The 540,526-nt window shown below is 34.3% G+C and overlaps 11 protein-coding genes across 21 annotated transcripts; 6 read left to right on the forward strand and 5 right to left on the reverse strand.

Annotated features, from left to right (window-relative positions):
• Window positions 1–8,011: 8,011 nt before the first annotated feature.
• On the reverse strand, window positions 8,012–20,550 carry mtTFB2 (mitochondrial transcription factor B2). The gene is made up of 7 exons (XM_085948442.1): window positions 20,031–20,550; window positions 16,323–16,470; window positions 14,920–15,059; window positions 14,387–14,545; window positions 10,374–10,522; window positions 9,394–9,558; window positions 8,012–8,186 (listed from the first exon to the last, which is right to left on the reverse strand). The coding sequence occupies exons 1-7, from the start codon at window positions 20,487–20,489 to the stop codon at window positions 8,051–8,053; spliced, it is 1,356 nt and encodes a 451-aa protein (XP_085804568.1). The 5' UTR covers window positions 20,490–20,550; the 3' UTR covers window positions 8,012–8,050.
• A 142-nt stretch (window positions 20,551–20,692) lies between these two features.
• On the forward strand, window positions 20,693–26,557 carry LOC147071038 (EEF1A lysine methyltransferase 1). Its single transcript, XM_085948443.1, has 3 exons — window positions 20,693–20,983; window positions 24,200–24,350; window positions 25,299–26,557. The coding sequence occupies exons 1-3, from the start codon at window positions 20,831–20,833 to the stop codon at window positions 25,640–25,642; spliced, it is 648 nt and encodes a 215-aa protein (XP_085804569.1). The 5' UTR covers window positions 20,693–20,830; the 3' UTR covers window positions 25,643–26,557.
• Window positions 26,558–33,600: 7,043 nt separating this feature from the next.
• Window positions 33,601–79,214, reverse strand: Klp98A (kinesin-like protein 98A). Its single transcript, XM_085948441.1, has 23 exons — window positions 78,985–79,214; window positions 75,348–75,417; window positions 72,293–72,415; window positions 69,581–69,697; window positions 68,647–68,886; window positions 67,674–67,849; window positions 66,417–66,681; window positions 65,011–65,181; window positions 63,935–64,174; window positions 59,315–59,504; window positions 58,306–58,480; window positions 57,042–57,198; window positions 56,527–56,700; window positions 53,448–53,573; window positions 51,852–51,974; window positions 50,750–51,039; window positions 49,862–50,153; window positions 44,710–44,809; window positions 43,678–43,847; window positions 42,414–42,968; window positions 37,621–37,669; window positions 34,598–34,764; window positions 33,601–34,001 (listed from the first exon to the last, which is right to left on the reverse strand). The coding sequence occupies exons 1-23, from the start codon at window positions 79,029–79,031 to the stop codon at window positions 33,777–33,779; spliced, it is 4,242 nt and encodes a 1,413-aa protein (XP_085804567.1). The 5' UTR covers window positions 79,032–79,214; the 3' UTR covers window positions 33,601–33,776.
• A 364-nt stretch (window positions 79,215–79,578) lies between these two features.
• viaf (viral IAP-associated factor) lies at window positions 79,579–92,802 on the forward strand. The gene is made up of 5 exons (XM_085948447.1): window positions 79,579–79,638; window positions 81,922–82,054; window positions 82,540–82,768; window positions 88,865–89,073; window positions 91,379–92,802. The coding sequence occupies exons 1-5, from the start codon at window positions 79,633–79,635 to the stop codon at window positions 91,492–91,494; spliced, it is 693 nt and encodes a 230-aa protein (XP_085804573.1). The 5' UTR covers window positions 79,579–79,632; the 3' UTR covers window positions 91,495–92,802.
• Window positions 92,524–152,074, reverse strand: IntS1 (integrator complex subunit 1). 2 transcript variants are annotated; one of them, XM_085948445.1, is made up of 32 exons: window positions 151,743–152,074; window positions 148,823–148,995; window positions 147,011–147,280; window positions 145,690–145,828; window positions 144,612–144,699; window positions 142,781–142,916; window positions 142,163–142,359; window positions 141,070–141,235; window positions 140,047–140,295; window positions 134,058–134,156; window positions 132,678–132,824; window positions 132,122–132,294; window positions 128,608–128,760; window positions 127,539–127,671; window positions 126,878–127,083; window positions 124,309–124,501; window positions 123,619–123,695; window positions 123,035–123,221; window positions 121,456–121,620; window positions 116,849–116,993; window positions 114,409–114,643; window positions 112,894–113,060; window positions 111,712–111,917; window positions 109,834–110,260; window positions 109,008–109,276; window positions 107,503–107,624; window positions 99,660–99,792; window positions 98,746–99,046; window positions 97,630–97,717; window positions 95,934–96,314; window positions 95,662–95,849; window positions 92,524–93,614 (listed from the first exon to the last, which is right to left on the reverse strand). In XM_085948445.1, the coding sequence occupies exons 1-32, from the start codon at window positions 151,894–151,896 to the stop codon at window positions 93,403–93,405; spliced, it is 5,979 nt and encodes a 1,992-aa protein (XP_085804571.1). In that variant the 5' UTR covers window positions 151,897–152,074; the 3' UTR covers window positions 92,524–93,402. The 2 variants fall into 2 exon arrangements, with proteins under 2 accessions (XP_085804571.1, XP_085804570.1); XM_085948444.1 differs by having other exon boundaries at window positions 116,849–117,008.
• Window positions 152,075–153,830: 1,756 nt separating this feature from the next.
• Window positions 153,831–162,693, forward strand: LOC147071042 (uncharacterized). Its single transcript, XM_085948448.1, has 4 exons — window positions 153,831–154,552; window positions 159,112–159,241; window positions 161,014–161,193; window positions 162,317–162,693. Exons 1-4 carry the CDS (start codon window positions 154,029–154,031, stop codon window positions 162,440–162,442), a joined length of 960 nt encoding a protein of 319 aa, XP_085804574.1. The 5' UTR covers window positions 153,831–154,028; the 3' UTR covers window positions 162,443–162,693.
• A 7,585-nt stretch (window positions 162,694–170,278) lies between these two features.
• LOC147071043 (lipase member H-like) lies at window positions 170,279–185,771 on the reverse strand. Its single transcript, XM_085948446.1, has 2 exons — window positions 185,509–185,771; window positions 170,279–172,155 (listed from the first exon to the last, which is right to left on the reverse strand). Exons 1-2 carry the CDS (start codon window positions 185,672–185,674, stop codon window positions 171,266–171,268), a joined length of 1,056 nt encoding a protein of 351 aa, XP_085804572.1. The 5' UTR covers window positions 185,675–185,771; the 3' UTR covers window positions 170,279–171,265.
• Window positions 185,772–216,736: 30,965 nt separating this feature from the next.
• On the forward strand, window positions 216,737–219,360 carry ATPsynCF6 (ATP synthase, coupling factor 6). The gene is made up of 3 exons (XM_085947998.1): window positions 216,737–216,766; window positions 217,012–217,169; window positions 219,024–219,360. Exons 2-3 carry the CDS (start codon window positions 217,012–217,014, stop codon window positions 219,196–219,198), a joined length of 333 nt encoding a protein of 110 aa, XP_085804124.1. The 5' UTR covers window positions 216,737–216,766; the 3' UTR covers window positions 219,199–219,360.
• Window positions 219,361–226,658: 7,298 nt separating this feature from the next.
• On the forward strand, window positions 226,659–350,227 carry AMPdeam (AMP deaminase). 9 transcript variants are annotated; one of them, XM_085948460.1, is made up of 18 exons: window positions 244,120–244,274; window positions 251,619–251,895; window positions 287,373–287,523; window positions 311,914–312,037; window positions 323,117–323,312; window positions 326,061–326,280; window positions 326,941–327,066; window positions 327,940–328,138; window positions 329,057–329,188; window positions 330,780–330,943; window positions 331,196–331,319; window positions 332,344–332,510; window positions 332,592–332,712; window positions 335,583–335,756; window positions 336,201–336,311; window positions 336,578–336,715; window positions 339,748–339,812; window positions 349,692–350,227. In XM_085948460.1, the coding sequence occupies exons 2-17, from the start codon at window positions 251,808–251,810 to the stop codon at window positions 339,769–339,771; spliced, it is 2,259 nt and encodes a 752-aa protein (XP_085804586.1). In that variant the 5' UTR covers window positions 244,120–244,274; window positions 251,619–251,807; the 3' UTR covers window positions 339,772–339,812; window positions 349,692–350,227. The 9 variants fall into 9 exon arrangements, with proteins under 9 accessions (XP_085804584.1, XP_085804583.1, XP_085804586.1 ...); XM_085948459.1 differs by having other exon boundaries at window positions 251,681–251,895; XM_085948462.1 differs by having other exon boundaries at window positions 251,788–251,895.
• A 743-nt stretch (window positions 350,228–350,970) lies between these two features.
• On the reverse strand, window positions 350,971–368,299 carry mRRF2 (mitochondrial ribosome recycling factor 2). 2 transcript variants are annotated; one of them, XM_085948464.1, is made up of 12 exons: window positions 368,130–368,299; window positions 366,104–366,232; window positions 365,082–365,219; window positions 363,839–364,027; window positions 362,162–362,676; window positions 360,370–360,459; window positions 359,402–359,753; window positions 358,350–358,572; window positions 356,691–356,808; window positions 352,335–352,430; window positions 351,745–351,891; window positions 350,971–351,554 (listed from the first exon to the last, which is right to left on the reverse strand). In XM_085948464.1, the coding sequence occupies exons 1-12, from the start codon at window positions 368,263–368,265 to the stop codon at window positions 351,390–351,392; spliced, it is 2,298 nt and encodes a 765-aa protein (XP_085804590.1). In that variant the 5' UTR covers window positions 368,266–368,299; the 3' UTR covers window positions 350,971–351,389. The 2 variants fall into 2 exon arrangements, with proteins under 2 accessions (XP_085804590.1, XP_085804591.1); XM_085948465.1 differs by having other exon boundaries at window positions 363,839–364,043.
• Window positions 368,300–368,666: 367 nt separating this feature from the next.
• On the forward strand, window positions 368,667–465,970 carry Rat1 (5'-3' exoribonuclease 2 Rat1). The gene is made up of 16 exons (XM_085948452.1): window positions 368,667–368,855; window positions 368,961–369,093; window positions 371,892–371,998; window positions 372,821–373,050; window positions 375,814–375,920; window positions 376,722–376,880; window positions 377,295–377,605; window positions 381,374–381,586; window positions 382,774–383,054; window positions 386,524–386,692; window positions 389,699–389,788; window positions 390,725–390,881; window positions 392,027–392,222; window positions 392,508–392,704; window positions 393,358–393,480; window positions 465,528–465,970. The coding sequence occupies exons 1-16, from the start codon at window positions 368,781–368,783 to the stop codon at window positions 465,968–465,970; spliced, it is 2,991 nt and encodes a 996-aa protein (XP_085804578.1). The 5' UTR covers window positions 368,667–368,780.
• The last annotated feature ends 74,556 nt before the right edge of the window (window positions 465,971–540,526 follow it).

Consider the following 540,526-nt stretch of genomic DNA (forward strand, 5'->3'; position numbering starts at 1 on the left):
AGTCTCTGGATGATTGACTGGTTTGTCTTGTATTCCGTCCAAGAAATATGAAGCATTCGGCGCCAACACCACATCTCACAGGCATCAATTGCCTTCCGCTACCTTGCCTTCAGGGTCCATGACCCGACTCTATAAAAATATAGAGAACACTAATGTTTGCACAAGCATCATTTTTATGGCAATCGAAATTCCTCGATCCTTCCATATAGTGGTAAGAAGTAGTATTGCTAGCTACTTATCTACGCATCGAGACGAATTGTCTTTTTACACCACCCTGCAAATTGGCTAATAAATGTCATAGCATAAATAGTGTAAAATTACCTGAAAATGAACCTTAAATAATGCAAAGTCTTTTGTAGCTTTTGTGGACCGCTGGTCGTTTTTATTTGGTTTCAATTCATACATTTAAGCTCTATATAGAAGCAGATTTTTTCCAAAATCTTTGTGTAAATCCCATTTTGTCAAAAATTTGATTTTTATTGAATACACTAGTATTATCGAATATCTGTGTAAGATTCTTGCACCTTGCACCTATCACACGTCAAATCATTTAAAAAATCAATCGATAAAAATCGCCTAGATCGTGTGCATAGGTCATTACCGGAAGACTTTTGAAACGACATTTCAAACAAAAATTAGATGGTTCTCTCTCCTGAAATTTGGATTTACCTACGAAGTTTACAATATATGATAATAATACATACACATATAATGGGCTTATTCAAAAACTCGAGATAATTTACAAATAAATAATACATATGTTCAGATAGTTTCCTGAATATTTTCTCACAGGATAAATGAACTCTCACCGAGAAAGCAGCCTTTAGATTATCTCTAAAATACGTAATGCAAATTGGATAATACATTTAATAGTAACTGCATTGTCTTTAGTATGTACTCTTAAATTAAGTTGACTGGATAGCAATAGGGAAGGAGTAACAGCAAAGATGTATATTTAATATTTTTAATTGAAATGACATCTAATGCCTTGTATGTTATGTCAATGATAAAAACTGCCTGTTACAAGAGAGGTAAATGAAATAAATTAAGCAAAAATAATAATCGCAGTAAAATCTGGATTATTTCAAGCGTATTTGAAGTCATAAACATGTAAAATAAAGTTATGATGTCATTAGAAAATATCTGCATCCTGATTCGTTCGTGCAATTCTTCGTTTGCTAGAGGACTGCCTGAAACTAGTTTCAAAATGGCCAATTTTCATGATGAAAGTGTAGAACACACTTAGATTCGCCAGCTTTGGATTTCTGTTCAACGTCAAATACGTGTTGCCAATTAAATAATTCCGCGAAGAATGAATAATAGTAAATTATATCATAATTTTACGCTAAATAAGTCAAACATACTATAGATTTGAAGTGTTCTGTCTACTATAGTTTTTTTAAAATACTATAATTTTTAATATTAATACTATCGACCGAAGGTACTTGATGGAATTTGAATTCTATGGAATAGTACAAACCTTAAATCTATTAGAATTTATAATTTTTACATTTTTGCATTATAATCGGCATATAAAGAGATGGCAATGCTGCTTCCCTTGACAAATTTAATTCTAATTGACGTACAAGCGTAGAGAGTTGACGGATTCTGTTCTGCACATTCAATCCAAAGCATACGCAAAACTATTCAGTGTTAAGCCAGAATTAAAAAGTTAAAGCGATGCGGAAGATGAAGTGAACAAATGCAGACATACCTTATTGGAATCGGCAGGCGGCTAGTTAATAGCCGGTCGCTTACCGGAGATACTAATGTATTGAGATAGCTGCCGTGCACAGATGAGTTGGGCATTCACAGGAGTTTTGCAATACATAGGTATATATCATACAAGGCTTTAGATGTCCTCACATTGTTGTATTGGGGTAGAGATATATCGAACATAAAATAATACATACAAAATGTACCGTAATGTATTGGTTATTTCGTTGAGTGAAATTTTATTGTTACACATGTTAGTGATGGGAAAGATTTGTCAATTATAGATAAACACTATTGTCTATAAATTTTCATAATATAATAAAATGTACTTAATATCCAAATGACTAGTTTTTACAAGACACATTTGTATATAGGGAGAGTCATTATGTAATTAATAATCTTATATTGTTAAACTAATGTATATATGAAAGTATTAAGGGAGCTAAGTTTGTTAATTTAGTTGATGATTGTTATTTTGCTCATTGTTTTTGTATTAATTTATTATTATTTATTCAAAATCCTTGCAACATTGTATGTATTAATTGAAAGACTCGTACATAATATATACATAACAAGCCAAATTATTGAAAACTTGTTGCATGTATTGCATTTTTATGTTATTTACAACAACCAAACGGTTTTTTTATGATTACATTTTCTTGAAGAAAACGAAACACGTGTCATTTAAGATATTATTTTATACTACTATTAGAAACACTGGTGAACTCACTACATATTATAAATATAAGTGATTGTATTTTAGTTTTTTTATGCATATATAATGTACACAAAGAGATCTATAGACACCATTTTAATTGTTATCAAACTTCCGCATTTAACGGCGCCCTGAAAAAAATAATATTTTGAGCAGCCAAATAAAAAAAATTAACATTTGACAGCTTTTTTAGCTCTGTAAAGTGATGTATGACTTCAACTTTGCCTGTAGTGTCTGCAATTAAGAGAAAATTGGTTTAAATCGTGGAATCACATGAAGAAAACAACCACCAAAGCGGACGAATCTATCATTGTGATGGTGCAACAGCCTACGGCTCCCCTGAGAATTGCTCATCATGCATACTTTGAATACCACTGCACTAATCTACTAAACAAAATAAATGTAACTAATTATGATATGTATTGTGTCATCGGTATTCCTGTAAAGTGTAATTTTTGAGATTATAAAGAAAATACATTTTTGACAGTTATTGCCATCGGCATTCTGTTCATCGCGTTAATGGTAGCAGTAACGTATAAAGGTTGAAATTTACGAATTTCGGATGTTCTATCTTTCCTCATTACATATTTAACTTATTATCCAACCTCATAATGTTGAAATTTCTCCAAAATTACGTACCAATTATAAACTCTAATGGACAACTTATTATTTTTATTATTGAATGAATTTACCCAAAATTCTTCATGTTCAACCTTTATACAGCACTGCACTCAAATTAAATTGATTTTATATTTATACATTATTAGTTTTAGCAAAAAATTTTACACAATATTTTGTGCAATAGTGGATATGATTAGAATTTTTTCCTCACGCGGATGGTCTGTACAGTATATCCTATCGTTTAATTAAAAAATTTTCCACGATATGGATTTATAGATCAAGGAATGTATCTAAAAATTTAATTTTGAAACTGAAACCTTTGAATTAAATTTAAATGTTAACAGCCATAATATGTACATACATAGATTTTCCTTTGGGTGAGTTTTAAATTAAGCGCCGATTCATATGTATTTAAGATAAGGCAAAATTTTAAAACCATTTTAATGGAGTCCATGTTAATAGCAATTCAATTAATAGTCAACTAATTTTCTCAGTTTCACATAAAACATTGCTCGGTATATAAATGCACAACTAGGTCTGGTCGCTTTGCAATATTATGTATTTCAATATCAAGTCAGACACATACCTGTTCAATACTTTTATCTTCAGCAGCAATAATTTTGTTAATTGAGATAGAAGCTGAGGATTAAACGGTATGTTTGAAAAATAAGTTAGGGGCAGTTTTCAGAAAACATACGTTTTTAGTTTCACAACGGCCGCTGTGATGTCAACAGCCATAATAATGCGGTCGCACGGTAGTTCTGAAATTATTCATCCATATTTAAATAAATTGTAATCTTAATTAATTATTTATTATTCTGTGCAAGATTATGTTGGTATTTTTTCCTAAGCAGTATTCATTGACATTTATTTTTTCATATTCATCTAAGTAGGCAAATGTTTCATTTTATCATTGTTTTATTTAAATTTATTTATTATCTATGGCAGTGATTCCCCGTTTTTTTTGTTTGAAAGAACTGTGGAAATATTTTGTAAAATCTTGAGGAATCCTTTATCTGGCTGAAAAATTTTCGGTTACACTGAGTATGTACTTTGTAATACTTTTAGTTGGTTTTTATGAAGGTGTTCAGCAATAACTTGAACTATCACACAAAATATCTAACCAAGCTACACATTCAAAATGCTTCATTGTTTTATTGATTAGTCACAGAAAAACATAATAATTTCTTTGGCAATTCTTGGTAAATACTGGATGCAAGATCCTTGTTATGGCAACTGTAGTTGAGAGGCTGAGAATTAAAGGGGTACATATGATATGTGTTAAACATTTAGAAGCACTTTCCACATCTCCACATATCTACTTATGCATGTAACACTATGACAGGTTACAACCATTTTACGCCTAACATTGGATTACATTCCATTAATTATTTTCATACCAAAATGTTAAATTTAAATGTTTTGGTTAAACGACTTGTACACTTTCAAATAGCACAGTCCGGCGATTAATATAGTCCACACATTAGCGTTGGGTATCCCCTAATTATTTGCTCCTCTGCTCCGTCTGCATCTATCATCAACTGTACCGTCCTTAATGATATATTTGCGGTAGTTCTTGGTTGCAATAAATCTGTCCTGGATGGCAATTACACACCCTTCCAAACTAAGGACGAATTATAGGCAATCTTTATTATTGTGAATACGTTTTAAACCAAACAAAAACAAATTTTATTATTTATATGGCATGTTTACTTAATTTTTGTGATACTGTTTTTAAAAATATTTCTATACTATGTGCGTGTCATAAAGCACTACTCATAAGCAGTGGTTTTAATTGAGCATTATTCACTATCATTAAATCAATGCATTCAATTGCGGTAAGTTAATGATTTTAGAGTTGTCCAAGATTTACGTAACGTGATTTTCGCTGTTTTTCAACACTGTCGGCATCTAAATATACGAAACGAAAATACAATCAGCATCAAAGAAAACATTTCCTATAGGAAAGAGCAGACTCGAAGGAATGTAAAAAGGTGCCACTCACTACTGCTGAATTATTTAGGTAGAGAAAGAAAAGGGTGACCACCCATGCTAACAGTGACATTATTACATCACCAAGGTCATCGATCAACTACTCAGAGATTACACAACTCGGATGTAACCCTGAGCAGTCACTGCTATTCTTTTAATGGAATATTGAACTTTATACACAAAATCTAATCAAGTAAAAGAATTATTAGGTACATATAACCATAGTTAGTTAGGGCCTGATGCATACAATTTTGACATTATGTAACAATAATTAAGGTTCGAATTCTGGGTCTGGCAAGTACACAATATATTGTTTTTCAATTTGTGTGTGAGTCAGGGTATGGACCTAATAGGTTGAGCAAGTGGCTGACATCCGTTTCTCGTAAAAAACAAAATCTGTTAATACAAACCACTACTCTGTGGAGGCCCATATGATCCTATTAGGATTGGACATGGTCGAAAATGCATAGATAAAATTTTACTGAAATAAACAACAACACGGCAAGAACCTGTTCTGTGATCAAAATTGTAGTCATTTTTGAAATAATAATTTTCTGTAGATGTTAAAATATTTATACGTCGACATACAGTATAAAAATTATGAAAACTGCATCTATGTGTAGATAATCAGTAATCAATAACAATTTTGTTTTGTCTGAAACTATAATTTACTATTTCTGTCTACAAAATATAATTATTTGACTGGGGTTGTCAGTTCTGTCGCAATGTTTCATGCGGTGGTGCCACCTGTGTATGTTTTGCGTTAGTTCTTATTTTTTTAGTGCACGAGTTAAGTATTTTAATAAATATGTACTACTTACTATGCATAGAGCCGTGAATAACTAACTATATGTGTATGTGAAATGTTATTTTGATTGTATTATTTTCAATAAAATCTAACTTATTCTGTCATAATTTAATTATGGCTGCAAAATAGAATCTAAAGTTAACAAAAAAATGTATCCGTAATCATTGTATATTAGGTGAATTACCGAGAGAAGTGGTCATTTTTCTATTGATGATAAATTTGGTTTTCCTTTCTCTTTGACCATGTCTGCGTTTTTATGCCACAATTAACTTTCAGTAACAAGACGAAGCATTTACACAGTAATTATAAAGTGATGATTTCTAATAAATTTTTTATGAAGATGGTTCTTATGACATATTGTTTTTAAAAGGATTTAGATTTCATGTGATTAAATGTGTACGGATATTAATAGAACATGTATTCCATAGTAAATTATAATAAGTATACCTACATGTTTTGTTTTGGAATTTTATACCTATGTGAAAAGTAAAATATAAACTGTTTGAAGCATTTTTAGAATATCGGTGTTGCCGTAGAATTAATCTTTACTGTTTTATTTGTGATACTCGATTGTTTAATGAATAAATTCAGTTCTCATATTGTTTGCATTCCATTTTGTTTACCAGTCTGTTGTGTTTAAAAATATGTGGATTTGGAAATTTTCAATAGTTTGTCTGTGAATAGAATGTTTTTGTCAATTTGCTATTAAATTTTACGCATTGTGATATTCAGCAGACTAATCACCAATGTAATTAAAAGGTGGCGGACTTAAGAGGTTTATTGATATATTAACCTATAAATTATTATAAATAACTGCAAAGGCACGGAAAAAGGTTCATGCGGTGGATATGGACAATTAACATAAATACTCCGCCATAGACACCTAACGGAATAACACGAAGCTTGCAATTTGAGGCATTTTTTTGATAATGTACATTAAAAAGAAAAATATTTTTTATTTATAGTCAAGTTTACAAATTAAAAAAAAATGTGAATTCATTAAAAGGATCTCATTTTATTATTTCATATTATTTTGTGATCATGTTTATTATTAAAATTTAGTTTAAGTTTTAGACTTGACTAATCATGGTTTCAATGTTTTTTATATTCATTTAAAAAACATCAAATTTTATAAAAAATTAAAATGTGTATGACTTGAAATCCTTTCTATTTATATCATGTTTTAAATTGCATGCTCCGTATTTTTCTGGTAGGTGGAGTATTCACCTTAAAGCAACAATTGAAAGTTGGTCAGTTTGAAAAATCACACGGTAGATAAATTATGTGCTGTGGATTGAAATGACGTAATATAATTTAAAAAATGAGTTACAAACAGTGTTCATATTACCTCATACGTGCCCATTTATGCTTGAAGCAGGATTCATAAGTGTTTTGTATGCATTGAATTATGTCCCACGGACACGGTGTATAAAATGTTGTCTATATTTTCATAGCAATGTGTATAGTTGAAATATTTCTACCTAACTTGTCCTTTCTTCAACCACTAACACATTAAAAAAATCAATATTTTTTCATGGAAGTAACAATGGATCATTTGAGAAGACCTCATTTACAAAATGTAGAAAACCTCTGTTGGAATTATTATAAAGTTATATTTTGAATCACACCCTCGAAATAACTGTAAATTAATATAACTTTCTGTCAAAGATTAATTAAATCAATCCCATTGGGTTATGGTATTTCAGTTGCATGTCAACAATTCCTTCTTAAATTGCACCGAATGTCTGCTTGAAAAAGGCACTTTTGGAGTATATGTATTAAATCGATTGTAAAGACGCATTTGGAGAGGTATCAATAATTTTGTATCTATAAACACTGTGCCGAATTTTGTATCTTTAACAATGAAAAATTATTACATATTATGTTAAAATGTTTTTAACTGAACATTCTTTGAAGAGATTAAAAAGCTGCAATATATTTAAATAAGATACCTGTGTATAAATGAAAATAACTTTTTAATACCTATTGTAAATATACTCGATATATATGTTTATAAATATTTGAAGTAAATTGACAAAAATCCTGTATATGTGTGAGTAGCTTGATTGTGTAATTAATATTTGAATATATATAATATATATATAATGTATAATTACTAGAGTTTATGTTATTTATGGATATGTAAATAAAAAAAACTTTATCGAATAAAACTATTTTATTAACGATGCAACATGTTTTCATAATCCCTGTGATTCATTTGCTTCATCTTCTTCTTCCTTGGGGGAGTCGTGGCCTGCTGCTACTACTTTAAAAAGTTGAGTCTCCATCGACTCTTTGAATGGTGACATCTGGAATTCCGGCCATGAGATGAACCTGCAAAAATTTCATTCCTTTAAAATTTACTGATGCAAATATTTAAATGCAGTCAAAAATAGAGTCGTGGGGCCAGATGCATAGATGTCGCCGTTAAGTTCACCTAACAGTCAATAGTTAAATAATCATTAATACTATCGACTGAAGGTACTTGATGGAATGTGAATTTAATTTATTATATTACTATGTATTATAAACAATAATACACTATATTCGTTGTCAGTGCGTATTTAGCCATCAGTGAGTGCATATAGTCATAGTGCCTGAAGATGTCGAAAGGCGAAAACCGGGTTGTAAAAAATGACTCAAATGGAATATTACAAAACCTAAATCAATTAGAAGTTAAATAATCAGTTGAAAATGTTGCTTTTCGTGATTAATATTTAATTTTAATTGAATTTTGAATACTTATGCATTTTATCTATCTTCATCCTAATAAGTCTGGATTATTGAGGTTCTACAATCTAGTACTGTATAATGTATATGGACTATGCATGGAGTGTTTTATCAAGATTAATTATAATGCGTGTACATCAAAGTCATGGTACAACGAAAGAGCATTTTGGCCTATTGGAAAAAGTTAAATGAATTATGCGCATTGATATACCATAAAGGGTAGGCTTTTAATTAAATTCTCATATGTTTATTGTATAGATAATTTTTGAAATGTAATGAAACAATCGAGGCCATTCATTAGTCAGCAGTCATTATTGGTATTAGGCAGTTTGTGGCCAATAAGGTTTTATATCGCTAAGCCGTAGTTGAGCCTAAGCTGAAGTGGACATTAAGATTTTTGCTCGTAAAGGTGTTTCCTTGAGCACAGTAAAAAAATTGAAGTTTCATTGGTTTATGGATTTCAGATGATATTTAATGTGATGTTTATCAGGCAGTTAGTTAGGTTTATAATGGACTGGCATCAGATATATACTTGAGAATAACCGAGAACGAATTTGTATTGATGAAAGTGAACTTTGTTACTGGCACAAATTAACATTGTGGAAGTTTGTTATGGGGAGAGTGAATTATTTGTTTTCAGTCATCCTGTTTCTTGCCGCGCGGGAATCAGACCTCTACAGAGTTATAAATATTAAAAAGTATCGTTCTATTATATTATAAGCTCTATAACAAATAAAGTGACTATGAATTTGTTGTAATCATGCCTGAAGATAGGAACAAGTTTTTAACCATACGGCGAAAGTTAACTTACTTTTTGAAGACAGTCAGCTTTTGTTGGCTAGTGAGATCTCGGAATTGAGTGAAAATATTCATGTGAGGAAGCAGGGCATCTTCGGTCGTCGGTAAAGTCTCCATGTTGCTGCCGGGTGGATCTTGTCCAGTTATTAGCCACACACCGCAACCGGGTATCCATTGCCTGAAACAACATATTTTACTTTGATACCGCCGAACAAAAAAAAAGCGGGCACTTTTGGAGATTTGGCTTTGCAGAAACCCTTGATATGATATTGGCAACAATGATGACTGCGGAACGCAATGTTACGTCGCTAATTAAGATTTTTTTAATATTTTCTACTATGCATGTTATTTTGACTGTATTTTGATTAAATGTAACTTGGTAGCTTCAAACCTGGCTTTATTACATACAAAATATCAAATAAAAATAATGCAAATATTTCAAATGTGGCTTATTCTACGATCATTTAGTTTCAAAGGCAGCTCGTTTCACGTTAGTTAATAGGAGTTCAGTTTTTGGGTCATGTGATTAACATTTTAGTGGTGTACTTGTATAGGTGCTTAATTCAAATTGTTAAGTTGCAGAAACAGCTCAATCCAACTTTCGCTTTCAAGCCCGGCCTGATACGAACATTAAATGTAAATAGATATTAATCCTTACAGCGCTCACGGCACAGCTGTTGTGTCGGCATTAGAGATAATTTGCATGTTATTTAAATGTGGTAATTAAATGTTAAGAAATAAAAAAAAAACCATCATTGTCTGTCTCATTTGTTATATTTAAAATGTTTAAAACTGCTCCCCCTGAACAATTTCACTTTTATTTGACAGTTGAAAAACTCATTTTAAAATGCATAATTATGGAAAAAAGTATCCGCAGCGCTATCCTCCAAAGATTTTACTACCATCTTTGTTAAGTTCTTACTAATTACATTTTGAAAGCAGATACAAGAAAGTGGCGTAGGTGACAAATGATGGAAGTATATTTTAACTTACTCGAGCATCGGTATAATTTTGTTGTTTCGGTTCATGAGGTGATGCTTGCAGAAATACCACAGGAGTGGCAGATGTTCAGGGTTGCATGGTGGTTTTGGTTTGCCAACAATATGTACCAGATACATATACTCAGAATCAATATGTTTAAGCTGTAAGAAAATTATGTACATAATATCGTCACTGTTCTGGCAGAAGACACTAATTCGAAAAAATGACATATTGAGTTAGTACCAATATGTTCCTTATTTCAAACTTTACCTTCTGGAAACCTTCTTAACACTATACGGTCCGCGAATTTTCGCGAAGAACCTACGCCAATATCCGGTATTTTTTAATGAAAATCAACAAATTTCGATCGCGAAGTTAAAAATGATATAACTTTTGAACCTATTGATATATTTCAATAAAATTTTCAGAAAATACTTAAAATATATCAATGCATCAAATTGTGTCATTTATTTAACACTTGTCAACCTCTGGCCCGCGTTCCATAAAGGTAAAGTATATAATTTGTAAATTTTCGTAAATTGTTTATTATATGTTATTAGATTAGTTCAATTTGTTAAATATAATGTAAAGGAAACAGCCTATTGATATAAAGCAATCACAATATATTATTTTTTAATTAAAAAATGTAATAAAATATTCAAATACAAAATGTTTTACACCGCTATAGAATACGTATCAATTCATTTTTAGCGCTACTACTCATATCTCTGATTATCAAATATAATAAAATAACAAAGACTTCACACAAACTGTGAAGTGTTTAAAAATAAATGCACATTCATTCCCGAACGAACACTAATCTGATTTATTGGTTTTATGGCTGAGGCAGTGCAGTGGCGTGCATATTTTCGAGTAAATTCAAATAAATAAAATGCACGCATATACATTCCCACCGTTTATTACAATTTGGTATTATTGTAGGAATCGAGACAATCCAATAACAGTGCAGAGGCGTGCGTAAAAAATTCATATAACAAAATCTATGAGCAATAGAATTGTAAAACAAACATCTACATTCCACAAAAATATTTGAATCAACACTCAATCTTATGGATAATACCTTTAGATACCTGGCTAGGCACGAAATAATTATTATCACACTAAAGCTGAAATTATTTGAAATAGTTTATAAAACTATGAATGTAAAATGAACTAACAACTAATACACTTTTTTTAAAATTATACGAAGAAAACCAATTACCAATATGTAGATGTAGAGGTACTTTACACTCTTTGGACATGTAAATAGTTTCTTTTAGAAGTTTATGTGAGGAACACACTTTACACTTTCTTCTTAAACGTTTATTAGTTGCGGAAATCCACGGAAATATTTGATTGTGATTGAAAATTACACTAAAATCTCCGATATCTTCAGTCACTGGGAATATCTGACATACAATCCGCATAGTTTTCCTCTGTTTAAAAACGAATGGTCCTCCATTTTAAAAAGTTTTTTTTGGAGATAAAACTAATAAAAAATATATATCCTAGCTGAAATATACTTAGATTAATTATTTTTTCAATGAAATTAGTGCAATATAAATAATAATAGCAATTATTTATGCAGTTACACAAGCAATAATCTCCCGAAAAAAGCGAACGAAAATGACAACGCGATACAAGTTCACATTTATAACTATTCTCATTTTCAAGTTAAGATTTCTATCATGGATGATGAAGCATGGTGGGTGGATGTTTCATGGGTAATAAACCATTAATGACAAATTATCAAATAGGATGCAATTTCATAGCGAAAAATCGCGTTCATTTAAAAAAAAGAATGCAGGTTCATAAATGGGTGACTACCACTGAAAAGGGTCGACAATTAAATTTCGAAGTTGAAGTGACGACACTGGAATATAACATTGAGTGTTTATTACCGTTTTTGTTTACGTCTCGTGATTCAGCCGTCTAGAAATGGGCTTGTAACTAATAAAAAAAATGGTATAGGTACAAAAAAAATACTGAATGGTATTACGTCCGCCATCTCTGTAAAAACCCCGAAATATTTTTTTTCCATCATGCTTTTACTTCTTGCACATGTCATTCAACCATCTGTCGATAGATCTTGCAACGAAATATTAAATTTCATATTTATTTTTCACAGTAAAGATATGCCTATGTGAGGACGCCACGTAGGCGTCACCGGATCGTAACGTTCGGCTTGCAAAGGACGCCAATGTGGCGTGACCGGACCGTAAAGTGTTAATAAATAAACAGTCTTTATTTTAAAGTCATCCTTTTTACGATTACTTAATAAACTCACATGATAGACCATTATTTCAAACTTTTTAACAACTTCAAAGTCAAATTACTCAAAACTAGTATTCTCCAGTTAGTGTGTTCTGCCAGAACAGAGATGATATATTGATAGCATGGTTTACAATGAACATTATGGTTTGCCAACAATATGTACCAGATACATATACTCAGAATCAATATGTTTAAGCTGTAAGAAAATTATGTACATAATATATTGATAGGTTTACAATGAACATTACTCATATTAAAAAACAATATTACACAGTTTAGTATCCCAACTCATCATTTTTTTATATACTGTAACACTGCATATGAAACAGTAAACAGAAACCAATTGTATGCCGCTATGAGGGGGTTAAAAATACTCGACAAACTTGTGAATAATATGATAAAATTAAAATGACAAGGGTTGACTCAATTCTCCACAGTGCATCAACAATGATAATAGCAGCGTTATTGTTGGCAGTGATGCTTTTGAAGCCGTGGTATCATAGAAATAATACAAGCGATGAAATAAATAGCCGGATCAACCTCACCAACAGATGCTATTTTTGTTTCTAAAGGTTTCTGAAAAATAAGGAACTCTCAAAGAAAACCAAAACAATTATCTATAAAACTCTCAGTATTGACGTATGGATCAAAATACTGGCCAGTCAGCAAACTGGATGACAGAAAGATGGGTATCTTTGAGAAGAATCTGTAGTGGCAACGACCTCGGCTTTATCAGCATTATTTCAACAATGTTAGAATTAGCAAGTCATTTAACTATCGCGTAGTCGTCGGATCTGCAGTCAGCATATTCTACACTCTCACACCACCATTCATTGGAGCAACCTCCTCCGACTTTCATGTCTACACCTGTCACCCCTAAAGTCTCAGCCCTCGTCCCTTTACAACAAGACCTCCTAAAAATATTTGGGGTTGAAAGTATTTGGAGGTTGAGGTATAATGAGGTATAATGAGCCATACACTCTTTATAGGAGCGAAAAGATCACCTGGAAAATGAAAGTGCAGAGACTGCACTGGATTGGCAGTGTTCATAGAATGCAAGAGAAGACCTCGACGACCACAAAGAACCACTTAAAAGGTGGCCTATGTTCCTACAATAATATTTTGTATAGCATATTCACAATGCATTTGATACGTCATTAAAAAATACAGCAGGCATACAGGAGAAGAAGGCCGTGTCTGAAAATTAAATAAGAACAAAAATAAAACAGAAAATAATAGATTCACTTGAAACAGACTGAATGAATAAAGTTTGTTAGAATTTTATATTGTTACTCATAAAAATGAGAGAGATGATTTAAAATTTACTGTTTTGCTCTTTTATGTGATTTCATTATGACCTCATACATTTCAGGACAGTTTCATATTTAGCGGAGTATCATATTAAATGAAGAAGTGACGTTGAAGCTGGCTTGGCCGCGTGCTATAGACATCTAAAGTATTTCAACCTGGCCTGTATTAATATCTAACTGGATTCCGTATCCTGTAAATCTGCTAAATATTATCCATATGGTGTATACTGCAGAACGACACAATAGGACTGGCGAGAGACAGGGATTCTTTGAGTCCATTTGCACCCACTAAAAAGCGGACATGAATTAAGAATATTAAGAAAAAAAAATATAGACCCATATTCCTTTGATAGAGCCTTGAAACAATAAACATAATTTAAAAAATACTCACTTTCACAAGAACATTGCTTAATCTACTGTTAAGTCCAAATGAGCATGTACCTTAGCGACATTCTTTTTATTGGCACTGTGATGCCAAGGTAAAAAGTCCTTCCGGGATACTTTGGTGATCAGTTTATGGTCAAAGAGAAGATTAAACAGTACAGGTAATGGACGAAGCAAGTGCGACATTTGTGGAGAATTGGGCGGAGGAACCAAACACTGAAAAACAAAATTTTGTGAGTTACATAATATATAATAAACAATTAGTGAGATACATAATATATATAAAATTCGTAAGGGGTATTTTCAGATATTTTTATATGTTTATATGTAACCGGATTCTACATCCTGTAAACCTGCTGTAAACACTATCTATATGGTGTATACGGCGGAGCTACGGGATGCTGGCATGACCTGGTAAAACACAATACGATTAGCGAGAGACAATTCAAAATGCATGATAACCACTGATTTTAAATGTCAGAAAGTGTCATTTTTAAAACGTATTTCCTCTCTCAATTTATGATTGCTATGCATGATTTAATATAATATCTTTCTCACCCTCAAAGAAGAATAAAGTAGAATATACTCACGTAGTAGCAAGCCGGAGGTAAAGTGATAAATAATTCAGGTCTCCCCATTGCAACAATACTCTCTTGAAAAATTACTGACAGAATTAAGTGATTGAGAAAGGTCAGCGAAGCAATGCAGCCAAGAATCTTCATACTAACACCTGTAATAAAATGTCACACTAAATTAAACACAACCATAATTTAAAATGTTCACTATCCTAATTTTATATTTCACTATCAAATAGCACCCAGTCCCACAACATATTTACTTCTATAAGAAGCAGTACTGTGCAGCTACAGTAAAACCTCGTTAGTAAGAACACTGATAATTCTAAATTCGCCGTAATTCGAAATTTTCGGGAAAAAAAAGTCTCTTGAACATTATTTTCATATAAAACCATACCTTTAATTCAAATTTCGTAATTCGAAATGATTTCAGAATACCTGGCATATAAAAATATTCAATAAATCGTAATAAAGTACACTATTTCATGAGCCAGTCATTGAAAATTGTGACACACTTTTCTTAAAACATCAAAAATTACTTATTTTATGAAGGTAATACAAATAATCCCGACATTTTATGACCCAATTCGGTAGGCACATCTATGATCGGAAACGAAATTAATGAAAATAAAAAAAAATAAAAATATTCAAAATTTTTCCCCATACATTTCATATTTCGATTTTTTTTCGATTTTCGGTCCCATGGAATTTGTGTTAACGAGGTTTTACTGTAGTGATATTAAATCTAATTTATTATAATTTAGTATCTAATTTGAATGTTTTAGCCCGACTTGTCCTATAAACACAACAAAATATCTATATTGTTTCTTAGAACAGTAATAATGGATCATTTATAGTGACTAGATACAATAAAAATTTGCATTTTATTAAATTAAATTAATAAACACCATTTGAAATTTGTAATCTTAGTTCAATGAAAACAAATAAGTATAACTGAAAAGATGAATGTGCACTATTTATGTTGGATCTCTACAGCCTACCTCTACCCTTCACCAATCGGTTACAGCATATTATGTTATGTATATGGGTATAGTTTTACATTGAATAATAAAGACAACACAAATAATGATATCTACATTTTTATTGTTTTTATACCTTTTAATTATTTATAAAGTAATAAAACAGACAATTAAAAATTCTTACATATTTTTGAAATCGAATGACAGCGTTTTAATTATAGTTTTAATGAAATTGTGATAAATTAATTTTTGCAGATTGCTGAATGAAAGTCAGTCCTTGGGATTTTACTCTGCAAACTTGAGATGATCCCTGTGCAAAAAAAAACTCCCAACAATTTGAAAATACTTTCTCTGATTTTTGTGTCAATGGTTGGTGAGGGGAGGTTATTAAAGACTCCACGTGTTTGTGATTAACATTAAAACAAATAATTAAATTACCATCGCCCCATGACTTTGTTGGTATTCCATGAAGGAGGATGTCTAACCTATTTCCACCGTCCATTTTATCCTGGTGCGCTACCTTCCACATACCAAAGAAATCTGCAATCATATAGTTGAACTTGTCTGGATATTCGTTTTTCAATCTCTGAAATAAGTAATGAAAATGGATTTATTTAATTAATTCATTGAATTGCCGTTTATGTGCTACATAGACTTCATTATTATTTGACAATAAACTGATTTAGTAGCAAAATCATTTGTAAAAAGGCGCTAGAAACGTTGGGCTTCGTCTTACGTACCTCCCGGGTCTTTTCGGATGTTACTGTATTAAAAATCCTTTATAATTCCTTAGTAAAAAGCCATTATTTCTCAAAGCAATAATTCTGTTCGACCAAATCGCTTTGGATGTTGAAATATTCCATCTATGTGAGATGAGTATTATAGATGGGCGTTCTTTTATAAATTCTTAAAATAGGGTCCTCTTTCGTTTATTCGGTGTACTTCCATGTACATCTACTTTATAATTTTTGTACCTATTTACTCTGTTTTTATAATACTGCATAATATATTTCTTTGTTCTTTATACTGTTTTGTTGTGAATGTAATAAATTAATAATTTGAATCTATGTATGTATCTAGAAGGATCGAGGAATTTCAATTGCCTTAAAAATGATACTTGTGCAAACATTATGAAACCTCCTATATAATATAAGGTCGCAACTGCAAAATGGTAACTTTTTAGTAGTATGGTTTAATAAATTTTAATGACACCACAACGTTAATTTAAATGATGGAATTGTAATTCTTTAGTTATGTGAAGCAGAAGGTAATTGATGTCTTCGAAATGTGGTGTTGACGCCAAATGCTTTGTATTTCTTGGACAGAGTACAGGACAAATCAGTCAATCATCCAGTCTCCAGATAAAGTAACGGCAAAATCTATGAGATGCATTTTTTGGAACATATTATTATTCGGCGCGGACCGGATCACTTGGAGACTGAAAGATTTTGGGTAGCTTCCAGGGAAGGCGAAGCAGAGGAAGAGTGTCGGCGCGCTGGAGCAACCGAGTGAAGGAGCTTACCGGGGGCAGCCTTCACTCTGCCCTAAAAGAAGCGAGGACTGAGAGACAGAGATTCTTAGTCGCTCAGAAGATAGAGGGAACGACCAAGAAGAGAATATGTATCTATGAAAAATGTCATAAAAATAACGACTGATATATCTGAACAATTTTTTTTCCTTCAGATATTGATATTTTGTATGAAACTCAACTTACGACCAAAGTGTAGGAATGTTTCTCGGTCATAAGGTGAGGTACATCTGTACTCGCATAGAACTGTATTTGATCAGTGTAAATAAATCTATTTTTTCCACTAAAGAATATGGTAATTATGCCGCAGATGCCCGCATGAGCTTTTATAATTTATTAAACAGTTTATTCCATGTAGACAATTATATTAAATATCCTTTTCCGTCTGTTAGGTTATAGGTTGGGTTAGGTTAGGTTGGGTTTGGTCTAAAAAGAAAGTTATAAAAACTCATGCGAGCATCTGCGGCACATTTATCGAAAATAACTATTGTCTTGAATCTTTTTAACCAACTGCCAAAACAAACTAAACAAAATACTAAACTGTAACTTATATTGATATTTTTGGTTTGAAGAATCGCCAATAGTATCTTATTTACTTAACATATTATCAAAGCACCTTAGTGACCTGAAATTGAACATGAGGAATAACACCTTAACCCTTTGGCTGCTACGATGTTGTGCAAAATCCGGTCGAAGATTGCTACCAATAATTGTCGATAAATTAAAGTATTGTATTATTTTTAGACACCTTACCACTCTAATTGATTCTGCGAAATCGGAATATTTTGAAAACACGTTTTGTAATTAGTTTATCGTTTTGAATAGATAATGGGGCTATTAGATATCCCCCGCTTCGTCTGCCTTTAAAATTAATTGAAATTCTCTTTCTCGCTCTATCATACTGACGACCACGTGTGCGAGCGAAACGAACTATCGAGTTTTTATTTTTAACAGCTATTGGAAACAATCGGTTTCTTCAAAATATTATTTTAATTCCATTCGATTGCGTTAGCTAACGACACGTACTCCCCATAACATCTTATTGAGAAAATAATTCGGTAAAATATTGGAAGAAAGTCGCGTTTAACGTAATATCAAGGATGAATCTGAATTCTTATATAATATATAAAGATAATGCAAGTGATCCAAAATTATCAAGATATCAATTCATATCACAAATCATAGAAACTATTGAAAAAGGTTGGATGGTAGAAAAAAATTATTTATCGGATGCACATAATCCCACACGAGGGATAATACAAAATAGTGGAATTAGGAAATTACCCGGCCGAAAAGAAAAAATTTGCATTGTTTGCAGTAGGAAAAATGGTGGCCCCGTTAAAAAATCGCGTACAATATGCTTGAGTTGTGAAAAAGGTCTTAAATGGTGTTTGCTTATCGGAACATTTAAAATATTGCAAATGATTTTTATTTCATTATTTTTTTTATAAATGAAATTGTTTTTATATAGTATAAATCCACTTTAATTTAATAGAAAATCTACGGTCCCTTCAGGGAGTCACGATACGTGTATTTTATTTTAGTAAATTAGAAATAAGTAAGTTAGTATAATCTTTAGTATTTTTAGGGAAACACTGTTCTAAAATACTTTTCCCACTGTTTCAAATGTATAATATTAAATAAAAAATTGTCATTCCACCCAGAATTTGACTGAAAACAAATAAAAAAACAAAATTTGTTTATATTGTAAACTGAAATTTGTATTTGAAATTAATGCTTTTATTATAAAAATGCTGATGCGATGAAAAAAAATACAATAGTTATAAGTTCTAACCCTACCCAGTTACAAAACATATATAAATCAAGTTATATTACACAACAATAAAACTAAATATATCAAAAATGTATCATACCGCTGAAGCAGTAGTATGTTCCAAAATTAACTTAACATTTCAGGCATCAAATGCAAAACGACGATCGTTGTGGCCAATATCAAAAACAACGATATATCGTTGCGTAGCATTCTAAGCGATGGTGCACACAGAACGCGTCGAGCGAGCGAAGTCCGCGTATGCAGTATTTATTCATAACCATAATCACACGTCTCGTGCCGCGCATTACCCTTCACCTATGTAATTAGCGGCCCAAGCAGCACAAAACAATTATTTTTAAAGCGTCTCTCATAACAAAGCAATAAAAATATTATATTATTTCGGGGCTTGTAATAAATATTTACGACGGCATTATTCAACCAGCGATAAACTTGACACGCAATAAAATTAAACAATGACTTCTCTGTAATTAAATAATTGCTTTCCGGCCATCGATCGACGATGCCTCGCGCAGCGTGATTTTGCTCGCTGTGTTCAATGAATGGACTCCATTGTATTTTCTTTCATTGGTATCGCCGAGAAGCGGTGATTCGCGAAAAAACGATGATTCATGCGGCGGGCGCGTATAATGCGTCGCCATATCCAGTGGGCGCTGGCGTATTTGATTACGTTGTATTTTCGATGATTTATGCGCCACTTGTAGAAATTTTGCGCGAGTGCGGCGCCCGACGCGTTCTGTGGGCACCATCGCTAAGGGTTAACATGTGTAAGCTTATTAGTCTACAGGTTTTGGATTCTATATTATAGGAAAGATTTATGGCTTACACCCAATATATCACCATGATGTGTAGACATCTCGAAGAGTTTCAAATTCTTTATATTCAGTTTGAAAAGCTCTTTAGTGAGGCATCCGATTCCTGGATTCACTTCTATGACGGGCACATCACCTTCGAGTCTGTCCGCGATTAATTTGACTATATCTCTCGCTGTATCATTGGATACGAGATACAACGCTTCCGGGGTTGACTTGTGAGTTTTTAATAAGAACGGCGACACCAGAGTCTTCGCATGTTTCAACTCTTCTTTAGAATCCAGATATTTCAAGACATCTTTCGTAGCAGTATTCTTCAGCTTCGGCGTCTCTTTGACCGTTTCAATTGCTTGTTTCGGTTCTTTCTTCTCACGTACTTTTGTCGATGCTGTTGCAAATAGTTTACGTTCGACTGTCTTCGGTTGTAAAGTTCTAATTAACTGTTTTAAGCATACTGCCGTCAAAATAGACATCGTAATGCAATGTTTCAAAAACTCTAATTGATCTAATTCATATAAATGTCAGTTTTCACATAAATTGTTAGGTTATGTTTGTTGTGGTTGTTTCGAATTAGAAAGAGTTGCCATTGTTGCCTGCCAATTATTATAATATTATCTATGGTTATGTAATATGAACGCAGAACGAGGCTTGTCTATGAATTGAACTGTCAATGTCATGTCGCTGTCAATCAATGATTCAGGATTCTATATAACCACGAATTTAACGAATAAGATATATAGCGTGAATTTCTGTCGATTTACACCAAATATATCCTTGCTTACGTATATTATAGCCATTATTGCTTTGTCAAAAAATGTCTTCAGATGAAGACGAACCTGCACTTTCTGCTGCAACTTTAGCGGCGTTACAGGAGTTTTATTCAGAGAAAAGTAAACAAGAAGAGGCCTTAGCGCATTGCCAAACCGATAATACAATGAAAGAAAACATAGTTTTTGGCGAAGACTGGGTAAAGACTAATAATTCAATCTATTATCCCATCATGGGAGATCATTAATTTGATACATTAATTTATAATATACTATAAGTAGGTATATTAACTTCTCTATCCTATGTGTTTCAACTGTCAACGGCTTCGTCGCATATTGCCCGTATACCCACTACCCATACATTTGAAATGCAATATATAGGTGTTAATGCAGTGACAATATATAAATTTGGGGGCGGTCCGGTGCCCGAAATATCGGGCTCCCATACAACATTCCAAAAACAAAAATAAGTAAACATTTTTATTATGTGGTGCTAATTTGACACTGACGCAATGAGCAAAAGAAAAGTCGGTACAAGTCGGTTTTCCTGGATACAGCGACAAACACATTTTGAAAATAGCCGATATACTGGATTATTTGTTAGGATAACCTAACCCAGGGGTCGGCAAACTTTTGAACCAAAGGAGCCAAATATGAGTGGCACAACGGTTAAAAAAAATTCGAGAGCCATACCTACATATATTTTTATAAATATGATTTATATAAATGAATTAATTACATTTTATAATTGTTTATTTATTAAGTGAAGATTTCCTGAATAAAACTAACCTACATATATGTTTTTATTGTTGAAATATCAAATGGAGAAAAATTTAATTTGTCGACTTTTGCAATGGGCGGATTTAGAACAACAACAATCATACCTTTTTGCATCAACCATCACGGAGGAAAAATTAGTTTCGCGATAATGTCATTATATATAATATAATAAGTGTACAAATCAATGATAAAAAATAAAAATTGGGAATTTGGCAAAGAGCCGCACGCCAATACCCAAAGAGCCGCATGTGGCTCGCGAGCCGCGGTTTGCTGACTCCTGATCTAACCTAACCTAACCCAAACTAACAAATAATCCATTATATCGGCTATTTTCAAAATGTGTTTGCCGCTGATTTATATACTGTGTTCATTTTAAATGTATTTTAATTGAACTTATTTTGAGATGATAGTTTTGATTCGATGAGCAAAGATATCTCTTAGTATAGAAACTTATAACTTTGTGATTTCTCCACGTTATATACTTAGTACTTACCTATGTTTTTTATTTTTCCATTTTACACTCGGGTATGATGCCGCATTGCGAGTCTGGCAGGGGTGATGAACCTCCTTTTCTAAAGACTGACAAACACATTTGTTTTTTCTTAAATGTTGTCGCGCAAGAAAATTATCAAATTGACTGGAGGTCATTCTCAGTTCTTTGTCTGACATGGTGGTTTTGCCGCCAAACTCCGTAAGGTTAGTTTAAGAGAATCTACTTTCGTATGAGGTGAATTTTGCCATTTAGGGACAAAGCCCACCAAACGCGGCGGATCAGGGCGCTCACTAGGTAGTAGGCCCGTGAAGCGTGAATACAACCGAAATGACACTCCTTCCACCCGCGCATTACCCTTCACCTATGTAATAAGGAGCGCGAGAAGCACAAACTACTTATTATTATCAGCACCTCTCATAACAAAGCAATAAAAATATTATTTTATTTCTCGGCGGCCTGTAATTCATAATATAACAATGACTTTATTGTTATTAAAAGAATGCCAAGGCGCCCGTCTATCGACAACGCGTCTACCGAGAAGTGGATAAATAAAAAAGCGCAGGCTCCTTGTGCTTGCGCATTCAATGGGCTTTGACATATTTGAATATGTAGTATTTTCGTTTATTCGTCCCGCTGAGAAGCCAAACAACGCGTGCGCCTCCACCTATGTACTTTGAATTATGGGGCAGGCGGGCGCAGCGCTTCGTCATAACCAGTGTACTCTGCCGTATTTGATCATGTTGTATTTTCGATGATTCACCGCGCCACTTGTGAAATTTTGCGCGAGCGCCCCACTTTTGCGTTAAGTGGGGTTCACGCCTTACAGCGAAGAAGAAGAAAGGTTTCATCATAGATTGATTAATCAGAATAGCAATCACACACACTCCCTCCAAATTCTTGGAAAGTTACTCCTGGGACAATCGGTACAACATTGAAGGGTGCCGAATATTCATTATACCACAGTATACACCCACATAACTCGGTGTAGGTAAAACCAAATAGAAGCAAATCTATTGTATAACGTTTGACAGTAAAATAAAAATCTAAATCTGATAATCCACATCATGATAAGTAACATGAAAGAAACTGTGATGATTGCAAATTCACATGCAAACATAATTAAAGTGAGGTAATATTAATAATCACATTTAAAATTCAGTTTTATCATTTTTAATATTTATTGTCACTCTACTACAAAAGCCTTTGTGCAAATGTCGCATTGTGGGGGTCACAACTCGAAAAAGGTTTGGAACCTGTATATTAGGAAATACAGTATAACCTCGTTTTTACGTGCCCGGAATTCACGTTTTCCCGGCAATTGCGTGTATTTTTTTCAGTCCCGATGTATTTCAGTACATTTAATACCCTCATTTACATTTTTCTTTCCCCCGATTTACGTCGGAAATATTCAAAATATGCGAGTTACGCGCACTTGACAATGATTGGGTCGTGACATTCGAACGATTTTTCAATAAAATTTTTAATTGAATGTTGTTTTTTAATAAAACGTTATTTTTTTAGAAACATAAAATTTACATTTCCCCTCCAATTAGGTTTTTTTTCTTCAGTCCCTTAAAAAATGTAAAATAGGGGTTATACTGTAGATACATCACTATAACTATTAAGGCTATACTTCAGCTGGTGCACAGTCTAAAACGATCGTGACTACGCGATGCGAAGATTGTGCAAATGACGCGTGGAGAACAAAACATAATTTGTCATAAAAAGTCAACATGCATCCATTTAATGTTATGTTTATTGTTCTATTACTAATAATAATAATATATTCATTGACATGTTTTCTTTTTCAAGTAAATGGGTAACGTTTTTTAGTCATCTTTACACGTTTTAAGAATTAATTCCCCCATCGCCATCACAAAACAAATTGACGTGTTCACAGCTCGACTTTCGCTGTCCGATTGCCAGCCAGTCCGAAATTTCGTCGCACCTATAGTTGAAAATTATTTGCCGTTTCACTGAAGTACCGTCTTAATACAGATATCTGTTATAATAATTAATTCACGGTGAATCTGTTGAGTTACACTACATATCGATGCTTGAGATCAGCTCTGTGGATGTCTGCCAATTGGGAGAGTTTGTTAACTATGACATAATAATAACATTGTATGTTTCTTTCTTTCAGCAATTAAGCCAATTTTGGTACAATGAAGAAACAATCGCAACTATGGTAAAAGTGGTTAAACAAATTTTACCAACTGGTGGTGAAATCGCTCTCATATCCTGCCCCACACTCTATCTACCCATTAGAAAGGCAGTAGACTCTGAATGTTCAGGTACTGCACACACGCTATTTTAAAATTTTATGGTTAATGAACTATTTTTTTTATTTAACGAATAATTCACAAGATTGGAGACTGTAACATAGTTTATATAATTTGAAAAAAATTACACTAGAGAAAATCTTTGAAAAAAATACGACTTGAACCCGCATCCACTAGATTCGCTCTAATGTGCCTATTTATTCAGCTACTTGCGTCCTATCTAATTATGACGAAATTACCCAGTATATACAACTGAAGAGCTTAACAAACTGTGTTAATTTTTGCAATAATTGGCTTTTGTGCTTTTGTTCTGTCAAAGAATTTTGACAGTAAATACACATTTGAAATTATTTAGCAAACGCGAAAAGCATGGTTAAGTTGATAATAAGATTTCTCATTTGTCATTCTGATTTTCGTATTCACAATATGGTGGCATTTTTATTATGTTCATTATGATCACTTACTCGAGTGCAGTGATAAATGGTTTTACACAAATTTTACATGATTTTTCAACCGAAGAATAATTTCAAAGTTTATTATTACTGACTGCTTATCTTTTCATTGTGACGAATTATCTTTTTATACGCCGCCATGCAAATTGGCTAATAAATGTCATAGCAGTAGTGTGAAGTTGAATGCAAATGATCGCATTAATCATTTTTTGTAGCTAACTTAATCAGTTTTTTTGCTTTAATTTCATACATTTAGGCTTTATCTCTCTAGGAGCTAATCAACATCTTTGGTATTTGCACATTCCAATATTTTAATAAATAATTTTTTTATTCATCGAATAAGGACATCCCAGCTCGAAGGTTCAGTTGCAGTGCAGCTCGAAATGTGATTCAATGTAGTTTTATATTTATGCACTAAGTTTTGTTTAATTTGTCATTAATAACCTCCCGCAAAATGACTGAATTTAAAAATTGTAGTACATCAATGTTTTATTTCTTATTACTCTAGTGAAACTATTGGAGTTTGACACAAGATTCAGTGTTCACGGGGGAAACTTCATTCAATATGATTTTAATTATCCGCAAAAAATACCAGCAGAGTATTTACAAAAATTTGATGTTGTCATCGCCGATCCACCGTTCCTGTCTGAAGAATGCCTAACGAAGACGTCGGAGACAATAAAGCTACTGGCCAAAGACAAAGTGATTCTCTGCACTGGCGCCATTATGTGCGATCACGCAAAGAGATTATTAGATTTAAATGTATGTGAATTCAAACCACAGCATAAAAACAATTTGGCAAACGAATTCTCCTGTTTCTCCAATTTTGAGTTTGACAAAGCTGTCAGATAATAAATATTTCATAAATTTAATGTTTATCAAATGTAAATAAATATTTGATGTACAAGTTTTTTATCTTCTTAGTTCATGCCCGACTCGTGGTTATTGCATTTGGTCATCATAGCAGCCCTCGTTGTGCAGTGCATAAGGTGATGGCCTTTCATCCGGGAGCTCCGGGTTTGATTCCCAGTGAGGACACAATATATTTGTGATTTTCTCAAAACTTGGGTGTTTGAGATTTTTTCATTTCTATTACTAAATGCACTAGGTACTGTCAATGGCCGCTAGGCCTGTTAAAAGTTAAAAGTAGGCCTAGTGTTAAAAACGGCGCCTCCAATCTGGAACCTTTTTTTTCCAAAGATAAAAGTGTCACAATAAATATTCACATATTTATTGAAAAATGTTTTGGGCGCCCTTGTGTATCAATATACTCTAGTTCAGTGGTGGCCAAACCTTGGCGCATGCGCTAAACGTGTTGCATTGGATGATTACAAGACAGCGGCGCATTGCATCTTTGCGTACTACTTATGCTACCTACCTACTTATGCTTTTGAAGTAGGCGCCATAACTGAATCCATCTTCATATTTTCAACACCTGAGTGCTGATTAAAAGCAAAACAAGGTCGCGAATAACTGATTCAAATTTGAAGAATTCTCTGCTGCTCTCAGTAACAAATTTAACACCAAACATTGAAAGACTAGCGAAATCCAAACGCTTAAATGCTCTCAGTGCTCCGTCCCGCTCAGAGCTCTCTCTCTCATCACATCCAACAACTGTGGTCCAGAGTTATCTTCACCAAACGAGACTCTCCGGCAGCTGTAGCACCATCAGTGGGGTCCACAACAGCGATCACCCTCTCGTCCAAGAGATCATTTCTGACTATTGTAGATTGGTGCTCCAATAAACGTGTGTTTTTTGAACTGGCATAGATTAATTAATTTTATTTGCCTGATTGAGTTATTCCTCTTCCTACCCTAAGCGAAGCAGATCCTACCCCTATCCCTATTTTTCAACCTCAATCTTGAACGTCATGCCGGGTCCACACGGGCAATAAGTTGAAGGCAACCTCGTTAGATTTTACGATAATTATCATAAAATCTAACGAGGTTGCCAGGAACTTGTTGCCAGTGTGGACCCGGCATAAGAAAGTAGAAAAGGTGCTTGAGTTGTATGGCGCATCTGAACTGGTCTTTCATAAAAATTGGCGCATGGTATACAAAAGGTTGGCTACCCCTGATCTAGTTGGTCAGACTTTCTTGAAAGCTCTTTTTATTGCATCAAAATCTTTCTCATATTAGATGACGCCAAGTCACAATGGCAATCTATATTACTGATGACGTTCACATGCTTATGTAAGCATGGGTGTCACATATTGGTCAAACACTTTATGCCGTAAGAACAATGGAAGGTCAGTTTTGAAAACACTATTCAGGCACTCTATCCCAGTTTGATTCTGTGAACAATCTCTTCATACATACGATTAGTTATCCAGGGTAGATGTAATTGTTGACCCGCTGTATATAGATGAGGATCAGTTTTGGATAAATTATTTATAAGAAAAAAAACAATGTTCATGGTTGAAAACTAAAGTTTCTTATTGATTCATGAATCAGCACCAGAATATAATTTTACAATAATTAGTAATCCTTTTAATTTGAATAGTAATTTGAACACAGAAGTTTTAATATAAAATTGATTACATACTTATATACTGTCTTGAATAATATAAGAAAGAAAGTTGCTTATGAATATCACTCACATATTGCAAACTTTAGACAACATATTTAAGATAATTTTTTTAAAAATGATATTCATTTATGTAACTCATTGCATTGAAGCACTATAATAGTATGATATAGAACACCTATAAAAGGAATTGATTGGCTTTACGACATTAAATGAGAGATACAGGGAATGCAAAATATGCTGTGATTGATTGATTATTTATAAGTTCATGGTATATGTATGGTGATATGAATAAAATACCTTTTAAAAACCACATTACTATTTCTACACCTAACAATAACAATAATTATTATCTCGATAAAAAAATAAGGAATAATATCGTAGATATAATGTACATAGCGACACACATATTATTTATTGCATGAGAAAATAATTCAACGAAGGCACATCATCTTTCAAAGACATACATCAAGCACAGCTCATCTTTAATTTAATATACTTACACATAAAAACATGGTATAATTAGATACACAGTAATATCTCCGTTGAAGATGTATATATTACAATAATCAAATGTTTGCAAAAAAGGTGTTATACAGATTGAAAAAAATAATGAATTAATGCATTCATCATTATTTCTAAAATGAAGAATCACGAAAAATATTGAGAAATGCTATGCAGGTTAAGTAAACAAAGCAACAGACTTTAAACCAGATCAAGAACTAAAAACACATAGTACAAGGGCCCAATTTCACTTAGGACCCTCTTCTATCAAGCACAGGGGTAGTCAACCTGGTCCCTACCGCCCACTAACATTTTGATTATGTTTTCATAAAATTCCCTGTGACAATTTAAATTCCAGAAAATATACTATTTGTATCGCCCTAGCATAAGTTTAGTCCACGTTACGTAAGTGAAACTAAATGGCGTTATAGTGCGACCGCAAACAAAATAACCTCGTCTCAGAATAGCTCATGCATCTCCCCCCACACCACCCAGCTATATAAAGATTTATTCTGCCAAACTTAGCGAAATGACATAAAGTAGTTTCATTAAACGAGATATTACTGTAGTCTAACAAAAATAGTATTTCGAAAATATCTTGATTTAAAATGAATCGTGAGGCATCCCAAAGAATAATAAATGTTACTTCAAATTTATTAATATCATCACTATAACACTGACAGTCCAGCTAGGCCTCTGGTGAACGCAGACCTTTGCCAAGAGAAACTTTTAAAATTACAAGATTCTATAAATAATCGGCACAGTTGTCTGTGTTCGCCAGAAGTCTACGTGGAACGCCGTTGATGGTTACTTTATCTTCATTTTCTTTACATAAGTTTAAATTAAGTGACATAAGTTTAATAATAAATGATTATGTTTAGTTATTACAAAAAGATGTCCTTAAAAATTAAATACCTATTGTTGTACATACCACTTGGCGTGGATTATTTATTTACATAACACCAGGTTCATTATTAAATTCATTGTTGGATAACACTCATATATAAATTGGACGAAATACAAGTAGCAAAGGATATAAAAAAAGGTAATTAACATTTTCACTCCTAAACGGCGCATGTGGACCTTGCCTTATTTTAAGAGACTTAAGCAGGAATGTTTGTTCACCAAATACCCAACTCATTATTGGGTCCAGATTACTGGATCAAAAATATTCGTGAATTCACCGGATATGGGATTCGAACCAGTATTGCACGGATTTAGAGGGAAACACTGCCACTGCGGGTGGAATATTTGCAATGTCTTTAATTATTCATTAACGACAATCACAGTTATTGGTTAATTTCGTCGTGTTAAGGTAGGTCCTGCCCGGAACCAAGATTTAAACGTGTATGTTTCCGAGGTGTTCCGAATGATGTGTGTTTAATAAAGAATGCTACATTCTTAAACCTTGTAATCACTGACTAAAAGAAATAGTTGAAGTACAAATGTCTAAAATTAATCTTTATTAATCTCAATAAATAGACTGCCAACAGTAAATTCACAATGGGGTAAACATTTATAGTATGATAACGTCTTACCTGAGTTCAAGATTAAAGAAATACATCTTGAAAATATATTGATTGATTCAGACAGATAACGGTCGAATACGGATAGAAGAATAATGTCATACATTTATGATAAATTACTTAGGATAAAACTACAGTAGTAAAATTACCGACATTTATTGTACCATTATATTGTGATATATCCTTAATTCGTAATATACTTTCAAGCAATAAATTAACGATCATCGGTTATTGATAGTATTAATTTAAATGTGTGGTACGCGGTCTGAGATAAGATGAAATACTTTTATTTGTAATTACGATTATTATTAAATTTACCATATTATTATAACGACAATGTGAAATAAAATTACTCTTATGACATATGGTGGAATGTACAATAATAATAATTCATGAAAAAATATAATACATAATATAACAATAATTATTAGAATATAACTCCTAGAGGAAATTATTAATTATATAACATAGTTGACTCACGATTTACCAGGATAGATAGGAAAATGTATTCCAAGGATAATTGTTATCAAGGTTAATCCAAAATATTGATGAAAACAATTTTATTGTCGTAAGTCATCTGTTAAAATATAATAATAGCAGATCACTTAGCAATTTACTAGGTACTAAAAAATTTAATAAAATATTTTTTTAACAATCCGCTGCCTTGTTAATATGACTCTGTTAATTCGAGAGTCAACTGGACGTTATCCTACCTACTTAAATTTATATTCAAATATGTTTTAACGTATGGTATTTAAAACGTTAACGATAACAATTGTTACTACGATATGCATTTATAGATTAAGACTCAATTATGGGCATCCTAGGGTCTCACAGGCTGTTTGAAGAAAATAATAATTCCAGAAATTCTTAATTCAATGTGCTGATGCACGATCGTATTGATTCCTATACTTCGGAGACTGTTTTCTTCAAGTGATAAAAAAATGTAAATTGTTCTTCTCTTATAGGTATGGTGACCATCAGTTCTTTATTCTAAAGGACGGTGATTTATTTTAGTGCTGTGTCATTTAGATTCATTATGCTTTCATGACCCACATTAATTATGGTCCTTTATTTCGAAATCTGCTGAAATTTTGAAAAAAGGGAAAAGTAATATTTTATTACTTGGAACATAAATTTTTTTAGAGCGCCGTGATGAATGCTTTACACAACTGTTAAACTAACAGGTTTGAAAAGCACACTGAATCACTTAAAGACTTATGCATAAAAATTCATGTCTTGATTCCCTGGACCTAATCTAGGACCTTTGGCAGCAAGATTAGTTTGGTTAACTTTTAACCTAATTTCAAAGACATAATTACTAGATAACCATTATTAGTGTTTTAAAAAATACTGTGTATGTCTGAGACGGTGAACAAGGTGAAGGGAAACTTTTCAATTGACTACCTCGGAATTGGTTCTAATTTAGGATTATAGAAGTTTTGTACACTAAGGTTGCCGTGAACTAAATAGGATTGAAGACCACTGGCCTGATCTATAAATGCATAATACACTCATCCGATTCATAAGTTACAAGAATACAGTTAAAGTTAAGTTTTGTCATGAGTAAATAATTACTGTAAATCTTCAATCAGTACACTTGAATAATGACTGACATCTGTTAACTATTAATTATTTGTGATATTACCTAAATCAAGATCAAAGTAAGTGAGATCTTTGATACCGTGGGCTTACTTTTTAAACCATCTTAATATTGAAATGTCATGAATGTCGTCGAAGAGAAAGGTGTTTTGCTCTATCATTATTATGAAATCGATCGGGACAGACCACGTGACACAATCTCTTACAAGAAAAATTATATTTTATTCGTTACGGCATTACTATATAGGATGTTTTAACATGTTATTACGAAACTGTAGGACAAAATACATACGGGAAGGCGTAATACTTATAGAGCAAGACTGTGATAGAAACCTTCTGTAAAGGATATCCATAATAATGCTATACCTTGTCGTTTAGCCAAAATAACATTCAGGGAGACACTTTATTGTGTGGTTTGGTGACTCACCATCTCTTCAGATTATGGAAAATAAATCAATAATCTGATATTATGGTGTGACTTATAAAATGGCCAACACGTCATCGCTGCCATGCAAGGAACCAAAATTCCTCACATTTATAAACGTACATCTCAGCACACCATCCCCTGCTTACTACAAATCCCCCTTTCGTTTAATGTACATCTCTATGTTACCGCTTCCGTTCTTTCACACTACAAAAAGCACTTCGAAGTGTTGGCCACTATATATACAGAAATCGCATTATTATTTCATAAATTGTGTTGTGGTGTAAAATCAGGATTAAAAGTAGCAATAATAAATGAAAAGCTTTTCAGTTATAAAGTATTCAAAATGGAGTTCAAAACAATAATTGTGAAAACATCAAAGAATTTACCAATAGTTTCCTCACGTATATATCTTTGACTTAAAGGTTTCTAAAGTAAGAAGACGATATGCGGTAATGTCCTTATTAGTTTGTATTTCATAATAATTATTCACTGGGTGACACAATTACATTGTAATTAAAGTAAATGTGTATGTAGAGATCAATCAAGTAGCTAGAATTGTCATTCTTCATAGACAAAACATACATAATATTATTAAATTAGCAAATAACTTATAGAGCAATATACTACTAAATTCGAAACAGAATTCATGAATATTTTCAATTATCATCTCTTCTAATAGCAGATTTTCATAATGTGAGGCTCAATTTAATTGTAAATTCATTACATACACGAGTTTGTACAATCACACTATTAGAGAGATTGGAAGAAAATTCCTTCAACACTGGCAAGAATATTCAAATTACATATTATTTGCTATCAAACTCTTTTCATCACATAAAATTCCAATTGCCATTTAAATAATATGAAATATCTCTTTGAACAAAAGAGTTGTATTAAAATATTCTGCCAATTTAATATGCACTATAAATTCATCGGCGTTTTGGGCATTTTGTCTTTTAAGTTCAATGTTTATTTTTGGTAGGTATTCAAGAAATATTCGCAACGTTCGGTTTGGATTATGTGCCGACGACCTAATGAATTCATTATGCTAGCTTAATTATAACATTATAGGTTTAAACCACATACTTAAACTAAAATAATATATTTAAATATAAATACTATACAGTCAATTGGTAAAATATTAATTATTGATTGTTAACTTTATTTACTCAATTAAAATCACTACATTAATAATATACTCTAGATTTTCCATAAATTAACAATATTTTTAACGGTTATGTAAGAACGAAAGTACGTTTGTGGAAATGATTACTCTGAAATATCAATTGAACTGAATAATTATTCAATAAGGAACCAAATGCCGTTTGTCTAACGCTTGTATTCTGATAGTCCTGCCTTATATTAGTGAGACATGGCATCTTATAATATGGTATGACTTCATCAGAAACAGGTATATAAAACAGGGAATCGTGCAGCCGTTCATCACATCTGAATAAAGATTGCTCAGTCGCATTCTATGGATGCCTGCAGAAACAACTCTCAATCTTGCCTGCTTTTTCTTCAAGCCAACCGGATTCCGGCGTCTTCGATGGCCATTAAATATCATGTATTCAGTGGAGCCACAAGATGCCGGCGTGGAATGCGAAAAAACAAGAAGATTAGTGATCGTTATAGATTCTCGGAAGCACACGATGAGTGGACATGGACTAAAATATCATCTACGTTGATGTTTTGATAAATATGTCGTAATATGTAATTCTGACCGTTTCTATTGTCCAAATTGCTTTTAATACTATAGCAAAATACCAGCAATTTCGTTCACAAAATTATAAATCAAGTATATAACTTTTCAACAAATTTTTAAATGTCTATTGTCACTAATCTTTCAAATACAGTTGTTACTGCAATATAATAAAATAAAAACGTCAAAGATTGCAAGACACAAGCTTTTTCATGGACAATTTGGAATGTCATTTACGACTGTACAAAAAAAATATTACATCTGGCAAACATATAACATGGTGCAATATTTGGATGCAAGGTCATTGAAAATGAGTGGTCAACTAATCTTTGGATAAAAAAAAATATGCATATTATGAATCTGAAAAATCTAGAGTATATCGCAAAATCTGTCTTTGAAATTATTAAAATTATACCTAAAGCGAATTAAAAAAACATTGCACTTAAAATAGTTATAAAATACCAAGAAGGCAAAAAAGTGCGCTAGCAATGTACCCGCTACCTCTTTTTTAAATTTCATTTTCATTTCATATTGTTCTTACAACTTATTCAATAGACGCTAATATGATACGACTCTAGTTAGTTTGTTAAGACTTTACACATGGAAAAGGCACAATATAAATAAAAGATGATGTAGGGCCCGTGGCACAGGATCCAGTGGGCGGCGTGCAGACAGAGGGTGTCCAGTTTCCACGAGGATCATCCGGTCCCGCACTTCCCGCTCTCAAAGACGCCCTTCCGGAAGAAGGGGGAGAATTGGATGAGGGTTTCTTTGGTTAGGGGCTGCGCGTAGAACGGGCAGCGCTTGTCGCCTGAGCAAACTTTCAGCAGAGTCCTCAGGAAGGTCTCCAGCTTCGGACGGCGGCCTCTGGCTAACGAATCCGAGGCCCACAGTTGCCTCGACGGGAATGGTATCGCAGCAACCTAAAATGATAAAGATTAGTAACATGTGTATTTTGTATGATCACAAGAAACACAAATTGGAGATGGTTTTTAAAATTCGATTGAACCCTGCCTAACCCAAACCGTAATAGATAAAAAATATTCTTCTAATTATAAAATATCTAAAATGATGTATGATTTAATGGCATAATTTTATATATTTTACAGATAGAAGATTTTTTTAAATCTAATATCTATTTTGGTTTGCTTAGGCAGGTTTTCATTGAATTCAAAAAACTAACCAATACCATCTGCAATTATTCGTATTCTTAGTTCAATGAAAACAAATTAGTATGACTGAAAATTTTTTAGTATGCACTATTTATATTGGATCTTTACAGCCTACATCCACCCTTCGCCACTACAACACATATTGGAGAAAGTCCTACGAAAAAAACTTAGACCAAGTGCTATTCGGAGGTAAATCTGCCCCCTAAAATCAAGACTTACAATCAGATTATTGATTGAAGGGAGTGGTATGGCTAATTATTATTATGTTGATGGTGCCGGAGGAGTCCAGCAGAGGGTTAAGTGTTCCACTTATGTAAGAAGGTTGAAAAACACAGGAGTAAACTAACCTTAGCACCATAAATTGTTTTCATATTGATGTAGAGCTCCCTAAATCTCCTGTACCGTCGCAGCAATGCCCATCTTTCATCATCCAAATCGATCCTAACTTCGTACTCGTGGTGAGTAGTTTTTCCCGCACCTCTTATCACATAGCACGGAACTGACAAGCACTGATCTAGAAAAATAATTACAAACAAATTTGAGCTAGACACAATTGATCATTTTCACTGAACATATTTTTTAATCCTTAAGGGGGGACATGCTCGTCGAAGGTCAAAATTGAGTTTTTATTGTATTTTCAAACCATGATCCTGGACACTCCTTAAACGTTGTAGATAATCTATTTATATAATTTTGAAGCCTTATTATCCTTTATAGTTATTTTAAACATTTGATGACTGCATAAAGTATTTTTGTTACATAAAATAGTATTCTTTTAAACCTCTCGCTCTAATGTTTTAGAATACAGTCATATTTCAGTACATAACTGTGCAGAGGTGTTAAGATTTTTTACGTTTATTAATTTTTAAACGCATTTATGAAACCATTAGTATAATTTATTACGAGATAATTTTTGTAAAATATTCACGATAAAAAATTATATTGATAATCTCTGTGATCCCAAATTTGACAAGAATTAGGCATTTTATTATTCAAAAAATCGGCAAGATTAACACATTTGAAGATGATTCTAAAGATATTTATTATAAGCTATGTCTTTGACCATTCAAGTGTGATGAACATCTTATGAATAATGATTGCTTTATAATAATTATTGACCTAAGAATAAGGTAGTGTTTTTTTGAAATACGCCATTTCTTTTGTCATTCCCCAGTGGTTAAGCTACAACATACTGCTGTAGCCATAAATTGACAAACTATAATTGAAGTAGGGAGTAAAATGATATTGACGCGCGTGTTTGAATCACAGAGATTATCAATATAATTTTTTATCGTAAATATTTTACAAAAATTATCTCGTAATAAATTATACTAATGGTTTCATAAATGCGTTTAAAAATTAATAAATGTAAAAAATCTTAACACCACTGCACAGTTATGTACCGAAATATGACTATATTCTAAAACATTAGAGCGAGAGGTTTAAAAGAATACTATGCTATGTAACAAAAATACTTTATGCAGTCATCAAATGTTTAAAATAACTATAAAGGATAATAAGGCTTCAAAATTATATAAATAGATTATCTACAACGTTTAAGGAGTGTCCAGAATCATGGTTTGAAAATACAATAAAAACTCAATTTTGACCTTCGACGAGCATGTCCCCCCTTAATGTAGGTACATTTTACTCTTCTAATTGATCACATTTAATGTTTAATATTATTATAAATTAAGAGTGGTACCTATGAATAAAAACTAATTTGTCAGAACACTTTGTCCACTACTGAGAACTGCAAGTTTTTATATAAAATTTCATTCACACAAAAAATATAAATAATACCTAATACAGTTTGTTGCTGAAGGGTTAAGTGCCCCGGAGACGATCAATAAAGTTGTCAAGTTCTTAAGGGGATACACGAGTGAAACATAAAAAAATCAATGTTTTGAAATACATATTTTCATAACTAATAGCTTTTTAGTATTTAAATATATAGATTTGTTCAAATGATAATATACATTGTGACGTTGCAGACGTCACCAACGGCCTAATTAGTAATTTTAATTAGAGCAGAGGTATTTCTCTCGCTAGCAATATTCAGATGCTGCGGTTGGTACTACCAGAGAGCGTTCGGGTTGGATAGGTGGTGGGGGTATCGATTGATTCTGATCAATATCCGCTCTAATTCTTTCTTCTTGCTGGTTGAACTTCGACACGAGGTCGTGGGATGGCAACTGCCACGCTGTTTGTAAATACGTTTATTTTTATTATTAATTAGTTTAAGTTGTATGTTTTAATTATAGCCTCACTCACATGTGGATATTTTGTTTAAATTAGTGTTAAATTGCTGAGGATTTATTGTATAAATATATGTAGCGCGTCTTTTGTCTAACGTAATTATTCGTTGTAATGTAATATATTATAATACCATTGTGTATGTACGGTGGTAGATTCCCTTCGGTGTTGCATCGCTATTATGTACTTACGTAACTATTTGTTGTTACGATATAGTACCATTGACTATTAATTATATTTTATATTAAATGCAGTGAGGTTGAATTATCACGGTGTTTCATTTAATTTAATTGTACCGTATATTATGTTCTTTTACGTTCTTTTTCTTTCAGAGAAAAGTCGTTGGCGTCCATTTCGAGTTTAGTTTTTCAATACTCGCAATTAACCGCTGCAACGGTATGACAAACATATCCGTCGGATACCAAATGGCTCCGACAGTCCTTTCCGTAATAGATTGGAATTCACCAGAGAGATAGTGCGAAAACCCAGTACCCTGAGCTAGCTGTGCCTGTTATCCACATAGGTTTGGATAACAGTGTTAAAGGGTATATGGCCTAGATGTTATAGTTCACTTAACAACATTATATTAAATTCTACAGGACATTTTTTAAGAAGACAGCTATTTCAGTTGTAACATTATCATGAGTACAACTGAAATAGCTATTGACTTAAAAAATATATTGCAGAATTAAATATAATATATATTATTATCATTTGTAAAATGGAATTCTACCAAGTAAATGCTCAATTAATATATTTCTTCATTTATCCAATTTTCAAGGATTATTTTATAATCTATTGCAAAACAAAATAGCAAAACGCTTACTTCTAAATATCGAATAAATAAAAGCAATAATCATCTAGTTTTTTATACCTACTAGATCGTAATTATATTTAACTATTCATACGGCTATTTTGTTTATTGACTCACATCATGTGTCACTCACTCACAAAATCGCGCAAGACTGCCGCATTTTTGACCTTTTCGGCTGCCATGCTCGTTGTAGCAATTGACAATGTGTTACATATTTTAATTTTAATTCGAGTATTCAAACACTGATTGTATTTAAAAAGTAGGATAAAATAAAATGAAATAAAATATTGTTAAACATACTTAGAACGGTTGCCTGCGATAACCAAGATGACTGGTCAAGGGAGGTTTGCTGAAATTAAAAATTTACATATTATGGTAAAACAACATCAAGTATAATGGTAACATAATTGCACACAGACAGAAAAATTATATGAGGGACTTCCATTTCGAAAAAATATTCATAATATAATAGCGCCTGTACACATGCATGGAATTAATGTCGGCAATCGTGCTTATTTTAAACTGTCATAACAATAACTGTTTACACGTAAAAGTGCTGACTGTCTCTCCAATCTCATTCTTCAAGAGTAAGCGAGACGCGAGGTTGTCATTTTATACTACTATCTGACAGGTCGTATTGAAAATCGGAGCTCAAAATTAGTTTGTTTTTTTGCCGGCAGGTTCGCTATGATCGCTCTACTGGGCAGCCGCAGAACGAAAATAATCTTACTGTCGCATTGGAAATTCGGAATCTTCCAATCTTGTTTGATTTATGCACGCAATCTTGCCAACTGTTTCCCCATACATTTTCTTAATGTGCACAGTACATCCATGCACGTGTAAACGGGGTATTAGCTAAGAAAAGTGTCAGCCTGGATTTTTAAATGGATTTTTTTAGAGTGAAAGCATTATTTTTTTTCAAAAAAGCTCTCAACCTGACGATTTTTTTTTTTTTTTTGAAAAATAGCTAAATAACTGTCTCCTCCTGGATTCTGAATGGATTTTTCTTTAACGGAAAAGGGTCCGGTCAAAGTTAAAAATGTTGTTCATAATTTTTTTTAAAAATCCACGACACACCCACCCAACCAACTGTTAATGAAATATTTTTTTAGTTTTGTGCCACACTGTGTGGATTTTACCAAGAAACCGATTTGACAAATAAAGTACAATGTTATATTAAAAATTTGGTTAAAAGTGAAATGTACAAATGACACACAATGTTTACACATAACCATGACAATTTATTATAAATGGATAAAGAAAAAAATAATTGAACTGCAAAATCACAAATCAATATGAAGAATCAATGAACATAATACAGTAAAACATCGTTAATAAGAACACTGATAATTTGAAATTCGCCGTAGTCCCTTGAACATTATTTTCATATAAAACCATACCTTTAATTCGAATTTCGTAATTCGAAATGATTTTCAGAGTCCCTGGCATATAAAAATATTCAATAAATCGTAATAAAGTACACTATTTCATGGGCCAGTCATTGAAAACTGTGACGGACTTTCCTTAAAACATCAAAAATTACTTATTTTATGATGGTAATAAAAATAATCCTGACATTTTATGACCCAATTCGGTAGGCACATCTATGTTCAGAAACGAAATTAATGAAAATCAAAAAAAAAATTTTTTTTCAAAATTTTGTAAAATGTCGTAATTCGTAATTCGAATTTTTTTTCGATTTTCGGTCCCATGGAATTTGTATTAACGAGGTTTTACTGTATTATAATTATTATGTATTTATCTCTCGAACATTATTTTAGTTACCTACAAATAAAGGTTATCTTAAGGCGAATTCTTTGCCTCAATTTACGATCAAATGTGACTTCAACGCCATCTAAAGGCATCTACAGGCATCTACCATGAATTTCTAAAAATGTGTTACTAAAAACTTTCGTCGATCGCAACCAGATGGCAATAAAATATAAAATAAAATATTGTGTGTCGCCACATATTAAAAATCATAAGCTTGATAAAAATGCATTTAAATTTATTATATATTTACTTACCTATGTAAAAATATTTACAATTAATATTTTCCCCATAAAATATTTACAATTCTAACATATCTATTTGATTTGATTTAAAGTGTTTATGATTTTTACATTTTGTTTACCGTAGTTTTTTTTACAGTGGCAATACAAGGGTATCCTGTCCAGTCAATGAACCAGATTTTTTTACGTTGTCAATACGAATTAATATCTACAGTAAAATTCATTTATAGTAGTAAATGAACATTTAAGTACAAATGTTTATAAGATTGAGTTTAATCTTGTACAATTGACAATTACATCGAATTTCTACTAGAGGTGGAATAAAAGAATGATATGAAATGAATAGCAAAACAAATGCCATTCGAATTATTATTAAACAAAATAAGGAATATACAGTTGTACTTGGTTATTACTAGGAAGGTTGGACCGGCTGAATGTGCTCGTTATAAGCGGTACTCGTTATATCAGAGAATAGGTATTTTTATTGTCGGCGAAAACAACAATTAGACACTTAACTAGTGTCATAAACGTAATCTGTCCCCGGCGGCATCCTGTCCGATCGGATTTTATTGCTTAGGGTCGAAATGTCTTTAAACGATCAACACATTACCAGTATTTTAGCTCGGTATATCCGATAAGTATCTCGTTATAACAGTGAATAAAAATGTACGGAGAAAATCATATACCAAATGTCAACGACTTTTTCTTCATTACATCCGAGATCTCGCTATGTCCGAGATTGTAATAACCGAGTTCGACTGTAGTTATAATTATGACAATGTCGATATTATATAGACATCCCAATTCATTTCGTTTCAACCATGTCCGATCCTAATGGGTTCATATGGGCCTCCACAGAGTGGACGGTTTGTATTAACTAACTAACTATATCTGAGATAAGAATAAAGTAAGACATGCAACGAATTGAATAAAAAAGAAGTTGGAGGTAAGAAAAAACGTAAATAAACATGCGAACAAATCTTGATAAGCAAACCCAAGGACAAAATAAGTGACAAATTAAAAAAAAAATTGTAAAACGTAAGAAAAAAATTTAGAATTTGAAGTAAGTGCACCACTGATTACATAATATTCTAAGAAAAAGACAGAACGTTATTTCTTTGAAAAAATCTAATGTCGATTTTAAAGAACAGTGCAAGATAAAATAAAAGATAGTTTTATTTATTTTACCTATAAATGTGTAAGTGAAATGGATTTGGAGATATAAAAAGAAACCTTATTGGCCCAGTGGTTTCTAGGTGTGGACTTTTGTAATTCCCTGAAGATCTCGAATAAATAATTAAAAATTATCAACACCTATACCATATTCCTAGGTGTCTACTATGATTGAAAAGTAGATCTTAATTTTTTGTATTTATGATTGCTTCATAAAAAAACAATATTTACGACTTTATGATGTAGCAGATAAATGAGCAACTAAATAGTGATCCAAATATTATGAAAAGTTCAACTATCAAAGCATCACGGCATAAAATTAGTAATACCACGGTTATACACAATTTATTGTACCTACCTATTGTTATAATTTTCTTAGTTCATTTAATCGTTTTTAATTTAATTTATTTTCAAATTCACCTCTTATGTGTTCATTCACTGAATTGTTTACCCTATATTTTATGGAGACTAATAATAACTTCTATTTTCTACATACTAAATTATCAACCTCCACTTTTTGACAGGACGGCATACAGTTATATAGGCACGTAGATAATAATTTTAAGGCCGTAGACAGGAATGAACGTTTGATGGCCCAAATATAGTACAATAGTATGTATGTAATTAAAATTAGGGTACAAGTCGGTTATCCTGGATACAGCGGCAAAGACATTTTGAAAATAGCCTATATACTGGATTATTTGTTAGGATTACCTAATCTAACTTAAACTAACCCAAACTAACAAATAATCCAGTATATCGGCTATTTTCAAAATGTGTTTGCCGCTGTATCCAGGATAAACATATAGAACAAAAGTTAGTGAAGTGGAAGTTTGTCGAGGCTGTTTTGATCGGGTTAATTTGTCTTTGAATAATATTGTGACTAGAAATTTTAACAATTCTTATTATTTTTAACATTGTATATTGTTCATAATTTTCGCGACTACCACGTGAATAGACGATTTTTTTTTTACTTATAACATTTTAAACACTTAACATAAATATGGATAAATTGTACAGTTACTAGACAAAGATTAAATTTGATGTGTGTCAGAAGTATCTTAGGCATTTTCGCTCGTATGCTTTCTTTATATTATTATGAAACTATATTTATTTTAAAATCGCTTTATAAAAGGTAGTTACGTCAAAACAGTAATAAATATCTGAAATAATTACACAACACTATTTCAGAAAGTGGAGGTTGATATATGTAGTCCATTGACATATGCTCCAATATCGCAAACAAAAATTATTGACAGCAGAATTAACACAGTTTTTGTCTTCGTACCTGGCGAACCTTTATTTTCAATGTATGTGTGTGTGTATGTATTTTTTAATCTATGCAAGTACTGTTTCAAAAATAGTTCGATTTATTTCCGCGTTAGCAGCATATGTCGATAAAGTCTTGTCAAATATTCATTTTATTTACAATCGATTCGTTAATATACAAAAATACAAGATTAAATTAAAATAACTAGCCTAAAAATTATTAAATAATATTTTTAATAGAAACGCTAATCGTTTTTTGCGATAAATTAAGTCTGAACCGAGATGTTTCGATTTTAATTGCATGCTTTCTAACCTCTAAATCGATGTTTTTTAAATTTGAAAAAAAAAGATATAAGGATATAATAAATTCCAATTAACGTTTAGCGTTTCCCTAGGTAATAGATTTACGTACATTTTTATCGTAATTTTGATAATAAATCTTATGTCATTCATTCTTACCACCCGATAGAAATGTACCGAATTTGACACGTATTTTTGGTATATAGAACTCCACGATACATCTTAATTTTTTATTTTATTTTTCTCATTACTTTTGAATATATATTTACCGATTAATAAACTTTTCTAGCTATTTTTCGATAACAACTTTACCTAGAGACATCACCTTAATCTTCTTACCATAAGTGGAATTGTCCTAAAGTTATCGACCCGCGCCGACAACAATTGATCAGGTCTATTCGCCCCGACGATACGCGAATCGGCAGAATTTTTCCTCGAATTAAAGACACTATTTGTACTGGCTAAAGTATTATTGTCATTCTGCTCCCGCTGAATGCTCATCAGGAGAGGATCGTGGCTTCCGGACCACATGTTATTATCGTACACATCCGACTCGCTGATAATCAGTTCATCATTTGACGTGGAGACGTTATCAGAAGCCTCCGTTTCGCCATCTCTGAGCCTGTTTCGCAGCGGGTCATTTTTCGCAACAGACAATGCGGTATTTCTGCCGGTGGAGTGGCTGTTGTTGGAGTAAGGGTCGTCCGAAGGGCATTCGTCAGATAGCGGCTGGTCGGTGAGTGTGCTGATTTCACTGTCGCTGCCTCCTAACGGCGTCTCATGGATGGGGGTCACCATTATGGAACGTGATTTCGACGAAGAACGGTTGTCGAACGTCGAATACTGCAGCGCCATTTCAAGTCTTATGTAGCGCCGCTGGAGTTCTTGAAGAACCTAGAAATAGTAAACGGAATGCCGATATCAGCAAATTACATAAACTTGCACACAGATAAAATAAATACATAATTAAATATCGGTTTAGTTAAATATCATTACCCATTCAAACAGTTTGTACAAATAAAGAAGAAGATCAAATTGTTTGACAATAAAATTGACAACACTAAATTGATATCAATTCTAGAATGTTGTACTATGGTCAAATGGTAACTTTAAAAAGTATATTTATACTCAGAGGCATTTATTTCCATAAAGTTAGCTGCTGCAAACATGGGACTCTGAATGAACAAAATACACGCTATTTCCTCCACAGTGCATCAACATATGGCCACCTTATCATTGGCAGAAGTGCTTATGAATCTGAGGAGTCAATAATTGTTTGAGTTGTCGGGGCCCTTGTTACAAACATACCTGTTATCATATTATATATTACATATTATCATCTGATAAACTGGACCGACGGATGCCATATCTGTCTCCAAAAGTTTCCAAAGAACATGTCCCTCTCACAGAAAACCAAATTGAAATTGAATTGAAATCTGAATTTCAGAGCCCAATCGTGACAATTGCTACAAATTGCAAAATCACTTGCAGCTAATCATTAGCCTCGGTAACCCACCGTAAGTGTAATCAGCTTCCCTTACATGTAATATAAAGAATCCATTTCTACCGAAGAAGATTTGTATTTAATATCTTTCATACTCACTGCTATTTGATGGTTAAGCTCTTCTTTCGAGCAATCGTTTTCCAGGCTGGAGATGACGAGCATCTTCTGAGCGGCCACCTTCTGGCAGAGTCGCTGCATCGCCCTCAAAGCCTCCGCCTCCGTAATGCGCTTCGCCCCCAGTCCACTGCCTCCCGATCTTCCCATTTCCCCTGGAAACCATTCGCCATTTTCAACCACGTTTTATGTATACTACTTTTAAAATGGCACCACTGGTGACAAGTGGTTAAAATATTTATGCTGTTAACAGGAATGTGTCTTAACAGGCTTAATATTAAATCCATTGAGAACTTCGAACCCTATGCATTGCAGTACTTATTTAAATAAGATAAATAAAATTTAAACTACTCTGGCGATTTTTTGATAAATAAGAACTAACTCATAATACAGCTGTTGTCAAATAATTATGTTTATAAAAAGAAATACTAATAATATATTTTTGGACTAAGCAATATTGTATTAAGTACTTATTATCTACTCAACACCAACCAAAACAGAATGAATAATTTGCAAGCATTTAATAATGAATTGTGTATTCGATTGAAATTGATTGAGAGCGAGAGCGTGTTGCCATTTCAAAAATAATTATTTAAAAACACTTTCTGCAGTGCGTCCATTCACAATTAGACTGATAAATCATAATTTTGTTTTATTAACTATTTATTTATGGTTATTCAATTTATATTGTGCAGTTTTTACACTTTCACCATTGTACGTCAATAAAAAATATATTTGAATTACTTACGGAGATTGGTACCCTAACACCCCGTTAATACGAACACGGTGAATTCGAAATTCGCTATACTTTTTCGCAAAAATTCATCAAATATATTTCTAATAATTTTACAAGATTGGAACAAAACAAAAATTACAATACATGATGTATTTCATATTTCAAAATTCTGTCGCGGCGATTTCGAATTGAAAAAAAAAAAAAAACCAGGCCATATGATTAACAAAGATGCCGTTCTAGAAAACAAGGGGCTGTTTCAAGATGATAAATCTAGCACTCACCGGCAAGTTTTCTTCGAATCCGTGCTCTATTGTGGCGGTCTTCCGGTGAGAACTTATCAGCGGAACTCGGTGATAGCATATTGAAGTTATTTCTTCCGGCCTGCAAAAAAAATGATTACATAATTGGCTTAGTTTTTGTATTTATGATTGTCATTCATAGCTCCACAGCTCGAGAGTCCTTCATTGGACACGATCGTATAGCATCAACCCACGTATCTTTAAAAGTCTAAATCAACTTTTAGGGTTTTTACATCTGATTTCATGGCTTGCAGATACCTATGTGCTACGTATTGTCACACCAAGTGAAGTCATCCAATTTAGGTACGGCATATAAAGCTCTAATACTTGACTCAACTGATGATGAATCTACCACACCACCCTACGTTAACATTAAGATCATAGATTTTTACAGAATTTCTAGATGACAACATGAAAGAACTCTTGATACAGTAAAACCTCGTTAATAAGAACACAGATAATTCGAAATTCTCCGTAATTCGAAATTTTCACAAAAAAAAAGTCCCTTAAACATTATTTTCATATAAAACCATACTTTTAATTCGAATTGTGTGAAAAGTGTGACAGATTTTTCTTAAAACATCATAAATTACTTATTTTAAGAAAATAATATAGATAATCCTGACATTTTACTCATTTGAACCACTAACACACACAGAATCAGAAATTTCGTAGGCATGTCTATGATCGTAAACGAAATTAATGAAAATCAAAAAAATATTTCTTTTTTCAAAATTTTAATATTTTTCCCCATACATTTCATATTTCATAATTCGTATTAACGAGGTTTTCCTATAGTACAATAGCGCATTTTTACTTGCCTTAAATATCATTACACAAAACTAAATACAAATTGGAACCAGTTCAACATTTGTGATTGGTTTATAAATACGTCTGTGTTGGTAGTGTTGAAAATTATAAGTCGACCATAAATACGTGTTTGTCAACTTGTTGGCTACATATAAAAAAATGACCATATTTTAGTTTAATATTATTACAACCTATCTGTTCAAATAATGAATATCTTCCGAGTGACAATTATTAAGTCAATCGTCAAAATAATAGATCGCACAGTGGTGGCACCATAGTGGCATGCGGTGGTCTGTGGAAAAGTCTTAATATGCAATCATTGACCATAACTGACAAGTTGCATCTGGCAAGAATATAAATTTTTGAAATTGCAGACAGATTCAAGCGACATTTTTATGACATATAATCATAGGACCAGATGCTTAACCCTCCTCCCGCTAACGGCATCTAGAAATGCCCATGATAGTTAAACCGTTCACCGCTAAGGGCATCCAGAAGTGCCCATAAGTTTCTACCTCCGTATTTTCGTAATTCGGCGAGTAATACAGTCGAAATTTGTTTGAAAAACTAGCTGGGTTATTCCTTTACTGACATCTGTGACTTTTTTTCAATAAGACTTTTTAGATAATTCGAAATTAAGCAAAGACACATACCCTGTCGATATTGGAGTAAAACAGATTTCCAATGATTGGTTTCAAAATTTACCGCTAGTTGCTTTGCGCAATTTGCGCCGGCGCGAATTGATGTTAATGATCTCATACATGAAATCGGCTAGTGCGGTGATAATTTTCAACAGTCGATTGCTTTCGTGTTGTGATTGATACATTTCAAAGTTTTTTACGGTTTTCTATAAAATTATTATTGATGCGCCATTCTGTTAATAATTAATTATGTGCGTTAATTCTTTAAATGAAAAGTGATTTTATGAATTAAATCAGTGGTTGTAAAGTGAAAACGAAATTATTAACACATAAATAATTTAAAATTCCTATAATAAATCTTTTGTACTGTATGGAAATACATACGAAAAATTGAGAATAAGTAAATAATAATCTGTAAAATATTTAAATTTAAATTAAAAAATGTAGAATAGATTTTCAAAATTCACGGCCACTCATTTTTATTTCAAGGAAAGTGATGATTAAAATTCTTCTCATTTTAGTCGAATAAAGAACTAAGATTAAAATTTAATATTATTGTGTAGTGAATTAAAACTTTAAATTTCCTCAAAACTGTTAAGTTATAATAGCATATTTAGTGTTTAAATAAAAATGTCTATCCCTGATGTTGAATGTTTGGATTCGGACTATGAGATGGAAAGTGATAATGAAGAAGCTGCGCTAGTAGAACATCCCGACGATGTTGACGAGCCTTCCAATATAGGCAGTGATGAAGGAGTGGCTGAACCGTCTACCAGTGCAGCACCAGACAGTTTACTCCAATCGTGGACTGCGGGTCCCTTCGTGCCGATCACATACGATTTTGATAGTTTCAACTCAGGCGTTAACCCTAGTGTACAGCTCAATGAAAATTCCACAGAAATGGAATTTTTTCGTCATTTTCTTAACAAAACAATAATGAATACCATAGTTAACCATACAAATAATTACCACAACCATATGCTCAACACACAAGCCCACACTCCGAATGCAAGGATCCATGCCTGGTATGATACATGCCCAGAAGAGATGTATGTTTTTTATGCTGTATCAATGTTGATGACAAGAAATCGCCATCTCACAATTGAAGAACATTGGAGTGCTGATCCATTATTAAATTCTAAAATATTTGGCCAAACTATGATAAGAGATCGGTATGAGTTGATTCTACAAATGCTACATTACTCTGATACCCAAATCCCTACTGGAGATCGTCTTTATAAAGTGCGCTCACTTCTTGACCACTGCAGAAAAATATTCAAAGAAACAATGCTACCAAACGAAAATCTCTGCATCGACGAAAGTATCATTGTTTTTAAAGGGAGATTAATATTCAAACAATTTATACCGTCAAAAAGACATAGGTTTGGAATCAAATTATTTGTGATTTGTGATGTGGAAACCGGTTATATTTTAGACTTTATTATTTATTGTGGTGTAGAAACCGAAATAAGTGATAGTGAACTTTTGGGAATATCTGGGGCTGTTGTCACCACTTTGATGAAGGATTATTTTGGTAAAGGGCATAAACTATTTTGTGATAATTGGTACAGCAGCCCAGAATTATTTCAGTTTCTACATAAAAAAAAGACAAATGCTTGCGGCACGGTACGTAAAACACGAAAGTCAATGCCAAAATTTGATAAACTGAAGAAAGGACAAGTAAAATCTCTTAACCGTGGCCCATTGCTCGTGTTAAAATGGCATGATAGGCGGGAAGTGCATATGATCAGTACCATGCACGATGACTCCATGGTACCGACAGATAAAATTAATAGGGCCACAGGACAACCCATTATAAAACCACAATGCGTTGTGGATTATAATAAAAATATGGGCACGGTAGACAAAGCTGACATGATGTTGAGCAGCCTCTCGTGTATGCGAAAGAGTCTTAAGTGGTATAAAAAGGTTGGATTCCACATCATAGATTTATTTTTATTAAATAGTAGCATACTTTACAAAGTTATCACCGGTAAAAAAATTAGTTTAGCTGAATTTCAATTAAACGTAATCCGGCAATTAATCGAAACATATGGCAGTGCCTCAAGACCATCGACATCACAAACTACTCGTGTGTTTAATAACCCAAAAAGAATTTTAAAAACAGAACTCCTAAGACATTTACCCCGTAAAATTCCTCCAACAGTAAATAAAACAAAACCATATCGAAGATGTCGTGTGTGTATTGCTTCAACTACTAAAGATAAAAAAAGAAAAATGACGAACATTATGTGTGAAGCATGTGATGTCGCTTTATGCTCTGTGCCCTGTTTTTATGACTACCATGACAAAATCAATTTTTGAAATATAGTTAAGCCATAAACATTAATTAGGTGTGACTGAAATATGAGACCAAGTTGTAAGGAAATAATATAACAATAACGATTGTGTGCGTTCTGTGTTGGTGTTAAAAAACGTGTGAACATTAATCATCGGCGCAAGTGTCTACCACTTATCGGGTATCATAGAGGCCACTTCACTCTGCGGTATGTACTCCAAGCGTGCTTTATTATGTATGACAGAATTTCTTAAAGCTCTGTTGCTTAATTTACGATCTTTTTGTTTATTTTCACATGCTGTAAAATTAAAAGGAATGTTTTATTATAGCTAGAGCCACTCAGTGGATTTTTAGGTACATTTTTAATGACGTTTCGGTATGATTTATGAATCGTAAAAATCGCAGCGCGCCCGAACAAGTACATGAGCGAAATTATGTCGCGATAAAAAGGTTAATGGATAACATGTCATTTTGTGGAAAGTAAGCATTAAGTATACAAGAGTGTTTTTATTGGATTCTTGCTGCCAGGGTAGGTATTGATCAGTGGCGAAGACTCCATACTAGGCGATTATTTAAAGCCTACCTTCTTAAGAAAAATATTTTTTAATTGCATATTGACATATTTATATACTTAATCACTTCATTATTTTATGTTATATAAAAATAATTTATTTTGCCAACGAGATCGCATATGTAGGAATGTATTACAGTATTACACAGTTTACAAAACAACTGCAAAGGTATTAAAAAAACCACAGCGCGCCGCGCCGTAAATTAAATAATAAATGCCGCGACTTCTCGACGTAAATAAATTTCCGATTATGTTTGGAATAATTCTGAATTTTTTTGTATGGACTTTACGTCTCGTAACCTCAGCAAGTCTGCTGATTTGTACGAAATGAGGCAAGCTCCTTTCGCAGAGCCTAAAACATTCGCGCATAATATTGTTGTCACGACTGCGCACTTTGTCCAAAATCATTAATAATTAGATAATTAAAAAAATAATTTCAACGGCGTTTAATCGAATATTAATAAATAAGTAAGTATAGATTGTTTTTAAAAATAAAAATAAATTTTATCTAATGATTTTTGATGGGTATACATGTTTTGAAAAATACGTAATTTAAACACATCGCTCATTTTTATGTCGTCAATGAGTTTTTGAAGTTTCATTGAATTAGTGTGTCGTTATCATTTATTAGTGTGTGCCTATTCATTAGTAGTAAATATCGTACTATTCTCGTAAGTATACCTGACAAGTGTGCTCTTTTTATCATATCTCCACAGCCTACCTCTTTCCAAAAGTCACCCTTCGCCACTGGTATTGATATTCAAAGGATTTATAAGAAAGAAAATACTTTGCAATATATAACATTGTAAATACCTTGTTATAATCTTCAGTACTGGACATTTCGTCACTATCATCAAGTCTTGGCAGATTCTTCATTCTGGAAACAGGCACCGTAGCACCGACTTGATTGCCATTCTGTTCCATAGCGTCATTTGAGATTGAGCTGTCGGCGTTGGAAAAGGTGGTGTCCAAGTTGGCGGAGGAGGGAAAGGATTTGGTGTCGTTACTCGTGTCCAATGAACATGACGAGTTGGCCGTGTGGAATGTGTCGCATGTGGTAATCGCCGAGTCGGATGGCTGCGCCGGATTTAGGTCTAAGTTCATTCTGAAAAGAAAACCAAGGTTTTGCTATTGATAATCAGATAAAAGTTTTGAGTGGAATATGCTGATATCTCCTATTTATTTAACAATTTATCGCTGTTACATCTTCTTCTACAATCCACAAAATACAGTCCTCCACTGCTCTCCTCCGGTCATTCACCAGCAACAACCCCTCCTATTCTACTTTGTCTCTCAAGTAGTCAAGTCTCGGTCTCCGCATAAATATATATTCCCTGGAAATCCATCAAGCATCTTAAAAAATGATGGGATTAAGTACCTACTTTATAGGGGGACTTTAGACAACTTTTTTCTGTTATTTTACGAAGCACATTACTAAATTATAGATGCCAGCATACAGTTCTTAATAATAAAGAATTTAGATATTGGGCTTTCCACTTAGTTTTTAGTTTATTTTTGTATAGATTATACTATCATTGGGTCGGACCTAATCCTGCCTTATTTACTGGCCCATATATATATTGCAGGACCTTCCTTTCAAACCTATCCATTAACTCGGCATTTTCACAATTTCACAAAAAAAAGGTTACTTTGACTTTGTGTAAAGTAAATCAACAGAAAATTAAATAAACCATCACTTACGACTTTTTCCTTTCTCGTATTTCATCTAGAGTATTTGCGTTGGTTTCCAAGATTGTTGCTCCCAGCATCGCTTCCTTGGAGGTATTATTAAGTCCTTCGGCCATCTCATTCATCACTCCCTTCACCACATCGTTATCGTCGATACCTTCCAACAGAGTTTGCTGAACTCCCGCCTCCTGGACGGCGAGCAGAGACAACTCAGACTCCAACTGTTGGACTTTGGAGCGGTGTGACGCGAGACTCGCTACTCGGGTTTGAAGTTCTTGCTCGAGTGTTGATAACTCTTTTTTCTAAAACAAAAATTAAAATATGAATGCCTGAAGTTGTGAAAATTCGAAACCCACACAGATCGTTAAAGCCGATCTATAGAAATGTATTTCACTACATCTCTAACCATCAGTTAGCTTAATTAACTACTTGATGAGACTGATGTCATCGGATTTAGCAAAACTTAACGCCTAATAGTAGATGGCTACCCTACATGGATGATCAAGCAACATCGCATTTAGTGTACCCGAAGGAGTATAGAGTGAGAAAAGACCATGATTTCTTGGCTTGATGGTCTCTAGAAAGATCTGTCGGGGCTGGTGGCTAAAACCTGGAGAAGGAGACCGGAAGACTGAACAAAATGAAGGAGCCGAGAGTGGTGCCTTAATAAAAAGAGTGCTTGCAGGGCTGAAAGTAAGTAGTGAAATGAATAGAAAATAACAAAACATAACTCTCATCTAGAGATTTTTCTGTCTTCTTATTTTTATTGTTGTAATTTCCATAACTGCCTTCAGTTTCAAGTTTTGCGTGGTCGGTCGGTGTAATCGTTTCCTAAAATTGACACCTTTATTGTGATAAAATTTGGTCATTAACCTAAAAGTTGGTGGTTTCGTGCCCAACCAGGGGAGGGGTATTATCTTTTTTGTGTTTTCGCGTGAAATAAAACATTAATATAATGGGAGTATAGCTTGGTGGTCGAGCATTCGACTGCAGATCAAATGGTTGGTAGTTTGAGCCATCCAAGTCCAAGTGTTTTGTTTCATCAGTCAGATTCACTCTACTGGCGATTTTGCTGTTCCAAATGTTAAAAAAACATTCAAATATTTCAACTCACGTGATGATTGACCAAATCCCTTATCGCCAGTGCTGCGTCAGAGTCGCATTGTTCCAACAGCTGCAGCAGGCATTCTGTTGAATTTTCTGATATCAGGGAACCGTCAGGGCTCGGTGTGACACTCTATGGAAACAATATTTCATTACAATTACACAAACGCAAATAAACTATCTTCAATTAGTTTAAACTAAAAATTATAATTCAAACGATGTATTGGTATTATACGGCATGGTATTTCTATTCTAGCGATTTTATGAAACAATGAAAAGCAAAATAAAAATTTAATTACTAAAATACATAAATCCCAATGGAAGCAAAATAGATTATCAGTTCGGTTTTCAAAGAAATACATACATTTTAAATTTGAATATGAAACTAAAAGTTCATTCACAAATTATTATAAATATTTTTTCAATCATTAAATTTTTAAATTAAGATCGATTCAGAATTTTTCATGAAAAAATAAAACTTTGCTCAAATATTGTAAAGTTATGTTACCGAGGTTTCTAGATAACTTATAAATACTATCCCCCTTTTGCCGATGACCAAGGGACATGAAAGAGTCAGTCAGAAGCGTTGGTAATGTAGTGGTATCGTGGTGACTGTCTTCGACAATTTTGAAAGATATCACTGTCAATTTATTAATGCACTGTTTAATGAATATGTTGCTCGCCATTTTCTAGGTCTAGTTTATAGAATCTGGGGTGGGGAACTTGTAGCCTTATAGGGCACCGAGTGTGGCAATTTGAATGTTTCAATATTTTGCAGAACAAATCCTTTTAATTTACAAATATATTTTTGTTTGTCATCTGTGCATTTTAATTTTAGTGTTAAAATAACACGTACGGCCACAGAAGGGCTATTTTGATATCTGCTATGCTATATGTTGTTAAGTAAGTTACCACTTGTAAGCGGAACATAAAGGCATCTACAGAGTGGAGATGTTGACAGACTTTTTTATGACGAATGGTTGTTAACCAGTGATTAGCTCCGTGTATTGGATCAAATACACTTTGAAAAAACAACATGCATGTGTTATTAAACTAGTAAGTTTATGTTATTAAAATGAAAAAAAATGTTCCATTATATATTTTTGTTACTAAATAATTACGTTTTCAATTCCGCAATGGATCTATGGCATCGCAAATTATTTGACACTGACAGGTGTACGCCGTTACCCTCGGCCCTCGTAGTGTATGCATAAGGCGCTGGTCTTTCCGGGGGCTCCAGGTTTGATTCCCGGTGAGGTCAGAATATATTTATGTGATTTCCTCAAAGTCTGTGTATTTGTGATTGTTTCACTTCTATTACGAACTACACTACTGTCAGTGGGCCTCAGGGTCTTTTGTAGTATTTAAAAGAATATTCCCAGTCTATATGCATCATGTTTGTTTATATTTTTTTCACTATTCATCAAACAGTCGATAAACGGCGAAATAACATACAGTGATTCGTAACATTCCATGCATTTTGGCCTAAGACAATTTATTTAAATTCTTTGTGTATTAGTCTTTCAACAACACAGGCATCGGTTGTCGTAAATAGTTATTATTGTGGATAAAGTGTGAAAAATGTGAAATACGGTGTAATGCTTACCGCAGGCAATTCAATGCCCCGCTCTCTGAGCTGGATTAGATTGTCAGAGACAAGATGGTCGAGCTCCTTGCGCTTTGCTTCTATTTCGCATCTTAGCGTGGACGCGTGATTGAACTCACAATCGACCTTTTGCGGGAAACAATCGTACAGCATACAAATCAACGAAAAATAAATAAAACAAAAAAGTGCAAAACATTACAAATTGAAATGGGGAAATCAATATACAAAATAAAAACAGTTGAAAATCAAATGAATATTAGTGATGAAAGATTTATATTCAAGCTTATACTAGGGTATAAAATATAAGTCAAATTGGATGGTCTTAAGCCGTGTACACCCAAAGAAAAAGTTAACAACATCATAAAATATTTAATATCTTAATTTATTTTACCATAAATTCTTTCAATGAGTTGTTGCGCTGATAACAGCTTCCTATTTAAGATTTTTCTCCAGGATTTAATGAACTAGTCCAACCGAGTAATCAGTTTTATGATGTTGTCAACTTGTGTGTATACAGTCTTTTAGGCACAATAAATAATCGACCTCAACATAATCTAAACTCGGAAAAGCCAACAGTATTGCTTTTTCAATCTTGTACACAGACCACAAAGTCAAAACGACAATATTGACTAAAACTGACTGATTTTTTGACGAAAATATGCTGATTTTGCATTGATGTTTAAGAAATATAAAAAGTAGTTATAAATACCCATCTTTCAATTAGAAATATGTATTTCTAATTAGAAGCAACAAGTATAAAGTTGGAAAATGCAAATGATTTTGTTCAATCAACAGTGTTGAGACTACACAAGTGTGTGTCAGTGGATTAATTTAGATTAGATAAAATTGTTGAGTTGTGGTCGTGTCGAGTTTGTATGTGCGAGGCTGCTTATGTGAAAAGGAACCAAAATAGACTTACATTTTTATGTATTCTGAGAAGAATATAGTCATAATATATAGAATTAACTACTTTATTATGTAACTGAAATACGTGTTGTACAATTAAAACAATTCCACATGGGCTACATCCAATTCCACCTCCATTATATTTTCTATTCTCTTGCTAACAGTGGCGAAGGGTGGAGATAGGCTGTGGAGATTCTTAGATTCTTAGAATGTGTCTTAAATTTGTGAATTATTTATTGAATAAAATAAATGGTTTATTAATATTATTAAAAATCGATCGCGATATAATGAATTCACACTTGCCTAGGTTGCGATGAATGAGGCATACCTGTATCTACATAAAGTAGGGTGGAGGCCGATTGTCTAGTCTAGCGAACTATTTAATTAAAAATAACAATTCGTCTAGACTCGAATGTATTATTTTCTTCAAATACTGATGGGTTAAATTGACTAATGGAAAAATTTCTCAGAATATCTAAAAATCTAGTAGGAAACTGAAGGAACTGTGTAACTATTAAGACCAATAATTCGAATTACAGGTAAAATCTAAACATTTATTAATGTCAATGAATACATTAGCTAAACGATAAAGTTACTGATAACTATTTGTGAATTATGAATTACGAATTATTCAATGTATTCTCTTACATGGGTTACCACTACAATTGCTATGTGTGTACCATCATATATTCCTATATTGACATTTTGGGTTCATTATATTAACGTCAAGATATAATTATTAAGTGTATGAACGGATAAAGAATACACCTTGCCATGTTATCTGTGAGAATGGACTCTACAATGAACCAAAAACGTTGAGAGGAGGCAAAAGATAGTACGCACGGCATACAAATTCAATTACAGAATTAAAAAAAACAACTGTGAATGACTCGAATAATAATACATACAAATTCAACTTTAGAGGGAGAGAGAGAATAATAGATAATTAAAAATAACACAATTCTAGACTCGAGGGATAAAGTCAGTTTATCTAGAGGTATAGTGAGTCGACTGAACAAATTGGGTTCACGGAAAATTGACTGCAGATGAAAAATTAAGACTTTTATATAAATAAATAAAATTATTATAAGCCTCCACGGAGTGGAAGTTGTATTAACAGATTTTTGTTTTTACAAGAAATGGATGTTAGCGACTTGTTCAACATAGGTCCATACATTTTTCCAGACCTGAGATTCAAACCCAGGACATTATAGAAAAATATGTTATCCGTTCGGCTATCATGGGTGTAAAAGAAAAATACACAAGGTGTAACTCACAATTGGTTGTAAACTTGAATTATTAAAAATTCTAAAGGAGACACATTAATCTGTATTATTAAACGTTATTTGTGGTGAAACAAAGTGGTAAAAGTGTTTTCAATAAGCTTTTGAATCTGTCCTCACGTGCAAGTCCATAAAATCAATATTGACAAGTATGAAAAAGATGTATTTCTAGATTAACTCACTTTACGTTTTTTGAATAACCTAATTTACCTCTCAGTTTAAGAATTAATTAATGTACACTATCAATAATAAAAATGTTATGAATAATTGTGAATGAAAATCCTGTAATGTTCTAATTACATATGAGCAGATATGCATACTCGACGACTACATGTATCGTTAACCTTAAATACTAATCATACGCAACAATTCACTTAACAATTCGATCATGTCAAAGCTTTTAATTGGTTCATGACAAATGCTGTGTTGCTATTGTTAAAAATTGTAATTAAACTAAAAAATATCTATTGGCCAGCTTGATGGCTACAATTAGCAGTCTTGCCTCATATTTACAAACTATTGTTGACTGTATACGGACAAGTAAGAAGTTGTTGATTGTATTTACTTGCGTATTATTTTAGTTTCGAATTGTTAACCATCATTATAAAAGCAAATGTCAAACTGACAGCATAAACGCTTTCTTTTACCCCAATCGTTGAGTTGAATCGGGCTAAAATAGAAATGTTTCTATTTCGCTCACAACTAGATAGGTTCAGATAGTCGAGTCATAGTGTCGACGAGTTTGCTCATTTACTCTGGGTATAATAACTGTATAAAAAATAAAACCCTTGGTTGTATAAAAAAAGCTAAATAGAAACACGAAACTAAATAGATTCTAGCATAATGAAAGTGCAAAATGAATGTAAAGAAAAAAATGTGAGTCATCATACCATTTGCTGATGATTTCCTTTGAGTGACAGAAGTCTCTTTTGTCGTCCACTCAGTTCCTTCTGCCTCTCCTTCAAAGCCTTCCGACCTGCGCCCCATCCTCGTTCTAAGGCTCTCCAGTCGGAACTCAATTGGCGGCATTGAGACGCGTATTCTTCTTCCATCTGTTGTCTTTCCTGATGATGCAAAAAAATACAATCATTAAGTTGAATCGAATCGTTGGATACTGCACATTGGGAAATATGGTCCACAGCCTGTATTTGAACTCATATCATGATTAAGAAAATTCTTAAACCGTTCAAATTATTGCTTTTTAATATCTGCTATCTCCACAAGTATCTTCTTTGTTATTTGACTGAGATCCTCGTTTAAATGTGTGAAGACACTGGCCTCATCTTGTGGTAATAGAATATCAACAATTTCTTCAAGCATTCAAAACTGCAGTTTTGATATCGAGTTTATACCTGTGTATTTATTTATGTTGTCATCAATGGCATTCACAGAAGATATTATTTACCGTATCGAGCCGTTTCTGCGCCTCTTGAAGCTGTTCCTTTTCTCTATGCCACCGTCTCTCCCTCTCTTGCTGCTCCTTCTGAAAGACCTCTCTCTCTTTCATCAGTTCAAGCCTTTGGGCTTCTATTTCATCAGCACGCATGTCTGCCTCAATGTCACTGGAAGTAAATAAAAAATATATAATAATAATCGTTATATTAATTGATATGTTTGGACTAAAACTAAAGTGATCTGGATTATGAACTTTTCGTCATATTATGTATAAAACTTTTAACAACTAACAGTGCTGATGAATTGGTAGCCAGAGAAAAAATTCTATACGTTAGCACATTGAAACATAGTGACTATAACCCATTGCTATTTTTGACAATTGTTTTGACATTTTTGTATTATGTAGGAAGCACATATTATGTATGAGATTTTTATAATTGGTCATCTAAGTATTGTAAATATTGCACTTCACTCAGTCCTAGGAAGTCCATACCGTAGGTGCACATGATGCGTGTGGCGTGCAGGTCTTTCCGAGGGTACGCAGGGTGCGAACATGCGCATGCTCGAGTTGTTGGAAAAGATTACTCTACCGGTTTTGATGTCCATATCCATGCTGGGTGGTCGGTCTACAGAACCGAGGCTACTGTGATGGTTTTATATTAATCATTCTGTGGCGTAATGGTTGTGCGTTCGGCTAATAACCGAACAATCGTTGGTTCGAATCCAATCGAGTGTGTTTTTTTGTGTGAAAAAATAAATTATGTGTTACATGTCACACGCCAAAAATACACTCAGATCTGATTTTCCAAATGCGCCTAAAGAAGTATAACTTCAATAAAGGTTCATTGTATTTGGCTGCCCATTTATGTACAATAATTGACACAGTGTGAATGTTTTAGTTCTGGTACAAGCCAACCATATTTCATTTTTGAAATTGTCAGTGTATGTAGTAAATAATAATATACTATCTGCACATATAATAATTTATGGAATTGACTGTTTGAGTGCATCTAACATTGTGTCGAAATGGTTGTGGTGTTTGACAGATGTCGCTGATAATAGTGGGAATTTTGCTACAAATAAATCCGCAATGTGTCATTAGTCCTAATTCTTCTTTTTCCAGTTTCACTTCCATATATTCAGGCTGTGTCTAGTAAAGAAGGTTTTCTTCAACGTCTTCCATCATATAAGTAGGTATTTTAAATATAAACGACGCCGATGAAATGTTTTTAGGTGAAAGGCACCAATATATGTGCATTTGTAGAAATATTTACCCGACGACAGAGGCAAGGTTCTCAGTGCTCGCAGCCAAGTCAGTGGTAGACCAGCTGAGGAGAGAGAGACGGGATAGGTTCATCATAGACGTACTTCCTTCTCGGCGCAATTTGGCCGCCTCTGCTGGATCGTTGTAGCGAAACATGTTCGTGCGACCCAAAAGGAGAATGCAACCTGAAAATCAAACCATTATGATCAGCTTAGCACTTTTGTTAAGATAATTGAGAATCTTTTCTGATGCTTTCAATACAACGATATCCATTGCTTGATACATTGTAAAATGGAACTATAAAGCATATCCTTATCATGAACAGAAAAAGAAATATGTTGTGGTAAGCAGAGCTTGTCTGGCTTCTCAACATCTGAGAATTCTCGAATTCAAGAGTATTCTTTTTCTCGAGATTTAAGAATGGTATATTAATTTCTCAAAAATCTTGAGAATTCATGACATACACATAATTAATCCACTGAGGTTTAGAGCATTTCCACGAAACAACTACTGTTTCCTATTCTCTAACAGCTGTGGTTTTAGGTACGTGGAGGTCTGAAGAGCTGACAAGTATGGAGGATCCCTTATGATGTCTTAAAACTAAGATGTCTGTATTTTTTAACAAAGCGACAGCATCGTCCGCTTCACGGAAAACTGCAACTGCTTACAAATGTTATAATGATCATATTCGTTCCTTTATTTGCCGCCCCTAAACAATACGTAACCCACCAACTCCACTGGATGTCACTGCAGCTACATATATTAATAGTTTATTACATACATATTATTATGATATAGCAGGTATAATATTCTTGTTTTTATTTCATCCGTATTTTAAAGCAAATTTAATATTTTATTTGACATGTCTGCATTATGAAAATCGTCATTCGTTAAAATTAAATGTTTGTGATGAGAAAAGGTGTCTCGAAACTATACGATTTTTGGCATTACAGTGAAGCCTTCTCAGAACAAAGCTAATAAAAGGTGGCCAAAGGGATGTTCATGTTAGCAAACACTACCTTGGCTTAGCTTGGCTGGTTTATCTATAAGTACAGTGTTGAGCCAGCATTGCGCGTTGGGATTGGGAAAGATGGTGGCGACGCCGTCTTGCAGGCTGATGCGGCAGTGCTCAGGTAGGACGCCACCGCCTGTCAGGATGATGTCAGGCAGAGTATCACACTCTTCGCTACCAATATGGGTCTCCCCCTCCTGGAATAACAAGCATTGTTTCTTTGCAATTATAATGTTAATTTTTGACATTCATCATGATCATTGGACGGTGTTAATCCATTGCTGGATGAAGGCTTCGCTGCTATGTACATTCACCTAACTTGAATTCGTTGACAGCGGGTTTTAGTGTAGCCCTGTGTTCATTTAGTGCTCTTTGTTGATCATTTACACACTCACCGAGCGACATGTACAGCCCATTTTCATTTTATTAGTACAAATTTTTTTTTTATTTGTCCAAGATTTTTAACTAACTTCCCGACTAGCTAGACATTTGAAACTTTTAGAATATATCAGAACACGACGACAATGCATTCTTTTAATATTTTGGCCTTAATATCCTTAAGCAGAATTGAATTCATTTTCAGTAAATTCTGTTTTGTATGTTTCGGAAAAAAATCGATGAAAGTATTATTTACTACTGTTCGAAAACATCTTCTTGGCTACGCTCCAGACGCTGTTGTTTACTAAATGGGAGGAGCTTATAATGGAACTGCGGTTAAAAATGGGCGGAGCATGTTAGTTCACAGTTTTAACACGTAGCCAAGAAAATGTTTTCGTACAGTACTCACTATTATTGGTTGCTAAGTGTGTCCTAGCAACTAAATTATTAATATATACGTGCGTTACTATGGAAATCAATATGAAATGTCAATATGACATTTCTGTATTCTATAATATTTATTCAGTATTTCTATCAAGTACAATAAAAAGTTTATATGATTCAACAGAAAATTTAAAAACGTGGTAAGTATATAAAAAGTTCTTTTTATCTTGTAATTATTTAAGTTTTTAAGTAGAACAATAATTTTTATTAAACTATAAATAATTCTTTACTGTAATAAATAAAGGCTCTAGAAAGGTAAACGGCGGTTTCTATTTTTTGAAAAATGTTGACAAATCAATAAAAATGTCTTATTTCTCTTTTATAGGCATAATTTCTAAAATAATTATTATAAAATATTAGGCTAAGAATCCTAGGCTCTAGAAAGGTAAACGGCGGTTTCTATTTTTTGAAAAATGTTGACAAATCAATAAAAATGTCTTATTTCTCTTTTATAGGCATAATTTCTAAAATAATTATTATAAAATATTAGCCTAAGAATCCTAAGTATTTAAGTATTTTTTTTGAGCGGCCCTACAACAAAATATCAAAAATGTCTATATGTTTCAGACAATTTTGAAACATTTAAGCCCTATTTGTTAGCACCTATTTAAAAATATTTTTGCATAATTACATATTTTTACATATTCTAGGTTTAAGCACATATTTTCACATAAACACAAAATTTCAATGTTCTTGGACCAATTGGAATAAAAATAAGTACAAAATTAAATAGTGTTTTAAATGAAAATCAAACACTGCAAACGCTGCAGAATATTAATATAGAAAGCTGTTTTGGAAAATCCATCAGATGCCTCAGATGTTCCAATTTTTTCTACTTCAGAAATAGTTTCATTTACATACGCAATAATAACACCTGTATAAATGGAAAGAAGTTTATTCATGTGTAAAAATTTGCTAAGATCAAATCGTCCAAGATTCACTTTCGAAAATGTGAAGCATTATTTTATTATTTATTGTAATAAAGTGTTTTTTGTTTGCGAATAAATAATAAATTAAACTGTTGAAATATTATGATTTATTGTAATACTTACTTAAATTTTTAGCACCTATATTTGTTTTTTAGCACATATTTATGAAAGTTTAATAAAATATTTTCCAATTATATCTACATATTTTAGGTACCTATTATTCATTTTTTAGCACCTAAAAATCCTAAGCCTAATTATTAGTATACCAACAATATTTTTTTCTACGATATAAAACATTTTTAATGACTCACTGCCATTTTACGAAAATGGTAACTGCCATACCACAAATATACTCAAATGTAAATTGACATAATATAATCATTTATTTGTATTATTTTAATTAATCGATTATTAAGTTTTTCAGCGTTTTTCTTTATATGCTTTTGGCAGGTTTCGGAAGTTATAAATGAAATGGACACATTATTTTTATATTCACTCACAGATACTCCAAACCATTTCAAGAACCTTTTACTTTAAAACACTTTTGAATATAATTAATATGGGAATGATCTGGTGATAAAGCAACATGTACCCATTTGAATACAATTAAATTGTCATGAACAAAACAAAGTGACTTTGATACACAATAATGAGATGCGGTATTAATTACAGTTTTATGCTACACTGACCACTGAATCTCCTATCATATGTAATGTGATCGTTAACAATAACAATAATATATCAAAGAGTTTTGACTATAACTAGAGAGATGCTTATTAATACTTTATATCACAAGATTGCATGGCACTTGCGGAACATACATAGCCAAAGAAAAATTAATATTCTGTTCGTTGGCAAAGAATATAAAGAATACCTATCGTTAATAGCTGTCTTGATATTTCAATATTATGTACGTATTGCCATATGTGATTTTAGTAATTGATGAGTAATTGATGAATTAATTTGGCATATTTAATAATCTCCTATATATTATTATTTATTTATTATAGATTTTGGAAAATGCACCAACAGCTCATTTAAGCGACATTTTATTGTTATTTTTACATCTTCACTTCGAAATGTGCGCTACCGATTCATCTACCGATTGAATTGAACACATTTCAGAAATTTTCCATGATTTTACATGAACGTGACGTTTATATCCGATATTTTCTTACACACCGTATACGATCGCCATATTTACTGTTCACGCCTAACAGAATGATGTCTTCGTCGCTTAAGACCTTCTAATCCTTTATTTGACAAACGAAATCGATTATTTTTATTCAAATATCGTAATGTAGGCATTGGCGCACTTTTTTCTGGTGAAAAAACTATAATCTTGGTACAATTCACTATGTATAATATCTTCTGATAGCGGCGTCCGCCACTGTCCGCCATTTCATAGATAACGTGATATTCCAAATTTGATTTTTTAAAATACTTCTTTGTGGATGTCCACTCACTCTTTTTTTATTGAATAATTACCTAGGCTACTAATTTCCATAGATCAGAATATAGTCATATTAAACTAACAAAGTTGCCATTGTAAACAATGAAAGAAATTAATACGAATTGTTATAGTCATCAAAATGTGTGATATTGTATAATATCTACCTATTTTTAACGTCCCTATCATCATCAATCTTGACCTATCCACTGCTGGATGAAGGCCTCCTCAGCCTTATTCTACTCCTTACTTACACATGAATTGTTATATTTATCAAAATCAGTGATATTATATTATTATCTACCTATCTATATATAATGCTATTATTATCACGAGCCTCAATAAATCCACTGCTGAATGAAGGCCTCTCTACGTTGATTGCATTCTTGACAGTATTGAATTTCTATACTAATGCTAATGTTATTTATCTACATATTCATATCGTCATCATAATCATCATCATCATCAACCAGGATCAATCAACTGCTGGATGAAGGGTTCCGCAATCTGATTCTACTACTAGCGGTTAAACGATTGCTATATTTATCAAAACTGTTGATATTATATTTACCCATTCATAATATCGTTTTTATCATCATCAACCAGGATCAATCCACTGCTGGATGAAGGTTATCCCAACCTAATTCTACTCTACTTGGTCATATAAATTGCTATATTTTTTTTAATTTGTGATTTTATATACCTACCTATTTATAATACCCAAACCCTACCCAAAATAAATTTTGTTTCGATATGAATGTCCCGCACCGGAAGATTATGTTATTTAAGGTTAAATTTTAATTCAAAATTTGATTTTTTAAATATTATTCAACGGCTGCAAGCATTTATTATTTATATACTGCTAACCTTTTATTATCTAAATGGGTCCCGTGGCAGATTAATATTCATGTTATATTGGATCGCCATTTATAATAATCACATACATTGCTTTATATTCGAATTTATGAGATGTATAATTATTCATCATATTTAAATGCACGTGTTTTAACGAAACATTTATATAACTACACATATTTTATTCTATTAAAATGTCAGTGGTCGCAATCGGCGATTGCAAGCTGTTCTATTTGGCCTATCAGCCTGAGGTGGTGTCGGACGATATTGTGAAGGCCAGACTCCAGAATGGACTACGCACATGACCCCAAATTTATATTGACAGTGACGACTTGAAAATCGTAAAACTGACAAATCAGCAAAATGTCAAACTGTCTTGAGGTGAATGAAAATCAATTCCGAAGGGAAAACTCTATGCATACTTCACAATTATATTAAAATCCAACATCGCCAAGCCGTCGCCGATATCGGGTATTTTCAAAATGTGTTTTCCGCTGTATTCTTGATAACCGAACAGTACCCTATTTTATTCAGGGACCTTCACATTAATTTTATGAGGCATTTTACAAACCTTGAGATGGTAGAGGGTAACACCGGTAGAGAGAAGATTATCATCGATGCCGACCAAATGCGGCATGTCAGAATCCAGGACGACTCCCAGTCCACTCTTCCTGAGACCCAGCGCTTTCTGTTCCTGCAGAATCTGCTGGGTCTCCCTCCATTTCTCTGTCCATTTCTCCGTGAGCACTTTCTCCTGGGCCTCTTTTCGTTGAAGGGTTGCCAAGACCTGCGGTTCATTGTCAATCGAATCCTGAAATACAGAAGACAACAATGAATGAAATGAACATACTATCTTACAAGTGCCCATCGTGGTTGAGTGGGATAATATCTTGTTTAGAGTTTGAATCCCGCGCCTGCCAATTCACATGTTGTTTTTTCAATGTTTAGAACATTATGCAATTGTAGATTAACCGCATCAAGATAATGTAATAAATATGGAACATAAAGCTGCATTTAGTATAAGTCAACCTCATAATCTAACATAATGGTGAATGCAATAAATTTAATTCATATGCCTATTGCATCACTCACACTTGGCACTCTTCCGACTATGTCTTGTTTCATGTCAAAACCATCAAACCTCACAGCAATGTAGTATGTTTATAGCATTATGCATGTTATATATATATATATATATTGATCATAATAGTCACAGTATAGATCAAGGGTAGTCAACCTTTTTATACCTACCGCCCACTTTTGTATCTCTGTTAGTAGTAAAATTTTCTAACCGCCCACCAGTTCCACAGTAATGGTGATTTATAAAGTAGGGAAGTAACTTTACTTTATAAAATTTATAAGCAGAGTTACAGCAAGTTAAAGCATATAAAAATAATTACTTACCAAACACTTTCGCTAAGTTTAGCAGAATAAATCTTTATAAAACAACTTTCTTTCTTCAACAATCTTTTTATTTATACTTTGCATACATAGAAGCATGAAATCTGATGAAATTACATTTAATTAAATAAATTATTAATGAGATCCCTGAAACTAATGCTGTTTTTAAAACCCCCACCGCCCACCATGAAAGCTGGAAGGAGGTTGACTACCCCTGGTATAGATTGTATATTATGTGAAACTCACCACATGGTGTCCAATTTGAGATCTGAGTTTGTCAATTTCTTCGCGGAGTTCCCTGATGAGTTTGACGTTCGGATCTTCATTGATTGTCGGCTTGTTGATAATATTCTTGGCCCTGTTTGCGTATCTTAGAGTGGAAAGAGTCTCTCCATAATTGCAGTCTGCTGGTGATATCTATCGAAACAAAAATCAAACAAATATTTAACATTGGTTGTATACACCAGTGGCGAAGGATGGAGGTAGGTTATAGAGATACAACATAAATAGTGCACACTTAACTTTGTCAGTCATATTTATTTGTTTTCATTGAACTAAGAATACAAATTGCAGATAGTGATAGTGTTAGTTAGTTTTTAAAATTTAATTAAACCTTGCCTAAAGCAAACCATAATATATATTAGATAAAAAATATTCTTCCATATATAAAATTATGCTATTAAATCATATATTATAACTTTAGATATTTTATAGATAGAAGAATATTTTTTATCTATTATGATTTGGCTTAGGCAGGGTTTAATAGAATTTTAAAAACCATCTGGAATCTGTGTTCTTAGTTCAATAAAAACAAATAAGTATGACTGAAAAAGGGTATTATTTTTTGTCAGACCTCCACAGCCTACCTCTACTATAATGGTTCGGTGTAAGCAGGATTTAATTAACTTTTAAAAACTGACCAATTCCATCTGCAATTTGAATTCTTAGTTCAATGAAAACGTATGAGACACTGAGTGTAGTGTGCTCTATTTATGTTGAATCTCGACATCCTACTTCCACCGTTTGCTACTGCTATACACTATGTTTCACATGCTGTCAATAATGGCTACCATCTTTCTAATAGGTATGTTACATTTTTATTTCGTATATAGTCATTTTTGAATAAAAAATAATATAGTGTTCCGCCTCTTGAAAGAAAGAAATAGTTGCATATTAGTCAATCTATTAGGTCCTTGCTCTGGATCAAAATTCAAAAAATATTACGTAAATTTGTTAGAGCTCGGCAATCATGTATTATATTATACTCCATCATACACAATCAACAAAATCTTGGCTGGTCTGTAAAAATCATTGCCTAATACGGTTCTACATCATCAAACCAGATTGTGTATTGCACAATGTTAGAACTATTATTGCCTCATCTAGAGTGGCGTGAATTGTGCAATTTGACCATTACAAATCTAAAAAGACAATCAATATTAGATTTGAAAAAGTAAAATTGATGATGTTGGTATATTTCAAATTGTAACGTTGAATTCATTTCACAAGTTGGCAATCGTCCAGTAGTCCTGGCTTCCAGTTGGTGTTTACCGAATTGATAAACCCTTCTACCGTTAACAATTCCTCAAAATTTAATATAAATATAGGAGAAAACCATCAACTAGAGGAATATTCAGATCATATAAACTTACTGCTGCTATCATGATTGTCTTGGAATTCCCACCGAGAGAGTCCTTCAAAAGCCAAGTGAGCACGGAGTCTCTGTACGGGATGAACACATTTTTGATGGTTTTGGCATTCTTCTGTGCACTGCCACCAGTGGGTGCGGGTGTATTCTGCAGCATCGAAGCCTCGGCAAGCGCCGATATGACAGATCCCAGCGTCACCAGCGATTTGTTGATGTGAGCACCCTCTACCAACCGCTGGCCGGTAGCTCCTGATGCATCGGCACGCTCGCTAAAATTGACATGATATCATTACACTCATTTTATAAATATACTCGTCTGATCATCATCTGTAAAATCACTGAACATAATCTGCATATGTCATACGTCTGAATCTTTAACTAATAGCTATCAGTAATGGTGCAATGTTTCCGCCAACTTACAAAATATTTATTTTTCTAAAGGTACCAGTTTAATCACACTTTAAAGATTTCAGAAACATCATCACGTCCTGTAATTCTAAAAGTTCATAAGCTGTTTGGGTAGAGGTTAGATATTAGAAAAAAACTACCTACTTATTTGATTACTGATATTTTTTTGTTTTTTTTTCAATCATGTCCGATCCTAATAAGATCATACTATAGTCGTTTCCATTGCAAAATTGTATATCTGCAAAATATGCGTTTTTGATATTTTTGTATAATTAAAACCGCAAAAATTGCCTTTACACACATGAAAAATAACACAATTTACAAAAATTGCATTTTCGTTGAAATTATGAAAACCTTTTTTGAATTGATTCAAGTGCCATACATTTTATAAACGGTTTTTATGCTCCCCTGAAAATGTGACATTTTGCAGATATAGATACAATTTTGCAATGGAAACGACGATATGGGTCTCCACAGAGTGGAGGTTTGTTTTAACAGATTTTGTTTTTACGAGAAATAGATGTCAGCCACTTGTTCAACCTATTAAGTCCATACTCTGACTCATAGACAAATTGAAAAACAATAGGACGTTCTTGCCAGACCCAGGATTCGAACAGGGACCCACGACGCTATAGGCCGATGCTTAAGCCGCACGGCCATATATATATATAATTCTTTTTAACACTACTGACAGTAGTAAAGTATGTAGTAGAAGTGAAACAATCACATAAACACCCAAGCATTTATAAAATTACGTAAATGTATTTTTGAGAATGTAAACATTCAGTTCTTCAACAAAAGTATGGAGGAAGGCTAGGTAATGACTCCAGTACAAAGAAAGAATCACACTCACCTTCCCGCCAGATCCACAAGGTGTACTTTAGAGACAGTCTCACTGGGCATGTTATTATGCTGCAGGAAAACGGCTTGCACGAACGTGATTGTGAAAATGGCGTGCGATCTGCTCGAAACGTCGTTCATCTGTGTCGATGCTGTGGTCCTGTGCAGATTTCCTCGATGCATGCAATCCTAAATAAAACCACTCAAATTTAGAAGCATACGGATACCACGATGTGTAGTATTGTAACAGATATTTTTACTAGGATTTTGGTTGTCAAACATTGTGGAATGGGTATGGCGAGCCAGGGTTGAGAGAAAAACATCATAGACATCCTTGTTCTATGCTTGTGTTCACGTCTTCCCACTATTTACATGTAGTTTCTGCAGTCGTGTATCATTTTAATACAATTAATTCCCTGTTTCACATTTCTTTCATCCATCATTTATTTACATCTAAAATATTGAAAATTCAATTAAAATTAAAAATCCAATTTATTTTAATTCAGTCAATTAAATGCATGGCAAACATTGAAATGAATTGCAGGCGGTCATCGTGTGAATTTCTATTTATAGACATGTCTGTAATACCTAAGACCAAAGATTCCCAACACGTTTAATGGACATCCTTCATTATAACCAATATTGTTTATTATTTTACATTTCGGCTTAAAATTTAAAGTCACTTGTTGACATTTTTCGTTCTGTGTACATAATTTGTGTGTTTTGTTTTTTAGGTAATTTTTTGTTTACACCCGTTAAAATAATGTCTCAGCAATAAGAAACATTGTCCGTTCAGGTCAGGAACGTTCTGTGAAAGGTGAAAGAACTCGTTGACATATGCACTAAATCAATGTGTATGATTTTTATTACTTACAACATATTTTTTTAAATTAAATCTTTCAATACCCCAAAAAATCATATAATTTCAAGATTAAAAAATCTGTCCAGACTGTAATCCCTAAAATATTACAACATATTCAACTGACCTCTATATCGTCATAATCCGACACGAGATGCTTAGAGAGGTCTTGCACGTATATTCCGAGCCGAGGGTGTTCTCTGACTTTGAGGGAGTGTCCCGCATCCCCTCCCAAGAGATCTTTTACTCTCTCATTGTAGATCTCGAGGTAGCTGACCTCTGTGCGGTATGACGCGCCATTTTCTTTGCCGGCCGCCACCCGGGAAAACAAGCTGCGACATATCCGAGGAATCAATCCTTGGCATTCCTGTCACAAAACAAATATACAGGTATGTTAAAAATATTGTATATTAAACATTCGATATTATCTACATGCAAAAGAAAGTCAAACTAAATCAAGTTGATTTTTTGGTCATATAAACTGCTGGAAAATCGATAAATTTATGATATTTAGGTTGCCTTTAGATCAGTGTCTGCCAAACTTTTTTATCTCAAGGCACACTGGGGAAGCTGGAATCTGTTTCCTGGCGCACCATATAAAAATTCTCCACAAAAATTAAATATACTTAATTAAAACGGGCTTCACCCCCTGGGGCCCTCAGGTTATTGCGATATGCGAGGGGCTCCGCCCCCCCTGGGCCCCTCAAATGATGGTTACTTAAACCCTGATGGCTAAAATTATTAAACATGGAACATGCTTTGCCTACTAATTCTCTGAATGCTGGTTGTCCAAATTCGAAAGAAAATAAAATAAATTGCGGGGCGCAGGTTTACATCTCATTCCCGAAGTGCCGTTCGCGGCCGACTGATCTGTAAAGTCTCTTGCAGCCCGCGCCGCCCTACTTTTGTGACTTTATTTTTAGTTACTGCTGCGCCTGTGCGATTTTTCGTAACGAATCCGCTCGGGAGGTCAAGACAAAAGCATGTTCCATGCTAAAATGAAAACAGATGTCTGTGCTTATGGAGATTGATAAGCTAAATTGTAGAAAGGTTATCCATACCATCGATCCCATCATGGTGAAAGTTTTCCCGCTTCCAGTCTGCCCGTATGCAAACACGCAGGCATTATAACCTTCAAACGCGCTGTCGATGACATCAACGCCCAGGTCTGCGAAAACCTGTAAGCAAAAAAATGATCAACAAATGGAATAAAATATCTAGCATAATGTTTTCAGTGAAACATCATAAAAAGTCATGATACATAACTACATATAAAGGTTTATTTTCCTACATGAGATATCATTAACATTGGCTGAGTTATATTACTATAATATATTTTCTCACAATAAATCTAATAATATAAAATATATTCTTTGAATCATACAAAAGCCAATCTCTAAGGTAGCCAGTTGAATAGGGTCAAATAGCTCCTTGACAGCATGTAGGGATCTACCGATAATATTTATAGAATACTAGCTGAAGTACCCGGCTTCGCACAGGGTCGCTTCGTGGTTATATTTATCTTAGATATTTAAAAAATAATAAGAGGTAATTATTTTTTTAATATTAAAATATCTGTGTAATACAATATATCAATATGAAAATAATTCTAATAGAAGTAAAGGTCAAACAAAAGAACACTAAATTAAAATCGAATCCAAAATATGCAAACGTTATTAATGTTATTAATATGCAGTAACAAACCAAAATTGGATGGAACAAACTTTGTATTTTATATAATACTAATTTAGAAACCTTCGCAGGTGTGCGCACAACTTACAAAAATTTCATCGCAATCAGATGAATGGTATAAGAACGCATATGAATAGAAGAAGATAGAATAGATGAAAAAGAAGAAGAATTGGTTGTCTCAATTTAGAAACCTTTGCGGGCGTGAGCACAACACTTGATCAAAATTTCATTGCAATCGGATGAATGGTATAGGAACACATACGAATAGAAGAAGAAGAAGACGATTGTACTAATTCAGAAACCTTCGCGGGTGTTGGCACAATTACTGAAGAAAGTTTTATTGCAATCGGATGAATGGAATAGGAACTCATACAATTAATAGAAGAAGAAGATGGTCGTACTAATTCAGAAACCTTTGCGGGTGTTACCACAACAACTGACGAAGGTTTCATCGCAATCGGATGAATGGTATAGGAACCATACGAATAAAAGAAGATATAATGAAGAAGACGAAGAAGATGTTTGTACAAATTCATAAACCTTTGCGGGTGTTGGCACAACCACTGACGAAAGTTTCATCGCAATCGGATGAATGATATAGGGACCATACGAATAAAAGAAGATATAATGAAGAAGAAGAAGAAGATGGTTGTACTAATTCAGAAACCTTTACGGGTGTTACCACAACAACTGATGAAGGTTTCATCGCAATCGGATGGATGATATAGGAACCATACGAATAAAAGAAGATATAATGAAGAAGAAGAAGAAGATGGTTGTACAAATTCAGAAACCTTCGCGGGTGTTGGCACAACCACTGATGAAAGTTTCATCGCAATCGGATGAATGATATAGGGACCATACGAATAAAAGAAGATATAATGAAGAAGAAGAAGAAGATGGTTGTACAAATTCAGAAACCTTCGCGGGTGTTGGCACAACCACTGATGAAAGTTTCATCGCAATCGGATGAATGATATAGGGACCATACGAATAAAAGAAAATATAATGAAGAAGAAGATGGTTGTACTAATTCAGAAACCTTTACGGGTGTTACCACAACAACTGATGAAGGTTTCATCGCAATCGGATGGATGATATAGGAACCATACGAATAAAAGAAGATATAATGAAGAAGAAGAAGAAGATGGTTGTACAAATTCAGAAACCTTTGCGGGTGTTCGCACAACCACTGACGAAAGTTTCATCGCAATCGGATGAATGATATAGGGACCATACGAATAAAAGAAGATAGAATGAAGAAAAAGAAGAAGATGGTTGTACTAATTCAGAAACCTTTACGGGTGTTACCACAACAACTGATGAAAATTTCATCGCAATTGAATGAATGGTATAGGAACAATACGAATAAAAGAAGATAGAATGAAGAAGAAGAAGAAGATGATGATTTTTCTAATTCAGAAACCTTCATGGGTGTGCATACAACCACTTACCAAAATTTCATCGTAATCGGATGAATGGTATAGGAACCATATGAATAAAAGAAAATAGAATGAAGAAGAAGAAGATGATGATTTTTCTAATTCAGAAACCTTCATGGGTGTGCATACAACCACTTACCAAAATTTCATCGTAATCGGATGAATGGTATAGGAACCATATGAATAAAAGAAAATAGAATGAAGAAGAAGAAGAAGATGATGATTTTTCTAATTCAGAAACCTTCATGGGTGTGCATACAACCACTTACCAAAATTTCATCGCAATCGGATGAATGGTATAGGAACGCATACGGGACAGACACACAGACAGACAGACATACAGACAGACAGACATTCATTTTTATATATTAGTATAGCCTATACTCTTCGCGAAAGTGTAAGCAATAAGTTGACAAAGTTTTATCGCAATCGGATGAACGGTATGGCAGTGCATTCAATACGAACAAACAAACAAACAAACAAACACACAAACAAATATTATTTTTTATATATTAGATAATATCATTATCCCCTACATTTGTGGTCCATGAACAATTTAAAAAATGGATAAATTCGCATTGATAAGGGACATGGAGAAAATAATATTCGTCGTAATGCAATAATATGAAAACTATTTACTTGTTCCTGTGACGTAAAATGATTATCGTGGCTGTCAAACGACCAATAGGAATGATCAAACGTGAAATCCTTGTAGCGGTCCCTTCCATTTTCATTTCCTTGCTGATCCCGTATAGCGGCTCCCTAAAAGATTAACATAAACACAATTATTACACAGGAAAATGTTGTCAGCCTAATAAGAATATGCCATTGTGTAAATTATTGAAGTTATACTTCTTTTGGCGCGTTTGGGAAAACAAATCAGAGTGTATTTTTGGCGCGTGACGAAGTTGCACGCGCCAATGTAACACATAATTTATTATTATGATTACATTCATTTCGGTTTCAAGGGTACATGCACATGCGCATAGTATCATTTAGTTAGTCATTCAATACAACAGTGTAATGAGCATGTGTTGTAAACATAACCAATATTATGTCATAATAAATATATATGTTTATAAACAAATTTCTGGAGACTAAAATTCTACTTTTATTAATTTATATTGGTAAATCTTTATTTATATTGGAGTGTATATTTATTTTTCGTTGTAAAGATTGTGTATCAAGATTTGAGGCTATATTTTATGTAAGTATTATTTATGAGTAAAATTATACATCAATAAATAAATAAATTTTGTGAATGTTGAGTTGGTAAATAATTCAAAGATTTTTTATTAATTCATCATGGGCATTTCTGAATCGATTATAACCGCTGTATGGCAAAGATGAGTTTTGGTACAATACAATAATTAAATTACAATTAGTATGTGCTATATGAGACACAGATGAATCGTGTACGTTTTCATCAACCTAATTCACTGTAATATTAATAGACCGATTTTTTGTTCATTGAGAATGCTTTTTGGAACAAATACAAATGGGAACGGCTTAATTTTTATTCCTTCTTCCAAGATTTAACGAGGGAGTCAAGCCGTGTCGCCGATATTATGATTGTTGTCGTGCCTTCTTCTTATAATTTCGTCCCCTAACAGGAAGCATATCGACACCATATGAGGACACCAAGAATCCCTATCGCATGTCAGTCTCCTTGTGACTTGTTCGATAACCGAATACATCATGTAAAATCTGTGAAGAGTGGGGAGTGATAAAAATAAAAATGTGTATAACTTAAAATCGATTTTATTTATATCAAATCTATTTTATGTATGGTCCCAATAAAAAAGCTATGTTAAAACACAAACATTGGAAAAGTACTACTAATAAGTGTGCATAATGCCTGAAGATGCCAAATGGCAAAACCCAGTCAAATTCAACCTAGTATCATCAGTCCATAGTACAGGAGGACCTCGACTTTCGCACATAATTGGTTCCTGAAAATGTGTGCGAATGTTAAATGTTTGAAAGTAGAGGGAAGTAAAAAAAAAAAAAATTGTGTGTATTTAAAAATATTTATTTATCAAGTAAATATAAGATGTTTAAGAGGTGTTTAAGAGACATGGTTTCCACCAAGAAGCAATGTCAATCGGTTTTTAGAAGGTTTATGCCCAAGGGCAACTGATTCTTCCTTAGATAAGAATGTACGACTAGGCAATTTTTTCCAAAATAAACCTGTCTCATCTACATTAAATATTTGGCTAGAGGAATAATTTTGGATAATGTGGAAATAAATTCTTTTGCAGCATCTTTATCCGCATCAGCCGATTCTCCAGTGAATTTAATATTATGAAAAGAATACCTCATTTTAAAATTGTTAAACCAACCGTTACTTGCTTGAAAAACCGTATTAGAATCATCTTTTAATCTAGCCTTCCAAACTTTGTGCAAACCGAGAGCCTAGGCTTGAATAATTGAGATACTTAGAGGGTCATCTTTTTGATGTTGGTCATCGATCCATGATGACAAAGATTTTTCCATTTCATCCATAACTATGCCGTGTTGTAGCCGTGCCATGTCGTAACTATACGAACGTCCGATTGAAGCAAAAGATTCACCGCTATCAGAACATCTAATAATTTCCATCTTTGTCTCGATCGTGTGAAGTTTATGAGTCCTTGTTTTCTTTTTGTTCGTATCAACACTGCAGTTTTACCGTTTCTCAATCATGTTTATAAATTTATAGGGTGAGATATTTCAAATGAATAAAATTAGCAAAACGCACAACACAACACGCCTGCACGCGGTCCTGCACAAGACTAAACCTATCCTAGCTAGCTCAGAAGCAAAGTGACGGGTGCGAGCAGGATGCAAGTGATATCTTTACGCCACAGCGCGACGTTTAAAAAAAACGGTTTTTTTTAAATGTGCGAAATAGCGAATTGTGCGAAAGTCGAACGTTCGAAAGTCGAAGTCCGCCTGTATTAATTTTATATATAGTGGGTCTACAAAATTTTAAACATAGATAAAGTCAAATTTTAAACTACAGTGGCAAAGACTTTGTTTATAACTAGCGATGAAAGGTTCAGATCTTGGATCCTAGCTGAATCAAGAATTATATATGTATATTTAGATCCAGGACCAGTGATGTCTGTAGTCAAAGTGCCGCACTTAATTAGGCTTAAAATACTTTTCTGTTCAATTTTTAGTTACAAATTGTCTATTTTATTACTAATTTTCAGTTATCTTAAACATCAAATACACCAAAAATCATTAAATTGTCATAACACACTATCTACTGACAATTAGAGCATTTCCACGAAACCTACTCTCAAACAATGGTGGTTTTAAGTACGTAGAGGTCTGTGGCGCTGAGAGATTTGGAGACCTTGTGAAAATGTGCGAGAAACCTGCATTACAATACGGTGTATTGGAATACAACAATAATAATGCCATCAAGATTTGTATGCTTCAATTATTTTTTTTAAATATGATATCTTTTATCCACCACTGCTGTCAACAATTGTAATAATTGTAGTCATTCTTTCATTCGCTGCCCTTTATAATGTCCTACCCGTATGCAACGCATAACCTGCCAACCCCCACTGGACATCAATGTCCAGAACAAGCGAACATCTGTGATAGTTTCTCTTAATTTTCCATCCTCAGTTGACTGTTGGCAGAAATATTATGAACCATTTTAAAGGAGATAAAAACTAAAAGAATTGTCGAAACTTACTTTTATTGTGTGTAATCTAGTTTTCTTTCCATCCATTTGTACTATTGACTTTGCCTGCATGTCCAATTCCCTAAAATGAATAACAAAGAAAAATCATGTTAATAAATTGATCTTCTGCCAATGGATTAATTTTATTATGGTCCTGTTATAGTATCAATGACTAGCATAATTGAGTGAATGACGGCTGTGAAGTAGAGACAGATTAAACATAAAATCTATGGGAAATCTATATCCTATGGATTTTGACTATAACTACGAGACTTATGAACTATTTCTATTACAAAACTTCATGGTGAAATTGAGTTGATAGAAATATTAATATCCTGTATGTGACCAATTGAAAGATGGCAGATATAAGCTCTCATTCAACGCTATTTTTATCAATTAACTATTTTTTTTGAAATTATACTTCTTTAGGCGCGTTTGGAAAATCAGAGCAGAGTGTATTTTTGGCGTGTGACATGTAACACATAATTTATTTTTCAAACGAAAAAATCGCACTCGATTGGATTCGAACCATGATTGTTCGGTTATCAGCCGAACGCACTGCCTTTACGCCACAGTACGATAATGCAATCGTGACGATTATACAGTATAATATTATAGTTTTGGATTGTTCCGTTACCTAGGCATCGAATTTATTATTATATGTACGAAGAATTGTTCCGTTGCCTAGGAAACGAATTTATTATTGTTGGCTAAAATAAAATAAAAACAACAAGAAATAATTAAATAATTTATTTAGTGATATAAGTTAAAGTGTCTAGAAATAAAGCAGCGGCACTCCAATAAGCGGCCCTCCTTTATTCTAGTTTTTATTGATATGGCGCTATTAAAACGTCATTTCTATCTTATATCATACTTTATTATTTGACATGACTGGAACATGACGTCTCGCACAATGATGTGATCATAGCCGACCATAGTGATTATAGAATAAGGAGTATTGATTATTTTGCTTGGTGAAAAATATTCTTTCGCGTTGTGAATTGTACCTACCTACTCCTTTTTATATTTGATTAGCTGTCAAAACTAAGCTTAATATTTTTAAGTGTGATAGGTACGTTACTTTTGTTTGGTATTACATATTTAGTTTATGTGAAAACTATTTTCTGTTGGAGTATTTTTGGTTGATGTGAATTTTGACTAACGCGGTGTGCGATTATTTTATTTTGTTACGCCAAAGAAGTATAACTTCTAACGCACGTACATAAGTACACACACCGATATTTTTTTTATTCAATGAATAATTCACAAGATTTAAGAATGTAACATTATAATTATTGAACATACCTACTTATTTTGAAAACACTTCTGAGAAAATATATTGTAACTATAATTATTGGCCTTTTTAATAAAGTATGACCTCTTTAGTATAGTGGACTATGTGCTTGGGTGCGATACCCGAGAGATGCAGGTTCGATTCCAGCGGAGTGTCTTACTTTTTTCAAAAAGATTTTTTCTATTGGTTATAATATATTTTCTCAGAAGCTATTTTTATTGTTTCAAAAATTTTTATGGTAACTATCTTTTTTCATGCCGTCATCGGAAACTTTTACATTGTGTAGTTTATAATAATTTTGTCATATTTGTATAAAGACACATTGAATGATGATCCCCCAGTCGTCTCTCATGTGAAAGTATGTGACTCTATTGGGCATACCATGTCTCAAGGATGAAAGAGGTTCTTTTTAAATAATAGATTAGATGGGATAAGGGGGGCTGGGAGATATAGATTGCGGTGGTTGGAGCGTTTAGAAAGAGACACAGCATGCCTGAGACTAGGAGGTTATAGGCCGTGAGCCATACTAAACTCATGATTTCTGTACCTACATGTAAATATAATATACGGCAGTGGCGAGGGGTGGATATAGGCAGTTAAGGTTCAACATAAATAGCGCAAACTAAACTTTGTCAGTCATGACTTATTTGTTTTATTTGAACTAAGAATGCAATTTGCAGATGGTGATGGTTAGTTTTTAAAATTCAATCAAACCCTGCCTAATCCATAATAGTTTAGGTATGCTATGGGCGATCTGACAAAAATAGTGTTTTCGTTGAATTAAGAATACATATTACAGATGGTGTTGGTTAGTTATTTTAAATTCATTAAGCCCTGCCTAAACCAAACCATAATCGATAAAAAATATTTGTTTATTACAAAAATATCTAAAATGATGTATGGTGTAATGGCATATATATTTTTTTTTTTTTTAAGGCGGCTCTCGTGGTGCAGTGGGTAAGGCGCTGGCCTTCCACCCGAGAGTTCTGGGTTCGATTCCCGGCCATGACAAAAACATTTATGTGTTTTTATCAAAGCCTGGGTGTTTGTGATTGTTCAAAATTACTAACAACCACCTTGTACGAAAAAGCAAGGACATGGTTATTAATAATTCTAAAAAAAATATTTTTTTTTTTAGATATTTTATAGATAAATGACTATTTTTCGACTATTATCTACAATGGCTTGGATAAGGCAGGGTTTACTTGAATATTAAAAATTGACAACACTATCTACACATTGTAGTCTTAGTTCAATGAAAATAAATACGTTTGACTGACAAAGTTTAGTGTGCATTATTTGTGTTGGATACTAACAGCCTACCTCCACTCTTTTGCCATTACTATACGGTATATAAACGGATACGGTCAGACCCTTATATACTTAGTGAAAATATATTTCCGTGAACAGAAATTATAAGTTTATTGCGGGACACGGTTTCAGTCTATGGACGGCCTATAAGGCGGCCAAGGAAGCTTGCGGCAGGCAAAGAAGAGTTTCCAGAGATATAATGCCAATCAAGATGACATTAACATTGCTTAAGGCTTTCTCTCTGTTTTATATTTCTTTGTTTCTAAATGTCATGTTGTGAACGTCTTAAACTTATAATTTGTAATGTCCACAATATTATGTTAAAAATAAATAAATTGAAATTGAAAATAATAAAAAAAAATGATTCAAAATTACCCAAAATATTCAATGTATCCAACAAATACAGCATCTTTGTGATCATGTGATTTTGAATGATTCATAAATTTTTATGATACCAATAGTATGTTTGGTTTAGCAATGGTTAAGCACAATCAGTGGCAAGTTATTAAATTATACGCTCAGGTTCACTCTGTTTCTAATAAATTAATTAATTATAATCGTCTACTTTCTGCCGCATAGCTGTATTTTAATATTATTTCAATAACAAACCTAATGGTCACAGTTATGGTCTACTAATTTTAAATGATATACTTACTTTATATGTCAAAAATAATTTATATTATACATTGTTTCAAAACGAAACATAAGAAAACATGGTGATAAAAGATCAATAAACATTTAGAAACTGTATCTTATTAAAAGATTTGAATATATATCTGATAATATTGACATAAATACAACTGGAATGAATATTAATCTGCAAGTTTTACAATGTAAACAATACTCTAAAGAGCGCATATAACGCTATTAATGTTATGAATATGGTAGGAAAAAAAGGCGAAGTTACTGTATATCTGATCTCATTCCCGAAACAGTACACAGATAGTAAACAAAAAACGAATGCCGTGTAAATAGATTACAAAAAAATATTAGGTATTATGTTGGTGCCCTAATTAGCGTTAAAAGTTATTGGAAGTGGCATACCTTTGGTTGAAAGGACGAACACGTACAGCAACTTTTAAAGAAGCCATGGTTTATCATAATCGAATATGTTTCAAATTAAATATGACTAAATTTATTTAATATATTTCTCACGGAGAGTACGTCACTCGTAAAATAATGTTCTATCAAGATGACAGATGATTAAATCCGTGAATGTTGTCGTTCGTGGTAAAACTGTTTTCATTAAAAAAATATTCTAGCGCGATCCCGTCGAATCTCTTTGGCTCGATCACGATCGTATTTTACAAAAAATCTAGAGTATTATTACCTATAATAAAATTATAATATACAATTTTGTACTAGTTTTTTTTTAATACAATTATTATTTTATTCGGAACCCTTTAGTGATTAGTTTTTGTTCAGGTCTTGATAAGGTCTCGTTTTACATGGTATTTCTAAAGATATTAGTGAGATTATAAGAATATGCAGGCTTTAACGGCTACCTACTATTTATTGTCATCTAGTAAAATCTTTGATTCGATTTTCAGACATTTTTGTCGATTTACTAATTTTGAAAATGTTATCTGACAAGTGGCAGCACTGTTCTCAAGTGTCAAATCCATCGTGACCAAAATTAGGTTACCTCCTTATAAATCCCGCGAAGCGTGAAAATTTATTTGGAAAACCACGATGCAGGTAAAATAATTATTTTTGGGAACCCAACTACAAAATGAATAGAAATTAAGCCGTGAATTTTATATTTTCAGATAATTTCTCTCATAAAGTATCAGTTTGCGTTCCTATTTTGATTTTATGACTCATTGCGCTGTTAGTAGTAGGCTTGCGAATCTGTTATCAAAATTACTAATAAAACTCCGAAATTGTCATTTAAATTTTATTTTTAGTTTAAGATATCAAAACAACGTTATAAACCTTAACATTAACTTATCCATACTTGCAGTGTTATAACATTTTTATGATTAAATGAGAAAATACGTACTTAGGTAAACCAACTTCTTTATTTTTAGGGTAAGGTATTTTAAAAATAGTTACTAGCATACAACGGTAAATAGTTATCGAGTACGTATTTTTCAAGGTAAGTATAAACAACTAGTTTAAAAAGAATGAGTACCTATTGATTAGACAAGATTAACTTATAATACCTGCCTATATCAAATTTCATAATTAAAATGACAGGTCAAATTCATTAAAAAATATATTAGTACATTGAGTCGCTTTTTTTTGCAATGCCGAAACCCCCTAACCTTGGACCCCTAAGCTAGAGCCCTGTCAACCCCTTCCCCCCCTAGTGGAGGCCATACTTGTAGATCTAATCTAATCAATAGACCTTGAGTCCTTTTTCTTGCTTTAATTTCATATGTTTAAGCTCCATTTAAGACACCCACGGTGGCCGCGCGGCTTAAGCGTTGGATTATCACGCCGTGGGTTCGAATCCTGGGTCTGGCAAGTACACATATTGTTTTTCAATTTGTGTGTGAGTCAGGGTATGGACCTAATAAGTTGAGCAAGTGGCTGACATCCATTTCTCGTAAAAAACAAAATCAGCTGTTAATACAAGCCTCTCTCTACTCTGTGGAGGACCATATGATCCTATTAGGATCGGACATGGTCGAAAAAAAGGGGATCAATTTTGTGAAAAAGCTATAACGAGAGCTAGAGCTTTGTTAATTATTGATTTGGCGCTACCTCCAAAGTTGGAGGGAGTGCCGCATGTCAACTACCGCGGCGATAATCAACTCACAATCACACAATTTTATCAGATGTTTAATCAGAGTTATTTTAACATCATTTACAATCGGTAGTTTTAATTAGATATTTAATTATACGGCATTACGGAAATCAGCAATCATTACGGGAGTTCCGGCAGACAGACGGTCTCACCTTCGACACCTGGATGTCAAGTCCCGAACAAAGGGGTCACAACATATTTATAATCTTATTTACATTTTATGAGAGCCTTACTGGCTGGTTTTGATGCCCCTTCGAAGGTAACTATACTATATATCGTTACCGTTCAGGCAAAAGTCACCAACCCTCAAAAAGGCAGTTTTGAGTTGAGTATGTCACCCGAAACGTTAAATTATGTTCTTTACGTTGCAAAAGTCACCACGGTACATTAGTAAGTAAAATGTTGCTTAAATCCGAATTATTTGATTTTCTCTAAATGACTTTCGATAAAATTGTAACAAGCATAAGTCATTATAAGCGGATAGACATTATTAACACTATAAAAAATAAATCCTTCGTTATAAACATAGAAGCAAAAGTCACTAAACTATGTATGGTGACTTACTGATTTGTCATTTGAAAATTTCTAATACTCGTCTGACACAGGCAACAATAACTAAACAGGAATAGTTACTTTAGCTTGTCATAATAAGATCGCTTTGGTCCAGGTTATTAACAAGCAAAAGTCACCAAACCACATTTCAGCCATCTTGCCTCCTTCAAAACTTTCCAGATGTATTAATTAGCATCAAAAAGTAAAAGTAACCTAAATAACTTATTAAGAAGACATGAAAAAATTATGTAATGTAGATAAAACCTTAAAAACATTAAAATCTGATATTTCCTTCATCTCCAAACTTTCAAATTACGATATCTCGAAATGATGTTTTTTGGGTTCATATCATCAGATCATACAAAAAAAAGTTCTGGAACAAGACAAAGAGTTCTCATTACTCAATCTATTGTAGTAGTAAACTATTTTTTATTCAATGAATAATTCACAAGATTTAAGAATGTAACATTCTTTATTGAACATACATAATTCTTAAACACCTGTGAGGATTCAAACCCACGCCCATGTGTCTGACCGCTAAACTATGCATGTCCGATCTAATTGCGACGAAGTTAGTTAAGTTAACTAATGTTTTTATAACTCCTACTGAAGCGCTTTCTAAATTACGCAATGCAATAACGCGACAATTATTTTATAAGCGACTCATATTATTTCAGAACCCCAATGATGACACCGAATGGAATGACATCCTCCGTTCGAAGGGGATCCTTCCACAGAAAGAAAAGGCCATCACCGAAGAGTCCATCGTTTCAATGCTTGAAGACACGATTCAATCCAAGCAAGAAACCAGTATGTATAGAAAATTATATTCAATTAACGTTTGTTAATTGTTTTAAACATTCAGGACCACAGGGCAAAGGTTACTCTGTTAAATGCTTGTAACATAAAATATGGACTATCGTCAGTGGTTGAAATAATTCCACGATATTTTATCATTTAATTAAAATAAAACAATATAAATGGTTATCAAACAAGAGATATATAATATGCTGAACTTTTCTCTCAATAACACGTCACGAGCTGTATGGACATGTTGCACCATCTTGTTGGAACCAAATATCGTCTCTATAGGTTGATTATTTTGACCACAAATTTCACATGATACTCGAAATATTTATGTCGCATCTTAACAGCCTATCTCTATCCCTAGCTATTGGTATTTGGTGCCCTGCATTAATAATTATGCTAAAATATCAAAGATGTAAAAGAGAAAGTTCATATCAATCCATGCAGCTTTTGGGTGGAATATTAATTATTCGTGTTGTACATTTTAGGGGACAAGAAACTGTCAAACCTTGATCTGGATGAGTTAGACGAATTCGAGGATTCAGAAGACGAAGAAGTCCTGTTAGAGTACCGGAGGAAGCGCATCGCTGAGATGCGAATGCTGGCCGGAAAACCACGCTTCGGTAGCGTCCAAGAGATATCGGGACAGGACTACGTGCAAGAAGTCAACAATGCAGGAAAAGAGATTTGGGTCGTTATACATCTTTATAAACAGGGGTAAAGAATCAATTTTTTTTTGTAATCCTACTGAGGCTTAGACTGCCACCTGTCGTTTAAACCCTCTCTCCAATTCTGTTAACTTTATTAAGATTCCAACACTTTACTTACTGTCGAACAAGAACTTCTTGTCCATGTGCTAAAACTGTGAACTAACAATCCCCTCCATTGCCGCTAATCACATTTCTGTTTTCAAATGAGGAACGCCCCCAAATGTATCTAATGTATCTAATATAATTTGAAGCTTTTTATAATAAAAATATATCTAAAACGATTAGGAGTGATGTTAGAATTATTATTAGTTAACTTTTGGTTTAATGCGAAGAAGAAAAAGAGTAGCATCTAAAAGGAGACCCGACACATTGTTTAAACACACCTCTAGCATGCGTTGTCGCCATGACAGGTAGAAGTAGAAGTCTTCTACATGCAATTACAGCGACTTCCTGTTAACACCGATTTCTTGTTGTCGGACAATAGCTCCATTGTCCAATAATGACATTTTAATATGATGCTGAGTGTATCAACAGTGGGTATTTAATGTAGTATTTTCATCAATAGTTTTTATACTTGCAGTTATATTGAAAGCTTGTGCAGTACAGAATATATTGTGTCAATCAAACCTTCAGAATACTGAACTGCCAACACATTTTTGACATTTTTTTACAATGTCAATACAAGATTCTAATGTATAAACATGTCAACAACAATAAGGCTCAAAAAGTTGATATAAAAACCAAATTATTGCACAATTTGAGAGATTGTCATCAATAATAATATTATCAATCAGTTATCATGGCATTCGACGCCAAGTCAAAAGGCGAGTCCAAAAGTAGTACCATATTATCCAAGACTCCACTTTTATAAAATGAGAGGGAACATAAATTAATGGGAACTGGCTTACCTTACGGGGCGCGGTAGCAGTTTTGAAGTAGGGTCCGCATTATTATATTAGGTTGTAAAACCAAAGGAGACAAAGCGAGCCGACTCTGAAAATATTGAATGTTTACATGACAAACGTTAAGGCATATTATGAGACTGACATAATTTGCTTTTCCCACCGCCACGCGTCACGTCTCTACACCCGTTATGCAGGCGTAAACCATGACGTATCGAACTTTAGGCGTCCTTCAATGTCGTGCTGAGTGTCCCGGGAGTAACTTCCCAAGACCTTCGATGGCGTGCACTAGAGTGTGCGTGAATCCTATTTTGATATAATATATTACAATCAATCCTCAATAAGAAAAGATCTACTCGCTCGCTGTAAAATACCGCATACTTTTTGAAAGCTGAGAAATTTTTCCTCGTAGATACCAAGTCGCAATGGCCGACCAGTCCAACTGAGGGTCGGACCGACTTGAGAAGCTCTTTTTTTTTTTTTTTTTTTTTTTTTTTGTGATTTTACCGAGGCTTTGACTGCGACTCGCTGTCATATCGCCTCTTCTCTTCTAGAAGGGGATCCTTCGATCAGGTCCTCACTCCTATTCTGTTAAATGGCTTTATAATTATTTTGTCTAGCTCTTCCGTCTTTCTTTCTTTCTTCTTTAGACGCCAGTGTTTTATGCACCAGAATCGCTCTCCTCCGTATCCATCCCTTCTGTATTTTCGATACATCGTGTAATCATTGAATTTCAGATAGTCTAATTCAGACCTCAGCCAAGTCTCTGAGATTAATGCTATTGAAATTTTTTGTCTTATTAAGTAGAGTTCTATATAATCCTTTTTTTGCTTCATACTTCTGGCATTCCATTGTAAAATCCTAATTTGTTTTTTATTATCCATTTTGCTCCAGAACCTCCCCTAGAATTTCCTTTAAGTGTCCTTCTTTGAATTGTTTGCATACCCAGTCCACTGCTTTAATTATTAGTTGTTTAATGATCTGCTGCCAGTCTCCCCCTTTCAGCAAGACTTTCATAATTTCTCCCATCGCGTTAACCTCTGTCTTCCCCTTTGAATTTTTCTTATTTTTTGTAGGCTTTACGCTACTACCTGTAGATATTATTGTTGAGCCTGAAGCTTCTACCACCGCTTCTTCTTTCTTTTTGTTTTCCTTAGTTTTTTGAATTGTTTCGCTTTCATCTCTTCCTACGATTTTTTTTTGTTTTAATATGTCAGCATAGCTATTATTTAACATATTTTTTTTTGCTTCCTTGAAAGGTATGTTCATTTTTTTCATTGCTTCTTTGCAATTCTTTTCCTCTTGCCACTTTGGGCATTTTTGGCTGTTTGCCGCGTGGTTACCTTTGCAATTGATGCACGTAATTTCCTCATTTTTTTCGCAGGTTTTGTGGTTTTCACCACACTTAGGGCACGTTTCTACTGTACGTCCGCAATTGTTCGCGATATGCCCATATCGCCAGCATTTGTAGCATTGCATAACCCTGAATACATACGGTTCTACAGCAAAAGAGACTCCATATATGTAAATTGTTCTCGGCAATATTTTCTCCCCAAATTTAATACTGACTGACGAGGTCTTTGTCAGCTCTCCTGTATCACCTTTTCTTGTCAACCTCTTAAGATTGATTACTTTTGCATCACTTTTGATTTCCATTTGCAGTTCTTGGAGGTCCATATCAATATCGACTTTTCTTATTACTCCATAAGAGCAGGAGTCATTCTCTTTGGTCACAAAACCGAGATCTTTGAGTTCTCCAGCTTGTTTCACTTTATCTGCTTCTTTTTCGTCTTCTACTTGGATGTACGTCTTTAAATTTTTATTGTAAATTTTCTGTACTTTTACTCCTGCCTTATGCAGCATCTGCGCTATTTTCAATTTTAATGGAATTTTACTTCCCGTCGCTATCATGACGATGTTTTGGTTTCCCTTTGGAGTGACCCCAGAGTCTCTTCTGGGTTTTTTTCCAGAGGTCACCGTCTGCCATTCTTCTTCTTTTTCTCCAACCACTTCCTCTTCATCATCGTTTCTTTTCTTCTTCGTTTTTTTGGTTTCATTCACTTCCATCGTGGTGTTTTCCATTTTATTGCTTTTGCCGTTCACGCGGTCTTGGAATTCGCGCAACAGTGTGAACAAAAAACAGTGTGGACAACCCCTCGCTTCACAGCGTTTGACGCACTCCCCGCACAAAGTGCACTATCCGTGCAACAATAAATATTTTTCACTTTTTCTCAAGCACTGGCACTGATTGTCAAAATCACATGGGACCACACATGTTGAGTTTATTGTCAAATTCATTTACAAACAATATTATTTTTGTTGTATCCCGTATTTATAACCGTTCGCGAGTATCCAGGCGAATAGCGTCCCAAATACGCAAGCGAAGTTGTACAACCTCACTCCACCGCTGTTGGCTTCCGACTGGAGAAGCTCTTCAATCGACATATGGGGACACTCCCAGAGGATGTGATCGACATCCTGCAATGCACCATATAAGCAAATCGGAGATTCTATTAGACAGATGTAACTATTGAAAATAACATATTCTTTAACACATGTTTAAGTGTATCCCACATTTTACCACACTCGAGATCTGTACCTTGTTTTTCCACAGCCAATAGGGTAAGCCAGTTACCACTAATTTTGTGTTCCTTAAGGTCATTCATTTTTCTGGCAAAAGTCATCAGAAACATGATTGTGAGATAAAAGTGTTTGAAAGATGGAAGGTATATGAAGCAGCTCTCGTGGTGCAGTGCAGTGGCCTTTCATTTGGGAGCTCCGGGTTCAATTCCCAGTGAGGACACAATATATTTATGTGATTTTCTCAAAGCCTGGGTGTTTGTGATTGCTTCACTTCTATTACTAAATACACTACTGTTAAACTACACTACCGTCATTGGACCTCTATGTCTGTTGTAGTGTTAAAAAGAATATGTATTTTAATGGATTTAAATTCAAATTCTATCAGTACCCTCAGTCGATAGTATTAATAATATTATATATATATGTATAAGTTAGTGGCAAAAGGTGGAGGTAGGCTATTAAGATCCGCCATAAATAGTGCACATTAAACTTTGTCAGTCATACGTATTTGTTTTCATTGAAATAAGACTACAATTATTCACAGATGGTGTTAGTTTTTTTAATTCAATTGAACCCTACGGAAGACCAAGCTATAATAGATAATAGTCAAAAATATTTGTATAAAGTATGCCATTATATCATACATAATTTTTTGATATTTTATAAATAGAAGAATATTTTTTAATCTATCAAATTCTAATTCTATCAAAAAATATTCTAATCTACCAAAACTGTTATGGTTTGGTTTAGGCAGGGTTTAATTGATTTTTAAAAATTAACCAACACCATCTGAAAAGTGTAGTCTTAGTTCAATAAAAACAAATACGTATGACTAACAAAATTTAATATGCACTATTTATGGCGGATCTTAATAGCATACCCATACTCCACCCTTTGCTACTGGTATCCATATTATCTTTTCTATATAAATGAAATTTAAACAAATGAAACATCAAAATTTTGGCATGTTTACTCTGATTAGTCATGTGAAGTATTTTGTTTTGTTTAGTGATTTTAACCAAGTGAAGTTTTTTTTCTGCGAATCTATTGACGTATTTAACTTAAAACTGGCATTTCTGCTGATAGTGACTTTTGCCGGAACTTGATGATTTGATGGACATATCATTATTATTAAATGCCATTATTCTTATCTTACCCAGTATTTCCTGTTACATTCTAATATAAATTTTAACTGATGTATTTCATAATTTGCATTGGTCATTGAATAGATTTGTCATCCAATTTTAAAAATAAACGAAAAGAAATCATTTTCAAAGGTTTTTCACACTAACATTGTTGCACCTAAAAGGTTCAACTGCTATAATAAAGGGAATCTTTTTGTAATGCGATATTTGATAGGAATTTAAGGCTGTTTTTATTAACTGATTTTTTTTCCCAGCTGAATCTATTATATACAGTAATTTGTTAGAGATACCTAACCCGTCTACCCTAAAATCATGGCTACAAACAGCTGACTTTTTGGTAATGTTTAAAATTGTAAATTCAGTCAACTCTGATCCAGCGATTGATCATAATCTAGTTTCGTGTCCCCACTAGATTAGACATAATATTATGTAAAATTGTGACCCTTTTTATGTTGATTTTACAAGGTTTTTATTAGTTTGTATTCTTGTTTCTCCGGTGGTTGTTTGTCCAGTACAAATCTTGCAATCGATTTTTAACTAACTTCCCGAATAGCAAGACATTTGCAACTTTCAGATTATATCAGAACACGATGCCAATGCATTATATTTTAATACTTTTAGCCATCTTTAAGCAGAATTGAACTCATTTTCAGTTAATTCTGTTTTGTATGGAAAGTTATTTCAGAAAAATCCGTAAAAAGTAAAAGACTATTATTGGTTGCTAAGAGGATGGTCCTAGCAACTAAATTATTAATATATACGTGCGTTACTATGGAAATCAAAATGAAATGTCAAAATGACATTTCAGTATTCTATATTTGTTTGTTTGTTTGTTTTTTATTTACTTCATATCAAGTACAAGTTTGAGCATATTGAGCATAATTCAACAGAAAATTTAAAAACGTTGTATATAAAAAGTTCTTTTTATCTTGTAATTATTTATACAACCAACTTCTCAATTAATTTTTCATAGATATAGATTCATTCTCTTTCGAATAGTGTTCTTCTATTGACATGTTCAATACATCAGCTGTCAGCTAGTATTGCAGCAAAAGAATTTTGTGTACCCAACTTGTCTTTCATATTTATATTTTTTATCGTCCTGTTTCTTTTTTCTCAAATGATAACCTGTATTTTATTTTGGTTTGTTCTGTATTCTTTGTAATACTTACTGTTTTTATTTTTATGATATCTGTCATTGTCATTTGTATCTGAAACTTTATAAATTGTTTTTTTAAGGCGCATGCGCTGTTTATAAATAAATAAATGTGTCTACTGTATAAAAAAATCTTTTAAGCTGCTGTTTTTATCTCAGTGCAGCCCTGGCAAACGACTCAAGGTGCCCAGTGAATTTTACTGCATATAAACATGCAACATGAATTGGCTTGCAGCTGATTTAAAACATACCCTTTCAGATTCACATTTATATATAAAAGCTCCATCTTCATGAAAGGTTTCTTTCTGTCTTTTAAGGATACCAATCTGCGCTGTTCTCAACCAGCATCTGAATCAACTGTCAATGAAGTTCCCCTACACCAAATTCTTGAAGTCGATAGCACAAACCTGCATACCTAACTACCCTGAGAAAAACCTGCCCAGTATGTTTGTCTACTTTGAAGGAGACATGAAAACACAAATCGTCGGCCCAGTGGAATTTAGAGGAACCAACGTCACATGTGACGGTATGTTGTAATAATATGAAGTTGATTTATTTTTATTATATTCAATTAATTTATTTTTAACTTAATATTATATCATAGATTCCTCACTGCTTACTGTATTATACTCATTTCCTTTGTTTTTTAACATTTTTTTAATGTTACAAAAATATTTTTATTTAACTTATAATCGAATGTTACACTGCCACGATCGCCATATCGTCGCTGTAGGATTGGTTTGTCGAATAGACTGTTAAAGATTCAGGAGACGAAAAACCTTGATTATCCTATATTTAAATACATGAAGGTATTTAAATTGTTGTTTTTTACAGCATATAAGTGCTGTTTTCATTACAAAGCAATTTAAAGAAAAGGATGGTTCTGGTTCATTTGGTTACAAAAAATCATTCTGCATTCAAAGGTCGATTTCGACAAAAACGGATATTCGACAAACCAATCCTATAGCAACGATATAGAAGACTACAGATAAGCGTAATAATAAAAAGAGAATACAAATAACATAGCTTATACATACAAAACTGTCAAACAATCTAAGTGAAGAGATTTAAACGTCAAGTATTCATGCAAGTATAGTATAGTATCATATACATAATTTAGAAAACACTTCTGAGAAAATATATTATAACCAATAGAAAAAATCAGATTTAAGATAATAAGATGAATTATGTATGTTCAATAATTTTTTTTTGTGATTTTACCGAGGCTTTGACTACGACTCGCTGTCATGTCTTCTAGAAGGGGATCCGCGGATTAGGACTCACTTCTATCCTGTTAAAGAACTTTACAATTTTGTCAAGCTCTTCCGTCTAACCCACCGCCAGGGCACCTTTCAATTCGTCGACATTCTCATAGATATCCACAATTCGCAGCTGTACTCTGTGACGTTCATATTTAGGGCATTGTATGTTCAATAATTAGAATGTTACATTCTTAAATCGTGTGAATTATTCGTTGAATAAAAAAATAGTTAATTAAATATCATGAGTTTTTTGAAAGCAACAAAATTGGCTTTAGTGCTGCTAACCAAGTTGGACAACTCAATGGTTGGACTAATTTGAGTGACTCTTCCCTTTCCATACACATCTTAGGACATTCCTAGAGGATGTGCGCAAAAGGAAAAAGGACGAAAACACATTTAGGTACCTATAGGAATAAGTAATTTTTAAAATTATGTATGCACAGTAAAACCTCGTTAATACGAATTCCGCGGGACCGAAAATAGAAAAAAAATCGAATTACGAATTATAAAATGTATGGGGGAAAATATTAAAATTTTGAAAAAAAAAATTTTTTTTGATTTTCATTAGTATCGTTTATGATCGTTAACACACGCGTTAACATGATATTACTCCCTACTTCATTTATCGTTGGTCAATTTATGGCTACGGCCGTATGTCGTAGCTTAGCCACTGGGAAATGCCAATAGAAATGGCGTATTTAAAAAAAATACTACCTTATTCTTAGGTCAATAATTATTATAAAGAAAACATTATTCGTAGAATGTTTATCACATTTGAATGGTCAAAAACATAGCTTATCATCAGTATCTTTAAAATTATCTTTAAATGTGTAAATCTTGCCCATTTTTTGAATAAGAAAATGCCTAATTCTTGTCAAATTTGGGATCACAGAGATTATCAATATAATTTTTTATTGTAAATATTTCACTATAATAATGTCGACATAAATTTTACTAATAGTTTTATAAATGCTTTTAAAAATTAATAAACATAAAAAATCTTAACACCACTGCACATGGACGTATTGAAATATGACTATATTCTAAAACATTAGAGCGAGAGGTTTAAAAGAACACTATTTTATGTAATAAAAATACTTTATGCAATCATCAAATGTTTAAAATAAATATAAAGGATAATAAGGCTTCAAAATTATGTAAATAGATTATCTACAACGTTTAAGGAATGTCCAGGATCATGCTTTGAAAATAGCATAAAAGCTCCATTTTAACGTACGCTGAGCATGTGGGCCGTTAACGAGGTTTAACTGTATTACTTTTCGTTTCGTAAGCGGAAATATGATTCCTTTTGTGGTACAATTGATCGAATTGATGATAAAGTTTGTCATCCATTGAAGATTGAATAAACACTCATGGGGTTCTGAATGATGAGGTATTAGATTTGTCATTATACCGTATTGAAGTCTAAAGATTTGTATGGGGCACAGATCAACACTTACAAGAACTGTATGTCTTGTAACTTAAACTACATTTGGCAAGTCGAAGAGAAATTCAGCTGAGGTCGGTTAGAATTGGTCATTAATCCGTGATGTAATTTTCTTGTTTTAGAGTTGGAATTCCTTCTGGGCGAAACCGGTGCCATAGAGACAAAGATTAAGACGGATCCGAAGAGAGTTATCAAAGACAAAATGTTTGCCGATCTGGAGGATTCGAAGGACTGGTAGACGGAGGGCCGGTGTTCTATTTTTGTATAAGTGTATGTATGTGTGTACTAAATAAGAAATCTAACAATATTTTGTATTTCTTTCATGAGAAAGTATTATTGACTAAATTATACCGCTTGTTAATTACTGATTATTTATAAATTTTATTTATTGAAATAAAAAACCTGTTTTTTGTACTTAATTATATTTTTTTATTCGTTATATTTACAATGTACATACATAATCACAATAGGAATAATTTTGTTATTTTTCAATATGACCTTTTTCGGCAATTCTTGAATTCCTGTTGAATTTGACAAGCAGTCATAGGCAACCCGTCTTTGGAATATACTGTCACTGTCCAAGCCAATTGTCGTAACCCTCAAAAATCAAATTGTTCAGGAAGTGAAAAAAACTGTGGGCATTGGATTTACTTATTATTTTATATACATTGAGAATTTTCTTTTATTGACACATCCCAGTGGCTTACGTTTAGAGGTTTACTGCATTTGGCTGGAATATTTTTTGTCAAGTTACACATGGCTTAAAAAATAATTTTGAATTATTTTGATATGAAATAATTTTTTGAGCTTTTTGATACTTGGCCAGTTCGTGTAAGAATATGTAATAAGTCCATTCCCATCAAAATGTCTTTTCGGTGAAAACCGAATTACGACAATTGGCCTGTACAGTGATGATATATAATATAATAAATGAGGCCATGAGGTCTGCCATTTTGAGATAATCGCAATAAACCGTCAAGCACACTTTCGACTACAAATCGAATATTTTCTTTTTGCAACGCGTTGAAAAAATGACTGAAATGGAATACATAGAAAAAAACTTAAAGCAATTAAAAATCCATCAAATAACCTTTTTACTCCCACTGGGCTGAAATATCAGCCCGCCCTTACACGAAGCCCACGCACTACCCTTCCTCATCAATGGTTTTATTTTATAATTATTGATGTATGTTGCCAAAGGTTACAGTAGGTTACAGCATCTTATAACTATTGTACCCTTGAATCTCATGGATAGCATAGGTACTAATTTCCACTCCTAAAATCACTTATATTTGAATTAAGTATATTATCGAAATTTACATTTTCAGAGATATATCATTTTCAAAATGGTGTTTCCTATCCGACACTATATTTCTGTCAATAATACCTTGCCATCAAATGTCACAAATTAATTGTAATATCATTTAATACATTTTATATATTCTTGATATGTTATTATTACGCACAGAAAACATCTGTCAACCTATTATGAGAATATCCTATCATTATTTTCTTTCATGACCCGATTAAAATACACAATTCCTTTATTTGCGTGTCAGTTTATTTTTGAAAATTTAATATTTTCGCTTATATAATATCTCTTCTCACTGTCTCACTCTCTCTTACATGTCATGTTCATATGTTTTCTCTCATGCGTTACAGATAAAATCAAAACAAATATAAATAATAATATTTAAAACGATTGGCAGTTTACACATATACTAGGCTAAATCAGGTGGGAGTAAAGGGGTTATAATTGTGAAGTCATATTCGGTTTCATAAAATGTCCATGGTTATTCACAAATCGTTTTATCAACACGCACATTAGACATTTAATAATATTCACTTAAAATTATACATCACTAATACGTGGTTATGCAGTCTACTAAAACAAATTAAATCAAAATGATTATCCTGAAGAACAGAGATATGGACGACTGTACAAAACTCTCATGAGACGAAACCAATGCTAACATACGGAGCTGAGACGAGAACCTTGTGGGTTGCAGACATACATAGAAAGGATGAACTATTGTCAGCGTCCAAGCGCTTAACTCTTATGTATCATGTTCATTCCTCCTCATTCAATAAATGCTTTATACATCACACCTGGCTTTAAACAATATTATTTCCTGATAGTTATTATTTAACAGCCTCTGTGAGCATTCAATGTTGTGATACATTTGGCTATGTAGCTCTCGGTGTTGATTTTGGACTTCATCCCCAACTCAAAGACCTTGGCCAGAATCTGTGAGGCATGCTCCTGCATGCAGACAACTAGTTCGGGAAGCTTTTCCAATGCTGATATCGCCAGCTCTGGATTTGACGCATCCAGGCATCCCATTAAAGCCGACAGGCCTAAAAATAAAAAAAATACTTGTATACAATAACAATGTCACCATTCTATTAATCCATTTCGATCATTCAAAATTCACACCCATCTCTTAAAATCACAAGCATTTCAACACGATTTTAGATTCACTCAATCAATTATTTCCAAGATAAGGGGTCATCAATCGGTATTTTTTGTCCCCCGCTCCAATCCTCGTCTCGAAATCTTTTACACCCCTGTCTAAATTACATTACATTTGTGAATTCCCCCCATTCAATAAATACAACAAATATAAAATATAATAGTTAGTAGTAAAAGTATCATGAAAATTCTATTGTTAATCAGAAACCAATCTGTAAATAAATTGTTAATAATAGTGCGAAATCTCTTGGTGCATCTTTGCCAGAATAGGATAGCCGTGGTTTCAGTGTTGTTTCGGAGAGACGAAGCGCTGCATTGACAACCATTTGGTTTCTATATTTAGTTTTTATTACTTACATATCTGAAAAATTGTTCTCATATTATGAACATGCAAGGAGTCGAAAATCCGCACAATAATTTAAGTGATTTTAGTGACATCAATAACTGAGGCAATGTTAGTATTTTTTGTCAGAACACCAGAGCGGTATTAGAAGAATAATAGTATTTTTTGTATTCATTAATTTTTTTGATGACAATTTGCTATATTATACATTTTAGTAGGTGACAATACTATTTGCGGACCGGCAGAAATTATCTGCGGACAGGCGGTTTGGTACCACTGCTCCAGAGTCCAAGCTCAATGATCAATATAGTCTCGGAATTTTCTTCTGAACTCATAAGACCATAACACCATTAGACCCACCCACTCTTAAACTGCTTCTAGACTAATGTCGCCAAATGTCTGATGGCAGGTTGGACTCCCAATTATTGGTGTCATAGTCAGTGGCGGCCAGTGGTCTTCAGAATAGCGTTTTCTGGTAGTGCGCAATGGTTTACCTTATATACCCAGCATTGGAGCTTAGGGCAAGCACAAGTTCACGCCACTTCCCTCGGTTCAACGCCAACTCTTGCGCCTCCCGCCATGTCAGACCTGCAGCACGTAGGTCGCTTTTGTAGCACCGCTGCAGGGTGAGGGAGGGCCGGCCATGGCAACGGAACCCTTGAGGCTGTGCCATAAGGGTACGCAGTGTTACACTCTTTGGCGGCATCAGGAACACTTGTCCTAGCCACGTAAAGGTCGTAAAGCGTCTCTCCATGATTACCTTAATCACCGAAGGCTGCCGTGTCAATAAGCTAAGATAGTATCTTAGTTTAAAAAGACCGAAACGTTGAACTTCTCAGAAGGTAAATTAAATATGTCTTTGTTTATTTATTATATTTCTTAAAAAGAGTTTGTAAACAGTTCAAATGATTTGATATCAATAAAGAAAAATAAATGTCACGGTTTACGACTTTACGCTCTGGGCAAACAATGCTTCAGCCAAATAAATAACCGCTGATGTGTTTTTTTGTTTATTGAATGTATTTGAGTGGTTTAGAAATAAATGCGGTAGTTTGTATTTTCGTAAAAGTTTGCCGATTCATTAAATCGTAAATGTGAAATTGTTAAAAATTAACTCGCCAACATTGTTATAAAACAGAAACTGGCGTTTTTGTTTCTATAGTCCTAATTTCGTGCGCCGATCTAAAAGTGTGTAAAAAATTCTACACAAACGTCATCACGGGACATTCGACCACGGTTTAAGAAGTATATAATGACCTCATTGTAATCCTGTGCAAACTGAAAATCTGTTTGGATCGTAATCGCTTTGCGCACAAACGGAGTATTGTTCATAGTTCGCGAAGTGAGTGATACACGTATGAATAACAATGAAAAGTTGAGCGATGTCTTCAAAGATGCAGGCGGTGCGTAGCACTTGGATGGTATTAGAGGAGCCGCCGCTGGTCATAGTACATCCATTGATTTTCTCAATCCCGGGTGTTTTTAAGTGTTTCACTACTGCAACTGGTGCTATCGTGGGCATAAAATTAAAAATGAACACTAAGAGTAGAAGATTAAAATTATTACGATAGATGAATTTTTTATTGTACCTGTGTTAGTGTCCACTGATGAGGTGATGACATTATTGAGGAGGGTGAGGGGCGAAGGGTTGGAAGAATTCTGTATTGAGGATCGGTCACTCTGTCTGTCCCACTCCGGATCACCCGGTTGCTGACGCTGAATACCGATGGCTGGCTGTGTTCCGCCCAGGCTTAAGGCAGACAGCGCTGGCTGAGAACTGATCACAAAAATACCATGTCAGCATGAATAATTTCAAGTAGAACCTTTTGTTGTTTGAATAAGAAATATGGAGTTTTCTTACTTCATTATATGGTGATGATCACGGAGGTAGTCATTAGCAGCGGCTGCGTCATATGCCATATACCCCTGCAGTAGTCCTGCAAACCTTTGAATAAGCGATGACAGATCCTTAATATGCCCGTGCTTAGTAATAAGTGCAAAGTAGCTGTCCAGTGTGGTGTGCAGTTTCTTTTTATAAGACGCAGCAAATAGAGTAGGCTGGAGCATCTCTAGAGCATTGAGGGTCTGCGAGAAGTAGGTCGCGTGGCCACCATTACGGAAGGGACCCCATTCTAAATGACAGCGGCCTTTAAGTAAGGTCCCGAGGAGGCCGAGTTGGCGTAGTGCCAATCGGGGGTGCTGCCTGCATAGAGAACGGCAGCTAGCTTCCAGACCGGGAATCCTGTAAAAGAAATAATTATTTTGACATCCATGTCGAGTGATTCCGATTTTTTATATATTTAACCCTTAACACTCGAGTGCCGCCATATCGGCGGCATTAGAAGTTTCCCGTATTACTCGAGTGCCGCCGTAGCGGCGGCACGCCAATAAAGTATTTTTTTGTAATATTTTCAGCAATTTTTATAATGCGATTTCAATCAAGTTAGAATGAATAATAATAGGTTATTACATTTATCTGAGAAAGAAGTCGGCAAAAGAATACTGCGTGCGTAATTTCTACATAGTATTTTTATCGGAATCTTCTCTTTTTTTATTCGTAGGTCGCTCGCTTGCAAGCAATGTTTTTTTGTCACATAAATTTTATTTATTGAACGTTCCCAGACTAGAGTGAAACGAAGTGTTTGTCACACATGATTTTGAAGTGTGTTTATTTTTTTTATTGGTTCTCGCTTGCGCAGGGCGTCTCGTATAGTTTACAGTTTTATATTTGAATAGACTGTTTTTGATGACAATACTTACTATTATATTATGCCGATTCAGAACCTTACAAATATAATGTGAAATACTCTAATGAGTCAAATGAAAATTATTACCTATCGATTTATTATTTTTTGAGAAATCTTTTGATAATGTGTACCGCACTGGGAATGAGTTGTTATGAGCCCGAAACTAATTTAGAAAATTTACGAGACGGCTGCTTATATTACAAGTGTATTTGAAGGCAAATCATTTGGATCATATTTACAGTCATAACTATATGTATGGACGATTTACACTTTATAGCCACTTCTCTACATACCGCTATTTCATTACGATTCTGTGATAAGCGAGGATTACATATTGGAGATTGCTTTGTGAAATACCACACAATGAAAAATTATAAATAAACTAAAAATAAGTACAGTATATTCATTATAAATCTATTTTATAGAAAAAAAAAAAAAAAAATTTACATTTTTTTCACCAATTAAATGTTTTATATTGATATTATGCTTTTTACGGAAAAAAGTCTCGAGTGGGTGGTATGTACCTATAAAAAAAATTTCGAGTGGAAAAGGTTAAAGGATGATTAAAACCTGTAGTACGATATATCAATAGAACGAAACTGTTCATCGATATCAGTTTTTAAAATTACTCAATTATAATATTATATTGTAGTGACCTTTGGACTTTTCCTTCTATAGATGGCGAAAGGTTGAACATTTTGTGAAAACAATGCATAATGCAGTCCATTTATTTTCGAGTGTATAAAACGATCAGTTGATCTAGAATGATTTGAAAAAACATGTTTAAAATTAGATAAAGAGAGACGGTACCTTTTGACCCATTCTTTGGAATGTGGCGTTGCAGCCAATGCAGTGAACATACAATGTGATATTTTATCCACTATACTTGTTGAGGATTCTGTAAAAGATAGTAATAGCACACAAAATTTTAATAACCTCTTAACAATGTATGCAAAAAATTATCTATTTGTTAAACATATGTGAATTTACCTAAATGACTTTAATAGCTTGCATAGTTACGTTAAATAAGTGTAAAATTATGTCAATGACAAATATTATCAATTCAACGCGTCAATTTCGTTGCTATATTATATAAAACTTAATCTCATTGAGGCCCTGGAAAATAAATCTGTGAGAAATTTGCAACACGAAATGACTTGCAGTTAATGTAACTAGTAGTTTTAAGTTGTGATTATATTGAGATGCACGTCGTGTACTGTCACAGCGAAAAATTTTGTCTATGGTTTCGTCATTTTGCAGAATATTTTGAACGATCACCATCTCTGTATATTCAATGATGAAGAGTGCCGACTCTAATGTATTAGTATTTTGAATCATTATTCATTATTCATGCTAATTTCAATTAATTTTAACAGTTTCTACGTGTGCGTACGTTAAAATTACTTGCGATATTACATCCATAGATAATATTTTGAACAACCTGCAAACCATAGATAATAGACAACATTCTTATAGAAAATAAAGTGCCAACTGCTAAAAACAAAAAACACGCGATTTTGACATGAGTCGAAAATGTGTAGGTATGTAGAAAATGATAAAAAACGTTCATTGAGTTATTCAGGTGTCGATGCAGTGTGGTACAACAAGAGGTGACCTCATTGTTGTTCTGGTGATTTTTGCAGATTTTGCCAACTGACAATGTTCGTTTAAAGGTTAAAAATATGCTACGGGATGGTAGCATCTGTCTGAAAACATTTTTACCACCAAGAAAAACGACATTATACACTTTTTTCCTGTAGCGGCAGTTTACTGTGACGTCACGTGATAGTACGCGACGTGCATCTTAATATATTTGGCGCTTTAGTAAAAATTATTTCAGCTTCACTTTCATATTATATAAAGGCTCCGTTTTCATAGAAGAAGGCTCTCTACAACATTATTGAACATAATCGAATAAAACTTTACCAGCGATTCCAGTTTCGTCAGCTTCTGGAAGCACAATATCTTGAACGGGCGTATTTCCCCCATATGTCAACAGATTTAATATCTTGGGCACCCTCATGTACAGTAAGACCAGGAAGGAATGCACGGTATGGTCAGGGTTGGTAAGTCTGTGTTCCAGTCCATTCAGTGCGTTCAGGAGCGAGTGGTCATCTTGAAGGCTTTCGAGCAGGAGGGGTAGTCTGGATTCTATCCTCAGACAGGCCTGCTCCGGATTCGGACACTGCTCCGCTTCTTCTAGGATGTAAGATATGAGGACGCCAATCTAGAAATCGAAATGAAGGTAATGTAGCACATCGGCTTAGCATTGTGGAAATAGCATGTGGAAACATATCTGTGATCTTTGGTCAATAATTATTAGTGGAAGGCCAAATAGTTTGACTATAAAGAGATTATGTATGAAATTTTATAATGAAAAGATTGTCATTTCTGAAATGTTTTTTGTGTGGTAGATTTGGATGCCAAAGAAAAATTAATATTTAGTAAATCGGCAGATTGAAATTGAAACATGGCAGCTTGTTTATTGTCAATACATAATATGACATATTATTTGCGATCGTCTATCTAAATATCTAGGAAACATCTGCACATATTATATGTGAATAATTATGATTCCACTCCATTTTTAAAAGCCATTTGACAACGTATGTCTCACCCAATCATTTCAGAATAACCTAAGTCACATTTACACTTATCACAACCATAGTCGAACATTGCAATTTTGTTGCTAGGACAATTTTCTAGGTTTGTGAAAGAAAGTGAAATCATTTTTTGTCTAGTAGTACGATCGAAATAGTATGTATGGAAATGTGCTGAGTATCAAAGCAAAATCAAGAAATGGAGAATCAAATTGTATCAAAACAAAATTAGGTATTCACCTGCTCATGGTTAAGCCTTAAAATATTTTCCGGGGTGTGATGCTTAGGCGTCGTCTTGTCTCTGCCCTGCCAAATCCGAGGGCTTTTAGTCAATGCTCCAATCAGCTCGAGTACCGTGTTCGCTTCCCACCGACTTCATAGAAAACAAATTAGCATTACATTATTAATTATTGTTGATGGCTGGCTGTTGGGCATATTATGCAAGGAACACAAAAGAAACATATTATATATAGAAAATCATAGGATAATATGACATGGACAAATAATTAATGCCTGTGCAGATAGTTTCTATTGCCTAATTACCAGAATATGTATTATATTATTATATTATAAAACTTCCCACTCGGTCACTTTTGTCACACTGATGTGATTGTCCCATATAATGGTTTACAAATGTGACAGATGAAACAAAAATGTAAATCATTACATATAACATTGATTTGATCGACATTGATTTTTACCATTTGTCACATTTGCCACTGGACTCGATTTTGTTTCATTTGTCACATTTGTAAACCACTAGCTGAGCCAGCTGGCTCTCGCCAGTCTGTCTCGCTAGGTCTTGCAGACGGCTTGGCGATATTGTATATTAATATAATTGTGAAGTATGCATAAACGGCGCCATAGTTTTCCCTTTGGGATGGATTTTCATTTACGTCAGACATTTTGACATTTCGCTGATTTGTCAGTTTTACGATTTGCATCTCGTCCCTGCCAATACAAATTTGGAGTCATATGCGTAGTCTATTCTGGAGTCAGGCCTTCACAATATCACCTGACACCACTTCAGGCTGCTAGCAGAACAGCTGACAATCGCCGATTGCTACCAATGGCATATTAATTTTAATACAATATATGTGTAGGTATGTGCATTTAAATATGATAAATAATTATACATCTCATTCATTCGAATATACAGCAATATTATGTGATTATCATAAAAAGCGACCCATTATATCCAAATATTAATCTCTTTCGGGTCCTATTTACATAATAGAAAAAGGTTAGCAGCATAAAATACAAATTTAAACATTGTTTTGTTTCATTGTCTATAAAAAATCAATGCCTTAGAATAATATTTACAAATCAAATTTTGAATTCAAAATTAACCTTAGCCAATATAGTTTCCCGGTGCGGGACATTCATATTGAGACAAATGTTAATAAATAATAAAGCAATACATATTATATCTGAGAGGAATAGACTAATTCTGATAAAAACAGGAATTTATAAAACCTAAAAATGTGGAATCAGCTTAAAGAGGCCTTCATTCAGCAGTGGATTGATACCGGTTGATGACGATATAAATAGGTAGGTATATAAAATCACAAATTTAAAAAAAATATGGCAGTTTATGTGACTAAGAAGAGTAGAATTAGGTTGGGATAACCTTCATCCAGCAGTGGATTGATCTTGGTTGATGATGATAATGACGATATTATGAATGGGTAAATATAATATCAGCAATTTTGATAAATATAGCAATTCATATGATCGACAGAAATACAAACAAATTAGAAAGGCCTTCATCCATCAGTGGATTGATTCAGGCTCATGATGCTAATGGCAATATAAATAGATATAATATAATATCACCAATTTTGATACATACAGCAATTCAAATGACATAAAGGAGTAGAATCAGACTAGGGAGGCCTTTATCCAGCAGTGGATTGGTTCAGGTCGATGATGATAAGGACGATAGAAATAGGTATAATATCACAAATTCGTTGAACCTATAGTAGTAGAATCAGGTAGCGGAACCCTTCATCCAGCAGTGGATTGATTGTGGTTGATGATGGTGACGATATGAATATGTCGATAAATATAATATCACCGATTTTGATAAATACAGCAATTCATATGACAGAAAGGAGTATAATCAGGCTATGGGAGGCCTTTATCCAGCAGTGGATTGGTTCAGGTCGATGATGATAAGGATGATAGAAATAGGTATAATATCACAAATTCGTTAAACCGATAGTCGTAGAATCACGTTGCGGAACCCTTCGTCCAGCAGTGGATTGATGATGATGATGAAATTCAAGACTATCAAGAATACAATCAACGTAGAGAGGCCGTCATCCAGCAGTGGATTTATTAAGGCTCGTGATAAAAATGGCATTATAAATATAGATAGTATAATATCACTGATTTTCATGTGTAAGTAAGAAGTAGAATAAGGCTGAGGAGGCTTTCATCCAGCAGTGGATAGGTCCAGATTGATGATGATAAGGATGGTAAAAATAGGTAGATATTATACAATATCACAAATTTTGTCAACTATAACAATTCGTATTAATTTATTTCATTGTTTGCAATGGCTACTTAATATGACTATATCTATGGAAATTAGTAGCCTAGGTAATTATTCAATAAAAAATAGTGCGTAAACAGCCACAAAGAAGTATTTAAAAAAAAAAAACAAATTTGTTATTAATTAATAGAAAACTCATCTTGATTGATATTGATTATTTAACATGCTAATAGAAATGTCACATTTTTTCGATTAATTCTGCAAATTCTAAATTTGAATTCTGACACGTCAAATGAACTTGTTTTGCGAAAGAAAACAAATGACAATCATTAGTCTATAAGTTTGACAGATAAAAAGCAGTGACATGGTTTTAGATTATATTTTCGTAGTAATTAGTGAGGAAAGATGTATTTATTTCTAGTTAAAACTCAATAGTGCGCCAATGTGCTATTTACAGATTTGAATAGATTTGTGGAATATTAATTCTGATTTCTGAAATTTCGATTATACAGAAAGTATTAAGCGACATTATAATCAATTTGCGGTAGATAGACAGTAAAGTAGCGAAAATGTATGGTGACGGATGTAAAACGTGATTTAAAAATGATTTTATCTGTGATTGTGTCGAGTTTTATCAGATTGTGCCCGATTCAAATGGAAGTAGATTCGGGACTCCAAAAATTGTAGTGAATTCCTTTAATAATCAACAAAGTGGTATTTAAATAAAAAGTTGACGTATTTTCCAAAATCTCGTAGGATAATAATATATAGGAGACTAGCTGAGCCAGCTGGCTCTCGCCAGTCTGTCTCGCTAGGTCTTGCAGACAGCTTTTCGTCATAGTGACTTGGTGTTGGATTTTAATATAATAATTGTAAAGTATGTATAGACGGCGCCATAGTTTTCTCTTCGGAATGGATTTTCATTCACGTCAGACAGTTGAAAATTTAGCTGATTTGTCAGTTTTACGATCTGCATGTCGTCACTGCCAATACAAATTTGGAGTCATGTGCGTGTTCTATTCTGGAGTCTGGCCTTCTCAATATCGTCTGACACCATTTCAGGCTGCTAGGTTTAGCAGAACAGCTGGCAATCGCCGATTGCTACCACTGTTATTTTAATTTTAATACAATATATGTGTAGGTATGTGCATTTAAATATGATAAATAATTATACATCTCAATCGTGATTATCATAAATAGCGATCCAATATAACGCGAATATTAATCTCTTTCGGGTCCCATTTACATAATAGAAAAAGGTTAGCAGCATAAAAAATAAATTTAAACATTATTTTGTTTCATTGTCTATAAAAAATAAATGCTTGGAGCCACAGAATAATATTTTAAAAATCATATTTTGATTTAAAAATTAACCTTAAACAATATAGTTTCCCGGTGCGGGACATTCATATCGACACAAATGTTGATAAATAATGAAGCAATACATATTATATCTGATAAGAATAGGAATTTATAAGACCTAAAGATGTGGAATCAGCTTAAAAAGGCCTTCATCCAGCAGTGGATTGATACAGGTTGATGACGATAATGACGATATAAATGGGTTGGTATATAAAATCACAAATTTAAAAAAATATTGCAGTTTATATGACCAAGAAGAGTAGAATTAGGTTGGGATAACCTTCATCCAGCAGTGGATTAATCTTGGTTGATGATGATAATGACGATTTATTATGAATGGGAAAATATAATATCAGCAATTTTGATAAATATAGTAATTCATATGACCGACAGAAATTCAAACAACTTAGAGAGGCCTTCATCCACCGGTGGATTGATTCAGGTTCATAATGATAATGGAAATATAAATAGATATAATATATTATCACCGATTTTGATAAATACAGCAATTCAAATGACAGAAAGGAGTAGAATCAGGCATGGGAGGCCTTTATCCAGCAATAGATGGGTTCAGGTCAATGATGATAAGGACGATAGAAATAGGTATAATATAGTAGTAGAATCAGGTTGCGGAACTCTTCATCCAGCAGTGAATTGATCCTGGTTGATGATGATGACGATATGAATATGTAGATAAATGTAATATCACCGATTTTGATAAATACAGAAATTCATATCACAGAAAGGAGTAGAATCAGGCTAAGGAGGTCTTTAAGTAGTGGATTGGTTTAGGTCGATGATGATGAAGATGACGATATGAATATGTAAATAAATATAATATCACCGATTTTGATAAATACAGAAATTCATATGACAGAAAAGAGTAGAATCAGGCTAGCGAGGTCTTTATTAAGCAGTGGATTGTTTCAGGTCGATGATGATGATGATGATAATGATGATAATGACGATATGAATATGTAAATAAATATAATATCACCGATTTTGATAAATACAGCAATTCATATGACAGAAAGGAGTAGAATCAAGCTAGGGAGGTCTTTATTAAGCAGTGGATTGGTTTAGGTCGATGATGATGATGATGACGATATGAATATGTAGATAAATATAATATCACCGATTTTGATAAATACAGCAATTTATATGACAGAAAGGAGTAGAATCTGGCTAGGGAGGTCTTTATTAAGCAGTGGATTGGTTCAGGTCAATGATGATGATAATGATAATGACCATATGAATATGTAGATAAATATAATATCACCGATTTTGATAAATACAGCAATGCATATGACAGAAAAGAGTAGAATCAGGCTAAGGAGGTCTTTAAGTAGTGGATTGGTTCAGGTCAATGATGATGATGATGACGATATGAATATGTAAATAAATATAATATCACCGATTTTGATAAATACAGAAATTCATATGACAGAAAGGAGTAGAATCTGGCTAGGGAGGTTTTTTAATAAGCAGTGGATTGGTTCAGGTCAATGATGATGATGATGATGACGATATGAATATGTAGATAAATATAATATCACCGATTTTGATAAATACAGCAATTTATATGACAGAAAGGAGTAGAATCTGGCTAGGGAGGTCTTTATTAAGCAGTGGATTGATTCAGGTCAATGATGATGATAATGATAATGACCATATGAATATGTAGATAAATATAATATCACTGATTTTGATAAATACAGCAATGCATATGACAGAAAGGAGTAGAATCAGGCTAAGGAGGTCTTTAAGTAGTGGATTGGTTCAGGTCAATGATGATGATGATGACGATATGAATATGTAAATAAATATAATATCACCGATTTTGATAAATACAGAAATTCATATGACAGAAAGGAGGAGAATTAGGCTAAGGGGGTCTTTATTAAGCACTGGATTGGTTCAGGTATATGATAATGATGATGATGATGATGACGATATGAATGCGTAGATACATATAATATCACAGATTTTGAAAAATACATACATTCATATGACAAAAGGAGTAGAATCAGGCTAGGGAGGTCTTTATTAAGCAGTGGATGGATCCTGGTTGATGATGATGATGACGATATGAATATTTAAATAAATATAATATCACCGATTTTGATAAATACAGAAATTCATATGACAGAAAGGAGTAGAATCTGGCTAGGGAGGTCTTTATTAAGCAGTGGATTGGTTCAGGTCGATGATGATGATGACGATATGAATATGTAGATAAATATAATATCACCGATTTTGATAAATACAGAAATTCATATGACAGAAAGGAGGAGAATTAGGCTAAGGGGGTCTTTATTAAGCAGTGGATTGGTTCAGGTATATGATAATGATGATGATGATGATGACGATATGAATGTGTAGATACATATAATATCACAGATTTTGATAAATACATACATTCATATGACAAAAGGAGTAGAATCAGGCTAGGGAGGTCTTTATTAAGCAGTGGATGGATCCTGGTTGATGATGATGATGACGATATGAATATGTTTTTAAATATAATATCACCAATTTTGATAAATACAGCAATTCATATGACAGAAAGGAGTAGAACCGGGCTAGGGAGGCCATTATCCAGCAGTGGATTGGTTCAGGTCGATGATATAAGAATGATAGAAATAGGTATAATATCGCAAATTCGTTAAACCGATAGTAGTAGAATCAGGTTGCGGAACCCTTCATCCAGTAGTGGATTGATCCTAGTTGATGATGATGATGATGATTATGATGACGATATGAATATGTAGATAAATAACATTAGAAATTCAATACTGTCAAGAATACAATCAACGTAGAGAGGCCTTCATCCAGCAGTGGATTTATTGAGGCTCGTGATAATAATGGCATTATATATAGATAGGTAGATTTTGATAAATATAACAATTCATGTGTAAGTAAGGAGTAGAATAAGGCTGAGGAGGCCTTCATCCAGCAGTGTATAGGTCAAGATTGATGATGATAGGGACGAAAAAAATAGGTAGATATTATACAATATCACACATTTTGATAACTATAACAATTCGTATTAATTTCTTTCATTGTTTGCAATGGCAACTTTTTTAGTATGGAAATTAGTAGCCTAGGTAATTATTCAATAACAAAAATAGTGGGTGAACAGCCACAAAGTATTTTAAAAAAATCAAATTTCGAATATCACATTATCTATGAAATGGCCGTCAGTGGCGTACCCCGCTGTCAAAAGATATTATACGTATTAAATTGTACCAAAATTATGGTTTTTTCACCGGAAAAAAGTGCGCCAATGCCTACATTACGATATTTGAATAAAAATAATCGAATTCGTTTGTCAAATAAAGGATTAGAAGGTCTTAAGCGACAAAGACGTCATTCTGACAGGCGTGGACAGTAAATATGGCGATCGTATACGGTGTGTAAGAAAATATCGGATATAAACGTCAAGTACCTGTAAAATCATTGAAAATTTGTGAAATGTGGTCAATTCAAAAGGTAGATGAATCGGTAGCGCACATTTTGAAGTGAAGATGTAAAAATAACAATAAAATGTCGCTTAAATGAGCCGTTAGTGCGTTTTCCAAAATCTCTTAGGATAATAATAATGAAAGATTATAACATTGATTTAGTCGACATTGATAATATTGATTTCATTTATTATTGTCCTATTTGGTCACATTTGTCACGCTTATATGATTGTCCCATATAATGATTACATATTATATTATTGTCCCATTTGGTTACATTTGCCACTGGGCTCGATTTTGTTTCATTTATCACATCATTATATTGATTTAATTTATAATTGTCCCATTTGTCCTATTTGTCATATTTTCCACTGGGTTCGGTTTTGTGTCAACTGTCGAACCATTACAACATTGATTTAATCGACATTGATTATATCGATTTCAATAAAGTGGTAATAAAATCCGTTACTACTTAAATTAATATATATTAATATATTTTTCATGAGCGATCGATTGTCCGTGTGATTAAAAGCTATGAAGAGGTTTTTAACCAGAAGTCAATCAATTCCGGCTGATGATAATGAAGTATCTTATTACCAACAATACACACAAGGATGTTTCTTCAAAGATAACCAGTGATTAACCAACAAATAACAAGCTAAATCATAGAGAATTATAGAGAAACATAGTATGATAATGTTACATAAAAGGCTAGTATCAAATACAATACCTATATAGCTTATAACGTGTATTTGCTTACCAATCAGGCGCCAAAAGAGCTGTCAGACATCCGTAGAGTGTTCTCCAAGATGCTCGATGAGCCAACAAGGCCACCAGGAGTTCCTGCCACGGTGCACCCCCTGATCTGAACATCAGCTTCATCTGACGAAACAAAAAAAAAAAATACAAAATCAATACATTAAAAATACTTCAGAAAATGTAATCATTAGAAAAAATCTTTTTGAAAATAGATATGACATCTAGCGGAGTTCGAAGTGGTTATATATTTTCTGTGTTACGGTGGTAATACCACGGTGGTCGCGCTGGACTATCACGCCGTGGGTCTCAGGTTCAAATCCTGGGTCTGGCAAGTACACATATTGTTTTTCAATTTGTGTGTGAGTCAGGGTATGGACCTAATAAGTTGAGCAAGCGGCTGACATCCATTTCTCGTAAAAAACAAAATCTGTTAATACAAACCTCTACTCTGTGGAGGCCCATATGATCCTATTAGGATCGGACATGGTCGGAAAATATATTTTCTGTGTTGAATGAATTATTTCGTTATTAGTTTATTAAATTATTAGCAAGTGCAAGTACGTTATAACTACAATTTGGAGACTAATTTAGTACTAATTTAGTGATTAAGGTAATATTAATAGTTTGATTTAATATTTTTTTTTCGACCATATTCGATCCTAATAAGATCATATGGGCTTACAAGAAATAGATTTCAGCCACTTGCTCAACCTATTAGATCCATCTGACTCATACACAAATTGAAAAACAATATGTGTACTTGCAAGACCCAGGATTCGAACCTGGGACCCACAACGTTATAGGCCGACATTTAAGCCACGCGGCCATTTTGGGTGTCTAAAACTGTGTGATTCTATATCTGGGTGATTTAAAATACAAAAGCCTAATTGGCAGACCATATGGGATCGAATCCCGTTGGGTATCGTATTTTTTATAAGATTTTTTCTAGTGGTTATAATATATTTGATCTCAAATTATGTGTCTTCTATTCATACCACTTAATTATTAGATGGCTGTTATTTTTTACAAAGTTTTTCTTAGCTCGTATTCTTATTTGTCCGGTACAAATCTTGCAATCGATTTTTAACTAACTTCCCAACTAGCTAGACATTTGAAACTTTTAGAATATATCAGAACACGATGCCAATATATTTTTTTAATACTTTTAGCCATCTTTAAGTAGAATTGAATTCATTTTCAGTTAATTCTGTTTTGTATGAAAAGTTATTTCGACACCATTATTGGTTGCTAGGGGTCTGGGGTCCTATAACTAAATTATTAATATATACGTGCGTTACTATGGGAATCAACATGACATGTCAAAATGACATTTCAGTATTATTTCTATCAACTACAATTTTTTTTGATCGTTTAAGCTAGTCAAGTGAAGTTTATATGATTCAACAGAAAATTTAAAAAGTTATTTTTATCTTGTAATTATGTTTTAATTTTGCCACTAGAAAATCGGCCAACTAACAAACACATTAACCCAGTTATTTAACAAACCTGAGCTTTTGGATCATCTCCGAGTAGTTCGGGCTGCAGGTCTGCCATCCAGTCGATGATTAGTCCAGCAGCTTCCCCGCCAGTGGCCAGAGTCAAATTGCCACCCGGTTTGATATCTGTTCCGGGCTCACTTTTCATTCTGAGGATGTTGCCAGCTTGCTGCTTCTCTAGAATCGTCACCATGGCCTCCATGAGGGTCTTGGTGTCGTGCGTATCAATCAGATGACGGCCCATGTGCTCCAGCATGTTGATAGGACACGATTCCAGTGCTAAAAGGATATTAATATATGAGGACACTATATAATCAAATATCCGGATGGATTTTCAGTACATCATTTTCAGAGTGACCATTTTTAATTGATTGAAACAGAAATAAGGAAAATGTGTATCTTGGCAGAAATTCAAAATCTTTATGCTAAACATCTTCAAGTACATCTTTACCTACCAGTCATATTTTTTTTTTACCATGTCCGATACCAAGAAGATCATATGGGGTTTGTTTTGAGGTTTGTATTAACATTTTGTTTATACGAGAAATAGATATTAGCCACTTGTCAACCGATTAGGTCCATACTATGACTCCAAACACACATTTGCCAGATCCAGGATTCGAACCTGGGACCCACAACATTATAAGCCGTCGCGTTTGCCGCTCGGCCATTGGCCACTACTCGGCCCCTACTACCGCCCCCAAGATTATTAATCGCGATAATGCCATTTTGGAAAACACTGCATTAACTCTAAATAAAGGATCTTTGTTTGAATATTGCTCGATTAATTTTAACTATTTCTAGATGAAAAACCATTATAAAAATAAAACACTTACTATTAACCAAGAAGTCTTTGATATTCGTCACACCGGGTCTACGTTTAAATTCATCAAATGTAACAGCAACTGTCTTCTCAATATCACTATTGGCAATACTGCGGTCTCCGGTGAGGATAGTCTTAGACTTGCTCTCAGCGAATGACTTGAGCAGGGAAACCAATGGACCGCTGGCCGCCTGGTAGTGGCCCAGGAGAGTCTCACTAATCTTGGACAGCGGCTCGTGGAAGGGCGTCTGCCGGCAGTGCAGGAGAACTCTCACCAGGGGACAGGAGTACCTCACGTACTTGAGGAATCCGCTCGCAAACTGGTAGCATTTTGGACTCTCCAGAATGAGGCCAAGATAAATCACAATGCACTGAATGTAGGGGCAGTCGGTGAATGCAAATTTCGGATTGGATGTGATTTTTACTTCGGTGGAGATTATCTGAAAGTTAATTAAATGCAATATGATTTAAAAATATAACATAAATCTCTTTTCGTGCATTAAAACTATATTCGTGTTTTTAAAGTATGTTGTCAAATAAACCAGGGAATGGTAACATGGGCTCATGGAGGCTATATGTTTTTATCAGTGTTCCAATTCTCGTTGACTAAAATATGACAGATGAACAAACGAGGCCATTTGACATATAAAAATGTTATATTATTTGCTTTAAAATATTTTCCGTAAAATTTGGAATTTGAAATGTAAAAAAATAACCTGTGGTGCAATTTTATATAGTAGTTGTATACCTTTCAAAATTGGAATTTTATTTTAAGTACTATTTAAACAATAATGATTTATAAGACCGGTTGTGAGATTTTTCACAATTGGTGACCATTAAGAATTTATAAAACAATGTCAACCTAAACTTCCCTCACATATGTATCACTCCCTGCGTAGCTATTCTTAACAGTTATCACTTTAGCATGTTTCCGTTATTTTCATTGGTCCAAATTAACACGGAAGGCATTCCATTCACAAAGCAATTATCGGCGGCCATCACCAATAGTTGATAAATTCGTAATACGGCAAAAATTTTGGTTGGTAGACATGTCGGTAAAATTCGTGTATGTGCGTGCCGGCGGATACGTCCGAACCCAAGAATTTTGTATTGACATGTCAACATAACCTACAATTTTATTAGCCATGCCATTGCGATTGCAGCAAAACAAATATATTATGTTATTACTAGCCGCTACTAGTCACTCGATATTCGACAGCTCGCCGGGAATCATAAATTAAGACGACGGATATTGCATCTCAATTCTCAATATGTAAAATTGATATACTCTGTCTCACTCTACAAGTTAACACAGCCAAGAGAGGGGCTGTTAAAAGATAGCATTTTTGACAGTTCAGACGGTTAACTTATCTACATAATTACCTGTTTGAATACGTAAAGTGATAAATGTGATATATTTATCACAATTAGCTCTTTTTCGATGTTAAGTGATATGTTAGAATAGGCCTGCTGAAGCGATTTAGTTAAACACAGTTATTGCCCTCCCAGTTTAAAAACAACTGGCTCTCCTGATTTCCAAGATAGTATGTAATGTCGCCCACAATAGCCAAGCGGATAATATATCGGCCTATAACGTCATGGGTCCCGTGTCCCTAAGCCCATATTATATTCTTAGGATCGGACATGGTTCAAAAAAAATGTAATGTTATGTCACAGGAAGTCAATTAGACAAAACCACACTAGTATCCATACAGTGGCAAGTAAATAAATCTCAAAAATCTCTCCAAAATAAGGCCGCAACTGAAATAATCGATCCACTCTCGAGCTGCTTCGAACTAAGAAATTAATTATAAAGAAATTTGCAGCATTAACATCTAGAGTTGAAATGCATGTCGCAATAATTTATTAATATCCAGATTCCGATAAAAACCTTTTGCAATGAAACAAATGCCTTGTTGATGTTTCCCTCGTAGGTGGTCGCTCCCATAAAGGTAGTAGCGAAGAGTGGCCCCACTTCCTCCAGCAGTATCTCTTTGGTGTCAGTCTGTGTCCCTTGAGTCAGCAGCTTCCAATCGTTGTCGGTGTTCGATCCGTACAATGGCAATTGGGGCAGAGGGTCATCCACTAATACTGGCTCTGTGAAGAAATTTTTCGAAAGCTGAAGTATGAAAACATGTCTCAATTGAAGGCAAGCAGATGGTTGATTTCTTTTTTTAATTGTGCTTTATTCTATCGAATTTTGACAAGCTAAATGTAATGGCTCTATTCATCTTGTACTAGTTGTGTCAAACTGTCACTTGACGAGAATTAGCTGTATGCCGTGTCAGTGTGCATTTACCATTGATGAGTGCACAAGTGCCAGAAGATGCCGAAAGGCGAAACCTACATTGCATAAAATGACTTAAATGGAATAGTACAAAACTTAAATCAATCAGAATTTTAATATATATGTAAACATAATTTTGAAAAAACTTCTGAGAAAATATATTATATTATAACCAATAGAAAAAATCTTTTTGAAAAAAGTAACCCCGCAGGAAGGAAAGCCGATAGCCAATTATAGCTCTATTTAAAATTCTAAAAGGGAAAGAATTCAGGAGAGTTCGATCCGCAGTGAAACAACTCGGAGAGTAGAGCTGAGTTAAGTTTGAACAAGTTGAATGTTTTGAGTTAAATGATATTAGAATCTTTTACAATAGTATAAATATGAAATAGTAAGTAAGTAATATTAGTGACGCTTAGTTCATGTACAAGGGTTTATATGTGTGTAGTAACACAGCTAGATAGGGTGGATAAATTGTTGTTAATCAATAATATAATATTGAAAAGATATATTCCAATAGTCGAAATCATAATTAGTAACTTAGGGTGTCGATGAATTAAACAAAGGACAATTTATAGTCATTAGGGAGATATCATATAAAGGGTAGTTATGGATACATTACAGAACAAAATGAACATGTCACTCGACACAAAATAGCTACATGCGTAACACGCTATAATAAAGCAAGCCGGATAATACACTAAACAATAATCAGTGGCAAGATGTTTTAAAAGCTGATGCACGATTTATTACGTATCTGATATTTTTCAAATTTATCAACTGACTAACCTTCAGGATAAACAGGTTCCTGCAGCCCGAGAGCAGCGTAGAAGCGGCGACCACCTCTCGCTCCGCGTCTCCACTGCACGGCCACCAGTTGCGCCATGTAGGGACGCTCCACCACCAGATTCGCCGTCGTCTCCGCAGAGCACTCGTCCAATGCACTCAGCAATGCGCTAGCCAAAAATTCAAAATGTCAATAAATCACGTAATATTTTTTTATTCAATTCTGAAGAGTGATTCTTTATCCTAGAAAAAAGTTTTTTTTTTGAAAAATCTCAGAAACAAACATACTAGAAAAAATTCTAGATGGTGCTACGGATCAAGTCGTAAAGCCTTGGCTGCTTCTACCAATATCTTTCAGTCCAGGACCAGTCATAACACTAATATAATTCTACAATATATTTTTACATCAGTATGATGACTACTAATTAATCACAAAACACATTCACTGCTGACCAGTTAATTACTAGTTAATTACCACACTTAATTATAATGCTAATAGTATTTAATGGCCACCTAATGGCCACGCGCCTAGCGACAACAATGCACTTAATACGTTTTACCTCTGATAAAATGATTATTAAAACATTGTACTGTATTAATTGAGTTGTTTAAAAGCAAAAACGCCACTGTCCATAAAGATACGAAGATGACACACATGTACAAAGTAATCTTATATTCTTGTCTACATATAAAACCCAACAGATTAAATACAAAATAAGGAAAAAATAGTAAAAAAATAATTTAAAAATGGGTTTACATGCAGTCACCACTGTGTATAATAATTATGTAATGGCATGCAAATTTGATTTTTCATGAAAAAATGACAAGGACAGAGGCGTTTTTGCTTTTAAACAACTCAATTACAATCATGATAATGTTGTAAAACTTAAATATTTTGTGAATTTATAATATAGTATTATTTAATGAAAATATTTTGGAGTTGGTTATTATAGATGTACCATAATATCATGGTTGTGATGTCATCTAGGGCAGTGCTTCCCAATCTTTTTTGTGTCACGGCATCACAAAACTTTTGCGGCATACTGAAGAATACTTACGTACCAAACTGTCACTTTTTTCAGATTCTTAGACAAGACAAGCGTGACATATATCGTATATATATATATATATATATATATGTTTTATTCTGACTCATTATTATTATCATTAACCTGTCAATCTGTCACTGTCGGACGAAAGCATTCTCGAGCTCCCTCTACTCACCATTCCATATTTTTCACTGCCACATAATTTTGCTAAATCTTATCAATCCAGCATCCTATTGGGACAGTCAATTGTCCCTGTTGTGCGTTTGGTGGATCTTACCGCGATATATGACCGCAGCATGTATTTGAGTTGGGTTGAATAACCAAAGTGATAACAACTCGCAATGCCTACGACTCGCGGTGGGTACATGGAATAAGGCTGCAGATTCAGGACAATAACAAGTCATCAACACCTGCATCGTAAAACTCGACAAACGACACGAATACGAACGTTAGAACAGCGAATACTAACCTCATAGAGTTGATAGGTATTCCAAAACTTTGTATAAACAAAACTAACTGAGAAGCTTCGAGATCTTTGAGGCCGGCCTGGATGAGCACCGGTTGGTTGGAGCGCATCATCTTGAGCTTGAGCCAGTCAGGGATGAGCAGCGCCTCCTCCGAAGTGTCCACAAGGTATGCCTTGGGGGCGTTCGCACCAAACCAGATTGACAAAAACCAATTGAATATTTCTTGATCTTTATCGACTGAAATACAAATTTTGAAAACATTGATTTAAAATTACAAAAAGATGGTCGTCAAAATTAGTAGACATTTAAATAACACATCGAATCCAAATTTCCACATGTGTAGTAATGTCATTTCTATTTGTAGCTTGATCAGTAAAGCTGATCAACTGGAATATGATGAAAATGATAAAAGATACGTTTACGTTTTGTGAGGTATGTAGTTGTATTTTCAATAATCGGATGTTGCATTCTTAAATCTTGTGTATGAAAATTATTTATCTAATCCTAATAAGCACATATGAGCCTCCACAGAGTGGAGGTTTGTATTAAGAGATTTTTGTTTTTACGAGTAACCTATTAGGTCCAAACTCTGACTCAAATACAAATTGAAAAACAATGTGTACTTGCCAGACCCAGGATTCGGACCTGGGACCCACAACATTATAGGTTGACGCTTAAGCCGCTCGGTCATCGTGGGGTATATTTTATATAATGAGCACCCACACACGGTTGGATGCGGGAATGTGGCAAAAATCTTTGCGGATTATTTGGATGATGCGTAACATTTGTTTAAAATTTCATTCCCCAAACAGACGTAGAATATTATTTTCATTTGCCTACCAATCAAAAGATTACGACACATTCTAAATATTTTGATTCTCTCCCTGTGTTTATCCCAATAAATCAGTTCTGTCATGTCACCAATGTTCATCCTGATATAACCCCACATTCACAAAAACATTCCACCCTTCACTCTCACGATTCCCCTTGTACTCATCCGAACCCAGAACTTGGTTTGTTAATCTCTTGCTGATTCTTCCTGGCACTAAGGACATGTGTGTTTTAGCCTCCTCTATCATTCAGGTCTGTCCAAAGATGCTTCCCTCCAGTTTTGTACACCGAAGGTCTTTAAATCTAACTCGGGATTATTCCTCCATATTATATGAGGTCTTTGTTTGCCTTCCCTTCCCTTCCCGAATGTCAGTTTCTTTGTCATGCGTGACTTGTCTATCCTGTGTAATTACTGTTAGAGGAAGAGAGTCGCAAATATGGCCTCCTTATTATTAGGAATAAGACCAAGTTAATGGTTGTCCATCAGGCTAACCTTCTACCAACAGCAAGTACACTCCAAAACCTAGAAACAGTCGACGAGTTTGTATATCTGGGATCGACCATCAGTGGATCACACAGATTGCAAAAAATGCGATGACACGTCTTAGCACTATATGGAAGGATCGGGGAATATCGATTGCCACAAAAATGATGCTTGTGCAAACATTGGTGTCCTCGATATTTTAATACGGGGTCGAGTCGTGGACCCTGAAGACAAGGGAATGGAAGGCAATTGATGCCTTTGAGATGTGGTGTTGGCGCCGAATGCTTCGTATTTCTTGGACGGAGCACAGGACGAACCAGTCAATCATCCAGAGACTGCAGATAAAGGAACGGCTCTCGACAGTATCTCTGAGACGAATTCTGCAGTTTTTTGGACATATTGTCAGGCGCGGACCGGACAACCTGAAGAGACTGGTGGTTTTGGGTGACCTCCAGGGAAGGCAAAGCAGAGGAAGAGCGTCTGTCTGCGCGCTGGAGAGACCACATGAAAGAACTGACTGGGGGGGCACCATCCATTCTGCCCTGAGAGAAGCGGAAAATCGAGAAGGATGGAAATTCTTGGTCGCTCAAACGATGACGAAATTCAAATGTTGTCACGATCCTCAGCCATCAGTGTGCAACCAAGAAGAGTAATTACTGTAAATGGCCAGGCCATCTAAAACAAAATGCCTGCGGGACAAAGCATATTCTCCAACCTGACTGCGAGTCATTAATGAAACTGAAGATATCACGCAGCACACTCTCGTGAAATGATCCCTACACTCTTTCCATGTTTTCGGTCAGGCACCAGCTTTCTGACCCATATATGTTAACTGGTCATTACTTCTTACAGGGTGCATTTCAAGTGTCAGTTCAATACGTTGGAACTTATGATTAATGATAATCGTATGCACTGTTATGGTAATGTTAGATATTGTTTGGTTTTTATTATTCGTCTCCCACTATTTGAACATAAAAGTGATGTGCTAATGTTTTACATTTTCACAGAGCATCTAATGCCATTTTGTGTCGTTACTATTTTGGTACAACCACGCCCACCAGCTACCTAACTAGTCAACGAGGTGAGTCAATACAAACGAAGGGCTGTTAGTTCAGATTATGACTCACATTTACTGGGTCCATACGTCAGAAGCATAATCATTGCGTGAACGACGAGAATGTAAAGAGTGCACTCCTCTCCGGACGGCCACTGCAGGAAGATCTGGTCTTGGCTGGAGCACCAGTCGTACGCTTCTTTCGGGGGCTCTCGAACCTTAAACAGCATTTTCTTAAAATAAAACAACAGTGTTATGAAATATTAATTCACCTGGCGAGTAAGCTATCGTGTTTTAATTAAACTTGAATTTTAAGTGGCTTACATTATTTCTCGTACTATTATTAATTTTAACGGCATTACACATTCATAGATCTAGTGGCTTTTCGCAAACTACTGAGATTATTTAGTATCGTTAAAGTTACAAAATATTACAATGGCGAAGGGTGGAGTTAGGCTGTTAAGATCAGCCATAAATAGTGCTCACTAAACTTTGTCAGTCATACGTATTTGTTTTCATTGAAATAAAATTACAATTTACAGATGGTGTTGGTTAGATTTAAAAAATCAATTAAACCCTGCAAAAACCAGCAATAATAAAAATAATAGTCAAAAAATACTCGTCTATCTATAAAACATCTAAAATTATGCTATTAAATCATACATAGCTTTGGATATTTTATAGATAGAATAATATTTTTTATCCATTATACTTTGGTTTAGGCAGGGCTTAATGAATTTAAAAATATTTACCAACAATATGTGTAATATGTATTCTTAATCCAACGAAAACAAATAAGCATGAATGAAAATGCGTGCACAATTTTGTCATGTTGCCAAAATATACCAAAACTATTATGGATTGGGTTAGGAAGGTTTTCTTTGATTTTTAACGCCATCTGTAAATTGTAGTCTTCAATAAAAACAAATACGTGTGACTAACAAAGCGTGTACTATTTATGGCAAATCTTAACAGCCTACCTCCACCCTTCACTACTGCAATATTATGCAATAGATATTAAAAACAAATACACCCACGATGGCCGCGTGGCTTAAGCGCCACAGGTTCGCAGGGGTCACAGGTTCGAATCCTGGGTCTGGCAAGTACACATATTGTTTTTCAATTTGTGTATGAGTCCGAGTATGGGCCTAATAGGTTGAGCAAGTGGCTGACATCCATTTCTCGTCAGACATGGTCAAAAGAATTAATATTCTTACTATTCGTTACTATTACTACTAGATGAGCAGTTCCCATACAAGTGTCATTTTAAAAATGTACCACAAAAGATCTAACGAATATCGTCTAATAATATTTCCTTGTAGGTATAATGCGTTAAGACCGTTAACATGGATTCCCGAATTTCACCCGTATTGCTCTGGCTGTAAAACTAAATTTGCGTTCTTGGAATAGTGAACCTAAGGGTGCTGCAACGCAAAACAGACAGAGCAAGTCGTCATGCGCTGACTATTAGTTAGAGTAAGATGCAAGCTAGACCGGGCTTACTCAGTAAGTTTTAACAAAGGCCGACTCGCTGAAAATCGGGCGTCATTTTAGGAAGCATATGATTCATCCAGTAGTATATCAATGGTTCTGACTATAGTCTATAACAGAAGACTATAACTATGTGAGATTGGCGACACCCATAATGATGTAAAGATCATACATTAGAGTGGCTACTGGCGGATAATGCCGAAGACCAATGTTTACTGACCGGAATGAGTAACATAAGTGTACGGGCACAGTATGAATGGGAAAAAATTGTCTTTATTGTAAACAAAAGGTCGATAATGCCTGGCTGTATATTGAGAGCAAACCGATAAAGAGGATGCACTATATCGTCAGTAAATTTCTACAAACTTGTATCTCAAAAAATACAACTTTTCAGGAGAGGCAAATAACAACTTTATTCTCGGTTTTAAATTCAGAAATAAATTTTCTTCTATGAAATATCCATTTAGTATAGTTACACATATTTGAATGTTGACTTACGAGAAAGAACTGCAGTATAATCATGTCGAAGTTCGGTATTCTATGTAACTCAACACATAACACGTAACTCAAGATACGAGTTTATAATATTTATAAGTCTTTATTGTGATACGATTTTTTTGCATTCCTTAAATCTATTATGTTATAAAGTATGTTTTGAGATACGTGTTGGAGGAATATGTGCATATTCAAATTCTGAATTCTTTACATCAAACAACTCAAAACTGACCAAAATTGAGAAACGTCTTTGTAAAAAATTAGCGACGATATGACATATCTTGGTTGCCGTAAACAAGAAGACTAGAACCCAGACCATGAGATCAAGATCAAAATTGAGATGGCAAGATGCAAGATTGAAAAAAACTTCTTTTCTACAATCAAGACACAGGCAGGTGCTACATTATAAATACCCGTATTGGTCTACGGAGTCGAAGCATGGACAACGGACCATTGGAAAATTGAAACCCTTTAAGATGTGGCTATATGGATTTCAAGGGATAATCTCATTATCATTCAGACAAGCCAAGAGAACTTACAGCTATCTGTTCTGCTGAATCTGCGAACTTGCCAAATACTTCAATTACGTTAAGCCATCTGACAATACATCTCTTAGCCAATCATTTCAAGATAGCCTTTGTTGCATTTTTACTCATCACCGTAATCGTATCGTCATAATTATTATATTTAATTTTAGAACTTAACGGATTCCACATCTTATCCGTTTTTGTTCAACGACTTCTATTTCTTAACATAATAAAACATCTTACCTCATCATCTGAAGACATTTTCCCGAATTTGGCATGTTTTTATTTGGATGAGAATACATATTAAAATAAAATATAAACAGGTGTTCGCGGTTCAGTATAGCATTAGATGGTAATCTTTGGAATACCATCTGTCTTCTAGTGCCCCCCGACTAGATGTTTCCAATCCGTTGGATGATTCACTCTCGGTAGGCGCCATAGAGAATGTGTAAAATCTTAATGAATGAATGTTTGTGAGGCACTGAATTTGAGTTATTACTACAGTCGAATTTGGTTATTATGATCACGGAAATAGCGAGATCTCGTATGTAACGAGGAAACATTCGTTGACATTTTAGTTTATGATTTTCTCCATACATTTATTCACTTTTATAATTTATAACGAGCTACTTCTCGGGTATACTAAGCAAAACTGTTAATGTGTTGATCGTTTAAAAACAACATTTTCGACCTTAAGCAATAAATGCCGCCGGGATCGGATTACGTTTATGACATACCTAATTGGTGTTTTCGCCAACAACATTGAAAAAGTATCCACACAAATGGTTGAAATTGCATGTTAAAAATCCAAGCTTTGTGAAGTCAGTAGGTACCTCAGCACTCCATTACAATAAACAACTTCTTTTGTAGTTTATGAATGCCATGCTTGTTTCGGGGATTTTTACGATGCTTTTCAGATTTTTTATGTTCTATGCTTAAATAGAATGTGGCGCGAAAAATGTTATATAACGATATAACGAGTAATGCTTATAACGAGCAAATTCAGTCGGTCCCATCTTCCTCGTAATAACCAAGTTCAACTGTATGTTAAAATTTATTTTAGAAAATATATGTATATAAATATTTTAAATCGTCTCACTAACAAATACCAGATGTTTAAAATGTAAAAAAATACTAATTCACACTCTTGTAACATTGACAATATGGATTTACCATAATTTAAATCTCACATACAGATAATGTATCCCAAATTCTGTTATATACAGATAATTTGGGTAGCTTTACAGAATAAATTGTAGGATGGTGTCAGATTCTTGCGGCTGTGCAGGCGACTAATTTAGGTATTGGTATCGTTACTCTCAAATGACACTAGCACTGTTCACTGCTAGAAGAATCTGTCCGTCTCCTACCCATAGTGGGACAGTAAATATTTTTATTTTGCACAAAATATACAGTGCATAGTATGCGACTGACAACGGAATACTTTCACTTGACTTCCTAACCACTAACTCGGACCAAGTTAAAATCTTTATTTCTAGTTTCATGCTGTCAAGTCTGCAAATTCTTGCGGAACCCAGTTGGGAATCACTTACAGGTTTTATTTTGAAAAATTGAAAAATTTTCAAATAAATGGAAAAAAGTTTCATGCAGGAGGAGACAGCTGAAGCAGGACGTCTGCTTGGGACATACAGGGGTAACACATCGTCTTGTGGTTGCATCGGCGCGGGGCCTTACACATCCCATCATATTGAAATTATAGTGCATTATATTAACCATTTAGATATTTTCAACTGATTTAAAAAAAAATCTTTTCAAGGCTTTCACTATTACAGATATAAATATGAAAATGAAATTTCAAGCAAACCATATTATTACGAAAGATAAGGTAGAGTGGTGTCAAGATTCTTGTGTCAGTGCAGGCGACTTATTTTGGTGTTGGTATTGTTAATTTCAAAAGACACCAACACCATTCCAAAGTGATTTCATCGTGGCCACAATGCCAGAAGAATATGTCTAAAAAGAAACTGTACCCTATAAAATTTTGCTTTTTAAACTTAAAAAAGCCATATCACATATCTGGGTTTGGTGAATATGGTGCCATATAATTCCAATATGACGATACATATAGTATAGATAGCAAATAAAGGTAGCAATAGTATAGTAATTTCTATTAGAAAATTAACATAGATGGTTATTCATTGTTTACCTTTTGCAAGTGGTTATAGAAGATGATGTTGAGAGCGTGCAGGATATGGTGCGGGCTGGTTTCGATATCGTCCATCGAATTGTCATTGGCTTCGGAGTTGAGAGCCGCCACGGGAACAAGAGCGGACATAATCACCATGCGCTCAACAACCAGTGTGCCCATATGCTGTGAAAAGCACATAATTTAATGTTCCAGATTTTTTTTGGTAATTCTTAGGCTGAGATGCATAGAGTGATACTAATCGGCTATTATTCAGGAGTATAACGTTTAGTGATTAATTTTACCATTAAGCTGTCAACAATTTCGTATACCTGGGATCACCCACTAATAGTGAGAACAGTTTATAATCAAGATTAAGAGAAGAATTGTGTTAGCCAACAAATGTCACTTTGGTCTAACAAAAGTGCTAAGTCCCAAGGCATTGAAAAGGCACTTGAAATGTATTTTTATGATAATAATTGTTGTAATGTATGGGTCAGAAATATGGGGCATGACCAAGGAAAGAGTGTTATGCTTCAATTACATTATGATGCATGTCGCATACTCTCACGCCGTCACGGCGACAAATTTAGTCTATGGTTTCGTCATTTTGCAGAATATTTTGAATGATCATGACCTCTGTAAATTCAACAATGGAGAGTGCCAATTTTAATGTATTAGTATTCATTATTTATGTTAATTTCAATTAATTTTAACAGTTTCTACATGTGCGTACGTTAAAATTACTTGCGAAATTGCATCCATAGATAATATTTTGAACAGAACCCAACCTGCAAATCATAGATAATAGACAACATTCTTATAGAAAACACATAGTTCAAAACGCTAAAAACAAAAACACGCGATTATGACATGGGTCGAAAATATGTAGGCATGTAGAAAATGATAAAAAACGTTCATTGAGTCATGTGGGTGTCGATGCAGTGTGGTACGCGTGAGGTGACCTCATTGTTGTTCTGGTTATTTCGCCAGATTTTGCTAACCAACAATGTCCGTTTAAAGGTTTAAAATGTGCCATGGAGTGGGAGCATCAGTCTGACAACATTTTAAACATTAAGAAAAATGACATTACACACGTTTTCCCGTAGCGGCAGCTTACTGTGAAGTCACATGATAGTACGCGACGTGCATCATAATATATACCTATGGCGCTTTAGGCTCATTTGAGTAGAGCATTCTGTCAACACTAGATTTCCATATAATTTTGTCAACAGACGCCATTCTAATGGGATTCATTGATAATAAAAAAAAATATGAAATATGAAAATAACAGTAAGTCTGGTGATAAACTAAGCAATAAATTATTTAAAGTTTATATTAACTTATATTGAGCAGTTTCCATACCATTGACAGTCAAATTAAAAATTATTTCCATTGAAGTCACGCAACTGATACATAATTTAAGAGAAATTGCAGCACAACAGCGTCATGTATATTATTAGTTTCATTCATTTACATTCAATAAATGTTACAATAATTATAATAAAATATCAATTTAAATTATAAAATAGCTAAAGAATTTTATTTGAAAAATGTGTACATATTGTATTTCTCAAGACGCAATAGCAGTGGCACTTACACAGACAATCTCTTGTAACTGCTGGGCGGTGGGCGAATTGAGTTGGACATGCTGGGCAAGGAAAAGAATGTAGCAGTTGAGATGACTGGGTTCCGTCTCCACTAGACAAGCGCCACGCAGGGACGACACCACTTCGTCGCGGACCGTCAGCCAATGGCGGTTCAAGGGGATAATCGATAACCATTCCCTGAGAATAATAAAATATTGAATACATTATTGTTTGGCATTGGTTCTCTAGTAAAACTATGTGAAAACCGATAAACAATCAACAATTAAATACCTACAGCCCTGAAACATGTGAGTTATTGTTTTTCTTTTGAGCGGAATGCAGTTGTGCCTCTGATGACATACCGCTGTGTGTGTTAATAGGTCATAAAATGTCAGGATTATTTTTATAACCTTCATAAAATAAGCTTATGATGTTTTAAAAAAAGTCTGTCACAATTTTCAATGACTGGCTCATGAAATAGTGTACCTTATTACGATTTATTGAATATTTTTATATGCCAGGACTCTGAGGAATTTCGAACTAACCGTGTTTAACTAACGAACTAACTGTATTAGAAAAATATTTTTTAACATACTCAGGGTTCACATTGACGTTCCAATCAGCGTCGGTCGGTTCCTCTGTGGAAATGGCACTGAGAACCAGTTTTAAGCCCTATAAAATAATAAAAGATTGGTTATGAGCACTCCTCAATACGTGAAAGATATGTATTTCATTTCCACTCTTATCAGATGTCTCAAATACGTATGTTTATGAGTTTTATTAATATATACTTCTTTCAATAAAATGAATGCTACATTCTTAAATCTTGTGTATATTAAGTATCGAAATAATATTAATTGCCCTCCATTATAATGGTTTTGAAACAGTTTTTTCTGTTAATTGTACTTTAATTGAGTCATTGGACAGCTGTTTCAGGCTATACCCATCTTCGGAACGATCAACTATAATTAAAGTTGAAGATTTGGATAACCTGTTCCCAATTTAGGACTGTTGTGATAGAGCGAGAGGGTATATATGTCAATATCTTACTATCATCACCCGAATTCATATTTTTTCCAAAAAGTCATAACTAAAATTTGGATTACTCCTGACGCCACCTATAAATGATGTTAGCAAAGTTAGTGGACACTGCAACCACCCTATGTTAGATGTGATTCGGTCATGTGTTTCGGCATCTTGAGGGTATATTCATCACAATAGTCTGACGCAGGCACAACACATGAATAACGATTATGCGAGTGTTTGCAGTTGTCATGATGCTTACTCTGTTAGCTTGATGTCTCACTGGAGGGTGAGTGTTAGTCAATCGCTGAAGGAAGAAGGAGAGGACAAGCTTGACGCTCGAAGCTTCGTTGACCAGCTGACGGAGATGATGGATGAGCTCCTGAATCTTGCCACCAAGACCGGTGCTGCCGCCAATAACTAAGAACTCGCACAGGCACTGCACTGGTAATACGCTGATGAGAAAACAAATTGTGTAAATAATGTAAATAACAGATTTTTTTTTTATAAACATAAATATTTGCGAGGAATTGGCTTCCTGGGAGCTCTATCATTGGGACTATCACTAGATGGGAGTTTCTTACCCCAAATGCCTACCATTTACAGTGCTAAGTTTCCCCAGGCTTTTCGTTTCTTTGAACCAGCACCTCTCCTGACGCCCAGAAAGGCTTTCTAGATTTTAGTTGGCATATGGGTGGAGAGGTCATATGAATATGAACAAACAGTTAAATTAACAACACATCATGTCCCTGAAAAATTGATAAGTATACAGGTAGCCCCCAGGGGATACGTTCTGGGCATGGTCGCGATAAGCAAAATTTCGCTACCTCTTTACGTTTATTGTCAAGTACGTAATGCATTACAGACACGTTTTACAGCACTCAGTCACTCGTAATCTTCGCCGTTCTCTTCTAACAACTCCACGCATTGATTGTGAAGAGAAAGAGCCTTTTCAATGGTTTCAACTCTTTCACACGGGAACAGGTTCGGAGACTAAATTTTCTAGGGACTTATGGCAGTCCATTTCCTGCAGCTTTTCATTAGTTAAGAGTTCACCGTGTAATTTTAACAAAGTCTGAATATCATCTACATCAACAACTTCGATGCCTCCGGATATGGCTATAAGACTAGTCTCTTCGATGATATTTTGAATATCGTTTTCATAATTGCAGTGAACTTCAACAATTTCACTGAAATCCCTGGGTGACTTCATTCCACGCTTTGTCGATGTTTCTGGTAGCTTTCATAATATTAAATTGTTTCCATCAAACCCGCATGGCATCTCTGTCACTTCCATCAGTTTCTTCAATGATTTGAGAGAAGAAGGGTTAGACAATCCTTCGATGCTTTAAATCCAGAAGCAGTCTTCTCCTCTATGGAAATAAACATACGTGTTGGCATTCATTTTCAATAGAGTCCCGTCTCATCCACATTAAAAATAAAATTTGGTGGACAATTTCCAGTTTTAAAAAAAGATCGAGATACGAGGGTGGGTCAATAAGTCCTTAGAAAAGCCGACAGGTGGCGCGACTAGTACTGCAAGCGGTTTGTTTTCATGCAGCGGCACTACCGATTCAGTATGCTGCGAAGTTTCAATCAGATTGGTCGGGTTGTTGTGTGTTTCTCGTACATTTAAAAAAAAAATTTGCTTGTGGAAAATGGAAAATGGAGAAAATTGAGTTTAGAGCTGTTATTAAACATTTTAATATAAAAGGGTTAACAGCAAAGGAAATAAAAAATGAGTTGGATTTAGTTCACGGCATATCTGCTCCTTCACTTGCAACTATTTATAACTGGTTAAATGAATTTAAACGTGGTCGTACATCAACAAAGGATGAACCACGCTCAGGACGTCCTGTAGAGGTGACTACACCAGAAATAATCAATAAAATCCACGATATGGTGTTAAGTGACCGAAGATTAAAGTTGAGTGAGATAATTGAGGTTACAGGGATCTCAAAAGGTAGCGTCATTTCTATTTTACATGACAAATTGGGCATGAAAAAAATTTCTGCAAGATGGGTGCCGCGTTTGCTCACAGTCGACAATAAACGCAATAGGGTGGTGGCCTCTAAAGACCTGTTGTCGCTCATGCAACGCAATCCGGATGAATTTTTTCGTCGCTTTGTGACTGTAGATGAAACATGGATACACCACTATACTCCCGAGACGAAAGAACAGTCAAAGCAGTGGATTGCGAAAGGCGAACCATGTCCAAAGAAGGCGAAAACCGTAAAATCAGCTGGTAAGGTTATGACTACTGTATTTTGGGATGCACGTGGAATTATTTTCGTTGACTATTTGGAAAAAGGAAAAACAATAACAGGGGATTATTATGCATCTTTATTGGACCAGCTAAAAAACAAAATTGAAGAAAAACGGCCTCATTTAAACAGGAAAAAAATCCTCTTTCATCAGGACAATGCCCGTGTTCACACATGTTTACGATCAATGGCTAAAATTGAAGAATTGAAGTTCGAATTGGTCGACCACCCACCGTATTCGCCAGATTTAGCCCCCAGTGACTTTTTCCTTTTCCCAAACTTAAAAAAATGGCTAAGTGGACAACGTTTTTTTTCAAATGAAAAAGTCATCGATCGGACAAATGCTTATTTTGAGGACCTTCCGAAAACTTATTTTTCTGACGGTTTAAAAAAAATTGAGAAACGTCTAACCAAGTGTATTGAGCTCCAAGGAGATTATGTTGAAAAATACAAAAATAAAAACTGTTTTAATGCTTTTTTCTAAGGAATTATTGACCCACCCTCGTATAACAAATCCCCACTCGCCGGGGTCGGGATGAAGAGGGATTACCTGTACATAATTGGTACCTTAGTGAGTGTTCCGAGTTGTGCAGCAAGTCTTGCAGCCAGGGCATGGCACGCTGTGTCCCTTGTCGGCTGATAATGTCTAATAAGAGGGAGGGCTGGCGGCAGAGCAGGTGGCCCAGTCGGAGGCTTTTGTTAAGGGCTTGCAGGCACTCCAGCACGGACGGCGGAGGTCTTCTGGCTGGACCAGTGGGATCCATCAGCATCAACTGAAAAGTAATAAATTCTCTACAAATTAAAAGATATTATGGTGCCAACCTAGTGTTATCCTAAAATCGTTTTGAGATTACATTGATTAAACACATTGCAACAGTTCACAAATAATGTGATACGTGCTGTGTCTCCACTCTAATAAGACCAGTTACATTGAAAAGGTGAAGCCATGCTGAGACAATGACGTCACTCGGCTAGCCAAAATGAATGACGAAACATTTTGAGATTATACCTGTGCTGCATGTCGGGTGAAATTTGTTGCATGCGACACCAGCTGTTTTTTGTTTGCAATCATGCAGTGTGCGGCAGTACATTTAGTTACACGTGTTTTGTTACATTGACAAATTCAACGTATTGCAGTTGAGACGAGTTTTTATGTAAGACCTGGCTAATACTTTTAGCGCCATCTGTTATTTTAAATTATATTTCGGTTATTTGTGTTAGTTATCACCTGACACAGGAGTCTACTGGTGTGTTCGGTGATGGCCACTTTGCTGCTGGCGGCCGCCAAGTGGCCCTCAAACTGAAGAACGGCTTGACGCTCTCCTTCCACTTCTGCCACCCACTCATCGCAACTCCATTTGCTGCAGAAAAATTATTAATCATTACCTCTATAATTTTATATGTATAATCTTGATCTGTACACAATATTATCTAGTGAAATACTACTAGTCTATATTTAGCAGTAGTGAAGGGTGGAGGTATGCTGTTAAGATCCGTCATAAATAGTGCACATTAAACTTTGTTAGTCATACGTATTTGTTTTTATTGAACTAAGATTACAATTTATAGATGGTTTTGGTTAGTTTTTAAAAATCAATTAAACCCTGCCTAAACCAAACAATAATAGTTTTGATATATTTTGGGCGATACGACAAAATTGTGCACACATTTTCATTCATACTTATTTGTTTTCGTTGGATTAAGAATACATATTACACATATTGTAGGTTCATTTTTTTAAATTCATTAAGCCCTGCCTAACCAAACTATAATAGATAAAAAATGTTATTCTGTCTATAAAATATCAAAGTTATGTATGATTTAATTGCATGATTTATAGATAGATGAGTATTTTTTGACTATTATCTATTATGGCTAGGTTTTCGCAGGATTTAATTGAATTTTAAAAACTTACCAACACCATCTGTAAATTATAGTCTTATTTAAATGAAAACAAATATGTATGACTGACAAAGTTTAGTGTGCACTATTTATGGCGGATCTTAACAGCCTACCTCCACCCTTCGCCACTGATATTTAGATACCACTGTCTCCAAGTCAAGATGGAAACAAAATAATGAAGTGCATTATTTGTCAGTTATATACGTACGACATTCCTTTGGGCAACATTAAATTATCGCACACTTACTGCAGTGAGGTGTCAAATAAAATATTAACAAAGCAACATCTACTTAGGTAAGTGTAAAATCAAAATAAACGAGGTACAAAATACAATCGTCTATTCATACTCCTTGCCTCCCTTTCCCGTGTGTTTGCATTAATGACGGGAAACTTACTTTGTGATGCACATTTCAATGAGAGCCTTCAGCGTCGGATACTTGTCGAAGGCGTCCTTCGAGAAAGTGTGAGGATTGTGTGCGGCTATCATCACTAGCACCATCCAGGCGCGCCAATATAGCGATGTGATGGCTAAATCTGGAGCCACGTATCTATGAATGAATAAAACATAATATCGTCGGGTTAGTGCCAAAAGTTGGTAAGTCGATAGTTTAGGTATTTAGAGTTAACAACGGATTATGTGTCTATATATAAATATGTATGCTAGAAAAAAAAATCAAGGTCATCCGATATATAGAACATAGTTTTTTAGCTATTCATTATTTTAATAAAAATACGTAACTCCCGTTTTTTCGATTATCCAACATCAAAAAAACTGTAAAGATGCTTACAGTATTAATCTAGATAAAAATCGAGCCAAATGTCAATGAAACGCGGTAGTCAAATCTTTGTAATGGCACTAACCGATTTATTTTAGTTCAATACTTGAGCTAAAAGTTAAAACTTCTTCTGAAATAAGTTTGTAATAACATTTACAGTATTCTCTTAAGCCGCAGTCGAGTCAAATTCAATGTACTAGTACTGCCAAATATTTGTAACTTCAGTTACAGCGCGCATTTGCCTATGGTTTCGGCCATTTTGCGGTAACTCTAGCCAGAATTATCATTCTTTCTCCTACAACTGTCAGAGCAGGTTGGTGCGTGATCGTAATTATTTGTGGAAGGTTATTTAGTGTTAATATAAAATGGATAGTAAACCATTCCCAAAGTGCTTGTCATCTAGAGCTGTGAGGATTTTATAATCAGTTTATAAAAATACAACCGATGGCTGTAAAACAAACTGATGTCCGATGTCATACTGATCAGGTAACTACATTTTGTTGATTCATTTGTCTTTACTTTCGTTGTTTGGCGATTAATAATTGTTATATTTCTCAATGTTTTGATAATAAGTATATTGATTATGATATTATAATATTACAAAAGTCCACGTGTTTATAAACGTGTAATAATTACTAATAAAAATAATAGCTTATAGATTCGTGACGTGTCACATTGCACGGTGCATCAATTTGAATATCAATAAATAACTTCGTTTTAGTTTTGTTTGTAAGTTGTATTACCTCTAATAATAATATAACTTATCTTATATAACATTAACAGCCAAGTCCTCTGACCTATTTCTTAACTAATATAGAATCATAATAGCCAAGTTATGGCTTTGTGACGTGTTGCGTTTCAAGAGTAATAATTTAGAATGTCTGCCTAGCTTAAATGTCAGTGGCTCGGTTATAATTCGTTTTTTATAATAACAATGATGAATAAGATTTATTGACGCAATAATAATTGTTCCAGGATCCTATGCTGTTATCAACTCCTACGGAAGAAATCAAGGATCACCAAAATCATTGCCCATACCGGACATTATACTAATTTTTTTATTAGTCATATGAGAGGGCGGCCTGTTATCAATGTGTTTAGTGAATTAAAGAATGGATATTATACTAAAATGTTGTGATAACTAAAGAAAAGAAAAGAAAAAATGTGTCGTGCTGGAATAATTCCATAAGAACTAAATTCATGATAAAAAGGACTACCTACCTACAAGTGCATCATGTAGAAACATTATACCCGAACCTTCCTTAAGTGATAATGAAATCGAAGAAGACGGTGTAGTGTAGTGTTTATTATAATAATCATTCAATTGTGTTAAAAAAGAACGGAAATAGTGAATAGAATCGTGTTAAAACCAATTATTTGTAAATTTATCTCTTTATTCATGTGTTATTTCAATATAAGTTTGTATATTTTTATTATGTCCTCAATTTTGGAACTGTAAACTTTTATAAGTATTATAAATTTATTTGTATTTTTTACTAATTAATATCAATATTTTCATATTAAGAGTGTCTTGTATTATGAATGTTTTAAAAATCAACTATTGATTGTCCATTAATAAATTAATTCATTTTATAATTGTATCATACCCATAAGTTTGTATGCTATTTTGGTGTACCCAGATTAATTAATACGATTTATTTAAAGTTTTTTCTCTTTATCAGGTCATGTGGGTAATTAATTATTAAAATAATTAAAGTTTATGTAATTTTATTATTTTCCTGACTTTTCCAATGTATACTGTTGAAAATAATGTAATTTCTATGACATTTTACTATAATAAATTTCGAAATTTGTATGTTAAGTATTACTTATATTATGTGTATTTGTAATATGAACTGCTGTATGTCCATTAAAATATTTATAAATACATTGAAATTGATCATTGATAATATAAAATTGCTTTCAAATTTATTTCTTTAACCTATAAACCTTCCCTTTCTTCAATCCTAACACAATGCTATGCAAAGATAACTCTCAAAAGAGCTGATTCATTTCTGCCAAAGGTTTGTAAGTCCCACCTCATCTTACAAAATTCGATTATTTTGTATGATTAATTTAATTTTTGAGTTATTTAACATGCAGGGATAACTGTTATTACTTCAATTCATCTAAATAAATAAAGCACAAATAAATTAGCATTATGACTGATTTTAGAGGGCATGTCAAACTTTCAAATTGCGATTACTCCATAACATGATTTCGAGACTTACCAACATTTGGCAGTATACCGACGATATGTAAATAACATAAGCATGTTTCGGGCAATAAACTAGTCTTCAAAAAAGAAAACTAATTTTGAGACATTGATGTCAGGTAAAGAGGATGTATTTGTGTTAAACCTATCTATATATATTTATTTGAGGTTATATGGATACTACCCATAGCTTTATTCAACTGGCTTTCTTTTCTTGGGTGTGTAATTTTTTCCACTGATATGTGGTGTAAATGAGAACTCTGACATTATTGGTGGTATTGACTTGTGTGTCCCTGATAACTATCTTAGAAAACGGGAGCATCAGTTGTTTGTTCTCCCAAGGTGCAGAACTAGCCTGCCATCGGTGATGCCAATTGGGAGGGCAATAACTCTGTTCAATCAAATCGCTTCGGATGTTGATATAATCCACCTACGTAAGGATGTGAGGTGGGCGTTGTTTTATAAATTCTTAAAATAGGGTACTCTTAGCTCATTCGATGTGCTTCCATGCTTTACAATTTATAATTTTTGTACCTTTTACTTTACTTTTGATATTGTTTTTTGTGACACTGCATATATTTATTTCTTCTTTACACTGTTTTAATACTATTTCTTTGTTTTTAAATGTCATGTTGTGAACATCTTAAATTTATAATTTGTAATTTTCACCGTTATGTAAAAATAAATAAATTTGAATGTGAATTTGCTTTGTTTGTACACAAAATTTAACGTTTATGTTGTCAGACTATAGATACACATATTTCTTTGAAAAGTGTTTGCATTCGTTCACCTATCTTTTGAGTATGGCCTCTGTAACGAAGTGTAAGGAGGAGATGAAAGAAGTCACAGTGACAAACCAAGTACCAAGAAATATAATAAATTATAAGACCATAGTAACTGTGATAAGTATTCAAATACCCTGGTGGAAGAGTTATATTCTCAGGATAGTGATACTGGCAAAGTTGGAAGATATAATCGGGCATGTTAGCTTGTTCCAGCGGCAGAGGGTTCTCCTCTGTAGTAAGGGCGCACGCTCTTCTCACCAGTTGTTCACACAGCTCTAAGGCTTCTCCAGCCGTGAAGGGGAGGTCCTGCAATAATAAAAACCAATAAGCATAAATGTAAATGAGAACAATGCCGACATCAGCGATCGATACTTCCTTTGTGGTTCTCGGCTCCAGCGGATGCATCCTCGTTTCTGTCTTCAATAATTTTATTTACACTTCACTACATAACTTTCCGCATCATATCAATTTATCAGACTATTCTTAATATTGTATATTTCAATTATTGGGATAATAAACCAATCTCCCGTAACCCACGATATCTCATATTTTCTAATGAATAATCCTAGGTAATGTGGCCATAGTGACTGGCTTAATCTTCATTACATTCATGACATAATAAATGCTTACCCTAAGCGGTGCTCAGACATGGCAGATAGTAAAGTTTGTGTAAAAAACCAACCACCAACCTTTGATAAACCAATAAACAAAATTCCCACGAGGGTAGTTTGGTGCAATGGCACTTCACAGCTGACCCGGAATGCAAGGGCTCTCTCCGACTCCGGAGGCCAGTTGTCCAGCTTGCAGTATGTCTCCACGCTTTCCAAAAACATTATCTGGAATTGAACATAAAAAAAATATGAATTTCAATTCTTTAATGTGATAATCTAATTTATTGTTTACGAAAGTTTTTCATAATCATTGAAATAACACCTCTATAAAAAGGTTATGAGAAAATTAGATTTTGCTAAATTTATTCACTTAGACATAGGGGAGCGTGGGGTAATGGGAGCCGGCGGGTAATAATTATTGACCTAAGAATAAGGGAGTGTTTTTTTGAAATACTCTATTTCTTTTGTCATTCCCCAGTGGTTAAGCTACAACATACGGCCGTAGCCATAAATTGACAAACTATAATTGAAGCAGGGAGTAAAATGATATTGACGCGCGTGTTTGAACATGTACCTAACCGAAATTTTTTTTATTTTTTTTTAAACGGTACATGTTCAAACACGCGTGTCAATATCATTTTACTCCCTACTTCAATTATAGTTTGTCAATTTATGGCTACGGCCGTATGTCGTAGCTTAACCACTGGGGAATGACAAAAGAAATGGCGTATTTCAAAAAAACACTACCTTATTCTTAGGTCAATAATTATTATAAAGCAATCATTATTCATAAGATGTTTATCACACTTGAATATTCAAAGACATAGCTTATAATAAGTATCTTTAGAATCATCTTCAAATGTGTTAATCTTGCCGATTTTTTGAATAATAAAATGCCTAATTCTTGTCAAATTTGGGATCACAGAGATTATCAATATAATTTTTTATCGTTAATATTTTACTAAAATTATCTCGTCATAAATTATACTAATGGTTTTTTAAATGCGATTAAAAATTAATAAATGTAAAAAATCTTAACACCACTGCACATTCATGTACCGAAATATGACTATATTCTAAAACATTAGAGCGAGAGGTTTAAAAGAATACTATTTTATGTAATAAAAATACTTTATGCAGTCATCAAATGTTTAAAATAAATATAAAGGATAATAAGGCTTCAAAATTATATAATAGATTATCTACAACGTTTAAGGAGTGTCCAGGATCATGGTTTGAAAATACAATAAAAAGTCAATTTTGACCTACGACGAGCATGTGAGCCGTTAATAATAAACGATTAGAGCATGTTGTTACTTTTTTTCAACAATTTCCTTAGTAGGCTCCAATTCCCCCTTGCTCCCCTACATCACTAATGAATCTACCAACAAACCTTCAAAGAGTGTTTTCATGTATGGCCGAAATGCCTGGAAATAAAATGTTGTACATAATAGATACCTTGTGTAGAGCCAAGACATATTCCTGCTGGGGAGGACGATAAAGCGGTACAGCTGAATCCTTTAGCCACCATACTCCATCTGATTGAATAGAGGCTATCTGAAAATGCATCATCAAAAGAAATTATAGATTTAAGCATGGTAATATTTTTTTTTTTGATTGCTGACACATTTTCCCTACTGCTACACATTTTTCCAGCGAATAATAATGCACCACCAATACATTAAGTTGCATGTGTTTTGTGAATGTCAACTAAATCACATTAATGTGTTGCAATTGTGCCAAGTTTATACATATGTGAGAGACCGCTTATGCAGACAAAACCAGTTCTGATTCTTAATAAATTATGTGGATGATTCATATAGTCTGTTCACGGCAGTGGCGAAGGGTGGAGGTAGGCTATGTAGATGTAATTTGTATGTAATTTATTTATTAGAAAAGAGTCGTACATCAGACATAAATTCTCTATCTTTCGACCATGTCCGATCCTAATAGGATCATATGGGCCTCCACCGAGTGGATGGTTTGTATTAAGGGGGGGCTGAAGAGCTCGACATTCAAATATAATTTAGTATAAAAAGGACCTCGGCGTCGTAAGTACGTTAATTTAAATCGATCTTTTCGCAAAAATCACTAATCATCGGAGATTTTATTTCAAGAGACATTATTATTATTATTGATGTTGTCTGCCGCTGAACATTATTATTATTTTATAAACACCTGCAAGATGTACGCCGATCAGAAAACAGGGCGGTCAAAATAATATTATGAATTCATATTTTTAAAATGTTAATTTCATCATAGTTTTTAATCAAACCTGTGCAAGTACGTACTGATAACTTGGGTGGATTTTGTAGCAAACATACTATTGATATATATACGGGTATATTATTATTATAACCCAATTCAAATTGAACATAGGTTGATACTCAAATACTATTATAGTATGTTTATGATTTCGAGAAAATAATACGATGGTATAATTAATCCATATCAATTATTTGAAAACATTACATTCGCACTTTGCAAGATAACATCAAAATGTGTATATACTTATCTAAATGACGAATGACATTCATGAGTGAGCACGGCTGAAAGCTTGGAAATGTGTTTTTTTCTATTTCAAAATCTTTTAATTGTGTATTATTTTATTACAGATTCAAGGCCAACTTCATATAACTAATAAAAAATACTGTTTGTTTCTACGAATAAAAAAGGACAGGAAGGAAGATGTGTACAAATCACGGCAATCAGAAAGGCCGGCAAATATGGCCGACAATGCGTGATACACAAACATAAAATACACAAAATTACAAACACATTCGAAGTTTGCCGCACACGTACAGACCACGTGATATTTGTTTAAGCAAAATCGTCGCTTTTCAAAATGGCGAATTTGATTGCCAGATTTTACTGCGATGAATCAGTATGTTCCTTCTTGTCTTTTTTTATTCGTAGGTTTGTTGACTATGTACACCGAGAAATTTCCATTTATAAAATCGGAAACGATTTTTACAGAAGAGTTTTGGAATATAAAGCAACCAAAACTGGAAAAAATTCTATCATGGGTGTTGACTTCCTGAATTAGTTAACCCCAGGTCCATGCCACTACGTGAACCACAGTGGATATTAAGCCATTTCCACACTGGCAATAAGTTGCTGGCAACCTCATTAAATTTTACGATACTTACCATAATTGCTTAAGAAATTTTACGATAATCATCATAATTATCGTAAAATTTAACGAGGTTGCCAGCAATTTAACTTGTTACCAGTTTGGACCCGGAATTAGATGCACACTTACTCAACCTATTAGGTCCAAACTCTGACTCAAACACAAATTGAAAAACAATATGTGTACTTGCCAGACCTAGGATTCGAACATGGGGCCCATAACGCTATAGGCCGACGCTTAAGCCGCGTGCATGGCCATTGTGGGAGATAATAGTGCACATTAAACTATTTTTCAAAGTCACATTTTAGATAATGAGATATTCACGTTTATTCAACTTTTCTTAAGGGGGGACATGCTCGTCGAAGGTCAAAATTGAGTTTTTATTGTATTTTCAAACCATGATCATGGACACTCCTTAAACGTTGTAGATGATCTATTTATATAATTTTGAAGCCTTATTATCCTTTATAGTTATTTTAAACATTTGTTATTTTAACCGTTTAAAAAAAAATAAAAAAAAATTCGGTTAGGTACATGTTCAAACACGCGCGTTAACATAATTTTACTCCCTACTTTAATTATAGTTTGTCATTTTATGGCTACGCCCGTATGTTGTAGCTTAACCACTAGGGAATGACAAAAGAAATGGCGTATTTCAAAAAAACACTACCTTATTCTTAGGTCAATAATTATTATAAAGCAATCATTATTCATAAGATTTTTATCACACTTGAATGGTCAAAGACATAGCTTATAATAAGTATCTTTAGAATCATCTTCAAATGTGTTAATCTTGCCGATTTTTTGAATAATAAAATGCCTAATTCTTGTCAAATTTGGGATCACAGAGATTATCAAAATAATTTTTTATCGTGAATATTTTACAAAAATTATCTCGTAATTAATTATACTAATGGTTTTATAAATGCATTTAAAAATTAATAAATGTAAAAAATCTTAACACCACTGCACAGTTATGTACCGAAATATGACTATATTCTAAAACATTAGAGCGAGAGGTTTAAAAGAATACTATTTTATGTAATAAAAATACTTCATGCAGTCATCAAATGTTTAAAATAACTATACAGGATAATAAGGCTTCAAAATTATATAAATAGATCATCTACAACGTTTAAGGAGTGTCCAGGATCATGGTTTGAAAATACAATAAAAACTCAATTTTGACCTTCGACGAGCATGTCCCCCCTTAAGAAAATTTTGAATAATGTGGATAAATCTTTTGATTTATAGTATAAGCAAAAAACATTATATTTTTACCAGTTTTTGCTTATATATCTGTTTATACTGTCTTCTTGCTTAGAAGAACTACAGTAAAACCTCGTTAGTAAGAACACTGATAATTAGAAATTTGCTGTAATTCGAAATTTTCCCGAAAAAAAAGTCCCTTGAACATTTTTTTCACATAAAACCATACCTTTAATTCGAATTTCGTAATTCAGAGTCCCTGGCATATAAAAATATTCAATAAATCGTAATAAAGTACACTATTTCATGAGCCAGTCATTGAAAATTGTGACAGACTTTTCTTAAAACATCAAAAATTCCTTATTTTATGATGGTAATAAAAATAATCTTGACATTTTATGACCCAATTCGGTAGGCACATCTATGATCAGAAACAAAATTAATGAAAATCAAAATTTTAATATTTTCCCCCCATACATTTCTTAATTCCTAAATCGAATTTTTTTCGATTTTCGGTCCCATGGAATTAGTATTAACCCGGTGCCCGCTTCTGTCACGAATGTAGTACGCGAAATTTCGCAAAACTACGGGGCTACAGCGGTTTTGTACGCAAAAATGCGCCGGTCGATAATGTAGAATATACATGACGCATGATTTTGAAATCTCTACCATAATTTGCCTTGTTTCATTACCAACGGTGACATATATAATATTGTCAAATAAATTTTATTACAATACTAAAACTTCGATGTTTGACATGCCTTCGACAGGCCGTCAATCTTCGCTCATTTAATTTTGGTTTGAAACATCCCGCCACTTTATGAGCAGTATACGTAATATCACTGTTGTGAGAGGACTGTGCTCTTGTTGTTTTTCCGTAAAAAATATTACGTATTTTACGCGATCTATTGTATTGTGTGAATTTTATTATAATATTTATAAATATTTTGTCTGTGTTATTGTTTATGTGTTTTTAACTATAGCATTCATGTGTATTAAACTGTTATAAGGTGTTTTGACTATATTTTTTGGACTATATACCTTTGTTATCATAGTGAAACTAGTGAAAATCCATTGAGGTTGTTGCCTAGAACTTTAACAGATCATTTGCCGGAACACATTCCGCCCACGGCAAATAATAAAAAGCCCAGAAGACGCTGTCATGTGTGCGGAAATTTAAAAATTAATAAAAAAAAAAAAGTCTCTATCTAGATATATGTGTTGTCTTTGCAATGTGGCTTTGTGTCTTAGTCCGTGTTATAAAATCTATCACTCTTCAATACAATTTTAAATATGTAAAGTAAAAATAAATATGTAACTCAGTATTAATATTTACGTTCAAATATATCAGTATAAAAAGGACCTCGGCGTCATAACTAGGTTAATTTAAATCGATCTTTTCGCAAAAATCACTAATCATGGAGATTTTATTTCAAGAAACATTATTATTATTACTGATAATTTCTGCCGCGGAGCATTATTATTTTTTTAATGAACACCTGCGAGATGTAAAGCCGATCAGAAAACAGGGCTGTCAAAATAATATTAAGCATTCATATTTTTAAAATGTTAATTTCATCATAGTTTTTAATCAAACCTGTGCAAGTACGTACTGATAACTTGGGTGGATTTTGTAGCAAACATACTATTGATATATATACAGGTATATTATTATTATAACCCAATTCAAATTGAACATAGGTTGATACTCAAATACTATTATAGTATGTTTATGATTTCGAGAAAATAATACGATGGTATAATTAATCCATATCAATTATTTGAAAACATTACATTCGCACTTTGCACAAAATTACAAACACATTCGAAGTTTGCCGCACACGTACAGACCACGTGATATTTGTTTACGCAAAATCGTCGCTTTTCAAAATGGCGAATTTGATTACCAGATTTTACTGCGATGAATCAGCATGTTCCTTTTTGTCTTTTTTTATTCGTAGGTTTGTTTACTATGTACACCGAGAAATTTCCATTTATAAACTCGGAAACGATTTTTACAGAAGAGTTTTGGAATATAATGCAACCAAAACTGGAAAAAATTCTATCATGGGTGTTGACTTCCTGAATTAGCTAACCCCAGGTCCATGCCACTACGTGAACCACACTTACTTACCATAATTGCTTAAGAAATTTTACGATAATCATCATAATTATCGTAAAATCTAACGAGGTTGCCAGCAAATTAACTTGTTGCCAGTGTGGACCCGGCATTAGATGCACAAAACTTAAATAATATATATTATAAATAAAAATTTAAAATTATAAATATATATGATTTATGTCTTCGACAGCCCTGATGAAATAAATGTGAAATATGAGTTGGATCAGTCATAGAGCAAATTTATTAACACAAACAACTTTGACACGACCTTTTTATATTAACTAGTAGACCAGATATTATGGACCACATGTTAAAAAAATCATATTTTCAATTCTCAAGGCCAATTCTGTAGAACGTCCTCTTAAGTGTCTGCCTAAAAGTTTGTTTAGTCTAAAATTATTGTGCTATATTTACGACCCTACTCAGGGAAAAAACATTATGTGTGATTTTATTACCACTTGTGGAGCGTCAAGTACGAGCGTGACGAATAACAAAATGCAAGCCTTGCAGTGCTCCATATACATAAAACAAAATGGCAGAACCGTTCTAAATTGTGAGTCTTTGTATAGATTTATTTCTTCGGATATTTTTGACATTATGACTGATTTATTATGGTTTTTTAATATTGTCAATTTGTATACTGAAATAAATTTTATACTGCTTTTGACTTTATGTTAAATGGTTCTGAATTTCAAGTATAAAATTATCCGTACACTAACTCATATTTTGATTTTTGTCAAAAAGCTGCCTTTTTCATTATGGGGGCAGAATATTGTGTATCCAATATCTATTATGGTTTGCTTTAGGCATAGTGTAATCGAATTTTAAAAACTAACCAATACCATCTACAATTTCTATACAAATAAGTATGACCGACAAAGTTTAGTGTGGACTGTTTATGTCGGATTTTCACAGCCTACCTCCACACTTCGCCACTGGTTCGCGAAGAAATCATTACTAATTAAAAACATCAGTCATCTTACCTGATTTCTATAATCGGGATGGTGTTTGGCATGTGAAGCTGTGAGCATGATGCACAGCGATAGGAGATCAGCGATGGAGTGGAACATCTTTTCTCGGAACTCGACGGGTGTCTCTACGGCGGGCAGGGTCACCAGTTTCCGGCAGAGCACCAACAGAGCCTGCGTTCCCTCGGCACGCCCTGCGCGGACTGCTTCGCGGGTCAGAGCCCTCAGTGGACGGAGATACTCTTCCGGCCGAATCAGCAGTTCCTAACAGAGAAGACATTTACAACTGTGTTGCCAAAATACTTGAATACATCAGTACACATTTATAGTTAGGAATAGGATAATTTGGCACCACCGTCTTGACACCTGAATGCCACCAAAGATTGATGAAATGCGTATAAATATTTGATAATGCCTAATACCGTTGATTAATTTTGCAAAAATTTTATCAATTATAATATATTATAATATATTGAAATATACATAATTTGAAAACATTTCACGCATATACACACTAGAAAAAATCATTTTGTAGAAAAAAAAATTACACGCGACGGGACTTGAACCTGTATCAGCTGGATTGGCGCCAGTATGCTTTTCCAATGAAGCTATGGGCATCATAGTGAATTACAAGGATTTTAACTAGCAGTTGTTGCATGAAATGCTTATCGAATTGCGTTATAATGTTGGCTATCGGTTTTAGTATATTGAATTAAGGTAGGTATCAATTATTAAGTAGCTTAATTGGAAAAGCATACTGGCGCGAATCCAGCAGATATAAGTTAAAGTCCTGTCGGGTGTCATATTTTTTTCTATAAAATGATTTTTTCTAGTGTGTATGTATAAATACAATACCTTTTTTAAAAAAGAATTGCAAATTCCCACTCAGAAAAGGCATCTGACATAGTAATACAATCTCACCCAAACCATTTAAAGATATCAGACGACTTGACCGGAATGAGAAAGGAATCGGGAGTATCTGAGTCATTTGCGATTCACCAATTTGAAATAATTTTCTGACTGACATAAGTTCTATACCTGATATGTTAATGCCATGGCCTGCGGAACTGCTTGCGGTTGAGCTTGTATAAGATTGGCGATGGCTGTCAAACTGTTTGGATTTCGCCCATTCACGCTCAGCTCATTGTAAATGGTGTGTTGGACAACAAGCTTGAGGATTTCTGGACAATTGGCAACCATTTCTCTGTAAATCAATTATCATATTATGTACAACAGCGGCGAAGAGTGCCTTTTGAAACGAGGCAATTAATGGGTAAGCAAAAAAATTGCACACTAAGGCAGGTAGACTTATGGGACTTAAAGTTGAATTTTGCTTCATCTTTATTACCTACATAGATCTTTCACATTTTTCTTGATTTATCTGTTTATGTATCGGTCTGTAACAAAACGTAAATTGTAGGGGTGAGCGAGACAGGGCGAAGACGTATTAATATGGGTAAGGTGAGAGAAAACAAGAAAGCACTGCCACTAGGCAACTTTTTCTAGTATAGTTATATTCATATTAATTCAAATATGTATAAAGATAATAATTTTAACTTTTTCCGACCATGTCCGATCCTGATAGGATCATATGGGCCTCCACAGAGTGGAGGTTTGTATTGACAGATTTTGTTTTTTACAAGAAATGGATGTCAGCCACTTGCTCAACCTATTAGGTCCATACTCTTTAACTTGGCATGTTCTAATTTTACATTTTATTTTAAAAAATTACAACAGAGTTTCAAACCAAACGTGTGCAACAGAAGACCAAAACATCCGTCGGCTGACTCTCATCTTCATATTATAATTCTCTTATTGCAAACATACAGTTTAATTTTTCTGGTTATGCAGCAAGCTCTTCGGTGGACAGCTAGATATTTCTTATAATGTCACTACCGACTTCCATAATTTTTTAACTTGTGATAATCCAACTCCATTGTAATTAGATAGATATCACTTTGCATTATTTAAATATGCTGATAATTAAATATTGATTTGCATCGTTTCCAGCACAAAGCACATTTATATCACAGGTATTTTTTAAGGTAAGTGCTGCTGCTATGCATGATACCAACAACTTTTTGATAAAAATTTTAGCATTTAACATAATTATGCAGTCAACAAATCACACCTTAGACACGTGAGGTAGCCATTAACAAGAGGCTTCGTCTTGAGCCTAATCTTGACAAGTTGGGCGACTACTTCTTGGTCCCGCAGAGCCCCGTTATTTATGTTGATTGCGACGTGAGCCAGCAGTTCCTGAGCGGGCCGCCACAGCTTTCCCGAATGCAGCCACGATTCCATTCGACTCACAGCTATCATCCTTATCTGTAAGAACATTGTTAAGAGTCCAGTGACATTGCTAAAGACATGTACACTTTTATAAAAAACTATGAAACCATTTTTGAGCCGCTTCAAAATTTACCCAGGAGATCCTGAATTCCAAAATGGCAAAGAAAAATTCCATTATCTATAATTTAATTATTATAGTCAGCTTTTATTGATTTTTAGTATCATATTGAATACTATTTCGAAATTAAATCTGATATTTAGTAATTAGAAGCCTATAAAATACCAAGATGGTGGCTAAAAATTCAATTTTATATAATTACCATCTGATTTGAACGATTTTCGTTATAGTGCTGAATATTAATTCTAAGTTAAACTTGACATTTTGCAATCGGAAGCCAATGACATGCCAAGGTAGCAGTGACCAAAAAATGCAAATGCAGAATAAATACGATTGTACCTCTGGCGAACCACATGTAGACGCGAGCAGTTTAAGGAATCCTTTTCCGATTGCATCAGGCGCTGCTCTTCTGTTGAGTTGCTCTTTGATGGCTTCGAGCAGTATTACTTCCACCGCCTCGTAATTGCTGCTATAGCTACACGTGGAAATGAAAATCAAAGATTAACACATTTCAGATCGCATCTTAACATGAAAAGCCTTTCAAATTTTATTCAACCGACAGTAAAGGCGGTAAGCAGTTTTTTCAGATACATCTAAAATATCTATAATTTGTACATTTACATGATAAAATATATATCGAGCTGTGGCGAATGGTGGAGGTAGATTGTAGAGATACGACATAAATAGTGCACACTTAACTTTGTCAGTCACACTTATTTGTTTTCATTGAACTAAGAATACAAATTGCAGATGGTGTTTGTTAGTTTTTAAAATTTAAATAAACCCTGCCAAGCCAAACCATAATAGATATTAGATAAAAATTATACTTTTATTTATAAAATTTTGCCATTAAATCAAACATATATTTGGATATTTAATAGATAGAAGAATATTTTTATTATAGTTTGGTTTAGGTACAGTTTAATTGAATTTTAAAAACCATCTGCAATTTGTATTTTTAGTTCAATGAAAACAAATACATAAGAATGACTGGCAAAATGTCAATTATTTTTGTTGTATCTCCATAGCCATAGCCTAGTTCAATGAAAACAAATACATAAGAATGACTGGCAAAATGTCAATTATTTTTGTTGTATCTCCATAGCCTAGTTCAATGAAAACAAATACATAAGAATGACTGGCAAAATGTCAATTATTTTTGTTGTATCTCCATAGCCTAGTTCAATGAAAACAAATACATAAGAATGACTGGCAAAATGTCAATTATTTTTGTTGTATCTCCATAGCCATAGCCTAGTTCAATGAAAACAAATACATAAGAATGACTGGCAAAATGTCAATTATTTTTGTTGTATCTCCATAGCCTAGTTCAATGAAAACAAATACATAAGAATGACTGGCAAAATGTCAATTATTTTTGTTGTATCTCCATAGCCTAGTTCAATGAAAACAAATACATAAGAATGACTGGCAAAATGTCAATTATTTTTGTTGTATCTCCATAGCCATAGCCTAGTTCAATGAAAACAAATACATAAGAATGACTGGCAAAATGTCAATTATTTTTGTTGTATCTCCATAGCCATAGCCTAGTTCAATGAAAACAAATACATAAGAATGACTGGCAAAATGTCAATTATTTTTGTTGTATCTCCATAGCCATAGCCTAGTTCAATGAAAACAAATACATAAGAATGACTGGCAAAATGTCAATTATTTTTGTTGTATCTCCATAGCCATAGCCTAGTTCAATGAAAACAAATACATAAGAATGACTGGCAAAATGTCAATTATTTTTGTTGTATCTCCATAGCCATAGCCTAGTTCAATGAAAACAAATACATAAGAATGACTGGCAAAATGTCAATTATTTTTGTTGTATCTCCATAGCCTAGTTCAATGAAAACAAATAATTAGTATTACAATGAAAACAATTATGACTAATAAAGTTTAATGTGAACTATTTATGTCGGATCTCAACAGCCCACCTCCACCCTTCGCCACAGCTCGATATATTTTATCATGTAAATGTACAAATTATAGATATTTTACTATAGATTGTTTTGAGAAAAATATAGAAAAATAATGATTTTTGGTGATTTTTGGAGGCGCCATTCGTACGGAGGAGCCCATAATTTATTCCGACTAAAGAGCGGCCATGGACTGTATGAAGATAATTATAATGAAAGTAAAAATATATGAGTATTACCGAGGGAATACTGTGTAATCCAACTCTGAAGTGTCACTCTCTTCTTCATTTCCTCCCAGTGACGGAGAACCGGACGGTGAAAGAGTGCCTGAAATTAAGACAATACTTATTGTTAATATTAATTCAAATTCCAAATTGATCTGCAATGCAATCTACGTAGACTTCCACTGAGATCAAACAACTTGTCTATTTTGTGACTATTCTAGTGGAGTAACCAAAAGAAAAAAAATACATATTTCTATTCAACCTCTTCGATTCCTCACGATATAACTATGGCAGAACCTGACAGGCTGTAGAGCGAAGCTCTTACTACAATCGCTGTGATACTGATAATTTGTGGCTTAGTATTTCATAATTATTCAAACAGATGTCACTGTGTGTTTAATTTTTAAGACTATGCAAATCAATCGACAGTGGCTAGTAATTTGAGTAGTTTAATTTCGGACGAGATAACTCGCGAAATTTTTATGTGCGGCATGTCGATCACAGCCTCATATAGCGAGATAACTCGCTCAAGGCATAGAACCCGTTAAAAGAAATAGTACTTCCTAAAATAACATGAAAACCTGCATTTCTGAGGTCTTAAATGTACATTTCTTAAAATGACACAATCCATGATTTATTCTATGTTTGTTTAATTTTCAATGTTTTCATTTTTCTTTCCATCATCAATCAATATTAAACATTAAATAATTCCAATATCGATTTAATTGATTGCTATCTTTTTTCCATTTCCACAAATTATGTGTCATATGTCTCACTACTGACATTATTCACTATATTTTTGTTTCCATTTTGTATCGTTTAAAAGCATAATTTTAGATATTTTATAGATAGACGATTATTTTTCGACTACTATCTATTATGGCTTGGTTTTCGCATTGTTTAATTGAATTTTAAAAAACTAACTATCACCATCTATCTGTAAATTGTAGATATAGTTCAAATATGTATGACTTACAAAGTTTATTGTGGACTATTTATGTTGGATCTTAACAGCCTACCTCCACCCTTCGCCACTGATATCTACGTATATAGATTACTTATAAGACATACTGAGAATGGTTCTTGTACATACCCAAAGTGTTATTGTCGTTTGGCATGAGATGGCTGGGAGGAAGTGTTGTGAGAAATGCAGTGACGATGTTGTCCACAAAACATTTGCACCACGTACAGTCCACCCACCACCGTTCGTTCAACGCATCTTCTATGTATACCTGCAAAAATATACAAAGAAAATTATTTTAATTTGATTCATCAGACGGTGGAATCTTAATTTTTTGCAATTGCATATCACCGCAAATGAAAATCTAATTTATTCTAACACATTCAATTAATCGCATGGCAATCATTGAAATAAATTGCAGACGCATGTGTGCATTCAAAAGAAAAGGAACATTCTCGAAAACCAAAAAACCAACATGCACTTTATATTTACTGGCACCAATAGTGTGTAAATTAAACCATTGCGAAAATAACTGTTTACAGCTAAATGTGTTAACATGAAAAAATGTATGGTAATGTATGGTACTATTTGACAGGTTGTAAATTGTTGAAAATTGTCAAAATGCTCTACGCGGTGTAGTTCGTATTTTTTCCGGCAGGTTCGCCACTCTCATTTTATTGCACATGCGCCATGCAAGTTGCAATTATTGTGTGAAAATTCAGAAGCTGCTAAACTTGTTTGATCCACGCATGAAGTCTTGCAACTTGCACAATAAATAATACGTGTTTACATTTGCATTTTATTGATATGGTCGTGAAAATACGTTCTGCCACGAGTAAATCCATTCATGAGTAAACGAGTTATTATCACGTGATTACGTGTTATTGGAAGTATTTGGCTAATGCAAAATAAATAATTTTTGTGTGTTCTATCATCTGAATGCATAAAAATATATTCAGCTTATATATTTGTGCATTGTAAATATCTCATCCGGCACATCATTGCAACTTCATTGGTGTGGAATCAAATGGATTTAACCTGATCTGTGCCGGGTTTTGTATGGCGGCAAGTGAGAGGCCATGAATTTTTTTATCAAAAATAAACCTTATTATTTTTTTTTTTTGAAATATATTGAAAGTTTATCATAAACACTTACTAACCATATGCTAAATGTCTCATTATTGGACCAGTATTCTTCCGAATTTTAAATTATTCAACACAAACGCCTGAGACTGGCATTCTGTCTTCAAAGACAGGCAAATAAGTGTGCGTTTTTGTATGGCCGGCACTGTATGCCCGGCCATATCCGCGAACTAGTTCGCTTTGGCTCAGAACCGGTTAACCAGTTAGATAAAATATATATTATATTGGTTTCTAATATTGATATGTAACCATGCAATACCTATTTAATCCTAAGACCACTGCAATATCATTGTTTTAAAATTATTATTACCTTGATGAAGGCATCTGGCCAATTCTTGCTGTCTTTGTGACCTGCATACAGCAAATTACACGCCAATACAAAGACAACAGGGTTCCCTTTACTCTTGAAAGCGGTACCCTGCTCTCTTTTGAGGAGTCCACACAGCGCCTGCATCACTGTCTCGCTGCCGAACATCATCGGCCTCATCTTGGCCAAATAGATCAGTCCGTGGCAGAGGACCGGGTCCGGTTTCCAGCGTTGAGATTTCAGCAACCATATTGCGCCACATAGCAGGCCAATCTGTTAATCGAAAAAGACATTTAATAATATGATTTTGACCATATTATCCGATCGAGTAACGTATCTTGTGACAAATATTATTAATGTATAGTCATTATAATATTATATTTTGCGTAATTTTCCTTTTTTAATTGGTCTAAAATACAATCATGGCCGCCTCCCAAAAAGATCTAACATTTTTTTAATGAGAAATGAATGTTAGTCACTTGCTCAAGCCAATCGAAAAAGATTATATGCGACAAATGACATGAGAGTAGCACTGGCCAAAACAAAGCCAAACATAGAAGACCTGGTACAGGCAAAGCAGATGCATCCATCCCATTAAAATTGTTATTTAAATTCAACCCTTTATTATAATTATATAATTAATTATATCGAATGGCCAACTAACGAGGTCACAACAGCTGTGCCGTTAGTGGTGAAAAGGTGACTAAATAACATGTAATATTTTCTGAATACATAATTGTTTGTAAAAAGATGTTTTATTTACAACAGCCTATAAGCAGTGCCTCGCCGTAGGTATGTGGCACCCTTGTGCAAAGTATTTGGCGCCCCCAATTTCTTTGAAATAATATAGATTATCTTTTTTTATTAAAGGGGTCCGCGAGCCATCAAACAATTTTTAAAGGGACCGCCACGCAGGAAATTTTTAAAAGTTTGAGAACCGCTGATTTAGATGAACAGCAATACAGCAAATAACAGTACATTATTCATATTATTAAGTATAACAGAATCTCACAGCGGGTCATCATCTTTTAATGCACCAATGTACAGAATATTAATTTTTATATCATTATTGATTCAACCACTTGAACCACCTACAATAGCCGCGCGGCTTAAGCGTCGGTCTATAGCGTCGTGGGTCCCAGGTTCGAATCCTGGATCTGACACCTACACGTATTGTTTTTTCGATTTGTGTATGTCAGTGTATGGAGCTAATAGGTTGAGCAAGTGGCTGACATCAATTTCTCATAAAAACAAAACCTGTTAATACAAACCTCCACCCTGTGGAGGCTCATAATATGATCTTATTAGGATCGGACATGGTCGGAAAAAAGAAAAGTTGATAATTAAATTAATAGTAAGTCATTTCGCATTGCAGATTCTTTCATAGCTTCACAGTTGTGTCCTGAGATTTATTTACATGTGCGGCACTAAGATAAAACATTTATACACTTAAAAAAAGTATTTACTCTTACAATAAGAGATATACCTACAATGAATCATCGTTTGTTTGCAATGGAGATTTTAGTTCCAAATTCGGCCGAAAGACATTGTTTTTTCATCCCTTTTTACATTAGTTATTCAGTGACAGATTCAACGTATAAAAGAAAAAAACAAGACATTAATGGACAAGAAAAAAAGTCACTTCTAGGTGGAACATAAGGGTCTCAATTTTTAACGAGGGTAGTTTTTATTCGTCCAATCTATTCAGTCTTTTCTCTGGATCAAGCACATATTGAAAAACAACATGTAAAACTTCTGGACACGGATTTCTTGTGACACAACTACTGAAGGCGATATTTAAATAAAATAAATTACCAATTTTTCTACATTGTGGTTGTCGTAAGCATTCAGAGCAGCCGGGACCAGATCCACCGGATCGATATCCAAGGCGGTGTTGGGTTCCCCCGGGGAGCCGCTAAATGCAAGCTTCGGTTTCTTCGTTGGCTGAACCGACGTAGACTGTCCATCTCGCTTTCTTTCAGAGGACGCTAATTTGAGATAAAAAAGTTTCTTTTTTCAAATCGACAAATGTGTAAACCTACATTTACATACAGTCGCACTTGGTTATTACGATCATGGATATAGCGAGATCTCGGATGTAACGAGAAAATATTCGTTGACTTTTTAGTTTATGATTTTCTCCATACTACATTTATTCACTTTCATAACCAGCTAATATCTTTTATACCAAGATAAAATGTCGATCGTTTAAAAACATTTCGCCCTAAGCAATAAAATCCGACCGGACCGGATGCCGCCGGAATCGGATTACGTTTATGATACTAGTTAAGTGTCTAAGTACCTACCAACCTAATTGTTGTTTTCGCCAACAACATTGAAAAAGTATACAAGCATATGGTTGAAATTGCAAGTAAAAAATCCAATGTTTGTGAAGTCACTAGGTACCCACCACCGTTCATTACAATAAACTTCTTTTGTAGTTTATGAATGAAATGCTTGTTTCGGGGAAAAATTCCAATTGCGTATTTTTGTTTGAATTGCAACTTTTTGTGTTATGTGACCGCTCATTTAAAAATACCTATTCTCTGATATAACGAGTAACACTTATAACGAGCGAATTCAGTCGGTCTCATCTTCCTCGTAATAACCAAGTTCGACTGTACTTTATTTCAGCTGTTTTGTTGTATTAATATAATTTATAGGAACTTTACACATGCGTGGACTTATTCCTCGTTATCAGGGATGGATTTACAGAGTGCGTGGCGTGGCAAACAGTAATGTTAGAAACAGACAATTACTATATGTGACCACACACAAGTTCATCGTAAGCTCAAGCCACAGGCAAAACATGTGCAATATCATTTTACTTAAATGTATCAAAATAATATGAAGTCACCTCACTCGTATCACGTTACACGTGATAGAATGTTATTTTTATTTTCTGTAAATTTCCAAAGTATCTCATATATTATGTGGCGTCTAATTACAAAAAGCGACAGGTCCACGATTCGATATTTGCGGGAAACAACGTTTTTATGTTTCAAGCTTCAATTATTTGTTTTAACGTAAGATTATTTTTTCCGTTGTATTCTATGTTGAAATTAGAACCAAATGGCAATTTGTATCAGCCGATAAACTCTAATGTGTAATAAATATAGGCAAAATAAAATCGGACATAGCGCTACTTGTACCTCACTTTTTAATTTATTCCGCATAAGGCACATATTTCCGTGGCACTGTCATGAGTTTACCAGATGCTACAGCATGGGAGTCACCACTTCCAATATTGAACGTTCCCTTATTGGTTGACTTAAACACGCGCGAAATCAACCAAGCTTTAAATAACATGAAACATGGACTTGGCGCTTTTTGTAATAAAAACTAATTTCAAAAAGACTTAAAATATTTTTTTTTGTAGAGTTTTGGAATTTATAGATTAATATATATTGTGTAAAGTTGTACAAAGAATATGTGCATATTTTTTTCTCGATTTTGATTTTGACCAAACTTATCGCTTATTGGAATTAGACACCTCATATCTTTGTTTACAATGGTTTGGAAGGAAGTCAAGCTATAAACGATAGGTAATTAAGACAATGTTTTTGTATGTTGTCACTTTCAGTATTGATTATTGCATCTTCTGGTGGTTGACATTATAACAATCTTTTACTGTTCTTCGGGTCAAACTTAATTTAAGTTTCGCAGATAAAGCATCCCTCATATTGATGCTATGTTTGGTAAATGTACCGCAGATGCAGTCATGAGATTTTATAACTTTCTTTTTAGACCATGGGTGGCCAACCCGAGGCCCGCGGGCCGCATGCGGCCCGCTGGGTGTCAACTTGTGGCCCGTGGAGCAGTGAGAAAATAAAAATAATATCAAATGCTGCCACTAGATGTGCTAATTTCGCAAATTGAGATTCGATATTGGCTTAAGATTTTAAAAAGCACTGTGTGCTTTTTGCTGCATTTGCAACGCCATTCTCCGTAGATGTGAATTTATTACAAAATTAAAATTACATTTACTTACAAATGAAACAATAAAACAATTTTTTTTTATTATTTTGCTTATTTTTTATTATTTAAAAAAGACTAATCTAATAAATATGTTTGATTCTCATTTTTGTTTTATTTTATTAATTTATAATACATATTTCTTTTTTGTTTTGTATAATAAAAAACATCGGTTGTGCGGCCCGGTAGGAAATCTCATTTTTAGAATTTGGCAAGGCTACTGAAAAGGTTGGCCACCCATGTTTTAGACCAAACCAAACCTAACCTACCCCAACCTAATATAATCTTAGTTTGTGATAATGATGCATAAAAATGTATGAAAATTTCAAATTTGAAATTAACAATTATTATATCGAAAAGCCTATGCGCCGACAGAAAATGGTAGGTATTTATTATAATTGTCTACATGGAATAAACTGTTTTCGTAAAAAAAAACTATAAAAGCTCATGACGGCATCTGCGGCACAATTGCCCTATTTTTTTCAATGTATTTATTACCTACATGTTTTAGAAATAAATCATAAGTTTCTTTACGTCGTTCGTAATAGAGGTTTCGAGGTCTGTTGAAATTCTTTGATGTACCCAAAGTGTATCTCTGAGAAATCTATTTTCTCACACGTATACGAAATCTACAGATGTGTATAATAGACCGTATCATTGTAATAATCAAATTAAATGAAATTGAATCAATCACCCGCGGCCGGCGAAACATTTAGGTTATGAAATAGTTTGTAAAGATGACCGACACAAAAATACTTACAACCCGAAGGTTTATTATGAAGAGATCGCTTTCCATCAGCATCGCGATTTAAAACACCAGTTGTTTTCGTTCCCAGTGCAAAGAGATCGGTGGGATACTGTGTCATTTTCCCTTTGCCGCCCCGACCCATGGAGGTTGGTTTGCTTCGATCCATTTTGACTGATTTGTATTGCGATTAAATCTGTATCAGAATTTCAAATCTCATTAAGAACGACACTCATTTCAGCTTAGGTAGAAATCTAATAATTTTCAGTGTGTAATGACATGGTAATAACATTGACATTCGTTCGTGTACAATAATTCTGTTTTGAAGTTTTAAAACCATAGAATATAGATTAAAAAATATAAAATGATTTTCAACCACAGACAATATGAAATTCATTATTATATTTTAGGTAGGTAAACAGATATTTTTATGTTGCAGAAGTCCAGAAACGATAATCAAAACATTTTTTTAATGAAACCTTTATTTAAAAATCATTAGATTCATACATACATAAAACAAAATATTATTACATAGATCACCGTCCGTTTATCGCTTTTTAGGATTTAGGTCTTAGGATGTCTAAAATGTATTATAATTGATTCTAAATAGTACATAAATTATACTTTAAATGTACATTTATCATATTTAAACAATCAAACATAAATAATGATGATTGTTGGATGAATTATAACAATTTGAATCTTTGTAGCTCATTATCTCAAAACTATGTCAATGTTAGATGGTACCAAAGAGATTGGACTCCTCCCCCAGAGGTAGCACACAAATGTCAGTGTGTACTCGTTTTGTGAGAGAAAGTTCTACTTCTCTGAAATTAGGTACACTTTGCTGCAAATGGGCCATACTTGGACATAAAAACGCCCCACTGAGTATTTTTTTTTATCAACACAAGCTTACAACCAATTTATGATAAACGTATTTTCATTAAAAAAAGTTCCCGCAATAAAAACTTTATTAGGATTCAGGGTAAGAAAAAATAATGCAAATGGATGAAAGTATTTTATTTTTAATAACACAAAAAACACAATAATATTACGAAAAATTATACACAAATCAGTTAATAGCCAATGGTTAAATATTGGAATAAGAAATATGGTCTTGTTTTTACATATTGTTCTATATAAAATAACATAGCATTATTGTTTAGATAAAACGGTTAAACAAAAAACACAAATAATTACAGTTAATTACAAACAAAAACAATATTATTATATTACCTACTTATTCACACATGTGTATTTTGAAAATATTTTATGAAATAAAAATATAGCATGGGTTCGTTTTTGACATATTGTGTATAAAATTACTTGTTTATACAAACCTATTAGAGACAAAATACAGGTAGGTATGTTGAAAATTTGATTATATAGTTAATTACAATATTTTATCTATTTAACTCACTTTTTTAACTCTCATTTAACTTTAACACTCATTTAACGTCACTTTCAGAGAAATGCTTCTCACACAGTAATGAATATTTAGATGGCACCCAGCTCTCCCGCCCGACTGCATCAATCCACAATTTCCGAAGAACTTCATTTTTCGGAAATCTGAAATAATTTAATTTATACCTATAACATTATAAAATTGCTACATATACTCCATTACATACTTCATATAAATACAATTTTTTGTTTGGTATTCTTAAAAATATATTTAACTCTGAAATGAAATATAAAATCTAGGTAAATAATGAATGTCATTAACTAGCACTAACAGTTTTTACTTTGAAAAAGACATCGTATATTTTGGGTTCAAAATAATATTATGCATACGGCCCTGGATTTTTCGCAATAAACAACCATTTGACGTTTGATGTAAAAGTTTTGAATTGTTATTGTAAAAGATCTTTTAGGAAAAACTATCAATGTATAAATAATTAATAGTATGCATATTGTTCCGAAATGCTGTTACTCATTTGTATTCTTCCATTAATAAACATTTGTTTACCGAATAATAACGTATAATACGTATAAATCGAGAGAATAACAATATCATATCCGCCATGTTGTTTTACCACACGAACTTGAAGAAGCTCCAGAATACCAACATTACCAACTGTCTTTCTCCGATTCGTATTTTTTAGTACATAAATGATAGCGTGTTCCCTCTCCAGTCTTTCAATCTCTTTGGATGGAACCATGTTATTATCAGGGGTCGAGTTGACAACACTGAAGTTACTTCTTGACAGTTTGGCGCTGTCAAAATTGACAGCTTTAATGTCGTTTCTAAAAAATATTTATAATCAATTATAGTGTGGCATATGACTAAATGACTGCACCATGAAAATTACTGTGGAAGCATTGCTGACTAAACCATTTCGTAACAGAACTTACGAAGATAGATTATGTATATTGAAAGATGGAAAACCTTTCGATACAACCTCAATTTTTAAGGCAAACAATTTGAATTCTGCTTGTCGTTCAATTGACTGGCTGACAAGAAGTGCAAGGAAGTTATATTGTTGGCCATGTTTATTATTTTCAAAACAGGAAGGCACATGGAATAGTACAGGCTTTTCTGATATGGCATCATTCAAGAAAGAGCAGCAAAAACACACTCTTGAAAAATCACACATAATACAAGCCACGCGCCTGAAAAATGTTCTAAGACTGATAAATAATACGACGCCATGTCGATCTGTCGAAGATAAAATGGCGATAAAAGCTCAACGTTGCAATAGAGAACGGGCAAAGATAATCACAGATGTGTTAAGAGGAATTGTGGATATTATTTGCACTCCAAAGAAGCTTGATACTAACAACAGAGTTGTAAATCATCATAGAAAGGCTTATAAACAGAGAAGGTATGATGTGTCTTACCGTCTTTGTAGATATAACCACTGCTAATCAATTAAAAAAAAAATTGTTGGTTTCGTTGTACATTTTTCACTACCCTGGCAAATACGTATACTGTTTTGAAACATAGGACTATGACTAGGACTGCATAGTGAATGAAAGCCTTAAATATTGTAGATTATACTTTTATTTAATGTCATTATTAAATTTTGATGTCAGAATTTGTTTGTCTATATGCATGACCTCTCACCTTAGGATGGTGGCGAAGGGTGGTGGTAGGCCGTTAAGATCAACATAAATAGTGCATACTAAACTTTGTCAGTCATACTTATTTGTTTACATTGAACTAAGAATACAATTTGCAGATGGTGCTGGTTAGTTTTTAAAATTCTAGAAATGGAAACACTAGAATGGCATCAGAAGACTAGGTTTCCCTTTTCTCTAGTATTAAGTGCGCTTGTCGTCCATGAAGGGGTTAATCCATAGATTGCCTTTATGAGGATGCTCATTTTCATAGTGATAGCGATTAACGTTTTGAACTAACATCTTTAAAAAATGTTGACTTATTATGTTTAAAATGACTTTATGATTTAAGTCAGCAGCAATTATGTCTCCCACGATGGCCGTGCGGCTTGAGCGTTGGGCTATAGCATCGTGGGTCTCAGGTTTGAATCCTGGGTCTGGCAAGTACACATATTGTTTTTCAATTTGTGTACGAGTCAGAGTATGGACCTGATCGTTTGAGCAAGTGGCTGACATCCATTTCTCGTAAAAACAAAATCTGTTAATACAAACCTCCAATCTGTGGAAGCCCATATGATCATATTAGGATCGGACATGGTCAAAAGAAAAAAAGAAAAAGAAGCAATTTAAAATTCTTGCAAATGTGGAAACATTTATATATCTTTTTCTTAAGCGTCGATGAAATTGAGCTACTTTACAAGCTGCTTGTCGGCGAGTTTAAAAGCGGGCGAGTCAGCTAGTGCGATTGTGATGATGACACACAAAACTTTCCACTCGTTCAGAAGCCAACAGTTGCGAACAATAGCGAGTTGAAACCATCATTTTTGGTACTACTTTGACAGGATGTATCGAGTAGTTGGTTTTTTTACCGGGAGGTCACCACTATAGCTCTACCGCGCAGACGCAGATCGACCCACACGCCACAAGCTAGCGTGTTGAAATCATGTGTTGTTGTTTACTTTTCTCGGTGCTCTAGCGCTAAAAATGAAATGGAACATAAATTATATTGTGAAATTTCTTAATATCTACCAGCAGTACCCTGTGCTATGGAATATAAAAGACAAAGACGATTGCAACACAAAATTAAAAGATGAAATTTTCAAACGTCTTTTTAGTGAACTTAATGAAAAGCAGTTATTGGGGGAATGGATGTGAAGCAATTGAAGGCTAAAATTAAATCTATTAAAGATGTACTTATATAGACATGAATTAAACAAAATTGAAAAAAGTAAGAAAAGTGGCTGTGGTACCGAGGAAATTTATTCGCTGGCATGGTTTAACAAAGGAAATTATTTGAATGAGGTTTTGGCTACAAGAAGCAGTAAATCAAATTTGGTGAGTAAAGTATATTTATTTTAATGTCTATTTATTTACAGATCATTATAAATACATTATTAATCAGACCATTATTCCAACTTTCTCCCATTGCCAAGGCAGGGGATGTTCTTCTGTAAAGTAAGTAGCATATGTTCGCCTGACTTCCTCAGCAACCCATCTGTAATTATTGCTGCCTAGATTATTAATAAGCTGCAGAATGTTGGCACTTTCCCTCCAGAGCCTAGGTGTTATATTCCCAGTGTTTAAATCCTCTCTATCCACTGCTTGTTGTGGTTGTGGTCTTTCGTAGCCAGTTATGAAGACTGCAAGCAGCCTAAATGACTTTATCGGTAGTTTCGGGTTACAACTCAATTAGTCTTGAAAATACTTTAAATCGCCATACAAGTATGCCAAAAGCATTCTCTACAACTCGCCTGGCACGGGAAAGACGATAATAATAACGGCGTATTCAGGCATCCCAAGAGTATTGCTTTCCATTGCAATGTTCAGAGTGCTATCTCTGAATATTGCACTGTCACTTGCTTGGCCATTTCCACCTACGTAAGTATAGCAGTAATCGGCATCAACCATAGCAAATAATATGATACTGTAGGTTTTTTTGTAATTGAAGTAGGCTGAACCGGAACATGGAGGTATTTTAATGGTGACGTGTTTCCCGTCGATGGCTCCAAAACATCTAGGAAAATTCTTTCCATTCATCAACTGTTTTAGGTACCTGCAAACAATAAAAGTAATAAATTAAATTAAATTAAAGTAATATTTTAAATAAATTGAAATCAGTCACAGTTATGTATTATTTCTAGGATCTGTCACAAAACAGTCAAGAAACAGTGCCAGATGAGGGCAGTGAAAGCTGTAGGGAATCTGTTGAGTCGGACAACGACAACAACTGCCCAGAACGGGCAGAACGCTGCAAGAACAAGTCGCCTGCAAAAATGAGACCACCAGCGACGCCAATGAAATGAGTTAAAAAACGACCAGCATCCGAAAAATATCCTTCTGAAATATCAGAAGTGATTCACCAATTGGACCAAATTGCACAGAATGGTGCTGAGGAGAAGCCGTATGACCAGTTCGGAAAGTTTATTGCATCTGAGCTTCGTCAGCTACCACAGCGACAAGCATTTTACTACAGCAGGAAATTCAAAACTCTATCATTCATTCTAAGCTATCCTCTTTGGAGCATGTGGCTTATTTAAGGCCGCAACAAGTTGTCGATGGTGCATTTTCCCCATCTTCTAACCATTCACTTGCTTCGCATCCTATCTCTTCAAACGACGTTTTAAGACAGGCTATGGTTAATACATTTGCACCAAGTATGCAGTAATACTATATACTGTAACTATACCTTCATCAAATACATTCTTACAAAAAAAACTGTTGTTAATTCGTAGTTAATTAATTTTCACTCACCTCAATAAATGGTTGAAGGGCGCGAGAAATCGCCGTGAGCACTTTGGGCAAAAACTTCGATATTGTTGATTCCGTAATTCAAAACAGGTATTCCAGAGACTTGAAAGAATCACCAGTTGCTAAATAACATAGTGTAACTTCCAGTTTTGTGACTACTGGGATTGCCATTCTCATTTTCCTATCGTCTTTTTTGAGCATTCCATCCACCATCTGCAGTAAATCATCAAAATGAGTACAGTTTAATCTCAAAATATTTCAATAAGCCACAGGATCTTCGTCCTTTAACTCTTTCAGTAAACTGCTCGATACACCATATTTCTTACGTCTTTCTATATATGATTTTACCCACACTTTTCTGTGCCTCAATTTCTGCTTTTCTTTTCTTTCTAACTCATATTTGATAGCATGAGCTAAAATAACGACTCCCGCGCGAACTACTTCCGTCGAGATTTTGTATGCTGACTGTATATATATATATACTGTATGTAATGAATTGTATTCGACTGCTTGTAGTAAAGTAGGTAAACTTGTTTTTGGCAAAAATGCTTGCCGAATAATGTTTCCATTTTAAAACGTCAAAATGAGTAGTTCGTTTTTACCGGCAGATTCGCCATTATCGCTCTACTGGCTACTGGGCAGACGCAGATAGGCAAACACGCCAACGTGTACCGTGTAAAACAGCTCAATGTCATCGACGCATTATACATGACTACCCTAAAGTATTAAAAATTGTATATATATATACATTTATATGTATTTTTTAACGACGATTTGCTTGCAATTTTTGGCATATATATTTTAAAATGGGTGACTAGCGGACTGGCGATTGGAAAATACTGTTTTACACTCTCATATTCGCAGATAAATGGTATTATTATTCACTGATAGTATTGTCATAAAGCTACAGAACGAGATCCTGTTCGTTTTCGTGTCTCAATTCACACTGACACAATCAGTCCTGACTCATTCTGCAGCACTGCATCATGATCACTGACTGCATATAGGCATTTTTATCATAAAAGGACCCAATGTTAAACCAACTAGTCACGCTTGATGCATAAAAATGTCATTTCTTTCGACCATGTCCGATCCTAATAGGATCATATGGGCCTCCACAGAGTGGAGGTTTGTATTGACAGATTTTTGTTTTTACGAGAAATGGATGTCAGCCACTTGCTCAACTTATTAAGTCCATACTCTGACTCATATACAAATTGAAAAAACAATATGTGTACTTGTCAGACCCAGGGTTCAAACCTGGGACCCACGACTCAATAGGCCAACTCTTAAGCCCCGCGGCCATTGTGGGCGTATTTAAGCACCATTTACATTGAATTGTGGAGTTTTTAGTTTTTGTAATTAGACAGCCCATATATCATATTATGTTTACGGGCACAATCCGTGTATAAAAAAAGGGGAGCTGTTAATTGAAATTGCGCCATAAATGCAAAAGCTGAGTCGTCGAGTGAAGTATCTGTACACATTTTATTCTTCTTAGTGGTAGCCTGTTGACTGACGATCCATAATAATATACTCTGCTTGGAACTTTGGAATTTACCTTTAAATATTTCAGTGATGCAGATCAATATACTGCCGGAAAAAATCGATTAAAACATGGACTAAAAGAGAAGCAAAAAAACATTAATGATCGTAAAACTACTAATCATGAGTTCAAGATAATTCCCATCGAATGGCTTGTACCGGTAAGCAGTATTTTAATATATAACTTACTTACTTCACCCATGTTATGCATATAATTAATAGGTATGTAGTTATCACTATAATTATAATAATCTAAATACTTGTAGAATTTATTTGCCAGATTGCAACACTAAAATCACTTATCAATAAAATAAATAGGTTTCATAACCACGGATATTTATATATTCATGCTCAATTTTAAAATGACAACAATATAGAATATAATAATATATTCTTCCACGATATTAATATATTTTGTGATCAAATCTTGATTTTTATGTTGTCAAAAGATATGGTATCATAACATCTTTCCTACAGAGACTGCATATTATTATTCTGGCTAAGTTCCCAAATATACCCCAAATTCTTCATTTTTAACATTTACATGGCATGTGCAATCTTAAGAATCTATACTTTGCATGCATACGTGATCATTAGTGGCCAGTGGCGAAGGGTGACTTTTGGAAAGAGGTAGGCTGTGGAGAAAGCACACTTGTTAGATATATTTACGGGAAATAAGAAGATAATCCAACATTACTACTGATGAATAGGTACACAAAAATCGATGAGATTTCAAAAGCTCACTGATAGTATAAAATTATGCAATTAATTTGAATTATGTATTCTCCTATACATTTATAAATACGATACGCTCAAAATATATTGTCATCTTTGAAAAAATCCGTTGTTGCGTATCTGCTCTATAAAAATTTATAATTTAACCCGTAAAACTAGACATTTTAAAATACTTATATATTTAAAATACAGACTTATGTACAATATCAGATTTCAACTGATATAACTGACTGAATACATTGTCTTAGTCTATGAATGAACTTACTGATAAATAAAAAGTCACAAGATAAATTATTTTATATTTTTAACAACAATCAATATTTATATGTGATTGATCCAATGACATTAATATGGAAGAATCATCTGGGAATAAAAATGACACTCACTTCTTTGTCGGGTCTGCCGAATGGCATAATCTGTTCTAACGCCATTACAATAAAGGTGATATTGCTATAAATTCCCGATGCTTTTAGTCGGGTCTGCCGAATGGTTCGGTTCAAACGGGTTCGCTCAAATGAACATTGACACTAGAAACACTATTCTAACGCCATTACAATAAAGGTGATATCGCTATAAATTCCTGATGCGTGATATCAAATCGCAAAATGGAAATTGCGTGACGTTTACCTATACATGTGCGAATGTCGCTGTGCGTGAATTTAATTGCTAGCTACTGTATTGAGTGCATTGTCCATTAATAATGTCATTGGATTGATCCCATAGAAATTATTTTTTTAAATTACCTTATTAATTATTTTGAATAAATGTCCACTTACGTAATATGTAAGCGCTCCTTAAATAGCTTAGCGATTTGTATGGGCCAAACCAGACGTCTTGAAATTATGAGAAACAAAAAAAATTTCGATTTACGCGAACGTAATCCAAACAATATGTGAAGCGAAACGAGATGTCGCTTATTTTTTTAAACATTCGAGACATGCCATAAATGGTGCTTATTGAAATAGGGGAAACGATCGTGAAATTAATATGTCAATTATACGATAAATGTCATTGGGAATATTGAATATATTATTATGTGATTATATATTTAATAATATGTCAATATAAAATTAAAAAATATTTTTCTTAAGAAGGTAGGCTTTAAATAATTTCCTAGTATGGAGTCTTCGCCACTGCTAGTGGCATATGTTGCCTTAACATGTTTTAGATGCAAATCTAATGACCTGTTTTTTTACAGCCTTTACGCGGATTTAAGGAAGCTAATCAAGATGAACCAGGCGATTCAAATGAGGACGAAACAAACTCCCACGTTGACAGAGATGCGTCACAACAGGATGACAATATAAATGAGAGCGTTAATTGTAAAGCTATCTTATCGAACGTGAAAGATGAAATTATCGACAATTGTTACATAGAGGTATAAAAATGTTTATTACTTCCGGAAATTTAAAACTAAATAAAGTACAATAAAGCCAGAACTTCGGAGCCATATAAGAGTAAGGTGACATGTGGCGAAGAAGATACAACCACAAATGTATGCACTATACAATGATCTAATGTATGAAAAAAAGGGCAATTCTGTTGAGGAAGCCAAGTCTCAAGGATCATTCAAGAAAGACAACAATTGTATGTTAGATTATTTAGAATATCGCTTATTTTTAGTGACCTTGGAGCCGTGCTGCAGTATGAGTCACAGCCGATTGTGGTCTTTCAGTGTGTTTTAATTTGTATTAATACCGAGGGAAGACGAAGAACTCACGTGTGAAGATCCTGTTCAGGTCCTGGTATTTTGGTGGGTTGAGAGAGCCATCAGGATGGACAGATTATATTAGGGAGAAATTGATAACACGGATATTTGATTTGATAACGCTCCGCGCAGAGCTGGGTTTATTCATTCAAAAAATTGAAGTCACACATGAGGGTATACATTGATTTCATTTAAAGGGATCTCAGATTAGGCACGACACTGACGTTATTTATTTTTGGGCTGATTTAATTAGGTACCTTGTGGTATGCACTATTTATTAAATTTCACGGGCACTTGTTATTTTTTAATTAAGAGATTTTATTTGCACTGCGATGCGAACCGCGGACGAGATGCTAGGATTTGTAAAATCCATTGTCCGCGGCATCGCCTCTGCCGCACGGCGGGCCAGAAACCGTTTGTTTATATAGACGTGGTGGTCGTTTTCGTACTGTCCACTTGTCTCGTATTTTTGAAAAATGCGTCCCTTATAGCGGATTGGCGAAACATGCGGTCATGGGGCAAGGGGAGGATTTGGCTCGCTAACGGGACTTTTACTTAGGATCTGTGGCCTCGGTACCCGCCGTATCAGGTATAATACCCTGCCCTCGACTACGCGTCGCCTAGCTGACGAAATGCGTTTTGCGATAATATTATTTTACAATAATTATGGGGGGGTATGTTTATGTTGTTTCTTTTTAAATTTTGGTTAGATTACTGATTTGGAATTTGAAACGTTTTCGTGCTAGGGGTTTCGTTTGGTCATAGTATATAGTTTCTTCTTTTTGTATTTCAGATAATGGAAAACAATTATCAAAAAGTTGAGGAACTGTGTGAAAATAATAAAGAAGATATGTCTTGGAATGCTGAAAGTTTACCTGTGAAACATGAAACTGTAACAATGGATTTTGAAGAACAATAATTACACAAATGTATGACAACAGACCTCCGAAGGTACTTCTCAAGAAAAAGAAATGGCTGGGAGATCAAAACTAGAACATTTCGTCACACCATTTTTAACTTACTGCAAAGTGGATTTTATATACAAACTCAGTATGACTGCAACACATTGTTTTTGTTGATGTGATTCTGTTGGCATTCTGAAAACACATGTAACACGTGTAAGCACACAGTATTGATACAAAATTATTGGCTGGAAAAAATATTTCTTGGTGCTTGCAACATACAGTACTCTCTCAGTAATTCGCCACCCCAAAAACCAGACAGGTGTCCAATTAGTGAAAGCGGCGGATTATAGTGCATAAATACAAAATATAGTAAAATTATAACAGGTATTTCGTAGTTTATAATTAAAATCAAGTATTTACTAAATTATACATATTTATAAACTAAATTTATTAACTAAATTTTAAACAGTAAATCACTTGACACAACCAGTTGTTCAGTGAGGCAGATATTCTTGAATGGCTTAAGATTCCTGGCTTTCCCTATGAGCAAAAGCTTCATTTCGTGTGTCCCGGTTGCTTTGGAGCACGGCATAATTGTGATGCGGTCCTTGGGTACTTTCCTGCCTGGTACATTACTTTCTTCGCGATGATTGTACGTTTGTACGTATCTGCGTTGTATACTTGTACATGGCGGACTACTGAATATGACAATCGAATACCGGTGAATTATAGAGCTTGATTTTGTGGTTTTAACTAGTAAAAATAACAGCAGATTATAGTAGTTGTCGGATAATCGATCGGCGGATTACTGAGAGTGTACTGTTAGACGTACTCAGGGTGAATTTTGCTGAAGTGTTTAGTTTATAAAGTCACCATTACCACGCACAGAATCCATACTATGCATAGCGTTCCGTTTAAGATCACAAAAAGCACAGAATATGACTGATAAACGCTTTAGTCCCATAAGTATTATTTAATTTCATCGTAATGAGGTGTGGCGCAAGTATTGGTAAAGCCAGAATGTGATAGACGTGGGTTTAGAGTTCCGCTCAGGACATTTATCTTTTTTCAAGATTTTATCTGATAGGTGTGTTTTTGAGGTGTTATTTATATCTAATAAAGAATGTTACATTCTTTAATCTTGTGAATAAAAAGAATAGACAATACAAATAATGTTTATTCAACATACATGATTTGAGAACACCTGTGAGGAAACTAGAAAAAAATACGACACCCAGCGGTATTTGAACCCGTGCCCTTTGGGATTCGCACCCATGTGCACTGACCGCTAAACTATGTGTGTACTATCTAATTGTGACGAAATTAACTAGCGGTTCTTAACCCGGCCGGCGCCGATGTCACACACCTTGTACAAATCGGCCAAATTCGCAATGCGCATGTGTATAAATCGATGTCACCGCGTCCATATTTATCATACGGGACTGATTTTTTCACGTAAATTTGGCCTGATTTGTCCTTCTCCTGCCACCTATGACATATTTTAAAAGCATTGGTTCTAAATATAAAATAATCACCAAAGTTTCGAACCAATTCGTACGGCCAAGTTTTGCCGGTCGACAGAAATCAGTTTGAACTGCGCGCCGCGACTGCGCAGTATACGACAGACTTTCAACCGAGCGGGCCATTGCGCGGGATTGTATTTATCGCATACAAGTTGAATATTTACCGCAATCGTTGATAAATACTTTTTTTGCTGTCTGGTGTACTTATCACATTAAAACTGGCATGATTAACTATTGAACGTATGATTTTATTTTACCGCGATTTTTAAAATACTTTTTGTACTGTCTACCGTGTCCCATTTTAGTGAATGTGAAAATTAATACTGATATCAATAACTATTGTGTGTGAGTTTAATGGTTTCTGTGATTTGGCGTTCCCTAATACTGTAGTTAAACATTTTAAAAACATTTCATAGTTTTATAGTGCGTAAATATGGAGGAAGAAAATGTGCGTACTAATGAGGAATTGGACTCAGATTATGATATGTCGGAAGAGGAATTGGAACAGCATGAGACTGATCATGACGTCGACGATACGGACTCTGACGAGCCAATTGAATTTTTGCGGTCGTGGAGAACTGGCCCGTATATTCCAATAGTTCACGAATTCAATGATTGTCGATCTGGCGTGACATCGAACGACTTGAACGAATCCTCTCCCGAATGTCTTTTCTTTGAACATTTTTTGAATAAAAATATAATGTCGGAAATAGTGAACCAAACGAATACATTTTTTAACCATTCGTACAGTGCGGGAGACCTTGGACCGAAATCGCGATCACACAATTGGACAGACACGTCAGTGCCGGAGTTGTATACATTTTTTGCCGTATCAATGCTGATGACTCGAAATAAGCACACGTCGATAGAGGAACATTGGAGTACCGATCCTTACCTGCATGCAGACATTTTTGGGAAAATAATGGCTAGAAATCGATACCAACTTATTTTACAAATGCTTCATTTTTCTGATCCTAGTGTGACCGCCTCAAATGATAGACTAGCTAAAATTAGATTACTGTTAGAACACACAAGAACAATTTTTAGGGAAACGATGATACCGTATCAGAATCTTTGCATAGATGAGAGCATAATCGTGTTTAAGGGTAGATTAATTTTTAAACAATTCATTCCTTCCAAAAGACATCGATTTGGAATAAAAATGTTTGTGATGTGTGACGTAATGACAGGATATATTATTGACTTTATAATTTATTGTGGGGAAGGGACTGACATACAAGACAATGAAAATCTCGGTATTTCCGGTGCGGTAGTGACAACGCTAATGAAAGACTACATCGGGAAAGGTCACACCTTATGGTGTGATAACTGGTATTCGAGTCCGGCGCTTTTTAAATACCTTCACTCTCACAAAACGAATGCTTGCGGTACAGTGAGAAAAAATCGTAAAGATATGCCAGAGTTCAGCAAACTGAAAAAGGGAGATACCGAGTCTAAGTACAATAGTCCACTTTTGGCTCTGAAATGGCACGATAGGAGGGATGTTCACATGCTATCCACCCTCCACGATGCATCATTTGGACCAACGGGAAAAGTGAACTATAGAACTGGCGAAAACATCGAAAAACCAAAATGTGTTATAGATTATAACAAAAATATGGGTACGGTAGATAAGTCCGACATGATGCTTAGCAACTTGTCGTGTATGAGAAAGTCGATCAAGTGGTATAAAAAGGTCGCATTCCACATGATCGACTTATATTTATTAAATGCTTTTTATTTATATAAATTTATTAAATGTGACAAAAAAACATTGGGCGATTTTCAACTCTGTGTAATAAAACAATTAGTGAACAAATATTGTGTGAGAATTTCAAATGCACCCCTGCCCAAGCCGACAGCGTCAACTAGCGATAATCCCGTACGATTATTGCCCAAAAGTGCAACGGGACATTTGCCAGAATACATTTTACCGACACAAAATACCGATAAGCCTAGAAGGAGATGTTTCGTATGCGGGAATTCTAAAAAAAATCCGAAAAAAACAAAACTCTCTCGCTATATGTGCCCAACGTGTGATGTTGCGTTATGTCTGTCACCTTGCTTTAAAATATATCACACGTCAAAAGAATTTTAAAATAGGTTTATTATTGTATTTGTTTTTTTTTTAATATCTGAGTTCGTGTTAATTTATCAATAATATTCAATAAGTTAAGTGTTTGTGTAGTTTAAATATATTAAAAGGGTCCCCTTTATATTTGTTTACGACTCAACCCGAAGACATTAATATGTGATTTATCGATATGCACTTGAAAATTAGTAACACTTCAATTCGTGGGAACGTAATGCACAAGTGTCGAAATAGTACACACCGCGCAGAGCTCTAACTATTGGCTACAAAATGGCGTCTTACGGTGAGTTCTTTCAAATTTGGATAGCATTCGTTTGTTCGAGTGTTTCTGATATTATAACTGATTTATTACGGTTTTTTAGTGTGTCGAAATTATTTTAATGGTTTTGGGTTCTCGACTGGAGCTGTGACATATTTTTTATTGCTTTTTTTAGTATAGAACAAAGACGATAATGAAATTCATGCGTAGTTATGGTGCGTCATACGATTTTTGAGGCAGGTGCCGGGTTAAAATTCTCACTGAAACATTCTCTAAATAATTGCATTACATATTGGTTATATATTTCGCACAGGTGTTTTCAAATTATGTATGTTCAATAAAGAATGTTACATTCTTAAATCTTGTGAACTATTTGTTGAATAAAAAAAATCGTTTATGTATTTAATGTTTATTTAGTTTGAACATTTTGACAAATGAGTTTTTTACTTTTTGACTATGTGAATTAAATTGTTGAGTTGTGATTGTGTTGGTGTCGAGTCGAATATTATGTCCACAGTGCCTAAGGGAGAATTTTTTATTATTGGCATCTGTTATTATGTACGTAAGTATTGGTCTCTCTTCGATATTTTGTCCACTACCTCTTTGATATTAAGAATTCTACTCTGCCTTATGTACGAATATCACATATATTTGGATTAAATCGTGAGTCTAGATTAACTCAAAACTTATTAATCGAATAATACGATTCACACCTTATGGTAAGCTAGAACTGGTAGAGTCGGGTTGTAACATGTATAGAAATAAACACAGTGCCCATGTTGGTAAATAAAGCATAATATAGAGAAAAGTGATGGCTCATAGATAGAGGTGTTTTTTGGTTTAAACGTAAAGTAATAAATAAAAGACAAATTATTTTAAATAAATGTTTTATTTTACAGGTAAGTAACCTAAAAGAAAGTATGATATAAATAATTTAATTATTACGCACAGATTAACATTTTTCCATCATAATAACTAGATTAAAATGATTTGAGGGATAATATTAGAAATAAGATATTTCATGACAAATCCGTTTTCATAAAAGAACTACATAGGTACAAGGTATACTACCCTCCACGTAACCTTGCAATTTGGAATAGATTTTTTTGAATTATTTGATGAAATCAGCCAATCAGGCACCTAGCATTTACTAACACACTAATACGCAGTGCGTATTACACACAAATCTTGTCACTGTGTAAAATTGCAAAGTTACGTGGAGGATACTCTAGTTTTAATGATTATTTTATAAAATTCTGTCTTATGTTATATTCTCACTGTCTCGCGTAAACACAAGTCTTATTGTCTGTTAAAATTACCATAATATAAATCTTATATACTATTTATGAATGATAACACAATCTTTGGATATGTCAATTAATTCTGTGTGCGAAAGGAAAAGGAAAATAAGTCTAAAAATATGAAAAATAGTTGAATGGATTAAATTAACCACAATGTATAAATATTACATTATGACAGTTTTATCAATGCTGCTGAATTAGAAAATTTTATCTAGAAATATAGAAATTCACATTTATGTATAGAGATATCGAACACTCAATCCTCTTTTGGCTCTCCTGAGAAGTAGTGATTTCTTTTTCTTTTGCACACAGACTCACAATGATTATTTAAATGGCTAACGATGAATAATTATTTTTAATGTACAACATACTTATTATAACTAAATAAAATAATATTTGATTGTCATTTGTTTCTGTTTAAACATTGCAAAATTGGAGATAAATTATATTCGTTGTTATAGTTGAAGGACCCGTAATAAAATAGTGTCAATTGCCATTATGGTTTATAGGTTCCTATGAGAATCCGCCTTAAGCGTTGGACTATAACGCCGTGGGGCCCAGGTTCGAATCCTGGGTTTGGCAAGTACACATATTGTTTTTCAATTTGTGTGTGAGTCAGGGTATGGACCTAATAGGTTGAGCAAGTGGCTGACATCCATTTCTCGTAAAAAAACAAAATCTCTTTATACAAACCTCCACTCTGTGGAGGCCCATATGACCCTATTAACGCTTTCGCTGCTGAATAGATAATGAGATTTTAATTGCCCCCTTTAAAATGCACGTTAATTACATCGATCGGCCGCCTGGTCATTACGCACCGTGTGCGTCTTCCGCGTCCAAAGTATTAAGATCGGACATGGTCGGAAAAAAAAATGAGAATCACCTCTTGGTGAAAAAAGGTTTCGTACTATGATATCTTATTAGCCAAAAAGATTTCATTAATTAAGGTGACGCATCAGTGAAACGCCAAATAATGTTCAACTGTACGCGCGACGAAAATTTGTACTTGCTTCGCATTCATTGAGAGAACGTGGAGTCAGACGCACGTCACTTTGCTGCGTGATGGCGACGGGCCAATTAATTCTAAAATCGTGTAAAGATGACTAAAAACTTTACCCATTTACTTTAAAAAGCAAACATGTCAATGAATATATTATTATTGATACTAATAGAATAATAAACAGAACATAAAATGGACGTATGTTGGATTTATATGAGAAATAATATTTCGTTTGACAGGCGTCATTTTCACCCGCGACCCGCAATCCGCACATCGCCTAGCAACGATCTTTTTAGACCGTGCCTCAACTAATGCATGGCCTTAAATATCTTGTGATAAAATTGTATCAAATCACAAATTTCAATAAATAAGTAATTTATGCAGATAATTCCTGTGGTTTCTTTTTAAATTTATTAAATTGGATGTTACATTTGAACATAGTTTAAATTTGAATTGTGTTGAATGGGGATTGACACTGTTTTATTTTGGAGGCTTCAATTGTTTTATAATTGTTTAGACATTGGTGAAAAGGCTAAAATAGTTATCAACTCGAAAATGGATTTGCAAAATTTTAATGTAATTATTTGACTATTGTAATATTGACTCAACCAAATAAATGTAATGCTTTCTCAATTAATGAATCACTTAACATGTTTGTAATTTGTATATTACATAATACCAATATTATATTTTATAATATGATAATTTATTGTATTTACTTATTCTGTTAATTCAAAATATCAATATACATACCTAGTCACTGGTTTGATTTCCATATTATATTGTCACAGAGCTGTTCAATTAAACATAATATTATTATTAAAGTCCTTACATTCAATTTTACGGCAGTCAGAGTATCTTTATAATGTATTGTCTGGCAGCAAATATCATTTTGCATCTTTTAAGATTTTACCATTATCACAATGGTAATAAGACACATAGATTATAATTAATTATATCTGTCTGACAGCCAGTGTACCAACAAGAACTTTTTCAAAACAACCCAATTTAAGATGTTTCAGCTTTTTGATGTATATGCACTGTCAACTTTTTGGTTTTAGAAATTTCAGGTATGAATATAATATACAAAAGGTGAATTGCTTCTGAAAGACATGGTACAAAATATGTGTTTAACTCATTATCACACTGGCTTAGATGTACAGCTATTTATTATACTATATAATCAATAAAAAATCTGATAAATCTATATAACTTCATCTTAGTTGTGAAATCATGACCGAGTATCACTCGACTCCATCCCTCTCGGTATTTAAGCCGCATTGACACGATCCAAGTACGATCCGAGTAAACTCGGACCGAGCGCACTCGTATGAGACAGCTTCATACTAATTATTACTCCTATACAAGCTACTCGGACCGCATTCTACTCTTCCGAGCTAGCTCGTATAGGAGTAATTAGTATGAAGTCTGAGTGTGCTCAGATCGTACTCGGATCGTGTCAACGCGGCTTTAACCTAGCTAGGGGAGGGGGCCTATGTTGGTCTGTCCATCCATGTAGAGAGAGAGATCTTCAATGTCCACTTCAACATTCAACATTTAAACACCTATGTTTATGCCTAAAACCAACGAAAGTGTATCTCAAATATCTTGTTCATTAATGACAAATTCTTTGTCTTTCAAATAATAAAATTAGTTTCGATGAAACTTTTTTTTTCAGAAGATCTGACTTTTTTTAAATGACATTTGGCCACTAGTCGAGCAAAACATATAATTTTCTAATTTGTAAGTAACTCCACTATTGATAAGGCCTGTAGTTAATCTCATATCAACCGTAACAATCTGTAATTTTATTTGAACTCTAAAATTTGACTATTAATACATTTTTTTTTGTTCGGTATGACTACTAGATTGCCTTGAATAATAATAAACAAGTTTTACCGACAATAATATTTAAACTTTGTTACGTTTAGTTAGCAGTTTATAGAACCGAACACACCTGAGTGACTAGGCAAAATCTGGTATTGTTTTGTTATGCTAACTATGCAGGTGATTTTATGGAAGTTAATCTTCATATTGAAAAAAAAAACAAATATTATATGTCTGTGCCTCTGCAAAACTAAACACAACCAAATCACTCTAAAATTTTCATAGTAAATGTCAATAATAAATCGCGCAATGAAGTCAAATGCAGAGTAATCATCACTAATAGGTACTTCTGCGGTTTACCTACTTAAATAAATTAAATCGAAACAATTATCCAGAAAAACAAAGAAACGGCTGGGTACAGAACTTTAGCGAGACCTATACTGTCATACGGTGTTCGGATGTGGAACCTGTGCTAAACTCACAAACTGTACAGTACTCAAATATACTCCAATAAGTTCAATTCCAAAAAGGCAAAGACTCCTCTGGGTGGGATAGAGAATGGGTGAATACACAAGACCTTAATGTTGATAAAGCCAGAGGGACGACGACATGCCAGGAGACTACGACTCTACGTACTCTACTCTACTCTACCTCACTACGGTGGCTGGACGGGGTAGAAAGGGACCTTGAAACTCTCGCCATATCCAACTAGCATTCTAAGACGAAGGAGAGGAAGTGACAGAGGCGGCCGGGACTCACACTGGGTTATAGCATATAATAAGTGAAGTCACTAATGTAAATCAACATCAATAATGACAAAAGGCTATACATGACATTATATTGTCCCTGCGGCTCCTATCCCGAATGGTGGCTTTAGAGCAGTTCTGATGTAGAAGTTTCCTCTGTTATCAGTACGTGAGCTGAACCCGAGCGGCGATATCTTATTATTCCGACATCTCCCGTTGCTGAAGTTGTACCAACTATCGCAATTGACAGCCAGCAAACTCTGCTCATCTGTAATAGATTCTTTGTACAGCTGAACGCTCCTTTGGTGGACACACAAAATAAAATCATTACCGCATCCTGGTTGCCTTTCAACGTTACCATTGACTATAAAATTTGCATGGCCCATCCCGCTTCTGCTCGCGCTCAGTATGCTGGTTTGAATCGTTTCTACGTATTTTGCATTGTGCTTTCCGAGACGAATATTTGTAGAGTCGGGGAAACACAGAGCTGTAGGATCCAATGCGGTCACGCGAGCCAAAGGACTTCCACTAGATTTACGGTAGTAGTACGCTGATACTCCGGCTAGTTGTCCACCGTAACTGAATCCTATCAAACGAATTTTATTTCTGCGTACACCTTGTCGTGTTAAGTTCAGGATGAAATTGGCAAGGTAATTCGCAAGCGGTGATGTGTTACGTACCACTTCAAAATACTGGAAATAATCCCCGTTTCCATATCTATAAAAATCGTATGAGAGGAAATTGACACCACCTTTTTTCTCGAAGGCCTCCGCAAGACTCGTTGCGACTTTGTCATTTGGCGGACACCTGAAACCGTTCACGTAGATCACTGTCGTATACTCTGGGTTGAACGTTTCCGATTTTAACAGTAAATCGGCAGCTTCCAGTAGTGGATAGGAATAAAATGTTCCTTGATGGTACTGGTACATTTTAAGGTATTTAGGCTGGATGTAACTTGACGATGAGCTGGGAGCATGGCCTGAAAAAAACATAAATTACAATATTATTAATCAACGGTTGGAAATTATAATGCATGTGAACGATAAGTTTGAATCTCACTTTGCAATAAGGAAGTAGGTGTACCAGAGAGTCTAGGATGAATCGGCGTCAGAACAACCGGGCGCCATGCAATTGAATGAAATTCAAAAATAAATAGACGTCCGTGAATTATAGGTACTTCTATATTATTCATATGTTTGAGTTCTTTTATTTTTATATAATGTCTCAGGCATGATAATTCTCAATCTGCAATAAATATGAATTAAAACTACTAAGTAGTAGACAGAAACTGATTAAAATTCCTCGTCTACTTTCTGTATAAAATCATAACGAAAGACTATTTATTTCATTTAACAATGCGGTGCCCAATTGTCCCGGCGACCAGTTGCTCCATTCCCGTGCCAGATTGTATGCATATATAAGCGAGATCTCTTGTCTACTGACAGTATGATTTATGAACTATCTATCTTTGCCTATTTGACATAGGTACAATTAACAATAAATTCTCTTTCACTGCTTCTAATAATAATGACTGACATCTAGAGTGCATTGGTGACCGGCTCGGGAAATTTTCTAATTAATCGTGTCAAAATATAAATTATAGATAGTGAAACGTCTTAGTAATAGCACTCCTAAAGAGGGTGGGAAAGGGTGTAGTGAAGGTACATAATTATTGCCAATCTGGTTAACAAACATTTAGAAAACATAGGTTATTAAAGAATGAATACATGATGACACAAAAATCATTGGGCTACACATATGACAAATTATGTATCCCTGTTGGCGGACGTGTGTCCGAACCGAACAGAGGAGGAAGGGTTACCTGACTGTTTTGGGAAAAGAAAATCAGTATCTTCAACAACAAACAAAGGCAGCTAGCTCGCTGGATGGACATAGATGGAGCATTATAATAGAGGGAGAAAGTTTGTCATCAGGTGTAAACTACTCGCCTTTTTATAAACAATAAGTTACAGCAAGCATAATGCAGAATTTCACTACACATTTAAACTGGCTAAATCTAAAATTGTACAGTTGGTACCTTATTAATTGTCTTCATGTGGTGATAATGTGTACCTAGTGATATAATATTATTTTAATTACTTTATTGGTGTTAACTGTGAATTCTTGATGGAAAGACACTTTTAATTTAATTTAAAGAAAACACAATATAATTTACCTAGTTGGGACCTATTTATTGGAATTTTGTATCTTCAATAGATACCTTGTTAGTATAAATAAAGGTTGTATATTATTTTGTATCAGTTCAAGTGAATGAAACCGGTCCTGATTATTATTAAATTAAGTGAAATAAGTACTACATGTACCTATTGTGTTTTATTTAAATTAATAAAAAAAATTATAAAGTTTTTCAATACAAAGTGTTGAATCGTATTATCGAATATTGAACGACTCGGAGAGCGATAAAATGTAATAACCACAACACGACAAGCCATCAGGAATTATTGCGTATGATCTCAATTAACCGTTTCGATTTTCTGTGAATCTATGTATATAAATTCATTGTTCACGATTTGCAAAAAAAAAAAAACTGAAGTGGAAGAGATTTCTTACCAGATTTATTATGGGAAATGGTTGTTAACCAATCGCTAATCGGCGGTTAAACCGATACGGTTTAATTCCTTAGAATTCATCTCTTACTTCGAGAAAAATATCTGACCCAGATCTGTTCCACATAAATGGAAGCGGAATTTGGAAATATCGGCGTATAATTATTATTGACATTTGTTATTTAATAAGTAGCATATTAGCAAATTTTTTATTCGTGTATTAATTTTATTGTACCTACGCCTGTGTTAATTTCTGTTTTAATAGGCTGCGAAAGCTAACATGCAGTATTTTAATTTTGTTTACTATCAGCCAATGATATTATTAATGGACAACGCACTCATTACAGTAGCTACCAAGTAAATTCGCGCATAGCGACATTCGCACATGCATAGGTAGACGTCACGTGACAAAATTTCGCAATTTCCATTAAGCGATATCACGCATCGGGAATTTATAGCAATATCACCTTTATTGTAATGGCGTTAGAACAGTGTTTCTAGTATCAATGTTCATTTGAGCGAGCGATATTGATATTAAAATATGAATTATGCCATTCGGCAGGCCCGACAAAAAGTATCGGGAATTTATAGCAACATCACCTTTATTGTAATGGCGTTTGAACAGATTATGCAATTTCGGCAGACTCGACAAAAAAGTGAGTGTCATTTTTTTTCCCAGATGCTTCGTCCATATTAATTTCATTGCTATCAGCGCTCGAAAGTTTACGAATCGGAGCGCTCTACAATTTTCTGAAGATTTTTACAGAGTAGTTATCAAATTTGATGTGTATTTTATAAAAATAAGTGTGTTAGATTTACTATTATAATATGGTATATCTAGCTCAGACGGTCAACATATTTTTTACCGGAACTGCGCTCCGGTCATTTCGAGCCCTGACTCATATCGATCGAAAACAATATCAACACAATTTATCAAGTTTGTCGAAAAAGAAAATGTGCGACATCATGTGGATATAATCGCACAGACAGTTGTGTAGACTGTAGAGTGTCAGATCGGCGACCCAGCAATTTTTGTCACGTGAATATAATATATAGAAATAAATATTATTAACATGGGAAAAAAATAGTAAACTGAGAAGAGATTAATAATTAGTCAAAATCCGAAGTTATAATGGGAAAATGTATCACCTCTTTTTATCTAGATAGGTGAAATTTTAGCGTAATTTACCATCAAAATGTGTTTAAAAAATGGGAAATAATGATTTTTTTTAAAACCAGCGACTTGGGACTATTTCCTTTAGCACTACGCCACCGATCATGGGGCATTTCTAGATAAAAGGGAAAGGAACCCACTGTTAGTACCTACATTTAAACTTCTGATATAATATATAAATCGATGATCCTTAGGGCCACCGCCCACGGCGACGACTGGCCGCAGGACGCGGCGCAATAGGCTATAAAAACGGCCGGTCGGTAGGGATTATTGTGCAGCGCAATGTTTGTACTCTCCAACAAGAAGATTAAGGCAAAAGCCGGAAGGCGCTGTTGTCTATTAAATGGGAGGAGCTTGTTAGTTTCTAATGGAATTGCGGTTAAAAATGGGATTAGCTGTAGTTCACGTAGCCAAGAAGATTCGAAGTTCGAATTTAGTTAACCCAGCCGTCGCCATGGACGGTAGTCCTTAAACGCATAATGTCAGCGCCGCTGGCGAAACATGCTCCTTTCCATGCAACCTACTCTCGAGAGTAGCTGTCATATTATTATTTTCTTTCCTTCCTTTATACGCCGCTCCCTAAAACTTTCCACACCAAATACTTAATTAAAATGTGACATGCTTGCCGCCATCATTGTCTAGGTATGTATGGCCTCGTAAAAGACATTTAAACAGTTATTACAAATTTACAATATTACCTAATTGTATAATTTAACCCTCAATTGTATTTTTGTTTGTGGAAAATTTGGCTTGCAAATTCATGAATTAATATTGTTTTTAATTTATCGTCGTTTTCACCCAATTAAATTAATATCCGTATTTCGATTTCTGGTTTAAAATCATACTAGTAAGAAAATAAAAATTATGAGTTCTGGTCGATATCGACCTCGTTTAGAGGTTGGTTTCTTTCGACCCGATACAGGGTCAATATAAGAATCACCGTGATAACTTACTAAATAGATCGTTTTGTGAATATACCAACTGTCTCTTGGAATAACACACCAAGTCAAAATAAACTATATCTACTTTTTAAAACTAATATTTCATAAACAAAATAACACCATACACTATTTTTAAACGCCTAATAAACTTATTAGTTTAAGCAGGGGTTTCCCAAACTTTTATAAAATTTTAACAGAACACCTTATTTCTTTTGTGGAGTAGGTAAATAATAATATATCGTCACTGTACAGGCCAAGTAGCGTAACCCTCAAATATCAGATCGTTCAGGAAGTGAAAAAAACTGTGGGCATTGGATTTACTTATTATTTTATATAATATTTATGGTACTGTTCGGTTATCAGAAATACAGCGGAAAACACATTTTGAAAATAGCCAATAAACTGGATTATTTGTTAGGTTAACCTAACCTAACCTAAACTAACCCAAACTAACAAATAATCCAGTTTATCGGCTATTTTCAAAATGTGTTTTCCGCTGTATTCCTGATAACCGAACAGCACCATATTTATTTATTATTTTATATATACGGCTTACTCTTACAAATAATGGCTTACTCTGTACGTACCCTGTGGCTTACGTTTAGAGAGGGTTACAGCCATAGACCAATGTGTGCTACCCGTGCTCACGTATGGCTGCGAGACGTGGACCCTCAACACGAGAGATGTCCAAAGGCTAAGAGTCACACAGCGAGGCATGGAGAGGTGCATGTTGGGCATCACGCGAAAGGACCGTAAGAGGAACGAATGGGTTAGGAAGCAGACAAGAGTACGCGATGTAATAGACGTTGCCAAACAGCTGAAATGGAGATGGGCGGGGCACATTGCTCGCCGAAAGGACGGCCGTTGGACAAATGCCGTCATCCAGTGGTACCCAAGGGGTACAAAACGGCCACAGGGTCGCCCTAAAAGCCGCTGGATTGACGAACTGGTAAAGTTCGGCGGAAATACGTGGCAGCGAACGACACAGGACCGAGAGAGTTGGAGGAAGCTTGGGGAGGCCTTCATCCAGCAGTGGATTGACCCCGGCTGATGATGATGACAGCCATAGAGGTATTAAATAAAAAGAGGGTCAAGGAATCAGCTTTCTCATACAACTGAATGAAGCAGGCCAACAATACGACAACTTAAGATAAATAGCGACTTTAGAAAAAAAATGAGGGCATCACGGAGGATTTACTTTGGTCCTTATAACGTACCCATATAATATAATGTAAACGTGGAAATTTTGCCGCAACTTGATTACCAGCCCGCCTCACCATACTTTTTCACCATACCAGCCTGCTTCACCATACTTTCATATAACCTGCCGCCCCTAGGTTACAGCATTTGGCTGGAATATTTTTTATCAAGTTATAAATGTCTTAAAAATAGTTTTGAATTATTTTGATTTAAAATATTTTTTTGGGATTTATGATACTTGGCCAGTTCGTGTAAGAGTGCAATAAGTCCATTACCATCAGAATATCACTTTGGTGAAGAGTGACGAAGAGTACGGCAATTGGTCTGTATAATGACGATATAATTAATTGAATTTAAAAAAAATGTTAAAAAACAATAATTCTTTATTTATTAATTATTTTTAAAATATAAGACACAGACATATAAGTGAATGATGTTCTTAATGACTTCTATGATTGTAGGTCTTCGAATTGCAAATATTTTTGATGTTGGGCACAATATGATTAAAAAGTTGAATTCTTAGATCTTATGTGACGTTGAGCCTGTTCCTGGACTTTAACTTAACTTAACTTTAAGAAAATCCTGCTTCAGCTGGCAATATGAAGTCAAACACTTTTGAATTTGTTGCAACCGTTATAGCTTATAAAACCATTCTAGGTTTTCGCGGAACATAGTTTCGGAAACTCTGGTTTAACCTATATCACTTTTAAAAATATGTACTTACCATAACTACCGTGGAATAAAAACATATGAAAGTTTGTCTAACTTTTCTTTTCTGTACAACATTGAATACATAGTATGATAATATATTATGTTGAATTGGTATCGATTGTAAAAAAATATACTTACATACATTTCTCACGACTAATATGGAAAAAAAATAATTACCTTAACATATAAACTATAACATATTTATGTGAAAACACACACCAAGTACTTACTACCAAACCAATGTAATTAAAAAATAAGCGAGAAATAATATCATTCCATTTCTAGATATTATAATCGCACTAAGTTTTTTTATTTTAAATTATTAATGTTAGGTATGGCATGATAATCGTAATATAGTATACTAGGTATACACTCAAGTGATTCATTATTGTATGATATAAATCATAATATACTAATACATATTATTATGTATATTATATTTTTGATAGTTTTTTGGGCCGGACACATACTCTTATTAGGTTGCAGACACGACACACGGTATTACAGTGGACGTGCGTAGACGTGCATCGACGTAAGGTCTTATTTGATTATAATCGAATGCAATTGGAATCAAATAAGACCTGGGTCGACTGCAATGCCGTGTGTCTGCATCCTTAGGCGGGGTGGGGTGTGGTCACTGGAAAAATACATTATTCCGTGGTACCCATTCAATATAAAACGACCGAAGAACTACCCTAAGGATGACGAAATATTAAGTAGATGGAATTAAAAATCTTTTTTAACCATGTTTTAAAAAGATCATTTTATTATGGGCCTCTAGAGAGTGGAGACTGTATTAACAGTTTTATTTTTATTTTTACGAGAAATGAATGTTAATCACTTGCTCAACTTATTAGGTGCATACTCTGGGTCCAAACACAGGTGAAAAACAACATTTCAATTTGCACGAATGTAATAAGTGAAGAATAAAATAAAGTAACAATTTGGTAAGTAGGTACATACTTTTGTAATTCAACATTCTTCTAACCGTCTAAAAAACGTCTAGGCCATATGTGTAATAAAGCACTATCTTCGCTATGCCAAAATACATATGCTTTCTAAAAATGATTTAGAAATATTTAAATAAAATTAAATATTGACATAGAACGAAAAAAATTGAATTTGGAGGTCCCTTGTCGGCACAGAGCCTTACTAAATCCGCCCCTGGTATCAGATGATAATGATATTATCATTAGCCTTAGTAAATAACCTTTTTTAAACTACACTTTCACATATTTAGGAAGTAAGTATAGAACAAGGTTTTCCATAATGTATTTGGTAATAATATGTTTATAATAATACTTTTTCATTTTTGCTTGTCTTATTCTGTTTTAGTTTTGAATCGTCACAAGGTAACAGACAGCATGAAATGCAATAATTAATTTAAAAAAAACGCGTAGGTCAATGAAAAATCGCGTTACCTTGTCAAAATAAACGCAATGTTCATAAACAAGTTGGTATTCATAATTACAATTTGTATTTATTTACATACGTTCTCCATTCATTTCAAATATTATTGGCTTGCATGTTTCATCGAAGTAATCAAAGGTTATGATTTTTCGTTTTTTTTTTATCTTGAGATGTCGAGATTGGTTTTTTTTTTACGTAGAATTTCGTCTTTGTATTCGACAATTCGGCAAGGTGGGTCGACAAGGCAAGGTAGGTCGACAACCTCTATATCTACGGATATCCAAAAAAGTGTTACAATAAAACCGATTAAAACATTTGAAGAAAGTAATAGCCTATATGTGCATAGATTTACTTGCACCAATTGTGTGTATTTCAAACTATCGCGATAATATCTATTTAAGAGCGTAGTTCAGTGAAACGGCAAATAATTTTCAACAGTAGGTGCGACGAAATTTCTCACTAGTCGCTAATCGGAGACCGACCGTCGAGGTGTCTACACGTCGATTTGTTTTGTCATGGAGTCGGATGAATTTATTCTTAAATCGTGTAAAGATGACTAAAAAACTTTACGTATGTACTTAAAAAATAAAACATGTCAATTATTATTCGTAATATAACAATAAACATAACATTAAATGGAAGCATGTTGGATTTTTATGACAAATTATATTTCGTCATTTGCACAATCAGCGCATCGCCTAGCCACGATATTTTTTGACCTTGCCTCAGCTGAAGTAAAGCGTTAAACGTAAAAGTGATGCCTGTCTCACCAATCTCAATCTTCAAGAGTAAGCGAGACGCCATGTTGTCATTGTATAGTACTATTTGACAGTCGTGTATATCAGTTAACCTCAAAAAGAGTCTCTGCGCGGTGTAGTTCGTTTTTTTCCGGCAGGTTCGACACTATCGTTCTACTGCGCAGAAGCAGATATTGAATAAATTCCAACTGTCACGTGAAAATTCAGAAGCTTCCGAACTTTTTTGATTTGTGCATTCAATCTAGCAAATTACAGGATAGGAAAGACATGTTTATACGGCGGTTTGGCGTGCAATAGTTAACCCTAAGTAAATTAGGTACTTAATATTTTCGCTTATAAGCGGAGGATGTGGGCTGGATTTAATAACAGCTTTTTATGGTTAGTCATTGGCCTAAACGATTGGGTCCTTGCCGATGAGACTTAAAATAGTTTCCTTGCACCGGATCAACACATTAAAAAAATGAATTTTTCTCCAGCTGCGGTATCGCACTAGCAATTTGCGATAATTTTATTGATGACAATCGCTCTACCAACTCACTGTGGGTGAAATAGTGTGTCCCTAATACATATTCTAATTAGCCACGTCGCGACGAGAAGAAACTTTCTCGCTCGCCATAAAATTATTTTTTATCTCTGACTAACAGTGAGATATTGTCACAATCTTTAGCTATCGATATTACATAAAATAAACGAATATGAAATAAATTGATATAATTGTAGTAATCATAAATAATCAGAAACGTTGTAGGTAGGTCATGACCCCCACATCCTGAAGCGGGCCCCCAGACCAAGATCTATGGTGGGCCCCCCTACCTATCGCTTAAGGTTAAAGTTAAAGCCAGTATGATTTTCTACAACAGTGTTACCCAAGTGGTTTTCGCGGAACTCCAGGGTTAAGGGTATTCCGTGTATTTTTAGCGATTTTTAAATAAATCCTTAAAAAAATTTTTACTTTATAATATTCGAAATTTTTTTTTATGCAAAAGTAGTTTTTAAAATATAAATTAAATATATACTATGACATTTATAGTGCTCTCTCGTTTGGTGAATTATAATAATATCTGTCATTAAAGAAACATATTTTATTAGCACTAGCACTGTTAACAGCGTACACTTTCGAAAAAGAAAAATCATTTCTAATCTGTGTAAAAAGTAGGATTTAGGCAACTTGGTACACAAAATATATTATTTGCAATTCATAATGTTATCACATTGTATAAATTATGTCGGATTTACTAATTGTCATGTTATTGAGTTGAAAATAAATAGAGAATAAACATTACACGGTGTCAGCAATAATTGCCGAGCACTCGATGGATACAGGACACAAATTTGACTTTTCTAAACCAAGATCGGAATAAAGGATATTTCGCACGATTGGTAAAGAAGTCCATAGAAACCCTGAAAATATTAATAGGGATGATGGATTTCGGTTAAAAACGGCATGGTTTCCGGCACTATCAGCGAAATCCAATATTCGATCCGGTATCTCTGGTCGTAACGATTGACACATTACTCTGAGCGACGTTTGCTCTTAGCTAATAGGATTCCTTTTGACATTCTTAGAGCAACGTTTACATTCATATACCTACACTACATTTTCATCATAAAACATATCATCTCTTGATAATGGCCTCTGCAATGAGCCCGAAACGTCGAGTAAAGAAGGCAGAAGGACACACGGTGGAAACCCAAAAATCTACTCGATAAAAAACAACCGTGAAAGCCTCTAAAATTATATATTGAAAATAGAGCTTTGCAATTATTTAAATAATAACAGTGTTGGAGAACAGTTTTAGTGTTCATTTTATTAATTTAACTGATACGTAACGTTTTTTATAAGAATTTTGCACATAATTTGACACATGTACTATAGAAAAAGGTTGGACATGCAATTAAGTTAAAGATTAATAAATTAAAACAAGTCTTCAAAAAAACATACATCATTTCATTTACGTAGGGACTACGAAATCAAAATGTTAAAACTTTCTATGCAAAGACTTATTTTTACTCATTGAATTATGGTTATGATTTCAGAATAGGTTATAAGAATAATGATGAACACATTGAAAATACGTAATCGTCATAGATGAGGGCGTTTCTTTGCTCATTGCATCAGTGTCGACTAAATGATATGATATAAAGTTTTTGCATTTTTGATAAATTCAGAATTAAATAAACCGGTCACGAAAAATATGTAATAATATATTGGTGAAGACTTAAGGCCGAAAGCATCATGAATAAAAAAAAAACTTTGGAGGGACGTAGTATGGAGACCTATTTATGTAGCGCTGCATTAACATTTCAAAATTCAATACCGAATTTTCAAGTTTGTAGGTAGGTATACAACAAATTGGTGACAGTTTAAAATTTAAGAATATAGTATAAAATGCATATTTACAGTGACGTTCCTTGGGGGTAGTATGGGGGGGAGGAATGCGGGTCCATGCGTTGCTTAGGGGCGGTAAATGAAAGAATGAGTACGATCATTACAACAATGTGGTAGACGATACGGTCGCTTCGTTAGAAAGTAGTGACATCTTACTTTAAAAAAATCACAAGGGGCCTCCAAACTTGTCAGAGCCGCAAACATCTGTGTACATAAATCCACCGCTGTTTATACGAAAATCCAAAATTTATGTTGCATTTTTTTAAGATTATAAAATAGTTAGGTAGGTATGTAGAAAATACGTTTTATAACTTTGAACTTTTTACTACACTGATACCCCTCTTTGCCTGATTACCTCGCAGAAAATTAGATCGATAGATTAGATTATATAAATGATATTCACTTGTATTAATATATGTAGCAATGAGAAAATAAATATACTTAAATATAAATAAAATATTTTTAGAATATATTACATCATTTTCATCCTAGAGCCGGAGTGCAAAGTTATGAAGTGGCAACTCTACCTGCATACAATTTGTGATTAAAATGAAAGGTGGCGGCTGTTTGAGTTTGCCTAAGGGCGTGACTTTGGCTGGGACGTCACTGAATACATACATATAGCAGTGGCAAAGGGTGAAGGTAGGTGTCTTAGTTGTACTTTGTCATACGTATTTGTTTTTATTGAACTAAGCTACAATAATTTACAGTTGGTGTTGGTTAGTTTTTAAAAATCAATTAAACCCTGCCTGGACCAAACCATAATAGTTTTGGTATATTTTGGGCGATACGAAAAAATTTTCCACACTTTTTCATTCATATTTATTTGTTTTCATTGGATTAAGAATACATATTAGATATTAGGTATTACAAATTTTGTTGGTTATTTTTTTTTAATTCATTATCATCTGCCTCAACCAAACTATAATAAGCAAAAAATATTATTCTATCTATACAATATCCAAAGTTATGTATGATTTAATTGCATAATTTTAGATATTTTATAGATTGACGAGTATTTTTGGACTATTTCCTATTATGGCTTGGTTTCGCAGGGTTCAATTGAACTTTAAAAACTAACCAACACCATCTGTAAATTGTAGTCTTATTCAAATGAAAACAAATACGTATGCTTGGAAAAGTTTAATTTACACTATTTATGGTGGATCTTAATGCGTACCTCCACCCTTCGACACTGACATATAGCCAAAGGAAAGTAACGTTCAGTTACGAAAACAACATTATCGTTTTTTTCTGTATTAATTCAGTAGTTGACTAATTTTATCAGTGTCAACAGTGTTTACATCATATTAATATCTACCAGGTTGTAGTATTTTTGATAAAACACCGAATTGGATAAAAATGCCACAATTTTTTTGTGCTTTAGCTGCACATCGCTCTCGAAATCTTTCGTTATAGTTACAGGAAGTTACAGATTTTTAGGGCCGATCACGCTCTAGTGCCGACATTGATCTTGTTGATTTATTAATTAGCAAATTTAGCAACATTACGTAATGATATTTTGATTTGGCGCCTTTTTATACCGGAAATTAATCATCCGGGAAAGTAAACTTCCGACCAATTTTTCCGACCAACCATTTTACAAACTACAACCAACATATTTTGATGAAAATTCTGTCATGATGTTCAACAGTAAAGTTGTGAAATTAGGTCGATGCATACTATGCGCATAATAGCCGAGCGGAACGTTTCGGGCATCAGCTTATAATGTCATGAGTCCCGTGTTTGGATCCAGACTATGCACTTCTTAGATTGAGCAAGTGGCTAACATGCATTTCTAGTAAAAATAACAATTTGTTATTTTAACCTCCACCCTGTGGATGCCCATATGATACTCTTAGGATAGAACAGTGATGTAATAATACATATACTTTTGAACAAAATTGTAAGCTTGGGTGCGCCAAGCGGGGGTGTTAAGGGTGTAAAACACTCTGGGGGCAAAAGTCAGAGAAAAACATTTGTAAGTAATTAATTATATTATAAAAAAAATATATGTTACAATGAATTTTATGATGAAAAAAAGAACTTTGATAAAAATAATGACGCATTTTATTTATATATTTATGTTTATTATTTAATAAGTAAAATAATGTCATAATTTCAGATGTATATTTATATGACAATAAGTTCCCTGGGGTGGAAACCACCCTTGGCGTATCGCCGATTGCAAGTAGATACCGTCACTATGTACATAGTAAACTAAATGTAATCAATAGAGTGTAGGTACCTTCACAAAGAATTAACAGTTATATAACACCATAATTAAGTAATAATCTACATCTATTTTATAACGTTTTTATTAGCTCGCATTCTTGTTTGTCCAGTACAAATCTTGCAATTGATTTTTAACTAACTTCCCGACTAGCTAGACATTTGAAACTTTTAGAATATATCAGAACACGATGCCAATGCATTCTTTTAATACTTTTAGCCATCTTTAAGCAGACTTGAATTCATTTTCAGTTAATTCTGTTTTGTATGGAAAGTTATTTCAGAAAAATCCGTAAAAAGTGAAAGACTATTATTGGTTGCTAAGTGGGTGGTCCTAGCAACTAAATTATTACTATTCGTTACTATGGAAATCAAAATGAAATTTCAGTATTCTATATTTGTTTGTGTGTTTGTTTTTCATTTACTTCATATCAAATACAAGTTTGAGCATATTGAGCATAATAATTCAACTGAAAATTTAAAAACGTGTATAAAAAGTTCTTTTTATCTTGTAATTTTTTTTATCCAGTACAGAGGAAATCAATGGTTAAATTTTGTATTCAAATAGGTATTTTATATTTACATTGCCTACTACTAATTACCCACTACTAATTATATACTGATTACATACTAATTTATAAATAGGAAAATATTGAAATATATCACTAGATTAGAATATTAATTCAATATTAAAAATCTATCATATTACAAAATGGTCTCGTTTTTTCTAAATCTCTAATGTCATTTTAAAATATTTCGAAAATCATAATATAATATATATTATAATACCCAGACCACGATATAAATGTATTTATTTAGTTCGAACTGCCCGTCTAAATGGCTACCACATAATATATTAAATTGTGTTTTATTTTATTTAGTCTTTCCATCAAGATTTCGATGAGTATATTAAAGTATAAAAAAAGTGTTTATATTGTTTATATACGTACAATTTTCTGAAAAAGTATTCACAAAACTTCCAAAGAGTGAATTCGAATTTTCACTTTGAAATAACAAATTATTCACCGATTGATTGTCTATAAACTGACATTCACACACACTAAAAATAATTAAAAAACATGCTATCGACACTGACAACATTCTATGGCACTCCATTGTCTATCACAGTACTATAATTTTTAATAAAACAGGTAGGGTCTAAAAAGTTTGGCACGTGCGTTCACTCGGTCTAGACGAGTATCTATGATATCCCACCACACTAACGATGCCTTTTTATATTAAGGCATTAAATCCTCCACCATATTATAATATTAAACATATACAAATCGATTAAAAAAACCAATAAAATACTCTCCAAAACTTTTAAGTGATAGGAAATTTAATATTTTTTCCTTCTCGAAAAGCCAAGGTCGATTATTAGTAATTATTTTTTATATATTTTTTTTGTCAATAGATGTGTAAAAATATGCTGTATTAAGAAATGGACAAAGAAATTCAAATTAATATAATGCAAATTTAATATTTAATAATTTAAACGATTTAAATGTTAAGTATTTAAAAACACGCTAAAACTAATGACATTTTTATGAAAGTTTCCCGATTTGCGTAATATTATGTAATTCAATTATTTTTTCTTCATGATTGTATACAAGATGTAGAAGAAAAGGTTTTCAAACTTTTCTTAATAAATCATCACCATTATTATCCGTGTTTGATCTACTGCTACATGGCCCCCACAAAGGGGGGGGGGGTGGCAGGGCTCTAGCCTGGGGGGCAGGGCTCTAGCCTGGGGGCCCGGACTCAGGAAGGGCCCGGCGTGGCGAGTCAACCAGATAAGTGATATAAACACACATCACAAATTCTCTCTAATAGTAAAAAAAGTCGTTATTGTTTTTCATATCGTTATTATTTAAAATTATGTGGTTGTACGATTTAATTTTTAATTGTGTATCGATACTCGACAACTCCATAATTCAAATGGCTGTATATGTACACTGAATATACCTACACATTATACACGTTCTTCGTTGCCACGTATGTACTCATACATACGACGAATTTGGTGAGTTCGTCGATCGAGCGGGTTTTAGGGTGACCCTGTAGTCATTTACCACTATCAATATAACTAGTGACATGTCCGGCCCATTGGAGTTTCATCAGCTTGGCAATCTCTATCACATTCAGTACTCGTATCTTCCTCGGTCCTTCTTCGTTATACTAAACATGCACTCTGTTCTTAGTTTTTGAGTTTCTCTTACATGGATTGTTCATGTTTCACATGCATACGATAATACTAGTAGTCAGTAACGTCCCGTGGGGCTAGGCAGACTGAGCGACGGTTGGGGGCGGCAGTTACTCGAAGGGCGGCAAATCGAGAAGAATCATTTAGTATATAATATAAATAGCTACCTAAACTTATTAATAACAGAAAAATCTTTCCATTAAAAAAATCAGCTGACTGCTTGGAAATAAAATGTATTAATTAACATAGAAGGTATAACAGGACTGCATTTTCTTTCAGGTTCGCGATGTCTTGTTTACTTCTGTTGTCCTTGGACGTCACGTCCTTGATGACCAGCAATGACACATACAGATTTGCGAATTATATTTGAATTATAGGTAGGTACATAGTTACATAATTAATTTATCAAAATATTTTTGCCGGTCACTCACGGGTTTTGAAAGTTTTCAGGTACGAGTACCTATGTATATTTTTTAATGTATCTGAAACCGTGGACTCGCAATACTGTCTATTGAAGTAGAGATGACATTTAAATTAGTTTTAGTTGTATATATTTTAGTAATGTATCCATACAACACTGCCATGTCTTAGATATTGGAGTCATGAAAGGATGATAAAAAATCCTGTATACAAAATGGGGCGGTATTTTGGCGCTGAATACGCGCGGCATTTTGTCTACGGACGTCACTGCTAGAAGCAAACATGGATTGAACACTATACACTAATGGGAGGTCACATTTTACGATACTATTCATTGAATAGATGCCCTAAAATATATATTTTGAGCAGTCAATAAACATTTTTCACTCATCGCCAATCGGACCGCGGATTGTTAGGCAGTGCAGTGCACCTCTTAAGCTGACTTCAAATTTCGTTATATTTCATGTTGTGTTTAAAATTGTTTGCAAATGCTTTAGGCACCTACTTTAGGTAGAGGAAGGCCAGATTCTTCTGGCATTGTGGCCATGACGGAAGTTAGTGTCATTTGAAAATAACAATACCAATACCTAAACGAGTCGCCAAAGCTTCCCGAAGAATCTGACACTATTCTAACCTAGGGGCGGCAGGTTATATTGAAGTATGGTGAAGCAGGCTTGTATGGTGAAAAAGTATGGTGAGGCGGGCTGGTAATCAAGTTGCGGCAAAATTTCCACGTTAACATTATATTATAATATATGTACGTTATAATGACCAAAGTAAATCCTCCGTGATGCCCTGCATTTCTTTTATCGCGTCGTTATTTCTCGTAAATTGTCGGCTATTGTTGGCCTGCTTCATTCAGTTGTATGAGAAAGCCGATTCCTTGCCCCTCTTTTTATTTAATAACTCTATGATTCTAACGGACAAATAGATACCTAAACACAATAAACAAAACATCTTTAAATAATTGACAAACATAACTACTATCTAAAGTAGTTACTTCATTCACCGCCCATTATAATATGTCACCCATAAGCAACGTATGACATGTATACCTTCACGGGACGCCTCTGTAGCTAGGTCTAAAATTTCTGATATATTTAAAACTTGAAAATATCAAATCATGAAAAATATAGATATTTAAAGAAAAATGATTTGAGTTACCCCATCTCCACCCTACATGTATATGCAGCCACGGTTTGTGCAGGGCCGCCTTCCATGACGCTAGAAACGTGTCAGAATGAAAAGATTTTAGTGCCACACTTCCTTGTCCTGAAGCGATCCTGCACGGGACTGATGTAGCAACCATGCACCAAGGACAATAATTATTATTTTGTTTATCTTCGATTTTCTTACATACCTATATACGTATATTTTATATATATCTACGTATATATTCGTCAGTAATTATTGTAAACCGAATTGATTGAGCATGGCCAATGATACACAATGTCAAATATCTCACTGTAGGTTACTTGTTATTTTTAATAAAAATACATTTGAATACCTAATGCAAAACTGCATTCGGATTCGCTATATTTGCTTCCCATTATGCAACAGATTGGCAACAAAAATATTAAAACAGCATTGTTTTTGCATATATTATAATAATATGTATCTCTTATAAAATTATTATTTTTAAAATTGAAAAATGTGAATTTATACAAACACTTGTAACCATGGCCCCCACATCCTGAAGCGGGCCCCCAGGTCAGGATCTTTGTCGGACCCCGATATCCTATTGCTAGGGCTACGCTCTACAGAAACGTTTTCCAAATGGTGTTCAAGGTAAAATTAAGAGTATTCAGTGTATTTTTGTATTTTTCAATAAATCCACTTGAGATATGAAGTTTTCACACAATAATCAAAATTTGCATTACATAATCACATATTTTAAAATGTTAATATCCATAAAGTAGAATAGCACCGCAGACGATTTTTTTACCATTAGAGCAAATTTGTGATGTGTGTTTATCTCACTTATAAGGTAGTCGCGCCACGCCGGGCCCCTCCAGAGCCCGGGCCCCCAGGCTAGAGCCCTGTCACCCCCCCTTATGGGGGTCATGCTTGTAACATTCTTATTGGAAGTCGAACGCCGTGACAATTTAAGTAAAAAAATAACTCCCAGCCTAAAAGAGGTTAGGCACCCTTGTCCTTATAGCATTCGAGCAGGGGCGCACAAAGAAATATGGTATGAGTTCATTTCGATTTATGATTGTAACGGTAGTCGAAGGGGGTGGTGGGGGGGGGGGGGAGTTAACAAAAGCTAGACTTTGACTAATAAATTTTATATAAGAGGATTTTGGTAGAAATATATGCGGCTTGAAGTCATTTTATTTTGCACATCATTGTTGGTTCATTTAATACGTTAATCAAACTAACGTTAAATGATAAAAATATTCATAAAATAACATATAATAATAATATGTAATAAGATAATCTCATTCAACGAACGGATATATAAAACAGTTTTTTAAATTATTAGATTTAAGTTTGAGTTAAATAAATATCCCTCTGGTGTTTTAGATACCTACGTATTGATTGCCTATTTAAAATGAAAATGATCGGTAAAATTTAATGGAATAATATCCAGTTTTCATATTCGGTTATTAGAGACATTTAGCAGGGTACTCATTAGCGAGCCGTAACTGTGACCGTTGCAGATACAGTGACTAGTATGGATGCCAAATAATTAGTTCGAAAACCTAATAAATAATTATTTCGCATCCAGAGTTGGTTACAGCTACGACTCACTAATGAGTACCCAACTTAAGGCTCTACTTGTACCAGCGCTCGGAATGGAGCGGAACGCCCCGGAGCGCCGTTCCTGTTCGTGGGATTTCCAAGGATGGCGTTCCTGTTCGTTAAAACCTCGAAAATGGCGTACCGGCTCGTAAAATATCCGACGGACAGCGAGTCGTCTAGTAAAATCCTCAAGCGTCATACTTAATATTATTACGTTCCAGGTTAGATTTACAATTTACGAAAATGAATTGATAGGTACAAAGATACAAAAACATAAATATTTTTTTTTATTAAAAAATAATTTTACTGGCTTAGAACCACTGAATTTTCTATGACCCGTACATAATGTACTTAAGTTTTTTTGAAATAGTGATATAGTAAATGTAAGACAACGTATTTGAGAACTAACCTTTTTCAAGACAATACTGTTTTCAAAGAATTTGGCATTGAATGCACTAATAGACAGACCCTTTTGCGTCAATGGTGATAAAACAATAAAATTGTATACAAAGAAATGCACTGGGTAAGATTTATTGCATTGTCGCACGCACGTATGGGACAATAATTATTTTGAAAAAAAAGGTTTTTATGGTTGTAAGGAAAGGTGGAAGCTATTTTACATTGGAATGTAGATTTACTGTTGTATTAATTTATAAAACGAGAAACTATTTTTTTTCAATTTCGTACATATTATTTTAATACAGTTAAGGTTAAGGTACATGCCTAAATATAGTGAGTTAATAACGTAATAGTTATAATGCACACTGGAACTTTAAAATTTTTAAATGAAACACATTAAATACATATATTATCTTTACTGTATAAATGACATAATTAATTTGTTAAATATTGCACAAAAAGAACATAGTAAAAATAGTTTGAATAAAACTACGTGCCCTACCTAAGTATCTACCGAGATAGGTATACTATATCTGTCCTACCGAGGGTTGAAATTCTTGAGCACGTTTATGATCAATACGGCAGTAGAAGGCAATTGTTTTTTGTAATGAAACTTTAAATTTTGTATCGAAGCAACCATAATTGACCAAGTTGTCCATTTATCATATTATTATGTTAAAGAAATTTACATGGGTTTGACGCGTTCATAGTTTTTGTATTTCATAATGCAATCGGGGTCGTTCATTGGTCGTTTATCAATATTAAGTTGTATGCAGCCAATGATAAGCGTTTTCATCAGAGGAAGCGACAAAATTAGACTCTTTATTTTTCCAAATTTAATCATTTTAAGTTGTGTATTTTAGTTTCCCATTACCTAACCGGTAACCCCCATGCTTTGCTGCTCTACACTAATTTATTTTTTATATTTCTTACATTATTGATGAATTGATAAAGTTCAGCGGAAATACTTTGCAGTGAAAAACTAAGTAGGTACCGAGAGAGATGGAATAAAATAAGGGAGGCCTTCATCCAGCACTGGATCGACCAAGGTTGATGGGTTGGGTTCTAAATAATTATTATTGCATACATGAAAAAACCTAACTATTGCAGCTGCTTTGCTAAATTTTTAAATTTCCGAAAAACTTGTGCTCTGACATCGTTTAAAAACTCTTTGTAGGTACTCAATAGCTTAAATTGTTGTTTAATAATTTCTTAGGGGGTAAAATATTTCATATTAAATAGTAAATACAGTCATGCTTTTCCCTGTGACCAGAATCTACGTATTCGCTGTTTCACCTACCTACTCAACGTTACGGAATCGCCAGATAATAATTATTTATCGTAATCTATTATAATATTTTACATTGAGTGACAAAAAAAAAATCATTACCTCATATATTTTTATTGTTTTAATTTTATATGGATATTTTTCGGGTTGAATGAACTGTGTCTTTGATGGTTAAATATTTAAATAAATCAATCAGAATCCAATGGGATAAATATATGAAAAATTTCCCTGTATATAACAATTTCTATAACATTGGAAACTTATTAGAATAAATTATCCTACATGTCCACATGATGTAAATATTTTTTTTCTAATAATATGTACCTGCACTTCTGAGGTTGTTTAAAATGATTCATATTTAATAAAGAATGCTACATTTGTAAATCTTGCGTATTACATATTTTTTTAATTAATTTATTAAAAACCATGCCCTTGCTTTTTCGTATACGATGGATTTTAATTTGATTAAAAAATAGTTTACCTTAATCAAAATATTTAGAATTTACGAAAAATCAGAGCTTTGAAAAAAAGCCGCATGTATTTTGTTTAAGCCGAAGTATCTTCACTCATATTTCTATCCACTCTTAGTTGCATATTTTTATTCAAACTGCTAACGAAGCCAATGGGAAATTGTGATTAGTTTGTCTATTATTTCATGTATTTTAATAATGTTTCCCACTCCAATTAGATTCATATACGTTTAGTTATTTATATTTGTATAATTATTAATGTATTTTTAAGAAAACGATTTCGTAAACTAAAATGACTCTATATTTGTGTGTTACCACTAATTGTTATAGCCGATAGCGTATTGGGCGAAGATGATGATGAAAAAAGTACATCATGTAAAACTAAAAGTTATTTTTATGTTACAGATATTATTATATCTAATATCACACATTTTTGGAAAATTGTCGAGCGTTCCTGTTCGTGAAATTTTCCATTTCGAGCACTGACCGGTACCATATTATTACTTGACTGATTTTGGGTTGGACGGTAATTTTGTTTCTGTGGATTTTCTATATTGTCATCTACACCTTTTTTTCTTTCTTAACTTCCTTCTTTAATAACACAATCACTGCTAACCTTTTAATTACCACATTTAAATAACACGTTAATTATATTTAATGCCGAAAGACTCCAAACGCGCCAGTTGCGGTGATAGGACTAAATGAGTTGCACTACGGTGAGCGGTTGCAGCATCAGTCCTGTGCGGCTCCGTCTCGAGACGGAATGAGCACTTGAAATCATTTCTTTCAGACACGTTTATAGTGTCATGGAAGGCGGCCGTGCATATCCACGACTGTACACACATGACGGGTGGTGGTGGGAATCTAGGACAGCTTGCTACCTTATCAGTTAATAAATTAACCAAGGCAGTGGCAGTGATGCGAAATGTATCCATAATGTTAATACATTTTAAATGTTCTGTTACAAATCGAAGTAACAACGTCACGTGTGCTGGCAGTGACGTCCCGTGGGGGTAGGCAGATTGAGCGTCGCTTGGGGGCGGCAGATACTCGAAGGGCGGCAAACCGAGGAGGATCATTTGGTATTATATATAAATAGTTAGGTACCTAATCTTAGTTACATTATAACCAGAGCGTTGGAGCGGAGCTCGGAGCAGGAGCAGAGCAGTAATAGGGTTTTACCCGGAGCAGGAACGGCGCCGGAGCACCGAATATTTGTAGTACTTCACGGCTCCGGATGTTTTTTAGTTATATTATTTATTACTCAGTAGTGAGTAGGTATTCGCGGCGATTTTAGTATGATGTCACCACTCTCAGCCAGTGATTTTTTCTATTATTTTTAACTGCTCGGGTTCGTAATACAAATGCCAATAAAAAATATTTTTACGAGTCTTTTGCCACCTAGACACATTATGCATAATATATTGTCATTTACTCAGATTAAAGAGTTCCTTTTATAACAGTGGCTGCGCAAAAGCCAATTATATGGCGCCAATGAGCCAAGAAGTTATTGAAACAAAATAATATTTTATACCAATATGTCAACGTAGGTAACGAAACAATAAAAATTATGGTGGAGATTTATAGGTATATACATCCGTATTTTTTAATTTATCCAAACATTTTTGCCAGTCACCCGCGAGATTTAAAAGTTGCTGGATGTACCCATTGTAAAATTGATATTTGACATAATCTAGTATTCGTGCATATAATAGGTATTTACGTTAAGTACCAGCTAATTGTAATAAAAATTTACACTAGTAGATACCTACCTAGATTATAATATCATCTGTTTACTACTATTTGTTAGTAATTATTGTGCTGTGAATAACAATACCTTATTTTAATTTGTTTTTTGTAAACATATCTTTTGCTGATAAAAGTGTGGATTTGTGGTTTATTTAAATCATCAACATGAGTGCAAGACAACGACTTTCAGGAGCAGCGTATAAAAAGATAAGAGAACGAAAGGAGGCAAATGCTACAAATAATACAGGTACACTTAACAATTATTTTATCAAGAGTGAAAAGCAAAATCAGAAAGTCAGCGCAGAATACCTATCGTCTAAAACTAAAGAACCAATAATTCAAGAATCAGATGCTACAACGCTAGAAGAGAATGTAAATTACGATGCCAACGATAATAATTCAGACGACGATAATTTTGATTATTTAGACAAAGAAGAAGAAAATAATTTTGATGATCCACATTTTTGGCCAAGTTTTCTTGATGAAAGTACAAGGAGAATGATATTAAAAAAAGGACCTATACAGAAAAAACTTGCTGATTATCCTATCAATACGTGTGCAATAGAAAGTTTTCCAATGCATATTATGAACGTACGTTGAAAAATGGCGAAACATATGAAAAAACTTGGTTAGTGTATTCTGTAAAAAATGATTCTGCGCATTGCTTTTGCTGTATAATATTTAATAAAAAAAATGTGAGACTGGAATGGGATCATCAGTTGGCTATGATAATTGGAAAAACTTGTCGCAAACTATACAAACCCACGAAAAGTCAAAAAATCACCACGAAAACTTTTCAATCTGGCAAGATATTCTAATCAGATTAAAGCTAAATAAAACAATTGATTGTTGTCAACAAAAACTTTTCAATGAAGGAATTATACGGTGGCGGTCAATTTTAACTCGATTATGTGCAGTTTTGCGAGTCATGGCGGTGCAGAATATGGCTTTACGCGGACCTAAGTCCACAATCAACACACTGCACAATGGAAATTTCTTAAAATTAATTGAATGTTTTGGACTGTTTGATAATGTTATTAAGGAACATTTGAAAACCATAAGCTGTAAGCCCCGCACTACTCATTATCTTGGACCAAGAATTCAAAATGAATTAATTGCCATAATGTCGCAAAAAATCAAATCAGAAATTATCAATATGTTAAATGAGGCAAAATATTTTTCTCTTATATTAGATTGTACACCTGACATAGCACATATAGAACACATGTCGATTATAGTACGATTTGTTCGAAAACACTCAGAGGAAGTACGTGAGCATTTTTTAGGTTTTATAGAAATTGACGATAAAACTGGAGCAGGATTAGCAAAACGCATTGTTGAAGAACTAGAAAATTTAAACATAAATATACATAACATGAGATGTCAAAGTTATGATAATGGTGCGAATATGCGGGGAAAAAAGAATGGTGTCCAAAAGCATATTAGAGACATAAATCCTCGTGCATTTTATGTACATTGTAACTCACATACGCTAAATTTAGTGGTAAATGATGCTGCAAAATGCAACTCAGATGCGATATCATTTTTTGGGTTAATCCAAAAGATTTATGTTTTTTTCTCGGCATCTACTGATAGATGGAATATACTTTTAAAATTTTTACCATCATTAACATTAAAGGCAGTTTCTGATACGCGATGGGAGTCCCGAATCGAAGCAATCAGGCCTATTAGATACTAATTGGTAGAAATTTACGATGCCTTATTATATATTGAAGAGAAACATGCCAATTCACACACTGAAAATAGTTTGCAGACCAAAAATGATGCCATCGCATTATCAAAAAATATATGCAACTTTAAATTTATAAATTGTCTCATAGTTTGGTATGATATTTTGAGTTCTATAAATCCAGTCAGTAAACAGTTGCAAATGAAAGAATTTAATATAACCAGCGCGCTTGATTCCATTGAAGCTGTTTTAATTTTTTTGCGTAATTATAGAAGAAATGGCTTAGTACAAATGAAAATAATCGCACACCAATTAGCAGAAGCCCTCGAAATACCTGCAGAATTTCCCAAAGAAACAGATTGCAGAAGGCGAAGAGTACCGAAACATTTCGAGTATGAGAGTTGTGATGAAACGCCTCTACATAACCCTGAAAAAAAATTTGAAGTCGAGGTTTTCAATCAGGTAGTAGAGGGTGGGTCAATAATTCCTTAGAAAAAAGCATTAAAACAGTTTTTATTTTTGTATTTTTTTTTATTTCTCAACATAATCTCCTTGGAGCTCAATACACTTGGTTAGACGTTTCTCAATTTTTTTTAAACCGTCAGAAAAATAAGTTTTCGGAAGATCCTCAAAATAAGCATTTGTCCGATCGATGACTTCTTCATTTGAAAAAAAACGTTGTCCACTTAGCCATTTTTTTAAGTTTGGGAAAAGGAAAAAGTCACTGGGGGCTAAATCTGGCTAATACGGTGGGTGGTCGACCAATTCGAACTTCAATTCTTCAATTTTAGCCATTGATCGTAAACATGTGTGAACACGGGCATTGTCCTGATGAAAGAGGATTTTTTTCCTGTTTAAATGAGGCCGTTTTTCTTCAATTTCGTTTTTTAGCTGGTCCAATAAAGATGCATAATAATCCCCTGTTATTGTTTTTCCTTTTTTCAAATAGTCAACGAAAATAATTCCACGTGCATCCCAAAATACAGTAGCCATAACCTTACCAGCTGATTTTACGGTTTTCGCCTTCTTTGGACATGGTTCGCCTTTCGCAATCCACTGCTTTGACTGTTCTTTCGTCTCGGGAGTATAGTGGTGTATCCATGTTTCATCTACAGTCACAAAGCGACGAAAAAATTCATCCGGATTGCGTTGCATGAGCGACAACAGGGCTTTAGAGGCCACCACCCTATTGCGTTTATTGTCGACTGTGAGCAAACGCGGCACCCATCTTGCAGAAACTTTTTTCATGCCCAATTTGTCATGTAAAATAGAAATGACGCTACCTTTTGAGATCCCTGTAACCTCAATTATCTCACTCAACTTTAATCTTCGGTCACTTAACACCATATCGTGGATTTTATTGATCATTTCTGGTGTAGTCACCTCTACAGGACGTCCTGAGCGTGGTTCATCCTTTGTTGATGTACGACCACGTTTAAATTCATTTAACCAGTTATAAATAGTTGCAAGTGAAGGAGCAGATATGCCGTGAACTAAATCCAACTCATTTTTTATTTCCTTTGCTGTTAACCCTTTTATATTAAAATGTTTAATAACAGCTCTAAACTCAATTTTCTCCATTTTTGTAAACAAGCAAATTTTTTTTTTAAATGTACGAAAATAAAAAACAACAACCCGACCAATCTGATTGAAACTTCGCAGCATACTGAATCGGTAGTGCCGCTGCATGAAAACAAACCGCTTACAGTACTAGTCGCGCCACCTGTCGGCTTTTCTAAGGACTTATTGACCCACCCTCTAGATAAGGCTATAAATTCAATTGAAGATTGATTTGAGGAATTAAAATATCATGGAAGATTTTTCAAATTTATGTATAATATTAGCCTCTTAAGAAACATGACTCCTGAAAATTTATTGGAAGATTGTCAAAATTTAGAAATTAAACTCACTGCAAACGGCACATCTGATGTCGATGCAGTGGAGCTTTCTGAGGAGTTAAAATTACTGTGTAGACTTGTGACTGAAAAGTCTTCACCACATGACGTATTAAAATTTATTTATGATAATAATTTGAAAGAAATCTATCCAAATACGGTCACTTCAATTAGGATAATATTGACAATGCCAAAAACGGTGGCTAGCGCAGAGAGGAGTTTTTCAAAAATGAAAATTATTAAAAATTATCTCCGATCTAGGATGACCGAAGAAAGGCTAAATGGACTTGCAATATTGTCTATTGAAGCAGAAATGGCATATAAATTAGATTTGGATGACATAGTTACGGACTTTGCTACAAAAAAGGCCAGGAAAGTTTGTTTATTGTAACGGTTGAGTGTTGAGACAATTAATTAATAGTGTATTTGTGATTAAAAGTATGTTCATATTAAATGAATGATAAGGAAAATGATTTTGTTTACATGTTGTACAATAATAGCATAGAAAAATAGTGTGAAAATAATACATCTGCGTATTATTACTAAATGGTACTCTGCAAACCAAATTTGTCAGACATATCAACAAATAGAATCTCAGACTCTGGTGATTTGGGTAAGTGTCTAACTAATATTATGTTTATTCGCTTTTAATATCTAAATTTAATTTTGTATGTTTTAGTGGTATATATTTTGTTATTAATGCATCGATACAACACATTTCTTAGATATAAAAAAATGGGGCGGCATTTTGACGCTGCCTAGGGGCGGCATTTTGTCTAGGGACGTCACTGTGTGCTGGATACCACCTTGGGTCCTATAACAATTAGGTCTTCATCTATTGGCATAACAGCGTTTAGGTCATGGCATTAAAATCGTATAGTGCATCGTACATACTGCATTTAAGCCGTGATTAGCCGCCGAGGTCGATTTTCTGCTAGATGAAGTCAATCCCATTGCTCGTTGCATTACGTTCGTATAGATAGATAGATATACGGTTACGCTATGTTTACGAAATGCGATCCGCATGTTGTTACAACCGCAAGTGACTGTAGTTCGTGGTTGTGTCTGGTCGGGCATGGTCTTTTTAATAGTGATTAAACCTTTCAATACTTGCAGAATATTTATCAAAATAAAAAAATTACATCGAACATTATTATTTTTTGGACAAAATATTGATGATTAAATTGCAAAAGATAATTTATGTACATATTATGTATAGGCCGGCCGACACGGCTCGCAAGCAATCACTAAAGCGTGGTTACCTGCAGCCAGAGCTGTTGGGACACAAAACCCTCCTCTTTAAGGTAATGGTTCCGGGCACGGTTAAAGTGGAAAAATCTAATGCGGTTTTGTTCCAAAAAATCCAAAATTTAAACCGGTTGGCTTCTCAAAAAGAGCAATATTTATTTATTTATTAAAAAAAGACACGTTGAGCACATAACAAATTATTAATTCAAGACGTTCACAACATGATATTTAGAATAAAAAGTACAAGTAAATCAACAAGAGAAAAAACAAGGTAGAGAAAAAAACAAAGCAAAAAAAATTATTTTATAGAAAAGAAATAAAAATAAAAAACTATACTTACTAATTCAATTAAAAAAAAACAATTAAACAATAAAATAGAATTTAAAAAACAGAATGAAAAAATGTCTACATCTCTGGGGAGTGCATTGACGAGCCGCACAGCCCTCGCTATTGGTGCCTGGTGAGCCTGACATGAGGAAACAGCTTTCACCCAAAATAGGTCATGGCTACGTAATTTGCATGTTTTTCTAGATATACCTATAACCTATATCTGTAATGTTAACCTATACCTATGTCCTATACCTGTAAAGTTACGCATATTTTTATTTATTTATTTATTAAAAACAACAAAATACGGAGGTGCAAATGGTATTTTTTGAAAATTGAATAATAGGTGGCCCATATGGGGGCCATAACAATTATTCATTAAAATGAAGACAGAAGACAAACATTAGTAGGTAAACAGACCCCCCTCCCCCCAGGAACGAAAAAAGTACAAATAATTTTAGTGAATGGAATATTACTTGTTTTTAGACATTACAATGTAGAAATAGTAAACGATTACGTTGGATATGAGATTATCAAATTAAAAGTTAAAAAATAATAATAGAACCTCCGACCATGACATTTTTAAGGGATTTTGCTTCCGGTTTGAAATCTCAAGATTCGGAAAAAGGTTACTGTCCAGTTTTAAAATAATTATGGGGCTCTCAGAGCGCCGTTGTTCGGTTCCGGTTCTATTTACAGCTCTAGTTTAGACACATTTATACAACTATTTCACTATTTCGAACGGCTGATTTCAAGGTGCAGACAATACTATGCAACCTCCGGTAGGAGAAGAAACAGAGGAAGAAGATTCTATATAATACATTATGAGCACATACCCATACTTGAAATATTTTTGTTTTGTTAAAAATTAGCTTTATATATGTTTTCATATTTATATTTAGGTATTAATTTATGCGTCAGTAGATACCTACTTACTTATCTTCAGTGTCGTCCCTGGGCAAAGTGCCACCCTTAAGCGCCGGACAGACACTCATGCTTTACCACAAGCTTACCTGCGCAAACCGGTTTGTATCGGAAAGCCCGTGTGTATGGACGGGAAAACTGTAGCTCGCGCAAACCAAAAAGTGTAGTTTGCGTAAACTATACCGCGCAGGCAAGTCGTCGGCGCCAGGCTTCGGATTCCATCCCCTTTTATTAATTTCAAATCGTCTCCAAATTCGTACACCTACTTAGTAATTAACTATTTTAATATTTATTTTCGGCTACCTTAAATCGACAAATACACCAAAAAGCTTTAAATTGACATACTGTCTACTGAGACTTACAGCATTTCCACGAAACCTACTCTTAATCCGTGGTGGTTTTAAGTACGTGAGGTCTATGGTACTGGTTTGGAGGTACCCTGTGCGATAAACCGCCATCACAGTATGTATTTATTACAATAGTTATGCCGTTAGGGTGTTTTATGCTTCGATTATTCGATCATGGAAAATCGCCACTACTTGTATTATTTGTTCCTTCATTCCCCGCCCTTTATATTGTGCCGCTTCGATGCATAAGAATACCTGCCTACCTCCACGGGGCGTCACTGCTTATCTAAATTATATACCTCCAGTTCCCAACCCATGGGTCAACAACACCTAAAACCGACGCTAATATATTATATTCTGCTATACTTATATCAAAATTATTTTTAATAGGTGTTTCGATGTTTAAAAATAACATAATATCTGTTAATATTATGGACCTTCTTCGGGGGGAATTTTATCCTTACATTTGTTTATTTGTATAAAGGCCTGTGCGACGTGGCCGGCAATACATCAATGAACGGGGCCCTAATCCAGCGTCTGATTATCATGATTTGCGATGTAGAGTCGGTCAGCAGGTTTAATCTTATAAATAGTTATCTTATCACTTTAACACGTTTCCGTTATTATCATTGATAAAAATTAGCATGGTAGGGTTTAAATTTGTTGTGTATGATGTGTGGGTTATCGCTTTGGGAGTCGTCGATGTGTCGTAGGTTATGGTGTGAGATGATGATGAAGAAGTCGAAGATGTACCTATAATGCAGGAGCGAGTTTTATTAGGCGTAACAGTTGGTACAATAGTATGTTACAGCAGTTACAATACTAAACATATGATCGGTACGGATCCGAGGTCCACATCTCGGTACAATCAGATGTTGGGCGATGCGATTTAGAGACTGCGATGGTAACAGACTGGAAACGTATATTCGAGTGACATTTTGATAAATCATTATCCGTAATTTATACAGTCGAAAGTAATACCTAAACATTATATTCTAGTACATAATTATATTGAACGAGTCAGCGGTTTAACTACGAGTAGCTGTGAATTTTATTTATTATTACAGTCATAATATAATATGATACTATGGGAATGGATATTAGACTACTTTTTCATTGCGATACCGTATTTAATATCGTCAATCAATCTGCTGACACAGGTAAACAGTTGTTTACCGGTATATGAGTCGCCGGGAATTTATTATTGGAGTCGAATAATTTGATACATTAAAAATAGATATAATGATCAATAATATACTGACAGCTACAAATTAAAATTCAGGTAGATATTGCTATTAATGTATACCAAGGGGTTGGAGCGGACCGTTTTTTGAGTTGCTCCGCTCCAGCTCTGTTCCGGGATCTAATACTTGCTTCAGATCAACTCCAGGGTCTGCTCCGCTCCGGGTAAAAAGTTTTAATAGGTATTATATATATACAAATGTTAAAAAATAAGGTGGTTTTGAAATAAGGATGGTTTATTATTCGTCATTTTCATTATTAATTATATTAAACAAAATTATTGCCAACAACAAAATCTCTGCCTCTTCTGTCAAAAAGGTGAGGTTATTTATCACTTGGCAGTGTTGACGTATTTCAAATAAAATTAGTATTAAAAAAACGTCCGGACCAGTGAAACACTGCAAATTTCGGTAGTCCAGGTAAAGTCCCATCATTTCTCCACTGCTCCGTGTTCCTGCCCCGAGTTCCGCTCCATCGCTCTGGCATATACCTACATATTTTATAATAGATTTCATTGACGTGAAATTGTCATTTTTTATCGTAGGGGCCTCAAAAATCAGTCAATGCGTCAGCAGGCCTCAATGACGTCCCGTGGGGGTAGGCAGATTGAGTGTCGCTTGGGTGCGGTAGTTACTCGAAGGGCGGCAAATCGAGATTTGGTATACCTACTTATAAAAATAGCTAAAAATATTTTGGTAACATGTTGTACCTACCTACAATAATAGATTTGTAAAAATGGTGCGGAAATAACAAATCTGTGTATCTTCTTTTATTTTGTTAACTGTCAATTCATGGTGGAACTGCATTGTATTGTTGTTTTTATTTAATAAAACGCATTTTTTGTAGTACTTATTCCACTTTTAATCAATAGATTAGGACCAGCTTCGTCCGCCTCAGAGGGACATTTTCAACTCCCTTGTAAGTACTACAAAAAAAATGCGTTTTATTAAATAAAAACAACAAATCTGTGTATTGCTAAATGGTACAAACCAAATGTGTCAGAAATATCAACCAAATACGAACATCAAACTTTGAAGATTTGGGTAAGTGTCCAACTTAATTATATTTATTCGCTTTTTATATCTAAATTTAATTTTTTATGCTTTATTGGTGTATATTTTGTTAGTAATGTATCAATACAACACATTTATTAGATGCTGGGGTCATGAAAGGGTGATAAAAATACTGTATACAAAATGGGGCGGCATTTTGCCTAGGGACGTCACTGACGGGCCTATACGCCACTAAATGTGCCACTGAGCGCTCTGTACCCATGGTGCCAGAATGATTCCAGTCCTAAATATCTGAATAAAACAGACCTAATCGTCTTCAATTCGGCAAGAAAAAAAGAAGAAGCACCTTATACAGCACCTATTATTTTTCTTCTTTCGTATTGTTTGTGGTTTGCAGTTTTTCATGAAATTTTTACTATCGTTGTGGGTCACACAGCTGTGATAATGATAATTGACAATAATGGTAAATAACAAAACCGCAAACTCTAATCTAGGATGAATATAAATGGATACTTGTGCAGTGACGTCCCAAGACAAAATGCCGCCCCTAGACAGCAGCGCCAAAATGCCGCCGCATTTTTTATCATCCTTTCATGGCTCCAATATCTAAGAAATGTGTTATATGGGTACATTACTAACACAATAATTAATATATACCATTACATCTAATTTAAATGCCACCTCTACTTCAATATACAATATTGCGAGTACACGGTTTCAGATACATTTAAAAATACACCTGACACCTTTCAAAACTCGCGAGTGACTGGCAAAAATATTTGTATAAACGAATTAGTTAAGGTTGTACCTACCTATAATTCAAATATAATTCGCAAAACTACACGTGCCATTGCTGGTCATCAGGACAAGGACAACGGAAGTAAACTAGACATCGCGAACCCGAAAAAAAAATACAGTCCTGTTAAACCTTCATACATTTTGTTTCCAATCAGTGAGCTGAATTTTTTAAAGGAAAGATATTTCTGTCATTGCTATGTTTAGGGACTTATTTCTATATGTACCTAATGATTCTCCTCGATTTGCCGCCCTTCGAGTAACTGCCGCCCCCAAGCGACGCTCAATCTGCCTACCCCCACGGGACGTCACTGTACTTGTGTAATTTAAAAATTACATACCATTCCCATTATAATGGGCAAAATACATACTTTCCAAAGTTGAAAATCCTCAGAAACTATATCTAAGAAAAAAATCATAGAAACAGGTCGCGACGAAATTTTGGACTCGCTGCCATTTCGAGAACGAACGTCGAGGAGTGAATACGTAAATTTGTTTCGTGATGGCGACGGGGGTATTAATTCTTAAATCGTGTAAAGATGACTAAAAACGTTACCCATTTACTTGAAAAAGAAAACATGTCAATGAATATATTATTATTGTTACTGATAGAACATACGTTAAAGTGCCCACCACCACCCGTCATATATGCACAGCCGTGGATATGCACGGCCGCTTTCTATGACGCTTTAAACGTGTCTGAAAGAAGTGATTTTAAGTGCTCATTCCGTCCCGAGACGGAGCCGCACGGCACTGATGCTGCAACCATGCACCGTAGTGCTTAAAGAAGAAAGTCAAGAAAAAAAAATTGTTTTTTGGACTGGCTCTGCTGTCTGCTGACGTTAAGCGCTTTGTGTACCCGCATACTGAGTGTCACGAATTGAAATGGATGAGTCTACAGAAGAGTCGGGACTATCCCGCTCCCCGTACGACGCTGCAAATTTCTCAAATGCCGCAAAGTTGGCCTCGGTTGCTACCAGATCTCCATGACCAATTAGGCCCGTGTGAGGACGGACCCTGGCAAACAGCTCCGCTCGTTCGAATTCCATAAGCGGGCAATCCCAGAAGATGTGTCATCTTGGTGGTCATGCCCGCAGGTAAAACCAACAGAACATTAAATGGACGCATGTTGGATTTATATGACAAATTATATTTCGTTCGGCATGCGTCATTTGCACCCGCGATCCGCAATCCGCGCATTGCCTAGCCGCGATCTTTTTAGACCATGCCTCAAGTGAGGTATAGCCTTAGGTCATTGAAATACCTTAAATCGAATATTACTAACACTAATATAGATGGCGTCCAGGGCTCGGAAATGGTCCGTTCCGGTTCATAACATCCCCAAAAGTATCGCTGCGTCTGGTGGAAATATTAATTTAACCGTCTGAGCTAGATATTCCACATGATAAAAAATCCAACACTTTCAAAATACAGATACAATTAGCTAACTAGGTATGTTAATTTTTCTTGAAATTATCGAGCGCTACGGTTCGTAAATTTTTCCATTTTGAGCGCATTGGCGTCATGTGTTAAGGAGAATGTTCTGCCGTGCTTCCAGTTTAACCTAATTTATTGATCATTTACATTTTAATTAAACAGAATCGAGGTAGAATCTATATCTTATATCTATATAAAGCCGATGACGCTTACATCATGGTGGCTGAGATGTGATTGGGTAAAGTCTAGGGCCTAGTATCTCTCGCACGGACACTATGGAAGAAGACCTACTTGAAAACATTAAAATGATAAAATATATTTTTTTAAAGTCAAAGATAAACTTACAATTATTTAAAAACGTTATAAAATGTGCTTCTGGATTCCAAATGTCAGTGACGTCCGTAGATAAAATGCCGCGCCTAGGCAGCGCCAAAATGCCGCCCCATTTTATATACAGTATTTTTATCATCCTTTCATGGGTCCAACATCTAAGATTCTAATAAATGTGTTGTATGGATACATTACTAATAAAATCATCATCAACAGCCGGGGTCAATCCACTGCTGGATGAAGGCCTCCCCAAGCTTCTTCCAACTCTCTCGGTCCTGTGTCGTTCGCTGCCACGAATTTCCGCCGAACTTTCTAATTCTAACTAACAAAATATCAGACTGTAATTATTCGAAAATCTGCACGTGTCGTTTCTAGTCACCATGGACGTTGAAGGGCAACGGAAGTAAACTAGATATCGCGAACCCGACCAAACCAGTGAGCTGAATTTTTTAACGGAAATGTGTTTTCGTTATTAGGTAGCTATTTCTATATATTCCAAATGATTCTCCTCGATTTGCCGCCCTTGGAGTAACTGCCGCCCCCAAGCGACGCTCAATCTGCCTACCCCCACGGGACGTCACTGCCAAATGTATACGATTGTAATCAAGAAAGACCATTCCAATTGGATGCGTTGGATCTAGTGGGATTGGTACAATTGGAATGGATTTCCGTGTGTCTTCACAGATCACATGTAACCATGGACCACAGAATCTGTTCTGTCAGCAAGATGATAAGAGTCGGTTTTGGTTCTGTGCATGTAACTTAATGTACATACTGCCTACCTAATTCCAATATATAGTATTTCCAACCTGTTTCTTTGTAGCATAAACCTGTTTCAGATCTATCCTTTATTTTTTTCAATAAAATTAATATGTTTTGAATAACGTTTTCTTTAGTTTTGTTTATATAAATGTATTTTTATATCAATCTTGATTTTCAAAACATGTTATTTTATAATAGGTACCTACTTATGTTAGGCAGTGGCGAAGGGTGGAGGTAGGCTGTTAAGATCCACCATAAATACTACACAATAAACTTTGTCAGTCAGACATATTTGTTTTTATTGAACTAAGACTACAATGTGTAGACTGTAGATTGTGCTTGTTAGTTTGACAATTATATTTAACCCTGCCTAATCCAAGCCATAGTAGATAATAGTAAAAAAAATAATCGTCTACTCCATAAAATATCTAAAATTATGCCATTAAACCATACATAATTTTGGATATTTTATAGATATAATAATATTTTTGATCTATTATGGTTTGCTTTAGGCAGTGCTTAATGGATGTTAAAAAACTACCCAACAACATGTGTAATATGTATTTTTAATTCAACGAAAACAAATAAGTATGAATGAAAAATTGTGCACTATTTTGTCGAATCACTCATAACATACCAAAACTATTATGGTTTGGCTTAGGAAAGGTTTAATTAATATTACACTATCTGTACATTATTGTAGTCTTAGATAAATAAAAACAAATACGAATGACTGAAAAAGTGTAATATGAACTATTTATGTCGGATCTTAACAGTCTACCTCCACCCTTCGCCACTGATGTTTGGTATACCTATGATATTAATTATTTCAAAAGCTCTAAATGTTGTTTTCCGGCTATGAAAATATGACACCTGTATTTCTGAATTGCCTTGAATTATCCTCATATTTTAAAATTTAGATAGGTATATATGCTAATTTTGCCCTTTGACTTTGTCTACGCATACCTGGCTTACAATGTTTATAAATTATTATCTTCAACGATTATCGACTTGGTTAGTTTTAAAAAAAGGTGATTTCGGTAGAGTATATTAAATTTATTGTAAAAATTATTTACGAGTAGGTAATCATTAATCTTTCAAGGTGATAAAATACAAATAAAATGCAACGTAAAGTCCAAGAATAAAGTTCAAAACCAACAAATTATTAACAACACCGTATAACAGAGGGCACTTTTTTTAATAACTTGATTAGTTACCCATATAAAATCGCGTGACGTTCAAAGAAATCAGACATTTTCAGTATTGTGCTCAAATAAATTCTCAGAAATTCTTCTTTGCTATCATACGTACGTTCTGTGGCTATACGTATGTGCTTAATTACATACCTACTTGTTTATTCTACAGGTAGTTCCTTAATCAATATTTATATAAACGAAGCTTTAGTTTAGACTTTAGAGTTTAGTTTAGACGAATGCATAGTCCAGACTAAGATACATACACAATGAACCGTGTGTGAACATTTATACAGAAATATTTAAATGCACCGATACAAATTTCGATTTCGATGTCGATTGGTGTGATTAGGGTTTCCAATCCCGGCATCCCGAACAATTTTCGATACCTATGAATCCCGGGATTGGTAAACATAGTCCCGAAACTTTCGGGATTGCTTTTTTTATCAATTTTATGGAAAATAAAATAAAAACGAAAATATAACAGAAAAAATACTGGTAATAACATATAACTACATTAGAAATAAACTGAGTTTGAATAAAGTTTGATTAATTACCCGTGTGTTGCCAATTCATTTTATTTTTTCACATAAATTAATTAAAATTACAAAGATTGTAAAAAAAACAATGCTTCGCACTTTTAACAAGGTGGTTCCACCATGATCTCATAAGTTTAACGACAGTTTCATATTATTTGACTGACTGATTAGATTTATGAAGCGGAAAGGTCATAAACCATGATTTACTTATTTTAAATCTCGCTAACCCATTCATTACGTCTTTACTATCAGGAATAGCAATCTCATAATGTAAACACTAAACACAATATTAACAATAAATGTCTTAAATAATATAAATTTAATTATACTATATTTATTTTTGACCGATTTTATCAATGTTTTTTGTATATATAAAAAATTAATAGTAACTATCGAAAAATGCCAATCCGGAGATCCCGGGATCGTCAAATTCTAATCCCGAAATCCGGAGATCAAAAATGTGGCTCGGGATTGGATACCCTTGGTGTGATTGATATTTTTGCACTTTTTTTTCGATAGGCAAAAAAAGGTATTGAAATTTCGTTTTCACAAAATCTAGCGTATTTTTCTGCCAAATAGCTTGTTTTCGTACCCTGTCTGGCATGTTTTTGTCAAAAACAGTTGGCAAAACTGCACGCAAGGCCTGTAGCCACTTGAAGATCCATGTCACTTGGTGCAACACTCTGGGACATCCAATGTTTGCTTTAATAGTTTAATATAGCGAAGCGACATGTCTAAAAGATAAGACAGTACGGATGACACAAATAATGTACACTAACGATGCGCTTTCAGTAGTCATACGACAATGCTGATTGAATATGAATAAACGGGTGCTGAGACGAAAGTGTGTCCTTCACATTTATTTCACTTCAAACAAGATATCTTCTCCGGATATATTATAATAATTAATTATGTAAAACAACTCTTTTTCTAACAAAGAATTTCACACGGAAGTGACAATATCTTAAAAACAAACATCCTCACCATAAGTTTATTTTGGGAAATCGATCCGAATGAGACATCCGTATATTTTAGCATATTTCACTATTTTCGTATAATAATAATTTATATTATTATTTTATCACATAATCCAAATAAAATAAAAACAATGATGCATCATTTCATAACATCTGCCATTGAAATTCTTAAATCTTGCCTCGCTATTTACATAACATTTTATTTATTGTGCAATTTTCCTTCAATTTTTTTATTGTCAAGTTCAGGAAAAGATGTTACGAGTATAATATAATATAATAATATAACAAAATATAATACACGTAGGCGTAAAGTTCATCTGGTTTCATTATAAAATCTTCCTTATATTATGGTTTATTTGGAATTTAAAGAATAAAAAATAAACAAAATACATAACAAAACGTGATCGATTGAAGAATACAAAGGGTATTTAATATATACAATTATACAGTGACGTTCCTTGGGGGTAGGTAGGTCATGTATTGCGTAGGGCCCGCAAATTACAAAGGTCGTCGAATGAAGGAAATAATACAACTATTACAACTTTTGATAATAGTGGCGGTTTTACATGACGCAGACGATGCGGCCGATTCATGGAAGTGTCGACATCTTAATTTAAAAAATAATCGAAGCATAAAATTCCTGACAACAACTAGCTACTGTGTTTAGGAAAAAGGGCGTAACTCTCGATTTTTCGAAAAGTGCTTTTATTAGATATTAACAATGTATACAACTAAATACACGTTCTGTATAAAGGAAGTAAGCCGCAAATGCCGCATTATTATCTATATTCAGATTTTAATTGAGCTTTAATTAAGTTTTAATTTACGGAAAAAAGCATTTACCCTCAATTTCAATGATTTTTCTGTAATAACTTATTAAGTTATTATTAGATCGAAAAGATCAAATCATCAATCATTATGCAACCAATGTCTGTGTCTATTTTTTTTAATATTAAACCAAAATCATTCAAAAAACGTTTTTGCCCCTCCGGTAAAATTTGTTCTGTGAGGTTTATTATTAAGTTACTAACCTATTAGGTTACTATTGGTGTATTGCATTATTACCCATGGTAATACAATATATCGACCTTAGAAAGGAAAAAGGGCCTAACCCTCAGTTTTTTCAATATATGTAGAGGTGAGAGGTGCAGAAGATCAAGAGATGATATGTTATGATGTTATATGTTGAGATGTTATGATGATTTTATGAAATGTTACATTTCAAAATCACATAATATATCGTTACCTCACCGGAGCGAACCCCCTAGTAATACATTTTTTTCTGTTTCATATAATACGTCTTCGTTCAGTGACATCCTGTGGGGGTAGGCAGATTGAGCGTCGGCAGTTACTCGAAGGGCGGCAAATCGAAAATAATTATTACGTATATATAGAAATAGGTACCTAAACTTAGTAATCACGGCAATATCTATCCATTAAAACATTCAGCTCACTGGTTGGAAACAAAGTGTATTAGGTAATTAACATAGAATGTTTATCAGGACTGTATTTTTTGTCGGGTTTGCAATGTCTAGTTTACTTCCGTTGTCTCTGGACGTCACATCCTTGATGACCAGCAATGACACGTGCCGGCTTGAGAATTATATTTTGTATTATTATAGGTAGGTACATACTTACCTAATTAATTTATAAAAATATTTTTGCTAGTCACTCGTGAGTTTTGAAAGTTGTCAGGTGTATATTTAAATGTATCTGAAAACCGTGGACTCACAATATTGTCTATTGAAGTAGAGCTGGCATTCAAATTAGATTTAGTGGTAAGTATATATTTTGTTAGTAATGTATCCATATTTTTCTATAATATAAGGTATCCATACAGCATTGGAGTCATAGAAGGATGATAAAAAATGGGGTTGCATTTTGATGCTGCCCAGGGGCGGCATTTTGTCTAGGGACGTCACTGACTTCGTTACCAACGTTCGCATTAATTTTAAAATGGCAAAAAAAATAGACAGGTTATATTATCTCTTTCTTCGAGACGTAAATGACATTGACTTCTAATCTCATACAAGAATAATAATAGTTTCAAATTACTAAATTATTTATAGTTCGCTGATTTAATTTGAATACATTCGTATGTTGAATAAATACAAATGATAGGGATATTATTTTCATGGATTGATTTAAGGTACCTACCAGTGGCCACGGGTGGAGGCAGGCTGTGGAGGATTTATTTTTTTAACATATTGTGTAAGAAGTTCACAGCATGATATGAAACATTATTATAAAGAAGATAGAAACAAAAATAAAACTAATAAAAGGGATAAAAATGAAAATATTAAAAGAGAACATCATATAAACATACAAAAGCAAAGGCAGTGAAAATACAATTATACATAATATAGAAGTTTAAAGAAGTACCTACACCGAGTTAGCTAAGGAGACCATATTGTAAAAAATTATCAAATAGCGTCCACCTAAACTCACCTCACGCAAGTGGAATATATCAACACCCGAAGCAATTTGTTTGAAGATAGTTATCGTCCTCCCAATTGGCATTGCCAGTGGCAGGTTGGTTCTGCACCTTGGGAGAATAAACAACTGATGCTCCCTATTTCTAAGATAGTTATCAGGGACACACAGGTCAACACTGCCCAGAATGGCAGAGTTCTCGTTTATACCTCGTATAAAGTCGAAAAAAATACGTAGCTAAATAAAGATTTCTTCTAAATTGCAGACTGCAGTATGTAAGCATGCCTAAGAGAAAGTCAGTTGGATAAAGCTATGTGGATAGTAGGTATCTATACAACCTAAAGTAAAGGATTCTCACGAATTTCTTCTGAACCCTCTCGACCATAAGGCCATACTTAAACTGATGCGGTGCCCAAACAATAGACCACTCTCAAGCCTGCTTCGAACTAAAGAATTTAAAAAAATTTCGAGATAAATAGTGCACACTAAACTTTGTCAATCATAGGTACTAATTATTTGTTTTTATTGAACTAATAATACAAATTACACATTGTATCGGTTAGGTTTTAAAATTCAATCAAATCCTGTTTAGACTAAACCATAATAGTAGAGGTAGCCTATGGAGATGCGAAAGAAATAAGGCACACTTTATCAATAATAGGTATGGGCCCCACAAGGGGGGGGGGGTGACAGGGCTCTAGCCTTGGGGCCCGTCGTGACAGGTCGATCTGATAAGTAAGATAAACTCACACAAATGTTGCCTGCGGCACTATTTTATCCGTAGGTAGTCTTAAAATTTTAAAATGTATAGTTGTGTGATGTAATTTTTGATTACTGTGTGTCGATATTCAACTCATAGACAACTCCATAATTCAAGTGGACTTATTCAACAATATAAAAAAATGCTTGAAATACACCTAATAATCTTAATTTTACCTGAAACAACATTTTAGAAAACGGTGTCACACTGCCTTTAACTCTATAGATGGGTAGAGTAGAGGGGCCCGCCAAATATCCTGGCCTGGGGCCCCGCTTCAAGATGTGGGGGCCATGATCATAGGTACCTACTTATTTGTTTTCATTAAATTAAGACCAACCAAACCATAAAAAATAAAAAATATTATTCTATTTATAAAATAATATGTAAAATTATGTAAGTATGACGTACTTAAGATGCTATAATTTTAGATATTTTACGGAGCAGAATATTTTTTACCTAATATCTAGTAATATACTTATGCTTTAGGCGGGGTTTAATTGATTTTTAAAAACTAACCAATGCCATAATAATGATATTATGTAATTTGTATTTTTAGTTCAATGATAACAAAATAAGACGTATGACTGACAAAGTTAAGTGTGTACTAGATATTAGGCATATATGTCGGATTTCCACAGCCTACCTCCACTCTTCGCCACTGGTACCTACATATATATTTTTTTGATTCATTGGTACTTAAAGTTATTATATTAATATTATTATAACTTGTCTAGTATCCATTAATTTCTATTATCATAAATTACGATATCATTCTTTTCCTTATTAACTTTTCTTGAATAAATCTAGAGGTGGCTTTCCATGAACCGCCTCATCTGCGGTCACTCTGTCAGAAAGCACCAAATTTTTCCACACACTAAAGCAGTGGTTTCCAAACGGTGCGCGAAAGTTTAACCTTTAATCCTTTATTCACTATATTGCTTCGTGTAAAAATACATTTTTATACATTATACAGAAGGTGGCAAGATTTTTTTTTATATGGGACATAGCAAAAACTTTAATAGTAAAACGATGGTAGTTTTAACACACAATAGCGGTTTACGTCAAAGGCAAATTTGTCGCAGAAGGACTTCCAAACCCGCAAATACCTCAGTCCTCCACGTACTTGAAACAGCGACCTACTGTAAATAGCTATTCACACTGTTTTCCGTATCAGTAATGCCTAGATACACGATATTATGTCCGAATCAGTCCTCGAAATGACCGGAGCGCACCGGGGCACCGTCCCGGTTCATAAAATTCCCAAAATTATCGCACTGTCTCGTAAAAAATATATCGAACACTTGAGCTAGGTCGGCTATATATTATAACAAAATCTAACACATTTATTTTTATAATAATATATACTTACATAAAATTAGATAGCTATGTGAATATTTTCGGAGCGCTCCGGTTCGTCAAATTTATGCGGGATGTTTACAACACTGCCATTGTAATTCGCAATTCAGTGATAGTAATTACACTAATAATAATAATTACTATCTATGGCTATGGCTTAGTGCAGTGCTCCGAAACCTTTTCCAACCCATGGCACATCAAAGGTCTTCCCAGAATTCCGCGGCACACCACACGTAAAACAATTTATACACCAAAACATGGACTCCACATCCTGAAGGGAGACCCCAGCCCAATATATTTGGCGGGCCCCCCTACCTATCGCTAAGGTTAAAGACCGTGTGATACTCTAAAATAGCGTTTTTCAAATAGTGTTAAATGAATAAGGTAAAATGAATGGTATTGATTTTATGTTTAGCGATTTTTTGTATGGTTATATTCTATTTATATAATTATGGCTAGTTGTCGGGTTAGGGATAATTATTTGTCGAGTATTGATACAGTAATAATAAATTGTGTCCTATAGTCACATGTGTTAAAATGTTAATACCTACTAACGTAGTAAAATAGCGCCGCAGGCGACTTTTTTGACTCGAAAATGGGAGCTGAACTGCGATAGCCTTGTCGGAAATCCGAAGATATTTTTTATTAACCGAAATCCTGAAAATAGCCAATGGAACATCGGCGAACTTCAGTTTTAGCGTCCCGTCGTTTATCAATTCAACAAATTCCTCTCGAATTTATAGGAAAAGCGCTTCTATAGAATTTTCGGCATTGGTTGCAAAAGAGTTTCGTGTCCAGTCGCATTTTTATTGTATGAACGTACTGATGAAATTTCTTTTGCAGTAAAGTTAAATGTTTTTGAGACGGATCCAAAATTAATTGCTTGTTTTCAATGGTGGTTTGGTAGTTCCTTTGGAATATTTGTAGAGATCCTTGTCTTAACTCCTTCTGCCAAAGTTCCATTTTATTTTTGACTTCTTCTAATTTATCAGAGCACGTCAATATATTTTCATTCTGACCTTGCATTGTTTTATTAAGTTCATGCAGGTGCTCAAATATATTACCAGCCAAGTACGAAAATTGGCTATTGCACCGCGGCACACCTAGCATCGTCTCGCGGCACACCAGTGCGCCACGGTACACCGGTTGCGGAGCACTGGTTTAGTGCACTGCCTGAATATAGTCGGCCTTGGTTCAATCGTACCTCGCGCCCTGGGTGACTAGAGTATCGCAAGAAAAAATAATGAAACTGTATGTAAGAGAAAAGATAATTTTGAAATCAAAAAATATGTTATCGTAAAACCTTTAAAATGCAAGGCTGTACAATCATTAAGGTCAATTCTTAGGGAAATTCGACCCTTTTTCGCAATAAAATACATTCAAAATGGGGTCATTCATTAGGATGATGAGATGAAATTAGTACGATACCATTATTGTTGGGTGATATACCTACCTATTCCTAATTTGGTCTGGAATACGCATAGCAAGCGTATTTTTAAAAATTGAACAAAAAACCATTGGTGGAGTGTTGTAGCAAAGTGTTCGCCGCTGAAAACGTGCGTCGCGTGTTCGAATCATTCATCTCTCAAAATTCACATGTTTGATCTAGACTATCTAGAGCATGTGTGGCCAACCTTTTCAGCAGCCGGGCCAGATTCTAAAAATGAGACTTCCTACCGGACGGCACAACCGATTTTTTTATTATACAAAACAAAAAAGAAATATATATATTATTCAAATAAAACAAAAATGAGAATCCAACATATTTATTAGTTTAGACTTTTTTTAAATAATAAAAAATAAACAAAATTATACAAAAATAATAAATTTTAGTGAGAAGTTTGATTTTGTGTGGTAGAACTAAGTGCATCAATATCGATATCGAGTGAGGTTGTTCCTACGCGCAAACAGTTTTCCAAATGCACATCAGTGATTCGTGTTCTCACTTGGGATTTGATATGCTTCATCCGACTAAAAAGCTGTTCACACGTGTAGGTGTTTCCAAATAGCGAAGTCACCATTATAGCATGTTTGTAAAATGCAGGATATTTCTCCTTGTCCAAATATGTTTTGTAAAACTCATCCAAACCAACCTGGTGGAATTTCTCCTTCAACTGTTCACCGCAACATATTACACAACATTCCATTTCTAAAATTTCCGGTAATAAATTCACCTCTACGGAGAATGGCGTTGCAAATGCAGCAAAAAGCACATGGTGCTTTTTAAAATCTTTAGCCAATATCGAATCTCAATTTGCAAAATTAGCATATCTAGCGGTAGCATTTGATTTTATTTTTATTTTCTCACTGCTCCACGGGCCACAAGTTGACACCTAGTGGGCCGCGCGTTGGCTACCCATGATTCAATTTCAATTTCAATTTCAATTTTAATTTATTTTACATATTGTGCTGCCAGCGCTGCCAGTGCTGCCATATTTTCTACGCTGATTATTATAGTACAAAGGCGTAAAAATTATAGTATTTCTGAAAAATATATAGTACAGGAACATTTTTCGTCTTGCATCCTTTAAAATTGTAGTATTTTGGTATATTTTGCATAAAATTATAGTATTTCACATTTTCAACGTAATTACAATTATAGTACGGTTGGCATCACTGTCTAGAGCAGTGATCGATGACCTGTGGCCTTCTGTGTCATTTTAACGGGCCACTAAATAAAAATGTGGTTTTCGTGGGATTTTAATGTGGTGGTTTCCCGTTGCCTTCCACATCGCAATATTGAAACCGTTCATAATATTTTCATTATCGCCTTCAAGTGTCTGCTCTAAGGCTGTTCCAATCCCCTTTATCACAACCCTCAGTCAGTACTGAAGAATTTGCTGCCTTCCTCCAGTGGATCCCTCTTAGTCTGGCTCCTCATCATAGACCTGTCTGGCTTGGGAGATCCTTCCGATAGTTAGACTACCGCCAGCATAGCCCTACGAATCCTCGGAACGCGCAAGCCTCCTCATCACGACAAGGTGGAGATCCATTCGAGGAGGTATAAAGGAACGGCTCTCGACGATATGTCTGAAAAGAATTCTGCAGTTTTTTGGACATATTATCAGGCGCGGACCGGACAACCTGGAGAGACTGGTAGTTTTCGGTAGCCTCCAGGGAAGGCGAAGCAGAGGAAGAGCGTCTGCGCGATGGAGCGACCAAGTGAAAGAGCTGACTGGGGGGCACCATCCTTTCTGCCCTGAGAGAAGCGAAAGATCGAGAAGGATGGAAAGTCTTGGTCGCGCAAAGGATGGCGAAATTTAAATGTGGTCAAGATCCTCAGCGATGAGTGCACGACCAAGAAGAAGAGAATAAAAATGACATGAATAAAAAAAAAACCTAGCGTATTCTAACAATTAGGTACCTAGACTAAAGTGAAACATGGAGACATACAGCGCTTGAAATAAACTGGAAAATAGCGGTATTTTGTTTTAAAAAATATCTAATTAATTTGAAAAGATACTATTTAATTGGAAAAGCTGCGAACAGCGTTCATTTTATTAATTTTAAATGGCCACAAAACGGTAGAAACTCTTAAACTGGTTGTATTTTTTAAAATGTGCAAGTAACTCAGATTGTACAAAATGTATAGAGAAAATATTTTTTCGCGTGATACGGTTGTCAGCCCTGCTGACTAGTCTATCGCCATTTTTGAGCTGACGGAAGGTGAGGTTATGTCAAAATGATTTTATATTTATATTTTATTAATATTCTGTGATCTTATTTTGATAATGATACATCTGGAAAAATAACTAGCAGTCATATCTTTATTGATTGCTTGCCAGGTTATCGGTCTACAGTAATTATGACCGACTAAAGTTTTTTTGACATTATGTAATATCCGCGATCTATCAAATTTTACAAGAGGATTTATTTGTCTTAAATAACCTGTATTTACTTTTAACTTCTAGATGTTATCCACTAAACTTTTGAGCGGTGTGTCGGCGATCCGCGGGGCGTTGATTTCCTCCAGAAATCTTGGCGTTATGGCCCCTTCATTACAGAAGGCTACAGACCCCATCCAACAGCTATTCGTCAATAAAGTTCGGGAATACAAACAGAAAAGCACGTAAGAACCTTGTATTATTACTATATATTTATCCTTATTAGATATCCCCTGAGTCTGACGGTAATTAAATTATTAAATAAACATTCTTTTCACTTCTACCAGATTAGCCAATTAGGTTATCTTGACTACAAGTTGAGTTTGATTTCTTTAGTATTAAATAATGCATTGTAACATACTCTTAATTGGAACTCTGCGAAATGAACGTTTGAAGTAACATATCTAATATAGCAACAATTATTAAAGTAAAATATTTAAACAGTGCACGATGATGTCAAGCCAGTTCGATCAGTCTAGATTATTAGTTTATGTTGGTTAGGTTATTTATTTCGTATGAAATATTATGGACCAGTAAAGAAGCAAATATTCAATGGCTTGTTACTGATAACTGCATTAAAAAGGGGTGATCTCTTCACTATTAATGGCAATAATAGTACCTACATTCACTACAATGTTAGCTTTATAGTTTTTTTTAACTTCAATCAGAATACAACACTAAGAAGTGCTTCGTCATTTTGTATTTCAATGAATTGTTCTTGCAGGTTATTAATATTGACAAAATATTCATGCGTCATTTATAGCTCTTTTACACGTGCATGGGTTTACTAGTGGCGTATTATCGCGACCATAAATGCATTAGTAACACGTATTACCATGCAAGTTGCAAGACTACATGCATGGATTGAAAAATGTTTAGTGGGTTCTTAATTATCATGTGATAGTTGCAACTTGCGCAGACATATGGAGTTGAACGATAGTGGCGAACCTGCCAGAAAAAATATTAACTACCCCACTCAGAGCGCATTTTGACATTTTTTCACAACTTGTCAGAACCTGTCAAATAGCAGCACACAACGACAACAAACGTATTCGCTTATGCTTCAAGGAGTTAGCTCTTTTGTGTGGAAACAGTTATCATTGCGATAGTTTAATTTACACGCTATTGCTGATAGTAAATCCATGCACGCATACAAGCACTATTCAAAGTTCAATCTATGTATTATAAAAACAGAAGCTTTGTCTGAAAGTGTTGCCAGATATAAATACAGTATGTTGTCATTGTATTCAGTAGGGAGGCTCCACAATAAGATTTAGGTAATTCTGAATACCTAGAAGTTTTACTTTTGACATGAAGGTTTTTAAAATGATGTTTGTACATTTGTAATACATTGTATGTAATTATCTCAAAGATATTGTCATTGAAAATATTTCATGACCCGCTCAATATGTCAATTGACTTTAAGAACCACTGCTTTATAATCTGCTCCCTAGAACAGTTCTGTTTGCACTAATCTTCAACTGCTACACTTACTTATCTTGCATAATGAGTTGGCAAATGCTGTACTTTTGTCATCTCATGTAATCAAAGGTACTGTGTAGTTTCTGGTTATGATACTAAGTACACATAACTTCTCGACCCTTTCTCATTTGTTTAAGGATGTTAACATTTGTCACCCGGTCGGTTCAAGGAGTTTTGAGGATACGTCTATAGCCACATCTCAAAGACCTGAAGTGATATCTCCTGGTATAGTGTCCATACTTCCATGCCAAAAAAAATGATTGGAAGGACATAACATAGAACCATACGCTGTCTCAGGTCTTGGTTAAAGTCTGGACTGATAAGGAGGCATCGCATTTTTAGAAAGGCACTCCTTGCTATATCAATTCTTGTTTTTATTTCGTTAGACTGCTATCATGGTCCCATTTCTCATACCCCTAAATGTTTATATTGGGTCATGCGTTCAATTGGTTCACTGTTAATTACAAAATTTATGTTTGTTGTCGCTATTTTTAATATCGCTGTTATTAATTTTGTTTTACTGATGTTTATTGTTTATATTATTTTATTCCTTTCAGCGGCGGAAAACTAGTGGACCCCACCCCCGAAATCGAACGCGAGATGAAAAGTGAATTAGAAAAACTGGCTAAGGCTTATGGAGGAGACGGCGGCACCGACATGACTAAATTCCCCACATTCAAGTTCGAAGAGCCCACCTTGGACCCGATCGATCAACAGGCTGTTGCCAAGTAAATCTGTATAATTTAATGTAATATATTGTTCAAACTATAGCACCGATGTAGCCCAACACTTCGTAAATCTGTAAAGTATCGTTCAATATTTATAAATAGATTGTTATAATGCTCGGAAATACTTTGTGCTCTACATTCAAATAAAATTGTTTTTAAGTTTAAACTTGTGTCTTTTATTCACTGACTCTGACTATGATTCCAGGGCATAAGTTCTAATGTCAATTTGTTGCAACTGTGATAATCACTCTTGCAGTGGCGATGCGCCCTTGAGAGCGCTAGAGCGCTGTACACCCACTCAATTTATAGGTTTTTTTTTTTTTTTTTTTTTTTAAATATTTCATTTATATTAATTGATTTATTAAAAGTGTTCTGATCTATTACCGTAGTCATTAATTCATATACAAAAACAAATTCTAATGTGTTTTTAACCGGCTATTTTAAATAAATACAATGTTCACGGGAGCGCATTCCCAAAGCGCTCAAGTAAATATGCTTTGTAATGATAATGAGTGTGACAGCAATAATGTTCGTCTGTAGCCGGTAGCGTGAAATAGTGATACTCATATAATATTTCTATAGGTGAATTTGTTTTCTTGGAGCGCCGCTCAAACCTCCCGAACGTGAATTCGTATTATGTCGAAATGAATTGTCTGTTATTTACAGCTTTGATATTTTTTATAATGCTGATGGTGCCTCAGGATTATTAAACATTTTAATAGAAAAAAATCTTATTGACACATTTATTGAAACAGTTCTATTAAACTTAATTTGCACTGTTCCGATGACATCAGTGCAAAATGAAAGATGTTTTTCCACACTCCAACAGATCAAGTGTTTCAGCAGAAACATCATCACGCAACCAAGATTGAACTCATTATGTTTGCTCAGTATCGAAAAAAGAATGATACAAGAGATTCCTGACTTCAACAAACGTGTGATTGAAAAATTTGTGTCGATGAAAAACAGAAGAATGGATTTCTCATACAAATGAACAATAACATACTTTAAAAAAAAGTGAACTCCCAGTAAAATAACCCACCGGTCGCCACTGCACTCTTGACGTTATATTATCGTAGTTTTCCAAATGCTGGACGTCAGGGGATCATCGATATTTCTTTTGTATGAGTTAGTTATAATTTTTTTTTATATACACTAGAACCTCGATTATCTGGGATAATTGGGGATGAAGATAATCTGGATAATCGGAAATATAATAAAACATCTTTTTTACTTCTAGAATTAATACTTTTAATAGCAGTTTTTGGAAATTCACCTTTATATCGTCGGTGTTTTGTAAAAAGGGCGAATCAACCATTTTGGCGAAATCGAGATTTTAATGAAAATACAATATGTACCCCACTAGCTTTGTTGTGTAAAAACGGCGAATTTTTATCTCCACAGGAAAGTACTTAAAAACGATAATCGACTAAAATTAAATTAATTAAAATTACGAAATAAAAAGCAAATATGACATATTAGGCCTTTTAAAATATTATATAATAATACCTATTATAATGACAGTATTCTTTCTAAGCTTTATTATAAACTTGTTAAATATTTATAATCATCTACATGTAAAAAACAAATAAATGTCAAAAGTTAAAAACCCTCCTCCTGTAAAGTAGCATTTTGGTTAATTCGCCCTTTTTACAAAACACCGACGATATATCGTCACTGTTCTGGCAGAAGACACTAATTCGAAAAAATGACATGTTGAGTTAGTTATACAAAAATGTTCCTTATTTCAAACTTTACCGTCTGAAAACCTTCTTAATAAATAAACAGTTTTTATTTTAAAGTCATCCTTTTTACGATTACTTAATAAACTCACATGATAGACCATTTCAAACATTTTAACAACTTCAAAGTCAAATTTCTCAAAACTAGTATTCTCCAGTTAGTGTGTTCTGCCAGAACAGAGACGATATATTTTTTAAATTGTACCCTTTTCTTATACATATTCATATGGTACTCATAATCAAAAGCAAATCCGGATAATCAAAGTCCGACTCGAGGTTTTACTAATCTACTGTAATGTAGAATCCATAGTTTGAAATAGCAATATTAACCTTTTTATTGTTGGGCAAATTGAAGACCTGTGTAGGCCAGCTAGTTTTGGAATAAGATAAATCACATTAAACACATGAAATACACATAAAATGATGAAAATGTGTGAAATATTATCTCATCAACACTGTTCTTTAGTTTTTCGCGAACACTTTCATACTAAAATGATAAATATTGTTTTTAAAATATATGTTACACCGAATGTGCGAAATTGACTATTACATGAAATGGGCAAAATTTTGCCTAAATCATGAAAAATGCAAGCCCGTTACCTTATTCATGAATTAGGCAAAATATCTGCCGAGTGCGTGAATTCGGCAGTAATTTTTCTGCCTAGTTCATGCATTGGGCAAATTAGATAGTAGCGCTACAGTGGTGTTTTTTGCAACTAAACCAAATGTGTCAAATGTCATTGATTATATAAAAATATACCAATCAATAACTACAATGACGTTCATATCCATTTACTATACCCAAAACAATCTAGAACTATAATATGATAACGGAAGAATTTTATTAAAAGGTATTTTCACGATTTGATTCGTGCTTGGGTATCAATCGTGCAATGGTCGATTGTTTGTTTGTAATAGTACGATTCGATAGTTTGTTGACACTTGTTAGCTAACCTCAAAATGGACATTCAGTTGAATTCAGAATTACAAAACCTAACCTAAACTAACCTAATAATATTATATTATGTCCAATTATAACTAATAAAACCATCCTTATTAAATTTACTTTTTCTACTGTCATGTTGACAGTTTAAGAATTCCATACCCTGGAGAATTCACGCACTCGGCAGGTAATTTACCTAATTCATGAATAAGGCAACGGGCTTGACTATTACATGAATTAGGCAAAATTTTGCCCATTTCATGTAATAGTCAATTTCGCACATTCGGGGTAACATATATACGAACAGACATTAACATTATTATTCCGGATTAAACATTTAAATTGACTAAAGATAAATATTGCCTCAACATGTTTTCATGACAAAATCAATTATATAAGAAAAAGTGCAAAACTTTATACATACAGTAGAATTACTACCACTTTTTTGTTAAAATGTGAAATAACTTGAGCCCTGGAAACAGAATTGAATTTTTTTTTAAATAATATATTCTCTACTTCTGAAAGGCTAGAAAACTAACTTCTGGCAAATGTTGAAATAATATAATAAATTATTTCTTTTATTCAACGAATAATTCACAAGATTTGAGAATATAACATTCTTTATATTGAACATACATAATTTGAAAACACCTCAGATAATTATATACCTACTAGAAAAAATTAGCAATAATAAAGCACATTGATGTGAATCCAGTGGTTACAGGTTCAAATCCCGTCAGGCATTGTATTAAAACAAAAAATATTTTTCTTAGGTATATATCTGAGATGTTTTTAAATAATTATGTATGTGAGTTCAATAGAAATAATGGTTAGTAGGAAAATCATGAAATATGGGTTGAGAAATTAGAAAATCCAAAAATATGACGGTTTATTCTATTTTTGTGGCACTACACTACAGGATGGACCATGACTTCCTCAAGCAGACTCCTCCGATTTGCTCGGTCTTCAGCTCTTTTTCTCCAGTTATTGATTTCCTGTAATCAAAGTCTTTATGGATAATTCACCCTATTATACGCCAACATTGGGGCATATGGCAAGTACAACGTCGCGCGTGGAAAAGCTCAATTGTCAAGACTTTTTAAGCATGGTAAGATGCCATGTATCACAGCCATACAGTGACACAGGTAGCATGTTTGTGTTGAGAAAACAACATTTCGATAAAAACAATTAAAGATCATTATAGTGTCTTTTTAGTAGTTTTTTTTAAAATTTGATTATAATGTAGATATAGTTAGAGGAACTACAACAAAATTGAGTTTTATTCTCGTGATTGTCAATTATTGACAAAGAGCTCATGGTCCTTGTTCATACCTGTAGACGGGAAAGAAATTAGGTTATAGGGTAATCTCATCGAGGATTTATATGCCTAAATATTTATTTTTTCTTGAAAACACATAATTTTCAGCTGTGAAGATTTCCAATTTAGTCAACAGGTGGCGTTATGCACGTTCTTCAGTTCGTCTTGAATTTCAGAATCCACTCCACTTGGGATCTGCATCTTTAAAGAATAGAACCTTTCAATTAAATATTAAACATTTAAACAGACAAACATATAAATCCATGTACCTTGAGAGTCTTTTGAATTAAGCATTATTACGTCGATCCTATGAATATTAACTTCATCATCATCATCAGCCTGAATCTATCCACTGCTGGATGAAGGCCTCTCCAAACTGATTCCAGTTCTCTCGGTCCTGTGCGTTGCGTTGCCACGTACTTCTGCAGAACTTTATCATTTCATTGATCCAGCGGCCTCTAGGTCAATCTTGCGGACGTTTTGTACCTCTTGGATACCACTGGATGACTAAATTTTGTCCAACGATTGTCCTTTCTTCGAGCTGTGTGTCCAGCCCATTTCCATTTAAGGTTTTTAGCAAACTCTATTACATCGCAAACCCTTGTCTGTTCCCTTATCCAATCATTCCTCTTTTTGTCCTTACGTGTTATGCCCAGCATGCACCTCTCCATACCACGTTGTGCTACTCCAAGTTTCTGGATCTCTCTTTTACTTAGGGTCCATGTTTCACACGCATATGTGATTACGGGAAGCACACTTTGCGCTTTTGGCACAGTGGGAGGTCACTTCTGAAGACATTATTCAGGCGGCCAAAAGCACTCCAGCGTAGCTTTACTCAGGAATGGCTTACTTAGGAACAGGCAAATCTTTAAAATCAATTATCTCGGTTTCCGTATAATACATCATCATCGTTGCGTTAACATAGTGCGGGTGTTAGTAGTACTATAGATCTACCATCATAAATTGGCATTTCAGCGAGGGCGCTAGTATGACATTGAGAATATTACCATAACTAACAAAAAAATGGTAATTTATATTTTTTTATTGGTAGTAGATTTCTGTACAAATATTATGCAATCTATAATTCGAGAAACATGTTGTAAAATTAAATGGCATTTGTAACAAATTTATCCTCGATAGACAATTTTAGTTTCAAATTCGACCGGCTGCCAACTTACGATGGTAGATCTTTACAATAACTATGGTAAAACAAAAATAATAATAGTATATAATACTGCTTCATTATTAGGTACTTTTGTTTTTCCAAAAAATCAATACAACATAGCATTTTATAGTACTGCCTCGAGATAGGATGAAAGTCATAATGGGGTAATTTATAGCCTTTTTTCAAGCTCCTAGCCCAGCAGCAAACCCTTAAGGGGCCCGTAAAATCCCATCAAAAATTGTAGATTGCTGATACAATTGCCAAAGAAATGATGAAACTATTGCCTAGTTGCTGGGCAATGTAATATGACACGACATCAGTGTCGGGCAACTGAGACCAATGTATTTTGTGCGTACACGTGAGATAAAGCAACAACCGCCGACAATGAAATTTCGGAAGCATATATCGTCCTGAATAATCACATAAACATACCCAAAATAAAAGAGGGATTTGAATCTGGCCCTACTTAAACAAACGTGAAAACGTAATATAAACCAGGAATTAGTTATTGATAATTATTTATTTTAAAACTTTACAAGAATGTCAATAATTGATTTGAGTAGGTATTTGTTAAATATAATTATTGTGAAAAAGAAAGTAGATACAATAGTTATGAAGAAAGCAAGTCCGATTAATACAATACTACTAATCACTCTTCGATTTTTGGCAACTGTAGACTCATACAGGAGTTAAATGTATTTATTCAGGGTTTTCAACTTTTCAATTGTTCACATTATCCCACATCCAGACATTTGTGCAGCTTTGACAGTTGGCCTTTTCATATTTGGATCATTATATAGTTTGGCTTCCAATTTCCACAGCTCAGGATGTAAATATATCTCATTAATAAGCTTCAATGACCTGTCGTTTGTCCATTTATTCATTGTACGTAGTATGAATTGACGATTAGTAATAACACCATAATAATATTAATAACGACACAGTGAAAAGTTATAATAATGTATTGTCGAATCGGCTGTCACTACAATGTTTTTCTTGTTGCTAGGGGTGAGTTCAAACATAGATGCATATATAGAGCTGAGCGAGAATGAAATAGATTTATATAGCAATTATCGCCGTATTTTCGATTGCGTTCGATATTCGATATATCGACCAACCATGCTGCCAGAAAGCATGGGCAATAGATAGAAACGTAGACTACTATTGTCGTGTTTTGGTGAACTATTAGCGGCAACAAAATTGCTGTATTATATTACCGTAAAAAGTTGCTCATTTACTAACCCCTTTAGGCCACATGGCTAATGTCTGACTGACTTTCATATAAAATTCTTTGAATTTGACAATAAAAAAATAGGGGGATACTATGAATAATATAATATAAGAATTAATCAGCATCTAAGGACTTTTTTTTATAATTACGGGATTTTTGGATTGTAATAGGTGACCAGTCCATGGCCCCCACATCCTGAAGCGGGCCCCCGGGCTAGGATTTTTGGCGGGCCCCCTTATCTATACGATACAGATAAAGACAGTTTGACGCTCCTTTAGCGATTTCCAAATGGTGTATGCGGTAAAATTAATGTATATATTTAGTGTTTATTTTACATTTTAATACGCCCATTTGAATTATGGAGTTGTCGAGTATCGATACACAAAAATTGTATCGCACAACTACATAATTATAAATAAAACTATCGGAGGAAAATAGCACCACAGGCGACTTTTTTTTTTACTATTGAAGCAAATTTGTGTGTTTATCTCACTTATCTGGTTGACTCACTTTTGCCGGGCCCCTACTGAGCCCGGGCCCCCAGGCTAGAGCCCTGTCAGCCGTCGGCCCCCCCCCCAGCCATTGTAAACTAGAGGACATTAAATTTATAATTATTTTGAATCATTCGAGATACCTACTTAATCGGTTTTAGTTTTTCATAGGTAAGTCTGAGAAAAAATTTCGTAGGATTTTAAACCTTGTTTTTAAGTTTCAACTTTTAAAAACATTCGCCCAGAATCGATGTAAACTTACTCTTAGCTCTTTGATTTTCAAAATAAAGGACGTTAGGTAGGTAGGTACCTACTGTGGATTTTTCAAAATAAAATAAATCAAAATGACATCCTACTCAATAAATTGAAGGATTGTCATCCAGGTGGTTGTCGTAATTATAATTTATGTGAAGTATATAAAGACGACTTTTATGTATTTCATGACTGATATTATTATAATATTGTTGTCAACAAATAATAATGTTATTTGTCAGTATTGAAAAGAAGTGCGATAAGGGTTGTGTTTTTTTTCGCCGTGGCGTTGGTAGAACTGGCTGTCGTTTGACACCTTGACACGCCGGGCGCGATGTTATTGAACATCGCGTGTTCTCATTGATCAGCTGTTCGTCACATCTGCAACAAAGACCTCAGCTAAAACCGCTTATCTGACTAACGAATACCGTGTCAATCGGCATTATTCACGGCAAACATTACACAGAAGTGTCCGTTTAAATAATGGCGGAGCCCTACGTCGGATCCACTGAGAAATTCCCGTTTTCCTTTGACGTCGATGTCGAAGGGGACGGTGACAGTTCGACAACGAGCAGATCCAGCCGAGCTCCTTCCAAAAGGGCAGGTGAGTTTTCAAAATGAAACAATAACATAGGTGTGTGGCTGATGTTAGTTATAATTAAAAACTACTCCAATTGATTATTTAGGTTGTCTTATATATACTATTATAATTTGGTGTGAAATGCTTTCATTTTATGGCGATCGATTTTTCGCCTTGTGTTATGGGTGTGTACTATAATCACGCCAGTTAGATAGGCTCTTTTTATCTCCCAAGGGCTCAAAATGAATATTTTCGTAAACACAATCATTGGAATTTTATAATCCGTTACCTACTAGATTAAGTCGATTGACATATTGTTATTCTTCATCATCCGTATCATGAGTTTTACAAATTAAATCTTTAATAATTATTTTATATTCGCCAAAAAACGGAATAATAAAAATGTACGTCGACACAGGTACATAATAAACACGTGTATTATGTTTAATGTTAATGTATATATATATATATATATATATATACTATACTTTTATACACCTTCACGATAAATACAGGTGTATCATACGGAAGCAATAATTATTAGTAATAATTACAAGATAAAAAGAACTTTTTATATACGTTTTTAAATTTTCTGTTGAATTACTATGCTCAATATGCTCAAACTTGTACTTGATAATATGAAGTAAATAAAAAACAAATAATATTTGTATTCTATAGTATTCTCAAATAGTATTCTATATTATAGAATACTGAAATGTCATTTTGACATTTCATTTTGAATTCCATAGTAACGCACGTATATATTAATAATTTAGTTGCTAGGATCACCCCCTTAGCAACCAATAATAGTCTTTTACTTTTTACGGATTTTTCTGAAATACTTTCCATACAAAACAGAATTAACTGAAAATGAATTCAATTCTGCTTAAAGATGGCTAAAAGTAATATTTTCTCGTTATTTTAAAGGGAAAAATGCAAAATAATCTTTAAAATCATAGCCTTTTACTAAATTCACATTGATGTGATGCATACACATTTTCTGATAGTTTATAAAGTATCCGGAGCCATTCATTGGTCGACGTATTGGTAGTAAACGGTATGCAGCAAGTGGGGTATCGAGTGATTACTGATTAGTGTGGAGCGGTTTTCAGCAAATGAGATTGTATTCATGGTTGCCCAAACTGAATGTGGGCAATGTACGACTTTAGTTTGTAAGAACATCTCCATGAACGCAGCAAAAAAATCAAACATCATTGTTAAAAATACTGGTATATACATTAACTCATCTTTACACCCTGTATCCTCTGTTATTATGTAAGAGGGAAAATTAGTTTCTGTCCAATGCATATCCCCACGGAACGTTTCTGGTAACAACATATACGATTTATTGGCACACCGCAACTGAAATTCAATAAATAAGACGTCATGCTGGAATTATCTCTCATCTATTGCAATACGTGATCATACACCTTGTCATAATATCACGTACGAAATACCTATGTGATATAACAATGTCTTGAATGTTAGTAGTAAGATAATTAATGCCATATAATAAAGAAGAGCCATGCTATTTAAATAATTGTATTATTAAAATGAATATAAATAATATTAATAAAGTTGACACCTGTTATATTTAGATCTTTCAGAATATGGGTATATACTAACAAAAACTTGGTTTCAAATTAATAAACAAATATTTTTTAAAACCTTTTGGAATTGTATCATTAATTATTGCCATTTCTGATATATATATGTTTTAATCGTACCGACGTGACTGTAGCGCACTCCATTTTTAGAGGGGGCGTGAATAGTAGCGAAGTGCAGATTCTCTATGTTTGGCGAAAAACGCGACGTTGCGTGCTAAACAAAGTTTTCCAGACGTTTATACGGCGACATAATGGACGCCTTAATAACCCCTCGACAGGCTAATTTCGATGTCTTTACTGCTTCCGACTGTAATACAACGCCAATATTGTTGCCGATTTGCCGTATTAATTTCATTCATTCATATTAAAATGTTATTATTGTCTATGGATGTAATAGGTATTTATTACTCACACAACTTTGTCAACCTCACTAATGGTGATTACTTGATTAGTGTGGTATTACTGTATTGACATTACTCATTATTGTGTGCTTATCTTATAATTTCTTATCATTCAATTATTTAACATCATACTTACTCAGTCTACAAAATAATTTTAAAGCGGCGAAACCTTTACATTTTATTTCACCATGATATTTATAAGTATCGAATTGAATTGTTTCATCACTAGGTAAATGGTATTTTTTACGTTTTACGTGGCCAAACTTATCACTTGTGTATGCACATACATCGCATTAAAATATGTTTCACTCAGGGAAGTCATTTCACTAGTTGACTAGTACATAAGTATTGTTATGGAAATGGAACGGCGGGATCAACTTCATATAAACACCTATTTATATTTAAACTGGGTTTATTATAAGGTAATATACCTAGAGTTGGGTATTTCCCGGGAAAATCTCAATCCCGAGATTTGGGAATTCCAGAAAAAAATTCTCGAAAAATCGGGAAATTTCAAAAATCTTGTAAAAGTCCTAAAATCTGTGTAAAAACAGACAAATTCTAAAAAAATATGATTTTTTTATTTATGTAAGAAGACAAACAAAATAGAAGTAGGAAAACAAAAATAATTAAAAACATTACTTATTAAAATAGAATTTCAAAAAACACAGACTGTCAATCGCTGCGTCTGACGATCGCGTACGCTTTTGAGACACAAAATTCCCTGATGTTACAAAAATTGCGCTCATTTTGATTCGACGTTGGCTTAATTGTGTTAAATGACCCGATCAGTCCTTAAATTTTGTGTTTTCTGTCCACTTTTTCCATATAGAAAATCGTTTTTTCAATTAATATTTGATAATGAAGAAATACCGAATCCCGAGAAAAGATTCTCGAGGTCCGGGATTTCCCGAAATGTTAAAAATTTCCATTCTCGAGATTCGGGATGGAAAATCCCGATAATTTCTCGAGAATTCCCGTCGGGAAATTCCAGAAACCCAACTCTATATATACCTATATAATAGATTATGTTTTAAACAATAATTACTAATTGTTAACAGTCTGATTTAATACAGTGATTGAATGCAGTCGATGATGCGTCATACTATAAGGTTGAATTAAATTTAATTGAAAAGCTATTTTGATTCTATATAAAACAAACATTATTAATATTACATTTAGTTTGATAAGAAAATTGGATACCTATAAAACAATATCCGTTAGATGGAAGTTTGAAACAATGAGCGATAAAGATGCATTGCATTCAGTCGTTTAGATTGATAATAACAATAACAATGGTGCGATAAAGCAAATTTTTATCAAATGCATGCTCAGCCATTCATTATGCATGCTTATATTAATACTTGATAAAAATGCAAAGATAGACTTAATGTGTAATTTTAATAGTTATTCTAAGTCGTCAAACCGTATGCTTGTATATCAGCATACATCGCGTTTAACATATTAATCTTTAAATTGCCCAGATTGCCATTTCTTCTAACTTCTGTTAAATATACCTGATGACCTAATCAGTGTTCCCATTATAATTTCCGACTGCTCTCACATGAAGATTATTGCATCGTTTTCTCTCGCTCGGCGTCGCTCTAACCACGTCATATTTTCTGACAAAACTATCAAACTTCATGCATGTGTGGTGTTTATATAGTAGAAGCCATTTTATTTGTTTTTATTATGTTCAAACATTTAACTTGTACCTATGTGCAGAAATATTGCATTAAAAATGTTTTTTCATCAGAAACTATTAAATATAATATACCTACCTACCTAATAATTGTAGTTTTAATATTTTAGAATTGTTAAGAGCGTACTTCAGTGAAACGGCAAATAATTTTCAGCAGTAGGTGCGACGAAATTTCTCACTCGTCGCCAATCGGAGACCGATAGTCGAGGTGTGCGCACGTCGAATTGTTTTGTCATGGCGTCGGATGAAAATATTCTTAAATCGTGTAAAGATGACTAAAAAAACTTTACGTATCTATGTACTTAAAAAAGAAAACATTTCAATGAATATATTATTATTATTAGTAATATAACAATAAACATAACATTAAATGGACGCATGTTGGATTTTTATGACAAATTATATTTCGTTCGGCACGCGTCATTTGCACAATCTGCGCATCGCCTAGCCACGATATTTTTAGACCATGCCTCAACCGAAGTATAGCCTTTAACCTTTTACACGTAAATGAACATACATACATACAGTGACGTCCCGTGGGGGTAGGCAGATTGAGCGTCGCTTGGGGGCGGCAGTTACACAAAAGGCGGCAAATCGGGGAGAATCACTAGGTATATAAGTATAGAAATAGCTACCTAAACTTAGTAATACAGGAAATATCTTTCCAATACAAAAATCATCTCACTGATTGAAAACAAAGTGTATTAATTAGGTACCTACCTACTATAAAAGTTTTAACAGAATTTTTTGTCGTTTTCGCGATGTCTAGTCTACTTCCGTCGTCCTTGGACGTCACGTTCTTGGTGAACAGCAATGACAAGTGCACACCTAATTTAAAATTTATCCAAATATGTTTGCCAGTCACTCGCGAATTTGGAAGTTGTCAAGTGTATTTTTAAATGTAGATACCTATCTGAAACCGTAGACTCGCAATCTTTTCTATTGGAGCAGAGTTGGTATTTAAATTAGATTTAGTGGTAGGTATATATCTTGTTAGTAACGTATTCATACAACACATTTCTTAGATATTGTAGTGGAAAAGATGATAAAAAGTACTGGCGGCATTTTGGCACTGCCTAGGGGCGGCATTTTGTCTAGGGACGTCACTGAATACATAAGTACAATACATTTAAATGTCACAAATTTTGTGAAACAGTACAGTAGGTATATTTTTTTTTTGAGAAAATAATAATATGGCTATCGTAGGTGTAGGTTAGTTATTGTTCGTTGCTTGTGGTTTTTTTTTTTTGAGAAACTTAAAATGTGGCGATCTCCATGGGATATTTCGAAATAATAATACAGGTACGTATTTACATTATAAGAATATAATATGACAGTTGTGTTTAGAGGGAAAGTTCTATTTAGAATCTTGGAATATTCCATTAAGAATCTGAAATCATTTTTATTTATATTGTGTGGCCAAAATTTTCTATTTTTAACGGATTCCCGTTGGAAATATGCATTTCCATAGGATATAAAATTATACGACCACAAACAACGAATAACAAAAATTTCGTTGCCAAACCAAACATCTCACACGTTTGTGTAATTATGAATTTTAAAAGCAGTTGACATTAAAATTGAAGCAGGAAGTGCACACAAAAATAAATACGTATGACTAACAAAGCTTACGACCGTTTCAGACGGGACACCGGTGTCGCTAATAATGAGGGCTTTGTATTCGAATAAAGGGGCCTTTGTATAATGTTGTGAATGCCCCAGAGCTAATGAGTCAACGCGTGTCAGGTACAGTTTTCCGTCGGCTGCAACATTCTCAAGCCGCTGATACACTAGTTTTTATTACCGCAGCCAGTTTTAAGTTCTAATTTATATCGCGAAATTATGCGTTAACCCTTAGCTCTTTGCGTTCATAAACATAATACAAAAGCCCCTTTATTCGAATACAAAGGCCTCCTATATTATATCGAGCGCGACACCGGTGTCCCGTCTGAAACCGGCCTTAATGTGCACTATTTATCTCTTAACAGCCTACCGCCACCCTTCGCTACTGTTCGGACCCGACCCTAACAATCATGCCTAGTTTTTTTACTTGTCAATCTTGACATGTAGGTAAATCTCACAATTTTTCTTTTGTTCTCATACCGAATTTTCTGCCACGTATAAGCATGGAAAACGTCGATAAAAATGTATTTTTAGTTTTGCGTATCGAAGCAAAAAATGCTGAAAAGACAAAAATACGCCTTCTAAGTGTGTAGGCGGGGTTTCATGTCGGTAAAATGACTTTTCTAACATAAACTGTCAATTATTATAATATACTATGTCTAATATACGTATACCTACTTCTACAGCGACGTAGAGGATTATGTATGGCCGATATCATTCAATTTGTTTTTCCCCCTCGGGAATTCGACTACACACTACTATACTAGAGTGAGATTTTTGATCACCTCTATTTATGATAATTGATAATGATCCCAGATTTCAGTGACGTTCCTAGACAAAATTCCGCCCCTAGGCAGCGCCAAAATGCCGCCCCATTTTTTATACAGTATTTTGTTTCATCCTTTCATCGCAATCTATCTATCATCCAATATCTAAGAAATGTGTCGAATGGATGAATTAGGTACTAACAAAATATATACCACCACTAAATCTAATTTAAAATATTGCGAGTCCACGGTTTCAAATACATATATTTAAAAATACACTTGACAACTTTCAAAACTCGCGAGTGACTGGCAAAAAGATTTGGCTATGTAGGTACCTACTGTACGAAAACATTTTCTTGGCTACGTGTTAAAACTGTGAACTAACATGCTCCGCCCATTTAGTTACATACGTTAACATCAGCGCCTGGAAACGTAGCCAAGAAGATGTTTTCGTACAATACCTATAATTCAAAATAAAATTCGCAAATCTGCACGTGTCATTGCTGGTCATCAAGGACGTGACGTCCAAGGACAGCGGAAGTAAACTAGACATCGGGAAACCGACATTAAAATTACAGTCCTGTTAAACCTTTTAAGTATATTAATTAATAAATTTTGTTTTCAACCAGTGAGCTGATTTTTTTTTAATGGAAAGATATTTCCGTTATTACTAAGTTTATGTACTTACCTATTTCTATAGAGGTAGGTATACCTAATGATTCTACTCGATTTGCCGTCCTTCGAGTAACTGCCGCCCCCAAGCGACGCTCAATCTGCCTACCCCCATGGGACGTCACTGCCAGATTTCTTCAGTGTGATCAATTTATTGAAACGGTAAGAATGAACCCTGAGATAATGATAATAGGTATAAAATATATAAATCGTGGCAAATACAGGTCGCAAAATCTTGCAAATCGTTCAGAATTATCAGTCAATTGCAAACTCAAATAGAAAGTTTTATCGAACATATTTTATTATAAATTATTGATAATGCTATGCACCTACTCGTAAGTGAAAATGAAGTATGATGCGCGAATTATTTGAATAAAAACCTACCGCAGATATATTATTATGAATTATTCTACGAAAAGATAGGGTATCATAATGTCACAAATATCTTTCCTGCAAGTTTACCGATAGTTTCGAGACGCTTGATCCCAAACATACCCAATCTTCTTAATTTTGTATTTTTTTTACAACGTTTTTTATTACAACGTTTTTATTAGCTCGTATTCTTGTTTGTCCGGTGGTTGTTTGTCCAGTACAAATCTTGCAATCGATTTTTAACTAACTTCCCGACTAGCTAGACATTTTAAAGTCTTAGAATATATCAGAACACGATGCCAATGGATTCTTTCAATACCTTTAGCCATCTTTAAGCAGAATTGAATTCATTTTCATTTAATTCTTTTTTGTATGGAAAGTTATTCAGAAAAATCCGTAAAAAATAAAAGACTATTATTGGTTCCTAAGGGGGTGGTCCTAGCAACTCAATTATTAATAATATATACGTGCGTTACTATGGAAATCAAAATGACATTTCAGTATTTTATATTTGTTTGTTTTTTTATTTACTTCATATCAAGTACAAGTTTGAGCATATTGGGCATGGGTGGTCCTAGCAACTCAATTATTAATAATATATACGTGCGTTACTATGGAAATCAAAATGACATTTCAGTATTTTATATTTGTTTGTTTTTTTATTTACTTCATATCAAGTACAAGTTTGAGCATATTGGGCATAATAATTCAACAGAAAATTTAAAAACGTCGTATATAAAAAGTTCTTTTTATCTTGTAATAATTATTATAGGTACTATGCAATGCTGCTTTTAATAATATTAATTTCACATTACCTATTAATATTAAACCAACACAATGGCATAGTTACCTCACGACAGGAGTATGTAAAGCATAAGGGTCCAATCTCACAAAGGTGTGTCCTAAATCCCAGTCCGGTGGGTTTTGACGAGTTTTCTATTTATTTTTGTAAATGAGAATTTTTTACCGTGAGATTCGGATACTGTTACGTAATTGATGTCGGTAAAATAAATGGAAGAAAATCTAACAAAGGCGTTTGATCTTGATTATCTATGTTAAAAATGATGATCGGATCGGATGGAGTTTTTTTTGGAAGGAGGAACTATAGAAAAGCTCGCGACGGAAGAACAATAATTGGAAGGAAACTTAAACGAAAAAGCTCGCCCACGCCCCGTTACGAAAATGGAAATACATCGTGATCCGCGTTTCGCTTTTCAAAGTACATAATCAATCTAGAAATAGTTTATGAGAGAAAATTTTGGTATTTCATTTAAAAAAACAATGAATGAGGGGAGGGCTTTGATATTTTTTGCATCCTAATACTTCTAGCTACGCCTCTGAACATACTATAATTAGGGAATCCAATCCCGAGCCAAAATTCTGATCCCGGGATTTCGGGATTACAATTTAACAATCCCAGGATCCCGGGATTGGCACTTTTTTCCATTGTTAATATAAAAAAATTATATTTACACATAACATTGATAAAATCGGTCAAAAATAAATCTAGTATAATTAATAATATTTAAGACATTTGTTGTTAATATTGTATATCTACGTTCAATCTTAGAAATACATAAGTTTAATGGAGTAAATAATATTAAATATAGGTATATATATATAAATAATAATGTGAATTTAATACGAGATTGCTGTTTGTGATAGTAAAGACTTAACGAATGGATTAGCGAGATTTAAAATAGTAAAGCAAATAATCATGGCGTACCTACTTATGGCCTACCTTTCCGCTTCATAAATCTAATTAGTCAGCCAAATATGAAATTGCCGTAAAACGTATGAGATCATGGTGGAATTAGGTACTTTGTTAAAAGTGCGAAGCATTGTTTTTTCCAATCTTTCTTATTTTTAATAATTTATGTGAAAAAATAAAATGAATCGGCAACATACACATGGGTATAAGTCAAACTTCATTCAAACTGAGTTTATTTCTAATGTAGTTATTTTTTATTAAAAGTATTTTTTCTGTTATATTTTCGCTTTTATTTTATGTTCCATAAAAATTGATAAAAATCAATCTCGAAATCCCGGGATTCATAGGTATCGAAAATAGCTCGGGATCCCGGGATTGGAATCCCTAACTATAATGGATGTAGGCTATTAAATTCCGACAAACAGTGCACATAAAACTATTTTAGTAATTTGTATTTGTTTTTATTGAACCAATACTACAATTTACAGATGGTATTGGTTAGTTTTTAAAAATCAATTAAACCTTGCCTAACCAAACCATAATAGTTTTAGTATGTTATGTGCGATCCGACAAACTAGTGCACACTTTTTCAGCCATACTTATTTGTTTTCTTTTAATTAACTATTTCTTTTATTCAACGAATAATTCACAAGATTTAGGAATGTACCATTCTAATTATTGAACGTACATAATTTTGAAAAACACTTGTGAGAAAATATATTATAACCAATAGAAAAAATCTTTTTGAAAAAAGTAAGACACCCGGCAGGAATCGAACCTGCATCTCTTGGGTTTACGCCCCGTCCGCGAATTATCCACTATGCTACGAGGTGACATACTTTTCAAAATTATGTATGTTCAATAATTAGAATGGTACATTCTTAAATCATAAAATAAAAAAAATAGCTAATTAAAAGAAAACAAATAAGTATAACTGAAAAAGTGTGCACTAGTTTGTCGGATCGTTTGCAGATGGTGTAAGTTAGTTTTTTTTTTTTTTTTAATTTTTAAGCCTTGCCTATAATACCAAACCATAATCGATATAATTTTTTTTTTATCTATAAAATATCCAAAATTATGTATGATTATTAATGGCATAATTTTAGATATTTTATAGAAAGACGAATATTTTTTGACTATTATCATATACCTATTATGGCTTGGTTTCGCAGGTTTTGATTGAATTTTAAAAAGTACTCAACACAATCTGTAAATAATTGTAGTCTTAATTCAATGAAAACATATACTATGACCGACAAAGTTTAGTGTACACTATTTATGTCGGATATACCTACATAATATCTTATTTATTAATATTATCTGTCTCACCACTCATATCAGTAGATAATGTTATCTTATCATATGAATTTCAAAGAACATAGTTTATTTAAAAATGCATAAGATTTGAAAACTTCCATGTAGATAATTTATCAATATAAATCTAGCACCATTAGTATATTATAATAATATTTTTCAAAATGCGTATTCTTTAGTAGATAAAAGTTATAACTGAATCGTATTGTGCGCGTTGCTCAGAGGTTAGCCCTGTTTCCTGGGCAAATATTGGGACCGGATGTCCAGTTCGTCACTATTGGTGAAAGTTTATGAAATTGTGGTGATTGATTTTCCAATTTTCATTTCAATTTCCAATTCCAATTTTCAGGTATCGTAGATATTGTTTTCTCTAATCTTTCTTTTCCAACTGAACCGCAAATTTTACTTTTATTTTATTTTAATTTTGTTTTTTTTTGTATTGATTGTTATTTTTTTCCGGCCAGTTTTCGGTAGTTTTCCTGCTGTTGTGCGGCAGTTAGTCTCGGCGTCTCAAACCTGTTGGTTAAATATTATGTTCCACTGTTTTTAGGTATAGTTTAGGCATAGCACTTTATAATGACTAATGAGTATTTTTTGTTCGTCAGCGTAATATTTGAGTGGTTCACGAGAATATTAAGTGTATTTAGACGGCGAAAGTGTGAGGGTCGTAGGTGATTATGACACGGGCGCCATTTTGGCAGCATTCGAGATTTTTAACAATATCAATGTCTCATCTCATGAAATGTTCATAAAAATTGTACCCGTAAATAATTCCCCTAAAGCGCGAACCAAATTGAGGTGCATGTCGCGGACTATCACGTGACGTCACAGTAAACTGCCGCTTCGGGAAAAGAGTGTGTAATATCATTGTTCTTGGTGTTTAAAATGTTATCAGACTGATGCTCACATCCCGTACCACATTTTGAACTTTTAAACGAACATTGTCAGTTGGCAAAATCTGCGCCGAAATCACTAAAACAACAATGAGGTCACCTCACGTTGAACTGCACTGCATCGACACCTGCATGACGTTTTGAACGTTTTTATCATATTCCACATGCCTACGAATGTCATGTAAAAATCACGTTTTTTTTTTATTTTAGCGGTTGGCATTATGTATTTTCGATAATAATGTTGTATAATATACAAAAATACATAATGATAATAGGAAATGTAGTAATAATGAAATAGATAATATTTTATCTATGGTCTGCAGGTTGGTTTCTGTTCAAAATATTATCTATGGATGTCATGCCATATTTTAACGTACGCAGTACGCAACGCATACGTAGAAACTGTTAAAATTAATTGAAATTAACATAAATATTTAATAATAATTACTGATACATTCTAGTAGGCACTCTTCATCAGTGTCATTCTTCAGTGAATTTACAGAGATGGTGGTGATTCAAAATATACTGCAAAATGACGAAACCATAGACTAAATTTGTCGCCGCGAAAGTGTGACAGTAGGCGACATGCACCTCAATTTGATTCGCGGGTTAAAGGGTTGCTTTGCATAATATGCATAGCACTGTGCTACTGCCTCCATCTTGGAAATTAGCTGCCGTTTGTGAAATTCCAGCATTAGGATTTAATTAAACATTGTCTCGACTCAATTGTCACTTCAAAAAATTTAAATAAAAATATCAGTTTTTTCTTACTCTACGGCTAAATAACCGTAGCTAATTCGTGTTCGAAAAAAAGCAAAAATTGGCCCATGGAAACCCACCACTGGGGAGAAATACATTCCGATCTCATGATTTTTAATCATCTCTCTTTCCCTCTGATATATACTGTAGCATGTAGGCCAGTGGTAGAGAACCTATGGCACGCGAGATGATTTTGCATGGCACGCGAATATTTTATTTTAGAGTAAAAAAAACAGCAGTCAAATACTCTTAAAGAATTGCGTTTAATGTAAATCTATAATTACATAAGTCGTTCTTAAGTCTTTACGAGTCATATATAATATTATCGCACTAACCTCATCAGGCGGCGGGGGAAGCCGCGCCGCGAACCTATGATTTTGTTCGATTGACAAATGTGTCGCTAGATTTAAAAATCAGCCAAGTCCATAATAGATGAATAGGAGAAAAACAGCTTTTTGTTTTCTTAAATACACAGTCACAAGGATGAAAGTTTATATTATTTCGAGTATAGAATATTTAAAATTAATAAATTCCACATTTTGATAATGCATAAATGTTAGAAAGCAGTAGTTCTTCAGCAATTCACAAAAAATAAAAAAATACCTAAAGGTGGACTTGGCTGATTTTGAAATGTAGAGACACAAATGCTTGAGACCAGTAACCCACAAAAATGGCTGTACCAAATAAGAAAAAAAAATTGTTGGACAGAAATGTATGGCGTAATTGAAAAAAAAAATGATAAAGCTATAATACGTATGCTATGCTCTGTGAGGAGTGGTATTAAGAACATCACCATTTTCAGAATTCTTAAAAACTATCGCTCGGCACTGCTGTAGGCTGAAATACATTTGAAGTAGGTACTTGTTACCAAGATACCTACAAAAAAAGTGATGCGTAAACAAGTTCTGTTACAATACAAATAGCCGTGCACTCGAGTCAGATATGAGTGCGCTCTAGTGAGGGGTGAGGCACCCTTGACATCAAAAAGAACCTCTTAAAAATACCCGAATATGCTTGTTTGTAATAAAATTACAAGTCGTTATTGAATTTCGCTTGGTTTTCGTCGTGGACGTCTTTGTCTCGTTTCGATATCTACTTGTTGTATTTTTAGATTTGTTATGTCATTTCGCGCAATTTTGCTGGAAAGTTTTCTGACAAATTCAACGAAATATTGTTAGGGCACTACTTTACTTATTATTGGAAGGTCTAGGAACGTCTTTAGTTAGGCTTAATCAATGACATTATTAATGAACAACGCACTCAGTACAGTAGCTAGCAAGTAAATTCGCGCATAGCGACATTCGCACATGTGTAGGTAGACGTCACGTGACAAAATTTCGCAATTTCCATTATGCGATATCAGTGTATCACGCATCAAGAATTTATAGCAATATCAGCTTTATTGTAATGGGCAATGGCGTTAGAACAGTGTTTCTAGTGTCAATGTTCATTTGAGCGAGCGATATTGATATTAAAATATGAATTATGCCATTCGGCAGACCCGACAAAAAGCATCGGGAATTTATAGCCTTTATTGTAATGGCGTTAGAACAGATTATGCCATTCGGCATACCCGACAAAAAAGTGAGTGTCATTTTTTTTTGTCCAGATGCTTCGTCCATATTAATGTCATTGGGTTTAATTGTATGTTTATTTGAGATAGTGTTCGTAGATCGCAAAAAATAAATGTAAAAAGCGAGACAGCAGATTCGTTTATCTCGGGTCTTGCATCCAGGGTCGTGCTAAGTGAAGGTGTTGGGGGTGCGCGGCTTCCGGGTGGCAGGTTTCGTAGGCGTCAAAATACCTGGATTTAAAAATAAATAAATATAACACTCAATTACTTTATGCTAAAATAGTGAAGTGGGTAATTGAGCATGCTACGTACAGTTAGCAAATTGAAGAATTACGGTAAAATTTATTTTAAAATACAATTTAATTTTGCTTATTTCACATTGGCCCACGATGGCCGCGCGGCTTAAGCGTCGGCCTATAGGGTCGTAGATCCCAGGTTAGAATCCTGGGTCTGGCAAGTACACATATTGTTTTTTTAATCTGTGAATGAGTCACAGTATCAAATCAAATTTATTTATTTTACATATAATAAACATAACAAATTACAAATTCAAAGCGTTCACGACATGACATAAAATAAGTGTTAACTATTTTTAAAATAAAAATACGGAGAGATGTGACTTAATAATACAATAAGTAATAAAATGAGAAACAAAATAAGAAAAATAATAAAATAAAGCAACAAAAATAAAAGTAGATGGAAGCAGGGTGAACTATCGAATATCGATAGACCCTATCTTAAAAACTTATAAAACAACGTCCACCTAAATTCACCTCACGTAAGTGGAATATATCAATATCCGAAGCGATTTCATTAAACATGGTTATTGCCCTCCCAATTGGCATCGTATTAGTATATTTGGCATATAATTGGCATAGTATTGACCCAATAAGTTGAGCAGGTGGCTGACATCCATTTCTCGCAAAAACAAAATCTGTCAATACAAACCTTCACTCTGTGGAGGCCCATATGATCATAATAGGATCGGACATGGTCGAAAGAAAATTTCACACTAGTTTGTTGGTTTTACATTTCCGTTAAAATATATTATATTAATTATTGAGGGAAACTTTGGGTTAGCACGCGGGACCACTCTTGGCGCTGTTTTGTAACTAAGAAAGGTGGATTCATGGACAGCGTTAAATAGAATAGAAACCGATATAGAAGAGTAAAAACATATCGAAAGCTACCCCAATGTAATTAGTTTGCACTCTAAACTTCAATAATAGACATCACTTTACCTTTAGTTCGAAGCAGACTTGAGAGTGGGTCTATTGTTTGGGCACCGCATCAGTTGAAGTATGGCCTTATGGTGGAGAGGGTACAGAAAAAATTCTTGAGACTCCTTTACTTGAGGTTGTATGGATACTATCCGTGGCTTTATCCAACTGACTTTCTCTTAGGCATGCTTACATACTGCAGTCTGCAATTTAGAAGGAATCTTTATTTAGCTACGTATTTTTTTTGACTTACACGAGGTATAAATGAGAACTCTGCCATTTTGGGCAGTGTTGACCTGTGTGTCCCTGATAACTATCTTAGAAATAGAGACCATCAGTTGTTTATTCTCCCAAGGTGCAGAACCAACCTGCCACTTGTAATGCCAATTGGGAGAGCGATAACTATGTTCTACGAAATTGCTTCGGGTGTTGATATATTCCACCTACGTGAGAATGAGTTTAGGTGGATGTTGTTTTATAAATTCTTAAAATAGGGTCTGCTTAGCTCATCCGGTGTACTTCCTTGTACCTATCTAATTTATCTACTGATATATCTGTTTTTTTATGTAATACTGTTATATTTATATATCTTTGTTTCTAAATGTCATGTTGTGAACGTCTTGAACTTATAATTTGTAATGCCCACAATATGTTAAAAAAAAAATTGAAATAAATTGAAAATTACCATCACAGAACTTCATGGGACCTTACCATCCCAGAGAGAAAAACATCCAGCTTGGAAAAGCACACGGTAACCGTTGATGTATTGATGGTAACTGACAATATTGAAAATCTGAGACAGCATTGTAATTTTATCGATTTTTGACTTTCGAGAAATTAAGAAATCTTTGATTCTTTCCATTTTTTTTTAATTTCTGATGATGAATTGGGAGTAATTTTATAATTGATGTTTTTTTTCAACCATGAAACGATGTTGCAAGAGTGGTTGATAGTAATCATAGCTGCCAATTATTGATTCAACGAAAAATATTTCTCTAAACTTTGAAACTATTTAATATTTGATTTTTTTGTCTTGGTAATATTTTTTTTGTATTAATCGAGATAACATGGCTGCATTATTTCAATGCAATTAGAAAAAAAACAATATAATTGCGAAATTTGGAAGTACTTATGTTGTGGTTAACCACAGTCTAAAATCTAAATTTACAATCTACATGGAGATGTTTCAAATACACAATCATCACTGTCAATTCCTGATGTGATAAAATTGAAATTTCAGAAAACAGGCAAGAAATAATTTATGGTAGACTAGATTTGTCTAAATATCATGTAGTGGGGGGCTCGTTGTCATCGAGTGTTTGTAATTAATAGCCCCGATGTGATATTTTAATTTCGGTGGTATCTATATACCTAGAATATTGAAAGTTTTACTAAACTACGCAATCTAAATTGAACGAACAGAAAATTTGGAATTTAAAACCATTTGGACAAAGTGATCACATTGGAGTTTAACTGGTCAACAACGATATCATAGACTATACATACTATAACCCAGTGATCTCCAAATTCTATGTTACTACGCCCCCTTTAAAAAAAATCTGATTTTGGCGCCTCCCCCACACCCTTTATTTAAAAAAATACAGGCCCATTTTAAAATGGCAAAAAATGTACCAATACAAAAAATATATATTTTTTTTAACAGAATAATACCAACGTTTTATTATATGGTTCATATTCATATTAATTGGTTTTTAATATGATGGATGTGTTTGTTTATTAGCACAACGTTTATCACAACTAGGTGTCAGTTAGGAGAGTGCTACTCATAGCTCTTTATCTTCTACTAAACGGGCTCGATATTTGGATTTCATTGCAGTTAAAATGCAGGAAATCCCGTTTCGCACAAATATGATGTTACGAAAGGGAGCAGTACCAACCTACTTGCATTGCTTTGCTTGACAACATATAACCTACATTCTTCACTTCGATTCAACCGAGATTGACCTAGTGAAAAGAGTCAAAACTCTGAAATTGTTGTTTCAACAAAGTATCGCATGCTAATTCAATCAATTTTTACTTTTCAACAGAGTAGTCAATCCAAAATCATCATTCTGTTCGCGCCTCACTTTGCAATAGTCTACGGCTCTCCAGGGAGGCGCGCCTCTCAGTTTGGAAATAGCCGAAATAGCTGCTGAAACGATATCATAGCTATTTCTTATTTTGTAATTTATATCGAAGTTGCCACATTAACGTTTGTTTATTTGTTCAACTGTGAAGTAAATGTAGTCATTATACGTCATAATATTATACAACTTGGTCAAATCACTATTATTGTGTACCCACTGTCCATATGCATGAACACACAAGAGCGAAAGAGAAACTCGCATTGGCGCGCTTTTTTTGAACCGATCATCTGTTTGAACGCTGTCAAGCCTTGCCCTTGTCTATGATTTTACTAATTTTATCAGAAAATTTCGAATAAAAGCGATGGCAGACAATATTGCCACGGTTGAATGGTCGCTAACACAACAGAACTCGCTAATCACGCGAAAGCTTGTCCCGTGCCAGGCAGCGATGCGTGAAAATCAGACCCGGCACAAATCGGACGACCAGTTTCTCGCTACTCTCAGTCGACAATAGGGATACAACCGCGATTGTTCGATTCACGGCGATCTTTCAACGCTAAACTCCCACATTTTTCGTTTTCCAAACAATCCTGAAACGTGTCCGCGTATCTCAAATCGCGTGCCGGCTTGTGCGTGATACCTAAAACCAGGCAACAGGTGATTTAATCAAGTTGAAACGTAACAATCCGACGAGATCTGTCAAAAAACGATTTATTCTTTATTCAAAAACGATATATTTTATAACCCTCCTATTTGTTATTGTCTATGGATGCTATGGCAAATGTCAAAAGCTTCACCGGAGTTCCGTGACTGTATCAGCTATGTTCTTAATTTAAAAATGCGATCGATTCTGCCAATTGGCCATACGCTCGTTTGTTTGTTTGTTTTTGTATTATGTCAAATCTAACATATTAAGATGGTCATTATTATTCCTCTACATATAACAATATTCTAACTTCTATCGTGATTTTAAATAATATTATAATAATTGTGATCTATTTTTGTTGCATAATAAATTATTACATAACAGCACGCGGTAAGCTACTCGCTGCGGCCTATTTTACGAACTGAAGTAAATATTGTCGTATTTATGCGAAGAAGCTGTCAAAATTGTTGTAGTTCGAATAACATTCCGTGCTTACTACATCCACATCTCTAGTATGTACCTATTTGTAATATACTTTTATTAAAATATAATTATTATTCATGTTTAAATATGTCCCGTTAGTTTTCCCAATGAGCTATCCAATCGGAAATTTGTTGTCAAATTCAATTAAGTATTAATTACAGAACTATTTATAGTACCTAATTAATTACTGTGACTACTAATATATTGTATAACTTTATTTTTATCGTACCAAACTCGGATTGTTCTAAATCAATTTTGTATAAAAGTCGTCGCAAGATATTATTGTTACAACTTATTTGATGTTGCACAAAATCTCTCACGTCTTATTTTATTATATTTTCTGCCTTATCATTTATTTATTAGTTCTATTTTTGTATTTTTTTTTTAAATTACATGGTTTTCTGTCAAATTTTCATTATGCTTCTTCGACTGTACTAATTAATAAAGTCATAAAATTCCCTATTATTAATTAATTAATTTATTTGGAAAAACAGTATTATGGCAATACAGCGATTAGCCAATGCGCCATAAAACATAATAAAATAAATACAAATTATAAAAATGACTTAATTACAAATAACAACCAATATAACAAGAAAGTAGAAAAGAAAGTATTATTAAGAATTAATTATAGCGCCTGTACACATGCGTTGAATTACTGTCGGCAATTGTGCTTATTTTAAACTGTCATGACAATAACTGTTTACACGTAAAAGTGCTGACTGTCTCTCCAATCTCGTTCTTCAAGAGTAAGCGAGGCGCGATGTTGTCATTTTATACTACTATCTGACAGGTCGTATTGAAAATCGGAGCTCAAAATGAGTAGTTCATTTTTTTACCGGCGTGTTCGCCCCCTATCGCTCTACTGCGCATGCGCAGATCGAAAATAATCTTACTTGCGCGCAAAAAATCATCACAATTTGGAATCTTCCAATCTTGTTTGATTTATGCATGCAATTTTGCCAACTGCAGGATAATACATGGTTCCCCATATATTTTCTTACTGTGCACAATACATCCATGCACGTGTAAACGGGGTATTAAAGAAAGTAGATATTAAAGTAAAATGATAAATGCAATTATAAATTGAACCTGTTTAACGGCCCACATGCTCAGCATAGGTAAAAATGGAGCTTTTATGCTATTTTCAGAGTATAACCCTGGACATTCCTTAAACGTTGTAGATAATCTATTTATATAATTTTGAAGCCTTATTATCCTTTATATTTATTTTAAACAGTTGATGACTGCATAAAATATTTTTATTACATAAAATAGTATTCTTTTAAACCTCTTGCTCTAATGTTTTAGATTTTTTACATTTATTAATTTTTAAACGCATTTATAAAACCATCAGTATAATTTATCTCGACATTATCATAGTGAAATATTTACGATAAAAAATTATATTGATAATCTCTGTGATCCCAAATTTGACAAGAATTAGGCATTTTATTATTCAAAAAATGGGCAAGATTTATACATTTTAAGATAATTCTAAAGATACTGATTATAAGCTATGTCTTTGACGATTCAAATGTGATAAACATTCTAAGAATAATATTTGCTTTATAATAATTATTGACCTAAGAATAAGGTAGTGTTTTTTTGAAATACGCCATTTTTATTGGCATTCCCCAGTGGTTAAGCCACAACATACGGCCGTAGCACATACATTGACAAATAATACCGATAAATGAAGTAGGGAGTAAGATCATGTTAACGCGTGTGTTTGAATAATTATAGATTATCTACAATGTTTAAGGAATGTCCACGATCATGCTTTGAAAATAGCATAAAACTCCATTTTGACCTATGCGGCGCACGTCCCCCCTTAACACGTCCACAAACAGGCAATTAATTGTCCTGTTTTTAATATTGTTTTATTTACCGTGAAGTTTTCAATGGAATGCATTTTTTATATAACGATTCGTTTATTTTATCATTTAGTTCATTGGTTCTACTTATAAAAATATTGACTTGGTACAATCTATTCTTGAGTTTCCTCTATTCACATTCACATCATAATATAATATCGTTTGAGATCATGACAGCTAACAAGTCATAATTACTTATGTCAACATCTGTATTTACTCTCAAGATTGCCACAAAACGAAAAACAAACTCTGTTGTTTGAATAAGTTCGGTATTCTTTTTGTCAATGATTAAGTTTACATACATATATCACAATGGACTGTTAAATAACTCAACCTACAGATTAAACAACAATCTATATTATATACTATATACTAATAGCGAAGGGTGGAGGTAGGCTATTAAGATCCGCCATAAATAGTGCACATTAAACTTTGTTAGTAATACGTATATGTTTTTATTGAACCAATACTACAATTTACAGATGGTGTTGGTTAGTTTTTAAAAATCAGTTAAACCCTGCCTAAGCCAAACCATAATAGTTTTGGTATGCTTTGGGCGATACGATAAAATTGTGCACACTTTTTCAATCATTATTATTTGTTTTAGTTGGATAAGTAATTGTTAATTTTTTTAAATTCATTAAACCCTGCCTAAATAAACCTATAATAGATAAACAATATTATTCTATCTATAAAATATACACAGTTATGTATGATTTAATTGCATATTTTTAGATATTTTATAGATAGATGAGTGTTTTTCGACTATTATCTAATAATGGCTTGGTTTCGCAGGGTTTAATTAATTAAAAAAAACGAAACCATCTGTAAATTGTAGTCTTAGTTCAATGACTGACAAAGTTTAGTCTGCACTGTTTATGGCGGATCTTAACAGCCTACCTCCACCCTTCACCACTGCTAGGTATAGATCCCAGATAATATTATATAAGAATGAAAAGAAAAGGAAAAGAATGTGACACCATAATAATAATTCATCACGAACTATCATCGAGTACCAGGGCTGTATGATATACGCGGAGGTGTTCTATTTAATTCTAAGTTGAACGATCCTGTAAAATAAAAAATTACAAGATAAAAAGAACATTTTATATATAACGTTTTTAAATTTTCTGTTGAATTATTATGCTCAATATGCTCAAACTTGTACTTGGTATGAAGTAAATAAAAAACAAACACATATAGAATGCTGAAATGTCATTTTGACATTTCATTTTGATTTCCATAGTAACGCACGTATATATTAATAATTTAGTTGCTAGGACCCCAGACCTAGCAACCAATAATGGTGTCGAAATAACTTTTCATACAAAACAGAATAAACTGAAAATGAATTCAATTCTGCTTAAAGATGGCTAAAAGTATTAAAAGAATGCATTGGCATCGTGTTCTGATATATTATAAAAAGTTTCAAATGTCTAGCTAGTCGGGAAGTTAGTTAAAAATCGATTGCAAGATTTTTACTGGACAAACAACCACCGGACAAACAAGAATACGAGCTAATAAAAACGTGGTAAAATAGAGCAGAATTTTAATAAGTACCTATAGCAAATCCGAAAGAAATGAAGTATGTAAATGAATCGATTAAAACAGAAATATTCTTTTATTATCAAAATGTTTCTTCTGTATAAGATAAACACGATTTCCTGGTCCTAAAAACACAAAAATATATTGTACATTAACACGTTTCAAATTGTTAATTTCCGTTATTTATTAATTTTTACTTTTATCGTCCGTGGAGGCCACAAATGTTTACGGTGCGCACAAAATTGTGTTTTTGCTAATTGATTTTCAAATGCAAATAACACATTAATTATAATTACAAAAGGGCCCATAAGCATTAATGATTCGAATAATGACAAGCTTTTTACAAACTATCCATTGTGTAAAAAAGATGAACCAGTAGATGTAAATTAATCGAATGGTACTACCATAAAGCAGCTGTGTTTGTATACATTATATTTATTTCAAGTATACCTAGTAATATGTATACACATCAAAAGTAATTTATTTATCTTCTGGAATAAATATTTTCATTGGAATCGTGTGGGTTGTGGTTTACTTTTTACTAAGAATACTGCGTTCTAAATTCGAAGTCACCAACGCTTGGATTTAAGCCAAGGCTTTAAATAAATTTATGTTGTGTATGATTCTAAATGATATGAAACAAGGCAAATAGAGGCGTAAATAATCGGCGTTATCTTAAAATAATAACGCGAAATGTGGAGCACAGGTGTGAAGAACATATTTTACACTACTTTACGTCCAGAATTGGCCCCGGACTGTCCTGACTTTCAATAGTTGTCACGGAGTATCGCGAGCATTAAAAGCTTCAATTTTTGCCACCTGTAATGTGATAAGGAGAGACAAAAAATGCTTAAGGCTATACCTCAGTTGAGGCATGGTCTAATCTAAAAATATCGTGGCTAGGCGATGCGCGGATTGTGCAAATGACGCGTGCCGAACGAAATATAATTTGTCATATAAATCCAACATGCGTCCATTTAATGTTATGTTTATTGTGCTATTAGTAACAATAATAATACATTCATTGACATGTTTTCTTTTTCAAGTAAATGGGTAACGTTTTTTAGTCATCTTTACACGATTTAAGAATTAATACCCCCGTCGCCATCACGAAACAAATTGACGTGTTCACAGCTCGACGTTCGCTCTCCGATTGCCAGCGAGTCCAAAATTTCGTCGCACCTATAGTTGTAAATTATTTGTCGTTTCACTGAAGTACCGTCTTAAATAACCACAAACATAGAGGAGACATAAGTATTGTCAGACAACAAGAAATCAGCTATAACAGGAAGTCGCTGTTTTCGCATGTTGAGTCTGTCTTCTATAAGCTGGCGTGCGGTTTCCCCCCAGCTTCAGTTCAGCTTCAGCTCGTTCCCTCCCATTGAAAACTTGCAACAGTCGAAAGCGATGGCACAATGCTTTCGACGCAACGACGAACGCCAGCTTATAGAATACAGACATTCTAAAGATGTATCTGTCATGGCCGCAACGCGTACTAGAGGCGTGTTGAAATAATGCATCGGCTCTACTTTAGCAGTTTGAACACTTGACTTCTTGTTTCTTTTTTTTAATAAATGTGTAGGTACTTAGTGTGGTTAGTGGTTATCGTTATTTCATTTATTCACCTACCTATATATGCAACCTACACTGTTTCTGGATTAACCATAATACTAAAACGAATGTCATATGCATAGATATAGTAAAGAAACCAATTTAGGTGATTATATACAAAAATGCTACTAAATAATATAATTTAAGCCAAGAAGGGTCCTAAGAATCGATAATTTTGAACACATTTCACTACCCGCTATTTTTATTTTTTCAAACGGGACGGACCGTTCTACGACCATGCCGATGGCATGGTACAATTATTGCATTTTCAATCAATCCCTGATCCCGTCTTGGTTTTATTGAAGAACTCAGAACAATTTTTGGTGGGTTATAAGAAAAAAAATTAAAACCTCAATAAAAAAAAATTGACCACTAATATCGCCTGGCAACATCGACATTATATATCTTGGTGACCCCTAAAACCTATTCCAATTGTCAGAATGCGTTCCGCATATTATGTATACGACAAGTCTATGGGATCCTGCACTATGAGTAGCAAGCAACAGACTACTGGCGCAAGGCCACGTCGAAAATGCTACGCATATCTATTTTGTTATTTTATTAGTTATCTGTCAACGTGAACGCTGTGCAGCATGTAAACAAATAGTTACATTTTAAGTAATGGTACGTTTAATGTGGATGTTCTTTGGCACATATTAGATATCGTTAGTTGATGAAATCGGGAAAAATGAAACATTAATTTTTGTGGAATCTAATTAGGTTAGGTTAGGTTAGGTCATTATTTCGTTGTACCTAGTCACCCAATCATTTTGAACATATTATATTGATTAAGATGAGATATCCTAAGCTTGCCGGCAAAGTCCCGTTTATTTGATGCTTTCTAGCGATTAGGAATGTAGAAATTAGGTATATAATTTGATTTATTATGGGGTATTGAAAATCTGTGCTATTAAAAATCTATCAACATAATAGAGATAGAACAATTTCAATATTAAATTTATATTTTTCCTGAAAGGTCATAGTTATATTTATCGTTGTTCTGTTTTGTCATGTTCTGTTTTGTCATGTTCTGTTTTGTCATGTTCCGTTTTGTCATGGAACCGTTGAAATATTCATTTGTGTATGACACATACAAATTAGGGATGCCAAAAACATACTCGATAGTTTTTGAGCGATACTTCGATATCGATATACGGGTACCCAGTATCAATACCTTTGTCTTGGGAAGACCTAAAGAAAGTCCTCATCCAAAAAAGGTCCAATTGATAATATCTTTCGATACATAACCAGGGAACACAAAAAAGAAGTGCGTTACCTTCTGGTTGTGGTTGTAAGAAGGTTCGACTCCGGAGTGTAGAGAAATATGAAACTTAAAAAGAATACTTATGTTATTTTCAATATTGGTAGTATTTGGATACGCTCAGCGGGCTTAGTATTTATTGCGTTTAATGGCTTGCCCCCGTTAAGGCATAAGCCAAACTGCCGCTAAGTCTTGTTTTATGGCGACTGGGTTTCGAATTTATATTTTATTAATATGTCATGTGTTTGTAACTATAGATGCCTTTCTTTAACGTAGAATACGCTTATTGGCATTATCACGTAGAAGTGACATACGAAAGTATCACATTTCGAAACCGTGCTTGGCCACCGGCGTAGTTGGGTATTAAAAACGAATATTTATACTAGCCCAGACGTAAACCAACATATTTTCAATACAACTAAACACACATTCTACGAGGTTTTCGAGAAAACTATTTTTTTTTTCGGTGTGACATCCCTATATCTACAATAAATACCACTAGATGCCCATTGTATACCGGTTGAGTGATTGTTTCTTCAACATTTTACAATATATTATATACTTTCATAAATACCTAGTTGCAATCGTACCGCTATTGTTCTGTGAGATAATATCTCAATAAAATCGTTCTTGACTATAGATTCAGTGTTACCATTTTACGATCGACGGCCTGATTGCGGTTGTTTTTACGCGAGTGGATTTATTACAATATTTGACTGATTACTGATAAATAAACTACATTAAAAGTGAGTGAGATAAAATAAAAGATGGCGCAAAGAGGCGTGACAGACCTAACGGATGCACCTGGCACCGGGGGACTCCATTTGATGGTGGACTCGTTCTTTGATGACCCAGGTAAATATTTTGTTTTGTATAATATTGATGTGTGTGTATGTTAATACATTATGCTGACAGGTTTTATTATTAAAGTTATATTTGTTTAGGCGCGTTTGGAAAATCAGATCAGAGTGTATTTTTGGCGTGACACATAATTTATTTTTTCAAACAAAAAAAACACTCGATTGGATTCGAACCAACGATTGTTCGGTTATTAGCCGAACACACAACCGTTACGCCACATAATGATACTGCAATCGTGATGATTATACAGTATAATATACAATATACAGTTTAGAATTGTTCCGTTGCTAGGCAGCGAATTTATTATTGTCGGCCATTTGCAATTCCTTACGTAAACAAACTATTAAACGTCACAGTGGCAGTTGTTACTTTATTTTATTCTTTGCCTACTACATGGACGAAAAAATTAAATTACTCTTGTATTTAGTATATTATGTACGTAATATGCATCAAAATACACAGAACAGATAATAAATAGAATTCAGATAGGCTATATACCAAACTGTAAATTTTGACGCAGGGTTTTGAATGTGCGAGTGTCCTACGAAATTGAACCACGCATTATAGACGTGCAATAGTGTGTGTAATACACCAATATTAAATGAGCATCAATGCATAAACCGAGAGCAGTTGTCAGTATTCGATGTATGGTACGAGTATGACGTACTCGTAACACGTGTTTAAATTTATCCCGTATTCTTCCTTACTCTAGATCGGTTGCCTGCTTCTCCTTACCCGTTAAGTATTTCAGCTCCATTATTTCTGAGTTCCTTTCTGAGTTGATGCCGTATAATAGACAAACGCACACACGAGGAGGGGGGGGGGGGGGGGGGGGAGCGGACTGGCTGTTCTGTTTTGTCACTGTTCTGTTTTGTCATGGAACCGAATTATTTCATTCATTCAAAACAGATATCTGATTATGTTTCAGGGCCTTTCGTTTGGCTGGGCCGCATTGCTATGTAGGTATATGTTTGTGATAACTACGCCGCTGGATAAATTCATCGAGTCGTGGTCACAGACAACTATTTCTGCAATCGTATTGCATTTTACTCAAGACAATGCACCGAGTTTAAATTCGCCTCGACACGATGGATTACAGTGCCACTGTCACTATAAGTCAAACTGAACGTCACTAGTCGAGTCTAATAACCTTTTGTTGGCATCCAAACAATGTTTTTATTCACGGCAAGTGTCGGCTTCGGCGATGTGCTCTTTGCGTACGCCACGCCGGCCAGATATTCGGCCGAGACGCAACAATTTCTTATTTACCACATGAATAGTCACGGTTGCCATCTCAGCCATTGCAAACTCAAATAGCACTATAAAGAATTGGAACGCAGCGAACACATAAATCATTTTCTCGGATAGCAACAAAGTATCTAAATATATTCGAAATTTTCTATTCAGAATTTTTGTGCCAACTTTGTGACAATGTCTGAATGCCGTATAACAGCGGTATTCGATTTATGCATTATATGATGTTCAATTGCGTATTTATTTATTTAAGAAAACAAAACATTGTGGACATAACAAGTCTAAATTCAAGACGTGCACAACATAAGATTTACATTATAACAAATATTACCCCCAGAAGAGAGAAGAAGAGAATATATAAAATAATAAAAATAATAATAAAAAATAAAATAAAAACATTTTATACAGAAAAATAAAAGTTTTGAAAACAAAACATACAATTTTATACAAAAAAATAAAATTTCGAACAAAAATTATATGGCATGTCACTGAAAATATCTACGTCTTTGGGGAGCGCATTCACTAGTCTTGCACCCTTCGCTAATTGTGCCTGATAGGCTTGACACGAGGGTCGAGAAACGGTTCCGATCCAGAATAAATCATGGCTGCGACCACGTAGGTAATTGGCAGGCGTTGGCATCCTTTATTATAGAGTACTAGCTGAAGTACCCCGGCTTCGCACACGGTCGCTTCGTGGTTATATTTATCTTAGATATTTAAAAAATAATAAGAGGTAATTATTTTTTTAATATTAAAATATCTGTGTAATACAATATGGCAATATGAAAATAATTCTAATAGGAGTAAAGGTCAAAAAAAAAGAACCGAAAAAATCGAATCCAAAATATAAAAACTTTATTAATGTTATTAATATGTAGTAAAAAAAAAAAAACAAAATTGGATGGAACAAACAAACAACAAACATTGTATTTTATATTTAATTCAGAAACCTTCGCAGGTGTGCGCACAACAACTGACAAAAGTTTAATCGCAATCAGAAGAATGGTATAGGAACGCATACGAATAGTAGAAGAAGATGATTTTCTAATTCAGAAATCTTCGTGGACATGCGCACGACAACTCACCAAAGTTTCATTGCAATCGGATTAATGGTATAGGAACGCATACGAATAGAAGAAGAAGAAGATGGCTGTACTAATTCAACTAATTCAGAAATCTTCGCGGGTGTTGGCACAATTACTGATGAAAATTTTATTGCAATCGGATGAATGGAATAGGAACGCATACGAATAGAAGAATATAGAAGAGAAGAAGAAGATGGTTCAGTCGGAAGCCAACAGCGGTGGAGTGAGGTTGTACAACTTCGCTTGCGTATTCGGGACGCTATTCGCCTGGTTACTCGCGAACGGTTATAAATACGGGATACAACAAAAATAATATTGTTTGTAAATGAATTTGACAATAAACTCAACATGTGTGGTCCCATGTGATTTTGACAATCAGTGCCAGTGCTTGAGAAAAAGTGAAAAATATTTATTGTTGCACGGATAGTGCACTTTGTGCGGGGAGTGCGTCAAACGCTGTGAAGCGAGGGGTTGTCCCACACTGTTTTTTGTTCACACTGTTGCGCGAATTCCAAGACCGCGTGAACGGCAAAAGCAATAAAATGGAAAACACCACGATGGAAGTGAATGAAACCAAAAAAACGAAGAAGAAAAGAAACGATGATGAAGAGGAAGTGGTTGGAGAAAAAGAAGAAGAATGGCAGACGGTGACCTCTGGAAAAAAACCCAGAAGAGACTCTGGGGTCACTCCAAAGGGAAACCAAAACATCGTCATGATAGCGACGGGAAGTAAAATTCCATTAAAATTGAAAATAGCGCAGATGCTGCATAAGGCAGGAGTAAAAGTACAGAAAATTTACAATAAAAATTTAAAGACGTACATCCAAGTAGAAGACGAAAAAGAAGCAGATAAAGTGAAACAAGCTGGAGAACTCAAAGATCTCGGTTTTGTGACCAAAGAGAATGACTCCTGCTCTTATGGAGTAATAAGAAAAGTCGATATTGATATGGACCTCCAAGAACTGCAAATGGAAATCAAAAGTGATGCAAAAGTAATCAACCTTAAGAGGTTGACAAGAAAAGGTGATACAGTAGAGCTGACAAAGACCTCGTCAGTCAGTATTAAATTTGGGGAGAAAATATTGCCGAGAACAATTTACATATATGGAGTCTCTTTTGCTGTAGAACCGTATGTATTCAGGGTTATGCAATGCTACAAATGCTGGCGATATGGGCATATCGCGAACAATTGCGGACGTACAGTAGAAACGTGCCCTAAGTGTGGTGAAAACCACAAAACCTGCGAAAAAAATGAGGAAATTACGTGCATCAATTGCAAAGGTAACCACGCGGCAAACAGCCAAAAATGCCCAAAGTGGCAAGAGGAAAAGAATTGCAAAGAAGCAATGAAAAAAATGAACATACCTTTCAAGGAAGCAAAAAAAAATATGTTAAATAATAGCTATGCTGACATATTAAAACAAAAAAAAATCGTAGGAAGAGATGAAAGCGAAACAATTCAAAAAACTAAGGAAAACAAAAAGAAAGAAGAAGCGGTGGTAGAAGCTTCAGGCTCAACAATAATATCTACAAGTAGTAGCGTAAAGCCTACAAAAAATAAGAAAAATTCAAAGGGGAAGACAGAGGTTAACGCGATGGGAGAAATTATGAAAGTCTTGCTGAAAGGGGGAGACTGGCAGCAGATCATTAAACAACTAATAATTAAAGCAGTGGACTGGGTATGCAAACAATTCAAAGAAGGACACTTAAAGGAAATTCTAGGGGAGGTTCTGGAGCAAAATGGATAATAAAAAACAAATTAGGATTTTACAATGGAATGCCAGAAGTATGAAGCAAAAAAAGGATGATATAGAACTCTACTTAATAAGACAAAAAATTTCAATAGCATTAATCTCAGAGACTTGGCTGAGGTCTGAATTAGACTATCTGAAATTCAATGATTACACGATGTATCGAAAATACAGAAGGGATGGATACGGAGGAGAGCGATTCTGGTGCATAAAACACTGGCGTCTAAAGAAGAAAGAAAGAAAGACGGAAGAGCTAGACAAAATAATTATAAAGCCATTTAACAGAATAGGAGTGAGGACCTGATCGAAGGATCCCCTTCTAGAAGAGAAGAGGCGATATGACAGCGAGTCGCAGTCAAAGCCTCGGTAAAATCACAAAAAAAAAAAAAAAAAGAAGATGGTTGTAATAATTCAGAAACTTTTGCGGGTGTTACCTCAACAACTGACGAAGGTTTCATCGCAATCGGATGAATGGTATAGGAACCATACAAATAAAAGAAGATATAATGAAAAAGAAGAAGAAGAAGATGGTTTTTCTAATTCAGAAACCTTCGCGGGTATGCATACAACCACTTACCGAAATTTCATCGCAGTCGGATGAATGGTATAGGAACGCATACGTGACAGACAGACAGGCAGACATTCATTTTTATATATAAGATATAGCCTATACTCTTCGCGAAAGTGCAAGCAATAAGTTGATAAAGTTTTATCGCAATCGGATGAACGGTATGGCAGCGCATAAAATACGAACGAACAAACAAACAAACAAATATTGATTTTTATATATTAGATAGACGATAATCATTTATTTTAGCGCTGTGTAGGCTAGTTTTTCCCCCTTTTTAAAATTGTTTTTTTTTTCGAAAAGCCATAATATTTTAACCTTATTGTATTGTATACGGTGTAAATATTATCACTTATTTATTTTCATTAAAAGTAAGAAATTATATAAAAAAATCTTTTACGTCTTGATAGGAACACTTCCGAAGGCTGGCAGGCTGGAAAAACTAATAAAAACCGTCTTAAATGTGATTCCGAGTGGAAAATTTTTCAATTCGATGCTCAGAACTTATATTTCCCATGGGGCGCTGTGAAATAATTTGTTTATACCAAGGCCCATGTGAAAGGAAAAAGTTTGAAACAACTGCCGTACGGTAAGAAAAAATATTTTAAATGCAATAAGTCTGAAATCTTTTGAAGAATTTGAGTACTTAACTAAACCATGCTATACGAATATTTATTATGCACCTAAGTAAAATTTATACTAATTTTGTGTTATAATAATTATGTGAGTATTAGACGAGATGAGCATGCGCTGCGGCAGTTCGTGCCGAATAAGTTTTCGCACAGCCATGTGATAGTGTCGGTTTTTTAGCGAACACAAAGGGTTTCTCTCCTGCAGTTTAGGCGGGCCAGTAACATTTTATCTTTTAAAAAAACGCACGTTGTGAGTATGAAATAGTGTGACGAAATAATGTTGGTATAAGGTTGGTATACAAATCATTTAATATCTTCATGGCAACTCCGGCGATCCTAGAGTATTTCCACCTAACTTTCACAATAATTATAAAGTATTCTGTAGCGGTGAGGTAAACGCACTTAATTCAGTTTAGTTGTAGCTGAAATAATCACATCAATTATTAATGAAATATATCAAAAAAATATAAATGTTTATTTTACTACTTATTCACAAAAAATTCTAATACCCCGTTTATTCGTGCATGGATTTACTGCTGACAGTACGTATTATCGCGGCCATAACAAGAAAATGCACGTGTAAACATGCATTATCATGCAACTTGTAAGATTGCATGCGTGAATCAAAAAGTTCGAAAGCTTCTGAATTTTCACGCGACAGTTGGGATTTGTTCGATATCGACTCTAGTTTGATTCCTAGTATTTTAATCAGATAGTGTCGAAAGTGGATGTAGCCTGTAGAGCAGTGCACCGCAACCTTTTCTCATCCACGGCACACAAAAGGTCTTCCCAAAATTCCGCGGCACACCACACGTAAAACAATTTATACACCAAAACATGGACCCCAGGCCAGAATCTTCGGCGCTCCCCCTACCTATCGCTAAGGTTAAAGAGAGTGCGATACTTTAAAATAGCGTTTTTCAAATGATGTTCGAAGTCAAATAAATCGTATTAATTCTATGTTTAGCGACTACTAAAGTTTCTACGGATACGGATAAAGATTCTACGGTTAGTTGCCGGTGAAAAATAATTACTTGTCGAGTGTTGACACAATAATAATAAATTGTATCCCACAATCTTATGTGTTAAAATATTAATGCCAGCGAAATAAAATAGCGCCGCAGGCGACTTTTATTGCAATTAGAGCAAAATTGTAATTTGTGTTTATCTTACTTATCTGATTGACCTGCCACGCCACCCCCCCTGAGCTTGGGCCCCCAGAGCACCAAACTTACATAAAACACCTACTTATTTGATAAATAAATAAATAAACATAACACACGACGAAGAAACAAATGTACATTATTATTCCCATGTATTGGTTTTATCAATAAATAGCTTGTTTCAATGATCGTACAAGTTTTAACCTTACTTAGTTAGTTTGGTAGCCTTGTCAGAAATACGAGGATATTCTTTATTAACCGAAATCCAGAAAATACCATACGATTTTCTATAGAATTTTTGGCATTGGTTGCAGAAGGGTTTCGAATCCAGTCGTATTGATTGTATGAAAGTAATGATGAAATTTTGAAGCAAAGTTAAATGTTTTTGAGACGGATCCAAAATTAATTGCTTGTTTTTATTGGTGGTCTGGTAGGTCCTTTGGTACATTTGTAGAGATCCTTGTCTTAAATCTTTCTAATTTATCAGATCACGTTAATATATTTTCATTCTGACCTTGCATTGTTTTATTAAGTTCACGCAGGTGCTCAAATGTATTTATTACCAGCCATGTACGCAAATTTGGCTATTAAGTAAGTATTGTATAATATACAACATTATTTGTGTTTTTTTGGAAGCAATGCTCCGCGGCACACCTAGCATTGTCTCGCGGCACACCGGTTGCGGAGCACTGCTGTAGAGATCCGACATAAATAGTGCACACTAAACTTTGTCAGTCATACTTATTTAATTCATTGGACTAAGAAATGTTATACCCATATAGAAAAATTCCTGCTTAAAGCAAACCATAATAGATATTAGGTAAGAAATGTTCTTCTATCTATAAACCATTTAAAATTATGCTATTAAGTCACACATAACTTAAGATATTTTATAGATATCTATTATGATATTAATACTATCCCGAAGGTACTTGATGGTATTTGTTTTGTACTATTCCATTTGAGTTGAGAATATCTATTATGGTGTTTTAGGCAGGGCTTAATCGATTTTTAAAACCATCTGCAATTTGTATTCCTACTTAGTTCAATGAAAACATATAAGTATGACTGAAGTTTAGTGTGTGCTCTATTTATATCGGATTTCCACAGCCTACCTCCACCTTTATCACTGCTACCAGGGGTGCTCGTGCCTTGATAACAACTCGGAGGGTTAGCCGCGTGCTCGGCACTCGTTCGTTGGGTGCGCTCGGGAATAATCTGCCGCACCTCATGGGTGTGTATGCAGAATAATATTTAAACTAGCATCTAATTTTAGTTCAGCGAAGTAAATAAACAAATAATATCAGAAAAAAAGTTTTCCGCTAGACGTATTAAACGTGCCAATTTACTATCATGACAAACGCATGCAACTTTATTTAATTTTAATCTTGATGACCGGTAATATGGAACAAACAAGCCACAACATTATTTAAAAAAAAAGTATTGGTATGTGTATGTAATATGTATGTATTATTTCCTGGCAACGAGTTCATAGAGCAGGCGCCATCAGTTGACAGTACCAGGTGAAAACTTGGCAAAGAAATCAGCTTCGTCACTTTGCACCGTTTTCTTTATTGGACAGTCTACGTTTCGGCGATGATTTGAATGACTTTATTAATTTAAATATAATGTACCTATGTCCAGTATGCACTCAGCTGTCAATTTTATTAATATCAGCGGGAATTTTGTTTTTCTTCTGAATCAGTGATTCCCAAAGTTTTTTTTTCGTAAATAAAAAATATTCTTTTTAACACTACAGCAGATCACGAGGCTCAATGGCAGTACGGTAATGTAATTAGTAATATAATTGAAACAATCACACACACTCAAACTATGAGAAAAGTACATAAATATATCGTGACATCACTGGAATTCGAACGCGGAGCCCCCAGATGAAATTCTAACATATATGTATATGATCTTCTCCAAGCCTAAGTGTTTGTGATCGTTTTACTTATGTTACTTACTGATTAGTGATTACTGATTACACTACTGGTGCCATTGGGTCCCATGGCCTGTTATGATGGTTAATACAAATAGGTAAGTAGGTACCTATATGAATATATTATTTATACGTTTATAGCCCACGATGGTCGAGCGGATTACGCGTCATATTGTTTTTCAATTTGTGTTTCTAGTCGTAATACGGACCTAATAGGTTGAGCAAGTCGCTAACATCCATTTCACGTAAAAACAAAATTGTGTTAATACAGACCTCCACTCTGTGGAGGCCCATATGATCTTCTTAAGATCGGACATGGTCAAATAAATAATTTAACTGGACAATAAGCAGCATTATAAAACATCACGTTAGTCTAATGGATTAGCATGAAGACCACAGAGTTACACGTGACATTGGTGTGATCATGGAAAGTAATAAATACCACAAGGAATTAGAAGAAAAATCGGTCTTCGGGTGAACATTATGATTGTATTAACAACATATAGGTATAAAAAAGTGTTGGAAAGTTCTTTTGATTGTCGGCGTCATAAGTAGAGAATTCGTATGTCATGACTAGGGATTCCAATCCCGGGATCCCGAGCTATTTTCGATACCTATAATCCCGGGATTGATAAACATAATCCCGAAACTTTCGGGATTGATTTTTTTATCAATGTTTATGGAAAATAAAATAAAAACGAAAATATAACAGAAAAAATACTTTTAATAACAATAACTACATTAGAAATAAACTGAGTTTTAATGAAGTTTTATTTATACCCATGTGTAAGTTGCCGATTCATTTTATTTTTTCACATAAATTAATAAAAATGAGAAAGATTGTAATAAAACAATGTTTCGCACTATTAACAAAGTAATTTCACCATGATCTCATACGTTGTACGGCAGTTTAATATTTGGCTGACTAATTAGATTTATGAAGCGGAAAGGCCATAAGTACACCATGATTTGCTTTACTGTTTTAAATCTCGCTAACCCATTCATTAAGTCTTTACTATCAGAAACAGCAATCTCATATTAAATTCACATTATTATTTATATTACAATATTATTTACTCCATTAAACTTATGTATTTCCAAGATTGAACGTATACAATATTAACAATAAATGTCTTAAACAGTATAAATTATACTAGATTTATTTTTGACCGATTTTATCAATGTTATTTGTAAATACAAATTTTATATATTAACAATGGAAAAAATGCCAATCCCGGGACCAGTCCCGGGATCCCGTGATTGTCAAATTGTAATCCCGAAATCCTGGGATCAGAATTTTGGCTCGGGATTGGATCCCTACTCAGGACAATATATGAAAATCGAAATCATTCGTAATACCTTGGAGGAGAAAAAATAATTTTTATAATGAAAGTTTTAGTGATTGGTTTGTAAAATTTAAGAATAATACGAGTAAATTTCACATATTCAATTACATTTTAAATTATATGTTCAGTGTAGTCATGTATAATTTTTGTTATGTATGGCATTATTATTTATAATAATTGATAATATTGTATATTATTTGTCATAAAATTGTTTGCCAAATCTTTGACTCAATGTATAGATTCTAGCTAATGTCTAGGTTTGGATATTTTCATGTATTTTTACCATACGGTCTATTTACTTTATTTTGACAAAAATGTGTCGTCTGCCAGGAAAATTTGTGATTAATGATTACATATACCTAATAGTGATTTGGTTATTATTGCCAATTTTCAACGGAATGCTATTATAAAGTCATATATAAAGCACACTTACCAAATTATCTGGGGCTCTCTAACCATGTTACCTAGATATTATAAAATTAAAAATGAAAATAATGAATATAAATGATCATCATCATCATCAGCCTGAATCTATCCACTGCTGGATGAAGGCCTCTTCAAGCTGCTTCCACTTCTCTCGGTCCTGTGCATTGCGTTGCCACGTACTTCCGCAGAACTTTATCATTTCATCTATCCAGCGGCCTCTAGGTCTACCTTGCGGACGTTTTGTACTTCTTGGATACCACTGGATGACTAGATTTGTCCAACGATTGTCTTTTCTTCGAGCTATGTGTCCAGCCCATCTCAATTTAAGGCTTTTAATAAACTATATTACATCGTAAACCCTTGTCTGCTTCCTTATCCACTCATTCCTCTTTTTGTCCTTTCGCGTTATGCCCAGCATGCACCTCTCCAGAGCACGTTGTGCTACTCCAAGTTACGCGCATACGTTATCACGGGAAGCACACACAGGTTGAACACTTTGCGCTTTAGGCACAGTAGAAGGTCACTTTTGAAGACATTATTCAGGCGGCCAAAAGCACTCCAGCCTAGCTTTACTCTGCGAACAATTTCATCAAATATACATCCATCTATAGACACCATCCATACCTGCATATTATATTTTTTAGGCTACGGTTTTTACCCTGTGATAAATATAATTAAATAACCGCGTGGGAATCGATTCAAACTCACATATTTCACTTTCCAAATGATAGCTCTATCCATTAAGCTACCTATCTAACTGTCCACCTTGTTAACGCTTGCTAATTAAATAATGCTGTTTGTTTACAGCTGGTTGCCTAACTAAACCAATGGCAGTGTGTCATAACATGGTCCGTAGTGGCTAGCTTTGGAGAGGTTACATGTAAATTGTACGTAAAACATTTCACCGTGGCACGGTTCGCCGTGAGCTTTCTTATCGGAAAGAGATGACCGTTACTATACGGTCTCAAATTTTATTAGATTCAATATGAATATTAATTCAATTTTCATAGCTGATTTTGGCAAAATTCATGAATAATTCAAGAATGAAAACCTAACCAAACATAACAAATGATAATTGACTATATCGGCTTATTTCAAAACTTTACTGCTGGCTTCCTGTCAAGTGTAAACCGACAAGAACCGTGTTTTATTTAGATATGGATTTGATGTCAGTACCATACGACCCAAAGAGGTTGGACGGTCTTTAATATACGGCGATATATTTCCGATACAGCATTTCACGGTGAAGTGTGATACGGCATACGTACAAGTTTCCGGACACGCTTTGGAGGATCATTGTTCCAATTTAGGCGGTCGTTTCGGATTTGGTAGCGGTAACTAAATTTGGACATCCAGTGAACTAAAATTATTCTGCTAAAAATGAAACCGGCGATCCAAAATGTCTTCCGGTTATATTATATATTTTCAATATAAATGATGTAACAATAATATATTTTATTATTAATCTCAAATGAAAATAATTCTTAATAATTGCAGTCTGATCTTAATCTTATAACAATATTTTTTTTTTTTATGAACGGCAGTTGGTTGATAGGTGGGTACGTGATTTGATTACAATACTGAAATTAATGAGTTGAACACATGAAATGTAATATAATATAGTCGCATAATCCATAATGCCGAGGTGTTTGAACTCAATCGGCAGGGCCGTGGCAAGGGTGGTTACCGCACGGGGGCGAACACAAAATAATCACCGCCCCTTTTTTATATTCTAAATTAAAGTATTTATTACTTTAATTACTAACCGATGTCACGGATCACTCCAATATTTTCTGTTGTAACTTACTTGAACTTGCTAATAATTTTTATTAACTATTTCTTTTATTCAACGAATAATTCACAATATTAGAGCTTAAGAAAGATTAGAGAGCGCTTATGAGCAGGTATTAAAAAGGCCAATAGTTAAAATGTGTTGCAATTAAGCATGGCAGTCGTAGCATAGTGGTAATGCACAGGGTGCGATACCCAAGAGACGCAGGTTCGATTCCTGCCGAGTGTCAAAAAGATTTTTTCTATTGACTATATTTTCTTATGAATGTTTTCAAAATTATGTATGTTCAATAATTAGAATGGTACATTCTCAAAATCTTGTGAATTATTTGTTAAATAAAAGAAATATGTAGTTAATTAACAGTATTAGCAAGTCCCATTTATTAGTTGTCAATATAAAAAAATACATATTTACTGTATTGTATTAATGTTTTATTGTATTTTTCAATAATGTGAAGGAAAATTGCGCCGCAAGCGACTTCTTTACTATCCTTGAAACTAATTTATAAGAAGAAAATCTATTCAAAGTGTATAGGTTTATGACTCAGTCTATTTTCCGGCGCCTTCTGTTGTGCAAAAATTACATTTTTACAAAAACTTTTTATGTCTGCATCTTACGATACCTGCATACTGGTAAATTCTATTGAATCTTGCTTTTCCTATACAACTGTGATGCCATAGGCCGGAAATTTTGAATTCTGAAATAAGAATCTTATCATATTGTATTTTTTTAAATTTAATATTTCTCGTTAATTCTTCGTTTTGTTGACATTTTATCCGGTCGCCTTTTCGTTAGTGCTTTACATATTTCAACTTAAACTTCACTTTATGAATTTAATATATATATTTTATCGACCCCTGAAACCTGCCGCCCGGATGCTGCTCACCCGAGCACCTCCGCTTGGCGCGGCCCTGTAAATCTTATAATCAATCACTAATCGAAATATAATATCAAATTTCGCATAATATGTATTGCATAGTCTTTAATTTTCAAGCCATATTAAATGGTTTAGCATTAATCTTGTGACAATATATTTTTCTCCACAGGCGTAGAATAGGTACGGGCGAAGGGGATTAATTATTATTGATGTGCTGAAGATTAAATAAGTACATGTGACATAAGTTAACAAACTATTTCTTTTATTCAACGAATAAGACACACGATTTGAGAATGTAACATTCTATATTATACTGAATTAGGGATTTCAATCCCGGGATCCCGAGCTATTTTTAATACCTATGAATCCCGGGATTGATAAACATAATCCAGAAACTTTCGGGATTGATTTTTTATCATTTTTATGGAATATAACAAAAACTACTTATTAGAAATAAACTGAGTTTGAATGAAGTTTGATTTATACCCATGTGGAAGTTGCCGATTCATTTTATTTTTTCACATAAATTAATAAAAATGAGAAAGATTGGAAAAAAACAATGCTTCGCAAAGTTTAACAAAGTAATTCCACCATGATCTCATACGTCGTACGGCAGTTCTATATTTGGCTGACTGATAAGATTTATGAAGCGGAAAGGCCATAAGTACACCATGATTTGCTTTACTATTTTAAATCTCGCTAACCCATTCATTAAGTATTTACTATCAGAAACAGCAATCTCATATTAAATTCACATTATTATTTATATTAAAATATTTTTTACTCCATTAAACTTATGTATTTTCAAGATTGAGCGTATACAATATTAACAATAAATGTCTTAAATAATGTTATTTGTGAATATAAAATTTTTATATTAACAATGGTAAAAATGCTAATCCCGGGATTGTTAAATTGTAATCCCGAAATCCCGGGATCAGAATTGTGGCTCGGGATTGGATTCCCTATACTGAATTTACATAATTTTTTTGGCATGTAACATCTCATGCGTATACATACACACTAGAAAAAATCATTTTGTAGAAAAATGGTTTTTAGCAGTTTTCACATCACCAGATGATATTACATCGTACATATTATTTATGCGTGAAACAAAATTGCTATGTATGTAAAGTTGTATGTATTTTATTCCTGACATCGGATTACAGTCCATGAATCTATTTTGAATGTTTTGACCTTTGACAATTACTAAAAGCATTAATAAAAATAATGAAATATCAATATTTTTTTATCCATCATGTCCGATCCTAATAAGATCCACAGAGTGGAGGTTTGTATTAACAGATTTTGTTTTTACGAGAAATGGATGTCAGCCGCTTGCTCAACCTATTAGGTCCATAATACTCATACACAAATTGAAAAGCAATCTGTGTACTTGCCAGACCCACGATTCGAACCTGGAACCCACGACGCGATAGGCCGATGCTTAAGCCGCGTGACTTTTGTGGGTGTATTTAGTAGCATAGTAATAATAGATCATTTAAGAACAAGATCCCATTACAGAATGTTGAACTTATTTATGTGTGCAAGTAATTTATCACCGAAATTTTGGAGATCCTGACGCCGTCTAGGAATCCAACTCACAAAAAAAAATGTATATTTTTTCCTAGGATTTCTGTGTTTTTGATGTTAAAAATTAAGTGGTACCGGCTTCATCTCGATGGTTCAAAAAAAATCCGTAGTAAAATTTCACGAAGATAACGAACTTGCAAGAATTCATCACGAGAGATAAACTAGTCATATAGCAGCGATGGGGTGGTGAGGTGAAGTGCAGGTAGATGTCCCACGTCCACACCCAACTGTTGTCCGACCTCTCAGTCGAGAATAATACTGATGTCCTTAAAGCACTGATTGGATATTCATAGATATATTATCTCATTGATTTGAAAAAAATAATTATTCATTCTATTTATCTATCTAGTTTTTATTTCTGTATTTCGGACGAAATCGTGGGCTACCGCTTGTAATTAATAGACACACTATAGAGGCGACTTTGATGCGGGTACATTTTTTAGAGAGTGTGCCTACCTACTAAGTTTATTTTTATCCGGGCTGTTGACATTTTCCTTAGTTCACTCGACTATTTTTAATTGACCCTCGTGTTTTTGTATTCTTTCAATTGACAGAATCCAGTTGGATGTTGCCATTCGTTAAAATAGATCCAGTCAGTATGTATTTTATGTAGTCTTTACTACTTAAATTATAATTAGACCACTAGAGATTTTGTTCGTTTTTGAAAATAATGCTTCTTTCCCGACAAAACGTTACGAGGGTGGTTTTTAGTAATCATGCATGTGTAAACTTCGCTTATGTGTGTTTTATCATTATGTATTTATTATTATATCATGATATGTTATGCCTCTCATAATATTTAAAAAATATCAATTATGAAGAATCAATTTTCACAACACTTGTTAGGATAGCTCATAATCTCATGTGCAGTCACTGACATGACACTAAAACCATGTAACTACGCCTTATACGTGCGCAGCATAAGCGACAGCTCGAAAATGCGCCTTAACTCGAGCATTCTTTTTTTCCTGTTTTCCCAGCCGCGAGGTCGATCGCGACACAACGTTTTCATAATTCGTTGAACGATTATTTTCAGACTGCATCATTTCTTCAAGGCATGCTTGCTTTTCACTTTTTGAAGCTTGTAGGTCACATCTGCATACTCTCACGAGGGATGGTTACCAATCCTGACATTCTAAAGAATTTTAATATATGTGCACACGTCAATTGATTACGTAGTCGTAGCCAAGACCATTTCTGAATCAGAACCGTTACATCATGTCAGTCTTATCAAGCATAATAATTGGCGGGGGTACGAGACTAATCAATGCGCTCTTCAGAGACATACATTTTCAGTAATGTGCTGTGTATTTTGTTTTTAAAATTTCATTGTTTAACATTGTTAATGTTTTATTTATTTTCTTCTCTCTTCTTATTGTAACGTTTGCTGTGTTAGGTAGAGCTTGTGATTTCTCGAAATTTTTCATTTCTCGTGATTCGAAAATACTCGAAATCAAGAATATTTGATTTCTTGAGAATTCGAGATTGATTTTTAAATTTTCCTTACCAAAAAAATCTTACCCACAAATTTTAGAAATATTGAGAGTTAAGAGCTTTTTTAAACTCTTCCGGAAAAAATAAAGGCTTTTTTCCTTGATATGATGATTAAAGTATTTCTGAAGAAGTACAGAAACATTTTTCGGGGATTCAAAATTGTACTGTTGATAATACTGACAATGTTTTTTTAATAAATAAAAAACGGCATAAAATATTGAATACAGATTTAAAAAAAAATATTGCAGTACTTTCACCTATTCAAAGTAGATATTTTACATTAAAAAATTATTTAATTTTTCTGAAATATATTGAATAGCAAAAAAGTAAGGGAGAAAATAATAATATGCCTGCGGTGTCACTTATTCAATTCAAGTTTTTTCATATTTTTATATCTAATAGCATCTCTGAAAAATGGATGTGCGTTGGAGAACTTTTTAATTATCTCTCATTTTTTTCTCATTTTATTTTATACTTTCAACTTGTAAGTGCGCCGCTGTTGGAAATGATTTGACGTATAAAATCGGAGAGGAATATTTTAATATTAATGTATTCAATAGTGTACGGGCGTTCGGATCGCGGATTTATTACCGTCCTCTGTTTACTGGAACCTCAGTCGCGTTACGCATGCGTTCAGTGTGGGTCATCTAATCGCTCGTTCCACACATTTCCTTCAAAACGGACACGTCGTTTGTAAATAAAACAATCAACAAACACACCATTTTATACACAGCTGTTTCAGTGCAAACAATCTGACAGTTCTTTATTTAAAAAAATTCACAAGTTTATCAAGTGTCCCTCTGTGATATTTTTTATATTATTATTTGTGCCACAATAAATGCACTTATTGTATATTACGGAACACGTGTAAAAATTCCAAATTTAAAAGAAGTATTTTTCCAATTATTATTAAAATAAAACTCTACATTCCCGTGATAAACGTGTCTGTGTCATTTTAGTGTGTGAAAAGTTTGTTCCAAATTTGAATAAGCCGACCTTCGGCGAAAGAGTGCATCGTATTTTTTTATTTGGCTATTAAGTGAGTTAATTTTGTGCGACGATAAATAATTCTAGCAATGAATTCGATAGATTTGGACGACGATGAACATGATATGTACAGTCGCAAGCATAGGAAGTCATCTCTGGTGAAGTACAGCTTCGATAAAGATGATTATGATTGCGATCTAGAAAAATGGTTGGAGGCGAAACATCAGGATGAACAGGACCGAGATGGTAATTTTTTTAGATTTCTTTTAAAATTATTTTTATAGCATGTCATACCTACACAATTATCTAGACTGGGTTATTCAATCTGTCTTGTGGTGATACGGTGAATACCGAATACGACGTTCTAATTTTAGAAACGTTCTGCACATCCCTGTGCAAAGTGAACACTTTCCATTTCGGTAGGTACCCCTTAAACATTTTACCCTGCTAAGTAAAAAGATAGTGTTTTTGATTTGAGTGAAATGAGAACCCAAGGTTTAAACTACCCTCTCTCTTATTATATTATGTAAATTTATTGGATTGTTTTGACATCATCTCTAAATAGACATTGTACATAGGTATGTAATAAAATTATATTTGGAGATTATGTCAAAACAGTCCAATAATTGTATATAATATAAGAGAAAGGGTAGTTTAAAACTTGGGTTCTCATTTCACTAAACACACTTTCTCAAAACGCTGTATTTTTACTTAGCAGAGCAGTATTAATTGTACTTGAAATATGAGCAGTAACTAGCACTACGATTTTAATTTACAGTTTGGTGTCACGGCCCATGGCCCTCACAAGGGGGGGGGGGGGGCTGACAGGGTTCCAGCCTGGGGGCCCTGGCTTAAGGGGGGCCCGGCCTGGCAAATTGCACTAATGGTAAAAAAATGTCCCTTAAAGAAAAATTAAAAGCATATGGTTGTGCGATGCAATTGTTGATTATTGTTTGTCAATATTCGATAACTCCATAATTCAAGTGGGTGTATTAGAAATACAAAAAAATCGCTAAAAATACCCTAATTTTTACCTCGAACACTATTTGGAATACACAACTGTAGATAGTCACACTGCCTTTACCTTTAGAGATAGGTAGTGGGGGCGCCAAAGATTCTAGCCTGGGGGCCCGCTTCAGGATGTGGGGGCTATGTCACGGCCTGAATATAATATTGGGCCTTGATTCGAATTTTTTCCGAAGAAATAACACTAATTTTATCTTATTACCTATCTACACAGCATGCCCCTTACTATAGTATTACTTTTATCAGTGAAAATGTCACTTCGTACATATTATTTCTTGTCAATTAACATATTATTTTTAAAAATAATATGTTAATCTTGACAATTATTATTTGGCTAGATATCACATAGTTTGTATGTTATTTTTGTAAACACATTACATAAGAATATTGGCTAAAGGTCAGCTTATGTTTACCTACAAATAGTAATAAAATAAGTTATAAATATATTACGATAAGGAAAAGATTACGTTAGCAACATAACCTCAAAACGACTGAATATTTTCATTTGAGAATTTTTCATAATACAAGCTTTATTATTCGATTTGATAACATTATTAAATAATATCGTGTAAGAGGTTAATAATATATATTAATTATAATATATTATATTATGTTGTTATCTATATATATATACAGACATAGACGATGGATATGCTCACAGAGCAGATTAATAAATTGAATTCAGATAGGTGATACCCCCAATATGTATACTACATTTGAAGGAGGGTTTTGAATGTGTGAGTATCCTACGAAAATGAAATACACATAGACGTGCGATAGTGTGTGTGTGTGTGTTGCACCCTTCAAATACACCAATATTGAATGAGCGCCAGTGTATAACCTAAGAGTAGATCGGTACCGTGATGGCAGACTGTAATAATTGTAGTTTTTTTTCACTTTTTTAGTTTTTTCCATATGTTCCAAATTGTACATTATAATATTTGATGTGGCAAAGTATAGGAGCTGCAACTTTATTGGTCACAAAGTAATGTTATTAAAAGATATCTGCTTAAAAAACTTCATTATATTAAACATAAATGATTACAGGTTTGTGCTGGGATGCTTATTTCGCTTATTTTGATGTAAAATAATTCAAATTATCTTATAAACTAACATGTCAGATGGATTTCAAAACTTTGTTTTTGCTTTCCTGTAAAATTGTGTAAACAGCGGTTATAACCGTTTGCCATCACAGTACCGAGTTGTCAGAACGAAGTAGGTACACGCTTAGAATGACGTATTCTTGACACGTGTTTAAGTTTATCTCATTTCTTCTACACTCGAGTTCGGTTGCCTGTTACTCGACACTCGTTAGGTACCTTATTCTGTGTTCCCTGGTTATGTTAAATACGTCAAAGAAAACCTTCACTATACTCTTTGGATTACAGTCATTATACATGCATTATACTAATAATTCCTAATATTGTAATCTGCTAATATTTATCATACTGTTATAAATAATTATACTTATGCATTATAGCGGAACAACTTTACCTTGAAATTGCGCAGGTTTCGAATTCTTCTACTGCGCATGAATTATATAGGGCAAATTTAATTATTGTTAAAATTATTATTTCCGACTGCTCTTACATGAAGTTTATTGCATCGTTTTCTCTCGCTCGGCGTCGCTCTAAGTATGTCTTAATTAATCCGTTTTGTAATTTTGCGGATTGGTTAAAGTTGGGTCGATAGCTATTTATTATCAAGAGTATAAAAACAATTATGAGAATATTAAGTGTGTATTTTACAGTAAGAAAAATGATGTCTTCTACTTACTATACTGCAACTGAAAATAGGCATTTATTATATTTGCTAAAACAAATACCTACCTACATGCATATTCATTCAGATAATAAAAATAAAAATATTCGCTTCATTGTTTTATTTATTTATTTATCTATTTAAGAATACAAAACATTGTGGACATAACAAATCTAAATTCAAGACGTACACAACATGAGGCGTACACAATATTCTATATTGTAATATAACAAATATTACAATATAGAATATAATAATAATAATAACAGAAAAACAAATTAAATCAAAACATACTTAATTACAATTTAATATCTATAGAAAAAATAAAATTTTGAAAACAAAAAACATACTTACTTACAATTTTACACAGAAAAATAAAGTTTCAAAAACAAAATGCAAAGTACATCATTGAAAATGTCTGTGTCTTTAGGGAGCGCATTTACTAATATTGCACCCGTCGCTAATGGTGCCTGATAGGCTTGACGCGAGGAAACGGTTCCGATCCAGAATAAATCATGGCTGTGACCACATAGGTAATTGGCAGGCGCATGTAAATTCAAATTTATTAGGACACCAGGATCGGAAACCATCCCTCGCGCTAACAAGAAAAAGTGTTTTAATAGTATAGGGCTGTGATTCCCAACCAGTATTCTAAATGCAATGGCCCAGGGGTTTCGCAAGATTTTTCGAATGATTATTAAGTGCCCACTATTGATACCGATCTCTGACTATTTAAATTTGAATTTATAATGTGTATTTTTTCAATGAAAACAAAAATAAAATACTAATATTATTTAAGTTAGGTGTGGTATTTTTTATTGCGTTATTAAAATTTTAACAGGGGCAATAATATTTTTTTTTATCATGGTCAGTGCATGGAGTGTGATATTATTATGCGTATAATATTGATTGAATTTCTTATACCTACCTACCTATATAACGCAGTTTAAGATATGCGCATATTTCGAATCGCGATTAAAATCATTTCCGCCTCGTCGATTATTCGAACTTCGAATGTGTCGTTGATTCGCCCTGTCACGAAGACAGTCTGCCAGCGGATTGCTTTTATCGCTTTCCATACGTGGCAATGTTATAAATCAAAGTGTTAAAAAATTCAGTGTTTTCAGTGGCGATTTTCTTTGACGCAAATGACGCAATCGATTCGTCAGAAAATTTAAAAGGGGGCCTCCGAATAGTTCAAACCAGTCGTAACATTATCTACCAAAATCTAACGATGTCCGTAAGTATATCTCATAATATATCTTTCAACATATCATGCGATGCTTAGAGACAACAAATGATGGCAAAAATCGCGAATAATATATATTTTTGATAATTGATTTCGTGGACCCGAAATTTGTTCGCCTGCGACGCTAGCGTGTTATCTTGTATCATTAATGGTAAAGTTTATGTGTACCTATCATTACTACAGATTCGGGGAAATTAAATGTTACGCGTATTTCACATGATATATAAAACATAAGTATTGATAGAGTATAGATAGGTTAGGTTAGGTGGTTTCAAGGAATGTTTCCTGACTGTCACCTCTATGCTTCAGCCTCGCCGAGTCAAATCAACGGTACTTTTTTCACTATTTAATTTCACTTTCTCACTTTGTTTCGCTGTGTGTCCCGGTCCGGCATTCAACGGTCGTTTCATTTTATTTAGTTAATGGGGATCCTTATGTGAACAGAGAACCTAGCGGAAAAATACGAAGCTTGCAATTTTAGATTTTTTTTTGATAATTTACAATTTCAACTGTATTAATTAATAAATATGTATCTGAATACATTAAAAAGATTTTTGAAAGAGTCAAAGATAAACTTACAATTGTAAAAAAAATGTGAATCTGTTACATATTTATGTCATAGGTTACGTTATTATTACATTAATTTAATTGTTATATTTATTATTAAAATTTAGTTTTCAAATTTTTAACGTTTAGATTTTTGACTAATTCATAGTTTTAATATTTTTTATATCTATTTTAAAAAACATCGATTTTTATAAAAATAGAAATGTGTATAACTTGAAATCCTTTTTATTTATCTTATTTAGGAATTGTCCCAATATTTAAGTTCGATACATATTATGTTTTCAGATACATATTATTTATAAACTAATACAGTTGAAATTGTAAATAATCAAAAAAATCTCAAATTGCAAGCTTCATATTTTTCCGCTAGTTCTCTGTTGGCACAAGACTAACAACACACGAGCTATATATAATATTTTTCTTCCTAATACGATAATTGCTGGGAGATTTAGGCATTTATTGTATTACTTGGTATCAATACTTATCATTGTAATTGCATACTTACGTTAGATTAGTGTTTATTATAAATTCACAAATCCTATTAAGCTAAATATTAAATGTATATCGTAATTTCGTAATTGATATTGTGATTTGTAAAAGATAAGTCTGTGTATACGCGAATAAATTAATTAAATGCGATTGAACCATGTTTGTATGATGTATACAAAATTAAAATAGGAAATCGCATGGATTTCTTTGGAAAATTAAAATATGATTCGTTATTTTTTTTATCGTAGGGGATATCAGTCAGTGCGCCGGGCACCTGCGTCACTAAATGCGCCACTGAGTGTTTTGACCAAAGATGTTGAAAAAAACCCTTCTATAGAGATATAGCCTAACTAAATGTATGAACTTGAGTTAGTTACAACTTACAAGTTACTTCGAATTGCAGGTTCATTTGACGATGATATTCCTCTATTATTTGAAATTAACTCAATCAATTAATTACGTCATACATATTGTTTATATCGTGGGTTACTGCCAAAAGTTGGCAAGTCGATAATTTAGGTATTTATAGTTAACAACTGATTATGACGTGTCTATATATAAATATTTATGCTAGAAAACAAATTCAAGGTCATCCGATGTATATAACATGCACATAAAGCACAAAGAAATTAGCATCATGTCTTATTATTTTAGAGGGCGTGTCGCACTTCAAATCCCAAAATTACTCCATAGCATGATTTTGAGACTTACCAACTTTTGGCAGTTAAAAATGGATAATGTGTGATTAAATCCGACTTCAATTTGACATTTAATGCACCTCACATATTGCCATATCAAAGCAGACTAAAATTTAGCTATAATACCCGTGGTAATACTCCCTCGTCAATTTTATGTAGGCTGCTTGATATTTTTAAAATGAATAATCACGTAAAACACCGAGAAATGCATACGTCAGTTTTGTGACAAACCAGAACACAAATCGCCATTTTGTCTTCGGGGCTACCAATAGAAGAATAAAATAATGAACTTGTTACCAAACCACCACACGTAAAATCTTTTGATTCGAATATCCAACTGCCTTCAAAATTCGTAGAACGTTCAGAATTCAAAATATTTGTTTTTGACGTAAGTATATTTATTTTTACAAAATAATATAATAATACAATTCAATTCATGTCTCAAAACGAAAATATTCTTGTTGGCAAAAGAAACCCATCAAACCAATCAAAGTAGGTAGTAGGTTAGTAATTAAAGTAATAGGTACCTACTTTGTTTAAAATATGAAAGCCGATAGCCAATAGTAGCTCACTTTAGAAAGCGCTTCAGAGAGTATTATAAGAGCCATTAGTTAAAATTTGTCGTAATTAAGTACGGTACCTTTGTTAAGTATGTGCGTGGGCGCGAAACCCGAGAGATGTAGATTCTTACTTTTTTCAAAAAGATTTTCTATTGGTTATAATATATTTTCTCAGAAGTGTTTTCAAAATTATGTATGTTCAATAATTAGAATGTGACATTCTTAAATCTTGTGAATTATTCGTTGAATATAAAAAGTAATTATTAATTATTATAAATATTAATAGTTTTTGTAGATGTTTATTCTCTAATTTTGCGTATTCATAATCGGCTGACGGCTCTCAGCCGTATTCAACAGTCTGATGATGTATCTATTGTCTAAGGTCTGATACCTTATCAAATTAGTACCTAAATATAACTCGAGATGGGACGTCTCACGTCACACGGCTATAATCCAATCACAGATAATGCCAGAAACAACCGCGAAAGTCGCTTAAAGTAATTTGTATCGGTTTTGTCTAACACAACATGTATCACGGAAAACGATTTTAAGTGAGTTATACCTCCATATTATATATCTCAATAATAATTAGTTCTATCCATAGAGCAATGGTTTCCAAACTTTAGGTTACTACGCCTCCCTTTTAAAAAATACAAAAATGAAAAAAAATATAAAAATAAACAAGTTTTTACTAGGTACCTACTCATATTATATTCATTTTTAAATTAATTTGTTTTTCATGCGACAAATGTGCTTGTTTATTAGCACAATCAATTTTAATTGTAGTCAATCCAAATTCATCATCGTTCATTGACAAATAGATTCTATCATGGGCTAGACTAGGATCATTTAACCACATATTTAAAATATTTAATAGCCCCGAAACAAAGCAGCGACAAAGTAGGCGACTTTTTTTACTATTATTAAAATAATGTGAAAAATTAACAAACTAACCAAGAACTCAGGAAATAGATTTTTGTTTGCTTCAATATATCTGGCGTAGAAATCATTTACAAGTGGAAACATGGTGAACTTAATTTTTTTTTTACAATTTTGATTTCCAAAGCTCCAATTTTTTATGAATGCCTCCACTTTGTCTTTTTAAATCAGTGAATGCATTAGTGGTTCTTGCATTGATTTATTCACTCAGTTTTTTTTTAAATTTCAACCAAATAGACAAGTTTAACAACAAAATTATCGTTCCTAAACAAATTTGCCTCAAATTCAACATCATGATTTGACCCTTTTATTTCATTTTTTCACGAGATATCCAGTGCGCTTCACAATTGTATAAGTGAGGTATTATAAAATTAGTTTCCATATTTTCAGACAGGTTTGCAAACAACCTTTTATAGGACTGTTTTTTTGTAGTTTATAAGTAGCGGCCGTTTTATAAACTATGCATTTGCAAACTACAAACTTGTGGCTACATTAATTGTGTTAAACTTTTCGCGCCTCCCAGTTTGGAAATCGCTGCCATAGAGTATGAAAGTTTTCCATTAATGTTCTTAATAATGGCCGACTTGTTGCTGCATTATGTGTTATTGTCATTATCCATGTTGGCACGGTTGCAATGTTAATTCAAAAGCATGCTGATTGTGTTTACGCGCTTTATTTATAGCCGTGCATGTAATCAGTAATGTTATCAGCTGCTATGAAAACATCTTGAGACTAGATCTGCATATTAAGGGCCCACATGCCCCACGTAGTTCAAAATGGAGATTTTATGGTATTTTCAGAGCATAATCCTGAACATTCCTTAAACGTTGTAGATAATCTATTTATATAATTTTGAAGCCTTATTATCCTTTATATTTATTTTAAACATTTGCTGACTGCATAAAGTATTTTGATTACATACAATAGTATTCTTTTAAACCTCTCGATCTAATGTTTTAGAATATAGTCATATTTCAGTACATCCATTTGCAGTGGTGTTAAATTTTTTTAGATTTATTAATTTTTAAACGCATTTATAAAACCATTAGTAAAATAATGTTAACATTATATAGTGAAATATTTACGATAAAAAATTATATTGTATAATCTCTGTGATCCCAAATTTGACAAGAATTAGGCATTTTATTATTCAAAAAATGGGCACGATTACACATTTGAAGATAATTCTAAAGATACTGATTATAAGCTATGTCTTTGACCATTGGAATGTGATAAACATCCTCCGAATAATGATTGCTTTATAATAATTATTGACCTAAGAATAAGGGAGTTTTTTTTAAATACGCCATTTCTATTGGCATTTCCCAGTGGTTAAGCTACAAGATACAGCCGTAGCCATAAATTGACAAACGATAAATGAAATAGGGAGTAAGATCATGTTAACGCGCGTGTTTGAACATATACATAACCGAAAAAAACGATTTTTTTCCTTTGTGAGGGCCATGAATTTAGTACACTAAACTGCCGCACTTTAAGTTAAACTTATCGCGTTATAAATTGAAACTTTAAATGATGAAAAGAAAATGCTTTACAACGTAGATATTAACCTCTAGTTTACATAATTTATATATCGATATTCTATAAGTACACGATGTCGTTATACGTAGCTACAAAATCACAGGGCTTTGGCACTGTTAGCGCAATTTGATCTCGACGCACGCAGAATTAATTAATTACTATGCGATCGATATCAAACGAACGGGTCTGAGATCGCTTTTCCGCCCACGATTTATATGTTTCTCACCTGAGATTGATCCGGACAGGTGCGCGTGTAGCGGAGACGTAATTTAAACATGCGAGCTGTCTCAGCAGTCTTTCGCAGGGCCAGATATTATGTTAACAACTGGATCGCTGAAATTCAATTATAGTTGTTACTTTATTATACACTCTACAGTAGGTCCTAAAGTAGACGTTCTTCTATAATATGAGTAAAGCGAAATCAATAAATAAGTTCGTTCATGAATAATTATAATTTCGAGGCTATATTATATACTCTTTGGACTGAAACCGTATGTGGTTTTGTACCTTTTTATGCCATACTTAACTTATGATATCTGTTCATGGAAATAGATTTTATTTTATTATTTATTTATTATAGTGACTGACCGTATCCGTTGATATATCGTATAGGTACATGCACGTTCATAAATATACTCAGTGAAAATATATTTCCATGAACAGACGTCATAAGTTTAGTATGATCATGGCCCCACATCTTGAAGCGGGCTCCCAGGCCAGGATCTTTGGCGGGCCTCCCTACCCATTGCTAGGGTTAAAGGCAGTGGGACTTTTTACAGAATAGTTTTTTTTTTTTTTCGCATCACATTTGATTGCATCACACAACCAGACATGTTAAAATGTTAAGACTCTACAGATAAAATAGCGACTTTTCCCCCATTAGGGCAAATTTGTGATGTGTGTTTATCTCACTTATCAGGTCGACCCGCCACGCCGGCCCTGTCAGCCCCCCCCCTTTGTGGGGGTCATGAGTATGATACACCGTACAAAACCACATGCGGTTTCATTCTATGGATGGCCTCATAGCTTGCTGTTTTCAAAACATTACATGTTCATATTTTTAGTAGGTATGTACCTACATCTCTCAGGCTTTATTTAAAAATAATGGGTAGGTAGGTACAACATAAACATAGACCGCTCAAAATCAACCGCTCGCACCACACCCGATCTTAATCCAGCTTGAATGTGGAGCATGGAAATGTCTCAGGAGCAGTTATACAATACTTAGGTCGCCACACTTTTTTTGTGCCTCGACTAAGTTTACATAACTTATCATATCGGACCCGGAAATTTCCGGTTTTTTTCCGGGCCGTAATTAATTTAATATTTTCAGCCATCTATTAACTTTTTCGAAAAACTTTCGATGCAGTCAAGTAAGCAAAGACTATATACCTGTGGGAGAGATGAGCATGTCGAACTGATAAAAAAAATACCAAACTATTTTGATGAGATCCACTAGTAGGAGACTCACTGTCATTAGTCGCAGATGAGAGATTGTATTTTCTGCAGTCGATATTGGATTTCGCACTGAAATTGGTACCTACTGTCGACTTACCAGGAAACTAGGCCGTGTACGCTATCGAGAGAGATTAATGTCTGTGGCAGTGATACTCAACCAGTGTTACTAAGGAGACATTCCTAAAATTGAAATAAATCTACTTTTAATTAGAATCATTTTTGGTACTTAATTGAAAAAACAGATATCATGTGGCCTATTTTTAAACCATGAAACATTTTGGAAGTTTAGCTTGATTAGATACCCACCCATTCATAGCGATTATTATTGAAGTAGCGTTTTATCAGCAGAGCTGAACGAATAGAAATAGACCATTATCAGTAATGAACTTTGGCGCCTACTACGCACTATGCCTTTTATTTCTGTCGAAGCGTTTAAATGATGTACGCTGACGTTGCATTTAGGTAGAAGACAGTATTGATTTATTGCAATTTTTTTATAATATTTTTTTGTGAAATGTGTCTAATTGGCCTGCTCATTGGTTTTTGATAATCTGAAAGATTAATTGTGTACATGAAATTGTATATTGTATATGAAATATATTTACTGAAAATCAGGTCATGCGTTGCATAAAGGCAGCACATTCTACGGGGGGTCCAGAAAATTAAGGAAACTTTTGAGAGTAGATTCCGTGGAGATTAGAAAATTTAACAAAGTACTGTGAATGGTGGTGGTTGTGTTTACCAGAATTAAATATTTCCTGCACATGGACCCGTTTGGTAATTAATTTATATAAAAAGTAAGATAAGGTAATTAATGTAAGTATATCAAATTTTAAAATAAATTAGTGAGGAGTAACATTTTGAATTTGCTTAATGGCGACACTAAACTTGACTAGCTTTACATGTATATTTTTTGATTTATTTTCCTAACCAGTAAAACTGGCATAAATTGAAAATACTTTCCTTTACCCATGTCGAACTTAATATGTGTCAGCAAGGTGTAGGGTTTTCTGAAGTATTTACGAAACGATTCAAGGATTTTGCTTAACGAAAAAGGTAAGGTATAGCTGGTCTATTATGGTGTTCGCTATCTGTCTGTGTTGTGGAACATCAAGATGTCAAGGGAATTTTCGCAGCCGAAGCATAACTTATGTGATATACGTCATACGACGGTGAAATATATATAATATACGTAGTTGTATCTATAATTGTAGGTATAACTTTTGTCAGAAACGAGGAGATAAGCCAGTAGACATTGCTGTCTCTTATCGCTTCTAAACAGCATTTGGACACTTTCGAGATTCGCCGAATAATTAAAAAAATATGTTATAAATTGTATGTATTATAATAATATTATACCTACCTGTACATAACAATAGTAAGCGAGCTCTCACGTGAAAATTCAACGCAACTACAACTCAATTTTATTCACGCAATTTAGTAAGCATTGGAAGTTTTAATTTTTATACATTCTAATTCTTGAGACTTCTTTATCCCTGATGTTTTCTTTTGGAGAAATCTAAAAAAAATGTTCCTAGTAAAAGAGAGATAATTAATGTTGTAGGTCTTTCTGGTGAAAATATTAAATTTCTTCTACAGAAAAAAATATAAGAGCTTATTTGGGTGGTATTGGAAAAATATAAAATAAAGCAATTCTAATGGATTTAAGTTTGGTGTTATTCTATTTCTGACTTCATTAAATTATTAGTATTGACTAATTTAGACCTCTTGAATGTAGTATTTATTGATTATTATTTAATCATCTAATATTAAGGTTTGACGATGTATACGCCTATTGATTGTATTATTATTGATATGGTTTTTTTTACAAACACTTTAACAATTTATAATTAGTTGAGTTATTAAGGTGGGTGATATAGTTTTTACCTACTTTTTTGTATTGATTTATCATATAAGTTAGAATTAATTGTATTCGTTGTTAGTGTGTATTTATTTACCTTTTGGTGAGTGCCCATAGTGCCTGAAAATGCCGAAAGGCGAAACCCGGGTCGCAAAAAACAAGTCAATTAGAATTTAAATTCAAATTCCATCAAGTACCTTCGGTCGATAGTATTAAGGATATACTTCAGCTGAGGCATTGTCTAAAAAGATCGTGACTAGGCGATGCGCGGATTGTGCAAATTAATGACGCGACCCGAACGACATATAATTTGTCATAAAAATTCAACATGCGTCCTTTTTATGTTATGCTTATTATTGTATTCGTAATAATAATAGTATGTTCATTGACATGTTTTCTTTTTCAAGTACATGCGGAACGTTTTTTAGTCATCTTTACACGAGTTAAGAATATATTTCTCCAACACCATCACAAAACAAATTGACGTGCAAACAGGTCGACTATCGCTCACCGTATGGCAACGCGGCCGAAATTTCGTTCCACATACAGTTGAAAATTTTTGCCGTTTCACTAATGTACGCTCTTAATATTATAAAATAAAGCAATTTCCTCAGCAACAGCATAATATTTGTAATATTCCGGGAAACATTTGTTACAACAAACATAATAATATAAAATAATTAAAAAAAAAAAATTATTCGCATTCCTGCGCAAAGAGAACAGTGGATTACTATAGGACCAGTGTTGCCATATTTTTCTATGCTGATTATAGTACAAAGGCGTAAAAATTATAGTATTTCTAAAAAAATATATAGTACAGGAACATTTTTCGTCTTGAATCCTTTAAAATTATAGTATTTTGGTATATTTGGCGTAAAATTATAGTATTTTACATTTTTCGCGAAATCAAAATTATAGTATTTTACTATAATTATAGTACGGTTGGCATCTCTGAATAGGACGAATCTTTGCACGGGAGAGCGTTGACTCTGTCACTTTTCATTGAAATTACTACTTGATAATATTACAAGTTTGTACAAGATTTAAGTGTAATAATTGTTAATGCAGTAAACATAAAAAAATGGGAAAAGAATGTAACGAAATAATCATTCGATTAAAAGTTTGACTTGTTTCTGTTACAGTACTAAAATACTGTTATATCACTATTTTCTTGCTTGATGACGTTGTTTTCATGATAGTATTTCAGATATTTTGACAGATTGCGCTTACTATAAACAACATTTAAGCTGTGTACTATAACGGAATCAATAATAATTATTATTGAATTTGAGAGGTTTTATTTGAATTTTGAGTCGATGTTGCATTGAGTATCTGTGTGCGAACTGCCTCAGGCGTATTACTTGACCGCTAATCCACCTTACAGGTAGATATTTATAATAATTATGTGAGATATCTAATTATAACGAACAAGACATGTATGAAGTCTGGACATGTCTGAATATTATGTTCGGCAGTAAAAGAAGAAATAGATATTTCTATGCATTATTCATGTATGCAAATCAGACACTTGTACGAATTTATATTAATTATTTATATTGCCAATTTACTTACATAATTTACCAAGCGTATTTGGCATAGCTAGGTCAAAGATAATTGGATATAATCCGACCAGATCTTTTTGACACATCGCTGGATATTTCTACAGGCTGAAGTGTAAAATCATCATTTTGGCAGTAGGTAGGTATAATCCTTGGCGAGTTTTGGTATCTTCTCGAAATCTTCTCCTTACCGAACGATCCACTGTCGGTGCATTCCTTGTTGTGTATCCTCAAATCAGCCGTGATGCAGTCACTTAGCATAGTCTCTGTAATTTCATATTCCACGTAATCACCTACCTCCAAAAGCCATTTTCATTGACAGGCACACAGATTCTTAAATCTTCTTGCAAACTTTCTGATCCATACGTTGATATTGGGCAGCGGAGAGTTTTGTAGCTGTTTTGGTTTTCTTCGAGGGTTACATGTAAATTTTACGTATTACATTTCACCGTAGCACAGTTCGCCGTGAGCTTTCTTATCGGAAAGAGATTACCGTATACTATACGATACGGTCACCCCCACCCACCCGGGCCCGGCGTAGCGGGTCGACCAGTTAAGTGAGATAAACACACACCACAATGTTGCTCTAATAGTACAAATAGTCGCCTGCGGCGCTATTGCACAATTGAATTTTAATTCTATAATTATTTTTAGCGTGTTTCCTGAATAATAAAAATAACTTTTTATCCAATATGGCCAAGAGTTGTATATTACTTGGCTATAACAAGTCGGGGTCGCGATCAGCGCTTCATAATAATATATATGATGCCAAGTGCCGACAATTCAAGTGATTTTATATACAAATACTAAAAATCTCCTTAAAAAACACAGTATACCCTTTATTTTACCCGGAACCTGGAGTACCACGGAATATTGTTTGGGGAACACTACGTATTGTAGAACATTACACTGCCCTGATCCTTAGCAGTAGGTATATTAGGTTGTGGGGCCGCCAAATATGGTAGCCTGGGGGCCCGTTTCGGGATGTGGGGACCATGGTCACCCCTATAGCACCGAGATGAAAAAAATACGCGTTGTTCGTTGAGCATTGCAGAAAATAATGTCCCAATTTTATTAGATTCAATATAACCTAACCTAACCTAACAAATAATCCAGTATATCGGCTATTTTCAAAATTTGTTTGCCGCTGGCTTCCTGTAAACCGACAAGAACCGTGAATTTCATCTCAGTGCTATACGACTCAAAGAGGTTGGACGGTCTTTAATATACGACCATATATTTCCGATACAACATTTCACGGTGAAGTGTGATACTTTCGGCGAACTGCATACGTACAAATTTCTGGACACGTTCTTTGAGAGGGCCCTGTTCCTCAGAAGTTTTTGGAAACCAAACTTTTACCTTTCGGGCGAGTTTCATTCGGTGATTTATTTAATCGCTTGCATTATTTGTGTGTATAACCAAATAAATCTACAGTTTCAAAACCATCGCCGCCTATGATAAGTTTGATATTGTGCATTAGTACATTGTGCAGAAATGGCGTGTTTTTCGTTTTAGTTTCGTTTATTCGGAGTCACATTTTTACAGGAGATGATTGGAAAGGTTACATGTAAGTTGGACGTATGCAGTTCATCGTGGGACACTTATTCGTGCGCCGCAGTACGTGAAACACGAGTTCGTATAACATTTTATCAAATGAGTTCTTCGTTGAACATTTCACCGTGGAATACATTTACTTATACATTATATATTATATACTTAGAAAATGCGGCGATAGTTTGCGTTTCCAATTAGATTAACTCTAACCTAACCTAACCTAGTTAAGACATCTCATAAAATTCGCCACATGTTGTAGCATACGTACAAATATACTCCACGGTGAAATGTTCAACGAAGAACTCGTCATTTGATTAAATGTTACACGAACTCATGGTTCACGTACTGCGGCGCACGAATAAGTGTCCTGCGGTGAACTGTTCGTACAGATTTCTGGATACGGATTGGAAAAAGGGTAGCCCAAATTGTAATTTAAAAATTTGAGGTTGTAAAACGAGTTTAGAAAACGAGGAAGAGGTAAGAGAAGTCTCACTACTGTCGACCGTAATGTTAAAAAATGTCCACAGGATATCGAAGAATCGTCTTCATAAGACTGATAGCATATGAAAATGAGTCATTAATATTAACCGTGAAAGCAGATGATCTGATCGACACCTTTGAAAGGATGATTTTGCAGCAGTAAACTTGTCAGTAACCTGTGTATGAGTGCGAAGCGTATAGAATCAGATAATATAATCATGCATGTACACGAATTCGAACCTCTCCATCTTCGTCAAACTCCTCAGGCTTAGGTAGACAACAGTGGCGAAGGGTGGAGGTAGGCTCTTAAGATCTGACATATATAGTGCACATTAAACCTTGCTAGTCATACGTATTTGTTTTTATTGAACTAATACTACAATTTATAGACGGTGTTGGTTAGTATTTAAAAATCTTTTTGGTATATTTTGGGCTATCCAGCAAAATTATTGTGCACACCTTTTCATTCAGACTTATTTGTTTTCGTTGAATTAGAAATACATATTACACATGTTGGTTAATTTTTTCAAATTCATTAAGCCCTGCCTAAACCAAACTATGATAGACAAAAAATATTATCTATAAAATATCCAAAGTTATGTATGATTTAATTGCATAATTAATAACACGAGTATTTTTTGAGTATTATCTATTATGGCTTAGTTTTCGCAGGGCTTCATTGAATTTTAAAAACTAACCAACACCATCTGTAAATTGTAGTTTTAGTCCAATGAAAACAAATACGTATGACAGAAAAAGTTTAGTGTGCACTATTTATGGCAGTTCTTAAGAGCGTACATAAGTGAAACGGCAAATAATTTTCAACACCATGTGGAACGAAATTTCGGGCGCGTTGCCATTCGGAGAGTTTTAGTCGACCTGTTCGCACGTCAATTTTTTTTGTGATGGAGTCGGATGAATATATTCTTAAATCGTGTAAAGAGGACTTAAAAATATTCCTCATGTACTTGAAAAAGAAAACATGTCAATGAATATACTATTATTATTACGAATATAATAATAAACATAACATAAAAAGGAGAAAAGAAAGCATGTTGATTTTTTATGACAAATTATATTTCGTTCGGTTCGCGTCATTTGCACCCGCGACTCGCAATCCGCGCATCGCCTAGTCACGATCTTTTTAGACCATGCCTCAGCTGAGGCATGGCCTTCAGCCTACCTCCAGCATTCGCCACTGGTAGACAGGCTATGTTTAATGCATAACTAGTGATACAGGTGACAAAAGGCCCTCGTAGGGAATCCAGGACGAAAAAGGCCAATATGGAGATTGGCGGAAGGAAAGGGTGAAGAGCGACGTAAGGGATCTTCTCAAACTCGATATCTTGGGAGCGGCCGCATATCGGCTGGATACCCATCGGACGAAGAGGTGTCAAGAAGCTCTGGTCGGTCAATAAGCACCTGCATTTTTTCTATAATAAAATTGTTGATGAAATTGACTACCACCTACGTGTCGTATTTTGAGACTATTAAAAAACTTCCTTATAACTTTCATTTACATCTAAATTATTATTGACACTAATTTTATATAGCCTGCAGTGCCTACTATTTAATTATAATAATAATGTATCACGTGAAACTGGGTAGATTTAATTGAATTGTTTTTGAACAGATAATGTAGGTACTTAGAATATTGTATTTAATTCGCTTTCATGTATTTAATTAGCAATTGTTATTTTTAAATTATCTGCATAAATGGCTTTATACGTTGTTAGTTCAGAATATGTTAAAATGAAAGCGGTAGGTACTAATCTGTATGTGACAAATGACGCGAGCCGAACGAAATATAATTTGTCATAAAAATTCAACATGCGTCCTTTTAATGTCATGTTTATTATTATATTCGTAATAATAATAGTATATTCATTGACATGTTTTCTTTTTCAAGTACATGTGTAACGTTTTTTAGTCATCTTTACACGATTTAAGAATATATTCATCCGACGCCATCACAAAACAAATTGACGTGCGAACAGGTCGACTATCGCTCACCGAATGGCAACGCGGCCGAAATTACGTCCCACATACTGTTGAAAATTATTTGCCGTTTCACTTATGTAAGCTCTTAATACAATGTTTTTGAACCAAGAATTAGTAACTCACAGGTAACAGCGATCCGGGTTTCGCCTTTCCAGCGCTCGAAATGGAAAATGTTACTGACTAATATTAACATAGATGGTTATCAATTTTATGTGTGGGTAGGTATGTTATAAAACGAAGTGTAATTTTTTTTGTTATATGGATTATCTAGCTCAGATGGTCAAGTTATTTTTTCCACGAGACGGAGCGATAATTTTGGGGATTTCATGAACCGGAACGGCGCTCCGTTGCATTACGAGCCCTGCGCTTTTCGCTATATTAGGCAGATGGCTGTGGTATATAGGGGATTTCAATATGGTAACGGATGCATGTCCAACATCAATACTGACTGTGATCTACATCTACAACAATCTTCAAAGAGCTTTGCCTAAAGAGCATACTGCGTGACGATAAGGGTAAACTACGCCTCTTTTTATAGTGTGGAGATTTTCATCTTTTCTTTTCCTCACTCCTGCGGCATACATGTCTGGGCCTACGGTGCGATCGACCAAAATCCATCCCGCGATCCGCGTTGGACATGCCTGAAGTAGGTTATTAAAAAAACTGTTTTCGTACATACCTTACTTAGGTACCTTCCTATGTAAATTTGGCGCCCATACCCTGGAGTCAGATAGGTGATATTTAAAAAAATCTGGTTCGAATACCCGGCCGCAGACTGAGATAGATATTTTATAATATGGTTGTTTCTTTCTTACAGGAAGCGAGAGTCCATCGTCTCCGTTCCCCTCGTCGGCCGGGGTGGAAGGGCGCGACTTGACCAATGAACTCTCAGCGCCGTACGAAGTTCCGCAGTTCCCCATTGAACAGATCGAGAAGAAATTAGCCATACAGAGGCAACTCAATGTCAAGTAAGTAACTAACTAACTACATAAGCCTTAAGTAAATATTAACCGATAGATTTAATGGGTTTTTAATAGGTTATGATGAGATTAGCTTATACATACAAGTCAGCCCCTATAGTCTAGTGCGTAAGGCGTTGGGCATTCATTCGGGGGCTCCGGCTTCGATCCCCGGTGAGGTCACAATATATTTATGTTTTTTTCTCAAAGTCTGGGTGCTTGTTTCACTACACTATTGTAGTTGGGCCCCATGTCCTGTTGTAGTGTTAAAAAGAATGTAGAATTGCGGGCAGAACCAAACTGGCATGAAGTGCATTTGGTCGCCTAAATACTATTTTCAAAAGTAACCTCCCATTGTGTCTTAAGCAAGCGTAAAGTGTTCAACATTCAACCGATGTGTGTGAAGCGTGAACTCTTGATATAAGAGAGGTTCAAATATTACGAGTAGCGCAATGTAGCATGGCGGCATGGAATTGTGCATGTTGGGTATAACCCGGAAAGACCATAAAATAAACCAATGGTTAAATAAAACGGAAGAATACGGTGGAGTTCACTAAAAAGATGTAATGGCATCTAAATGCCGTCGTACAGTAGTACCCAACGGGCACTATATGACCACAGGGATGCCCTAAAACCCGCTGGATAATCGAACCCATAAAGTCTGGTGTATGTACGTGGCAGGGAAATACCAGGAACCGAGAATAGTGGTGGGAGCTAGGGATGATGGTGAGTATGATTATAAAAGTCTTTACATCGAAAAACTCGTTTTTAAAATAAGGTTGTTTTTAGGTTCGCTTTCATATATTTTTATAAAGATATAGTAAAAACCGCGTCTACTTGTGTTAAATAAAAATACGTAGTTCATGTGATTGATGTTCATATTGGGATAAATTGAAATGGAATTCAGTTGAACGACTTAATAGTACCTGTTAAGTTATTCTGATGCCGTGGCATTGACGATTGCAATGCATTTTTATTAGATTAGGTACATTAAAAAAACATATCCACGGGTTGGTATGCACATACACAATCGTCGCCCCAAAAGCAAAAGGGCACTTGTGCATAAACTGAGTTTTGAGAAAAACGCATTTTAAGTGTTTTTGGAGTGAAAAAAAAATCGTAGATAGGTTATTACTTAATATTTTGAAATGAAATTTGGAAAACTTGTGACCTAATTACTCAAGATTGAAATGCAATATTTTTTTTTATAATTTGTCAATTTTTGATTTTTAAGAGGTTTTAAGTCACATGTTACCTTTTTCCTATATGCATTTATGAATAGCTTTATCTTCATCTTTTGATTTGCGAGCGTCCACGTGACGCTTATTGTGATCTTCCAAAATATTTATTTGGGCTTATTTGTCCGCTGCCAACATGTTTTAAAATTTTTCACAAATTTCACAAGTGCCCTTTTTCTGCAACGAAATTATTTTTGTAAACATTGCACATAGTTCCTAAAATCGTGTCCATGTTACGAGTACCTTTTTCCTATACATTAAATGAAGATCAGTTTACAAATACACAAGTAACCTTTATTTTCTTTGCTAAATTGTGAAATCATGGGTTTTGCTTCACAAATGCCGTTTTGCCCATAATGTAGAGAAAAAAATACGAAGAATGTGCACATGTGCCCTTTTGCTTTTGGGGCGACTATATTATGTAGGAAGCATTTTATGGGCTTCTTATTGTGCCTTTTATATTATTCAAGACCACGTGCAATGCCTACATACAAAAGAATGAAATCGTTCCATTTTTGAATCCATTCAACTGATTTAATAACATAATTTCTATTCAATAACGCGCTATGAATTTAATTTCATTTTCATCATAAGTCACTTGGTGTCTAATGCTTCAATTACATTATCATGCACGTCGCGTACTGTCACGCTGTCACGGTGACAAATTTAGTATATGGTTTCGTCATTTTGCAGAATATTTTGAACTCTCACCACCTCTGTAAATTCAACGATGGATTACTTAGTAACGAGTCTCTCCAAATTCAATAATATTTTGAACAGAACCCAACCTGCAGACCATAGATAGATAATGGACAATATTTTTATAGAAAATACATAGTGCCAACCGCAAATTACAAAAAACACGCGATTTTGACATGAGTCGAAAATGTGTAGGCATGTAGAAAATGATAAAAAAAACGTTCATATAGTCATGCAGTGCATTACAACATGAGGTGACCCCATTGTTGTTTGGCAGATTTTTCTAACTGACAATGTTCGTTTAAAGCAGAGGTAGTCAACCTGGTCCCTACGGCCCACTAGTGTGCGTTCTAGCTTTCATGGTGGGTGGTAGGGGTTTTAAAAACATTTTCATTTGAGCCAGATATCCAGTATTCAGTTTCGCTACATCAGCCTCAGGGATCTCATTAATAATTTAATTAATTAAATGTAATTTCACCAGACTTCACGCTTCTATGTATGCAAAGTACCTATAAATAAAAAGATAGATTTAACTACAGTAGGTTGTTTTATAAAGATTTATTCTGCCAAACTTAGCGAAAGTCTGACATAAAGTATTTGGTAAGTAATTATTATTATATGCTTTAAATTGCTGTAACTCTGCTTTATAAATTTTATAAAGTAAATTTACTTCCCTACCGTTACCACCACATCACCAATCACCAATCACCATTACTGTGGAACCGGTGGGCGTTTAAAAAATTTTACTACTAACATAGATACAAAAGTGGGCGGTAGGTATAAAAAGGTTTACTACACCTGGTTTAAAGGCTCAAAATGTGCTACAGGATGGGAGCATGCGGTCTGATATCATTTTAAACACCAAGAAAAACGACATTACATACTTTACCCCGTAGCGGCAGCTTACCGTGACGTCACGTGAGAGTCCGCGACATGCATCATAATATATTTCGCGCTTTATTCTCACATAGTGTGGTTATAACATCATTTTTTCCCCTACTTCTTCCACGTGTTTTATTTGAAATCACACCGTTTTCGCCTAGTTACGACACGACTTTCGATGGTCAGTACGGCGAATCCGTATCCGGAAATTTGTACGTAAACAGTTCACCGCAGGACACTTTATTCGTGGGCCGCAGTACGTGAAACATGAGTTCGTGTAACGTTTAATCAAATGACGAGTTCTTCGTTGAACATTTCACCGTGGAGTATATTTGTACGTATGCTACAACATGTGGCGAATGTTATGAGATGTCTTTACTAGGTTAGGTTAGGGTTAATCTAATTGGAACAGTACTATTTGCAAACTATCGCCGCATTTTGTAAGACACGTACAAATGTATTCCACGGTGAAATATTCAAAGAAGAATTCGTCATTTGATAAAATGTTACACGAACTCATGTTTCACGTAGTGCGGCGCACGAATAAGTGTCCCACGATGAACTGCATATGTACAACTTACATGTAACCCAGCGAATCATACATAATATGTCATGTCACAGTTATCGGCGTTTATTAATATATTCGTTATGAAATGTTACGCGCAGGCTATGTCGGGCTTCCAGAAGTGTTATCTGATTAGTCGTATGCTTACAATCGAGGCCTCCGGGCGCTTCCGGGTCCGTTCGTGCGGCTCTCGAGTTGTCGACACGTGCGTTTTTTAAAAGTGCACACCGTAAATTTATATAAATAATGAATATTAGTACGCTGTTTCGTCTGTAGTGTGTCTAGTGAATCCAAGATTATTCGTGATGTTAATAAAACATAATTAAATACTTACAAAGTAATACACATAATTATAATAGGTATCGTGTTTTTAATAATAAAAATATTTTTTTTACATATATATTATTCGATTTAATAAAATTGATTAACCCATCAAATTTTTGCATGCATTAATAATAATTATCCACCATAAATAACTCGACATAGTAAAATGAGAATGGATTGTTTTTTGACAGTGGTTGGTCGGTGTAGTGGGGTAAAATGGAAGTTTTGGTGGAATGATCGATTAAAAAAATACAAATAAAATCTGCATAATATGAAAACTACCAAAAATAATCGTAAAGTTTTAAAAAATGGCATGTGGAAACGACTGCATCTTGATCGTTTGAAGCTTGAAGCTTTTGCAATTAGCAATAATTCGCTACCTGAAAGCAATATTGGAAGAAGCCAAAATACTAGTTTGAGATAATAATAATTGAAGTTTAACGTTTTTATTTTATTTTAATTTATTAAGCTGGGGCACAGTCTAAAACGATCGTGACTAAGCGACGCGAAGATTGTGCAAACGACGCCTGCAGAACAAAACATAATTTGTCATAAAAATTCAACATGCGTCCATTTAATGTTCTGTTTATTGTTCTATTAGTAACAATAATAATATATTCATTGACATGTTTTCTTTTTCAAGTAAATGGGTAACGTTTTTTAGTCATCGTTACACGATTTAAGAATTAATACCCCCGTCGCCATCACGAAACAAATTGACGTGGACACAGCTCGACTTTCGCTCTCCGATTGCCAGCGAGTCCAACATTTCGTTGCACCTATGGTTGAAAATTATTTGCCGTTTCACTGATGTACCATCTTAAGGACTCAATTGAGACTTCGTAGCTAAATAAAAAAGAAAAAGAAAAGGAAAACGAATGGTTACATAGATTACAAATATGTATAAAAATAGAATAGAAAAAAGATATTGCAACCAGCAAATTTCCATATATAAATTATAATATAGTTAAGTCTAACAAGATAAAAAGTAAGAGAGTAGGAAGAACATAAATATATAGAAATTACAATATATAAGATAATTAGTGAGAAAGAAAGTTTGGTAACTATATTATGTTTACTTTGTTTTATTCTGCGGTATATAATACTTAAACGATACCTACGTACTGCTAAGAATTTTTCATTATCCCACTATGACTTTGAAGTTACAATGATATATTGGTATTTAAAAAAAAAATGGTACTTATTTAATTTTTTTTAATTCTCAGTGATTCATTGTGTAGGTATAGGTTTCAGCAAGAGAAAAGATTAATAAACATAATTACCCTCAATGCACTACATTTTGACGCATGTTCTTGAATGTGTGAGTATCCTACGAAAATGAACCACACATTATTGACGTGCAACACTAATATTGAATGAGCGTCAGTGCATAAACCGAGAGCAGTTGTCAGAACGAAGGAGAGCCGTATTTTTGATACGTGTTTAAGTTTATCCTATATTCTTCCACACTCGATATCGGTTGCCTGTTACCCGTAAGGTATTTAAGTTCCCATTATTTCTGAGTTCTGAAAAACGAATTACAGAAATCGCTTGGACCCGTGTTAACAAAAAATAAGGTGAAAATGTTTTCCATGAAATGCTTCTGTTGTTGGCCCTTTCTAAGTCTTATTACATTACCATTACCATGGCCCCCACATCCTGAAGCGGCCCCCCAGGCTAGGATCTTTGGCGGACCTCCCTACCTATTGCTAAGAATAATGAATAATCTAATAAGCTAATAGAATAGTGTTTTTTTTATATGTTCATTGATTTTAATACATCCGTTGTCGAGGATCGATACACAATTAAAAATTGTATCGTACAACCACATAATTTTAAATAATAACATTATTGAAGGAAAATAGCCCCGCAGGCGACTTTTTATTTACTTTAAAGCAAATATTTGTGATGTGTGTTTATCTTTCGTATCTGGTCGACTCGCCTCGCTTGGCCCCTCCTGAGATCGGGCCCCCAGGCTAGAGCCCTGTTAGCCTCCCCTTTGTGGGGGCCATGACCATTACACTATGTGTGGCTTTTAATAAAATATATTTAATAATTTTTATTTTGAGAAGTTTAGTTTGGAATTGGGGGAGGCGCAAAAAATCTGTGAAAAATTACGATGTTTTAATATTTTGTTATACTTCTTATGATATTGTTTTGACGTTGCTCACAATTTATAGCTAATTAATTACGTAATTGTATAAATATTAATTTAGCTATAATTTATAATATCCATTGCCGTATATTCAAGTCGTAAACCATATTTTATATTAGAAAACATATAATTCGTAATCGAAACCACGTGGAGCAGCGATTCTCAACCTGTGGTTACGTGAGTGATGACTGCTGGTAGGCACGTCAATAATTTATTCAATATACAGTATATAAACACATTGAAATTGTTAGTGTGCATTATGGAGAGGTTGAGAAACGCCAGATTCTGGAGTACCTACTGAAATGTTGATAGTGTGGGATCCGGATGGGAAAACGGATGTTTATCCGACCAGGATGAGTGAATACTAATAATAATAATGATAATTAATAGCCGTACAATCGCGGTTGTACATATTACAACAAACATATTATATAAGTAATCAAATATATATTATAACCAATAAATATCTATATGTATATATATATATATATATTCCAGTAGCGAAGGATGGAGGTAGCTTTGGACTTTAGGACTTTGTTAGTCATACGTATTTTGTTTTTATTGAGCTAAGACTACAATTTACAGGTGGTATCTATTGGTTAGTTTTTAAAAATCAATTAAACCCTGCCTAAACAAAACCATAATTGTTTTGGTATATTTTGGGCGATACGACAAAATTGTGCACACTTTTTCATTCATACTTATTTATTTTCGCTGGATTAAAATACATATTATTATTACATATAATATTGTTGGTTATTTTTTTTAAATTCATTAAGCCCTGCCTAAACCAAACTATAATTGATAAAAAATATTATTATATCTATAAAATATCCAAAGTTATGTATGATTTAATTGCACAATTTTAAATATTTTATAGATAGACGAGTATTGTTTACTATTATCTATTATGGCTTTGTTTTTGCAGCGTTGAATTGAATTTTAAAAACTTATCAACACCATCTGTAAATTATAGTCTTCTTTCAATGAAAACAAATACGTATGACTAACAAAGTTTAGTGTGCACTATTTATGGCGTTTCTTAGAAGCCTACCTCCACCCTTCGCCACTGATTATATTCTTTATTTTATAACACTACAACAGGCCAAGAGGCCGTGGTGAAACAATCACAAACACCCGAGCTTTGAGAAAATCACATTACATCTTATTATATTGTATTAATCTAATCCGGAGCCCCCGGATGAAAGACCAGCACCTTACGTACTGCACCGCGAGAGTCGTGAACATCAGTGCAAGTGCACCCGCTATACATCTGACAATCAGTTTTTTTAAAGTATTTTATTTAGATCATGACATTAATGTCATTGATTTAGATAGAGACTTCTGTTTTATGTTTTGAAGCTTTCTTACTTCACCGGAGTGCGACGTGAGTTGTTACCATACACATATTTTGAAGTTAGGATTTCTTGACAGTTATTCCATTCTTCCGATCAGTTTTCATTTAATTATATTTATAGATGTTGTTAGTTTGTTGCACTGTTATTTCAATACTTAATTGTGGCAATTATTACATTTTTTATCGGATTATTGTATTTTTAAGTTTCTATATAAACTTTAAATAATCAACTTTTTTAAGAACACAATAAAACTGCTTCTTCATTTGTTTTATATCTACAAGACTTCGTACTCAGCAATCATAATTATTTAGTTATTATGTAGGTATGGAATTCAAAGGTCACAGAGCAGTGATGCTGAACCAATAATACTTAGAATTAATTTTATTATTTATAAAGTAATATCCGGTTGTCAGTTGATCACCTATAATTACCTTAACTTTATCCTAGGTGATTAGGAAATAAATGCATCTAAAGTCCGCTAAGCGCGGTGCAGAACCATCTGGATTATCTTGCAATCGTGGATGTTGGATGTTGAGTGTGTGGATGATGATGGGCGGATGTATGAAGACCTGTAGTTGCTGGCGGAGATGGAAAATTTATTTGACAGATTGACAGAAACAGTTTACATAGGTACAACGATAAAAGATAATAGGGAGGTTTGTATTTTTGATGCGCGGTTATAAATAGTGACAGTTCTCACCCAAGATAAAATTCGTGAAAAAATTTTGTCAGTTAGCAAAATCTGCCGAAATCTCCAGAACAACAATGAGGTCACCTCACGTTGAACTGCACTGTATCGACATCTGCATGACGCAATGAACGTTTTTATCATCTTCTACATGCCTACACTTGTCGACTGCCATGTCATGTAGCCTGGGGGCCCGGACTCAGGAGGGGCCCGGCGTGGCGATTCAACCAGATAAACACACATCACAAATTTGCTCTCATAGGCGCTATTTTCCTACGATAATGTTATTATTTAAATTTATGTGCTTGGACGATACAATTTTTAATTATGTATCGGTAGTCGACAACTCCACAATTCAAATGGATATATTAAAAGATACAAAAAAACACACCATTTGGAAAACGCTACTGTAGAGCATCACAGTGCCTTTATCCTTAGCGATAGGTAGGGGGGCCCGCCAAAGTTCCTAGCCTGGGGGCTCGCTTCAGGATGTGGGGCCCATGGGTTGGACCCATCGGCCCGTCCGACCTGGTTGCTACTAAGGCCAATTATCTTGCTTTCACAAAATTTGCGGCGTTTTATTGTGGGCGTGAAGATCTCTTCACATACATTTTGCTGTCCGTATGATTAGCTTCGTTCTTTTGATTTAATAAACAACGTAACTTCATTTTCTTTTTAGTAATTCCCATGTGCTTTTTCTCTCCCAGGCACTTTGCATTAGGGTAAACTCAGTAAACTCAGTCAGAGCTCACTCTTCTCCTTGCTCCACTTCTCATTATCTGCAAATATATTAGTAATATTATCATATATGTAGAAGGGTATAGTTTCAACCCTTTCTTCAAGTGTATTATATAATTTAATGATGATCGGAATTGCTATAGCGATCGCATTGCCAACATTTGCTTATACAGATAGTTTTCTGCTTCATATAAGTGATGTTGACAAATAATAAATAAATTCCAAACCTCATATTTCCTACTTCAAATGTCATCGTAAACTATTGAAGATTTACCCTCTCTCACTTTGCAGCGGTGCCACAAAAACATGTCTCATGTGACAGGAAAAGCAGGACATCGTACGACCCCTAGCATTATAGTATTGGATACACGATGCTTAGATGCATATAATATGTTGTGAAAATGGTTGTGAATGACTGAAAAATGCCTTGATTATTGTGGGTAATATAGCTACGTCCCCAAACGTGCCACACGAAACAATAATTGTAACATTGTACCACAGTAGCAGAATAAATTTTATGATCGGCTCGAATTTCAATGTCAATATCAAATTTCTATTGAAATCCACAAAATAATAAAATTACTTAGTCATTTAGTACGTTTACATCAGGCCACAAATGGTGAGCGACAGATCAAATGTATGCATTCGTCTTTTGACTACTACGTCAATATATAACTAATAAACAAACATTATTTTAATCAGTTATTAAAATCTGAGTAATCTAATAATAGTAAGTATGTAAAATTATAAAAATTGTATCAAATTATATTTAACTATTTACCGCTTTCAATAAAATTATTGTTAGATTAACATTGTATTAATTAAAATAAAACAAAATATGATATGGTTAATTCAATGGAAAGCGGGACCGGTTTTGTCGGTTTAGTAAATTTTCTGAAAAATCTAAGAGACCTCTCACATACAAACTTAACGTAATCACATCGTCGATTTTATCGTTGCAATTTAGTTGACTTCCACAAAACATGACATGTTATTATTTATGTGATTGTATTTTCCTAATATTTGGAAAATAATGCTTTCTGCGTTTGACAAAATCGACTTGGTAAGTTTTTGAAGATGAATAATACACCATTTATTGGCAATGCTAGGCTTGTCCACTGATTGTTCGTATTTTTGTTGTACTTATCAACACTAATAAACCCAGATAAATCTGGAGAAAACAGTAACATGCTTTTGAATATAAAGTGAATCACTGATCAGGAGGATGGAAAATACTGAAATTTAAGGTTTTGCCAAATTCGAAGCATATATCAATTGAAAACGAGGTAACTTTTACTATGCCATTTGCACTGACTGGCAGTCGTAGGACGTATTACCTGTTATAAACAAACAAAAAAAACAATTAGTAGGTAGAACCATGTATTGATTCTCATCAAACTATTGTACTGTGCATCAGCCTACTGCGTGACTAAAAGAGGAACTACGCCTCAGTTAAAGCACGGGCATACACATCAACTCGTTTCTTTCACTATTGTAGCAGGCCTTGAGTGATGCAATATAAATCACGTGATATGACGAGATCACGTAGGTTCCCTCATGGTTAAATTTAAAAACGATCTTCACGTAATCTGGTTAAGAAAATAAGAACAATTAATGCTTACCCTTCAAAATCTCAATGATATTATTATATTACAACTGAACTTACTCGCTTTTTACATTACCACGACTAGGGAATCCAATCCCGAGCCAAAATTCTGATCCCGGGATTTCGGGATTACAATTTGACAATCCCGGGATCCCGGGACTGGTCCCGGGATTGGGATTTTTTTCCTTTGTTAATATAAAATTTTTATATTTACAAATAACATTGATAAAATCGGTCAAAAATAAATCTAGTATAATTTATACTATTTAAGACATTTATTGTTAATATTGTATACGTTAAATCTTGGAAATACACAAGTTTAATGGAGTAAATAATATTGTAATATAAATAATAATGTGAATTTAATATGAGATTGCTATTTCTGATAGTAAAGACATAATGAATAGATCAGCGAGATTTAAAATAGTAAAGCAAATAATCATGGCGTACTTATGGCCTTTCCGCTTCATAAATCTAATTAGTCAGCCAAATATGAAACTGCAGTAAAACGTATGATATCATGGTGGAATTACTTTGTTAAAAGTGCGAAGCATTGTTTTTTTACCAATCTTTCTCATTTTTAATAATCTATGTGAAAAAATAAAATGAATCGGCAACCTACACATCAAACTTCATTCAAACTCAGTTTATTTCTAATGTAGTTATTTTGTATTAAAAGTATTTTTTCTGTTATATTTTCCATAAAAATTGATAAAAAAATCAATCCCGAAATCCCGGGATTATGTTTATCAATCCCGGGATTCATAGGTATCGAAAATAGCTCGGGATCCCGGGATCCCGGGATTCGGGATCCCGGGATTGGATTCCCTAACCACGACCCATGTCGTGCGATCGACCAAAATTGCTTACTATAGAATATTGCTATATGTGTGCGAGATCATTATGAATCCATTGTAAGTAAAATATGACTATAGTTTAGCACCTATGTAGGTCCGTATTTTTATATTATTCACTATTAATTGTAGGCGTAGTCAACAAGACATCGCTTATGTCTCGCGAAAAAGATTAAATGTCGGTACTTATCTACATTGTAAGACGGAAATTTGTTTACATTTTTACGTAGCCCTTCCCACAAAAACTTTGTCAAGTTCTACCTAACCTACACTGTTTTGATAAAAAATACACGTATGCATTGTCTTCGGAAAAGAACAACAATTTTCGTACAGGGTGACTAGTTAAAAAGACAACTACAATAAATTGGACCAGGTTATGGCACTTGTAAATCAGTTGACAAAATATATGTATACAATCAGAGTTATTTTAGCATTACCAACTTTGCATTTATTCGTACATTGTATACTGTTTAAATTCGAATCAGCCACGGGATTCGAGTTCTTGGATCATTGACTTTTACCAGCACACTCCTTCGCGTAAAAATTATAAATATTAAAATGGACACGTTAGCAGAATAGGTGAAATACATCAACGCAATTTTTCAATATCCTTATTGCAATGTAGTGTATTTTTAACTATGTACTTGCAATATATTTTATACAATACAATATGCGGACATCTGCACATGCATTGTCAGAATGTTAAGAGCGTACATAAGTGAAACGGCAAATAATTTTCAACAGCATGTGAAACGAAATTTCGCAGTCGTCGCCAATCGGAGACTGACAGTCGAGGTGTGAGCACGTCAATTTGTTTTGTGATGGCGTCGGAGGAATATATTCTTAAATCGTGTAAAGATGACTAAAAAACGTTCCGCATGTACTTGAAAAAGAAAACATGTACATTTACTATTATTATTACGAATATAATAATAAACATAACATTAAAAGGACGCATGTTGAATTTTTATGACAAATTATATTTCGTTCGGCTCGCGTCATTTGCACAATCCGCGCATCGCCTAGTCACGATCTTTTTAGACCATGCCTCAGCTGAGGTATAGCCTTAAAAATACAATTATAAATGCGGATTAATTTTAATGCCATCTATCTTTGTATAAAATAATGAAATTTGTATAAACAGACTAACATGTCTATGAGTAGGGACGTTTACGAGTTCCCTTTTATTATTCACGTGATGTTGTCATCAGTAGGTCAATAATTTGAATCCAGAGCATGTATGGGTAGAATGACTGACCATTATTAAAAAATGGGTCTGTTGACAAAAATTGCATAATGAGCAGAAATGACAAAAATGCTATTGTCATGCGAGGAGCGAATCGCAGAGTGTGATGCTCAGGGAAACATTGTACACATAGCGATACAATGGCCCACGTTTGAGCGTCAAAGAATATTAGATGTCTTTGTAGGACGGAAGAACTCGCTAATCGTAAACTTTCCAATGTAACTGGATGGAAACACTGAACAGTGGAACCTCATTCAGAGGAGAAAAGCAAATAATGTAGCGTTTCACAGTGAACACCATATTATAAAAAAATAAAACAAGCGTCTGTAAGCGGGAGCCAAAATCCACACCAGAATGTAATCATAGTAAAAATAATTACAAGATAAAAAGAAATTTTTATATACAACGTTTTTAAATTTTCTGTTGAATTATTATGCTCAATATGCTCAAACTTGTACTTGATATTAAGTAAATAAAAAAACAAACAAACAATATAGAATACTGAAATGTCATTTTGACATTTCATTTAGATTTCCATAGTAACGCACGTATATATTAATAATTTAGTTGCTAGGACCACCCCCTTAGCAACCAATAATAGTCTTTTACTTTTTACGGATTTTTCTGAAATAACTTTCCATACAAAACAATTAACTGAAAATGAATTCAATTCTGCTTAAAGATGGCTAAAAGTGTTAAAAGAATGCACTGGCATCGTGTTCTGATTTATTCTAAAAGTTTCATATGTCTAGCTAGTCGGGAAGTTGGTTAAAAATCGATTGCAAGATTTGTACTGGACAAACAACCACCGGACAAACAAGAATACGAGCTAATAAAAACGTTGTAAAAAATAAGCATGTTAAATTATAGAATACATTTTTAAATTAAAACAGTTTATAATATATCGTTGTTTTTCGGCCACGCTGTATTATTGGAAATTATGTAGTGCGAATGCCTCTGGGGGATTGAAGCCTTATAAAAGAAAGACTCTCCGTTTTCACTACACATTTCCATTCGATATTACTCCAGAAATATACTTTGCTGTGAACAGAATATTACAATATTTTTCCCATACTTTATAATGTACCGGAAATAAGAAATAATTGTCATTAAATTAATTTAAATCCAACAAGAGTCAAAAGGATATAATGTTCAATACTTTTGTTAATTATTTTTATTTACACCTTTCTCTTGATACTGTGTCTGTAGGTGCTAGTATAAATTTAAGGCAATTGTAATTATTCGTATGGTAAGAAGAGATCTAGATTTATGTGAAAAGGGCTATTGAAAATAATATATAATATCACAATTCCCACGAGGAACCTCAATAAAAGAGTGGGAATAAACAGGGATATCCAATGTTCAGAGTTTGCGAAAAACAAAGAGACACGTGGCTCGAATAAAAGACAATTACTGGACAACTCAAGTGGTAGACGTATAATATAAGTTCTGCGGAAGTGAAGTTATCGTCCTTTCTGCAGGATATGTAGCCAAAAAAATTGGAAAGTGAAAAGAAAGTGCGAATGAGAAGAGTATCTCGCCATGGCCAGCTCGCATACTATGAACTTGTTCGTCGTATTGACCGTCTGGTTCCATGAGAAAACAGAACAACGATAAATATACCTAACTATAACCTTTCAGGAAAAATTTAAATTTACTTTTGAAATTGTCCTATCTCTATTATGGTGATAGATTTTTAATAGCACAGATTTTCAATACGCCATTAAAAATCAAATTATATACCTAATTTCTGCATTCCTAATCGCTAGAAAGCCTCAAATAAACGGTACTTAACTCGGCGTTGCCGGCAAGCTTTGGATATCTCATCATAATCAATATAATATGTTCAAAATGATTGCGTGACTAGGTACAACGAAATAATGACCTAACCTAACCTAATTTTTTTCCGACCATGTCCGATCCTAATAGGATCATATAGGCCTCCACAGGGTAGAGGTTTGTATTAACAGATTTTTGTTTTTTACGAGAAATGGTTGTCAGCCACTTGCTCAACCTATTAGGTCCATACCCTGACTCACACACAAATTGAAAAACAATATGTGTAGTTGCCAGACCCAGGATTCGAACCTGAGACCCACACAGTGATAGTCCAACGCTTAAGCCACGCGGCCACTGTGGATGTAACCTAAATAGATTCCACAAAAATTAATGTTTCTTTTTTCCCCTGGCTGTTCGGTTTTGTCACTGTTCTGTTTTGTCATTTTCTGTTTTGTCCGGTTACCTGACCGTCTATGGCACTAATTCATCGCCAACACCACATTTGAAATGCTTACGTCTCTTGTCACCGTCCATGTTTCGATAATATAGAGATCTGACTACATGAATTTGAATTGTTGGGGATATGTTTTTACCCTCCAATAATCAGTTGTTATTTCGTTATTTGACATTGCGAATTTATTTTTGATGTTGGTGTTCGTATCAACTAAGTTTAAAAAAAAAACAGTGATCTACGTTTTAAAATTCGTGTCGCTTTTAATATTATGACACATGAATTTAATACACATTTAAAATGACGTTGGTAGAAACAAAAACAAATTGAGAATGGTTAGTTACCAATAATAAATTATAGTTAATTGAGGTAGATACAGCCAAAGCTGAATGTATCTTAAATATAGTATCTACAAATGAGGACATTTAAATGTATCGTAGCAAAAATCATATCAGAGATCATAATTATTAAAAAATATTATAAATTTGCGAAGCTATGTGGTCAGATTGGGGAAGAAAACGAAGACAATTATGGGGAATACACACGTGAAAAATATTTTCGACACTGGAATCCCCAATAATGGAGAGATAGCTGGGACTCAACTTAATAACAATCTGAAAGGATTGAATAAAATGGCCTACAGCAACAAAAATATGATGGATACTAGATAAATACTGTTGAAACTTAAATTGAATGTTATAATTTAATTTTTAAAATGATACTAGGTGAACAATGCATCCACTGATAGTAAAAATGTTTATTCAGCTGTATTAAAAATATAATTGAGCAATGAATTTTAATTGTCTACCTACACATTTTTTCTACTAGTAAATATTATTGAATTCACAATTTTCCGTTTTACGTCATTCTCTATCGTGTTGTTAAATATTCTAACGAGAATTCGTCAAGTGATTTTTATGCAAAATGTGTTTTTTGGTGTACAAGTTGTCCTATAGTTTGAGTGACCCCAGAACTAAATTGCTTTTGATTTCTCGAAGGTTGAAGGTTGGTTCCCTTTTACTCGGTCATTGCGATAGATTGTTTAATTATCCTATGTCCTTTACAAGTGCGAATATTGTTTTATCTTCTTAATATCTCGTCGTTGGTCTTTCACGCGAAATTTCTTTCAGAACGAAAATATTCGTCCTCTTTGCCGTCCATGGAATCCAAGTTTCAACATCATATAGAAAGATGAAGTCTGCTTTGGTCATTTTTGATACGGCATTAATTTCCCATACTTTTTCAAGCATGTCATCGTTTTCTTTGCGATAAGTCAGTGGACAGGTCAAAATAGGATTGATTCATTAGAGGTTTCATTTCGCTTTAAACTTTTTTGACAGATTCAAAATGTTCTACTAGTCATTCAGTCGACCGAATTGTTAAGATTATTTATTCACAACCTCCCAAAAAGATTTGAAAACACATTGCAGTTTTTGTAAATTTACAAGCATGCGTGCATTTTTCTTGGATGAGGATACAACCTAATTCGAGCTTTGATCTCCTCAGTGGGACCTGTTTCAGGAAGAATTGAGATGACAATGGGTGCATTTCTCAAAATGAGACACCTCATTAGCAATCGAGACCTTAACCTAGATCTGAGACTGCGTATGATTCGGTGTTACATTCCCTAAATCCTTTTCTATGCTATGGAGATATTATGCGCTCTACCAGGAGAAGTCACGGAGAGTTTATGCTTTCGAGATGTAGTTGTATAGACGCATACTCGAAACTCCTTAAACTGACCGAGTGACAAATGTTGACATCCTTAAATGAATGGGTAAAGACCGAAATGTTTTGCGTAGTATCAGAACCTAAAAGCTACAGTACCTACCTCGGCCACATTACGAGATAAAAAAATACAACATCTCAAGAGTAATAACATAAAGAGAGCGGCTATTGTTCGACAAAACGAAGCCGTGTTTTTCACGTATAACGCACAGAAGAACCTCAATTATTAATTTAACTCTGAAACGTTATACCATCATCATGTTGCTTGTCAGTACGGCTATCAAACTTAAACACATCATAGTTAAACATAATAATAAATTTCAGCAATAAGTGCTCGCAGTTTTTAAACGAATGTAATCATTCAAATCAATATTTACCGGCGACGTTCCAAAAAAATGTTCCAAAAAAAAGTCATCCGTAGAAATTCGATCTTGCTCTAACGCTAACGCATCTTGTGGAGATATATGCGTGCCGAATGCTTTCTTATTCGCACATATGGTTCGTTTTTGTTCAGGCTTTCACAACATCCCAATTTGTTATCCATGGAAAGATCAGACGATCATGACGACGACAAAGATCGCCCTGATGGTGATGGTGATTTTCGTCATGGAATGGTACGATAAGAAGAAGGGCTCATCAATTGTTCGCTGCCACAATACTCGGTCCTCAAATGCTTTCGCCCAGTCGTCCACCGGTGACATCTCCCTGGCGTCGACATCCTTCCCCACACTCAACACTAGAGAATCCAATCCCGAGCCAAAATTCTGATCCCGGGATTACAATTTGACAATCCAGGGACTGGTCCCGGGATTGGCATTTTTTTTCCATTGTTAATATAAAATTATTATATTTACAAATAACATTGATAAAATCGGTCAAAAATAAATCTAGTATAATTTATACTATTTAAAACATTTATTGTTAACATTGTATACGTTCAATCTTGGAAATACATACGTTTAATGGTGTAAATAATATTGTAATATAAATAATAATGTGAATTTAATATGAGATTGCTGTTTCTGATAGTAAAGACTTAATGAATGGGTTAGCGAGATTTAAAATAGTAAAGCAAATCATGGTGTACTTATGGCCTTTCCTCTTCATAAATCTAATTAGTCAGCCAAATATGAAACTGCCGTAAAACGTGTGAGATCATGGTGGAATTACTTTGTTAATAGTGCGAAGCATTGTTTTTTCCAATCTTTCTCATTTTTATTAATTTATGTGAAAAAATAAAATGAATCGGCAACTTACACATGGGTATAAATCAAACTTCATTCAAACTCAGTTTATTTCTAATGTAGTTATTTGTTATTAAAAGTTTTTTTTCTGTTATATTTTCGTTTTTATTTTATTTTCCATAACAATTGATACAAAAATCAATCCCGAAAGTTTCGGGATTATGTTTTATCAATCCCGGGATTTATAGGTATTGAAAATAGCTCGGGATCCCGGGATTGGAATCCCTACTCAACACTGTCTCTCCATTAAAATCTCGTCTTCTTCCGGGGGTCTCTTCCATTCTGGAAATCCATCGAGCATATGAAAGTCATTCATCCGTTGCATATATGTAATTTTAAACCTACATAGTTATTTTGTACCGGACTATATGAGTACATTCAGTACCGAAGCGTTTATCTACGCAACAGTATAAGCAAATATGATCGTGGTAATATGTACTTATTAAGAGTAATTATTTGCATAATTTATCTGAAAAATTTACTTTTGGCAAAGTTTATTTCGTGGATGTCAAGCTTAAACAAAGTTACAGCCGAAATATAATCCACTGTTGGACCAGTAGATATTGAGAATGTGGTAGCAATGGCATTATTTTGCCACTATTAATATTGTGTAACTGTTTTTATATTTCTTTATTGTTAGTAAGTAATCAATTGTGTTTATGTATATTGTATACCTATATTTGTATGTAAATTCAGTGTAATAATAATAAATAACAATAACATGTGTCGTGTGAGCTGTATGCCCGTTTCAGACGGGACACCGGTGTGGCGCTCGATATAATATAGAAGGCGTTTGCATTCGAATAAACGGGCCTTTGTATTGTGTTTATGAATGTCCCATAGCTAATGAGTCAACGCATAATTTCGCGTTATAAATTAGAACATAAAACTGGCTGCGGTAATAAAAAAAGAGTGTATCGGCGGCTTGAGAATGTAGCGGCCGACGAAAAAGTGTACCGGACACAAGTTGACTCATTAGCTCTTGGGCGTTCATAAACATACTACAATGGACCCTTTATTCGAATACGAAGGCCGTCTTATTATATACGAGTGCGACACCGGTGTCCCGTCTGAAACGGGCCTTAGTATATCATTTTGTGACTAAAGCGAATTAAATCTCAAATTACAAATGATTCATCTACAAATAATGTACAATGTCTACGAAATTGGACGTGTGATTTTTCCTTGCAATATTTTAAATATTCATATTATAATGATATTGATTTGATTTTTTATTGTCAGGAAATAGCTGAGTGCACAATATCTTCGACGTATTTTTGAAAGAATTGCAATATCTACATATTTACCGAAATAGTATTATCGAATTGATTGAGGTGCTGAATATTAACTGGCTCCCAAGTGGATATTATGTAACCGAGTTGAGTAAATCGATATCGACATTAAATACATAATATGCGTCTATAAATCCTATATAATATTTTGAAAATGAGGTCATAACGTTCTAATTAGATACGTTGCTATGAAAATAATAACATTTTAGTTAGAGATTGTATTTCAATGTTAGCAATAAAATGCTTTTAAGTTTTTACACAAAGCAGTTACACGGTTAACGCATATATTATAAATAATAACATATGTTGTGAAAATTGTTTAATTTTTTTGTTTTGCCTACTTAATAATAATTTACATATTATATTCTAATGTCGCTCTTTGAGGCTTATTATTAAAAATGTATTATAATAATAATTATGTAGGTATGTATTTTATTAACAGAATAGCGTGCGAAATACATAATAAAAAAGCATTAATATCTGTGTAATTTTTTATGATACCAAAGTGCTGGTGTTTGACAGTGAAAACTAACTAAGTGATGTTTGGAAATAAGCAGGCGTCGAAACGCTGGTCCAGAGAACAGAAAATGTCACTTAACGAGAAGTAATTAACTATAATTTGTTTATTTAAAATACGTATTTTGGAATATATTCAGAGACATATCCATTAGAAGGGTTATATGTAAATTGTACGTAAAACATTTCACCGTGGCACAGTTCGCCGTGGACTTTCTTATCGGAAAGAGATGATCATATACTATAAATGGTCTCCAATTTTATTAGATTCATTATGAACATTAATTCAATTTTCATAGCTGATTTTGGCAAAATTTAAGAATGAAAACCTAACTTAACCTAACAAATAATCCAATATATCGGCTATTTTCAAAATTTGCTGGCTTCCTGTAAAGTGTAAACCGACAAGAACCGTGTTTTATTTAGACATTTATACATTAGTCAGTACTATACGACCCAAAGAGGTTGGACGGTCTTTAATGTACGGCCATATATTTCCGATAAAAATTTCACGGTGAAGTGTACGGCGAACTGCATACCGTCACCGTTTTAGCAAAATCATCTATGTGTCACTTTTATCAAAAATGACTTTTAAATACCAAGTCATTCCTTATTTTTTTCTCTATAGGCCAGTAAAATGATCTATGTGTTGGGTAAACTCGCTCCGAAGTTATTTCAAAAAATAAAAAACAGCTATGTGTAAGGTTCAAAAACCACGGTTCACAAAAACAACTATGTGTATACTATAGTAACATATAAGTAAGATGGTATTTTGATATCGAGAGTGTAATGTTTTTTTACAGTTTGGCTACACATAGTTTGTTTCTATGTTATATGCTATGCATTATGGTCTTGCACGACGGTTTGAAAGATGCTTTCTCAAAAACAGAGACAGGAAATATTCAATAATTTCTGGAAGATGCCTACATGGTCAATAGGGTATAGGCGAGAATTAATTTAAAAGTTGGATAAACAACTACAAACGTCTCGATGACAGTGGCCAATTGAAAGCAACAATGACAGGTAATAAGAATCTGACTGAAGATAAATAATTGGTAGTGCAACCAAAACTCAAAACGGAGAGATTTATGGAAAAATGTTACATTATGGTTGGATCTAATTCCAAAGTTCCCAGCCATTATTGCAGAGAAAATACCTCCAGGGTGTATGTGGAATCGTGTTTCCGATCCAAAATACAAATGCATGATGCATATAAAAAATGGTCTTTGGAAAATGGTCTCTGGAAAATGGTCATAAAGCAGCAGAATATACTCCAGTATATTTACCACCAAAAAATCAGTATCCACCAACCACGTAAAGATCAGTGTGCCATCACTGCCATCTGCTGTAGTTATAAAATGAAGAATGTTTCAGAAATGGAATACAATAGCCACATTATTAAAAAAAAAAAAGATGCTAGAAGACCAAAAATGAAATGAAGGAGAGTACCAGAAGTATTACTGGACGGTTAGTAATCACAATGGATCTCCAAAGTGTGCTGCTATGTCCAAAACACAGGCACAAATGTATTATAAACAAAAGCTGCAACTACACAATTTCACCATATACATTCTTCATAATGTATCTTCTAATGAATTTGTCTCATCTCATCGAAAGCAGGACAATACAATGAAATAATTCTAATATCGGATGGGTGTGGATATCAAAACCGAAATAAATTATTCGCTACTGCTCTAAGTTATTTAGAGAGAAAAAACATCGAGATTCAACAGCTTTTTCTGGAAAAAGGCCACACCATGATAGAGGCTGATAGTGCACATGCCACCTAAGAAAAGTATTTTAAGCCTCCAATATATTCACCATCTGATTATATAGCACGTATGCGGCTAGCAAGACCAAAACAACCTTATAAAATTAATGTCATTGATTTTTAATTTTTAAGAATTATGGATAAGATTAAATCTGGATTAAGTTCAATCAGACCAGGAAAACGAATCGGAGATCCTGTTGTATATGATATTAAAATGTTACAGTATCTACCAGATGGAACAATCTTTTACAAACTCAACTTTATCAGTGCAACCGTTTGACTGCCTTTGTAATATATATAATGAATCATTGCCAATATCGCAGTCGAAATACATACATCTTCAGGAATTAAAAAGTGTAATAGAGAAAGATCACCACTATTTCTACGATAACCTAACATTTAAACCTGCTAATAGAAAGTAAACGAACTTATAAATATAACATCATCTCACTATTGCATTAATAATTAATAAAATGATATTGCAATTTATCACTAACGCACTATGTATATTTCAACTATTATTTATGTAACAGTTTTTCATGCATTTATTATTATTCACATTTTGATGAATAAATTAAACTATGTGTATTTACAAAACGGTCAAAACAACTTATGTGACATCACAAACTGTATTTTTATTATTTTTGTATTAAAAATAAAAGATTTTTGTAAACAAAATAATAATCTTAGACCATTTTCTGATTATAATAAAGCATTCTTCATAATTTTAATGTTTAAATGTAACATTATTTTTTTATTCAGTTTTATCCTTCTCCTGCACAATTTGAGAAAGTGCACATAGATGCTTTTGCTAAAACGGTGACGATACGTACAAGTTTCCGGACACGCATTAGAAATGGGATTCAATCACACATATTGAGCTTGTCGGATGAGTGCTTTATCCATTAAACTATCAGATTTAAGTATGTTAGTTGCTGTTCCAAATTATGTATTTACAATGAGAAGTATGTATGCTGCATTCTTAAATCTTGTGTGCACCTATCTATTTGACAACAACAATCAAATTTATTACTTGGCTAACATAATATTATTATGTCACTTTGATGTTGGTAATTTATAAATTAAATTAGCAAACTTTTGTGGTATTATTATATTATAATACTAAATACTGAATTAGTAACTGCAGAATAAAAAAAAACTCTCACGTTGGGAATATTGGATTGGAGGTATTCTTTGTATTAAAAAAATAGAGACTTGTTGTTGACGTCTTGCATTGGTTAATTGCTTGCGCACTGTTTACCTACAATCTATTATATTCTAAACCTAAACAATTGTGGTTTAATGTAAAAAAACTACTATAAAAATATAAAATTCTTTAAAGCGTATGCCGTAGACCATCTACGTTACGTAGAGTAGCTACGTTGGTATTGGTTTTACCATAGTTTTTATGTTGTATATCAATTATATTATTAATATAATTCGACTGTCAATATAACCATTCATATCAACTGTTTCGTTAAACTGCCAACGGCTTTTTCAACATCTTTCTGTGTAGGTAAGAATACGTAGATTTTGGTGGACAGAGACCATTATGATGAAACGAATTTAGGGTATTTTTGGGAGATGAGCGTAAATACAATGTCGATTTTGTTGGAGATAAGTATATGTCATTATGACGTCTTGTCTTTTCTCAACATATAAATTAACATTATAGCGCCTGTACATGTCCACGGATTTAACCATCGCAATATTAACAGCTGTTTACACGTAAAATCGCTGACCGCCTCGCCATTCTCATTCTTCAAGAGTAAGCGAGGCGAGATGTTGTCATTTTATAGTATTATTTGACAGGTCGTGAAAATCGGTTAACCTCTAAATGAGTCTGCGCGGTATAGTTCGTTTTTTTACCGGCAGGTTCGCCACCATCGTTTTGCTGCGGAGGCGCAGATAAAGAACAAATCCCAACTGTAACATGAAAATTCTGAAGCTTCCGAACTTTTTTGATTCATGCGTATCATGCGTCAATCTTGCATCTTGTATGATAGATAATACATGTTTACATGTTCATTTTCTTATTATGGCCGCGATAATACGCACTGTCGGCAGTAAATCCATGCACGTGTAAACTGTGTATTAATTCATGATCATATAAAATATATTAATACCTACTATTAAATAATATTATTGTAAACGTATTTTTTTAAAAATTGAGAATAGTCATATTTTCGTGCATTACCTACATATCCGTGGCTATCCAAGTATGTACTTCAAATTATTAGTCTTTTTATCAATACGTGCGTTATATTAAATAAATTGTGTTATATCGTAAAACATATTCTGTAAACTTTCAATTGGAACTTGCAATTGAATTCGCGTTTTGTATATAATATATTATGTTATGGTGGTTTAATATATTATGTACTTAGGTATTATTATAAAATGTGCAGGTTGTTCTAACTTACTTTTTAAAAAGAAGCCCAAAGTCTTCATTTTCAGCCGTTATACGGTACCTGAAACCTTTAAGGGCCCAAATGCCGCACGTAGGTCAAAATAGAGAATTTATGTTTTTTTCAGAGCATAAGCCTGGACATTCCTTAAACATTATTGATAATCTATTTTTATAATTTTGAAGCCTTGTTATCCTTTATATTTATTTTAAACGTTTGATGACTGCATAAAGTATTTTTATTACATAAAATAGTATTCTTTTAAACCTCTCGATCTAATGTTTTAGAATATAGTCATATTTCAGTACATCAATGTGCAGTGGTGTTAAGATGTTTTAGGTTTATTATTTTTTAAACGCATTTATAAAACCATTAGTAAAATTAATGTTAACATTATATAGTGAAATATTTACGATAAAAAAATATATTTTACAATCTCTGTGATCCCATTGACAAGAATTAGGCATTTTATTATTCAAAAAATGGGCACGATTAACACATTTGAAGAAAATTCTAAAGATACTGATTATAAGCTTTGTCTTTGATCATTCAAATGTGATAAACACCCTACTAATAATGATTGTTTTATAATAATTATTGAATTATAAGAATAAGGTAGTTTTTTTTTTGAAATACACCATTTCTATTGCCATTTCCCAGTGGTTAAGCTACAACATACGGCCGTAGCCATAAATTAACAAACGATACCTGAAATAGGGAGTAAGATCATATTAACGCGCGTTTTTGAACATGTACCCAACCGAAAAAAAATTGAACAATTTTTGACCTACGTGGCGCACGTGGGCCGTTAAGCAAGCGCTGGTTTTTAATATTTTTGATTTGTTTTCAATTTTCAGAGCTGCAGAAGAGAAACGCAGCGTGGCCGGAAGCACCACCGACGATTTGGCAGACCGTGTTCTGCAGGATGACTGCATTCCACATTTCCAGAGGGTATCCATCAGTGGCGAAGACACCTCAGGAGTGAGTATCTCTGATCATTTCTTTTTCAATACTGCCAATCCACTTTTGGCATAGGTACCTATCCAAAAATCTTTACAGCCCAATCTAAACTAAATAGTATGTAGGTGGTATGTAATTATCGTAGGGGCCACGATGGCCGTGCGGCTTATGCGTCGGCCTATAGCGTCGTGGGTCCCAGGTTCGAATCCTGTATCTGGCAAGTACACATATTATTGTTTTTAAATTTGTGTATGAGTCAGAGTATGAACAATAGATTGAGCAATTGGCTGATATCCATTTCTCGTAAAAACAAAAATCTGTTAATACAAACCTCCACTGTGTGGATACCCATATGATTCTATTAGGATCGGGCATGATCGAGAGAGAGATATTATTTAGTAAAAGTGTCGATAGCTATTTTGTCATTGTTCGATATTCAGTAACAAAACTTTCCTCTAAATTCATACCACTAAAAGAAATCAGTCGTATCAGAAAAACAACATTTTTTGGCCGCCATCTTGGTATTTTATAGGCTTCCAATGGCAAAATGTTTATTTTGGTTTCAAATTTGTAATCAGCACCAAAAAATTATGTATAAACTGAAAAACAATCATAACAAATCAAACAGACGATAATTATCGGAAAATGAAATTGTGGCCGCCATTTTAGTATTTAAAAGATTTCCAACTTCAAATTTATATTCTGTACCATAAAATACACGTCTAAACTAAAAATGAATTGAATCAGATGGTAAAGAAATATTTATATTTTTTAATATTCTCAATTATCGTAATTTAACGCCTACGATCGCTGTGCGGATAACGTGTCGGCCTGTAATTTCAATTACCGAGTCTGGCGAAAAAATCACATGTTGTTTTTCAATGTGTGTTTGAACCCAGACCTAATAGGATGAGCAAGTGGCTAACATCAAAGCCGACAAAATCAGAGTAGGCTGGGCCAAAGTTCCAGTTTTGGAAACTATCAATCTGAGATCGTCAACCGGTTCACATACCTGGGTTCCAATATTACAAAAGCGAACGAGGAACTGGAAGAAATTAAAACCCGAATAACCGCTGCAATTAAATCGTACTTCTTATTGCTGCCCGTATTCAATTCCAGAAATGTCCACAGAAAAAGTAAGACCCGGCTCTATAAAACCGTCATACGCACAGTCGTTGCATACGGGTGCGAGTCATGGACGCTAAATATGAAAGCAGCTGAAATGGTGGACTGCTTTGAGAGAAAAATCCTGAGGCGGATATACGGACCCATGATGGTAGGGAGTGGAGAATTAGGTACAACACGGAATTATACCGCTTGGCGGAATTATATAAGATTCAATACTCTCCACCTTCAAAAAACTCCAGAGGCTAAACTGGGCAGGCCATGTCCAGCGCATGCCTGAGTCACGGATACCGAAGAAGAACCTCGTAGGAAACCCAGGGGGGAAAAGGTCAGTGTGAAAGCCACGCACACGATGCGGTGATAACATCACAAAAGATGCCAACCAGCTGCTAAAAATCAGGAACTGGAAAAGTCTTGCGGAGGACCGTTCCGGCTGGAGGACGGCGGTGGAGGAGGCCAGGGCTCGACTTGAGCTGTAGCGCCATCGAAGAAGAAGTGGCTAACATCCATTTCTCGTAAAATAGGCGTAGAACCCAATCTGGAATTTTGATTGTAAGAATACATTCAAATTAATATTGTTAAACGTGTCGAGTATGTCTCTATAGTCGTGTTTGCTTAAAAAGTGTAGTTTCTTCTTGTTGTCATTTTGCTCTAAATGAGAAAATATTTAAATAATCGCAGCATTAAGACACTCTCAAAAATATTTCATCTATAGATTCTGTCATCTTGTTGGAGCACTGGTTGCGAATCGCTGCAAGTGGTAAATTAACATGATAAAAGGAATTTCAAGATAAAATGTGTTGTCTTCTTTTGAATGTAATACACATTAATTTGTACAAATTCTGAGACACTTGTATACGAAATATTAGTTATTGTTTGACAGTTGATATTTCCCTAGTGACATTTTTTGATCACGCCATGTCCTCTTGAATTAAAATTAGACATGCGATCCCTCTATTATGTTTACTACAAATTATTTCTCTATAACTTTGAGAGTGCCTTATAAAATATTTTCATAATGTTAATAACTAAAGCTTGGTACAGACGTAACTGCATACTTGAGCAGTATACTAGCGCGAGTATACATAACGGACACAATATTATAGACTCATACGGCACAAGAATGTACATAAATGGTGTCATTTTGCGCTTAAACCGCGTCGTCAAAAAGCACGATGGAAAATACCCGAAAAGTGCAAACATACTATAATAGTAGAACAACTTAATCTTGAAATTGCGCAGATTGTGATTTTTTCGACTGCGCACGAATTACATAGGATAAATTTAATGATCGTCACCGTTACTATTTCCGACTGCTCTTGCATGAAGCAGGTAGGTATATTGCATAGTTTTTTTCTAGCTCGGTGTCGCTCTAACTACGTCATAATTTCTGACAAAACTATCGAATTTCACGCTTATGTGGTATGTTTATACATACACGTTCAGTTATACCTGTTGACATGACCCGGCTCACGGCTAGCTCAATAATGCTACCGGGCCGTCACTGAGGAGACTAGTGATGAATTAGGAGAGGTGGATCTCCTTTGTAGTATCACAACTTTTGAATTCCCGAATAAAACTCTCAGCTGGTGTGGTGCCGAATTTATTCAGGTACTAGAGTTCACGGTCACACAATAAGGTTAACTGTCATTGTTCCCGTAATTAGATCTCATTAAAGTATCAGCAAACTATTTATTTGTTCACTATAGGATCTCTGTGAAATCTTTCACAAATTCCCGAAAAGTCACACCTAATTCAGAGAATGTATACGCAGATATTCTTTGGATATTTTTAATTCATGAAATATTTTCCCATAAGAAAGAAAATATAAATTATTCTTTGGTCACACAGTATTAGGTTTATAAAAGAATAGAATTATTTTATTGTTGTTTATAAAGTTTATTTATGTTCACAGTGTATTTACAAATATTTATTTGTGTTTACAGACTTGTTTACAAAAGATTTGCTTAATGTTTACAAATTTATTTACTAAAATTTGTTTTTATGTTTATGAATTTGTTTACTAAAATTTATTTTATAATTATGTTTACTTAATAAAGTTTCAAAAATTTATTTTATAATCCCGAAAAGATTTGTAAAATTTATTATTACAGACTGAGTTTATTAATTTGTTTTTATAAAACAAATCCGATCGCGTAATTTATCTCGATTACGTCACCTCGTATGATGAGTAATGAAAAATAAAATTAATCCGCGAGCGCGTCACTATCGACAGATACGTAGTATTCGTGCTACGTTTTAGCAGCCGACGTCACTACCGACAGATACGTGTTATTCGCGCTACGTTTTGCCCGTCGAAGGGGACTTACTGGTACGTAGGAATCGCGAATGTACTGAGAACCGTGTCCCACAAGCTCGCAGAGAGGTCTGCTGCTTACTGGAGATCGCCGGTGAAGAGTGTAGAAACTAATGATTTTACGGGAAAAGTGGTCACCTTTTATACCCTCGGGATAGAGGTTTAACAGGAAACAGTCCGTAAGGGATAGCAGATGTATATCTTTCTCTCACGGGATAAATTTACGTATATCTCCCGTTCCTGGCAACTTTCTAATAGAGATATCTTCTAATTAAATCGGGTTAAAATTACTCTACCTTATTTTCACAAAATAAAGTTTCAATAGGGGTGTTTCAAGTACCCTCTAGAACGAGTCCCTTAAATACGCCGTTGCGATGACGTAAGCAAAATAGTTAATTTTATATGATTTTTCGTGTTCAAACGAAGGGGAAAGTTTCTAGCTTTCCATCGAGGTATCGGAATAAGTATTCGGGTACTAAATAAGGGAATGGCAGTCTTTAAATTTAAAATGTCAAAATGAAAGGTTGACACCCACGTACTAGTCCTTTCCACCACTCTTGGCCTTTTTAGGCCAATAGAATTTTACTAAGTTTTAATAAAACTATTTGGAGCCGCAGAAAACGTTTCATTCGATATTTACCTTTCGGACGAACATTATTACGTGAAAATACTATAATATTATACTTAACATTTCAACTTAAATATATAAATGCTTAATCCTAACAAGATGTTAATTACAAGCGACTACAAATTTATTTAGTCTTTAATAGTGACTTTTCCATAGTAATCTAAACGTAACCTTGAATCTATTTTTATCTGGCAACTCAACACAGCCGGGCCGTAAATTCTAGTCGGACAGAATTCAGTTAAGGTTCAAGGTCACGCGTCAATTTGTGTTTTTAGTTGTAGTATTTGATTCTTTTATTTATCCAAGATGCGATTAAGATTTATTATTGTTTATGGGTAGAAACCCATCTATACCAGAATCTTAAGTTTTTCCAATTGTTACTTTTACAATATTCATTATAGTTAGCGAGTTATAGCATTAACAAAATCTATAATTATAATTACGCGTCTATAGATATAGATACGCGTTTACAGTATTTTTATAACGGTAGTTAACTTCTATCTTGTATTGATAAAATTAGTATTAAAATTCTTTATTCACAATTATACAGTATATAAATTTATAAATATTCAATTTTCTTTTTCAATTTTCATACACTTCCATTATTGCTATAAAAGTTATTGAAGCATGTACTTGCTAAATTTTACGTAAACAATCTCTCCCATAACTCATTTTCTAAGTTTAATGGAGATTTCCCGGAAATTATTTCCAAAATAGATCGATTTGAATTTCACGACATGACATTTCGAGGTCTGTGGTCACAGCGTTCCAATCACACTTCAGCAGTCTCGATTCTTGGAGGCGAAATTTTTTACGTAAAATTTTATTACATTTACAAAGAAAAGGTAAACAACATACATTTTACTTCCTAATACTAAACGATTACGCTAGTGGTTACCTGTTCATAGTCTTTTTGACCATTTCTTCTCTGCTTCTTCCATAGTTTAGGACCATGGGACTTATATATTCTGTTTGTACCTTGTCGTGAGGTTGTCGCACGGCTATTTGAGAAGTAGAATTGACTACAAGGCTAGATTTGTATAGTTATGTCGTTAAACCATACTCTGCCATAAACACTAACTGAAGGTCGGCGTTTTTGTTCGTGTCACTGTGCTAGTATACAGTTTAGAAAATCGAACATTTTCTTCTCGAATATTTTTTGTTTTTGCGAGAAGTTAATGTTATCCACTTATTCTTATCGTGTCATCCCCTAACGGGGGTCGGCCAGCAGGGCGATCCTTGCTTTATCATCTACCTACTACCAGAAAATGCACTCGTACCAGTCACGGATGTTCTTAAGCCACGAATTGCGGCGTCGTCCTCTGCTACGCTTTCCGTTGATCTTTCTTTGTATGGCAAGTTGGGGAATGCTGTATTTCTGTCCTTTCATAACGTGGCCGAGGTACTGTAGTTTTCTGGTTTTGATACAACGCAACATTTTTCGATCCTTTCCCATTCGATCGAGAACGTCAACATTTATCACCCGGTCAGTCCAAATATACACATTTCACATTTCGAAATCATCACCTCTCCGTGACATCTCCTGGTTTAGCTTCCATAGAAAAGGATTAAGTGAACATAACATCGAACCATACGCACTAGCCACTTGTTCAACCTATTAGGTACATACTCTGGGTTCAAATATACACTGAAAAAAAATGTAAACTTTTGCCTAGCCCGGGATAGCATGTATATCGCTTAAGTATTAAGCTTCGTCTGTTGCCGGCTTAATCCACCAGAGTCCTTGAACCTCAGTCAAAGCCAAAAACCTAGTAAAATTGCCACACATGAAACATTTCTATGTTCGTGTAAAACAACGTACCTACCTTACTATAATATATAGTCAGAAATATCAACTTTTCAATGTGACTGTTGACTAACTAAAACTAAATTGGATACATCCCCCAGAGCAATAATACATCAATTCTTTATAAAACGCTATTTCAAATTTCATATTGTTTTACAAGTATTTGGTAAATTGAAACGGTAATACAACCCTGCCAATTTGTAATAAACCGAAATTAGTTGGTTGTATTTTTCTAACGCAGTATTTCTCATCGATTTTTAAGGCCATACTTCAGCTGAGGCATGGTCTAAAAAGATCGTGACTCGGCGATGCGCGGGTTGTGCAAATGACGCGAGCCGAACGAAATATAATTTGCCATAAAAATTCAATATGCGTCCTTTTAATGTTATGTTTATTATTATATTCGTAATAATAATAGTATATTCATTGACACGTTTTCTTTTTAAAGTACATGCGGAATGTTTTTTAGTCATCTTTACATGATTTAAGAATATATTCCTCCGACGCCATCACAAAACAAATTGACGTGTTCACGCCTCGACTGTCAGTCTCCGATTGGCGACGACTGCGAAATTTCGTTCCACATACTGTTGAAAATTATTTGCCGTTTCACTTACTCTTGACTTACTACACCACGAAAATGCTATCAAAGTAATATTTATGCTCATTTTCGACAAAAAAAACTTGTGTACAAAAAACCCAAACACTTATCTTGATATGCTCTTGAAGGTGTCATGGTCTTCTCAAACTCTTGGGGCTCCTACCATGGAGCCGTGAAATATTTCAGTATTAGAAAAGAAAAGTCATAAAAAACGTGCCAAAAAGCACTGGACGAGACCTGATACAAATCAGTCAAAATCTCGAGGTCGAATTTTCACAATACTTTATCCGACATCGACAGATACGAGGGTGGTTCAATAATTCCTTAGAAAAAAGCATTAAAACACTTTTTATTTTTGTATTTTTTTTTTTATTTCTCAACATAATCTCCTTGGAGCTCAATACACTTGATTAGACGTTTCTCAATTTTTTTTAAACCGTCAAAAAAATAAGTTTTCGGAAGGTCCTCAAAATAAGCATTTGTCCGATCGATGACTTCTTCATTTGAAAAAAAACGTTGTCCACTTAGCCATTTTTTTAAGTTTGGGAAAAGGAAAAAGTCACTGGGGGCTAAATCTGGCGAATACGGTGGGTGGTCGACCAATTCGAACTTCAATTCTTCAATTTTAGCCATTGATCGTAAACATGTGTGAACACGGGCATTGTCCTGATGAAAGAGGATTTTTTTCCTGTTTAAATGAGGCCGTTTTTCTTCAATTTTGTTTTTTAGCTGGTCCAATAAAGATGCATAATAATCCCCTGTTATTGTTTTTCCTTTTTTCCAAATAGTCAACGAAAATAATTTCACGTGCATCCCAAAATACAGTAGCCATAACCTTACCAGCTGATTTTACGGTTTTCGCCTTCTTTGGACATGGTTTGCCTTCGCAATCCACTGCTTTGACTGTTCTTTCGTCTCGGGAGTATAGTGGTGTATCCATGTTTCATTTACAGTCACAAAGCGACGAAAAAATTCATCCGGATTGCGTTGCATGAGCGACAACAGGGCTTTAGAGGCCACCACTCTATTGCGTTTATTGTCGACTGTGAGCAAACGCGGCACCCATCTTGCAGAAATATTTTTCATGCCCAATTTGTCATGTAAAATAGAAATGACGCTACCTTTTGAGATCCCTGTAACCTCAATTATCTCATTCAACTTTAATCTTCGGTCACTTAACACCATATCGTGGATTTTATTGATCATTTCTGGTGTAGTCACCTCTACAGGACGTCCTGAGCGTGGTTCATCCTTTGTTGATGTACGACCACGTTTAAATTCATTTAACCAGTTATAAATAGTTGCAAGTGAAGGAGCAGATATGCCGTGAACTAAATCCAACTCATTTTTTATTTCCTTTGCTGTTAACCCTTTTATATTAAAATGTTTAATAACAACTCTAAACTCAATTTTCTCCATTTTCCATTTTTCCATTTTCCACAAGCCATTTTTTTTTTTAAATGTACGAGAAACACACAACAACCCGACCGATCTGATTGAAACTTCGCAGCATACTGAATCGGTAGTGCCGCTGCATGAAAACAAACCGCTTACAGTACTAGTCGCGCCACCTGTCGGCTTTTCTAAGGACTTATTGACCCACCCTCGTAATCTACTAAGATTTATAAATTATTTAGATTTTTTAGTTAAATTTTTTTTATACAAAATTTAATATAGGACCTTGATTTTTTTCAGTGTCAATCATTGTAAACGAATGTTATGTTATTTCTCTCTTTCTCACACATTTAAATATAAAGTATTCGTATTATATTCCTGTCTCATTCGGAAACAATTGAGACAATACAAATAATGTTATAATGCAACTATGAAGATTTTTTTAGTTACTGTCAACAAGCTGAACAGGAGTTCGCATTTCAAACATCGTACTGGATATTGATTTATTATGTAAATAATTACAAGACAAAAAGAACTTTTTATATACCACGTTTTTAAATTTTCTGTTGAATCATATAAACTTGACAATTCTATGTATTAATAATTTAGGACAAATAAGGCAATTGTCAACAAATCATTTTTTTGCTATTTTGCAACAAAAAAGTAAGTATAGAATACTGAAATGTCATTTTGATTTCCATAGTAACGCACGTATATATTAATAATTTAGTTGCCAGGACCACCCACTTAGCAACCAATGGTAGTGGATTGGATTACGGATTTCTTCCGAAATAACTTTTCATACAAAACAGAATTAACTGAAAATGAATTCAATTCTGCTTAAGGGGGGGGACATGCTCGTCGAAGGTCAAAATTGAGTTTTTATTGTATTTTCAAACCATGATCCTGGACACTCCTTAAACGTTGTAGATAAACTATTTATATAATTTTGAAGCCTTATTATCCTTTATAGTTATTTTAAACATTTGATGACTGCATAAAGTATTTTTGTTACATAAAATAGTATTCTTTTAAACCTCTCGCTCTAATGTTTTAGAATATAGTCATATTTCGGTACATAACTGTGCAGTGCAGTTTAAAAAAAATAAAAAAAATCGGTTAGGTACATGTTCAAACACGCGCGTTAACATAATTTTACTCCCTACTTTAATTATAGTTTGTCAATTTATGGCTACGGCCGTATGTTGTAGCTTAACCACTAGGGAATGACAAAAGAAATGGCGTATTTCAAAAAAACACTACCTTATTCTTAGGTCAATTATTATTATAAGCAATCATTATTCATAAGATGTTTATCACACTTAAATGGTCAAAGACATAGCATATAATAAGTATCTTTAGAATCAACTTCAAATGTGTTAATCTTGCCGATTTTTTGAATAATAAAATGCCTAATTCTTGTCAAATTTGGGATCACAGAGATTATCAATATAATTTTTTATCGTGAATATTTTACAAAAATTATCTCGTAATAAATTATACTAATGGTTTCATAAATGCGTTTAAAAATTAATAAACGTAAAAAATCTTAACACCACTGCACAGTTATGTACCGAAATATGACTATATTCTAAAACATTAGAGCGAGAGGTTTAAAAGAATACTATTTTATGTAACAAATATACTTTATGCAGTCATCAAATGTTTAAAATAACTATAAAGGATAATAAGGCTTCAAAATTATATAAATAGATTATCTACAACGTTTAAGGAGTGTCCAGGATCATGGTTTGAAAATACAATAAAAACTCAATTTTGACCTACGACGAGCACGTGGGCCGTTAAAGATGGCCAAAAGTATTAAAAGAATGCATTGTTTTATTCTGTCGTGTTCTGATATATTCTAAAAGTTTAAAATGTCTATTTAGTCGGGAAGTTAGTTCAAAATCGATTGGAAGATTTGTACTCTATAAACAACCACCGGACAAACAAGAATATGAGCTAAGAAAAACGTGGTAAAATAGGCGATCAAACCCCTCTTATTAAATTGTTTTTGTAGGCTGTAGCTGCAATGTATTAGACTCTAATACAAAACGGAGGCTCCTAGTAGATTAATAAAATGTAATTCCGCAATTAAAATATTCCTATCAGTTTTTAATGATACTCACACTTCTTGCTTTTTTGGTCCTTCGCTGGTCTCCTCCAGTTGTTTACCAGTGTCAGGTCCTAGACATCTTTCCTCAGCGAATTCTTGGTCTTCCTATACGTCTTTGCCACGTTGGACATCCATTAATAATCTTATACCGGGTTATCCGTACTCCTCCATTATTCATGGGTCCATTTATACGCCACAGAATCTTTCTTTTGAACCTATCGGTAGTTGCCAACGATTTGGTTTAGGATTCAGATATGTTTTAAATTTATTGTTTAAGTAGGGTCCCCTCTACGAAGGTTGGCAATACTATTATAAAATTGATCTCCCCATTTAAGACTGCCGACCGAAACAACAAGACTGCGCTCTAAAAGAAACCATGTCATTAGATTCTTCAGCAATGATATTAGCTTTGTTTCTAGATTTCTTTTCGTTGAGTTCTCCTTTCTAGTATGATAAATTGTACGAGGTATATTCACCAGATATCGTCACAATATGTGCAAAATAGTTCTTAATTATCCTAGCTGCAATTTAACTTCATCATTATAAGTACCTTTATTTTATTACCAGCAGATAAAATATACATACTGGTGGCGCTTCTAACAGTGGACTGTAATTTTAAGGTGATGGTGGTGGATTACGGATCTAAGGGGGGGGGGGGGTTACACAGGATGCCAGACACTGACCTTTATGTTGAGAGAGCTGGCGCACGCTGGGGCCGGTTCGGTGTTCACGCACTCACGCACTGGTAAACGGATGGTACACTTTGGATGGATGATATATTATGAAGTTGATGAATGATGATGATAAGTTCAGGATAGATGATATAGACGCGGCGTTCACTCAAACCGTAACAGATTTAGTGTAACGAAGGTCAAACATATGCGTTTTGAGCATAACATACGCGCTCGGCTGTCTTGGAGTAACTTCATGTTATTCGCAATCACGGTCATCTTATGACCTGTAATTGCTCGTCACCTGGTCTTTTGACAATAATAAATAAGGATGTTAGGTAGGTGGGGGAATCAGTAATGACGCCCTATATATTTGGCGCAACCACATACATAACGATTACAAAATTATTTACTATTTTCCTGTTCTTTTTTCTTCCTAGGTTCCTCTTGAAGATTTGCAACAGGCTTCAAGCCTTCTTGTTCAGGCGTTGGATATCAGGCGCCGCTACATGGCAACATCCCACCAGAACTTTCCCTCCATGACAGGTCGCTTCCTCAGGACACTTGGACCCGAAGATCCCCTCCAGCCCAACGGGCACGTTGAAGTGCAGCATGACGACAGAATGACAATTGAAGGTAAAGATTATTGTCTAAATGTACAGTGTACCGTTTACTTGAGACAGTTGCGAGATTAATGCCCATTGTTAGATAAATAATTTCATTTTTCAATGGCAACAGGACAGTCAACTCAAAAATTATTTACATAAACTTTGTTGTGTATTTTAATTTTAATTCAAATTTAAAACTCGAGCGTAACAAATAATATATTGTTATCTTTTACCGTAAAGTATCATCTTTCTAGTGTTGCTAATATCAAAGGTCAAGACCTCATTTTTGTTCAAAATAAACACCGGCAAGTGTCTGGCGCGAAGTCTCCTATTGACATTTTGGTCTTCGGCAAACAAAGATTAGCACGGTGCTTACATAAATAGGTACATTGTAATCGTTACATGAAATTAAACAATGTGAGACTCGTGTTAGGATCGGTGTTCATAATATAGCTACTTAAGCAACTCATATGTGAATATCATATTTTGCAGTTCTGTAGAACTCGTACATTTTTTATGTTCGGGTTCATTGAAAAATATCACATGGGGTCAGTTCTGTCAGATTGAAGTTCGGAAACCCTGTTTGCACGGTTAGGGTTCGGTTTAAAAAAAAACGGATATTGATAATGCTTTTAACATGAAATTCCTGGCCGTTATTGCTCATCGTCAGCCTGCTCCGACAGTCACTAATAAATGGTGCTACAATTTCAGTTCGATACACTGCTCGGTGAAGGTTTTTACAAATTTTCACCATTCTTCTCGGTTCATTGTCTTCAATATTGTCGCCAAATTAAATTATTTTATCGATCCAGCGCGCCGGTTTGGGGCAGATTATTTTGTACCTCTTGGGCACCACTTAATTACTGCATTTGGAAAGTGATCATTTCGTTTTTGAGTGATGTGCCCGGTCTATCTATATTGCCATTTTATTTTTTGGCGAATTTTATCACCGAGATCTTAAAATTACACATTAATCGCATCAAACGCTTGTCGACATTTTTATCTTTAGCGGGTAAACAAAATTAACGATGTTGAACAATGTGGGACTCGATGATTTTTTCATTTCTAAATATTGATATAAGGCTTTAATTTCATGACCTTTCACGATTCATTACGTACAAAAGCGCAAAGTGCATCTGCACCTCTCTACATACCTACATTAAATTATTGTTGGCGCTCGCTGCCAATCTACTATGCGTTTACGATTGACCGATATCCAAAGATTAGCCATTATCTATGCTGAATCTATGTAAATACGATTGCGAGAATGAATTTTAAAACAAACAAAAAGGCATGTATTGATTATAATATGGTTTTGAAAAAATCTTAGAACCGGGTTCAGAATATGAATTCGACGGTGCCTTACCCAAAAAAAAGAAGGCGTTCCTCACCTCTTGTTATGCGTCAATGACGAGCTGTTTGTTGGCGAATTTACAATCTGCATGTAAAGTCGCCCAGTGTCATTATCGAACAAGCTAACAAGCAGATTGTAAACAATCTACCGAGAAAAGTTGAAAGCCGGTCAACTTTACACACTACACCCCTACGTGTGGGGCCTACTGCGTCTGCGTAGTAGAGCGTAGTAGTGACCTCCCGGTAAAAAACGAACTACGTTCTGTCAAAATAGTCGCTAGCTTGTTGGCTTCTCAGCGAATCGAAAGTTTTGTGTGTCATCAATCATCATCACAATCGAAGTAGCTGAATCGCCCGCTTTTAAATTCGCCAACAAACAGCTCTTAAAGTAGCTCAATGTAATTGACGCATTAGCATACTTGCGATTTTTTCCACTGGAACCAAATCTACAATAAATGCGTGGTTTCACACCTCTGATTAGCGCACAACACCGCGTGTATTTTTAATCTCTTGTAGCATTCATTGCTTTGTATGTCTGTCTATATTGGTAGTATGGCGATGTGATATTAGATGAGAGATGCTATTTTCGGAACGCATATTTAATTAGTCAAAGAATATTTGCGGACTTCATTATCATGAGTGTAATATAAAATAATGATATTAAATGCATTTTATTGATTATTATTATGAACTTTTTCACACATGTGTCGCTAATCTACGTATGAATGTTTGTTTTTTGTCAGGGTTTCGAACCGGAACTGCACCGAAAACCAGAAAAACCGTTGTTTTTACCGGAACAAAAACCGGAACCGAACCGATATATTATTATATTTATTATATTTTTTCTTGAACCGGAACGAAAACCGAAACGAAAAAAAATAACGGTCGAAACCTGGTGTTTGATAGGATCTCAACCTCCAAATCATCAGTGAAAATGTGTTCTTTGTATAAGAAAGCGTAATTTAAAATTTTAAGTGTACCAGTGGCGTGCGGTGATTTTCGCTTGTAGGGATGCTGTTCAAAAAAAAAAACTTACTAGTTAGGTACTACATAAATTATTTATAGGACTTAGGTAGCAATAATTAGGTATACACTGTATGACTAGGTATATGGTATTGTGTAGTTGCTCAGCAATATTCTAAAAATATTGACATTACAATACTACCACTAGAGGAAGTTAAAGTTCTGATAGAATTGCACAATAAATTAATATCATTACATTGTAGTTTATCGCTTATTTATGATGATGCTCCGTGTCCACAGCATCTATGGACCGTACGAAATACGAAATTATTGCCGCATCTTGCAAAATGCTTGTATCTTGTCATTAGTCCACATACCACAGCTGCATCAAATTCACATGTTACACACACATTTATATAAATACACATTTACTGATCATTTATTTATTTTTCTTTCTTAGATCATCCAGTCCACGTCCCGGCATCTGTGGGTGACCCCTGGGACTGCGTGATGCCACCAACCAAAAACTACATAATGAAGCCCGTCAAAGGCGTCTTCCAGGTGTACGCCAACGAGGAAGATGCAACCAACGATAAACCCTTGGACTACCCTTATACAAAACTCCCGGAGTTCGTGCAAGACATGAACATTCTCTGCAGTATGATAGCTGATGGACCACTGTGAGTACACTGCGAGCAATCTGACAATGCCTAGTTTGTGGAATTTAATAAAAACACGTCCTGTCTACAAAGATGATGACGTGATTTGATTTTACAATTAATTTATTTATAACAAAGAACGTTCCATTCTTAAACTTTATACATATTCAGTTTTGAATAAAAAATTAACAAAATCAAATTGAACAAAAACTATCAATTTTATTTCATCTGATTTATTGCTTAGATTGAAAAAAAAGGTAAATCACCATTTCCACTCCGTAACAGATGTGAAGCAGTCTTCACGGAGATTATTCTACAAGGATTGATTATTTGGCATTCCTCCAACTCATTGGTTTCATGCCTGGATTAGTGATTTCCAACATTTTTCGTGGAACCCTTGAAACATTTTATAAAATCACGTTGCACCGTTCCCTACTGGTACAGACTGACCTGAAGCTTTTGAGAATTCTAGCAGAGCTCCCAACTCCAAACTGCCGAAACCAAGGTTGTGAATCCTGCTTGAATGAAAACACATAAAAAAAATTGACGAGGTTGAATGCGTGACAATGGTGATTTATCTTATTTTAAAATGTTTTATTTGATACCCGATAAGTACCTACTTGCTTTGCTGACTTAATCATCTGACTCTTAAGAATGTTGTTTATCTTCTCTTTCTTCCAGGAAATCATTCTGCTACCGCCGGCTGAGTTATCTTTCTTCAAAGTTCCAGTTACACGTTTTGCTCAACGAGCTGAGAGAACTGGCTTCCCAAAAGGCAGTGCCGCATAGAGACTTTTACAATATTCGGTAATTATTAATGCCTTCATTAATTCAACATCCAATCAAAAGATACCGCATACTTCACATTATCATCAGTCATTGAATGATTTCTGGAAATGCAATTTATTTATTGTAACATTTTCTATGCCTCACGATATTACTATGGCATTATCTGACCGGTCGCAGATTTTTAACGGCACACGTTGACTGTAGAGGGAAGCTTTACTTCGCTGTAATACCGATAATTTGTGGATTAGTATTTCATAATTATTCAAACAGATGCCATTGTGTGTTTAATTTTTTACATTATGCAAATCAATCGACAGTGGCTTGAGTAACTTGGTAACTTTAGTAACTTGAGTTTCAGACGTGATAACTTGCGAAATTTGTATGTACGGCCTGTCGATCACTGCCTCATAGAGTGAGAAAACTCGCTGAAGGCATAGAACCTATGTGGGAATTATATGGACAGACTTCAATATGTTCACATGCATAAAAACAAAGAACACGTTATAGAATAGTCATAAATATAGTAGAAATATGTAGTTAGGTTACAATCGAGTGAGTTAAAATAATCATATTTTAAGATTTCAGAAATTGTAAAACAACATCCATTTAAATTTACCTCTCATAAGTGGAATATATCAATAAACGATTGTATTCAGATTAAGTTGTTGACAACATGACATGAAACATAATATAAAGAAAAATAATTAATATAATAAAAACAATGAATTACAAAATTATACAAAGTTTATGAATGTAAAATGTATATGCAAGATTTTATTCGGATTAATAAATAAAAAGAAGTTTTAATACTGCACGCATCAACTTGTGAGTTATGGCCTTCTTTCTAAGCTACTTAACTCAGATAGTCACTACTCCTTTCATTTATTCCAGCAAAGTGGACACTCACATCCACGCAGCGTCTTGCATGAACCAGAAGCATTTATTACGTTTCATCAAGAAAACTTTGAAGAGACACGCGGATGAAGTGGTGACCTGCCAGCGTGGTACCGCCATGACCCTGAAAGAAGTCTTCCAGTCTATGAACCTCACCACTTATGATCTCACCGTAGACATGCTGGATGTTCACGCTGTAAGTAGCGGCAGAATGTTTTTGTTTTATTTTTATTATGTTATTCATCAACCAATATATTGCAATAGTACCTGTCTCGTTCCAGATCTCCGTCTGATCAGTAATAGATAGAGCACTTATACTATTGTTAGCTTAAAACACTTGAGGGTGTCCAATCACGGCAGATGGTGGAACAAACTCTAATCTTTATCAGTTTTATAGGGTTGTTCATTAAGAACCAGTGATCTTTGCACGGTCCTTCAGTATTGATAGTCTCCCAGGATGCATGGCATGTGGTGCCGCACCAGATCCATACCTTAAAAAATTCCGGATCATCAAACAGTATCAGTCTCCATTAACGGTCAGTGTCTCACCCGCCTCATCTTGGAAGAAATACGGGCCAATGATACCGCTAGATGAAATGAATGGATGCTCTTAAATCTTTTGAGGATTTTCACTTGCTCAGATTCGAAAGTTTGTTTGTTGACGAAGCCATTCTGCCAAAAATGAACTTTAGTCACAAAACACAATTTTCTTGGCTAAATCGGGGTTGACGTTCATTGAGTACGATTGATTATCGGAGATCGGGTGAACTGTATACCACATCATATTAACAGATAGTTAGCAAACACAGACGAATACAACTGTCTGAGAAAGATGACAAAGTTTTTGATAGATAACCTCAATCGAAGATACTGTTACCCTATTAAAAAACCTTGTATATTTACCATAGACATCTGCCTAAGTAAGTTTAAAGTACATGCTACTTTTATATGCAAATTAGCAGTCCTTCTTTTGCCATCACTTCCATATGTTTAAGCTCCATCTTTTCTTCATTATCTTTAGGAATAAGTAATACATATTGTGTGTTTATTATAATTGTATATACATTGTCTTTCCGACAATATTAATTGTCTAATATGCTATTTTCTATTTCAGGACCGTAATACTTTTCACAGATTTGACAAATTTAACGCAAAATACAACCCCATTGGTGAGAGTAGGCTCAGAGAAGTGTTTTTGAAGACTGACAATTACCTCAATGGAAAATATTTTGCAAGCATCATCAAGGTAAGCTAACACTCTAGAATATGACATTACACAAAGTTAATGAATTAGGAACATAGATTTTACAGGCCTAACACACTGTTGCTGGTGAATTATCAATGAAGATGGGGAGAAGGGTTTCGATGAATTGGTTAGGCCAGTAGTGTATCTCACCCAGAACCAGTCTCGAGTACCGAACATGAGAAGCTTTCAATAGACTGAAAACTATGGTAGGTCGTACCAGAGACAATATGGTGAAATGGGGACTCTCTGTTGATCAAACCTCCATTTTCCTACAAGCGCAGGAAAATGGTGTTGCTTTTGCTGATTTCTGGACACCCTGTAGTCATTGAATACCTGAAAGAAAGTTTAAAGTAGGCTTGAGAATGGGTCGATTGTTTGGGCTATGTGACAGCCTTGTGGTGAAGAAGGAAAGAATTTTTTGAGACTTTTTTACTTGGGCATGGTTACATAGTGTAGTTTTTTTTTTTTTTTTTTTTTTTCGACCATGTCCGATCCTAATAGGATCATATGGGCCTTCACAGAGTAGAGGTTTGTATTAACAGATTTTGTTTTTTACGAGAAATGGATGTCAGCCACTTGCTCAACCTATTAGGTCCATACCCTGACTCACACACAAATTGAAAAACAATATGTGTACTTGCCAGACCCAGGATTCGAACCTGAGACCCACGGCGTGATAGTCCAACGCTCAAGCCGCGCGACCACCGTGGGTGTCAAAGTGTAGTTTAAGAGTTAGAAAATATTTTTATGTTCCATATTTTGTCATAACTGAGAAATGTGAATTCCTGATAACCATCTGATACACCCCTGTTACAGGCGGGCTTCTCCCGGTGTAAAATAATCATTTAGTAGCTTAAGTCGAAACGTAACCCTGACCTCTAGAAACGGCTTCATAAAACATCTAATCTGATTCCTTGCTCAACCACGTAAGTATTTTTTATTCATATGTAAAGGCCTTCGTCCGGTGTGTGAAAATCGCATATTGGGCGGAGGTGTAATTAAGATAAATTTAATTTAATTTAAAAAGTATAAATGATGATGGATGAAAGCGATAATTTTAATATTATATTATATTAAATATAATAAATCCTCGCGCGCCGGCGCCAGGGTCAGGCTCGTGATTCGCCGAATCAAAGATCATGCGATAAAATTTGGCCAATCACGAGAGTCGTTTTTGCTGGACGGTGTCGGTACGCGAAATTTAAAAAAAAAAGAAAGTTAGTAAGCGTCCCCTTTCCGACATATACGGACCTGCGTAACTAATTGTAAAAACCTAAACATGTAAAGAAAGTATAAAATATAAGCTAATACCAAGTTACACGAGACAGACGTGGTTTTATTTAATTCCACCCTCAAATATATCGTACTTTTCTTTTGTGAATCCGGGGTTCGATGGACGCCTGAGCTAGCCGCTGGAACCCCGGGGATCTCACATCGCTGAATCGGGAACATCAGTTGTTTGTTCTCCCATTTGCGGATATAAACCATCCCCTTTAACACCTACTTTTGATTACATGGTAGATAAATTCAATTCTGCTTCACATTCTCTTTTTGATATTTTTTACTACTCTTTGTATTTTGATATTTCTAGGAAGTAGCTTTCGACTTGGAGGAAAGTAAATACCAGAATGCGGAACTCAGGCTTTCGATTTACGGTAAAAATTCAATGGAATGGCTGAAACTTGCAAGATGGGCGATCAATTACAACGTGTACTCTGACAATGTCCGTTGGCTCATTCAAATCCCAAGACTTTTGTAAGTACTCCATTCCATCTAAATAGTATTGCGACAGTTCTTGCATTGTTCGAGCGAGTGCAACTAATTATTGTAAGTTTAATTTAACAAACAAGACAGTTTGGGTACTGTAGTCATATTTACCTCTTTTTCATTGGTTATGAATATAGCAATATATCTTCTTTCCAAGTTTTAATTCTTATTCGAGAATAAAGGTTCTCTGGTACAACTATACTAGGTATCATAATAGTTTTTGTTTTCACATTATTCTAGTGATATCTTCAAGCTAAACAAAATGATGGTAAACTTCCAAGAAATACTGACCAACATATTCCTGCCACTGTTTGAAGCCACAAACAATCCTGAGGAACATCCAGAACTGCATAAATTTTTGCAGGTTCGTTATTTACATGCAATATTCATATTTCAGCCTCGGACCATATGGAAAAATATTCTCTTCGATCTACCTCCATGTCTGGTTGCATTGCAATGATCAGATGATAGTATTTATCCAGCGATTTTCTATTTGTTGAGCAAATTATTATATCTGAACAATGTACCATGCGGACAAATTGTACACATAGATGGACTCACAAGTGAAATCAAAAACTGTTGATATTGAAGAAAATTAATAATCTCTATGACCTCTATGACTATAACTTTAGGTGTGGTGATTTGAAAAATTAAAAGCTTCCAATACACTCGCATTATGGCATTAGCGCCAAGGTCACGCCTCAAGTTATAATTATTGTCGGTCTATAATACTATGCATTGGACCGTCCATTTTATAATTCTGAATATTTCGAGTTTACAATCAAATAAATGAGTTGCACCAGTGGATTTAGCCATTATAATGCAGCAATTTCACCGATCAATAGTTATCCAACAATCTTTAAAAATTCCATATTGGAGTAGAAATGGTAATATATTGTGGATTAGGCCGTGGTGTTCAAAGTTTGCGGTAGTCCCAGGGGTGCCGCAGGCTATTCGAAAAAAAATATAATTTCTGAAATCTCAATTCAATGCGTTAATGCACGATCACAATGATAGATTCATATGGTTCGGTAGCTGCTTTCTTCAGATGATAATGAAATTTAGACAGGTCTTTCCTTATCATAGACACTAAATATAGTATGTAATGTTATGCATGTAGTCAATGTCGGATATGACTTCACTTCTGAACCAATCACCGATTAGCATGCTCAATATTAAAAGGAATTCTGAACGGAGAATTTTGAATTGACTGCTCAGTATGTATAGACATTTTTTAGGATCCTGAAAGAATCATTGTGCACTAAGGGCAGAGTGAAAACTTTAGAAACCACTGGTCTTAACCCTTCGGCTTTCTTATTGTGTAATGTTAGTAATATTATAACTAACTGAAATAAAGATTAATATGTATATTTTTTTTTCTCCGATAGTATGTAATTGGCTTTGATTCCGTGGACGACGAAAGCAAACCAGAAAACCCTCTCTTCGACAAAGATGTTCTGACACCTGATCAATGGGACGATGAGGAGAATCCTCCTTATGCTTATTATCAATATTACATGTACGCCAACATGACAGTGCTTAACCACTTCAGGAAGTAAGTAGACACATTAAAATAATTACTTTGTGTTATGATACGTGTTATACATGTCACATTAATGTTTTATTTTGATTCAAGGGAAATGGGAATGAATACGTTTGTGTTGAGGCCTCATTGCGGTGAAGCCGGCCCTGTCCAGCATCTGGTGTGCGGTTTCATGATGGCTGAGAATATATCTCATGGTCTTTTACTTAGGAAGGTAATATATAAGCATAATTTCTGCTCTGACCAGTGTTTGTTGCAAAGCAGTAACCGGCCATGAAACATTCTCTGGCTGCAGGCTGGTGTGCTTTGATTTATTACTAGCTATGTAATGCAAACAACTACAAAGTTGAACAGTATAATTTCATATCAAATGATGTACCTCGCCAGTCTACAGTGACTGGTCGTGGTTACGTAGTCCTTATTCCAATCATTGGTAGAATTATTGTCTAAAGCGTAATACATATAAATACATATTAGTCGCAAAGAGTGCCTGTTCAAGGGAGGTAGGCAATGTGTCACCGAAAGATAGTGCTAGGTCAGTTATACTTCTGGGATTTGAAAATGAATTTTGTTTCATCTTCAGTATTTTACTGATAAACGTAAAGAAGACAATATGCAGCTTTATTTAGCCAGTCGTGAGATCGATTCCATGACCCATGTCTTCATTGATGGCCACTCTACCAACTTCGAGTACTATTGTCACCTCCGAAAGGGGGGGGGGGGGGGTGTAGGTAAATGCGCTGGACCCCCCTGATGATGTAATGTCATGTCAAGTCACAGTGGTATCGTCTGCTTCTTTCGGGGACATGTTTGTGTTGATTGACAACGCGGAAGTACAGGCGAAAACAGGGCGTTTATTGTTCGGAATATGAATACAATAAAGTACAGCGTACAAAATATTTAACAAAAAAATATTTTAAAAAAAATAATTAAATTTAAAATGGCAGTGACGCCGGGAGCGCGGCGCCACAGCCGACGTCACGCTCCTCGAGAGTTCGAAAACCGAATGCCCCTAATAGGGGCTGGTAGGGCAGAGTAGGTAGTAATAAGTACCCAACAAACAATTCACAATTATTCTATCTCTGACAAATGACAAAAACAGCCTCTGGCATATGTACCTGGCTTGTAAGTAGGTACCTCAGGTCTCATATTTCAGACCTTTTCTAGGTACATGCTTTGGAAAGGGGCTGTGAATTTCTTGGAATTATTACTACCTTCTGTATTTCTTTGCTTGTTAGCTACATATTTTGAAATATTTGAACTAGGTACAAATACATATTTTTTTCAAAGTAATCTCAAATCAGATATTCTAGGTGCTAGGTACATTGTATGGCTGGGAACTTTGCTTCCAATATTGGTCAAAATTGGATGAAATGTAGGTAATAATATTAAAAAAATGATATTAATAATTACTATTTGCTTACGGGCTAGAAATTTGCCTCGCAGTCGATCTGTTCATGTTTGCATGAATCAGCCCAATGATGATTCAGGCCTCGTGGCCTTGGATCCTCTGAGGATGCCATGGTTTAGGCGGTATCACTATAGTAAGTGCGTAAGATAAACTTCATTATATGTAACTAGACAACAATACCAGAAACTGATAAGCGAAACTAACCAAAAGATAAAACCGCTATCAGTAGATTATTATTGCAATATCTTTCTTTTCAAACATACCTACAGTTTGAGTCTTTTGTTTATGCATGAGGCTGATTGCAATTCGCCTACTCTTGTATAAAGAAACACATAATTCGTCAATGCTGATTTCTGCATATATTAAACTCATCGAATAGTCTGCAATAATTCATTTGTTCAGTTGAGATAGATAGATGTTACTGTGCGTAATTTAAAATTGTTAATAAATAAATAATGTCTTATTTGCGTTAAAATATCATACCTACATTTAGTCTTTGTACTGGTATTTTTTAAGGTACCGTAAAACCCCCTAACTTCGCCCGGTTTTTTAACAGAAAGTCGTTTTGCCACCAAAATATCCACCAATATGAAGTCTTATAGATCTTATGTAATGCACAATGATAGTGTTTAATTTTATTTATATTGAAGTAATACCCTTTTCATACTAAATAATACAATAAATCACTATTTTTTATATAGACGAAGTTACGGCACGATTCCATAACTTCGCCTAATGTGTTTTAGTAGGTACAATAAAAAAATATTGTCTATGGATACTCACGAAATCTATTAAAAAATAGCCTTAAGCAAATTCAGGTCTTATGCTAGAGACAATTTGACATATTTTAAAGAAATATCTACGTTGGCGAAGATAGGAATCACTTCAATGACTGTTTCATACAACCTACCAATTTACGCTAGGGCTGCCAAAACCCAAAGCATTATAGTATCATTTTTATGTGTTGATTTACATAGTAAATTTTTAATAAAGGAAATATGAGAAAAATTGTTAACTGGTGATTCAAAGTGATGAATAGTTTTTAGTCTAAAAACAATAAAAATAAAAAAAACACATTTATTTCAAGAAAATCGTTTTTTTGTGACAACCCTAAAGCCAGGGGAAGTGTAGGAACAAGTAGTTCAAAAAACATAGCCTGACATTGCATACTCAAATAATTGATGTTTTATTATAAATATCGGAAATCGCACGTTACATTTGGCAAGCAGACTATATCACTATATTATATTAAAAATATGAAGAACCTACCTCTACAAGATTCGTAGAAATCAGCAAAAGTTCAGAGGTATTCCGAAAAAATCTCTTCAAACCGGACTCGAAAAAACGGTACTAACACAAACACGGCGAAAATAATGGCGGTTTGAAAATTGTGTGGTGACAGGATGAATATTATCTTTAAAATCGCCTCAGTGACTTAAAGTGGTGCAATAGTAAAAACATGAGTTTTTAGTGTTTAATTGATTTAGGTGAAGTTAGGGACACTTGGCGAAGTTAGGGGGTTTTACGGTAGGTAAGCGTTAAATATAGTCACTCACAAAGGAGTTTACGCCACTGACACATAAATTTTTTAAAGTGTAGCTATAACATCTCAGAATGTTCTATGTACGCTATCTTTTAATTTGAATATAATTGTAACGCAATCTTTGTTCCAGGTTCCTGTACTTCAGTATCTTTACTACCTGGCCCAAATTGGAATCGCCATGTCGCCTTTGAGCAACAATTCACTCTTCTTGAACTACCATCGAAATCCTCTGCCGGAGTACCTCGCCAGAGGACTCTGTGTGTCTCTCAGTACGGATGACCCCCTTCAATTCCACTTTACCAAGGTAAGATACTCGTATAAAATAAAACATTGTTACTGGGATTACCAGTAGCGGAGGGTGGCGGAAGACTGTGGAGATCCGACATAAATAATGAACGCTAAACTTTGTTGGTATACTTATTTGTTGAACTAAGAATACAAATAGCAGATCTTGTTGGTTAGTTTTTAAAATTCGGGAGAATATATGTATTCTACCGTCATGTGTGAAAGCAGTGGTGGATTTTTAAAGAATCTCTCATTCTGCCATGATCGTATGCAGATCATGAACAAATGTTCACTATATAAATGACAATAAGTTTATTGCCCGAAACAGATATCAACATAATAATTATGTAACTCAAATATGGTAGGTTAACAAAAATCTTTTCAAAACCATTATAATAGAGTTCTATTAAATATATAGTAGTTCGATTGATAATTAACATATCTCCTTTATTTGTATTTTCAGGAACCTTTGATGGAGGAGTACAGCATTGCTGCTCAGGTGTGGAAGTTGAGCTCATGCGACATGAGTGAACTGGCGCGGAACAGTGTAATTATGAGTGGTTTCCCACACAAGGTAAATACATCAAATTATTATCGCTTTCAATTATACAATGTAAATTAACTCTCAACTTGTAATCAGGTAAAATAGTAATTTGTAACTCTGGTTTAATATCTGTAATTAAATGTCACGTGGTCTGAGTTTCTTTCATCATTGACTGAACTGTAGTCAGTTGAAATATTTATTTACGATAATGTGTGTAAAGTGGACAGGATTTAATTTCAATTATTATTATATTTGTATGAAACTACACTCATGTCTTAATTTGACTCTCTTTTCAGTCCAAGCAGTATTGGCTGGGACCGAACTACACCAAAGAGGGCGTCCCCGGAAATGACATTACACGCACCAACGTCCCCGACATCCGCGTAGCGTTCCGGCACGAGACGCTCATCAACGAACTCGCCAACATCTTCAAGGTTTCACAATATTGATTTACATTACAATAATCACCCTATTTCACAGTATTCTAAGTAAAGTGTATTATTTACCCAGCCATTATTTTTAGATTGTAAGATTTTATATGTTTTTTTTTTATTATTTAATCGAAGGTATTGGGGTATGTACATATCGATATATAAGCTATGAAGGAATGTTACACACAAACCGCGGTATTTTTAGAATTACGTTGACAGATATACCTATATTTTCTCATTATCGATGAATTGAAATTTTAACCGAAACTGAGTCTGGTATGTGGAAACCTCGAATGAAGCAGCCCCAACGTTATGAAGAATGCTCCTATCCCTACAGAGAACTATCATAAGTGGATGATTGCACCAAATTCATTAAAATGAATGTTTCTTCATGTAGCATTAAATGTCTTATTAGATACGTTTCAGATTATGAAATGTCACCATTGTTAAGATATGTGGAAAAAAATCGTTTTAAATTATGAAAAGAAGTAGCTCTCCTGAACAATTTTTAGCAATTTTCAAGTTAGTTTAGGTTTGCAGGTAGCGATATGAGTTAGAATCAAGGCCCACTACAATAATAGTCAGGCCGCGATACGAAACTGTTAATTTCGATCATAATGCTAGTTATTGCTCATAATTCGAGTGCAATATGGTAAACTGTTAAGAAAATGATGATTGTTTCATATTGAAATAAATGATAATACCTTAATTGAATTGTACGTAATATACTTCATTCTGTGAGGTTACCTGCATTGCATTCGAAAATAATGAAAAACTAACACTAACGTCGTAACTCGCAATTCAGTGTCCCGGCCTGTCTATAGTCGGCCTAGTTTTGAATACAGCACATTGACGCAATGGTTGGAGCAAATGGTTAAAAACCAATCTTTGCAAAAAAATATAAGGATTCCTTCGTCTTGGAGTGATAATGGTGTTTAATACAATATAATATTCTGTCCTACTGATGCACAATAAAAAATTATCTTAATTCATGCAACCATAATTCGAATTTTGCTGTAATTTGAATTTTAGCACTATGTAAGAAATTTTGTATGAATATCTCAAACTAAGTTCTGCTAAAAATTATGTTCTTTTCATCTCTGTTAGTTACTACAGCAACGAAATAAAATTTTATATAAGTACATATACAAACCGTGTGTTGATTAAAGTTTATTGTTTGCTTTCCTTCATAGCTTTATCTAAAAATATGTTCATACCGTTAAGTAATTAGTTCCACTTTAGTTACAATCAATTTTTTTACCTTGACAGAAACAGTTTCACTTATTTCTTTGTCAAATTAGTTAGTAGTAAATAAAATGTAAAATATGTGCCGTAATAAATGACTTTGCACTTACGTTTATTTTTATTTCCGTGGAACAGCTACTTAAGCATTTTTTTTAACATGTGTTTAATTCAGTAAAACTCGTTATGCGTTGTATCACCTAAGGCGATATGGTAAACAGCAATTTTCAACACAACTGTACGCATTAACAATATTAATTTTAATGGTAACAGTCTATATTTACATCTTCATTGGGTTATAATACAACCGCTGAAAGGATTCCAAGGCTTGGATACACACGGACAGTTGGCATATTCGCATTACCAGGAAGCAGGAGCTTGTGACACTCTTCAATTGTGCACCACACTTCTCTTTTTGACCACACAGAAGAGTCAATACATCCTCTAATTAAATATATATTATTATCAACATACGCAGTCAATCAATAATATTGATACATCCAACTATTGTTTAATGGAAATTTTCATTTCCGGAAAGTTCTGTAAATCAAAATTCTGTACTTATATTGAAATATATGTTTGATCCAATATCTCGTCGACTGTTGGATTTTTGTGTAATAAAATATCTGTAAATTAAATTTTTATTATCTATATCAAATTTGTAGAATAATTATCGACACTTATAATTCACAAAAGTGCCAAGTTACGGTGTTTTCCAAACGTTTTTTAACCACAGAACACTAATTTTATTATTGTACGTCATATTCCCTTGTTGAACTCACAAGTATGTTTTACGAGCTGGCCCAAGTTTAATTTGGTAATTGTGCCGCAGATGCCGTCATGAGCTTTTATCATTTTTGTTTTATGAAAACAGTTTATTCCATGTAGACAATTATAATAAATACCATTTTCTGTCGGCGCATAGGCTTTTCGATCCAATAATTGTTAATTTGAAATTATCATACATTTTGATGCATCACTATCACTAAGATTATATTAGGTAATATTAGGTTGGGGTAGGTTAGGTTTGGTTTGGTCTAAAAAGAAAGGTATAAAATCTCATGACGGCATCTGCAGCACATTTACCTTTAATTTCAAACGTAACCATGAGCCACAAAGCCAATTGGCACGTCATGGTAAAGCCCTAGATCAGTGATTACCAAAATGGGTTCAGAAAATAAAGGAAGTATTGGAAAATGATAGGTGCCGTTAGGGTACTTAAAAGAGCAAAGAATACAAATGGAAACCTCATATTTAAATAAAAAAGAACAAACATAAGATTTTAATGTGATTTTGTGTGTTGTTAATGGTGCCGTTTTTATCATCATTTTTGCTGACATTATAATTGATTTGATCTGATGAAATATATTATGCTCTAAAACAGGGCGAAAACTCAACCTTAGATAGACATGTCCATAATTGTAGCACTTCATGGGAATGTATATATATGTGGAGCTCCATAAATTCAATTTTGTTATTAATTTGACTGACGATAGTTTATGAAACTTACTTTCTCTTCATTGGGGCCTTAGCAATTAGTCTATGGGCCTTAGCTTTCATAGAACTATAATCAATGGTAGGTATGTATTTCATTTAGACACAACAATATGAAGATCTTTATAATCTCATTATTTTACATTTTTGTTTTGTATTAATGTTCACATATTGCGTTACTTAAATATTGTTAACATATTATCACCACTTTGACATTTTACATTATTTGTACCTATATTGTTTACATATCACAATATTTTGACATTACAGTATTTCATTTCCGTAATTATTATTTTCAGGGAGAGAAATCTGACAAAGGATAAACACAAATTACTGCCGATACACCAAACAGCTTAAATTTAATGTAAAATCTCACCAATCTTTAATAATATGGAAGAAGTCACCATTAGTAGAATGTTATGTGAAAATCATTTTATATCTTTTTTGAATTTTAAACAAAACTGTTTTTATCATGGGCTTTTTGGTTTTCTCTGTTTAATTAAAATTCTAAATTCAAAATTATTTGTAAATGTTTGCCAACATGACTAATTTATTATTGAGTATCCCTTTCATAGACAAGAATATAAAAGTAAATTGACTTATTATTAAATGATAAGTAAATCTATGTCATTATAACATTCTATTTTTGGTAACTTCTGTAGCAGCAGCTTTATATAGTTGACTAGATAAAGCACATCTGTAATTAATTAATTAATAATCTTGCATTAACATATTATGCTTTTTTTTATTTTCTGTAATTATTAATGTAATATTTATTTGAGTTTAATTAACTCTGTGCAAGTAAATAATTATTATTCATATTAATGTAAAGCTAGCTTTTCGAGTACGGCAACCATGACAGATGACAGCGATATGCATAATTGAAACAAAAAGTGTTACTGTGCTCGAATGGCTAGCTTTAGTAATATAATAACTGATTTCTTTTCTATATATGTTTTTTATTTGACAGTTAAAATTTTATTGAACACCGATTGACTGGTATTTATACCTACAATTTTAACCGTAGAGATTCTGCCAAATTGAGGAGCAAACATTCAAAACGTGATTTGTCACACAGATGTTGAGCTGAGATAATCAAGAAAAACATATTGTACTCAAAATGGTTTTTTTATTGTAAAACTGTTTAAGGAAAGAATTTTAAACCTGGTATTTTGTATAATCCGAAATTCGCGGAAGTGGTTCATTTTTTGATTTGAAATTTGGACAAAACACGATTTGCATGAAACTTGTGGGCAAAACACTATTTGAATGAAAATCAAGGCATTATATTTTTTTATTGGATAAAAGGTTCTTTGAACACTGATTCTGGTTTCCTTTCATAGATTTAAATATGGACTATCAGAATTGTCAATAAACGGCATTTTTCAAAATGTGTGACAAATCACTTTTTGAATGTTTGCTCCTCAATTATCAATCCATGATTGTTTATATTGGCTCTAGTTCAATATTTACAATCTCTGGTTTATTGTTTGCTACGATTTATTAAAATCTTGAAGAATTATTTACTGTCAAATTATATTACTGAATAATCATGATGCATAATTTGTATGAATATACTCGGAGACAAAATAAATTTTGCATTGTCGAAGGATAACATTAAGTACTTATACCTATTATTTTTTTACGTTGATCCCATTTTAATTTCAACATAAATATTTAAAACACATTATTATGTACTTTGTATAGTAAAAGTACTTATATATTTATACTTAATTTTAACTTATCAAGTTATAAATGATATTATGTAGGAATAATATAATTTTGTACTTACGTATTAGATTTTTTTAAAATTAATTTAAAGTTTTTCTATCTTTATGAATTTAGTTTATTTTAATGAAGAAACAGTATGTAATGTTTTCTTCGCTTAGTATAGTAAAGTTATGATATTATTTATAATATATTTGCCATATTAATATTTATTATTTTATTAAATATTATATTGCTGAAAATTGTGTATCTCTCTAAGGTAGTTCGCACATAGAGAATCAATGCAACACCAACTCGAAATTTGAATAAAATTATCCACACTCGATTATTTCCCGATCTCAATATATTAGCAATGTTCTATTTAAAAAACACATTTACTCTTCAGCGTTGTAGCTAAGGTTGGTAATAGATAACAGATCCTTCCAATGGCGCCAATTTTTCCATAAGCAACAAATACGCCACGGCGGTAAAAATGATCTCATTTTGATCTACACATTCAATACGGTTGCGATGATCACACACGATCATGACAGTGAGATGCATTTGACATACGTAAATGGCTGTAATCTTAGCTGTATCCGTCAAGTACATGCTTTATTGCCAGTAAAGTAAAACCTCGTTAATACGAATTCCACGGGACCGAAAATCGAAAAAAAATTCGAATTACGAATTATGAAATGTATGGGGAAAAAATAATAAAATTTTGAAAATTTTTTTTTTTTGATTTTCATTAATATTGTTTACGATCATAGATGTGCCTACCAAATTTCCGGTTTGGTGTGTGTTAGGGTCATAAAATGTCAGGATTATTTTTATTACCTTAAAATAAGTAATTTATGATGTTTCAAGACAGGTCTGTCACAATTTTCAATGACTGGCTCATGAAATAGTGTACTTTATTTTGATTTATTGAATATTTTTATATGCCAGGACTCTGAAATAATTTCGAATTACGAATTAAAGTTATGGTTTTACATGTAAATAATGTTTAAGTGATTTTTTTTTTGCGAAAATTTCTAATTACTTATCCGTGTTCTTATTAACGAGGTTTTACTGTGTAATAAATGTTTTTCCCTATAGACAATGCGTTGATAGGGTCAGATTTACTTTTATTTGAAGAGGCCTTGAGATAATCAATATTGGGGCCCTCAAAAGACTATTAACGTAATATTTATTAATTTTTATAGACTTTTTTAGTACTCTTCTTGCTTTTTTCTGCTAGATTAATGCGGAAATAACATGATCGGTATGATATTGCACGTGTTTGTAACCATAAAAGATTTGGCTGATGCGTGCAAACTAAATGATTATTGCGTGTCCTAACATCTGAATGCGTGAAAACAGAGACAGCTTCTGGTTTATTTATGCTTTAATGCTGATTCGGTAGAGACTGGAAAAAATACATGTTGTGTTTTAGAATGTGTGTTCGATCCAGTGTAAGGATCAAATGAGTTGCGCAAGTGGTTAATAACCATTTCTTGACGACAGATGCTTTCTCTACCTCAAGAGTTTCTCATGGATGATTTTTTTAACTTTCATCAGGTCCCGAACCCCACCAATTTTATGGTCTTTGGTTATAGGTGCTTTAGTCCTATGGTAAATTACACTTTGTGTGTCGAATCTCTATCAGTAGGTACATTAAGTGACATTCACTATGTTGACGTCAGCTAAATTCAATGAAAAAGTCAATAGAATTTACCGATTGTAAGTTTGGTTGGGTTTTTCCACTAAATGATTCTATTGTTGACAACTTTTAGAGATTTAGAATTTTTTGTCAGTCATGTTATTAAATAAAATAATATTTCAAATTTTTTATGGTCATAAATTGGCTTAATATCAAAAGTCTTTATATAGATATTTCTTAGTTTGTCTATGTCTGTAACGAATTGTGATTGAAAGACTTTGGGGGTCCATATTTTTTTTTATAGTATATTTCTGATATGAATAACTGCTTCGCTCTGTATGTTAAATAAAATATGTATTGAATATCGTATTGTTACATTTTTTTGTTATTTTAATACATTATTAAATTAATATCAATATGACCAATCCCCTTGATACATAAATGACTATGTAACAATGCCAAATAATACTTAGGATTTAATTTTTCATGTCTGTAGCGATAGTAATAATATATAGTTGTAAAATTAAAAATTAATGTTTTTATGTCACGAAGGCGGACGGTGCGCGGTAGTATATTATTAAAATTTTGAGTGAATTGAGTATATAAAACAGACATATAATATAACGCCTTCGTGAATTAAAATATCTATTGCATGAAATGTATCACATTCTTATTAATCACTACTCAAAATAATAAATCTTTTAATTATGATTTAAATATATATTATGTTGTCATATTAAATAAGGGTAACACTAACATTTATTTGCAGTGTTGCAATAAATTCCTTAAAATATTGTCGATATTTTCTTCAGAAATTTATAAAATGGAGAAAGTAAAAAAAAAAAATTAAAAATGAATAATAAAGTGAAAAAATAATATATAATATATTATGTAATATAATGGCATATTGTACTACACCATGTTTTTCAAATGTCAATATGTAGAGATTCCAATCATCGATTTTAATTAATTTGTAGGAATTTGAGCTTACAATTTTTATATCCGATAGCTTTTAATTATTGTGATAGTTATTAAAGAAGAAAACCTTTTTATTAGAAAGAAAGAAAAAACAATCCGTTGAGTCTCATATAAGACTGACATATTTTCATATATGCCTTAATTTGGAACCTTGTATAGTAGATACCTAGTCATGTAAATAAACAATTGGCCTTACATAATGTATTATGTTTCGTTCCCATCTTTAAATAGCATGGAATTGATCTACATGACTTCTTATCGGTAGTTACTTATTCTCTTGATCTAATGTTCTAATTCTAATAGAATTATTATGTGCACATAGCGCTCGTAGGACTTTTTCTATTAAATATATTGACATAATCGGTTAACCTTTTCAATTTAATAATCATCGTTACATTATTCGTGCAGTGTTTTGCACTGGCACGCGGTGTTACGAGCTCGAATCTCATTGAAGGGAATTTACAATTATGTCGTTTTTCAATCAATGTAATTTTCATTTATAGGACAAGTGACATATCCAAAGATAAAATGGATTCCGAATTGAACAGCCATAAACAAATACCTGTTGTTTAGGAGTTAATGATACACAAGTGTTCCACCTCATAAATGTGGATTGAGCAAATGGTTTACGGTCCAATCTCAACAATTTTTAACTACCTTCTTCTACAACTCAACTTGAGCCATAGCTTCTTACACCGTTTGCCTCCAACCTGGTCTGTCTTCTTCATTCCTTGGTCATTGACGTAGAAAATAACGCTTGCATCACTCTTCGCCTCTGCTACCGACTGGCTTTTTCTTCCTTAAGTTCCCTTCGAGGACCATTTTTGGTACACGAGTTACTGACTCGTGCTAGACATGGCATGACCAGTTTTACAAAGGTGGAGAGTTTCGAATTCGGGTACATGTAGTAAAACCTATCATTCTACCTGACAATTCACTTCTGTACCGTGTCACAATGGTTTTATGAAGATGAATCTTTGTTCCTCTATGGACACTTCTGGAATTTGTCGTGGATGAAAGAAAGCTTTTCCTCACCAGCTTACCGTGTTGATAGATTGATACAGTTCTTGGAAAGGGAAACTGTTTTTAACATGATATACCTGATAACAACTTCGGTACCTACTTTCATTTCGATGCCGGTATCTCACGACTATTGAAACTTTACTTTCCATATCCCATCACTATTTTTAATTTGTAAATATATATATGAATATTTCATACAAGTATAGGTCATATGCCATTGATTTGTGACGTTAATATATAAAATATATCTTTAGGGTAATAATTGTTTAGTCGTTTTATGTAAAAATTATGTATGTTTAAAATACTTTGTTTCAACAAATTTAATGAAATTTGTAAGACAGTCATAACTTAATTTAATTGATCATTATCGAATACAACAATGAATTTTAATATATTTGAGTTGACGTTTTAATAATATTTACTCATAGTTGACATAATATTAATTTTATAATCATGTCAATGCTGGAAAGGTTGTCTTGTGATTTTTATCGGTGAAATGATATCGCAGTGACATTAATTGGACTCTATAACTGAGGACATATTATATAAACAAGCCGTAATTTTATGAGAAATTTTCTTTTGTTATTGTTTTGTAGGTCTATAACTTTTCATTTCTTACTACTAAACGAAAACTTTGAATGTAGGTTTATTTTCACGTTTGGTATTAAAATGACTTTTTACCACTCTGGAATGTTATTTCAAACAAATGCAAAGAGATGAACTTTGTTATAAATACCAGGGCTTCGAACCGCTATTTTTCTTTGTTTTAAAGTAAAAAATATACAGTACTCTCTCAGTAATCTGCCACCCCAAAAACCAGACAAGAGTCCAATTACTGAAAGCGGCAGATTATAGTGCATACATACAAAATATGCTAAAAATTAAAACAGGTATTTATTTATTTTTTGAGAAATTTGTACTAGCAAATTACGGTTTTATTTATAATCAAAATCAAGTATTTACTAAATTATACATATTTATAAACTAAGTTTATTAACTAAATATTAAACAGTAAATCACTTGACACAACCAGTTGTTCAGTGAGGCGGATATTTTTGAATGGCTTAAGATTCCTGGCTTTCCCTATGATCAAAATCTTTAGTTTGTGTCCAGGTTGTATTGGAGCACAGCATAATTTTATTGTGAGCGGTCCTTGGGCACTTTCCTCCTTGGTACATTACTTTCTTCGCAATGAACGTACGTTTTACGCATTATACTTGTACGCGGCGGACTACGGAATTTGCGATCGAATACCGGCAAATTATAGAGCTTGATTTTGTGCTTTCAACTAGTAAAAATAACGGCAGATTATAGTAGTTATCGGATAATCGAGCGGCGGATTACTGAGTGTACTGTATATCGTTTTGGTTTTTCCGGTTTTTGGTTCAGCTCCGAATGATTAATTTTAAATGTTTTTATTTTGTATTAAAATGTATTTAATAGCATAATTTCGATTTTAGAATATTTTATGGTACATGTATGATAGCCTGGCGCCATGCTCTGGTTAAGCTGTACAGCACGGCCCTAGCCATAAATTCTTAAAATAATAAATTATGAGAATTATGTCGAGACGCGTCACGACAACTGAAGTGGGGAATAAGATCATATTAACGTGTGTTTTTGAATATGAACAGTTTTTCCGGTTCGAAGCCCTGATAATTGTATTACAATATCCCACATCCTACTCGATCGACTACAAAAGGCTTCGATTAGTAGATCGTGATTTACTGTCAGACTAAATATTAAATGTACTTTACACAGTTTTTCTTTACTAGGTTTGTTTCATTTTAATATTCTTTATAATGTGTAAGAATTTGGATCATGTTGTTTTAATATTGTATCTAATTAAAATGTGTCATTGTTTTGTAATAAACTTTAACCACTGCTGCACTCCTCATATATTTTTTTTAAAATGTTCTGTTATGTCTAATTGAATTTGTGCGTTGTATTAATCAGTACATATGTATTGATAATAATATGTTTACATGTAAAAGGTAATGTTGATAAGCCTTCAAAACTAACTATGTGCTTTATGAGAAGAGACAAAAATCATTGCAAATTAACAAGGTCATAAGTAACATTTTTTATGAAAAATTTTAAACACAAGCACATAGTCGGTTTCGCAGAGCATATCGACAATACCTACTAAACCTTACAATAACTGGATCGTGCCATACATTTATAGATCACATATAACATATCCAAATAAATCATTGATTCCTGATATGTTAGTAAAAAAAAATTAAATGGACAGCCAAATTCATATTCATGTTAATACACGAATTTATTGAGTTAAGGCTTGATTGCGCTGATAGCATAGGTTACTACTAATATTAGTATTATTATTACCATCAGCACTATAACTCAATTTGAATCTCGACTCTCAATTTCCCTGTCTGATTTGCCGCAGATTTGTTCCTTTGTAGGCTATATGCACTTTTATTTGTAGAAGTGTTTCAAGAGTTGGAACTAACTTTTATACTAATTTTATCATTTGAATATACATATATTGAGGCTCTTGACAAATACGATACAATTTCGTTATTCAAATATCTAAATAAATATTTCATATTAAAATATTGTAGGCCTCAAAGGGTTCGCTGGCTTTAGGCAATGCCTAATCAGTCTATAGAAGACGGGCCTTTCAGATGGTTTGGTGATTCCATCCTTGAGACATGGCCTGCGCAATGGAGTCACCCACTTTCACATCTGTGATGGTAAAGGGATCACTGATTGATCTATAGAAGTAAAACACCATCCAATTATGAAACATTTAAAGAATATTACTAATAAATTTAATTCATTATAGGTTAATAATGTAACACAAATAACGGCCATTGAGATAGATTTAGTAAAAAGAAAGTGCCGACTGAAATTATTTACAAGATGGAGTGTGGACCATTTAAATTAGTCGGAATTAGACATGTCACTGTTTGTCGATTAAATTACTTATGTAATTTAGTCAGTTCCCCTTGAATTACTTTGAAAAAGTTGTATTTTAGATTGTGGTTTATGACCTATTATGCAAAACACGGTTTGGTACATGTCGTGTTGTTTATGACTTTGTAAATCTGAACATTATAATGGCCCGCATCAGAGAGTCGTCCTCTTGTTTGATGTCTAAATGTCAAATGTAATGAATGTTGTCATACCCACCCTATGTGTGTACATGTTACCTAACTGCACTTAATCCATATAAATGTGTTTACATCAATGTTGCAAATAATCAATTAAAGACAATATTATAGTATTCTTCAATTTTTATTAACAAAGTAAGGGATAGCGATAGGTTAACGGGATGTTACGTGTGTTAGACTTTATTATTACGTAAGGTCGTAAAACTATTACAAAATAAAGAATAGGTTGATGATGAAGTTGGGTGGTTACTAAATAATATCATTAGCTCCTTAACGCAAAGGTCTTTATAAACTCGAATAAGTACTTAAAAATGCTTAAATGAAGTATCTGCAAAATACGGTTTTAAATAGTGATTGCCATTAAAATGTATTTAGTCTACTGCAATGTAACAAGGTTGTATGTAACATATTTTTTTAGGCTGTATCAGTGTTGACAGCGTCTTATTTTAGATTTCCATAAATATACAAACCTAAGCCTGCATTAGTATATTGTCATTTCAATTAATGTAAAACTCATTAAGTGACATTGTTGAAAGAGAGAATCTTTTACATAATCTGTATTAATTTTGCGAATTCTGTGGTTGCAGAGTAAAAGTTCTTAAGTCGCGTTTCTATGAAATTAAGATTTTAATGCCAATGTGTGTAAATAATAATTGTGCTCTTTTTTTGTGTACCATAGATTTTGTCACATGTAAGCAAAATAAATGGATATTTTAATTTGTCAATAATTACAAGATACAAAGAACTTTTTATATACAACGTTTTTAAATTTTCTGTTGAATCATGTAAACTTGACTTGACTAGCTTAAACGATCAAAAAAAATTGTATTTGATAGAAATAATACTGAAATGTCATTTTGACACGCAACGCACGTATATATTAATAATTTCCTAGCAACCAATAATAGTGGATTGGATTACGGATTTCTTCCGAAATAACTTTTCATACAAAACAGAATTAACTAAAAATGAATTTAATTCTACTTAAAGATGGCTAAAAGTATTAAAAAATGCATTGGCATCATGTTCTGGTATATTCTAAAAGTTTCAAATGTCTAGCTAGTCGGGAAGATAATTAAAAATCGATTGCAAGATTTGTACCGGACAAATAAGAATACGACCTAATAAAAACGTTGTAAAATAGCTTAAATTGAAAAAATCATTTTTAACTGAAAACATTATCAAAAACTTAATTGTACATAAATAATATTGTAAAAGATATAAAAAAAAGATACACCAATTAACTTCAAGGGTATTTTGAAAACTGTGATTTATTTCAAAACCAAATTATCTCAACTGCAACCAAACTGATAAGTACTTTTACTCCGAAACCACAGAATTCTGTCATCACCAGTATCATTTATTAATTAAGGTTATTGGTATTGGAAAAACTCAGTATGTACATATTTGTACTATATCTTCTGTAGGAAGATTACAAATATCAGATTGTTTTTACTGTTAATCAACGTAAATACGGTTAATGAACTGTGTTGAAAATGTAGCAAATTTTTTAATAATAATGTTTTTTAGGACTATCTCTACTTAAAACTCTGTTTTGGCAGATACTTCCTTCTTACACTAGATCTGTAATCTATCAGTTGACCACACTATTTCAATGAACGAAGATGACTACTTGAAATAATAGTGTAAGCGTTTTCGGAAAGCATAATGTATATCGTGGAAACTCATATCGGAATTATTTTCAGTTGCATATTATTTTTATAACCATTTTCATTGAGTTGTTTTTTTCTAGTTAAAAGGGTAGATGATACGTTTCTGCTAGCGTCATGAAGAATCAAGACACCAGCAATTTTTTTCATTCATTTATAATTTTGTATTTTTGTATTGACAAAAAATATTATTACAATGTAAATTGGCTTTATTTATGGACAAGTATACATAATAAATCACTTTAATTAATGTGTACATTTTTTGAATTATTATTATAGTTTTCAAATTTTTTAAGAACCATTATGATTTTATAAAATATAGGTACTCAAATATATCAATGAATACTTTTGTGGCCAAAAAATTGTTTATAAATTAACTTAGTTTTTATAAATTAGTTTTTTTTTTAATACCTTTGCAAAAAGATAATTATTTCAGTTGTAAAAAATTTCCAGTCCACACGTCATGATTTTTGTAAAAGATGGTCTATTTTATTGTCTTCATTACCAAGTATTATCGTTTTAAAATAATGTTATACTGTAACTTACAGACATATTCGTTAAATTTATGTAAACATTGTTTATCCATAAAATATATCAATATATTCATATTTATGAAATGAAAACGGTCTTTTATTTTTCCTTAGTATATAAACAAGTCACTACAAACCTTTTTTGTTTCGAGGAACCCATTTTGGAAAATCTCAGGGAATCTCTACCTGGCTGACTATGCTGAAATCTGATTTCTCCGGAATCTCAGCATGATGAGAAGTTGCTTGATGCATTCTTTTATCTCCTCGTTAGTCCTAAAGTCATCCGCACACCCAGTATCTGTCGCAAACATCTGTTCTCGAAGCTAAGTATACGGTGTCAAGATTCGCTACCGTAAAGCAGCACTGTCACAATGCACAATGCAAGCGTCTAATAGGTGGCATTTGGTTTTGACCGAATACAGTCGTGAGTCCCAGACACTCCGCATCGAGTTGAATGTTGCTCCAGCCAGTACCATTCGGATAGCGAGCTCTCTCTGCAAATGCCATCTCCCGTGATGTGTACCCCCAGGTATTTGAAGCTGTTGACGCTTTCGATGTTTTGCCCGCGCTAATCAAAAGGATATCTGGATCAGGACAGATGACAGGTGCTATTGCACAAAATGTTGGTTTTGTTCGCGTTGATTTTCACACCATCGCGAGACGAGTGTTCATGCAGCCTGTCGATAATCTCTTGAATGCCCTCAATTAAGTTGACAAATAGAACAGCATGATTAGTGGATTGGTTTTGCAGGGCTTAATTGAATTTGAAAACCTAACCAATACCATATAATATGTAAATTGTAGTCTTATTTCAATGACAACAAACACGTTAACGACAAAGTTTAATATTTACTATTTATGGCGGATCTTAACAGCCTACCTCCACCCTTCGCCACTGTGCTACATAATGGATTCTAATTGAAAAATCAATACATAGTAGAGTTAAAAACATACCACATTAGGATGAGATTTGATTGTTTTAAAAGTAGTCAGAGAGACGCCGAGTGGGAAAAAGCGATTTAATATTATTGACATAAATATAGTCCGCAATAGCAACTGTAATAATAATCACATTAATCCAGGGTAATACTTGTGCACTGAAATAAATTGCATATGCACATATACAAAATAAAAAATTTCTACTATATAGTCAGTATTTAATTTGTTAGCGATAATAAAAATACTTTAAAACATGATTATACTATAATTTATTAGTCTATGTTTTCATTGATATTTTATATTTCGAGTATATCAACAGTATCCCTTCAATTCTCTGATAGCTTCTTCTTCTTCAAGCGGCTTCATGGGTTGGTAGCTGTGGAACTCCATCGCGAATGTTGCAGTGCCGGACGAGAGAGTCCGTAAGAATGTGGAATAGCCCAGAAGCTCTGCGAGTGGTGTTAGGCTCTCGACAACCTGAAAATATAACCATTAGTTAGACTATTAGAGAGTAGGTTCAGGAAACCAGAACCTACACCAGGGTGCCCCTAATCATGATGAATTATTCTAGGATTCCCTATTATTCATCTCATTTTTTGTGACCAAAGCAGTAATGTACATAATTATCATTACATATTATAAAGTTATCAGAGTCTAATTAACTAACCTTATTGTTTCCTCTTATATCAACTTTTTGGATACTGGCTCGTCTGCAGCTGAGATCTGACATTATCCTGGAAAGATAGTCCCCATTGCAGATGACCTCCAGCAACATCATGGGCTCCAGCAAAGCAGGCTCCGCATTATTGAAAGCCTACGGAAGAATAATAACATAATAAAAAAAACCATGGACTGAGGGAATTTATGTTCTAGTGATCCGGGATTCGGTTTTCAGCATCGTCAGGCACTAAGGTCTTATATTGGGTTATATTTGTAATGCAATCAAAGATTCATAAAATCTATTTCTAGCGATTTTGAACAATTTTGCAAAATTGGAATACTGTTTTTTGACATACATTTTGCAATTCATAATTCGCTTTTTTTTTCGACTTTCTGTTATATCGATATTGAATTAATGTGGTTTTACTGTATCAAGTCTTTGCCATTGTTATTTTTTAAGGAAGTGCCGAATAATCACTTAGTAAAGTCTTCGCCACTGGTAGACGTGATATAAAAAATTTGAGTACCAAAATGATTTAAATAGCCTGATGAATGAAATAAGGTTCAGAAACCTTAGAGTTACATGTGGCTACGTACTTTTTTTAAGCAGTGTGCAACAGCTGACGAAACCAACGTATCCGAAGTTCCTTTTCCGACTTCAAGCCAATGAAGTGTAACTCCAACATCTATAATCTATTCAATAAAAACAAATATAAAAATTATAATCTAAAAGTGTGTTAAGTAAGGGTTTTAAGTCTCATCCCAATTTCAATTACGACATAAGCGTCATGGACAGCTAGCTATGTTGCGCGTATTAAAATTCGGGTAAAAATAATAATAAAAAAACACTTGGTCTATACTCCAAAGCAATACAAAAATAGAATGAAAAATATTTATGAAACACTAGCTGAAGTACCCGGCTTCGCACAGGGTCGCTTCGTGGTTATATTTATCTTAGATATTTAAAAAATAATAAGAGGTAATTATTTTTTTAATATTAAAATATCTGTGTAATACAATATATCAATATGAAAATAATTCTAATAGGAATAAAGGTCAAACAAAAGAACACTAAATTAAAATCGAATCCAAAATATGCAAACGTTATTAATGTTATTAATATGCAGTAACAAACCAAAATTGGATGGAACAAACTTTGTATTTTATATAATACTAATTTAGAAACCTTCGCAGGTGTGCGCACAACTTACAAAAATTTCATCGCAATCAGATGAATGGTATAAGAACGCATATGAATAGAAGAAGATAGAATAGATGAAAAAGAAGAAGAAATGGTTGTCTTAATTTAGAAACCTTTGCGGGCGTGAGCACAACACTTGATCAAAATTTCATTGCAATCGGATGAATGGTATAGGAACACATACGAATAGAAGAAGAAGAAGACGATTGTACTAATTCAGAAACCTTCGCGGGTGTTGGCACAATTACTGAAGAAAGTTTTATTGCAATCGGATGAATGGAATAGGAACTCATACAATTAATAGAAGAAGAAGATGGTCGTACTAATTCAGAAACCTTTGCGGGTGTTACCACAACAACTGACGAAGGTTTCATCGCAATCGGATGAATGGTATAGGAACCATACGAATAAAAGAAGATATAATGAAGAAGACGAAGAAGATGGTTGTACAAATTCAGAAACCTTTGCGGGTGTTGGCACAACCACTGACGAAAGTTTCATCGCAATCGGATGAATGATATAGGGACCATACGAATAAAAGAAGATATAATGAAGAAGAAGAAGAAGAAGATGGTTATACTAATTCAGAAACCTTTACGGGTGTTACCACAACAACTGATGAAGGTTTCATCGCAATCGGATGGATGATATAGGAACCATACGAATAAAAGAAGATATAATGAAGAAGAAGAAGAAGATGGTTGTACAAATTCAGAAACCTTCGCGGGTGTTGGCACAACCACTGATGAAAGTTTCATCGCAATCGGATGAATGATATAGGGACCATACGAATAAAAGAAGATATAATGAAGAAGAAGAAGAAGATGGTTGTACAAATTCAGAAACCTTTGCGGGTGTTGGCACAACTACTGATGAAAGTTTCATCGCAATCGGATGAATGATATAGGGACCATACGAATAAAAGAAGATATAATGAAGAAGAAGAAGAAGATGGTTGTACAAATTCAGAAACCTTCGCGGGTGTTGGCACAACCACTGATGAAAGTTTCATCGCAATCGGATGAATGATATAGGGACCATACGAATAAAAGAAGATATAATGAAGAAGAAGAAGAAGATGGTTGTACTAATTCAGAAACCTTTACGGGTGTTACCACAATAACTTATGAAGGTTTCATAGCAATCGGATGAATGATATAGGAACCATACGAATAAAAGAAGATATAATGAAGAAGAAGAAGAAGATGGTTGTACAAATTCAGAAACCTTCGCGGGTGTTGGCACAACCACTGATGAAAGTTTCATCGCAATCGGATGAATGATATAGGGACCATACGAATAAAAGAAGATATAATGAAGAAGAAGATGGTTGTACAAATTCAGAAACCTTCGCGGGTGTTGGCACAACCACTGATGAAAGTTTCATCGCAATCGGATGAATGATATAGGGACCATACGAATAAAAGAAGATAGAATGAAGAAAAAGAAGAAGATGGTTGTACAAATTCAGAAACCTTTACGGGTGTTGGCACAACCACTGATGAAAGTTTCATCGCAATCGGATGAATGATATAGGGACCATACGAATAAAAGAAGATATAATGAAGAAGAAGAAGAAGATGGTTGTACTAATTCAGAAACCTTTACGGGTGTTACCACAATAACTTATGAAGGTTTCATAGCAATCGGATGAATGATATAGGAACCATACGAATAAAAGAAGATATAATGAAGAAGAAGAAGAAGATGGTTGTACAAATTCAGAAACCTTCGCGGGTGTTGGCACAACCACTGACGAAAGTTTCATCGCAATCGGATGAATGATATAGGGACCATACGAATAAAAGAAGATAGAATGAAGAAAAAGAAAAAGATGGTTGTACTAATTCAGAAACCTTTACGGGTGTTACCACAACAACTGATGAAAATTTCATCGCAATTGAATGAATGGTATAGGAACAATACGAATAAAAGAAGATGGAATGAAGAAGAAGAAGAAGATGATGATTTTTCTAATTCAGAAACCTTCATGGGTGTGCATACAACCACTTACCAAAATTTCATCGTAATCGGATGAATGGTATAGGAACCATATGAATAAAAGAAAATAGAATGAAGAAGAAGAAGAAGATGATGATTTTTCTAATTCAGAAACCTTCATGGGTGTGCATACAACCACTTACCAAAATTTCATCGCAATCGGATGAATGGTATAGGAACGCATACGGGACAGACACACAGACAGACAGACATACAGACAGACAGACATTCATTTTTATATATTAGTATAGCCTATACTCTTCGCGAAAGTGCAAGCAATAAGTTGACAAAGTTTTATCGCAATCGGATGAACGGTATGGCAGTGCATTCAATACGAACAAACAAACAAACACACAAACAAATATTATTTTTTATATATTAGATAATAAATAGGTACTTAAGTATATAATTGTCATGGGCTTGCGGTACAGAAGTAGATTATTAATTATGATATTCGTTCCTAACTGGAGCTCAAGCTTTCAAACCCATTGCAGAGGCCTTCTTAAGAGATAATGTATTGAAATATACTGTTAACTATGTGCATTTATCATTTTCAATGTTGACCGTTTAATGCTGGTACATTTTTTTTTAAAATAAATACGTACCCATGATGTTCGAGCAGCTTACACGTCGGCTTATAATGTCATGGGTTGAACATGTGGCTCATATCCATTTCTCGTTAAAACAAAAATCTGTTAAAACAAACTTCTACTCCCTAAAGCAGAGTTGGCGAACATTTTTACGTACGCGTGCCAAAATTTCCAAAATATTATTTTTCAACTATCTGACGTGTTGAGGAGTTTTTCATGGAGAAAAGGTAGTTCTTAAGAATTCTATTTAAAAAATGATGATGTTCTAGATACCATTCACAGAACATAGCATACATAATATAGCTTTGTCCCTTTTTTCAATTACACCATACATTTCGGCCCACCAATTTTGAAACTATCTGCCAGAATTACTTCTACTAGCTCCACCAAGTTGTTGTATCTTATTTGGTGCAACCATTTTTTGCGGGTAGAAATGAAATTGTTTGTTAATGTATTAATTAGTTTAGTTCTTTACGCACAAATTAACACCAGAATTGCTACGATCAGATGAGGCATTCTCTCGCTACAGTGGTCTCAAGCATTGTAAATCGATCAAAATTAGAGGTTCGAGGCATTTTCCGTCGCCTGATGAGATTAGTGCTACAATATTATATGTGACCAATGACATTATTAATGGACAACGCACTCAATACAATAGATAGCAAGTAAATTCGCGCATAGCGATATTCGCACATGTATAGGTAGACGTCACGCAATTTCCATTATGCGATATCACGCATCGGGATTTTAAAGCAATATCACCTTTATTGTAATGGCGTTAGAACAGTGTTTCTAGTGTCAATGTTCATTTGAGCGAATCCGTTCGAACCAAACCATTCGGCAGACCCGACAAAAAAGTGAGTGTCATTATTTTTTTCAGATGCTTCGTCCATATTAATGTCATTGTATGTGACCCATAAAGCCGTTAGCCTAAAGACCGTTCTATGCAATTATATGTTTACATTAAACGTAAAGCTTATTCTTAAAGAGTATTTACCTGCTATTTTGTATACAATGCGATTTGTCATAAGTATTTTTTTGTCTTCAAACACGAGCCATGTAATATAATCTCGCGTGCCATAGGTTCGCCACCACTGCCCTAGAGGCTCATATTATGATCTTCTTAGGAATAGACAAGGTTTAAAAAAAATATTGTCTTACCGGACATCCCAGCTTCGGACCATGATATAATGCCAACTCAACGCCTTGCTTAACAGCTTGGAGATGTTTCGGAGACATGTTTGCCAAATTCGATGCACTGTCATGGGTGTGATCAAATCTAAAATCAGTTGATAAAAAAAATAATTATTTACAGTTAAACCTCGTTAATAAGGACACGGATAATTCGAAATTCGCTGTAAATCGAAATTTTCGCGAAAAAAAAGTTCCTTGAACATTATTTTCAAATTCTAATTTCGTAACAAGAAATGATTTCAGAGTCCTGGCATATAAAAATATTCATTAAATCGTAATAAAATACACTATTTCATGAGCCAGTCATTGAAAATTGTGACAGACTCTTTAAAACATCATAAATTGCTTATTTTATGAAGGTAATAAAAATAATCCTGACATTTTATTACCCATTAACACATCAGTGGCACAACTGCACTCCACTCAAAAAATGATAACTCACATGTTTCGGGGCTGTAGGTATATAATAAAATTGTTGATTGTTTATTGGATTTTCCCATATTTTTACTAGAGAACCAATGTCAAACAATTGTTGAATATACATAATTTTGAAAAAAAACACTTTTGAGAAAATATATTATAACCAATAGAAAAAATCTTGTTGAAAAAAGTAAGACACCCGGCAGGAATCGAACCTGCATCTCTTGGGTTTCGCGCCCTGCAGCCCTATGTTCTAACTAGTGATATGAAGTCACCCGACGACATGACGTAATTGTGACGTCAGCCAATACACGCTCGAGGCAAGCCGTCCAACGCACACGGCTCACCATAGATAGTATTATGCTGAAACACCTATTTGTGTACGGGGACAATAGATAACGCCACTATTTTAGTAGCATTATTTTCTCGAATGCTATTATCACTCCGGTAGTACGTCACAATGATGTCATATGACGTCATGTCGACCGGGCGACTACAACTCGCAAATTCTAACATAAGGCCCCTGCTCATAGACCACTATGCTACGAGGTGATAATACTAATTGCGACAAACTTTAACTATTGGCACTTAAGAGCATACTTCAGTGAAACTTCAACTATAGGTGCGACGAAATTTCGGACTCGGAAGAGAAGACCAATCAGAGAGCTATAGTCGAGTTGTGAGCACATCAATTTGTTTTGTGATGGTGTCGGGGGAATCAATTCTTAAATCGTGTAAAGATGACTAAAAAATGTTACCCATTTACTTGAAAAAAAAAACATGTCAATGAATATATTATTATTATTACTAATAGAACAATAAACATAACATTAAATGGACGCATGTTGAATTTTTATGACAAATTATGTTTTGTTTTGCACGCGTCGTTTGCACAATCTTCGCGTCGCGTAGTCACAATCGTTTTAGACCGTGCCCCAGCTGAAGTATAGCCTTAATACTTTACTCATCAGCGCTCTATTAAATTGAAAGCGAAACCCAAGAGTAACATTTTTTAAAATTAGTTAAAAATTTCAGTATGTACATTTTATGGAATATTTTACTCTATTAAAAAAATGAGTATAGTCACATTTTCCACAACTCCCCCTAATGTCTCCATCACAAATCATTACACAAATCATCACATATCAGACACTCTTCCCCCTTTGGCAATATAAGGTTAGTACTTAGGTCAATCGAAGAACTCACTTCAAAATATCTTTGGAAGACAAGTTAGTAGCTGGATAGGCTGACATTGTGACGTTGACTACATGTTTGACGCCTCCGATTTTGTGATTGCTAACGTACTCCTCCTTTGCTGTCGATCTTAATGTCTCCTTGTATGCAATCTGAAGAGGTCCTAGCTCTACGTCAATTTTATATTCTCTTAAAATCCTCTCCTTAATTATTTCTAAATGAAGTTCACCCATACCTAAAAAAGACAGTATATTAGAATAATGTTTCCTAGTCGAATTATGTATCAACGAAGAATGCTACATTCTTAAATCTCGTGAATTGTTTATGATGCTATGAAATTATAATATTTAGTATTGAACTTAATCCTGGGTTTGAAACCCGGTTAAATGCACTAACTCACATTGAGTAAATTTTTTTATTAACTGACACAGACTCAGTTAACAGCTGCAAAGAACCGTCAACGACCAACTGCATACCAATGGCAAGTATACATAACTTAAGTATGCATTTCTCGGTGTTTTACGTGATTATTCATCTAAAGAATAATATTCAATGCAGGCATTACTTTTGGCTGCCTACACAACATTGACGAGTAAGTAACTTTCCACATGTATTTATAGCTGAATTTTATATTCAAATGTTATATTTGATATGGCAATGTGTAGATGCATAAAATACCAAATTGAAGTCAATTTTAGTCGATTCAAGGCTTATTTTGGCAATAACTGGACTTATAATCATGTGTGTAATTAACCAATTGGATGAATCTAATATTATAGTGGAATGTCATGATGAACCTGCAATGCGAAGTAACTTGTAGTTAACTTAATCAGTGGACTACAGCTTCTTTTTTTGCTTCAATTTCATACATTTAGGCTCATCTCTATAGAAAGATTTTTTCAAAACCTTTGATAACAACCATAAAGATGAGTCATTTCAATTATTAGGTGTTGTCAGATTGGATCATTAGCCGACTGAACTAGGTGGAAAAGTAAGTATCTTCATATTTTTTTCCAGTACACGCAATATAAATAATTGAACACAAAAACTAAAATGCATCTCACCAGCTAAAACAGTCTGCCCCGTCTCCTCGTTGTATGTGACCTGCAAGCTGGGATCCTCCCTCTGCAACTCGGCCAGCGCCGTCTCCAGAAGACTTTCAAAAGCCAGACTGGGGGGCTCAATTGAACAAAGGAATACGGGATCCGGGATTATCGCTCCCATTCCCAAGATAGTCGAAGCTGCCGCGTCAGGACTTGCACCGTCTTCGTCCATTCCACTGATTTTGTTCACTAGGTAAGGCGGTATGCAGAGTTTTGCTTTGCTACTCGGATTGCCAAGCTGTTTGACTAGTTGTTTCTTCGCATGGTTCGCCGCCGAATGGGATGATGTGATGAGGTCTCCGCTCATCGTTGACTAAAATTTTTGGTCAAATCAAAGGTCAAGGTCAACGTTGCGTGCGCATACGTTCGTACGTGTAAACCATCCGTGCACGCAAATTTGCCCAAGTCAGTACCGACCTTTATACATGTATAATGTTTTTGGGTTTTTTAATTGTATTCATTTGTTATAGTACAAAACTAAAATTAATTAGAATTTAAATTCAATAAGTAACCTCAGTTGATAGTATTATTCTAAATATTTATTTATTTATTTATATAATTAAAAGATTACTTATGTACATAATAAATTATTAATTGAAGACATTCAAAATATAATATTATAAATAGACAAGTTAAGATAAAAATACAAAGCAAACATTAATCTTAGAAGAAAAAACATCTCTAGGGAGTGCATTGATTAGTTTTGCAGTCCTCACTATTGGTGCCTGATAAACCTGGTGCGAGGAAACAGTTTTAATCCAGAAGAGGTTATATTTAATTGGCTTAACTTGTTTAATGACGAATTCTATGATGAATCTTACTTGTACATAAGAGTTGTAGTAGTGATATACGAGTATAAAGATAATTTTCAGTCAAAAAGTATGCCAAGATCTTTCATATCTGATTAATGAATATTGACACTTACTCACCTTTAACCCACTGACGACGGCTACATTTCCATTTGCGACATTTGCTACTGTTTCATATTCATCTGCGTATGGCACATACAATAAACTGCCCTGTAACAATTCATTATTAGACACAATAATTGTTTAGAAAAAACTGATAAGTCCACATATGGTCAAAATCTAGCAAAAAGAACTGACATATTGTATGTTTAATTTCACACAATATGACGTACATTTATATTGCTTATATTTACATATTGCAAAAAAGAATTTAATGGCTATATTAAGAATCACACTACCCAGTGAGAAACGTTTGTACCGCCTCCGCTAACAAAGACTTCAACCAAAATGGCAATTCTTATATTAAATGGTACCCAAATACATGACTCCAGACAGATTATTTTCAATAATGATTGTTAAATTTGAATCGTTTAAATCTTCTTTCAATAGAAACAATGATTCTTGATTGCTGCAAAACTCGCATTGTAGTGAACTGTCAGACTCATAGACATTAAGAAAAGTCCACTTCGAATGGTATTTGGACCAGAACTGTACATATTATGTCATTTAATATGTAGTCATCACGTAAATATGCTAATTCGAACCATTTCTATTAACTTTTCCACCTTTACCATAATTTTTCAACTTGCAACATTCACATGGCAGTGAAAAAATGCATTTTATTTCACTGTGATTTCGCACACTCGACGCTAGATTGTCACGTAAGTTTGATCTGTACGCTGATTAGAATGTCACAGAGGTGATGTGAAACATTTGCATTGATCTATGCAAGCTTTTATTCTAATTTGAATATACAAAAAATAAACTAACGTTAAAACTAACAAACTATGTGTGTGTGCCACACAAAAAAGTCATCTAACAGAAATTAAATTGTGGAATAGATGATATAAAACATAACTAAGTAGTAAGTACTTTCAATTGAGATTTCAAAACAAGATATTGCATATTGAAATAGTAGTATAGAAGGTGTATAATAGCAGTGGCGAAGGGTGGACGTAGGCTTTTGAGATCCAACATAAATAGTTCCCACTCAACTTTGTCAGTTATAGTTCTTTTGTTTTCACTGAACTAAGAATACATAATTACAAAATAAAAAGAACTTTTTATATACAACGTTTTTAAATTTTCTGTTGAATCATATAAATTTGACAATTCTATGTATTAATAAATATAGAATACTGGAATGTCATTTTGACATTTTATATTGATTTCCATAGTAACGCACTTATATATTAATAATTTATAGTTCTAGTTGCTAGGACCCACTTAGCAACCAATAATAGTGAGTAGTAAATATTACTTTTAACGAATTTTTTCCGAAACATACAAAACAGAATTAACTGAAAATGAATTCAATTCTGCTTAAAGATGGCCAAAAGTATTAAAACAATGCATTCCCGTCGTGTTCTGATATATTCTAAAAGTTTCAAATGTCTAGCTAGTCGGGAAGTTAGTTAAAAATTTTGGACAAACAAGAAAAAATCTGTACGGGACAAACAAGACTACGAGGTAAAATAGCAGAAGGTGTTGGTTAGTTTTTAAACTTTCATTAAATCCTGCCGTAATAGATATTAGATAAGAAATACCCTTCACCACTGGTATACAGCGTCGCGATGAATGAGTGGCAAGAAGTCTGTTTCTAAAACTGTGGGTCAATGAAATGAATCCTGCGTCTAAAATTGACAAAACTATGTTTAAAACCATTATAATGGACCTCAACCATTTACTTGAATGCCGAATCAATTAATAAAATGATTCGTGCTTCATTTAATGACCAATATTTTTTTCTTACCGGTTCACTTCTTTCTTTGGGGATATTAAATATCTTTTGTCCTTTACTTAAATGCCCGGAAAATATTCTGAAGAAAGTCAAGACGCCTTTCCTGTCATCGTGCTGCACTTTGAAAGCCTTAGCACATAAGTCATTGCCGAAACAAGAATACAGCTGATTCCTCTCAAGCGGCGATGGCAAATAATCTATAACTGCATCCATCAGCAATTGTACTCCGATATTCTTATAAGCGCTGCCGCAGAGCACAGGACAGACATGTTTGTTTAACGTTACATGTCTTAGTGAGGTTGTTAACATGGCCGGTTCAATATTGTCCATTGTATCGGTTTGTATAATCAAATCAGCCAACTTGTCATCGTGGGCGGACAGCGAGTCGGCTAGTTCCCTCCGAGCGGCCATAGCTCTTTCCCACAATTCACCGTCTGTCGCTTCAGTTAAATTTCTGCGGGTGAATGTCTTTCCGCGGCCCCCATGTGTATATCTGATGGAATCCAAATTGATGATATCGACAACTCCTGAAAGATTTTACTACTGACAATTAATTCAAATCAGATATTGTACACATAATTATGTACCATCAGGTAGATCTACATATATATTGACACTCCCTTTAGTGGTTAAAGGTTCAAATACATTATGATGACGTTAAGTGCTGTCACAGTAAGCTGCCGCTACGGGAAAAAAGTATGTAATGCAGTTTTTCATGGTATTTAAAATATTATCAGACTGATGCTCCCATCCCGTAGCACATTTTGAACCTTTAAACGAACATTGTCACTTCAAAAAAATCTGCCGAAATATCCAGAACAACAATGAGGTCAACTTACGCGTAGTGCACTACATCGACACCCGCATGACTCAATGAACTTTTTTATCATTTACTACATGCTTACACATTTTCAGCTCACGCGTTTTTTGTTTTTAGTGGTTGGCACTATGTATTTTCTATAAGAATATTGTCTATTATCTATCATTTGCAGGTTGGGTTCTGTTTAAAATATTATCTATGGATGCAATATCACAAGTTAGTAATTTTAACTTGCGCACACGTAGAAACTGTTGAAATTAATTGAAAAAAGCATGAATAATAAAAAATATTACCACATTAAGAGTTGGCACTCTCCATCATTGAATTTATAGAGATAGTGATCATTCAAAATATTCTGCGGAATGACGAAACTATAGACTAAATTTGTCGCCGTACCAGCATGTGACAGTATGTGACGTGATCATAATGTATTTAATCCTTAATGATATCCTCACAAAATGAACAGTCTTTGCTCGATGTCAAAAATGGTTTATTTTTTTATAGTTTTTCAATATTATCTTAATCTTAATAGGCCCAAGTACCCAAGGCGGGTCCTAGCCTTCTCCCAAGAACTTCCTCCATCTTCTCATATCCTGGGCGAGTGTCTTCCAGGTGTCTGCACCGGCCGCTCTAGCATCTTTGCTGACACTGTCCAACTACCAGAGTCTAGCCATTTTTGAGTTTTTCAATATTGCTGATCATTTAATAAAAACGAAAATAAAATTTTTCGTATCCCTAATTTATGTTTTCCCTTTAGTCCCTTTAAAAACGTAAAATCGGGGTTTCCTGAATGTTCAATAAAGAATGCTACATTCTTAAATTCTGTGTATAATTGATTGAATAAAAAAAAAACATATTATGTCAATTACCAACTAGTTTCCCTTGATGTTTCTCGGGCAATTGCAGACAGAGTGGCTGCACATCCAGTTTGCTCTCCAACGATTGGAGACACATCCTCAGATTGGCATCCTGTCGGTCCATCTTGTTCACAAACACCATTCTCGGTAAATTGTGCTCATCACACTGCCGCCATACGGTGAGAGTTTGAGCTTCCACACCTGGTTGGGGTACAGCCTGAGTGAAATTGTTGGATATTATGTCTTTTCCATTATATTCTAGATTCGTTAATTCGATTGACAAGTAGAAAGAAAACATATTACATTTAGATGTGTTTGCCCCAAAATATATTCTCTAAAATATAAAAGATATCTATGAATTACAGTATTTATCTTAAATTGAAAAAAGAAACGTGAATTATTAAATGTAGGTACATACAGATATTGCCAAGATAAGCGTTCAAACTTGAATTCATTATGAATGGATAATGTCATTATTCTATCTATCTTGTAAGTCTAAATCTCATTTTGAATATCGAGTATCTATGTCTGTATAAGATTTTTGCACCCATAATACATCTAATTATTTAAAAAATCAATCCACAAAAACCTCGTGTTCTCACTATGGAAAAATTTGTAAACCTCATAAAATACCACAAACCAGTGTCATTTTGTATAACTTGTTCATTTTATCGTTTTTTAAATTTCAGAATTCAATTTTAAATTATTATTTGCCATAAAGTCGAGGGCTTAGTGTCAAACAACACTATCTACAAAAGTGCAACTTTACAGGAGAGCAAAAAATCGTTATTTTAGATTCTTGTAACTCAACAAGGGAAATGTTTATTTAATACCTAATGTTAATATTTTATAATTTATTGTGTATTGTACATTTATCTTGCTTATGATGACGTTAAAATTTATAGGAATAGTTTAAAAAAAATATGAAAACAAGGGTAACTTATGTAGTTAGCGTTAAACTTTACTGACGATTTAATAAGAAATTAGAAAAGATTGACATAACGTTGTTTGACTATCATGTAGCCGTAAATGTAAAATAACGTTATCTCAAAAAAAAAAAAAAAACACTTTTTTGTAGATAACATTGTCTGACTTTAAGCACTCGAAGTATTGTAATAGAAAAAGCTCTTGAAGGGTCAATTATACTTTATGGCAGATAGAAATAATGTATATGTCAAAAAACCCATTCCTTATGTTGTCATCCTGAGTCACATAATGTAAACTATTAGACATAATACTTAATTGATATAATTACCGGCGGACGCATCAAGAACTACGATGGCACCATCTATTACCCCGAGGCTCTGTTCCACTTCCATGGTGAAGTCAATGTGACCAGGAGTGTCAATCAAATTGAATTGGTGATCATTCCAATTGAATGACACGGCAGCAGCTGGAAACAGTATAGAAACAATGTGTGAAGGTGTCTTGAAATCAATTTTTTAAAGAGTGTTTTTCAGCCATTTGCTCACGGCAGAGTCAATATGCTGGATTCAAGCATACATGTTGATTAATACAAAACAGCTAGAGAGTGAAATTTACTCAACAAGTGGAATTTGTACATATTAGATGTGTGAAGCGCCAACTTGTATTCCACAGTGAGTTATTTTTAATTTACACACATACAGATTGTTATTCAATAGACGGTGGATGCAATAATTAAAATCTAAGACAGAATGTGGGATGCCTTAAAAAGGATAGGCATATACAAACAATAAGTGGCGATATGATAACATGTTTGGTTGTCACCAGACTATGCTGGCAAATTCTTCAAGTTTGGCCTCATCGATCAGCCTACAGTCTCTGAAGCTGTAAAACACATGACAATAACCACTGAAATGTGTACTGAAAGGAGCTATTCAATCAGCTGTTGCATCCATCAGGTCGTCCAAACTGGCTGGTACAAAAGATAATTTTATTATATTTTACAGTCGTACGGCGACTGAGAGGATTTCATCTCTTGGGTAGTTGCTCCTGAGACATTTCCTGACCTAAACAGCTGCAAATGCTTCACGTCATCTTTTAAGATACACGGGATAAGCTCAAGCCAACCAGATATGGTAAGGGGTTGATTGGTTGGTGGGCATTATTTAGCTATGTAAAAATCACTGGCCTACGGTTCATAGATGCTGTAGATGCGGAGCATTTTTATTCTGCAATGCTAACTTTGTTAACTATAATTTTTCTAATGGTTTGATAGTAGTAAAAAGGTGGGTATACCATATATTCTATATAAGTAAAATTCATCGCACACCTCTGGTAAAAATTATGTTTCACCTGTGATGGTGATTCCCCTCTGTCGCTCTTGTTCCATGAAGTCGGTAACAGTGTTGCCATGATGTACTTCTCCCATAGACTTAATTGTACCCGAATAATACAGCATTCGTTCGGTAGTTGTGGTTTTGCCTGAAATAATTGATAATAATCGAATATTTTTGGTTCATGTAGCGAAATAAATAATTATGTTAAATGAGGCAAATGGTATCCAAGTCAGATAGTTACCTCTATGAACCGCCGTTTTCAGATAATCGTAAAAACCCAAGAGTACATTTAGGACTGTTAATACAGTGAAACTCCGATTTTAAGTTTTCAAAGGGACTGACAAAAAAATGTAAATAAAGGGATAACACGAATTTAGTAATTACACATTGTGTAACCTTGTTATCGGGTACCAGTGGCGAAGGGTGGAGGTAGGCTGTTAAGATCCGCCATAAATAGTGCACATTAAACTTTTTCAGACATACATATTTGTTTTCATTGAACTAAGACTACAATTTACAGATAGTGTTGGTTAGTTTTTAAAATTCAATTAAACCCTGAGAAACCAAGCCATAATAGATAATAGTCCAAAATATACATGTGTATCTATAAAATATCTAAAATTATACAATTAAATCATACATAACTTTGAATATTTTATAAATAGAATAATATTTTTTATTTATTATAGTTTGGTTTAGTCAGGGCTTAATGAATTAAAAAAATTAACCAACAATATGTGTAATATGTATATTTAATCCAACGAAAACAAATAACTATGAATGAAAAAGTACCCACAATTTTGTCGTATTCCCCAAATTAGACCAAAACTATTATGGTTTCGTTTAGGCATGGTTTAATTGATTTTTAAAAACTAACTAACACCATCTGTAAATTGTAGTCTTAGTTCAATAAAAACAAATACATATGACTAAAAAAGTTTAGTGTGCACTATTTATAGCGAATCTTAACAGCCTACCTCCACCCTTCGCCACTGTCGGGTACTGCATTCATGATATCTTGAAATAGAATGCACACAATATGCATCTGGAATTCATTGCAATGGTGTCATATGTTGAATTGTTTAAATAAATTGGATATGGAATAGGTACATAAAATCTATACGACACTAGTTAATGCTATACTTCAGTTGAGGCACGGTCTAAAAAGATCGTGGCTAGGCGATGCGCGGATTGCGGGTCGGGGGGGGAAAATGACGCATGCCGACCGAAATATAATTTGTCATATAAATCCAACATGCGTCCATTTAATGTTCTGTTTATTGTTCTATTAGTAACAATAATAATATATTCATTGACATGTTTTCTTTTTCAAGTAAATGGGTAACGTTTTTAGTCATCTTTACACGATTTAAGAATTAATACCCCCATCACCATCACGAAACAAATTGACGTGTTCCCAGCTCGACGTTCTCTCTCCGAATCTCAACGAGTCCAAAATTTTGTCACGCCTATAGTTGAAAATTATTTACTATTTCACTGATGTATCGTCTTAAAGGCATCTCCTATATTATAATATATCAATGGATTGTACATTACGTAGGGGTTGAAATGGACCGGAGCGCCGTTCCGGTTTGTGAAATTTGTAAAATTATCGCTTCATCTTGTGGAAACAATATTTTGACCGTCTGAGCTAGATATAATAGAAAATCTAGCACACTTATTTGTATAAAATACACATAAAATTGTACTGTAATAGAACTGTAAATATTTTCAGAAAAATATCGGGCACTCCGTTTCGTAAACTTTTCCATTTCGAGCGTTGGCATTACGGTAAGTTTTGGGGGCATTCAAGGCCCCATCTCCAAAGTGCGACCAATTAGGTAGGTTTTGTTTTTTCTTTGAGAATGGGTCCTGCAATGGTTTTACACACGTTTGTGAAGACTAGTCAACACGATGAAGTGCTAATAAACAGGCCAATACATCATTACACGAAAGCATAAATGCTTCGATAACTTAATTACTAGTAACTGAACTATTTTATTGAATAACTTTGTTAGATATGACAGTTGAATTGGACGTACCTGCGTCGATGTGGGCCAAAATACCAATGTTTCTGAGTTTATCCGGAGCATCATCATCGCTCTTGCTACTGGATAATCTCGAATGGCCAAGTTTTATGTTTGCAATTACGTATTTGCATCTCCTGGCACAAATCATTATCAGTCAAAGTGACATTCGAATTTGAGGTTATGTTTTGAACTTTTTGAATTACGTAGTCTTGCTAGATAAAAAAACAAACCTTTCAAATAATTAACAATTTATTTAATAAATAATTATTGTCGGAATCGTTTATCATTTTAATTTTATTGGTGTTTGTTCTATACCGATAATATGACACATTAGTCAATACTTTGTTTTGTTAATAATTTATGTAGATAAATGCATGAAAATTTTGTTTTGTGACTATCTCATGTCATAATTTGAGATTGATTTGATTTGTTTAGATTAAAAATAAATAAAACTACAAAGAGATTAAAAACTACCAACAAAAATAATACAGAACCCTGGAATAAAATCATTAAAAATGTCAAGTTTTGTTTTCTGCTTGGCAACTCTGTCTTCTCTACTGTTGTTTTGCCGTGTTGACAAGCATTCTGGGAAAATACCGCGTTTAAGTAAATTTTCTGTTAAATACATCTATTATCGATAATATTCCGTGATATTATCGTGAAATGGGTGTCCCGGCATTCTTTCGTTGGCTGAGTCGAAAATATCCAAGCGTCATTGTGGAATGCATCGAGCAAACGGTAAAAATATAAACCAACCTATTCCCGGCAAAGTATTTACGATATATCCGTGTTTGCCGATTATTACTCTCAATGGTATTGATATTCATTTTGTTTTTCATATAGCCTACCGATGTGGACGGGACCCAGGTACCAGTGGATTCATCCTCGGCTAATCCAAATAATGTCGAATTCGACAATCTGTACCTTGACATGAATGGTATTATCCATCCTTGCACGCATCCTGAGGATAAACCTGGTAAATAAACAACTGCCATGCATAATATATCCAAATCAATTTTCTATTTCGTGAGTGAGGCATGTATTTTATTCTAAATTCAAAACTATAAAAACGTAACCTCACTTTCGGTGATCATGGGCTGATGCATACGGGTGTGTGGCAATGGATATCAAAAAATATCTCTCCCGTCGATATGGCAGCCAAGCGTCTTAAACCACACACGACACATTGGTATGTTTGAGACAGATGCAACTTTGCGATACAAAATAACTTCTATATGCAAATTTGCCTTTAAATTTATCAATAGACATTAGAGATGAGAAAACTGGTCGATTTTGAAGAGTAAGTATACTTACTACTAGTATAAAAAAATACTTAGTATCAAAACTTGTTCCAAAATACTTACTAGTATTTGGGATATTATATAGAGCGTTTGGCGTGCATAATTACTCGAGTACTAGTACCTATCCCGGGACTTGAGACTGACGTCAACTTGACATAAAGTCTCATACTCAACTTGGAACTAAAACTAACTCCAAATTATTACTATAAAACAAATTTGTCACCATTTCTGTCCTTCACTATACCAACTTTACAACTGGGGAGAAAGAGAGAGCTATGACAGTTGAGTGTTTCACGGCTCGACATACGTGTATTATGCTATCTCGCTCGCACGCATTTAATGTCGATAGTATTGAAAGTCTACCAACACCAACTGGTGAGTCGCGATGATCTCATCGTATGCGTTCGAACAAGTTTATTGGGCCACACGTACTGAGTATGGGTAGTTTCATGCCGAAACTTGAGTACACAAATTGGTGACAGTATTTCCAACTCACCTTTAATAGACATCACTACCCTGGCGAGTGTGAATTTGTTATATCGCGATAAATTTTACATAATATTCTTTTGTCCCACACTTGTAACGTGTATTATTGCCAAGTTATATTACTTTTATTTTATGCAAGATGTTTATTTTTTTATAATTTAGCACAGCAATAAATCAATCCTGGGAACGTTGCATATGAAGACCGCGCACATAGGGCCCTAGAGTCAGTCACGCGTCACTTCTCAAAACATTGATATGTATGGGATGCGTAACCGCAACACTGAGCCGGCTTCGACTCGCAGCCCGAGACGTGTGCGATTTGTTGCTAGCAACACTAGATGTTTTTTCAAACTAATAAGTCGCAGTCCACCAATATAGGGAGCTCCATTTGGCAACATGTATTTTGTAAATAACGATGAGGTCACACAATCGTATCTTAAAACAAATCCAATAAAGATTTAAGTAACTCGCCACATGTTTTATTAACAATATAAAATATCCAGGTAATTTCCCAAATGTCAATAACGTTTTGTCAAATCAAAAACAACACCAAATTGATTTCATTTTTCAATAAGGTAAGTTTCCAGCGCACCCTCAAAAATTACAATCCAAAAAATCACCAGCTACCACTGGAGTTTAGATGTCGGCTCGCACATAAGATTACATAAAGGTTTTTTACTGTAATTTGAATAGAGGTTATTTGAGGTGCTGACCATATGCCATGGATCCCACAGTATACTACACTCTTGTAACTTTATGGTGCATACATTTTATATTATTTGTATGAGGCAGTGGTGGCCGGTGATAATAAAATTAGTAGTGCAAATAAAGATTTGTATTTTCTATTTCGTGGAATTGAAATAATCAGCAATAGCCTTCCTGCGCATCTATTCTATACACAAGACTGCTATCGAGGGTAGTTTTTCATAAAACTGTCTATCTCGCTCTAAAATTTAGCACACTCAAGAGAGGTGCTGTTAAAACTTAGCACTTATTGTTACAATTCTTTTCTTTTTCTTTCAACCATGTCCGATCCTAATAGGATCATATGGGCCTCCACAGAGTGGAGGTTTGTATTAACAGATTTTATTTTTACGAGAAATGAATGTCAGCCACTTGCTCAACCTATTAGGTCCGTACTCTGACTCATACACAAATTGAAAAACAATATGTGTACTTGCCAGACCCTGGATTCGAACCTGGGACCCTCGACTCTATAGGCCGGCGTTTAAGCCACGTCATGTGGCAAAATTGTGACAATTACTACTAACTTATTGTAATTGTTACAATAAGTGCTAATACTTCAATACAAAACTACCCTCGATAGCTGCCGGTAGCAGTCTTGTGTATAGAATAGATGTGCTGGTGGAGGCAGGATATTGTAATTTTAAATGAGTAGCTTGGTATCAAAGTCTAACAAACGTCATCTCCCACTAAATTCATGTTTTAATTTATTAATTGTTTATGCAAGTGATGCTCTTTTCAAAAAATCCACTAAAACTAATTTGTTACAATATGCATGCGCAAGAGAAGTTGCTCAGCATACTTTTTTTTTCGACCATGTCCGATCCTAATAAGATCATATGGGCCTCCACAGAGTGGAGGTTTGTATAAACAGATTTTGTTTTTACAAGAAATGGATGTCAACCACTTGCTCAACCTATTGGGTCCATACTCTGACTCATACACAAATTGAAAAACTTACTTATCTTGTAGATATAGATTACCGAGCCGCAGATTTAAGTTGCGTCGATTAACCAAGGTAATAACTTTTCGCTAATCTGAGCTTGGTAGATTGAAAACTCATGGTGGGTGCGCATTGAATAGAGCTGCTGATATTAATTTAGATTTTAAAATACAAAACTGGATATCCAGTATCTGTGCTGTATATAACCTTTCGAATAATCCGATTAATATCTAGTATTTACTCCATTAACAATTCATTGGTAAATAAAATTATTTGTTTAAACCTCTACCTTTTTTGTAGCCCCCAAGAATGAAGACGAGATGATGATCGCTATCTTCGAGTGCGTTGACCGTCTGTTCAGGATTGTCCGCCCCCGCAAAGTTCTCTACATGGCAATTGACGGTGTGGTAAGTGTACCACTAAATTATCTTTTTTAAACTCGGCCGTTCTGTGATGTAAAGTCATTTTACACGAATTCTTAAGGGGCGTTGTTCTCATTTGTTCTCTGTCTTAGCGATTATGTATAATATCTTCCACGGGTAATTACATTAGTCATTTTATTTTCAATATGACTTAGAAATGACACTTTTTACTTTTATAAGACAGTAATAAAAACTAGTGATTCAATCGCCTTAAAATTCAATTACTAATCACTTATCCATCGGTAACTCTACGGATTGTTTATTGAACAATGGCATGTATACGCCTAAAAGAATGTGGCGGGTTGTGGAAGGAAAATATGGTCCAAGGTACAACTCGGTGAAATATTCATACATATTAGGATTCATATCATTGCCCCACAGTTTTAGAAATATAGACTTCTTGCCACTCGTTCATCGCGATGCTATATATTATATACCAGTGGTGTAGGATATTTCTTATGTATTATGGTTTGGTTGCGGCAGGGTTTAATTGAATTTTAAAAACCAATCAACACCATCTGCAATTTGTATTATTAGTTCAATGAAAACAATTATGACTAATAAAGTTTAGTGTATACTATTTATGACGGATCTCCACAGCCTACCTCCACCCTTCGCCACTAATATGAAGTAATACTTGAAGAGTAATATAATATATTAGTGTATATTATACACTGCAGATTTGACATGGCAAGTGACAATGGATTGAAGGAAATGGCACTATCTTATCCTCCAAGGCTAGAATAGGATTTGAATTAAGTAAGTAGTAAATAAATTAAATTAGTCATATTAATTTAATTATTTCAGGCCCCGTGCGCCAAAATGAATCAGCAACGTTCGCGTAGATTCCGTGCCTCCAAGGAGACACAGGAGAAGATCATCGAAATGGCTAGGATCCGCGAAGAGTTGCAGAGCAAGGGCGCCAATGTGCCTCCAGAGAAGACAAAAGACAATCACTTTGACTTGAATTGCATCACGCCGGGCACTGAGTTCATGGACCGCCTCAGTCGCTGCCTGCATTACTACATTCACGAAAGGTTATTAAACAAACTGTATTATTATGTCTTACATTTTTAAGTCTGATCAAAATGCCATATAGTGAAGAGTGCCTCACATGTATTTTTCACACAAGTTCCCAAAAAAAGCTAAACGCTGTGTATTTTTTAATAAAGGTAAGGGGAGTCCAAAATTATACATTTAAATTAATTGAAATGTATAAAAATCACAAACGTTACTAATTATAATATAATATTATACTAAACTACGTGACCCACTATAAACATTTAGGAACATGGGTCAAAGAGAAGTGGGACCAGTCTCAGGAAATAAAAACAAGAATTGAGATCGCAAGGAGTGCATTTCTCAAAATGAGACCCTCAGCAATCGAGTCCGAAGCAAGAAGAAAGTACAGCATTCCCCAACTTGTCATCCAAGGAAAGATCAACAAGCGTAACAGAGGACAATGCCGCATTTCGTGGTTTAAGAACCTCCGTTATCGGTACAAGAGCAGCTCCACCGAACTGTTTCAGGTAGCGGAGGATAAGGCAAAGATTCCTTTAGGGCAGTGGCTGGGCCGCATGTGGCTCTTTGACCCCTTGAATGCGGCTTTGTTTCATATGATCAGTTGAAAAAACTAGCATATGCTATGTGCTGTTCTTTCCCTTTTCGGTTCTACATATTCATGCGAACAATCTTTTTAAAGCATGAACCTTATCAAGAGTAAATTGAGAAGTTGTCTTATTGATGAGAATCTGGAATCATGCCTAAAATTAAAAACAACAATATACAAACCTGATGACGCACACTTAATTTTCCGCCCCTGTGGGGGGCGCTCCCATAAGAAGTAGTGCCTCCCAGCCGCTCGGTCTGATCCTGGTAGTCAATGTACCACCGGTTAGATGATTACGACCCTCGACAAAGCAGAACAATATTTAATATATGTAGAAGTCCCGCTGTTTGCTCTGGCAAGTCCCACCGCTTCTCAGAGTGAACTGTGGAAGAGATAAGTCGGTCACAGACCATGTACATATAGGTAATAAGATAATAGGATTAAATTTTGACTAAATATAATATGCTTAGGTAAAGGGTTGATTAAGATAGATTAAATATAAAATATGATTTGGTTGTAAGATAATTGGTAATGTATAATTGTAATATAATGGTTAATGAAATGTAATATGCAATGGGTTAGCGAAATAATAAAGTAGGACATATGGACGGGCGTTAATAGTATATGGTAATTAATGTAATTAAAGTAATATTAATATTAATCATATTATGTACATCGATATCACTATATGTTTGGTTGATAGACTGACATCCGTCAACCTTATATAAATGTGTAGCATATGGCGGTATCGGTGAATAGGTAAGAAATATGACCACCCCTAATGGATAAAAAGGCAAGATTCTAAAATCCGATATCAGTCTGTTTTGTGGATTCCGGGGGTCGCCTCGGCGACGCTTTGTTGCCCCGGGACCCTGACGATCTCGTCTGCATAACTAATTAGAAATAATTAAGTTAATGTTAAATAATTAGTTAATAATAATCAAGTTAATTTTAAAATAATTAAATAATAATATTCAAATTAATTTTTAATTAATCAGTAATAAATGTGGTTATTTTTGTGGACTTCGAGATATAAATAAATCAGACGTTTTCAAATGTTTTTTTTTAATTTCGAGATTTAAATAAATGACTTTTCATAATTTACTTGTGAATGTCGGATGCGAACAATTCAGACCTTTTCCTTTTGGATAATTGTGGCTTGTAGACGTTAAATAATTTGGACATTCGACTTATTGTGATTGTTTAACGAGAATCTAGTTACATATAAACATTATTTCATTGACATTTGATTATAAACTTTTGAACAAAGGTTGACCATAAGTTAAATTGTGTAACAACATTGATAATATACCAGTTATGAAGTTTAACCAGTGTTTTCTTGAGTTATCGACTTTCTTTCTCTACCGTAACTTCTTGGTTACTCCACGTCTATGAGATTCCTGCCTGTTCCTCCACATTAATGAACCTCCACTTCCAAGTGCCTGAGCTAGTCAGGAAGTCGGAGGCCTTCACTGACTTATCCAATCTTTCCAAGGAGATGCAAGGCCATTGTTCACATTGAGTGTTTGTCAGTCATTTTTATCATTTAATTTTATGGATACCTTACATACAATTTAATTTCTATCAATAAATAAGATCATTATTAAGTATGATATCAAGTTTTATTCAGTGTACCTATAGTTTAATTAAGACTTAAAACTTAAATTAAAGTTTATTAAGTTTATAAACAGTGTACCTACCTGTATAGTTAAAGTTTAAAAAATTGGCTCAAAAGAAATCTCAATCTTGTACTGTTGATATTTGGCTCTGTTGACTAATGAGTTTGCCGACCACTGCTCTAGGGGACGGCATGATAAGAAAAAGAATATACTAAAAACCAAGCCATCTCCTCCAACAGAAAAAGATATTCTTCATAATACTCTTGTTGAAACAAACTGTTTCCACTAAAGAAAGAAATGAATTTACCATGCTGGAAAAGCTGGCAGCTTTTAAAGTAGGTATGTTACAAATGAATCCGCAATGCACAATAACATTAGTTATAGTAAATAAGCTTTTTTTCACCATCACTTTCATTTATGTTTGTCTTCTAAAAAAGGTTTTTTCAATGTCTGTGGGTAATGAAATTGTTTGAAACATGAATTGCCATTGACATTGACTAGAGAATAGAGTTTTTATAGTCCGTATGATTGAATTCTGTTATTTTACGGTACACATGTCATTTTTGTTTTAGGTTAAACAACGATCCTGGTTGGAGTGGCATCAAAGTAGTTCTCTCCGATGCAAAGGTTCCTGGTGAAGGAGAACATAAGATTATGGATTACATTCGCAAGCAGAGAGGTATTTGAAAACATTTTATGTATCGCTATTTGAAAGCAACTGGGATAAGTCAATAATACTTGTTTCGAGATAATTGAGTTTTAACCCTTTTAGTACCTTTTGAATTTTCTCTATGTAAGTTAGAAATACCCTACAAAAATACATATTTCTTATGAATCTGAAACATCTGTAAGTTTATTATTAATGAAGATATTTATAAAAAAAGTGGACTTTTATTGAGAAATATTATTATAGATTTATTTTAGGTGTAATAAGCTATATAAGATTTAGCATGAAATAAGCTATCTTCGCCAAAGCTAACTGAAGCCATAATTGGCAAATAAAAAATAATAACACACGAAAAGATGTGCAACCTAGATGACACAATCCACTCAAATGACTAAGTTCAAGTAGTCTTGTAATCTTAGCCGGCTCTTGCATCAGAATTTGCCTCATGCGCCGCTAGTGACGAATTCGTCGATGTGACGTCATCGTTATCGTCATCAGACATGCTGTCAACTGGAGCTCTGGAGATTGGTCGAATGCAACTAAACAACAAATGCGACAGGTCGACTATCGACTCTTCTAACACTGTAGATGTCGCGAGCGCCGAGAACATGCCAGCCCGCGCTTGCGCAAAGCGCTCTATGCGGCGATTTTTATCTAGACGTCAGTGCGCGCACACCGGTCACTGGGTGCTTGATGAGTTCTGCTGCAATAAATGATTTCCGTGGAATTCGTAAAAATTTTTGTCCAGTAGTAAATTAGGAATGCGCCTATTCAATGTACTTTTTTCTAATTGACTTACATGTGATATTTCAGCTCAACCGGACCATGATCCGAACACTCAGCACGTGTTGTGTGGCGCTGATGCCGATCTCATCATGTTGGGGCTGGCCACTCACGAACCCAACTTCACAATCATCAGAGAAGAGTTCAAACCCAATAAGCCGAGACCATGCGATATTTGTGGACAGATCGGTAATAATGACCACATTTTATTTAAATTCCCCATCGGTGCTTCACTTTTCTATCTATTTTACTTAGCACAATAGTATAATATTGAATTTCATAAATTTAGTGTTTTGATAATGACCTGCGCATCTTATTCTATACACAAGACTGCTATAGGCAGGTATCGAGGGTAGTTTTTCATTTTTTGTATCGAAGTATTAGCACATATTGTAACAATTACAATAAGTTAGCCGTCTAAACAGTCAAAACTGTCTATCTCGCTCTAAAATTTAACACAGTCAAGAGAGGTGCTGTTTAATCATAGCACTTATTGTAACAATTACAACATTGACGATGATTTAATTATAAAACTGAATTCTACCAAGTAAATGTTTCGTTAATCAATATTTGGCATAGGCTTATAATATTGTGTCATTTTAGGTCACGAGATGAAAGAGTGCATCGGCATAGCAGCGGACGACGGCTCGGCGGTACCCTCAAACCCCACCTTCTCTACGCAAGACTCCTACATCTTCGTGAGGTTGAATGTCCTGCGGGAGTATCTAGAGAAGGAGCTCCACATGCCAAATCTGCCATTTGAATTCGAGTTTGAGCGAGCTCTCGACGATTGGGTGTTCATGTGCTTCTTTGTCGGAAACGACTTCCTTCCGCATCTGCCCAGCTTGGAGATTAGGGAGGGCGCAGTTGACAGGCTTGTCACTCTTTATAAGAAGACTATCTATAAAACAAAGGTAATATTACGAGGGTGGGTCAATAATTCCTTAGAAAAAAGCATTAAAACAGTTTTTATTTTTTTATTTCTCAACATAATCTCCTTGGAGCTCAATACACTTGGTTAGACGTTTCTCAATTTTTTTTAAACCGTCAGAAAAATAAGTTTTCGGAAGGTCCTCAAAATAAGCATTTGTCCGATCGATGACTTCTTCATTTGAAAAAAAACGTTGTCCACTTAGCCATTTTTTTAAGTTTGGGAAAAGGAAAAAGTCACTGGGGGGCTAAATCTGGCGAATACGGTGGGTGATCGACCAATTCGAACTTCAATTCTTCAATTTTAGCCATTGATCGTAAACATGTGTGAACACGGGCATTGTCATGATGAAAGAGGATTTTTTCCTGTTTAAATGAGGCCGTTTTTCTTCAATTTTGTTTTTTAGCTGGTCCAATAAAGATGCATAATAATCCCCTGTTATTGTTTTTCCTTTTTCCAAATAGTCAACGAAAATAATTTCACGTGCATCCCAAAATACAGTAGCCATAACCTTACCAGCTGATTTTACGGTTTTCGCCTTCTTTGGACATGGTTTGCCTTCGCAATCCACTGCTTTGACTGTTCTTTCGTCTCGGGAGTATAATGGTGTATCCATGTTTCATCTACAGTCACAAAGCGACGAAAAAATTCATCCGGATTGCGTTGCATGAGCGACAACAGGGCTTTAGAGGCCACCACCCTATTGCGTTTATTGTCGACTGTGAGCAAACGCGGCACCCATCTTGCAGAAATATTTTTCATGCCCAATTTGTCATGTAAAATAGAAATGACGCTACCTTTTGAGATCCCTGTAACCTCAATTATCTCACTCAACTTTAATCTTCGGTCACTTAACACCATATCGTGGATTTTATTGATCATTTCTGGTGTAGTCACCTCTACAGGACGTCCTGAGCGTGGTTCATCCTTTGTTGATGTACGACCACGTTTAAATTCATTTAACCAGTTATAAATAGTTGCAAGTGAAGGAGCAGATATGCCGTGAACTAAATCCAACTCATTTTTTATTTCGTTTGCTGTTAACCCTTTTATATTAAAATGTTTAATAACAGCTCTAAACTCAATTTTCTCCATTTTCCATTTTTCCATTTTCCACAAGCAAATTTTTTTTTTAAATGTACGAGAAACACACAACAACCCGACCAATCTGATTGAAACTTCGCAGCATACTGAATCGGTAGTGCCGCTGCATGAAAACAAACCGCTTACAGTACTAATCGCGCCACCTGTCGGCTTTTCTAAGGACTTATTGACCCACCCTCGTATTATATTAAACGGCTTGTAATTAATGCATAGTTTTTAACATTGGTAAATTATTATTATAGGTTACTATTTTTGCTATTTTCGCATAGGTTTTACACTACGCGTTCATAGTTTTTCACAATTATTTAGACATTTCGCAGAAGGCAATCGGGCCATCCATTTGTTGGCCCAATGATATGAGGCGATATACAGCCAATTAGGTTTTTTATCACAATAATTGTGCAGCTATCTTTACGGTAGTCGAAACTGACAGTGGGCTCTGTTTGATTTTGGTGAATATGGGCATCTCTATAGACGACAGTGACACGATTTGAAATCTTGCGTTTTAACATAATCCTTGGAATGCTACAATTCATTCGGAATTACAATCCACTATGGGGTTTTCATTTTCAGTAACGTTTTTAGTGTGGTTGCATAGGTAGCCATAGTATAAATGTAACAAGGGATGGTGTGATGAGGGGTAGGTGATGAATAGAATCAGAAGGTTTTGATGCGTATAAAAGTAATTCCCCAAATTTATTATCCCTTAACACAAATTACAAATTCAATTTACAGCTGGAATAATACAAAGTTTATAAATTAGATTACGACGATAGTGTTTGTGATAAAAGTTATTTTAACGTTGAAGCGAGCGGCGTGTTATTAAGACGAGCGAATTTAAGGTACTGATTTCTTGTTGGATTGCCACGTCTGTTTTTATATTGAAAGTAGACAAAGAAAATGCTATCCACAGCGTGGGTAAATTTATTGTTTTGTTCCCACACTGCGGATAGATTCCTGGGATTTTGTCTGCGAAATTTGATTAAGGTACAAACGTTATCAGTCCAACAATGGATTTCTCACGACACAAAGACAGGAATGCACTGTTTACTCGTTCATTCCTGTGATGCGACAAATGACATCCGACATGTGAGTATTTCTTTGGCCGGTGGAAGACGATCATATGTCAGTTCGCACGGCCGCGTTTTTGCTGATTATTAAAACATTAAATAAAATATATTAAAATATTGTGATTATTAAAATGTTGTAATCTTTAGGTTTTCTTAACTGTCTTAACTGCTATTTACACATTTCACTAATCTGCGGACTCCTTCCACCCTCATAAATAATACTCTGTAAGTAAGCACATTGAAAAAATTCTGTCTTATTTATAACCACCGTTTTTGTTGTGTAATAGTGGCTACAAATGAACTTGCAATTCGAAATTATTTCCAGCTAGTTTAACAATTAGCATTAGTAACTTTATTACAATTGAGGCGCCTAGTTTCAAAAGCCCCTAAAACGATTTTAGGTAGTTCTGAGAAAAATGAGAATAATAATTTTAGGTAGTTTTGAGAAAAATTAGAAAAACTCATATCTATTAAATCTGTGAACTTTATGTATTTATTTTTTAATTTATTACATTCTAAAGAGTATTTTGGCTTTCCATTTTAGGGGTATTTGAAAAGCAGACCCAACCATTTTAGTGGGTTTTGAAATATACCAAAATTTTTGATTGTACGTATTGACGGTTTGTGGAGTTTTTTAAAGTTCAATCTTTGGCCATCATATAGTAATACCTTTTAGAACTCACGTCGGTGTGTGGAGTCCTTCATTCGGGCATTTTTGATCTTTGGGGAGTGAGGGACGTTATAACGGGCACAATTAGTATAACACAGAAGTTTATTTTATAATTCCGTGCAAAACTATGTTTTATTGCAATTAGGTATGGACAAGCATTGGTCTTATTACATTGGATTCATTTAAAGGGATCTTAGATTAGGCACGACACTGACTTTATTTTAGGGGTTGATCTCACGGTAGGTATTCACTTTTATTAAGGTAGGCTAACTTTCGTTCGATTAATTTTTAACACGAGAACACTACAGAGGTACACTTTTATAATATCTAGACAGGTGGAGTTTACTTTTTACTAGGCGACTCCCCGCAAGGGCAGGGGAGCGCGGGGGCCGCATCTCCTCTTCGTGGGCGACTCTGTACTGCAGAATTATTTTCAACATGTCTGCACCCTCGTAAGGTGCGGGGAGAGGGTAGACATTTCGACTTTTTAGAAATCTAACGGTAATATTTTGCTTGGGCCGAAGGGCAATAAATACCCTCGGTTTCGGGTAATTTTATTTGTGACCGTCTTCGAAATTCGCCTCTCGCAAAATCGTTTGTGAAATGTTATTTTAGTTATATTATTATTTAGTACATACAGAGGTTGCGAACATTTGCAGAGCTGGTCATTTTACGGGACGGTAGGCGTTGTTTTATGTAAGGTTCCTGGTATGGGATCGGCGACGTCTCTTCGTGAGGGGTTGTATTTGGTATCAATAGGTAACAAAAATATCCATCTAAATACATTTCTAACAAAAAAAAATCAAAAACCGTTTTAGGGGCTTTTGAAACTAGGTGCTTCACATACATAACAGCTCTTTCATACATAAAGGCTTCGGTTATAATTTATTTTGTGATTTTATTTCAGGGCTGGCTCACCGAGTCAGGAGAAGTTAATCTGGACCGTGTTCAAATGATAATGGCGGACTTGGGTCAGGCGGAGGATGAGATCTTCAAGAAGAGGCAGCAGACGGAGCTGAATTTCAAAGCCAAGGACAAGGCGAGGAAGCGCCGAGAGAAAAACCAGCAGCAACAGAGGCCCAATTTTAACATGCTCAGTAAGACGCAGTTTGCACCAATGGTAAGAGACTTGAAAATGTTTCCAAGTGGGCTTGAACCACCTATTTTTCGGTCTGCAGTTGAATGTTCTACCACTGAGTTATATCCCTAATATCTCCTGTTATATTTTGTTATACAGTCGAACTTGGTTATTATGATCACGGAAATAGCGAGATCTCGGATGTAATGAGGAAACATTCGTTGACATTTTAATTTATGATTTTCTCCATACATCTACTCACTTTTATAACGAGCTACTTCTCGGGTATACCGAGCAAAACTGTTAATGCGTCGATATTTTTGACCCTAAGCAATAAAAACCGACCAGTGGGTCTATTCTATGCTTATCAACCGCTAAAGTGATAAAGTGAAAAATATTATCAAACTTAGGGTAGGTTTGTATCAAAATATTAGCACTTATTGTAACAATTACACGAAGCCGGTTTTTATTGTTGCAATAAGTGCTATATTTTAACAGCACCTATCTTGCTGCTGTTAAAATATCGCACTTATTGCAACAATAAAAACCGGCTTCGTGTAATTGTTACAATAAGTGCTAATATTTTGATACAAACCTACCCTAAGTTTGATACTATTTATCAATTTAGTGTTCGATAAGTATAGAATAGACCCACAGGCAGTTAACTAGACCGATGCCACCGGATCGGATTAGGTTTATGACACTAGTTAAGTGTCTAAGTACCCAATTGGTGTTTTCGCCGACAACATTAAAATAGTATCCACGCATATGGTTGAAATTGGATGTAAAAAATCCAAGCTTTGTGAAGTCAGTAGGTAACTATCAGCGCCGGCGGCTCAGTACTTCATTACAATAAACAACTTTTTTTGTAGTTTATGAGTGCCATGCTTGTTTCGGAGATTTTTACGATGGTTTTCAGATTTTTTATGTTCTATGCTTAAATAGAACGTGGCGAGGAAAATTTTATATAACGATATAACGAGTAATGCTTATAAATAGCAAATTCAGTCGGTCCCATCTTCCTCGTAATAACCAAGTTCGACTGTATTATATTATGTAACACAAAAGTGTGAAAAAAGTTACGCCGTCAATTGGGGTCGTACCACCAACCTTTCTGATGACAGCCAAACCTGCCGAGTGCCGTGAAGGCTACTGGTAGGAAGCTTTAATTTAGAGAATAGCAATATTCTAAATTCGTTGTACTTTTACTTTTATTTTGTTTACTTCAGGCCATCGGTGGCGGGTCGCGCCCCGTCCAGGATGTGAGGCAAGAAGCCTACAAAATGCGAGTGGCAGGAATGCACACCGGAAGAGGCCAGGAGGACTCAGACATGGACAGGAGAGGAACAAAGAGGAAGGAAGACGGCACGATTACGCAGAAGAAAAACAATGAGTCTGACGAAGAGGTGGACGAACAAGCTCATGATGAAGTACGCCTGTGGGAGGACGGATTCAAAGACAGATATTACGAGAGCAAGTTCGATGTCGCCTCCGATAACTTACATTTCAGGTAACTAAATAAATGTAATTCCTTCGTCTGTTTCTATGTTTTGTTGACGCCCAAATCGAGCTTTGGCATTCAATCTTTATCCAATTGCCTTGATCGTCTGCAAGCCTTTTACAATTTTTGATTTTAGCAATATGATGGCATACCCTTCTTAACCGCCCTACCTCTTAGTTATTTTCCAAGAAATGGGTAAAAAAAAGTCACCTTTTTTTACCTTTGTAATACGAAAACAATATTAGTCCTCATCCATATCTGACAATATTTTGTTGAAATAGATGCATTTACAATAGATTAGATTAGATTCATTTTATCAGGGGTTGCAAACTAGTGGTGTAGCAGTAAAAATATTTTGAAAATATTATTTTATTTGTGTAAAAATTACACATAAAAGGGATTACAGAAATATATCAAGCATATATTTTATTTTTCCTTAGTGTGTTACATCAGGGGTTGGAAACTTGTAGTGTAGTAATAAAAATATTTTGAAAATAATATATTACTTTTGTAAAAATTATACGTATAAGGGTTTATAGAAATATATATATAGAGAAAAAAACCTCACCTGGGTTAGGAAGCAGACAGGAGTACGCGATATAATAGACGTTTCCAAACAGTTGAAATGGAGATGGGCGGGGCACATTGCTCGCCGAAAGGACGGGCGCTGGACAAATGCCGTCATCCAGTGGTACCCAAGGGGCACGAAATGGCCATAGGATCGCCCTAAAAGCCGCTGGATTGACGAACTGATAAAATTCGGCGGAAATACGTGGCAGCGATTTTTTTTTTTGGGTTTATTTCTTATTTTGGTGGGTGGTTCTTTGCTTTGGGTGGGATTTTATTTCAGTATTTCATGTTTGATTGATAACGACACAGGACCGAGAGAGTTGGAAGAAGCTTGGGGAGGCCTTCATGATGCAGTGGATTGACCCGGCTGATGATACAGTATAGAATATTTTAAAAATTTTTCTTAGTGTGATATATCTTGAAGCATGGGATACACAGGCCCACATTACAGTCGGGGCAATAATATCTCGTTTCTCTCCTCACTTTTTTCCCTTTATCATCCGTTTTGGAACAGCAAACAACACAGCGTTTCGTTGCATTTGCTTTACTTTGCGTTGGCGGGATTGTATCAATAAAATGTCTCTCAGTAAGACGTAATGGGTTTGGAGTTGTGGATGGTCTTCCTCCTTTCGCTGAAAATTCTGGCGAGTGATATTTTTCTAAGTATTGATGAATTACTTTCACCCGAAATTTCGAATTACTTCCTTTTCCCCCGTTCTTTTTATATAAAACAAATGCGTTCCACAAAGCTTGTTCGAGCAAATGGAAAAACATTTTTTTGTAATATTTCTTACCCTGTTTCCGCGTAACAGGGCAGATTGCCAAATGTTGATCAACGCGGTCAACGCCTCCCATAGTGAAATTGTAGTCATTTGCCACAGTAGGACGTTGTTTACCCTGGCCTACATCTATCATGGTGCAACTATGGATAGTGGAAAGGAAAAATACATCCTTTTTGTCCCTCCATCTCATCACCATCAACTTTCCTTTTCTGTAGGCTTTAGTATACCCTCTAGTTACCTTCTTTGGAAATGAAATATTTTTTGGTACACCTTTACGCCTAAATCTTAGAGTCCCGTATGTGTCAGTTTTATTTGAAGTGAGTATCTCGGCTAATTCCGGCGATGTATAAAAATTGTCCGTGGTAAGACAGTAGCCCTTGTTCAGCAATGGTTTCATTAGGCTCATAACTACTTGGGATGTAACAGGGAGGTTTCGATATTGTTGATCAAAGAGAGTATTTTTTCCAGTGTAGATTATTGTGGACCATATGTATCCAGACGACGATTCGCACAGCATATATGTTTTTATACCAAATCTGGATCTTTTGAGGGGTATGTATTGTATCCACCCTAGTTTCCCCTTGTACAGCATAAGGCTCTCGTCAATTGCTACATTTTTTTCCGGTATGTAACCTTCCTGGAATTTTGTTTGAAGATATTGATAGACAGGCCAAATTTTATTTAGTTTGGGATTGGGGTGTGAAGATTCATCATATTCGGAATTATTACTAAAGTGAAGAAACTTTTTTATCAGTATAAATCTCCTATATGACAGTGTTCGAGCAAAAAATGGCGTAAGAAATACAGGATTTTTAGACCAATACATTTTTTCTTCTGGTTTCTTTACTATGCTTTGGACTAAAATTATGACAAAAAAGATTCTCATTTCATTTTCTGTAGTCGGATGCCATAAACTTATGAGGCTGCTGGATGAATGTGGTGTTGTACTGATAAATTGCTCAGCAAATATGTTAGTTTGCTCCACGATCAACTTCAGAAGATTTTCATCAAAGAAGAAATTGAAGAATTCGAATTCCTCCTTATAGTTGTTCATAAATTCGGGAACGCCAGATTTTTCCGTAAATTGAAACGGCTGCTGCGAAATGTCGTTTTCCGGATTTATGTCAACCCACTCCTGAGAACTTGTAGGAATGTCTTCTTCGACATCGCTTACATCATCTTGCGAAGACGAAGAGTTGTCATCTATTGTGGTATCACTCCCGGAGGTGCTAATATTCTCATATTCACTCTCACTAGACATGTTTTACTGACTAAAAAAGTTCACTGGTAAAATAAATGGGTTCAAAGTCACCAATAAAAAATAAATATCAATATACACACACAAAAAGTAAGTCAGTATAGTATTCACATAAAAATAAATGTCATTATTCATACAAAAAACAAATAAAACTGTACAGGAAACAAAAAACGCGCTTCAAAATAATTACGCACTAAAACGCATGTACCGCGCCCCTGACTCGTAGTACTAAGTTGAATGAACCTTACGAAATGTCTCCAAACGACCGCGCGCGTCGACTAACCTTGAAGAATTAACTGAGTATGTGAATTGTATGTATGTATAAACCCATAAGCGTATCACGTTCGTTTTGTAGACATCGAGATGTATTTTTTTCTAAAGCGCGAACGTGATACGGGTTAGCGCGCCAGGGCTACGTCACAGAGCGCGTATCGCGTACGTTCAAAGAGGTCGGGCGGTTAAAACCCATTAAGTTGACATTTCTCTACTGAATTTTCCTGGCTCATTTTTTTAAACCAGCTTTTCTCCTGCCATCTATATAGATACAGGGAAACCCCTTTTTTAACATTTTTGAAAGAACTGACATTCTTTGACTGATTTTGTTTTGAACTGACAATGTTATTCTGTGTTGAGACGTTATTTGAATGTAATTGTACTAAAATAAAACGGAACCGCAGAAACTGCACGCAAATAGCAGGAAAAAGTGAATACTGGGCACGTAAAATCAAGGTTCCACAGTAGATTTATAGAATTGTGGGAAACATTTTTATAGTCTTGTAGAGTCGCTGTATCATACCCGAAACAAAAATTCTTTGTACATCTTCACTCAGGCTTTTACTTATCCAAAGTATATATTATGTTTTTAAAGGTATAGTGTGGCTCTGCAGTATGTCCGTGGATTGAGCTGGGTGCTCCGGTATTACTACCAAGGCTGCGCATCTTGGAAGTGGTACTTTCCATACCATTACGCCCCGTTCGCCTCTGACTTTATTAACATCAGTGGCCTCTCCACGCAGTTCGAGAAGAAAACAAAACCGGTAAGATATATTTATTTAATTAAACTACAGTACACTCTCAGTAATCCGACGCTCGATTATCCGACAACTACTATAATCCGCGTTATTTTTACTAGTTAAAAGCACAAAATCAAGCTCTATAATTCGCCGGTATTCGATTGTTAAATGCATTAGTCCGCCGCATACAAGTATACAACACAGATGAGACAGGTTTATTTTGGAAACTTCTCCTTCGTAAAACGTACGTTCATCGCGAAGAAAGTAACATACCAGGGAGGAAAGTGCCCAAGGACCGCATCACAATTATGCCATGCTCCAATGCAACCGGGATACACAAACTGAAGCTTTTGGTCATAGGGAAAGCCAGGAATCATAAGCCATTTAAGAATATCTGCCTCACTGAACAACTGGTTCTGTCAAGTGATTTACTGTTTAATATTTAGTTTTTTTTTTGTTTTTTTTGTTTTGTGATTTTACCGAGGCTTTGACTGCGACTCGCTGTCATATCGTCTCTTCTCTTCTAGAAGGGGATCTGTCGATCAGGTCCTCACTCCTATTCTGTTAAATAGCTGTATAATTATTTTGCCTAGCTCTTCTGTCTTTCTTTCTTTCTTCTTTAGACGCCAGTGTTATATACACCAGATTCGCTACTCCTCCGTATCCATCCCCTCTGTATTTTCGATACATCGTGTAATCATGGAATTTCAGATAGTCTAATTCAGACCTCAGGCAAGTCTCTGAGATTAATGCTATTCTGGCATTCCTTGTAAAATCCTGATTTGTTTTTTTTATCCATTTTGTTGCAGAACCTCCCCTAGAATTTCTCCTAAATTTCCTTCTTTGAAGTTTTTGCATACCCAGTCCACTGCTTTAATTATTAGTTGTCTAATGATCTGCTGCCAGTCTCCCCCTTTCAGCACAGCAAGACTTTCATAATTTCTCTCATCGCATTAACCTCTGTTTTCCCCTTTGAATTTTTCTTATTTTTTGTAGGCTTTACGCTACTACTTGTAGCTGTTATTGTTGAGCCTGAAGCTTCTACCACCACTTCTTTCTTTTTGTTTTCCTTTATTTTTTGAATTATTTCGCTTTCATCTCTTCCCACGATTTTTTTTTTTTGTTTTAATATGTCAGCATAGCTGTTACTTAACATATTTTTTTTTGCTTCCTTGAAAGGTATGTTCATTTTTATCATTGCTTCTTTGCAATTCTTTTCTTCTTGCCACTTTGGGCATTTTTGGCTGTTTGCCGCGTGGTTACCTTTGCAATTGATGCACGTAACTTCCTCATTTTTTTCGCAAGTTTTGTGGTTTTCACCGCACTTGGGGCACGTTTCTACTTTACTGCCGCAATTGTTCGCAATGTGCCCATATCGCCAGCATTTGTAGCATTGCATTACCCTGAATACATACGGTTCTACAGCAAAAGAGACGCCATATATGTGAATTGTTCTCGGCAATATTTTCTCCCTAAATTTAATACTGACTGACGAGGTCTTCGTAAGCTCTCCTGTATCACTTTTTCTTGTCAACCTCTTAAGGTTGGTCACTTTTGCATCATTTTTGATTTCCATTTGCAGTTCTTGGAGCTCCATATCAATGTCGACTTTTCTTATTACTCCATAAGAGCAGGAGTCATTCTCTTTAATCATAAAACCGAGATCTTTGAGTTCTCCAGCTTGTTTCACTTTATCTGCTTCTGTTTCGTCTTCTACTTGGATGTATGTCTTTAAATTTTTGTTGAAAATTTTCTGTACTTTAACTCCTGCCTTATGGAGCATCTGCGCTATTTTCAACTTTAATGTTATTTTACTTCCCGTCGCTATCATGACAATGTTTTCGTTTCTCTTTGAAGCGACCCCAGAGTCTCTTCTGGGTTTTTTTTTCCAGAGGTCACAGTCTGCCATTCTTCTTCTTTTTCTCCAATCACTTATCATCGTTTCTTTTCTTCTTTGTTTTTTTGGTTTCATTCACGTCCACAGTAGTGTTAACCATTTTAATATTTTTGCCTTTCACGCGGACTTTGAAATCGTGTAACAGTGTGAACAAATAAGAGTGTGGACAACCCCTCGCTTCACCACGTTTGGCGCACTAATTGCTCCCGTGCAACAATAATTATTATTCACTGTTGCTCATTGTCAATATTAATAATATATTAATTTGTGCAGTATGTATGCACTAAATAATATATACACTGTAAATCTCGGTTGTCTTTTTTCACCTAATAATCTTTCTTTCAGACTTCACTTATTTATATTAAATTCTGGTAACAACAATTTTACTTTCTATTCGACACGGGCGTTCTACTCAAATGCTCAAGTCCAACTGCAATATTTAGTTAAAAAACGTAGTTTATAAATATGTATAATTTAGTAAAAACTTGATTTTGATTATAAATAAAACTGTTTTGCTAGTACAAATTTAAATTTTTACAAATTTTGTATGTATGCACTATAATCCGCCGCTATCACTAATTGGACACTTGTCTGGTTTTTGGGGTGGCGGATTACTGAGAGAGTACTGTATATTTTTTTACTTTAACCAAAACAAAGAAAAATAACGGTATTATTAACTGTATTTTTCTTCAAATAATACAAAAGATTATTTAAGAATGTATTCTATAAGCAACATATCATGGATGTAGTGTGACGGATGAAGCCGGGGTCGGCAGTATAGATTGTATGTGAAGGAATGAAGGGAGATTATGTTGCATTGCTGATCACCGCTAAGACGTCCACAGTCATGATATGACAGTAAGACCCGTTTCACATGGGACACCTGTGTGGCGCCGCATTTATATATAAATGAACGTAACACTCGTGTGTCTCCATCTGAACGCACCCATTCAGTTATGTGTAAATGCGGCCGCTCGCTACGCCAGTGGCTTGCCACAGGTGTCCCGTGTGAAATGGCTCTAAGGCTAAATAGCATTCTTTATTGAATATACCTACATAATTGCATTCCCATGTGTAAATGAAGATTTATCTTGCTGATTCTTCAAAATTATTTTATGTATTCTTTTCCTTAGATTCGTCCCCTTGAGCAGTTGATGAGCGTCTTCCCGGCTGCCAGTGGAAAACTCGTGCCAAAGTCTTGGGCGACACTCATGAGTGATCCAGTAAGCGTTTACATATTTATTTTATCTATTTAGGTATGTCTCGGATTCAATTCTAAGGTCCAATTTAGAGCTTCATATATCTGAGATCGCGGACTATTCAAAATGACCAACAAGAAGTAGGTTGAAGAATTACTTTGGCAAACAAATCTAATACCCAGATTACACGTCCATGGATTTACTGTTGACAGTAAGTATTATCGCGGTCATAACAAGAAAATGTATGGGAAAACATGTACATAATATTATCCTACAATTGCAAGCTTTCATGCATGAACCAAAAAAGTTTGGAAGGTTCTGAATTTTAGTACAGTTCAATTTTGAACAGTAGGATTTTTTCGATCTGTGCCTGCGCAGTAGAACGATATTTCCGAACCTGGCGGCAAAAAAACCAACTTCGAACAAATTTTGAGGTTAACCGATTACCACTACCTGTCAAATAGTAGTAATAGTACCATTCATTGACAACATCGCGTTTCGCTCACTCTTGAAGAATGAGATTGGAGAGACAGTCAGGACTTTTACATGTAAACAGTAGTTATTGTCATGATAGTTTAAAATACGCACTATTGCTGCACGTAAATCCATGCACGTGTACAGCCGCTACTACTACGGTTTACATAGAAACTTCCTATGAAAGAAAACTGAAATAAAGCTGTATGAAATCTTTTTCAGGCCCATATTATTGACTATGAGTCGGAATTCTGGGCTTGGATATCTGGATATCTGAAAGGAAAATATTGAGAATGGAATAGGGGTAACATCTACAGGAATACTTTCACCCAAGTAGGTTAATATCTATCTAGGGTTTAATAGTTCATCAGCAAAGCGATAGCTGTTTTAAAAATGAACTCATTTATTTGAAGTTGCTAAATATTGAATTTTATATCATTTCCAGCAATATTTCTAGTTTCAATTCATCGTTTTTTTCTCTTTTAGAAATCTCCCGTAATTGACTTTTACCCGGAAGACTTCAAGATTGATTTGAATGGTAAAAAGTTCGCCTGGCAGGGTGTGGCCCTGCTTCCGTTTGTGGAGGAGAAGAGACTGTTCAAAGCTCTCGAACCGTATTACAAACAGCTGACGCAGGCTGAGAGTGAGTACAGTTTTATTGTTAACGTGTTATTCCAAAACAGATGTACAAATTTTCAGCACATTTTAATAGATTTAAATACTTATCTGCTGGTAAATATTTCCAAAATTTATCTTCCAAAGCTCTGGCTTTAATGTAAATATCATTTTGCTGCGTAATTATTTCCTCTTCAAGTTTCAACATATCCATGTGAATTAGTGTCGAAAGGTTTCCTGCTATTACTTCTGGCATCTACATTTTTTAAATCTTGGAAGCGGAGCGGTACTTGCTCAAATTCTGAAAAATAAGTATGATAAATAAAATACCATTATACCTATGTACTTCCAAATTATGTATAAATAAATAAAATATTTTTGGCGATCGACCTTATTGACACCCCGGCTATAGATAGATAATTGCATATTGTGTGAAATTAGAGTGTATTTTGTTAGATATTGAACAATTTGGACTTATCAGTTTTTAATAATTGACACCTTATAGGACTCATATTATGCTCAAATTATATTGGCGGATTGGGTCTGGCCCGTTTGTCAAAATCTATTTATTATCTATGGTTTTCCAGGGTCGTGAACGATCGTGAGCAAATTGGAACCAGTCCTATTTCCGTCTGCCATGGTTCACGAAGATTCAAGCAAAGATTGCTGAGAAAATATCTATATAATAGATAGCAACACTATGTTTATTTTAAACCAATCAAAAGCAAGGACCAACGCAATCGAATCGTTGTGTGTAATTGCTTATAGTATAAAGACATTGGTCACGACGGCCTGTGTGAATCATTGGATCAGGTTGGATCTGCGCATCTGCCGATGTAATTAAGCCTTTAGAACGATGCGAAAGGCATATTTGAGTACATTACCTGGAATTGTACAACCTCATCCAAGGAAAATGTATCTTAATGTTTGTTAAAATTGGTAGACTCCAACGGGCGGGCCATGTAGCAAAAATGGACAGTGTCCAGCCGCCCAGGGGCATCTTGGAGAGTGAGGTGTAGGGTTATAGGTTGTCTAGTGAGTCTAAACATCATTGGTTGGACGCTGACAACAAGGATACTAGAGTGCATGGTGCAGACCCTTAGAAAATACTAATGGTGATGATGATTCCTCTTATTATTCAAATGGCAATGATACATAAATATGTTTTTGTAGAAAAACGAAATGCGCACGGCTGGGATCGGATATACGTTGGCCATAACAATCCGTCATACGCAGCAATCAAGCAAGTTTATTTGGAGGTATCAGGTGGAAAATCAAAACACATGACTGAAGACACGGAGGTTCCTTATGCATCAGAGGGTGTGCGAGGAATCATCATGACTGCTGATGATTGCATTATGGAAGGAGGGTGAGTCTCCAATTATAGATTTTGTTTGTAATACTAAAAAATTTATTGCATCTAATGTGCGGATGAATATTGTTTTTAAAAATCACTGCTGTTGGGATTCGAAACCATGCCATTATAACGAGACTAGTTTTTGATGAGCTCTTGGTATTACAGTATAATAATACAGATTCCGCGATACCATTATTGTGGTAGAACTGGTAGCCATAAGACCACAGCCACAAGACTTTTTATAACGTCTTTCGGTGGTCATAACCTATGTTAAATTATTACTGTTTATTGTTTTAGCCAAGTGAACTGCCCATTGCCTGGACTCCCATACGTACCTGAAAACACAGTCCTGTGTGCACGGTACAAAGACCCGATTTACCCGGACGACTTCATCTTCCCCGCTGTGAGGTTAGAGGGGGCCAAGGAACCCATGCGAGTCTTAAAGCCTGGAGATCTGTCACACCAGGAGAACAGAAACTGGAGACCGACCATTGGTCAGTTTGTATATTCATTTCAGCACTACATTCACTGCCGGATTTATCCTCTCCCATTTCCTTCCGCTTTATGTTTTTGTATGTCAATTCATTGGCAGCAAACCTTTCCCGACATTTTCTTTTACCCCATTAATCTTTTAATATAATATGGCAAGCATGTCCAATGCATCGATTTCAATCGACCAGTCAATCGCACCATAGGCCCATCGGAATTGATTCGTGACAATGTTACAAGCGTTCACATTCAGTTGTTATACAATATAATTTCATTGAGATTTTGAAGGCGAAGCATTACTCACGTCTATTTTTATTTCCTTAACCAGCTTACCTTAGTCATTTTCAAATGAGGATGCGCATGTGACCTCGTCTTATCATTTGATTTGTGTCGTATCACTCACAACCTGCTGCAGGAGTGAGAGAAAAAGAAGATGTAAATCGCCGTACTTTAAACTGAGGCGTGTATTTTCCCTTTTGTCACGCAATAGGCTCTTTGTACAGTAGGAGAATAGTTTGACAATGAGTACAATGAGTGCCAAAATGATAACCAAAACTCAAAATTTTCACACTTCGAAAGTCTCTGATGTAGGTGAGAAAATGTTTAAAATTGTACATCATCTTATAACTGACCTTATTTTCTGATGTTTTTTTATTAGGTATGGCTCCGTCACATACTCGTGCAAATCTTGGCGATTCAGGGCACAGGATGGTGGGGCATCACACTCGTCAGGACAGGCCGTATGGAAATGTTCAGCCGCCAGACAGTCTAACGCACCGAGGTGAGTCATGCAATATATTTTAAACTCAGCATTTTTCCAATCGTCATCTGAGATATTGTCCACAAGGTTGTGTATTATTATGCTAATTGAAAACATTGCTAGGTACTATGCAAGTATTTTGACATAGTTAATGAGAGTCTTCATAGCTGGGATCCTCTGTGAGGAGGATGCTCTGGAAGCCCTTTATTATGGGATTTGTGTAGAGAGGTTTTGTGTATATCAGTGGCGAAGGGTGGTGGAAGGGGCTGTTAATATCCGACATAAATAGTGCATGCTAAACTTTGTGAGTCATATGTATTTGTTTTCATTGAACTAAGACTACAAATTGCAAATATTTTACTGAACAAAAAAATATTATATTTTGCCTTTTTATAATAGATATTTCACGAAAAAAGACAAAAAAAAATAATGCACAACCGCGGTTCGAACTCAGACTAGAAAATTCTATTGACAGCCAGCATGAAAAAATTCGTATCCGGAAATTTGTACGTAAACAGTTCACCGCAGGACACTTATTTGTGCGCCGCAGTACGTGAAACATGAGTTCATGTAACATTTAATCAAATGACGAGTTCTTCGTTGAACATTTCACCGTGGAGTATATTTGTACGTATGCTACAACACGTGGCGAATGTTATGAGATGTCTTTACTAGGTTAGGTTAGGGTTAATCTAATTGGAACAGTACTATTTGCAAACTATCGCCGCATTTTGTAAGATACGTACAAATGTATTCCACGGTGAAATGTTCAACGAAGAACTCGTTATTTGATAAAATGTTATACGAACTCATGTTTCACGTAGTGCGGCGCACGAATAAGTGTCCCACGATGAACTGCATACGTACAACTTACATGTAACCGAAAATATTTATAATATAATATAATACAAAACATGTTAGGCTTACATACCTAAAGCCTCAGAGTTTGACCATGTGTCTGTGTGCTTTTACAATACGTGTGTAATCGTTTATATGTGGTGTATGCGTAAAATGTACCAAATTGCTGGAAGCCTTTGGTTTTGTCTGATTGTGTTTGTATAGCTCGTTACGTATTACATAGTATTAGTGGATTTGCTACGTTTCACAATCAAAATATATATGGTACATACGTACCTACAAAAATGTCGTTGGCAAATTATATTTTTTTTAGATTAGTGAAATTATCATTTAAATAGGTACGGTACGTTAATAGGAAATTAAAAATTATTTTTATTAAGAAAGCAGGCTTATAATAATCACCACTGAAGCCACTTTTTAAAAGTAAGTAACTTTTACACTGCTTAAGAGCGTACATAAGTGAAACGGCAAATAATTTTCAACAGTATGTGGAACGAAATATTTCAGTTGTCACCAATCGGTGACTGACAGTCGAAGTGTGAGCACATCAATTTGTTTTGTGATGGCGTTGGAGGAATATATTCGTAAATTGTGTAAAGATGACTAAAAAACCTTGTCCAAAACATGTCCTTGAAAAAGAAAACTTGTCAATGAATATACTATTATTATTACGAATATAATAATAAACATAACATTAAAAGGACGCATGTTGAATTTTTATGACAAATTATATTTCGTTCGGCTCGCGTAATTTGCACAATCCGCGCATAGCCTAGTCACAATCTTTTTAGACCATGCCTCAGCTGAAGTATAGCCTTAATGAAATACATCCGTCCATGCCTACATAAAATACTATTCCCAATATATTTTATATTTAATTACCTAGAATATAGTTAAAATCGGGAAAACAACACGAGCGTGATGGAAATTCAGCTAGCGCACAACGCAAAGAGGAATTTAAAGGCCATTGACTATTGCTTTTAGGATTGCCAACTGAATGTCCTGGAATTTTAAAGGCCACTGACCCGATTTTTCAAAATATGTAGGTTAGAACAAAATCTAGCACCTGGCAAAATTAGAAAAGAAAGCTAAATCTGACAACCAGGCAAATATTTCGGAGAGAAAAACTTTATGGACGGAAAATAACATCCTGATATGAATTTTAGACAGAATTTTGAAATGGTGATCGGTCTTTGAAAGTGCTAAAAACAGCTCTCGATCTTCTGGGGGAAAAGTGCTAGGTGGATATTGTTTCTAATTTTAAAGTAGCATGCCAACCACTATTAGAAATGTTTTTTATTGTTTTTGACGCCTTAGCATTGAAAACTTCGCCACCCTTATGCTAAATGTGAAGTTTGTTTGATTTTATGTATCTACGTGCTTCATCTTGTTAATAGTATTAATTACTATAAACACACCACATACGCTCAAAGTTTGGTATAAGTATGTATAGCAATGAGAAAACGATGCAATCAAATCAATCAATCAAACAAGCGATGAAAGGCTTCACGTAAGGGCAGTCGGAAATAATAACAATAATTAAATTTACCCCATGTAATTCGTATGCAGTAAGTTGTTCCACTATATTTGGTTGTCAGGATTAATAATTATATCATAGCAGATCAGCAGCTTAACTCAAACATTTCTTAAATATTGTGTATAGTCAGTATTGTATAAAAAAAAATATTAATACTACTACTTCACCATGTTCGATCCTAAGAGGATCATATGGGCCTCCACTTGGTGGAGGTTGTATTAACAGGTTTTGTTATTATGAGAAATGGATGTTAGCCACATTCTCAACCTATTAGGTCCATACTCTGACTCCAAACACAAATTGAAAAACAATATGTGTATTTGCCGGACCCAGGATTTGTACCTGGGACCCACGACATTACAAGCTCAGGGAACTCAGAAATAATAGGAACTGAAATACCTAACGGGTAAGTAGTAGCAAGTAACCGATCTCGAATAAAGAAGAATTCGGGATAAACTTAAACACGTGTCAAGAATACGTCATACGTCGAATACTGACAACTGCTCTCGGTTTATGCATTGACGCTCATCTTAGTGTATTACACTCACTATTGCATGTGCATAATGCGTGTTTCATTTTCGTAGGTCACAGACATTCAAAATCAGGCATCAAAATGTAGCGTATTGAATATAGCCTATCGGAATTCTATTTATTATCTGTTCTGTGGTGGGCATTAATACATACAGAATATTAATTTTTCTATTGCTATCAATTCAACCACGCCAACAACCTTGTGGAAACACACATTAAGTGTTGCAACACTTTTGAAATAAGTTTGATATATTATATATCTATAGATTCGTTTTGAAAATCTCTACATGAAAATTTTATCGTCTCTTTCAAAATCCGCTATTATTGACTGTTATTTATGAAACAAAGTCGATGTGTCTTATCAATTCCCGCTATAACACTACTTGTAAACATTCAAAAGCCTTTTTAGTTCAAAAAGTTTTTAATGATTTTCTCAAAATAATGAAAAAGTGTTATAGCGGGTTTTGAACTTTAGCGACACATATGCTCGTTACTGGAAGGAGCATGGGGAAGCCTTCATCTAGCGGCATGTCGACCCTGAATTATGGTGTGACAACCAATAGAGTGGGGGAGACAAGCTGAAGTAGGTGGGGTCAACTCAATATTTGATTTCACTTCCTGTTGACTGATTGATTGCTTGATTAACAATAGGGGAAATGAATAAAATTGTTGATATATTTTATTTAGGTGCCCACTAAATTATTTATTTTTTCCCCTACGTATTTGTGTGCTGTGTACCTACGCACATATCGTTGGCAAAATGGCATTCCACAAAATTGACACTTTTACAGAAGAGTGGAAACACTGATTCAATAATTTATTTTAAACCAAGTGGAAAACCCATCCGAGGATGTACGAAAAAATATCTATATTCTTGTTCATTATTAGAAACTTTAAGCTGGCATCTATAATTTAGGATGTGCCTCATGTAAAATAACAGAAGAAGATTGTTTAAAGTTCTCGCTGTTAAGTTGGTACATAATCCATCATCATTTTTTTTACACCACTGCCAAGGAAAATGTAAAAGCACTGGCGAAGGGTGAAGGTAGGCTATGAAGATCTGACATAAATAGTACACATTAAACTTTATCAGTCATACATATTTGTTTTCATTGAACTAAGACTACAATATGCAGATAGTATTGGTTACTTTGGTTAAAAATAATTAAACCCTACGTAAACGAAGACATTATTAGATAATAGTCAAAAAATATTTGTATATCTATAAAATATCTAAAATTATGCCGTTATAGATATTTTATAGATAGATGAATATTTTTTATCTCTTATGGTTTGGTGTAGGCAGGGTTTAATGAATTAAGTATTCTTAATTCAATGAAAACAAATAAGTATGACTGAAAAAGTGTGCACTATTTCTATCGAATCGCCCAAAGCACGCCCAGAGTCGTATGCATGAGATTCCCAAAAACCTTATTGGCTATATACTGCACGTTTGTATGCATGAGTACAAACGTAATTCGTTGTTTAGTGACGTCACGAATGTGACGTCATCATGTGTCATGGTGTCCGTATAATAGCAATCTTATAAAATTTCATTCCCTGATCAATAATTCAAAATTTTGAAATTGTAAATGTGTCTGAAAGTGTGCGAACGGTACCATATAAATTTAATAATTATAAATGAATAATTATTATAAACTTTAATAATTTATCAGTTATTTTATCACAATTATTTTATAATTCTACTGTACGAAAGGATAAAGTATTGCCAGTAAACATTTCCATTTGGTGGCAATACTGAATACATACATATTATTATGACTAACTTCACTTCAATTATGAGATGTCAAAACAGAATAAGAATAAATGACAGAAATGCAAATGGATTTAGATAATAATATGTAATGATCTCTGTATAATATTATCATTTATATCAATCACCGTATGACACTAATGATATATCCAGTGTATTTCAGAGCTGTGCCTTGTTTATTACAGTTATCTTACAATAATTAACTAGGTAGGTAGGTACCATAATATTTTGAAGAATGCAGAATGTTTCCAATTGCATATTTTAATGCCAGATACAGCAGTAGGTACCTATTTTTGCGGTCGTTTAGCGGAGATATTTTATCGTAATCTTACGTAAATCCATCTTATCTCTCCATGATAAATATTGTGCTTTGTAAGCGAAATAGGTACCAGGCATTGTATCAGTTACCTATTATCTAGATTATAGACTAGGGATCAAAATTATACATATTTTGTAAACAGCACTACTAGGAACTGTTTTTAAAGTTCGCAAATGTTTTACAGAGTCTACAAAATGAACAAGGGCCTCAAGCAAATGTTTGTTGTTATGAATTCATTATTCAAATTACATTATTTGAAAGTGACAGATGAAGCAGCCATTTTGAATGGCGTGTGACGTCAGATTGCTTACGTCACAAACAGTGCTATACGCTATATGATGGAAAATCGGTTAAATAGCTTATAAAGAATTTGGGAATCTCACACATACGGCCTCTAAACTATTATGGTTGATATAGGCAGGATTTAATTGATTTTTAAAAACTAACACTATCTGCAAATTGCCTTCTTAGTTTAATGAAAAAAATATGTACGCCTGATAAAGTTTAATGTATTTATATCGGATCATAACAGCCTACCTCCACCCTTCTCCACTGTGTAAAAGTAATAGGTATATGCACAAAATAATTATAGTAGCTAATAAAGTTATCCAAATGGTCAAAATGTCTTCTAAAACCTTCCGATAAATCTTTTTCATGCTTTGAAAAATTATAATTTAATTAATAATTATTTTATTGAAACCATCATGGTGATTCTAGAAAGTTTTTAGAACGTTTGAACTCATAGGCATAGGTGAAATCAGATATCCCGTGTCTTACCAGCATTGAAACAACACCGGCCTTTTTTTGATGTTTTGCTATATGTACTATTCGTATGATGTAAATACCTACTATTATTTGCAATTTTTGTGATTTTTCATCTAAACGATGCTTTATTGTATGAAAAAAAAATTTACGCTTGTAACACTAATGGGTAGCGTAGCCGGTTGCAGATAATTTAATCGTTAGTCTTAGTAATGTTTTTAAAGATTGACCTTCATAAATAAATTTTGTTAACGACTGACGGCCATCTACAATCTTACTACCATATATGTATATTTTTCTTGATTTATTTTTAACACATGAGAGAAAACTTAATAGGTGTGTTATTGTGTAGGAGAGAGCGAAACAGGTAGAAGATCTATTAAAAAGTTGTAAGGTGAGAGTGAACGCAAATTTTAAATTTGAAAAATTAACTGAAGCAAATAAAGGAATCGTTAATTTTAATCGGGTCGTGAATGCTTACAGTGCAGGACTAGCATAGTAATAAAATTACAGGCCATCCTTACACTGAAACCGCATGTAGTTTTGAACCGTGTGCCATACTTACTTTCACACGGTACCTATAAGTATTATAAGCATTTGATCGTATCTGTTTATGTTTATACCACACACTTACACTTGCAAACTTAGTGAAAATATATTTTCATGAACAGAAATCATAAGTTTAGTATGGCACAAGGTTCTAAAGGGCATACGATTTCAGTCTATGGATGGCCTCTTAATGTGTGACAGATTGATGAAAAGGTATAGAGAAGTATGGTGTCTGGTGGTGGTGGTGGTGGTCAACCAAAATATATTTTAAGAACTAAGCCACATTCAAGAATGTTGACAGTTGGCACTGCCACCTTGTATTTTTTTTCGTGATTGATTCGCATGTCTCATGGATGGATTGGTAGCTTAAATAATAAGAAGACTCCGAAGTGACTGATTGTGAAAATTATGTACTTATATAAGTTAATGACGTGTCCTTTTCGACATCTTTTTTAGTAAATTTTCCCGCCGAAATGGCAAAAGTTAACAGTCCGCGCCCTCTCGCGGATAAATAAATAAATAATATTACGCAGACACGCGCCCCCTCCCCCCGCGGGCGGCCTCTCAACCTCTGCGGCCCTTTGTGCGCCTGTCACTCGTTACAATGCGATCAATTAACAGGGAAACATGCCGTGCCGTGAGCCAACCCCACTCCACTCGACTCCCGGGTGCTAAATTCATACGAGGTACCTACTTATCTAATATCTACAATGATGTAGATATATAGATTCTATATATATCGTATGCATACAGTCATTCGCCGGGAGCTCGGAACAAATAGTAATTAGGTACCTATTAATTAGTTCTGCGTTCTGATTGCCTGGCGCCTGAAAAGGCTTGTCAAACTTTTTCGTCCGATAACCACTATCATCCCACAGTAAGAAAGATTTGTTGATTACACATCGATTTTCTAATGTCAATACCCCGTGTCTGACATATACGACGAAAATGACTTTTTGATTTACTAAAAAGAACAAAAATACTGCTCATCGACTGCGAAATTCCCATATCTGTAGTTATTTTAGCAAAAATGATGCAGCCATTTTAGTAATTCCCTGCATCTTGCCTCTAAGCTGTCAAGCATGTTGCATGACGTGTGTTGAATTCAGCTTTAAAATGTCACTTTCGAATTGTTTAAGAGGCAAAACTGTAAGTAATATAGCAAATTTGGATGTTTATCTTGTTATGTTACTTTATGTTATCACTATATTAGGCGTTATGTGCTTTGCTTTACCACTTTTTACGTTACGCGTTATTGGCATGATATGTAGTTATAGTACCTAATAGACGTTGCCAAACAGCTGGAATGGAGATGGGCGGGGCACATTGCTCGCCGAAAGGACGGCCGAAGGGGCACGAAACGGCCACAGGGTCGCCCTAAAAGCCGCTGGATTGACGAACTGGTAAAGTTCGGCGGAAATACGTGGCAGCAAACGACATAGGACCGAGAGAATTGGAAGAAGCTTGGGGAGGCCTTCATCCAACAGTGGATTGACCCCGGCTGATGATGATGATGATGTAGTTACAACATGCGTGAGCTAAGAAATGACCGTATACTATATACGGCTCCAGTTTTATTAGATTCAATATGAACATTAATTCAATTTTCATAGCTGATTTTGGCAAAATTCATGAATTCAAGAATGATAACCTAACCTAACCTAACAAATAATCCAGTATATCGGCTATTTTCATAATTTGTTTGCTGCTGGCTTCCTGTAAAGTGTAAACCGACAAGAACCGTGTTTTATTTAGACATTAATTTTATGTCTGTACATACGACCCAAAGAGGCTGGACGGTCTTTAATATACAGTCATAATACATTTCCGAGACATCATTTCACGGTGAAGTGTGATACGGCTAACTGCATACGTACAGGTTGTCCGGTTGGATTATCTGGTCACCGAGTCGTTCCGCTGATTTCAAGCGGTTCAAGTCTGAAAGTATGTAGGCTAAAAATGTACTTAATGCCATTAATACGCAGCTATCCCGATTTTTTGAGAAACGCTGGTACTTATTTTATTATATGAAAAGCACTGTTTTGGATCAATGCGCATATTTCGAGTGTCAAGTTTTTTTTGTCTGTTGTCACTTGTTACCTACATTGCTTGTAACGGGTTTTACACCCGTGTAGACAGCTCTTGGTAGTGAAAAGTTCTAGAAAACCATTGTAATTATTATCATGGCGTATTCTATACAACAATACAATATAATTATGAAAACGGCTAGAATATGTAGTCGATTAATTAGCTAGATACTTGAACGTGACAATAGGGAAATACTATTATTTGTTGTATGAAATTTGCAATAGGTGCTGGATTTGTTAGGATTGTAGGTAAGTAAGTACCTTGGTATATTATGTCGTCATTATTGTTTCAACTGATTTCCAGAGAACGACAAGTTTGGCTGAAAATAGTTTTGGCTTAGTCTAGTCTAGTCTAGATTATATCTAGAATCTTGCAACTTTTTTCTATTACAATATTACATTCAACGGTTGATGATGTATTTGGTTGTCTATCTATAAAACGATTGACGAGTTCTGTGTCGCATTGTAATGTGAATAATTTAGTTCCGATACAAGTCGAACATAATATTAATACTATCGACCGAAGGTACTTGATGAAATTTGAATTTAAATTCTAATGGATTCAAGCTCTGTACTATTCCATTTAAGTCGTTTTTTGCGACCCGGGTTTTGCCTTTCGGCATCTTTTATTATGAATATTTGAAGTGTCAGTAAAAAACCTAATTAACCTAATTTGTTTATTGTATTTTTGTGATCTCTGACTAGATAGGTTGGTAATGGAATTTTTACCTACTTTATTGTATTGATTTACTATATAAGGTAGAGTTAAGAGTGTTCGTTGTCAGTGTGTGCTTACCTTTGGTGAGTGTACATAGCGCCTGAAGATGCCGAAAGGCGAAACCCGGGTCGCAAAAAACGACTTAAATGGAATAGTACAGAGCTTGAATCCATTAGAATTCAAGTCGAACATGTTTCGTTTCGTGTTCAAAGCGTTGAATATACCTTATATAGGTATAATCAGGGCTCGAAATGGACCGGAACGCACCGGAGCGCCGTTCCAGTTCGTGACATCGATGAAATTATCGCTCCGTCTCGTGGAAAAAATATTTTGACCGTCTGAGCTAGATAGGCCATGTAATAGAAAATGTAACACATTTATTTTTATGAAGTAGGTACACATACAATTTGTTAACTATGTAATATCTTCAGAAAATTGTCGAGCGCTCCGGTTCGTGAACTTTTCCATTTCGAGCGCTGATATAATAATATTGCATGCACGACTCAAAAAAGTTCGGAAGCTTCTGAATTTTCACGCGACAGTTGGGATTTGTTCGATATCTGCGCGCCTGAGCATTAGAACGATAGTGGCGAACCTGCCGGAAAAGAAACGAACTACATCGCGCAGATACTCACTTTGAGGTTAACCGATCTTTTTGACAAGTCAAATAGAACCATAAAATGACAGCATCGCGTCTCGCTTACTCTTGAAGAATGAAATTGGCGAGATTTACGTGTAAACAGTTATTATCGCGATAGTTGAAGAAGATGCAAACTATTGGTTCAAGTAAATCTATTAGTACTAGTATTAGTACTAGTACTAGTAGTAGTATTAGTACTAGTAGTAGTAGTAATCTAATTAGTACCGTATTGTTCGGCTTCACTTATTACCACGTTTTTATTAGCTCGTATTCTTGTTTGTCCAGCACATTTTTTTTCTTGTTTGTCCAATACAAACCCGAAACCTACTGCATTATAAGCCTGACGTGTAACCGCTCGGTTCCTACATATTGTAAAAACTCATATGAATAATATAATATGAAAGTTTTTGTTTGTTGTTAACTTCTTATTGCAAATTATGCTTTTACCGACAAATATACACGATTGTCCATCTTCGAGAGTCTCTTCAAGTTTCATTAGGATTCTTCCATAACGTGGTCACCATGTAATAGATAAATTTTCACCCTCAATGATCAAAAGTCACGACTTTGTGAAAAAAAGTATTAGGGTAGCAGAGCAGCGCAGCGGGTGGGCCAGTTTGACCGTGCCCGCGGCTCTATTTTGGCAATTTCGATTATCGAATAATTGAATCGAGTTTATTCTCCCGCCCTTTCCTGTTTATGCGCGCCTGTTAGAATGGGAGAGGTCGCGTTTTAATGCGAGGGTAAACTTAACAACATGTTGTGCCTATGAAATTAATTCAATTATTCGCGCCGCGAGGGCGTTGCTATAGTTCTGCCCCGCGTTTAATTGGCCGAGGCAAAATTATCACTTAGTGAAATTATTTACATTTTGCCACAGCATGTCTGATGTTAATTTTAATTCTACGTTTTCTAATATTTGAGCTGAGAACTGAAGGAATACAAGTGCAATGGTAACCGAGAAGTTTCAATGTGAAATATGTTATTGTCAATTATACGTATTATTTAACTGGTTTGAACAGTCTTTAAATGAAGTCATGTCCTCAATAGATCCATTATTAAACATACATAACTTGAAAACACCTCAGATATATACCCGCTAGAAAAAATCATATTTGAACCCGTATAACCACTGGTATCGCGCCAACTGCGCATGTACCAATTATGCTACGAGCCTCCTATCAAATTGCGCTATTATTGACTATCGGTTTTTGTGTATTAAATCAATGAATATTAATTACCTTAATTACTAACCGACTCCAGGCTCTCGCCAAATATTTTAGTTATAACGTCTACTTGAACTTGCTAACCATTTTTAATATACCATTTCTTTTATTCAATGAATAATTCACAAGATTTTGAGAATGTAACATTCCATATAGGTATTGAACATACATAATTTGAAAACACCTCAGATATTACTTAAAAAATATATTTATTTATGTTTTTTATCTTTCAAAAGGATTATCTAGATTAAACAGTGTCCCCGGGTAACTATCGTATACATAGGGATCGTCGGTTGTTTCAGAGCTAATATCCTATATTTTGATATTGATGTGTTCCACCTGCGTGAGTGTGAGTTTAGGTAATTCTTAATGTACCTAGAGTCTACTTAGCACACTCACACGACTAAACAGTTCAAAACCCACTTACCCCACGACTTGCGTTCTGTGCTACCAATAATTATTATTGTCCAGATTAAAAAATGATTTTGCTGATCATTTGAACTGATTTACAGTTATCGCAATAAGGCTATTTTTTCCAAGGGGCCAATAATTATTAACCCACTATTTAAATACCCACAGTGCGCATTGTTTTTTTTCCTCTACCCCAGGGGAGGGCAAACTGCGGCCCGCGGGCCGCATGTGGCCCGCCGGGTATTTTTTTGCGGCCCGCCATCATTAATTGTACTTCTGATTACGAATAACTTTTTTTATATTTTTTTAAAAAATATTGACGATAGATTAAAATTTGAAGAATTTGTTGTTTCGTTAATGTATTATCTCAGTACGTCTTCCTTGCGTCTCGTCTCACACTATGTAACCACTCTTTTCTATGTTGAACATCGTGACACATTTAAATACTTTTAACTCTGCGTTGCAAGGAAAAAAATATATGCCCACGATATGGTGAAGAGTTTGAATGGATTTCAATTAAAACTCAAGTTGTTCCTTCGACAAATATCGAATAAGAACGTGGACCACTTTCCAACTTTGAAGTTGCTGAATATACCAGAATATAAATTTGAAGAATTATGGTAAAATTATTAAAGCTCTGAATGACGATTTTTTACAATGATTTGGTGACTTCCGAAAAATTGAGACAAGTTTAGCAACAGTACGCGATCCATTTTCAATAGATATTGATAGTGTACTGACAGAGCTACAACTTGAGATTATTGGTCTGCAGTGTGACACTGATTTAAGAGAATTGCATCGTCGTGAAGATAGGCATATCCAAATTTTACAATGCCCTTAATTCAGACAAATTCGAACAACTTAAAGATTATGCAAGAAAAATGTTCGTTGTTTTTGGATCAACCTATATATGTGAACAAACATTTTCGATCATGAATCTCAATAAAAATTCTTTACGATCAAATATCTCCGATGCCCATTTACAAGCAGTTTTGAAAATATCAACCACAAAATTAACACCTGAATTTGAAAAAATGTAAGTACAACACTTTCATTCTTCTCATTAATTTTTTTGTAATGTTTATTTTTCGTGATAATAAATAGTGTATATCTAAAAATGGTATTTTACTTGCGGCCCGCCGCTCATTTTGAATTCTTGAATTTGGCCCTCCATCCAAAAAGTTTGCCCGCCCCTGCTCTACCCGATCGTTTGAGTCAGATAAAAATTCTGAGTACTTTCCACAGTGGCGCAAAACTTGCATTATTGGAATACTTTTATTCCATTCTCTTTATATGTAATACCGGCTGTGTAGAGACTATCAGAGCGACACTTTAAAACTAGAGAGCTCTCTTTAAAACTGTCCCGTATTACGAAATGGGCCATGTCTGCTCGAGATATTTCTCCTTTCACGGAATTCAGCCCTAATTTATTTGGTGGTAATTTATAAAGTTAGTTTGTCACTTACCTGTTTTAAACGGCAAACGTTTTTAAATTCGGGAGATGTAATAATCTTAGTAGGTGTAATTTAAAAAAATGTGTAATTCATTAACTGTCCCATCTAAAAACATTTAAAAATGACTTCAAATAACATATAGAAAATACTTTCTATTAGCAAATACATAAAATTTTGATAACGGTTTTAATTATGAAATGTTCGTGTCTCGAAATTTGTACGTATGCAGTTCGCCGTATCACAGTTAACCGTGAAATGTTGTATCGGAAATATCATCATCATCTTCAGCCTGGATCTATCCATTGCTGGATGAAGGTCTCTTCAAGCTGCCTCCACTTCTCTCGGTCTTGTGCGTTGCGCTGCTACGTACTTCCGCAGAACTTTATCATTTCATCGATCCAGCGTATTAGCGTTCCAATGATCAATATATCGCCGTATATTAAAGGCCGTCCAACCTCTTTCGGTCGTACAGTATCTACTGACAGAAAATCCATGTTTAAATAAAATACGGTGCTTGTCGGTTTATACTTTACAGGAAGCCAGCAGCAAACAAATTTTGAAAATAGCCGATATACTCGATTATTTTTTAAGTTGGGTTAAGTTAGGTTTTCATTCTTGAATTCATAAATTTTGCCAAAATGAGCTATGAAAATTGAATTAATGTTCATATTGAATCTAATAAAATTGGAAACCGTATAGTAGGTAGGTATACCGTCATCTTTTTCCGATAAGAAAGCTCACGGCGAACTGTGCCACGGTGAAATGTTTTACGTACAATTTACACGTAACCATGAAATGTTATGTAGTGATTGCAACCGGGCAATCATATTGATTTTGAGTCCTCCTATAATAGAAAATCGAATTTTAATATTCTAAATCAATCCGTGCAATCGAACGATTCATTATTTTTATTTTGTATAAAATCTCTCGCCCACGATGGCCGAGTGGCGGACGCCTCGGCTTATAATGTCGGGTCCTTTCGAATTTTGAGTCAGAGTACCTAACAGAGTGAGCAAGTGGTTAACAGCCAATTCTCGTAAAAAATAAAAAATCTGTCGATACAAACCTTCACTGGTCTCTGTGATCTTCTGAGGATCGGATATGGTAAAAAAAATACAGACATTGTTTATTCGCGTAAACCAGTGGTTATTAACCTTTTTGAAGTCACGGTGCACTTTTGATCATAAGAAAAAACTGAGGTGCACCAAAATCAAACGGTCAGAAAACAAAGAAAAATATGCGTAGACTCTCCTCCACGTAACCTTGCTATTGTACACAGTGACAAAGATTTGTGTATATATATTGTACACAGTGACAAAGATGTGTGTTTATACGCAATCGTATAAATGTATTAGTAAAAGCCGGACACTTGATTGGTTTACATACGTACGCCGTATAATTGTATTAGTAAATTCCAAGCACTCGATTGGTTTATTCACATTTTCATTCAAAAACATCTATTCCAAATGGCAAGGTTACGTGACGGAGACTCTACATAACTTTTATTACAAATTAAACAGGTCAATTCGGCAAAATCTAAATCACATTGGATATTTCGTCGGATTTCATAATTTATTTGGCAAAAGACTTTTTCGGTTTTCACTATTTCGGGGATTTTTCTGCTTTTATCATTTTTTCGCGGTGCACAGCTAGCGGTGCACTGGCGTAAACACTCATTTTTACTAATCACCGTATACTACAGCAGTACATCTGCAAATGAATTATTAAAACTTAAATAGAACGTACCTACTTACAGTTATGTTACAATATACCTATTGCAATTTACATTCATGAGGCCGGACGAGAAAGATGTCCACGGAATCTAATATCAAAGATGTAGGTAGGTACATGGTGCCCGGACAAAACAAAACAGAAGATGACAAAACAGAACAGCCAGGGGAAAAATGAAACATTAATTTATGTGAAATCTATTTAGGTTAGGTTAGGTTAGGTCATTATTTCGTTGTACCTAGTCACCCAATCATTTTGAACATATTATATTGATTAAGATGAGATATCCTAAGCTTGCCGGCAAAGTCCTGTTTATTTGAGGCTTTCTAGCGATTAGGAATGCAGAAATTAGGTATATAATTTGATTTATTATGGGGTATTGAAAATCTGTGCTATTAAAAATCTATCAACATAATAGAGATAGCACAATTTCAATATTAAATTAATATTTTTCCTGAAAGGTCATAGTTATATTTATCGTTGTTCTGTTTTGTCACTGTTCTGTTTTGTCATGGAACCCAAGAAATTGCGTATTTCTCTAAATTATTTTTATTTTAAATAATATTTTACAGAACAAACGCTTAACTATTAATCAACAATGACAAACGTTCTGTTGGAGTAGGCAGATCATGGGTTACTAAGAGACAGCTAACCAAGGCAGAAATTGCGAAAATTATATATGTACCCATGATCTGCCTACTCCAACAGAACGTTTGTCATTGTTGATTAATAGTTAAGCGTTTGTTCTGTAAAATATTATTTAAAATAAAAATAATTTAGAGAAATACGCAATTTCTTGGTATGATTAGATTTATTAATTTTATGGATGGTTTGAACAGTTTGAAGACCCCTTTTTAAATTTACTGACGTCATTTGCGTCAAAGAAAATCACTGTTTTCCAAACTTCTAACCGATACTATCACTTTCAAACTTAGACGTAGGTATAGCAGGTGTATACTATGTTGTTTCAAGACAATAAGAATCTAGAATTTTCACACCCCGTTTTGCATCGTTTACATCCGCCGATGTCAAACATAACACCGGCAAACCTTCCACTAACCCTCTCTGGATTCAACATCCCCAGGCGTGACAATATAAATAGTTGTTCAAAGGGTAGTTTAGTTTGGCGCGCCATCATTGCAGTTCAGTTTAGATGCTCGAAAGAGGCTGCATTGTTGTGCCGTGCACCCCCTTAATCAAATAATCCATCCCTTAACTTTTTCGATTGTTAGGCTGGCTCCATGTACGCGGATTCGTACCAATATCGGACAGTGGCGGTTTTCCACGAAGTAGACAATGCGGTTGCATCGTCCGGAGAGAAGATGTGTATTTTCCATAAAGTGTGTGAAAATCATTAAAACATAAGAAAACCATGAAAACATTATATTTGTTTATTCAATACATTTTCCCACTCGTACCATGACTCGCGATAGGCGGCATTTAGGTATATAAACTGGCAAATATTAATTTTCATGTTCCCACCAATATCACTCGTAACTCTACGGTCTTCAAGATACCTCGTCGCAGGACAGATGTTATGTTTCATGATGCTGTATATCGTGCGATTAACTTATATGATGGCAACTTAAAGGTTGATTTATTTTTTATTAACTATATAATGTTTGTGGACGTGTTAAATAGGTTAAATTTATAATTGTATATATTGCCATGTTTCTTTAATATTTACATAAGCACATGCTGTCTTTTCTACTTTCTTGTTATATTCGTTGTTATTTGTAATTGCTATTAATTGCTGTTGGCAGTTATGAATGTTATGATTTATGGCTATGTTGATGACGAGTCGAATTTCAGTGTGCGATTTATAGAAACGTTTAAAATCTTTGGCCAATATATTATTAATGTAGAAGGAATTGAGAACATATTTCACCGTGTAGCTGCCACGTTATGTGAACAATAGCAAACGCCTTACGCACCGACACAATACTTAGCGTTTATCTTCCGGAAAATTCGCCCGGGAACGGGGCACAATGGGACGACCCGGAGCGGGGAATACTGGGAGGACAGGACAACAGAGGGTGTCGACGCACAATGGGTGCACACAAAGAGCGGGTGAGCGATGAACGAAACGTCGACGCCCGAGGCCTAACACTACCTCTGACACAATAACATTATAATGTTCGCCTGATACCTAAACACCAATAAAATAATTGAACATACATAACTTGAAAACACCTCCTCAGAACTGGACGGGATTTTAACCCTTATAACCATTGGTGTCGCGCCAATCTATGCATTAACCAATGATGCTACGAGCCTCCTATATAATTCCAGCGGTCCCCAACCTTTTGGACCTCGCGGACCACTGTAGAGGTTTTATATTTTAACTCTACAAATGTCAAGTTGTATATGGTCATTGATCGACCATAGACAATAATAATGAAATGAGTCAACAATTCAGTTGCAAATCCGGCCTCTAACAGTACAGCCAATCATGCGAGCAACTCCGCATGAAGTTTCGATATCAAATTCAAAATCATAGTGTAACCTTATGTAACAAATTATGAAAACAATGTGACAGTCTTATTTTAGTGCCGCGTAAATCTTAAATGTTTTTATGACAATATAAAACAATCCATATCAATTCTGTGTCTCATTTCAATTGCGCCCCCGAACATTATATTATCACACACACGAAGCAACCTTCAACATGCAAATAATAGATGTTGGATCCTACAACCTACAACACCAGATCCAACGTCTATACTCTATACCACTAAACTCAAAATCTTGAATCCCATTATTTTTTCCACATTTGTTAAAATTTCGATATGTCAATATAATGATAAAAGAATTATAATAAATAAACTTGGGTATTAACACAGATATTCATTACGAAAAATGCTAAAAACATTTTAAATTTCTTTTTATTAAAAAAGAATCAATAAAATTATTAAATTAATATGAATTCTACGTCGACATGGAGGTGCATGAAAGATTAATTACAAGTAACAGAAGGATAATCAGTGTGTAAAACAAGCCGTTGGATTCTTGGTTCTGCGGACCACCAAAATTCTCTCACGGACCACCAGTTGGAGACCGTTGGTCTAAATCAGAATTAATTGCGGTTAAATACTTATGTGAATGAAGATTAATAAACCTCTCAGTTTTGGCCAAATATTTTGAATTATAACTAGGGCAAATAGAACGATTTGCCGTCGCCATCTCTACAACTGGACGACGTCTATCTTGGCGCCGCTAAAGATGATAAACTGGAATTTCAATAGGGAACGCAACAATATGCTATTTCTTCTCTGGCACTAGGTACTAAACAAAAATTTATCGAATATTAATTATCACCCTGGATCTGGCCTTTGCTGCATGAAGGCTTCTGAAAGCTGATCCCACCCCTATCGGTTCTATGTGTTGCGTTTCCACACTATTTCGTCGATCCAGTCGCCTATAATATATGCTCTATGTTTCCGACATTTTAAACTCCTTGGTTACCATCAGTCGACTAGATTTATCCAGCGGTTGTCGATATATCTAGGCGATTTTTATTTGAGTTTTTTTAGCAAACTTTACAACACGAATACCCTTGTTTGTTACCTTTTTCATTCTGTTATTCCGTGTTTTGTCCTTACGCTTTATGAACTGCATGCACCTCTCCATACCACAGTATGTTAACATAAGTATGTAGTGATTTTTTTAAATTTCTTACCATCATGTCTTTCAACTATAAAATAGATACTAAATTAGGAGAGCATAAAATGTTAGAAGGTATTCAAATTAATAGATTAATTAATTAGATGTAAATTGTACGTAGGTATTAGGTACATTTCACCGAAGCACAGTTCGCCGTGAGCTTTCTTATCGCAAAGAGATGACCGTATACTATACGGTCATCGGGTCTAGGACGATTTGGCGCCAGGACAACTGGACGCCACGCAATTCGAAATTAAATAGACGTTAGATACTTACATGTACTTTTAAAAAGAATATTTAATATTATTTATATTTAAATTATTATTTATTATGATTTAATAGTTGGTGAGAATTTAAATATGCACACGTAAATAATGATTTAATCGTGCATATGTTTAAACTCCAGCGAAAAAAGAGTTTTTTATTTTATATAAAGCCTTAGGAATGGTAATTCTCAATCCGCAATATTAAAAACATTATGTTAAGAGTAAAATGAAATAAAACTACTAAGTGGTAGATAGAAACTGATTAAAATTCCTCGTCTACGTTCTGTATACGTATCTACGACAGTGCTCCAGTTGTCCCATTCCCCGATCATCTCTATAGCACCGAGATGAAAAAAATACGCATTGGTCGTGGAGCATTGCAGACAATATTATTACTTTAAGAATGAAAACCTAACCTAACCTAACAAATACTCCAGTATATTATCGGCTATTTTCAAAATTTGTTTGCCGCTGGCTTTTCCTGTAAACCGACAAGAACCGTGTTTTATTTAGACATGAATTTTATCTCAGTACTATACGACCCAAAAAAGTTGGACGGCCGTTAATATACGACCAATATTTTCGATACAACATTTCACGGTGAAGTGTGATACGGCGAACTGCATACGAACAAATTTCCGGACACAAAATTAATTATTATATTGCTCTAATGAAAAATACGTAGGCAAAATCTTTTCTGTATTAAATTAATATAAGTACCAGAGTTGCATGAAATGTGAGGAGGTATTTTATGAGTACGTAATTGACATTATTACAATCATTATACTATATTACAATACTGTTAGAACATCAAATGGAAATACTACCACGTTATCGAAATTATTTTCTATAAAAATCATTTATTTATTGAAATTACCATGATAGCTTGAAATATAAGGAGGTGTTGCACGAGTACGTATGTAATTGACACGATTATTTCAATCGCAATATAATAGAAATGAGTTCCTTCCGGGTTGGAAATGATTTCCCTACTGTCCCGAATGTGTGCGGGCACCGGGGTAGCAGGGCTCGGCGCGGGTGCCGACTGTCGACCCCGCCGCCGGGCTAATTGGCCGCCATTGTGCTGTTGTCACGCGCACATCCTGTCAAAATCCCTCCCTTTCCCTCCGGACGTGAGGAAGAACCCCCGACGCACCTGAGGGAAACATCCCGGAAACGGATGTCGAAATTATTCAGTGATATCGGGGTATATATTCCAGAGCTTAAATTGGAACCGGAACCAAACGCTGGAACCTCGAGAACCCATTCATTATCTTCGGACTGGAACCTTTGATTTAGAATTTTATGAACTCCGAACCGGATCCGGAACCCTTTAAACATGTCGGATATCCGTTTAACGTTGTTATATTTTTCTGGAGCGAATTATTAAAATATCTCTGGATGAAGATCTCTCCAAGCTAATTCTATTCCTCTAAGAAACTAACAATCACTTTTTGAGCTATGTATCCTTTTCATTTTGGGTTTGGATTACACATGGGTGGATGAATATGCATTGATTCGTATTAATGGCGATTCTAGAACATCGTTAGTATGGTGAAATTGGTAGACATATAATATAATATATTTAGGGCTTGCGCAGACAGGGAGCGGTCAGGCGGTCTGCGTTCCGCGTTCGGAGTTCGGCGTTCTTTGTACTGTATGGACTTCATACTGTATGGGCACACAGCCGGCGGTCAGACCGCGCCGGTCAATTGGAACGCTAGCGTTCTAGAGTTCTATTCCCGCAATTACAAAGAACTCCGTACCTCTCAACCGTTGCAATGTCTGGATCAGAAAAATGAATCGATATAGAGAAGATTGATACTTGATTTAAGTGACGCAAATTATATAAATCGTTTTTAATACTAACATATTGTTTTTAAATCAACACTTGATTGATTTACGTGCATAAATACTTGATAATTTGGCGAGATTTATAGTTTTCATAGTTCAATAATAGAATAAATTTGACATGTGAGGTTATGGGTAAAATTAAAGGGTTAGAATCGAAATGTCAAATATTATAGATAGAGGTAGGTACACAAACAAATAAGTTTATATGTCACTTCGTTTAAAATCATCGATATTAAGTTTTTAAATATCCGGTTTGATAAAATGCATTGATTACAGCAGTAATTTTAGTACCTAGATTATATTTAGTTTACAAGTCAAAGTCAAATGTAATCAAATTATATAATTCATCGAAGCTTTGTATTGACATGCGAAAGTAAATAAAAATTTGAATGGAATTTGAGCAGTCAAACAACATAGAGCGAAACCACACGGGGGAGTGAGTACGCAGCAGCGGTGCTTTCTCACTTCCACTCGCAGTCGGAATATAGCGGTCTCGCATTATGCAGCGCCTGTGTCACTACAACGTTTGTATACAAATAGAACGCATATTGTTGACCGCCACCTGTCTGCTGTCCCTGAACGCTAGCGGTCAACGGTCAGTTGAACGCAGAACTCCGACCGCTCTCTGTCTGCGCAAGCCCTTATGCACTGATCCGGTAGATTGTGACTTGAAGTTTTGTTATGATATACTGATATTTGTGTTTTTATTGATTGTTCTACAAATGCGTCAATTACATTGAGCTACTTTACAAGCTGTTTGTTGGCGAATTTAATAGCTGGCAATTCAGCTACTGCGATTGTGATGATGACATACAAAACTTTCCATTCACTGAGAAGCCACAAGCCAGCGACTATTTTGACAGAACGTATTTCGTTTTTTTACCGGGAGGTTGCTACTGCGCTCTACTGCTCATACGCAGTAGGCCCACACGCCGGCGTGTAGCGTGTAAAGTTGATCGGCTTTCAACTTTTCTCGGTAGAGTGTTTACAATCTGCTTGTTAGCTTGTTCGATGATGACACTGGGCGACCTTACAGGCAGATTGTAAATTCGCCAACAAGCAGCTCGTAAATTAGCTCAATGTAATTGACGCATAAATAAGCGTCAAATTTGATTTTAGTAGGCCCATCTAGGTCAAACTTATAGGAAACAATTCGTTTAAAAACTCAAAAAAATGCAAGCTAGCGTGTTCGAAAGCTCTGATTTCAGTAAAAGAAAATGTTTATACAGTATTTTTATTCCAGTGCACTGCTGACAAGACAGAGCAAAACTGTGTACTTAATACAAATAAATCTGCAATGAAAAATTACTTTCATATACCTAATATATATGTAGGCGCTGTCTCCATAAAACATATAAATTAAATTACATAGATATGTCATATATTATATAATATTGTTAACAACAGGATATACCTACAAGAGCAAATGTGGTAGGTACCTACTGAAATTCTGCATTTTAAAATAATGTCCTCTCGATTTCTTTGTTTAATTGGCTTTCTTTCTTTCTTTCATGTCCGGTCTGTGCTCACACAAAACCTCGGGGCGAAATCAAAGCAAACTTTTGCTCCGGACGTATTCAATTATCTTGGCCGTCCGAATCTCGCCCCCCACCCCTTATTGCCCTCTGCGAATTTTCACATTTCCATTTCAAAAGTGTGGTCACTTCTAGTGCTAAATCCGAACGGTGCTGGTCGCTAAATCGTTCGTCGATATTATCAAAGTTTTATTTTATTTTAATTCAATTTTCATTTTTTTTTTACATTTAGTTAACATTGCAAATTATTAATTTAAGTCGTTCATTTAGAAGACAAATATTAATATTTATTATTATTCAACCATATCTGATCCTAATATGATCATATGGGCCTCCACAGAGTGGAAGTTTGTATTAACAAATTTTGTTTTTACGAGAAATGGATGTCAGCCACTTGCTCAACGTATTAGGTCCATACTCTGACTCATACATACATTGAAAAACAATATGTGTACTCGTCAGACCCAGGATTCGAACCTGGGACCCACGACGCTATATAGGCCGACGTTTAACCCGCGCGGCCATCGTGTTATTAATATTAATTTTAATAAAACAGTAGAAAAGTGTAAATACAAAAAAATATAAATATAAAAATATACAAGGAACTACACTGAATGAGCGAAGCAGACCCTATTTTACAACGTTTTTCTTAGCTCGTATTCTTATTTGTCCGGTGGTTCTTTGTCCGGTACAAATCTTGCAATCGATTTTTAACTAACTTCCCGACTAGCTAGACATTTGAAACTTTTAGAATATATCAGAACACGATGTCAATGCATTTTTTAAATACTTTTAGCCATATTTAAGTAGAATTGAATTCATTTTCAGTTAATTTTGTTTTGTATGAAAAGTTTTTTGTCTGGGGTCCTAGCAACTAAAATAGTCATATATACGTGCCTTACTATGGAAATCAATATGACATGTCAAGTACAATTTTTTTGATCGTTTAAGCTAGTCAAGTCAAGTTTATATGGTTCAACAGAAAATTTAAAAACGTTGTTTATAAAAAGTTCTTTTTATCTTGTAACTATTAAGAATTTATAAAACAGTGTCCACCTATTATATTCATCCTCACGCAGGTGGAGTATGTCAATATCGGAAGTGATTTGGTTGAACTGAGTTATTGCCCTCCCAATTGGCATTACCAATGGCAGGTTACTTCTGCACCTTGGGAGAACACACAACGGATGCTCTCGATTCTTAAGATAATTATCAGAGACACAAGCCAATACCACCAAGAATTTCCATTTACCCCGCGTACGTATAAGTCGGAAAAAATAAGTGGACATACTATACATTAACGCTTTCGCTGCTGAATAGATAATGAGATTTTAATTGCCCCCTTTAAAATGCACGTTAATTACATCGATCGGCCGCCTGGTCATTACGCACCGTGTGCGTCTTCCGCGTCCAAAGTATTAATTAGTTAATCACCTACTCTAAATGCAGCGTAGCGTTAATCTTACTAAAGAATTTGATACCGCAACAGCAAAAAAACCCGTCCATGTGATGAATACCTGATCTACGACTTTCAGCTACTTGTTGCAACCTCTAGTGGTTGTCGCGTGCTAAATGGGGAAAAAAATGATTATAGCACTAATCAATACAAGATGTTCTTGTTTTTCATTGCTGTCTCGGCAATTTGGTAAATAATACATCTATTTAAACTTACGCCTAATTTAATCATTAGCATTAGGAGTAACTTTTCGGCACAACTTTCATATAGTTAGGCTCCATAAAAAAGAAGGTTTTCTTCAGCATCTTTGGGTCATGATCTAGGCCGACTATAGACAGGCCGGGGCACTGAATTGCAAATTACGACGGTAGTGCAAGTTATTTTTTATTTTTTTCGATTGTATATTTCATTCAAATCGATTAACGTATTACCATGTATTTCAATAATCAGTTTACCATATTGCACTCGGAAGTATGAGCAATAACTAGCACCACGATCGAAATTTACAGCTTACTGACTGCCTGACTATAATAGGTTTTGGGTTATGATGATATTGTGAAATATAGCTATACTAAGGGGTGTTGCGGGTAAAATGAGCCTATCGTCTTCTTCTTCTTAATTCCCTCTCGCCTGCCAGTGGCGAGTGGACGGGCAGCAGACGGTGGTGGGTCTTGTCCGCCAATCAATACGCTCTGTCGAGCACGTAACAAATCTCGGACGCGCCAGCTATGTCCGCAGATGCAGGTGCTGTCAAGCTGGGGAGGATTGGTCTTTAATAAACAAAATAATCTAATTAATAAAACGAGCTATAGAACATCACAAAAAAAATAATAAACAGTATGTACATATAACATTATAATATATAGATACAAAAACCAAATATAATGAAGAAAAATCTTTTAGATACAACTTTTGTACTTGTATGGCATCATCCGGGGGATCAAGGTTCGACCCGGTGAGGTCACAACATATTTATGTGATTTTATCAAAGCCTGTGTGTATGTCAATGTTTCACTTCTCTACTACATTATTGTTTCATTACACTACTGTCATTGGTCCCTATGGTATGTTGTGTTAAATATATTATAAGTATGTAAGAAGTTGAAAAAATGTTAGTGTGGCTAGTGATTAAATCAGCTAAAAGTCATTTTGCATTGAAATATTGCTTTATTTTCCTGTGCCGCACTGCGATACAAATGATCTACATTAGTGTTTCAAGCACAGAACAGATAATAAATAGAATATCGATAGGCTATATTCAACACGCCGCATCTTGATGCAGGGTTTTGAATGTCTGAGTGTCCTACGAAAATGAAGCACGCATTATGCACGTGCAATAGCGTGTAATACACCAACATTAAATGAACGTAAATGCATAAACCAAGAGCACTTTTCAGTATTCGACGTAAAACGTATTCTTGACACGTGTGTAAGTTTAACCCGGACTCTTCCTTACTCGAGTCGGTTACCTGCTATCGCCTTAACCGTTATGTATTTCAGTTCCCATTATTTCTGAGTTCCCTGGTTTCAAGCCTATTTTTTATACAACATGTAATACGTAAAATCGCAAAGAACTGTAGGTACCTAGGCATATAAGTAAGTTACCAATTCAATCGTGTTGAAATCTGCCAGGTGCGAAATAAGTTTTTTTTAATGATATACGTCACAATGGACAATTGCGTTGTATCGCAAAGTAAGTAGTCAAAAGAAATTGTCAAAATTTTCTTTTTTATTTACGAACAATGCTTGTAAAAATAGTATATTTTTTGTATGGTTAGTTATCTATTGAGCAATATGTATGAAAATCATGATCACCGCCAGAGCCGAGTTAACTCGTCCATGGCCTGGCGCGACATACATGCTTCGACGAGTTAACTCGGCTCTGTAAACGACATAACTTCTGAATAAACTGTTTATCATTTAAGTGTGAACATATTATACACGATTAACTCGAGAAACATGTTGATTTGGTAAGTTTTCACAAATATTTATCACTGTGTTCCATTTTCATATTTTTTAAGGGATTTATTTTATACCAAAAATAGCTGGCCTACAGTGTCCACCTAGTGATAGGTAAGTTTAAAAATGTTGCTTTCCAAAAAGTTTTTATGAACCTTAGTGTAGATCGGTGGCGAAGGGTGGTGAGCCTTCGCCACTGACTATAGATAGCATTGTATACCTACTTAAATGTGAAAAAAAAATACAAAAAATAACTACAATAAATATTAGTGTATGTTACGTTAAATTTAATACCTCTGTCGTCGAAAGTTTATTTTGATCTAGACAAAATATTCTGTTCTCCATCTTCATTCCGCTCGCGCAGATATCTCGTCTGTTCCACTGATACCTCCAGGCTGAATTTTACTAACCCGAAAGCTACAGCCCGGCAGAAGTTTGGGGAGGTAGATTATTTGTGTTCGGCCAGTGGGCGCCGGACGTACCTACCCAAAGGTCAATTTGATTAGTTCGCGAATTCAATCTAAACTTAATTTCGCATAGGGCCCCGTCTTTCTACCCTCCTCTTTGTTTCTGCTCTCCTGGTAATAATACTAATATTATAAAAGTTGGGGAAATTTATCCGCAAAGAAAAAGTTTTTCTTTTTATTCCACGATTTATTTAATTTGAGAAGTTTGAAAATATAATCATGAATATATTTCGGTATTTATATTTTAAGGTATGTAGGGCAGGTGCGTCCCTATATCGGAGGGGTCAAAGATTTGAACCTTTTCTACTAGGCATAGCCTAAATTCATATAATAGGTATTTGTTGCATTTTTACGACAGTTTATTTTCTAAGTACCTATATTAACAGTAAATAACTTAATATATATAATTGGAAAACACAGAACCTTATTGAAAAAAATACAACGCCCGGCGGGATTTGAACCCGCATCCACTGGATTCACGCGAATGTGGTTTATCAATTGAGCATGTGCATCCTATATAATTACGACGAAATTAATTAGTAAATTTTACATTTCTGAAGCGCTTCGCAAAATGCGTTCATTTTGGGCAGTCGGCTTTTGCGTTTTTAAATCATAGTATCAATTACAAATGTCCGCCTATTATTGGGACCATCTTTTTTCTATATATATATATATATATATATATATAAATAATTACTAACCGGTGTCAGGAACTCTCCAAATTTTTGTTATAACGTGCTTGCACTTGCATATAATTTAATAAACTATTTTTTTATTCAACGATTAATTCACGAGAGTTGAGAATGTAAAATTCTTTATTATAATAAAATTTGGAAACACCTCCGTGGGTTTATTAATTCCATACACAAGGCGGCTGTCGACGGTAGTTTTTCATACTTATGTATTGAGGCGGTTAATTGTTACAATAAGTTAACCGTCTACATCGCCTTGAATATAGAATAGACCCATAGATATATGTATAAGCACCTACCTACCTACTAAAAATATATTTTTCTAAACTAACATTTCCTCTAGCGCCTGGACAATTCTTTGCTTGCGGATTTACGATATTTTTATATGTTAATTTGGAATATATACCTACAGTACATAAGGCTAATCGTTGTATATTTACCATAGTTAGATCGATATATTATATGCCCGAAGATCCCTAAAGGCGACACCCGGGGTCACTAAAAACGATTCTTATGAAATAGTAAAAAATATTAGAATTCTGAGACTATGTATAATTAATTGCTACCTACTTAATATAAACAGAGAATGACAAATAGTTAATTAATATAGTCTTGTAGTTTATTCATTGAAAATACAATATTCTTTATAAATATGTATTACGTATATAAACTAGATCTAGGTATATAGTATTTGTATGGTTTGCTAAGTATGTGGCAAGTCCTACTCTTTTCAAGCAAATCCAAATAAGTTATGCACCGTCACACGTTCACATATGGCGGGTTATGCTGCCCGCATAAATACGAGGTGAATAGTTAGTCTTTCCGGCATATTATGTTTGTAAAAATTTGATTTGAATTAAGTTAACACTGTATCAATTTTTGCAGCCAAACTCTCAAGCTGATTTTAGACGATCCAAGACATCTTACGCACTATGTTAGATGATTTTACATTTATTTGCCGCATAACTGAGTTTATGTGTAATTTAGCAGTGGTTGGCTAATATGATCTGGGCGTATCCATTTATGCATAATGACATAGGCAACGAGATAATATTAAGCGGTGGTGTTTTATTTCCTGTGTCGATGTATGACCTCGCTATATCTGTATATTTAACTTAATCCGTGACTTATGGAGCGTTTTACTGGGTGCATGAGGACCATTTGTCATTTAGTTGGGCTGATCCGCGGTATCATAACGTGAAGTCTGCAAGAGATAAATACCTAACACGTGGTCTATTTGCCGTGTCATGCATGTCAGAGAATGTCAAGGATGTCTGAAAGTTCTTTCTGGAAATCACTTGCCTTCGATACGTAATGTAGGTACCTATAAGCAAACCGTGTGGAGACTTGGATGTGCCTATATCTAATAAGCGAAACTTTTCGTGATTAAGCTATTTGAAACCATGGCTGCAAGTGTATTTATTGTATAAGTTGACAGTCTCTCTCTCTTTCTCTAAACTAAACCTACGAAACTGCTACTGTTCTAAATCAAGCAATGTATATTTTATTTTTAGTATTTCATCTAATTTATTCACTAGTTGCTCTTCTAGTGTTTGAGACTTATGACCAACATGCATATTTTCATGTCCCATATTATTTTTCGTGATTTTTTGACTTTTTCATTTCTCGAGATTCGAGAATTCTCGACATCGAGTAGGTAAGTAAGTATCTGTATTTATTTTCTCGAGAATTCAAGATTATTTTTGATTTCTCGAGATTTCTTGAGAAATCGTAATTATTACGACACTACTGATGCCAATTGTTTTCATTTTTTAAATTAAAAAAAAATAACTGGGATATTTAAAAAAAAAATCCGTTTCTAGTTGAGAAATTCCATTCAGCATAGTGACAATTCGATTTCTCGAGAATCTCATTGACGATTTCTCGCGAAATGAGAATTCTCGTTTCTGAATATTTTTCGAGAATTCTTGAGACGAGATTTTTCGATCACAATCACTAGATAACCTAGTTTGGTATTCGACATTGGCTTCAGTTGCTCAGGGGCCAGGTTATTGAAATGACCTTGGAGACCCCAGACGATGATTTAATCTTAGCAGAGTTTTCAAATGATGCAAACTTCCTCGTCGATGTTTATAAAAAAACTTTTTATCTCATCTCAATCTTTCGCCTAAATTACCCACGAACGATTCCAAAGTGCCTAATCGCTTTCCGATTTAAACTGTCTAGTTTTTGTAGGCATACATTTAATAATAGACTCACCCCGCGTGTCCTCATTGTACATTATAATGCACTGCCGATTTTATTGTTCGATTCTCGGTTCAATGCTGTCAGCTCCTTTATAAAATTCGCGACCCTTTTGCGACACATTGCAACAATAATAGTTGTCTTATGAAGGCCTCTTCAGCATGGATGAGCTCTGATTTATTCTGCTTATTTTAAGTTTTTCCTAGTTTCAGAAGTTGAGTTTTATCGAACGTTTTTCTGTGGCATGGACTGACCACTTAATAACTTCAATTATGCTATACAGCAGTGGCGAAGGGTGGAAATAGGCTGTTGGGGTCCGACATAAACAGTGCACACTAAACTTTGTCAGTCATACTTATCTGTTTTCATTGAACTAAGATTACAGATTGCAGATGGTGTTGGTTAGTTTTCACTGAAACCCTGCTCAAACCAAGGCATTTTTTTTTCGACCATGTTCGATCCTAATATGATCATATGGGCCTCCACAGAGTAGAGATTTAACAGATTTTGTTTTTTACGAGAAATGGATGTCAGCCACTTGCTCAACCTATTAGGTCCATACCCTGACAGACACAAATTGAAAAACAATATATTGTGTACTTGCCAGACCCAGGATTCGAACATGGGATCCACGACGTTATAAGTCGACGCTTAGCAAATATGTATATAATAATAACTTTCATTTAAAATTTTCGGCTTAGCGAAATTTGTTGTTTTTATTAACACATATTGTTTTTCAATTTCTCGTAAAATAACAATCGGTTATAAGTTATAACAAACCTCCGCTTTGTGGAGGCCCATATGATCTTATTAGGATCGGACATGGTCGAAAAATAAAATAAAATTGCTATAGTTAAAATATTGACGCATGATCTGCCATTATCCGTAATTATTCATTAACCTGTTCGACGAACGACACCGCTCAAAGGACAAATCTTGTCAATGAAATATTAAGCAGTATGAATGGTGATCAAGTTTAGTGAAATTGTTCTTGACAAATGGAAATCGCCAGGCACATAGCGTGAAGAAGGGACAATCCCTGGAAAACGTCCGAAAGGTATACCTAAAGGCCGCTGGATAGACGAAATGGTTAAGTTCTGTGTAAGTACGTGGCAATGCAACGCACAGGACAGTTAGGAGAAAACTTCTTCCAGCAACGGATATATTCAGGTTGATGATCATGTCGTCGCAATGAAAGACCGAGGACTGAGAACCATTCATCGGGCAGTGAGTGGGCTGATAGTAGCTGAGTTGAGATGATATCTATAGTAAATCAAACGCTCCATTTGAATGACCAAAGCTATTACCTATATGTTCGTAGATAGGGCGTAGGCATATTCATTGATAAATTGTGGATACAATGGATCCCTCGTGATACAAAACAATCAATTTGTTTGTTGACAGCTAAACTGGGACTTCCTGATCCTAATTAGATGTTATTTTCAGATTATGTCATAATCTGTAAACACCATAATCGCTGCTAGGGATGAGTACAGGGTAACCAGGAATGTATACCCACAAATGAATTGAATATCTGAAGCAGGGATTTCGTTACTTTTTCGGTTGGCTATGCATAATTTGTAATATTAATTGTAGGTGTACATAATTTTTTTTTTTTTTTTTAATTTTCCATATGAATGTTTTTTTTACCAAAGATCTTAAGATAACTCGTGTAGGTATCCGAAGTCCACGTAATGAAAACTCTTAATATATTTTTTTATTCATACCTACGTATTTGTTAATTATCATTTAGTTGTTAACCACTTGTGGTTTTAGATATATAGAGGCCTGTGGCACTGACAGGTTTGATAAACCTCAGCGATAAAAATATAACGAAATGCTTTTTTTTACAATTATTAATAACCACGTCCTTGCTTTTTCGTACAAGGTGGTTAGTAATTTTGACCCAGGCTTTGAAAAGAACACATAAATATTGTGTCTTGACTGGGAATCGAACCCAGAACTCTCGGGTGGAAGGCAAGCGGCTTACGCACTGCACCACGAGAGCCGCCTATATATATAATGAAATGATTATTTACCATTATAACCAAAATGACATCAAAATCTTTTGCGGATAACACAGGTCATACGTTGTTTAGGGATATAAAATTAAGGAAGAAATGCGAATAATACCTACAACTTCTGAGTTTGATTAGAATATTTGGGGTTGTTCAAGAAAGTGAAATTGTAACGATACACACTTCATGTGCGCGAAAATATCACGTAGCATACTTCTGACTGCGCTGGATCGGTCACTTGTATAGAATGTCAGAGAATATAACAGCAAGGCGAACTATGTACACAATCCCCGATGGAGAAGACCTGGACTGGGGAGTGTCGACGCTGGATCGTCCAGAATGAAGGAAGTTTTTGAAGCATACCAAGAGCCCCCAAAGGTTGTACTGCCATAAATTATGATGATACAATTTTCGCCTGCAGAGTTAAAATAACGTAATGGTCGATGTCTATACCTATCATATTTTAAAGATTTGCTTTACATGTGTAGGTACATTTAAAATAGGTACATAATTATAGAGAAATAATACATTATAGTAGCTTAACAGTTCATAACATTTTGAGATTAAGTGACAGCTTTTTGAATATGCTTAATGGCGGTATTTTGCCAACTGCCTACTCAGTACTCGAATTGGACCGGAGCGCCGTTCCGGCCTTGAAATCCAAAAAATATCGCTCCGTCTCGTGGAAAAAAATATCTTGACTATCTGAACTAGATAGGCGATATACATAGAATTAATTAAGGTAACTGTGTTGGGTAATATTTTTGGAGAATTATCGAGCACTCCGGTTCGTAAAAGTTTCCATTTCGAGCGCTGTAGCCTACTAATTTGCACGTATATATTGTAATTTTACACCTCTTGACCTCAATATGTGTCATCCAGTTGGGATTCCTTGAGATTTTCTCAGGGCTTCCGCCAAATTGAAAAAGTTTGGATTCACGGACCTACAGAAAGTCCTGCGAGCGCTGGGAGTTATCAACTGGAGAAGGGGGCCGAATGAAAGAGAAGCTTGATGCGGCACGGCCCACCTCACGATGTAGCACTAAAAAGAAATGAAGGACCGGTTAATGTATAAAATATTAATTAATTATATTAGAATGGAAATGTTTTATATTTTCACAACAATTTTCTATGCACCGTGTATGTAAATTCTAAATCTCCCACTCAACCCAGCATGATATCCCGATCAACTCGCTCGGAGTAAAATATTTTGACAGCGAGTAATTTCTTTACAATTATTGCTATTCAATGAAGAGAAAAAGAATGAAGAAGACCCAATATTGAAAGTAAAAAAACCTGCTCTAATGGATAGGAAACCATAGAGTACGTACATTACAATAATAGACAAGAAAAGACGGAAAAAAATAGATGGACCTCAAATAAGGCCGATTTACTAATGTGTGTGCAGTGATGTTTTATCGGGCATCGAAAATAGCTATATCTTTCTTTTTTTTCCTTTATGGCTATTATGCAATGCATTCTTTATATGCCCGCCCTTATATTAGTATTATTTTGTTTAAATAAAAGTGCCCGCATTGAAAGAGTCTCGCAATCTATGTTGATCGTTTCGTATTTATGTTCTATTTAAAATAACTTCATTATTTACACACGGTTTATTTGAATATTTCCAGTGCATTAGTTTCTTAAGTGCGGGCATAGTTAAGTATATACTATTATGATACAAATTAATAAGATAACGGACATAATATAATATATAATATATTTTTTTAAATTAGACTGCATTATGCAACTGTAGTTAAAAAAAATTACACTACATAGCCTGTTGCATTACATTACAACCTTTGTTAGCACTTTAGTATGAATGAATTGAATGTAAAAATGAAATTAATCTCTAATACCCATGCCCATACATACATTAAAAACATGTCATTGTTGTTAGACCTTAGATTCTTACCCACACCCACGGCTAAATTGGTTATATGTCAACCTGTCCTACGGAGTCACTCCATTTTCATATCCGGGACGATGAAGGGTATCATTGTAAAACGGTTTAGCTAGGACGATTCGGCGCCGGGACAACTGGGCCCCACGCAATCGAATGACATTTGAAAATAAATAGATGCTCGTGAATTATAGATAGCTGCGTTTCAAGTATTATTATTTATATTTAAATTATTAACACTTGGTGAGATAAATATGCGCACGTAAATAATGTTACGTTAAGAGCAAAATAAATTTAAACTACCAAGTAGTAGATAGAACTGATTAAAATTCCTCCTGTTTAAAATCGTAACGAACGTCGATTTATTTCATTCGACAGTGCGGCGCCCAATTGTCCTGGCGTCCAGTTGTCCCATTCCCACTGTACAACGCGTAGGTATAGTTCGTGGTTGTATCTCATTTTACACAATATAGGTACTATCATTGACGTTTACGGTTCCGACCGAAGTCCCTTCTTAATATTTTCGTTTCAAAGACGTCCAGATTAATTTTATCTCTTTTTGTATGAGGTCCAGACTCCACAAGTCTATGTGAAGGTTTTATTAAGGCTATACTTCAGCTGACGCATGGTCTAAAAGAATCGTGACTACGCGACGCGCAGATTGTGCAAACGACGCGTGCTGAACAAAACATATTTTGTCATAAAAATTCAACATGCGTCCATTTAATGTTGTTTTTTGTTATGTTAGTAATAATAATATATTCATTGACATGTTTTCTTTTTCGAGTAAATGCGTAACGTTTTTTAGTCATCTTTACACGATTTAAGAATATATTCCTTGATCTACTATTTAACAATTTTAGTAAGATTTATTTACCGGTGGCTGGTGTCATTTTGTGGGTTGATGCATGTTTTCAGTCATAAGAATTCGACAGCTATGTCGAATTAGTAGCTATTGTCCATGAACGATAAGCTTGAAGCAGCCTCACCCACATACATGCACTTTAACATGGCTTGACTGGCAGATGAGTCCCATTTCTTTGTCGGTCAAAACTATCATCGGTCTCTTAATTAATCGTTAAGTAATATGTAGATTTTCTTCAGTCATCAATTCCAATAAGTGAAGTGAAATATATAGTTTTTAACTAACTATTGTTTTTTATTCAACGAATAATTCACAAGTATTACTTTAATCACTAACCGACGTCTCGGATCACTCCAAGATTTTTTTGTTGTAACTTACTTGAACTTGCTAATATTTTTTAATTAACTACGTGACGTCGGTTAGTAATTAAAATAATACCTACTTTGATTTAAAATACAAAAGCCGATCGCCAATAGTAACTCAATTTGGAAAGCGATAATATTAAGAGCAATTACTTAAAATTGGTCACAATTAAGTATGACACCTATAGCTTAATGGTCAATGTGCATGGGCGCGAAACCCGAGAGATGCGGGTTCGATTCCTGCTGGGTGTCTTACTTTTTTTTAAAAACGATTTTTTCTATTGGTTATAATATATTTTCTCAGAAGTGTTTTGAAAATTATGTATGTACAATATATATCACCAAGGTCTAACCCCCTATTGTTATCTAGCCTTATGCCACGTCAATCGACAGAATTGACCTCTCGAAAGAAGTAGGGGAAAATCCAAACCGCACGAGGTCACCACGTTAATCACTCGCAAATTCATCAGCGGAGTCTTTTAATTCTCCCCTCCTCGAAGTCTGAGGCCTCCGCCCACGCCGGAACCCCCTCAGGCCTCCACCAGCCCTCGGCAACCCTCCGATTTGTGTTTGCCCGCTGTTTTATGAACCGTGATACGATCATTGCGGGATCAAGCGGGGTGTCTTGTGATCCAACACTCCAGTTGCACTGTAATAAAAAAAATGGTTATATTTACGCAAAATGGACTCTGTATTTAGGTGTAGTTACCTATTTCAAAAATGATAATTCACTAATGGTGCCAAAGAGAAACTCGACCATGTTCTATTTATATGCTCTCGCATACACCCTGCCGCCACACAGTGATTGAATGAATTGGTTAGTTAGCTATTTTCAATTAGGCCTTTGGAGAGTGTCGAGTGTCGCGTTCATTTATATGTAAATGCGGCATCTCGACACAGGTGGCTGTACAAAGGTGTCCCGTATGAAACGGGCCTAGACTCGAGCCTACGCAGACGTAGGACGTTCAGAATTATGTCATTGTTTTTTCTTTACTTTTATTACCTACATAAAATATGTACACTGTGTATAAATAGAACTGTTTCACGTGAAAAGACGACAAAAATGCTTGTTTTTTGAAATAGGTACATGCGTTTTTTTCTATTTTTTCGCGTGAAACAGTTCTATTTATATGCTGTCGCATACACCCTGCCGCCACACAGTGATTGAATGAATTGTTTAGTTAGCTATTTTCAATTAAGCCGTTTGACACGGGATACATGTCGTCGCTATAGGATTGGTTTGTCGAATATCCGTTTTTGTCGAAATCGACCTTTGAATGCAGAATGATTTTTTGTATCTAAACGGACCAGAACCATCCTTTTCTTTAAATTGCTTTTTAATGAAAACAGCATTCATATGCTGTAAAAACAACAATTTAAATACCTTCATGTATTTAATAATAGGATAATCAAATTTGTTTTTAGTCTCCTGAACATTTGACATTTGGTCTATTCGACAAACCAATCCTACAGCGACGATGTGTCAAGCCACCGGTGTGTTGAGATGCCGCATTTACATATAAATGAATACGACACTCGTGTGTCCGTCTGAACGCGCCCATTCAATTATGTGTAAATGCAGCCGATCGACACACCGGTGGTTTGACACACGTGTCCTGTGTGAAACGGCCCTAGATTAAATACACTTGAGTCCTAGCTTCTTTCGTTACTCCATTGCGTATCGGGACCTTGTAATATTATGGGAAAGAGGGTTATCGAATATTTATATCGTTTATTCTCCAAATACAGCATTCATCAGATTTACTTTTTAAATTGAATAGTCGCGGAAATTACACAGCGATCTCAGTTAAAATCGGACTACTGTTGTTGGTATGCGGTGTGCGCGCTTTTTATGCGTAGCCACCACGGGTAAAGGATAACCGCGCATAAAATCCCTGCCTTCAATTTGCCACAGTGTAACTATTTTATGTAGGTATTAAAAGTTTAAAAAAAAAAAAAAACTATAACAGAATACTGATCGTCCTACGTCCGCGTATACTCGAGTCTACGCCCGTTTCACACGTGAAACCTTTGTACAGCCACCGGTGTGTCGAGATGCCGCATTTACATATAAATGAACTCGACACTCGCGTCTCCGTCTGGACACAGGTGTTCCGTGTGAAACGGCTCTAATGGCGCCTTTTCAGAGTGTCCTCCGTTTCAGATGCCGTGTTTATATGCCGTTTTGTGGTTATATTAGATTTGTACTTCACTGTCACAAAAAGTAAATTATGAATAAATGTATTCGGAGAATTATTTTACGTGAAATTACCATATCACAAATTAAAAACTCTACTTTTGGATATACGTATCGTATTGTAGTTAACATGGGCCAATGGCATTGATCTTACAAAAAATATATATAAACAATCTGTGCAGTAAAGTAGGTATTGTTACATTAAAAAATGGTTAATAAAATGCCATTCCTTCCTACACTCAATGTTAACACGTCATAACGTACTTACTATGCCGTCTACACCGTCTAATCCTGGCCATAAAGAAAATTAAAGATATAAATGGAGGAACCTAATTAGCCCCACATCAATGCAACTAACCAACCCAACCACCTTCTACAAAAAAGCAAGGGCATGGTTATTAATATTTAAAAAAAAACGTACTTACTAATTTATTCAAATTTTATTTACTGGATCGGTTTCGTAAGTGATGAACCCCAACCGTTTCGGGTGCACAGTTTTCCCTGCCTCCGCTGATCATTCTAGATATTATTTTCGCCTTTGTTGATCGCAGTTCGCTCACCACCAGTGGCGTACGAAAACACGGCCAATATTCGATTAATAACTTAATATTATTTATGTAGTTGTTTTCTAAATTGTATTGTCATCCAAAAATGTCGGACATTAGTAATGTTAAAAACAATGTGGCACATCTTGACCCTTCGAATGCTAATCGTCGATATATTGTTCATGATAACAGCGAGAAATGCTGACAACGATGGTTGTTCACGTCGTAATGCTTGAAATGGTAAATTATTTTGGGAACTTCCTACTGCGACATTATCAAACCAAAGAACTTAAAGAGCTTATGATTGTGGTGACGTCGATATGTGCTAATACTTCGATACAAACCTACCCTAGATAGCTGCCGTAGCAGCCGAAAGCAGTCTTGTGTATAGAATAGATTGCGCTGAGGTGTTTTCAAGTTATGTATGTTCAATAAAAATAATAATATTAATTCACGAACCGGAACGTAATATTTATTTTTTCCACGAGATGGAGCAATTATCTCGGGGATTTCAGGAACCGAAGCTGAGCTCCGGCCCAATTCAACCACTGATTAAAGAGAGATGAACATACACTATCAGTGAATTTCAGGAACTAGATATATGTATGTGGGCGTATAATCTTGCATGTAACTATGAGGAAAGCATAATACTTATTGTAACAATTACAATAAGTTAGCCGTCTAAACAGTCGAAACTGTCTATCTCACTCTAAAATTTAGCATAGCCAAGAGAGGTGCTGTTAAAATATAGCACTTATTGTAACAATTACAACTATTTTATTGTAAAAAGTGCTAATACTTCGATACAAATATACTCTAGATAGCTGCCGTAGCGGCCGAAACCAGTCCTGTGTATAGAATAGATGCGCAGATATATAATAATAATATACATGTAGGGTCAATACCCTACCATCCAGCATGACTTGGCAGGAAACCATTAATTTATAACTACAATGTATCTTGCAACATAATATTGTTAAACATGCAAAACAAGCGATTTATGCGAGTCAATCAAATTTCAACAGAAACCCAATTTAGCAAAATAATTTAATAATTCAATTAATCAATATTATCGCAAATTAATAAATAATGCTATTTAAGTTTGCTATGATATGCACAAAAGTTGTTTGTATGAAAATCAATCTTGCTCAATTAATTAAAACTGCATAATTGTTCAAATTGAAATCAATTGTTTATACTTCACGAAACGAATCATGCATTACACAATAAAGCATGATTATCAAAATATTCAAGTAGTGATAGCAGCATTTTCTATTGTATCGAATCACTATAAAACACTCAGTAGAAGAAATCAACATAGTCATTCAGTTATCAAAGATTTAACCGTAAGGTTATCGTTGCGCTTTGCCCGATCGATTTCGTAAATCCATCAGAACGCATACTCGTGATTTCACACCGCTAAATTATAATCTGTAAAAATATCTGTAATAATTAAATTAATATTTATTTGGAAGGAGATAATAAAACCAGGGTTCATTTCATTCACGCACCAAATTCTGAGTTATTCCTTGGAGTCAACCTACCCTGCCTGATCCTTATTCCATCTCACTTCTAAATACACATTACAATAATACACAAGTTATGTATGTTCAATATGTGGAATGTTACATTCTCAAAATCTTGTAAATTATTCGTTGAATAAAAGAAATGGTTTATTTAGTTTTATGCCGTATGTTACTTTATATTATATATATTCTTTTAAAGTTTTATACGAAACTTGTCGGATTCATGATAAAAAAAATATTTATATCGTAAACCCCGTTTTTCGCCTACGGCGCTGACAAGCTTTTGCATGTCACACGCATGTTAAAGACCGTCTGTACTACATAGATACATAATATATAATAAAAATTATTATTTTTCATCAAATATGGAGTAATCCGGATCGTAAGATTTTCCATTTCGAGCACTGCTTGTAATCTTTGCACAATATTTGTTAATCACAGCACAATATGAATATACGTTATGAGTATAGTACCTACCTAAATAAGGTGCTTCATAATCGGTTTATATTTAAATGATGTATATTTTTATACCCTTTGCTCGTTGTTTGAATGCACGCCCTTCGCCCACTATCTCGGGGGTTATTCAGAAGAAATCATAACACAATAATTTAATTCAAATAACCAACAGCCACCGGCCGGAGATTGCGATGTGATGATGTAGTCAGTCAGGCTGTACTTCGGTTGTTTTTTGTGAACGGCAGCATTCAATTGATCGTGCTCGCTGATACGCGAAATGCGAGGGCTTCGTACAACCCCAATACACTTCCAATACTCTGCACATACATTGATAATTTATTTTGTAGATATTATGTACCTAAATACTACCAATTTTTAAATCTTTAGCTTTTCTGGGTGTTTTTTAAAGAAATTATTAATAATTTTATGTACGAGCACATCATTTCTAACTTGATAAAATGAGATTTATTAGTATTGGGTTAATTAATTTTGAAGACTGAATCAAAATATTATAATATGCGATATTGGTTTATTTATATGACAAAGTTTTTTTACTAAAGAGAAACCCTGTTTACAATTTATTCTGGTAACTGTTTGGCAACTATTTTACATTTCCAGCGAGTTAGAAATGGGATGACAATGTGTGTATTGAATAAAAATATTTTCAAGCATTTTTTCATCTTTCAAATTATTGATGTTTTGCAAGAGGTCTGTCAAGTGAAATTTTATGTCTATTTCAGGCTATAATTTAGCTATAGAAGTCAGAATATGTTTGTTTGATTTCTTTTTAATTCCTTATCATTCCTTTCCCGCTAATTCCAATTTTGAATTTTGACAGATGAAGTTTTCATTTGTTTGACTTTTTGACTTGACATTTTTTTCCTCTAAAATCATCTTGAGATAAAACACTATTGATACCTCATAACAAAATCTCATATAATATTATTTTACTGTAGTTTTACTAATGCGTCATGTCACCTATATAAGTAAATCCACTGCTGAGTGAAGGCTTCCAAATAGCTTCTTCCAGTCTCCTCTTTATTATCGCCGTTTGTTCTTCGCTAAACTCCAACAGTCTGTCAATACAGGTATATAGTTAAAACTGGCTGAAGGGCATTCGTTTAGTACTTTGTTTGGTACCAATGTATGACTGTCCAGTTATCCACAAGATACATATCTAACTCGTTGCCATTTTATCAGATTAGCAACCTATATCGCAATGCGCACTTGGCTTTCTTATCCATTGGTTTATTTTGTGGTCTTTTCGGGTCATACCCATGTCACATTGTGCAACTCTTAATTTTTTAATCTCTTACATTAAAAATCCTTATTTTGACACGTTAATGAATACAGGAAACTATCTGATGCATCAGCATTATTGTTTTGGTTTCATTCCAGGTTCTTTGTTACGGTTTTTAAAAACTAAATATACCTACTTTGAGTTATGTTTAGTAAACCGTTTTATTTTTACGTATGCCACCTGTTGTTACCTGTACGTTTCATAGTTTAACCCATTAATGACACGATTAAAAAAATAATTTTGACAATCCAATTTTCATAGAACTAATAAGTCGAGCATGTGGCTAACCTCGTATAAAAAAATGAATGGGAGTTTTGTTGTTTAATTTAATAAAACGCAATTTTTTTGTAGTACTTATTCCACTTTTAATCAACAAATTAGGACCGGTTTCGTCCGCCTCAGAGGGACGTTTTCAACTGAATACATTTTTTTTAAACAATATTTATCAAACAAAATCCAAAGCGACAGAAATACTATAACAATGATATAAAAAAATGCGTTTTATTAAATTAAACAACAATACAATGCAGTTCCACCATTAATTGACAGTTAACAAAATAAAAGAAAATAGATGGGTGTGTTTTTATACAGAAATACTTTTCCAGATAATTTAAGCAACAATTTGAGTCGTAACGGACAATTCGTCCCACGTTTTAATCACATAACAGATAATAAATATAATTCTGATAGGCTGGCTATACACCAATACAGTAAATTTTGATGCAGGATTTTGAATGTGAGTGTCCTACGTAAATGAACCACGCATTATATACGTGCAATAGTGTGTGTAATACACCGATATTAAATGAGCGTCAATGCATAAACTGAAAGCAGTTGTCAGTATTCGACATATGACGTATTGTTGACACGTGTTTAAATTTATCCCGTATTCTTCCTTACTCGAGATCGGTTGCCTGCTTCTCCTTATCCGTTAGGTACTTATTCAGTTCCCATTATCCCTGTTTTTAATCGATCTATGCTCCGGACTTGTAGCTAACAATTTTCTCGTGAAAAAATCTGAGGAACCCCTCTTCAGGAGGTGGCAAAGACCCACACAAGGTTGTAGAACTCATGAAAAAGAATCATCGCGATGGTATAATTATTTAAAATGAGACCCGCCAATTAACCTTCCAATACATGAAACGACGCGATCCCTGCCGACCGTTTGGCCCGATGATCTGTGTCGTAAAAATGACACTTAGGTAGGCAGTCTAAAGTGAAATAGAAATAATTACAAGATTAAAAGAACTTTTTATATACAACGTTTTTAAATTTTCTGTGGAATTATTACGCTCAATATGCTCAAACTTGTACCTTATATGAAGTAAATAAAAAACAAACAAACAAACAAACAATACTATAGAATACTGAAATGTCATTTTGACATTTCATTTTCATTTCCATAGTAACGCACGTATATATTAATAATCTAGTTGCTAGGACCACCCCCTTAGCAACCAATAATAGTCTTTTACTTTTTACGGATTTTTCTGAAATAACTTTCCGTAAAAAACAGAATTAACTGGAAATGAATTCAATTCTCCTTAAAGATGGCTAAAAGTATTAAAAGAATGCATTGGCATCATGTTCTGATATATTCTAAAAGTTTCAAATGTCTAGCTAGTCGGGAAGTTAATTAAAAATCGATTGCAAGATTTGTACTGGACAAACAAGAATACGAGCTAATAAAAACGTTGTAAAATGTCTGTTCTTCCCAGACTCGACTATATAGTTTTAAGATAGTGTCTGGGCGCACTGATCACAGATCCTGAATGTGTAAACATCTTAAATATTAGGAGCCTATTGCCAACTTACTAAAATATTTTCTAATTCATATAACATTATTAAACATCTTCTGCTTGACCTCATGCGGTTGTAGCATTGTTACCTTTGTGAAGAAAATCCTTTTTTATTGTGGAGTTTTCAACAAGTTGTGGTTTAAAATCTTGCGAATTTTGTGGAATCTTCATAATAAATCCTATTCATCTACCTATCGAATGCGAATGGCGCGAATACCCAATATTTTTAAACACTGGGTGTTCGAGAAATTCAATGGAAATAATTAATATAGATATTTAATAGCTTTTTATTTACGTTTTTTATTATCATCGATTCAGTTTCATCGAGGCTATTTTTATCTGTAGGTACCTATATATAATTCGAAGGATTTATTGTGTTACAACGTAGGTATAAGGTTGATTTAAAAAAAATACTACAAGTATTAGTGGAACAACATGACCTTGAAATTGCGCAGATTACGATTTATTCTACTGCGCATGAATTACATTTTACAATTGTTTTATCTCTGTCAAAACTATTGAACTTCACGCTTATGTGGTATATTTATTTATACTAAGTAATACATGTAGGTATTCGAGTGGTATAGTAAAAGCGAAACGATCACGTAAGCTCACAGACTTTGAAAATACCACTCAATTATATTGTGACCTCACCGGGTCGAACCTGGAGCCCCCGGGTGAGTGCACAGTGCCTTACGTACTGATCCGATAGGGATTTGATGTACTTATAATAACCATTTTCAGCATTGATCACTTCACATTATTAAAAACCTCTTTACTTCGATCTTTGCATTAATTTTAGGAAAGGATAGAAGTTGGTAGGGGTCCATACCTAACGATAGAAGTGGATGTTGTTTCAATTCAAATCAGAATCTGTGTGTTTTGGTCATGTGTACAAAGCATCGACCGGATAAGTCGACTTATTCATTATTTTCTTGATCAAAAGTATCAATAAATTTCGATAGTATGTATCTATGCTGAGTATTTTACCATTTTCAAGATCTTCGATAAAAAAGGTACTATTGATTATTGACTTTATATTGCTGCAGTTATACACCAAATCTGATTGGGAAGAATCTGGCTTATCTCTTTTAGAGGAAATCGATTTTCTTTCATCGGCAAAGAAAAGTCTATCGATGTTAGCATGCAGTCTAAGCCGGCTCGCACATCACAATGCGCCTTGTGTGCCTAACGGCCATAAATCAAAAGTTCTAAGACTTTCGACGAATGTTGCATCGTACATCCTCGCACATCTGCCCAGCGGCAAACGTCAAACACGAAAAAAGAGAAGTCTCTCGTCTGCCATTTTTATTGTGTTGATTGTATGAACAAACGTCAAACGCTCACCGCGATGAGCGAGCAATGACAGTGTAGACAGAGACAGAAACAGAAATGGCCGATGGCCGCAGGCTGTGCGCTTGCGCGGAGGCGACATTCCCGAGATCGACATGCACGCTTTGGCCATTGCAACTAGACGAATGTCGCAGGGTCGCAGAGTTGCAGTTGCATCGGCCAATCTGCGAAGGTCCATTTGATAACGTTTGTTTCTTGGTTTACGATGACGTCACATCGACGAATTCGTCGTAAGACGCATGCGGCGAGTTCTGATGTGCGAGCCCTCTAAGCGATCTCACTAGCGCTTACACTGGGTTACATCTTGTAAATGTGTACGTAGTAGACGGATTATCTGACACCCAGTTAATTAAATTGTATTTGGAGTCAGAGTATGGACCTACTAGATTAGGCAAGTGGCTAACATCCATTTCTCGTAAAAACAAAAATCTGTTAATACAATCATCCACCCCGTTATGATCTTATTAGGATCGGACAATATGTTTAGACTAATAAAAGTATATTATATCATTATCCACAACACTTTTTCTCTGTGCCACCTACGACAAATGAGCCCTTCTGATAAAAAGGGTTGCGCATCACTGCCGTACAGTGATGTTGGATAAAGGTGAAATATGGAAAAAAATATCGATAATAGTGACCAATTTTCAAATAATTCAAAATACTTTTTTTTTTGTATTTTTAAACACGTTAGTTTATGAGTCTATGTTATTTTTGGATTTTTTCAATAATTTCGATTTGTTTATGGAGTCCACACCATTTCACATGTAAATACCACAAATAATATCGTTTTCTAAAGTATTGCGTACTCCCTAATCACCCTGTCTTTAGTGTCTTTAGATGCTTACTATTTTTATTCTTTTCTGTCAACAATAGCATTTCAACAACACAGAGAGATTATGGTTTTTTAAAGATTTAATTTTTTTGTAAATGCGAATTGATAAGTGGGTTGATTTCGATTTTTTTATGTATGATTTTTTTCAGCATCCGCCCTAAAATCTAGTTAATAATATTTCCAAATTGCGACGCCAATAATAGGTACCAACGGAATAATTTCATATTATTCTGACGTTTGCAAATTCGGTTACAGGTGAAATAACAAATTAATTCACGCGATTCGTATCAATTGCATTGTAGGTTGTAGGTATATACCTACTATTTAGAAAATCCTGTTGATTTTATCCTTCCGAATTAATGCAATATATATTTTTTTTTACTTTATACTAAACCGTCCCTGAAGATAATCTAGATCCATGTCTGAGCATTATCTCCACACCTTGGTATATTAGCCATTTCAACATCTTTCTGCACTGACTTCACTCTATGGATGGCCTCTTCGTTCATAGCGGTGTTTCCCCGTAAACCCTGTAGACAGTCACAGATTTATCGTGTCGTACAACTTTGGCATACCTATTAAAATTTTGTCTATTTCTGGCATATCCATGTACTTAAGTCAAATTAGTGAAAAAAGCACATTCGTGCTTTTGTCTTCATTGGAACGATATTGTATCAATCAAGTCTACATTGTGCAACTTTCGGAAAATAATAATTTCGTTTGTAAATATTAAGCAATGTCCTGGTAGTTAAGTGCAAGATTGGATTTCGTATAGCAAACTAACTTATTGCATTCTCTAGAGGGGTGTCATAGTTTCACGCTCTTTTACTGGCGCCAATATAGCAATCGTGCAGAGTTCCAGATAGCGTCGCTAAATTGCCATATTTCGATGCATCGATTAACGTATGCTTAGGCAACTTCTTATTAGGGGAGATGGTCAGGGTTGTTGGAGGACGCCAGAACCCACACCGGCTTGTCGCGCTCCTGATGTTTTTTTTATTGAGAATTAATAACCATGTCTTTGCTTTTTCGTACAAGGTGGTTGTTAGCATTGGCGGCTTAATCCGGAAAAACCTAGCAGGTCAATTTTAAAATATATTATTTTAATTTGCCTTTTCGTTGTATACTGAAAAGACGTATTGCAAATTGACTTTTTATACATTATAGAATAAGTGCTAGAAATTGTTAAAAATGTCCGTTTTTCATAACGCCAACCCATCGTTAACCGAAATTGCACACAACGCGTTATAATTTTTTGTAAATCAGGTCCACTTTTCTTTCTTTGCTTTTTGAAAAATCATCAATCACACGATTATAAAAATTGTCTATTTTTCCCACATATTTTTTTTCAATACTGAGCGTTGCAAGAGCGGTCAGTCTATCCTGGCCCTATTGCGTAGAAAGGTTTTTATTCTTTTGAGAGTGGAAAAACATCTTTCACTTTCAACTGTTGTCATTGGTATGACGCAAATAAATTGGAGAACTTTGATCGACTCGGAAAATGTTTCGTTGAAATTATTGCTGAGTAAAAAATGTAGAAGAGAAACTGCACTAATAGCGCCATGCAAATCATCTCGTTGATAAAACACCAATAATTCATTTTTTAACTTGATTATGTTTATTTCTTCTAACAGTTTTACCAAATTTACTTGACGTGTGGGAAAATTATTTTTAAAATCAGTGTAATTTTTTTTATTGAACAAATCGGATATAATGAGATGATCGTTGGATGCAAATCGTGCTTCCATTTCCATTATAATTGTATCACAGACTTCAATTGCTACTGCGTGCGTACTAACTGCTTCACAAAAATGTTATAAATCACCAAAAACTCCTTATATATTATTAAAATAACCAAAGGCATTCGTCAAAACCTGTCAACGAATCCGAACCGCATACACAGTTGCGTCTTGAGACCAATTATCTAGTCAGTGTTATCATTCTGTTTCATTTAATAAGGTGAAAAAATCTTTTGTCTCACACTCGGGCATTGCCGATATTACAGTAATTCACGCACCGTTACAAGCTTCGATCTCGTATTTTGTGTTATATCGATCTCTGTCTTATGTATGAGAAACGAGAGAGAAAATTTTATAAAAATATTCAATTTGGGTCAATTTTCAGACTGCCGGCGAACACAATATTTTTGTTCGGGGAATTATCGCCCAAACAAAAAAAGCCCAATAGACTGGGTTGACACAATATCGCGCGCCCTATAATTTCAAATCCACCGATTATTATTAATATTATTATATATGACATTGCAGATATTATTAATATTATTATGTCGATTGTAAGGTATTTATTTTGGCAGGTCAATGACCGAATGACCTATAGAGGGAGCCGCCAGTGGTTGTTAGTAATTTTTTAACAATCACAAACGGCCAGGCTTTGAGAAAAATACACAAATATTGTGTCCTCACCGGGAATCGAACCCAGAACTCTCGGGCGGAAGGCCAGCGCCTTACCACTGCACCACGAAAGCCGCCTCGCTTCTGATGATGACACAGTATAATCCGTCACCGTTCCTCTCTAAAACAGTTTCTATGCCAATGCAATTTAGTATGACGCCACTCGACAAACTGCAATATTAGTTGCAGAATGTGTTCCGCGCCGTGATACTAATTATGCAAAGCCGGGATTATTTGGTGCAGAACGCAGCGCGGCGAAGAGCTCTCGTTATTAACAAAATTTAATACCCGCGCGCCACTGGCAACCGTAACATTATATTCGACGGGCCAGACTAATTCAGTTGCCATGGAAACCGCACCCCTTTGTCAGGTGAAATTAATTGCTAAATACGTTTTGACATCGTCAAACAATATTACCTATGTCAAATTCAATATTGTATTCTTATAGTGTCGACCAGAGAAGCTATAAGTAGTCGTGTATGGAAATTTGTACGTATCCAGTTCGCCGTATCACACTTCATCGTTAATATATGGTCGTAAATTAAAGACCGTCCAAGCACTTCGGGTCGTATAGTACCTACTGACATAAAATTCATGTCTAAATAAAACACGGTTCTTGTCGGTTTACACTTTACAGGAAGCCAGCAGCAAACAAATTTTGAAAATAGCCGATATACCTACCTACTGGATTATTTGTTAGGTTAGGTTAGGTTTTCATTCTTGAATTCGTGTATTTTGCCAAAATCAGCAATGAAAATTGAATTAATGTTCATATTGAATCTAATAAAATTGGAGACCGTCTAGTACTTATACGGTAATCTCTTTCCGATAAGAAAGCTCACGGTGAATTGTGCCACGGTGAAATGTGTTACGTACAGTTTACATGTAACCATAAAGGCTTTAATTACATTGGCAGACGCGCAGATCCTACCAGATCCAACGATCCATGCTGACCGTCGTGACCAACGTCTTTGCACTATAAGCAATTACACGCAACGATTCGATCGCGTTGGTCCTTTTGATTGGTTTAAAATAAACGGAGTGTTGCTACTATTAAAAATATAGGTTAACCGAAAACTATTTCTTCGTTAGATTGGTGGCTACACTGAACAGTTTTCCCTCGCAAATTTACGTCAAAACGCAGCTGTCAAACCTAAACTCGCAAGCGGGCGGTAGCTTCGCTTGAATCTTCGTGAATCGTGGCAGACGGAAATAGGATTGGTTCCAATTTGCTCACGATCGTTCACGATCCCGGAAAACCACAGAGAATAGATTTTGGCAATCGTGGCAGCAGATCGGGCCAGACGCAATCTGCCAATGTAATTTGAGCATAAGTAGTAGTCAGTGAAACCTGCTACTTTTGTAAAAACAAAACCGCCCGCTCCCGTCACATGGAAATTAATAATAAGTTCCACCTGTGTGCATTTGTAGAATTGCAGACATTGACAAAAAGCACCTTCATTGCAATGTATGCAGGGTATTTATTTATACGTGTTGTAAACTAATACTTCCGAGATATATCGAGAATAGATATATTATATAGAACCGTATCCGGAAAGTTATACGTAAACAGTACTGCGGCGCACGAATAAGTGTCCCACGATGAACTGCATACGTACAACTTACATGTAACCATATAGAACAGACTCCTTTAAAAAAATGTTTATTTTGCATAACTTTTGCCTTGGCGACGTATTTGTGCCAAATAAAATTGCCGATACGATTTTATTAAATAACAAATGAAATATCCGTTTTTTGTCAGTCGGCCACTTGTAACAAAAGAAGTATATTTTTACGTTTTCCCCTTATATACGTGTACGAAAAAATCTAGATTTTCCCTTTTCTTGTGCGAAATCTTCCATTGTTGGCGAATTCGGCGATTTTTTCCGCCTTCTCTTCTTCTTTCTTTGTTGTTGAGAAATATTAAATTGAAAAAAATAAACATACAAACGAACTTTTGCGAAAAACCTTTTCATTTTTAATTAAACTTTCTTCCTTCATTGTAAATAAAGCTGTGCGGATTTTTTTAGTCTTCGGCCAATCTTCGAACGAAATACAATGCTTATTACTGATAATCTCGTTTCACAATGGGATTTCGGAAAGAAAAGTTCATTGCGAACAGAGAGCGGCATTTCTTCATCGTAAATAATAAATATCAGTGGTGGAGGTAAGCTGTTAATATCAGACCTAAATTGTACATACTGTCAGTCAAACGTATTTTGTTTTCATTAAACTAGACTACAATGTGTAAATAGTGTTTGTTAATTTATAAAATTCAATTAAACCCTGCCTAATCCAAGCCATAGTAAATAATACTCAAAAAATCCGTTATCTATAAAACATCACAAACTGTGCCATTAATAGAAGAATATTTTTTTTTCGAATATGGTTTGGTAAGGCAGGGTTTAATGAATTTTGTAATATGGACTCACAATTCAACGAAAACAAAAAAGTATGACTGAAAAGGTGTGCAATATTTTTTTCGATCGCTCATAGCATACCTACCTAAACTATTGTGGTATGGTTCAGGCAGAGTTTAATTGGAATTTAAAAACTAACCAATACCATCTGCAAATTGTAATCTTAGTTAAATGAAAAACAAATAAATCTGACTGACAAAATTTAGTTAGTAGAAGAAAGAGTAGTTCAGTAGAAACATGAATAAAACATTCTGTATTAATTATTTTTAACTTAATATTATCAATTATATTTCACATATTGAGTTTTTGACTGACAAATAGCAACGTTTCCCAATTAAATTTCGTTGCAATCCGTTTATATGATTATAATATTAAATTCAAAGAGTTCATGACACGACATAACTAATAAGTGTTAACAATATTGAAATAAAAATACAGGGTAATATGAGTAAATAATACAATAAGAAAAATAAAAGTACATGGAAGCACACAGAGTGAACTAGGTTGATAGACCATATATTGAAAACTTACAAAACAACGTCGAAGTGGAATATATCAATATCCGAAACGATTTGATTAAACAAATGTAGGTATTGCCCTCCCAATTGACATTGAGTACTAATGGTAAGTTCTGCACCTTGGGAACGGGCCACGGGGAAAATGAAACATTAATTTTTGTGGAATCTATTTAGGTTAGGTTAGGTTTTAGGTCAGGTCATTATTTCGTTGTACCTAGTCACCCAATCTTTTTGAACATATTATATTGACTAAGATGAGATATCCTAAGCTTGCCGGCAAAGTTCCGTTTATTTGAGGCTTTCTAGCGATTAGGAATGCAGAAATTAGGTATATAATTTGATTTATTATGGCGTATTGAATATATGTGCTATTAAAAATCCATCAACATACCTATAGAGATAAGACAATTTCAATATTAAATTTATATTTTTCCTGAAAGGTCATAGTTATATTTATCGTTGTTCTGTTTTGTCACTGTTCTGTTTTGTCATGGAACCGTACGCATTTAAAATTGAAATCTTGTGGTGACTATTATGACGACTAAACGTCAGTTTACTCAAATATAATGCAACAGTCTCCTATCCCTTACAGATAGTACCTATTCGTGATAGAATTTTACCGTCCGAAAACCAATAAGCTTTTCCCCAATTTTCTTCCACCAATCTAATATTATCTCTTACTAACCTGGAGTCAGCGACAATTGTCCAAGGTAACAACCTCGAAGAATAAGATTTTCAATTTATCAGTGAATAAAAAAAACAACACTATTTGGATGAAATATTGTCAAGGGACAATGAAGTGCTGTAAATTAAAATTTATCATCAACATACTGGTACCATCGGATATGACTTTCGGGAAAATCTTGTTCACTCGGTATAAACACGTACGACATAATGGGTGCTGGATGTGTAGGCAGGCCCGGCGTGTGTACGTCACACGATGGCAGGTTTCGCATGCTACCCTCGCCTAATGATCACTATAGCAATTAGTGCGCGCACCGCTAACAAGGGCCACCCTTTTCCGCCCCTTGCCGCCCCAAAGACTCCGCAGAAAATGTTAGTTTCGCCTTGGCCAGGGCTCGGCGGTAGAAAAAAAACCAAACGACTTTTGCCCCATTTATTCCATGAAAGGTTGTTTTTTCTACGGAAATCCATTCTGATCGGATTGATTTGTAGTATTTGGTACACCGTTTTTATTATCTAAACCTAAAACCAGTGCCAAAAATTTATTACACAACCATTAGGTACTACAATGGGCTGAGGATTAAAATAATGCAAAACCAATTTGGGTTAATTCACTTCAAATTTAAACATAAGACTGTACATTATATAATATAACAATTTTCAATCATCTGTGAATGAAGTATTGTTATTATATTATAAGAAAAACATATTGATATTTCTTGCTTTATTGGGCACTATGCAAAGTCATACTCAGTAATGTCCCTAGGCTTAGTGCCGCCGTTAACTCACTTAGTGCTAAGACCGCGACTGGCGCGTTTGGAGTACTTGACCATTAGATATAATTAACGTGTTATTTAAATGTAGTAATTAAAAGGTCAGTCAGCAGTGATTGTGCAGTTTTAGAACCCCGTCCGCTTTCACTTTTAGCTTCAATCCACAATCGCAGTGCGCCGCAGTACGTGAAACATGAGTTCGTATAACATTTTATCAAATGACGAGTTCTTCGTTGAACATTTCACCGTGGAATACATTTGTACGTATCTTACAAAATGCGGCGATAGTTTGCAAATAGTACTGTTCCAATTAGATTAACCCTAACGTAACCTAACCTAGTAAAGACATCTCATAAAATTCGCCACATGTTGTAGCATACGTACAAATATACTCCACGGTGAAATGTTCAGCGAAGAACTCATCATTTGATTAAATGTTACACGAACTCATGTTTCACGTACTGCGGCGCACGAATAAGTGTCCTGCGGTGAACTGTTTAAGTACAAATTTCCGGATATGCTTTTGATCACCAAAAGCGACGTATTTTTTATACATCGTCATTTTACATATCTTTCACTATGCAACGCGTTCATTAATTAATTACTTTTTTTATTTAAGAATGTAACATTCTAATTATTGAACATACATAATTTTTGAAAACACCACTAAATACAAAAGCCGATAGCCAATAGTACCTAGTTCAATTTAGAAAACGCTTCAGAGAGTATTATAAGAGCCATTAGTTAAAATTTGACGTAATTAAGTATGGTACCTTTAACATGGTGGTCTATGTGCGTGGGTGCGAAACCCGAAGAGGTGCTAGTTCGATTCGTGCTGGGTGTCTTACTTTTTTCAAAAAGATATTTTCTATTGGTTTTAAGGCTATACCTCAGTTGAGTCTAAAAAGATCGTGGCTAGGCGATGCGCGGATTGTGCAAATAACGCGTGCCGAACGAAATATAATTTGTCATATAAATCCAACATTCGTCCATTTAATGTTCTGTTTATTGTTCTATTAGTAACAATAATAATATATTCATTGACATGTTTTCTTTTTGAAGTAAATGGGTAACGTTTTTTAGTCGACTTTACACGATTTAAGAATTAATACCCCGTCACCATCACGAAACAAATTGACGTGTTCACAGCTCGACGTTCGCTCTCCGATTGCCAGCGAGTCCAAAATTATTATAGTTGAAAATTATTTGTCGTTTCACTGAAGTACCGTCTTAATATATTTCCTCAAAAGTGTTTTCAAAAATTATCTATGGTCCATTATTATTTAGTTTTTAACACAACATCAACGTATCGCAGTTGACTCTTGGGAAAAAGCTGAAAATTTATAGCACAAATCTATCCGATTTATTTTTTGTCCTGTTCATCCTTTACCCCAATCGGCAAACACCCTCGCCTTCCCCCCGAGCGCAGTCTTGCCAACATACGTACATAGCACCCAGTGCCTACTATACAGCGACGACCACTCGACTTGATTTCCTTCTCTCGTTTCTGCGCGCCTGCTACCACCTACTCCGCCTTTTGTGTCTCTCCTCTGGCGCTCATTTGTCTTTTGATTCCTTGTTTTTTTTCTTCTTTTATTATGATTATATTTTTTATTTCACCCGACGTCGCTGTTCCACTTTCGCGAGAGAGAGAGTTTCCACTCTGTGATCCTGCCATCCTGGTAGCCGGCGTTGTGTTATATTACCGCCATTGTTGGCGCGCTTTGTTCTATGCACGCGCGGACGTGCATTCGATATACCGGATGACAGATATGTCCTCCTGGCAGCGACGAAGGGTGCCTGTTAAGGCTGTGATAGGTAACTGAAAGAAACTCCTAAGACAGTCATATTTACAGGATTTAAATTTGAAATTGGTTAAGGGGGGATATGCTCAGCGTAGGTCAAAATGGAGCTTTTGTTCTATTTTCAAAACATGATCCTGGACATACCTTAAACGTTGTAGATAATCTATTTATATATATGAAGCCTTATTATCATTTATATTTATTTTGAACATTTGATGACTGCATAAAGTATTTTTATTACATAAAATAGTATTCTTTTAAACCTCTCGCTCTAATGTTTTAGAATATAGTCATATTTCAGTACATAAATGTGCAGTGGTATTAAGATTTTTTACATTTATTAATTTTTAAACGCATTTATAAAACCATCAGTATAATTTATATCGACATTATTATTGTGAAATATTTACGATAAAAAAATATATTGATAATATCTGTGATCCCAAATTTGACAAGAATTGGGCATTTTATTATTCAAAATATGGGCAAGATTAACACATTTGAAGTTAATTCTAAAGATACTCATTATAAGCTATGTCTTTGACCATTCAAGTGTGATAAACATCCTAAAGACAAGCACTAAAATATTTATTTATTTAGAAAAGTGTATTATGGCATTACAGCGATTGGCCAATGTGCCATAATACCTACATAATTGATACAAATTATAAAAATGACTTAATTACAAATAAAAACGAATAAATATAACAAGAAAGTATAAAAGAAAGCATGTGCTTACGAGATAAATGACATAATATGTTTTTTCTCAAACTTTAGTACTGTGAATTAATAAAAAACGGTGGTAATTTTTATTAGTAGGATGTTAAAATACAAACAAAGTAATAATAAACAAGCAGTAACTGCAATGAATGGGTGCAATTACTGCCTTTTTGCTAAAAAAATGTATTATTTTAGAAGATGTCTATTTTTTCACTAAGGATTTTAACGGTATTTTAGTGATAATAATGATTTTAAAGTGAACAGAATATATAGCTTTCAAAATTACCTAACGGATGCCATTCATAACCCAATTTCACAAATTTTGCGAGTTACTGCCTTCTTCCTTAGAAGGGCAGTATAATGGCTGTATCTTAGTGTCGTTCAGAATATGGGTTCATCGCCCGAAACAGACATCAACATAAAGATCTCTATTAGGTACTGTAGAATGACAGAAAATTTTGTTCTTTAATGAATTTCCTTAAAATTGAATCATAATAACATTTCATGCAAATACATAATGTTATGTGTACTTTATCGTTTTTTTAGATGCTTCGCATATACAGTATTTGTAGACTGCACGCCACTGATGGCAATATAACATCTTAGTCCAGTGTGTAAGGCACTGGCTGGGGGTCACAATATATTTATTTATAATTTTCTTAAAGCCTGGGTCTTTATGTGAACGTTTCATTTATACTACTACAGTACCTACCTACTGTTTCACTACACTACCAGCAAGTGTATCGTCTACTTCTACTATCATAGGTCGTTTACGTGGTAGAACTCACATTATAGCTAAAGTAGAATTAACAAAAATAGCTTTGTTATGTGTGTATTAAAAAATAATTATAAGATAAAAAGTTTTTAAATTTTCTGTTGAATTAATATGCGCAATATGCTCAAACTTGTACTTGATATGAAGTAAATAAAAAGCAAACAAACTAATATAGAATAGGTACTGAAATGTCATTTTGACATTTGATTTCCATAGTAACGCACGTATATATTAATAATTTTCTGTTGAATCATATAAACTTGACAATTCTATGTATTAATAATTTAGGACAAATAAGGCAATTGTCAACAAATCATTTTTTTGCTATTTTGTAACAAACAAATACAGAATACTGAAATGTCATTTTGATTTCCATAGTAACGCACGTATATATTAATAATTTAGTTGCTAGCACCACCCCCTTAGCAACTAATAATAGTCTTTTACTTTTTACGGATTTTTCTGAAATAACTTTCCGTACAAAACAGAATTAACTGAAAATGAATTCAATTCTGCTTAAAGATTGCTAAAAGTATTAAAAGAATGCATTGGCATCGTGTTCTGATATATTCTGAAAGTTTCAAATGTCTAGCTAGTCGGAAAGTTAGTTAAAAATCGATTGCAAGATTTGTACTGGACAAACAACCACCGGACAAACAAGAATACGAGCTAATAAAAACGTTGTAATAAAAAAACTATTTTTAATGCGTCATTAATGTGAATGGAAAGGAACGCTATTTTCATTCATATTCAGCATTTAAGTTAAAAATAATGTTTTTGAAATTGGAACTGCATAGAAAATCGTGTGCATTTCTTTTGTGGAAAATGTCTCTAATATTATATTAATATAGTGAGGATAAATTAATAAAGACATGGGTATAAGTATTGTTGGTTCTACGTTAACGATGCGTTACGCCCGGCTCTCGTCTTTATGACACCCAATTATCCTCGCATTGTTTTCCGCGCGTAAAAACAAAAGCCCGACAATTAAAAATCCTCTGATTGTTTTCCCGGCCGGCATGATTTATTTATTGCTCGACACGTGCCGAGCTACGCTACACAGCGGAACACGCACCGACAAATTACTTCCTGGCAAATCGCGTGTAATGGCTTGTCCACACGACCTTTAATATTGCACGATCCGTTTTGAAATAATATTAAGTACGATATATAAATTATATACATATATTATATTCCTTTTCACACTACAACGGGCCAATGACAGCAGTGTAGTCAGTACCAAATAGAAGTGAAACAACCAGACTGTTGAGAAAATCACAAAAATATGTTGAGCCCCCGCACTATGAGGACCAAGTACTGTCGAACAAGATCTTGTGAACGTGCTAAAACTGTGATCTAATAAGCTTCTCCTGTTTTTAACCGCACTTCAAATGCAACGACTTCCGGTTGTCGACGAGCTGTTCACGTGTTAAAACTATGAACTAACAAGCCCCTCCTATTTAGTTAATCGCACTTCGAGTGCTGCGACTTCCGGTTATTGCCTAGATCTTCTTGTCGGACAGTTGGTACTCGGATTGTACTTTTTTGCAAAACCTTTAGTTTGTTTCAGACTTTGGCAATGTTTTAACCAATCGGTTGGATAAATGAATGTTATTTGATCAGGTTCAACTTGTCACAATTCTGGCTGAGCTCAGAGTGTTATAGATTTGTTCCGGAATGCAGCGGCGATTTTACGCTGACGCCAGTATGACGCGATCGATTCGTCAGAAGATTTTAAAAGGGGCCACGAAACAGTTCAAACCAGTCATACAATTATAATAACAATTAATAAATGTAGTAATTGCTTAAAACTATCCACTGAGCAAGGAATTTGGTATAAGTTTTGTACTTTTCTACTTGAATCGTTTTTTTTTTTGCAACCCGGGTTTCGACTTTCGGCATCTTCATCCACTTAATATGTAGATACCAATGGCAAACGAAACAACTGACGAAGAATTATTGTCTAATCTACTGAATTTAAATACACGATGACGTGTTTTTTATGAAAATCGTACCTACTGCATGAAATCACGCGATGCTTCACTTTCATCGCAGTTATGATAATTATTATTGGATGTATCGGTGCGCGGGCAAGCTTAACACGCTTAAATAATATTGATATTTTCATATAATATACTTAAACTTATGTACCTATATTATAATACTACATTTTTCTCAATTTGTTTGGGGGTGCTGCAGTTCCCCAGTGCATATGGACGAGCCGCCTCTGATCTTAACAATACTAGTATTGCCATTTGTAGAGCTTCAATAAATTGTAATATAGAAATATGTTTTATCTAGCCACTGAAACAAAAAAAATCGTATTTTATGAAAAATCCATAGGTAATTATTCACCCGTGTATTGTTCATGGATGTGGTTTCCTTATCTGGTTTACGGTGGGATAATGCTATTATGGAATAAATTGTCGTTTCACTTATATATAATGATTTTCTTAAACATCGTTTACACAATGAAATATTGCGTTATGTTACCATATGAACGACACTTTAGTATCTTAGTGCCAAACCAAACAAACGTGCTCGCCCGTTTCGAAGGCAATAATGGGAGATGTAGATATGCCCCTCTCCCGCCCGGCAGACGAGTTAGTTGTTTGACTTTAGGCCCCGAATTATTTGATGGGGGACGGGCACCGATGAAGCAATTATGGAGGGCGTACACTGGGACTCCTCCAACGTACGCCCACGATTTGGTGGAGGAATCCCATCGCAAACTATGTAATATGTCATTAAAGGTTTGGTGGGCGTTGAATCTATTTTTAGCTCGCTAACATATTCAATTCTAAACTAGGTATCCTAACTAAACGTCAATTTTTCGAAATACTTTTTTTACATCAATCGATTCTCTGAAATTTCCAACATTTCCGTTTAAACATAAATGCATAGGATTATATTGAATTTGAGAAACGATTATTTTCATGCCACTTCTAAAGTGTCATAAGTGATATTATTTGCCAATGTATAAAAATTTTCATAAATTTTAAATTGGAAAAAATCTCCAAAATTAATTGTAATTTATTAAAACACAAAATGTATTATAATAATATATATATTTTTCGATATTAGTTACAGAACTAAAATCGAATTAAGGCTATACTTCAGCTGACGCATGGTCTAAAAAGATCGTGACTAGGCGATGCGCGGATTGTGCAAATGACGCGAGCCGAACGAAATATAATTTGTCATAAAAATTCAACATGCGTCCTATTAATGTTATGTTTATTATTATATTCGTAATAATAATAGTAAGGTGCATTGGGGTAATTCCGACAGAAATTTCTATGAGATGACTAGAGGTTATATATTTCGGTTAATTATTCAAAGTGTTTTATATTTACTGCCATTATTGTTTTACCTCTGTGTACTTAAAGAAAAGATGTATGATAAATATATATTAGATTCTTGAATATATAGTTGGGTTCTTTAAATTGAGAATTTGAAATATTGAGTCATTTTTTTTTGGTATTGGGGAAATTACGAACTATCTTGGGGTAATTCCGAAATTATTCAGAAGTTGATTTTATTGCACTTTGACCGAAGGTTTACCTTTCTTTTTCGACCGTAATTACTCCTAACACAAAATATCATCAATTTTGTTAATAGTATCCATAATCCCTAACTTTTGATACTATTAGTTCGGAATTACCCCAAAAAAAGATAGTGGTTCTCAACATTTCAGTTAAGTACTTAGGATTATAGGGATTGTGGAACGGGATGGAGCAGAGCAGGTTTATTCCCGGTTGTCACTACCAGTTTTGTTCCCACCGGTGACAAATAATGAGAAAAAATATCCCAATATAACACAAGTACCTACCACCTTAAATCAATAAAATGAAGACGAGGAAAATCAAAGAAAGTGATAATTTTAAAAATCAATTTTTATTTGAGTCTACATTCTTATTTGACTACCATGATAGAACAATATTTTTTATAAAGATATATTTTGTTTACTTACTGCTTTTTGCATAGCAAAATAAACTTTCTTCATACCCATACAATTAAATTAGTCAACATTAAAAATGTTAAATCAAAGTCGGAACTTGTATTTTTAATCATATTCATCTACTTTTATGGCATAAACTTATAATTTATTCCTGCTAGCAAACCTAAAACTAAAATGCGGGCTACACTGTTAAAAAAATATAACAGAATTGCTGAAGACATGGTCTGAAAGCCTCACATATACATAATAATGATCTATTGGTTTGGTACGCAATCAGTCAAAATAAATTCTATCTTTATCATTACATAATTAATATTCTTTTTCATCAGCACTTTTTTTTGTATATCTATCTTCTTCACTATTAATGACTCTGGAACGTTGTCACTATCTTTTCTTTTGGTCGTAATAAAGGTTAGCTGCTGCTGTGGTCTCATAGTTTTTAAGAAGTTGATGGTGAAGTATGTTTCCTCATGTTTTATTATTTCTTCTATGAACCCAATATAGTACCTCCATTTTTTCTGATTGAATATCTGACAAGCATTGAATCATTTAATTTGTAATTTTCCTTCATGGCAGGGTCCTTTTCTTGAGTTTTGTATACTATATCTTTATTTTTTAGTTTTAGTAGCAGTTGTTCATCTTTATCTTTTCTTTTGAGTCTTCTCTAGTTGTCATATTTTTTTCCTTTTATAAAAACACCAACGTTGTCTTTGTCATCTCTTTCAATGTGTCTTTTCTCTTCGTTTTTTTTTTGTCTGTTTTATCCGCTTGATTTTCTTTACCTTTACTTTTTTTGCCAACACCTTTACTCTTAGTACAGAGAGAATTTGAATCGTTGTTGGTGAGTATCTTTTCGTCAGTTAAACTTTCACCATATTTCACATCTTTTGTTTTTTTGTGACCTTGATTCTTCCTTGTATATTTTAAAATCATCTTCAAAGTATTCATCCATCAATTCTTAAAAATCAAGATAATCTATGATAAAAGAATCGCTATATTCGCTCATGATGTCGGATATACTAGTTATGCTGTTAAGTGAAGGCTGGCGTTACCGCACTTACCCAAGATTATAATAGGACGTGCGATAGCTTCTTATTAGGACGACGCTAAATTTACTTACCTTAATATTAATTTAATTAAGTATATTATGTACATCTAAATTAGATATAATTTTAGTTTTTTTACAGATTGAGAATCACTGCCAATTACTATGAAAAATTTAAGTGGGCTGTTTCGGAATGAATATATATCGGAATAACCCCAAAGGGGTATTTCCGAAAAAAAATTAAAATCACAGCTAGGACATTGTGTTCCTCTCACAAATTCGTAAAAAACGACAATCTATCGTAAAAGCAATCACTTATTCAAATAACTTAAAAGAATTCCGAGATATGTAATTTGGGGTAATTACGAATCAGCAAAAATGGTGCGAAAAACACTTCTCCGAAAAAACTTGATGGTATGCACGCATTGATGACACTAGCGACTAGCGACGACTGACGAGGCGAGCACAATGAATATGGCGTCTAGACTAAATGTTGCCAACAGGAAAATATCGCTTCGATTGGTAGAATTTTTGAACTTTCGGAATATACCCATATTCGGAATTACCCCAATGCACCTTATATTCATTGACATGTTTTCTTTTTCAAGTACATGCGGAACGTTTTTTAGCCATCTTTACACGATTTAAAAATATATTCCTCCGACGCCATCACAAAACAAATTGACATGTTCACACCTCAACCACCAGTCTCCGATTACATGCTCACACCTCAATTACCAGTCTCCGATTGGCGACGACTGCGAAATTTCGTTCCACCTACCTATTGTTGAAAATTATTTTCCGTTTCGCTTATGTATGCTTTTTATTTAGGTTTGTAATTTCTAAATTTCGCTTTCCTGCACAATTTATGGTTTGACGTTTAGGATAGTTTAGAATTGAATAGATAATATTATTATCTACATCGATTGGCAAATGTACTAGTTAATTAAGTAATAATTGATGTGTCGTCATTTATTTAGAAATATTTGCCGTATAATTATATAAAGTATTTTTTAATTCAACAAATAATTCACTAGATTTCAGAATGCAACACTCTTATATTGAACATACATAATGATACAATATAAAAAAATGTTACATTGTCTTCTTATCGTGCCATCCCTTAGCGGAGGCCGGCCACCATCAGGTCGATCTTAGTCTTATCATCTGCTACCCGGAACAGTTCAGTGGAGCTGCACTTGTACCAGTGGCAAAGGGTGGAGGTAGGCTGTTAAGATCCGCCATAAATAAGACTACAATTTACAGATGGTGTTGGTTGGTTTTTAAAATACAGCCACATCTCGAAAAGCTCAACTAAACGTAATCTAATGGTTTAGCGTCCACACTCCCATACCATAGAAAAGAATTGAGAGAACATAACAAAGAATATATGCAGTCTCAGACCTAGGTGAAGGAGGCGTCTCAAATCTGGTGAACTATTCGTTAATTAAAAAAGTAGGTTTTTAGCAAGTGCAAATACGTTATAACTAAAATGTCGAGAGATCCTGACACCAGTCAGTAATTAAGGTAATTGATAATTTGATTTAAAACACAAAAGTCGACTGCCAAAATATAATTCATTTTGTGTAGCGCTTCAAAAATTAATGAACTACTAGTTAATTTTGTCGTCAGCCATGTCCTTGCTTTTTCGTACAAGGTGGCTGTTAGTAATTTTGAACAATCACAAACACCCAGACTTTGAGAGAAACACATAAATATTGTGGTCTCAACGGGAATCGAACCCAGAACTCTAGGGTGGAAAGCCAGCGTCTTACGCACTACACCAATCCAGGATACAAAATGATTTTTCTCTAGTAGGTATATATTTGAGGTGTTTTCAAATTATGTATGCTTACTTATTTAGACCAATGAACACTTTAAAATCTATTTTTTTCGTAATTTGTATTTATTTTTTTGCTTCGTAATTCCATTACCAGATATCATAACTTTAATTAAAATTAAATTATGTATAGTTTACCTTTTCACTTGGATAGTCACGTTTATTATTGCACGGTGGTTTTAATTCGAAATTTAAAATCATGTTGTTTCATACACATACTTATACGTTGTTATTCATTCAAATATGTAAGTACATACATACAAGTGGTATGTACTTATTATTATATCCTGCGGCATAAGCACCAATTGACACCCCCGCAAAAAACTATCCGGCAAAATCTCCCATCGCAAAATCGCAGGCCATGCCCAAACCGCCGACTTGCGATCCCGGAAGACAATTAGTGAGTTGCCGGCGGGGCGGCAGGTCGGCTGACGGCCACTCGAGCACGTATCCACCTTCTCCGCCCTCTGTCCTCGCGCCGCCCCAGACCGCACTCTGCTAGCCAATTTAGGATTTCCGACGCAGCGGAATCGCTCACCTTCGGGGTGCTTTTTTCATACATTTTTCGGTGTGTTTTTTTTATAGACAAACTACTTAGGGCTTACAAGTTGATATGATATTACATCCAAAGGCATTTCTCTCCTAGAGCATAATATTCAAATTATTTTGAAATGCCATCAAGTGTTTTATACCCCGTTTACACGTGCATGGATTTCAGTGGCGAAGGGTGGAGGTAGGCTGTTAAGATCCGCCATATATATTGCACACTAAACTTTGTCAGTCACACATACTTGTTTTCATTGAAATAATTCTACATTTTACAGATGGTGTTGGTCAATTTTTAAAATTCAATTAAACCCTGCGAAAACCAAGCCATAATATATAATAGTCAAAAAATACTCAGATATCTATAAAATATCTAAAATTATGCAATTAAAGCATACATAAATTTGGATATTTTATAGATAGAATAACATTTTTTATCTATTATAGATTGGTTTAGGCATAGCTTGATGAATTAAAAAAATGAACCAACAATATGTGTAATACGTATTCTTAAACTAACGAAAACAAATAAGTAAGAATGAAAAAATGTGCACAATTTTGTCATATCGCCTAAAATATACCAACACTAGTATGGTTTGGTTAAGACTGGTTTTAATTGATTTTTAAAACCCGACCAATACGATCTGTACATTGTAGTCTTATTTGACTGAAAAAGGTTAATGTGCACTATTAATGGCGGATCTTAACAGCCTACCTCCACCCTTCGCCACTGAGATTTATTACTGACAGTAAGTATTATCGCGGCCATAACAAGAAAATGTATCGGTAAATATGTATTATCCTGCAGTTTGAAGCTTGCATGCATGATTTTATTTATTTATTAAGAGTATTATGGCATTACAGCGATTGGCCAATGCGCCATAATACATAATAAATACAAATTATAAAAATGTCTTAATTACAAATAACAACCAATATAACATGAAAGTATGAGTGCTTATATAGATATTAAAGTAAAATGATAAATACAAGAATAAATTTAACCTATTTTACACATCCACAAACATGATATAGTTAATAAAAAATAAATCAACCTTTGGTGCCATCAAATAATCAGTGAGAACGTTCGTTCAGTCAGCTCACGGCGAACTGTACCTACTATAGTGAAATGTAATTCTTACAACTTACATGTAACCCCAATGGACAGTTCCGTCAGCTAAACGTCAACGTTATTATTAAATGCCAAAAAACCTATTTGAAGTTAGCTAAACGCGTGTCCTATAATAGTTATTATGATATGTTATCTTACTTTCAGTAATATGAAACAAATGCTCGTTGCAACACTCCAGAATAGCTTTACCTGCTTGATATCTGATATGCATCACTTTAAGAGAAGCCTGAATATATATATCAGCAGATTTATGCTCTATCGTGTCAACTACAGTGGGTATAAATACTGCGAATGGAATCGCACAGTGCATTTAGTTGCATTCCCGCCAACCGGATGCGGGGGAATACCGGAAACTCTGGTCGCAGGCTGCTCGGCGGCTTGAGGCTTCGAAAGAGGGCGGCGGTGCGGCGTCGTCGAGGAGCGGGGCGGTTTTGGTTACTTCGACGCTCGAGGAATGCCACGGACGATTCTCTGCAAGCGTCTCGTTGCAGAGGTGGGAACAGATAGAGAATCGAGGTAAAATCGAAAATATTAACTTCGAAGAAAAGGCTTTTTTCTTTAAATAAATACGTAACTTAAAATAAATAATGCTCCTTATATATGCCCGTACATACTTTCATAAAACGCAGTTGCCAACATATATTATCATTGTAGGTACTTATTTCGTAAATTGTAAATCTTCTTTTTCTTTCCGTTCAGCCATGTCCGCCACTAGCTGGAGCATAATTTATATGGACACCACACGGCGGCTCCCGATAATCTTTTTGTGTCATTCCAAGTCATACAGCATCTCGTAGCTCCGCGGTATACAATTTATATATCGTATTTAGCGGCCTTCTAGGACGCCGGAATCAGGTTGGCTTGAAGAACAGGCAAGCCAGATTGAAGTTTTCTTCTGCCATCCGTAGCACGTGGCCGAGCTACATCAGTGTGATGAGAGGTCGCTTGGTTCGCGCTCTTATCTCCTCATGATTCTGAAAGTCATACCACTGTACTCCCAGTACCCGTTGCAAACATCTGTTCTCAAAGCCCGTTATACGGTCGCTACCGTAAAGCAGCACCGTCAGAATGCAAGCGTCGAATAGGCGGTATTTGGGTTTAACCGAGTACACGTGTATCCCAGACACTCCGTATCGAGTTGAATGTTGCGATTTGTGTTTATTTAATTTTCATAGCTGATTTTGGCAAAGTTCATGAATTTAAGAATGAAAACCTAACTTAACCTAACAAATAATCCAGTATATCGGCTATTTTTTAAATTTGTTTGCTGCTCACTTCCTGTTCGGTGTAAACCGACAAGAACCATGTTTTATTTATGTCAGTATTATACAACCAAGGGGGGTTGGATAGTCTTTAATATACGGCCATATATTTCCGATACAACATTTCAACGGTGAAGTGTGATACGGCGAACTGCATACGTACAAGTTTCCGGACACGTGTTAAAACACACTGTGAATAAAACGATTTGCATTGAACACAATGTACCTTATAAGGAACTTTGTCAAGGGTGGGTTAATATGGTAAAAAGAGAAAGCACGCTGAGACTTCGGGATCCATGTGACTACGTTCAGTATACATTACAATATTTTTTTTTATAACGAAGTTTAGTTGGTACGCCACTCCACATATTCGTCTGGCTTGGCCCACTCGAAAAGTGAAATCTTACTGTAGCCACGTCATATTTCGGACTCGCAATAAGGAGAGAGGCTGCCTTCCGATTCCGTTCTGCAACGTATATTATTATATATTTCGTACATCCAACATACATATTATACATTAAAATTCGGCTATAATCATACTACATTGACTTAATAGAGTTATTGAAGAATATATTATTTTGTTATATATTATGCAGTATTAGGTAAATAAACAACAGTTTGTTTCCACGAGGAATATTATATTTTTTTATAGGGTATCGTTTTTAGGAAGAATTCCTTGAATAAACATTCTGTGTTTTTTACATATTATATCAGCCAGTGGCGAAGGGTGACTTTTGGAAAGAGGTAGGCTGTGGAGATCTGATAAAAAGAACACACTTGTCAGGTATAATTACGACAAATAAGAAGATAATACGATATTACTACTGATGAATGAAACACACTGATGACAACGACACACTAATACTCACTGACGACATAAAATTAAGCGATCAGTTTAAATTACGTATTTTTTCAAAACATTTATACACATCAAAAATCATTAGATAAAACTTCTTTTTATTTTTAAAAACAGTCTACCTATATTTATTAATATTCGATTAAACACCATAAAATTTTTTTTCGGTCTCTGCGAACGAAGCTTACTTTAGTTTATACAATTCGATAGACTGGGCGTGGCTACGTGACGGAAAGTCCATATGAAAAAAATTGAGAATTATTAGAAACATAATCAGACCTTACGTCAAGACAGATGGCGCGCTGTGGTATATTTTTTAAAACCTTTGCAGATTGTCTGTGTAATACATTCCTACACATACGGCATTTCTCGTTGACAAAATAAATTATTTTATAGAATATAATATAATCAAGTGATTATATAAATAAGTCAATATGATATTAAAAATATTTTTCTTAAGAAGGTAGGCTTCAAATAATCGCCTAGTATGGAGTCTTCGCCACTGATATCAGCGCTAGACCATCATAGCAATGTAAACTAAACTTCACAAAACCTAACCTCCTACCCTAATGATGATTAAATATAAAAACACTTCTGTAAATTCTAATAATACAACGATTGCATTGTGGGAATTTATTTTTAAGAAATAGAAGATAATTATTATTATTAGATAAGGTACCTATTCTCCTTTCTTGATCGATTCGGAATTGAAATTAAATTCTATATAACCTTTTATATTTATATTTAAATTCTACACTATTATAACTACACATCGATGACGATGGCTTTGTCATGGTTTTACATTTAAAATGTATTCTTATCTAGATATAACTTATTAATTTAATTTGCGTTTACGTGGCAGAACTACATTGTAATAGTTTTAAACAAGTAGGTACCTATGTATACGATATTTGAGTTATTTATATTGACTGTTATGGGCTTTAAACGCATTTTATTAGTTCCATTAGTTTTTAAAAATGTATTTTTCTATACCATTATCATCAGCCTGAATCTATCCACTGTTGGATGAAAGCCTCCAAGCTGGTTCCACTTCTCTCGGTCCTGTACGTTGCGTTGCCACGCACTGCCGCAGAAATTAACCATTTCATCGATTCAGCGGCCTCTAGGTCCACCTTGCGGACATTTTGTACCTCTTGGGTACCACTGGGTGACTAGATTTGTCCAGCGATTGTTCCTTCTTCGAGCTATGTGTCCGGCCCATTTCCATTTGAGATTTTTAGCAAACTATTACATTGAAAACCCTTGTCTGTTCTCTTATCCAATCATTCCGCTTTTTGTCCTTTCGCGTTATGCCCAGCATGCACCTCTCCACACCACGCTTTGCTACCCTAAGTTGCTGGATCTCTCTTTTATTTAAGGTCCATGTTTCATACGCATATGTGATTACGGGACGCACACACTGGTTGAAGACTTTGCGCTTTAGGCTCAGTGGGAGATTATTTTTGAAAACATTATTCAGGCGACCAATATACTTATATTACAAGTTTAATTAAATTTTGGCTGTGGTGCTCTGGTGCCCATTTTTAGTATAGTTACAACATTTTACGTGTCAAATTAACGTGTTGTTTTTTTTTTCCAATCGTGATGTGTATAGGTACATGTTATGTAATCCAACGGGTTGAGCCAAGGCTTACAACCAATCATAGAATTCTGTCAAGATACCTTATTCCTGTTAAGGTCCATATGTCCTTTTCGTGCGAGTTAGGTATTTATTTCGATTATTTGACAGAATATTCAACTTCCCCTTCTCTGCTTTTATTCAAGTATCAAAAACACGAGTGCATTGCATTGCTACATCACATTTGATGAAATTATCATTCCTATGTTCCACGGAAAACCTTTTATATCCGAAATCCTTTGCATTGTATTTTCCTTTCATCTCCTTTGAGCTGTATCCGTTTCTCAATTTTCCTTTGCAGGATCTCTAACATACAATAGAGAACATAAAATATATACCTGTATATGTATACCTACGTATTGCACATTGTTTCCATTTTTATTTAGTATTTGAACTTTGATTTTTCCTACATCCAGTGACTTTATAATGTGACATTTTTGATATCAGTATTGTTTAAAAAAAACAGTCGTAGTCAGCGTTATTAGATTGTAGGGTTGTCATGTCGAAAGAATAAGTATCGATCGATACATTTGCAACGGAACGGTATCGTATCGAAAGAAAGTATGGTGAACTGTTTGTGGAAAGTGATGATTAACGCATGTTGAAATAATTGATAATAATTTGAACGAAATATGCAATCGAAAATCTTCATTTATTGCGAATAATGGCAATGGTTATAGATGGATGTCTTGTCAAATCGTAATAATTGGACCGGTTTCCTCGGTTGATTACTTAAATACTTTCTTATAATTTGTTGCAGTTAATTTCAAATCTGTCGACGTGCAGTTTTAGCTGTAGTCGTGATATTTATTTCGACTACTTAATCTGCAAACCGACTAACTCAACTCCATTTGGGCAAATTATTCAGGAAATAGATAATCTTAATAATTAAACTATCGAGCGGAATTTAACAGTTCCAAAAATACACGTTTACAAATAAGCATGCCATTTGGGCAAATTATTCAGGAAATAGATAATCTTAATAATTAAACTATCGAGCGGAATTTAACAGTTCCAAAAATACACGTTTACAAATAAGCTGCTATACATTAATACACTGTTTTAGCTTCCCTTTTATACCTATAGAAAGAAAAATTAAATAAAGAGCTGAGATGTTCCATTTACGATATTGAAAATTTGGCACCTGCAATTAGCTTTTTTGTTTGAACGATGACGCATTTTTTTATAGGTTTAGGAGTTTGACATTTTGTGTGAGCATAGAAAACATGCTTTATAACAAAATGCCATCAAAAGCTCATGTTTGTTCAAAAGTGCAGTTAGCTGATTTGCAGATTGCAGTCGATTAAATTTATAGATTCTATAAAGTCAAAATATCGTCAAAGTAAAATATTTGCTCTAATTACACTATCAAACTTCACAACGCAGGTCGATGGTCATCGTCAACCTTAAATAGCAATTACACATAAGGATTCAGGCATCGATTCGATCGTCTCGACGCTTACGATTGGTTACTACTGTGTTACAAAATATAAATATACCAAAATACCCTTTGGGTCTGCTACCTTCAACTATTGGAGATTCTTTTTTGGTTGTATTTCTAGCATATTATTTGTATTTGGTTGGAATTTTTTAGTTCCAAGGATGATAAACTCATCAATTATATCAATGTATAGGTACAGGTAACCCTGTATCGGTTTGTCAATGTTTAAATATTGGTTAGATTAAAATTTATGACTTGCTGATTATGCTTTAATTACACGAGCAAATTCGACGACTTCAGCCGATCGTCATAAATGACAACTACACCAGTAGCGAAGGGTGGAGGTAGGCTGTTAAGATCCGCCATAAATAGTGCACATTAAACTTTGTTAGTCATACGTATTTGTTTTTATTCAACTAAGACTACATTTTACAGATGGTATTGGTTAGTTTTTAAAAATCAATTAAACCATGCCTAAACCAAACCATGATAGTTTTAGTATATTTTGGGCGATCCGACAAAATTGTGCACACTTTTTCATTCATACTTATTTGTTTTCGTTGGATTAAGAATACATATTATACATAGTGTTTGTTCTTTTTTTTTAATTCATTAAGCCCTGCCTAAACCAAACAATGATAGTTCAAAAATATTATTCTATTTCAAAGTTATGTATGATTCAATTGCATAATTTTAGATATTTTATAGATAGACGAGTATTTTTTGAGTATTATCTATTATGGCTTAGTTTTCGCATGTTTTAAATTGAATTTTAAAAATTAACCAACACTATCTGTAAGTTGTGCCTAGTCTTATTTCAATGAAAACAAATACGTATGACTGACAAAGTTTAGTGTGCATCATTTATTGCGGATCTTAGCAGTCTACCTCCACCGTTCGCTGTTGAACAACACACAACGATTCAGCAACCAATTCAATCGTGTTGACGCGTAGGTTGACTGGTTAGGTTGATGCGGCCATCGGTAAACTTGTCTTGCAAACCACTGTTCAATAGTGACGTAAGTTTTGTAATACGTTCGTGAAGCAGTGGCGGCGGCACAGTGTATAATATGTACTAGGAAGGCATTAAACGGCGTCACTCTCGGCAAAGGCGGCTCCCGTCGAACAATACAGCTGCTAATGCAAATCCGCGATTAAGCTCTCCAGATCGTGAACGCTCTTTTTTCTTTCTTCCTCCCTTTGCCGAGTGACGTGTAGCGCGGTGTGGGTGGGGATTGTTTCGCCGGCGTAAATACGCATTAGAGATGAACACATACATAGAATTTTTGAGTTTTTCTTTAATATTCGTCTTTTGAGAGAATGCGCGAGTTTTCGTGCCAGGGGTAAATGGAAGCATTATTGACAAGTACGTAATATATATAAGTTATGTAGGTATAGTAAGGATTGGGTTCAGAACAACTGTCATATAATGAATAACCTTAATATTTTTGTAAAAGTGGAATACCTAAGTTGTTTGTTTTCTATAGTTTTACAAAGCTCAACTTGGAAAGCGCTTGTATTAAGGCTATAGAAAGTTGAGTATTAAGGCTATAACTATTGTTGTTTTTATTTAATAAAACGCAATTTTTTTGTAGTACTTTTTCCACGTTGAAAATGTCCCTCTGAGGCGGACGAAACCGGTCCTAATCTATTGATTAAAAGTGGAATAAGTACTACACAAAAATAGCGTTTTATTAAATAAAAACAACAATACAATGCACTTCTACCATGAATTGACAGTTAACAAAATAAAAGAAATTAAGGCTATACCTCAGTTGAGGCATGGTCTAAAAAGATCGTGACTACGCGACGCGAAGATTGTGCAAACGACGCGTGCAGAACAAAACATAATTTGTCATATAAATCCAACATGCGTCCATTTAATGTTCTGTTTATTGTTTTATTACTAACAATAATAATATATTCATTGACATGTTTTCTTTTTCAAGTAAATGGGTAACGTTTTTTAGTCATCTTTACACGACTTAAGAATTAATATCCCCGTCGCCATCACGAAACAAATTGACGTGTTCATAGCTCGACGTTCGTTCTCCGATTGCCAGCGAGTCCAAAATTTCGTCGCACCTATAGTTGAAAATTATTTACCATTTCACTGAAGTACCGTCTTAAATACCATTAGTACAAATTTGTCGCAATTAAGTATGACACCTTTAGCATAGTGGTTTATGTGCGTGGGCGCGATACCCGAGATGCAGGTCGGATTCCTACGGGTTGTAAATTGTAAATTATAATTATGTAATTGTAAATTATACTGATGGTTTTATAAATGCGTTTAAAAATTAATAAACGTAAAAAATCTTAACACCATTGCACATTTATGTACTGAAATATGACTATATTCTAAAACATTAGAGCGAGAGGTTTAAAAGAGTACTATTTTATGTAATAAAAATACTTTATGCAGTCATCAAATGTTTAAAATAAATATAAAGGATAATAAGGCTTCAAAATTATATAAATAGATTATCTACAACGTTTAAGGTATGTCCAGGATCATGCTTTGAAAATAGAACAAAAGCTCCATTTTGACCTACGCTGAGCAATGTCCCCCCTTAATATTCGTCTTTTGAGAGGATGCGCGAGTTTTCGTGCCAGGGGTAAATGGAAGCATTATTGACAAGTACGTAATATATGAAAGTTATATGGGTATAGTAAAGAGCTCAGAAATACTGTCATACAATGAATAACCTTAACATTTTTGTAAAAGTGGAATCCCTAAGTTTGTTTTCTATAGTTTTACAAAGCTCAAATTGGAAAGCGCTTCAGTGAGTATTAAAAGCAATTAGTTAAAATTTGTCGCAATTAAGTATGACACCTTTAACAGTCTATTGTGTGTGGGCGCGATACCCGAGAGATGCAGGTTCGATTCCTGCGGGGTGTCTTACTTTCTTCAAAAAGATTTTTTCTATTGATTATAATATATTATATATATAAGTGTTTTCAAAATTATATATGTTAAATAAGTATGTATTACTGACAAACAATACCTAAACTATTAATATCAATGTCTTGTGTCAATATGTCTTCACTATATTTAAAACACATTTGTATTAATAAATGTTAGAGTGTGTCACATATAGAAAGAATTGCGTCGCAGAAGTATATCTAGAATTTTAGTTATCAGATGCTTCTTCATAAAAGTATAATTACGTTAATATGATAAGTTTATCCCACATTTATCCACGCTCGAGAATCGTACGTTAGTACAGCCACGCCCCAAAGGTAACCCAGTATTTTGTTCTCCGGCTATGCCTTATTTCTCACATTTTAGATGAGGAGTAATAACCAGTACGCTTCTTAATATTCAATAAATGGCCATTTGTATAGTCAGGGTTCAGATTGTAGCTGGGTGAATCTGCATGCCGTAGTGAATTTATTTTTCATCCAAAATCTCGTCCCTGACATGACCATGTCAATGAATGCATCGAGTATTATGCGAGGATATCATTTATTTTGTCTGCCGGAAATCTTGGAACGGCTAAATTTAATACATATCTAACGACATTAAAAAAAACGTTTTATTGTATTTATAAATATCTACACACCTCAAATAATTAATACACATGCTTGTATTTAAATAAAATGATTCATATTTGAGATATTCAACGTGTAAAAACCTTGCATCTGATCTACGAATCTTCATATATTATGACATTCGACTGTGGCATTCTTGTTCGATTACGGCCAGCCACACTGTAATTTAAGGTGTTAAGTGTTTTTTTATTTCATTCAGAATTATAACATATTGTTGAACAAAAATTTATATTAAATGATGTAGTATTTTAATTATCTAAAAGTAAATTTTTATTGATAAAGTTAATTTAACTGAAATATAATCAAATAATGATTTTAATGTGGAATATTTCTTGTGTTTTTACGCTAATTACACAATTCTTTGGATTTTTTCTTGATTTTAATAATATTACTAATGTCATCTGCCAACTAAATGTATTATCCATTTTAAATTACAAAACTTTTAATAATACCAAGGTTTAAAATCAAATGTATGTACCTACGTGCTCTGTTCCAAGTCAATTATTTGAGAAATCTTGTTTATACTATTGGATTCCATATTGATAATTAGTATAAAACAGTGAAAACGTTGAGAAAACCATTCTTTTATTTGATGTATGGATAGAAAATTTAAAAATCTATATAATATATACATGTTATACTTAGGTATGTATATTACTTTCTGATAATTATAGCAATGGGATTCCCAAAAACTTTTTTCGCTTTCCTGAACATTTTTTCCCTTACTGTCCCTTACTGGGTTTTGAATTTTGACAGTAGAGAAGTAGCCTGTAGTAAAATTCTGATAGCCAAAACTGACTGTTTTTAATTATTGTTTTTCTTTTGTCCACAGGCAATTCGTATGACAGCCGAGGAGGACATGGACGGCCGTCTTATGGAGACGCAAAGCGGCCTTATTATGGCCGAAACGACCAGTCATCCGACCACCACCAGGGCGGCAGAGGTGGCTACGGAGGCGGTAGCAGGGGACACAGTAATTCCGGCGGATACAACAACTATAACAATTCCTCCCGCGGAGGAGGGGGTGGGTACAGTACCAGCAGGGACAACAAGTACAACTCTTCCAGTTACAGTTCCGGACGCGACAGTCAACAGCAGTATTCGAGTAGGGGTGGGTTTAGGAGTCATGACAACCGGAACGGAGGGGGATACCAGGGCTCTAGCAGAGGAGGCCAGAGTTCCAACCAGGGAAACAGGGCTGAGCAGAATCAGTGGGGTTACGGCGGCGGTAGGGGTCGTGGCCAGAATCGCTGGGGAGGCTCGGGGGGTAGTTAATAAATTAAAATATTTAACATATTGTGACTTTTTATTTTGTTATGATAAGCATTACGACAGTTAGTAATAGTTGTCTGTAAAATTGGTGACGATACTTCATCATTCTGAATTGGAGTGATTGTTTCTTTTTTTTTAAATTCGTGATTGGGTTGATTCTATATTAACTGCAAACGAGTTTTTTTATTTGGATTTTTTCAGCGTTCCGATTTCTGAAATTTAACATCTCGACCCCTGAAATGTGTATTTAGAATTATTAATATAGTGTCATTTGAGATTGGAATTATTATTTTGAAAGGACTCGTCTATCAATAAATGAATAATTAGATACACTGAACTACTAAACCTACTACAGGCCGATATACATCTGTCTGCAAACAAATTTTATATATTTTCTAATAAAATTTTGCCACTATACAAATGCTCGTGCAAAAATATTTGCTTGAACCTGCCCACAATTACAGGCGTTTCTATCAAATTTAATATAGTGCAAACAAACAATCCACATTTAATCAAAACCACATTTCTCGAGACCACGCGTCGCTACTTTCGACGAAATAGGGAACTTTTCCCGCAATCGTGGCTTGGTGGTAAGTGAATTTACGCATATTTTCCATCTACGATTAAATGTTAATAAACAGTTTGTATGGAATGTGTATTTATTTGCTATGTGGGTTTTGAATTATCAATCATACTACCTATCAGTGGCGAAGGGTGGAGGTAGGCTGTTAAGATTCGCTATAAATAGTGCACACTAAACTTTTTTAGTTATATGTATTTGTTTTTATTGAACTAAGACTACAATTTACAGATGGTGCTAGTTAGTTTTTAAAAATCAATTAAACCCTGCCTAAACGAAACCATAATAGTTTTGGTCTAATTTGGTCAATACGACAAAATTGTGCACACTTTTTCATTCATCGTTATTTGTTTTCGTTGGATTACAAATACATATTACACATATTGTTAGTTATTTTTTTTTAATTCATTAAGCCCTGCCTAAACCAAACTATAATATATAAAAAATATTATTCTATTTATAAAATATTCAAAGTTATGTATGATTTATTTGCATAATTTTAGATATTTAATAGATAGACATGTATATTTTGACTATTATCTATTATGGCTTGGTTTCTCATGGTTTAATTGAATTTTAAAAAACTAACCAACACTATCTGTAAATTGTATTCTTATTTCAATGAAAACAAATACGTATGTCTGAAAAAGTTTAATGTGCACTGTTTATGGCGGATCTTAACAGCCTACCTCCACCCTTCGCCACTGCTACCTATAGGTTATAAATTGAGAAACACTGATTTACTTTATTAAATATATATATTATAATGACACATTAAGATTACATTCAGAGTTATTTGTGTATTTAACTTAAGCTATATTATAATATTATGACTATATTTATTTTACTCAAATATCTTTTGTGAAATAAATACTACGAATTTTGGAACATGTTTTTTTTGCTTACTGCCAAACCTAACCATTAAAAAAAATAATATGTATCAATCGATTTTATGTGAATAAATAAATACATTTATTATAGTTACAACAAATCCATTATAATATACTTAACACGGCAGTAGCATGGTAAAGATTGAGATAAATTTCTCACAGCCAAAAACCTGAGCTTTAGAGCAGATATTATCTATTTTTTTCAGTCATTTCTCTGAATCCGGACACACATTGAAATAAAGAACGCTTAAGTTTTGTCCAGTCGTGAACTTTGAATCGCCACGGGCTAGGAGTTGGGTCTTTTGCCAGTATTCCACACACGTATCCATGTATCTTTATTTCGGAAAACATTTATATTCGCCATGGTGTAAATCAGATAGTTGCTACATATTTTTATTTTTGAGTTTTGGAATACAACAATCAATTTGATAAAAACAAATAAACAGTATTTATGCAAGTACAATACATGCAATCATAATATAACAAAGATATTTCAAAATGACAAAAATGGTACTCTATGAATGCTGTACCTTCAACTTTCATACAAACTCTGAAATGAGGAAGTATAAAAATATTATTTGTATTACATAATAAACTGACGCTTGCGACAAACTGGAATTACTTCAGTATTTTTATATGAAAACCACAGTAGGCTACATCTCGAATAAAATTCAATTACTTTGTTATATATCTACCGTTATTCAGTAATACATACAGGAAAACTTATTGACACTCCTGTTTAAAATCAAATCAAAAGACACTGAAGTTATACATACTAACTACTATTGGTAGTATTAGCTAATGATGTTGTTTTATATGTGTGATTTAAAACCAGAAAAAAATAGGTTATTGAAAAACACCCCATTCATTAAAAAAAATATTCTTAAATCTAATGATTTGATATTATGTTACAATTTTTTTAACTTTATATTTATAATATGTAAATATTATAATATTATGTCATTAATAAATAGGTTTTTGTATAATATTATTGTATTTTATAATTGAAAACTACAAAAAAATAATATTCTGAAACTAAGTTGTACCTATATCAATAAATCCCTTGAATAAATAATAATATTTCGTTTCAATATGTAATTTATTTATTTTTTAATAAATGCTTTAATATTATTGTGTTAAACATAATATTATGGTGGCATGGAGATAGTAGTAGCAGCAGCGAATCGATCCCACAAACACCCAGACTACAAACAACATTTTTTGTGACCTCAACGCGATCGAACCCGGAGCCACTGGACTGTACCACGAGGGCCTACCGTGATCTATGATCTACCGTTGTTGCAATGCTTCCTGTAAGTACCTATTTGATATTAATTATAAATGAAGGATCCACTGCAAGACCATGGCCGAGCGGTTGCTGCATAAGCTTTTAATATCGTGGGTCCCGTATCTGGAAAATTCACATGTTTGGCGCGATGCAACTGTGTAGGCATATATGCAAGACTATTGTAAATAGTTGACACAGTAAAACGTTTTAGTTATTTTTATTGCTACAAAATAACACGGATATCACTTCTATAGTAATTCCATAAACAAAGCGGTTATCTACGATCATTGTTAACAAACAAAAATCAAATGCACTTAGGCATAAAGCCCACCAACGCGGCGCTCGGTGCGCTCTCTACGAAGTAAGCCCCCTCCCACCCGCGCATTACCCTTTACCTATGTAATAAGGGGCTCAAGGAGCACAAAATAATTAATATTATCAGCGTCTCTCATAACAAAGCAATAAAAATATTATTAAATATCTCGGGGCTTGTAATTAACCAGTTAAGTGCCCAAAGCGTCTTTGGACGCCCTAATTACACCAATTCTTATGTTAATTACTATCAATTAACTAATTGCGGCATAGAAAGGATTAATATTCACGATGACATCATTATACCAGCGAAATATCGGACACGCAAAAACTAAACAAAGATTTCACTGTTATTAAATAATGGCTTCTCGCCCGTCTATCGACGACGCTTCCAGGAGCGTGATTTTGCTCGCCGTGTTCAATGAATGGACTACGTTGTATTTTCTTTAATTCGTATCGCTGAGAAGCCAAAAAACGATGAATAATGGGGCAGGCGGGCACAATGCGTCGTCAAATCCAGTGTGCGCTGGCGTATTTGATTACGTTGTATTTTCGATGATTTACGCGCCACTTGTGAAATTTTGCGCGAGAGCCCCGCTTGCTGCGTTAAGTGGGTTTTACGCCTTATAGAATGAAGTATGACGTGTTAACTGTGATACTCAACGACATTAAATTTGACAGTTCGCGGTCATGGACGGACGTAAATATCACGCCTGACAATAATTAACTTCCCGGGATAATTAACTGTCTGAATACAACATAACATCTATCGCTTTTTTATTGATCTTGGAGTTAAGTGATACTTATATTAGAATAGCCCTTGATGATCTTAGGATTGAACATAGTAAACCTGATTACCTACTAGAACCATAGCCTGCATTCCTTCAAAAACCACCTTTTGCCACTGTAATCACACCATTAAGATTTTCCATTGCACTCAACGAAAACAATCCCTTGAGTCTTCAATGAATGCAAGATTTATAATAATAAATACAATACGAAATGAATTCGTTCGGTCGATAATATTCCGAATGAGCTATTCGTCAAGTACTAACGGACACGCTTTTGTTCCGGAGCTTTCTTTTGACGGCGCACGAGGGGCGACGGAGCGAACTGTGTAATTCGCGAACGCCACTTGAGAATGTGATTGATTGATTAATGATTAACCGCCGATTTTTATTGTAGTAACATTAAATTGGCTAGTGGTGATCATAGGCAATTTAAATTTAGAATATTAATTATTATAAACATACCACATAAGCATGATATTTGTTAGTTTTAGTTGCCTACAAAAAATTACATACCTAGTGGTATGGCGGAGTCAAGAAAATCTATGTAAGTAAATTTGACAATTAATAGTAACAGTGACAATAATCACATTGGCCTTGCCTAATTATTGCGCACTAAAAGTAACCACCTCTGCGCATATCCATGATGGTGTTCTACTATATACACTGATCACTTCAAAGTCTTCATTGGGAAAACGCTGATGCAATGATTGTGCATATGAAACCATTGTGAGTGCGATGCTGCAACTGTCATCCCAAATTACCTAACTAAGAATAATCTAGAATCAGTGTGTGGAGTGTCTGGGTATGAGGAATGTATGTTTCTGTCGTAATCAGCGGTAGAGCGGCGAGTTTAAATAGTACGCATTGTAACGGGGCGTTTTACGTGGGCCAAGTCGGCGAAGCGCTGAGTATAACGTATAACCGTGTGTGAAAATGTTCGCAAACAGTCTTTTTTTGGTTGTACGGTTATACGTTTGAGTTGCGCGCGCCGCTCATCGCTTCGCCGACGTCGCTCACGTAAGACGTAGTGTAACAGCGAGAGGTTGCGTTCGACGTAGGCTATGCAGAGTTTACGAACGTCCGTCATATAGGTACAAACAATAAGGGAACAGCTGTGTGTAATTGTTACCGGTGGCCGTGGTTAACGTCTTTCCACTTCCGTAGATCATCAGCGACACTAAACGGAAGATTGTAGATACGACCAATTGTGTGGACCACGGGTCGCACGTTGTGTAGTTACTTGCAGCTGCAGAAAACATTTTCGCCACACAGTGACACGTGTTGAGGCACGGTATATTATAGTGCAGAATTGGACGATCGTAACCACGAGTTGCGCATCCAACGGCAGCCACAAAGTCGCAAGTGTTCGACGCAACAACACGAACAATCTGAGAAAATTAATGTAGTCTTATTATAACTATAGAACCATCATTTCTTGGCTGCAATTTTCTGGTGCTGTATGTACCTGTCTGAAAATGAGAAGGAATTCATAATTCCGTAGGGCGTAGATCACCACAAAGATGTCTGCAGATATTATATAATGATAAGGCTATTAGCGTGTCCGGAAACTTGTGCGTATGCAGTTTGCCGTATCACACTTCACCGTGAAATGTTGTATCGGAAATATATTATGGCCGTATATTAAAGACCGTCCAACATCTTTGGGTCGCATAGTACTGACATAAAATTCATGTCTAAATAAAACACGGTACTTGTCGGTTTACACTTTACAGGAAGCCAGCAGCAAACAAATTTTGAAAGTAGCCGATATCCTGGATTATTTGTTAAGTTAGGTTAGGTTTTCATTCTTGAATTCATGAACTTTTTTTGCCAAAATCAGCTATGAAAATTTAATTATTGTTCATATTGAATCTAATAAAATTGGAGACCGTATAGTGTACCGTCATCTCTTTTCGATAAGAAAGCTCACAGCGAACTGTGCCACGTTGAAATGTTTTACGTACAATTTGCATGTAACTGACTATTAGTAGTTGTGTTATTACGACGTTTTTCTTAGCTCGTATTCTTATTTGTCCGGTACAAATCTTGCAATCGATTTTTAACTAACTTCCCGACTAGCCAGACATTTGAAACTTTTAGAATATATCAGAACACGATGCCAATGCATTTTTTAAAACTTTTAGCCATCTTTTAAGTAGAATTGAATTCATTTTCAGTTAAATCCGTAATCCAATCCACTATTATTAGTTGCTAGGGGTCTGGGGTCCTAGCAACTAAATTATTAATATATACGTGTGTTACTATGGAAATCAATATGAATGTCAAAATGACATTTCAGTATTCTTTCTATCAAGTACATTTTTTTTTTGATCGTTTAAGCTAGTCAAGTCAAGTTTATATGATTCAACCAAAAATTTAAAAACGTTGTATGTAAAAAGTTCTTTTTATCTTGTAATTATTTACTCGTAGTCATAACACAATGGAAGAGCAGCAGACTTGAGTCGGTTTTATTTATTTTATTTTAATTAATATATCTACCTAATATAATATGTTATCCAAGAATTGTCAGATAACACCAAGTGATTAACAGTACTATTAAATTTATTTTTATACCGTGGATGCCAGATAAAAATTTACTCGTGATTATTTAAAATGTTTGAATTGTGAAAATCGTTGATCGATTCTGTAAACCGTCGAAAGGCGAGAGCCACATTATGAATGGGCCATAGCCCAGCAGACTTCGACAATGGATCAGCGGCGCCGTCTGCCGAGGACCAGAACCCCTCGGGACCTCTCCACTTGAGGCCACTTCATTTCCTTCCAGCACGGGAACAATGCTCGCCAGCCGTTGAAAACATACAGCCAGACATAACATCTGGGCGCATTCGTTTTTTTATCATCAATGAATCTAAATTAAACCATTTTTATAACGGTTATAAATATAAATGATTGGAAAGCAGTCAGAAAGGATTGCTAGAGAAAGTCATGTTTTATAAACTTTTTGTAGTACAAATTTAGACAGCGATTCTATGAAATGTTTAGGTACATTAGCACATCAAAACAATGTTATGAAGTTCGATAGTTTTGACAGAAAATATGACATATTTAGAGTGACGCCGAGTGAGAGAAAACGATGCAATAGGTTGAATGTCAAGAGTCGGTGATAATAACGGTAAGAATAATTCAATTTACAGTGTATCGCCCACGATGGCCGCGCGGCTTAAGCGTTTTCCTATTGCGTCGTGGGTCTCGGGTTCGAATCGTGGGTCTGACAAGTACACATATTGTTTTTCAATTTGTGTATGAATCAGAGTATGTACCTATTAGGTTGAGCAAGTGGCTGACATCCATTTCTCGTAAAAACAAAATCTGTCAATACAAACCTCCAGTCTGTGGAGGCCCAAAATCGGACATGGTCGAAAGAAGAAAAGAAAGTGTATTGGGGTATAGCCTATCTGAATTATTTTTATTAATCCGTTCTGTGCTACATACCTACGTATACATATATAAGATTCAGTTTACATAATTGATTTTAACATTATGTAAACTGGTACTGAAGGTATTGCGCACCCTCACTTGGCGTGGCCCTACTGATTCCACTGTTGTTGCACATAACCGCACCCGGTTACTTGTAAATTCTACGTATTACATTTCACCGTAGGTGAGCTTTCTTATCGGAAAGATATGACCGTATACTATACCGAGATGAAAAAACCACGCGTTCTGTATTTATAATTTAATTACATACCTATTTTCTACTGACTTTCTCTTGTATTTCGGTAGTTTTTATTACGTGTTTTAGGTACAAGTCGGTTTACACTAAGCCAGGCGGGAACTGCTCCAATTTTCATAGCCGATTTTGGCAAAATTCATGAATAATTCAAGAATGAAAATCTAACCTAACAAATAATCAGGTATTATCAAAATTTGTTTGCCGCTGGCTTCCTGTAAATCTACAAAAAACATGTTTAAGTTAGACATGAATTTTATCTCAGTACTATATTATGACCCAAAAAGGTTGGACGGTTTTCAATCATATACGACCATATCGTCTCTGTTCTGACAGAACACACTAACTGGATAATACTAGTTTTGAGTAATTTGACTTTGAATTTGTTAAAAAGTTTGAAATAATGGTCTATCACGTGAAATTATTAAGTAATCGTAAAAAGGATGACTTTAAAATAAATAAAGAAGAAATTTATTTATTAAGAAGGTTTCCAGACGGTAAAGTTTGAAATAAGGAACATTTTGGTACTAACTCAATATGTCATTTTTTCGAATTAGTGTCTTCTGCCAGAACAGTGACGATATATTTCCGATACAAAATTTCACGGTGAAATGCGATACGGCGAACTGCACATGTACCAGGTTTCGGACACGAGAAATATGTGTCTACTCACACAGGTTTCAAAAATCTGAATTTACTGCTTCCGTATGAAATTCGTATATTTTTTGCCGTATTGTATTTTTCCTTTCACTTATTTTTAATTATTATACCTACCTAGATTTGTTTGGGAAAACCTTCATATTTTTTATGTTTAAGTTCATTACCCAGACTTTTTTGTGCTTAAAATATCCACTGTCGAATGTTGGTCGAATTTAACATAGCGAAATAACAACACAATAATGCGAGCGAAATAAATCCGAAAATCGTCGCGGGATCCCGACTCAAGTGGGCCCCAGCTGACTCTAGTGGAGCCCGGCTGACTCTAGAGTGGGCCCCAGCTGATTCTGAAGAGGGCCTTTGCGACTTGACGAGTGCTCCACTAAAAATTGTTCACACAACGCGCCCTGTGAATGGAGAACTCAATGCTGTATAGGTGGGTATTTATTTCATGAGAATAAAATATAGTGGGTCGAAAATCGATAACTGGATTTAGTTGTAGGGTTTTTCCTTGTATGTTATAAGTTATAATATTATTGTTGTCGTCAGCTGAGATCGATACACTACTAAATAAAGGCCTCTCCAACGCTTATGACACAGAACAGAACACGGAATAAACTCGCACTGTTGACTGTTATGTATACTTGTGGAAAAAATGCTCAAGTATATCGTTCAATTATGCAATTATGTTTGTAGCTGGTATTGAAAAACAATTAATGTGTATTGGTCACGCTTTTTTACCACAAATAACATTTTAATTTTAATATTACGGAATAGAGCATTAGTTTTCTTTAGAAATTTGAATAATCAGGGTTTACAGCAGATGTGTTGAAAGCCTTCTTCTATAGAGAATATATTATATAGATACCTAATTAGGTACGTATATGAAATTGAATTTAAAAAAGGACCACCGAACCACATGTGAAATCAGCATTGATATACTACGAAATCAGCTACTAGTTGACTTCACATTAATAATATGACATGTATTTGCCAATTTACCACGATGAGTAAATAAGCAGCCAATAATAATACACTTTGGCATTATTATTTAGTTGAAAAATCATGTAAAATTTGTGTAAAATCGTTTATAATCTCTATAAACTCAAGTAAGTAATCACAATGAATAAAGAAAATTGCCGCCGTTGTGTATATAAGAAAATCGGAACGACAACTGAGCGATATTAATATTAATAAATTGTGGAGCTTACCAACTTGACTATACTGCATGAGCATGAATTTGTAATGTCAAAACAGAAAATAATAACCTAAGTATACAACTCCATCTATTTTAGTCCATTTTTTTTGGTTTATATGCAATTCAATATGCGACATTAGCCGTTTTTATTTTTATCTTTCTCTTAATAATACAACAATTATTACAAAAGTAATCAAAAAATCTGGAATTAAAACTGATCTGATTATAGTTTTAGTATGCGTTGTGAAACGGTAATTTACAGCTAAAAAATTGATCGACATCGGTAAATGTTATCAATAATTGAAAAACACAAACTTTGAATATATTTAGTTATTTGATAATTTCTCGTATTTTTTAATGATCACTTTTCCCATAGAACTGTCAACACAGCTAACACTCCCCATTGTACAACTGAAAATACTTCAACATCCCGACTGCAATAAAATAAAATTACATCAAATCAAGCGAATTCATTCTCCCAAAAAATTACTTTGACTTGTCCAGCCAACCGCAAATCTTTTCAAATCGACAGCCTAATAAATTCGCTTTGATATGCACATGTCAAAAGAATAAGACAGATCATTCAATATGTATACATAGATATCGCTATACCAATATAGTACAGTATAATATTATTATCTATTCCGTAGTATAAGAAAATATGCGAAAATCTGGAAGTTTTTCTGTCACGCTCAATTTTCGCCTACTTAGCGTATACCCATAGATTCGTTACACAGTTTCCAATACATTTTGTTATTTTTGGGAGGGGTCTAGTACTCCAGACATGGTCGTCATTAGGGATTCCAATCCCAGGATCCCGGACTGTTTTCGATACCTATGAATCCCGGGATCGGTAAACATAATCCCGAAACATTCGGGATTGATTTTTTTTATCAATTTTTATGTAAAATAAAATAGATAACAGAAAAAATACTTTTAATAACATAACACAGGGAGAATCACCGGATACTAAACAACCATTTTTTGCCGCCTTACGCAATCGTAACAACATCAAAAAAAACTAACACTTCATGCTTTGGTAATACTTCGGGCATATTATTCAGATAATGTTTGAATTACTTATATCTTTATTTTTTTTATAGTATTTATTGTCGACATAATGTTATTTTTTATGTTAATTGAACTTGCATTTGTATTTGTTATCTTTTCATAAATATATAAAACTGTTTTACTTCCACAATATTATTTACTCCATTAAACGTATGTATTTCCAAGATCGAACGTAGATATACAATATTAACAATAAATGTCTTAAATAGTATAAATTATATTAGATTTATTTTTAACCGATTTTATCAATGTTTTTGTATATATATAAATTTAATATTAACTATCGAAAAAAATGTCAATCCCGGGATCGTCAAAATATTGTAATCAAATCCCGAAACAACATTTTGGCTCGGTGTTCTAAAAAAAATAACTTTTTATCAATGACACTATCGATTTGAAACCTTCAATAATAGATAAAAGTGTAAAAAACATGGTTTTCTGTCATAACCCCCCCCCCCCCCTTTGTAGTTAAGTAAAAATATACAAATTATTTCATCATCATCAGCTGGGGTCGATCCACTACTGGATGAATGCCTCCCTCTACTTTTCTCATTCCTTAGTAGGGAATCCAATCCCGAGCCAAAATTCTGATCCCGGGATTTCGGGATTACAATTTGACAATCCCGGGATTGGCATTTTTTCCATTGTTAATATAAAAATTTTATATTTACAAATAACATTGATAAAATCGGTCAAAAATAAATCTAGTATAATTTATACTATTTAAGACATTTATTGTTAATATTGTTTGTATACGTTCAATCTTGGAAATATACAAGTTTAATGGAGTAAATAATATTGAAATATATATAATAATGTGAATTTGATAAGAGATTGCTGTTTCTGATAGTAAAGACATAATGAATGGATTAGCGAGATTTAAAATAGTAAAGAAAATAATCATGGCGTACTTATGGCCTTTCCGCATCATAAATCTAATTAGTCAGCCAAATATGAAACTACCGTAAGACGTATGATATCATTGTAGAATTACTTTGTTAAAAGTTCGAAGCATTGTTTTTTTCCAATCTTTCTCATTTTTAATAATTCATGTGAAAAAATAAAATGAATCGGCAACCTACACAAGGGTATAAATCAAACTTCATTCAAACTCAGTTTATTTAGTATTTTTTCTGTTTTATTTTCGCTTTTCTTTTATTTTCCATAAAAATTGATAAAAAAATCAATCCCGAAATCCCGGGATTATGTTTATCAATCCCGGGATTCATAGGTATCGAAAATAGCTCGGGATCGCGGGATCCCGGGATTGGAATCCCTATTCCTTAGGTCTTCGCTGCCACGTACACCCACCGATATTTATGTTTTCGTCCATCCAGCGGGCTTTAGGGCGTCCGTGTAGACCAGGGCTAGTCAACCCTTTTATACCCACCGCCCACTTTTGTAGCTCTGTTAATAGTAAAATTTTCTAACCGCCCACCAGTTCCACAGTAATGGTGATTTATAAAGTAGGGATGTAACTTTAGTTTATAAAATTTATAGTTACAGCAAGTTAAAGCATATAATAATAATTACTTACCAAATACTTTATGTCAGACTTTCGCTAAGTTTGGCAGAATAAATCTTTATAAAACAACTAACTGTAGTTAAATCTATCTTTTTATGTATACTTTGCATATATAGAAGCATGAAGTCTGATGAAATTACATTTAATTAATATCATTTAATATACGAGAGGCATTTTTTTATTTTGCCATAGATTTTCAAACCCCTACCGCCCACCATGAAAGCTGGAACGCCCACTAATGAGCGGTAGGGACCAGGTTGACTGCCCCTGGTAAACGTTTAGTGCCCCTTGGGTAACACTATATGACGATTTTAATTATCCAGCGGTTGTTAATTCTATGGTAAATAGTATTGTGGTGAAAATTAGGGCACATAAGTCTGTTTCTTTTTGTTGTTTGCTACTTTGGTGTCAGCATCATTCTTTTTCATCATCGTCAGAACCTCATGGCTGAAGGTCGTGACTTAGGTGGAATCCACTCCTCTGTATACACAACTTCATATTCAAATTAACTACGAATTAAATATGCGCTTCTACTAACAAAATGTGAATCTTCCAATCATGGCCCCCACATCCTGAAGCGGGCCCCTAGGCCACGATATTTGGCGGGCACCCCAACCTATCGCCGAGGTTAAGATTAGTGTAAATGTTCTATAGTAGTATTTCCCAAATGATATTCCGCGGAACTCCAAGGCTCCGTGTAAAATAAAAGGTATTCTGTGTATTTTTTTAGCGATTTTTGGTATTTTTAAATAAACCAGCTTAAATTGTCAGCACTCAGCATCATATTAAGAAGCAGTGACCACGACCTTCTTTTGTGATAGCCAAATTACAATTGACCCTTCGCCACGTTGGATAAATAGACATTTTTATTAGTCAGGAAACACACTAAAAATAATTATAAAATAAAATTCTATCCGTCTTATAGCTGACTTTTTTACTATTAGTCTTATAAATTTACGGTGTGTTTATCTCACTTAACTGGTTAATCTGCCTCGCCGGGCCCCTCCTAAGCCCGGACGCCCAGGCTAGAGCCCTGTCAGCCCCCCTTTTGTGGGGGCCATGCTTCTAATATGAAAGACGCGAGTGTTTCATTTGTAATATATTATCTACCCGAGCCAATAGGAAACCAGGAAAGTTATGTTTCTAGTCGCAGAAGTGGTCATGCCTTTCACGAAACACCACCTAACTTGAGGACACGCACCGGTACATTTTCTAATAAGCCACTTAGACCCGGTGCTGCGATACTTTGTCATAAATTTACATAATAATGAGAGATGCAATTTCTTTTGTGATTCATCTACAAAAGAAAAGTAGGATGTACAATGCAATTTTATATAAACAATCAATAAAAATATTATTACTTATATTAATTCTATAACACTTGCTTTAATATTATGTAGTTACTTATATTAAGTTGTAGTGTAGTACTTATATTAAGAACATAATATGTACTTATAATCTCTGCGCTCTATAGTCGATACAAATATACTATGCAGTATATAACTTATTTTAAACGTTTTTATTAGCTCGTATTCTTGTTTGTCCGATGGTTGTTTGTCCAGTACAATCTTGTAATCGATTTTTAACTACCTTCCTGACTAGCTAGACATTTGAAACTTTTAGAATATATCAGAACACGATGCCAATGCATTCTTTTAATACTTTTAGCCATCTTTAAGCAGAATTGAATTCATTTTCAGTTAATTCTGTTTTGTATGGAAAGTAACTTCAGAAAAATCCGTAAAAAGTAAAATATACAATAATAATTGGTTGCTAAGGGGATGGTCCTAGCAACTAAATTATTAATATATACGTGCGTTACTATGGAAATCAAAATAAAATTTCAGTATTCTATATTTGTTTGTTTGTTTGTTTTTTATTTACTTCATATCAAGTACAAGTTTGAGCATATTGAGCATAATAATTCAACAGAAAATTTAAAAACGTTGTATATAAAAAGTTCTTTTTATCTTGTAATTATTTCCTATAAAAATACCTAGATAATTTTCCCTACTGAAATTTGTCCCTAAAATTATGACAACGGTTTAGAATATTATTATATTATGTATGCTAAAAAATAAGAAACAATCGGGACATAGATGTCTAGTCGAAAACAAAACAAATACGTAATATAGTATAGAGTAAATATAGTAGGTAAGTATACTTATGTATATTACATACAGGGTTCGAAATGGACCGGAACGCACCGGAGCGCCGTTCCGGTTCGTAAAATCACCAAAATTATCGCTCCGTTTCGTGGACATATTAATGTGAGCTGGATTTGACAGTGAGCTAGATTTGCCATTTAACGTAAAAGTCTAAAAGTTTGTCCACACTGGTAACCTCATTAAATTACACGATAATTATCAAAATTTGTTTGATCAAAAATTATTTTAACCGAAATTTAATGAGGTTGCCAGCAACTTGTTGCCAATGTGGACACGGCATAACACACTTATTTTTATAAAATACACAAGCAATTAGATAACTATGTTAACATTTTCATAAAATATTGAGTGCTCCGGTTCGTAAAATATTCCATTTCGAACGCTGATTACATAATAAAATGCGAATATGACTTTTGTCTCACGCCTGTTTGAGACACAAGGCGCTACAATCGCAATTTGCCTCGCTTTCGGGGCGGAAAGTCTCCTGTCGTCACTGCACTTAAATTTAAGCGGGAAAATTTTCTAGTTTTAAGTTAAATGTGGAAATATTAAAGGTGGAGTTTTTCTCCGCAGAAATACTGCTAAATAGTTTGCCAGAAAATTTAAGCAAATTCTAAGAATCGCCAGTGCTGGACGGTTACATGTAAGTTGTACGTATGCAGTTCATCGTGGGACATTTATTCGTGCGCCGCAGTACGTGAAACATGAGTTCGTATTTAATATTTTATCAAACGACGAGTTCTTCGTTGAACATTCCACCGTGAAATATATTTGTACGTATCTTACAAAATGCGGCGATAGTTTGCAAATAGTACTATTCCAATTAGATTAACCCTAACCTAACCTAGTCAAGACATCTCACAAAATTCGCCACATGTAGCATACGTACAAATATACTCCACGGTGAAATGTTCAACGAAGAACTCGTCAGCACAAAGTATTTTGTTTATATGCGGAAAACGACCCCTCAACGTCCAAAGAGGTGATTGGGCAAACTTTAAATAAAAGTACCCTAGTTGAATTCACTTTTTCTGATAAATCCACGGCTCGGAGATGGCATTAAAGATGCAAGTGCATCTAAACTATCTTCCTTCCTAGCATAGTGCTATTTCGATAAAATAATTTAAAAAAACTGAATTATAAATTCAAAAGCTCTAAAATATGCATTTATTTATGAAATATGCACTAATGTCTCAAATATGCTTTAACGTCTCAAATCTGCATTTATATGCACAATAAAATTTTATTTTTGGATTCTGTCTTTCAAAACAAATTTCTGTTCAACTCTCATAGCTGTGCATACACCCTAACAAAACATGCACTAACATATAAATCCGGGCCCTAATTATTGACTGTTTATCCACTCATCGAGATTGTTTTTTAGACGCCTTGCAAATTGGCAATTAAATGTCATAGCAGTGTTTGAAGTTCTCTCAAATTGACTTGTAATTAACTTAATCAGTGGTCCTTTTTTGCTTCAATTGAATGCATTTAAAATAGATTTTTAAAGAAAATTGTTTTTTCAACATCTTTGGAATTTTCCGATATTGTATGAATGACATCGAGAATTATTACTCCAATCGTAATAATGTGACCGATATTGTCACTCCTGTAGCTTTGCCATGGGAGGGAAAACGTAACAAAACGGTGAGGTATGATCGCGCGGGCGGACGGTGGGATGGGTATGAAGTGAGGTGCGATCGCTCGCTACATTTTAGAATTCGTGAACTAGCCAATGAGAGGCGCGACACAATATCGACCTGACCAATCGTGAAGTGGTTCTTAATTTCCCTGCGTTGCCCTCCACACTACAAATTGCCACCTATAGTTTTCCCGCCAATAGGGCTAAAATTGATAAACCCGTAGAATTCTGAATATGCCCAGTTAGTCATTTTAATTTATAATAGGAATGAGTTCAATAAATTACAGCAATACATAGCGTATTTACGTCCACAAACGACATAATGCAATCGCTAAATGATCTGTCGTAATATACAAACAACATTGATTGATAGTTGTTAGGTATGGCAGTGGCGAATGGTGGAGGTAGGCTGTTGAGAACCGACATAAATAGTGCACATTAAACTTTGTTAGTCATTCGTATTTTTTTTTATTGAACTAAGACTACAATTTACAGCTGATGGTGTCGGTTAGTTTTTAAAACTCAAACCCTACCTAAACTAAACCATAATAGTTTTGGTATATTTTGAGCTATCCGACAAAATTGTGTACATTTTTTCGTTCATACTTATTTATTTTTGTTGAATTACATATTACACATGTTGGTTATTTTTTTAAATTCATTAAGCCCTGCCTAAACCAAATTATAATAGATAAGAAATATCCAAAATTATGTATAATTTAATTACATAATTTTAGATATTTTATAGATAGAGGAGTATTTTTTGACTATTATCTATTATGGCATGGTTTTCGCAGGGTTTAATTCAATTTTAAAAACTAACCAACACCATCTGTAAATTTCAATGAAAACAAATACGTATGACTGACAAAGCTTAGTGTGTACTTACTATTTACGGCAGATCTTAACAGCCTACCTCCACTCTTCGCCACTAAGGTATAGTCATATAGTGGAACAATTTCACAATTCTCCGAGGCAACGTGTGGTGTCCATATGCTCGAACTGAAGAGCGGATATGGTCTATGTTTTTTGAAAGTTCTATAGTTTTATTTTAAATTCATCACATGAAAATAATCCATACAAAGCGCGCTAATTAATATATAGTTACAGTGACTTTATTAAGTATATAAATGAAACTAGCCTTAATGAAGGTAAATATAGAATTTGACATTTTTTTGCTATTATTTGATTAACACTAAATATAATATAAGAATGTCAATTAGATGCTATTTAAATATGTTAAATAAAACTTTTTTTTATTAATATATTATAGTACTTAACTATATTATGTATTTCTATCGTCGTCCGAGTTCTTTAAAGCTACGTCACTACGGTCTACGCTGTGCCACGCTTCTACGCGTCTGCGAAACACCATTCTACTTATGAAAACAAAAGAATGTAAAATACGTAACAATGTAAGTATTGGGATGTTACTTATGCTTATCATGTCTACATCATGTCTTATCATAATACTTGACTTTATAACTCTTTACGGGTCTGCCTTCAGAAACTGTCTCCATCCCGAACAACCCAGCGCTGTCGATTACGCTGCCGAATCTGTTGGCCGAATATCTTCAAATTTCCTGTGGTGCAAGCCGACAATCCTTATTTTTTTTGATTCAAAGATGATGGTTGAATAGGGCTGACGCTCCGGAACTTTTCTTTCAGAGTGCAAACCTAACGATGTTCGTTTTAATTGGGTCGACAATATAATATCGATTGCACAGAATTATAAATGTTATGGATACAAATTTCTTTCAAAAATTCTTCATTCTAATCGTGGAAAACAATCTAGATCATGGTTTCCCAAACTATGGGTCGCGACCCATCAGTGGGTCTCGAGCAAATATTGAGTGGGCCCTTGCCACTGTATACATGAATTAAAAAAATAGGAAGTGATAAATTTGATATTTCATTCAGCTATTTATAATTCCTAAAAATTGAAATAAACTTAAGATACGTCACTGAAAAATAGTTTCAATCGTAAACAGTTAACAAAATTCTGGCTCTCAGTTGCTGATAATTATCCTTGCTTGTTCGATGAAGCTATGAAAGTCCTCCTCCTCTTTACTACCTCATATCTATGTGAGGTCGGATTTTCGGCTATTGTTAACATTAAAACTAAATACTGAAATAAATTGGATATATGAAACTCACTGCGATTAAAAGTATATAAAGTTGAAGTTGATGCTAAAACTGTAATGAGAATAATAAGAAACAAATACATCCTTCCCATTGAAATAACTTTGTAAAAAAACCTTGCAGCTGTAGGTATTTAAGTAATATTTTTTTTATTTAACTTGTGAATCTTATTTCAACAGTCTTTCATTCATATTAGTAACACTTATAAAAAAATATTTTTTTTATTTCAATTAGAACAAATAAGACACATTAAGTAGTTCCACGACTCGCCACTAGGGAATCTGAGCATAACCAATATGTATGCCCTACTTTCTCTAAGACAGCTAAGAGGTGGGTCCCAAGATTGGAAATTTTTGTTAGATGGGTCGGAACCCAGTCAACTTTGAGAACCACTGATCTAGATAGTATATTATAATCGTGGGCCCCACATCCTGAAGCGGGCCCCCAGACCAGGATCTTTGGCGGACCCGCCTACCTATCGCTAAGGTTAAGGGTAGTATGATAGCCCAACCTCTTTGGGTCGAAATGTATCTACTGACATAAAATTCATGTCAAATAAAACACGGTTCTTGTCGGTTTACACTTACAGGAAGCCAGCAGCAAACAAATTTTGAAAATACCCGATATATTTACTGGATTATTTGTTAGGTTAGGTTAGGTTTTCATTCTTGAATTCATGAATTGTACCAAAGTCAGCTATGGAAATTGAATTAATGTTCATATTGAATCTAATAAAATTGAAGACCGCATAGTAAACGGTCATCTCTTTCCGATAGAAAGCTCACGGCGAACTGTGCCACGGTGAAATATCTTACATACAATTTACATGTAACCATGTTCTAAATATATACTTACCTAAGCATATGAAAAACTAAATAATTATGTATTCATTCATTGTACAACTGCCCTCACTTGAGATTTTTTCGGTTTAGACTCGATACAATGAAACAATTTGGGCTAGCAATTATGCGTATCTACCCCCTATTTCATTTATTTTTATTTTGACTAGGTACATTAGTTTTCTACAGGGTTAGATTAGGAGGATATCTTCATGTATGCCCTTACAAAATGATGAAAAAAATATACTAAATCCTATATAATTATTAAATTATGCATAGGTACATAATAATATATTCCTATTGGGCATAGTGCGATAAAACCACAAAAGAAACAAATGGATAAGGAGGCAGACATATTGCCTGAAACTCAAATGGGTCAAAATATCGCTCGGCTAATGGGCAACCACTATAGAAATTGAATGCAGTCATATATACATTATATCACACTATAGTCGAGAGCTTGATCAATTTTTAAAAAATCTTACATAAGTAGTTTGATTTTAAATACCAAAGGTGGTTGATACTGTTAACGAATTTTTAAAAATACAGCAGAAGCCTATGTGGCATAAATACTAAATTTATTGAATCGGTAGCTTAGTTGGTAAAGCTGCATACGTTTACTGTGGATTCAAAACAAAGGTGATGAACTTCTTCCATAGAGAAAATTCTGTGACTTCCCAATAAAAGGCGTCAGTGCCACTTTGTAAACTGATTTTACCCGTGTCCATAAAATTATGTTTATCGAGTTAGCCGTATCAAATTTCACCGTGAGATTTGTACAGGACATCGATGGCCGTATAGAATTGAGATTAAATTCATGTCTAAATAAAACACTTAAAATACGTAAGTAATAAAAAAAGTAGGTATGTAGGTAAATTAGAAATACAATCATATCGTATATATTATTTATAGCCAGCGTAATTATCAGATATTTGATACTCAATTAGTGTTTATATTAAACCAACTACGCGTATTTTGTTGATCTCCTGCTTGCTTTCCGGTACGACTGCTCACGTTAAACTGTGATACGGTGAAATGTAATAAGTACAATTTATATGTAACCGATTTTGCCAGGGTTTTTTAGTGATTCTAGTTGACTTTTTTTGCCATCACTTTTATTTGTTTTGGCTCCATTTCTGTAATAGATACAATAAGGTTTTATTCAACATCTTTGGTTTTAACTCTAGTCGATCTGTGTATATTTCTGACGCTGTCAAAAATAACCTACACTCTATATTGTACGTTGTATTCAATCATATAATGTAAATTATGTACTCGTAATTAAAATGTAGTATGACGCATTTATCAATAGTGTGTGTAATTCACTATTACCTACCTAGTACCTACCTAACTACCTCTCTACGATAAATGATAATCGCACGTATTGGCAACACTGTAGCAGTGGTAATGTTAGATATTGTTAGGTTGGTTTTTATTATTCGTCTCCCGCCATTTGAATGTGAAGTGATGTGCTGCTGTTTTACATTTTCACGTAGCGTTTAATGCCCTTTTGTGTCGCTACTATTCTGGCGCAAGCACTGCCCGCCAGGGGTATCCAAGCGCGGACACTGAAATATCAGAAAGCTATACGATTTTCAAGGGCCAATTTTCCTTGTCGTATTGGTTAATTTTGTACTTGCCCTGTGGCGAATTGTTGGAGTGATTTTAGTCATAACATTAATCACACAATTTAGATCGACTATAATCAAAGACAGTCTACGGTTACAAGTCCTAAATATATGAAAATTAAACTAAAAAACTGTTACTATGTCAGGATATCAATTACTAATTGCAATCATATGTTTTGCGGGTCTCGTGGTTGAGGGACAAGGCCGCTGTATTTGGGAATGACCAGGAGCGAGCTTTATTTGCAGAGTAAACAGTCGGTACAAGGGTATGTCAAAAGAGCGTTATGTTGTAATACTTATGATACTGTTCCGAGGTCCGAGCTCGGTAGAATATAATGCTGTGCGGAGCGACTGACACGATGCTTACTATTCTGACGGAGATTATGATTGATACTAATAGGTATTTAGACTGACTAACTCATCAACTATGACCCGCTAATTATATTTGGTAAATTGCGAGTCATTGAAGTGAAGAGAAATCTGCTGGCCTCTGCATTATTGCACTTCGAAAGTTTCGATCCCATCGAATAATGTCACACGTGTAGAATATGCTGACTGTAGATACGACGATTGTGCGATAGTTTAAATGACTTGCTAATTCTTACACTGTCGAAATAATGCTGACAAGGCTCGAAATCATTGACCACTACATAATATGTAACAGATGCACACTTTGTTTTTTGATGTTTTTGCTAAGGCTGAGCGCTGATATAAAAAAATGTTTTGCATTAGTGTTGCAACTATAAAACAAGTTTTTTTATACAGTATTTAAATGAGCAATCACAAATAATAATAAATTACACGTAGTATAACGATATATTTTTAAATAATTTAGAATTTAACTATTACTATACCTATATAGAAATTCAATGGGAAATACATGTCAACAAAACCCACATAACTGTGCAGCAGTGAAGGGTGGAGGTAGGCTGTTAAGATCCGCCATAAATAAAATGCACATTAAACTTTGTCAGTCATACGTATTTGTTTTCATTGAAATAAGACTACAATTTACAGATGGTGTTAGTTATTTTTTTGAATTCAATCAAGCCCTGCCTAAACCAAACTATAATATATAAAAAATATTATTCTATCCAGGTATAAAATCTAAAGTTTTGTATGTTTAAATTACATAATTTTAGATTTTATACCTGGATAGAATAATATTTTTTGACTATTATCATTATGGCTTAGTTTTTGCATTTCATACAGGATCTCTAAAGATGGAATTTAAATTTTAGAATAGTTTGCCTTTACCATTCGAGATAACGTGAGTATTGATAAATTTTGTTAAAAGGTAACACTAATTAATTTAGATACTGTAGTAGGATAATATACCACAAGGAATGGTTATTTGAAGAAGCCATGATTCACGCTAAATTCAAGATCTATTGAAAATATATGTACCTAGATCTTTAATTATTATTATTCTTACAAACCTGTATAGTTTTTTTATTCGATAATACAGGATGGGAAAATAGATGCAATATAGATTACAGTTGTAATTTGTGGACAATTTACTATACCTACTATACATACTCTGATAATTCTATACCTATCAAAAGGTCAAATTTTAACATTTTGTAATACAATTTCTGAGCTGTCAAAAATTATGGAATGTTTATGTTTGCCAAAATTGCTTTATTTTACAACGTTTTTATTAGCTCGTATTCTTGTTTGTCCAGTACAAATCTTGCAAGCGATTTTTAACTAACTTCCCGACTAGCTAGACTTTTAAAATATATCGGGACACGATGCCAATGCATTCTTTTAATACTTTTAGCCATCTTTAAGCAGAATTGAATTCATTTTCAGTTAATTCTGTTTTGTATGGAAAGTTATTTTAGAAAAATCCGTAAAAAGTAAAATATACAAAAATAATTGGTTGCTAAGGGGGTGGTCCTAGCAAGTAAATTATTAATATATACGTGCGTTACTATGGAAATCAAAATAAAATGTCAAAATGACATTTCAGTATTCTATATTTGTTTGTTTCTTTCTTATTTACTTCAGATCAAGTACAAGTTTGTACAAAAAGGTTGTATATAAAAAGTTCTTTTTATCTTGTAATTATTTATTTATTTAATGAGAATTCGTAAATATTTTCGCATTTATTCGACCATATCTGAGATTTAGTTTCGCCGGGTGTGTTACAACAACTCCTGTGCACTAAATCCTGGCCGGGACACTTCAAAACACAACGAGTGCCCTCCATTGTATGTAGGCAACCCTCTAAAAATATATTTTATACATAAATAAATACATCGCTTTTTTATATTATCATTATTACTATCGCATGGAAAAGAATATAAAAAATGCAAGCCCGGTGAGTGATAATGGACAAAAGGTTAGCACCCGTTCATTTTTATATTATAGTGCAGCCATAAATTTTAAAAATACTTACATTTAACAGTGACAGATTACTTAAGGCTATACTTCAGCTGGGGCACGGTCTAAAACGATCGTGACTACGCGACGCGAAGATTGTGCAAATGACGAGTGCCGAACAACACATAATTCGTCATAAAAAGTCAACATGCGTCCATTTAATGTTCTATTACTAATAATAATAATATATTCAGTAAATGGGTGACGTTTTTTAGTCATCTTTACACGATTTAAGAATTAATTCCCCCGTCGCCATCACAAAACAAATTGACGTGTTCACAGCTCGACTTTCGCTCTCCGATTAGTTGAAAATTATTTACCGTTTCACTGAAGTACCATCTTAAGTAAAGTTGTGATTATATTGATATGCAAGTCGCGTACTATCACGTGACGTCACAGTAAGCTGCCGCTACGGGGAAAAGTGTATAATGTCGTTTTTCTTGGTGTTAAAAATGTTATTAGACCGATGCTCCCAATCCGTAGCACATTTTGAACCTTTAAACGAACATTGTCAGTTAGCAAAATCTGCTGAAATCACCAGAACAACAATGAGGTCACCTCACGTCGTACCGCACTGCATCGACACCTGCATGACTCAATGAACGTTTTTTTAACATTTTCTATATGCCTACATATTTTCAACTCATGTCAAAATCGCGTGTTTTTTGTTTTTAACAGTTATGTATTTTCTATAATAATATTGTCTATTATCTATGGTCTGCAGGTTGGGTTCTGTTCCGAATATTATCTAGGGATATAATATAGTAAGTTTAACGTACGCACACGAAACTGTTAAAATGAATTGAAATTAGCATGAATAATAATTCAAAATACTAAAACATTAGAGTTGGCACTATCCATCATTGAATTTCCGGAGGTGGTGATAGTTCAAAATATTCTGCAAAATGACGAAACCATAGACTAAATTTGTCGCCGTGACGCGAAGTGCATCTCAATATAATCACAACTTAATAGGTACTTCTATAAAATAGTACCTACAGACCTACAAACTTATCTGGAGAATGAGATGGGGGAGCCACTGTCGAAAACTACCCAATCACGACTCGTAACTGGCAAAATCTGACATTCGGATGACGTTTATCAATATGGCGTCCTATGGTAGTTCGTAGTTCCATTTTTGGCCATTCTCCAGATAAGTTTGTAGGTCTGTAGGTATATTGTTATATGGCCGCAGTTCCTATTTTAAAATAATCGATAGCTTTTGTTTAGTATTTTGATATTTTCAAACGTCAAAATATTACTAATTTTAATAAACAATAGAGATCCCTAGTATTTACTAATTTAATTGAAATTGAATCCATTTTAAAATGATAATACTTTTGATGTAATAGAATGGACAAGTCATCTAGCAGGAATCGATAAACCACTGGCAGATCCAAACTTCAGTGTCAATAAGGATGTTAGAAGGCCTGGTACTAACACAGGAATCTAGAGGACATTGGCTCAGAATTGGGGGAGACGGAGGAAGTTCTTGGAGGAGGCCAGGAGCTGGATTGTCAAACCATTGTAGCAGTAATATCTTAGACTATATTATGGATAGTCGTTTCATTTGTAGGTAAGACTATTATCAAGAATATAAACCAATTTGTCTCTGTGCTTTTATAATATTTTACTTACATAAAGAGACAATCTTCTTACAGGTTACATGTAAATTGTACGTATTACATTTTGCCGTATCACAGTTCACCGTGAGCCATCATACCGGAAATAGATGGCTGTATGGCATTGAGATAAGAATCCTTGAAGAAATCTCAGACCGACTAGAGTTCAAACGAAAGATGTTGAATAAAAGCTTGTTGTTATTATAGAAATGAAGCCTAAACAAATGAATTTGACAACAAAAATCGGTAACATGTAAATTTTACTTATTATATTTTACTGTATCACAGTTCACCGTGAGCTGTTGCACTGGAAAGATATTGAGATTTAAAAAATACGCGTAGTTCGAGGAGCATTTCAGACAGTAATGTATGGATTCAACTATAGGTATGACTTGATAATTACAAGTATCTACTTGTTAACCTACTTTTGAATCAATATTCAATCAATTAATCAATCGATTAATATTATTAATTAAAATAATTAGAACTCAAAGGGTGTAAGTGACAACTGGTTTATATATTTTATGCGTCACGTGGAACTGTTTTATAGAATATCTTAAATAATATTATTATCGATTTAAAGTATGTAGACGTTCCAAACGCTGACTGATTTCGAAGCTGAATCCGTAAATTTTGGCAGTAGTTATGCGTCGTATTATTTCCTTGTGCCATGATACCAGCATTCGCAAAATGTGGGTGGATAAATTTCCCACATATTTCAACACCCTGTCATCCCCCAGTTGACCTCTCTTTAACTAAACCAGTGGCGTGCTCAGTACTGACTATATAAGTAAATATAATATTATGCACGTCGCTTTTTTCCAACCACAATAATTCAGGTATACTCTAATTATTGTATATCTACTAATTAACTACAACATGTATGTTCGATTACTAGGTAAGTAGTTCGTGTGTTTTGGGTTCGAATCCCGTTATTAGATAATTTAGGCCTTTCAAATCTCTGGTTTATCAATAATCCATTACAGTTGAATGCAGAACCACTGAAAAACATAAATAAAGTGTTTTTGCAAACGAACATGTTTTGTATGAAATGAGCATTGAAGTAGCTACAACATTTGATAAAAAATCAGTTTTGCGCTTATTAAAAAAATCGCGTAAAAGTCGAGTAAAGAGATCTATTTAAATTTAATTGGAACACCACTCCCTCCCTCTTACTGTCTGAAAAACGTACGTGCGTACAAAATGACCATACAATCAAATGTAATGCAACGCATCTTTCGATCTTAATGCTACATTGCCAACCATGGCCCCCACATCCTGAAGCGGGTCCCCAGACTAGGATCGTCGGCGGGCTCCCTAAGGTTAAATGCAGCGTGACGCTCTATTGTAGCGTTTTTCAAATGTTGTTCGAGGTAAAATTAAGGTGTATTTTAGCGATGTTTTGTGTTTATGAATAGGTACATCCACTTGAAATATGGAGTTGTCGAGTATAGACACAATAATCAAAAATTGCATTGCACAACCATTACTATTGAAGGAAAATAGCCCGCAGGCGACTTTTTTTTACTATATTATGTGTAAATTTGTGGTGTGTATTTATCTCACTTATCTGGTCGACGACGGGCCCCCCTGATCCCGTGCCCCCAGACTAGAGCCCTGTCAGCCCCCCCCCCTTGTGGGGGCCATGCTGCCAACCGTTAAAAGTATAAAAAATTACGGTATTACGGCGAGCTGCATACATACAATTTGCCGGACATGAAGACTTTCATCCAGCATTGTCGGGTAGCCCTCGCCTATAATTTAGGGTTGCGTTTGATTCCCGGTGAGGTCACAATATATTTATGTGATTTTTCTCAAAGCTTGGGTGTTTGTTATTGATTCAATGTTATGACTACTACTGTTTCACTACACTATTATCATTGGGCCTCATAGCCATGGATCGATCCTAGATGATGATGTTATCCCAGTTTGCGTTATTTGATTATTCTTCTTCCAAATGGAGCTTTATGTGATTTCCTGAAGGCAATTTTAATTTAATGGAAGTGTCACTTTTGTACGTAAAAAATGATTTCTATTTTTTCAGAGTTTGTATCGAAACTTTAGTTTAGGATTCATATGTAGTATACAAGAAGGTTTTCTTCAAGATCTGACTGACTGATCAGTTTGACTTATTTTATTTGTCAAATTTTAGTTGGAGAGTGCATTTAAACTCGGTTGATACTCTCATAAAACCTCCGACGTGTCAACTGGGGGAAACCACTGGAACTAATGCAGCAAATACAAAATGTCGGCGGCCATTGGGGACACTGGGGTGTTGAAATATAATAGTAGAACGGGCCGACTGCAACTGACAGCCGGCCGGCAGTCACAACGCGGCGCGTATAAAATATTTCACGGGGTCCATCTATTAATAATTCGAACCCACATAAACTGACAACGAAAATCAATAATGCTATAGGCTCGAGAGAGAATATATTATTTATTTTGTGACCATGGGACATAGGTCATAGTATAGACTTCCTTTAAATCATACATAATATTACCAATTGCTTGGACTGTGAAACAAATCTTTTTTTAACCATCTGATATCCGATCCTAAGAAGATGGGCCTCCACAGAATGGTTACATGTAAATTGTACGTAAAACATTTCAACGTGGCACGGTTCACCGCGAGCTTTCTTATCGGAAAGAGATGACCGTATACTAGTATACTATACGGTCTCCAATTTTATTAGATTCAATATGAACATTACTTCGATTTTCGCAAAATTTATGAATTCATGAATGAAAACCTAACCTAACCTAACAATAATAATCCAGTATATCGGCTTTTTTCAAAATTTGTTTGCTGCTGGCTTCCTGTAAAGTATAAACCGACAAGAACCGTATTTTATTTGGACATGAATTTTATGTCAGTAGGTACTATACGACTTACGTATACTATTATCGATTTGTGTAGAAAATAAAAAAATGTTTAACTTTACTCTAAATCCTCCTTTTTCATCTCCTCAAGAAACTAATGGATAAGGAAGCAGACAAGAGTACGCGATGTGATGGAGGTCGCCAAGCAGATGAAATGGCAATGGGCTGGACAAGTCGCTCGGCGAGTGGACAACCGCTGGACAAAATATGCCGTCATACAGTGGTACCCAAGGGGCATTAAACGCCCACAGGGACGCTAAAACCTGCTGAATAGAAGAACTCATAAAGTTCGGTGGATGTATGTGAGTGGAGGGAGCTGTGGGGAGACCTTCATAGAGCAATGGATCGATCCCGGCTGATGATAATACGATAATTTTTGTAGAAAATAAAAATGTGTTTAACTCTAAATCCTTTTTCTTCTTTTCGTACCACACTCCCTCCCCTATTAGAGGTTGGCCACCATCGAGGTTATCTTTACTTTATTGCCTACTACACGCTACAGTTTGGTAGAGCTGCACTCGTACCGATACGGGATATGGCGTAGTCCTATGCTACATTTACCGTTGATCTTTCCTGGAGTAATGAGTTTGGAAACGTTAGGTAGGTACATCTGTAATTTCATAATGCGATCGATTGTACATACCTAATTTTTTTTGGAACAATCAATGTTTTTTATTAAATATATTAAACCTTAAAATTCTAAATAAAAAGGATTTCAAGTTAATTAATTAAAACTATTAATTTGTCAAAAATCTCTTCATTACAATATAGAAAACTTAATAAACTAAATTTTAATAATAAATATGACCTTAAACTAGGATGGGGTCTTTTAACAAATTTGCATTTCATAACATTTTTTTTTAAATTGTAAATTTATCTTTGACTTTAAATAAAAAATATTTTTCTTTTTAATGTTTTCAGATACATATTTACATACATACACATCGTAAATTATCAAGAAAATGTCTCAAATTGCAAGCTTTGTATTTTTCCGCTAGGTGCTTCTGGTAGGTAGAGAATTAGCATTAAGATGTAGTTTAGTTGAGGGGCCCAAAACCTATATAATTTTTATTATTTCGTTTGACCTATTATAACCTCAATAATTTGAAATAATAATCAAAAATTGAGAACATACTAATTATTTATTGGTGGATAGTTAGACATGATCCCCTCTACTGTATATTACGGGCATACAGAAATGCAACTTCTATATGACGAATTATTGTTTTATTTATTAAATCGTGTGTTTTGGGTATATGTATTGTTGCATAATGTACGTTGTACGCATTGCATTTCGCCGCAGGACAGTTCGCCGTGAGCCATCTTGCCGGAAAGAGATGGCAGTAGGTATAGCATTTTAATATAAAAATACACGTAGTTAGTTCGTTAGAAAGTGTTGACGTCTTAGTTTTAAAAAAATAATGAAATCATAACAAATCCTGGCAACTTATTGATTAACTTGTATTGTAATATCCAATGACAGTTTTTCGCGCAGGTAAAACCACCTAAAGGTAAGGCCTCCACACTTGTAAGAGCTTCAAACCCCCACGTATAAAAACCCCGCTGGTTGAGAGTTTGTTTCATGGAAATGGTTTATAAATAATACAATAGGTGAAAAGGTATCTTACACATTTTAAGACAATTTGAGAGTATAAATGAAAGGGGTTGCAAGGCCTGAACAAAAACGATGCATGAGTGGGAGTGAGAAAGTATTCGGCACCCTTATAATCTCTGCGACACGCGCTAATAAGGTCTACATATGTGTGAGTTAGTTTCCAAAAGTATCGCCGGCAAATCATGGTGAATCGCTTCACGTAGCGTCGATAACCTGCGAGCTCGTGTTGCTAAAATTGCTATTTTTTGTGTTAAACATAAAGTCAGTGGTAAATATTTTTAGTTAATTAAGTAGGAAAGATGGTTCTGTGTGTTTTATTAAAATATGGTAGCCGTACTGATAAGCAAGAAGATGGTATTACGTTTCATAGGTAAGTTGATACATGTTCGTGATAATTTATTTGTATATTATATATTTTAATATCAGTGACCTAGTGTTTCTTTAAATTAAGTTAAATTATGGATTTCTTTACCTAATGGTTGCATTTTGTTTCCGTTTTTCCGTTTAAAAATACTATATAACGTAAAAAAAATAGAAAATTATATTTTAATCCTGAGCGTCTAGTGCGAGCACTTTGGGCGAGCACTAGCGAAATGGTCTATGATCTCTAACATTTGTAGACGAATGCGTTCGCTCGCCCACAAACCAAACGCACGGCACGCAGCTTCATTTAGCAATGCAACGGGTGGCGTCTAGATGTACGAGTATCTATAGTCTATGAGGGGTTGGCATTCTCAGTCTGCCCAAAGTTTCAGTCAAAAAGCCTCAGTTTTCTCCAAAATGTCGACTAAATTAATTTACTAAATCTGGTGGTTGATCCATTTGAGTCCATGACCGAGTACGCAACCGTCGTCTATCTAGGAATCTCTATTCCGAGCTTAATCTCTAGTCGATAACACTCAGCGTTTTTCTCAGCACCCCCCTCGATGTTGTCCACACATCTCCGCCGGTAGCGGTTCAGGTACCCACTGCCAATTCGTGTTCTTTCACAAAATACTGTCAAATAAATTACAGGCATAAAATTGATGAGAAATTGTGGTTGCGTTGAGTTTGTGTATGCGAGGACGCTTACATTCCTTGGTCCAAGCAGATATTTTCAAACAATAACTCCTAAAGTAAACATTGAATAGAATGATTGACGGGATAGGCCAGGCGAAGGCGTCTTAGTTGCCAGTCATCTTCCGAAGGCAGCCAATAATCATTCCAAGACCTCAGACAGTCAGACTTCCATCTCCTATTATTATATCCAATGGTAGTGTATAATTATTATTTGAATATTTCGACGGACATGGGTGTCCGTTTGTTGAACGCAAATGAAATAATGTGTATTGTGTATGGATTTATATCAAAGTGAAAATGAAACCTACAGGTAAACGAAAGCATTTAAATCGAATAATACAGATTATCTACCAAGAGCCCACGTGCAAAGAAAAATTTGGCCTCTCTTTAAAAAGTCTGAACCATATTTAGATTTTAATGTAAGTATGTTGAATGATGCATAATATGACATAAATGTCATTATAATTTCCTATCGTTTCTGATCATAGAAATCAACAAGTCAAAATCACATAATATACCTATAATATGTACATACATAGTTTTTGAAAACACTTCTGAGAAAATATATTATAACCAATAGAAAAAATCCACAGCCAAAAGACACCCCGCAGGAATCGAACCTGCATCTCTCGGGTTTCGAGCCCATGCACATAGACCACTATGCTAAAGGCGTCATACTCAATTGCGAAAAATTGTAACTAATGTCTCCTAATAATCTCTGAAGCGCTTTCCAAATTGAACTACTATTGGCTGATTGAATTTGAACTACTATTGAGCTACTTATGTATATTCAATAGTTATAATGTGTTCTTGAATCTTGTGAATGTGTTGAATAAAAAAATAGTTAATTAAAATATAATATACTTATCATTGTAATATTATTATGTCATATATAAATACTATCGCAATGCTACGACCTCATGTCATTAAGAATTTTACTACGATGGGGGTACTGTAGCGCCACCGTCTCAATCAGTCCATGGCGTGCCTCGGCCGCGCCAGCACGCATACGCATATCAGCAGTGGAAACGTTCATAAATTAACATCTTCATAAATGTAATTAAATAAAATAAGCAGATATAAAAAGTGTTCACACGTGTTTTACTGGCTACCCATCATAACCAATCCCACATATTAATACAGTAGAAGAGTTTTTCGTTTTTTTTTTAATTTAAAAAATAAATATTTTGGTATATTAGAATTTAATGTCAGTGATCATTGCACTTTTTCAAATTATTCTTTTGTTGCATTACACATGCATTACACATTTAATTTAATTGTTATCAAGCAATTCTAGTGAAATATATCCATAAACTTTTCATTGGAGTTTACAATTGACTCATAAATTTGTAACATTTTAAACACATCCTTAAAGCGATAGAAACATCTATATGTTGAACATAATTTTTAAATTATATATGTAGTAATAGTTAATTGGTTTAATTTCTATCCTAGGGTACCTACCTCAAAATTAGTCAACAAAAATGAAGTGAAATTTACATACCTATAGTGAAAATAACAAATTATTAATTTAAGACGTTCACAACATGACATTTAGAAGAAAAGAAATATTAATAAAACAGTATTATATAAAAAAAGAAAAAGATCAGCATTAAACAGTAGAAAATTGTAAATACAAAAAAATATTAATTAGATAGGTCCTTACAAGGAAGTGCACCGAATGAGCTAAACAGAGCCTATTGTAAGAATTTATAAAACAATGCCCACCTATACTCATTCTCACGCAGGTGGAATATGTTAATATCCGAAGTGATTTGGTTGAACAGAGTTATTGCCCCCCAAATTGGCATTACCAATGGCAGGTTAGTTCTGCATCTTGGGAGAACAAACAACGGTTGCCCTCGATTCCTAAGATAATTATCAGAGACACACGAGGCAATACCACCAAGAATGGCAGAGTTTCCATTTACGCCGCGTACCTATATATCGGAAAAAAAATAATATGTAGCTAAATAAAGATCTCATCATGCATCTCAAGTGCGTTGCCATATACTACGTCTGACAGCTGATATAAAAGACAAGAATCACTTGATAATGTAGTAAACATGTTCAAATAAACCATAGATATTACAGATAAATTAATTATATGAAACACACAAAGTATATAATATGTTATATTATTGACTGATGCGTTGTGAATCCTTTCTAATCCTTTAGCTAAGAATGATGTAGCAAATAATAATAGACAATTATTCTTTTTTTCCGAACCTGTCTGTTAATATTTTAAATGTTGTAAGACAGCCTTTCTCACCTGGCCATTGTTAAAAGTGACCTGTTGTCATCGTTTTGTTACAGCTTAAACGGCCTTTAAGTGGGCCACACGCAAATAATAAATACATTTTGAATATTATGATTTATTATCAACAATGTGCTAAATGCCTCAGTTCATAAAGTATAGTAATACCAGTGAAAGCTAAGAAGCACCATGTAACTAAAATTTGGTCAATAAGGCAAATTAATATATTCTATACATAGTTTTGAAAAACACTTCTAAGAAAGTATATAGTATATAGAAAAATATATAAAGTATATAGAAAGTATATATAGAAAAAATCTTAAAAAACCTGGGTTTAGGAGATGCAGTGTTCGATTCACTGCCGGGGTGGCTTACTGTTTTCAAAAAGATTTTTTTCTATTGGTTATTTCTCAGAAGTGTTATTCAAAATTATGTATGTTCAATAATTAGAATGGTACATTATTAATAGAATAATTCGTTGAATAAAAGAAATAGTTAATTAAAAAAATATATATATTATATTTTATCATGATCACCGATCGCCTCCTGATTGGCGGAATTTAAAAATATCTCATTTAAAACATAGTAATTTGCAAGAATCATAGACGGATCGATATCTTAAAGGCGAGAGCACTCACCAGGAAAGTGAAAGATGTGAGTTCGAATACCACTCAGTCCAACTATTTTTTCTAGGATTTCCAATATATATTATGTTTCTGAAGTTTTTCAAATAATATAAATTATCAATTGCTTTTCAATGGATTAGGTACTACCAGATGGTATGCAATTGTACTGGTTTCTTTCATTTCTATTGCCTATCCGTCCTTGCTTTTAAATATTTAGAGTTAGATTTAGAGAGTTAAGAAATTTTATATACGTCTGAAAACACTAATGACTAAACAATACATTTTAATGTAAAAACAATGCCAGTCAAGACTTGAACAAAAACTAATCGAAAATGCGAGTGAGAAAGCATACGGCATGCGTATAATCTCCGCAATGTGCATAGAAGATAAAGATAGAGGAGTATATGAATAATCAACATAGTGCAGCTTGAAATGAAGCCAGTAAATATTGGTTTGACTCAATGACATTAATATGGACGAAGTATCTGGGAAAAAAGATGACACCTTAGACAATAGATACAGACAGGATGACACTCACTTTTTTGTCGGGTCTGCCGAATGGCGTAATCTGTTCTAACGCCATTACAATAAAGGTGATATTGCTATAAATTCCCGATGCTTTTTTTCTGTCTGCCGAATGGCATAATTCATATTTTAATATCAATATCGCTCGCTCAAATGAACATTGACACTAGAAACACTGTTCTAACGCCATTACAATAAAGGTGATATTGCTATAAATTCCCGATGCGTGATATCGCATAATGAAAATTGCGAAATTGTGTCACGTGACGTCGAATTTACTTGCTAGCGACTGTGCTGAGTGCGTTGTCCATTTAATAATGTCATTGGTTTGACTAATGTGCTTAGGGCAAAACCACAGAACAAATTATAAATAAAATTCCGATAGGCTATAATACAATACGCTACATTTTGATGCAGGGTTTTGAATATGTGAGTGTCCTGCGAAAATGAAACGCACATTATGCACTTGCAATAGTGTGTGTAATACACCAGTATTAAATGAGCGTCAATGCATAAACTGAGAGCAGTTGTCAGAATTTGACGTATGACGTTTTCTTGACACGTGTTTAAGTTTATTCCGGGTTCTTCCTTACTGGAGATCGGTTACCTGCTACCCCTTACCCGTTAGGTATTTCAGTACCCATTATTTATGAGTTCCCTGGGCAAAACCAAGAGTAGGTAAGTTGTTGATATATAAAGCTACTGGTCAATATTTTTAGTTAATTTAGTAAAAAAGATTGTTAACTGTGCTGTGTTTAAATTTGATAGCCGCACTGAGAAGCAACATGGTGGTTTAACGTTTCATAGGTGAGTTAATAATAATAAAATTGAGGTTCTACTATATGTCATATGCAAAGAAAATCTCTTCGTAATATAGCTTGACAATGCTCTCTCTCTGTAATATAATTGGTCGGAAGTGCCAGTAGATAGTGTAAGTATATTCTTCAATAAATAATTACAAGATAAAAAGAACTTTTTACATACCACGTTTTTAAATTTTCTGTTGAATCATATAAACTTGACAATTCCATGTATTCATAATTTAGGACAAATAAGGCAATTTCTTTTATTTTGTAACTGTCAATTCATGGTGGAACTGCATTGTATTGTTGTTTAATATAATAAAACGCATTTTTTTGTAGTACTTATTCCACTTCAATAAATTAGGACCGGTTTCGTCCGCCTCAGAGGGACATTTTCAACTGAAATGTTGAAATCATTTTTTTGCCATTTTGCAACAAACAAACAAATATAGAATACTGAAACGACATTTTTATTTCCATAGTAACGCACGTATATATTAATAATTTAGTTGTAAGGACCACCCCCTTTAGCAACCCATAATAGTGGATTGGATTACGGATTTCTTCCGAAATAATTTTTCATACAAAACAGAATTAACTGAAAATGAATTCAATGTCGAGGGTCCCAGGTTCGAATCCTGGGTCTGGCAAGTACACATATTGTTTTTCAATTTGTGTATGAGCCAGAGTATGAACCTAATAAGTTGAGCAAGTGGCTGACATCCATTTCTCGTAAAAATAAAATCTGTTAAATACAAACCTCCACTTTGTGGAGGCCCATATGATCCTATTAGGATCGGACATGGTCGAAAGAAAAGAAGAATTCAATTCTACTTAAAGATTGCTAAAAGTATTAAAAGAATGCATTGGCATCGTATTCTGATGTATAATAAAAGTTTCAAATGTCTAGCTAGTCGGGGAGTTAGTTAAAAATCAGTTGCAAGATTTGTACTGGATAAACAACCACCAGAGAAACAAGAATACGAGCTAAGAAAAACGTGGTAAAATTGAGGTTCTACTATAAAAATGTCATATGCAATAATAAAATGGGAATGGGATGACTGGCCTCCGTACAATCGGACGCCGCACTGTCGTAGACACGTATACAGAATGTAGACGAGGTATTTTAATCAGTTTCTATCTACTACTTAGTAGTTTTAATTCATTTTACTCTTAATTATAATTAGGGATTCCAATCCCGGGATCCCGAATCCCGGGATCCCGGGATCCTGAGCTATTTTCGATACCTATGAATCCCGGGATTGATAAACATAATACCGGGATTTCGGGATTGAATTTTTTTATCAATTTTTATGGAACATAAAATAAAAGCAAAAATATAACAGAAAAAATACTTATAATAAAAAATAACTACATTAGAAATAAACTGAGTTGAAGTGAAGTTTGATTTATACCCATGTGTAAGTTGCCGATTTATTTTATTTTTTCACATAAATTATTAAAAATGAGAAAGATTGAAAAAACAATGCTCCGCACTTTTAACAAAGTAATTCCACCATGATCTCATACGTTTTACGGCAGTTTCATATTTGGCTGACTAATAAGATTTATGAAGCGGAAAGGCCATAAGTACGCCATGATTATTTGCTTTACTATTTTAAATCTCGCTAATCCATTCGATTAGTCTTTACTATCAGAAACATCAATCTCATATTAAATTCACATTATTATTTATATTACAATATTATTTACTCCAATGTATTTTCAAGATTGAACGTATACAATATTAACAATATAATATGTCTTAAATAGTATAAATTATACTAGATTTATTTTTGACCGATTTTATTAATGTTATTTGTGAATATAAAAAAATTATATTAACAATCGAAAAAAATGCCAATCCCGGGACCAGTCCCGGGATCCCGGGATTGTCAAATTGTAATCCCGAAATCCCGGGATCAGAATTTTGGCTCGGGATTGGATTCCCTAATTATAATGTATTCTTTATTGCGGATTGAGAATTACCATGCCTAAGGCTTTATATAAAATAAAAAAACTCTTTTTTCGTTGGAACTTAAACATATGCACGATTAAATCATTGTTTACGTCTGCTTGTTTACATTCTCACCAACTATTAAATCATAATATAATCATTTAAATATAAATAATAATATTAAATATTTTTTTTAAAGTACCTATAAGTACCTAACGTCTATTTATTTTCGAATTCCATGGCGTCCAGTTGTGGTGCCAAATTGTCCTAGACCCAATAAAATGTCTTCATAATATAGCCTGACAATGCTCTCTCTCTGTAATATAATAGGTCGGAGGTGCCAGTAGATAGTGTAATTATATTCTTCATTAAAACAATATCCTGAAAAATATGACCATTAGAATGTGTTTAAAAAAACTAGCCTAATAGGTTATACTAAAAAAAATGTCGTCATGAAATTTAAACGGCCTGAATTATTTTCTGAAATATTTATTGTGTAAATATGAAAGATGTTGTGGGTTCAGTTTACGGTGTCGATAATCACCGGTAGACCACCGGTGTGGACATATCGGATGACAGGTGAAATACAGGTACATGGCTAGTAGGTAGTAATAGGTGGTACCTACATTCAATGTTAGCCAACTATTTTTCATGGGTGAACAACAGATGGTTCGCGTGCTTTTTGAATAATATTTCTCCATATTATATAACATATTATATATCCAATAGGAAACTTCTCGTAAATAGTTATTATAAATTATCGTTTCTTTGCCGAGACATGGCATATAGAGTATTATCCGACTTTTAAGAGGACTACTAACTAGGATGATAATAAATAAATAAAATATTTCGATTGATTTTCCAGTGAAATCAACAAAGGCGCATTTTTATACATGTGGATTAAATGAACATAATTATCGGTTAACACGATTAAAAATAATCACCATAGTCTAAAAAGAATACAACATTGGCGAGATAATATTTAAAAATCAATTAAACCCTGCCTAAACTAAACCATAATAGTTTAGGTATGCTATGGGCGATCTGACAAAAGTAGTGCACACTTTTTCAATCATATTTATTTGTTTTCGTTGAATTAAGAATAGGTAGGTACTGATACCAAATCTCACAATGCCTAAATCCCCCATCAAAAATCCTCCAATCGACAAAGTTGGGAATATAATGATATTATTGTAATTGTAAATGAGTCAAGGCTAGACCAGGATGCACAGCGAAACAAAGAAAAAGACAGTTACCGTTATCTGTTTCTGGGCGAACGAAGGGTCGAGAGTAGGTACGGTCAGTCGGTAATCTACCCTTGAGCCTTGAACGTCGCCTCTAAATACGATTTGCCACCTCTTTGCGCCAAAGCGTGCGTTTACAAATGTTATTAATAATTAATTGTTACTTGTCAAGCGAAATATACTTACGTAATGTCCCTGAATCAGTGTTTTTAACAAGTGTGAAAGTGTAAATCAACACCCTACGTAAACCCATACCCATCAATAAATATTGGTCATATTACAGATGGTGTTGTTTAATGTTTTAAAACTCAATAAGCCCAGCCTAACCAAACCATAATCGATTAAAAAAATCTTCTGTTTATAAAATAACTAAAATTATGCATGGTTTAATGGCATAATCTTAGCTTTTTTTATAGATAAACCAATATTTTACCTATTAACTATTTACGCAGTGTTTAATTGAATTTTAAAATCTAACCAACACGATTTGCAATATGTACCTAGTCTTCAATGAAAACAAATACGTCTGACTGACAAAGTTTAGTGTGCACTATTTATGTCGGATCTTAACAGCCTACCTCCACTCTTCGTCACTGCCGCACACCATCTGAAATGTATCTACTTTAATTATAAATTGAATATTAACTTCTTATCCATAGTAACTAATCGGCTCTCGTGGTGCAGTGCGTAAGGCACTGGCTCTGGCCTTTCATACGGGAGTTCTGGATTCGATCCGGTGAGGACATTTATGTGATTTTATAAAAGCATGGGTGTTTGTGGTTGTTCCACTTCTATTACGACATACATTACTGTCAAACTACACTATTGTCATTGGGCCTCTAGGGGTGCTGTAGTGTTCAAAATAATATTATATTAAGCTATTATAGCCTTCGTGTGATTAAAATTTTTAAAAAATCTGTATAAATAATATATAAGAAAGCTATTATTATAGACGCAAACCAATAAATAGTTTTAAAAGTATTCATTTTTTGTTTATATTAACTACCCTTTATGAACGAATAAATTCATATTGGATTCATGTTTATTCATTCAAATTTATATTTTAATAAAATATTTCATTTAAAATAAAGCTACCTGCATTAAAATATTTATTTCTGCAATTGACAATGGCTGGTTGTTATAATCTACGTTCCCCAGGTTCAAATCCTGGGTCTGGCAAGTACACATATTGTTTTTCAATTTGTGTGTTTCAGGGTATGGTCCTAATAGGTTGAGCAAGTGGCTGACATCCATTTCTCGTAAAAAACAAAATCTGTCAATACAAACCTCCACTCCGTGGAGGCCCATATGATCCTATCAGGATCGGACATGGTCGAAAAAAAAATCAAGAATTGAGAGTAAACAAAAAAAATACATAGTTTGTATTCAGAGAGGGCACTATGTGGAACAATTTATTAATTGTTCCATGATAATAATATTTGCACCGACATATTTTTATATTATTATTATTAAAATGGTTTACCATTACTGCATATTAAATGCACACGAGGAAAAGTTAAGAACACACAGGTACAAAGTCAGCAATCATTAAATTGTGCATATTTGGCAAGTCATGTTCTCATAGTTGATGCCTACTATCGTTTTACCCAGTGGCGTACTAGTAAATCAACATCAATGGGGTCTAAATTGTTATAATCATCAAATCATGGTCTATTGGCACACAAACCAGAGGGCTTTTTCCCGATTTTCCCGAGTTCTAGCTATCCAGCATTGATCAATACGCTTTCAATTGAAATCAAAATAAATACAACTTCGATATTTTTGTTGATTATTTTGTTGTTTTACAAATCAATAACTTTAAGATTTAAATATGTTTGAAAATGTACAGGGATTGCGACGGATTAAATGGATTGATTCATTATTTACACCACAAGAGGTCTCGCATGTCATATCTAAGCAAAAAAACAAGATGGATATGTCTACTACTAACACCCACGGTGGCCGCGCGGCCTAAGCGTTGGACGATAATGCCGTAGGTCCCAGGCTCGAATCCAGTGTCTGGAAAGCACATATATTGTTTTCGATTTGTGTGTGAGTCAGGGTATGGACCTAATAGGTTGAGCAAGTGGCTGACATCCATTTCTCGTAAAAAACAAAATCTGTTAATATAAACCTTCACTTTGTGGAGGCCCATATGATCTTATTAGAATCGGACATGGTCGAAAAAAAAAGTCTATTGATCAGCCTACGATCACATTTGCTTAGCGTCTATCTGTTTTCCCTTATGTATAAACTGACAATAAAGCTATTTTAATACAATATTTTGTGTTTTCTTCGCTTCTCTATTAGTTGATATAAATCTACATTTAAATATTATTTACAAGTTTTACTCTCACAACTACTGTAAAAATCTGACGATTCTACTAATTTCTATTGAAAGATAACTTCTGACTGCTGAAACGTTAGCACGTCCATGGACATTTTTCTTTTCAGTGTGGGTGGCAGTAGTGGCAGCACTGTTGATGCTATCTGTCAACACTTCAGAATTGAAAAAAACTCTTCTCACAAATTGACGCTAGTAAGTTGGCAACATTTAATTTATATGAGATACAAAAGCATTCAATTCAATTCATGAAATATGATTAAATCAGATTTTTAAAATATATCCACTGAGGGGTGGCTGAAACCGGAAACAGTAGAAAGATATTTGCTTAATATCTTGTAAAGAATGATAAAACACCAATTTTCACAGATTTTTCATATTATTAAGTTTATTAATACATGTCGCTGCCTCAGTACAAGGGTAAACTATTTAGCAAACACCTGTTAGGAGAAAATGGCTGTCAAAGTTTTTGAATAACAATTAGAGAGTAATTAGATATTTTTATAAAGTACAAGCTGAAGTACCCGGCTTCGCACAGGGTCGCTTCATGGATACATTTATCTAAGATATTTAAAAAAAAAAAAAGTAATTATCTTTTTAAAATATCTGTGTAATACAATATGGCAATATGAAAATAATTCTAATAGGAGGTCAAACAGAAGAACATTTAATTAAAATCGATTCCAAAATATGCAAACGTTATTAATAGTATCAATATGTAGTAAAAAAAATCAAAATTGGATAGAACAAACAAACGACAAGCTTTGTAGTTTATATAATACTAATTTAGAAACCTTCGCAGGTGTGTGCACAACAACTGACAAAAGTTTCATCGCAATCGGATGACTGGTATAGGAACCAAACGAATAAAAGAAGATAGAATGAAAAAGAAGAAGAAAATGGTTGTACTAATTCAAAAACCTTCGCGGGTGTTGCCACAACAACTGACAAAGGTTTCATTGCAATCGGATGAATGGTATAGGAACCATACGAATAAAAGAAGATAGAATATAGATAGAATGAAGAAGAAGATAGTTTTTCTAATTCAGAAACGTTCGTGGGTGTTGCCACAACAACTGACAAAGATTTCATCGCAATCGGATGAATGGTATAGGAACCATACGAATAAAAGAAGATAGAATGAAGAAGAAGAAGAAGAAGAAGAAGATGGTTTTCTAATTCAAAAAACCTTCGCGGGTGTGCACACAACAACTCTCCAAAGTTTCATCGCAATCGGATGAATGGTATAGGAATGCATACGGGACAGACAGACATTCATTTTTATCTATAAGATATAGCCTATAACCTTCGCGAAAGTGCAAGCAATAAGTTGACAAAGTTTTATCGCAATCGGATGAACGGTATGGAAGCGCATAAAATACGAACAAACAAACAAACAAATATTGTTTTTTATATATTAGATTTATGTATTATTTTTATGTAAATATCCCAAAAAAAAAGGAAAATTTTTATCTAAATTATAAAAAAACCCCCTTCAATTCCCTCCCATATTTATATTAAATCAATTTTATCAATCAATCAATATTAAATCATTAAGTTCCTGCCTAACCAAACCATAATCAAGAAAAAATAGTCTTCTATCTATAAAATAAATATCTAAAATCTTGTATAATTTAATAGCATAATTTTAGATATTTTATAATTAAACGAATATTTTTTTACTGTTAGGTATCTACTTATTGGATTAGGTAGGGTTTAATTGAATTTTAAAGACACACACTATCTACACATTGTAATTTTAGTTCAATAAAAATGAATACTATTTCTTTTATTCAACGAATAATGCACAAGATTTAAGAATGTATCATTCTAATTATTGAACATACATAATTATGAAAAACACTTCTGAGAAAATATATTATAACCGATAGAAAAAATCTTTTTGAAAAAAGTAAGACGCCCAGCAGGATCGAACCTGCATTTCCTGGGTTTACGCCCCAATCCGCGCATTATCCACCATGCAACGAGGTGACATACTAAACGAAAAAAGTTAAAGTTTGTCGTCATTCGTCGGCGAACGCTTGAAGGTATATTAAAGACCGTTCAACCTCTTTGGGTAGTATAATACTGACATAAAATTTATGTCTAAATAAAACATGGTTTTTGTCGGTTTAGGCTTTACAGAGAGCCAGCAGCAAACAAATTGTGAAAATAGCCGATATTATACTGGATTGTTTTTTAGGTTGGGTTCGCCTAGGTTCGGTCAGGTTAGGTTAGGTTTGATTCGGTTAGGTTTAGTTTTCATTCTTGAATTATTCATGAATTTTGCCAAATTGAATTAATGTTTATATTGGATCTATTAAAATTGGAGACCGTATATTATACGGTCATACATACATGTAACCATCGAAAACATATCAATCGAATCATAACCATTCCTATGAATTTCAATCCCGGGATTAAACAAAACCCGGCGAATTATTAGTATAAAATTTATATATTTTTAATATAAATTAAACATATGAATAAAACTATACACAAAATATATTTAGTATAATAAACTATATTTTTATTCAACGAATAATTCACAAGATGTAAGATATATGAATGTAGAGGAAGAGAGTCGCAAATACGGCCTCATTATTAATAGGAATAAGACCAAGTTAATGGTCGTTGATCGGGCCAACCTTCTACCAACACCAAGTACACTCCAAAACCTTGAACCAGTCGACGAGTTTGTATATCTGGGATCGACCATCAGTGAAAAGGGCGGATGCGAAGCGGAAATAAGAAGGCGCACACAGATTGCAAAAAATGCGATAACACGCCTTACCACTCACTATATGGAAGGATCGGGGAATTTCGATTGCCACAAAAATGATGCTTGTGCAAACATTAGTGTTCTCAATATTCTATACGGAGTCGAGTCGTGGACCCTGAAGGCAAGGGAGCGGAAGGCAATTGATGCCTTTGAGATGTGGTGTTGGCGCCGAATGCTTCGCATTTCTTGGACGGAGCACAGGACAAACCAGTCAATCATCCAGAGACTGAAGATAAAGGAACGGCTCTCGACGATATGTCTGAGAAGAATTCTGCAGTTTTTTGGACATATTGTCAGGCGCGGACCGGACAAGCTGGAGGGACCGGTATTTTTGGGTAGCCTCCAGGGAATGCGAAGCAGAGGAAGAGCGTCTGCGCGATGAAGCGACCAAGTGAAAGAGCTGACTGAGGGCACCATCCATTCTGCCCTGAGAGAAGCAGAAGATCGAGAAGAATGGAAAGCCTTGGTCGCTCAAAGGATGGCGAAATTTAAATGTGGTCACGATCCTCAGCCATGAGTGCACGACCAAGAAGAAGATAGTAAGAATGTTACATTCTTTTATTAAACACACCTACATGATTTTTCACTTCTAGTGATTGTATATTTCTCATAGGTACGTGTCTCCAAATTATGTATACTTAGTATCACTTCCTTATGATTATGTAGGGATGTGCGATTAAAATTATTTCCGAATTTCTCTAAGGCGCCTTTTCATGGCTTCCCACGAGCACTATTATAAGAGTTATAAAGTTATAAGATTGTTTTATTTTTATCTTTGATCTTGTTAGACAAATAGATAAAATGATCTTTAAAAAATCACAATTATAATAATTGAAAGTTAAAATTAATGGATCAGATTTTATATGAAAAATGATTTCTCTAACTATTAATATTATTTATAAACACCTTTTTTTACAAAATTCATTTTTTATTATTTGAATTGAATCGATCTTTTTGTCACAATTACTATGCAAGCAGCAAAAAAATAATACTTTTCTTTCATTTCGATATTTTATTTATTTATAAACAAAACTTTGTGTAAATAACAAATTAGAATTCAAGACGTTCACAACATGAGATTTAAATAGAACAAGAACTGGCTCCAATCAAACGAGTTAAATAAAAATACATATTATCTAAGAGAGAAAAAATAAATAACATAAACAATGTTAAACAATAAAATAAAACTACAAAAAAAGACAACATTTCACTGAAAATGTCTATATGTCTGGACAGTTAATTTATTTCATAGCCTCGCAGCTCTCGCTGATGGTGCCTGATAATCCTGACACGAGGAAACCATTCTCCAGAAGAAGTCATGGCGGTATCATTTTATTTTAATTATACATCCTTAGTTGATAAAAGTATGTTATGTAATGATATCAATATTTGGCCACGTATTTTTTTCGACTTATACGTAGTGTAAATGAGAACTCTTATTCTTGCTAGTATTGACTTGTGTGACCCTGATAAATATCTTAGAAATCGGGAGCATCAGTTATTTGTTCTCCCAAGGAGCAGAACTAACCTGCCATTGGTGATGCCAATTGGGAGGGCAATAACTCAGTTCAACCAAATCGCTTCGAGTATTGATAATTATATTCCACCTACGTGATGATGGGTATAATAGGTGGATGTCGTTTTATAAATTCTTGAAATATGGTTTGCTTAGCTCATTCGGTGTTTTTCCTTGTACCTACCTAATTAATATTTTTTGAAGTTATACATCTTTAGGCGCGTTTGGAAAATCAGATCAGAGTGTATTTTTGGCGTGTGACATGTAACACATAATTTATGTTTTCACACAAAAAAACACACTCGATTGGATTCGAACCAACGATTGTTCGGTTATCAGCCGAACGCACAGCCATTACGCCACAGAATGATACTGTAATCGTGACGATTATACAGTATAATATTATAGTTTAGAATTGTTCCGTTGCTAGGCAGCGAATTTATTATTGTCGGCCATTTGCAATTCCTTACGTAAACAAACTATTAAACGTCATAGTGGCAGTTGTTACTTTAAAAATAAAAACAAGGATACATAATTATATAATTTAGTAATATAATATGTTAAAGTGTATAGAAATAAACTAACGGCGTTCCAATAAGCAGTCCTTTTTCTTGAGTGTGTAATTTAACAAGATAATTAAGAGCTAGTCGAAGAAACTAGTTTATCACAAGTTTTGTTTTTGTTTTGTTACACCAAAGAAATATAACTTCTAACGCGCGTGTACCTACACACCGATTTTTTTGTATTTACACTTTTCTACTGTTAAATAACTTAATACTGATCTTTTTCTTTTTTTTTATATATAGCACTGTTTTAATAATATTTCTTTGTTTCTAAATGTCACATTGTGAACGTCTTAAATTAATAATTTGTAATGTTCACTATAAGTATGCAAAAAAAAAAATTTTTTTTTGAAAAAAATGCACATTATTACAACGTTTTTATTAGGTCGTATTTTTATTTGTCCGGTGGTTGTTTATCCAGTACAAACCTTGCAATCGATTTTTAACTAACTTCCCGACTAGCTAGACATTTGAAACTTTTAGAATATATCAGAACACGATGCCAATGCATTTTTTAAATACTTTTAGCCATATTTAAGTAGAATTGAATTCATTTTCAGTTAATTCTGTTTTGTATGAAAAGTTTTTTAGACACCATTATTGGTTGCTAGGGGTTCGGGGTCCTAGCAACTAAATTATTAATATATACGTGCGTTACTATGGAAATCAATATGAATGTCAAAATGACATTTCAGTATTATTTCTATCAAGTATAATTTTTTTTGATCGTTTAAGCTAGTCAAGTCAAGTTTATAATATGATTCGACAGAAAATTTAAAAACGTTGTATATAAAAAGTTCTTTTTTATCTTGTAATTATTTTTATATAAGTATATATACTTAATTTAATACTTAATACAATCTGAGATTTAAGGATTTTTTAAATCTGAGATTTTGTTAGCAAGAAAGCAAGTGGGGCCAGTGTTATTTACGACTGAATAATTCGTTATTTTGTTATATTTTTAATGGTACCATTACGAAAGAAGAGAACGCGGCCATTTCATGAAGATATTATATTATTCATAGATGTTTGGTACCCAAATTTCACCAGGCATCCCACATCATTGTCTACTAAGGATTCAAAACACTTTCCCGAAATAAATTTATTCAAATGCCTCAAAAGCAATTCATCTTACTAGCTCGGGCGTCTTGTTGTTGTTTGCAAGGCAGGGAATTTCAACATCAACCATACATAAACTTGAGTAGCGCCGAATGTCAATAATTACAACTATGTTAATAATATCATAGTATTGGCATTGACCACGTTGTTTCATTAATAAAAATCATTACAAATAATTATTAATAATGCGGATACTGTTTTCTCCTTCGTAATTAAATAAGTAATATTCGATTATATGCGATTTCATAAGTACGTTTAAATTTACTGTTACGATTTATCTAATTTTGTTTCGACCGCTGCAACTTTTATGGTACCATCTTTGGAAAGTCGACGTTCTATATCTGATCAATATTTTCTTTTTAAAATTATCAATGGTTTTGTTGACTCGCCAAACCTACTCGAAAGGGTGGGTTTCCATTGTCCATCAAGATTTACGCGAAACCAAATTTTGTACCATATCAGTCGTAGCGGTTCTAATTATGCACAAAACTCTTTTATTCGGCGCTCTTGTTTAAATTATAATATGTATTTCTCCACCGTTGATCCTTTTAATAATTCACCTGTTTCATTTAAACTTTTGTATATATAGATATATATATTTTTTATGTTACTTTTTTTGTGTATAATTTAATTATTCATTATTCTTCCTCATTTTTCTCATGTAATTTTCTTATGTAATTTCTTTATATTTATGTTATTCTTAATCTCTATCTTGTTAGGCTTAACTATTTTATAATGTATATATGGAAACTTTGCTGGTTGCAATAACTTTTCATTATTATATTTTAAATTTTTGTAATCAATATGTAACGGTTTGTTTCCTTAATAAATTAAATAAAAAAAATAAAAATAAAAATAATAGTCCGTTGGATTTTGAATGAAGAAATAATTTAATGGTTACCTGAAATACATTCCTTATGTACTTATCTATTCTACAATCATAGTTGACAGGTGTTTTGCTTGAAACCGAGGCAGGTTGTTAGTGTGATGTCTTGAATCTACTATGGTAGCCGCTTCAGACATTGACAGCGCGCGTCTATTACAACATCTGGTCGTCGTGACTTGACCTCATTATACTAAACATATAGGAAACAGTCGGTGCGGTATGCCTGCGCGGGGCTTATAGGAGTCATACATACATAAAAATATGACCACAAACTTCATTAATGGGCACGCAGCCTTATAGAAAAAAAATAATCATAACTTCTTTTACAAGTGCTTTATGACAATTTTGTAAATAACAATTTTTGTTGAGTACATAAGAAATATCCCTCATAGAGTAGACAATCGTTGGACAAATCGAGGGCTAACACTATCTACAATAGTGCAACTTTACAGGAAAGCCAAAAATCGTTTTTTTAGATTCTTGTAACTCAACAAGGGAAATCTTTATTAAATTAAAAACCCAATGTTCATATTTTATAATTTATTATGTATTGTACATTTATCTTGCTTATGATGATGTTAAAATTTATAGAAATAGTTTTAAAAAATATGAAAACAAGGGTAACTTATGTAGTTAACGTTAAACTTTACTGACGATTTAAGAAGAAATTAGAAAAGATGACATAACGTTGTTTGACTATCATGTAGCCGAAAATGTAAAATAACGTTATCTCAAAACAAAAAAAAAACATTTTTGTAAATAACGTTGTTTGACTTTAAGCACTCGAAATGCCGTCATACAGTAGCATAGAAAGGGCACTAATCACCCACAGAGATGTCTTAAAAGCCGCTCGATAGACGAACTCTTAAAGTTTGGGGGATGTATGTACGTGTCAGCTAAGAACTAGGGAACGAGTAGAGGGAGCTAGAGCAGGTCTTCATCCAGCAGTCGATTGACCCCGGCTGATTATGATGATGATGACATAAGGAACGTATTTTATGTAGACATTCAATTCCTTTTGTCCTTTCAAAATATGTCTGGCCCAGCACTAGTTCCTGAATAATGAAGCAATTCTAAAGTATAGAAAGACATGTTAAAAATCTTACAATTAAAATATAACCCAGTTCTTCGCCTGCGCCTTCACCCGCCCACGATAACCGAGTGGCTTAAGCGTCGGCCTATAATGTCGTAGGTCTCAGATTCGAATCCCGGGTCTGACAAATACCCATATTGTTTTTCAATTTGAGTATAGACCTAATAGGCTGGGCAAATGGTTAACATCCATTTCTCGTAAAAACAAATCTGTTAATACAAACTTCCACTCTGTGGATGTCCATAATATGATCTTATTAGGATCAGACATGGTCTTCGCCTGCACAGAATAATAATTGTCAATGGTGGTTATTTTCCCGTGAATTATAATGTAATTTCCATTATACACAGCCGTCTCAATGTTGAACTTCCTTCGCATAATTTCATCTGACTAGGGTAAACAGTAAGGGTTGATCTGAGCTCGCGGGGTAGACGCAGCCACCTACTTTATTTATATTTATTTACTGCCAACTACCCCATGAATTCTAAAATGATGTACCTATTCACGCCTATAATAAATTCACTCCTGATAATCTATTTGCATCTTACAATATTTTGCTGTCTTCTCTCTGCTGGTTTGGCCGGTGTTAATATGTTAAAATTAATATTATGGTGACATATAGCTGTATTTAAATGAGTTGAAAAAAACCTTCTGCATAATATAAATGTGGCCTAAATATATGAAAGTGTTGCTTAAAAATGGTTACTAAAACACAAAGATTAAATTAGCTACACGTAATTTTTTATCGTAGACCAGTTACGTCCCGTGGGGTAGGCATTTCATGCGTTTCATATGGGCGACACATTATAAATGACAGCGAATAAAGGAACGAACACAAATATTAGGTACATCTTTCGAGAGGAGCGGTGGTTTCATTAACTGCGAACCTGTTAATTACTAGTTAATTACCACATTTAAATAACATGCTAATTATATCTAATTTGCAACGCAATAGTTGCGTTGGATGCACGTAATGAGTTTTAAGCGACCGCATCGTCTGCTTAAGGGCCGACGGGCTCAGCGTGGGGCCTAACCGATTTTTTTAACGGTACATGTTCAAACACGCGCGTTAACATCATTTTACTCCCTACTTCAATTTATGGCTACGGCCGTATGCTGTAGCTTAACCACTGGGGATGCCAAAAGAAATGGCGTATTTTAAAAAAACACTACCTTATTCTTAGGTCAATAATTATTATAAAGCAATCATTATTCGTAGGATGTTTATCACACTTGAATGGTCAAAGACATTGTTTATAATAAGTATTTTTAGAATTATCTTCAAATGTGTTAATCTTGCCTATTTTTTGTATAATAAAATGCCTAATTCTTGTCAAATTTGGGATCACAGAGATTATCAATATATTTTTTTATCGTAAATATTTCACTATAATAATGTCGACATAAATTATACTAATGGTTTTATAAATGCGTTTAAAAATTAATAAATGTAAAAAATCTTAACACCACTGCACATGCATGTACTGAAATATGACTATATTCTAAAACATTAGAGCGAGAGGTTTAAAAGAATACTATTTTATGTAATAAAAATACTTTATGCAGTCATCAAATGTTTAAAATAAATATAAAAGATAATAAGGCTTCAAAATTATATACATAGATTATCTTCAACGTTTAAGGTATGTCCAGGATCATGCTTTGAAAATGCAATAAAAGTTCCATTTTGACCTACGCTGAGCATGTCCCCCCTTAAATATCGACGTTTTAATTTAAAAAAAATAATGATGGAAGCATAACAAATCATACTTAACTATTATCGTAATACTTATTGTAATACATGTTGTAGGTAATGGCGGTTTATCGCACAGGCAAAATTTTCACAAGAGGGCCTCAAAAACTGTCAGAGCCACAGACATCATATACCTAAAACTACCACTGTTTGAGAGTAGGTATCTTGGAAATACTGCATTGTGTATACGTTGATTTAAAGATTTTTCATGTATGTATTTGTCTGTTTAATATAGCCAAAAATAAATAATAAAATAGGTAAGTAGGTACCTAACGAAATGGCAGACAATTTGTAACCAAAATGAAAGGGAGTGGAATTCTAAGTTTCTTTCAGGGCGGCATTTTGCCTAGGGACGTCACTGTTGTAGCTCATTTGTAGCAAACTTTACCGCTGTAGAAAACTACAAAATGTCACAATAATTTTCAACACAATTTTAGATTCACTTAATCAGTCAATTTCATAAGAGTATTAAGTACCTATTCAGATATCGCCAAGATAAGTCCATTATTGAATAGATGATACGATGTATTGTTTTATTGATAAGTAAGTATATACAATTATCATTAAGAACACAACACATGTTCGACTTGTTCCGAAACCAAAACATTTACTTTAGATCATGCGTAGCCAACCTTTTCAGCAGCCGGGCCAGATTCTAAAAATGAGACTTCCTACCGGGCCGCACAACCATTTTTTTTATTATACAAAACAAAAAAGAAATATATATTATATATTAATAAAATAAAACAAAAATGACAATCCAATATATTTCTTTTGAAGAAGTTTTTGAGAAGTTTGATTTTGTGTGGCAAAACTAAGTGCATCAATATCGATTTCGAGTGAGGTTGTTCCTACACGCAAACAGTTTTCCAAATGCACATTAGTGATTCGTGTTCTCACTCGGGATTTGATATGCTTCATCCGACTAAAAAGCTGTTCACACGTGTAGGTGTTTCCAAATAACGAAGTCATTATTAGAGCATGTTTGTAAAATGAAGGATATTATTTCTCCTTGTCCATATATGTTTTGTAAAACTCTTCCAAACCAACCTGATGGCATTTTTCCTTCAACTGTTCATCGCAACATATTTCACAATGTTCCATTTGTAAATTTCCCGGTAATAAATTGACGTCTACGGAGAATGGCGTTGCAAATGCAGCAAAAAGCACACGGAACTTTTAACAATCTTGAGTCAATATCGAATATCAATCTACGAAATAAGCTCATCTGGCGGCAGCATTTGATATTATTTTTATTTTCTCACTGCTCCACGGGCCACAAGTTGACATCCAGTGGGCCGCGGGTTGGTCACCCACGCTTTAGATATAATGAATGTAATGACTGTGTTGATTGCTGTACATGGAAAGGCAGCGAAATACACCGAACCATAACTGAAAACATCTTGGACAAAATAGTTATTGGATAATTTTGTCACTATTATGTATGATGCAAGTGACTTAACCACATTGCCCAGAATCTGATGGTTGCGACTCCAAGTGCTACCGTAAAATACGTAGGTACATAATAATTCATGATACTGTTTCCTTAATCGAATCGTTAAAAGAACACAATTCAAAAATACATCAAATCAAACGTATAAATCGTTTCAATTAAAATGCCACCAACGCTTGTAAAATGTTACATTGTATTGATAAAAGATGATGTTAGATATCACGTGGTACCAGTGATGTCCCTTGGAGGTAGGCAGATTGATCATCGATTGGGGGTGGCAGTTACTCGAAGGGCGGCAAATCGAGAAGAATCATTAGGTATATACAATGACATTAATATGGACGAATCATCTGGAAAAGAAAATGACACTCACTTTATTGTCGGGTCTGCCGAATGGCATAATCTGTTCTAACGCCATCACAATACAGGTGATATTGCTATAAATTCCTGATGCTTTTTGTTGGGTCTGCCGAATGGTTCGGTTCGAACGGGTTCGCTCAAATGAACATTGACATTAGAAACACTGCTTTAACGCCATTACAATAAAGGTCATATTGCTATAAATTCCCGATGCGTGATATCGCATAATGGAAATTGCGTGACGTCTACCTATACATGCGAATTTACTTGCTAGCTACTGTATTGAGTGTGTCGTCCATTAATAATGTCATTGGGTATATAATATGAAAATAGGTACCTAAACTTAGTAATAACGGAAATATCTTTACATTTAAAAATTCACCTCGCTGGTTGGAAACAAAATGTATTAATTAACATAAAAGGTTTAACAGGACTGTAATTTTTTGTCTGGTTTGCGATGTCTAGTTTACTTCCGTTGTCCAAGGATGTAACGTCCTCGATGACCAGCAATGACACATGCAGGTTTGCGAATTATATTTGAATTATAGGTAGATACATACTTACCTTATTAATTTATCCGAATATTTTTGCCAGTCACTCGTGAGTTTTGAAAGTTGTCAGGTGTATTTTTTAATGTATCTGAAACCGTGGACGTTATAATATTGTCTATTGAAGTAGAGATGTTATTTAAATTGGATTTAGTTGTATATATTTTGTTAGTAATGTGTCCACACAACACATTTCTTCGATATCGGTCTCATGAGATGATAAATACTGTATAAAAAATAAGGCGGCATTTTGGTGCTGCCTAGGGGTGGTATTTTGTCAAGGGACGTCACTGCGTGGTAGGTACTGCGATAAAATCTAATGGCGACTGCGCGAGAGCATTAATGCTCTCATAATATGCAAATAGGTATAATATGTACATTCTACATAAGTATTCCAGCTATATGCTATTCATTACCTATATTTTTACATTGAAGAGTCCCTAAAACTACCAAGGCGACATAATTCTATAAAGACCTTTCCGGGCTAAATTTAATTTCCAAAATTGCAACCCAATCAACAAAATCCGCTTTCCCTTACACGGCCCATTCGTCGTTGGAAAATTTTCCCTCCCGAATCGGCGAACCGGCAGGGAGGACTTTATTTGCAAGGTCTCGAAATCGATTTAGCTGACGTTAGGCACATACTGATTCAGCAAATCTTTTCGCTCTCTCTTCAGTTTTGTCTCGCTCCCTCTCGGCGGTGGGGGCTCTGCCCTCTTTCGCAACATTCCAGGTGTTATATGAAAATCCACTAGAGTTGGAAATAAAGTGCGTGCTCAATTTTTTGGCTTCGACGTACTACTTTTAAAATCAAATAGCTTTGACTGAAATTATTTATATTCATTCAAATTAAATATTTTGTATTATAACACATATTATAAAAATATGCAGATCGATTATAATAATACGTAGGTAAAAATAAAAACAAAAACACCATACTGGTACAATTCAACACTGTTTGAAGACTTCTCCGAGCCGAATCAACTCCTCTCAGGGGTCTAGGACGATTTGGCACCGGACAACTGGACGCCACAGAATTCGAAAATAAATAGACGTTAGGTACTTATAGGTACTTTAAAAAAAATATTCAATATTATTATTTATATTTTATATTTTAATGATTAGGTATATTATGATTTCATAGTTGGTGAGAATGTAAATATGCAGACGTAAACAATGATTTAATCGTGCATATGTTTAAGTTCCAACGAAAAAAGAGTTTTTTATTTTATATAAAGCCTTAGGCATGGTAATTCTCAATCCGCGATAAAGAATACATTATGTTAACAGTAAAATGAATTCAAACTACTAAGTGGTAGATAGAAACTGATTAAAATACCTCGTCTACACGTGTCTACGACAGTGCAGCGTCCAATTGTCCGGAGGTCAGTCGTCCCATTCTCCCTCTCAGTGCTGTGAATTTCATTACCACGTAGGTACTGCAGATGCCAGATACTTACCTCTTTGACATCTCTGACCCAGCAGACTCTAGCTAGGCCTACTTTTTTTTAAACGTTTTGTAGTTCTTGCTCATGGGTACCATAGGAGTATAGGACGAATATATATTATCCCCTTTGCCATTTAATGATATTAACAAACGTCACTTATACAATTATGGCATACTTTTGTCTATACAGAACGTCAGTATTTTTCACGCTTATATGAATACAGGGATTATACACATTTTTTTAGAATTATTAATAACCATGTCCTTGCTTTTTCGTAGAAGGTGGTTGTTAGTAATTTTGAACGATCACAAACATCCAGACTTTGAGAAAATTACATAAATATTGTGTCCTCATTGGGAATCGAACCCAGAACTCTCGGATGGAAGGCCAGCGCCTTACGCACTGCACCACGAGAGCCGCCAGATTACACACTTTGAGTTTTATACCCCGTTTACACGTGCATGGATTTACTGTTGACAGCAATTATTATCGCGGCCATAACAAGAAAACGTATGTGTAAACATGTATTACGATATCATACGGTTGCAAGTTGGCATGCATGAATCAAAAAAGTTTGGAAGCTTCTTTCTTCTTCATGCGTCAGTAGGGATTTTTTTGATCTGCGCCTTCGCAGTAGAACCAGCGCTCGAAATGGAAAAGTTTACGAACCGGAGCGCTCGACAAATTTTCTGAAGATATTTACATAGTCATCAAATCGTATGTGTATTTTATAAAAATAAGTGTATCAGATTTTCTATTCTAAGGCCTATCTAGTTCAGATGATCAACATATTTTTTCCATAAGACGGAGCGATAATTTTACAAATTTCACGAGCCGGAACGACGCTCCGGTGCGTTCCATTCCATTTCGAGCTCTGAGTAGAACGATAGTGCTGAACGTGCCGGCAAAAAAAACTAACTATACTCATTTTGAGGTTAACCGATTTTCACTACCTGTCAAAAAGTACCATCGCGTCTCGCTTACTCTTGAAGAATGAGATTTGAGAGACAGTCAGCTCTTTTACGTGTAAACAATTATTGTCACGATAGTTTTAAAATACGCACTATTGCTGTCAGTAAGTCCATGCACGTGTACAGGAACTATTAGATGCAATGGAAAATCAGTGGTTGAAATGATTTTTTTTACAAACCGTAGCGCTCGATATTTTTCCAAAAATTTAACATATTTAACTAATTTTATGTAAGTTTATTTAATAAAAACAACTGTTATTTAATATTATTAGATTTTTGTTATAATAATATAGCCTACTTAGCTCAGAAGGTCAAAATATTTTTTCCCACAAGACAGACCGACAATCTCGGGAATTTCATGTGGGTTTAGGTTAATTTAAAGCCCTCGAAAACCTTATTCTGTACACAGCTACAGAATACCCGTAAATATTATTCTTTTGAAAATAAAAATCAATCTTTAAATGTTGCCAAGGTATATTGTACGTATTCTCATTCCCTACAACAGTGGGTAAGAATGGCTAGCTAAGTTAGTTACCTTAGTGACGGGGACCCCAGTAGCCCATCGCCTATTTTGCCCTTACCTCGCGATTTTTTCAACCCAACGAACGCACTTGACGGAGACGTACTAGCGTAACTTGGGGACACCCTATTATTCCACAGTCACAAACCAGAGACAGCATTTTAGCTACTTTGTTCGTTTTGATTTAAAAAAATCAACTGGTAGGTAGGTAGGTACTTGAAGGAAACCTACCTGTAATCGTGTCCTGAAACTCGTACGTATGCAGTTGTATAATGTTGTATCGGAAATGTCGGAATGGTCGTATATTAAAGACCGTTCAACCTCTTTGGGTCGTATAGTACTGACATAAAATTAATGTCTAAATAAACACGGATCTTGTCGGTTTTCACTTTACAGGAAGCCAGTAGCAAACAAATTTTGAAAATGACCGATATACTGGATTATTTGTTAGGTTAGGTTAATTTTTCATTCTTGAATCTTGCCAAAATCAGCTATGAAAATTGAATTAATGTTCATATATATTGAATCTAATAAAATTGGAGACCGTATAGTATACGGTCATCTATAATGCGATAAGAAAACTCACGGCGACCTGTGCCACGGTGAAATGTTTTACGTACAATTCCCATGTAACCACCTTCAATTATTGGGATTATCAGCTATTACGACCTGATCAGCGTAAGGGAAGATTATTTGGAATTTAGAGACCTACTAAATTTTCAGTTACATAATTCTTCTTTTCTTCTTTTGCCATATCCGCCCCTTAACTGGACCATATGGACACCACGCGGCGCCTCCAAGAATCCTTGTCGCTCGCCAGTCTTCTTGCTTCGTTCAAGGTCAAACCAGCATCCCGTAGCTCCGCCGTATACACTCTGTAGATTGTATTTAGCGGCCTTCCAGGACGCCGGAATCCAGTCGGCTTGAAGAACAGGAAAGCCAGGTTGAAGTTCTCTTCTGGCATCCGCAGCACGTGGCCGAGCCAGGTCCAACGTCGCTTCTTCACTTTCAGCGTGACGAGAGGCTACTTGGTGCGTTCTCTTATCTCCTCGTTGCTCCTAAAGTCATCACCGCACACCCAGTATTCGTCGCAAGCATCTGTTTTCGAAGCTCAGTATACTGTTGCTCTGAGCCTTCGTATTTATTTATTTTACAATATTATTTACTCCATTAAATTTATGTATTTCCAGCATTGAACGTATACAATATTAACAATAAATGTCTTAAATAGTATACATTGTGCTAGATTTATTTTTGACCGATTTTATCAATGTTATTAGTAAATATAAAATTTTTATATTAACAATAGAAAGAAATGCCAATCCCGATTGTCAAATTGTAATCCCGGGATCAGAATTTTGGCTCGGGATTGGATTCCCTAATCGTCACATCTCGCGTCTTCTGCTATAATATGAAACCTGCGTAGATCTATTTTACACAATGCGGCACGCTTCAATCACTAAGTTCTTCCGTATCCGCTCACGAGCTCGAGTATTTGTAACGCAGTCGTACCAATGTACCCATAAGATTCGGCGGAGAAATCTCTCAAACAGCTGAAAATTCGAGATATTTGAATTGATCTGTTAAGCCACAAATTCTGATAATCGTATTCATTCTTTAATTTGCCGCCCCTAACCAAATGCCTGTCGTTCGTTACGCCAAGGTATAATAAAAACCTGACGGAAAGTAAAAAATAACGGGTATTGGAGGGAGACCAGGCGGGTGGGTAAATCAATGAATCTGGCTAAATATTTGCGTTTATAATCCGAATTTAATGCCCTTGTTATTATTGAAAATTCGCCACGGCGCTCCGGCGCGATGTCTGCCATACGTTGTAATATGCACAGGGGTGGATCTCTAGAGACAATAATTTAATTTTAAAATCTGTATTATAACATATATTAAGTAATTGGTACTTTAATTTAATTTATTAGGTATCCACAAATATTAGATATGATTTTTTCGATGTTTATTTGTTATTTCAAAATCTAGGTTAAACCATTAATTAGGCTAATAAATAAATGAGTTACATGTCATTTCGTATTGAAGATTCATGTATATAATGTTTGAGGCTTTCACGGTTGTTTTTTTTTATCGTACTAGATTTTTGGGTTTCCACCGTTCCGTCCTTCTTTACTCGACGTTTCGGGCTTGTTGCAGAGACCATTATCAAGAGATGATATGTTTTATGGTGAAAATGTAGTGTAGGTATGTGAATTTAAACGTTGCTCTAAGAATGTCAAAAGGAATCCGATTAGCTAAGAGCAAACGTTGCTCAGAGTAATCTGTCAATTGTTACGACCTGAGATACCGGGTCGAATATTGGATTTTGCTGATAGTACCGGAAGCCATGACGTTTTTAACAGTAATCCATCATCCCTATTAATATTTTCAGGGTTTCTATAGATTTCAATTGCCTCCTTTACCAATCGTGCGAAATATCCTTTATTCCGACCCAATATCTTGGTTTCAAAGTCAAATTTGTGCTCTGTATCCATCGAGTGCTCGGCAATTGCCGACATCGTGTATTGTTTAAGTCGGTATGTCCTCTCGTGTTCACTCACATGCTTTTTTACTATTCTAGAAGTTTGGCCTATATACTTTTTTGGGCATCCGCGACAGATTCACTTGTACGCGACAGATTTATTTGTAGAAAATATCTTACAAATAAATTGTATGGGATAAATATTACACTTTTGTGCTCTGATAGGTATTTATTTGTCAAAGCTGCACTCGGATGAAAATGCCTTGCAGTGGATTTGATAGAGAGTAGTGATTGATTTTGAAAGCCCTTACTACAGAAATTAGGCCAAAAAAACTCGAAATATTGAACGTACATAATTTTGAAAACACTTCTGAGAAAATATATTATAACCAATAGAAAAAATCTTTTTGAAAAAAATAGCCTGCATCTCTCGGATATCGCGCCCATGCACATATGACCACTATGCTAAAGGACTTATACATAATTGTGACAAATTTTAACTAGTGGCTTTTAATACTCACTGAAGTGCTTTCCAAACTGAGATAGGTACTATTGGCGATCGGTTTTTGTATTTTAAATCAAAGTAGGTATTACTTTAAGGTAGTGCGTTCGGCTGACAACCGAACAATCGGTGGTTCCAATCCAATCGAGTGCGTTTTTTTCGTGTGAAAAAATAAATTATGTGTTACATGCAATGATATTAATATGGACGAAGCATCTGCAAAAAAATGACACTCACTTTTTTGTCGGGTCTGCCAAATGGCATAATCTGTTCTAACGCCATTACAATAAAGGTGATATTGTTATAGATTCTCGATGCTTTTTGTCGGGTCTGCCGATTGGTTCGGCTCGAACGGGTTCGCTCAAATGAACATTAACACTAGAAACACGCCATTACAATAAAGGTCATATTGCTATAAATTCCCGATACGTGATATTGCTTAATGGAAATTGTGTGACGTCTACCTATGCATGCGCGAATGTCGCTATGCGCGAATTTACTTGAAAGCTACTGTATTGAGTGCGTTGTCCATTTAATATTGTCATTGGCTACATGTCATACGCCAAAAATACACTCTCATCTGATTTCTCTAACGCGCCAAAAAAGTATAACTTCAAAAAAATATTATCAATATGACAGAAAACTCCCCAGTTGGGACCTGTGTTGACATCACTAATCACCATTTTTCCCCATCATACTCCGTGCACACCATCACTAATCCTTGCTTAAGCCAGGGTGGATGGGAAACATTTTACTTGTACCATATTTCAATCCCCAGTTTAATATTAATCCTCAGTTATTGTTTTTAATCGTCTGGGAGAGGGGAAGTTTTTCTGACGTTTGACATATATTTTTAAGGGGGGAATATATCACTTTAGGAAAGGTAATTATTGTCTACCTGTTATTTTTAAGAATTCGAAATTTGAGAACACTGCTGTTTTGGACTGGACACTGAAAAGATTAAAGTTCCACAGATACGACTATGTTAACATATTCTCAGATCGCCAATCCAGTCTGGTAGCTCTCCAAAACCCATTATCCACACACCCACTTGTAAGAGACATTTTAACACTATCAACACAGTTTCTAATGATAGGAACAAACCCTAGATTCTTCTGGATAAGAAGTCACACAAGGGTAGCCGGAAATGAGGAAGCTGATAAATACGCTAAACAGGCCACAACAGATAAAAGACCTTTAACCTAGACACACTTCCCTCTAAGTTACGCAAAACAAAAACTAAACGAAGATACAATAGAGCTATGGAATCACAAATACACAACATCCGCCACAGGATCAATAACGCAGAAATTTATCCCAAACATAAACTCTGCCATCACTCTTGGCAGGAACTTAAAAATATCACACGAACTCACACAGATTCTAACAGGCCACGGAGCGGTGCGAGCTTATCTAAAAAGATTTAAATTGAGGGATGATGACTGTTGTCTATGTGACGGCAACACATCTCAAACTGTGTGGCATGTCATCAACGACTGCCATATACTAGAAAGGGAGCGATGGACTCTCAGGACTTGATGTAGACAGCATAATCATGAAATTGACCTCCAAAAGCCTCACGAAGTACTAAGCAATAGAACAACACAAGAAACCTACACAAAATATTTAATCCTGGCCATAAAGAAAATTAAAGATATACATGGAGGAACCTAATTAGCCCCACATCAATGCAACTAACCCACCCAACCACCGTGTACGAAAAAGCAAGGGCATGGTTATTAATATTTAAAAAAAAAACACTGCTGTTTAGTACTTGGTATCCAACATTTCCCAAAAGAACGAGATGAACCTAGAACTTTCCAGTAAACTGATGAGTGGAAATGCTGCGTTCTTTGCATTGAAAAGTCTATTCAGGAATAAGCTATTGTCTATAAATAGTTAAATAATAGGAGTTTTATTTATTCCAGTAGAATTGCTGTCTCCTGTTATGATTCAAAGCACCGATGGATGAAGAGGAAGAGACAATTTGTAACATATGTTGTACAATTACAATGAAAAGGGTAATATGATAATTATTTTGATTAAACATGTACGTGATTGAACTTAACCGATTTTTTTTAAACGGTACATGTTCAAACATGCGTGTTACCATGATCATACTCCATACTTCATTTATCGTTTGTCAATTTATGGCTACGGCCGTATGTTGTAGCTTAACCACAGGGAAATGCCAATAGAAATGGCGTATTTCAAAAAAAATACTACCTTATTCATAGGTCAATAATTATTATAAAGCAATCATTATTCATATGATATTTATCACATTTGAATGGCCAAAGACATAGCTTATAATCAGTATCTTTAGAATTATCTTCAAATGTGTTAATCGTGCCCATTTTTGAATAATAAAATGCCTAATTCTTGTTGAATTTGGGATAAAAAATATTATAAAATATAATTTTGTATCTTAAATATGTCACTATATAATGTTAACATCAATTTTACTAATGGTTTTGTAAATGCGTTAAAAATTAATAAATCTAAAAAATCTTAACAGCACTGCACATGGATGTACTGAAATATGACTATATTCTAAAACATTAGAGCTAGAGGTTTAAAAGAATACTATTTTATGCAGTCATCAAATGTTTAAAATAAATATAAAGGATACTAAGGCTTCAAATTATATAAATAGATTATCTACAGCGTTTAAGGAATGTCCAGGGTTATGCTCTGAAAATACCATAAAAGCTCCATTTTGACCTACGCTGAGCATGTGGGCCCTTAATGAAAGAATAATAAATTATAACATTTTTTGTGTGCGCGTCTGCCTGATTTATATTTATATTTTTTATTATAAAATAATATTATGAATTTCAGAAGATTTAACTTACCCCTTGGTACATTCTTTATGCTCTATAGTTTCCTGCGTAACTATATCGAATTGCTCGCTACAAAGGTGAAGGAAAAATAATAATTTTCCGACCAGGACAAAGGCATCGTTAGGGCTGGCTGTGTTGCCACGCATAAAAAAAATGAGTGTCACTTTCACAGCGTTCCGGTCGCGATGGAGACAGCACAGCACTGGCAACATCAAGCGGGTAGGCATATGCCATAGGCTCCAGTGTTTCCCAAACTTTCGACATCTGTGTACCCCTTCTATAATTTTCGTAATACTGAGTACCCCTCGTCAATTTTTTTTAATAACCATCAAAATATATTTATTTTTTCCTTTTTTAGTACATAAATAAAATAAGGTACTGTTCGGTTATCAGGAATACAGCGGAAAACACATTTTGAAAATAGCCGATAAACTGGATTATTTGTTAGGTTAACCTTACCAAACCTAACCTAACCCAAACTTACCCCAACTATCAAATAATCCAGTATATCGGGTATTTTCAAAATGTGTTTTCCGCTGTATTCCTGATAACCGAACAGTACCCAAAATAATAATATACGAAAAATAAAATTCATTCATAATGAAACATAAATAAAAGTTATATTTTAAATAACATTCATTATAATCAACGAGAAAGATGATATTGTTTATGTTGAGACAAATCATCATAATTTGGTTCCCTGGTTGTTAATTTTAATCTGAGATGTGGTTCCACATCCAAAAGCCTATTCCTTTTTTGATTTAATGTCTTCAAATGCTGAAAAGGCAACTTCGCATAGATATGACGTTGGAAAAGGCCACATGTATTTCAGAACTTTCTCTGTTAAAACTGGATACACATGTTGCATTTGCAACCAGAATGATGTTAAAGTATACTCCTTATATTTATTTTTCAAGAATCCGTCTGAAGCTAATTCCAACAATTGCTCTTCTTCTGCATGCGATAAACCTTCTAGCATGGTTTGTATTGATATCGCCAGTGACGTCCCAAGACAAAATGCCGCCCCTAGGCAGCACCAAAATACCGGCCCATTTTTATACTGTATTTTTATCATCCTTTCATGACACCAATATCTAAGACATGGCAGTGTTGTATGGATACATTACTAACAAGACCTATACCACTAAGTCTAATTTAAATGCCATCTCTGCTTCAATAGACAAATATTGCGAGTCCACGGTTTCAGAAAGGTACATTTTAAAATACACAACAGTAACAACTTCCAAAACTCGCGGGTGACTGGTAAAAATATTTTGATAAATTTTAAATTAGGTAAGTATGTAGGTACCTACCTATAATTCAAATGTAATTCGCAAATCTGCGCATGTCATTGTTGATCACTAAGGACGCGACGTCCAAGGACAACGGAAGAAAACTAGACATCGCTAACCCGACAAAAAAATACAGTCCTGTTAAACCTTTTATGGTAATTAATACACTTTGTTTCCAACTAGTGAGCTGATTTTTTAATGGAAAGATATTTCCTTTATTACTAAGTTTGGGTAGCTACTACATATACCTAATGATTCTCCTTGATTTGCCGCCCTTCGGGTAACTGCTGCCCCCAAGCGACGCTCAATCTGCCTACCCCACGGGACGCCATTGGATATCGTATTAATGTTTGTTGCACCAGGCGCAACCAAAGCCCGGCGCTGCACGTACCCCCACCAAACTCTTCCCGTAACCCAGGGGGTACGCGTACCACACTTTGGGAAACACTGCATAGGCCATAGACAAATTCGCTGCGTAGGTGCTACAAAGATGTTGAGAGCTTCGCGCTTTTGACTTCTACTCCTGTGCCTTTCAAATGATATAAATAAGATGGATAATGATACGCCGTTAAAGCAGAGGTTTCCCAAGAATTCAATAAAATTTATATTTATATTAAAATGCTTTTTAGACTCGCCGAAATATACCCGACGATGTATCCATCACCTTTCCACTAAAACCTTCTTATCATGTCGGAACAGGTGCGCACACAGAAAATTCTTTGGGCAAGGTTCATTTTGAAAAAAAGTCCATGATATTTTTTATTGATTTTTAAGGCGGCGGGAGGGTTGTGGTTAAAAAAATCTAGTAGGTGCTACGGATTTCCACATTTACCCTGCCCGCGGAATATCGCACTTTTCCAAGTACATTCCCCATACCCAAAAACTTACTGTGTGTGTAGTTATAAACATCTGACCTGCAGGTATAATTAAGGCGATACTTCAGTGAAACGGCAAATAATTTTCAACTATAGGCGCGACGAAATGTTGGACTCGCTGGCACTCTGAGAGCAAAGGTCGAGGTGTGAATACGACAATTTGTTTCGTGATGGCGACGGGGGTATTAATTCTTAAATCATGTAAAGATTACTAAAAACGTTACCCATTTACTTTAAAAAGAAACCATGTCAATGAATATATTATTATTATTATTACTAATAGAACAATAAATAGAACATTAAATGGACGCATGTTGGATTTATATGACAAATTATATTCCGGTCGGCATGCGTCATTTGCACCCGCGACCCGCAATCCGCGCATCGCCTAGCCACGATCTTTTTAGACCATGCCTCAACTGAGGTATAGTCTTAAGGGTTTAATAATTGTAACATGTTTTTAGTTCCACGGTTCTTCCAGTAACCACAGAGCTTGCATGTCGTAGAATACTGAGAGGAATGGTGCCAGTCTGTTGAGAAGACCGTTTGATAGGTTATAAATTATCTGGGTCCCGATCCTCAATCGTGAGACACTGATGAAAAATAAGAAGACGTAATATTCCATTTACCGAAACAATTTGTATGTTTTCCGTTCCTGGGGGGATTCGAACCCGAAAACCCACCCCATGTATGCGAGCCGGTGTCGGTAAAATTCTATGTTTGAAGTTCACCGTGAACTGTAGTATTGGAAACAGATAGCCGTATAGCATTGATATTAAATTCATGTCTATATATACTTAATACTTAAAAATATGTGACAAAAACCAACGGAATATAAGAGAAAGACAAAAAAAATAGGTGAGTAAGTAAATTATAAATCATATCGTATATATTTATATACAATTCTGGTATTTCCTCGTAAGTATCAAGTCGTACCTATCAAATTAATGTTCTTATTGAATTTATTAAAACTGGAACATTAAGTACTGTCTGCAATGCTCCACGAATAACGCGTTATTTTTTAATCAGAGACAGCTCACAGTGAACTGTGCCACGGCGTAATACGACGTTCAATTTCCATGTATATAATTCATCCAAATTATTGCTACTAACTATTCTATGTGAGGGCCAAACTCCAACAATAAACAAGCTTGTTATTTAAATCAAGGCAGATATTGATTAGTGACTGAAATACCGGTATTTCAAAACCAGTATTCAATCATTTATCGATACCAAAATACCTGTTTCAAAAATACGATATACCGGTATTTTCGGTATTAAGAAAAAATAGACGTTTATAATTCTTTGAAAATGAATTTAATGATATTTTTTCATCATCTTCTTATTGTGCCATCCCCTAGTGGAGATCGGCCACCATCAAGGCGATCTTATCTTTGTCGTCTGCTACCCGGAACAGTTCAGTGAAGCTGCACTCGTACCAATCACGCAGGTTCTTAAGCCACGAAATGCTGCGCCGTCCTCTGCTACGCTTCCCATTGTCCTTTTCTTGAATGACAAGTTGGAGAATGCTGTATTGTTGTCCTATCATAATGTGGCCGAGGTTACTTACTACTAATATTGCATATTAAATTTAATGTGTAAGTTTACTGCCAAAATGCAAATATATTGACTGAAACCAACAAAAGTTCAATAATATTAAAACAAAATCCCTTAAATAAGTATATAGAATTCTCGCGATGAATCAACATATTTCAAAAAATAAAACATGCTTGGCAAATATTTCCAACTATTCTATAACTATTGATTCAACGTTGATACCTAGTACATCCAACAAACGTTGAATATCAGAGAGATTTTCCAATCCCCGTACTTATGTATTTGTGAAAAATAGCAGTTCTAAAATATTATTATCTATACATGTATAAAGGTCAACATAATAAATGTAGGTAGGTTGTTACAAAACAGTGTTTTAAATAGATTTTAATAGTTATATTTATTGATAGGTACTTTTTTTCTATAATATGTTTTGACGAATACCGGTATTCAATAATAAATACCGAAATACCGGTATTGATATATTTATTCGGTATTGCAGTCCCTAATATTAATATTAACTTTATGGTTAGAGTTCGGAGATATTCAAATTTTATTTATGAAGTCCTTTCACTTGCGAATAATAACTGTTAGGTAATTTGGTTAATGTTATCCAATACCAACTGAATATACACAAGGCATAATAATGTTAATTTCATTAAAAATATAATATCGTTTAGAAATACTATCATTTTATTACCAGAATACATACAATTTTTCGCGCCGCAAATATGATGTTTGCGTTGGAAATGGTTGAGAAATTTTGGAATATAATATATTATATTATATAACATATACAGACTGTATAAAAAAATATTATACCTACACGTATATCCGCAGTGAAATTCCAGATGAAACGATATAAAAATAACGAAGTTGCCGACATCTTTTTTTACAATAACTGTGTATGCTATACATCGACACAATATACATTACTAAAAGTAGGTAAGATTCTTAAGTATAGCCAAAGTAGGTATAACCCTCCCAATTTTCACCTAATATGAAATTATTTTATTCCTGCAAGGTTTGTGACGATTGCAGTGGCGGCTCTAGCATCTTTTAGGAAGTGGGGTCAGATGGCGTTAAATATCTAATAAGTACCTACCTAATCAATATTAATCAAAGCGTAGAAAACATATCTTTTGTAGCTATTACTTCATCTTCATATGCCTCCTGCGTTCGAAAGAATCTTATTGCTACAAGCAGTGACGTCCCTAGATAAAATGCCGCCTCTAGCCAGCGCTAAAATGACGCCTAATTTTTTTTATACAGTATTTTTATTATCCTTTCATGGGTCCAATATCTAAGAAATGTGTTGTATGGATACTTTACTAACAAAATATCGAATATATAAGAACGTCGAAGGGCAACGGAAGTAAACTAGATATCGCGAACTCGGTAAAACCAGTTAGCTGATTTTTTAATGGAAAGATATTTTCGTTATTACTAAGTTTAGATAGCTATTTCTATATATTCCAAATGATTCTCCTCGATTTGCCGCCCTTCGAGTAACTGCCGCCCCCAAGCGACGCTCAGTCTGCCTACCCCCACGGGACGTCACTGGCTACAAGGAAAACAAAATAGTCTTTTCAAGGATACACTCGCCGTCAACCATGTTTTTTTGGTAAACCGTTCGGAGTTAAATGCTTTTTTTGTTTTGATTAGTTCATACACAATAACTAAATCTGTTGGTGACTTGTTGGTGACTTGTTGGTGAGGTCCTAATCGTTTGTCTTCAAATGTCAATGTACTGAACCTATATTTCAATAAATAAACCACCTCATTCATCATAATAGGTACCTAATATTATTTATCAAAATTATTTTACTAACATGAAATTCAACTATCCACAACTAGTATTTTACAATTAATATTTAAGTGGGTAATACAAATTAATATTGATTTAATTAACTGAAATAGCACATACCCTTTGTTATTATTATTCAAGATATTATAAATTATTATAGTACCTATGTATTAACAAATATATTTTAAATCTTAAGGAGATAAATAACATATTTGATCACTTACTGGCAAACTAACTAATAAAATAAACTAAACCGGTGGGTCATGGGATATGAATTTAGAGCCGACCGAAAAGATAACTTCATAATATATTATAACAATAATACGCCCACTTTTATCTACTCACACTTATGCAAGACCAGGTATTTGCTACGGTGTCCCCGGTCCAGCATCGGTACATGTGGGTAAAATGTGCATCGCACGTGCAAAACGGCCTACATATGTATACGTATTATTCAGTTTCCTTATGAATTTTGAGAATCATAACTGGCAATCGCTTATAGCATCTCATAATATAAACATTGCTTTGATTTTAAAGGGGCCACCTAATTTGGACCCTAGAAGTATCGTTGTATTGTACTATGTAGGTAGAGCCAAAACTCACATAGAGCATTAGGGTTGGGCCAATAAACAAGAATCAAGGATGGGCAAACGGTACAAATAAAATATATACTTAATTAACTTATACAAAATCAATATATTATGGTAGGAACATATAACATGAATATTCAATTGAGTATTGACTATAGAATGATGAGGGGACCGGGGTCTGTCCCCTAGGTACTTTAAGGAAGAGCCACCCCTGGACGATTGTTATAATACTCGTAAAGGTTACTTCTAGGCGGCGCCCAGCGGTGATTTTCTTTGACGCAAATGATGCCACCGATTCGTCAGGAAAATTAAAAGGAGGCTTCTAAATAGTTCAAAATAGTCATAAGGGTATTAAATTATATTCTGAAATTTAAAAATATACGTATATAATATCACAAATTGAGTTTAAATATAACCTACCTCCCCGAAGAACATAAATTCATGAAAGTTATTTGCTAAATTGGTAGGAAAACTCCCGTATAAAATGTGTAGGTAAATAATTTATCTTCTCTAAAAAAAAGACCTATGAATCAGTCAGTATGTCAGGCATTTATGTCCCTAAACGCGCCATTGCTTCTAGAATACTCATAATAACTGTAGCCTAAATTTTAGAAGGGATTTTTATTTAGCTACATATTATTTTTTCCGACTTATACGCGGCGTAAATGGAAACTCTGCCATTCTTGGTGGTATTGGCTTGTGTGTCTCTGATAATTATCTTAGGAACCGAGGGCGTCAGCTGTATGTTCTCCCAAGGTGCAGAACTAACCTACCATTGGTGATCCCAATTGGGAGGGTAATAACTGTGTTCAACCAAATCACTCCGGATATTGACATATTCCACCTGCGTGAGTATAACTATATAGGTGGGCATTGTTTTATAAATTCTTAAAATAGGGTCTGCTTAGCTCGTTAGGTGTGCTTTCTTGTATTTATTATTTGTATTTTTTTTGTATTTACACTTTTCTACTGTTTAATGCTGATACCTATATTTCTTTTTCTTTATATAATACCTACTGTTTTATTAATATTTCTTTTCTTCTAAATGTCAAGTTGTGAACGTCTTAAATTAATAATTTGTAATGTTCACTATAAGAACCTTATAACTATAAGAATTTGAATTTAAATAATACAAATTTTAAGATTGTTTAACATTCGTTTCTGACTTAATTGTGTACACTGTGAGGTAAATGAACGCCGTATGACCGGAAACAACAACCCGACCTGTGGGTCTATTCTATAATTATCGAAAGCTAAAGTGATAAATTGTTAAATATTATCAAACTTAGGGTGGGTTTGTATCAAAGTAGATATTAGCACTTATTGTAACAATTACAATAAGTTGGTTGTAATTGTTGCACTATGTGCTATATTTTAACAGTACCTACCTCTCTTGGCTGTGATAAAATTTAGAGCGAGATACACAGTTTTGACTGTTTAGACGGCTAACTTGTTGTAACAATTATAATACCTCAATACAAATATGTAATAAATAGGTAATATCACTTCGTCGATCACTGCGGTCGATAGTCGCCTTGTGTGTGTAGAATAGACCCGCTGAATCCAATATAATTTTATTCGTTCATAAAAGATAGTTAACACCACTGGCGGCTCCCTGCTTAGGTCATTCGGTCATTGACCTGCCATAATAAATACCTTACAATCGACATAATAATATTAATAATATGTGCAATGTCATATATAATAATATTAATAATAATCGGTGGATTTGAAATTATAGGGCGCGCGATATTGTGTCGACCCAGTCTATTGGGCTTTTTTTTGTTTGGGCGATAATTCCCCGAACAAAAATATTGTATTCGCCGGCAGTCTGAAAATTGACCCAAATTGAATATTTTTATAAAATTTTCTCTCTCGTTTCTCATACATAAGACAGAGATCGATATAACACAAAATACGAGATCGAAGCTTGTAACGGTGCGTGAATTACTGTAATATCGGCAATGCCCGAGTGTGAGACAAAAGATTTTTTCACCTAATTAAATGAAACAGAATGATAACACTGACTAGATAATTGGTCTCAAGACGCAACTGTGTATGCGGTTCGGATTCGTTGACAGGTTTTGACGAATGCCTTTGGTTATTTTAATCATATGTAAGGAGTTTTTGGTGCAGTTATTGCATATACACACAACGTTTGGTTTTTAGTGATTTATAACATTTTTGTGAAGCAGTTAGTACGCACGCAGTAGCAATTGAAGTCTGTGATACAATTATAATGGAAATGGAAGCACGATTCGCATCCAACGATCATCTCATTATATCCGATTTGTTCAATAAAGAAAATTACACTGATTTTAAAAATAATTTTTCCACACGTCAAGTAAATTTGGTAAAACTGTTAGAAGAAATAAACATAATCAAGTTAAAAAATGAATTATTGGTGTTTTATCAACGAGATGATTTGCATGGCGCTAATAGTGCAGTTTCTTTTCTACATTTTTTACTCAGCAATAATTTCAACGAAACATTTTCCGAGTCGATCAAAGTTCTTAGAATCTTTTTAAATTCTTAGAATTCTTAAATTCTTAGAATCAAAAGCGTCATACCAATGACAACAGTTGAAAGTGAAGGATGTTTTTCCACTCTCAAAAGAATAAAAACCTTTCTACGCAATAGGGCCAGGATAGACTGACCGCTCTTGCAATGCTCAGTATTGAAAAAAAATATGTGGGAAAAATAGACAATTTTTATAATCGTGTGATTGATGATTTTTCAAAAAGCAAAGAAAGAAAAGTGGACCTAATTTACAAAAAATTATAACGCGTTGTGTGCAATTTCGGTTAACGATGGGTTGGCGTTATGAAAAACGGACATTTTTTGAAGGGTAAGTAGGTACCTACCTATAACAATTTCTAGCACTTATTCTATAATGTATAAAAAGTCAATTTGCAATACGTCTTTTCAGTATACAACGAAAAGGCAAATTAAAATAATATATTCAAAATTGACCTGCTAGCTTTTTCCGGATTAAGCCGCCAATGGTTAACACTACAAAAAATGAATACTTTTAAAACTATTTATTGGTTTGCGTCTATAATAATAGTTTTCTTACATATTTATTAGATTTTTTTTGTAAATTGTACTCACATGAAGACTATAATAGCTTAATATAATATTCTTTTTAATACTACAGCACTCCTAGAGGCCCAATGACAATAGTATAGTTTAACAGTAATGTATGTCGTAATAGAAGTGGAACAACCACAAGCACCCATGCTTTGATAAAATCGCATAAATATATTGTGTCCTCACCGGATCGAATCCAGAACTCCCGGATGAAAGGCCAGAGCCGGTGCCTACGCACTGCATCACGAGAGCCGAAAGTGACTGTGTATAAAAAGTCAACAAACACTTTATCACTTTAGCAGTCGATAGTCATCTTGTGTATAGAATAGACCCGCTGTTAAGGCCATACCTCAGTTGAGGCATGGTCTAAAAAGATTGTGGCTAGGCGATGCGCGGATTGTGCAAATGACGTGTGCCGAACGAAATATAATCTGTCATATAAATCCAACATGCGTCCATTTAATGCTTTATTGTTCTATTAGTAACAATAATAATATATTCATTGACATGTTTTCTTTTTCATCATCTTTACACGATTTATGAATTAATACCCCCGAAGCCATCACGAAACAAATTGACGTGTTCACAGCTCGACGTTCGCTCTCCGATTGCCAGCGAGTCGAAAATTTCGTCGCACCTATAGTTGAAAATTATTTGCCGTTTCACTGAAGTACCATCTTAAGGTTTGATTTGGATAGATCACAGTGGTCTGTGAACTCTTTCCCGATCGTATCTCAAATTAGACACGAAATCGCGTTATTGCACTATGGTAGCGCCCTTACATCATTTCACTCCTCGGGTCTAATCAATACTCACTCCTGCCTCTCAGTGGCCATAGAAACAGATTTATGTCAGGAATAGGAGATTATTTTCAAACAATCTCAAAATGGGTATTCCCACCTACACTATTTTATCATAGCAGTGACGTGCGATGGTTAGTCACAGCGCCAGCAATTTCGAGTCTAGAAGTATAGTTCGGAAAATTCAACGAATTGTGAACTTTTGTATAAAAGCATAAACTTCGACAATAAACATATGCTACTGGCAATGACATATTAAATGGACGACTCACTTCATACCCGGCGCGCACGAGAAATTGTGCATGAAAGTCATTCACAGATGTATAGGTAGATGTCACGTGACCATTGACGTATCCGTTTCCATTATGCGATACAAGCTTCGAGAATTTATAGTAATATAACCTTTATTGTAATGGCGTATTAGTGTCATGACTCATTGCGTTAGAAACAGATTCTCGGTTACTTACGACTTCTCGGAGATTAGACGCAAGTGAGCCCAGCGAATCACAGGCGACTGACTGTCCAATGGTTCCTGTCATTCAATTGCATTGAATAAACATTCATCAATATCTTAAAATGGCATTTTATAAATAATAAATAATACTAACACATGCAAAGTGATATCCCATCTTTCTTGGAGTGTTTAGTAGATTTTTTTACAATTTTTAACTAGGCACATTGGCATTTTGTAGCACAATAATAACGGTGGAGTCGAAACCTGACAGTCAGAAATTTTGTATGGGCAGACCCAGCGGTGTCGCCAGACCGCTTGCAAACAGAATGTTCATTTGAGCGTAGGATACCGATATTAAAATATGAATTTCGCCATCCGGCAGACCCGACACAAAGTGAGTGTCATTTTATTTTCTAGATGCTTCGTCCATATTAATGTCATTGGCTACTGGTAATTTTAAAGATATTGAGCCGCTTCAAAATTTACCCAGGACCCTCTAAATGGTTACCAGTGAGGAAGGGTGGAGGTAGGCTCTTAAGGTGCGACACTAAGCTTTGTCATTCATAAAATCAAATTTATTTATTTTACATATAATGAACATAAAAAATTATAAATTCAAAGCGTTCACGACATGACATAAAATAAGTGTTAATAATTTTTAAAAATAAAAATACAGAGAAGTGTGAGTTAATAATACAATAAGTAATAAAATAAGAAAAGAAATAAAATAACAAAGTAAAAGTAGATGGATGCACACAGAGTGAACTTTGATAGACCCTATCTTAAAAAACTTATAAAACAACGTCCAGCTAAATTCACACTCACGTAAGTGGAATATATCAATATCCAAAGCGATTTCATTAAACATGGTTATTGCCCTCCCAATTGGCATTACTAATGGCAGGTTAGTTCTGCACCGTGGGAGAACAAACAACGGATGCCCTCGATTCCTAAGGTAATTATCAGAGGCACACAAGCCAACACCACCATGAATGGCAGAGTTCACATGTACGCCGCGTAAAAGTCTGAAAAAATATGTAGCTAAATAAAGATCCCTTCTAAATTTTAAGCTACAGTATGTAAGCATCCCTAAGATAAAATCAGTCGGATAGAGCCACGGATAATATCCATACAGCCGAAAGTAAAGGAATCTCAAAAAAAATCTTTTGGACTCTCTCCACCATAAGACCGTACTTCAACTGATGCGGGGCCCAAACGATAGACCAACTCTCAAGTCTGCTTCATATGTCATACATATTTGTTGTTGCAAATGGTGTTGGTTAGTTTTTAAAAATAAATTAAACCCTGCCTAAACAAAACGATTATAATTTAGGCATGCTATGGGCGATCCGACAAAAAAAGTGCATACTTTTTCAGTCATACATATTTGTTTTCGTTAAATGAAGAATATATAATATAACAGTTGGTGTTGGTTAGTTTTTTTTAAATTCATTAAGCCCTGCCTAAATCATATCATAAGAGATAAAAAATATTCTTGTATCTATAAAATATCTACAACTATCTATGATTTAATAGCATAATTTTAGATATTTTATAGATAGACATTATTTTTTACTATTATCTATTAAGGCTTGGTGAAGCAGGGTTTAATTCTTTTATTAAAACTAAATAACACTATCTGCACATTGTAGTCTTAGTTCAATGAGAACAAATAGGTATGACTGACAAAGTTTAGTGTATGCTATTTATGTCAGAGGCTACCTCCACCCTTCACCAGTGAAGACTACGTCACCTCGCGCACCAGACATGATTATCGGTATATGAAGAGTGGAGAGGGTATGATATTTCGTGATGATTTTTTGGTGTTATATCATAAAAAGGCGCTAAAAAACTACTGCCTACAAACTCTACTATGCCCCCAGTACGATAACATTGAGCGCACCACTGGACATTGGATATTAGAAACGGAAGCTTATTTCCAGACAATAAGCCATTATAAATTAGAGATAGGGTGGTGAGACTCCAATAACATGTGATTAGTGGCACAACGATGCGAGGATGCGTGCCATCGCAAATCACCGTTTTATTCTCGAGTGGGGATTAACCTGTCGTTGCGCGGTGGCCCCCTACTCATTGTCTAAAGGGGCGCCCCTGGTACTTTAGGCAATGTTGCCATGCATAAATAAATAATAAAGAAAAATCAATTTGACGCGAATGCGATATCGGAGTTAGATTCAAAATTAAACTGTTTCTCCATAAAACTATTATCATCGTCGATCTACAGCTATCTAGATGAAGACTTCTCCAAGATTATAGGTAATCCTCTCAATCATGTATCTTGCATTACCATATATATTCTGCAAGTAATCTTTCTTTGGCCATGTCCGATCTAATAAGATCATATTATGGGCCTCCGCAGGGTGGAGGCTTGTATTAACAGATTTGGTTTTTACGAGAAACGGATTTCAGCCACTTGATCAACCAATTGGGTCCATACTCTGACTCATACACAAATTGAAAAATAATATGTGTACTTGCCAGACCCAGGATTCGAACCTGAGACCCACGACGCCATAGGCCGATGCTAGTTTGGCTTAGGCAGGGTTTAATTGATTTTTTAAAACTAACCAGCACCATGTACAAATTGTACTCTTAGTTCAATGAAAACAAGTATGACTGACAAAGTTAACTATGCATTATTTATGTCGAATCTTAAACAGCCTACCTTCACCCCTCACCACTGGTATGGGTAATGTACCTGGGAAAGTACGCGTTCTTCGCTTGAAACGGGGTTACAGTAGAACTCTAGTAGATTTTGTTAACCCTGCCCCTCCCGCCGCCTTAAAAATCAATATTTTTTATGTATATTTCTTTCGAAATGGACCCCTTTTCAAACCATTTTTCTATGCGTGTCCTGCCTACCACTCGGGACGTCACTTGTTCGTGTCTGCGCGAAGCCTATTAAGAGATGGGGTGGGGTCTACGACGATTTGGCGCCGGGACAACTGGACGCCACGCAATTCGAAAATAAATAGACGTTAGGTACCTACTTATAGGTACCTAAATATATAATATTATTATTTATATTTAAATTACTATATTTTGATTTAATAGTTGGTGAGAATTTAAATATGCACACGTAAATAATGATTTAATCGTGCATATGTTTAAGATCGAACGAAAAAAGAGTTTTTTTTTATATAAAACCTTAGGCATGGTAATTCTCAATCCACAATAAAAAAAAAAACCATTATGTTAAGAGAAATAGAGAAAATGAATTGAAGAGGAACTATTCCTCGTCTACGTTCTGTATACGTATCTACGACAGTGCGGCGTCTAATTGTCCTGGCGTCCAGTTGTCCCATTCCCTAAGAGACTGAGACTCCAACTTTTTCCCGTAATTGTATCATGTCAAAAAATTCAAAGCGACTATTTCGTCTACTTTTAATTACAATAACTGTAAAATCGTCTGAATTCGAGGAGCACTTTGAGATTGGATACCATACTAATGCCAAGCACGTGTTGAGTTTTATTGGCATTGAGGGAGAG

Source organism: Rhyacophila brunnea, unplaced genomic scaffold, assembly GCF_057557595.1.
Source record: "Rhyacophila brunnea isolate RB1 unplaced genomic scaffold, BYU_Rbru_1.0 scaffold_20, whole genome shotgun sequence".
Taxonomy (NCBI): Eukaryota; Metazoa; Arthropoda; class Insecta; order Trichoptera; family Rhyacophilidae; genus Rhyacophila; species Rhyacophila brunnea.

Coding starts and splice junctions, on each gene's coding strand:
- mRRF2 (XM_085948464.1), bottom strand. CDS start 368,265: ATGATTTGTGCCAGGAGATGCAAATACGTAATTGCAAACATAAAACTT. Junction 358,573..359,401: donor GGGGCAGACTGTTTTAGCTG/GTGAGATGCATT, acceptor TGTCTTTTTTAG/GTATGGGTGAACTTCATTTA. Junction 351,555..351,744: donor ATATAAGAGGAAACAATAAG/GTTAGTTAATTA, acceptor TTATATTTTCAG/GTTGTCGAGAGCCTAACACC.
- LOC147071043 (XM_085948446.1), bottom strand. CDS start 185,674: ATGGAGTGCCATAGAATGTTGTCAGTGTCGATAGCATGTTTTTTAATT. Junction 172,156..185,508: donor GAATACTTTTTCAGAAAATT/GTACGTATATAA, acceptor TGTTTTTTTCAG/GCCATGCTCCCAGCTCATCG.
- LOC147071038 (XM_085948443.1), top strand. CDS start 20,831: ATGTCTTCAGATGAAGACGAACCTGCACTTTCTGCTGCAACTTTAGCG. Junction 20,984..24,199: donor TAGTTTTTGGCGAAGACTGG/GTAAAGACTAAT, acceptor TCTTTCTTTCAG/CAATTAAGCCAATTTTGGTA. Junction 24,351..25,298: donor AGTAGACTCTGAATGTTCAG/GTACTGCACACA, acceptor TTATTACTCTAG/TGAAACTATTGGAGTTTGAC.
- Rat1 (XM_085948452.1), top strand. CDS start 368,781: ATGGGTGTCCCGGCATTCTTTCGTTGGCTGAGTCGAAAATATCCAAGC. Junction 373,051..375,813: donor CATTACTACATTCACGAAAG/GTTATTAAACAA, acceptor TTTTTGTTTTAG/GTTAAACAACGATCCTGGTT. Junction 383,055..386,523: donor TCCGATAACTTACATTTCAG/GTAACTAAATAA, acceptor ATGTTTTTAAAG/GTATAGTGTGGCTCTGCAGT.
- AMPdeam (XM_085948455.1), top strand. CDS start 268,901: ATGAATTCGATAGATTTGGACGACGATGAACATGATATGTACAGTCGC. Junction 328,139..329,056: donor ACATGCTGGATGTTCACGCT/GTAAGTAGCGGC, acceptor TTTCTATTTCAG/GACCGTAATACTTTTCACAG. Junction 332,511..332,591: donor GTGCTTAACCACTTCAGGAA/GTAAGTAGACAC, acceptor TTTTGATTCAAG/GGAAATGGGAATGAATACGT.
- mtTFB2 (XM_085948442.1), bottom strand. CDS start 20,489: ATGTCTATTTTGACGGCAGTATGCTTAAAACAGTTAATTAGAACTTTA. Junction 16,471..20,030: donor ATCATGGTGATATATTGGGT/GTAAGCCATAAA, acceptor TACTTATTTCAG/AGATTGAAAAACGAATATCC. Junction 9,559..10,373: donor AAAATTATACCGATGCTCGA/GTAAGTTAAAAT, acceptor ATGTTGTTTCAG/GCAATGGATACCCGGTTGCG.
- ATPsynCF6 (XM_085947998.1), top strand. CDS start 217,012: ATGTTATCCACTAAACTTTTGAGCGGTGTGTCGGCGATCCGCGGGGCG. Junction 217,170..219,023: donor GAATACAAACAGAAAAGCAC/GTAAGAACCTTG, acceptor TATTCCTTTCAG/CGGCGGAAAACTAGTGGACC.
- IntS1 (XM_085948444.1), bottom strand. CDS start 151,896: ATGGATCGAAGCAAACCAACCTCCATGGGTCGGGGCGGCAAAGGGAAA. Junction 96,315..97,629: donor TCCAAAGAATGGGTCAAAAG/GTACCGTCTCTC, acceptor TTTCTTTTACAG/GATTCCCGGTCTGGAAGCTA. Junction 95,850..95,933: donor GATCATCACCATATAATGAA/GTAAGAAAACTC, acceptor TTTTGTGATCAG/TTCTCAGCCAGCGCTGTCTG.
- viaf (XM_085948447.1), top strand. Junction 82,055..82,539: donor TCAATCCAAGCAAGAAACCA/GTATGTATAGAA, acceptor TGTACATTTTAG/GGGACAAGAAACTGTCAAAC. Junction 82,769..88,864: donor ATACATCTTTATAAACAGGG/GTAAAGAATCAA, acceptor CTGTCTTTTAAG/GATACCAATCTGCGCTGTTC.
- Klp98A (XM_085948441.1), bottom strand. CDS start 79,031: ATGGCTTCTTTAAAAGTTGCTGTACGTGTTCGTCCTTTCAACCAAAG. Junction 67,850..68,646: donor CGGATTATGACGATATAGAG/GTCAGTTGAATA, acceptor GGTTTTATTTAG/GATTGCATGCATCGAGGAAA. Junction 34,002..34,597: donor AAACAATTTATGGTGCTAAG/GTTAGTTTACTC, acceptor TTATCATTTTAG/GTTGCTGCGATACCATTCCC.
- LOC147071042 (XM_085948448.1), top strand. CDS start 154,029: ATGAAAATTACTGTGGAAGCATTGCTGACTAAACCATTTCGTAACAGA. Junction 154,553..159,111: donor AAGGCTTATAAACAGAGAAG/GTATGATGTGTC, acceptor TAAATATTTCAG/TGATGCAGATCAATATACTG. Junction 161,194..162,316: donor TCGACAATTGTTACATAGAG/GTATAAAAATGT, acceptor TTTGTATTTCAG/ATAATGGAAAACAATTATCA.